At 42.7% G+C, this 576,716-nt stretch overlaps 8 protein-coding genes across 22 annotated transcripts in view; 4 read left to right on the top strand and 4 right to left on the bottom strand.

The window, feature by feature from the left end:
- CAPN14 (calpain 14) overlaps positions 1–12,079 on the bottom strand; it is a 22,363-nt gene extending 10,284 nt beyond the window's left edge. The window contains exons 1-10 of the mRNA XM_049833403.1: positions 12,057–12,079; positions 10,072–10,246; positions 9,307–9,372; positions 7,866–7,951; positions 6,564–6,638; positions 5,748–5,911; positions 4,892–5,055; positions 1,953–2,158; positions 1,363–1,399; positions 431–493 (exon numbers count right to left, since the gene is read on the bottom strand). Of these exons, the coding sequence (XP_049689360.1) occupies positions 431–493; positions 1,363–1,399; positions 1,953–2,158; positions 4,892–5,055; positions 5,748–5,911; positions 6,564–6,638; positions 7,866–7,951; positions 9,307–9,372; positions 10,072–10,246; positions 12,057–12,079 (1,059 nt within the window). The remainder of the gene's footprint in view (positions 1–430; positions 494–1,362; positions 1,400–1,952; positions 2,159–4,891; positions 5,056–5,747; positions 5,912–6,563; positions 6,639–7,865; positions 7,952–9,306; positions 9,373–10,071; positions 10,247–12,056) is intronic.
- Positions 12,080–23,855: 11,776 nt separating this feature from the next.
- Positions 23,856–54,398, top strand: EHD3 (EH domain containing 3). The gene is made up of 6 exons (XM_049834017.1): positions 23,856–24,559; positions 31,424–31,600; positions 36,598–36,695; positions 49,022–49,434; positions 50,653–50,817; positions 52,336–54,398. The coding sequence occupies exons 1-6, from the start codon at positions 24,333–24,335 to the stop codon at positions 52,861–52,863; spliced, it is 1,608 nt and encodes a 535-aa protein (XP_049689974.1). The 5' UTR covers positions 23,856–24,332; the 3' UTR covers positions 52,864–54,398.
- Positions 54,399–78,795: 24,397 nt separating this feature from the next.
- On the top strand, positions 78,796–81,633 carry LOC126052818 (carbohydrate sulfotransferase 12-like). The gene is made up of 2 exons (XM_049834024.1): positions 78,796–78,945; positions 80,457–81,633. Exons 1-2 carry the CDS (start codon positions 78,846–78,848, stop codon positions 81,266–81,268), a joined length of 912 nt encoding a protein of 303 aa, XP_049689981.1. The 5' UTR covers positions 78,796–78,845; the 3' UTR covers positions 81,269–81,633.
- Positions 81,634–82,497: 864 nt separating this feature from the next.
- On the bottom strand, positions 82,498–135,797 carry XDH (xanthine dehydrogenase). Its single transcript, XM_049834013.1, has 37 exons — positions 135,590–135,797; positions 128,875–128,932; positions 126,337–126,433; positions 125,005–125,113; positions 124,006–124,132; positions 123,128–123,189; positions 121,756–121,824; positions 120,884–120,952; positions 120,347–120,433; positions 118,898–119,039; positions 118,003–118,095; positions 117,063–117,214; positions 116,030–116,123; positions 115,081–115,190; positions 111,119–111,303; positions 110,417–110,591; positions 109,829–109,918; positions 108,992–109,161; positions 106,315–106,438; positions 105,785–105,904; positions 104,109–104,205; positions 102,031–102,155; positions 101,188–101,321; positions 99,628–99,715; positions 98,923–99,009; positions 97,035–97,226; positions 96,397–96,542; positions 95,729–95,810; positions 95,032–95,127; positions 94,187–94,315; positions 93,105–93,179; positions 92,199–92,251; positions 90,947–91,061; positions 90,214–90,279; positions 88,268–88,456; positions 86,797–86,964; positions 82,498–85,839 (listed from the first exon to the last, which is right to left on the bottom strand). Exons 1-37 carry the CDS (start codon positions 135,641–135,643, stop codon positions 85,789–85,791), a joined length of 4,080 nt encoding a protein of 1,359 aa, XP_049689970.1. The 5' UTR covers positions 135,644–135,797; the 3' UTR covers positions 82,498–85,788.
- Positions 135,798–196,465: 60,668 nt separating this feature from the next.
- CDC42BPA (CDC42 binding protein kinase alpha) lies at positions 196,466–387,984 on the top strand. Of its 8 annotated transcripts, XM_049833630.1 has the most exons (42): positions 196,466–196,952; positions 197,254–197,369; positions 197,741–197,965; positions 259,678–259,769; positions 266,043–266,126; positions 270,672–270,767; positions 275,640–275,788; positions 306,624–306,717; positions 307,495–307,695; positions 308,285–308,533; positions 311,969–312,048; positions 313,128–313,294; positions 313,685–313,807; positions 318,947–319,080; positions 320,740–320,982; positions 321,221–321,331; positions 325,261–325,508; positions 330,463–330,568; positions 332,270–332,394; positions 339,869–339,974; positions 340,597–340,745; positions 341,984–342,075; positions 344,750–344,826; positions 345,998–346,045; positions 349,874–349,912; positions 353,041–353,160; positions 353,849–353,929; positions 356,016–356,121; positions 356,882–357,018; positions 357,678–357,817; positions 358,651–358,732; positions 359,913–360,129; positions 360,904–360,966; positions 361,879–362,472; positions 364,312–364,409; positions 366,049–366,133; positions 367,843–367,966; positions 369,270–369,387; positions 375,481–375,666; positions 380,646–380,763; positions 381,759–381,916; positions 383,084–387,984. In XM_049833630.1, the coding sequence occupies exons 2-42, from the start codon at positions 197,324–197,326 to the stop codon at positions 383,213–383,215; spliced, it is 5,643 nt and encodes a 1,880-aa protein (XP_049689587.1). In that variant the 5' UTR covers positions 196,466–196,952; positions 197,254–197,323; the 3' UTR covers positions 383,216–387,984. The 8 variants fall into 8 exon arrangements, with proteins under 8 accessions (XP_049689587.1, XP_049689579.1, XP_049689583.1 ...); XM_049833622.1 differs by lacking the exon at positions 375,481–375,666; XM_049833626.1 differs by lacking the exons at positions 197,254–197,369; positions 375,481–375,666.
- A 2,894-nt stretch (positions 387,985–390,878) lies between these two features.
- COQ8A (coenzyme Q8A) lies at positions 390,879–439,124 on the bottom strand. Of its 3 annotated transcripts, none has more exons than XM_049833632.1 (15): positions 439,046–439,124; positions 425,646–425,836; positions 422,879–423,289; positions 421,558–421,624; positions 412,227–412,301; positions 405,677–405,799; positions 401,489–401,574; positions 400,218–400,358; positions 398,919–399,000; positions 397,424–397,517; positions 396,379–396,520; positions 394,443–394,550; positions 393,633–393,698; positions 392,779–392,865; positions 390,879–392,285 (listed from the first exon to the last, which is right to left on the bottom strand). In XM_049833632.1, exons 2-15 carry the CDS (start codon positions 425,820–425,822, stop codon positions 391,992–391,994), a joined length of 1,953 nt encoding a protein of 650 aa, XP_049689589.1. In that variant the 5' UTR covers positions 425,823–425,836; positions 439,046–439,124; the 3' UTR covers positions 390,879–391,991. The 3 variants fall into 3 exon arrangements, with proteins under 3 accessions (XP_049689589.1, XP_049689590.1, XP_049689592.1); XM_049833633.1 differs by lacking the exon at positions 439,046–439,124 and adding an exon at positions 438,902–438,926; XM_049833635.1 differs by lacking the exons at positions 412,227–412,301; positions 439,046–439,124.
- A 4,828-nt stretch (positions 439,125–443,952) lies between these two features.
- Positions 443,953–471,059, bottom strand: PSEN2 (presenilin 2). 6 transcript variants are annotated; one of them, XM_049833646.1, is made up of 12 exons: positions 470,954–471,040; positions 470,101–470,381; positions 465,334–465,529; positions 464,373–464,602; positions 463,235–463,376; positions 462,252–462,319; positions 461,220–461,440; positions 460,269–460,367; positions 458,405–458,482; positions 456,595–456,714; positions 455,949–456,067; positions 449,523–454,048 (listed from the first exon to the last, which is right to left on the bottom strand). In XM_049833646.1, exons 3-12 carry the CDS (start codon positions 465,475–465,477, stop codon positions 453,893–453,895), a joined length of 1,377 nt encoding a protein of 458 aa, XP_049689603.1. In that variant the 5' UTR covers positions 465,478–465,529; positions 470,101–470,381; positions 470,954–471,040; the 3' UTR covers positions 449,523–453,892. The 6 variants fall into 6 exon arrangements, with proteins under 6 accessions (XP_049689606.1, XP_049689603.1, XP_049689602.1 ...); XM_049833645.1 differs by having other exon boundaries at positions 470,101–470,603; positions 470,954–470,999; XM_049833649.1 differs by lacking the exons at positions 449,523–454,048; positions 470,101–470,381 and adding an exon at positions 443,953–446,288 and having other exon boundaries at positions 470,954–471,059.
- Positions 471,060–497,050: 25,991 nt separating this feature from the next.
- ITPKB (inositol-trisphosphate 3-kinase B) lies at positions 497,051–569,005 on the top strand. Its single transcript, XM_049833636.1, has 8 exons — positions 497,051–497,273; positions 498,732–499,818; positions 552,418–552,517; positions 553,151–553,364; positions 556,495–556,699; positions 562,076–562,177; positions 563,708–563,779; positions 566,515–569,005. Exons 2-8 carry the CDS (start codon positions 498,895–498,897, stop codon positions 566,728–566,730), a joined length of 1,833 nt encoding a protein of 610 aa, XP_049689593.1. The 5' UTR covers positions 497,051–497,273; positions 498,732–498,894; the 3' UTR covers positions 566,731–569,005.
- Positions 569,006–576,716: the final 7,711 nt, after the last annotated feature.

The following is a 576,716-nucleotide window of genomic DNA, read 5'->3' as shown; positions in this document are numbered from 1 at the left end:
AGCCTGGTCAGCTTCTACAGTCCATTCTCCTGTTTTCCTGGCACCTGTTGGAAAACGGATCTTAGAGGCTACATACCTGCCTAGTCCTTTAGTATTCATTTACGGACCTGCTGCCCATCAGTTTGCCAATACCTTTTGAGCCTGTTGATACTGTCACATCCACAACATCCTGTGGCATTAAGCTCCAGGCATTCACACCCCGTACCGTAGAGAAGTATGCCTATCTCAATGCTAACACATTGCTAAGCTTTGCAGTCAAATCTGCTGGATGGAATCAGCACTGTATGCGCAGCCCAACCTCCTGTGACCCCTCTCTGCTCCCCACACTTCCACATCCAGACCTCCCTTGAATGTCCATATGCTTTAACTTTCACAGAGCTACATAATAGCTCTAGAGGAGTTTACTCTGGCAGCTCATGCACACACTTACCTGTTTGAAATGCTTTGTGAAAAAATCCTCCCAAATCTTGCCTTCATATCTATCAACAATTTCCTTTAAGATATTTAAATGAATAAATAAATCATTAACTTAAGGAAGAAAAATGTTGCCATCCAAGACAGAGTTAGTAAAGATGCTTTCTCAGAACCGCACTCTCATCCCCTGCCCTTCCACCTTCTCCTCATCACTGCAATCAATGCTATATCACTAACGCAGCCCACTGCTAAGATAGCTCTCCACCTCACAGAAATGCTATTGCTTGGAAAGAAATACTCCTATAACACTCAGTGAGAAGAAACATCCTCCCCCCCCCCAACAAGCTGTGCAAGAAGAAAGGATGGGGCTCACTCCATGCCAAGAAGAGAGAGAAGAGTCTCTGTCCTCCTTTATACAGGAGGATAGAGGACATGAAAGAAAGAATGGCCCTGTTTATGCCAGGGGAACAGACTATGCTATAAACTCCCTGGCACAAGTTGCAGACATGCATGCACTGCCATTGAGCTCAGTTATTTTGAAAATAACCTATAGACCACTGCATGGGAACAATACTGCTCAGGTCCCATGATGTCTTCAAAACTTTCAAGGCATGAAAGGAGCAGGGAGAAGTGCAAGAAACACCAGGAGTCTCCAAAAAGCCATGAATAGGAAAGACTGCACAGCAAGTAAGATGGTGTCACTAAAAGAAGTTCACAAAAAGGCAACTAACAAAGGTGTCTAAAAAATCGCTCATCCCCGACATTTGACTGCTTCTATCCACATGGTCCAAGGGACTCTGCCTGTAAACCTCAGTTGCCCTTTCAAAAGCACTGCAACACAAGCACTCACATTCTCAGCCTCTCGATAGGGCAGGGCAACAGGAAAAACCCAACATTCAGACCTGAAGACCAAACCACAGACCTCCCACTCCCCTCATTCTCACTCACCTTAGAGAGAGTGAAACTGGTGTTCCCGCCCATTTCCCTGGAGATGCAAAAAAGCAGACACATTAAGGAGATGTCCCAGAGTTGTGTGTTTGTCTCATCACAGGTGGTATCCCCCATCCTCAGACAGGGCCCCAACCCTCTGTTGCAACATATGGGGTTTTTTCCCTAGTGTAACACCTGCAGTAAGGGAAGCCCTCATGCCCACGTGGCTCCTCAGGGGCTGCTGGCACGTGAAGTCTCCAAAGCACCATTTCTGCACAAGCAACCATCCTAGCATCGCCAGCAGGGCCTCCTGGCAAACTGATGGTGCATTAAAAACTGTTGTCCTTCTCCACAGCCTCAAACTTGAGCATGCTGCAAGAATCCCTTGTGTGGGCCTACCTCAACACTTCTTGAAAGGATAAGGCTAAAAGCAGTTTCAGCCACTGAGAATCCTGAGGTCTGAGAAACCCACAGCCAGCCTCTCCAAAAGAGATTGTGCTGCTTTTTGCAGAGTAAAGTCTTTATGCTGCCCCCATTAGGTTAGAAAGCCCAGACCATCCTACCATCCCAGAGAATTAGGCGCTGTCAGAGGGGCACCAGCATCTCACCGAAGAACATGCTTCCTCGAGAAGACCCGCAGGATGAATTCAGACTCCTGCTGAGGCTTCAGGGTGGATGGGACAATCACATAGATACCAGGTACCAGGTGGAAGTCATGAGTCACTTCCCGCTCATCAAGGAAGACCTGGTGCTTGTTCACAGGCTGATGTCGGGTGAAGAAACCTGGGGGCAGCTTTCTGTTGCTTTCCTGGTACTGTTAAGAGAAGAAACAGAAGAGAAATGTGTTCTGCACCAGCTGAACAAAGAGACAAAAGGCACGTGGAGAATTCACAGGCATGGCATAGACAGCCTGCCTTCACACCTCAGATTTTTTTTACAGCACAAGCAGATAACAGGGCCCAAAGGACTCAGCCTCCTCCCAGGACATGGCAGTTCTCACTACACACTGCCCCTGCCCAATGTTAATATGACGAAGAACAGGTCTTCCTGCAACCTTATCAACAATATAATAGTACTTGCAAGAAACAGCAGCAAATACTGGGAAAGAGAAAAGGCTCCTGTCAGAGTGGCTACTGCAAAAGTAATTTCTATACTGGCAGAAATGACTGCAGGCAAGAACTTCTCTAGAGACTGCTCTTCACTAGCCAGAACACCCCTCCTATCCCATAGGTACCACACACTTTGTCCCCAGCTTGTCCTTTGCACTAGGGATCTGGTAGCAGAGGGTTTTTCTGAACACCTGTGATCTGAGCATACTGCAGGAGCAACCTAATCCCTAGCCCTGACTCCACATGTGTCCTTGATCTGCCTGGCACTCTTGGCTTTTATAGATATTTTGCTCTGCAGCACTTTTCTGCAATAGGAGGATAGATAAAGTGTTGATCCAGGCAACTCTGAACTCATTTTTAATGCCACCAAGTGCCCAGCACACAAGCCAAATAAATAATCCTGCTAGCTAAACCCACTGTCACCTTCTGATCTTGGCTGTTCCTCAAAACATTTAGCCATTTTACTCCACAGCCTCATAGTGGAGATGCTATTCCTCTTCCTTTGCCAGTATTTTTCTTACTAATAGAGCAATCTTTCTTCTGAAGGGTTCAGGGTTACTCCTCCTCATGCCCCTTATGTTAAATTCAAAGTTTTTATATTCCAGTCAATACTTTGTTGACTGTAGTTCCAATACCTTAGATGTTCTCAGCTTGCCATCTCTTTGTATTGATCTTGGCAACCGCTACAAACCTGAAATTAAAGTCCTGGCTGCCACCATTCCCCCTTGGGTGTAGCACAGCAGCGTGCTATGGCCACACTCAGACCCCCTCTGCCAGGAATTTTAACTCACTTGTAACTCTGATAGTGCCCACAATATTTAAGTCAGGAAGGAGTGGCATCTTACCTCATGGTTACCATGCTGGAAATACAATAACTGAGAACACAATTGTGCTGCCCTGACCATATACCCAAACCAGCTCTTTGCCAGCCCAAATTCAAAGGGACTCTCATTTCAGAGGTGTTCTGAGTAGTAACAGAGTGGAAGATACACCCTTTCAAGACAAAAGGAGCTAAACCTTTCCCTCTTTTAAATAGCCCTCTGATGTCAGGGTCAAAATTGGGACTTACATCAGGGTTTAACTTCCAGGGCCCTTCCTCAGGTCCCAAAGGCTACTGGCTAAAGAAAATGCTAGAAAGCAGGCCTTCAGCTGGCCTGAGGAAGCTGAAAACGCCTGTAGTGTCAGCTTCAGAGCATCCCCAGCCAGGAAGGAACCTGAGCTCCCCAGGAGACCCCTGACTTGCATGGGACATAGGCTCTGTTCCCACCTCATCCCAAGACTGGGAGGCAGCAGAAAGGTAGCTCTGGCTCCCCTGATTGCCGCAGTGAGTCCAGCTTAGACACAGCCAAGAATTGGGGCACCATCTTACAATTGCAGCAGGGACGAAGTGCTGATCAGGTAAACACTGATGCCACTTCTAAACCTTTGAAGACCTAGTGCAGAAGCTGAAGAACTAATGCCCCATTTTAAGGCTTCTGAGCCCTGAGCCCTCCTGATATGGCTGCTTTTCAGAAGAGTCAGTGGATAGCTCTGCATTAATAGTGACTTACTGTGGTGCCTCACTGAAATCAAATATATTGTTACTAGCTGTCAGCCAAGGAGCAAAGGCAAACACAACACCTTCAGTGTTGTCATAACAGCTGCACCAATCCAGGTCCACCAGCAAACAGCCAGCAGCGGTGACAAGGGACTTACCTCTAGGTCCACCTGCAGGAAGAAAAGAAACAGAGCATCTGTCAGACAGGGACCTTTGGGTCTCACACAACATAGCCATATCATAGCTGCTGGGAAGCAGCTACATACACCCAGCTGGGGTCTTTGCCTTCAGAAATATCAGCCCCTCCACCTGAAAACCCTGCCCCACAGCCATCTCTCCATAACTATGTAAACTCACAGCAGCAACAAAAGCTGTGGCTCTGTTCACGGGAGGAGAGTGGCTCTGCAAGGCTCACAGATAAGCAGAGAATTGAGGCAGGGAAACTCTCACTCCTTCTAGTGATATCCACTTACCCCTGCATACACAGAGAACTAGCAGTATTCACACATGGGCAGCTGCCACATCATACTAGGAATACTTCTCAAGCACAATCTTACCATGGCAGCACTCTCCCTGCCTCAAAGTGGACTCCTGGCACCCTATTCCAGCTCTTGCACATACTCTCAGAGAAAATAAAATAAAGCTCAGTGTGCTCTGAAGCAAGTGGCATTTCTCACTGCTCTGCAGCCTGACACCCAGCATGCTGGAGAGGCAGCAAGCGGGCCACAGAGTCTGAGGGAGCCTAGCCCTGATGTGTGAGGAAACTGGGCACAGGCAAGGAGAAAAGAGCACAGATCACCCTGTGCATAGCAAAACTCTTGGTCTGCAAAGCTCTACAATTTACAGGGGCTGGAAATTTTCCTATTTGGTGAAAGCAAGAAAGGCAAAGAATTCTTTGCACCTTGTAGAGTGAAAATCCAACAAAGAGGTGAGGAGCTCGGTTCCGGTGTTTGCTGCTGTGTTTCTGCATCAGGGATATAACCACATTGCAGGAACCCAGGCTTTTCTTACTGTCTTCAGCTGGTAAAACTTTCAGCCAGTACTGAGGATTCATCCAAAAGGCGCCTAAGCAAAACAAGAAAAACATTTTTATGTCATTTTCCATCACAAAATTGGTTGCCAGCTTCCCACCTGATGCCTGGCATCAGACTGAATAGGTCACAGGTTGTCTGGATCTCCAGACCTCGCAGGGATTTGATCTTAGGGTGCAGTTTATGAGTTTAGCAGTGCAACCACTAAGTAAGACAGGAGGAAGGCCCAGGAACAAGGAACTACATTTCCAGTCACCTGCAACTAAGAGGTCATTTTGTTTACAAATGTATCACTATTCCTTTATCACCTCTGGTATATGGGCTAGCTGACTTCAGACCCCACCTGCTCTGCTTCCAGAAAGGCTGAGGCTCTGCATTTCCCATTCACTTTACTTAAAGTACCACTCCCTGGAGATGCTGAGGATGCAAATTTTAACAGACAAGTTTAATGCCCCAAAGCAGCTCAGTGTTGGCAACTGATCCTAGGATTCTGCAGCTCATTTCATGCCATAACCAGCCCATTGCCCTGTGTTCGCGAGTCATGCAGCTTTTATGATAGCAGAAGCTAATCAAGTCCTTCAGCTGCTTATTTCTGATGTTTGTGTGGGCGTTGAAGCAGGAAGAGCATGTTTCTGTTGTCAGTTTCGTGTTAACAGGTATAAAGTGCTGGTAACTGCAACAGCAGAGCAATGTTACCCCACAGTCATCCAAAAGAGCACCTCTCACCTTTACAGAATCGCAGACTTCCTCCTGCTGTACTTCCTTTAACCCATCTTCCACTCTTCAGGGAGTACATCCACTTCCTCCCATCTTCCTGGCTCATCAGGTCTGGAGTTAATTTACAGATCATCAGATCTACAAAATGGATCTTAAAATCTCGCAGAGACATCCTGAGAAAAGAGTGCCAAGAGACATCTTGTCAGCAATTTAGTTTAGTCCATATGGCTTATAAAAAGAAAAGGAAAGGGAACAGGGAACTTCGAAGCCGCACCATTCTGTGTTACATATGGTAATGCTCATATTTTATTAGGCAGTAAAGAAGAGAGCGTCTGCTCCAACAGCAGCATCTAGCAGTAGCAAATGCAGGACTAAGATTTCAGCAAAGTATAGCAGCACAGAGATTAAAATAATATTGCCACCAAAGGGACCGCAGTGAAATGACACAGGCAACAACATTGCCACCTCTTGGCAGAAGCTGTGGAGAAACCAGGAACAAATATAAGGCAAGCAAGAGCTTCCCAAAGCTACCTTAAAAACAAAAGGCAGAACAAAAGTTCCTGAAAGCTGCCCATGTCCCCAGGAGCCCTGGCAGCATCCTGCTTTTCCCTCACTCCTGCCACTGAAGAACAGTGCATCTCTTCTGTGTCAGCACAGCTACTGCTTCTCGCATCATCAAGCAGAGGAGGAGAGCAAGAAAGCAAGCATGGGCTGTTATAAAGCAGATCACATATGCCTCAACCTAAGTGGCAATGTGCTGCTTCATCTCCAGACGCAGCCCCAGAGCTACTGGCAAGGAGAGAAGAGGCAAGACTATGCCATTACCAGAATTCTCCATCGTCTTTCTTTTTCCTCAGCAAAATCTTCTCCTTCGGGCTCAGCAGCTCCCATTTGTAAGAGCTGAGGGGAAAAACATGAGGTGACTAACCAAATGTGTCCTCAAATTCAAGGTAGAGCACATAGCTTTCATCTACAAAAAGAGGCCAAATCCCTGTCCCCATATATCTCCACATTTATACCCCACTAAACACAGGCCCCCTATGCCTTCAGCCATAGGAGACTCTCCACAAGCATTCTGGTCCCCATGAGCTATAGCTAAGTGGCTCCAGTTTTCTCTGGCAGAAGCCAGAAATGCTCCATTTCCATGAGCCAGTCCATTCACTTGCACACACAGCTTCCAAGTGCTTAAAATATAAAAATCTAGACCTGTTTTGTTGGTTAATTTTCTGTCAAAGGAGACATAATAGGAAGAGTGTTTGGCATAATGAATGAATGACTAGGACAGCACAAGAGGCAGCTGGGAGTCATTTAAAAGGCAGGCCTACAGTATGTTGCTCATTATGCTCTTCAACAGGAACAGCTGGTATGTTGTCATTATGTGACAGACATGCATCAGAGAAGTTACTGCTCTGCAGACAAGGTGAAAGTCACCCAGATTCCCAACACCTCCCTATGCTCTTCCCTCCTCCCTATCCCCAAGCCTCAGCTAACAGGGCCTGTGCAGGGAATAGGACACAAGTCTACAGTTGCCCATGGTCTAGAATGCAAAACACTGTCTTTCATGGATCCCAATCAAAAAATTCAGGCAGATGCAAAATAGGGCCCATTTGCCTCACTAGTTGCTTCCTCTGATTGGATACACAATTGTAGTTCCCCAAACAGCCAGGACGAAGGACTCCTTTGCAGCCACCCAGCTCCAACACTTTCCCACCCATGGAGGACTTAGCACAGTCCCTCCTGTGATAAAGGGCTGTGTGCCCTGAAACATGCTTTTTGTTTAGAGCCTTCTGCACAGCTATCTGTCACTTTGCATGCCATCAAGATCACAGCAATATGGTCAGCATCTGATGTTCATATTATGTCTCCTCTGGCATTCAGTGAATGGAAAAGCAGAACTGAGCTTGTTGAAGCTGCACGTGTGAAGTGAGCCCAACTACGTGAGCACTACCTGCTGGAAAAATACAAATCTATCGAGTCATTGCTTTGACACCAGATGGTCTGTGCAAGCAACTGTTACTTATCCTAATGCTGCTCTCAGCACTAATTCATGCCTGAAGATGGCAGCATCTTTCCTCCGAGAAACCCTTCCTCACACTCAGCATCAGATCTTCCCTTTTTTAAACTCACCTGTCACTCCAGTCTCCCTTCCATTCAATTTTTCCCCATGGATTTCTCAGTCTCACTAGGTTTTCTGGTCCACATTGACAGGTCACCTGTATAAAACAGTAACACTGTGCTTACCAAGGTCTCAGCAGTTCTCATCTGGTTTATATCACTGTACTATGTCAGATATTAACAAAGATTTTGTTTGTTCTCATATATGCCAGCAAGTATGATGATAAAAATCTACGAACAACTCTGAATGCTGGCACAAAGAGATTAAGATGCTTTATCTTACCTTCTATAACTGAAACCAGAGACCTCACAGTTTCCTAATTTGGAGGATTGTCTGTAAATTCCTCTTCCTTTCCAACATCTGCTCATTTTGTGCTTATGTGGGGGCAGGATTGTACTACTGTGAAAGCTAAGTCCTACCCCAGTGCAATGGCATAGCACAATGCAGCCCATGGGGTAACCACATAGATTAGTGTCTCCTGAAATGGGATGCCATGGTGGGAGAAGAGGGAGCCAGGCTGACTAGGGGCTTTGTTGGCAGCATACAGCTCCACGTGCTCACTCAGTCCCTTACTCCTGCCTGGCTCTTCATCCCGTCAGAGGAGCCAGACTGACAGACATGTCGCTGATAAAGTCCATACCTAAAACCCTCCTGCTGTGTGTGGGAGACAGGTGAGCATCATCCAGCTCATAGTATCACTTCCAGCTTCCCTAGTATCTCTTGCTAGAGGTACTGAATGTGCTTTCACCCACAAAGCCCCACAAAGTTCTTCACTACCCTTGTCAACCTCCTTTTGATGTCAGACAAGATAGTCATCCATCAATCCAGGAAGAGAAAGCTTGAGCCTTCTCTCACTCTTTGGGACCTATTATTTCACTGTCCCTTACCTCTAGACAAATATCCTTAGGGGACTCCCAATGATACTTCTGCAGATCAGTGGGGTCTACCTGGTAGTCTGCACAGGAGCCTAGTTCAGTTCCCTTACTTTAGCCTTGACTCACATTCCCATCTGCAGTTTTTCATGTTTTGGCCCTTATATTCAGTTATCTTTACTTCTCTATGGCCTCTCCTCTGACTTCAGATGAAGGCTTTTTACCTGAAGTAGGTTTCAGCACATCCTCCCAGCATCCCCAAAGGCCAGTTCTTTCATCCTTAACAGCTAAGATTCATTTGTAGGTGATGCTTTCAGCAGAGCCCTGTGAATCATTCCCACCCTTAGAGATATGCTGATCTATAACCATTGTCCTTTACATCAGGTTCATGATACTAAAGTGGACACACTTGAAAGTGAATCTTTACAAAGCACGCAGCCTCTTTTAGCCTTAGACTAAGAGAAGAGCACTGGGGGCAGAGATACGGTAGTTGCCCTGATTAAGGGTTGAACCTATGACTGCAATAAAAATTGCTGACATCCAAACAAACCTGGACCCAGGACATTAGGGCTAGTCTTACCTTTCTAATACCAGTTACTGTGTAGGCATGGCCAGCAACAAGCCCATTCTTCAGGACCTTTGTGGCCTGTATACAAGGAAGAGAAACAGAAGGTAAATAAACCTTTCATTCTATCCCTACTTACACAGCAGACTCATACCAATACTAGAGACCTGTACCTGTGTAAGCAATGACTCTCAAAGCAAATGGAGAATGGTTTGAACTGGAAAAAAAAATTAAGTCTAACCTCCTAACAGCCATATTTTGCAGTATGTTTGGAATTGGAAGGTAGATTGGGAAGGTCCCTTCCTAAATTTGGATCTTTGACTAGAGACCATCTCACTTTTTAAAAGTCTGGGAGGTTAGGTTTTGATTTTCAGAATAGTAGGGCTTCCCAACAGCTGATATGTTAGCATAAGGCTTGGAAGCCAAGACCTGAATTCATGTTCTGAACTACACACCTCTCTCTATCTTAGCTATAAGCTTGTTCCATGAGTCTCTGTGCCTTACTGTAAAAGTGGAACATTTATTTAACAAAAAGAGGAATCCTTATTTAATAGAGGTTCTTTGATAGATAAACCAGTTCCTAAATGTATACAACAGGGAGCTGAAAGCAGCAGGGAATCAATCCATGTGCAAACTCTAACATTAAGAATGTGATTTCTACAGAAAGTCACGTGTGGCAGCTTTGATACTTTTTGAGTCACAATGACTAGCTGAGCAGAGGGAAACAGATCTGGAAAGGCTTTTAGCTGTGAAGCTATTTCATGTTACTCCAAGTCTCACCCCTAAATGTGTATGACAGCCCATGAGAGATCTGCTGTAGGTTGCTCTTGTCAGGATATCCCACAGATCAGGAGGAGCTGCTGCAAGATTGATCCTTATATTAACACCACCTGTAAAATCCACCAAGGCTTCTGAAACTTGCCCAATCTGCAGATCTTCATAGGAGCCATAGAGTCTAGCAAAAAAGAAATGAATATATTCTTGGGGTTATAGTCACAGATGATAGGTCAAGGAGGGCTGTAACTAACTCATGTTTACTTTAGGGAAATCTTTCTCATTTAGGAATCTAGCAAATTGCCTCCAAGATTGGCCATAGTCTGAAAGGGACTCTTCATTCCCTATCATCCCTCACTACACAGTAGCGAGAACAAGCGCATCACTACTTCTTTGATAACTCTGCCTCAGTGAATGTTGTCTGAATATATCACCAGAGAATGATACAGTGCCTTGAGAGTTCAGTCTCCAATCCGATTTTCTTCACCACTGCAGAGCAACTTTCTCAGCTCTTTCTGTTCTGATGACAACCCCAAAAGAAATAACTGCACTTTCTCTCCTTTGCTGTGATCTTTTTCTCGCTGTTAACTAGGATTTTTCCTTGCAGACATTATTTCAGCCCAAGATTAACACACTCCACCAGTTACACCTCGTTGCTTATCTTCTTAGTCCTGATAAAGCACACAAGACAAAACACCCTGAAGAGAAGCCAGCATTCTCCCCCGTGCCATGTGACTTGTTGAATGCATCAGCTGTGGGGAACCACAGAGCAGGAACTTCTACCAAAACAAAAGTACAATTCTTCAGCAGGCCCCCAAAGTAAAACTCATTGGGAGGTTTTTCAAATTGATAATGCATCAAAGGAGGCATCAGAAATCATTCACCTTTGAAAACCCCTATCTGTGGCCTTCCACTCCTCTGTGGTATTTATAAGGCAGGCATCATCCTAGCCAATACACTCCAAACAATGACAACAGAGGACAACTCCCCAGGATAGGTCTGTTTTCACACCTACTCCTAAACCCTTCGGTTTAAACTCAAGGGCCTGGATGGATAACAGCTACTGCAGTGGCAGCTTTTACTGTGTAGTAACAGAAAGATAAGAACCACTTAGTAGACTCCAAATGTGGCAAGGCCTAGGAGGTGCATTTATAAACAAGAACAAACCGCATTGGCACCAACCAACATATTTTAGAGAGACTATTTGAATAACTTGGAATGAGTCACTTACTTAGCATATGCCTTCTCCAGAAGGGCTCCCCAGAACACGTTCTTATAGACTGAGGAAACAAAGACCAGCTCCCCCATCTCATTCACCGGCAGGCGATCATCAATCACCACGTCAACCCATTCACCGAAGTGCCAGAACTGTCAGGGGAAAAGAATAAGCTGATGTTTCCCTTGGAGGGGACCTCCACTTTAAACAACAGCAAAGGCAAGATAGCTTAGCTGGGGGCACAGGACGAGCTGCCTTGGGGGGAGGGCTGCTTTGGGTCAGGGGATGTGCTGATACACCCACAAAGCCAACTCCTCAGCTCCACCCTGCCAGAGGAGAATACAAAGCACATACCAGGAGTAAAAGGATTAAGCAGGGAAATTAGACACAGCTAGGCTTCTGGGAAGATGTTCCTAACTGCAGGGTAGCAGAATTGCATCAAGAGCTGGGAAAAGGGGTAGAAGGTTAGAGCAGATATGCTCAAGTCCAGCTGACTGTTGCCACTATGGACGAAGACTTTTGTCTGGATTAAAATACGGGTAGGGTACAGCTGGAGAGAAGGGCCAAGCGGAGGTATATCCTCCCAGTGGCTTGTAGTTGATCCACTGCCTGCACTGCTTTGTGGGAGGGATGATGGGCTACTCTCCAGGCCAGGATACGCTCGGGCCACTTGCCACTGGCCAAGGGGAACCGTGTACAAATTATCTAAGGGTGTGGCACAAAACGTAACAGAGGATTTCTGAAGATCTCCCACGCGCTGGGGGAGCAGATGTACCCGGAAGTGGAAAATGCCAGCATATTTCCTCTCAAAGCTCTGGTTTTGTGGCACGACTACAGCCAAGATGTCCTGGTGGAACGTCAGGGCTTCCAGGGCCGCCAGGAACCAGCAGTTCTCTGCGCCAAGACAAATGGACACATGCAGTTGGCTGAAAAGCGAGAGTTGTCAGCCAAGTTCAGGAACACCACCAAGATGCTAGCAGAAGAGCTGTTGTGCTGATGTCTTTACAATTATAAGAAATCATACACAGAAAATGAGATGATCCAGACGTGTGCTTTATTTAACCAAACCATGATTGGTTTATAATTGTTCTCTCATGATCTTTTCATTTGGATACTGTTTGGTTAAATAAGAAATTTAGCAAGAAATAGCTCTTAATGGAAACATTCCGGTTTTTTAATGACATTGCGTGTTTTTTTCTGTTCTCTGTAAAGGCACACTATTTTAAAAAAAAAACTTTTCCCTTTTTCTTTGAAAACATTAACTTTTCAGAAGAGAAAAATAATTTCCAATGGATCTCACATGCAAGACTGTACTTACCAGACTTTGTGTTTTAAGGGCTTAAAGCACTTAAAAATAAATTTAGTCCTGCCCCTACCTGTTTTGCAGATGACAATATAGCCTTTTACTTTAGGTAACATGGGCATAAAAATGATTTTTCTAACTGCTCAGCTGGGAAGAGAATGCACTCACACTAACCCTTAGATATAAAGATAGTGAAAGTCTCAGATTTTCCTGCTTCTGTGGTCTATGTTCAGTTGTCGTCAAGCAGCAATGTTACAGATCACTAAAAGCACAGGATCACTTCCTATTGCAGTACTAGCATGCACAGAAGCAACACAGAGAGTGGCGATTTCAGCTTGTGGAGACACCTTTCACCCTTCAAATCCCACCTTGAAGCTTGCAGGTTTTTTACTGAGCCTATCCCATCCTAATGATTGCTTGATCCACACCATGCCAAGTGAGGAGATAAGTATATGTGCACCTTCTATTTCTATGCCAAGTTTTATACAGTCAAAATTCCACACAAAATGTTATCTTGTATAAGAATACTTAGATATTTATACAAAGGAGCCTCCTTACCCACCAATCCTTGGCAGAGATCAAGTTGCTTTCTGTTTGCAGCATAAAATACCGGACTTCTGTGCAAAGCCTGGGAAGCACACAACCAAAAAGAAATGAGGGAGAGAGTCAAGTCAGTAACATGAGCTGATTTAGCTTGAAGTCAAGGACTTTCTGCCTGCAGAGCTGCGATCTTGTAAGATGGGAAATCCAGTGAGTTCCTAGTCTAGGATGTAAAAACCTCATAGACAAAACACTCCCTCTGCCTGATCAAAGCTTTCAAAATACTCAGGATCCCTTTGTCCCAGCAGATATTGTTCTGGTTCAGGTATAGCTTCAGTATTATCATGTGCTAAGGCCAATCTGAAACAAGCCTGGGCACACATCTGTGTTTGGTCTACATTGAATTTGGTCTCAGACATAAGCCACTGGTGCTCAGATGCATCACCACAGGTCTCCCTTGCTGAGAAGGCAACCCTTCAGACCTGCCAGCCCTGCTCCTCTGTAATTGCTGACAGGTTTCAGCCAAAAAAGGCTATGATGGCAGAACATAACTTCAAACTTTCAGCTAACCTGGCTGATATCTCCACAATTTGCCTGACAATCGAGCTACAGACTAACCGATGGCTGCTACAAAAGTTCCTGTTGCTGTGATAAGAGTGGGTCTGTGAATAATTGTTCAGAGAGAAATTTTTTTTCTCTCTCTCACAAGTGCCTCTGGGGTCAAATTAATAATCTAAGTGTCAAACTTACGTTTCACTCTAATGACCCACAAATTGCTCAAGCTAATTTTCACACTGTTGGCTTCCCCTTCAGGCAGTAGCACAGAAACAGCAAACCCTCAGAAGGCAGTCGAAGTAATTAGACACCAACCCCTATCCTTGGTGAGTTTGGGTGTTCAGTTTGCAGGCCATCAGTCATAGATGCAGCAAGCTACAAGCCTGCAGGCTGAATAGCAGAATCTCAGCGTTTCCTCTGCAGCATAAGGACTGAAGGATGCACAGCATCTCTCTTCAGAGAGCCTTTGCTGGGCTAGGTTTGGCATTCAGAACAAATGGCAGCCTTCTTGACGAGGCAGTTTTAGAGCAGCTGAATGCTGGACTGAAGGACAGAGGAGGTTTCAAGTCCATTCCAATATCCCTGGGGTGGAGGGACACCTGAAGGGTTTTGTAGAGGCCAGGACTCATATTGACCTCTCCCTCCAAAATACCTCTATGCTGACATAACTGCCTCAGCCACAGTGCCCGGCACAACCCAGCTCAGGCTCCTGAGGACTGCACTCTTCCTCTGCCTGCAAATCCTGACTTAACACAAACCATATGCGAGACTGAATTATGTATGAAACTCTGAGAACCAGGGCTGCTATTCCCAAGCTCTCCTGCTTGCTTTGCAAAGGTGCCTCTACTTTCCCAGTGATTTTCATGACTTTTGCAGAAACTCAGCCCTTCTAAGAAATTGGTTAAATCTGACAAAATGTGACAGCTAGAAAATAACTTATCTAGGAGATGCTATCTGCTGTTACCTGGCAGAATTCCTTTACAGATACGGTAACATAAGGAGTCAGTGCTACTGTAATTCTCAGATAATTCTATACATGGCTTTCAGGAAGATCTGATTGTCAATATGTTGCTTAGTGTCTCAGTAAGAACATAACTGCCATTGTTATTAACAGGCTTTATCTAACTGTGCCAGGCTCCTGTTCTGGCCTCCCAGACTTCTTATCTATCCATTTGTTATGAGAACTTGCTCTGTGACCAGCCCTTGCAACCAGGTGTCTCTTGTTGTGATGTTCAGTTTAAGCATGGGATACCAGCAAAGGCCTTGGAAATATGGAAACAAGTAGAAAACAGAGGCTCCAGAACTAAAAACAACTCACTGACTGATAACCATTTACTGGTCATGGTAGAAGCTCAACCTTGAGAGGTGGGAAAAGATTGGTCCAAGTACAATAGACTAAACAGTTAAGCAGGAAAAAAACAGCCCAGCAAGAAGATAAGGCACCTGCTGCTGCTGGTGAAAGTCGCAGCCTCCAGCATCACAACAGTTTGTGGGCCATGGGAGAGGGGTCAATGGCTAAGAACTGTCTAGAAACTCAGAAATCTTCTAAAAGGTCAAGACCTTGAGAGCTGTCATCATGGAATCATGGTGGGATCATCAGACCTGTGAGGTCCAAGGACACCAGCTCGCCTCACTCCCTTCACCTGCTATTTCTGCCTGCTCTGAGCATTACTGGATATAAACAGAATGAAGCTGGTTATGATTTTGGGCAACAAATGCTTCAAAGGCAATTATGAAACTCCATGTACCCCAGCTTCCAAAATGACAGCTGATACAATAAGTGTGATCTCTGGAGGCATTAAGGCATAGCTAAATTAAAGTCTAAGAGTAGTCTGCTCAATGCTAACACTATTTGCTGGCTATCATGAGATTATTCACTGAAAGTCACTTACATGTGGCCTCTTCCACTGTAAATTTCGGGGTAGTTTCTTTAGCAGTGCTCCCGTTCCAATAGAGCTGATGTTAGCAGGGAAGCTGTCATCTGTGAACAGGCATTTGTTCTTCAAGCACATCTCCAACAAGGCCTGGTAGTTCTGCTGGATGAGTGGGGTGTGTTTTTGAAAGACACTCCTGCCTAAAGGCACAGGTGACTTCTTTTTCATCAAGCACGGCAGAAAAGGCATGGCGATGTCCATAGTAACACCAGGCTAATTTCTTCCACTGAGGATTCTGCAGGGATCTCACCCTGCACAGTCCTGCCAGAAACTCCTTGTTCCTTGGGATGAGGTGTGTCTTCTCCAGAAGAATTACTGATCATTAAAATAAGTGTAAAAAGTCAGTTTAATCATGGCTTTTAAAATCTTCTCTTTAGCTAGCAGGGGGATGTGTGGGGATGGCAGTCCCAGGAGAAGTGGGGGACCCATCTGATTCTAATCTAGCACCTATTCCTGCATTTTCAAGGCTTTATATTCGTTGTAGATCTGAGTGAAATCAAAATGAGTGACCCCATTGGCTTTTATTGGGGCTTTGAAGCCATAGATATGGCTATTATCAGTCTCCCTCTGGACTACTTAGGCTCTCCAGGATATTTTCATAATGGGCTGCAACATGAATGACAGTCTTTATTCAATCACATTCTGGCATGTGGACATTTTCCCTCCCCAAAAAAGAAAAATAGCAAGATAAACCAAAGGCTAACAGAAAACTGGAATACATTAGGTGTTACAAAGCCGTTACTCACAACTCCCCAATGGTTATTTTGCCCTTTTTGCCTCATTTTGGAGAATGATACAATCTCCCCCAAGAGATCACATACCATCTTGCTGATTACCACAGATTCACACATGAAATCACATGCTGAGAGTTTTTTTTCTTGTAACGTTCAAGACAGATGTTTCTCATCCCCCCACTGAAAACAGCAAAGAGAGATTTCATAGCCCTTCTTAATATTAGCAGCTATGCTAAACATTAGCAGCCATCACCTTTTGCTGTAAGTGGTGGCTCCTGGGAGAAATCATGATTAAAATGTCAGCAGGCAAATCACACCCATCAGTGGTAACAAGGTGATCATAATCATTGCCTTCTTATTACAGTGTGGACTGAAAAAACTAATCTAGATACAAAGTTCAATAAACATGCCATAATGATACAGTATTTGGAAGGCTTCCCTGCAGAGGAGGCTCTCCGAATCTCCAAAATCACTGCACCGGGGAACCAAGGAAACTGGTCTCAGTTAGGAACCAGTTGATTGTTACTCCCATTGAAGCTGAAGGTCACTGGTGTTCCCTGTGAGAAACCATACAACCGCAGATTGCACTGTCCTCCCACGCAGAGCCCTCATTTGTTATAAAACCATTCTACAACTGATCCACAAGGCTTGATCCTTAAGGGCAACAAAGAGAAAATCTTCAAGATATAACCCTGGAAACAAAACTTCAATTTTCTATTGTACAGTAGACATTTCAGACCTGAAAAAGGATTTAAGTGCCTAACAACTTGCCTACTTTTTCTCCAGATGAAAAATACTGTCTCTCCCTCCAAACCTTGCTTTTTTACAGCCATTGACCTTCACGGCTACAACAACATGAGCAACAGACAGAGAGAGATAGACTTAAGAGAAAAACAAGAGGAAGAAAACAGCCTGGAGAACGGCTGCACTTTATATAGACAGACAAAACACATATGAAGAAGAATTTCTCATTTTGCTGCTCCCCAGGAAAAGAAATGGTGAGCAACTGACATACTTTGAGCTACACTGAAGAGCAAATACTTGAGACTTGATTTTTGGGTGTGCAGAGCATTCACAATGCCTGATAAAATCATTGTAACCCTTCACCAGTTCTCACCTCGGTCTGGCATTTATTTGAAAAAGAACTAAACTTTATAGATAGGCCTTGAAACCCTGAGATAGTATGAAAAAAGCAATGCTTTCAAAAATGGAGGTTTAAATCACCTGAATATGTAGCCTTACTTTCAAGAAACTCAGCCAGCAGCCCCAACTGTAACAGTGTGTGTTGACAGTCAATAATGCAGCTACTTGATATGTTTTGAAAACCTCCCAGCTGAACCTGCCTGTACGTGTATTGTTAAACTCTTTTCCAAATTACCTGGAAATCTTTGAACAAAAGATGCAATGAAGCATTTTATGTGTAATGAACGTCACTGCTTAGACAGCTACAAGGTGTTCCACCTTGTGTTTTAACCTTCTGCCTCCTGTGTGGCCACGCTCATGTGTACAGGCAGGTGCCAGATACAGTTGTATATGACTAGCCAAGGTATACCTGGAAATCACTTGTACTCCACTCAGGAATGTTACTGAAACAGACTGAATCAGAGTGTCCCTCCGTGTCCTCCGGTATGGGTGGAGCAGAGTGCGTGCATGTCTGTTCCAGCAATTAAAATTTCTAAGGGAAAGCAGCCAAGTGTAGCAGACAGAGGTTAAAAGCTTTAGATGGAAGCCATGAACGAGTAGGTTGGATGGATTTGCTTCTCTAGTCTTTGCACGTTCCCCTTGTTAGTATGTTTGCCATCTGATGTAAGTCCTTGCACTACATTAGCATCCTATGATCTCCCCTGATCTTTCTCAACATCTTAGATGCCTCATCCCTAAGTCTTAAAAGGTGAATCCGAGGAATCCACAGAAAATCCTCCACTTTTAGTAAAAGTAATTGGACCATGAAAGAATTCTCTGAGGTCCTCTTACTCTCTCCATGAGAGGATTTATCTTAGGTAACACTGGGGCAGTGGGCAATCAAGGACTAAACCTGGAGCTGACAGAGCTCAGTCTAGCTCCTCTGATTTAATGAAGATAATCTGTATCTGGCCTGAGGAGCCGCTCCTGACTCTGTGGAACAGAGCAAATGTTTGCATGCAAAATAATAAATTTTAGGGTGAGCAGAACAAATGATGTAAGGCCATCTTTTACAACCATTCTCGTAATACAGCAGAACATTAGCTACAGAAATCAGTAGTCATTAGTCAAATTGGAAATGTGACTGTATTAGGCTTTGTTAATCTTTAGTAGTCTCTAAACACACAGTATGAAAACAGCACTTGCAGGTACAACCTCAAGTCTTTGATTAAACATAGTGGTGTATTTCAGAAATAAAAACTCAAAGCTGACTCCCACTCTCCCTGTGGGCTTTTTAGCAAATAGAAATATCCTGAAAAGAAGCATTGAACTGTGTTTTCTTACAAAATGAATGAACGTACAGACAGGTGGACGACCTTGCCCTGAATCTCCTGTGCATAGATTATTGGCCCGAAAATTGATGAACACCTTCTGGTGCTGAGATTTTCAAGGCTGAGCAGTGAACCTGCCCCAGTGCCTCCCACAGATGTTAACAAAAAAGTCTGTATCAAAAATGCCTGGATGGTTTTCAGAACTTCAAACAATAACTCTTTGAGCAACAATTCACTTTTAAAGAAGCTGGTTGAGAATTTAAAATACATATTCTTTGCTGTGTAAATTGTCCAAGCTACGTCGAAATCAGTGGAAATATGAAAATGCCATTTACTCAAGATCTGTCCTTTAGCACTTAAGGTTACAACATCCTATTCATAATCATCCTAATCATCAGAGATTCTGACTGCCCACAACTCCCATTAAAGTCAGATGAAACTTTTGATGTCTGCAGAATACTTTGTGACCAAGTATCAGCTAAGCTAAATCACCCCTAAACAGCAAAACTGAGAGAACAAGAGTACACAAAATCTGGGTTAGCTAAAGCACCAGTCTGTGTTCCCAACCATTTGGCAGGCAGAAGCTTTGGAGCTGCGACATGCAGGGCAGCTGACGCGGCTCATCTAGTTGCTTTACATCACCCCCATTCTTCTCATGTTTGCTGATACGAACTTTTTGCCTTTCCCTTCAACACTTCCAGAGAAAAGTACAGCAGCAGCTGCTGCATTGAGCGTGGCCAGCAGCGTCGTGTAACTAATACACCCATTTGATCCTAGAGGACAGCTTCATCTCAGCACCGTGGTGCGGTGACAGAGTTAATACTCCTTTCAAACCCCTGGAAAATCCTAACCCTATGCTAGCCACAGACAACTGCTGAATGCCAGCACCAAATCCCTCTACATACCACTTGGCGTTTGATGTCCTACCTTGTCCAGGTGCATCCTTACAGCGAAGGATAATTGTTCCACTGGCAGTGATGCCTGCTGCTTATAAATAGTATATATGTTATCTCTACCTGTGTATTTATGTGAATGAGTGTGTGCATTTATATATATGTCTTGCCTACGTAACCCTGAGAGCTAGTCCTAACCTATCAAGCACTGTGGTAGAAGCAGGAGGCGGGGGAAAAAAGTATATTGAGTAATGCCAGAATATTTCTGAAAAGCCCAATGCAAAACATTTCACAGAAGACATGAGAGAACAAGTCAGCCCATCATGCAGACTACTGTTTGACCCACCCATCGCTTCAGTGGATAGCAGCTTCCTTGTTTAGTTAGCCATTTGATTATTCAAACCACAAAACTCCACGTCTCTCCATATATCACTGACAAGGTAGAACAGGAAGATGGCATTCAACTGTGTCTTAATACATTTTAACAGGACTTCTGCTTTCAGGTAAGAAAAAGCTCAGAAAGGAAATACCTTCAAAAAGCCCACATTTTCTCAGAACAGTTGGAGCCATGACAGTCTCTCCACTTTGTCGATCACTAAATCATAACAATTTTTAAAAAGAACATTTATGTAAGTTTCAGGGAAGTATACATCCTATGACAGAGACAGTCAAAACCATCCAAGAATTATAGGAGAAACCTCCAAGCTTCTGCACTGCAAGGATAGCAAAGGGCTCAGAGGATTTTTCTTTCCAGCACTATTACGGATACCACATAGGTCAGGTCTCCTGTGTGCAATACAACATGCTTTCTTTGCCATACAAATTTAAGGAGTGAACTCTCTGGAGGCAAGCACGCTTCCCATTCAATATATATAGATTATCCAACCCCATATTCTCCATTTTCTGGTGGCACTTCTGGGTATTAGCATCTTGTTCCACCCCAGGCAATGAGGGGGTAAGAGCAGCATGGAGAGGGTAGGGAAAAGGAAAGCATGTGCATACCAAGCCACCTGAGAACAATGGTAGGAGAAACATAATGGGAGATATTTCAGAGAAATATGAAGGAGCAGTGAGGGCAGGAGAGGAAGGCAGCAGCTTTGTGAGTTGTAAAGGCAAAGCAATAAGTGAGGAAAGGGATAGACTATGCTGGAGATGGTTTTATTCCTAGGCCACATGGCAACAACAGCAGGCAGTTGAGAAGTTTGATCTAGCTGAACCAGAGGAAACTCTCCTTCCCTTACTTATCAAATCAGTGGTTTTGGTTTAATTCTGAGGGCCTGCTGCGCCTTCCTCTCCCCTCATCCCTTTCCCACAAACCCAGCTATTCCCTATTGAACCCATCACTACCTGAACTTTTGACACTGTCTAGTTGGGTTTCTTACTTGGTAATGAACAAACAGTGACAGTAACTTCATGGCAGGAAGTTAATATTACTGAACTAAGCTACTCCCACAAGCTTCTTGAAACTGTCAAAGTGTTATGGTACTGAGTCACCACCTCTTTTCAAACTTGGTGACTTGCTAAAGTCCCCATCCTCAGATGATCTTTCTTAGGAAGTAAACCTGTCCAACCTAAGGCAGGAGATAAGCAAATACACACGTCACCGTGACTTGATTTCACATGAAATGTGTTTCTGTTGTACCATGTTGTGTTTTGCGCCCCCCAAATTAGATTTCATTCTGAATGCAAATACTATGTGACTTAGCCCAGCCCCATTCACCTCCAGGAAAGTGGAAGTGAATCTTGTCCGGCAAAGTGTGTCTCTCCCAGTCAAGGCAAGCATCCAGCTAAGTGACTGCCTGCCATGTTACCAACAGCAGGGACATGACTGAATAACTACAGAGCTAAAAGTTTAATTCGTCACGGCTTGAGAGAAAAAGGCAGATGGCAATAGAAGACACCCATCAGTATCAGATACGGGTATGTCCTGAGCACTGCAGTACAGTAGTTTCTGTGCAGGGCATTCAAGAGAGAGGTTTTGCATTTGAACGGCTCAGAAATTTTCAGGACAAACAGCCCTTCTTCCAGCAGTGACATTTTAAATTAAAAACCTTTGTTTGGAAAAAAAAAAGATGTAATGGGTTTTATTCTTTCTCTGGTTTCAAAATTTTAAAAATGTAAATTATTTTTTTTAAAAAAAGGCCTAACGATTGCACCAGGAGACCACTCTGTTCAACAGAAAACCATCCATTAAAACATCCCCGTTTAAGAAATTAAAAGGAATAAACAATGAAAACAGATTAAAATTTTCAGTTTGGATTCTGGCAAAAAGAAATACCTAATTATACTCTAAACTTCCTTTCCTAATTTTACTTCCTTTTGTTTTTGACAAGCTCTATACTTCAAGGTAAAGAGAGTCCTTGAGAAAGTCAGCCTTCCAGAGAGAAATGTTTAAGAAAAGAGACTGAAAAATAAATAAAATAATCCAATGTTTGTGAGTGACCTAAAGAAAGTCTATAAAACATGTCGAGTTTGGTTTTGATTTACCCCGGTGATAAAGAATCCAAAGAAAAGAGATTCTCTTCAGACAAGGCAAGGAAACAATTTTTTTTTGCCATTTGGCCATTGGGTATACACATTTACGATTAGTGCAACTTAATGATTAATACATATCCTCTTCTTGTAAACGTGGGACAAGCGTGCCTCTGCTGTACCTGTAGCAGTTAGCTCCCACAGCTTGCACAACAGAAACCTTGCTTTCCTCCCCCATTCATTGCATTCAGGAAGGGCATCAAGGTGGCCTGGGGAGATTTACAATCAAAGGCTTCCTGGCCTGACCTTTACTCAGCTCTGAGAATATCACAAGCAAGCACCAAAGACACTCCATATATAGCTGTAGAAATACCAGAACGGCATTGCAGAAGCGCAGCCCTTAAATGGAAGAACTGTCTAGAAGATGAAAGTGATTTTTTCCTACAAAATGAAGAATTCTTGCCAAAACGTGTTGACTTCTACGGGGCCTTTCATTTTCAGGAGTTTTCACTGGGAAGGAGTCATCAAATTCTTAAAGCCAAAAGTCTCTATTTATAAAAACTAAAGAAACAAGGGAAATTAGTCTTAAGGAAGTTTCAAAACATTAATTCCACTTTCAGACTAGCTTTAGGCATTGGCGGGAAAGCAGAGAAGCCTGATCTTCAGAAAATACAGTCAGCTTGCTATTTTCTTCCAGAAAAAGAAAACCGGTCCCTTAAGTCATCGCTCACACCTCACGAGTCAGGTCATGCCGCAGAGCTTAAAAGTGGATGGGATCACACAACAGGAACAGCCAGGAAGATGGCTGCTCCTGCAGCCAGATGCGTAGAAGGGGACCTGGATCATTGTCCAGGCACACAGGGCTACGCACATCTCCGGGTGTCGTCCCCCCAACCCTGTGAAAAACAACCACTTTTAATGCACCGCCACCTCCACTTACGCAAGGCCTGCGTTCCTCCTGTCCGCAAACGGCTGGGAAAGGGCAGGAGCCTGCCCCACGGCGGGACCGCTTCCAAAACTGCCTCTTGCCACATTTCTCTGACCCGCTGGATCAACTCAAGTGAAAAAAACACTTGGAGACCCGTTAGGAAAAATTCCCTGCTCTGTCCCTGCTGCTCAGTGGCGATGAGGAGAGCCCGGCAGCGGGGCATTATGGCTGATGGCTGGCTCTGGGGACACACCGAGCCACGGGCCGCCACTGGAAAACCCATGCAGGCTTCGGCCCGAGCACTGCAGCCTTCGCTTGGCAGCTGCCCTGTCAGCCCTAATTGCTGGAGGAATAAATGAGTGGAGACAGCGGCTAATTTGCCTGTCTCATCTGCTTAAACGGTGAACTCTTCTGGGTACAGCCAGCCTCGTCTCTGCAAGCCCCCGGGAAGTGGCGGGCAGCAGCAGTGCAGCCGAGTCATTGGCTTGGGGAAGCGTTGAGGACCCAGCTCGGGGGGGCAGCGTTCAGAAACAGCCGATCCCCCGTCAAATTTGCGCATGGAGGAATTTATTTTAAAGCGAGGGGACAGGGCGAATAAAATGGCGACCGGGCCGCAAAACCCCGCAGCGGCCCCTAGGGGGCGCCGTGTCCCGGCGCGAAAGCGGGGCGGGCCTTGTGTCCTCGTCCCCCCCCCACGCCCTGCTTTTCCTCGGCGTCGCGCCCCGCCTCAATATGGCGCCGCCCGATGCGGCTTCACCCGCCGGGAAGAACGGGCGGCGCCTGCCAGGAGCCGCCGACTTCCGCCGCCGGCCCATTTCCTGGAGGGCCGCCCTTAAACACCGCCCGCCGCGGGCTGCCGCCGCCGCCGCCGCCCGCCCCTCCCGCCCTGCCTCCGCGGCATGCCCACGCCGGGAGCCGGCGGCGTGAAGGGAGGTGTCTTCCACCGGCGCCGCTCGGCCGAGGCTGCGAGGAGAAGCGGCCTTTCGCAGCCTCCCGCGGGGACCGTTTGCTGACTGAAACCGCCGGCGCGGGTCGCGTAACGGGAGGCGGCCCTCGCGGGTGGGCGCTGGAGGGGAGCGAGGCCTGCCAGGCCATCCCCCGGGCCCCGCCGGCCTGAGGGGGCATGCGGGGCTAGCCCACGCCGGCAGCCAGCCAGCCAGCCAGCGGCGCTTCTCCTGCCCGCCGCCCCTCGCCCCAGCCCCGGTGGTCGCTGCGGAGCTGGCTTCAGGCGGCCCCAAGATGTTCAGCTGGCTGGGCACCGACGACCGCCGGAGGAAGGACCCCGAGGTGTTTCAGACGGTTAGCGAGGGCCTGAAAAAGCTCTACAAAACCAAGCTGCTCCCACTGGAAGAGCACTACAAGTTCCACGAGTTCCACTCGCCGGCTCTGGAGGATGCCGACTTCGACAACAAGCCGATGGTGCTCCTCGTGGGGCAGTACTCCACTGGGAAGACCACCTTCATCAGGTAAAAGCCGGCTGCCTGCCTCCCTCCCGGGCGTGCCGGCATCCTCGGTGCCCGTGGGCCGTGGTGGGGCAGAAGAGGTCTCTGCTACCTGTGCTATGCCTGGATCCCTCTTCTGTTCCCCCTGCTCCGTGCCCCTGGTGCCCATCAACAGCTTTCAATTGAAAAGCCACCAGCACTCAAACTCAGAGAGCGTTCCTTTGCAAGGACAGGGTGGTGCGAGATGTCCCACGAAACACCGACGTGGCAAAACGTAGCCCGGAGCAGGGCTGAGGAGTGCAGGCAGGGCATTAGTGTGGATTAGTGTGGAGACGTGAGTCACTCGGGGCCCTCTTGTCTGTTCAAAGTGCAAAGGCTGTGGGAAGCCTCACGCAGGGTATCCCCATGACTGCTGCTTTCAGGGTAGTCCGTCTAACAACCATTCTTTTCAGCCTAATGGAGCGTTTGGGTGGTGGGGCAACCTATGGCTTAGGGAACCTTAAAGTGGGTACTTGGGTTTGTAATGGTCTGTCTCACACTTGCATCTTTCTTTCCTTGCGCTGTGCCCAGAGGCAATGCTCAGAGTCTAGTCTGAGAAACATGTGTGCTGGGGGGGAGGGCTGTGCACAAGAGAAGACCAAGATCTTCAGGGCTCTAAAAGTAAGCCCTGTTTTAACTGTCCAGCTCTGCTGAGATGCTGGGAGCACCAAGCTTATTCCTAACTCTAAAGGAAGGGCAGCTGCCAGGAGCAGGTTTGATGTGAAACTGTCAGACAGAGGGTTAAACTTTTCCAGCTGGACTTGGTTGCAGGGATCTCTGTTCAGCCACACTGCTAGTTCAACTTGCAGCAACATTTCTCTTGGGATCGTAGCTGAAGCTGTGCTGTCTGTGTTTCCTATGTGATTCATAAGCTTAGCATTAAATTCCAGCCTTTTTCTGGTGTGGCTGTGTTGAAATCTGTGGAATTACCCCAGTGTAAGTCTGGATGCAATCCACAAGCAGCCAGCCCTTTGTTCTACCAGTATTTCTTGGTGGAGGAGGGAGCTGTGGAGAGTAGAGAGGTGTGAATCAAATTGACTGTACCTCTTGAGTGACCTTGAGAAGTGCAGGGGTTTTTTGTGTGTGTGCTGTAATATTCCAGCTACTCAGTGCCCTGGCTGGGAGCCAAGAACAGAATGCATTTCTGCTACCTTGTCATGCACCTGGCAAACAAAGTTTAAGAAGAAAAAGGCTTTTCTCATGTAAGCAGGTCGGGCAGATGGTGAAGGGGCATGAATGACCCTAAGAAGCATTTGGCACATGGTTGTAAAGGGAGTTACTCTTGTGAAAACTAGAAAGGCTAGCTTGGGTAGCATAGCAGTCTCATTCTACTCCAGATCTTTGTTCTGCGACTTGGTACCAAACCTATTTGAAAGGCTTTTTCTGTCTGCTGGGTTACTGACACTCAGAGCAGAACTTCCCCTGAACACAAGGAGGTTGCTGAACATCCATTCCTGATGTTGCTGGCTGTGTAACTAGAGTATCTCTTCTGGATTGCCAGCATCAGTGTTTCCCTGCAGTCTCACCTGCATGCTGTTGTTAGCAGAGACTTCCTGCATTTGCCTGTCTCTGTTCAGTGAAGTCGTTCTTCTAATAAGCCTGAGCTCCTTTTGCAAGTTCAGGTGCCTAAAGCATGTTCCAGACAAAAGAGGAAGGTTGAGTCTTCACTTGTGAGATTGCAGCAGCACTGTTGCTCTGCTGTCAGCAAGCTGATCTAAGCCACTCTTTGACCACTGCATTTCATTAATGCTTGTGTCCTCTTCTCCCAGCCTTCTCTGTGAGCACGGCTGGGATGAGCCTACTCGGAGACTATGATCAAACAGAAGTGACCAGGAGCTTCTGCTTTACAGGAGTGCAAAATGGACCGGAGAAGGCCTTCCAGGAAGGCATAAGAAGTGAAAGTTGAGAACTCTTGGAGAACCCCCAGGGACTCTAGTAGTAGGAGTGTGAGGGTCTGTTACTCTAGTATGTTCCCAGCCAAAGGCAGGGGGTGCCAGAAAACAGTGGTGCTCAGAATAGGCTTCCAGGGGGAGCTTGCAGGCACTGGTCACTAGAGAGCTGGGATAAGCACCAGATTAGCATCCAGAGTTATTGTGGGAAGGCGAGTGGGAGCTAAAACTGAGAGCAGGGAGGAGTTAAAGGGGACTGGGGGAGGAAGTGGGAGACAAGACAACCATTATGTCTTGGCAGTAGAATGAAGCAAGAAACACTGTGGACATCTCTTCCATAATCTCTTCAGGATGGGGGATAAGTGGTGTTATCCTTATGTATACATTCCACTCTAATATTGCACCCCGCTTGTACTGCCATGCAATTTAGGGAGATGATAGTGTCACTAAACACTCATGTGGAATGAACTCAGCCCCAGTTCACCTGGATCCCAGTATACCATTTAAAAAGAAAAGGACAAAGGACTTTAGTCACCTACCTGAGGTAGGCTTATCTCCTAAACATCTTCCCTTGTTCTTGGGGAATCTGAGGTGTAAGAAGGAAGAAATGCAAGGCTCTGAAGCACCTCAGCTGCAGCATTTTGCTGTGAGGCTGTTCTCTTGTCAGGAGCTGATGGTGGAAAGAAGGCAGTCAAGGTCAGCAGTGAGAAACATTCCTAGAGGCTGAGGTGGGGAGGAGGGAGGTGATTTGTGTGGGTCAAAGCCAGTGAAGCAAGACCAGAGCACTGGCTTGTTTTCAGTGGAACCAGGCTGTTTTCTCCCCTCCTTTCAGGGACCCAGGGAGCTGAGCCTTATTTTGCTATGTGAAAGATGTAGCGTTGCTAACTGCAGCTTTTTCATTCCTGGTTCCTGCTGTATCCTCTTCTGCACTCCCATTTATCTCCTCAGCATACATTTGGATGAGGCTTTTCTGCAGGGCTGGGGTCTGAAAGGCTGTAATGGTGAGGGCAAGGCAACACCTCTACCTGGGAATATCTGACAGCCACAGCAGGATGTCGCTGGAGCCTGCCTTTATAATGTTATTGCTTTTTATGTTTCCTGTAAGAGGGTGGGAGTGCAGGACAGAACATTACTCTCCTAATTAACTTAGATTCAGTGGTCTTTTCTAAAAATAATCCTGGCTTCTGTCCAGCCATCCTGCTAATAAAATAAACAAGCCTGCCAGAGCCCTACTAACTGTCAACATGGCTTGCTTTTCTGGTGTTGCCACCCTTTCCTCCTACAGCTAATCATTTACACGTCCTGGCCTCTCCAGACTGTTTGTTACAGGCTGCATGCATAGCTCTGGTGTGACCTGGCGTGTGGCCCTGAACCTTTCATCTCTGCCTGCACCAAGCAGTTGTCACCATTTCCTTCTGCTCTGCCCTTCTTCCCTTTCCCGCTTTGCATCACCTCTGCTGCCACACACAGCAGCATCCTGCGTGGCTCCTGCATGACTCATCACAGGCAAACAGCCCCTTCCCCCACATCCTGCAGAACTCCTGCCTGGAGAGCCTGGGATCTCCTCGCCTGGCTCCTATGCTGCTCCAAACCTGCCTGGGAAAGGGTGACCCAAGCCAGGCTGACACTAATGCAGCTTTCCTGCCCTTGTCCCTCACCTCCTCCACCCTCAGCAGGAGCAGGGACAGGCCTGAAATGGGGCAAACAGCATGATGTTCCCAGCCACATACCAACTCCAGACACGTCTCCAAAAAGCAGATTGTCATTAAAAAACACCCCCAACCATTCACCTCTTGCCTGGCATGCTTTGCAGGCTTCCCCAGCCTGGCTGGAGGTCACTCCCCCAGGCCCTTGAAAGTGTTCAGCAGCTCAGAGTAAGGCATGCTGCACTGGCAGGGGAAACTGCTCACTGTTGGTCAGTGTTTTTCACACTTATTATTTACTTTTCTCTCCCAGAAATCCCCACAAATGTGACAATTGCATGTGTTCTGTAGCTCGTTTCTGCTAGCAGAAGCAGCCTGTGGCACTGCCTAGCAGAATTGCTTTCCCCTGTCAGACAGTGTCAATAAATCCCCTTGTATTTGTCCTGTGTACAATGAGATTCTTGTGCTGCAGTCACCCTGCTGCACAATGTACCTGAATCTCCCACAGAAGCCTTGCTTCAAATAGATGCTATGATACTAGACAGTGCAAATCTTCATCTCTGCTTTCATACCACTTGTTGCACATTAAATCAATTAACATTGGCTTGTAGCTAGTTCTATATGAGAGTGCTTTTGTTGCAATTTTTTTTTAAGTCTTATACAAGAAATAAACACAGAAATGCTTTGAAACATTAGCTGAGTGGAGCTGTGATAAAATTCTTTCGAGCAGCCTGGCTGAAGAGGAGTATTGCTATAATATGCAGGACTTTTGCTTAGACTTTCTCAGAAGCTTTGTCTATAAATGACAAAACCCCCAGGCTTTTTTATTCTCCTGTTGCTCAAAAGCTATTGTACTACATGTGCATCTCAAACCTGTAGAAATACAAGCAGTTTATTGTTGTGGCAAGGCTGTGACGTGGTATTGGGGATAACGGGTGTTTCTCAAAAGCACTTGTTGCATTTGACAATTATCACTACCTGTTTCTTTTCTCTCTCTAGTATTTGCAAGTGGATAACTCAAAGATTCATTTCTATCGATTCAGTGAATGCCCATCCATATATCACTCTTAAATTTACTATGTCAGATGAAAAGCAAAGTACAGAGCAGGAGCACGGGAAAGCCAATAGCAGTGACTAGCATTGCAGCAATGTCCATGGGGCTAACATTTTTGAATTGTCATCCAGGAGGCCTGAGCTTAGTTTCCAGAGTCCAGCCAAGTGCTTTCTAGAACATTCAGAGGACAGTGTACAGAGCCTTTGGTGAGAGAAAAGTAGCTCCTCCTTGCTCTCAGCAGCTTCAAGCTAGAGAGAAGTTACTGTAGCTGCTGGGAAGGTGTATTGTGATCTCCAGCCAGGGAGGTGTCACACACCAGCTTTAGCTGGGGTCTGCTTTTGTTAAGTAATGACCCACTTTTATGGGAAAGTTCAAGGAACCCCTGCATAGGCTTTAGGTAGATAGGATGTATCCACCCTACTGTAGGAGGTCAGAGGGCTTTTCCTTCCTGGAATCCTTCCTGGATTATTTCAATTTTTTGGAAATTGCTAAACAGCTGCTGTTCCATCTGAGTTGCTCCCATTAAGAGAGGTCACTTCTGGGGCCATTCTGGTGAGCACGGGACTTGGAAGTCACTTTGGATGAAAGATAGAAGAAAATACATGATAAAATACCAATAAAGGAGGTGGTCAGATCCTAAGGGAATTATGGATATCGTTGCTGGAGTTATTCTTGCTGTAGCTATTCTCTTCATTAATATGTACCAAGCCAGATAAGTAGCAGTGATTTGCAGTATGTCTTGGGTGTACATTTGCTTGTTTTACCTCTGGATCCAGTTGATTTGGCCTTACCCATTGGGAACTGAAGATGCGTTTGCTGACATGGTGTCAATAAATAGCCCTGCTGAACAAGCACAATTTTTTGCTGTTCCCCAAACAGTGATTACCTCTGTTAAAATGATAGTGAAAGCAGAAACCCCTGAAAAGTTATCATAAGCCTTCATGCAAGTGGTCCTGTAGTCTCTTACATAGAAAACTTGCCCTCTCTGATGAGATTCACCTGAGTGGACCGAAGCTGGTTGTTAAACACACTGGTCTCAACCATGAAAAATCCTCAGCCCTTCTCCTGTTTCCTTTTTCCCTATCCCCTGAATGTAGTTTTAACTTCACAACAATTCTATATATGTCTTTCTACCTACTAAAGATTAGGTCACAGCACCAGAAGAGGAAGTGCCAGCTATCTGCCGTCAACAAGCAACACAGTATAATACTAACTTCCATAACCTGGTGGTCATTATGTTCCTCATGTAACAATCCAGAGCTTATCACCAGGTCAGGTGGTATGACACCATCCTGTACTGAGGGTTAGACCAGTTCTAGCTCCCTTTATGCAAGCCACATGGATGCAATGGTCTTAGTTTTCAGCACAGGACCAGGCGGTGGGATGTTTTCTCCACCCACAAACACAAACCTGACCTCAGTGATGGCATTTGGCTCCTTCATGAGCCAAAGGGAACTGTCCCATGCACACCATTGACCCACCCTGAATTTGGCATGATAAGTCAGGGTGTGCTGCCAGGATCCTATTCAAAGTCCTACAGCCACATGGGTGACTATCTTTCTCTGAAATTTACCAAACTGTAGCTTCAAAGAGGCTGCCAGAGGCTTAGGAAATAAGGGATGCTGTGCTTACTGTGCTATTTAGCTTGATAACAAATATTGGGATATACTCTGCCACCCACATGCTTAATGCTCAATATGCTTGAGCAGTTTGTCATGCAGACCTGTAGCTGTGTTGCAGAAGCACACAAGAAGGGACACTTGAGACTTCAACTGTCGAGTACGGGAGAAGCTGGCATTTGGGCAACTGATTTGGACTGGGGGCTAAGCACATTAGTTGGATGAGTCTGCTGAAATGAGCAGCGGTGAAGTAATTGATATTGGCACCAAAGGCCGGTAAGGTTTCAGGATTAACTCTGTGATTGCAGTGAACTGCTGTTTTTACTTTGCCATGCTAAGTCTGTTCCAAATGTCTTGAGGATTAAAATACACAAAATGATCAAACATGATGACAATCTCTTCCCAGCAGCTATAATCATCTCAATTTCTTAATCCACCTGAAATAAGAAAGCTTTAAACATGGAGATCCTGAGTAGAAAAGCTACCATGACGTTTATCGAACGATTCAGTGACAGTGCTAAAAATAGCCTCAGAAGGACCCATGCTCTTGAGCTTCATAATTACACTGCAATCTTCAGTACAACTCATTTAGGACTTAGGCAGCTCATGTCTCATGCCTACACCCTGGGTTTTTTTGTCTACAGGTACCTGCTGGAGCAGGATTTCCCAGGGATGAGGATTGGACCAGAACCTACAACTGACTCCTTTATAGCAGTTATGCAAGGAGATGTGGAAGGAATCGTTCCTGGAAATGCATTGGTGGTGGATCCCAAAAAACCGTTCAGGAAACTCAACGCCTTTGGCAATGCCTTTTTGAACAGGTCAGTACTCAAGATCTTAGGTGCTCTGAAGAATAAAGCTAGAACCTAATGAGTAGCATAGCTAGCAATTTAAAGGGATAAGGCATTACACTGTTCTTCCTTTTTTCCCCCATCCACATGGCTGATGTAAAGCCATTCCAGTCCTACCGGGTGCACATCAGTCACTCGGTGAAGGGCAGATTAACAAATTCAAGTGGGACAAACCTTCATTTTACTTGAACAAACAAAACAAAAAACACAGCACAGCCTGTCAAGCTCATCCTGTAGGAGTCTAGAGGTAAAACTCTTTATTACACTTTGCTCTCCCTTGCTTTTATATTCCTAACTTCTTCCATTCTGCCATCAGTTCAGTTCACTGAAATTAAATAGTCCAACCAGACGTAGCCACTAGAGTTAGTAGAGAAGTGGAACTGGCACCATATGCGCATCTCTGCTTTCTTGCATTTTTAAACATTGCTTGAATGTCCCCCTTGTAACAAAACCAGGCTCTCTCCATTCTAATGCCCTATACATATAACCTCAGGTGCAAATTGATGACAGCTCTAATATCTTTCCATAAAAAAACTGTAGCAGGGGATTTGGACAGTGGCTCTGTGACATGAGGAATGTAACCTTTCCATCCCCTAGACCTAGCCCAACCGTACCGAGTTGGATCTAGGCCTTGCAGGAAGCCAGCAGCACACACCCATATCCTAGATGAGCACAAACTGTGCTACAGCAGGCAGATGGGAACAAACTGACCGACTACACCCATCATTGGCGCCTTCCCTGCTAACACAGCGTGGGAGACGTAGCAAACATGGCAGCTGCTCAGCCAAACAACCAGGAAAGCTGGGCTTTGGCTTGTTTTCTAACTTCTGAGCTTAGAGAGTGTCTACCTAGAGAGTACATCATCTCCTACCAGCACTGACCACAGGAGTGCTGGTGTAAGCTGCAGTGAGACAGGGAAGGGGCCTGTGGAGAAACATGGGGAGAAGCTTGATGAAAGAAGAGGAACCTAGCTGGAATCGCTACTATGCAGAGAACCTCCCAGAGCCTCTGGAAGCAGTATCTGATCACTACACAGGCTCATCATTCAAATACATCAACATGGTCCTGCACCAGAGAGACTCTGAGATGTTTTCAATATTTTATAGGGCCCAGAACATCTGCACCTGGCCAACAGTTATGTCAGGTGACTGCCCATTCCCTACACCAGGGGAGAAAGATTATTTGCCCTAAGAAAATAACAGGCCTCCTGCCTGGAGTGTGGAGATAGCAGATGAAGAGAACATATTCAGAGCAGCTCTGCTGATAGCCAAGAACAGCCACAGCTAGCAGACAGTTCACTGCAGAGGAGAAGCAACTTCAGGAGTAAGGCGGCCACGCATGGAGGGCAAAAAAGCTCCTGCACAGGACTGATTGATGTGTCCTGAATGCAATTTGCTCCTAATACAGCAAGGGATCTCTGTGTCCGTTAGCCTAGATCACTGTATCATGCAGTGCTCTTCTTACTCTTCTGCTCCTCTTCCTTCTCCTGTGAGGAGGGAGTCAAGTGTGTGCCTGTGAGGACAGGAGGACAGAGGGGCACAGCAGTGACTCAGCAGCAGCAGAAGTGCAGTCCTGCTAGCAATGCAGGGAGTAGCCAAAACAGCCAATTAACCCCTTTTCTGCTGACAGATTAAAAAAGGAGGTAACAATTTCTTAACTAGCAGAGGAAGACATGCTAAGAGGGACTAGCTCAGCAGTGTGAGCATCACAGCTAATTAGGAAATTAAGCACATGCAAGAATTGACTCAGAGGGCCAGAAATTTAGCAGATATAAGTCAGGGTGCATCCACTGGACTGGATCAAGCCACCCACACTTACCCCTGTTGTGGGCCTGGCTTCTTGGCAAGAGACAATGCAGAGCCGTCTCTGCCTTGCACATATCTTGCTGCTGCTGTGTGTATGCCAAGGCACTGACCTCAGCTAGGAGGCTGTGAGTAGCAAATTTGGAGAAGGGAGGTAATCTCCAGGAGCCACCCCTCTAAGCTGAGATAAGAGAGTGACCCTGGGCAAGTCTGCTTTACCTGTGAGTGGTTAAAGGTAACAACTGGCTATGGGCACCAGTGGAAAGGAACAGAGCAGCACAAGGCAGCAGCATTCACATAGACCATGCTGGTCTTGGCTGAGAGGTGGCAGCCCATGGCACTGTGTCATCTGGGGTGCAGAGCCTGCTGCTCCAGAGGAGCTAAGTGGAGGACCAGAAGGAGTGAGCATCCAGCCTCAGCTGGTAATCCCTTCCCAGCAGAAACTGGGATCTGCTGCCTTCCAGGAAGCAAGGGAAGAGTGGTAGTCGGGACTTGGCTGGGAGGCAGCAACTAATTGTGCTGCTCAGAGCCTGTCTCCTCCCTCCCTTCATTCTCAGGAGATGGAGTGCCTGCCCATACCTTCCTGGCTAAGGAACGGCATTCTGCTAAGGGCAGGCATAGGGCTGACAAGCTGCCCAGGGCTGAAAAGAGGGTAGCAGCTCTGCAGTACCCTGTCTCTTGTCTGCCTCTCCTTGCCCCAGGTGGTGCCTGGGTACTGAGAGAAGGGCTTGTTTTCCTCACTCCAACTCTGCTGGCAGTACCCCAGCTCTGGAGGGATCCCAGCAGAGAAATTGCAGGTTGCACTTTGTTATCAGGAGGACTTTTTTGGCACCAAGGGCCTGGAGCAAAATCAGGAATCTCAGCCATTACTTTCATATCACATTGGCTTGGTTGCAAGATTCTTCCCACCCCCAAAGTCTGTCTTGGGAAGCTAAGGTGGAATCGGCCCTGCTTTTGTGGTGTAAACAGTGGGAGACATCACAGATAACAGATTCCTCCTTCACCTCCATGCTCTACCTGTAGAGGTAGTGGAAGTCTAGATTGGCAGCACATTCTTTCCTTCATATGGCCCACGCAGAATTAGGTCATGCTCCCTGAGATTCTGCAGTTCTGCTAGGACAGCAGGAAGGCAGCAGCCTTAACAACCTTGCCAACAGAACCAGAATGCACTCACTCATGCTGGCCTCTGACCTTGTATCTGAAATCTCCTGTGGAGTACTTTACCTAGAGAAACTGGTGGAAAATCCCCTTGCCTGAGCCATTTAAAATTAGACCATAAGGAATGCTCAGGGCTGTAACAGTGGCAAGCAAACATGGGCTGGCAGGACAGGGGACTAACATGACCTCCTGAGCCTTTTGTTTTCTGCTGCTTTGCCTGGCACTCAACAGGAGAATCAAGCCAGTCTCCCGCTTCCACATGAGGTGTTACACATTCAGAAATGCTCCCTGTTGCAACCTGCCAAGCTGCAGATGTGAGGGAGAGAGGCTGTAATATGTGGTCTGAAATAGCGGACAGCTTAGGAGAGAAGACACTCATCTAACCCATGAGGATTCACTCTTGTCAGAATCTTCTTGGAGTCATGCAAGTAGAAAAATTGGGGTGGGGTTGTAGCATAGCCTGGAGGAGCTCATAGCTGTGGGGACTTCAGCAGAACCAGCCACTCAGAGCACTTCAAGGCTCTGTCTGCCTTGACTGCATCTAGTGGCCCTTGTGCCATCCCCCATCCTTTATGTGGTTCTGCTTCCTCCCACAGTAACATGTTTTTTATGCCTGGAAGTCACACCACCCTATTAATATGCTTACATACAGATACACACACATATTTATAGCTCCTGGAATGCCATCACAAAAAGGCTATCCCTGAAATGCTCCTGGGAGCCCTGTAAGTGGATAGGCTTTTACTGTCCTTTGCTGTTACCAGCAACTGAAATAGATGAGCTGCAACCCACTAACAAGAAGCACAAGTTACTCTTCTTAGGCAGTGATTTGCATAGCTACAAGATGGGGAACAACTAGCTAAAGAGCAATTACACAGAAATGGAGCTGCAGAGAGGGGAAGAGTGAATTACAAACTGAATGTAAGTCCACAGTGTCATACTGCTATTACAAAAGCAAACATCTTGCTGAGATATATAAACAGGACTGTCATATGTAAGAGGTAAGGAGCAATCCATCCACTCTGTTCACCACTGGCAAGCTCACAGCCGGATTACCACGTCAGCTTGGGGCATCATGCCTGAAGAAATATGTGGAGTAGTTTGAGAGGACCCAAAGGAAAGCTGCAAGGGTCTTCAGGGATTTAGAAATTAGCTGGAAAGGCAGCTAGAGAGAACAGAAAGAGATTGGAGGCGGGGGGAACCCAACCTGTTTTCTTTCGAGGAAAGACTGGGGGGACACAGGATGACAACAGTATACGTTGGGACAAGAGGGGAAAAATAAATAATTTTCCACATCTACTGTGTTTGAGACTGGAAGGCATTGTAGCATGGGAGATTTAGATTAGACATTAAGAAAAAGAGGTTTTGCTGTAAGGGTAAGTAATGGAGTAGACTTTCAGCAAATGTTGGTGCATCTGCATTGTTATGGATTTGAAGAACACTTTAGACAAACATCTGATTGATCCTGCCTTGAGGCAGGAGGATAGACTAAGTCACCCCTTGAGATCTCATGCTGCCTATGCTTTAGGATTTCCATGTCACAAGAATAGCACGCTTTGTCTAAGACCAGATTTGAAGAGAACAAAAATACTCAACATTGCTGATTTTTAATTCTTTTTTTTTAAACGAGTTACTTCAGTTCACTTGAGTTCAGGACTCTGCAGGGGAACGCTTAAGTGAAGAAAAACAAATACCACTTCTTGCTAAAATCTAAACAGCAAATGAAAACATTTGGATTTCCACATTTTCATTAATAATTCACAATTTGGGGGCCACGTAAAAACCCTGTCATAGGTCATGACTGAGACTCATGTTCCAGAAGCAGCAAAATAGTTAAAGTGCTTGGTTCTGGCTTCTTTCTCATTTCTTTAAATCAACAGTAGCTCCAAGCTCCAACTGAAGACTTGTAAGTGAGATCAAAGCCTGGCTTGTCCCATGCTGCCTGTGATGTTTAGCACAGCATAAATACCTTTTGCTTTTATTTTAAACACATGTATTTTCACACAGGTTTGTTTGTGCCCAGCTACCTAATCCAGTGTTAGAGAGCATCAGCGTCATTGATACACCAGGAATCCTTTCTGGAGAAAAACAGAGAATTAGCAGAGGTAAGTCTCAAGTTCACTTTTCTTCCAAACAACAGTAGTGAAAACCAAAGGGACTCTATATGAGTTTTGCCTCAAGCTGTACAAGCTGTAGACAGAGACACTAGTAGGAGCCTCTCAGAGATACAGCATGACTTTACCAATGTCCCTTTGGACTTGATTTGCAATCTGCTATAGAGAATTGAAATGCTTTCAGGGAAGGTTGCTGACAAGGTCAGCAGTACCTGTGTCACAGTCCAGTATTTCCCAGTGGAACAGATTTCCATCAGAAAGAGTCAATCTATACTTATCTGCTTTGCAGAAACGCTTGCTTTCAGTGACTTATTGATGAGCAATAGGCAAGGCTCCCATGGCAATCAACCTGGTTTCTTTTGAGCTGACCTAGCAGTTTGCTTGCACTGTCCAGGCTTCCTAAATCTAATGCAGGACTGGATTGGGCTTAAGAGCCATTGGCACCCAGGTTCTTCATTGCAGTGGGGAGTCTGGAAATCCTGGGGATGCTAAATGGATTTGATGAATAGCACAGAGTCTCTTAGTGAACTTCTAAGTGTCTCAGGCTGACCCTCTGAAGTGGGCAACATCTTGATACTTTAAGCCTAACATCTGTGGTCACTTTCTTGCTCTGTAAGGAAATGGTGGCAATAGCTTGCATTTCTTGCAGGTTCCTTAGACAAAGCTGGTAGCTATGCATCATTTCATTGCCAGAAAGCCAAGAGTAGTAATTGCAGCATTCAGGTTTGAGAAGATCAGTTCTCATTCACACTGCCTATTAACAATGCACAATTAAGTTTCAGCAGCACAGGCTCTACCCAAAGTGCTGAGGCCTTTCCCATATTTTGGTGTTCTGTCCTGTAAGATTTCTGATGACTCATGCCTTTCCCACTTTTATAATGCTCCTTGCATTGAAATTGTTCTTGGAAACTTCCTTTTCTCTTTTAATTGAGCAGCCACCTTGCACAGAGCTAGGTCTCTATTTTACTGGGATCTTGCACCATGGGGACCTTAGCTAAAGAAGCATCAATAAAGCTATAAAGGACAGCTAGAGTTAGTTGAAAACTCACATTAAGCTTTTTCAGCGTGGGTCTCTGCACTGCTAAGGAATCATAAATTCCTTCCAGGCAGTCTACAAAAGGTAACAAGATGCATAAGCCTTCATCAGAAGGTTGAAGAACATGCTGTGCAGGCATTCCTCCTTTCAGCAGAAAGTGTTTAAAAGTGGAGATAAACATGGTGTAAACACTTTTCAGTCAAAAAATGCCACTGAAAGCAACCCGTTCTCTTGTGGACCTATCACTGTGAAGAAAGCTTGCTTAGGAGGAAATATTTTTGTAAAAAATAAATAAATAAATAGTATTCCAGTCAAAATGGACCTATTTCAAGTCCCAAAAAAGATTCCATAGCCCCTTTCCTGAATCTCCTCACCAATTCAAATCCTGACATATATTGCAAGATTTTCCTATTTTGCAGCTATTTCCAGTACTAAAAATATCCTCCTGCAAAATGTACTGGCACTGTTTATAAAAGTCACTGGTGCACTTTGACCCAAGCCAGTAACGCCTCTCCAAACATCTGGGAACAGCTGAGGGAATGTTCCTTATAAGCAGAGAATGCTAAAGGGGAGTCCCAGTTCTCTAAGCTTTTGCACACTATACCTATTTGTAGAACTGGAGGCCTGTCTCAGCATGTGGGGCAGGTTTTTCCTGGACTTTTCTGCCCTTAGTGCAATTAAGTGCTTGTGCATTGGCCCTGTGACTACAGTGTGTGGTCACTCCACCCTTTTGCTGGGAGGTGAGAACTCTAGATGGAGCACAGCCATCTCCTGCTCATCCTACCATCCCAGGAATTTGCTCTGCTACACCTCCAGCCAGACGAGGAGGCTGTCACAACCTGGTTGTCAGCTGACCTAATCACAACAGTTAGAAGTACAGGGTAGGTGGGATTTCACTGCATTGCTGTTTATGTCCAGGACAGCCTGAAACTGGTCATGTGGGCCATGTCAGGTGGCCTTTCAATAGCTACAAGATCCTCATCTGGTTTAGATCAACATAGCTTTGTTGAAGCTGACAGAACTCCAGCGATTTCTGTCTGCAGGGGATCCAGCCCATGGAGTAGAAAGAGTCAAGAGTGCTGAGGTGCTTATGTTTAGGAAGGGCTGCTGCCAGGCATTGGTTTGAGCTTATCTCAAGGAAGCTGGTGTTTGAAAGGGAGGGCTCACCTCCCAGCTCCCATGGAAGAGGAGTAGGAAAAAGAGGTGAGGCTGGTGCCTTTGCCACCAAGCTTACGAGCCAGCTGTCCTCATTAGCAAGTTGGTTTTGGAGGCAGATAGAACAATAATGTGGTTTCTAGGCAGAAAACAAGACAGTGCTAAAAACTGCTGACACAACAAAATGCTCCTGCCCTTCTATACCTTCCCAGCCTGCTCAGATTTCACTTGGGAATGAAGCAAGACCTGAAGAAGTCTTACAGAGGTTTCCCAAGAGACACTTTGAAGTTTCTTAACTGCTGGGAACAGGGAAGCTCTTCTTACCCCTGTTGTTTGCCAATAGTAGGTTTTTAAGACCCTCAAACTGGGGTACCTGTGATACAAAGTCAGGGAAGGAAGTAGATAGTAAAGCAGCTTTCTCTCATAAATTTGAGGGGAAAAGTAAAGATGCATAAGATGTGGCAGGCTTTCCCAGCCTGCCCATCCCATGAGAACCAGCAGCATTTCTAAAAATAGGAAATTCCTCTCACTGGGAACATCACAAGTCTGTCTCCCATTAGACGTCAAGAGCATTAGCTAGTCTATACAGTGCCAACATGGCAGAATACTGTGGTATCAAAGCTTAGCAATCCATGAGGGCCACCTTATATCCCTGAATTTCAAGGCAATAGCTGTTCCTGTTACTGCATCCATGTTTCAAGGAGCAGGAACAAGGAAACTGGGTTTAAAGGAATGATTCAGGGGCCAAGACCAGGTTCTGAAGCTTTTTATTTGTCTGAATTCAACTCTGAATTAAATTCACTGCCTCGTTGCTGTTGGAAAGACTTAATGTGACAATCCCTTCCCTGATGGACAGAGAGCATGCAGAAGCACCAGCGTGCCAGTGTTAGCGGTAGCAGCAGTCAGCCTCGTGTAGCCAGCAGCAGGGCTTTGCAAATGGGTAGCAAGCTTTCCTCCAAGGAATGCTGTATAATCCTGAGAAACAGAGCTCTGTGCTGGCTATCTTCCAGGACACCACTACGTGGTCTTAAGAGCCACCTTCCCCCCCACAGAGAGCCCATGAAGTTTCCCAGTAGCAGACCTGCAGGCTTAAGCCTGTCAAGCAGTTGAGGGTGATGCAGTCTGTCATAGCTGAAGTCCACATCCCCTCAGCATGCAATGAGATCACCAGCACTGACACAGCTGCTGCTCTCAGGCTCTGCTAAAAAGTGTAGCCAAGGAGCTCCCTGCAGTGATTTGTCCTACTGAGCTCCTGTGACTCATGCACTTCTTTGTGGTGGACACCCATGGTGTCACAGGTGTGGTAGCTAGACCTCTAGGATATACAGGTTTCATTTACAGGCCTGGTGAGAAGTGTTCCCAGGACATCATGGCCCAAAGCATCCTGCCCTTCATTGCTTCTGTATTATGGTTGCCTGGAAAACAGCCATTTCTCTTCTGGTGTTTTTCACATACTGGGACATGGATCTATGTCCACATGTAAAGAACTAGTCATTGCATTACCTTGTCCCTCCTTTATTTTATTGTTTCCAGTTGGGAATTGTTTCCAGTTGGGAATTGTTTCCAGTTGAGCATGAGGCAACAGCAGGCTGCAAGGATGCCCACAGGGGAGGTATTTGTACCAAAGCAGCAGTCTTGGCTGCATTGACAAATTGATAATAATACAGATGCCATCCATTTGCAAAACTCTGTTTTGGTGTCACATAATGAGCCTAGGCCATGCTGCTGGGAGGGAAGATGCGAAAGGGATGACTGTACATAAATGAGGACAAATGGGAGACCTGCAGGTCAGGTCATGCAGTACAGCAGAGCCAGGGCAGGAGTTAGGACTTCCTCATAATTCATCATCTTGTGCAGTCTGCTATGCTAATTGAACCACCTGGTAACAGCAGCTCATGCACTTCAGTAGCAGTGGCATCCCTGGGGGCTGAGCCTTACATGCTCTGCTAACTGTCAATCTCAACCTACACATGCTCTGAGCTAAGCTGGCTGCCAGGTTCAGTGATGCCCTGGCCAAGTTGTATTTGATCCCTGTTTCAGAGTAGTACTTTCTGAATATATCCTGAACACTTACTTCATCTTCACCCTGTATCTGTTGCCTCCTCCCTTCCCGCATTAGCAGTGAGCACTAGGTCCTAGCCAGGAGGTGAGGACTGGCAGCATCATTCGCCCTTGGCTTTCTTTCCAGTATGCACTATTCCGGCCTTTTTCCAGCCTTCTGCCCAGTTCTCTTCTGCTGGCTGCAGCGTAGCCCAGGCTTCCCATAGCCAAGGAAAAAAACACTAGCCTTGCTGTGTCTCCTAGGAATGAAGAATTCCCAAGTGACCAGTAGCTTCAGCACCAGGGATATTTAGTCACTTACCAGCCTGACAGTGAGAAGAAAAATGCTAATGGCAACAGTCTTTGGCAGTGCAGAGCTCTCAGTCTGACTGCGTCTCAAATAGCCATGCTTGGAAGGGAAAGGCAAACACCAAGGGAATTCATGTTCTCCCACTTCATGCAACATTGTTTATGGTACAAGAAAATACTTTTTCCAAAGAGTTTTGTCATGTGTGCTAGCAACAGCGTGATACACAACTGAAAGCATCCACCCTGAAAGCCTCTAAAAGGGAGGCAAATATTTGCTATAATACTCCCCACTGCTGATGTTTGCTTATATTTTTTATTTCACTCTGCCTGGGAGGGTGAAAGTGCACTGGTTAGTTTTGACTTTGCAGTTCACCTCCATTACTGCAGTGCAGTAGCCGCTTTGCCAATTTGACTGATTTTATCACAGTCGTCACAAACACATACTGTTCCACTGAAAGGCTCAGCTCCTACAGTCACACAGTTCTGCACTTCCTCCAAGAGCAACGCAAAAATGAGCAGAAAATCTACATAGTTCTCGTCCTTTTTATTCATAGAAATAGGTGAAGCCATGAGCCTAACTCTTCTGACGTGAAAGCAGGATGCAATCAAAAATTCAAGATTATATTTGGGTTTTGGGAAGACCAAACCATGATTTTGTTCAGGGAGAGGGGCTGTCTTCATGATTTGAGTTGGAAATACTGCTATATTTTGCAGTTCCAGAACTGGAAGAGAAAAAAGTAATGCAAAAAGAACCAAGATTAAATAGTTGCAGTGGTAAAGGGCTGGGCTTTTTTTTTTTTATTTACTCCTGTTAATGTATAGCAAGCATTTAATTTGTGTTACCAAACAAGTCTGATTTTTAGAACAGCTGTTCAATTTGTCCATTTTAGTGTCCACTGTGCACTCCAGAAGTATCCTAAGTATCTGTTACATCAAGGAAAGATAGTCATGCCCATCAGTGTCTCATCAATTTGCATTATTTATGCCCATCATGTATTCTACCACCATCCTGAGTAACAATGGAGAAGGGCTGTGTTTCCTGGTCACTGGTAGCTACCAGTTACTGATGGCCATTTCAGGCCAGGTTTCCAAACATTATTTCTCCCCAGATTTAAACTACATGTACTGGGAGAATTCAGTTTATGTTTGGAAACTATAGTAAAGAAACTTCCTTGAAATTCCAGCTATGCGTCAGCACTGCTGTGCACCGACATCTCTGGAGAACTTGGCCTATATTCACATGCCTTCTGAAGTGTCAAAATCTGGCTAGAAACTGTTTTCAGGATTGGCCCAAGTACCAGGAAATGGTCAGTCCATCTGTCACAAATGACAAAGATATAAACGTGTAAAGGGTAGAGGGGACAAGTTCTGCTGTGTGTACACAGAAGCTAAACAGGCTGTTAATAAGGAAACTTTGCTCTGGGCAATGCTCTTGTCAGTTTTACTCCACCTGATTTGAATAAGCCTAGTGAGTTTTCACTCAATTTCCACTGACATAAAGCAAGAGCCCTGTCAGGCTCCTGGACTTTTCCCAACCCTGAAACCCTTGCACTTAACAAAATGAAAGCAAAAGGCCACACAGTCTGCCACTCCGGCTACTGATTAATGTAACTGTTAGCATTAGAAATCCAACACCCACCCATCTTTCCTAGCTGAGAACATAGTCATATTTGCTGTGCTTTGAGTCCTTTTGCCTTTGCTTTGGAAACCTTTAAGTCTCCAAAATGTATGTAATGCTTCTATTAGTTCTTGGTACTGAGGGGGAGGAAGTGCAGAGCACTGGCTGGAGGATGTAGCTCCTAGTGCTGTGAATCAGCAGCTCCAGGACAGATTATTTCTTTGAGTGTAGTCAAAGGCAGAAGTAATCAGCAAGCTGAGGCCTGCCCTAGAAATTATGACATGTAACATTCATAGAAATCTTTTCATCCTGAAGGACTTCTGTCTACTTCCCAAAACACCCACAGATGTACATTACAGGAATCTCTTTATAGCCCCTTGGAAGGCAGCCACTTCCAGAGAGGAGTATGGCAGCTTTTTACAAAGATGGTTTAGGATGAGCTGCAGTGAGGTATATCCAATACCCATCCCTCACTTTTCATCTTCCCTTCTGTCCTCTCCTTGCTGGCACCATCGGCTCCTCACCTTGAGAGAAACTTGCCCAAATCACTGTTCTTCCACCCAGTCCCAGCTGTTTCATCTCTCATACTCCTCCCCAGCACCCTCCTCTCTCCAATGCACCATCCCTCCCTGGGTCTCACAACAGCCACCCACCCTGTTTCCCACTCACTTTGTGTGTCCTCAAAGGCATGTGTCACTTCCCCCTCCCTTTCTCCCCTCGTTTTCTTCTTCTGACTATTGTGTTGCCTGCCTTCTCCTTTGCTTACAGCCATCTGTCACTCAGGTAACACCTGCCCCTCCTGGCACATTCTTCCCCTCCAGTGTGGACTGCCTGCTTGTTTTGCCATGACATAGTCTTCTTCCCTGGACTTTGAAGGGCTTTCAGGCAGGACATGACTGTGACCAGATAGACTAAGCCTCCAAACCCTCTTATTCAATTTAAAAATTCCAATCAAGTCATTAGCTCCCTGGAATAGGCATTCATTTCATCTCCAAGAGCTGCTCCCTCTTTAGGTAGTTAGTGTTTGCTATGCCAACTATCCCATCTTCTGATGCTATCTTCAGACACACAGAGCCAATCTATCAGCTGACAAATAGGGACACAGCCATAAAACTCAGCCCTACAGAGGGCTGCAATCCAGTGAATTTTCAGTCTCTGGATAAGACCAGCTTTAGAAGGAGGAGAAAGGAGCTCCCAGTGACTAATTCAGCAGGAAAAAGGTGACTTGCTGAAAGCAGCAGCGCTATTTAAAGCAGTAGTGACAGCAAACTGTGAGATACCTGGTGCAAAGCAGCAGCTTTGGGTTTTTCAGCATTTCTTGATCTTACTGTTCCCATTCCATCCCACCTGAACTCTACTACCACACTGGCTGTGGCCATGGTTCTACAAGACAGGAAATCCAGTAGTGTGCTTACTATCAGACAAAAAAAACAACAACAAAAAAACCAAACTAACAAACCAGTGTAGCTACATGGTGAGAAATGCTGAACCAATACATGCACACTCATTGCTGGTTTAAATTGGCTTAAAAATGTTACAGCCAGGCAGATTTTATGCTGGGTCAGGTATCATCCATCTTCCCACAGTCAGCATAAAGACTGTATTATGCCTGGTCTGACTCGACAGAAATGTAATTGCATAATCCTGCCAGATCCTAGTGAAATACATGCTGCCAGGTATTCCAATAGCGCACAGACAAGTATTCATTAAGCCAGTCTGCCTTATGGAGTCTAGGTGGCAGGGTGTCTGCAAGATCATTTTCTCTGTAGGCTGAATCCACTGACAGTCCTGCTGACTTGTCAGCTTTGTGTTAAATCTGTTGAATCCTTTTCATGCTGTCAGAAGGAAATCTGTCCTATGAAAAAACATCTGATAGAAGAGAATTATTATCGTGTTCATCTTGTCCTCCTAGTACTGCATGGTTGGAATTCATTTTCTATTCATGTCCACCTTATCCGGAGGTTGCAAAAGAAGCTGCATCAGTGGTGTTAGAGAATGCTTAAATACGCATCGTATTTTTCAACAAAAATGCAAGTGCAACCACAAACAGACAGGAATTACTGAACAAAATATTCTGCCCTTTACATTTTTGTCTGAACATCCCTGTAATAATGGTTTTGCATTTATGCAGCTTTGGCAAGCAGATGAGTTCCCAAATGCCCTGTAACTTCACAATAAAACTGTGTTATGTTATGTGGATAACTTCACCCATCACTGAAACACTGCCAAATCAGATACAGTAACTGACTGCTTTTGTGAGAGGCCTTAGCAACACTACAATACTAAGAGAGGGTGTAAAGAGACAATGCATTTGCAGTGGAATGAGCAAGGGGACACTTCAAAAACTCCTAATTTGATTGTAGATCAAGATCAGTTCTTGGTCTAAGCTCACTCTAATAAACTGCCAAGGAGGAAATTGGAGTGAGGCTATAATGTTTAGATTTAGTTACAGAATGAGCTTTGTGTGTTTTCAGGTGTTGAGTACCTCCAGCCCTGGCTGGAGTCAGACAGAAAGTCCTGAGTTCTCTATGCTATTGAAGAGTCTTCTGAAAATGAAAGCTCTGAACTAAACATTAAAAATAAGGTCTTAAATTCATTTTTTATTGAATATTATCTTATTATTTCATTCATATTTTAAACATCTTTATTAGTAGCTTGCCCTTAGAGTTTTACACTGTCACCTAGCTATCCAAATGCTTCAGTAACAATCTACTCTTTTATATGTTAAAAGCAAAACTAAAAAGTCAACCCCATGAATCACCTATGTAGCAATTCTCCAGGTACTTGTCTGTGTGAGAAAACAGCATCACAGTCGGTGACTCCCAAGTAGATAGTTGTGAACAGAGGTCTGTCCCACCTGCCCTTTCCACATGTCATTCTATGTGTTAAGGAACAGTACAACACTTATGATAATTCTCCTCTTTTCCTCTAAAGCGTTCTGTCACTTAAGAACAAAATACATACACTTACACCTTGGTTTTCCTGCCAAGTACCTCCATACAGGAGAATGCAGGTGTGATCAGCACTTGGTAGAACTGCACACACAGAGAGATGTTTGTTTCTTGCTTAGCTGGGCACCAACAGGAGGGGTCTCACATTCCCTAAGCGCCAAAGCAAGTGGGACATACAGGAGGAATGTGTGTTGGGCCTTTGTCCCAGCATGGGATGCAGATGAGGCTATGCTGTCGTGACTGCTCTGAAACATCACCACATGTTACTCCCCAGGGCTTTGTTCTCTCTTTAATGGAGGTACGCAGGACAGCTGTCAGGAGAAATCTCCAAACAAGCAAAGAAGCTGGGAAAGAAAGTCTGCTAATCAATCTAGACATTTAATGAAGTCCACAGGGACATTTGAGACTCCCTGTATGTTACTGTAGCAGCTAGGAACATATAGAAGGTCTGAGCAGATATTAATTACCTCTTCTTGTTGGGTAGAGCAATATTTTTGTTTGTGAACAGGAAAAAGACTCACAGAACAGATAGGCTCTAAGTGCTTCTGTGTATCCAAGCTTGATACATGGTAAAGTCAGAGCTAAACACCTAAAGATACTTTTGGACAAACACTGAGACCTGGGTAGATGAAAGTGCTAAGGTCAGTCTCCCAAGTCCTCAGCTAATACCAAAACTACAATACCACTTTTTTTTCTTTTTTTTTTTTTTTAAATAATCAGTCCTCATTTTTACTGAATCACTAAAAGGTGGGCTGAGTGTCAGGTGCAGACACTTGCCCCACCTGATCCCAGCCCTTATTAACACAACAGAGAACCTAGCAGTAGCTGTTCCTCTACTGTCAGAGGGCAACCATCCACATGATCTGTGACAGGACATCACTGTAGCATTAACAAGGTGCCCTAAAGAACATGAGACTGTTTGCCCCTTGATGCTCCCAAGAAAAGGGCTGGAAGAAGTAGTCATGGTGCAATTCAAACACATGCCAGCTTGACAAGAAAGCATCTCAGTCAATGAGATTTGACAAGATTAAATGCATAAACATCTCCAAACAAAGTCGCCCTGACTCATTGCTTCCATGGTGAAAAAGCAAGCTGTGTAGTTCTGCATATGAAGAATAAACGATCCTGCCATGCTAAATGACATCCAGTACAGCCCAGACAGAACTAAACATTAGCTATGGGTATGCATGCCATGCTTAGCAAAGTTGGGGATGGGATGGGGGTGTCCCCATTTGCAAATTCATTGATCTGCTTGCAGAGGGACAGTTTACAGCCTGAACCCAGTCCAAATGAAATGAGGTATTGGCATTGACTTTGTCCTGCTGCCAGCGCCTCTGAGCACAATTTGGGAAGGAGTCAGCATGTGTAGCTTTATAGTGGATACACAATTAGACCTATGGAGGTGAGCTCCCTACAGTGAGAACATCCTAAGATTAAAAGGCTGGTAATACCTGAAAGCAAGCAGGACCAAGCTTATTTCAGTTGTAAGAGGGTCTGACTCGTGATTTTTACTGAGATCAGACACATAGACTAGGCAAGATATACAGATACCAATATAATACATTGAATGTTCAGCAGGTCTCTGTCAGAGGTAATACTAATTCTGAATTCTCTAAAGTTCTCAGCATCAAAGCTGACCAAATAGCCAGGGCCCAGCATTGCTTGCTGCTGCTAGAGAAGGCACCAGTGTCCTAAGTGAGCAGAAGGCTATTGGTGGGACAAGCATCTGTCTCTTCCATCTATGATTTCTGTATATGCCATGGAAGAGAGCAGGGCAAGCTGTCCACATCCAAAAGCACCCCCCACCCCCCTCCTTTTCTTGTAAGGAGCAAACTATAATTCACCAAAGCAAAACGCTGCCCATAATACTACTTTGCAGTTGTATAGAAGTTTTCAGTGGCAAACAGTTAATACCAGTTTATCCAGCTGAAGAGAAAGTTCACACAGGCTTCAACTCCTGACTTGAGAGCCAAGATTTCAACCCAGTTTGCATAGTCACAAGGGAAAAAAGGCCAGTGACAAAAATCAAGATCAGAGCTCAGCAGTTCTCTCTTCCGTAGTTCTGATCTAATGACTAGGACACACTGGTCGCCCTCTAGGTTTTAGAGAGGACAGAAAGAAAAGAAAGAAAAAAAGGGGGGGGGAAAGCACTGAACTAATTATCATACATTTATTCATGAAAGCCAAGATTAAAATAGTATGTTAAAGGATTTGAATGCAAATAGCATATGCTCTGTCCTGATCTCTCCTATCAGAGTGCAGCACTCTGGCAACACAGATAACCCCATAGGAGAGCCTGACAGCAGAGGGAGAGTACCAGTCTCTCAGTGAGGCTTTAAAGAAGGTGAAAAAACACCACAGAACCAGGAAAGGTCATTTTGTCGCTGTCATTGCTATTGTTTTAAAAACATCTTCACACACACTATTTATCATGCCCTGTATTGCCCAGAGATGGACCCAAGTCTAACGCTGTGCATCCATTATCCTTAATTCTGAGGCATGTGAAATTTGAACCACTCCTAGCTTGAGTCCACCTTTGGTGTTCACAGCAATGCTGTATTTAAGCATCAAGTACTTAGCAAAATAAACACAAATCATTTTGCTTTGTGCACATGCAGCAGGTATGACAGGATGATTACTCAGGTGAGGCAGGTTATTTGCATCCTAGGTTTTGAATTGGATGGGACAAAGTTAGTCTCGCACAACTAGACAAGACCTGAAAGTTATTAAGCAGTAGAGATACGCATCTCAAACCAGTCTGGGTGCAACAACTGCAATTATCTAGCTTTCTGCAGCCTTTGTAGGCTATGTTGATGGCCAGTAATTCAGAAACTAGACCTCTCTTGTTGCCACATGCAAGACTTCTGCAGTTGCTCTTTGAATATAGCAGTTTCCCCATTTATGCATTTGAATGAAGCATCTGTAGAACAAGTTCAGGATTTCTTTGGGTGATCTCTTCATGTGGAGATGATGAGAGCTATCCTTAACTGCACACATCTTGGGCGTTCCAGCGTGAAGGGCAGTGCCTCATCTCCACCTTCTTTGGGACAAGGAATGATGTTTCGGGTTTCCTTTATCAAGCTACCTGATCTACTGGGGAAGCTTCCTCTTTGCAAGCTTACCCTCAGATGACATAGTTCAGGTACAGCAAGTAGGCTTCTCTACTACCATGCATGTGCATCTCCGCTTTTTCCTCCACCCCTTGCAGGTTATGATTTTGCTGCTGTACTGGAGTGGTTTGCAGAGCGGGTTGACCGCATCATTCTCCTGTTTGATGCGCACAAGCTGGACATCTCTGATGAATTCTCTGAGGTCATCAAGGCCCTGAAGAACCATGAGGACAAGATGAGAGTTGTTCTCAACAAGGCTGACCAGATAGAGACTCAACAGCTGATGCGAGTATACGGTGCCCTCATGTGGTCCCTGGGAAAGATAGTCAACACTCCTGAGGTTATCAGGGTCTACATTGGCTCCTTCTGGTCCCATCCATTGCTCATCCCTGACAACCGCAAGTTGTTTGAAGCAGAGGAGCAGGACCTGTTCAGGGATATCCAGAGCCTGCCCCGCAATGCAGCCCTGAGGAAGCTGAATGATCTCATCAAGCGAGCACGGCTGGCCAAGGTGGGTGTTGGCACAGAACCCCCCCAAGCATTCAGTTTGGGCTGTCTGCATTATGCAGGCTGTGGGGAAGTGGTTTTGGCCAGTTTGGCTTGCAGAGCTGGTGGATCCTACTTTTTCCCCATCCTATTTCACTCAGGCCCAGCATATTAGTCCTATGCACTTCAAGGAAGAAAGCACCTCCTTTGTCTGGTGTGTCAATCATGACAGGCCAGAGTGAGGAAGAAAGCCACAGATCAAAGCAGGTAGCACTTGAAGGGAGCTGGAAGGCAGTTGCTCTGTGGTAGCAACTTGAGAATTAGGACCAATTCAGTATGTCAGAATCACACACCAACGGAACTGGTAAGCTCTAGGTCTTTTGCCTTAAACTTTCTTAGCCAAGAGAGATACCTGGCTTAGATGGATAGAGAGGAGGTAGAGACTCACAAGAATGGTAAATAAGCCTGCCGTATCTCTGAATATTTGAAATGAGCTGAATGAAGCCTCTCAGAATACAAGGAAGAACCCCATATCAATTGAGAAAAGAGATCAAAAAATCCCTAAAAAGCTTTCATGCAAGTGTCTTAAATTCTAAGAGAAAATGCTCAGCCAGAATGTCACATAAGTTAATGACTAGTATTTGTACTAAAACATTAAACAAAGTCTGGAGAGCTCCAAAACCTGTATGTTTGGTTTGGACTGGGAAGGAACTATTCCCTGGAAGGCCATGCCCAGTGGAAGAAAAGCAACCCAAAAAAACAAACCCAAACAAACACAGTGTCACATAAGTTAATGACTGGTATTTGTACTAAAACATTAAACAAAGTCTAGAGAGCTCCAAAACCTGTATGTTTGGTTTGGACTGGGAAGGGAGTATTCCCTGGAAGGCCATGCCCAGTGGAAGAAACCAAAAACAAACCCAAACAATCCAACCCAAAAAAACCAAAAAAAAGCCCAAACAAACACACCACTCACTCCAGGAAGTGCATATGAATATTAGTCTCTGTATGCCCAGGACTCACACTGTCTTCACCTTGTCTCAGTACAGCCAGAGCACACAGCTGAGTGACACTTAGCCCTGAAGCAATAATCAGTAGGCACAGGCAAGCTGAGGAGCTGAGCTTGCTCTCCAGGGTACAACAAGATGGGGTTGAGTCCTAGGCACAGATACTCTCTGCTGGGAAGAATTTTCTGATGTGCTCTAACACTTGTCTTCATTCCATATCATTTAATGCCCTTCAGGTCCATGCCTACATCATCAGTTCCCTAAAGAAGGAAATGCCCTCAATGTTTGGGAAAGACAATAAAAAGAAAGAACTTGTTAACAACTTGGGAGAGATTTATGCCCGAATTGAACGGGAGCATCAGATCTCACCAGGAGACTTCCCTAATCTGAGAAAGATGCAGGTAAGCAGTGGTGTCTTGGCTGGAGCACCAAACATCCAAGGAAAGAGCATTAGAGTAACTGCAGGGAATATGACAGAAGCCACACAGACATTGATGTTGCTTGTGGGAAAGGCCTGTTGTAATGTTGAAATGGGCCTTGAAATATGCGCAGGCTATATTTGGGCATGAACACTTTTTGCACACAGAGCTCATGTGAAGCTACAGCTGCCTTCGTTTCTCAAATCTTTGCCTGAATAGCACTTTACAGCAAGTTATTTCTTCTATGTTTTCTTTATTTTTAATTCCAGGTTCCATTTGCAGATTTTTCAGACCTAAGAATACTGCTAATTTATATTAAAAGGAAAGCTATATCCCAAAAAGCCTACATATGCCCCTCTCTAAGAGCTGTATTTTTTTTTGTCGTCTACTTCAGTCTTTGTTTCTAGAGAGAAAGGAGACTGTGAAAACTTAAAGCCCCTTTTCTATTTTAGGCAGAGAAGCAGGTTTTCTGTTCTGCAGAGCTAAGACCTGACCCAGTGTTCGTGTAAGTCAAAGACTTCAAAGGACCTTGGATCAGAGCCTTGTATTGTATATTCAAACAATGCTGGACACTGCTACATTGCTGCGTGGCTTCAGTCCAAGCAGAAACCTGTTCTGAGTTGCTAGCTGTTGAAGTCATTACTCACTCCCTATGGAGACCACAGCATCTGCTCTTTTTTTCTTTTTTTAAAGTATATTTTCCATAAGTTCTTGGGAATGAGATCTGTGGAGTGTATCCAACAGAAGATCCCATTCACTGCTTGTTAAAATGTGTGTTTAAAAATAACTATACCAATCTAGTAGGAGTGAATAGTGTAGATTTAACAAGCAGGTGGTGATGGATAAAGCTGTAGATCATTTTGCAGTTTTTAGAAGAGTTATCTGCAGGCCCTGCTCAAAGCACCTTTGCTTAGCTGTGAAAATTACAGAAACTGAGCCATGCTGTAAAAGACATGCTTACCTCTTTACAGACATGCTACTGTCTTTATGGCATCTGAAAGATGCACTGCATGTTGGTGAGTAAAATAGCCTTTTGCCAGAGTGGCATCTCCTTCCCAGAGCGCAGAGCAGAAGGGAATGCAGAGCACTTGGCTGGCTGCAGGATGTAGCAAGAGCTGCACAACCAGTTTGCTTTGAACAATTTGGTCTTCCAAGAAGATTGCTTCTATGTGGCTTGGAAAGGAGGAGTCTTTATCTGCATATGGCCATCATCTTGGCCTTTGAGTAAACCACTTCCCCTCTTTGTACCACGTCAGCCCCACTTTGTAAGCTGAGAATTTCCTGTAGGGCTTGAAGAGGATTTAAGTAAGAGCAAGGCCAGCCAGGTAGACCCCATCACATGCTGAGGAGCAAGGGCTATCAGAGGAGGGAAGGCTGAGCTCCCCACTCCTCCTCTGCAATCACAGGTTTTTGAGCCAGAGACAGGTGTCCCACTCTACGCTGTTACTGCACTGTGCGTGGCCATGTCACTCACCTCTTGCTATGTTGTCCCACTTTAAGGACCAGTTGCAAGCCCAGGATTTTAGCAAGTTCCAGCCTCTGAAGAGCAAGCTGCTGGAGACTGTGGAAGACATGCTGGCCAATGACATCGCCCAGCTCATGGTGCTTGTACGCCAGGAAGAGTCGCAGCGGCCAACCCAGATGGTGAAGGGAGGAGCCTTCGAGGGCACCTTGCATGGTCCATTCGGCCATGGCTATGGTGAAGGCGCTGGTGAAGGGATCGATGATGCCGAGTGGGTGGTGGCCAGGGACAAGCCCATGTACGATGAGATCTTCTACACACTCTCGCCTGTCGATGGTAAAATAACTGGTGCCAATGCAAAGAAGGAGATGGTAAGGTCTAAGCTGCCCAACACGGTGCTGGGCAAGATATGGAAACTGGCTGACATCGACAAAGATGGCATGCTGGATGATGAGGAGTTTGCCTTGGCGAATCATCTCATTAAAGTCAAGTTGGAGGGTCATGAGCTGCCAAATGAGCTCCCTTCCCATCTCCTCCCTCCATCCAAAAGGAAAATAGCAGAGTGAGAAGAAGGTTACAGGGGAGAGGGAAAGGGAAAGGGGAAAAAGATCTAGAAAAACATGTTTACTTAAATTATACCTTTAGATGTGAGATCACCTTTTGATTTATACCTATTTTGCTGTATGAAGAAAAAAAACTAAAGCAGAACAAAAAAGTCCAATCCTTCCTCATGATAATATGCAATTAACTCTTCCAGTGTAATGTCCCTGCTTTCTAATGTGTAGTCTGTAAATATGAAGGTAAAGAAAGGATGTTGAGACTAGGAGAATCTCATAAGCAGGAGTAGAAGAAAAACTGAAGTGAGCTGCATTTTTTGAGAGCAAAATAGGCACTAATACAAATCTGCTAACTGCCAGCATCACTCCTGAGCTTTGGCTGCACCTTCTGCTCTTTAATGGGTCTCACAAACTTCAGCAGACTGAGATCTTGATAATGAAGAGGAAACCACAAGGTCTCCAAGCTATTGGCCAAACTAAAAAGAGCACTTCCCAATAAACATAAGCCTACACTAAAATACTAGATACTAAACCCCAGAGTTAAGAATTTTAGGAACCTTGATTCACTGTTAGATGCAAATTTTACAAGTGTTTCCCTGTCCTTAAAGAAAAAAGATAAAAAATAAAATCTGAAACAGCTCTAAACTGGGCACCTGGAGTTCCTCATTGTTCACTGTGGGACAGGCACCAAGAATTCCCATTCGTCTCTACCTCCCATTCAGTCCCTGGGGGAGATTTGTTCTGCAGGCATGGCCAAGAGAACCACCCCACTAAGGGAAATAGAAGGAGGGGGCACTAGAGGCAGACATCAGGTGGGTTGGAAGGGAAGAACACCACTCCCAGGCTCACTGAACATTTCACAGCCAGTGGATGGTGTCTTCTCTTTGAACAATGGTGGTGTTTATCATTCCCGCGAAGTGATATGTTTATTCTCATTGTGCACAGTGAAAGCTACTAGGTCCCATTCTTGCTGTAAAGATAAGAACCCTGCACTGTCAGGTAGATGGTCCATCATAAGATCAGATAACACAGTGGGGCAGTGGCCAGAGCCTGCTTTACTGCCAGTGCCCCCACAAATATAGCAGATGTTGACAGCCTTCACCCACCCTCCTCCTTACCACACAGAGTCACTTGATTCCCTTCCAGAACCGCTATCCTGGGCCAAGAGACCTTCCCCCCCTCTTTCATGCTCTGTGAAATTTTTGTTTTCAAGACCCAATTTTGACAGAAATCCCTCAATTTCCTATATTGTTTCCCAAACACACACACACACACGCAGGCACTCTTCTGGTTTTTGTTGTTGCTTCGGAGCAGCGTGTTGTTCCAATTCCTGTTGTCACTTTATATAAGCTGAGCTCCTACTGTGATGAAAAACCAAGACAAGTATAACTTATTTTATATCTCTGTGTTCATATTATATAGAGAAATATATTCTGTGTATGTAGGATGTGCTTATTGCAGTACATTTATCACTTGTCTTAAAAATTAATGCATTAACCTTTTTTGTACCCTGGTCCTAAAACATTATTAAAAAAGAAAGGCCAGATCTGTCTATTTCTTTACATAGCAAAATGAAATGCAGCTGAAAAGAAAAAAACAAACTTATTTCTATGTGCAACAGAAGGAGGAAATCATCCTTAGCCCACTCCCAAAACATGCATGTACAGATCAGCCCTGCCAGACTTGGGTGTGCACTGCTGAGTGACTGCTTAACATCTGCAGCATCTCCTTTCTCTTCTGGCAGTCTAATCACAACCTCGATACTTGCTGAAGCAAGTGGAATTGTACCCACAATTCACCTTGTCCAACATAGGGAAGAAGTAACAACCAAATAAATACTTCATTAGGAGAAGGAATATATCGAAAGAGTTTCTTCCTGCCAGTCACAGATGAGAATGCTACAGGTTAATCAAGATCTGGAAAGGACACAAAAAGCCTTAATCTTAAATCTTGTTGGCTCTAATTTTACTTATGTCTTCATTGCCCTTTCTTTACATGTTCATTACAGTGATCGTTATCCCCAGAATGGGACAGTGAGCTGCACTGAATAAGACAGAGCAGTTAGGATAGTGCTGGGGAAGCACTCAAAGAGGGTGTGAGCAGTAATTGGTGGCAGAGTTTCCATTTAGCATTTGTACAAGATGAGAGAGAGGGAGGGGAGAAGAAATCGGGGTGGAGAGCAAGAAGCAATACATGCAAATTTAGAGAGAAGTCAGCAGACTGTATGCCGCTCCAGTTCAACTACCCAGTAACCCCCAGTTTAACCGTCATTACAGTGTGCACATCTGCTATTACTGTCCAGGTCTTTCTGCGGAATTTGTATCCATCTGACTCCAGGTTGAGGCTGAACAGAGCACTGCGAGTCACCCCTAACTCTCTGCAGGCATGACTTCCCGGTGGCTGCTCATACAGCATATTGCTTGTGCCAATCATGTCACGCTGAAATTTAACACTTTCTCAAAAAGCAGAAGATTCCTGGTTTTCTCAAAGGGGATGGGAGAAGGTGAGGTCTATTCATCTTTTTGCAGTATACACCAGCAAGGTGCTGAGGTAGGCCAAAAATTCATTGCAATAGGTATCAAATGGGCACAAAGCCTTTTGTGCTTGATTGTTTGGGCATACAAGTTCACAAACCAAACCACTAGCCTGTTGTTAACACACATGCAGTAGATCGGTTTTCATTGCATTGACTGTGGTTGTGCTTTAGCTATCTCAAAAAAGGCTTGCTGTTAAACAGGAAACAGCGAGAGATTTTTCTGTGTCGCTGGTAGCGGCGGTCGCCCCCCACACCACGGCTAGGGCATGCCAGCACTCTACGGCACATGCCACAAGAGGCTCGTGCTCTTTATGTCCCCATGCCAGCCTCTCCGCAGGATTCACTCAGAATTGCCAGCAGGACAGCAGCACAAAGAGCTCTGCCAGCACAGGTCAAGTGCACAAAACAACACCGCAGTACTTCAGCACGCGGGTTTTCTTTCAACACTCCTCAGAAACCACTTGCACTGTCAGAGTGCAACTTCCCCAGTCGTGCTGGAGGGCAAAGACCAACACAAGCATTTTGGTGACAAACATGCAGTTACTTAATGTGATTGCACTGTGGTTCAGCAGCAAGGCAGGAGGCAAAGCAACCCTGTTACAGAGAGAACAGGACAGAAACATGAGAGGCTGCACAGAGGAGCAGTTTATAAATAGTCCTCCATATTCAGCTAAGTCTATCCAGCACATTTTGCCTTTGCTAAGCTCTTCAGGAAATGTAAAAAAAAACCCAAACAGCCAAACCCCACCAAAAAAACCCACACGAAACCTCAAGCACCCTGAGGTTCTCTATACAAAAATACACACAATTCTGTCTCAAGTATGGCCATGAAGCAGCGTATAGTTCTCCACCCCCTTCCCACAGACAGCAGCTGCATGCACACACACACGCCCCCCGCCCGCCCCTTTTCTTTTCCCCCTTCAGAGTTATGACTATTTGGGCAATCCCAGCCGCCTGTATTGTTTCTCACATCTGTGGCAAGGATGTGATTTCCCAAGCCCACCAGGACTTCAGGCTCTGCGTGCGGCCCTCCAGCCTGTGCACGTTCTTGCAGGTTCACAGAGCCACGTTCCCAAAGGCGATTATCTGTGTCCAACAGTGCTTCCTTTTTCTAAGAGCAGTTCTCAGTTACTGAACAAGGTTTCCCCAGGAAGTTATACAGAGGAACCTATTCATTTGCTCATGTCTGTGGGTGGGGGATTCTATCACATGAACGTATCGGTATCACTCGCTTCTCTGATCTTCCCATGCCCCTCTCTACCCAGTCTTAGACAGAAGAGCTTCCACAAGATCAGAAAAACAAAAAGGTCCTTTCTCCGAGTAGGAACAGTATTTGGTCTTCTGTCTTTCTGTTCCTTTCTGGGAAGGATTTAGAGAAGAAAAATCTGTACCTACATGCTATATGGGCTATTATATGGGTTTCTTGAAAATTAAGTTCTCTCTACTGTGGAACACGATAGGCAGATTGGATCAACAGCGCTATACAACCATCTATTTGATGGGAAGGATAGTAATTACACTAAGTTCCCTGAATAAGATTTCGCAGGAGGTGTGTAGTTTAGCAAGAGGCAATTACTTCTGTGAGCTGGAATTTAGCCAGCATGCTGGACTTCAGAGGGATTTTTAATCAAACAGAAAAGGTTAGAATCAGTTTTTCCATCATTTAAGTTCCAACATTAACCTCATACAACAATGAAATTCAGATATAGGTCTGGAAACTGTTCTTTTAACCTGCTCTCCATATTACGCCTTAATGCTTTGTCCTTATGACAACAACCTTTGGTTGGGGAACACGGAGTTACAGGCCATTTGACCTTACATAGAGTGACAGTGTTCCTACAAGCCCAGCAGGAGCCAGGGACAAGCTTCTCCAGAATTTACCTCGGAACATGCTACACCTCTTGCATTATTGATAGCTTCCTCCTCTGCTATTGTTTATCTCGATGTTTCTCTTATTATAGGGACAAGCTGTGGCAAGAGGGATTAGGTGACTCCACATTTAGGCTTTGGCAAATCAAGGGACATGGTAGACTATTTAACCCCTTCCTAGGCTCAGAAGTCCTCAAGCCCTTCAAAGCTTGACAGTTGGGTGTTCATAAACACTCATGGAGAACAGCATTGAGCTACTCCAGAGGAGCAGCTTGACTATAACATCCAAGTTATTTTTGTGTAGTTTTCATAACACAGCATCTATTATTTTCTGGTCTTTCCCTTTCCTTCCTTGTGCTTACAAGCCTTTCCCTCTTCTTCCCAGTCTGTACAAGGGTGGGGGAAAACAAGGCTTAGTTAGGAAACTCAACGTGCTAAGAAGTTCAAGGCTAGTGCAGACAAGTCAATCACTGTAGCTTTCCAATTCCTTCTGCCACTGCAGATAGAGTAACGAAGCCAGTATTTAAAGCAGGATGAACGCACTTTGAAACAATTCCTCTCTGCCCGAAGGGATAGAAATCCCTGGCACGTACGGCACACATTCTCTGCGGCATGTCCATTCCACTGATCCCTTTGCTGGTCAGGAACATGTCAAACACTGTACGAGTTGCTAGGTTTAAAACGGGCTCTTCTCCAGCTAGTTACGTGTTGTGTAAACAAGTGTCAGCAAAGGCTCCTTTAAGGTCTTCTGAAGACATGGACATGGGAGATATTTATAGGCCTTGGATTATATCGTCCTCCTTGCCTGTGCTGTTGTGCAGACAACGGAAGGGTGTACACATGGAATTCCTCTCCTTACACCTCACAAGATCACTACAAGCAAATGCCAACTAAAAACTCTCTCTAAATAGTTTTTACCCACCACTCAGCCTCCCACCCTATGTATTTATCAGGAAGATGAGAATCACAGAAGCTCCTTATAAAGTGATGGTAGCACAGAGGCCAGAAGGAAGCAGAGCTCCCAGGGAAAGCGCTCTGGCCACTTCTCCAGCCTCCTTCAAACTTTAGTTTTCAAGGCAGAGTTTCAGCAGCTTTTTTCCTAAAGAGGGTGGAAAGGTATCAAAATGAGAGCTCGCTGCCTGTCTGCCTACCATCTTTAAGCCTTTCACAAAAGGGGGAATTATCTGCATCCAACCATCTTTAAAGCTTACACGTCACACAGCACAGGCATCTCCAGTTTGCACCATAACTCCGTAGCTGCCAGCTGGGACTCCAGCTAACAGGTATGTTAAATTCTCAAAAGCAGAACTGCTCCCTGATTAGGATGGAAGGACCCAGTTCCTCAGTAAAGAGTTCCTTCATTTGCCAATGAGGAGTTTTAATTCCTCTCTACACACAAAAAGGTCATAAGCAGCTTAAGTAGCCATAATAGCTAACTAGCACCCATCAATCCAGTTCTAGCACGGAGCAAAGCCTTGGCAATCTAGAGAACTTGCACCATTTGCCACAAAGGAAGATTATTTCTCTAATTAATATCATCATCTTTGATGACTCATCCTGCCAAAGGGATAAAAGCAGACCGATGACCATCCTCTCTGCCAAGAAATCACAGCTTGCAAACTAAACTATAAAAAGAAATGGTGGCATACTGCCCACGGTCCCACCAGCAGTCACCAACATACATTAGCCAAGCACACCTAAATCCCTTCTTCCCTCTGAGTCATACAAGACCGACTCTTCCTTCTGAAACTGAGCAGCCATGAAAGGGGAAAGAAGATGATCTAGTTGTTGCCATTTAATGCTAGACTGGAGCTTTGCGGGCTGCTCAGGGGCAATAGATAATCCGGCAACTGGAAGAGCAATTAAGAAAGAAGTTTTACTGCTCAGAGATGTCTCACACGCATAGGAGTGGTCAGAGATCTTTACAGAATGAGAGTTATGCAAGCAGTGAATGTCAACTCCAGGTCTCGCAGGGAGCCTTAATCAAAAAACCCACTATGGGTCAAGTACTGATGATACCCCAAGACCTAGTTTTTAAGCTCTGGTTCAAACCTGCATCGGCCCAAGGCAGGCAGTACATGCTATAACCAGCAATTAGCTCTCAACAGCTACACGTGTACTTTGCCTTACCAGCTGTAGCCATCAGTATAGCAATGCTATGCAACCAAAGTGGTGGAATGCTTCATAAACATCCAGGCCCACAGAAACCAAACCATAGTCCATGGAGCACTGATGGTCTCAAAGCTGTCTGTGCAACCATGCAACCTTTATGGTGGTGGGGTTTTTGGTGGTTTTGGGGTTTTTTCCCCATGAACACTTTGCAGGAATGGTGACTGACAAGGCAGTGAGGTTCAGCAGCAGTATTTTCCTTTAAGCTCTGCTGATTCAATTGCTCCAGTCCTTTGCCTGCAGTACTTTCCCAGCCTTGCAAGCTGTGTTCCCCTTGTCTATGAGGAGAGGGGATGCTGGGGAGGAGACTCTGCCAAGCCTCAGGCACAGCATTTCAGCAGAACAGCACAGAGAAGAGATCACATGCTGCCTCCTAAGTGGCAAAGTCTAGCCTTGAACAGCTTCTCCCTCCCCCACCATCCTCTACACAGCTCAGTCAAAGCCCAGAAGCACCACATCATCTCAGCCTTGGCAGCATTTCCGTACAGACCCAAGGTCAGAGTTTCACATCTCTTGTCAGAACCTGGAAGGAGCAGTTACGGGCTTCGTTTGTGGTTTTTCATAGCGATTCCTCTTCTCAAGGCCACTCTGTCCTTCTTCCCCTCCCACTGGGGCTTTGGGCAAGTACAGATCTCCATCCAACCTGCACAGTGGGATGGGGGAAGAAAAGTGCTTATCCTGACACCCCAAAGACCTTCTAGATGGCCAAGAGGGATGGCCCTTGTCCTGTAGCCCCCTGGAGAAAGCCAGTCCATGTCAGGTCCCAAAGCAACACAGCAGAGGTGGCTTCCCCGACCTCAGGAGATGCTGCCAAAGGCGCGAAGGGAGCCCCAGGGGTTCAGAGGGGGGCCCGGGGGAAAGCTGCTGGAAGTTGGCCGAGGTGTCATGTCCATGCAGCTGGGGCAGGCTAGAGCAAGTAGAGCATGTTGAAAGCAGGTCATGCCTCCATGGAGAGTCTGCCCAGCCATCCTGGAGCAGCTACTCTCCACCCAGCAGGAAACACAGATACCTCCTTAGCGGGGAGAGAAATAAGCCCTGCAGAGGAGATGATAAACTGCTAACATGACAAACGAGGACACGTTGCCCTTTCTGGCTGCCTCTATCCCAGCCCTGTAGGGATCATGTAAGGTCACGAATATTTCTAACGATCTGCTTCCGATGGGTCGCCTCACTCATTTCACTTCGTTTCACAGAAATAAAGGCGGACTAGCAGCCTTTCACCACTTCCTTTCAGGAGGACAGTTACGAACAAAAGCTGGCGCGGTCCTGCCGAAAGCCGTGGGCCACCGTCACAGCCCGAAAGGCACACGCCGGCTGCAGCCCTTCCCCTTTGCCCAGAAGGGTATTTATTCCTCCAGCATCTCGTTGCGGACGTGGATGTCAGAGCTGTGATTTACATGGAAAGGCTGCCAAAGTCAGGACAACACAGGGCTGGTGGGCTCACCGTAGTCACTAGGAGACCCCTGGGGAAAGAGAATGCTCAGACGTGGCTTCCCACCATCTCCAGGGCTGGTCAGACCTGTTCACAGCCCATTTTTTCCCCCCTCTAGCAGAGAAAATGTCTTTCAAGGACCCACCATCCCAGTTGGAGGTTCACAATTAAGCCACCAGACCTGTCAATGAGCTTACAGTATTAATTATTCTTGAGGCACCTCAAACCATCAGATGCAACCTCATCACCTGCCCGAAAGTCCTTTGCCAGAGGGCCAAGGGAGACAAGCACCTCCCAGCCCCATAAGCAAGTGCTGACTCCAGCAAGAGAGAACAGGCCAAGAGGCCATTTCCAAGAAAGGCAGGCAGCTCCCCAGAGATGAGTGTGCAAAATACCTGGCATATCATACCCCTTGGATCATTCACAGTCAATTGTATAGCCAAGAGGGAAGGGGAGGGGGGAAAGAAAGAGGCTCTTGACTTCTGCCCAGGAAGATGAGATAAGGTACAAGGAGAGGAAGAGTGATTTTTTACAGCCCCAGCAAATAGCTATTTACTTCCTAATGAAGTGCAATGTAAACACTGAATGTAGTCCAAGGAGAGAAAAAGGCCACTGTTTACTGGGTTTTAGACAAATGTCTTCAAATGCCCTATTAGAAAGATAAGTGCATATTGAAAGAGAAAAATGGGTTCACAGATGAGCGCAGTTACTATGCTATACCTCTGTGTACCAACTATGCTTGGCCAAAGACTTCAAGCAATCATGGAATAACCCTGTTTCCCAGAAGCACTGAACACCAGCGTGCTGAACCTCTTTGCACAGAGCGCTCTGGGTTTAAGACCGTCATTTAAAAACTGGAGGGTGAAAAAAAAGCTGATCTTTGTACTTAAAGATCTGTTTCAGAGAGCGATATCAGACCAGAAGCCAATAAGCACAGCCAGGTTTCAACATGCACTTGTTATCTGTTATGAGATAGAAGGACAGAGACCTCTCTGATTTCTCTGATGGTGGTTTCACAGGGACTCCTCCAGCTGAGAGGGACCCCAAGCCATGCTGAGAAATGCGTTGCTCCCTGAAAAAAGCCTCGTTCCCCACACTCCCAAAGCCTGGGCATACCATGGTGTGTTTCTAAATGCCAGGCCAGAGCCCAGGAGCCCACAGAAACCTGTTCTGCACCGCTGGTGGCACTCAGCAAGCTCAACCAGGACATCGTCCCAGCTCCTGTGCACAGCCCTGCTGCCAAACCGCCTTTTAGACAGCTGGTCATGGGTTACACACGCAGAAAGTCTCTTTTTCCTTCATGGTCCAGAAGCTTAGCTTCCCAGACAAAAGTTTAATTCTTGTTTTTAAGTGAAAGAGATTTGCCAGCACAAATTAAAAGATAAACAAGCACTTTAGTCAGCAGTCAACATGACAAACGTGATAACCTGGCAGCAGCATTGCACTTTCTTCTTTGCATCATGCCTGCCCAGTACAGCTTGCAGGACACAAAATAACTCTGTTGGAAGGATTGCTGTAATGTCGGGTGACCACAGGGGTGACAGCAATCCACAAAGCACTCAGATACAGCAGGGGACAAAAACGCAAAATAAAGGGAAATACCGGGCAAGGAGCCAGCGCTGTTCAATACAACTACCTGGCAGATTTGAATGGTAAGCTCCTGAGCTCTATACATAAAGCACACACCCACACACACAGAGTTTTCAGATACATTTTACTACATTGCATACCACTTTTGCCTTTTTTTTTTTTTTTTTTAAATTTGAAGACACTTTAGATGAATGCTATTTTAAGAGAAATTACTTCTGGGCCTAACAAGCCCTCTATGTTGGAGATAGGCACAACAAAACTGGGGCACGAAAAAGAACCAACCAATTGCCTGTGACAAGTTTTAATAGCTTTATTTATATATATATGTAGTCTTACAGACACCTGCACACATTCAGCACAGAATTTCATAAGGCAATAATTTAGAAATTTCCCTGCCAAGAAGATACGTATCATCCCGAGTCCCTCAATTACTTCTGCTGAATAATAGTCACTGAAGACTAAGCCTGTGCATTTTTTTGAAGACATAGGTTTGTTGTTTCCTGATTGGAATACAGAACAAAAACAGGATCATAATTTACCATAGAAGACAATGAAAATCTTATCCTTGTAAATATATGTAGTAAGATAATACAAATCCTGTTCCTTGGTATTTCCCCTCCACCCTCCACTCCTGCCACTACCTCTTCCAGTTTTAGGGCCTCTCCCCTGCTTGCATGGAAAATTGATGCCCATCTTAAAGCCATAAATTACTCACAAACAGCTACTGAAAGTAGCAATGACCGTAGGGTAACACTTCCACAAAGCAATAGAGCTTCCTGGCAAGCTGATAAGAGTTTCCTGTTTTGAGTTTTGGGTTGGGTTTTTTTTTTTTCTGATAAAAATTTACTTTCTCAAACATCTCGGAAAGGAAGGACCAACAGATTTCCCCCCCCTCATCCCCCAAACATGTTGTGTTGCAAAACGTGCTCTGCTTTGCTGAATGTGAAATGGGGACCAGGTCCAAGAAACCTGAGCACATCAGCTGAGGCAGCAGGTGAGAGGAGCACGTCGAGTCCATCACCACTTCGGGATGATGGATCAGCTTCAGCACAAACCTTTGGTCCTACCCCACACTGACTCCTCTCAAGTTCTGCATTTTGCACCTCCTCTGGCATCACTCACAGTTTCTAGCACAGGCAAAAAAAAAATCTGAAATCTCCGGGGACACGAGCTCTGCGTTTACCTATCTTATTGGGGGTGGCAGGACCTCTGTTGCATCTGGGGACGTATGTACGCTTGAGGAGAGCCACCAGATGGGTGGCTGTTTCTGCTTACCACCAGCCTGCCCTATACTCAAGCGAGGGATCTCAGACACCAGTTTTCATCTGAAACCCCAAAGTCATCAGCGAGCGCTCCTGTGCGGATTGCCCCGAGTTCACAGCAGCCTGGGGATCCTGATGGCCTCCGTGGGAAGCCCTCACCTTTCCATCACATCAGTGCACCTCCTGGACCTGCTGTTCCTGATTACTGAGGTCAGACCATAGGTCCTACACCTGGGCCAAACAGGCTGTATCAGAGAAAGGAGTACCCCTCAGTTGTCCCTTCCTTGTAAGTGCTCCCCTGGCCAAGGGACTTTTGGTGGAGGATTTGCCCCCCAGTCCCAGCCCAAAGGAGTTCACATTCACCTCTGTTTTCACTAGCCCTGCAAGCCTCTCTTCTTCAGAGGCAAGAGAAAAATCGGAGAAAAATCATTGCATGGGCTTGATTCAACATCAAATATGGATACACAATATCCCCCAGGAGCACCAGATTCCCACACAGGATTTTAACATTTAATCCCCCAATTCACCTCTCACTGAAAGAGGAATAGCTAGCTATGAGGTCAGTCCACTCCAGAAAGTGAAGTAAAAATAACTTTAAATACTCCATTTGTCCTCTGGTACATAGTCCCTGCCCCTGGGAAGGGCAAAGGCAGGACAGAGCCCCCAGATTCTCTGGCACAGGAGCAGTCTGGACAGTCGTGACAGCAATTTCAAGAGGACAAAATAGCAAGGTGATGTTTTGCAAAGGAAAGCCTTCTGTGCATAATCAAGATAATTTTACAGGGTGAAGTTCAAAACAGATTGCACCCCACAGAGGAAGAGCAGCCCTCTAATTGGTGTTTTTTCCAAATCAGACTAGGCACTGTTTCACATCACTTCTCTTGTAAGCCAAATTTCACCACTTCATCTTACAGTAAACGACAGAAGTGAGAAGTACTTACACAACATAGTAGAGATCACAGACTTGCATTTTTGTGGACTTTCAGACATTCATTTTTCACTGCCTGTAAACCACATACAGTCATTCACACATGGAGTTGCCCAACACAATTTAATTCCTTGCCTATATTAGCTAGCAAGGCTGACAGCAGCTCTTCCTGCATACCCACTTCAGACTCAAAGAAAATAGGCAAAGCAAATGATGCTACAACATTAAATTTCAACACACACAGCTGACCGGGCCAACCACAAACAGGAGCAGTGACGGGTGCTGCAACCCTACCACCTTCCAAAATTAAAAAGCCATCTTCTAAAAACAGCACTGTGGCTGAACCAACAACCCAGGCAGCTCCCTCCAGTCCTAGGCATTCAAGAGTATCCAAAACCAGCACCAAATGCTCTCTCTTCATTCATCCTCCCACTCCTTTCCTACCTGTTCTCCAAAGGCTGTTCCCATCACGCAACCTCACTCTCAGCAGCAACCCAACACTACCATTCTCTCCCCAACCTTTCAAACCTGCCTCTAATTGCATTAATAGGAGGAGACCAGCTCAGGTGAAAGAAATTCTGCTCTCAAACTCCTGTTTACCTGATAAGTCAAACCTCAGCAAAACATTTGCAGGGGTCTGGCTAATGCAGGCTGCCCCACTCAATTTTTCTGGGCTTCTCTCTCTTGATGAAGGCTGCAAATGCTCTCAAGCATTTTTTCTAAGCAAACAACCTTTCAGGGTGTGTTTTGCAGCCAAAAGCTCAGAGCAAAGCTTTGCTGCAGAAAAAGGTCATCACGTGCTTTTGCTTTATCCCAGAATAGGCAAATCAGAGGAGTTATTGGGTAAAGTTTGTGTAGATCAGCCTGGGCAGAGCTGGTGGCGGTACCCCCAGGCAAGCGAGGGCTGAGACCCCCAGGCTCAGCACATTTTGCTCCATTGCTCCTGTTGAGCTTCAAAACATCCAACTTTCACATGCGGTTTATTGTCTCTGACTGCCATTTACATTCCTCTCGCTGCTTTTTGGAGACTTGTTGCTTTTCTGGGCTGTGTCAATGTTAACAGACTGTGCTCCCATGCTGCTCACCCTTTGAGCCCTAAAACACCCATCCCTGGCCACGCACCGATAAAGCAAGCTGCAGGTGTCCTGCTGCTTCTGCAACCCCCAAGGAGCTGGTTATAGCCCTCCGTGGGGTTTCGGCATCTCTCACCCAGCTGGAAACACTGTCATGGTGCAAAAAGCCCTCACTTGAGCTCAAAAGGCCTCCTGCTTTCCATAGACATTTGAAAAAGACCTTCCCCAAGCAGGAGGTAGATTGTACCTATACCATATATATATATATATGCATGCACACACGCATGCACACACAGCCCCCGCATAAAAAATGTCAGTGTGGTCAGTCAGGAGATATGCACCTCATGCATTCACTTTACCAGGTGACTTCTCTGGGTACATTTTAATTGCATTTTGCAAGCCAAGCAAAAAAAAAAAAAAAAAAGCCTTTTGGTCCAAGGTCCAATACAGATGAGCCTGAAATGAGCTGCCTGACAGAACAGCTGACAAGGTGCCATCAGGGCCACCTTTGCGACCAACGGTCCCTGCAGGACTTGTCCCAGTGCCACCCTGCCCGCAGAGCTGGTAAAGCTGGTGCAGCTCAGAAGAAAGCCCCAAGTGCAGCTTCAGCTGGCAGAGCCCTGAGATACTGAAGAGCAAAAGCGTGGCTGCAAATGGGTTGCATTTGTTGTACAAATGACAGTGGTAATGACAATACACAGCCACAGCGCTGTTTTGGCAGTTGCTTTTCAGTGTTGGACTGCAGGAAAGGAAGAGATTTGGGGATTGTGGCTCAGGGCTTGTTTCATTACTGTGGATCCCAAAGAACTTTGTAAGGCAATGCTCAAAATCCGGACCCGATGTGCCAGTCCCTCCCTTGCAGGGGAGCAGACTCAAAGCTGGCAATGGTGGAGTCACTCGGGCAAGACAAACCCTCGTGATACATCAGTACATCACGTCAGACCACCTGGATGCAGAAATTTTGGTCAGAGAAAGGCTTGGGCTGGACGTAGGTCAGGGCAGCCAACGGGGCAGTCAGAAACTAAAGCCTTTGGCTCAGAAATATGTCAAGGAGCCACGTGAAGAAGATGCGAAAATGCCTCTTCCCCTTGCCCAGGACACAGCAGTGGTCCAAGCTGGTTTATTTAAGCCACACTCATAAAGCTCGCTGGGAGGAGAAAAGCACTGCAGCAGAGCAAATCCCGAGAGCAGCCAGTGACAGCAGGCTCCTTCTTGGCGTTCACCATCGGTTGCTCAATCAGGCGAGCAGCAGGAGCCAGCCATCAGGGGAGAAGCTCAAGGTTTAATTTTAGCCCGCACCCATGGTGCATCTTTCTCTTTTATTTTTAATCTGAACTTCATGTAAAAATAGAATTTCCTGCCGCCCGATAAGGGATTCCTGTTTTTGCGGCAGGTCTGCCTTGGGAAGCTGGTGCCTACGGGGTTATTGATGGGCGCTTCAAAGCACAACAGCCCAGCCGAGAGGCTAGGACGAACGGCGTTCGGGATTTACATCGGGAAAAAAAATAAAGCAGTTGTGCCCCTCTCCCTCAACAAATCGCCACCGAATTTAGCATTTCCGGAACTCTGTTTTTGGAAAAATCTCTTTTTGCCTGAATATTTTTAGTAGCGGGGTTCGGGTTTGCGTCCTTCCCAGGTAGATGTTTGTGAGTTTGTCAGGCTCCAGGGAGGCGTATCCTGCCTTTTGAGCCCGGTCATCAACCAGGAGATAAATATAAGTACGGGAGAACAGTCATTCCTCCCACCCTTCCCACTCCCCCATGACATGGCACCCACGGTCCCTGACACACGCGTACCCACGCTCCCCGACACAGATCCTGGAGCTACGGGGAGGAGCAGTACGTATGGACCTGCCTCGGGGGGGTTGCTCCCCACCTCTGCCCAGTACACAGGAGTACCACAATTTCAGGACAGGCTGTTTCAAGCCTGAATGCCAATGATTTTCAGTCTCCTGTAACACAAAAGCATCGCTTTTCTTAGCTACGTCTGCCCTGGGCAGGTACTTACACACCGAAACCGTATTGCAAAGCCACCAAGGTCACTCGCATTGTTTATGAAAGGGAAATGCTGGCAAGGGCTCTGCCGCCCACCGGCTCCTATTCTTTTCTTGCCTGCTTTTCTCTGAGACCAGGGAAGAAATCCTCAAGTGCTGAAAGGAGATGTGCCAAGAGGAACGTGAAGAGGAATTCACGCTTTTCCTGGGTCTCAGGCAGAAGCTTCCCTCAACCCCCCGCAAGCCATTCCTCCTGGCAAGGGCGCAAAAGGGAGTGAGAGTTTTCCCTGAGAAGAGGAAAAGTGCATATTTTTTCCCCTTTTAAGAATAAATCTTGATTCTGTCACTGAGGCTGTGGATATAGAAAATACGGTACTCCGGACTAAAAGCAGCTCTGCCTGCAGCCCATCCTTTAATATGGCAGGGGGCTGTCAGACACACGCAGGCAGGTGAGGCTTTCCTCCTCCTCCTCCTCCTCCTCCTCCTCCCCGTGTGGTTTTGAGTCCGACGGGGCCAGGCCCAGGGACTCGGCCTCACCATGTGAAAAGGCTCAGAAAGTTAGTCTGGGCAAGGATAGAGTAAGGAAATGCCCCTTTAGGTCAACCTGAGAAATACCGCTGCTGCTATTCCCCAGGCTGGGGAGAGCGAGGGGGGCCAGGGGGACGAGACCTGCCTTCAGGCCCCCGCTGTTAGGGAAGCTTGAGCCTTCGAAATGGAAGGATGTATCCTGCAACCGTGGGAAGCTTCGTGCTGACTCCTCCATGAAATGGCGAAACAAAGACCCTCAGGTCTGACTCCAACACGCCAACATCTAACGCCACTCCCAGGCTCATTGCCACAGAGTCTGCAGTGGTTTTGCGTGCATGCGTGTCTTAGTTTGCTTTCTAAAAACAATTTATCCCAGTACGAAAATTAAAATATTTGACTTAAGACCAAGGGAATCGAAATGTCGCAGTACCAGAGAGCCACCATTGCATCACTTTTATTAATCAATTGAAAATCAAAACGTAAGCCTTCTAACAAGACATTAATAGCTGTTTCTCTTGTGGCAGTGCTCACAGACCGTAAGTTTCCAGCCCGGCACCCTACAACACGGCGATCAGAGGCAGGGCTGTGCCTGCCAGGGACCGAGCTCTCTGAATTTATAGCAGGAGTATTTATAGAGGCAGCTGGCACTGGCAGCTCTCCTGGGACACCAGCACGGTCTTCCGCAAGGGGGCTGCCGGGGAAGGAGTAAGGGAGCGGGAATGTGCTGGAGCAACACCAGACCACCAGCCAAGGGTCTAAAAAAGCCTCAGGAGGACCCGAGAGCCAGGTCTCAGGGCCATTTCAGTGCTCCGCTCCAGTTAAACCCCAAGGGCTGGGGCAGCACTCCCACACGGATCCCAGCAGCGATGCCAGTTCCCAACCACTCGGGAGCCGTTGAAAGCACTGTTTTGGCACGGGGTCTACAGCATCTTCCCACCCCTTCCCTGCTGGCTTGCCCTCCCTCGGGGGCTGAAGCGAGCGATGGATGCCTGCTTGCGGGTGTCTTTCCCAAGGGAGCCACTTCTCCGTCACCCATCTTCTTTATCTCCTTCTTCATCTTCACCAGGAGAATCAGCTGAGGATGCTCAACCAGGGTGCGACAACCGGTTGGGGTCACGAGATCCCAGAGGCAAAACCTGCTGCAAGGACTTAGGTAAGACTTAGAGATGGGGCATCTGACATCGCTGCTTCCAAAGAGCTCCCAAAAGGTGATTTGTTCCCACATGCCATGTTCAGTGGAAATAGGTGTAGGGGGAAGACAAAGGCTCATAGCATCAGGCGGCTGCTGGGGTGAAACAGCTCTTCACCCCTCCTGGACCTTTCCTTCAGGCATGGAGGTCTCTGGTCTCCATTTTGTGCTTTTCTCGCCCTGTTAGTTAAGAGTTTCATTGCCTACTTTTGAATTGAGCATGCGGGGCAGGTGGAGCACCAGAGCGTGACTTTTAACAGCTGCCGCATTCCGTGCCCTGCACTAGGAAGCATAGCTGAAATCCTTTGTGCTTTTTCAGCCCGAAGCTGCCTCGACTCCAGGATCTGCTGCTTCTTTAATCATGGCTGCATGTGAAAGCATGGCGATTTTCTCGCTTGCATCATTTTTATTCAGTGATTTTTCAGTGTTTCCAGGCCATTTCATTCATAACATCATGTTTTTGTTCTGCAGAAACGTGGTGCTGCAGGTAACGAGAAGCCGCTTCCCTGGTCTCCAGCCTGTTTGGAAAGATTTAAATCAAATGCACCTCAGCACCTGGAGGGAGACAAGTGTGATCCCTCTGAATAATGTTGTCACAACTGTTTGAGAATAACCATTTGAAGGGGAAAAAAACCCCAACATATTTAAATCAATGTAATTTAACACATTACATTGCCACGCTGCAATTTGCTGCACCCCACAATGGAAGGGGCAGCACCAAGGAGGAGGTCGTGCCGTGGTCAGTACCAAGGCTGGGCACCAAAACTGATGTCCTTCACAGAGAGGTGGAGGTGGCTGGGAGGGTGACAGGTAGCAGGGTGATGGAAGATTTTGCAATGGGGCAACTCTTCTTGTCAACCGAGACATACAGGGGAAGGCACAGATAAACAGGAGTGACAGACACAGATAAACAGGAGTGACAGAAGTGCAGGGCTCTGACATTCCCATCTCCCCAAGTACCCCCAGATGGGACCATCAAAGCCCTGAGCTCATGGAGACCAGTTCCCTCGACCTGTAGGATCCTCAGAGAGAAGAAGAGGCAGGGGAGTGCATTTTTTTCACAGAATAAAAATATCCACAGAAATGCCCAATTTACAGACAGTTAGGCGAGGTTTACTAATAAACGTAAAATAATGGGAGGAGGCAGCAATTTTTGGCTGTGTTTGCCAGCTTTGAATGAGGGATGGTAGTCATTTCCCCTCTTCCTCCTTCCAAAAACTCTGGGAAAAAACAATAGGAAGAGAAGTTTCTCTTTGCTTCACTTTTAGATAAAAATAACCCTGAAGAAATAAAAAAAAAAAAAAAAAAAAAAAAAAAAGAATTCTGACCAGTTTTGAGATCAAGGAGGATGTTGGAACCAGTTGGAGCTACAGACTGTGGTGGAGCTACGAGCTCCTGGCGTTTTCTCAAAGCTCCTGCTGCAGGGTGAGGCTGGCAGAGCTGCTCCGGGAGCTGCCGAAGCTTCACGGGGGTAAAGCAGGCGCTCGATGCCCCGGCCAAGAAAATTCCTCTCCCCTGACGTGTCTCAGTGCCAGTGGTGCTGCGGGGCTTTGGGGTTGCACGTTCTTCCCTCTGCCCGACCTTTCCCTGTCGGGCAAGCAGCTAGCGTTCTCCACGAGTGAGTAATTTAAAAAATAAATTAAAAAAAAAAAAGAAAACTGTTTTGGGATTGTTTGTGTAACCTTCTTGTTTGTGCCCAGCCATGAAGGGCTGCCCAGCTCCTGTGAAAACATCTCAGGTATGCGTTTGGTTTGCAGGAGCTTGACGACCCGGAGGAGAGGAAGGCAGAGCATCCCTCGGCTCCGCGCAGCGGGACGGGGCGAGGGACTCCCACACCCACGAGACCCAGCCCCAGAGAGGTATCACGCCGTATGTGGCGTACCCCCAAATGAATCCTGCAGTCGCTCACGCTCGGACAAGGCTCGTGTCGAGGCTGGATGGGGCTGGGCATCAGCCTGCGCTGGCTTAGTCCCAGCTTTGCTGCCGGTCCCGTTTGCAGCAGGTAAATCCCTTTAGCTGCGGCACGGCGTGAGGCTCAGGGCTGCTGAGGGATGGGGACACGCACGCACGACAAACTGGGTGTCTCTGGGTGGGGTATGGTGCCCAGTGCCCAGGCAGGGAGTGGTGGGAGCCAAGCAGAGCCAGCCCAAAGCCCTGAAACCAAACCCCCCCGTGACGCCTCCTGTCTTTTCCCCACGCAACGCCACACCGAGAGGGGCCGCGCTTTTGGGAAAAAAAAATGCAGGAAAGAAGGATTTGGGGTTGTGGTTTGCATCCCACGGACTCCAGAAACAACTTGTTGGATGGGAAGACTGATGAGGCCACCTCCCAGTGTCCACAGCCCCGCATCCAGCAGGAGCTGGTGGGAGAGGAGGAGGCGGCAGCAGCGCGGGGCTGGCGCTGGGGGCCAAGCTCTGCCCTTCCTGTGCATCTGCCCCCAACCTTAATGCCACCAGCAGGGAAAAACCAGCATTCGTGCCCCTGCTGTCCCCTCACCCTCCGGACCAAAGCACCCAGACCACCCCGTGCATCACATGAGTGGCATCAAGAGGCTTCTGGCAGCCATGCCTGCCTGCAGCCAGGTCCATTTGTCCCACACCGTCTCTCCCCAGGAGAAGTAGATGTGTCATTTTCCTTTAACAGGACGCAGAGCAGTCTTATCCAAATATAAACAACCTGGGAGTATTTGCTGTCTTATTGTCTGGACAAAAAAGTAAAACAAACAGACCTTAAACCCTTTTCCCCCGCCACTTCTGGTACAGTAAACCAGTCAGGACCAGAGACTCCAGAGTTCCCAAAAACCTCGCTCATCAGAAATAACATCCCGCAAAGCCAGGTGTGGAGGTAGCCCAAGCGAGCCTTGCTGCCGCCTCCTGTGATAGTTGCTCAGAAAAAGACAGAGATCTCTGAATAATTGAAGAATGGCTACACAAATAATAGAAACAACCAAGAAAACATGATAGCTGGCAGTGTAAGGTGGCAGCGCTCCCTCGGGAGAGGCCAGGAGCGGTGGGCAGATGTCTGGGTGCGCTCCCAAGCAAGCTCAGCTTTCGGGGAGCATCAGCAAAAGCCAGTCCCTGGGCCAAAAGCTGCCTGAGAAACCATCCCCCAATGTCCAGCAACAGATGCATGTGAGAGCCTGCCTTGCCCGGCCAGGCAGCAGGCAGCAACAAAAAAATGAGGCATAAAAGGGGAAAACGCTGCTGCCGTAAACATAAAGCAAAAGTACTTTCCCTGAAAAATGGGGCAGGTGCAGGGCGTGAAGCCTGAGGAAGAGTTCCGTGTTTTGCAGTGAGGGAGCTGAGGGTCAGGAAAGAGGAGCCACGGGAGACACAAGCCCAAATCCCGTGACATCCCATCTTGCCTTGCCCATCTCCCCCCAGCCCACACCTCCCCTTCCCTCTCTCCTCCCACAGGAGAGAGATCAAAGTCTGGCTCCAGCAAGTGATGTTTTACATCCAAGGTTTCCTTCCCACCATCCCAACGTTTTTCACCACCACCATCTCTTTTCCAGGAGGTCCTGAGACATTTCAGACCCAAATCTCCTCTGTGCAGCCCCCAGCAGTGCCGCTGTGGCCGCTCAAGAAAAAAAATAATGCAATTTCCATGAAGCTGGGGGTCAAGCACAGGGTTTGCCCCCACGTTTGTGGGCTGGAGAAGTGGATCCCAACGGTGGTTTGTGGATCCCCCTCTTACGCTGGTCCCAAAGGCAACAGTGGTCCAAACAGAAGTGTCTGGATGGAATAAATAAGCATCTGCCTACACTGATTCCTTGCAGTCAGGGCCCTAAAATGTAAAGGGCAGCTGAGAGTCACACCCTACAGCACATGTTATTAAGGAGCATAACAGCCAGGACAAGACTTGCTTCATATTAAAAATAAATGAGAAAGAAATAAAGAAGGACTACATTTTGCAAATTACTAGACGTGCATAGGTGCTGCGTGGTTTGTCTGTGAGTGCTTTGGGTTTCTCCCTGGGGTACCACTGCATTTTAACAGTCAGAGGAAGAGAGACGAAGGCCAGGAGGAGCTGGGAGGTGCTTGGGACACAAAGCAAAACTGGGGTCTGGTTAGAGAAATGCTCAGCAGTAAAAGGTCCTGCATTATTTGGGTGGCACCATGAAGCTCCGTGAGGAGCTGCTGGGATGGAGGTGATGGCTGCTAGTCCCTTGGGAATCCTGGGACTAGCTGGATGGAGGAGCTGCTGAGATGGAGGTGATGGCTGCTAGTCCCACGGGCAGGTGATGGGATGGATGGCTTCTATTCCCATGGGAGCTGCTGGCATGGAGGCGATGGCCACTAGTTCCATGAGCATCCTTCCCCTGCACACATGGATCCAAACACACACTATTTTTTTTTTCCATGGGATTCCCATCTGCTACCGCAGGGAGATGAGGGCTGTAATCCCCTTAGTTTTTAAGACATTCAGGCTCATTGAGCCCCCCAGGTCTACCTCTCCCAGGAAAATGCCCTTGTCCCTCCTAAGGGAGGGGGAGAGGGGTCCTCCGCATGGGCACGTGGTGGAGGTTGCACGGCTGCCTCAGCCTCTCTCCACCACGGTCAGGTCCTCAAGTTGATGCGGGCCCGGCTGAGTCGATGCGAAGTTTAACAGCCTACGTAGTAATTAAGCAAAGCCTCTCAATATAGCATCACTAATTACACGAATCCTCCCTAAATTACCAATAGTTCACGGCACCTTGTAAAATCCTCATGTAATAGCCTTAGCAAAATATGACACTCAGCGCTGGCAGTAAGCCGCACAGCCCGCATGGCAATTGCAAAGCGGTTTGGATGTTTATGAGCCTTTTTTAAAAAAAATAAATAAATAAAAATAAAAATCTAAAATGTACATTTCCCCCAATGACTCTGCTCCGGGGAGTATTAAAAGCAGCACCTTGACTCAGCCTACCACATAAACATCCTGCTGCCCCCGGACAGCCCGATACCGTCTTCCTCCCAGGATGAGGAGCTGAATAAGAAGTGACAATCACAGCTCCTGCCCGCGGGAAAACAGGAAGCTCCAGAGTTGTACAACCACTCCAAACATTGTCCTACCTGCTCCACTCCTTGGGTGCGATGTGAACTTGCTTTTCTTTCCTTTCCGCCTTGCGTAACTATTTCTGGTCCAGCACTGGCCAGTCCCAGGATGCTGCCGCACGGGACAGTCCCTGCGGCCTCTCCCCGCCTGCCTAAAACCAGCCTGGTGCTCCCTGTCCAAAGCAGAAGGACAAACGTCCACCTTTCTAACCCACCACCAACACTGGCAGCTCGGCAGCAGTGCTGAATGCAAGTGCTGGAGGAGATGGAGACGGGCCCAGGGCGCTGTGCAGATTGGCTCACCCCACAGCTGCCCACATCTGGCAGGAGCTAGATAGAAGAAAATCGCAAATCCTCCCGACCAGGAAGCAGCCAAGAACGGATACTTTTGGCTAAAGAAGCCAATGTTTACAGACGTGCTCTGGTTCACGCATTAAACTGCTAAACCTTGTCCTGAGCAGCCCCTGTGACTAAGGCAACCCAGCGGCCAGGCGATGGGGTAAGTCTGTGCCCCGGTGCTGAAGCAAGCTGGGCAGCCGAGCCTCTCCACGAGCACACACAGAGTAGCTCGGGGAATCGGGAGATGTGATGGAGAGGAGGCCACCCGCTCAGCTTGCAGCGCCCCCAGTTTATCCACAAATACCCACTTGCCCCTTGACTTTTTGGGTTGATTTTGAGGAACGCCCCTTCACTCAGTGCAATGCATCCCCAGCCAGCAACCCGGCAGCCCTGCTCTCAGGACTGTCCTTCCCAAAGGCAAGAAACTCTTTCCACATTAAATGATGCTCTGGGAGCGGGGCGGCTTATTCCTCCTCCAACTGCTCCCGCGTTTCTGCCGAGCGACAGGGCCAACTTCACATGTAAAACATAGACGGCGTATCTGAGTTTCCAAACAAGAAGCAAGAGAAGAAGAAGGTTTCCTATCCGCTCTTCCTTTACTCGCAATGTAAAAACATCCCTTGCCGAATGAGTCGGCATTTGCCATCACTTTGCAAAGTTCACATTCCCACAAGCGCAGGCGGGCGCGAGGAAGAACAAGGAACAAGGCGGGGGGGACCGGCACACCAGCGGGTCACGGTCACACAAGACAATACTTTGCAATATTTGGAAGTGTGGGAGGAATGCGGGAAGGCTGAAGATGAGGATGTTTATTAACATATAAGAATATCTCCAAAGGGTTTGCGTCCTATGTGAAAAAAAAGGGAGCGCGAGGCAATACAGTTTGAGCCATCAGTGGGGCTAAATCTGGAAATCCTTATTCCGGCAATCCTATTGCTGGTGTAAAGAAAAAGAGAATAGCTTTTTCTCACAGTCACAGCAGTAAGAGTCTTCCTAAATAGGGTGAAGCTTCAAATGAATTGCCTAATGAATTTTCTTGTGTAATTGCATTAAGTAGCGGGGTACGAGTGTGTTTCCATGGCTGGCTCAGCCTCTGTGCCCAAAAAGGGTGCTGCCTCCCTACAGCATAGAGCAGGAAGCTTTTCAGTTCCAGAATTGCAGTCTCAGCCTTGTTGACCACTTCTAAGCAGTCAATGGAAGATGAGCAGGGAAAGCCTAGCAGTAAGTTTAAATTTAAAGTGTCTACAGACACTTGAGAAAACTTTCCAGCACCAAAAAAAAGAAAAGAAAACCTGAGGGAAAAAAGACAAAGACTACCACACGGGTTTCACACAGGCATCTGAGCAGGGTTTGGATGCTAAATGCCCATGGGGCATCGCTGACTGGCAGGGCTTAGCGCAGACCAGCAGTTAACAAACTTAACCTCCAGTTAACAAACTTAACCAGTTATACTCTATTAACAAAGGGAAATCTGCATTTGGGGCACAAGACCCCAGGTAGTCCTTCGGCTGAAGCAGCCACGGCAAAGCAGCTGCTCCCCAAAACCAGTCGCGAGCAGCTCAGGAGCAGTTTCCTCCGGTTTGCTGGTCACAAAGGCACAGCAGACACCGTATCTCAGGCTCTGCTGAAGAGACCCATACCGATAAATCTTTATAAGTGCTGTTTCCTTGCAATGCAGAGCAAAGGGGGGTTTTCACTATTTTTTTTTCTGTTCCTCAGACAGAGAACGTCTCTTTGCTTTCACCTTATGACTGTAAAGTAAAAATAAACTGTGTTCCTCCCTACCAGTTTCAGCTGCACTATCGCTCGCCCGGGCTGCGGTTGGGGCAGTCCCTGCTGAAATGGTGCATTTTAATGCAGAAAGGCACATGCTGCTGCCACCTGCTTAACTAAGAGAACTTGCAGACTTCCTTCTGCCCTTTTATTTATTAACCTGACTGCAGACCATTAATAAAAAGGACCTTCTTGTGCTCAAGCCGGGTCCGTTGACGGCTGGACGGGCTCCTGCTGCAGCCCCTGCAGGGCTCAGCTGCTCAGGTGTGCAGCCAGAGCAAGGATGCTGCTGCCCAGCTGCCCGAGAGCACCTTTGGGAGCTGCAGAGGAGAAGCACTGCTGAGCACCAGTTTGGTCACCCGGAGCAGGGAAGGCGCACGGCGCTGCTCTCCGCACCAGCTGACCTGTCCTGGGGAAAAGGCAGGGTTTGCTGCCTCGTACAGAGTCCTGCACTGCAGTCATTTCCCAATGGTCACACAGCCCTTGTGGGGTGGTCAGCACTACACTAATAGAAAAAACACTTATTTTTGGTTAATATTTATCCTTCACTCAGGCACCCTCCCGGCCTAAGACCTATCAGGCTGGGAGAAACAAGCATGGCAGCGCAGCTCGAAGTAAAATGTGTGTCTTCTGTTGGAAAGGGAAGCAAAGAGTGGCCATTCACTCCTGCCCCCACGCAGCCTGACTTTGGGCTGTACCGTGCTTCTCCTGGATTTGGGGCGACAGGTTGCAGTGACACATGCAGCGGGGTCTGGCTGCAAGACCTGACCTCCCAACATGGGTTCTCATCACCTGGAGGAAACATACCCTTCTCGCCGAGAGATGAAAAGCATTTCACAGCTTTTCCCAGAGGCCCAGCAGCTTTCCCAAGGCTCAAAGGAGACCCAGCAGACCTTAAAAGTCACAAGCGTGGCCATGACATCCGTGAAGTCAGTTCTTTAAACCGCAGTAGGGAAGCGTTGCATATAGCCCAACTCCATCACCGGCTGCGAGGTGGGCAGGGGTTCCTCGGGCGTGGAGCACCCTCTGGTGGAAAAAATCACGGTTGTCCAAACAAGAACATAATCCACCCGTGGCGCAAGGCTGGGCTTGGTCAAGACCTCCTGGGAGTTGCGTTTCCACCACCCAGGGTCGCTTCACTGGCAGACCCCCGTGCAACGCAGCCCTTGCCCCCACACCGGCTGGGCACTGCCTGGCTCGGTACCCTACCCCAGTCTGCGTGCCCAGCGTGCTTGCTTGCTCGCCCCGAGCTTCGAGGCAACAATCCCTTCTACTTTGGCCACTCTAGCCCCTCGCAGCTGCAGGTTCTTTCAGCCAGACTGCATCCCTGCCACATGCCGGCCCGTGGCCTGGCTGCCGGAGGGATGCTGCTGGTGGCAGGCGGCAACTCTCGCCATGAAAAGGCGGTTTGTAAATAATCAGTCATGGATTTTGCAGTCTTTGTAGCCGTGATAACCGTGGGGCTGGACAGGAGTGTGTCACGCTCCCCAGGCTGCTGCAGTCCCCTTTGCCTTGGTCTTCACAGTTGTCACGTTCCCCAGACAGGCTGCGGCTCCTTTGGGAAGGGGAAGAGCAGCACGGGTGCCTGCCTGCCTGCGCTCCCTTTTCAGTACAATGGGGCCTCTGCTCTGCCTGGGGTGTCCGGGCGCTCTCGCAAAACAAGCAGCAGTCACAAATTTTAAGCAACCCCCAGCAAAACGGGCAGAGGCAGCAGTTCAGCGCTTCCAGTCCCTAGGTAGTCATGGACCTGCCACATGATACTGGATGTGCCCCATCACGTCCCCTCTCCTGCCCCAGCTTCTACCTTGAAAGACCCACCAGCACCCTGGAGGCAGGACCCACGGCTCAGCACTCGCGTGTCCAGCCCCAGTCCCGCGGCAGCGTTCCCCTGAGCAGTACTTCAACGAGAGGCAAAGCCAGCAGAGAACAAGAGCGTATCAGGGGACCGGGGACATCTCACCCCATCTGGCTCTGCAGGACCCTGCAAGGGGCTGTGGGTGCAGGGCCGAGTGCTGAGGATGGCAGGAACATTGAATAAAAAGGCAGAATCTGCCCCAAAAGCTCACGTTGTAAACGTAAGGCAGGAGGCACCTTTTGTGCCTCAGGCCATTTCCCTGCCCCTAGGCAAGCCGCTGCCCAAACAGTACTTTAACCCAGCTCTGGGTGTGTTTCCTCTTAAATAAACACAGGAGGTTCCCCAATACCCTTCCTCCAGGTCCTCACCTGCTCGCCAGCACAGCGTTCGGCCCCCAGCTCCGCAGCGGCACCCGAGAAATGCGTTTCCTTCCCCGCCTCGTCATCTCGGCTGCTTTGGGCATTGCCACCCTCCTGAGCTGGAGGCTGCTTCTCCAGAGCCCAGCCGCCAGCCATGAAGGTAACACCGGGGCACCGCGGCGGTTCTGCATGGCTGGCAGCATTTCTGTACCACTGGGGAAACAATTCAGAGCTTTTTTTTGGAGGTTCTTAGTGGGAAAATGCCTACGGCACAGAAAATAGCATTTGCACAGCCCCAAGGGCAGGACAACCTGCGGAGAAAGCCCTTGGTGTGGAGCCCTGCAGCTTTACGTCCTTAGTGGGGTCATTGATCTCAGGTGTGCTGGGGAAACCAGGTGTCAGACTGCTGGAGGTAACTCCCAAAATCTTTGCTGCGAAGGGAGAAATGCTGGTGGGGAGGCAGGAGGGAACAGGGGCAGGGAAATCAGTGATTAATGCCTCACTTGCCTAAAAAATGCATCCCTCTCCTCTGGTCCTGGTCAGCCCTGGGCAAAATCATCACTAGATTTTGCGGACATTGTCAGGCTGGGTGAGTTGAAGAGCAGCCCAGGATAGCTTCAGGCACCACTGTGTTTCTTCCTGTGTTCCCGGTGTCCTTTTCCTAATTTTAACTGTGCTTTTCTTCCCTGTGCAACAGCCTCCCTGAATCAGTGGGAAATATTTAACTTCCCAAGGACTCGGGAGAAACCAACAAACTGACTGCCTCCCCAGGGCTGCCAAATGCCTGCACTGAGCAGATGAGACAGACGTGCTGCTGCTAAAAAAAAAAAAAAAATAAAAAAAATAAAAAATAAAGTAGCAAGGCAGGCATTCATCCTCTGCATGCAAACCCACTATGGCCCCTTCACATCAAAAATAAGATGATAAAGAGTAAAAAGCAAAGCTGAAATTTGAGAAATTAAACCAACTGTCATGGAGTCTTTTTATTTGCTTTTGCCTTTTATATTTGCTTTGTTGTCTTCTCACTTCTATTTGCTTTTTGCTTTTTATTTGCTTTTGCCTTTTTATCTACAGGAGAAAACAATTACATATGGAAATGATGCAAGAAGTTATGTCATTTGGATCCCTAAATCGCTCCGAGCCATTAAGAATAATCTCTTCCTTTTGCATATATTTGATAGCTGATGTTAACCAATTAACAGATGCAAAAGGGTTTGTAGGGGGTTATGTATTTGTAGCTACAAACCAATTTACTACTCCTCAGTCTCTCAGAATATTCCTGACCCTTTGGTAAACTCACCTCAGTTAAGTTCAGTCAAAAGCGAGGAGTTAAAAGCAAAAATTATGATTTTGTGGAGAACGGGGTCTGTGGCACAAAGCTACAGTCAAGACCAGTGCTCAGACACGGTGGGCTGGGGAAAGTGGCGTCTGGGTGTCCATGATCTCACAAATTCATGGGGACAGAAACCCATTTCCTGGCAAAACTGAGCTCTTTGCCAAGCAGGGCTGGTCTCCCTTCTCCTAGCTATCATCTTCTGTTCACGCTATATCCTTTCCATGCTGGAATAACTGGAAAAGAGCCTGCCACAGCATCCTGCGCTGGGGTACTGGCTTGGGGCAGAGGTCCACTGCGGGCTTTCCTCACCCCCATCTTCAAATGGTGTTTCCCAGGTGACCCGGCCCTCAAGGCGGAGGAGGGCTTCACTTTGACGCTGGACACCTTCCTTCACATTCAGCAGCTCAGGAAGAAGAGACTGAGAGCTTTCTGCAGCCGATCAGGCAAAGTCACCCCTCCGCCCAGCAGTTGGGAGGAGAGAGCCCGCCTGCTCTTGAGTTTGAGGGTAAGCACCAAGCTGGACCTCCTTTACTGCCAAGTGCCATCGACAGGGATGGAGGAATGGCAGCAGCTTTTGGAGAAGCTAGAGGAGAACGAAAACGTGACGCTCCCGGTGCCGCTTCCCTACCCTCGGCAGCACGCTCCAGAGACACAGCTGAGTAAGTTCAACCTGACGGAGATAGAGGCCATGTTAGGGTCTTACACCAAAGTGCTGTTTGTCAGGGACCCTTTCCAGAGGCTGATCTCCACGTTCATGCAAAGCATGGGCAGCAGCCCTTCCTTCAGCAGCTTTGTTCAGGACGTTTTAGACAGCGGGCAGCACAACGCCCCCACGGCTTGGAATCCGCTCGTCAGCCTCTGCCAGCCCTGTCTCGTCCAGTATGACTATGTGGTGATGTTTGGCTTCCTCAGGCAGGAGCTGGGTCATCTGCTGCGGCGGGCCGGGCTGCTGGTGGACAGCCACCTCCCCGAGTTCACCGACACCCAAGTGCGGTGGACCTACAGCTGGTTATCAGAACAGATGTTCAGCGAGCTGTCCCTCCACCAGAAGAAGCAATTGTCTCATTTCTACCGCTGGGACCTTGCTGCTTTCTCATTTTCTGACAGTTTGCTATCAGACCTCCTCGGCACCCCAGAGACCTGGTAGAAATATCCTGGCTAAAGGGACTGTTTTGGAAACTGTTAATCCAAATGCAAGTACTTCAAGATGCCAGCTCGGTCATAGGCAGACCCTTGCTCCACAGCTGCATGCAGCGTGCTTGTCCATGTCACAGCTCCAAAAGACACGTCAGAGATCCGGGACGGACCACTGCTAGGGACACCATATCGAGGCTCGTCACGTAGTTGAATTGCGTTTAAATATGGCAAGAGCAGGCGCTATCAGGAAACCCGTGGCATTGGGGCTTGGAAAACGGCATGAACTGAACTGTGACGGGGTAAATGGCTCTCAGCAAACCTAGCGTTTTGGGGTAGGGTGGGCTGGACCTGCTACAAACAACAGCAGCATCTGCATACGCTCTGCCTGCACTGCCATTTCATATTCTGGGCTCCCTTTTGGGCCAAGAGGTTTGGCAACAACTTCTTCATGACAAATCTCCCCGCACAGAACAAGCAGCACTCCCAAAGGAACACCTCACCCGGAGTCTGTCTACTCTGCACAAGTGGGTGGGATATGGCACAGGGTGGCACACCCTTCTGGGGAACCACTGGTGATATTCCCAATCCTTTCATGCTCAGGCAAGGCCAGGAGGGGCCCGGCCCATCATTTGGTCTTATCTGTTCTGTGTGAACCATTCCTGTTTTATGACCTCACATCTGCTGCGTGTTTAGGCTCAACAGGGCCCCGGGGACACGACAGGATGCTTGCTTTATTTGCAAGTTTTGAGTGAGGTTTCCCCCTCTACAGGGCTGACTCAAATGGGCCAAGCCTAGCTTTCAGCTCTACTCACTAGCAATGAGACAGGGATATGGCAGTCCGGACCAGGTACCAGTCACGCCACGCAGACAGCCAGACTTCCACCTTGTCTCAGAAAGCTGGTGGGCCCCGTGGAGGTGGCTAGAAGCATCAGGATGCATCACTGTGCTGCTGTGGAAAACACAATGCGGCTACTGTAAGCTCCTCTTGGCAGAGAAGTGCAAGGACTGGCTCTGCTTTTTTTCAGACTTGGCTGGGTGGAGGCCCAGGCTCTCCAGCTGGCTCACCTGCTGCATCCAGCTGGGTGGCCTTGGAGCAATCACCTGCCCTCTCCCAGCCTTGGCCACTGAGCTGATCTGCCTCGCAGCCTCTGGGAAGGGTCCATCCTTGCCAAACCCCAAGGATGAGCTGAAGTTGTCCAGCTTTGAAATCGTGAACAGACTTTTACCATACCATACTAGTTTCCAGAATATTTTTTAGCTTTATTTTGCAATGTTGTGACATTCACAGAGAATTCCGCATACATTCATGTGACAAAGACACTGATTTGACAATGCTCATTAAAAAACAATAGTGAAACTTGTTGATTAGAACTGACTTAAAACAATTACAGAAAACTTAGCCTCCCTCTCTCATTGAGGGACATGCGATTAATAGCGTTAAGACATCACATCAGATGGCCTCCTTTCACCCTCCCACAAACTATTCAGCTACAGCAATTATTAAGTGCTGTTATTGTGCGTAATACTTTACAGTCTAGCAAGATGGCGTAGTTCCTCTTCTGAGGATACAGTTCTGGAAGGAGAGAAGCGGCAAATTTCCAGTTATATGTAACATTGGAGTCATGCATCCATGCTGTATTTCGCTGAAAAGTACTATGAAAGGAACATTTTTCTCTTTGTAAATAGCTTTCCCTTCAGCGATTGCAAGCTGAAATCCCATGCAGCGAGATGTGCGTGAAAAGATCTGAGGCAGCACCCAGCAGAGGACAGTGCTGGGCACTCACAAGAGAGCTGTTCTCAGGCAGCTTTGTAGTGCAGACCGCATTTTAAGTCAGCCTGTCCTATAGCACCACCATCTCTTCCTGCCAGCCCTCCACAGCGGGTCCCACTCTTTCCCTAAGTTGCCTGGCACTAAGTTCCATGGGAAAGCAATGTATGAAATGTTAAGACACTGAGAGGTGAAATGAAAATCTCAGCTTCATGTTCCTCAGGGTCCCTGTCTCACCCAATGATCTCTCTGTAAATTCCCGTTAGTCTCCAAGCTTCCCTTTTTCCTACACACTCAAAACCAGCTTCTGTGATTCCTTTGCAACTCTGATTTTATACCATTGTCCCCTCCCTGCAGGTGTTTGGTATCATTTCCAGTGCACCCCAAAAGGAAGGTCTTTCCTCCTTCTGTCAGCTAGTGGCTGTGGAAGGGTAATAAGAGGGCCCTGAGCTGGGGTGGGCTTGAGGGCAAGGAGTGGTGCCTGGGAAACAGCAGCTCACTGATGCTGCAGCAAAAATGGCTCCACAGGCTAAGGTCTGCACGGAACTACCCTGCCCTGACCATTGCATGTACACATAACTTGACAAATACACTTCAAATGAGTGCACAAAGTGAATAACAAGAGAGACTTGATACATCTAATTTAAAAACTTTCACCTGACCAGGCAGTCACTGTGGCTATGTGAGACACCACAAACCCATTCTGAAATGATGAAAAACATGCTCGCAGAACCATGGGGGATGAAGAGCACTTACTCATCCTGCTAGTGACACACCCTCACAGGGAACAGGCCTCTTGTGAATGCTGGTGGCTTTCCCCTGAGATGATGCTGGAAGCTCCTCGACATCACGCACTCTGCCTGCAGCTCCACATGTTCTGCATTAACACACATTACATTCCCTTTGTACGTCTTCACAGCCTGGTCTGAATGAGCTTGTCCAGCAATCCCATGAGGTGGATGCCACAGAAACACTGCCAACACCAATCTACCTTACAGACTTTGTATTTTGCATCCCTTCCTGGACATCCAAGAACATGAATACACAGGCTCCGATAGTTGTTTTTGCACACAAACGATCACGTTTTCTTCTCTAAGAGGTCTTTTACATATTGCCAACTTTCAGGAGAAAACAAAAACGTGTTCTTGCCCAGTACCTCAGAGCTTAGGAAACATCAATATCATATTTCAATTAATAAAGCAATTACACAGCAAGCCCAGCAGGCACAAAATACTTTCTGCAATTCACATATATAAATGCCCTTCTTCTAGGCTGTAGAACCATAATATTTTAAGCTGAGAAATAAATCTACACATTTCCAAGCTATATACCCTGGAGTGCTTCAAAAAAATATTTCAAACTGTGCATACATTGTTAAGTCCTAAGATGGAGGCCGATTTTAAGCAGTTTGTATGTGAGCAAAATTTTATATAAGGCAATGGAGTTACATCCTCTTGCACCATGTTTTTTTGATGGCCCTAGGAGTGCAAAAATAGAAAAAGGACATTTTCATAAAACTGTGGGCCAGAGAAACGGATAAAGTTTGCACATGATGAGCAGGTACAGTACATGGCTGACATCATCTAGAGATAACATGATGCTACAGTGTTAAAACTGACAGTGACAAAACCTGTGAAGAGGGATGCCCAGCATTAAATCCAACATGAAAAATGCATTCAACCCAGAAGGCACGAGGTCATCACATAGCACATTTTTCAGACAAGCAGTCCCTGTAGCAAAACGTACCCATTCTCTTACATTCGGCAAAACTTAAGAGTTGTCTTGAAAAGAAGGCAAGGCCATAGCATGACAGCAAGGGATTGACCCTAGAGGGCACCCAGAGCCAACTAATCCCCAGCTGTGTCCATCCTCATTTTCCTTGCCTGGGCTGGTATAAATTGCCTTGGGAACAACGAGTAACTTTCTCTGTTACTCCAAGGTCTTTGCTGTCCTTTCCTATTTAAAAGATGGAGAAAGATGTGGAGGTATGGGGCAGGAAAAGGCTGGGTCAAATGAAGCAGCATCTTTCTGGAAGTCCTCTTGGTATCTCTAGTTTTTTTCTTTAATCAGAGAAGACAAGGTAGCACATGAACTAAGAATTCATTGAAGCCCCAGTGCAGACAAAGCAATTGTCATTTAACAGGATAAATCAGCTATTGGCCACATTTTAGGGTTTTCCTCTGAACCACTTTTGTTACATAGGTAAGACCATCTTCGTTAGCTAACATCAAAACTCCTCCTCATCTTCCTCTAGTGTATATCTGGCTTTGTGTGCAGAGGGGACACCACAGGGTCCAGCCCTCAGTGCCTCTCATGCCTTCCCCCATCTCAGCTAGAGGACTGTTTGTCTGGGTTCAATGCATTTAAGTCCTTCTTGGCATAGCATGACAAGGTGATCTGTCTTTTCCCCATAGTAGGAAAAAAAGAAACCACCACCCTGCCATTTCACATTGGCTGGTAAATAAGCATGTCTCCCATCCTCACAGCAATTTTAAATGAAACCTGTAAGATTTTTCAATTACATCTGGATAACATCACCTGCCACTTACTCTTCATTTGAATTTACATCACAGCTATAATCTGGCAGCAATTATCTCTCCTAGAGAAAACAATGATTGGACAATTAAATGTGAAAGCTCCATGAATCAGTGGATGAACCACATGAACACAGATTTGCCCCCCCAGAATAGTCCTACTGCCTTGTGGTCCCTCTGGTGTAAGATCAGTTTTCATGAGGAGAGTTTGCTCCTCAAACTTCCCTTTTACACACGCACAGACCATGGCTTAAAGGTCCCTGGCTCAGCAGAAGGGCACTGTAAAAAGAAAAAAAATTAAGTTAGCAACAAATGAGGGCCCTGGCCTGTCCCACCATGCTCCCTTTGAGGTAGGTGACTTTGTACCATTGAAGACCTGAGCTCATATCCCAGTCTTTCAAAACACAGACATCTCTATCTCATGGCACTTCTGTCAGAGGCTGTGCCTGGCTCTAGCTGAAGGCCTGATGGTCAACAGTTTGTGCAAATTGTCAAAACCGTTTCCAAGTCTTTCTCCCCAGAAAGTGATGCAGGTGTTAGGTGAGAAGGACTAAGATATCCAGATTTTGCTGTTAACCACAGTGGGGTTCAAGCTGACAAAAGCCTGGAGGATGCCCACATGGACAGACAGCTGTGTTTTCTGGGTCACACAGGAATCGGCAGGACTCTGTGCAGGGACCCACTCCTACACAGCCCTGTCACAACACTGTAACAGAGGAGGGGCCCATGAAGAGACAGTGACAGGGTTGGCTCCTGCACTCCTTCAGATCAAGCCCACAGCCTCTAAGGAGGATCTTGTGGTCATAACATTCAGGAGAAGTGAGCATTTTCAGTAACACTTTCCTATCCCTCCCTCCCTGAGGGACACCACTAAATCACAGAGTGGACCTGCAAGATATGTTAGTGGTGGTCATCCCCTAAGAGATGATAGTTGGAGCATCAGGACAAAAAGTCAGTGGCTTTGTTCTACAGACAGCACTTGGAGGATGGAGAGATGAACTGCAACTTCGTTGGTACTGTATCACAGCCCTAGCAATGCTGGTCTGTGGATTTGTCTCTCATTTGGTGGCATGTTAAATGAAGGATAACACCCATGAAACAAAACCCATCTGCTTAAGCAGGTCCACAGCCTCCCTATCCTGCTCTAATCCCAGACCTGGGCCATTGTGACCAGGACACACACTCCATGTGGAGTAGGCTGGCTAGGGAGCAGACTATGAAACCAGAAGCTGTTACCATTTTGGTGAAGATGTCCACACAAGCATTGCGGATCCTCTCTGGGGTGGCAGGGCTGTCTAGCCTGAACAGTTCGGTCAGGCCGGACTCCCTCCTTGCTGAGTAGATGGCATCTTTAATGGCATAAAACACTGAGGCAGACAGGAACAGAGGTGGCTCTCCCACAGCCTAGACAGAGCACAAGCAAGAGTGAGGCTGCTGCCCAAAACAGTTCTGGCCCTGGAAAGACTAACGAGGATAACAGAAAGATAAGCAAGGCCTATCTGACAATCAGGCATTGCTCACATTCTTCTATTGCTTCTTTGTAACTTCTCAGTCTCTCGGATGTAATCAGGAAGGAAAGGCCAAGCCAAAACAGCCCCTTGCCTTCCAGATGTGAACCACAGTCTACCAAACGTGATCAGTGAGGAAACACGAAGCTAAAACAGCCTCCAGTCTGCCAGGTGTGATCAGTGAGAAAAGACTGAGCTAAAACAACCCCCAGTCCATTTAAAGAAGAGACAGTAAGAAAACACAAGCTTTCTGACACAGCAAGGGTGTTACGAAGAAAAAAGGGACTAACCCATTCCCACTACCCTTTGGATGGTGCCAAAATTGCAGCAAAGCGAATTCAGATAAGGCAGTGGTGAGTTGTCTGGGCAGAGAGCATGATGCTCCATCACTAGAGGTCCTTGCAAACCAGCAGGAATGCCTCCCTTGGGGATTACACAAGTATTATCTAGTACTGAGGTCCCTTTCAGCCCCTTTTTTCTTAATTCTCTCATCAGCACTAACCACCAAAAAAGTTCTGCTCATTGATGAAGATGTTCCTGTGGATAAAGGGGAAATGGGAAACTGTGAGGAGGCAGGCCAGGCATATACAGATAAGGATGCTGGGTGGCCTCTCTAAATGCTCTGTTGAACTATAAGTAAAGCAAATTAATTGATACTGTAACATCCAGCCCTGCTCTGTGCAGCCCTCACTAACTGCAGAGAATGGCACTGACTGCAGTGGAAACAGCTGAAGGACACGTGGATTAATAACAGACCTTTAAGGGTGACATGAGCATTGTGAAACAGTAAAGAAAGCAAAACGTGAAAACTCAGACACAAGATCCTGGTATATTAGATCTGGAGAAAAGATACTGCTGAAACGTTATCCACAGCAGTGGCTCTGGTGCCAGGGAAGGGAACCAGGGAGCTGACATGCAGGGGGATGCTGGCAGCCTCTGTTACAGCAGAACTGGCACAGCAAAGCCACTTCAATTCTCTCCGATGAACAATCAGGGTGGCAATGTTCAGGTTATTTCAATTCTTCCTAACTATAAAGGATAGTATATGTATTTCTGGTAAGGAATGGGAAAACATCCTGACCCCAGAATAAAGCCAGCATAATGATATTAACTATTTAGACACATGCATTGTTACTTTATCACAGTCTGCTTCAAAGAATTATAGAGCAGGAAGAGGCCTGCAGATCTTGCAGGTATACCTTGGATGAATAAACTGCCTTGCTGTTTGGGCAGTCACGGAGAAGTGACACATAGAATTCTGTTGGGATGTCTCCAAATGCTGGGATTTTGTACATCCCAGGCCCTCGAGTGTACAAATTTCCTTCAGGAGAATAGCGAAGCTCCTCCATGGTGAAGAGCCCAAGGCCTTGGACAAACGCTCCTTCTATCTACAAACATCCAAACAAGGTTACATTATTTTTGTTGTTTTTGTTCTTCCCTGCACAAGAACAATCAGTGATGATTTCCACCAGAGTTTTCAGCCCTCCCCTCCTGACTGATTTCCCGCTTTTATTCTCTAAAACCTTGTCCCTTCTGCTGAGTAAAGCTTGGCACCTTTGCACAATTCCTGTGTTCCCATATAGATGTGGCTGCATTTCCCTGGCAGGTGAAGCAATTTACAAATACATGCAAACAGGTATGCTGTAAACGTAGGACAAGAATTTTCTGATGAAGCAAGGAAAAAAAAAAAATCAATGCCAAAAATAGTGATTCCTTCACAGGCAGATTAACACTGAATGAGTTGTACTTGCTGATAAATCAAAGGACAAGAAAACTAAAAGGTCTAAAGATGACATATCTGAAGACAAACTATTTTATGCTTTCTATTTCTGTATAAATACTTTCTTAAGTACTGCATATTCTCAGGTCACCAGCACAGACACCTGCAAAAACATTACCACATCCATTCAAGTACTAAAGACTTCTTTGCATAATTTTTCTACTGTAAATTTTAGGAGAAAAAATAAATAAATAAAAAGAAGCAGAGCAGCTATGAGAGGAGGATGTGCTTGAACAACCCCACATGTAGAAGCTCTGCTCTCTGTGCCCACAGAGAGATCTGACAGGCAGACCAGTCTAAAGATTTGGCACAAACTTGCATTAACTCAGCTCTATGTACTTGTGTTCCTGCAGTCATACAACATCCTTTCTCTCCTGTCCCCAGACCCTCTGCAGCAATTCATGGAAGGACACAGGAAATTGACATCTCTTTGACAGGCTCCGTATAGCCCTTCTCTTTACTCCCAGACTCAAACTGACAGGCTGAGAAGACAGAAATGCTCCTTCTGCCCTTGGCCACTTCCAAAAAAAGTCTCTTTCAGAAAAAATGTCACTTTCAAAGAAGTTTCATTTTAACTATAACAGAGCTCTGCATCTTGTGCTTTCCTGTAAACCCCCAAACCTATGGCTGTTTCACTGCAGTTACATCTAGAGTTAGCAGGGAGCTAAGATGGCTAGATGAGCATGTGCAAATGTTTAACAATTCATGTCTTGGTATATCAAACAACAATGTGTTTATTACCTTTATTTGCTGAGAGGCATCATTATGATTATAATGGCACAAAATATGGAAGTAAGCTTGTCCCTGCCCAAGGAATTTGCAAGCTACGTGACTGGTCCAACTTCCTATTAAGATCCCTACATGTCAGTAGCTGAAGGACAGAATCTTTTATGCTAAATCTTTATTCACAGAAGAATTTTCAGTGAATTAAATGGGACTTGATTTTGACAGGCAGGAGTATAAAAATCAGGTGTGGGATTTAGTCTCACATGCCACATTGCAGAAACTAAGGCTGGGATGAGGTTACTCCATCATATTAGTATTATCTGGATTCATTAGTCAGGCAAGGTTGATATTGAAAAGCATCAGTGTGGTGGTAACTGGAGAATATCCTGCAGTCTTAATATCCAAGGCAAAAAAAACCCCAACAGGATATTTCCCTACATAATTCTGTGCCTATTGCATAATTAAATGCGGGTCAAACTGGTTTTCATAGCTAGCCTAAAATGCCTCACTGGATACCTAAGTTTAAAATGCTCTGTTTGCAAAGGCACAACCTGGAAAGGCATAATGGCTCACCTAGAAAAGCCTGAGAGTAGTGTGATCACTTTAACACGGTGGAAATAGCAACACTATTTCACTTACCTGTCCTATATCTATGGCTGGGTTCAGACTGGTACCAACATCCATAACAATGTCTGTGCGAATGTTCTAAAAGGCAGAAATAAAGAATAAATCAGTACAGGACATTGAAACTGGTCTTTTATGAGGAGGAGTAATGTATCCAACCACTACCCAAATGTATTCAACCACTACCCACACTTGGCCAGTGTTCAATAATCCATCTCAGCTCAACTCTTCATACTGACTTTAATCCAAGTTCATCCCTAAAGCAAATCAAAGGAATTCACTGCCGTTTTCCCCAGAGATCCAATGGTCCCAATTTATATCAGTTCCAAGCTGCTAGCGTCAGTGCTCTGTACCTGAGCATAACCAACTAGGTCAGATGTTGATGAAATCTTTTCCTTTTTTCTTTCTAAAAGTCTTCAGTGCTAGTTTTTTAATGATTAACTCAATTTAAGTATGTTCTGTTCTTTCGTTCTAACACACTACTGCTATCTCTTACTTAAGCAAATCCAGTAACTTTTGCAATCATTCATTAAGCCCCCTAATATCCCTGCAGGGTAGATAATTATCGTTTTATTATACTTTACGGATTATTGCACTGTGGAACAGAGGAGTTAAGAAATTTACTGAAGGTCACACCAGACCAATGACAGAGCTAGGAACAGGCTGACACCCAGTATTTGTTCTAACTCCCTGTGAGTGTTTCAGTTCACCTAAACACAGAGGGCTATTTCACTGCTGACCCCCTCACCTTGTGGTCACCTGTCAGGCAATCTATCTCAACCTCGGAGCAAGCAACGCCGTAACTGAAGTAGCAGAATGGTTTTCCTTCATTCTTTTCAAAGTCATAGCCAATGTCAGGAATTCTTGATACAAAGAAAAACAAAACCACATTTCATTCCATGAACAGTCAAAATTAACACAAACACATTGGAACTTAACAAAATCCTTATTCAATTTTCTTTCATCCCTTCCATCAAGCCCTTGCAGAAATGAAAAGTGTAAACAACTATAAATAGAAATCTGCTAAAGCTGCTCTATATTCCAAAACCTGACTGAAACTATCAAACTTTTTTAGCCACCTTTATTTTCCCATGAATCTCAGGGCTTTTGATGACTATTATGAACTCATTCCCACCAAACCAGTAGAAAATCTTTTGCTTTTAGAGTGCAGTTGAACATTTCTTGGATGTCACTAAATTTCAGAGCATAATAAAGTTGAACCAGAAACTGGATTAAGCTAAGAACAGATTTTAAGCAAAGTTCATGGCAAACTTTGTATCTGGGTACTTACACTTTTATCTGAAAACTGGTTTATTAAAATACTGACAGTCACTTGGTCAAGAGAAAAACACATTTCAGAGATGCAACAGAAATGAGGTCATATTGTATTTTAGTCCTAAATAGGCTCTTCTCAACACTGTGTTTAGCTTTTTATGTCAACCCCTCTGCCTCAGAGGTGATGGATCTCTGTTTTCCTCCAGCAGTAAAGCTAAGTGCCTCATTTCAGAACTGCACAGGAACCAGCAAGAGTTTAAAGTGGGACAATGAAATTGAAAACACCCATATCTGCTCACACCACAAAAGACAGAATACCACTGCAGCCAATTGCCATAAGTAGCTTTGTCCTCAAGGACAACCACTGCCCCCTTTTCCCCTGCATGATAGTTCTAGTGCAACACTAAGTCACAAGGTTGACACAGAACAGAGCCCCAGGCAAAACACTGATTTCATTTATGTCTCTTCAGACCTAGGTCAGCTAGAGTGAAGTTAGATCTGCTTCAGATTTACATGAGATCTGAACTTGGCTCCAAGAGCTGTGCTCCATCAGGAACCGATTCTCCCCAACCAGGAAAGTGTTAACCTCAGCTTAACATTTCTAGGCAGGAAAGGGAATGCAGCCCTAAGTTAGAGCAGTGACAGGGGGATAGGGGCTGTAAATCCTCCCAGAATTTCCCTGGATGCAATCAAGCTGTGCCTCTGCAGTGTGAATATTCACTCACCTATAAAACCCCGTGGCCGACAGGCTAACACAGTTCTCATAGGCGGCTTTAATCTGGCAAAGTGAACAAGAGTTGGAAAACAGCAATTGACCACCCAGTCTTTGCAAAATAGCTACCCCAAACACATTTCCAGGAGACCATGAATAGAAGGTGTCCAGTGACACATAGCTGTCATGCTACCCAGCACCAGCAGTGCCAAGGGAAACATCATGATGCAGCTGCTTCCCCAAATAGCTCTGTCAGCAGCTACCAAGGGCAGAACTTGCCCATTGGCAGGGGGATAAGACTTGCTCTGTTTGTTCGGCTCTCAGCTACAGCTTATGCTTTCAACCTCAGACAAAGGTTAAACTGACAGTCATCTTGACTTCAGTGAGGCCAAGGGAAATCCTATCCTGACTTCCAAATCACAAAGTCAAAGCTCCTTCCATGAAGAGAAGACCTTGCATCTGAAAATGGCCTGAGAGCCTTACAGCACACCCATCTCTTATTATTGAGGGTTCAGAGATATTGCAGCCAAGGAGCACTACAGGAGGTGGATTGCAGCTCAAAGAGTCATCTTTGTCACAGAATCCCTTCACTACAAATCAGGTTTCTTCTTGTCCTAGAACGTAGCCTGACTAGAGAGATATATGTAACCACTCAAGACTTTTATTTGGTCAAGTTTGTCATAGACAGGCCGCAGGATCAGAAGAAATCTCAGTATTAAAGTCATAACTGATGTTTTAGGGATGACCTCTTGCAAGCTTTGGTTACTTCCCTTGCCAGCTTTCTGTTTCACTGTCTTTGCTCAAATCTTTGCTGGTGAGATGCAGAAGACCTGGAGGATATACCTGCATACAGGGTCTGCCAATTAAAACAATCTCTGACAATGTCCACTTGTCTCCCAACAGATAACAAACAGCTTACCCAGTCTTCCCAGGATCCTTTGGGATTAGACTGTTTGATTGGCTCAAGTCTTTTTAAGATAGTCTGACACGCATTCTATAAACAAAGAGAGAGAGAAGCAATATTTTAAGATTTGAAAAGTCAGCTTATAGTATTAAAAGCCCTATAAGAGTTTCAAAGAACCTTCTGTTTAAATCGATATTGTCTTTAAGACTTTGGCATATCATAAAAAGGAACAAAGTTCACCTAACAGATGTCTTGCTGTATAGGAAGAAATCTTGACTGAAAAGGATTTTCAGCCATCACTGTGCTGATGGCAGAACGGAATCCCAAATACAGAACAGAACTTTTCGGATCATGACACAAAATATCAGAAGTCCACCCATTTAGACAGTAACTTTATCTGTACCAAGTCATAGCAGGATAGCTTAACATATCTAGCAAGATGATCCTATAACACTGAAAAATAATATTCTTGCCAAAATTCAACCTACTCATAGAAGCTGTGCAGAGAATGAAAACAGTCTGACGATTTTACTTTACAGGTTACACTTCCCCTTTTCTTTAAACCTGAGAATGACCAGTACTAAATTCCTCTTTTCAATAGAGAAGTCACACACCCTGCAAATATATGCATTGGTAACTCCACCATGTCAGAGACAGTCATGACCATGCCATTGCTACAGAAGCCTGTTTGCTCTGATTGTATCAACACTTAAAGGTGTTTGGTTCTGCAGCACAGCCCACCATCCGCTATTAATATTTGCAGCACAATATATTCGTTACAGATAATTACTAAGAAACTATGTATTTAAATGAATGCTTTGTTCTATTCATTTTGAGTAATCACAAACACTCCATTTTAGAACTACAAAAGGACTGAAGGAGAGCTTCGAACAACTTGGAAAAAAAAAAAAAATAGTCATTCATCATCTAACACCACCAGTAGTTATAACAGGTAAAGAAGTTATGAGGTATCCTTAGCCTGGAATTGCCTTTTGATGGTTATGTATTCCTTAAGCAATAGATAAATACACATTAACCTTTCATGTTCCAGAGTCCTAGCTTATCACCCACTAGTTTAAATAACTCAGTTTCCATACATGGACAGCCATTCCATTGATGTCTGCACTGACAGATGCAGCTGTTGGGGAGGTATTTGGGACAGTGTTTGTGCTGGTCTCACTGATGTAAATTTTGGAAGTGGGTATTCCCAGTGACCTGCTAGCAACCTGCGGAGCAAAGGTAAACAATTGGTAAGAAGCTCTTCTTATCCATTAACATTATCATTCATTGCTTACACTGCTAGGACCCACACTGCAACCTCTAGCCTCTCCTGTTCTAAGTTTCATTTTTCTTGAAGACTCAGTTGATTCAGTGACTGAGAGCTAGCCAGAACATTAAGTTTGCACTTCACAGACTGAATGTGTGCTTACACTTACACTTTTCCCACAATGACATTCACTTCACTATTATGAGACTAAACTCTTCTCTCAACAGTTAAAAGAATCAGAGGATAAAGAGCCCTATTAGATTTCCCTTTCATTTCCCTGCCAAAGCAGTGTTGCTACATTAGGCCTTTTTAACTACAAAGCATTAGCATACGCAGATAAATGTTTACAATACAACTAATTTTTGTATAAAATATATGAAAACTGTAGTTTTATGAGATGAAATGAAATTGCCAGAGAAGCTAGATTATAAGCATAACCTGCATTATCTACATAATAAGAGTTAAGATGATAAAGAATCTAATTCTCATACTCAATTGGGATAATACCCTGGAAATCTAGCACTGCTGCTGAAACGATTAAGAGGAATTAGACATGATTTGTTACCCTATGCATGCACATAGAGGAAGTGTCAAGCTGTCTGAGGCAATAATATGGAGTGAGTGTAATTTTCCTGAAATGATGTGTCATTCAGTTAAGTCCAAACTCATTATTACCTGAATCATTTTGGTGTGAAGTCCTTGACCCATCTCAGTCCCCCCATGTGTAAGTAACACAGAGCCATCTGTATACACATGGACCAGAGCTCCAGCCTATAAAAGGGAACATTAATCCAAGAGTCATCATAAATGAACTAGTGAAGTACTTAGCAGACTTCAGTTACAAACTATGGAGACAATTAATTTAGAACTATACCAATGTTGTTCCTCGGTGTAATTAAAGCCACTAGTTCACACTTGAGGTGAGTTTGGTTTATTTAGTCTCACCAACACACTAGAAGTTCCAATGACATAACAAACCTCAGTCAGTATTTTCAGCTCAGAAAGCAGGTCACATAACCCAAAGCTGCCCCTGTGAAACAGAGATGCACCCTTCACCTGAACTTGCTAACACCACTGACAGTTCATCAAGTCAGGTCAAACGCAGGAACAGCGTTTTGACTGTTGAGGAAGAGGGAATAGGCAGGGAAATTAACATAACACAATACCATGGAAACATAGCTGCATTGTTGTCTCTTTTGGACAGTATAAACTGGTAACTGTTGCGTTGCTCATTTTAGTTTGAAAAATGTGTGCTCTTTCTTAACTAATTTACTACTTTGAAAAGCTCCAGTTTGGTACAAATGGAGGAGGGCCTAGGGGAGGCAGCATAAACCTAGCTTCTCTACTGAAAAGATGCATGACACTTACGGACCTGGTTCAGAAATGGGATAGTGAAACTGATGCCAAATTTGGTAGGAATGATGCACATCCCTCTCTTCTTCCAGCGATTCTGCCTGCAAGGAAAGAACATTATTCATATACTCACAAGGCTTTCATCACAACTCAATACTATGCTTCCCTCTGACAGCTTGGGCATCAAATCAGAAATAAAATACCTGAATGCAATATATACTGAGTTAATCAGTAATTTTTATGAAAGATTGGCTTTGTTTATGGGTCCCAACAATAAGAAATCGGAAGTGAAGATGCTCCCCCAGGTATTATAGAAGCAATTTTCTGAACTATTAACTATTCAGTTGTATATACAAGCCAACTAAAAAACTACAAGGCAGTGGAAAGCCTAAACAAATTGCCTTGATAGCCAAAGCCTAGCTGTACTTAACAGACTCCCCTCCTTTGCTACATTTCCCTTACAAAATCATGTCATGCTAGGTCTGATTCCTGCCTTATTTAAGCTACCAGCTCTCTGTTAGAGGTTTCTTCCCACAGTAAGCATGAAGGAATTTCAAAAAGTGAAGATTTTAGTAGTCTCTCTGTGAATATAAGGTCTGACTTCACATCACTCAAGTTGCTAAGAGAACTTCAGAAGTTAGTAGGCAACAGGTACACCCAGTAACAAGACAGCTCCAGAACACCTACTTGTTGAATTCGTCTATTAGTTTCTTCCTGGCATGATAGCTAGAGCTTGACAAACATTCATCCCAGCATCTTCGTAGAGTAAATCCCTCCAGCTTTTGGTTAAAATGAGTCAGGTCTCCTTCATGATAAAGATTGAGCTTCCGCACCTTCCCAAAGAAACATATAAAGGACATGACAAGTTTAATGCTTCAGACTAGGTCTTTTTAATGGATGACATCAAAAGCATGTTGTTTCCTAGTTTTACTCCTCTGCTCACTCTACAGAACAATATAATTAACAGACATACATCTGTTCACGGGAAAATTGGGACCAAGACATTAAGGCTGGGAATACTCAAGAGAGGTTGGGACTTAAGCACATTGTTATTAAGATTAAGGTACCTGCTGCCTTTGGACTTTTTTTCCAATATCTATCCTTAAAGCAGGTGTTACATAATTGAGGCTGCTGAGGAAATTTAAAGGAACAGAAGATAATCCATGCTATAATGTGGCTGTCATACAGAAAGTTTGAGATCCTGCTAAGGGCTTAGCAGAAATGAAGCAAAAGTTCTTATGCTTAATAATTTTCTGTGGTTGTGTGCAGTTCTCAGAGTTTGTTCAAAGGCAGCACTGCCCTGAAATGCATCAGTGGATCTGTACCTCCTCAGGTGGCAGGCCACACTTCTGAGCAAGGTCGCTCATCCAGCACTCAGCGATCATCATTCCTTGGGGCCCTCCGAAGCCACGGAAGGCTGTGTTAGAAGGTAAGTTTGTCTTGCAAACAATGCCCACGCTGCTGACATTCGGGATGTTGTAGGAGTTATCCAAATGTAACAGGGCTCTGTCTATAACCTGGTGAAGTAAAGGAATGGGGTGGACATATTTTACACGAATCACATGTCAGACTTCTTACTAGCTGCCAAAGCTGGCAGCTGGCTGGAAAGCTCTGAAGCTAATTTACAACAACCAGCACTTTCTCTTGCACCCTGCAGTACTGCAGTCAATGCAGGTAGATGAGCACTGAGGTGCAGCCAGTACTCCCTCCCATTTGCAATAGAGTGTCAAGTGGCAACCTCCCGAAGGACAGGACAATAAGCACACTTCTCTGTTGACACTTATGACCCCAGGATAGATTGAGCTTCAAAGTCCTTTGTTGGCCCTAGGCTTATGCTGAGCCAAACTGCTACTAAATGCCATTACCCCCCTGGAAGAACCAGAATCTTCTTTTAATTATACCAAGTAATCTGTTACTGGAAAAGAAGTCTTGCTGATATCAAGGGGGCAACTATATGAAACAAAGATTTTCAACAGTAAACTGCAAGATTTGAGATCTTTGTCCACTAACTGTCCAAACTGGGAAAGGGCCAGAGCTTCCTTCTGGCTTGTGTTCCCAGATTTCCCCTCCAGCAGCAGCACAGAGAGGAGATTATGCACATCCCAACATTATTTCAACACAGAGCGCTTTCCAGTCCCCTGATTCAGACACAGTCAAAAAGCCAATTCACATAGATGTACTCTCAACCAGGCCCTTGGTTTATGCAAAGACACTTGCCTGCAATTCTGCTCTGCACAGCACCAACCAATTGCTATAGCATTGAATGTGGCTCTGGTAGAGAGCTCTTGAAGTTCTCTCCTACTGAAATGGATTCATTTTTGCAGAAAATTATCAAAGACTTAGTGGACTACAGAAAGGGAGCTAGAATAAACATGATTGACACTAAGGCTATTGGGTTGGTCACTCACATGACAGAAAAGGAGAGTTTTTTACTCATCAGCACAAAAATTTTTGGAGACAAACTGAGAACTCAGGCCCGTTCTTTTCCTTAGTGCTTGTGAACCAAGTGTTAGATTTAGCCAGTCCTTAACAAGCTTGTTGATTTAGGCAATCCGCTCTGATCAGCCTATTGACTTGGATGTTTCTTATTCCAAGGAACTAGCTTTCCCCAAAGCTGGAGAACTATCAGTCACCTTGCATTGTGCAACAAGTTTCCCATCACAGCCCTCTGTAACGCAAAGCAAACTTTCTTGACCTTTTTGCCTAATCCAAGTTATTACAGCATTACTAAGAATTATGTAGCAGATGCCAAGGCAGGTCAGTTGGCTCAGAGAGCAGTTGTAGAAGCTCCAAAACCCCATCAAGGTCTGTTTTCAGTCATAATGTATCTTTGCTACGGCCATTATCATAGACTGGTTTGGGTTGGAAAGGACCTGAAAGATCTCCTAGTTCCAACCCCCCCGCCATGGGCAGGGACACCTTCCACCAGACCAGGGTGCTCAAAGCCCCATCTGACTTGGCCTTGAACACTTCCAGGGATGGGGCATCCACAACCTCTCTGGGCAACCCGTTCCAGTGCCTCATCAACCTCTTCCTTACATCTAATCTAAATCTACCCTCTTTCGGTTTAAAGCCATGAAGTTTCAGTTCAAAGTCATGTCAGAGAGCAGGATGTGCAAGCAATGCTGTAGGCAACAACTCTTTGAAGTCAGAGCAAAAGGTTGCACAGGGAAATGTCTTCCACCTAGTTAGCCATCAGAAAATTTTACTTACGCCATAAGAAAGGTCTACAGAGTTGCCCCCATTGCTGTAATATGACACCTCCAGACTTTTGACTTTCCCATTCTTCATGAAACCAACCTGTCAAGAGAGTCTTATCAGTAATCAGGTTTCTACAAAATGTTCTGTTTCGTGCTTCCCTCCAAAACCAGAATGGACCTCATACAGGCAAAAGGCTGACTGCCCTCTGCTGCAGCATAGGACAAGCACACGCAGCAACTGAGGAAGCTTCCCAGTAAAGGGTCCATGTATACATTTTAATCTTGCTCCAGAGAGCTCTTCTAAAATAAGTGCTGGCCACTTGTCACAGCCACACCTTCCTTAACAGGTTTTTGCTTTGAAAAACAGAAGCAGTTGGATGGAGATTGAAGAGGAAAGGAAGGTAGCAAAACAAACAGTAAGATACTGTAAACAAATGGGGAAGCATCTAAGAGCAATGTGATTGTCAACAGGGACAAAATCTTGCTTGCAAGGAAGAGGGAAGTATTTATGCTGAGGTCACAAGAAGAGAACCATCTTAGCCAAAAGAACTTCTGCAGGACTTTAGCAGGAAAAATGCTATAACCCAGCAGACCTGATCCAGGGGAGATCAGCAGTGAAACAACGAGAGCAGCGATTTTTTCACAGTATCTTACTATTCTCTGATGTTTCAGGTGACAAAACTGAGACAACATGCATTCAGTTCACATGTATACATACCTTGTACCTCCCCAGGAAGGGATGCCTCCCACCACTTATCAGCATGTCCTCATCTCGATCCAGCATGCACCTTACTGGGCGGCCAGTTCTGTTAAAGGATACATTTATCAGGCAAAGCCTGAAACACATTATATAGTTCCTACAGAGCAAGACTCCTCTTTCTGGTGAACATTGTCTTTCCAGAGTGGCAATGAGGAGTTAAGGGTAAACAGCTTGGTTTATATATCTTCCTCTTAAGAAAAGGCAAGATTGAGTAAAAAAAAAAAATGTAAGACCTTAGAAGTTGGGACCTGTTCATGAAAACTCTTGCAGAGACTCTTATGTTAAAAACAAGTATAGTTTCTCACAGAGACAGATGCTCGTAACTGAGCAATCACTGCTTTCCAGACTATTTCTCAAGGCACACTCTTGGCTTTGCAAGAGAGAATGCCATATGAATTATATAATAATGCTAAGTAAAGTACTAACTAGCCTTCAATTTGACCTTGGTTTTTACTTGCTTATTTATTATCCAAGGAGAAAAACAAGGAGAAGAGGAGTTGCTCTTCATTTTCTAACAATTCTGCCTTTCCAGTGCCTCTCTTCAGGTTGTAAAAATATCTAGGGGATGCCGTAGATGTTATTTTGTAACCACTGGAATATAAAACAATGATTTGGTTGGCAGAGATAAAGGAAAGAAAAAAATGCCCATGTATTACTGATTAATTAGAGAAAGCAGGTTGTTTGCTCAGAACAGGGGAAAAAAGCTGATTTAAGTACAGGAGCTTCATTTTTTGCTGTTCTCTTCCAAAGGTATTTTATCAAATTGCTGCTGCGTTGCAAGATCCATCTAGAATTGCCAACAGAGTGCATCCTCACCTACAAGGGCAGTGTTACATGCAGTGCACAAATGTCATCTCAGGGGCCATGTTCACTCACAAACACAGAAACTTGCACAGTTAAAGATGACTGCATATCAAAACTCCAGAAACCAGAAGCACATTTCCAATGTATGCTTCACAAATGGTTACAGTCTAGGTTCATTCCCTGAGCTTTTAGGGATTTGAAAATGTGGGTTCCTGTTCAGTGGTCTGCCACCCTTCCTAGGGAAAAATCCAGAGAGAGAGTTTGCAGAAGCACAGAGAAACAGTGGTGCAAGGCTGGTGAGTAGAGTTTTGAGCAAGGAAGAGACTCTCATACCTCTATTTTACAAAACAAGAAACATGGCTAGTGCTGGATTTTGAAAGGGTTTGGGGTGAAGAGAGCAGAAGAGGCAGATAATTTGAGATACAAGAGTTTTCAGAGATCACCAATGGAACAGCAGAGTAAGGTTTTCCCCCCCCTTTTCTATTAAAAGCTGACATTCCCGCATAAGCTTAGCCCTTCTGAGCAGGTTCAATTCCTCCTACCAGCTAAGAACCCATCAGACACCTCCTTTGGGAAATCCCAGGCTTGCTATAAGCTGTACATTAACAAGACATGAAGAGTCTTAAAAGTGCTCCAGTGCAAATGGTGCTCCAGAAAGAGGCAGGCTGGGACAATCTAAAAGGAAAAAGCCCTGTTCCCCACACCCAAACTTACTTGAAGGCTGCAACAGCCACTGCAGTTGTCAAAATAGTATTCCTAGTCTCTTTTCCTCCAAATCCTCCTCCCATTCTTTTCACTCTAACAACAACCCGATTTGAAGGGACTCCCAATGCATTAGCAGCAAACTCCTAAAGAAAAAAACAGCATAACATGTACAGAGCTGAGCTGGTGTTAAAACTAGATACCAACACATTGTCTTTCTGCAACCATTGCAACAGTGAAATACTCTGTTATGTTGCATGTCCTATTGATCCTGCAAGTGGAACCAATAAGTCTAGTATTTCATCTCTGAAGAGGGAAGACACACAGTGCTTCAGCAGACAGCACCAGGTTCAGGAAGAGATGGACATGAGATGAGGTTACCAAGACACAGGTCTCATTTAGCACAGGGTTTGATGTCCATATCACTCTGCCCATTCTCCTCACTCTGAGATATTTGGACAGTCTTGGTGAATTAGTACACAGGCCAAAGACACCCCATAGTGTCAGTAGCCTATCTCACAAGATGGCAGAGTTGGTATATATAGCCAGTGTTTACACCACCTCTCTTTCTGACTTTTCATTCAACAGCCATGCCTACTGACCAGCAGGCACCCTCTCCAGAAACGGATAAGCATGTAAACTCTGGTTGACAAAGATGTGCTGCCAACAGAAACACCTCTGTCACCTGGAAGCAGATTCAGGACACTAATAGGATAGTTCTGGAGTTTAGATCCCATACGAAACTCTAAGCCTTTTTTATTCAAGACAAGATAGGACCAACTGTAAAACAACCATTTATCTAGTCTGAGACTGAGAAACAAATGCCTTTTAGGTATCAGGTCAATGAGACAGTACCTGGGTCTTCATTAGGTTTTGTGTCGACACAAAGAGTTCCATCTCACCATCTTCCCCCTTTGGCACAGCCACAGTACAGTGAGTTTCCAGATAGAAATGCTCCTGCCCACCAAGGTACATCTCTCCTAGAAAATTGAAAGAAATGCCCCAAAGACAGGGTGTGCCTGGTGTTATAAGGTGTCTCCCGTCATATGCTGCTTGCAAGCTACTGCCCTTTTGACATGTGTTAAATGGCAGCCCTTTGCACTGCCCAGCTCTGGATATCCCTAGCTCTAAAACTGACACTTCTGGTTCAACATTTAAAAACAAAACAAAACAAAACAGACATCCCCCCCCACCCTCCACCTTCTAGAAATCCTCAGTCCAAAACACAAGTGGCTAGCATTTCAAAAATAAGCCTGCACACCATGCCATTGACCCAGCATCCCTTAAGATGTAGTGTTTGGTACCTTTCAGACTGCCCTGATAACACCACTGAGATGAAGGATAAAAATAAATCAAGTATAGTCTAGCTGAGCAGATCAAATACAAGGTTACAGACTTTGAAACAGGGCAACAAAAATAGAAACCCAAAATGCCTTAAGAAGATCTAACCGGGCATCAACTCTCTGTTACTGCATGTGGCTCTTTCCCAGGACACCTTATCTGGCAGTGCTGAGGGTACAATTTCCAGTCATGCTACACACTATTAAATGTCAGAATCGGCTTCCTTTCTCTGTCATGGCACTGGTCTATTCAGCTGCCATGAAAATTAATATTCAGAGCATTTCAAAATCCTGTTCCTCTCTTCCTTTTATTCAATTCAGCAACAACAAATAGCTGCCTTCATTAGGTACATCAGCGAGAAAGGCACATTTGCGTGAGACAACGCCTACTCTGGTATGTAGCAGGGGCCTTTCTCTTGTCTCCTTGAGGGGGTTGGCCTGGCATTCACACAGTATTGCAGCCTTTTAAATAAGCTATTCTTCTAGCTCAGAACAATTTCTGCCTTGCCTGGCACAGTGTTTTCATTTTTTATAGTACACTATAAGAAACATTCAACAACAGCTTATGACACCTTTGAAGCGCCAGCGCCAATCACTGACTGCAGAGGATAGTCTCAGCAATGCATACCAAAATACAACAAATGACAGACCTGGAAATGGGTGTTTCAGTTAAATAACTCCCCCCTTCCCCCACAGGGAGGTAAGGGGGGGCATGCTTCTCTGTGATCTTCGAGAATAATCCCTTCACACCAGGCTTTGTGTCTGTAACTGATTTAACTTCCCTCTCGGATCTGTAAGAGGGATACAACACCCTTTTATCCATAAATACAGTTCTCCAAAGGTCTGATGTTTGAGACTCTTCCTCTCAGGAGCTATTGATAGGTGATACATACACCAAGCAATGACATGGGTCTGACAGTATTCCAGTTCACAGCTCTGGCATCCTCCCCTCCTAACTCATAGCAGTTATCAACAATTGTTTAAAACCTCTATGTTTATCCATGTCTCTACAACCTGCTTGGAAGACTTCAACTGAATGAAACCAAGCAGCACACCAAAACAAACCCATACTCAAAGACAGACCAAAAATCAGCATTGAGAAAATGTTACAAGGCAGTGCCATGTTCTTTATGATACCTACAGCCACCAGTGTTGGCGGATCAGGTTTTCAGATACATGTATGTCCCATTTTCATAAGATAGAGTCATATACCAGGTTAAAGGAAAGTGACTGTCTATAAGATTCAGAACAGACTATGTCTGGACAGGGAAGAGCTCCTATATGGAAACATTTCAAGAAAAAAAATCACTTTATAGAATATTTGCTTGAGAAAAATGTGTCCTTATATCAGAAGAGAGTTTTACATTTACAGGGGCACAGCTGGGAGCATCCAAGTCCATTTGAAACTGAAATTAAATATTTCATAAGCTATTTGTATATAAAGTTAGTTGAAACTTAATATGAAATTAATTTAGCCCTGCAAGCCTTACTTTCATGAGTTCAGTATCATATGCATAAAAAGGAGGCTGATAGCTTGACTTCTTTTGTCACAAACTATCCTATTTTAAAAGAAGTATTAATGCGTATTCTCACCTTCCAAAATGTGATCAGATTCTTCAAAGCCTTTCTTCACGTCTCCCTTATTAATTCTCTTTATAGACTTAAGAAAGGATCGTTTTTCAATAGCTTCCTAGGAAACATAATGATACAATGAAATTTTTGTGGAAGCGGAATGAAAACAAAGCTTCCTCTGACTGGAGAAGAAATATCCAAGATAAAAAGCACAAGAACTTATCAGACACTAACTACAGTAATAGCCAAGTGACTTGACTTAAAGCAGTACAAAATAATTTTTGGCAACACAGCAATTTCACAATAAACACCATAATTGGACAATCTTAGATGGCTCCTTGTGATCCATTTTACATTATGGACCCAGAACCTCAAGGACTGTAGCCACCAGAGCTGACTTACAACTTGTGTTAACTATAGTCTGTTGTCCAGAAGGGGGGAAAAGGAAAAAAGGAAAAAAACTAAAACAAAAACAAAACCAGAAAAATAAAGAGGCAGGAGGAGAAAATTGAATCTCTCAGATGGGATGAGGTCTTCTGCAGAAATAGTTCACTTCTGACCTAATATACAATCATCTTTCTTGGGAAGTTTTACAAACGCATTTCACTTTTGCCAAAACTGAAGCTTTCCATAATGGGGGGGGGGGGGGAATATCACAGAATGATCAAACAACAACAACAAAATCAACACATTTTTGGCTCCACTCTCATCTTCCCTCATTGAATAAACAGCTAGAAACTTCAGAAAAGAAAAAGTTCTTGCACATTGTTTGTGAACCCACAAATCATACATACAAACCTAAACCTCTGTCCACAGATGACAGTACCAATATCCATACTAGACAATGTACAGGCTCTTTGTATTTGCATGAATACAATTCACATTAAAAAACACATGGTATGAAATAGTGACCATTAAAAAAATTAATTAGAATCCCATGGTTCTAATTTGTCCCCAATAAGAATAGCTTCATACAGTTTTTTCTCATTTCTAGATGTGAATGCTGTATTAGTTACTATCATTTGCTTTTACTGACATCTAAGGAAATCTTGTCAACAAGCCTTCTAGTTAAAAAAAAAGCATGAAATTATCACAAATGGTTGACATTAATTTATTCAGCTTTGAGAAAAGCCACTTAATGGCTGTGTCCATACAGTCAGTGGAAATGTCCACAGTGGAGAATGAACTACTGAAAATTAATTTAATCAGCTTCAAAACTAGACAAGTGGTCTACAGAAATCTCAGAGAAGCAGTGCAGTGACAGAGCTAGAAGAGACATTTTCACCCCCTACTATTGAGTGTTATAAATCAGCGAATGAAGAATGAATGAATACCAATGAAGCCAGCAGGGTCATACCAGAGAATATGGAAAGCAAGCGCCTGTGGGTAAGAATGTAACTGACAGTAACCTTGTTAATTTAAACAAATTTGTGCTAAGCACAATATATCTACTAGAGTTTGGTTTATTTGTTTTAGCTTTAAATAACACAGAACAAGTTAATGTACTCCCAATCAGTACCACAAACATGTGTCCTCTTTATATTTAAATATACAAATTATTCCTTTTATCCATATCCTTCTGCATCCACAAAAACTAACAAAACATGTGGCTAAATAACCACATATGTGACAATAGAAGTTAACTACACACCAGGGGTTCCCAAGCTAACTGCAGAAGCAGATCTGAACCATCTTACCTGAATTGTGACAATAGGTTTGAGCTCTTCATACTTAATCTTCACAGCTTTAGCTGCTCTTCTGGAATGTTCTTGTGTGTCTGCAAGAACTGCACCGATGATATGACCAACACAAGTGACCTACAGGCAAGATTAGGAGCCACCATCATTTGGTGTGTATATATGCAGTAACCAAGAGGCTCATCATAATTCTCTTAATCTATTCCTTTCATGCAGTTTTTCATCTGTTTGTTCAGACTAGTCTATTTAAAATCAGTCAATGGAAAATGATCACAACCAACTTTGGACAGTAACTGAGTGAGTGAGTCTGTCCCAGTGGTCTGCAGCTTAGAGGAGAATAGTGCAAATAACACAGAAGAGAGGGGTATGGGGCAAAGGGTCTCAGGCCTTATTGAATTTGGCACCAAGATTTATTGACTCCAGTGCAGTTGGGATTTATCTCTGTATAAGGTAGAGGACTTCACTGGACAATATGAGAAATCTTATCTCCTGAGCAGTGTGATTGAAAAAGGCTATTTTTAACCACATACCACATCTTCAGCAAAGACAGTTTCATCATTAGCAATGCCAGTGATATTACTGCCAGGAACATCCTTCGCGGAGACAAAACACACAAACCCAGGAACACTCTGGGCTTCAGATGCATCTACAGAACTAAAGAAAGGAGGAAAGGCAGCGTTATTATTTCTCATTTTTCTTTTTGTCAGCGCGTATGAGATACCAACACATTTTCAGGCCTGATTCCCTGAAGTCTGGTTGTATGAGAGAAGGTGTTTGTCACATGAATACCGTGTGAAACCGAGGCAGAAAGGGCAACATATTAGACTAAAATCATTTGGGATCTATACGATAATGTGAATCCCGACTGAGTCTCATCACCAGTGTGCTGCTTTGGACTATACTGTATCATATACCTTTTCCCTAAGACATATCTGAACTTGATCCAATCACCACATGTACTAAAGATCCCTTGATACCCTTTACAAAAGACAGATTGGTGTTAGTGATGGTATGCCTCCACTGTCTTCTTAGCTGCCATGATTCTGTGAAGGCAAGATTCCTTCCTGTCCATTGATAAACATGAAATTTTACTGCAGACATATCATCTACTGTGGGTTCACCTCTAGAGAAAAATGTGGGTGAGAGTCAGGGAGAAGTTATTGAATATCAATCACAAGGAAGCTGCAGGTTATTTAAAAGGATGCAAAAGAAATGACGCTCCAAAAGACAAAAAGCTTCATGAAAGGCTTTCTTTGGTAATCAGCAAAAGAGATATGTAACCAAAATGCTTGTCTGCTTGAATTGTGTACAGATTTAAAACTAAGTGACAAGCAGGACAGAAAGTGACTAGAAAAGCGCAATGTAATTTAATTTTTATATAGAGCATTTCATAAAAAATGTATTGCAAGACTTCCAAGCTTCTTTTGCAACATTTTGTACATTGGCTATGTAACTGTCTTGCTTTGCAAGGGAACTGTTGTGAAAAGAAAAGCTGTGGCTTTGTTTCTGCTAACTGAATGATTTATTGTCTTCTGTAAATTGCCGCAATTTTTCAGTATGCTTGTTTAGATTCCTGAAACACTGATACAAACTGTGCCTGAAAGTAGCTGTTTATGCATCCCAGTGAGCTACAGACTTTTTAAAAAAGACATTAAATGTATGAATGAACTTTCCCACATGAACTCTTAGACAGCAGGAACTGGAGACAATAGTATTTTTCTTTGGAAAGTTCACTTTCCCTTGCTTCTGCAGTAATGCCTCAGAAACAATCCCCTGACAGTTTCCCTTAGTTAGAAATACAGAGGCAGATAATTTCTAATTTACACTTGGTGGTCAAAATCTGACTCGGGCGAAGTAGAAGTTTTCAGAGCCAGTATTTTGACGGACAAAATCATAGGCTGCAATACTTCTGGTCATCTGATTAAATATTCCACTACTTCCTCTACAGAAAAATACAGGCTCACAGCTTGAAACATGAGTGCACAACACAAATGCAAGAGAATGTATACAACAGTCTTTAGAAAATACTGCATATTGTGGTCGCAAGCATAGATCTGATGCTTTCTCTATTGCTCCATCTGCACTGGTAGTAGTAGCAGTACTTACGCATTTGCAGCACTCATCAATGACCATGTTGCAACACCTAAGATTTAACTATGATGACAGAGCAATTTCTCTCACAGCCTGGGAGTCAATTACTACATCTGTGTATCCATGACCACCATGCTGCCCGTCCTGTATTAGACCACTGCGGGGAAACTCTGGACAGGAAGCCTAAATAGGCAGGAAGTATTGCCTAAGGAATGAACAGCACATCGCAAGGCTATTGAGGATGACACAAGACAATGTAATGCAGCGTTCCACATCAAAGCAGGTGAGGGCAGATGAGTGCCTGCAGAGCCACCACAATGTAAGCACAATTAAGGATTCTGGGGTGCAGTGACTCCCACAATATAACAGCATGAAAACTCATATGAGAATGTAGATGGCATTACCTGCCAGGATAGGTGTTTTAGAGTTGGTTAGTCGTTATTGTTATAAATTAGGCATCAGTCATGCCCTACATGGACAAGATGTTTTCAGAGACAGCTGCACTTCCAAATACTGACTTACCCACCTTGCTACAGCCAAGCACAAACAGGTCTACATCTAATAGCTGAAGCTAACTCACATAGGACTGTTATGCAGAGGGCTTGATCATAGCCAGTGCAAGCAAGCACCGTGCAAGGCAAAAACCAGAAGACAGTACACACACAGCTGACTCACCAGCAGGAGTGCTGTGGCAGAACTGCATGTTACAACCTAAATTTTTAGGCAAACAGGAAAAATCATGTTCAAGCTGCATGCTCTGGTTAGTGACTAAAATGACTTCTTCTCAGACATTGTGGTTCTCTCCTACCCTGCTCCTTTTTAATCCTGCACACTTGAGTATAAGAGATGGGACATGCAAGAAGGTTGCTTAGGGCTGATGGCTTTGTGCTTCAGCAAAGCTCCGAGCGTGGTGTTAATTCCCTCATATTCCCACTGACACAGACTTGCAAGGCAGCTGTAACATATACAGCTCGCCTCCACGTAACAACGTGCAATGAACTGGAGTTCCCACCAATGCAAAAACCCTTCCCTCACCTGCAACTTGACAGGTCAATGCTTTCTAAGCCACCAGGCACTGGATGCTTCCAACATCTGAAACTCAGAAGCAACACTTACAGGATCTTAGCGTGGGCTTTGGTGCTGGTCACCAGCGTTAGATACAGCTCATTCTCATAGTGAGGGATGTCATCACAGTAAACAGCTTCTCCACATGCTTGTTTGGCTGCCGAAACGTGCATCAAAGGCCGGCCCACCATATCTTCAACTGCCTGCCCCTTGGGCACTTCCTGGAGTAAAACACATGACTGACTACTACTGCTTAGATTGCAGGGGACAGAAGCATTGACAGGAGAGCAAAAAGCACTGTGAGACATTCTAGTGAGATGGGGAATGGGATGAGGGCTCAGTCCTTTGGGAAAGGCAGGTAAACAAGATGGAGTGGCTGCACAGAGGGGACTGTAGAGAATGAAATGAAAGGGATTTGGGTTTTGAAAACTGCTATGGAAAAGAAGGGTTTGACGTGACAGCTTTCATAAAAGATTCAAGTTCTGAAGCTAGCTTCTACTCTCAAAGCTGAAAAGAACAGGTCATTAATGGAGAAATAAGGAAGAAGATATATCCTGAATCTAAAGCCTGAGAGATGCAAAGAAAAGCAGGCTGTAACTGTGGAAAGCAGAAGGGCAATTTCAGTTTGGATATGGAGCTGGCTGCAGGAGAAAAGTGCTACCCACAGCAATTTTTATGAAGCTGTACATGCCAGGAAGAGTCCTGGGCAATGACAGAGAAGAACATTGTATTCTAAAGCAAGGAAGGGACTGAGACCCAAATACAAGCCTCAGGAATGGCATTGTATAAGTTCATGTATTGCCCATACTCAGGGAGACAACAAGATAAGAAGCACAGTTTGAGCTACAGAAAAGCCCAGGTCTACATCATGCAGGTACTGCTACTTACTTGGAAGAGCTGTGCATTTGCAATAGGATCTTTGTGAAACAGCTCTGTAGCACTGATGTAGTTCGAGGGGACAGGCTCACACAGATTGTTCTGTCAGAGAGATATTAAAGAACAATCATCTTCCTTGCCAGACCCTTTCTCACATTCCCCAGTAGCCCAGGATATTCTCCATTCTCCATCCTCTAGTGAAGATAATTCATCTTTTACCAGGTGAAAGGCAAACAGGGCTCAGGCTCTGTGCAAATAATAGCCACAGATCCATGACAGTAGTTGTAATGCAACAAAGGGGAGAAGTATAGGAATCCTCCTGTGAACCCACAGATAAGCATTCTTCTACAGCAAGGTGGGGATTCTACAAAGAAGCAAGTGGGAAGATACACTAGCCACTGTCATGCAGGTAAGGAATAGAGTAGCTCTGGCATCTATTGCAAAATGGAGTTTGTTGTTAGGTACGACTCTGCTTGAATCTGTGTCCTGCCACAATGCAGCTGCCCAGATGGATTTACCCAATGCTCCTCATGCCTCCCCCACCAAGACAGCACATACAGGTCCTCCTTCCCCGAAGCTGCCTTCCCTAGCAGCACTCACAGTGCCATGGTGGTCTTTGCTCAGTTTCTGAAGGACCGTCAGGTAGAACTTGAAGAAGAAGCTGAGTGTGAGTGTGCGTCGGAAATCCACCATCCCACCAGGCGCAGAAGGAGACAGATCCATCTCACCTGCCAGTAAGTGGCAGGCATTCTGCAGCAGCTTCTCATTCCAGTCTCTGCAAGGGAATAAAGGTGACACAGAGCCCTTGCTCAGCCCTAAATATCATCAGGGCAGACTAACTTTTCTGACACGACAGCCCCACAAGCTCTCAAGCAACAGCCACCTGTTCTATCTCTGTTCATAGTATATGTGTCAGCTTTGCTCTTGTCTTGGGCTCGCGTCATCTTTTCTAAAGACGTGGAAAAGCTATTCAATGATAAGAGTGCAGATTTCTCAGCCCAGTTTGAAAGAAAATCAGTTTTGTAGGTCATGCCCACGTCTAGCTTCTGCCCACTTCAACAGATGAGTAAATTTAGCATGGAAATGGCTCTCTGAATGAGACACTGACATGGATCTTTGAGGGTAAGGAGTACTGGAGGAAGCAAGGCATCACACAAAACAGAAGCAGCTGCAAGAAGTGTAGCTACACTTCTTCACCTTTCTCCTGTGTACTATCAGAGAGGATTTAGGGTATTTGAACTGCTCCTGTAAAAATCAGCACTATTCCATTAGACAGCGTTTCTATCACAGAAAAATTCCTACCTGCCAGTGAGCTCCTGGCAAGTTTTTAGTGCCAGGACAGTTGTAGGAGCCATTCCTCCATAGCTTAGTTTTATCTCCTCCACTCGGCTAGTGCCATCTTGGAACAGGACTCTCATCCCACAGGTCACAATTGCAATGTCATCCTCCCGACGAGAAGCCTGCTTGAAAGCTGAGAAGTATTCTCCCTAGAAGACAGGAAAATATTTCTTTATTCTCTACCTTGGCATGCTTTGGAGTATAAATATGGACAAGCTGTTAACCTATCTCTACATGGATGAGCTATGCCAGGGAACTGTATTTGGAGCAGGACATGTTTGTTCAGGCAGCACTGTATATTTTCACATGATTCAACGATTAATTCTAATGTGTTAGATCAGTGGCTATTAGCCAACCTAGGACTGTGGGGGAAATGAGCTTTGACAGAGATCTGCTCATACCTGTCACATTTTTTCCATATCTTGAGAGGAAGAACCAGGACAGATTTTTTGTACATAAACAAACATACAGTTCCTTAGTAACTCTTTCTTTCCCCCAGGCTGCTAAGCTGAAAGCCTCATCAGTAAAACTCATATCCTAAACCCCTTCCCTTTGAAAGTCTTTGAACTCTGCAAGTACTGAAACCAGTAATCACAAATGTCTCACAGTCCTAGAAGAGACCAGACTAATTAATATAAGACAACTTCAATCAATCTGTTACTGCAAATATAATTCTGAGTAACTATCCTGAATCCTCTGCTGCTTTCCACAGAGCGATGAAATTCTTTTAAATGTACCAGCAACTACAACTCACAAAACTCAGCAGCTCTCCTATGAAGCGTGGCAGTAAATATGAGATCAACACTCTACCAGTATACACCAAGTGATGGTGTCACCCTGGAGACACAGTACAGCCAGTTTTTCCCCTTGCCTGTCCTGCAGATTATGACAAATTGCTGTTCAGGCATCCTGCAGACTAAGAGAGGAACCAGATCTGATATCTTTGCACGGCCCTTCTGGACAGCTTTCTGCCAAGTTTCTTCTCTAATAGGTTAGCCAAGTGACTCTGCACAGCATAGCAGTCTGTTCCATTAATTATTTCTACTCAGAAGTGGACAGCAATTCTTTCATTATTGTAAAGAACAGTTCTTCTACTGTTGGCAATGAGAACAGTTTCACAAGAGGCCCCTTTTGCACATAAGAGAACTTGTTACTGGAGATAGAACTGAAGGGTGTGTTTCATTTCCTGAATTCAATTAATTAGTGGTCAGCCAGCAGATAATAGCAGAGGAGCATCAATAGCATCCTCCCAATGAGGACATTCTGCCACTCTGCTTGTTAAACCAATTAGCTTTCAAAGAGTAAAAAAACAGCCTCTTCTCTTACTGCACACTTCAGAGACTTCCAATAACATGATTGCAACATAAATGCAGTATCTGCTTCACTCCTCACAAGACACCTTAGTTTTCTCAGTACAGAGTCCTGTGGGAGAAAAAGCATTCTATTTTTCCTCACTAGGAGTGCAGGTAAGGTAACCATCACGTCAGTTGCCCATGTCTGCCCTACCTCCTGATAAAACAAGAGTGCATGTCCCCTCTAAACTATCATAGTGAAAGTTTCTAGGTGCTAGTTATTCTCACAGGAAAACCAAGCAACCCTTACTCTTAAGGGCTGCGTATTAGGGACCTAAATTAATCTCCCCTCTCCCTTTCTGGACAAGACTCAACCACAGGCTCTAAAAGATTCATAGACAATATTCACAACTGCAAAAACATTGTTTCCATGTAAATTTTTTCAGTCCACCACCGTGGAATATAGAGATCAATAATGGATGAAGGTTGGATTATACTAATTTAAAGGATGAAGTAAGACGTCATGACCACTTTCTCTCTCTTAGCAGGGCAAAAATTGTGATACTATGTAATGTGATATGTATATCACATTATATGTATAATGTGATACTATGGTAATACTGAGGAAACAGTAGGTTTAGATTTTTTTTTTTCCAAAGATAGAAATATATAGGCATCGTGTTGTCAGGCTTTTTCTTTTGGAAGACTAGTAAATGTATATGTGATACACGATACTATTATCATAAAAATTAAGTAATAGTGACAAATGTCATAGAGAAAGATGTATGCAAAGGAAAGGACATGAAAAACTGACGGTCACTAAGTGAGTAATAAGTGGTGCATAACATTTATGAACATTAGCTGGAACACAAGGAATGTTTTTACAGTCCAGAAGAGAAAGAGGGTTGTTAAATAAAGGATATGTCCTGTTCTAGGAATGCCTTGTTATATACAAAAAGCTAAGCAGTTTTCTTTTCTGGAATCTGTTTATATTTTATATTTAATCCAGTGAGCAGTTTCCTGTTCTAAATACTATCTTTGCTCAGCTGCAATTCATTACAAGTATAGACTCAAAAATCTTTATTCCCTGGATATCTTAAATATCTGACACACACACTAGCAGGGGAAAAAGGTGTTACCTCCTCTCCCTCAACAGCCTCTCTGTGATAAAGCCTACCCTGAGCTCAGTCCCCCTACAGCAAGACTGAGTCATGTAAACTGCTAAACTTCTTTAGTCTAATTCTTTCTGTTGTTTGACCAGTCCTACCCTTGTTGCAACAAGTCACATCAATGCAAGAGGTAACATCAGTTATAAACAAACATAAACCAAAAAAAACGATCTAGCTGTGTGCTGACCTAGCCTTGTTTACAGTTGTGAGGAAATCAGTTCCAGAAGACTTTGCCTGCCACATGCCAGTACCTTCAGATATTCCCTGAAGAACTTTAGTCTCCCTGACTTCATGTTTGTGAGCAAAGAACAGCCAAGAAACCATGAAGCAGAGAGTTCAAAAGTTGTTCTAGTTTTTCAGATCAATGAGCTGCATATAACCTAGGGATGAAGCCATTGCCCTATTGGTAAACATTTGTTCATTTTGTGAAATTGCCATATGACTATCATGTGGATGGAGGAATATGGTGTCTTCCACTGACTACCTCAAGCACGTTTCTCATTTTGGCAAAAAGCAATGCTTCCTGCAGTTATCACAAGATCAAAGGAGAATCACTCAGAAATAGATGGAAAAACACCATAAACAAAATAGCTGTGTTCCCTTAATAGTTAGATACAAAAATTAGAAAGGATAGACAAAGGATTTATTGGTTCTATCCCATAATATGATGGCATTTCAAGTAAATCAGTGTTTTCCATTTCTAAAGAAAATGTGTTGCTACATGGTGAATCCTTGCATCTTATAACTTATAGCCTCAAGCCCTAAAAAGGTAAATACCTTCACAGCCATAAAACTACAATCTGACACTCTCAGCCCTAAAGGGAAAAGGAGAGTTTTACCTCTTAGACATTCTGAATCAGTTATGGTTCATGTTGCTACAGAAAAGTGTTCAGTCTTCATTGTTCTATTTGAAGGAAGTTTTGCAAGCTCATTTGAAGTTGCAAGTCTACATCGCTAAAATGCCCTAATCAGTCCTCATGGTTTCAGTCTTGCAAGGCAAGGATGCAGAAACTGAACTTCCCTCTTATCCATACACAATTTTTCCCATGCCAATTCACAGAAATTAAGCAGGAACCCGGGAACCTTAACTTCAGGAACGGCTAGCATCTTTGCTGTACTATTCTGCAAACAGAACTTATACCTCTGGGAACATCATTTTGTCACCTTTCATCATTACCAAATGCACTCAAAAAGCTCCAGACAATAAAGTGAAATTTATATTTCTTGCACTAGAAAACTTATTGGGCTTACCATACTTTAACACAGAGCCCAGCTCCCCTTGCTTGTCAAAAAGAGTATGTTGCTAGATTTTCACCAAATAATTTACTTGCTTCCTGGTCCACTTGGGACTACATAAGCATTTGGAGGTCAGTCTCCAAGGAAAAAAGTGCCTAACATTGAAAATAACAGTCAAATAACAGCATTTTAGCTCCATGGACATCGAAGTCTCTTCCTACAAGCTTACCTTCTTGCTGTAGGGTATTTCAACAGAGAGAAGTATTTCTTCAGGCTTAACTGCTGTCTTTCTGTATCCAGTGAAAAACTTCTCATCCATGGTGATAGTCCTTTTTCCCTCTGTAGAGCAAGGAGAGATCAATGGCAGATGAATAACTCAGATGAAGAAGGACAATAGTATGTATGAAAGAGCCTTCAACCTACACAAATCACTCTTGACATGATATCAGTTTTCATTTTTCCACCCTCTTTCACCAAATCAGGAAGGATTTTCTTAGATTTATGTTGATCCTTCTGAAATCTATGACAGCTTCTGCCTACATATGAAGTTTCATTTGCACAGGAACTGATCAGAGAGACCTCCCTCCTTCTTTATCTAATTAAAGCAGAGCATCCAGGTGGACCAGTTTCCAACATAGCAATGTAATTCCCTCTTTCCCCTTTCCTTAGCCTGCATACAAACCAGTACAAGAGAAAGTCACTGATCGGACAGCCCACTTACTTTAGGGGTAGTATTTCGAAAAAATTCTTCCTAAGAGCAAATACAAATTGAGACATTTGGCTTTCTTCATAGAAAAAAAACAAAACAAGTTTCAATCTGTATCTGAAAAATCCACAAGTATCAAAGTATGATAGTGACAGAAACAATTTCATGCCTATTATTTTTCATGAACAGGCATCTTCAACCAGTTCTTCACAAGGACGTGTCTGTAAGTACATATACAGTACCAGAAATTCATTCTGGCACAGAAGTTCAAAATTCTTTAGGAAGCCAACCTTAGACCTAGCCTTAGGACTTCAGCCTCAAAAAGGGCAAAACCCCTAAAGACTCACACTAAGCCTGTTTTACATAATGCTAACTTCCACTTTCAAGTTCTGACCTGGCCTAACAATCCATGGCAGAGGACTGTTGACTATCCCACTGCCCTCAGTGCCACAGAGAAATGTAAGTAACTTACCATTTGACACCAGAGTCAGTTTGCTTCCACTTGCCATTAACACAGGGTTTAAGTCAGAAATTGGGCTTGCTGTCATTATGTTCCCACCAAGAGCCTAGAGTGATAATATATGCATCAAATACTAAAAAAACTGAAGATACAGCCATAGCATCTTGTAATCCTGCATTTGTCCATACACCACGCACTAGAGGTTAGCTCTGCTTGAGTTTGCTTTGATAAATTCTTTTTTGCTCACTCAGCAATTGTAGGCCTTTAATGAAGAGGGAAGACATAAAAGCCATGAAATCCATTGCTATCCCAGTCAATACTAATGTTTGCCTGAAACAATTTTAGGAACAGTCTTTGGTAATGCATCAAAACTACCTTATGTTCAAGCCATGTACGCCCAACAATGCCAAAATTCAATCACTGTAGCTGCAATTAAGGGAAGATCCCTGAAAGTATAGAGCATCTTTGCAGTAACATCCAGGAACCCAAGTTTTTGGCTGCAATACAAATGTATGGCACGATATCTTGTGGAACAAAATTTTCTGTTTGGTAGGTTGATTCATCTACTCGCTTGATATTTTTTTCTCTTAGTATATGGAGTTTGAACACACTGAACCCAAATTCTCTTTCCCTTTAAAACTAGAGGAAAATTAGCCAGATCTGATGCATTAACACTATGACTACCATGGTTGTGCTGGCAAAAATCTACACACCTGCTTCTTTGAAGCACTCTAAATACATTTTTGCTAAATTAGTCAAATCTCACTACAGTTTCCCCTACTTATATTGATAACAGCATGGAAGACCTGGACAACTGCCATATTTCCCTTGCTTGCTAAATCTGTGATATCAGTGTAGCACAGATACCAGCTGAGACCCATGTCGCTATCAGTTCCTGGGACTGGTTTATGTGTACCTGCTTCTTTCCCTAGGTTTGCAAATGTTCTTGTGTGAGAAGCACAAGGCACACCAACAATGGATAAGGGAGGCCAACTCCTCAGACTGAGCTTTCAATTCCAGTCCCTGATGCTCCTGAGTCACTTACAGCAACGTTCCTAATCTGTGGCCCTGCAAACCACCGCAGCTGTTCAAGGACAGCCTGGAAGACCTCTGTTTTGTAAGGAGGAAGCTCCGCCACCGCTTTTCTCAGCACCTCCTCTACTGAGCTGAGGGTACAGGCAGCGCCGAAGGTGACCCCTGTAAACAAACAAATGAAAAGAACTGTTGCTCTCCCAGACATCAAGGTACAGGAGGACGGTTATAACTGTGTCTACAAAGCTTAGATGCTACTGAGTTTAATTAGACAGCAGGTTTTAGAGAAGACATTCAGTCACAGTAGACTATTTTGGATGCACTGCATGTAAACATTAGATCCTCAGAACAAAATTCACCTTTAAATCACAGCTCATAGTGGTATTGCCTCTCATATGACAGCAACCCACTGCCCTTTTCCCTCAGTGTATTATGAATGATATTGCCCTCTTATAGGTATTCGTTTGTCCTTTGAGAAGTGAACTCCAACTCCTCTACAGTTTCCACACCTTAAACATGCTACCAGGCATTGGGCCACATGCAGTACATTGTCCTCATTAGATCTATTTGTAAGGTTGATCTGTTTCTACCACAAAGATAAATGCAATACTTCACTTAGTCACTTGGACTGTCAAATCCAACATCTTTCCCCAGTTACTAATTTTAAAATCTTTCAAAATAAAAAGACTGCCCATTGAAACCCATTATTAACCCAGTTAACAGACGTAAAACACCATGCATCAAACAGATAAAATGTCCAATATATCTTCTAGTGAAAGCCCTCTTTGATTCTCAAATGATTTTTATATATCACTCAGTTAATTCCCTGCATGGGAGTGGCATTAATGCATACATAAAGCAGTTTTTAATCTGGGGATTTTCCTTGATATCTTCTTTATTATTTCATGGAGTCCTCACTCACTTCACAAGCATTCTGCCTCTTTTTTGCTCACCTGTTTCAGTGTGCTGAACAGCGTTCATTTCAGAGATCCATGCTGGTGCTATTATCACTGGATACAACATGTTCTTTAACCTCATCTCAATACCTTAAGAAAAAGTAAGACTCCTTCAGTTACACACAGGTGACAGAGAGCCTAAGTTAGCCATTTCCCAATGAAATGGCAGTAGTCCTAATAAACAGTCACTTCATTGACCATCTCTTACACAGATTACATAAAGGTCACTTAGTCTAAAAGCTGTTTTCCACTAATACCAGAATTCATGTAGGGAAGTTTTAGAGACTCTTTTCTAGGCTTACAATAACCTTAAATACACTGGTTAGTACTTGTGTAACCTGTCTATTGTTGTACATAATCCTTCAGGAAAGAACAATGTATACAATGAACCATACAAAGTTTGGGGATTATCTCCTGAACCAGTCGCTCAGGATAACAGAATTACTAAATATGTCTGAACTCTCTTCCTCAGCACTAACATTTGCAGAAGAATATATTTGGGGGGGGGAAACAGTAAGATTTCAACTCTTGAGGGTTTACTCACTGAAAAATCTTTCAAAATGCAGGTTTCACAACTGAATTTGTTTGATTATAAGGACACTTTATGCTGTGCCACTCTCCTCTTCTCAAAATTCCACAAAACTAGCACAAAAGCTCGGAGGTCTAAATAAGCTTTTTTTTTTGTTTTGCCTGACACAGCAAACAACAGGGAAAACATTCACTGTGAGATTGCTCTACCTGAGAAGAAAATTCGTTCCTACATACAACCTGAAGATTAAACAGCTATTTAACAGCAACAGCATGAAGGAGGTTTACATTTGCACTGTTCTCATAGAATACTCTGTGGGAGGTTTTCTGACTGCTCATAATGAGCATCAGCTCTTCCTCTTACCCACTTCTGTGTTCCCCACAACGAGCTTGGCACTGGGATACTGGGATTTGAGAGCCACCAATTCCTTGAGAGTTGTAGGCTGGATCCACATCACACGCTCACCTTTGAAACACAGCTGTTTCTGCTGTTTGTTATTCTGAGTCTGCAAAAGTGAATTCAGATAGAGCTCAGATCCTACATCAAGCCAAGAATCCCTGCTCACATGCTGCCCATGCCTATGCCAGGCTCCATCTCAGTCAAGTTACTGACAAGTGGCTGTGATATCCACACAGTTGGCAGTAAGCCATCCCCCATGCTTCTGCTAGCAGTGACTAAAGTCTTTTTCATGCTGCCAAAAGTTTTGCCTTCCTGGTATTGCCAGGTGCATCCTGCTGCCACATCTCCCTAGCAAGACCTCTGCCAGCAAGCTCCATCTGACCAAAGTTCTGGCAGATGCTTGTGGCTCCAGCTGTCTTAGAAGTAATGGGTTTTCCATTCTCATCTCACTGCAAAAATGTCAGTCGTTAGCACTGCTGAATTTCAGTTACCAGCTGTAAGGCCAGATTCTGGTTCCCTTTTTAATTCCTTCATCCAGTGACTGAAGAAAACAGACTAACATGGTTGCCTTTCAGCAACATCAGATCAACCCTTAGGCAGGAGAACATCTTAGAGAAGAAACAGAAGGGACCTAGCTCAAGCCAAATATCTATTATGCTATGGTCTACAATAACCTACTCATGCTGTAGCTCATGACACATTTAGCCTGGGTGCAGCAGCAGAACTTATGACTGAATTTCAGTTGTTTGTTAAATGTGAAAGAAGCTGTAAACATGCCATGTGCTGGACTAGATTCCTGGCTGGGACACATTTGCTTAGGGGAAAACTACACCGAAAAAGACAGGAATGAAACGCAGAGATAAACTAATCTTACCTAACTTTTGATGTCAATGTGAGCAGCCAGCTTCTACTCTTGCTACACTGAGTAGAGAGAAGTTGGTGTTTTCAGGAAGCCATCTAGTTGAAACATATATTTAGCTAGATCACATAGCTCCTATTTGTCTTCCTACACTAAAAAGGGAGCACAGGCCTATTAGCTCAGATATAGCTGTATTTAATGTAGAAGTTCACATCTGACCTAGTAAATTGAAATCTGGATGTCAGCAACTGTTCCACCCCTGGGTAGGCAGTGACCGGAAAGGAAGGCAACCCAAGAGCAGGCATGTATGGTGAGAAACAGAGAGGAAAGCCAGCTGGGGCAGGCACTTGGCCTGCATATCTTTTAACACAGCCTGGCTTAAAAGTCTTCCCTTTTATAAAACAGGGAAGCATTCATGCCCATGCATCTTCTTTCATCAGCAGCCATCTTTTGCATTGCCGTTTCCTCAGGGCAGAGACACTGTGGACACCCAAACCCTGGGCAGAACAATGAAACCAATGAACCACATACTATTTCTTTTTGAATGAACTTACCATTAACTCTGGTGGGAAGATTGGCTCCTGTGTAGGGTCCAATGGCTGGAACTCAGAAGAATTGAACAGGCTGGAGGACATCATTGTCTATGACAGAGAAAATGCAAATGGCTGGGCAGCAGAGGAGAAAGCTATCCACATACAATCTTAACTCATTCCTCTTTCCAGTCAAATCACTATTACTATTTCATGGAGCAAAGAATGGCAAACACAGCAAAAAGATGTCACCTGATCCATTGTTTTAGATTCTTCAGTCATATTTTTCTGATCACAATGCATGGCTGGTCAGAAACGTGAACCCTGAACACACTAACAGGTTTTTGCCAATCAAAAGTGACATCACTTTCACACTGGCATGTTAAATTACATCAAAGGTACCTTTTCTGAGGTAGAGACCAGCATAAAATATAAGTTAGTCTAAACTGGTTTGCATAAATACAGCTAAATTAAAAGCATTGGGCTTTGGCACAGAACAAGCCAGAGCTAAGACTTCAAAACATCAGAAACAGAAAAAACTAATAGTTCGAGGCACCTTACCACATTGTCTTCTCTTCCATTCATGCAGCAATCTGGACCATTGGTTTTTCCTCCACAGCAGCCCCCATTCTGAAAAAGAAACAAGCATGCTTCAGCTATTCTACAGAAAGTCAGAACATTCCAACTTTTACAGGATATATTCCTCCCCTTTTATGAATCCCTGGATCACAGAAATTTGCAGTAACGTTTTTGATTAATAAACTACATTGACGAAAGAACTCCTAGCAGTCTTAATTGCTGGAACATGCAACACTGAATGCTTCCTAACAAAGAATACACTGGAATTTCCTGGCAAAGAATTTCATTATATTCTTTCTTTCCTAAATTCATTTTATACTCACACTACCTTATGCTCTAATTCCTTGTTTTCATCCTTCCATTGTTTGTACCTCAACTGGTACATAAAATGTGATTAACTTTTTTCCTCCAGATGTTCCAAAAGGTTCCAATTGTACAATTTATTGGAATGGTGATTAAATTACTTAATTCATTATTGGACTGCAAAGTTTGGGAAAGATTATCCTGGGGAATTAACTGGGGGTTAGATCTGTTTTCAAAGATGGATTGCTTCAGTGTACCAGAAGCTGGTAACACATTGCTGACAGTTGTCACCTTGTTATTTCACAAAACCGTTGCACCTCACAGATTCAGAAGGAACATATCTAGATAGCTATTGTAAAACCTGTGTCATGATGGCTAGTCATGCTAACCAGGACATATGCAAGCACAGTGTTTTCCAAGAGGCAGATATTCAAACCAGTTCAGAGGGCTCTGAATATCTGCTCCACAGTAGAGCCAGAGAGGTTACTAATACATCAAAACTCTAATACCATATTGCAAATTGAGGTTTTGTTTTTTAAAATTCAGCTTACCATGCTATTTTCCCTCTCACTACGACAGCATCCAGTGCCATTGGCTACTCTGCCACAGCAGTTCAAGTCCTGTGGGAACAAAAACTAGTCTGAGAAAAATGTGCAGATACCAAGGAAATTAAGTAGGCTTGATTCCCTTTTGAGAGAAATTAATCCCACAATTATTATACCCAAATCAGAAATGGGAGGTGGAAGGTGCCAAACAAGTAGGTGTTTCCCTTGCCAATTGGAAGGTAGTATCCTGCAGTGTGATGGCTAGGTCATGTCCAGTCTACTGATAAACCTCTTGTTCTGGTTTAGAACTACTCTGACCATTCAGCCACTATCTCTGGTCCGGGAGCAGCTGTGAGGAGATACCCAGAGAAGAGTAAAAGGGACAAGCACGTAGAAAACCTAGTACTCTACCAGCATCCAATTGCATTCAGCTCAGAGGACTACCTTAGCCCAGTGTGCTTTCTGTCTCTTCAGTAACTCTCAGTACCTTTCCATCCAAGTACCTGCTCAGTCTCCCCTGAAGCCTGTGTAAGTTTTGGTGCCCACAACACCCTTTGGTGAGTTCTGCAGGTCAGCTACTTTGTACATGGCAGACCACCTGCCTTTGTTTTCCACCTGACTCCTACTAGTTTCATTTCTTGACATCTTGCTCTTGTATTGGAAGATGCAGCAAGCAGCCAATGCCTGTCCACATTCTACCTGCCAGTCACAATTTTGTAGGTCTCTATCAGAGGTCAACACAAACCACCACATGGGCTATGTAGATCCCCTTCCCCTCCCCGACATCTTTTTTCCAGGCTGAAGCATCCCAGCCTACCCAGTGCTTCCTTGTATGGAAGCCAGATTACCATATATGTGATCCTTATTCCGCTTCTCTAAATCTTTTCCTATTATGCTATACCCTGTTAGAGATGAGAGGACCAGAACTGCACAGAGTATTCAAGTGTGGGATAAGCCATGATGCAGAAGTGGCATGGCAATGTTTTCTGTTTTGCTCTCTATGCCTTGAAGTGTTGTTTTGACTGTCAGTGAGCACTGAGCTGATGCTTCTGTGGAACTGTCTACCACACCTCCAAGATCATCTTCCGGCATGGTAGCAGGTAGATGATCTTATAGAATCATAGAATCATTTAGGTTGGAAAAGACCTTCAAGGTCATCCAGTCCAACCATCATCCATGCCCACTAAACCATGTTATGGAGTACCTCGTCTACACGCTTTTTGAACACCTAAAGCACATACAAAGGGGTCAAGAGTTGGAGCTGGGTTGTTGTAGCATGAATATTTCCTTCCTCCCCATTTCATCTCATGGTGTATTTTAGTAACAGAAAGACAGACAGCCTTCCAGATTTTTTTAAACATTATCTGAATCCACTTACTTTAGCAAATGTCCTGTATCCTTCCAGAATGGGTCTGTACCCTGTACACCGACACAAGTTCCCTGCATTGCCAGAGCAAAAGAATAAAGATTTACTGTCATTTGGCTGAGAACTTCTGTTCTTTTCGAACATGTTATTGTTTCTCACAAAAGCTTGTCAAATCTAGATAAAGCTAATGAAAAAAATGGGAGGAGGAAAATTTCATTAGTATTCTTGCAACAAACCTACTATCCCTTTTTGTTGAATTTTCAAATTGAAACTAATTTAGAAAAAATTCAATCTTCTTTATTCAGTATTCATTTACCTCAACTGTGTAAGTCTAATCAGCATACTAACTATCCAGTCTTCTGAGTTACAAACAGGTTGCTTTCTCCTGCATCCGGTTTCCTCTCAGATCACTGCCAGAAGCAGGGTAATAGCAATAACCTCAGCAATAACAGCAGCCTCTCAGATGATTTAGACAGTTGGATTCCGCCCCACTCCATCGTTGTGTATTGCTGTCTTGGTCCTTGAGGTTGGCTGGCCCAGATGCTCCCTGCCACCTCTGCAAGGTTCTTGTGACAGCAGTGAAGAAACAAGGAGATGTGGATGCTTTTATAAGCCTCCCAGGGACAGGCCACCTTTTGTTCTCTGTTAAGTTTAGTGGGGTCCTAATCCAAGACTGAAGCCACTTGCCCCTGCTTCAGGACAATGAGACCATTTTTGTTCACTTCATAGCACCTAGCCAGTCTCCTAGTGGAAAAGTTAGTTCTTAACCTCATAACAATAGGCTATCTGTAACGAAATACATTAAACAGAGGTGCACCTCCATCCCATTTGGTGAAGCAGATGTAATGAAAGCAGAACAGATTGCATCTCTGCAGGGATATGAGTATTACCTTGGAAAGCATCTTCTATGTCCTCCATTTGGGGCTCGGGTTTGTTCCGAAGCAATGTATACATGGACATGACAATGCCTGGAGTGCAAAAGCCACATTGGGACCCATGACTCTTTGCTATTCTCTCCTGAGAAAAAGTAACAACAACCATCAGTTCATAATATCAAGGTGAGTTCATTGTTGTGCTTGTTTCTGTAACATCTGTCAAAAAAACCTGTTCAAAGCTTAGCTATTAGGATCTTCAGAGGACATAGGGAAAAGAAGCAAACAAAGGTCAAACTAGCTGCCATCCATTCATGCGTGTCTAACTTATTTTTCACTTTGTTGTTTACTGTCTCAGATAGATATTGGCACAAGTCCTACCCACTGTACAAACTGAGATGAATCATAGTTTCCCTTAAAGGAGCAGTATCTCTGACGAAGGTGAGACAAGTCTGTTTCCATAAAAAGTGAGTTATAACACCTTGCTAGAAGAGCAAGGTTTCACATTGCTGTCACTCCTCCCCACCAAGATTATTTTGGGGCTCCAGAAACATTGCTGACCCAAACCTTACTGCACCACTGCAGGGAAGGTTCCTAACTATGCAGGATGAGAAACCAAGGTCATTCATGGAAGGCCATAAAGAGCCAAAACCTAACTCAGATTTCCTAGCTCCAAGTCATTATATAGGCTTTCACCACAACATCAGTCTTCCTAGTTCCTGGGATTTGGTCCAGAATGTGGACCAGATACAGCCACACAGCCCTAGAACAAAAGTAGTAGCAATTCAGCCAGTATAGCACCAGTTAACTTGTTAGGGCATAACAGAGCTGCAGCACTGACCCAGCAATTTTATTTCATCACTTCGCCACTCCTGCAAGTAAAGACTACTCATATGGAAAGTCAAACTCACAGCTTTAACATTACGATGGAGATTCCAACACCCTGGAATAGAATCAATTAACATAAGAAGAAAACATGGATAGAGGGTTTTTAAGTTACCAATATTAGTAGCTTACCTGGGCTGGGTGCAGCCTGGATTTTGTGTTTCCTATGCCTTCAACAGTAGTTACAGCTACATGATGCAGGGCACAGAGAGGGAAGAGGCAAGCATTGGCAGTATGGTGGCTAAAATAGTAAATTAAGGTCATTTCACTTGACAGTGCTGCTCAACAAAGGAAAAAGGGAACAGAAGGACTGAAGAGTACTCAGAAACTGTAGTAGTAGACACAATAGGAGAACTTAAATAGATGTGATTACAGGTATTAGCTACAAGCCAAATCCTACAACATCTACTCGGCCAAAGTTCTCATCAACTTCACTTGAAGTTTAAACTGAGTATGCAGCATAGGATTTGACCAAGAAATAACAACTTTAAACAACCTCGTTCCATGTTAAGCTATAGAACCCATGTAAGTAATTTATAGGGCAGAGTACAAATACCAACATGTTATACAGCTGGCCTAGCCCACTTGCAAGTTACCTAAGAGCATGGAGTTCTTGGCCTTTTACCTAGGAAACCATTTCTAGATGGTACACATGAGGAAGAAGTCCAGGCTGAAGGTAATATAGAATAACATTGCCAAAATTCTTATAGGAACTAGCTACTTTATTTCATTTCTATCAAGGCAGAATAATGACCCTAAAGATATCCTATTCAAGGCCACATTACTAAGCAGAACTACTAAGTTAGATGAACCCAAGTTAAAGTATCTCCAAGCATTATTCCAAATACATGCAAGATTTCAGTGCTTTCCATTCCTCACAGTAAAAATAAACTGGGGCCTGTCCCTCTGCCTCATCCTTTCTCTCCGTTCCCCTTTTTGTTTGATTCCATTGCTTCAGTCTTCAATTAATTAAAGAGAGAGCAGGAGGAAAGTTTATGTCTCAGAAAATAAGAGTCATTCTGAAGGTTACAATAGAAGTAGAGAAAAAGTGAGTATCTGCCGGCATACAGAAACCAGATTATTGTAGTAATACAATAGCAATAAAGATTTTATCACAGTAATCATCATTTGTGTCATCACAGCACAAAGTTATATTACATCACAAGAAAGGAACATAAAGGTTTTCTGAATTGGGAAGAGGCAGATAGCCTGTGTGCTAGAGTCAGTTAAGATATTTCAGGGCACAATGAATTAGTTCCCTATCAGCACTGTGCAATGCTGTAGGAAAAGATATCTTCTTGTCTTAGCCTTCTGAGTTAATGTTCTGAAAGTGAAAAATTATGTTTTGGCAGAAACATACATTATATAACTTTTTTTTTAAGTAGTGCCACATCTGGAATGTCAAGAACCTGGATCTGTCCCCATTTCATTTCTCTGTTGAAGAGTTCAGATTGCAAAGGATACAGGATTTTCTTCCGAAAGGGATCATACTTGGATATCATAACAGTGCAAGCACCACATCCACCTTCTCCACAGCCTAGTTTGGTTCCACATAGGCCCACTGAGAGAACAGGAGTCAAGGAAAACATGAAGAGTGTTGGCAGAAACCTGCTCAAACAGTTGTCAATCAAGGCTTAGCAACAAGTTCTTGCTGGAAACCAAGTACTCATTTTTTCTGCTTAATAACTTAATTTAACATAAGCAAAGTTTCAAATGCTGGCATGTGAGCTTTGAGATCAACACACAGAGCCCTAATAAGGAGGCAGTTCACATTCCAACAGACTCTTAGAATAAACAAAAAATTTCTGAACTTCAATAGTTCCCACTTTCCATTAGACTCAGAAAAGGATATTACATTAGGGAGACAAAGCACTCGGTAATTGCTGAGCTGGAGCTGTTCAGGCATGCAGCCATATCCCTGAGATGCATGGTGACATCTCCTTCAGCACCTCTCACCAGTGGTGGTTGACTACATCCTACACCTAGTGATTCGTACCACCTAGAAGGCACCCAGGCAGGGCAGTCATGCAGTGCTACAAGTCACACAGTTTAGCACTGACATGGGAGCTGCACTTGAACTGCTCACAAACTACCTGCATCTCAAGATTTATGGTCTGGCCACTCTAGCTTCTCTTTCGGCCCCATTTATGATGACTTCTCCATTGCTAGGCACAAAACCAGCCAAGCACACTCCCCAGTAACCTAATTCCCATAAAACCACAGGAGGGAGACACTGAGAGCCAGAACTAGCAGAGGTGCACAGAACCACTGCACAGACACTTGGGAACTCACAAAGTGCGTGGACTGGCCTAAGTAGGTTACTCCACAGGCTGCAGATCTCATGTCTGTACTTTACAATCAGGCATTACCTCAAATGTTCTGCAAAGGGACTTCAGGAGAGAATTCCTCCAGCCACTTCTGCTTTTGGTTCCTTCATTCATTAGAAAGTATGTAGACATTGTTACTCATTGTGAAGAGGTTGGCCAATGCTGAGAGGCTTTTGGTGGGAAAAGAACAGCTGCTTTCACTGGCAATGAACACATGCCTGTGCTGAGATACTAACCCTGTGGAAAAGGCCTATTAGGCCTGTGTAAAAGCAACAGGCGTCATGATATAGGGAATTCAAATCATCTTTGCCTTCCCTGCAAAGATTCTGGAACTGTTTTCATAGAACCATAGAAATCATGGAATCATTTACATGGGAAAAGACCTTTAAGATCATTGAGTCCAACCATAAACCTAACGCTGCCAAGTGCACCACTAAACCATGTCCCTAACCACTGTGTCTACTTTTCATACAATCATGTGCCTGCTTCAGCAGAAATACAATTTTTCTATGCCATCCAACGTTTCTCTTGATGGCAGTGTTAATCTGGCTTGATAAAACATGTTTCTCAAAGTATTTGTCTGACCCTAACCAGACATCTACAAAATAAGTTCACCAGAATGTTCTGTCAGAAGATCAGGTTTTAAAGAGCTCTGATTATGTCTTTACAAAGCTATTTGCATTAGATATTAACAAGCTTAGACACAAAAGGTCTAGCATGAGTAAGTGCAGACAGGCAGAAGAGCCATGCCACTTATTCTTCCTCTTGAACGTTTTCTACCCAAGTTACAGTCAGACAAAATAAGGCTGTTGATAGTTCTGCTGGAAACCCCAAAGTGGAGTGTGATTTATATCCCCGCACTTCTTTCAGATCCCAGTCAAATAGAACATGGCAACATGGTGAAATAAGTGTGCATGATTCTTTTTAAGGAATACACCAACACAGATGTGAACAGTTTGGCATATGTACACACCCAGCTGGTCAGACAAAAACTCAGAAAACATGGAATGACACAACCTACTGAACCAGACCTAGTATAGCCAGCCTGGCCATCACAGTAATAACTACCCAGCTCCCGAAGCTAATCTGACTCATGTGTTGACTAGTTTCTAACAGGAGTGAAACGTGACTGCTTTCATCTGCTCATGTAAACATGCCCACAGTATGTGGTGGGAACCCCTGCCTCTGAGTTTGCATGCCTGGGTCATCTGATAAACAGGCCACAGTATAATCAAGTTATTGGATATTAACTATCCAGTAATATCCAAATTATTGGATAATAAGGCAAGCAGCTCCAGTGGCTGTAACGTTTTGGCCAGAAAATTCTTTACAATTTGTGTGCAACAAACCTACATTTCCTTCAATTTTATTGTCATCTCAATTTTGCTTTCTTTCCATCATATTCAATTTCCTAGCAATTCTGAGAGTTTTCCCTTTAAAGTATTAATAAATTATTTAAAGTTTATTTAAAGTATATCATTTAAAATTTGCTATTGTTTAAGTTCGGAATACCAGCTGTAATCTTTGGCAAGAAATACCACACCATGCAAAGCACTCCCTCTTATACGCTGTGCACAAGCTCTGCCTAGCACTCAAGTGACAGGCAGAACAGTAAACAATTATGAAATGCTGTAGACATTTAAAGCCTTCTGCAGTTTCTTCTGACACTGGATACATTTTCTTCGTAGATAGGTTAGCAGAGTTGTTTCTGGGTCCACATCTTTTTCCACCACCTGCAAGAAGGGAAAGGTACTGTTACACAGAATGCTTTACAACACAGATATGTTAGTTGGAAAGAGAAAGTTTGGTCTTTCTGCAACTTCTTTTCCAAAGCAGGGAGCAGCACCACTGATTAACTTCCCTTACTAGGTTCAGCAATGTTGGTCGCGTATCCAGACACAACATTTCCTTGAATTTATTGTGACAGAGAAAAGCATATGCGTTATATACCTCAGAGCTTTTCAGCCACGGCACACAGGCAAATCTTAAAAAACGCTTCATCAAAAATTGCAAACAGAATTAGCAGTGAGCAGAGAGAGAAAGAACAGTGGTTTGCACTTGAGTTTTGAATTCCTGACATCTCCCCAAATTGCATCTCATCTTTATTGACCATGCATAACTAACCTCTGTCCCCTCTCTTTCTTACTATTAGAAGATACAAAGAAAATGAGCAGATAAACAGAATGACAGAAACAGCATCAGTAATAAACATTGCAGAGAAAAAGAACAACAGTGGAAACCCTAACATGACCAATACAGGTGCTGCAGGACAGACAGCCAGTACCAATTGTCCTGAAGTTTCTCTTTCTTCCCTGCTAACATTAACTCAATCAATATTACATTAGTAGCCATCCTAAACGTAGGAATGTGAAATTCCAGCCAAGGAGAAATTTTCTCTGCACATTTTGAGTCAGCTCCTTTCTATTAGTGAACAACACTATTAGTGGTTATCTATTAGACATAAAATTAGATTTGACTTCAACCTCTGCCTGATGGTCAGAAACCAAAGTTCTGCCCTTGCCTCCAAATGGCAGCAGAGCTTGTCTTCCCCTTTTTCTGTTATTAATAGAGTGTCAAGAAACTTTTCCAAATGCACTGCGTGCCAGAACATAATCATGTGTTCTTGGCTCTTACATTGTGCAAGTTCTAAGTACGATAGTTACAGTTTATTTAAATTAATCACTCCCAGTTTGAAGGGCAAATTGAAACAGAGGTCATTTGTGTAAGCCTTTTTTCTTACTGATAAGAAACCCTCACAACCTCTGTACTGCTTCAATTTTATGCCTTTGACATGTGACAAGGTTATTATCAAAACACAAGGTTCACACCTCCTATTTGAGTCCATGTTTTTAGAACCATCTGATAAAGTTGCTGCTACAAAACACAACTGGTCATTTTTTATGCATCTCGTTCCTGCATTGGGGACAATCTACAAGGAAACAGAGTTCATTCTTCTAGTTTGGGGATGTCTTATTGTAAATCATGCAGCACTCATATTCTATTCATAAGCTATTCATCAGAGCAGAGTGCTCCTGTTCCCTCACCTTCTGGATGCATAGAAACAAGTAAGAGCATACACTGGCACACTCATGACCAGTTGGTTCAGAGTAAGCACATATATCTCTCTGTGGTAGTTTTGTAAATAGACATGAGCAGATAATTCCAAAAATGCCTATGACCACAAGTGTCCTGTGGACAAAAGGCCTTTCACAGCCATTTCACATGCAAAGACCCTTTCCCAGCAACTCGTACCCTCACTGTCAAGCTGAGTTTCTTCCTCAGGGCTGTGCCAATGGCCATTGCAAACCCTTCCGAAGCAGCTTCCAAGATAGCCAGGCACAGACAAAAAGCTTCAGAATAGTTTTCCAGATGGTTAAATACTATTGAGATTTTTCTATGCTTAGATCAAAGAAAATGTCTCAGGAAGTTTTCTTGAAAGAATCCAAGAAGCACTACATTATGGACTGAAACCAAGCAATTAAAAGTTTGGCCCAATGGCTGCTTTTCAGGAGGTTAAGGAATAAAACACAGGCCTCAACCTTCATTCAGCAAAGCATTTAGCCACTCAGCTCTACACACTTTTAGTGAAGTACTTAAGTATGTAGTAAGTCCCAAAGTCAAACCTTTGCTCAACTTTATCATAAGTGGCTCTCGCTGTGCAGTAGAACCTGTCCTGAACAATCCGCACTCTTATCCTGTTCAAACCAATAGCCCAGGACTCCTACTCCGTCACTTCAAAACTACTCCACTGTAACTATGTAACTGCTGGCAGACAGAGACTTGGGATCAGGCGGAGATAAGGGGTAAGAGTTTGGAGGACATTCTGGATTAAACCAAATCTCACATGTCAGAGAGCAAGGAGCTGTTTCTTTGCACTCAGATTCCTGGTGGGGGGATGCTTGTTTATGAGTCTCTCTTGCTGGCCACAGAGTAAAAACTTTTTACTATTCCTGCCTTTTGTTCATTGCCATTGATGATGGTTTTGTCCTCCAACATGTCATTCCTCCGGTGGTTTGTTACAGTCACCTGCTGTGATTTGTTCTTAAAATATTTTAAAACCCTGTGGGTGGGGATAACATCTTCTCTTGTCTGATGCCCAGAACAATATGATTCATAGCTCAACATCTTACCCATCAAAACAATTCTTGCTCACCTCCCCCAGTGTTCTTGTACAGAAGGAAACCAAACTATATCTGTTGCCTTCAGTGGGAGTAGGATCAGCCTACCTAGATACTGTAATTAAAGAAATATTTCCTTTTTGCTCAGTTACTGTTTTTCACTTTTGGGGTTTTTTTTTAACCCAAATGTCATATTGCCAGATACATCAGATTGATGGATACATTTTGACAGATTCAAAACCGTGGATTTTTCTGCATGTGGTAGCTTAAATATTAATCAAATGCAGAAAGAAACTTTGCTGGAAATGTTAGGATGGCACTGACAATCAAATGACTCTCAACAAATTTGCTTTGTACTGCCATGTTTGTACTACACTTCTATTTGTCTACTGATTCTAGGAATCTTAAACACTCAGATCATCTCAGCAGGGAACCCAACCTGGCCCTACAGTTCTTCAAGCTTTAAGTCCTCCACAGAACAAATTCCTAAGCAGTACTCCGTGCTCTTAGAGCCCATGGGCTGGTCCAGAGAGGTGTTGAGCTCACTTCCCCATGATTTCACATACAAAACTTCGATCTCAATGAATATTTTTTTGCTGTCTTTACCTGCCTTTCACTAACTCAGATAACTTTGCCTTTAAAACATAAAGCATCATATTTAAAATAGTATTCCCAGAAAGTTAAAGAAAGGATTTTTCCATTTAAAAGAACAGTAGTTGAGCAAGATAAATAGAGGAACAAAAAGGAAAAGAAAACAGAAACTTTCCTGGTTTACCAAACAACATGCTAAGCTTCCCATCAGCTAGCATCTTTAAATGAGGAACAGATGCTTTTCTGAATGACAACTCCCATTCAGTCACTAGTCCCTAGTCACTCAATTAGTTGCAAGAAGAGAAGGTGAAAGGTTTTAACCAGAGTGCTATGCAGCAAGTCAGACTAGTCAACAGCAAAGGTCCCCTAGGACCTTAAAGTCTGTGAATGTGTATTCCTAAAGTCAGTGAGAGATTTCAAATTCATTTACTAGGAAAAAGGATTAGAACACAGATGAACAAACTGAATATAACCACACAATGTAAATCTGCTATTGGTCATGAGAACATTTTGCTCTGCTTTAAAGCAGCACACTGAAAACTTGTAATTCACTGTTTATGTAGGACCCAGAGGGTCCCAAAGCTCAAAAAAATACTGTATTTTGGTTGGTCCCATTTGCAATCAAACATCCACAGGCTTTGGAAGAGGTCTAATGTGGCTTCCAGCATAGACCCCCTATTAACATTCAGGATAGAAATAGAAATATCGACTCCACGTGTTTGAACTAAAATTACGTGCTACATATGCATGAGACAGACTTGTCAGCTGAGGACAACAAAATTGCCACTATTAGCTTTAAATTGTGTGTTGTTTTTCATTCTAGTCTAGGCAGACTATCAAGCTAACTTTGTGCTAGTTGTGTGCCAAACTTTATGCCCAGTGAAGTAAACAGGGGCTTAAAATAAACAATCCTGAATGTGAAGTATGCTCAGCTGTTCTGAGGAGACTTTTTCTTAACAACATTGCAGGCTGGGCTAATGCAAGAGAGAAGTATTTTCTGCCATGAACGTCCCCATCTTATCAACCACCTCTTATCACACGGTTTTGTACTATGACAAAATATCAGCAGCCCATTAGCAATGTCAAGCTGTCACGAATTCACACAGCAGTAACTTTTCCCACTGGCCATGCTATCACATTCTTTGCAGCTAATTGACTGAAATATTTAGTCAGGTCTCCAGATGGATGGAGCCATATCCTAACGTGCTACCTGCTGTTTCAGCAGCATTGCCCAGGCACTTCCCACCACCCCTTCCATCATGTAACTGCTCATGTGCAGAAATGTCCCAACAAACTCCACATTTGTTGCCACAGATTGGATTGCCCCATGAGTCCAATTATCTCTCTTAAAACTGCATTTGGTGGGGGTGTAACTCAAGCCACTTTGGCAGCACACCCAAAAAGGGAATAGAAAAAAAATATCACTGGAGGGTCTGGGTAGAGCACAATCCAGGAAGCCCTCTCCTCTCTGATGAAGTGGAACCTGCTCCTTTGCTAGCACTGCCATTTCCATGAGCCAGCAGGGAAGGATGCCGAGACAGCCTTGACACATGGAATGAGCTGGTACCATTGGTAGTATTAATCATTCCTTGGTGTGGGGTTTTTTTTTAGCCAACAACTGCCAAGATCACACTGTGATAAACACCTTTACACATGCACAAGCACAAGGTCAGTTGTGAGATGTGGCTTTTGTAAATAGGAACTGCAGTTCCATAAAAACTGCTGAAATGCACCAAAGGCAATGCCATTCACAGCATGTTTGTTAGCTCTAGGACATAACAAGAACAGACAGCAGATACAAAAGGAACTGGTTGTCTTCTGCTGCTAACCTTCAGGGTCTAGGCTGCGCTTTCTCCCCTTCCCCTCCTCATCCTACATGCATAAAAGAGTCCCACAGAGCCAGTTCTGTGCAGCTTAGTCTCTTCTCTTTTGCTTTAATACACATTTTCATATGTTAGCCAAGAGTCTCCTCCAGGAGAAAGGGCTTTTCTACCAATTTACACAAAGCACCAACCAATGCTGAAGCACCAGTTGTAAATGTATATAGGAATTTGTTTATAAACTCTTCATACCTACCCATGAGTGGCATATTGGTTTTGAACCTTAGCTGGTCTGGCACCAGAACTACAATTCTCTTTCATTAGAGCATACCAGAAAAAGAAAACAAGATAGTACACTAGGCCTGTATCAGGGTCTTGATTGCCCAACATGTTTGGGGCAACCTCCTACTGCAAGACTCAAAAAGCTCCCAGTTCACCCTCTAAAACTTGGGGTTCACTAAGGGATCTGAAGTCACTAAAACCTTCACAGGTTGACATAGGAACCATAACTGATCTGTGTGAGCAAAGCTTCAGTTGTCATCCTTCTTTAAAAAACCTCAGAGCCAGGGGTGGGTTCTACATCGGTATTAGATTCAAGAAAGCTCTTTTACTAACTTATAATCCATCCTAGATAAACTTCATTCTTCACCTAACTATTGATACTTAGATAAAACAAAACTTTGATATCAAATGCTCTAGTACCTTGGAAAGTTCAAATTCCAATCCAGTTTGGGATCCAAACTCGTAACTAAAGCACCCTAATTGTAGCAACAATCTTATCCACATTTACACTTGATTAAATTGGCACGAAAGATCAACAAAAGCAAAATTGATAGTAATCCTGTGCCAGTCTGTAGGGCAGGGCACAGAGCTTTTTAACTAAAAATATTGTGCGATCCCTCAAGGGATTAAAAAAATAATTCTCTAGCCCAAACTTAGGGCTGCATGTGATTTACCTCTAAGCAGCACACAGGGAAGGTCCACAAACTCTTGGCTCCACAGTACACAGTGGATATGCAAACCTCTCCCTTCCCAAGTTTCCCAGCTGGAAGCTGCTTTGGCACAAGTTTCCCTGCCCAAGTATCTAAGCAAGGGGAAAGTGGTGGGGCAAGATTAGTGTTGAGCTGAGCTCAGAAACAGAACTAACTTGGTACTCGTAGTTCAAAAAAGAGGCAGCCTTGACTTGTTAAAAGCTTTTGTTGCAATGCTAGCCAGGGGAAGTCCAAACTGAGAAAGAGGGCTCTGGGACAAACTGTTCATAGGTGTCCAGCATGTGCAAGGACCACCCCAGCCTCCTGTGAGACACAGTCACTTCTTAGGTAATTGTCAGCAATTGATCTAGGAAACAGTATCAGCAAATAGGCTTTGATTTTAAAGAGTTTTCTAGCTTCTTAAATGGAAATGGAATTAACATTTTACTTAAATCCCTTTTAAAAATCAAATGTCAGAATTACTTACTGAACATATGAATTATATATGGATGCTTACATTTGAGTTATATTTTCCAGATCTGTTGTAATTACTGAAACTATTTCTAGTAGAAATGCCTGTATAAAATCAGTGCACCATTACTTAAGAGTAGTTACCTCAGAATTGCAGTAAATTATTGCCAACAAATCTAAAATGTAAAAGGAATATTATATAGTTGTGTTACTCTTTGAATAATTCACAAGATAAAGTCAAAGAAGAGAAAAAGCCACTTAGCAAAGCAATAAATAGTCCTCACAATTTAATATTTAAAAGTCATGGCAATTGTGCTGGTATTAGAAAACTTCAGAGAAGAAAAAAGATGACTAAAAAAAATAAGTAATCAAGCCACAATCCAGGAGCAAGCTGGACAGAAAGCTGGAATCTTCCTTACCTTTTTACCATTCACAAAGAAAACAAGTTCATCCCCTGTCTTGTTTGGAGCCATCCTGCACACCTTCTAAAATTCACTGAAATAGGGCCACAGATAACCCTTCTGAGAGCAGCCCTACACCCCACAGCGAAGTGAGCACCAGTGATACAAGTAATACGAGTCTGCCTCAAAAATGTTTGACTTTATTTCTACATCAGTGCCCTGTGAAACCCCATATTATATAAGAGCCAACGAAGAGGCGTGCCAGCTGCGTTTGGTTGGTGCTTCTGCAGCAGTAATGACAGAAAAGGAGCTGGAACGAGCAGAGTGACCCGCCCCCTTTTATATAGCAATAGATCACAATTCAGCTGCATTCCCTTTAGAGTATACTGCCAGGCTTGGGGCACTCGGAGTGTGCCACTGCAACGGCTGCCAGGAATTCACAGTATTTTGCAATACAATGCAAACTCGGGGGGGTGGGGTGGGGGGGTTCTCCCAGCTATTCCTCACTGAATATTGACAAGAAAAATCTGTTTCCCTTGCTCTGTGCATAGCCATCCACCTGGCATTCACCACACAGAGGTCTCTAACGAGAGCACCTGCTTATTTAAAAACTCCTCGATACATGCACATCAGCTAGCAGACTGACTGCAAGATTATTTCACTATTTTTCCTTACAGTTTTAAAGCTATAGTACCCTCCACATGCAAGGACATAATTTAAACAGATATGTATTTGTTCAGATAAAAGCAGTTCTAGAGAACTGACGCTCTGATCCAGCACCTCAAAAGAGGTGCTGGGCTAAGACCATAATGTTTTCACTAGGCTCTTAAAGCATTTAAGCTTACCTTTTTTGGCCTAATCCTCACATCCCAGATCTTAGCCACATGTTGCCAGTGAAACACAGAGGAAAGCAAATCCTTTGAAGAATTTTTTGTCTTCCATTTCCTTGCTGGTGGTTTTTTCTGGTTTCTCCATTACACAACTGTACATTTTGCATTAAGTCGTCATGTTTTTTCTTCCAAAGTTGTCACAGAATTGTCCCTAGATATGATGTGTTTGTTTCATGAATAAGATATCAAAACCTCTAGTTCCAGTTTAAAATTGCTCCACAAAACAACATGATTCCAAAGTCTCATGGAAGTTTCCTACCAGTGGATGTAATCCTGTCTGCTCCATTCTGATTTTTTGTGACTTTGCTTTCCTTCTTCAGCATACTAGGCTTATTCGTTTCACTTAGGTTTTTTGGTTTTCTTAAAATTGCTAGGAAAGCACTACATCAAAGTCTACCTACCAGGAATCTCTCTGAACAATTCACAAAACAACAAACCTAATTAAATTACCATTTTCAGAAACAGTCTTTCCTTCAGTATTTTGGAAATATGTCAGAGTGAATACAATACATACATTATTTTTACCATCTTTTATCTTCTGACTCATGTATTATATTGCCCAGTCTATCCCCTAAAAAAGTTATAACAAGTGTCAAACATTGTCTCAGCACTGCTTTACAGGCATTCAGTTTGCTGAAAGTATAGTTCACAGCAAACTTGTGCTTAACACCAGCTGCCTTAATCTATGTTTGCAGTGAAGTTGTGCGTAGCTGAACCAGTGCTGACATCTATTGTCTGGCACCTCCCACTTTGTAATACAAGAGTGTTAGAAAAATGACACATTTCTCCAAGAAATCTTCAGCTCTGTTGCTTTATATCTCTGTGCAAATTTACACAAGCAGTACCCTCATGTAGCAAGCCTCAATCTCAAAATTAGTGTACACAAGCTCAGTACTCATAAATGGTTTTGTAATATTTTAAATAACAATTATTACTCATAACCACAGGTAACATGTTACAGCAATCTTAAAGCAACTAGCCATTACAGCATTAACACCAAAATCAAACATGCTTAGTTTCCTAATCTGTGTTTTCCATAATGCATGATGTTCTTAGGTTTAAAGAACACTTGTAATCATGTCACCTCTTTTTTAAAGAATCCCATGTGCAAATTTTTGCATAGCCTTCATGATAACCTTATAGCTAAACTATCCCTTTCTACTAAACCAGTAAACAGCATCTTATGATATTCCATCATAATGTTTATTTTTGACCCATCAACCTACTGTATACATAATATAAAGATAAGTACATCCATGATAGTGATCTCTATATGTAGGTTACACAGTAACATACAACTTCAGACCTCATCTCAACAGTGTCACTACCAAATTTATTTATTCTCTCACCACCCTGATGGGATTGTCTATTACTATATCCATTTCACAGGCAGACAACCAGGACACTTAGAACAGGAATTTTCCAAATCCTCTAAACTCCGGAGCATGAGAGCTTGTGCTATTGAAGTCTCTTAACCATTGTTGGAAACCACACCCCAAACAGAACAGAGGATTACCAGAAATGACAGAGAAGATAGTGAAAAAAAAAAAAACAAACCACCCAACCCTCAGTAAATTTCTGTAACATAAGAACATCTCCATTAGCATAGAACTCCCTTGAGCAAGCTAAAATTAAAAACTTTTGTCAATCAAACACAAATTGGTTGAGACAAAGTATTCTGACTTACCGGTCAGTTAAAGTCTAGCAGGTTTCCCATTTTAGAAATCATCCCTTTGCCTCATCATAACTCAGAAATTGCTATGTTTTAGAAGTTCAAAATTCTCTGCAGTCTCACTTACGAAAGAGCTCAGAAAGCCGTTAATATTAGTCAAGAACAAAAAAAAAAATTAAAAAAAAAATAAAAAAAATAGAAAAAGCAGCTGGCTTTTCTCATTCTGACTGGTTAATCCTGCAGATCTGGCTGTTACAATCATAATGGTAATCTGTCTTGCAGATGATCATATGCCTAGGTCAATAAATACGGTGACATTTACAGAAACACCATTCCTGCCTAAGGAGTTTGCCACCAGTTAGGTAAATGCATGAAAGTACAACAACAAACCAATGCCAGAGGTAATACAGGAAGAGGTTTAAAACAAACAAAGGTGAGAACGCTTATTGCTTTGTTCTCATGTTCCACATGTGGGACATGGGAGGGAAGAAAGTACAGGCAGCTCTGAAGAGGAATCCATGGAGGGATTTATGAGGAGCAGTTTAGTAAAGCAGATACTAAATAAAACAAAGTCCCAAGTCAGTGCTTTAACGCAGTATTCCATCTATCAAGCTTCCAGTATTTTCACATTAACTTTGTGTGCCTGCTGCCCCTCTCTAATAGCTGGGCCACTACTATAAATTCATGAAGTATCCACCGTTGCTAAAACCTGTGGACAGCTTCTTTCAGCTAAAGTGGAAACAACTTGTTTGCCTTAGATCTGGAGAACCCTCTTCAGTTGGCACAGATATCCTTGCTGGGAGCATGTACTGGCACTCTTTTCAGGGATCTCAAGAGGTCTCCAACTGCTGAAAGCAGGGTCAGCTGTGAAGGCATACCAGGTTAGTTAGGGCTTTACACACCATATCTTACTTCTTAAAGATTCCTTTTCAGAACATTAACTATTGGTGGTTGTGTTGCTTTGTTGTAAGTGTTGTCAGTATAAGTTAAAAAATAATCACACAGTAGTGATTACAGACTGTGAATGTGAAGGCAGAGGGTGTTGCCTGAGGATGTCTGTTCTTCTCCTTGGCATCACCTATTGACCACTGGTGAAGTACATGCTCCTGAAATAAGTGGACTTTTTATCTGACTGGACAGGGACATTCATACTTTATTGGCAAAATCTCCCAAAAGATCTCAAAGAAATGGAATCTTTTCGGGATCCTAATACAGGCAGTAAACTTATTACTTTGCAATAACAACAAAAAAAAAAATCCATAAAATTGCCATATGAGTATGAAAGTAAGGTATTGCTTATTTTTTCAGAGGCATTTCTCAGAGTTGAAAAAAAAATCATAGGTTTCATGCACTTTCTTATGAGATGTCTAAATTCCTTTCTGGCTACAGATAAAGGTTTGAAAAAGATCATGGTCACCAATCAAATATAAATTGGATCTCCTCATTGAGGCTTGCAAGTGGATGCTAGCTCATTATTCATGAATCACTAATCATTCAGTGTGCAGCTTATAATTGTATAAATATTGTCTAATTGTATGGATTCATTTCATGAATTATGATCTCCTCACCTGCATTTGAAGATGGGTGGAGTTTAATTATAGCTCTTTTTCTAGTCCTACCACCTCTGACAAGAAGAAATGAACTAAGTTAGTTAATTCCACCTTCTGTTGAGAAGTACTGCTTGTCACTAGTCTTCAGAGCAATTAGCAACACAAGACTTTTTGTTTCAGTTCATTTGCAGTTTTTCCTTTCATTTCCTAGTTCCAGTGGACCAAAGGATGTTTCAGATATCTGACCTCAAAAGCAACTTCTTTTCAAGCAGGCTTTTTAATATGTGTTCCTCAGCATTGTCTTCAGCAGCTGCTAATTTGACACCTATCAGGTGTCTTTTACTTGCTTCCAGGATATCATGAGGGAAACTTCAGACACCTGTCCTGACAATCTAACTCAATAAAATCAGCAAGGTATTTTAAACTTTTTTTCATGGCCTTTCTTTCTGTTCATCTGCTGACATTCTAGCAGTATCTTTTGTATTTAGTCATTATAACTGTCCCAGGGTGCACCAGAAGGAAGCAAAGTCCCCTTGCAGAGACTGGCTGCTGTCTTTGTCACAGGTGGAAGTATTGTCTCCAGTGGGTGTTTCAAGGAGGAAAGGGGAGAGGGGGCAGCTGCAACCATCATGTAGAGCTCTTCCTTCTTCTGAGCAGCTGCTAGAGCAGCTGGCATGAAATAATACTCTGATATTCCAAGATCCCTGAGCAGGCAAGTAGGAGCTTCTGGGCCAGTCTAAATAAGTAAAAGCTAGTTCCCACACCTAGCTTGCACAGCACATGGCTAGTTTTCCACTGCTCCTCTTCACAGAAGGTAGTCCCTGCACAGAGCTCTGCCTCACTTGTTTTCTTCTGCCCCTGTGAAGGTATGGATGAATTTTGCTCAGGAGATCATTAAATCTCATTTTCTCTTGTCTATACACTAGATGCAGTGAAGCATATGGCTCTTTGTCAAAACACTGATACCAGCCATATGATGTGAATTTCTACTTAATATACTGTCCTAAACCTGTCTGGGCATCTGCACAAGTCCTCTGGCTCCCCTGTGTATCTCACTGCTAATCACTTTCTCATTTTAGAATGCAGTATTTTGGTGGACAGTTTGTTCAAAAGACAAGAAATCCTCCACAGCTGCTTCTGCTAACAAAAAAGTCTTCCTGAATCAACCTAACATTTGACTGTTCTGTCTAGGAAGGATTTGTAGACCAAAAGCTTGTGAGCATTCTCCAACTATTTAAGTTTGTCTAAGAAAAAGACTGCCTCTCTTCACAGACCCTACCAAAACAGAGAGCTGTACATCTTAGTTCCTTGTACTGTGCTTTCCTTCTAGTCCTAACTTATTGGTAGAAGTTGTCAAAAGTAGACTTAAAAGTAAAAAAAAAAAAAAAAGTAGAGAAAAAAAGTAGACTTGACAAGTATGGGAAGTCAGTCCCCCAGAGAATTTCAGAAGAGCTTTGTTGTTGGTATAACGCAGAACAGCAGATGCCATCATCATCACCGAAACAGGCTAGTTGTCTTAAATTACAGCCATCATGGTCAGCTTGTATCCCCCAGACTGTCTTGATTTCTCTTCAAAACAAACTTATTCAAAGTAATTTGCTACTAAGTAATAGTAACAGACAAATATCGGGCAGGAAAGAAGCCCCACTAGAAAATCATGGACAGTGCTAGCTCAAGAGCAATTGCTATAAACTCAGCATGAATCATTTAAGGTGAAAATCAGAAAAGCCATAAACATTATAGCAGTAATGTTGAAGAACACCCTTCCAAAAGAGGCAGTGCATGAAAGAAAGATTGAGTGCTTTCAAAATTAACCTTGAACAGCCTACAAACTGGGTAATATGCTATGCATATATTACAGAAGTTGAAACGTAAATTACTTCAGGTCCTGTGTTTCCCCTACAATCCTACCTCATGTCCAAAAGACAGATTTTAAGTCATGTTCCTGATAACCTATGGTCTCAACCTGAAAAAAAAAAAGGCTTCATACTCCCAAAGTTATTTTATTAAGACTAGTCAGGGAAGAAAGCTGACTGTATGTAGAAAGCCTGGAATGATGTGCATCTTAAACATGTCTCTGAATCCCTGCCTACTCAGAAGAGATATTCTTAATTACCTGGATTATTTTCAAACATAAGTACCTTATAGTCAGACTCGCTGCTTTCAGTGATAGACTTTATACCCCCAAGTATGGACATTTAAAGGCACAGAACAGAAATCTTATACCTTCATCATTCCTTAAGCTTTTCAATTCATGAAGAACAAGTTACCTCCACTTTTCAAGAATTCACTTGGAAACCAGTTAGAAGAGAGATTAATGTATTCCCTCCATCACACTTCTTCCTATATTTGCATGAACTTACAGATCCCAAATATTTCTGATCATTTACCATTATTGCCCTTTGTACAACCTGATGACAAATATCACACTTTTCATTTCCCTTTTTTAATAAAACTGGTTTCCCCCCACTATTATTTTTTTATCCTGTATTATTTTATATCTGAATACAATATCTAATAGTGCTGATAGTTTTCATGGGTTAGCAAGAAGTTATTTTGCAGAATTCAAGCAGGCAAAATGAGGTTGAGATATTTACCAACAAATGAATTACAGGGCTGTTGCAGTAAAATATCCAGAATGACTAATGCAAACACCTACCTAGAGTACAGATATACCTGTACTTTGGGGAGAATGTTCCTGATGTACCTTGATGTAAACATGGTTAACAACCTTGTTAAATTAAGATGGGCTTTAACCAAACAGCTTAGAAAAAATACTTGAGAAAAACGATGAAAGAGTAAGATAAGGTATGAAGATATGTGTATAAAGGAATTCTCAAAGCTGCTTTTCCCAGGGCAAGGTAAGTGTGCCTTAATGGTTAACAAGGTTGGGACTGTAGAAATTGATAACAGACTGCTAGTTGTTTTCTGCTCTGTTATCTCTATTACTAGCAATACAGGAATGTCCTATCACACCTGTGTCTGGTTTCTGCTGAGTAAATCCATGATTTCTTTGCAATTATTTCAGTGATCCTTCTAGGAGATAAATCAGATCTAGACAAAATATCTTAAGTTAAATGGTCAGGGTAGCCGACATTACTCACTTTATTAAAGAGGACACAAAAAGCTTTTATTCCCTTGAACAAAATATAAGATATTCTATATAAATAAAAACACAGTGGAGTTGAATCCAGAATTTCAGATCCATCTCCCTTGAACACTGTGATGGTTCCAATCCTAAACTGGATTCCATATGTAAAAGCTCTGACATTTCTGTCCCAGGAGTGTTGCAGCAGTGGTCCTATAATATTGTTTGGTTTATTCCCACACCAGAATACTTCCAATAAGAGTGAGAGATTTCAGTTTCTGTGCCACAAAGTTTGCAATCTAAAACAAAAGCCTCTGAAGAAAAGAAATGGGCTGAGAGAGCCCAGAGAAAAGGCCTAGTACTTTTCTTATTATTTTTATGATGGTGATTACAGCAGTAGATAAAAGCTTTTAGGAGGGACTAGTATGGAGCCTGTAACATGCAACCTGCTGCATATTCCATGTCTTACAGAATATTAACCACAAAAATACAAAGAGTAACCTGCACTGAGAGCTGAAATAACACAAGAAGAACTGACAGGGTTCTAGCATCATTGACACCAAGCCAATGATATCAAATACCCAGATCCTAAGGAACTTCAGTGGTCATCTGAATTAACATTTTTCCATCACATCATTCCATATCACAGCTGTGTGTGGCAGAAGCAATTTTTCAATCAGATCTTTATTTTAGTGAGTTTATCTGTTGCACTGGTCAGCTAATATCTGCATGTGTTCATAGATTTTACTTTTTACATTTAATCCCCCTTGTCCTGAAGTTTATTAGTCAGCCACTTTTACTGTGGCAGTGAACAAAGATCAAGAACTAGGCCCCAGTCTGTTAGTCTCCACCAGTTCAGAGCACAGTCAGTCTCTGCTCTACCACTTCCACTTCAGATGAAGCAGCTACAGGCTAGCAGAGCACCCATAAGATCAAGGAGTGGCAGCCAATTAGGTACATGATGATTATTACTTTAGAAACAGCAAAAAGTGATGGTAGACAGGTTTTCACTAGACTGTGTTCTGGAAGCTATATTTTATTCTTCAAAGGCAAGGTCCATTTCTTATACTTGCCTCTTCTTTTGAGATGCAGACCTTAACCAAGTTGGCCTTCAAACCCCCACTTTGATCCATCTATTGGAGTCATGCATTGAGTGGTCTCCACTTTTCTATGAGTAGAACAAATATTTGGGCAACAGACATTCAGTTATTTTATATCTACCTTTTATATTGTTTAAAGTGTACAAACCCATCCTTTTAAAAGGAACATTCATAGAAAACCAGCCTTTTTGCACATGACACTTCTCATTTCTATGTGGATAAAAAAAAGCTAGTTTGAGTTTCTCATCTTACAGAAGAAATTATTGCAGTACGGAAAAGTTAGATGACCTGGCCAAACAGCAGGACAAACAGTGATGAAACCAAGGATGAAATTTTCACAAGTACTCAGTGCTGAGCTCCTTTCTTACTACACTCAGTGGGCGAGAAGTTAGAAAAATATTAAATGCTTTCTGAATAATTCGACCTAGTGAGAAACCACCCACTGTTTTCACTGAGACTATAATCTGAACCCAGAACCTATACCCTGTTGACTGAAACATAACATGTACATATCTTTACTTTGTTTACAGTTCCCAGCACTGATGCCCCAGCAAAAGGATGCAAAGTCAAAGTAAGATCGATTAAAACAAAAGTAAACACACCACACTGTTTTCCTACACTGACCTGAAAGGCATGAAGGCAACATAAGCTTGAAGAACAATGCAAGTACTACCAGTTTTCCTGGAAGGATTTTGTTTTGTTTTCTGGAATAAGAAACAACTATAGAGTAGCTTATTTCACAACGCATCATCCAGTGAATTTCCAAGAGCAGGAGAGTTTAGAGAGTTCAAAGCATATTCTGTTACCACAACTCCTAGGTGTCCACTGTATCCTATTTGGATAACGATTTGTAGTGAGTACAGCCACTCAACTCAAGTAATGTTGCAGTCTCCTAAGATATAAACTGAATGTTTAATTTATAGTTATTCACATCTCTTCCTTGTATCAGGAAAATCTCTTTAGCACAAGAAATGCTTTTTACATTAAAACCACTAAGAAAAAAATACATATAGATAAAATTGAGTACCCACCAGTTTGGGGGCACCACTGATAACGTATTTGATTTCAAGATATTTTTCCCACGCTTTTAAGTTTCTCAGGTCTCCTAACCTGACCGGTGTTCACATCAGCATTTCTTGTAAGAAAAAACGTAATTGTCCCTGATCCCTTACCTACACTGACGTCAGAGGAAGTCTGGATGCTGAAAGATGACACAATGTTCAGGATAAACTAAAGGAAAAAAAATTAAGAACTTTCATGGTCAGGGTCTACTGATCTACGAAAGCCTGACTCAGCAGCAACTTAGCAAAAAGCAGGCCCCTATTGGGCGAGGAGAGGGAGCGGATCCCAGAGCTGGTCAGCTGGAGAGGTCAGCGGCAGGACCGCAGGAAAGGTCAAGGGCCTGGCAGACAGTGCCTGGGCCCTGTGCCCAGAGAGGCCAGGCAGGGATGGCCAGCGGGGCACCAGCAGGGAAATTGTCTTGCCTGACCCAAATCCACAGCCCTCAGCAGGACCCCAGCGGTGGGATATGGCTTGCCATCATCCACTGACAGCAACTCCTTCAGGCTAAGACTTTGTGGAGACCAGCTTAAGTGCAGAGAACCCCCTCATAAGCAGACATTAAGAGAAGAAAGAGGACCTGCAAAAAATCCAGACATTCCACTGCTTATGTAAATGATAATGGTGAGCAAGTATATACACTGTATTGAGCCTTAATGGATCTCCCTGCCCCTATTTCAGTCTGTGCCATGCCACCTGGTGGCTGTTCTCTACAACTTGAGATGGTCTCAACCGGCCCACAAGATGGACATGTAGATAATGTAAACACCAAAAGCTGAAAAAGCCAATAGCTAGAGAAAGGGAAGAATAGGAGAAAGGGAAGAACAGAGACACTTTCACTTTTAAAGCAATTTAAAAAAATTGTGAGCACAGGAAAAATTATTTGATGGGACAAATACAATACATTTGTTTCTCTGGGAAAAAATCTCTCTAAATTATTTCACATATCAGTTAAAAATTCTTCTGGCCCTACACAGACTGACAAGGCACAGTAGGATGGCTTCCTATCAGACTCAGCTTTTCCTGCATTGCACAGGACACTTCAACAGCTGCCCTGACAAGCTATAAATAATTAACTTAATCCACGTTGTGCAAGCAACAGGGCAAAAGATTACAAAATCCATTTATGCAATTGAGACGTGTTACATTGGGACACCCAGAATACACCTCAGCAAGCTGATTGTCCTCTTCTAGTTTTTATGCAAAAGATGGAAAACATTGGGAAAAACAGACATAGCATAAGCTAAATTTGATTTAAAATATGGAACTCCTAGGCTGGAAGAAAAATAAACTAACATTTTAAAAAATACTCATTGAGACTGTCATACAGCATTACTAATGTTGAAATTCAACCAAAAAAAGACACAAAAATAGTTGTTTATTCTATTTATTCCATTGTAAAATCTGAAAGGGATATGAAATCTGGCATTCGAGACAAACCACAATAAATAATCCATGTAACTTTTTTCCTTCCCCTTTTCAATTTATGTTCTGGCAAGATGACAGTTTTCCTGTAGGCTTTTGATTTTTAAAAAGTCTTCACAAATCATTCCAGCAAATCATTCTCAATGTATTGATAATGCAAACTTCTGCAAGTATTCTCCACAATGCAAAAAGTTTCCAAACAATTGTGACTGACTAGTTAAAATTATATATACTATTCAATCATTTAAATATCACCATACAATTGATAGTATTCACTTCCTTGCCTGGAGAAGGCAAAGTCTTGTCACTATTGCTTGGTGAGACATTATAACCTTCTTCACTGACTCCCAGTGAAAAAAATCATGAGCAAATTCAGCATTTCTGTTTTAGCCTTTCCATATAAAGGATATCTCAAGATCACTGCACACTCCAGAATTATTAAACTGTTGATCTGTTTATCCCACATCTCACACACTATTTTAAATAAGTATCTTTGAGTTACAAGAGTGAGAGGCAGAAAGAAGAGCTGGTTGCCAAGTTATGGCAATGCATTGGAACTCCCTTTCCTCAAGGGAAAGAAGAAATCACTCCAGATGACACTATCTTTAACAGGGCAAAACCCATAACTGGAAAAGTACAGGCAGGCAACATTCTCAGAAAATATGACAATGCTCTGATGAAGAGGTACCAAGTGAGTTATGATATAAAAAAAATCTAGAGCTTTTTTCCACTGAGATGTCAGAGGACGCTTATTTGATGTCATATTCTGTATTTTAAGAGTCTTCTCTCGGGCAGCATGGCATTCAGCATGGGTCAAGCAGTTCCACAAGAGGGAGACTGATCTTAGAGGGGTCTTGGATCCAGGCAGTCTCACACTCCGCTGAGTTGAGTGCACCTAAGTTCAACAAGAGACTGTACAAATACGTCCACAGACTAAGCCCAGCAGAGGTCACAGTGTTCACACAGTCAGATATCTCATCTATGGTTATGACTAGGTATTTTGAGTTTCCCACCCAATGCCACAAAACTTCTGGGTGCAAAAAAGGAAAGGCTGGAACAGATGAATCTTAATGTTTCCACCTTGTCATTTCTCCTTTCCTTCATCTTTTAGTCTGATTCATCCATAATAATTGTCTTAAGACAATGACCCTTACCCCTTTCAGCCGAGAGTTTTTACTCAGAATCCACTTTCTTTGATTCATCCAGAACTATGACCTCAGAAGTTCCTTCAAAGTTTCCAAACAGACTAATCATAAATATGCTTTGACAGCAATCCCCCTAGAGAAGTTTCTTGAATAGATCCCACTACAATATCTATCCCTAAATCTTGTGGATCTATCATGAATTCCTGAAAATCAAAGTTGATACAGGACACGTTCCATGTGTTATAGTCTCTCTAGACCAAATCTGCTACTTGCTAGCCTGCAGGATCACACTCCACCACAGATCACTGCTTCCTCAAGTTCCAACCATGCTGTCAGAAGGTTGATTACCTTTCTGATGTAGGCTGTTTGTCTGGAAAGGTGATGACATATTTCCCTTCCTTACATTTTTCCCCCTACTCAGTTGCCTACTTCTGCTCTGCAGCTTACCAGCTCAAAGCTGGCTTACTGCTCCCTTCATACAGCCTTGCTGACACATTGCTTGAATGTCTTTCCTTCATTTCATTTCCTTCTCCTTGACTGTGTTTCATAAGAACCATGCTAAAAAAGCGAATGTCTTCTATTTGACCTTTTCAAAACTTGTGCTCATTAAGTTGTGGGATTTTTTTTTGCTGGTGCATCTCATTGTTCACACTTCATCAACAGAAATTTCTTTTCCCTTATACTGCTGGGGATCCTTAAGGCAGTTTAACAGAAGCTAAAAGCTGCCCAGACAGGCTAAAAACACATTGTGAGCAAGTTTATCTCAGGCATTCAGGTCTGTTGTGGACATACAAAAAGTATACATTGTTCTAAAACCAAGACTGACCGCAGAAGCAGCCCTTTGATCAGCACATTTATATAACAAGTACTTAGACACCTGAGTATCAATATCTGATTAATCAGATTGTCATGGTTTAACCCCAGCCAGCAACTAAGCACCACGCAGCCGCTCACCACCCACTCACTCCCCACCCACCCACAGTGCAATGGGGGAGAAAATCGGGAAAAGTAAAACTCGTGGGTTGAGATAAGAACAGTTTAATAGAACAGAAAAGAAGAAACTAATAATGATAATAACACTAATAAAATGACAACAGCAATAATAAAAGGATTGGAATGTACCAATGATGTGCAGTGCAATTGCTCACCACCCGCCAATCAACACCCAGCTAGTCCCCAAGCAGCGATCCCCCACCCCCACTCCCCCCAGTTCCTATACTAGATGGGACGTCACACAGTATGGAATACCCCGTTAGCCAGTTTGGGTCAGCTGCCCTGACTGTGTCCCCTTCCAACATCTTGTGCCCCTCCAGCCTTCTCACTGGCTGGGCTTGAGAAGCTGAGAAATCCTTGACTTTAGACTAAACACTACTTAGCAACAACTGAAAACAGCAGTGTTATCAACATTCTTCACATACTGAACTCAAAACATAGCACTGTACCAGATACTAGGAAGACAGTTAACTCTATCCCAGCTGAAACCAGGACACAGATATATACATTTAATATCTTATTCAGACATCCGATTCTGCTGTTTTCCTTGCCTCTTGTACCTATGACACCGAGCTCTCTCCAGTGAATGTTTCATGACTACATTCACTAGAATTACCTTCCATTCTTTTATTGTCAGCTGTTTCCTCATCCATGGAGGAAATCAAATCTAAGTACATACTCCCTAACAGTTTCAACACCCTTTTGAAATAAAAACTGCCCCCAACATGGCCAGGATTTTGAGAGATTCTGTGCACTTTTTTTCTTCAGCTGGTAACTTCAGTCCCAATAGCCTCCTAGTTTCAAGAAAGCATAATCAGCTTCTTCCATTTAGTGCAAAGGGGACTGTACCATGTTATCTATTCACCACTTCCCCATTTCCCATCCTCTGATTAGGCTACTGTTTTCTCCTGTGGTTCTTAGTCTTCAGCATGCAGAAAAACTGGTTTAAGCCCTCCTTTGTGTCTGCACTTTTCTCCCCAAACAGTTAAAAGTCTTTCTGTTGCCACCCTCACAGTACTTCTTCCCACAACCAAACAAGTTAGAGCCCTCAGTCAGCTTCTGACACAGCTAAGCATCCTCCATCTAGGCTTCTATGCTCAGCTTGGAAGATTTACCTGAACAGTTCCACCCTAATTTTCTGATCCCTGCAGTATTTCCTAAGCAGCTTAGGAACTCAGGAACCTGGCTGAGAACACAATCATTAGGATGAAGGATCCACAAGTTCATCCATCTGGCAGAATAACACCCCAGGCCCCATTAGGACAAAGTCTTGAATCATTACCCCCTTGATTTCCTTGAGGGTGAAGGCAGTGGACCTCCACCCTTAGCTATGTAGTGCTCCTCTACATCTCCCTTCATATTTCTGACCTCAATGGAGGGGACACTTGGTTGCAGAGAAGACCACCAACTAGCAAGTGGGATGGTCAGTGTCTGGTTCCTTGGTGTGGAACAGTGGGTTCTCCTCACAGCACTGTTGGTGTGCTCCAGGATAAAACTAGCTGCCTTCCTCCAGCCTGAGTGTCCTGCAGATGAAAACCATGTATTCCCACTTTTGCAATTCAGTCACTATCTACATAGCTGTTGTAGCTCATTTGGCAACTGGTATGTTTCACCTCAGCTGGTACCTCTTATCTGGCATCCTTTAAAAAAGTGTCAGTACATTCCCAACAAGTCAGGCCCAGAACAAAGGTGGAGAGCTCCAAAGACAGGAACAGAAATGGCAATAGAGACAGCAGAGTATCTTGATTTCCCCCCTGAGAGGTAGAAAATAGGCACCTGCTGTCCTCCCTCAATTGAGGAAGTCAGATGGTCTCTGCCAAACAAACAACTGTTAACTTTGGTTTCCTTGCTACCCTAGATCCTCTTAGTAGCCTAAAGAAAAAGAAAAAAAGTCTGCAGTCCAGCATAGTTTACTATTTCTCTGTTAGTAAACAGCTCGATGACAGCAAGCTTTTCAGGCATAAAATAGCAGCAGACCCTAAATGAGCTTCTTCCTTTTCACACAGGTTTGGCTTTGTGAACTTCCTGCCTGTGGTCCCTGCTCTGCTAGACAGGAAATCCCAAAACAAAGCATCCATACCTGCTTTGTCCAGCCTCTGTGACTTTTCCAACACACATGCAATACTGGGAGATGAACAATTAAGACCTAGCCATGATTTCTCTAGTCCCAGACAATTTCTTCTAGTAAAGAAATCCTTTGCCAGTTACAGCTTCCCCTTCTGGCCCACCCCATATCACATAATGCATCAGTTAAACCAGCACAGTGAGAGTCCAAAGAGCATAGCAATCTCTTCTTGCTAGAATTCTTGGACACCTCCCTTCTGTGTCTTTCTACCTAGGCATCATTTAGTCCGCCACACCTATTTCCAGCTCCTTCAAACAAGAGTCCCATCCTGTTGAAGAGTAAGGCAGCACCTGCAGGAAGGCACTGACCTTGTTTAAACCATCTAAGTGATACCAGAACAATAGGATAGTGCAGGGAGCAGGACCTGCCCCATTGCTTAATTAATAGTACTTCCATAAGGATCAGTTATTGATATTACAAAATCTTCAGACACATTAAAGAATGCCCAGCTAACTACTTGCTAGACAGGCAAATATTAGTATTGACTGAATCCTGAAATGAAAGCTATGCTTGAATCATGGCAAACCCTCCACAACCAACTACACTTAGTTGTAATGAATGTGTGTAAAGTATGTGGATTGCCAGGTTGGCCCAAGTCCAATATTGACAGAGGGCTAGTCTCAATGAACCAAGCTAGCTACCTTGCTGGTGGAAAGCAGGGGACTGAAGCATTACCTCATCATCTACTGGAATGGAGTGATAAATACTCCAGAGCCTAACTGGAGATGCAAGGAGAAATTAGCTTTTGGAAATATTACATTCCACTTCCGAAGCTATGCAATCCCACAATGACAAAAACCTATCTGGGGAACAGACATGGCAGAGGAACTGTGAAGTCAGACATGGGATACTACACATGCCACAGACTGATCCTTCAAAGAGTATACCAGAAACAAAGCAAATAAGATTTCTGCTCTCATTCATATTATCAGATGCCTCAAATGACTCAACAGTACACTGTCAATGATGTCATTCTGGAAAGTTTATACAAGTGTTTATAATTACCCAGAAACTGTTTATAAATTGGCAAACCAAAGGAGACATCCCATTCACAACATAATCCTCTTGTATTGTCCTAGTGTGGCTCTGAAATTAATACAATATGAACAGTAAACTTATAACCTTCTGACTGGAACCAATTTACCAATCAGGTACAGATCAAAAGTTACACCTTACAAATGAAAGAGCACATACAAAAATATTGACATATTGCCACAGAAAGCATTGCAAGAAAAAAATAATAGGGCACAAAATTCGCAAGAACTGCAAAATAACAGAGAATGAAAATGTTTCTGCCTATTTAGTGTTACACTCAAGATGTTGCTTATGCACATAAGCCAACTACAACTGTGACTTCAAAGCTATGCCTGTACAAAGTTGTAGAATGTTATCACAGAGGAAGCATCTTATAGCACTATAAAGGGTAGTTTTGGTCAACTGAACTGCTTACTAAAAAATCCTAAAACCCCACCTACAGAAACTTTTCTACAAACCATCAGTTTCTATATTCATTTGGGTTTTTGTAGGATATACATCCCCAGGAGAATTATAAACTTGACCCTATGTATCCCATATCTTTCCAGTTAGGCTCCCAAAGTCAACTGTTAAAGGCTTAGCATTAAAGTTATAATTCAAATCTGAAATTTTTCAACTTCAATGTGCATATTAATGATTTGAGAAGAGCCTTTAGGAAATACCAGAATTCCTTTAAGTCTACCCAATGTTTAAGGTTGATTTGACTGGATCTATGCTTTAAAAATTTTAACAGATACATTCATTCATTTTTGCACGTTGCTAGCACTGGGCCACATATTTTCCATGTAATAGCTTCATGTTGCTATGTTACCAGGAGCTAAAATAATCTAATGAACATTAATTAACATTTGCACAACACTAATGTGGTTACTTGCAGTTTTATAGACAGGAAAAGCTGAGAAACTAAGAGGATCTCTTAGATCACATGGTGAATCAGCAATAGCACAGGAATAGAGACAATAAATCGACACTCCCATTTCTACAATGTCTAGGCTAGGCCCTTCTTAAGTGACTATACCATCCAACTAATTCTATTACTCCAAGATATTGCTTCAAATTATTTTTTTGAAATTGATATTACAGCTTTCCACCCAATACTTTGATTTGGTTTGATTTTCATTTACTCTAGATTCTTATAAGAAAAATAAAGGTTCCTTCTTAAATTATTAGAAAAACAGCAACACTGCAGAGCTAAATGAAAGTTCCCATCATTTCACTTTCAGCTCCCACCTGCTTCTGTGGCAGAGTGGGCAGTGAAGAAGAGTTTTCCAGGTCTATATATAGCATTCACAGGTCTATACATACAGACATTTCCACCAGGCTCTCCCAGCTGATCCAGCAACAGACCACAGTAGAAATTACGGATTATAGCCAGAGGTCTCCACCCTCCTTTTGCCTGCAAATCCCCCTCTTTCCCAATGATTACATTGTCCAAATGTTACCCGAGATCATCTAGCACATTTGGTTACAGTCTACCTTAGCACATATCAGTAAGTCCATTTGCTCTAGAATTTTTAAGGCAGAACATCAGCTGTCAACTTCAGAGCCCTCCTCAGAGGAGGGTCTGACACACACAAACTCAGGAAAAAGTGAGTTCTCAGTCTCACCCTGCACCCACATGCTTTCTAAAGGCAATGAACACTCTCCTGAAACAAACATGTCTATCCAGGAAGAATTGTCCTGCAGAGACAAGTCCAGTCCACATATCAGTTCAAACACTCCCACCATGTGTAAGGATCACTTCCAGATGTGTTTACACCTCTTTTGAAGGTTTAATTTTGGACTATTAGAAGTCTATTCAATCAAAAAATTGCAAAAGCTTGGTGTCCTTCACTAAGGAACATGAAACTGAGCAGTTATGCAGATTGCTCCAGGGACTACCAATTGCACAAGCTTTGTAGAACCTTACTTGTCATTTTATCTTGCCAATTTGTTTGCATAATAGTTGGAAAGTGGTGCTGACTAAATTTCTCCTGAAGTTTGATGGGCCAGTGCTAACTGGCCTCTGGTTCAAAGCCAAAACACAGAATAAAGTGAAAACTAAAGCACTTGTAAAAATCAGTATCTTGTGCTTAATTAACCTGCTAATGTTTCTCTTAAATTTAGGTAACTATTTCCTAGTTGGCATTTTACCAATTCCTTTCAGAGAACAACAGCCCTTATTAATAGTTACACTGACTCTACCACAGTTAAATCTTACCTTTTATTTCCCCAGTCTTTAGCAATTCTACCTCCTGAAGTTTGTTCCTTTTAAATAAAGAACATATTCAACCCAAAGTGATCTTCATTGATTTATGCCCATTAAGAATCTGAAAAGGTTTGCTGCTGCCTGAAAGAAGAGTACTTATTCTTACTGCTTCTTCTAGATTAATATCCATGGTTACCAGTGATGGAGTTTTCCTGTGTATTCAGTTTAGTGCTAATAAAATCAACAAGATTATGCAATTAGCAAGATACCATCTAAGATTTTGATTAGATTTTAACATTCAGAATTTCTACATAAAGCTTTATGCTGCTGGGTTGGACAATTAAGACAACTTTGGCCTTGGCAGTTAGGCTCAAAATTTATTCTCCATGTGGCTGTAACAAGTTAGACACCCTGAAGTTCACTAATGCTGCTAATGATTTAATCAATAACGCACTCGTGTTTATTCTAGAACTAGCACCATGAGATTTTGTGCCTGAAGTGCAGTCTACAGATGACACTTTATTCCCTAGTTATAATGAAGACAATTACAAGTAGTATCGAAACAGTAATGATGATTTTACAGGTAACAGTGTCCATTCTATTTCCAGCTCAGATAATGAAATATCCTACAGAGATGTGTTTACAACCACTTGGTGAGACCATAGTAAACTGAAGCAATTCAAACTAGTTCTGCTTTTTCCCCACTTCCATTAATAAAGAATGTAATGAGATGTCCATTATCGTGAGATCTTTTTAGATTACAAATCCATCATTTGCAATAAATAATTGATGGTAACACTTTAATAAGTCACATGAAAACACTTATTACTGCCTGACTAGCTTCTGCTTGTGCTTAGCCACAGTAGAAACAAATTACTCCCATGGCCTCCAATTGACTGACAAACCTCAGAAAGCCTAACATCACTGTTAGGAGGTCATTTTTACAGATGTGTGTATGCTTTCCCATCGCAATCACAAAAGAGCAAACATTGACTTATTTATTTAAGTAACCTGTTGTTTTGAGATGAGTATATCAAGAATTATCAGGACCTCAATCCATCTTGTGTAGCAAATGTCTAGATTACTTATCAGTTGCAGCTTGCAACACCTTTCTAGCCTCTTCCCCACTTCAGGTAAATGGTGCAACCCCAAGCAGAGCCAATGAACTTTGGAACATTCGCCAAGTATTTTACTGTTCCCACAGTACACAACTGGCTTAAGGATTATTTATGACATGATACCCATGTCATTAATCCTCTTGGCAAATGGTAGAAGTAGAAAATGCTGGAACTAAAGCTTTTTAGGAGTGCTCCCAAAGGTCAAGATTTTGTCCAAATGCAGTGAGAGCCTACAAAGCATATTCTGATGAAACACAGCAACGTTCCCTACAGTTATAGCAGAGTCACATTTGCCCTGTCTTATGCCTTCAGGGAAGAGTTTGTTAAGAACAGCGCTATCATCTGGCCCCTCCCTAGTTTAGTATTCCTTATGACACTTAATTTAAGCACATGTGGGGAAATATGCATATGCTCTCCTTTTTTTTGCAAAGCATTATATATGTTTCTCATGTCAGTGATGAGGGCAACAAGAGGGAAAAAGCCACACGATAACTTCCAAAAGACGATGAAACCGATATTGAATATTTTCCTAGCTCAGGTTGCCTTTGGTTGTTTCCTGAAGTGTATTCAACCATGCAGAGCTTTTCAAATCTTCTAGTCATACCTTCTTGCAAGTTCACATATCAGACCTAGAATTTCTTAGACAAACTAATCTATTGTTGAGACAGGCACTCCCTGAAAAATGGTTTGTCACATCCTTCTAAAGACAGTATCTGTCATAGCTTAGAAGTTGTGGGAAGCAGTACGTGTGAGTATTTACCTTGGCTAAACACTGCATGAACTAACTCTTGAGCCATTTAATCTCCTGTCCCCAAAAGCAATCATACTACCTTTCAAAAGCTATTCACATAATTTTTTGTTCTACTCTTTTCTTTTTATTTTTGCAACATCAAAACTTGTGCAAGCATATCTTCATCATTGCCATATTGCAGGTTTTCTTCTCTAAGGCAGCTAGACCCCAAAGCCTTCCCTGGCCATAGCACATCAGGAAAGCAATTCCCTACAGTCTGTCACCATCCATGTTGATTATGCAGGCTGCGCTCTCCGCAAAGACAAGTACTTGCAATACCCTGCCAATTCCCTTCCAAACCCAAGTTCTCCTGAATTCCAAGTTACTTTTCCCATGAACTAAGCATTCAGTTCAGCCCAAGGCAAGGACATATCTCTGATGTTTAACTACGTGATGCAGTGAACTTCCCTGGCCTGTATCCACTGCAGTGGCAGTCCTAATGCTTTTTAGCTGGTGGAAATCAGCAGATCACATCCATGAGAGACTTTCCTGACAAAAACTGCTGAGTGCAGCTAACACAGGAGGCCTGGTTTCCACCAGGCTGTTGCTACATCAGCAGAGTCAAGGGAGAGGGAACTAGCATATCCCATTTCAGACTGTATCACAAAAACAAGATCATACCTTGGACTTGTACTACACTGGTCACACCTCTTTCAGGTACTCTTGCTAGCTGTCCCAAAGAATGTATATGATGTATATGCAAAGTGTACAGAGTACACTTTCCATTTGCCCTAAAAAGTTACCCTTCCAACCTAAGGTAGCACTTTTGCCCCATAAATCTAAGATCAAAGATCTTAGGAATGTTCTGAAGTTCCAGGATACTCTGCTGTTACAGACACCTCTTCCCCCTTCAGTTTAAGAAGCTCAGGTGAGTCAGACAACAGAATTGCTAAAAACATTGTGGGTTTGTTGCTGGTTTTTTGGTTTGGTTGGGGGGGGGGGGGGGGGGGGTGTTTTATGTAAGCCAGTCAAGAAAGATTGTTCCTTATACTTCCCAATACTAGTTCAGCCCACTTACTACTACTTTTGCAGGCAGGTAAGTCCAGCTGCATCTCTAACCATGAAATCTGTTCAGGCAATATGTAAAAAATACCTGCAGTGAAGGTGTAAACCATTCATGACATGCAGCTCCTCAGACATGCCAGCATTTTTAGAAGACAATTAGTAGCAATAATAGCTGGATACTTTGACCTAGAAGGATGTAGAAAAAGAATTAAACAGAGCAGATTGCCAAAAGACCTACTAATTAACTTCCTCCAAGACCAGTCTATCAGTAGGATATAGTTTGAAGCAATTAAGCATAGGACATTTTTAAAACTTCACTGTTTCATTTTCTAACAGCTTTGCACTAGCTGCACACATATTGAACCTTGGGGATCAGTTTGCACTGTATTACTTACATCAGCCTATCATAAAGACATATCCTGTAACTGCACTTCTATAGGCAGATGGAGTATGACATTAATATTAAAGTTACCAGCTCATATTTTAGTGAGCAACACTGAGCTTTACAGAGCACCCACAGAAGTTATGCCTTTGCAATATATCAGGCAGGTTTCCCTCAGCTGAACCTAGCAAGCAAAGGTTAAACAAGTTTTTCATCTAGCATTACAAAGGAGCATAGCTATCCTCTTTACTCACTGAGCAATCTGGCTTTTTGCAATACTGCTAATTCCCCCAGACACTCTTCTATTCACACAAAAATCAAGAAAAACTTTACTAATGATCTTTATGGGTTGCAGGCTGGGCTTTTACCTTTCATGGAAACTTTGCGATTCAGACAATACAACTGCAGTTCTTCTCTTTCTCAAAGGGAAATTAATAGCCTATTTTACTCTCAGCTCCTGAAGAAGACACCTACCTTCTAACTGTCCTTTGATAGCCGTGGAAAGCATATGCTGAATAAGAAAGGAAAAGTTACACTGCAGGCAGATTGAGTGAAATCAGAAGTGCCTTTTGCAGACAGCAAAAATCAACTTGCATTAGCAAATCTCTCCTAATACTCTAGCCTAGGTCAGTATCTATGTGGTCTGTTCTGTCAAACTTCCTGTACCCACCAGCAGCTGCCACAGAGCTGCTTGCCTACCAGGCAGGCAGGGGCCAGTTTTGACCAAAATCAGGGCTGCCAAATTTCTGACAGTGCTGTGGCAGGTACTCCAGGCATCCAGGGCAGGGCATGACCAGCTGCAGAGGAAGAGGCTTTTTTCCTGCTTACAGGGTGCTTAAGCCACAGGCGCAGCAGCCCAGGCCTGCTTGCTGAGGGACACCAGGGCACCAGCCAGCCTTGGAGTTACAGAGCACAGTCTCCCCTCACCCGTCTCAGATCTCTTTGTGAACCCGAACATCACTTATAGGACGGTCACACCAAGCAGGCTGCCAGCAGGACAGAAAGCCCACAGGACCTGCACCCTGAGTACAGAGAGGGCACATACCACCTCCTACTGCTTTATCCCAGTCCTCTGAAAGGCCAGGACATGAGATACCCACCTCCTTCCAGGGGGCTGCTCCATGCAGGCGGAACATACAGATCCCACTGACAGGGCCAGCTCCTCATCACTAGCAGGAGCCCAAGCTGGGAGGACTCCCAAGGGCATGCCCACAGACACACCTCCTCACTGCAGCGGGGACGTGACTCACACTGGGAGAAAGCCAGTAGGAACCACTGGACTGCCTCCTCGAGCAAGCAGTGCCCCAGACATCAGACATCAAAAACCATCCCCAGAGGAGGAAGGGGACTCCAGTCTTCCAGGACCAGGCAGCCATTTTGCTCACCCCCCAGCAGAAGGCAACCGTCAGGCACACAGCCAGGACATCAGTGGCCCACAGCACTCAACCGGCCAAGGAGCCTCAGAGGCGGCCAGCAGGCAAATGCCAGAGGACAGGGCTGTCAGACTGCCCAGGCCGCCAGGGAGACCCATCACAACTGAGGTAACTCACTGTTCCCACCAGCCCCCTGCTCCCAGAGACACCACAACTCTTCCCACCAAAACACTGAGGTACCAGAGGAGGTACCATACCAGAGGAGCCACCACAGCAGCACCCAACTCCCAGTACCAGAGGAGGTACCGTACCAGAAGAGCCACCATAGCAGCACCCAACTCCCAGCCACCCCTTTCCTCTGCATTTATTAACTATATACAGGTGCACTCAATTTGCTACTAACACAGCCCACCTGTGGCAGGGCTCATGTGCTACCCCAGAGTGCCACAGAAGATAAAGCACCTTATTGAGCTTCCTCTTTCCTTGTCATTCTCTTCTATTTTTTATTTTTAATATCAGTGTGAGTATTTTGCCACAGCTGCGATTCCAGCAGTTTTTCAGTCAGGCACGCACTAGTATGCTTACTTTGTTACACTCTGCTGTCCTCCTTATTGCTCAGCAGCCCCATATCAAAGGATCAGCAAAAGGATCTCTGATCTTTTCTTACCTTCTCCTTGGGTTGAAGGAAACAAACATTTATGCGAAGTCTTGTAATGAGACATTGCGCATGCTGCATCAGGAGGCAAGGAAAGGGCAGACATTAAACCCCAACAACTCCATAAACCCCCAAGAGGCATTGAATTCTGATAGGAGTTATAGTCAGAGAAAAAACTTCTCCTACGGCAGAAATTTATCAGTCCTCTATTTTCCCCTATGAAGAATCACATCACTATGCCTTGCATATAAACACACATGCTTTGAGTGAGTTATGTACTCCTGTCCACTTGACGGCTCAGTTAATTTGGGAAGCACTCATCTGACCCTACAAGCTTCTGGGTAGACACCGCACCCCTGTCATAAACTGGGTGAGCAGCTTTAGGCAAAGTACAGGAATTGAAAAGAGCTGTCACTGCCACATTGCAATGCATTATTCGTATCATGGTGGCATCAGTAAGTTCCAATAAAGTCATAAGCTCCTCCATTCTGTAAGTACATAGTCCCAGCCCTAGATGCCTGAAATGTAAGTGGGTAAGACAGACAAAGAGTGTGGAAATGAGGTATAATAAATAAAATTATTTTCCAAAGGCCATTCAAGAGGTCTGTGGCGTGCTGAAGTACAAAACCCAAGTCTGCATCTAGTCATTAACAACAGAGACCTCGTTCCCTCATCTCCCAGTCAGTACATCTGAAATGCTTTTTTCCTCCTGCCTTCCTCCTCCTTAATGTTACTTCGTTTCTGAGATTTAGTTCCTGGCCCATGCCAGATTTGGCAGACACTGCCTACGTCACAGCCCTAGGACCTGTTATGTTATTATAGTTGTCCATTTTAATAATGCTGTGTGCCTCTGTCTTCCCTGTTTTGCTTTGTCATGTTCTCCACGTGGTGTTCCTGAATTGTTTTTACCGGCTGCAATCTTGTTCAAACCGAGGGCCTGATAATACAGGTACTGGGAGTTGGATGAAGTAAGGATGATAGTGCTGCATCATGGATGTGTCCTCAACTGCCACCACACAAAAAAAAGTCTCCTTAAAAAGCTAGCAAAGTCTAGAGTAAGTAATGTCAGACTTTCCCAGACCTACTAATTTTGAAACCATAAGAGTTTGTTCTCTAGACTGTAATAGCAGAATGAACTATAAAATGGGAAATGACTGTGTCCTGTCCAGCCTTGGGGTAATCTTTAAACACTCTTTATGAATCAGATACAGACAATGACACTTTTTATTAATGTACTATTTTCCAGTGCTAAAATGTTACCAAGAAGCTAAGCAATGTACATGTTTGATTGTCAGATATGGTTCAGATTTGATAGTATCCAACAAAACATCTGTTACTTTCTTCAGTGTGGCTGCACTCAACAATGGTGCTACAAAGCTCATGTGTCAGAAACATTCCTATTTAAAATAATCATTATCTCTCTATTTTTTCCTAGTTATCAAATAACATCACTGGATTGGCCCTTCTGAGTAAGAAGGAAGTTTCTACACATCAAACTCATGAAACTTCCACAGGAACGGTGGGATTCAGGGATCTTCTCTGATCCCTAGGACACCAGCTCACAAGCCAGCTCACACAGCCTCTCTTGGAACAGAAGGTGTTTGTTAATACTTAGGCCTCAGTAACCTAGTTTGTAGCTTCACCATACTCTGGCATAAGGAAATGTTCTGCCACTAGGTAGCCACCTTGAGATTCAAATCAGGTTAATGTAAACTGCAAACAAATGTATTCATAACATACAAAAAAGACTAGAGAGAGAGAAATACGTACAAAAGATGCAGGTGAGGAAATGAAAGGGAAAAACAAGTATAATGTATTTGCACCACAGTTAAATTCTCAAACCACCTTTCCCTCATCACATCTGAACTATTGTGAATATTTTCCTAATACATACACAGACTGTTTAATTAGCATGCGAGGGGATCTTGACAGATTAAATTCCGTTCCTTCCTTCACTTACCTGCCTTTCTCAACAAGTCATATATTTCGTATTCATTTAGGAAATAGCCTTGATATTTTCTAACTAACCAAGAAAGTGAAAGAATGTTTATTTTAATCTATAACAGTCAAAATCAGGACTCTTTGTTCTCTCTTAGAGTGTGCATTTCAGTTCAAAGCCTCTTTTCACTGAACTATGTATTTGATATCAAATTGTTCATAAAAACATGTATGTTACAAGCATGTAAGGAAAATTACATCATTAAGCTCATAACTGGTTCTTGTTCAAGAAGGTTCTTGTGTCTTGGACACTAAAATACTATTTGGAAGCAACTGACCCTTTAGCACCTATACTCTAAAGATTCAATACCATCAACATACTCACAGGTCTTCATTATATTAGGCAAACATTTCAGGCTCAAATTTCCTCCGCTCATATCTCTGCAAAGCTACAACACATGGGCAGCTTCTCCTAAAAGAAGCGAAAAGACCATAGAATCATAGAATCATTTAGGTTGGAAAAGACCTTCAAGATCATTGAGTCCAACCATCAACCACACCCACTAAACCATGTTCTGAAGTACCTTGTCTATGTGCTTTGTGAATACCTCCAAGGATAGTGACTCAAGCACTTCCCTGGACAGACTATTCCAAAGTCTGACAACCCTTTCAGTAAAGAAATTTTTCCTAATATCCAACCTAACCTGCCCTCGCTAAACTTGAGGCCATTTCAAGATGAGCCACTGCTTACCATGAGGTGACAGGAAAGAATTCTGCATATATCTAGGCCCATTGAATCTATAATTATCTTGCTCTGTTAAAATACTATGATTTTTTTTCCTGGGATTGTCTTCAGTTTCTCCACATAGAGCATATTATGTGATAAAAGACTTAATAGAATTCAGAGAATTCATGCAGCTTTGGGATTAGATTCCCTTTTACTTCAATTCTCTCCTATGCTGCACTCAGAGACATCATAACTTTTAGGACTATTTTCAGTATTACTTATGTCACCTAAGTCTCCCCCAATATATATGCGCAGAGGAGAGGTAAGTCATTAGGATGATAGATGCTGCCAAACTGATTCCAGAGTATCTGTGTTGTGCTGTCTAAAGCTACAAAGTGATGGCATTGTCAGGCAATATGCAATATAAGAGAAGTGAGGATTAAATTTACATCAGGGTCAGAGAAAGAGAATTCCTATGCACCATCCAACCTCATAGCTATTTCTAGCTGCTGTCAGCTTCCATGAGTGAAAACATGGCAATGTATGCCACAAGTCCCCAGTAGTGAGATATACTCAAATAAGGGACAGACATCTTTGGCTACTGCAGGGGCGTGACACTAGTTCCTCAGTGTATTTTCCCTAAACTTCATAAATAATACCATCATCTAATACAGACTACTTGTAAATAAGCCAATCCACAGGCAAGTCTCAATATTTGGCAATCCTGGGTAACAGGAAAAGATTTCATCAAGGTTAAGTGAAAAGGAGTTAGAGAGTTATTTCATCAGGGCAATGTGCTCCGAGAGCTAGACTTTTTTTTTTAATAGCAAGGTTAGTAGAACTCCTTAATTTTAAAACTGCCTAGTACTTCCCATTGCAGAGCACCTATTTCAGTCGCTTATACATTTGTCAGCCAAACCTGCTGGGCTGCAATTTTCCATACTAAGTGAAAAACTATTAGCCTTAGTCCCCCATTATTTGGAAAATGTTCAATCAAAACTATCCATCCATTTCTAAGAACAAGGCTAAGGGTTGATTTTGATGTTAAAAAATAACAGTGTTGACAGTTGTTTTCCTTGGGGGGAAGAGGGTATGTTGTTTTTTATATTTACTAGAGCAAAGCTAGAGAAGCATTTTCTACGAAGAAGAGAGTTTAAATTTGACCTGGACCCGGAATTCCATAGAAAATCTGCCCATGTTTGCACAAAACACAAAGCCTTTGAACAATGACAGTCTGTTCATCTTTACTAGAGTTGTTTAACAGCTTCACCTAATGGCTAGAATTTCATCCTTGCTGAGCGTACATTCACACAACTCCTCTGCATGCTGAGGTTGTGCATGTGTCACCCCCACAGAGCAACTGTTCATGCCTAAATCTCATAGATCCTTTGTGTTGCTGTACTGTATGTTTATACGCCATCCTCATAAAAACACAGCCCAGGCCTACATGTGGCAGAACTAAGTTTTCTGTGTTTTCCGTGTGCTAGCTACCTGTTTGCAGCATCTCCGGGCCAGAGTGACACAAGGACAAGGGAAAGCAAGGAGGCAGTTTGTCTGTCCATCCTGCTGATAGTCAGTATGTGGAAGGAATGTGACTTATTCTATGGCAGAACCCAAACTGAGAACGTGGGAAATAAAGTCTGGGAAGTAAATTGGGAAAAATTTACATATGAGCAACATAGCCTGGGACAGAGGTGGTATGGAGAATAAGAAGGAATTGAAGGGCAAGCAAAGGGCCAAGGGTAGGGAGGCATGTAGGTTAAGGATGCAGAGAGGGAGAGGAACTAACAGAGTAAAGATATTATGTCTGGGAACAACAGGGATGGAAGGTAATACATGGGAGAAAGAATGGATAAATCTATGCCCACCAGAACATTCCCCTCCAAAGCCTGGAACGGCTGGCAAGACCTCATGGCTTCCCGACTGTCAGAGCACACCAATGAAACCTGCTTGGAAAGAGTCCTGACCCCTTCTAGTACTGATCTGCTGAAGCCATGACAGCCTCTTCCCAGTGAGGACTCACCAGCATCCTCAGGAAATCTCTCTCTATTCAGCCTGCCTCTGGTTTCAAACAGAGCAAATTTAAAAACAAGCTGAAAATATGAAAGGAACATTTTTCACATTGCAGAATCAATCACCCCAAATCAATTCCAAAATCTGCAGAAGAGCTCAACCAAAGCAGCCTGAAGCAAACAAAGGTGCACACTGATTTCAGCTGGCTTTACACAGCAAGACCAAAAAAAAAAAAAAAACCTAACAGGCTGGCTGGTGTTATGCATGAGTGTGAAAAAAAACTTGTCACATTGAAGATATTGTTGCCACTCACTCAGGAGTCACACCAAGCCACAGCGACTTTTTCCAGTCTCCCACTATTACAACATGGATGCATTCACCTGGGTCAGCCACTGGTATTCAAATTTGCTGTGCTTTAACTATTGCACAACTAACCAGCTCTGTAGGACAGTGTGGTTCATGTACTGGCAGTTGCTCTTGCGTTATTTACACAGAGCAAATCTGTTGCTCATTGCAGTGGGAAGCTTTAAGAAAGGATGAACAGGGGATTATCACTCAGAAATTATTGGCTTCTTTCTGTGTGCTCAGAGCCTTGTCCGAGGCCACCCACACAGCCATAGCTGGCATTAGCCAGGGTTAGCTAGGGTTGCACGCAGAGACCTTGGCTTCCAACCCCACACTCAGTTATTTACTCGACCTCTCTGGCAACTCTGCTGGATATAGAGGTGATACTGTTGCAGATTTTCCTCAGCTGGCACCATGGGCATCCCCCAAGATGACCCACAGCAAGAAAAGCCCCCACATACTTTGATCCCTTCCTCTAAAAATGACTACATAACTAATTTATAATTCAGCCAGCCTGACCACAGGCATACTGGGAGAGGTTTAGGGCACTCGCATTAAGGTCAGCAAGTTCCCCCCAAACTGTTCCTGCAGAAGAGGGCGCACTGCCACGCTCAGTGTCTCGTTTCCTCGCTAGTTGGTGGTGGCCACAAGGAAAGCTGATATCTCAGATATTAATAAGCAGTGAATGTTCCCCTCAATCCCACAAGATGGCAGGAGATGCTCAAAAATTCACCCTTGGTCAGCTGGAAGGGCTTTGCAGGCTTTTGTAGTTCTCCTCTGACAAGCCCTTGCTGTGTGAGGAGTTAAATGAAACCATATTTTTTAATAAGACAGGAGAAGCCTGGCAAAGGCGTATCAGTGAGTGTTCATGGATCTCTTAGGAGCAGTGGGATATTACGGCAGTGACTCGGCGGCACTGACAGACCCATGTGGGGGAATGTTTCATGTGGGAACAATCTCCAGAATTTGCTTTCTTGTGAGGAGAAAAAAAAAAAAGAGAATAAGCAAACTAAAAGTGGACAGAGGAAACTGCAACTGGCTTGTATAAAGTTTTTATTTTTAATATCAGAGCTTGCAGACACTCTGCCTGCAGCATTCCTTACATTACTCACAGCATGAAGACATGAGAAAGCCACAAAAATTCAGACAGTTTGTCAAGAAAGGTCAATTTTTATTCCCTTTAGTTTACAGCTGACTTCTCCCCCTGTTAAGCACTTTTTTTTCTCCCAAGGACCTAAATAAAAGCAAGTTCCTGCACCAGATCATATTCCATGCTTAGGATGATAATAATCCAAAATTATCCAAAATGACTGAATTCATTAGTAATTAATAGCCCTGTGAATGAGTCTGGTACTTCATGAAACAAGTATAAAGAAAAGGTCACTGAAAATTGAATGAACTATCTATAGTGGTATTTCTGATGCAGAAAGCACTGAAGATAGTCTTTGTGTGATCAGCTTCAGAAGGAAGAGAGGAAATACCCAAATGAATTCAATCACCCTGAAATCAGCTATCTCAAGATGTGAGTTTTCCTGTGGCTACACAGAGTAACCATTCAGAACTCAAAGCAGCCCAATTTGACTGATGAAGGAGAATGAGCCCCAACCTGACGTGTTTGGGGCTGATGAAGAAGCTCTTTGCCCACAGAGGTGCCAGCCAGTGTGATGGGGACATCAGTCCTGCAGTGCTGAGGCAGAGTTCACCATTTCTCATGACACAGAGCTGCAAGCAATGATGCTACAAGATGGTAAAAACAAAATGTTTACACTCAGAGGGTAGTACCTGACTGCCATTAAATCTGCACTATGGACCTGAATCTATGAACATGAGACAAGAGGTCCTAAAAATCACATTGTTTATCCCTGATCTATCCAGTCTTCCCCTTCATGCCTTCTCCTCCAAGTATTTTTATAGGGCCAAAGCCTCTGGCAGGCACCGTCTGCTACTTCATATGTTGCTTCAACCTCCTAACTTAAAGTACCTTTTTTAATTATAAACACTTAAACTTTAATGGCATTTTTTCCTATGCTGGATCTGGAATGTATATTTACTTCATTTCTCTGATCTCTGCTCTGCTACTTTAGCAGATATATTTTTGTACCTGATTTGTACTGACTAGGATACACTTTTTTCACAGACTTTTCAGAAATAGCTAGTACTGTGGCACTGACTGTCTTCGATGAACTTACTCCATGTAGGACACTGCGTCGTCTTATTTGACTGTTACTGTCTGTCCCCTTGTGGCCAGAGACCAGACTGAACTCAGCCTGCAGATTTAACAGATCATTTGCCTTGAGTGAGAAGGAACAGCTTATTTTGCTGAGGAAGGAAGCTCTTGCATAGCATACTAGTCCCTAGAAAGCCTTAGATTTAACTATTAGGGAACTAATTTTCACTTCCAAAATTCAGATTCCCTTTCTGAATATCCTGAAAACTGGTCATATTCACATCTGAAATCTGGCTTCTGCTATTATTCATTTGCAAGCAAAATCTGGATCCAGGCCTGAACTTCAAGTAACTTTGGTGGCTGAATCACTACAGGTGCATGAGCAAATTCAGAAATAATGGTTCTATTTCACAGATTCTCATTCACAGTGAAACACGCACAAAGTCTGGGGCTACATGCTTGCAAGGCTTTGCACAAATGACAGTAAGTACCCTTTATGCAAATAACAGAAAACAACCTTAGATTCTGTCCCAAAGTCTTTAAGCCCCAAGCTGAAAGGCCTATCAGTTTTGCTCAGACAAGTGCAATTAAGTCTTTTCTTCAGGTAGTTAACACTCTAAATTCAATTAACATTTTCTAAATTTTAAGTTGAGCAGCAACTATAAAAACAGATACACTAAGCATGAAGGTTTGGGAAGAATGAGGGCCTTCTCAGTGAAGTGAGGAGCACAGAAAGATGCACAGGTGGGAGGCACTGTGGACTCTAAAACAGGAGCTGCAGGAGAAGACTCATACCACTCTAGCAGAAAAGGAGACTGCCCAGAGCTGAGGAGCCAGAGTGAAAGGAATTGCACTGTAGCGCACCAACAAGAGAAATGAAGGGCCCTGGATCTGAGACTACGGAGAGGGCACAGATTTGTAGAGCTTTGATTTATAATCTGGAATCACTTGGCAAACCTTCCTCTATTCCTTTGTTTTACTCCTTCTGTGCTTTTAATTGCCTTGACTAGAAAGTCAGTTTTCAGAAGCGAGCCTGTCTTATGAGGTGGATGTCGTATCATACGTAAAGAGGCTTTCTACCCTCCTGATGTGTTTCCTGAAAGCTGTTCCTGGCAGTCCCAACACTAATCCGTTTCAGTGATAGGGTTTCATGAAGCACCAAGCACACTCTTGGCAGGCAAACTGTTTGTGCATCTGGATGTAATAAGGAGCTAGACTCTAGCTGATGTGGTGGCTCAGCACAGTGAGCCACCAGGCACAGGATGGTCAGTTTTTTCCTGCTGCCCAAGTTCAAATCGCAGCAGCACATTGGAAGCTGGTTGTGGTGTGAGCCTCTCGGTAAAAACAGCCAGGCCACAGGGAGGGAAGGGAAAGGAAGGTCACTGGGAGTCATTTGAACAGCTGGTTTCTGGCTAGAGGATGCTGAAGGGTGTGACAGTATCTCCCACTAGCAGGAGTAGCCAAGGCTCCTCTCAACAAGAATGGAGCAAGCCTGGAAGCATCCTAAACCCAGAGGCTGAGGAAGGAAGAAGGCGAGGAAGGAATCCCCCAGGTGTTGGGGAGAAGAGACGTGAGCCCAGCTGGGACTGCTAACAAAGAGAAGGTTGGCACAGAGTCCTGATGGCACTCCAGTGGAGCACTGTGCACTGCTATGCTTCCTTGGAGGCTTTTAATCTTTATCACTTGAGGAGGACCTCAGCATTGCACTAGCTTGGCTGCTGCCATTTCCCTGAAGGAACTGTTAACACAAGGGTGGCACTGGTGGAACACAAGCTCTCCCTGCCAGCAGCACGTACTCAGAGGGACAGTCTGATATAGGGTATAGCTGGTCTCCAGCACCTCTGAGCAGCAGAAGATGGCAGGATTTTTAGAGAGAAGGAGGGACCCTTGGGACTACTCTGAAACAAACTGGGTCCAAACCAGCTCACACCAGCTTCCAGGATCCCAGCTGTAACTTTTGCCCTTCTCTCCAGTCCTGCACCGATGCAAGGCATATCCTCCTGACTCCCCATCTTCACTGCACACACACAGAGTAATAAAGGAGAGCAAAAGTGATTATGCAGTTAAAAGTCATGCTGAAGAAGAGCAAGCTCCCTTTCCTACAGTCAAAGTGGCTCTGCAGGGCTCACATGTGTTTTTTTCTTAAATTAAAAAAAAAAAAAAAAAAATCACAGTAAAACCTTCGGTTAAGTGTTATTTAAGCAGACCTGACTCTTAAGATACATGCAAGAAACAGATGTGCAGAACAGAGAAGTGCCATTTTTATAGAGTGGGTCTTCAATGTTTGAACCATACTAGATTACATTTGGAGTGTAAGATCCTCAGCTACACCACGTAATACTTATAATAGTTTACAGCATATGGCCAAATCTTTCTGCCAGTGAAGCCATGTGCCTCTTTGTCAACCTCAGCACAAGGTGGCAATATACCAAAATAAATGGGATATTAATACCTTGTTGTCCTACACTTTCCAGATATCCCACACTTCACCCTACATTAGATTTACTTCTCTTTCTCTGCTGTTGCTTAAGCAAGGGGTTACTTCTCCCTTACTTTTATGTCCTGGGATGCAAGTTCAGGGAGCACAAGTCAGTGTAAGTTGTTTGTCAGGCAGAAGCAGAGCCTGTACCGTTGTCAAGTCCCCGAATCCCTCATGTTAATGTTTTTCTCTGACACTGTCCCATATTTGGGCCTTGGGTAAGCTGACAGGAATGTAATTTCTATTTAAAGATACACTGTCTGTTACTTTTTCACTAAGTAATAAACGCGGGATTTGAAGAACAAGCACCAGGAAAAAACGGTTGGACAATTTATACATTGAGTCACCTCTAATAAAACACTTACAATTTAAAAAAAAATAACAACTATTCTTTTGCACTTCCTCATAATCTTCCCAAAAAAGATTCCCTTGGCCTGAAATTTCCCATGTTTGGTCTCCACCCAAATGTGAATATGTAGATTCCTGCCAATTGTTTTCAGTCAGTTTTCAATTACATGAGGATGAAAAATAGACATTCCTTCCTATTCCTAGGACCAGGGCTATATTTTCCCATAGCTATGCTGAAGCAAACTGAACAGTGAAACCTAAGTACAGTTATAAGAAGTTATCAATAGGGTACAATTCTGTGAGTCTAGGGAATCCTTTTTAGGTTTTACAAATGCATTTTTACCAAGGAAAAGACTTACACTTGTGCCTCCTTCCACATATGTGCTGCATGTGTATATTCAGTCATAGAGAATTACTTATTGTTGAAAGCAAATGTATTCCTCCTTAGCCCCCATTACGCTTCCTGAACATGCTCTTTGATAAAAGAGAAAACTGGATTTTGTTATCTCAATTTCTGCAGATGGCTTTCAAAAGTACTTAGGAGTAAGTAATCATTTGACTCTCAGTGATTTTCAGCCATCATTCATATATCTCTTTAATGTCCTCACCCGCATTCAAAATTCCCACTGAAGCTGATATTAATGTTAAGGAATAAGCCAGAAAGGATCCAGTAGGGCGTTCAGGTTGCAGATGGCACTGAGAACAGGCAGTGCACTAAATGCAGCAGATATGATGTAGAAAATTCTGCAACATTACGTTGGAAATGCAACATATCAGTCTCGCAATTTCTTTGCAGAGACAAAACTGCACCTGTGGTTGAACCAACGCTTGTTTGAATTAAGGCTAATGTTTGCTGTCTTTAAGCCTTGATTTAAAACACTGATTGTGACCTCCCTTCATATTGACTAATACAATTACCTCTCCACTTGCCAGTTTCCCAGCCAGTGAAGCACAATGCTTCTCCTCAGAATTTGTTAAATACTTAGTTCACCCAGTAGGAGTATTTGTGCACTCAAGTGCTACTCAGTGCGACTAAGCATGACAGATTCAGCATCCTGCCTGTAAACAAGTTTATCAAAATCTACAGCCAAATGAAAGATGAAAATGAAAAATGAAAACATTTTTCTTATAATTTTTTTTCTTATAATTCATAAGCCTTACCTCACCTGTTTATAATCCAGATACTGTAGTTTGGGGAGATGACATGAAGCAGGTATCAATTACTGACAAATAAAACAGATTCACTGCTTCTTATCATTGCAAAAAGTAAATAAACCTAAGGGCAATCTTCAACACTTTCAGGTCCTTAGTCACAGCTTAAGGTTATTACTTAGGAATTACTCCTGATACCCTCTCTCATCCTGAATAACACCTTTTTCTCCAATTAGTCCCACTAATTTCATTAATACCACTCCTGCAAGAAAAGCCACAGTCAGGTTAAAAATGCATGTCTTTTCAGATAGATTTCTCCTAAGCATGTGCAGAGCAAAAGGAAAGCAAAGGCGTCAGGATCCAACCTTAGAAATAAGGAAAGGGAGGTCTAGCAAGAATAAACTCCCAGAGAGGGAAGAAAAATGAGAGAGCGCAAAAGGAATGAACAAAAGAGATAAAGGCAGGAGAGGAGAATTTATCTTACACAAACAGAATTTGTGTTGGCCTATCCGTCCATGACACAAGCACTAATGAGGCTGCCCATTCATGGAGGCCTCAGATAAACATACAGATGGCCATTTAAATCACCACAATGGAGTATGTGTGTTACGTGAGCCAGTGTTTTCACTTGGAGTGGGTAGAGAGGAGAAGGCACAGGGCTAGAGATGATGAAGATAACAGGCTAGGATTATTGGACTTTTCCTATGCCTCAGCCTTCATAAGTTCTTCTATGAAAATGCTCGTAAAGAGCTGGACTATAAAAATTCCAGACTTTACTGTTGGCATAATTGATCTCAGATATGTCACCACAGAAGGAGACAGAGGAGTATTCATGTAAGACATACAAATCTTGGAGGGGAACCAAGTGTAATATATAATCTTTCCTTCCCAGAAAACCGTTCATGGTGGTTTTGGAATAGATTTAAACTTTTAAAACCTGTTCTCCGACCTGCAGCACGTTTCAGACAAAAAGCTCTCAGGATCACAATAAAGAATATTTGAATTTGACAGTGTATTATTCATCTAGTTTTGAAATAATAATTCCTCAATGATACTTTCTTATTTCACAGGAAGGGGACTGAGGAACTTCCTGTTTAAAAGACCCTTCAAAAGATCTGAAATTTCACAAAAAACAGAGACCAAATTCACAGCTGGCACAAGTGGGCACTGCCCCATTTGAGTATGTGATCTGGGGCTTATAGGAACATTTTTGCTCTGGTTGGAGCTGTCTAGCAACACTGTGTAATTAGTACAGTGCCATTGCAAGAATTTTAAGAAGCCTGGTTTTTATTTATGCACCATGCTGTATGCTTTTTTTTTAAAAAAAATAATTTGTTGTTGTTGTTATCAGCATTTTACCCCTGGGGTGGCTGGGAAAACCTGGTTTCCTTTTCTAGTCATGTTTTCCTTTGCAGCTTCCTCACATTCCTCTTCACTTTCCTTCACAAATGCAGTTCTTCAGTCCTTCTGACCCTTCTTTTTCAACACCCTGTTGTGTCTCTTGTCTTCCTTCTCTAGGGAGTACGAGTTCTTACCTTCTCCCCTTCAAAGCTGATGCCACATCAGTAGTGACTATATGATACACCTAGAGGCCACAACTGACACAAGAAGCCATCATACCACATTGATACAGTCAGTCAGTCAGTCCCCTTTTATGCCTCCTCTGCTATTGTTTTACACTGTCACCATCTACCTTGTAAGCCATAAGGATGTGTGGCCCAAACTGATTGCTAAGGGCTTGATCTGTCATCTCTTGACTGAACGTCAAAGAGAAACTCACACTGGGTTCAGCAGGCTGTGAATCAGACCCTAAGACACCATCAGAAGGCTCCATCAGGGTGTTAGAAAACCTGCTGAAGGAAAGCAAAATAAATTTTCCCCTGGAAATTAAACCCTATGCCCAAAATGCTTACAAAATTAGTCTTAGGAGCATGCAGAGGGGGGAATTGCTTGTCTAGACTCTTTGTGTGTGTCTGTGTGTGTGAGTGAATGAGCAAGAGACATCCTGTGGGCCTTTTAGAGCTGGTTACATTTAGCTGCTTTGTGGCTGGTGCCAAATGTTTAGTAGCTCTGACTCATTGACCAACTAGCTGTCTTAACATCTTGCCTCATTGTCCTTTTCTCTTTATAAAGGTTTCCCCTCACCCCTATCTGAGATGTCAAGAACAGTGATTCCAGATGTAAGCAAAAAGTTTTCCATCGCAGTGCAGTACAGGACCTGCAGCTATGCCTTGAATGAAGATTGCAAATTAAGTGGATGCCTTAGACTGCTGAACACCTTGAAAGCAATGCTGATGGATGAAAGTGAATGCTCAAGGCAGCCTGCCTTGTTATATGGCCTCCAGGTGAACGAAAGATTAGTTGCTAAGATATTTTGAGATGTGCCTCTGCATAGCTCAGGGAACAAATCTGAGTTCCTTGTGAAACAGAGGCGTATGGGATTTTGGGGGTACTTGTGAATACAGAGGAAAAGGACACAGGGATATTCTGAAGAAATTTTATCAAAACACACGCCAGTCCCTGCCCAGTTTTAAAGGAACAAAAATCCAGTTGCTATTGGAGAGGAATAATACATTGATGATTGCTTTCCTCAAGAGCTCAATAAGAGAGAACAGCCATCCTCCTCGTTCGAATCAGCATGTGCTACCAGGGAAAGACATGATCATAGACATCAGGGCACATGAACTAAGGCTCCAGCTCTACAGTGCTTCCAAAGGGGTAACACTCTCATCCGGGTGAGCTGATGTGGAGCTCTTGTGCAGAGATGTTCAACACTCTGCAGCACTAAGTTCCCCATCTGAGGCTATTACGAGGCTGGCTAGAGAACCCGTCTCCAGAAATGCTCAGTGCCAGAGAGGCGGTGACAGACAGACCCTGGACAGGGATTAAACCAGCAGCATTTAGTGCTGCGGATATTCAAGGAGGAGAACAGCAGTATTTAGTGCTGTGGATATTTAAGGCTTTTGAGCTCATCCGTCTCCGTTTGACTCTCCCTAGGCAGGAAATTGCTAATTACCTTTCCATGGCAGGAGCAGTTCAGCTCCTCCAGGGCAGAGGAGTGAGAATTGGCCGTAATTACAGGAGGAGCGCACAGAACACTTCTCTCCTTGGTAGTGGAGGGACTGAGCTGCAGCCAGCATTTAAAGGCTGATTAGTATAACTGCTTGCAGTCAGTATTTACAGCCATTTCTCAACTGCCCTTACCCTGGGAAAAAATGAGATGCTGTCAGCACAAAACTTAAGAAAAAGAACAACAGAAATCAAATTATCTGTTTTCTTTTGATATTAAATCAATCATAATTTAAACAATTACATTAACAATAAGATTTTTTTCTAGCCCTCCAGTGCTCCTTTTGAATTTTCCCCACAACCCATGGTTTGGAAAATTTGGTTTCAGAATGAGTGAACTATACATGCATTCAATAACGGCTTGAATGGGGGTGAGGGGCATTGTTCCTAAAAAGCGCTGAGTGAATATTTTAAGTTATTGAGTAGGAGGGGTGGTAACAAGAACAATAGAAGAACTAAATTATTGTTATTTTGTCTCTTCAAGACCTCAATGCTGTCACACACTTGCCCTGTCCCCTGATGCGGTGTTTGTCTCCCTGATGGGCTCTTCTGGGGAGCTGTCTGAGCTAACACAATTATTGTGTCAAACTCTTATCTCAGGGACCGAATAATGGAACCAAGCTTTGACTGACTGTCTCCTCTGATTGTTTATGAACTGTTTATTGCAATTAGCACCCATGTTCGTTTAGCTGGTTCTGATGGAGGAGTGTGTTTCGAAAGCTCTCAGAGGGAAGAAGAGACTGGTAAAAAGCAGATGGATAAAAAAATAAAACAAACAGTAAACAAAGAATATAAGGGGCCATGGGAAAAGAGAGCGAGAAGGAATGTTGGGAAGGGAAAATTTTCAAGGAAGAGAATTTGCAAGAACATTTCCATGGTCTACTATTTATGTAGATCTTAAAAGACTGATAAAAGTACAGGAAAAATGTGGACCGATTTAGCTCGAGGAGGTCACAAGCACTGTTGCACGGTTGGTCCTGCAGTCTTTGCATAGAGCAGGTCATTCAGGTCAAGAGTGAACAGGAGAGGGCAGCATCGCTTTACGCTTATGGTAAGAGCTGCTATTGAAGTGTTTGGGAAACTGCACATGGACAAACAGATCATTGTGAGTCACCAGGCAATAGATTGATGAAGGGAGTTTGCCGGCAGATACCTCACTGGAAGAAATGTCTGCATGGGAAGAGGATGGAAGAACAAGGTTTTTCTAAGTGCAGAGTAGAAAGCAACGCGAATGTGGCATTTCAGCAGTAGTTTTGGTTTGGCTCAGCTCAGCTCGTTTCAAGGGTTGAGTAAAGAATCCAAAGCTCAGTGTTAGGCAGCATATACCTAACAGCAGAGACTCCTAGCAGTTCATTTAATTACATTCTATCTCATCCAAAGATCATTGTACTCTTACCAGATAAGAAAACTTATTTCAAAGACGCACAAATGATGCACAAAGTGTGGTACCTACCCTGCCCGGTGTGCCACATGGCATCAGGACAGCACCTGGATGGCCACACTCCCCTGCAAACCATTGAACCACATCAAGTCTGTTCATTGCATGAGTGTAGGGCACTATTTTCATGACACGATGGATTTCTGAGAGGTAATCAGCAGACCAGAACCGCTGATTCAGCTTCAGCTGAAGGATCAATGCTCTGCTCTAGTGTGTTGTTTGAAATCAATTTATTTGGTTATATAAATATATAAGAACATCTTAAACCCTGGCAAAGATACAGTAGCCTTGGATACATCAGTGGAAAATCCAGTGTAGTGACACTTAACAGAGGACAAAATTTGGTCCGCTAACTTTTATTTTTCTTCTCTGACAGCAGTTATTAGAGGCAGTTGTGGATTAACGAACTGCTCTGGGCAGGGGTTCTCTCTGACATATGACTTATTAAAGTTATGCAGTGTGCCAAATCACATGGCAGAGAAATTCCCACACACATAAAAAATAGCCATACCTATCAGTTGCAATCTTGGCTCTGCTTCCTTTCCGCCACTATGTTATGCCTACTTCAGTGAAGAGAGAGTAATTCTCTTTACAATTGATAGTTCTGCTAGTACATTACTAAATCTGCAAAGCTGTACAAGATTTGCTGCACTGCACCCTTTTCAAATCAGGCTCACAATCCAGAGAGGACGACAAGTGCCATTTCAAAAAAAGGTAATGGTGCATTGGTTCCAAGGGAGTTATTTTGTTCAATCATTGTGCAATGTAGGTGAGTGACAGGAATCTTTTTCATTTCAAAGACAATGTTTTAATATCTCTGTTCTGTTCCTGAGGTATAGGATGAGAAAGCTGTGTTCTCATTTACTGAAGTCAGATGGTTACTATTTCACCATCTGTGTAAATTAATTGTTTGATCTCTCTGTGGAAATTATCAATAAAATACTGATACTGAAAGAAATGATCTTGGACATGACTGTGTGGGAGGTCTGTGAATGAGAACACCAAATACACATAAACCTATAAAAACACCAAACATCTGTTTGGACATGGACAGAATTCTAGAAATACAGAGATAAATGACTGCCTGACCGTTTTATCCAAACAGACATTTCAAGTAACATTTTCTAATTGTAAAAGTATCTTTGACCCACTATTTTGTTACATGTGAAGTTGTATTGATTACACTTACGATCTTTAGGGACATGTTGAAATGGAAGTGGTTTTGTTTTGGCAGTTTTTAAAGTTTGATCTTAAAAATAACTTTTTTTCTTTCCATTATTTAATTTCAATAGCTGTGCTAGAGTAAATGAACCATTATTACTGGCACATTATCATATAACTGAAGGACTGCATATGATTGAGGATAACTGAAATATGCTATTTTAACACATTTTCAAAATAATACTGCCAGATGCTCTTCAGTACTGAATGAAACATCTTATCTTTTCTAGCCCAGTATGTAGGAGTGGCACTTCATGATTAAAAAGCAAGTTTCCATTAGTAGTCTCATCATGTAACGAAAACTAAAAATATTGTGACAGAAACACTAAGCCTTGAAATTTTCAAACAAAAAAGGGTCTGAAACAATGCTATCTTGGATTTTCTGCTTTATGGTAATATTTTTGCTTTAAATATTCTGAATCAGAACGAAAAAGAGTATTTCAGTGTCAAATTTCCCAGAAAACAGAAATTCCATGCCTTGACCAACTGTAATTACCAAATGAATGAGTAATCCATTTTCTCCCAGGCCCTCAGTTTTGTCGGCACTAAATTTACACACAATCATTTTTTAAGGAGATACGGGAGGAAATGCATAAATGCCAAGAATGTTTGTTCAGGGAAATGACACACCATCCTTTTCCCAACATCTGGTTATTCATGAAGGGCTGACAAATCTTCTTTTAGACTTAGTAAGCGTGAAGTTATCTATTCTGAGGGGATCTGTGATAAAAGCAATTTTTTTACTGTAGGGAAGTTTGAGCTGAAGTCTAGTACAGACAGAGAAGAGACTGGAAAAAGGAGAGCTGCTTTTGTTGGTCCGTGGCTCAGGAGCATTAGCCGTCTTCCTCTCCAGATCTCTATTTTTAGATGACCTCCAGTGCATTAGATCAAATGTATAAATTGGATGAGGTCAAACTGTCTCTCTCTGTGAATTTGCAGCTCCCAGAGGTGTGGCAATGTCTGTAGAATTCAGCTAGCTGGTATTAACCTGAACCTTGTCAAAATCACTACAACGTCAGTCTTTCTATTAAATATGGGCCTAATAACCTTTTGACAATATGAAGTTAAATTCTCATCTAATTTATGCTGATGTGGATGTCGAGATGTCAGCAGAGGAGGTTTTTTTGCTTTACATTGTCTTCCTTACTGTATTAGCAGCTCCCTGCCATCATAAAAGGTATTTGCAGGAAAAATATTATCATCCCTGAAAACAGTAAAACCCCTGTGATTTCTACTTTTGTAACTGTTTGATTTTATTCTAACTGGTGTCATCAGAGTGGATTTTATATAATGAAGCATACTTCTGTAGGTATAGGTGTGCACTTATAAACATAAATACACATGTACAACAATTGATAGTACAAAACATTAATTAATTATCCAGGCAACAGAATAGTAAGTACACTTCAGCAGATCACAGAAACCACCCACAGTAAGTTCCTTCTTGCAAAGCATGACCCCTCTTTGCTTTGCAGAGCTCTGAGTGACTTGAACACTACATGTCATTTGTTTAGCCCTTGTACTGAGAAGAGAATTTCACCTCAAAACTGTGCAGCGTGAACTGGCAGCCCCGAGCTCTGCAAGATTTATGTGAGGCTGCTGGTGGTGGTGTGTCACTTGGTAATGTAGGACTGTGTCTGTGGAGGGAATACCATGCAGTATGGAGGCGAGCTAAGGAATTAAATGGGATGGGATTTGCATTAGAGCTTCACCAGCGTTAATCAGCTTTGTCCCTGAAATCTGGCTGCAACTTGCTGTATGGCTTCCTGCTCTGGTCAACAGAAACTCTAAGACTATGACATATAAAAATGCCTTGAAGAAATACAAGAGGAAAGGAAGCAATTATTCCAGTTCAGCTAGATAAGTGCCTAAGGGATCAATTCCCTGTCTAAAAAGTGTATTGACATTCTCAGCTTCATGACATGGATTCTGCAATGAAGAAAACCCACATATTAGAATGAGGTCAAAAAGTTAGCTGCAAGTGTATTGTCTGGGCTTTAAATTTAACCTTGCCTTATGTCTAAACCCAGATGACTGAAGCATTCTGCTAAGTCTTTGTTGTTTGCGATTACATACATTTTAAAATATGTGGAAAGCTCTGTGGCTCCTTCTCTTCCAATGGAACTGGGGATTCAGTTCAGCAAGTATATGGACTGATGGATACAAAGGTCACCAGTTACTTCTTGTGGCAAATTAATTTTACTGAGTATACCTCATAATTTATCCTGTATGCATCAAAAAGAACACCCAGCTGAGACTGAAATGTGTCTGGATTCACATTGATAGAGAGATGAGAATTGCCAGAGTGGACTAGCCCAGTGTCAGTCCACATAGTCCAGCAATCTGTCTTTGATAATAACTAGCACCAGATACCGTCAAGGAAAAAAGCCTCTACTGAGCAATAAACCCTGTCATTAAAGTGTTTTACCCCAATCAGGGAGAAGTTGGTGCCCAAAGCATGAGGTCTTTTTCAAACATTTGCTAATCCGGCTGGAACATTATCAATGTAAATGTCTGATTCTTTCCAGAACTTGCTCGCCTCTTCAGAGAAACCATGTGGAATAAAAGAGCAGTTAGATGAAGGAGAAGAAAGAAATTTCCAAAATGTGGGATATAAACAAAGAAGGTTTGGGGCAGAATGAAAAATAAACAGAGAGAGTGTCTGGAGGGGAGAAGGGAATGGAAGAAAAATTCTGTCCTTTAAAAATAACACAGGCTTCCTTTACAGCTCACAAACCAGTGAGGCTTACCTTACAGGGAATAGTTTATGACTCATACCCTGTTTTGGAAGTCCAGCAGAGATCAGCAAGATGTCAAACTGAAATTCAGCTATCTCTGCAAACGTGCTGATCAAAGTTCTGCCCAAGACAGAGCAGCAGACACTGTGGATTATGTTGACTCAGTGAAGTCAGAGGTGACCACGAAGGATCTGCAAGCCTAGATCCTCTGCCCTTAGTCCTGCAGAATACAACAGTACAAGGGCTTGACATAGAAAAGGACTGGGATTTTATCTGCTGCATAGCTCAGGAAGGTGGAAGGAAAATCTCACTTCACTGATAGCATAAGGGTTGCAAGCTACAATTGCACCAATGATAATAAGAATTCAGGACTAGCAAGATTTGTGCTTTCAAAGAACTAATATAGAAAAAGGTCTCAATCCCTTGCCCATGAAAGCTGACAAATAAGGCATTAGTATAATATCCTCTAAATATGGTTTCCAAATCAGTCCAACGTGAATGTCCTGCTTTGGCAAACATGCATAACAAGGCAAGATGGAAAGTGACATGTAAAAGTCCAAAGAGTTTGTAGAATAAGGGAAGACTGAACTCTGAGAGCCATAACCTCAAATACAACAGAGAAACTCACTTTCTAGGGTTCTAATATTGTGAGATCTTCTCACAAATGTCGACTTCCACATGTGATAAATAACCCTGCTTCCAGATATCCCAAAAAAGTTTAAGGGCATAGCTAATGACATTTTTAAAGATGATTTCTGTGCTGATAGATGGTAGCACTGACATTTTGCATTTATTATTTAAGATTGTTTTGCACCTGTAGAAAGAGTAAGTAAGTGCATTTTGAAACTCTGATGGTAATTTGACATTCACAAATTTCTTGTCACCTGGCAAAGTCTGTTAAAATGTTACAAGCAATTATTTTAATCTTGTTGAAGATTAATTAGACTTTAAAACATCAGTTCTGGAAATAAATTCTAAATGTTAATACTGATAAATTACTGTTGCGAATGGATCATTATGTAGAGGAAACATTTAGTTTAATTGGAGTTGTTCCTGAGCCACTTTACATACATTATATGCTGCAAGAAGCTGAAAGCAAGTTCTGTCCTTTTGAAGAAAAAACTACAGTCCCATCCTGGTTTTAGCCTCTATTGTAAAGGGAGTAACGGAAATCAGATCAGACTAGGTGCCTTGCTTGGATGTCAGTTTTTAATCCAGCAGACAATTCCAACCAAACTGGACAGAGTTCACAGATATTAAGTTTTGGCAAAGCTGGCCAAAATAAAGACTTTACTAGGGCTCTCCCATGATGCAAAGAGACACTTCATGGGATACCACAGAATCTGCAAGAGACTGAGACTGTCTGTAAGGGATGGGGTGTCTTCATGCGGGAGGTAGGATATTCAGGAACATCGTTATGCAGCTGCTTCCTTGAAAGAGAAGCGCATCATCCAAGGCTGCTAAAATGCACCTGTTAAGTCATTTTAGCCTTTCCTTCCCTTGCACTGCCTTGGTCCTGTCTCTATCCAAAGACAAAGTAGCCGTAAATGGGGAAAAAATGCTGGTGTGCACTCTTTCTCCATGAAAACTCTTTGGAGAAGTCCTGTGCTATGTTGGCAACAAAGATGGATATGAAAAAGAAAGGCTGTGTAAAGCTGACACATAACTGGAATATCCTTAGACTGGATGGAAACACAGCAGAAAGTGAACCTAACACTCTGAAAGCGAAGTCTGAGACCTGTTTCACATTGGCTTGGAGCCCGGTTTTGTGAGACCTTGAGCATCCTCAGCACTGGTGGTGCTTGGGCTGGAGGGCTCCCAGACCATTTTGATGAGCCCAAAGCATCGTGCAGAATTGGGCTTGCCTCTCTGCCCTGCCCCGTGACTCTTCTGTGCCTGGGCACATGCCTGAATCTCTACATTTCTGCAGGAGTTCCCAGCAAGACAGATGCAAAGACACACTAGAGGAGCCGTGTCCAAAAGGTACACTTCTGCTGCACAGCATGCATTAGCCATATACAAAAACAGCAGCCTATTGGGTAACAACTCTAACACAGTCTCTGAAAGCCAGCTTCTTTAGAGAAGACAAGGGTCTTCTTAAAAAAATTCCTCTTGTATCTTCCACAGAAAAAGCATCAAGGGAGCTAGCTTTCAAATGCCACAGTCTCCTGGAAGTGCTGTTTATTTCTACAATGGTCCTCATTTCTTTATTAACTCCAGGGGCACTGCTATGCTCCCATGTGTTGCATGCAGCATAGCTCCTGTGCCTCTAAAAGATGGAACTGCCTCCTTACAGTCCACTGGCTCCTCACCATTCCCTGCCACTGGGATGGCCAATATGATGGGGTAGCACTATTTGACCTGACCGTTTCTTTGGTGGGAAAGCTTTTCTGCTAGAAAGCTAGCTAGCAGCATGGACTATTTCTACCCAGGTAACGACAATGCCCTGACAGTAAGAACGGAGCTGGATTATGTTCAAGACTGCATGGAGTCCAGGGTTCTGTGTCCCATACCTGACGAAATGGACTAAGAACTTGAACTATTTCAGGCTACCACATAACCCTGACATGTTAACAACTTGGGCTGTTACTGAGCTGGGTTAGATTCAAATCCATGGATGAAGGTAAAAGGTTTTGTGTTCCATTACTAGTGCCAAACATTCTGTTTTCTTACTTGGCTCCTTTCATTACCTTGTTTTTCAAAGCTGTTAGAAAGCACTCGTTAGCACTTCATTCTGTATAGCTAATCTAATAAAGGGACAAGTGAAGTGGGAGGAGGGAGAAGGTGGGCAGGAATTATTGTCCAAATTAGGTGTTAAGCTTTGGCTTCTGCCCCCACCTTGGGTGAGGGTTACAAGGATTAGAGTGGAGAGAGGGAAAGGAACTTCTGTTTCTAGAGCATGACTATGAAAATAGACACACTGGTAACTATGAACAAAATGGAAAAAGTAAATACAGTCCATGAAGTAACACCATCGGGAAAACAAATGTTCTCAAAGAAAAATTTCAGAAACTGCATAATTCTCTGCAGCATGAAGCACTGAGAGCCAAGGTCTGTTTTTTTGGAAAAGTTCCTTTGCATCTGGATCCCCATCAGACTTGGAAGAAGGAGAAGTCTAGGAGGGCTGTGGTTTGGAGTGCGCCAGCGCTCTCATTGCATATTGTTCCATTTTTGTTGTAATAATAGCAGAAGTTTCATGTCTGACATAGCGAGTCTCCCCTCCTCTGTCTCACCTGAGATGTTTCTTGCCACAGTCCAGACATGGAGGAACTGTAACAACGCAAAAGCAGAAGCTGGATGTTGATCCCAACATGAGACTCAAATCACATGTGGCACACATACTACTTTTGAAGATTTGCTGTGGCATCAGTCATTGCTTGCCTCAAGCCCTGCTTTTACACTTCATGTGTGAGAAAGAGCTCGAGACAGATAGCAGCAGAAACTGGAAAACAAGATCAGTATATACTAGCTCAAATCAACCCCTGAGCAGAAAATATTGTGCTGTATTGTCATGACTTTGCATTCCAAATGGTGACACAACAACTGTTAGTTATGTCAGACCATCACACCGTGTAGCATGCACCTAAGAACAGCAAAGCCAGTGTGGTGTATTTATGTATAAAACATTAAAGAGCATCTCCCCTTTTATGATCCCTCTTAACCAGGGTGCCAGTAATGCTGCCTTATGGCTTGGAACACCTGCAGATTTCCGTAGCTAAAAAGTCACTGACAAACTGCATCTATCTTACGTGAATAAAGAATTCAAGTAAGTTTTCTCTTGTCACTTTTCCTCCTCTTCTGAGGAGGAGTTTGCTTGAACTGAAGTCACGAGGCCTTTCTTGACGATGTCAGAAATAATCCCTGAATATAGTGGAAGGTTATTACAAAACAGAATGAACTATATTTATTTCAGTTACAAATTCTCAAGAACACCATAGCCAACAGACCGCAGAACAATTCTTGGGTTTAGGGAGTGACAACATACTTGAAAAGTCATGCTCTTTGGGATTACAGGGGAAAAAATCTGCAGAGTTTATTGCCTTTCAGATTCTTAATTTTTTTTCAGTCTGGTGGTAAACTGAACATTTTTATGCATTTGTTGACATGTCCAGTGCATTTGGCAATGTGTGAAATCCTTGCTATTTGGGTCAGACAAGTGTCCTCAAAAACAAGGCAACCCAGCAGGCCTTCCAAGGTGGGCTGTGCCAGACTCTGTTTGCTCTGGTTCGGTGGAAGTGGCTGTCAAAGACAACCTACAGCAAGCCCTGCTCTGAACCAGGACTGTGGCCTCTGCAGGGAGCTGGGTTGCCTGGCTCAGTCTCCTCAGCCTCTTCCTGACTGTTCAAGGTCACACCCAGGAATCCACTGCCCTCCATGTGGGGCATGTGGAGAGGCAGCAATCTTCACCAGCTCCTTATCGCTGCCTCTTGGCCCTGTCCCCAGAACTGGCTGATACTCATTTGGCAATACACCCTTATTTCATGCCTCCCTGCTAAAAGTCACAGTAGAGAGACAGAAAAACAAATGGGCCATAAGAGCAAAACCTCTCTCTTCCCAAAATGTAAGTCTGTGTATAGGAATAGCCTCTGGTGCATTTGTATGAGCTTACTGCATGAATCAATTGAATGAGCAGCTGCCATTTACTGCACACAAGAGATGCATCTCCTAGGTGTATCTCCTCTGCTCCCCTCCAGGTATAGATTTTCAAAAGCAGAAAGGAGGATTTAGATCCTTGGTCCCCTCCCACCAAGCCCTACCCTCCTTCCTTGCTTCAGTCTCTCTAGTTGCTTCTTTGTGTCACTGCTAGCCTGAAATTGGAAGCTGTTGTCTCATTTGGCTGGTAATTGTACCCCCTTTAAAGAGGAATCTCATTTTACAAAAGTTCAAGAACTGAAGAAAAGTTTATCCTGGTTAGCAAGTTTGTTGTCTTCAATGCTCTGACTCAAAGCAGTTGAAAATGAATATGGCACATGTGTATGATGGAAACTCTCATATATATGATGGAAACTCTCCATAGGCTTGAAAGAGGCTTGAAAGCTGTATTTACAAAGCATAAAAGCATATCCTAGGCACTCTGTGAATACACCCGTTCTTTAAAATATAGGGGGTGGGATCCAAAGAGCAGATACATTTTACAGATATAAAGACAGAAGATGATAACTTTTGTTAAGATCTCAGATGTGGAGTTATAATTCTCACAAACCAGCATTTGAACCAACTGTTTTGTCTCTCCAACATAACCTTATGTTGCACATTGTCCTCACTCATTTGGGTAATCTTTGAGTGACAAAGCTGTAAATCCACTTAATAGCTGTGAGATCCATATTGCCTTGTCTTTGCATTATCACATATGTCACTACACCAGCGCACTTGGATGAGCAACTGGCTCATTTTAGGTATATACATTTTAAGATCCCAAGTGTACTTTTGAAGCTGTATTTAAGCAACAGTGCACTAATGAGATATGAGGTGCAGCCTGGGGAACAGCAGCTGTCAAAAACATCAAAGCCAAACAAGCTCAGCCCATTTTTCTTGGTGACAAAGACGTAGATGTTGAAATACTTTCATATTTACATCAAATATCTATCACATACTAGAATGCCTCAGTTTGCAGAATACATAAGCAGCATTCAGCACGCGATTTCTCTCACTGCCACTTCCGTGCTGGCAGCCAGGCAAACCCCAACATACAAACACTGTTTCTTTTCCTCTCCGACGCTCTGCAGCTGCTGCATTTATGCAATTTTCTATATGGTATTTCTCATCCCAATGGAAAGTGCCTGTGATCTCTCTCTCCGGAGGCAAGGCACAGCCATAACATCCACAGATGTGTGCACTACGGGGTAACCAAAGGAGTTTGGGAACTGGCAGGTGAGGACAGTGGGAGACCAGGAGCATGGAGCAACCTTACTGTTCTGCCCGCTACGACACCTGGAGCACTCCCACCAAACCGAGGTCGGGCCACCCCGTGCAGCCTACTGAGCACAGGAAGAGACATTGCTCTGTGCCGTGGTGCAAACGTGGCCAACATGCCCAAGAGGAAGCACTGTGGGATGGGCTGATCAGTCCCTGCTGTATTCCTGAAAGGGATGCAGTGAAGCTAAAGAAGCGGATGGGGTGAAATCTTGTCCTAATTATGTTAATAGGAGTATTGTCATTGTCTTCAGTGGAGCTAGGCTTTCTCTGCAGGGAACGTGCCAGAAAATCCCAATACCCGTTTGTATTTTCCTATTTCAGGATGAAAATTAGGTACAGCACGTATTTCACCCACTGGTGTACAGCTGTCACCGTGGAAACCCTGTTCAATAGAGTGTGAAAACTTTTACAGTATTGGCTAGGTTCATAAGAGTGTTGAGCACCATTTTTTGCCCATTAACTTTGTTAAGGGTACTATCATTCAAAAATTAGGCTACCCACGTGTGTACAAATAGCTGTAATTATACACATAGCTGCTACATATGTCTTCTGAGACAAATCCTGTACTGTATTTCTCAATTAAATTCCACTCTTCAAACATACCATGATGATCTAACAAGAACTTCTGTATTTTTCCAAGCATATACTAATTATGTTTTCCATTGCAACATCCTATTAGTAGATACTGCCCCATTTTGCAAATGGGGAAAGCAGGGTACACAGGAGTCGCAGACCCTGTCAAAACCATGCAGCCAAGTTCTGGCAGATTCGGGAATGGAATCCATGAGTCCTGACTCCTTAGTTCCCCTGCTCTGATCACCAGACAACACTCCCTTCCTCTGAAATAGGCTATTTTGATTGAAAACAGATGGTGTACATTTTTGGCACAGTGTTTTAACTATATTAAAATGCTCTGAATGAATATGTGCTTATATCATACCTATATACGTATACATGTATATACATGCATACTACATCTATGCATACAGAAATAGGTATGAGTTAAGGACATATTAATTTACATATATCGTATGCAAATGTAATGGATATGCTGAAAGATACTTAAGTGCAGCTGGACAGCTGACATACCTAAACATATAAGCTGTATTCTTCCGTGGTATTGTAATTACACACTATGTATTCTCTCTCTCTAAGCAACAGACTTTACAGTGTTGATGGAGTATACACTTTGATGTAATGCATGTATTAATGTTTTTTATCACTTCATAAGAAATTTTAGTGTAGTTTTAGTAAGGGATGAATCACATCCTTTTTCATTAGCTCCAGGACCAATCTCCATCCTAGCTGAACAATGCACTTAGTGGACACTGCCTGCATTTGTAGCAGGGTTTTTTCTGCAACTGAATTGTTATGTCTTAAATATCATGCTTATCTTTTGAATTTGCTCTTTCTGTCATAAGATTTGCCCCTGCATTAAGTCTTCTCTAAACAGTTTGTTTCCAGCTAAGGACTGGCAAATTCTGTCTTGGACTCCCTGTCTGTCGGGATTAAGATCTTCCTACACATCATACCCTGGAGGAGATGGCAAGGGGCAGTTTTTAATTATCCAATTCTTTGCCTGCTCGCCTGCAGCCTTGGGACAGGTAAAGACGATCTGTCATATCAGCTGGCAAACAGCTCAGGAGATCTTTCCCATGGCTGGAAATCACCAGAATGGGCTTGTATCACTTGCTGTCTGCTGTGCATCCTCAGCAAAGATGGGAGGGTGGGCCTTGAAAGCTACTCGCATGGGATACATACTAGTGACAACCCCCTTTCCACAAACCCCTTTTCCACAACCCCTTCCATTTCTTTTATTGGTCGACTGGATTTTCCCCTTCACTTACCGCAAAAGAGGTAAGGAAATAAGCCTTCAAATCCACAGTTATGCAGGGGGAGTTGAAAACAGCTCATTCCCCACGGGTGCTAATCCTTTGTCTGCACGTTGGCCCCAGCTACCTCACGCCTTATATGCACAGAAAGTGAGCCAGAATTGGGGGCAAGATTAGAATTTGGGAATTCTATCCTTGCAGAAAGGGGAGCCTGAGCAAAATAGTTATTTCAGTCTGTGCTAATTCCTGCCAGACTGACCCGTGAATGCGCAGTAGAAAAAGGAAATATCACTGATACTCACTGCTCTTCAGTCTTTTTTGGTTCTAAATCTGCAGAACTCAGGAATCAGGAAATGCCTGCAGAAAGGTTTTGAGGAGGTCACAGAAACAGAAGTATGCTACAGTGCTGCTTTATCTATGGATAAACAAAATATGGACGGTTATTATAAAGAAAAAAGAGCTTATTCTCTTTCAGAACTGTAGCTCAAAATCCACAAAAAGTAACATTGGCATTTTCTGGTTTCACAAACAATACTGTGATGTAATATTAAGATCTCCACAATTGTGCTTATAACATCAGCTAGCAGCTGTTAATCAGGAGAGTACCTTGCCTCAGCTCTTCTCTTGCATAGGATGGATTAGCATGTTTATATTTTCCTGTCTGTTTGTTATGCTAAGAAACGAATATTCTGGCACAATCTATTCTTAGTAAAGATTTTTTATGCTGACTTCCTCCGTATCAAAAGATACAGTAAACATATGTCCTCAGGATAGCTCTCTTGCAATTCAATACACTAAACTATTTTGCTCTAACTTTGCAAAATGTAATACAAATTTCCAAGTAGAAAAAGTATTAAAAGTCTGTTCTTGTGAACTACTATGTGGTAATAAGGCCTCTCTCATAGCAATAAAAAGCTCTCCACAGTGACACCCTTGCCCTTTCTCTAGCCACTTTCTGCCAGGTAGGAATCAGAGAAATGCAAAACAGCCTTAAAAGCTCCGTATCTGATCAGAGGAAATTCTCCCAGCACAGGCTAGGCAGAGACTGCCAAAGGCTTTGTTCCAGTTCCCTTTTAATAAGCCATTGCAAAGAGGGCTGAGTTAATTTTTCAGGCTGCTGTATAGCATGAAGGCAACAGCCTGGACAGAATCTGCTGGATTCACCTCCTACAGCAGGCCAGGGCTGGCAGGATGATGAGGCTGCTTGAAGGCAACACAGCCTGAGCCGTTCTGGGCTGCTGCTTGCATGCAGTGCTGGATCTTCGTCCACTGGTTTCTGTGGGATTCAGACTACACTCTTGCCATTTAAAGCTCAAGTGGACCCTCTGCTAATAAGCTACCTGATGTTTTTCAGGAATACTGAATAGAGTCCGGAGACTAAAGAAAAATTGTAAGGAGAATGTAACCTGCAATATATACCCAATGCTGAAGCCTGTTTTCTCTACAGCACTTTTTCCCTTCTGTGATGTTCTGAAGAGTTTTTTCGTGTTCTCTCATTATCTCCCTATCTTTACCAGTCAGAATAGATACCCTATGATAAACATGTGCAGGAAACTAAGCCCCAGAACAAGTCCATGATTAGCCTGAGACTACTTGGTGAACTGGCTGGAGATGGGAAGACTGCCCAGCTCTCTCAGTAATCCACCCTTGGCCCCAGTTCAGCAGAGCACTTAGGTACTTGTTTAACTTAAACAAGATACAGTGCTTTACTGTGAATCATAGACCTTTATATTATTATCACTTTTACTGCAGGGTGAGGGAATTGAGTCTTAGGAAAGGCCTTGAAGCAAATGGGAGCAATAAATTCAACATCCTGATGCTCTGCACCCTGGGTCTGTCAGAGTCCCTGACCAGAGGGAGGATGAGGTTCAGAGACCGTGGCCCAGCTCATTTCCTCCTCCTGTAGGAGACAGCAGTGAGATTAGGGACTATAGGATTGCTGCTGTGTAGAGCTGTGCTAGTCATAGCTGGAAGCTAATTATACATCCACTAGCCACTTTCCTCATTATTTGGTCAAGTAAGAAAATCTTCACTTTGTTGGAAAAGCCAAAAGAACAGCTAATAACTGCTGATGTGTTTTTTTTGAGAACACACAACTATGGCTATCACTCTTCATTGTAAAAATACAAATCTTTTCTTTATAACATCGTCAAAAAATCTTTTTTCATTACCTGCATGGAAACCCAATTTTCACAGCCTCTGAAATGACACCCTCCTCTTCAGGAGAGAACCAAGAAATCGATTGCAGAAAATGCTGGACTCCAGGTGATGAATGCAGCTGGACCTTGCTTCTTCCTGATGCACTACACATAGAAATTGTCAGTCTTCTGGGAAACTGTGCTGGTCTCCATGTCTGGGGAAGAAAAGGTTTGAGATATAGCTATATTATGATTAATGTTTCTATGACAGATAAATACATTACTTGACTAAAGTTTTACAAACATTCCATTTTATGTGATGATTTTAATTCACTTACTGTGTGTTTTGGCATAGCTTGGGGATGTTAAGGGGAGGCAGCAACATCTCTGTGGTTAAGGCTGAAGCTAGCTTCTGTTATAGCACCCTATTTCCATCCCATCATCATAACTTTGGCTTGGAAAGCTGCTCAAGTCTGAAGCTTGCCAGGTGTATTTTAGTCACTTTTGCAAAAACTGAGGAAAATCAGCCAACTGACTTTCAAGTTATGGGTTGTTAAAACTTACTCTGATTGGAAATATTTACTTTTAATTAGTATTTTTAGTCCTTGTCTTCAGTTTGATTGAGTTGAATTAATGCAGTCCATAGCAACACTCCTGTCTTAAGGAAATCTCACTGTAACTTAAGCTTCTCCCCAGCTGAATGACTGTGACTGTAGAGCAACGTCCTCTTCCGGATCCATGTGTGTCCCATTAGGAGAGGTTGTTGTCCCCAACCATGTCTTTGATGCTTGTCTTTGCCCATCTGCTGGAGACTGTCCCTCCTTTTGATGTCTTGGGAGGACTAAATGAGCCCCAACTTATTTCAGCCAGAGTGAAATGGGTTACTTTAAACAATTACATAGTTACTCATTGCTAACTTCGCTCTCTTGCACTGATGGAGGTAGGGAGCACTGATGCTAGTAGATCTGCTCACTTCTATAAGAAAGGTTACCTTCACCAAGGGAGCACTATTAACAAAATGAAACTGTACCACTGGCCAGCAGCTCCTTCCACAAGTACGATTATTTCCAGTGCACAGGCCTTGCTATCCACACACGAGGATCCGAGCCAGTGTTATGTTCATACTTTTGATTAAACTAGTACAAATATTTATCTTTCTCTACCTCAAAAAATACTTGGAATAACTCTTCTAACCTTTCCATATAATTAAATCCTCTTAATTTGTGCACTAACAGTTTACAAAGAAAAATGGTTGACATTGTGCAAAGATATAAACTACTTTCATTACTCATAAATCTGAGTCCAAACAGTTTTGTTTGTTTCAGGAGGAATTATGAGTTCACTTATTTTCTTGCTGAGATCAAGGAGGCTTTTTTGGCATTGGCTTGAGTGGGATCATGACTGAACACTACATAACATTTTGAAATCGTCTTCCATTGCCCATTTCTCTTCAAGATCTTCTCTTTGGGAAGTGACCTAAAGTTACCTGCTGAGTGGCAAGAGGTCTTTCTTTACAACAAATGCTTTCCACAACTCTCTCAAGTTTTACAGAGCACTTCATTTTTCTATTAGTTTTTACTGCAGAAGGAATCAATCCGCAAAATGTAGTACTGGCAAATAATAAAGGGACTGGTTTCTAGTCATTGTGAGCTGTACCACTGCCATCACCTGTGATGTAAAATGTGATGACTGATTGCAAATCTAATCCATGAAGAGAGAGATGAGGCTTTCTGCCTCCCCATCTAAATAAAATTTAGCAAACAAACTCAAAATGCCAATTGCTGATCAGACTCGGTATTGTGATTTCAATCTGCAGACCATGATGGAAGTGTCTCTTTACATTAAAAGTGTCCTAATTCTGATTAAAACACTGACTTCTGGCTGAATTGCAACTGTCATGATTGTCCGTATCTATTTACCCAATAAAATACATATTTTAGAGCCTTGTTGCTGTTTGGCAATTTTTAAGTTAAAAATAAGCAACACATAAAGTAGAGGCACCGCGGTTTTCAATATATCAATGTTCTTTCAATTAAAATTCAAATAAACCAAAATACTAGTTTAAAACAAAAACTGAATTGGTCAGACTTCTAATCTGGAAACTCCACATCATTGGGGAAATTGAGATCAGTATGTGATCTCTCGCATTCCCTTTTGTAATGAGCTGGGCACTCTGAGACCTTCTCTGAAGTAAAGCTAGTCCAGGTCAATCCACACTGGGCTCACATTCCAAATTATGCTTCTTGCTGGGCTTGTTTTCATCTAACTGCAGAATTTGCTGGGTTTTGCAAATAAGGTTGGTTTTTTTCCGCCTCTCCCTCTTCACAAGCTTCCCTCCCACTTTCTTGCCAAAATCCTTGCCTTTGGCTTCCCCTTTCTAAATCCCTTTCTAAATTTTTCTAAGATCTCCAAATTAATTGACACTCTCCCTCCCACTCTCCTCTCTATCCCATTTTTCCTCACTCCATCCTGTTTCCTTCCCCTGTCAAAGATCTCTTAGTCACAAGTTTCCTCATTCCTCATTTCTTCCATCATTGTTACTTATATGGTAGTAGCAGCTCATTGCATTTTTTTGTCAAATCACTTTCACAGTTAGGTCCTCACTGCATTCATCTCTAAGTATACCCTTTTTAAAAAAAATCCATAATACAGTATTGGGTGTTCACCAGAAGAAAAGGTACTAGTTTTAGAGGAACAGGTACCAAAAGCCTTGATTATGATCAGTAGAAACTATGAATCATTGCAAAGAAAGTAGGTTTAGAAGCAGCTCTCATGCCAAGTTATTGGAATTGTAAGATGAGCAACAGTAGTTTTGTATAGGCATCAGCCAAATAATGTAAATGTATCCACCTTTCTTTTGAATCAAAGGATTTTCTTGCTGTGCCTTGTGTGGCAGTGGTAGAAATTTGCATCCATCCAGTTCCACTAATAAATACATGGTCGCCCTGAGAACTCTTGAGTTTTAAAAGCCACTTGACCTGAGGAAGAGTTCTACCTCACTACATAGCTTCATTTAAGGGATTGAAGTACCTTGAGGAGAGTTCAACTGTTGAAGGTGGCATAACACAGGTAACAGATTCAGGAGACAGTGAAAAAAAACTTCAGCATAGATAGAGGAATCCACAGGACGCACCTGGACTATGGCGGGACTAAAAGCTTGAAAAATTGCAGACATAGACTACAAAAACAAGAGAAAAAGGAAATAAAAGACACTTTCAGATTTATGTTACTGAAGAAAGGAAAGTAAAAAGAATCTCAGACTGCTACACAGATGCTAATTAAGCTTTACAGCAACCCTAGGAGCTTTGGCAGACTCGGTCCCACTTTTACAGGAAAAAAATGACATATTGAGAGACAAAACAGCATTGTCAGAGTGCAAACAGGGTCTTGTTTGGAGGCCAGCATGAGATGTGATTTTGGACAGTTCCTAGATTGCATCATAAAAGCAGGATTCAAAATAATAGCAAATTCATGCAGTTATAAATGTAATCTCATTGCTTCCTTCCCTCTTCTTTAATCACAGAGGCTATCTTGTTTCTCTTCAGAGCACAGCACCCCTGGACACTTCAGCAGGGCCAAAAGCACTGCATTCTTCACAGAAAATTGTATCCTGGTGGTGGCCACGTTCTTGTTAGTTTTAAATGAAGACTAAAACCAGGGGACTGAGGCCGGTACAGAACAAGTGTAGTGAGATCAGTATGATGCAATTTGTCTCTGAGGTAAAATTAGTCAGTTCAGCCATTCACAGAAAATCGTTAAGACTATAAATAAGACTCCAAAGACCAATAAAAGAAGCACAAGGGAAGAGAAAGATAATTCCATATTTACTATATCTATATATGCATACACATTTATGATCATTGTTTTGGGATTAGGTAAATAATAAGCATAAATTCTGCCAGGTATCATTTAGTACTTGTACTTGGACTTGTCTGTAGGCCTCACAGGAGAAATAGGTCTTGGCAAGACAGTTAGAGAGGAAAAGAATAATAGATTTACAAGTCTTTAAAAACATTAAAGCTTGTTACTAAATGCATTATTATAGGTACTGAGACTAATTAAGTTCTGCAATAGTCATCAGTTACAGTGAAGAAAGCTCTCCGTCCACTAGGATTAAGTTTGCCCCAGTAGTAAGATTTATGTGAAACTACAATGCTACAGATACTAGAACCAGTTTTGCTCACTTCACACATGCATGTCTTCAGTGTCATCCTAGAGTGCAACCAACGTGTGCTCCATCTGTAGCTACCTGCAATCTCTTATAATAACCGAAGTTATTACTATAGTTCAGATGACAGCTTTACAACCCCATTCCAAATGGTACCATCATGTGTCTAAACACACATTCTCTAAATTGGTTTTTTTGCATAGAGTGCTGCCCAAATTTTCCTCAGGAGATGAATCGCTATGTCAGTAAAAACAACATGTGTCTACAAAGTGAAGTTTTGGAGAACAGAAAAGCCTGGATGTAAAATTTTGTTGACGCATAAATGCCACTCTTGAGTACTTGTCCCTAAGCATGTAACAGATCTACCAGTCAAACTGCTGGGAAGTGTATGGGATCCCTCTCAACTTTAGAAATGATGTGCATGCCAAAAGCAGATATCTGCAGTATTTCACCCAAAACAACAAATCTCATGTCCCTGGAGAGAAAAGGCTCTTTATTATACCAATATTAAGTATTGCAACACTCAACATACACATTGTTAATACATAAACTATGTTGTTTCAACCGTATCCTCCTCATTCCCTGCTATTCCCTGTGTTGCTATCAGCTTGCTTAATTTATTCTAAGATATAAATCCTTTATTATCATTAGTTACTTTTTAGGTACTGTAAACATTTGTAAAGCTAAGCAATAAGAACGAAGTACTATTGTGATGTTATTAAAATAAGAATGGGGTGAAACAAACACATGATAATTATGAAAGATACTGGGGTATGTTTGCACAACGTGGGTGTATTTTTAGGACACGGTCTGTCTTAGTGACGGAACATACAAGAGGGAAGGAATTTCTGAGTGTTACACTAAGTTCTCTTGTTGGTTTTCTACACATTCTGGACTAAAGCCTCTCTTGCGGTCTTTCTTATAAAACAGAAAAAATATTTTTCCACCCCATGGGGGTATTGTCAGAATTACTCATCTGGTACATAGGTAACTCCCAGCAAATAAAAATGCCGCTAGTCACTGTTGTTATTACCTGTTCCTCACAGCTTCTGTGACAGGACAGCCCAGTGGGTGTATCACCAGTTGTTATGGGAACCGCCTATATATTTTTGGACAGGCTATCAAATGAGTAGAGAACAAATAATTCCTGGTTTTTTGTGTTCAACTGCAGCTTACATAGCACAGTTTTTATAGCAAAACATGTTGTGTGCCTTTTGTAGCCTCACTCGAGCTGAAAGCATGCTGAAAAGAACTGGCTTGATGTGCAACTTCTGTCAAGTGGTGCTGACAGAAACAAGGGTTTGACTTTAAAACCAGAAATATAGGGAAAGTGAGTGCCTTTGCAAGGTATCCTTCCTTGTTTGCAAACACTTGGTCTGCAATTAAAACAAGGAAAGACTTTATTATTGGCTGAGGAAAACACAGTAACATAAGTAAATAAGTGAAATATCCACACCCACCATATCTCTGGCAGTGGTTCTTTAGTTCACTTCCCTACCAAGTGGTGCCAAAGTCCAAGGAGCTAACATCCCTTTAACTCTTTATCTTCTCCCTTTTCCCTCTGCAACGCTACTAATGGTTAATGTATGTTCAGGATGAACTTGGCTGACATGTCTGCAACCCCTATAGGAAGTGCTATCTGATCTGGTCCACCTAACTCCAGCAATAGCAATTTATTTTTATTGCCGTCATCAGGCGTCCCCCACCCCCAGCTTCAAACCTGATTTCTACAAGTTCAGTAGAAAGCCAGCAGGAAATACCTTACTCTCGCTGTAAAACTGCCTGTGTGCCACAGCTTTGGAGCGGGCTCCTACCACGGAGGCACCACGGTGACTTGTTCAATGAAAGCTTCAGTAGACAAGGAGCAGCAGCACCCCAGATCCTTGCACAGGGCTCTTGTCATACCAAGGGTGTACCCCAGCACGGGAAGGGAATGCTTTCCTCGTCCCCATCTTCTCGGTTTAATCATACCTTCTACCCATCACAAGATCATTTGTATTTTTAGCAGTTCCTAACAAAATTTCTTGGAGGGTTTCTGTGTAAAAAAACTTTTAGAATTAAATTCTCTGCACATTTCTTCATTCGCCAAGAGCTGGCAAGAGAGTTTCGTCCTTTGAAAGGCCGTTGCCCAAGCTGGTGGATCCCCTTCCCAGGCTCACCAACAGAAGGGAGACTTCCCAGCCCCACGGCCTGTCTGCTCTGCCTTTTCACTTGCATGGGGTGGGGGTCACTGTCCTCTCTAGCTTCACACCAGTGAGTTTATATATAGGTGAGCAACTCTGAGTAAACATATGGGACTTCTGTTTAATTGTATTGTGTATTTCATCTTCATGGGTATATAACTGCTGATGTTTTATATCAGCTGGTAAAAAGGACAGTTTAAAAAAAAGTATTGTATAGAAGCTTGTTATGGCAAAACCCAGCTGATGGTCTTCCGTTGGTTACTGAACTGAGGAAGCAGATGCCCGAGACGTTTCCCTCTCTGGGTTCTAGCAAATCCAGGACTTCACGGGCTTTTGGAGAACACTCAACTTCACCTATGGCCGGTGACACCTTGGGAGCTGCGCTGCCTTCCTCCTCTTTCACCTGACTTCTGAGGAAGGACGAACTGAAGTTACAGATGATATTCAATCCCTCACGGTAGCCTGAGCACAACGCCGCAACCCTTACACCTTACCAGAGGAGAACCACCAGCACGCGCTGCCCGTTGGCTGCCATTTTCCACGCCTGAGGCGGCCCCGTTTCAGCGCCAAACAAGCTTGTTCCCCCCACGTACGTCGGGGTGGCACGGTGGGCTCGTTCCAGCGCCAAACAAGCTTGTTCCCCCCACATACGCCGGGGTGGCACGGTGGGCTCCTCGGGGAGGGATGGCGCTTCGCACTCAGGGACATAACCCCTATGAACCGCTGCATTTTCTGTCACAATTCGAAGCGTGAGGCGGACACGGTCTACATTCGTACCTGGAGCTCGGTGCTAAAAGGCTCGGCAGACATAACCGTGGAATGAAACACCAGGCAGGGCACTGCTCCCCCTACCCTTCAGCCCGCCGGCCTTAATGAGGCAGTGCTTTTTAATTAAACGCGTAATTACCGGGGAAACGAGCCGGCAGGGCGGCTGAAGGGAACCGGGCCGGGGGCGGCCAGCTGCGGCAGAGGGCCGAAGTGGGGTAGACGGCTCTCCTCGGCGAGGCGGGTGAAGGCCCCGGAGGGACCCCCGGCCTGCCGGGTGGGTCGGCTCGGGGCAGCCAGGCGGTCGCCGCCCGCGGGGCGTTGCGCGGCGGCCTCCCCTCTCCCGCCCTCTCTCTCTCTCCCTCCCTCCCCTCCGCTTCGGTCCGCCCGTATCCCTGCATTCCCTGCTGCAGCACACCGCCCCCCCCCCCCCCCCACTCCTCCTCCTCCTCCTCCTCCTCCCCTCAATCCCATCAGTAGCGGCGGCCCCGGGCTCGGCTCCCCGCGCTGCGGCGGCGCTCGGCGGCGGCTACCCCCCGCCGCGGCCGCCATGTTGGGCTGCTGCGAGCTCGGCGGCGGCGGCGGCGGCTGCGTGTGACCGCGGGAGGGAGGGAGCGAGCGGCGGGGGAGAGGAGGGCGCGGAAGCGGAGGGGAGGGAGGGAGGGCGCCGCCGTTACCCCTCCCCGCCGCCCCGCGCACGCACGCACAGACACACACACACACACACACCCCACACACACTCCACACACGCACCGCGGGAGGATGCCCTTTGCCCGGGGGGGCGAAGCCGGGAGAGCATCTCGCCGCTGGGATTGAAGCCGCCGCCGCTGCTGCTGCTGCCGCCGCCGCCGCCGCCGCCGGGGCCTCCCGGCCCGCAGCGTACGGCCGGAGCGGGGACGCCGGCGCTTTCCCTCCGCCCCAGGACGCGCACCGTGAGGAGGAGGAGAAGGAGGGCGCCGTCTCCGCTGCAGCAGCAGCAGCCATGGGAAGGATTTGACAGGGCTCGGAGCGCTTCCCAGCCGCCCCGCGGCCGTGCCGGTGTGTAGGGGCGCGCGTCCCGCCCGCCGCCCCTTGGCGCAGCGGAGGAGAAGGGGGCGACGATGAAGACTTTAGTTTTTTTGAATCACTGAAAAGCCTTAAAAGGAGACTCGGTAAGGAGGGAGGAGGAAGGGCAAAAGCTGCCCGGGGCAGGACGTGGCTGCGCCCTGAGGAGGGGCGGCCGAGGGGGGTGGGGGGGGGGGACCTGCGCCCCACCCCCACGGCGGGCGCGGTGGCCGCGGAGGCGCTGCCCGCCGGGGCCGGGGCCGGGGGAGGCGGCGGCGGGGGCGGCGGGGCTGCGCGGCCCCCTCCCTCCTTCCCCGCCGGTGTGCGCCCCGTTCTCTTCTTCCTTTCGCGTTTTAGATAGATAAATACATCTGGTTTTTCCTTTCCCGTCCGTTCTGGGGAGTGAAGCGCTGGTGCGAGCCGGAGGGGGCTGTGGCACTTCAGTGATGCGGTGGGGCTCCTCTCAGGACCGTGCTGCATGATCTGCATTTTGAATGAAGGAGAAGATCTCTATAAATATATAAGTGCGTATGACTGGGCACGCACGGTGAAATCGGTGTCAGTCAGTCTCGGTTGAATTTGAGTGCAATTATTATTATTAAAGCATCAGGAGTGGCCGTTTCTTCTTCCTTCTTACTAAGCATATTAAAAGATACGTTTTTTTGTTTTAGGATAACTATGTTCTTCTCTTAAAAATTACGCACACGCTGTATGCGTGTGTCTGAAACTCGCAAGTGTTTAGTTTCAGGCAGGGAACGCCGAGGTGGGCTGGAAATTAAGCACCGCCACAGTTTGACACTTGTTAAAAATACTGTTGACTTCTTTTTAAACAACAAAACCCTCAAAAGATTTTTTTTTTTGTTTGTTTTATTTTTTGTTGTTTTTTTTGGCAAAGTAATAATAATCATTAAAAAAGAAACCCCAATGCAAACTGAAACAACCATGTCTGGAGAAGTGCGTTTGAAGCAGTTGGAGCAGTTTATTTTGGATGGGCCAACTCAGACTAATGGGCAATGCTTCAGTGTGGAAACCTTGCTGGATATACTCATCTGCCTTTATGATGAATGTAATAATTCCCCTCTGAGAAGAGAGAAGAACATCCTTGAGTATCTAGAGTGGGGTAAGTTTGAATGTGTTTATTTTGTGTACATCCGTCCGTGTTCCTGTCTGCTTTGTATAATGTCTCTTGTTATTTATGTGTAAGAGAGGATTGTTTATAACTCTGTGCTTTACTGGGGAGTGTTATCAGTTTTACTGTATTTAAACATGGTGGTGGTGCTAAAAAGAAATCCATATTGGTTATTCGCAGTTGAGGTATGCATGTAAAACATACTCTTTGTTTTGTTGTTGGGTTTTTTTTCCTTTTCTTTTTTGACACGGGTCAGAGTCTGGTACATGAGGCGTATTTGTTTGCCTTTAGGCCCAGCTGTTGAGTTTTGTATCCTAAAGTTGCTGGGAATATAGAAGGGTGAGGGATAAATTCTCTGATGCCTGGAAAAAGATCAGTACACAATCCTCTGATTTGCATCTGCAGTCAAATCTATGCTGCTTTAAAATAAAAGGTGTTGACCAACAAGAAAATTCTCCAGCTCTCTTAAGCAATATGAGTTTGAAATGTCTGTGAAAATTGAGAAAATGACATTCTCTTCTTTAACCTAAAGTCATTGCTGACTTAATTAGATTGATTTTCCTGATGAGGAAAACAAAATTGAAAAGCAGAATGAAATAGTGTGTGTCCCCAGCACCCTTTCCATTTTCTTTCTTCATTTTTGGGAGATAGGGTATTTGCAGATTTTTTTAAATTAAAACAGGTGAATGATGGTATTCCAGTTCTTCTTAAGTTGTCACAGAACTGGTTGTCTTTATGTTTTTCTCTTTAATTCGTTTTCTTCCTCCTGCTAAACATGGATGCAAACCAGAAGATGCAGTCCGACATAAGAACCTTGATGAGAACGGTTACTGTATCTGACCTTCAAACTTCAAAGTCATGCTGCACTTCTGCATTTACATGCAGAACCATTTACCACATTTGCTTTGTAATAAATACATCAGTAGGCCTCCTGTATTTAAAAAAAAAAAAAAGAAGCACATTTTCAAAACACATAGCAGGCATTTGATTAATTAGCTGGTTGAGCTCTTCATAATGAAGTCACTGAGGAGAGACATTGTTTTGATAACTGATCTAACAACTTGAGGCTGATACGTATTTTATTTTCCTGCTCCTCACCGTAGTCATACTGACATCTAAAGGACATCTGACTCGGTAATTAAGTTTCTTGTACTGTTCATATTGCACTGGTCTTTGTTTTCTTATTATCTGGAGGAACAGGCTGTAATTAATGCGTTCTAGCTAAGGAGGAAATAGTAATTAAAAGTTGTCTGAAGAATCTTCTAAAACTGTCACTGGCATACAGAAGCTGTGAAAGACTGAGAAAATATGGTGGCTCCAAGCGTTTTTTGTATGCCGGAACTTAGTGTAGTCTGCAGCAGATCTAGCCAGCTGATACACTGTAAATAATAATAATAATAAAAAAAGTTAACCATATCAATGTAATCAGAGTAATGGTGTGTTTGGGACCCATCATATTGGGTGCTGGTGCATTCAGTGGTAGTTGGTTGATGGATAAATGCATCATTACAAGGCTCTGACAGTACCCGAAGATTTCTGTAATAAATTCTACAGGCTGCTGATGGAAATAATACACTGTTTTGGAAAGGTTGGAATAAGGTTTCTCGCTGGCCTATTTTTCCGGCTGCTTTTCCACTCTCATGATCCAACTGTGTCTTAGCAGGACTCTTGAGCTTCAGATGAGACCAGTTCCTCCCATTTTGAGGGCTAAGTTGCCCAAGTCCTCTGTCTGCTCCCAGCTCTGCTATCTGGACTTCTACCCTGGGGTTTTTTTCAAGAGGCTTTGTGAGGTAAAATGCAAGAGCAAGGGTTTCTAGTACCTGCCATTGGAACTGTCTCTGTGAATGATGTCTTTATCCTGCAAACACTCACATGAGTTGTCTCTTCTGAAAGCCAGACCTCCTAGTGAAACTAGCGGTCTCTGGCATTTCTCTTGAGATTGGGGGGTCGACAAAGTGAGGTTCTTACAGAGGTAGAGTACCCTCCAGCGCTCGGCTGCAGTGAAGTTCCTGAGGGTACCCTGTTCTTTGATACAATCGTGACCTCACATATCTGTCTCCCCAAAAGGGGAAACGGTACAGGTGGTTGATCAGAAAGAGGTTGTATGTGGTTTTAAAGTCGGAGACGTGCCGAGTAGTCACAGAAGTGGAAGGCTGGCATCCAGAAATCGTAGGTTCTGCCGCTGCCTCTGTCAGTGACTCAATGTTGAAGTGCTTTCAGCTCCGTTTTTTTTCAGCTTCCCTGTTTGAACAGTAGGGAAAATACCACCAATTTTACACCAGGGAGTTCGGAAAGCTGCTGTATGTGAAGCACTTTTAGTTTTGAATGTACCATATAAAATAGTGCATATTAATTTATTTTTCCCATCAGTGAAATAAAACTTGGTGCGTGGTATGTCTACTGGTGGATGTCAGTTCGCTGCTCTCTTGGAAGGATGTTTTGTGGGTTTATGCCAACCATACACAAATTTGCTTTATTACTATGAAGAGTGTGATCTGAATTTTTTGGAACTGGTCTTGGAATGGTGTGTTTATGCATTTACAAATTGCAAAGTAGAAATTTACTCCTGAGAACTGTTAATCATCTTGAGCTTAAACTGCTTTTTAAAATTATTCTTTCTAGAAGCAAATAAGATTTATTTATATAGTTAGTTATTTTTAAGACAGGGCTAATAAATAGCTGTTTGGTGATCACAGACTCCTGTTGAGCACAACAGCAAATAATTTTTTCTTGCTTTTCAGTGGTGCAGTTTTGAGGTGCTACTGTTTGGTTTTGGGGTGTGTGTTTTTGAGGGGGGTGTATGTGGATGTGCCTTTTTGTTTAAGCTGTTCTAGGTCTGAGATGTTACATGCTATATTTCATGTAAGATTGAATATTTATAGCAAAATCTAAATTTTTTTTGGGGGGAAAGGTTTAGGAGGTCTTCTAGCATGGAAAAACTAATGTGGTCTTAGTGATAGCCATGTGACTGCTGCTATATTTAGGAGAACTAAGAAGCTTCATGTTCTAGTCCTTGCATCTTTTAGGACTGTTTTATTAACTTGTTACCTAGATCTATAATTTATTAAAATACGAAGCAGGGTGAAACAGTTGAGCATCTGAACTGGTTGTTCATGCTTTGGTTTGATGTTACAAGTTTAACACAGCAAGTGGAGAAAGTACGGTCTCTGCCATGTGAAGTTGACTTTTAAATTTTTGTAGGTTTTCAGTCTTTTTTAGGTGCTTGAAATGGCATTAAACTGGTTTTGAAGTGTAAGGTTAATTATTTTTGTGATTTAGAATCTGCATTACTTCTAAAATCCTTTTTTTGGCTTAAAGTGAAAACATAATTACTTTCCCTGTTTCTATACATTATTAGTTTTGTGACATAAATAAGAAGATTTGATTTTGTTGCTTATTTTACATATGTATTTTATAGGCAAAAACCTGTAAACAACTCTTGTATTTGAGTTCTCAGGGTTAAATCGGGGCACATTTTGAGATGATGGGAAGGAAACGGAACATTTAGATTTGGCTTGTTCTATGTATTTGATTCTAGTTTTCATTTTTATCTCTATTGATAGTTGTATTTGTGATTTAGAAAAGGGATTGTCTGATTATAACAATTTGCCAGAGCTTACCAGGGAAAGCTATTCAGAATTCCAAGCATTTTGCTTTTTCTTTTCTACATGTGTATGAGTTGCCACAATGACTCAAGGCTGTGAGGGAGGTAATGAAGGCTGATAAGCTGAATTTGAAAGAAGAATATCGTGATAGAAAAAAGCTTTTAGAGGTGTTTTTGTTCTGGGAAAACTTCCTTTACAATGGCACTGATTTGAATTGGTTTTAAAAAGAAACTAGAACAATGTTATTTAGGGTGCATTGAAAGAAAACTAGAATAAACTTCAAAATGGGTGGAGATATAAGGGAGGGAAGATGGAGGGCACTACCAATAGCATGGCGAGGTCAACGACTTGGTTGAATCCACTCTCTTGTAGGAGAAATGTAAACTGTCCTTTGGTGTTTTTTTATGTTGTGTGTTTTTGGTTTTGGTTTTTTTCCCTCTCCTAAGAAAGGCAGCTTTGGAAGATGGATTAAATTATTCTCATTTCACCTGTAGCAGAACTGAATTGCTGAGGTGTTCATGCAGTGCTGATATGGTCATAGACTAGACTGTGATCATTGGTCTCATACTTCTGTCGTTCAGATGTGCAGCATCTCTTCTGGCCATTAGAAATGGTTCTATCATCATAAAACCATTTTTCAAGACAGAAGGGGTTGTCTGTTTTCTTTCTGGTGGTCTCTCTCTCATATTTTTTCTTAAAAAATGATGCGCCCATTTTTTAGGTAGGTTTGTTTTTAAATATTAGTCACAGAAGAAAACAAATCTTGCCTCTAGACTTCTGCACCTCTTCTGTGTTACTCATCTGTATGTAGGTCATGAAAGAAATCACAGGCATTCTCAGCTATGAGTTGCTTGTATTTTGTTTTTAAAACAGACTGTTAAAAAAAAGTCCTTTACTTAGGTCCTATTCTTTGCAGAGACAGCAGTAAAAGACATGGCACAACTTCTGTTAAGTGTTCCTTTTTTTTTTAAACTAGAATTTGGTGCTTAGTACTATCTAACCTTAGTACTAGCTAACCCATTAGAAATAACTTTTTCAAAAAAAAAAATTACATTTTAGGAATTATAATTTTTTTTCTTGTTATACTCATAAAACTGGGAATACCTCTTGTTCTGGCTAACATAAGCGAAAACAGTTATTAAATTCTTTTTGGGAGAGAATGAACATCCTGCTTGTCAAGCCCAGTTAATGTGCTTAAGCATATGCCTCATTTTGAATGTGAGTCATTCCATGGCCTGCAGCTGAGGTATATGGAGGTATGGGGATTCATCTATGTAGCAGTCATTGCGGCATTCTTGATGTGCAAATTTCTGTCATTGTTTACGATAACACTTTACTGCTTATTTATGTCAACTGTTGTTTCTGTTACATAGCTGCAGCTAACAATTAAATGCTTTTTATTGATTAGGGTGAGAGAAGGAGTTTTTTCAATGCTGTCAAATAGAAATGACCTTCAAATCTTCATGTTTCAGAATATTATGTAAACAGCTTTTATAGAGATGCAGTTTTATACCAAATTACTTGAAAAAGAAGAAAAAAAAATTGCAGGAAAATACGTAGGAGAACGGTTGCCTGTGACCTTTCTGTTAGGTAGCTCTGTGTTTAATCTCTTTACCTTTTGAATTCTGATCTTTCCCACATTTATTTCAGTTTTGATCCTTGTCTTGAACAGAGGAAACTAATTACTGTAAGTTAATCAACAGTTCTGATGAGATCAAATGAACTGTGAGACCATCCAGTTAATTCTACTTGTTTTGCATTAGGGTTAAAGCCAGTTTCCAGTAGAGTGAGGCATTAACCCATTGTAATACTTTTTTTTCTTAACACATTTACAGTACATCAAGTTTTTTAAACTTATTTTTACTGAAAATTAAGGTTTTTATGGGTGGTCTTTGTGGTTGTTTTTGTTGTTTTGGGCTGGGGAAGTTTGGAGGTGTTCAGAGGCTGCGTGACAGGCTTTGGGGCTTGTGTATTTAGGTTGACTGACTTCTGTCAGTGATGTCCTTTTTATTGCAAAGGAGTATGGCTTGCTTAGATAGAAAGCTAACTAATACTTCATTTTCAGGAATTTTAGGAATGCCTTTATTCTGTACAGAAATGCCTAGCATGCTTTGGTCTAATGGGGACAAATGGAGAAATACAATTATTTGAGTTAGTCTGCTCAGTGGGCATTATAAACCTCATGACAACACAATAAATTCCCTGTTGCTAAGACATTTCATATTAAAGGGTTAATCCAGTAGTTTATTTGTGGGATGATCATAACTGTAAAATGTACTGCTGAAGGTACCTTTGAATTCTTAACCTCTGTGTAGCGTATGACACTGCATGTGTGTACCTGATTAAACTCATTCCTTGTCTTTTGGCTCTTCTCTCCTGAACTTTACTGACATACTCTTTTATAACCTGTAGCATATTACTAGTTCACAGTTGACTGAAAGAAGGATATTATGCTGTAAGAACAATGAGCTTATTTGGCTCAATATAGTTTAATACTTTGTTATATATATATCTTTTACAAAGGTTGAAAGAAACTACCTTTTTAAGCTCATAGATCAGTGCTTGAATTCTGAATAGCAGCAGCAAATAAAAGTAATTTCACTTCTGAATCATACCTGCGGCTGGATAGTCAAAACTTATTGCAAATAAATTGCAAATACAGAATTTCCACACACAAAGTGGATGCAGGCTACTATTCTGGAAATTATTTTTCTTGTATTGTTTTTGGAAAGTGGATGCTGTAAATTATCCTGGATGTGTCTTTGCAAAATAGTAACCCATTCATAGAATCCCTAATTACTTTTATACCGTAAAAAAATGACGATCTCCATTTGCACAGAAAACTTCCAGAAGCAATTAGATCCTGTTGCCAAGATGTAAAACCCGGCTAAAAAAGGTACAGTGGATAGCTGAGACAGAATTGAAAGGAAAGGGCAACTCTTAGACTCTTAAGTTTTATCTTTTGGCAAAGCAGGCATTCCTTCCATAAGCATTTGTACTTGTTTAATTTGATTTTCTTTTTCTGGCTGAACAACTAGAATATTTTGTTCTACTCTGGTCTAACTTACTTCAACACATTATTTTTCTAAAATCCTCATTAAGCTTGGGAATGCCACTAATGTGGACTAAAATCTTTAAAAAATGCAAGTGATTTAGGTCAGTCATGTGCAATCTTTTGTTAACTACAAGATTTTTATTTCAAATAGTTTAAACATGACATTAGGCTTAATAATAACTGCAAAAATCTTCTATTCAGACGGGTCAGTTTGCTTTATTTCTAGTAATACAGCCTAATTAGGTTTACTAGCAGTCACCATGGATAAAATCCACATGAGCTGTATCCAGACTCCAAAGACTTTGTGTTTCATAATTCTTCCTTATCCGTATCCAGACTTCCAGTTTGATTTAAATTAGTTTTGTTACACAATATTGTAGGTTTCTTTCATTCTTAGCAATCAGCTTCTTAGTGCACCTTCTCTTTGCATCGTTTTGAAAAGTTTTTGATCTGCAGATATTATGATACTTGTAGGTATTATGAATGGCAATATTTTGTAGGCCATTTTGAGGAAAAAAACCCCAACCTTTTAAGTACATTTTGTTCAGCAATTTAGTAGAAATGTATGGTAATTCTTTTTGTAGAAAGACTAGGTGAGTTTAGAGGGGCATTCCAAAGGGGAGGGGAAAAGCATTTGTACATGTTAATAACAGTAATTACATTTCCTTCAAACGTTGTGGGATTAGGCCAGCAACGCTTTGTTGTTCTTTTTTTTTCAGTTTCTTTTCAGTCTCAGAAGTCTGGGCTTGGAGAAGGACTCTGCTCTCTTAGCTTGGGAGAGTGGAAGTATCTTGGTCTCGGGGTGGAGGGTACATGAGCAGTTTTTCTGTGTAAAGTGATTTTCTTTATTTATTTAAAGTTTTCCCTCTCACTGTTGCTGTTGTTTCATCCTCTTAATCTTAAAATCCTACCTTATTTTAGGCTTGTGTGACTGTCCTGCTTGTGAGGTGTTCTCATCTGTAGTGAAGTGCCCCCAGGTCTCCATTGCTGAGTTCTTCCTCCTTTTCTTTCTGTGTGTTTTTGACGGGTAATGTTATTCCAAAGCAAAGCTTTAATATACTTAATTTCTCTAAGCTGAGGCCTCCTCTTCTTCCCCACTTCCATTCTGTTGCCTTTCATCCGAACAAGCTCTTAGTTTGTCTTTGTAATATGTGGATATCTGTGTGTCCATCTGATCTTTCCATGGCTGAAATCTTGGTTTCTGGATTTGGATTGGCTTTTTTATTTGTTTCTCCCCAGTCATCCTCCAGCTTTTGTGCTTTTGTTGGTCAGGTTCATAATATGGAGATTGTGTGTGGAAAACGGTAAAGAAAATTTGGCACCTGTGTGAGAAATACAAACAGGCTTTACCTACAGGTGCATACACACAGCATTTTCTGTAAACACTCTGTTTATTTCTTATTAAGTACAGTATGTATCAATTGATTTACTAACATGAATCATTTCTACTTGTAAGCTCTTGTAGAGCTGGGCCCTTGGGCTGTTTGTTCTGGCTGTGAGTAAGAAGTTGTGATCCATTTTACCCCTGGTGTCTAAATACAAAGAGACTTAAGTGAGAGTATAGCTTTATCATTTTAATACCTAAAACTAAAATAAAGAAGTTGTAGGAAGGGTGGCAACAACTTTTGTGATACGACTATAAAGTGGTTTAAGAGAATGTCATTTGTGCTGTGAGGACACCATAGTCCCAAGGTATTTCCTGCTCTTGCTCATTAAAGCTCTTTCACCTTTACCACGCTGCCTTTTGTAAATAAAGCACTGTGTTGTGTGAATGTTTTGCAGGACACATAGTAACAAGAGGAGGAGGAAATAGAAGTTGGTATTTTAATTGTAACACACTGGTTTTATCTTGGGTGGGAGCTGACTTGATGGTGTGCTAAGGCTGGCTAAATCCACTGATCTCTTGTTTTGCTGGTGCTTACGTGGGCAGAGGGACGTAATCCAGTCAAAAACTAACCCTGCAAAAATGTGTTGAAATCTATTGATCAGGTTGTGTGAAGAGATTTGTACTGGTGTTTGTACAAAAGGAGGGGGCTAGGTCTGTGACAGCCCAGACTTCGGTGGCTTCACCTACTGTAGCTCCTGTGCTCCAAGTTTAGAGGCTGCCTCTCAGATTCCTTCTAACATACAAGGAAGCTACAATTTTGAACCAAATTTTGAGGTTACCAGCTTTTTCTGATAGATATTTGGTATAGAAGTTTAGTGAGCCTTTTTGTTTCTGTAATGGTTACCGAAACTTTTCTTCTTGCAATGAGAAAATTTCTAATCATGAATAGGGGTCTTCAAAATAGCTGTCTGATTTTGATGATGGCAATTCCTTGGAAAAGGAAAGTGTTGGTGTATTTGTGTATTTTGTGGTATTTGGCATTGTCTTTAAATAGTTTTCCCTGTACGTTTTGTAACTGAAAGACAAGGATTCTTATATTAACACACTTGGTGTAGTTCTATTTCCCCCAACTTTTAGAAAACACTTGACATCGTTATATTTTGTGATAATTTAAAAGGACCTTTTATAATTTTGGTAGGGACTGACACAAAAGAGACTTGTTTTTGCTGTGTGTGATCTGATACATTACAGGGAAATTATAGAAGTTGCTTCCTACGCAAATAGAAATTTGCAGAGAAAATCATTATCATTTAGTTGTGCTGTTTCTGTCCTAAGACTCTTTATTTTACTGTGACACTCCACCCCCAATATTGACTATTTTTACCTTCATAGCTAGCAACCACTTGTGGCTAACGAAAGATGTATTTCTAAACTTCTGTATCTTTGCAAAAGTCATAATTTAACTCCTGAAATAGATTGAGGCAAATTGGTTTTTCTGGATCTAAGTGTTTGGCAGGCTGGCTTTTTTGTTTTCTTTATACTCTGTTATCTATCTTTCTGAAAGTAAGTAATGACTTAAAGTCTCCACTGATAATAAACCAGACTCTCAAAAAGCAAACTCTATTTAGAGTTAAGGTTGCTAAGAGAAAATGGCATATGATGCATATTACCACAGCTGGTGTGTATTATTTTGTTAACTTGGTATTTCTTGGTTAACTTGATCCTTGAGTAACACTTTGACTTCAGAGAAGGTGATCTGGGAACCAGTTGCTTCTAGTGACAGTTTCTTAGCTACTTCAGTGAACATCTGTACAAATACTCTGAGTATATGCTGCCTGAGCTTATGTTAACACCTGAAAAGTCTCTTCCTGGGTGATTTAGCAGAGATGTCATCTGATTTTATCAGTAGCAGCCTAGGCGATGGTGGTTGATGTAACAATTCGATATGAGAGTAAACCGTCATCACTGGCGGACGCGGCGGCAGAAAAAGTAAAGAAATATTGCCATCTTAAGAGTCAAATTCAAGAATTGACGAATGCTAAAAATATCAAATTTAAGGGATTCCCTGTGGGCGCACGAGGTAAATGGTATTCTGGCAATTACGAAGTGTTAAAAGCATTAGGAATCTCAACCTCCCGACAAGAAAGAATTGCGCGATGTATGTCAAGGAAAGCTTTATTTACTTCTGTCGATATCATACATATATTTGTGAGTCATTCGAGATCTCTTGTAAGGACGTAATTATTGTTATTGTTCTGGTTGTATTGTTTTTTGCTGTATTACTGTTGATTGTTCTTATTGTATCTATTGCTCTGTCTCCTATTGTTCTTGTTTTATTGTCATTTGTTGCCTTGCTGTTTGAATATTGATTTTTCAATAAAACTACCCCTGGTACTCCTGCTCTGTTACCCTGGCCCTGGAAAGGTTGGGAGAGTAAGCTGGAACTCGTATTCATGACGTGTCACATCAAGCCAAATTTTAAAGACAAAATATGAATTGGAATTGACAAATTTTACCAATTTGGACTACTTACTGGACTGGACACAGGTGGACGGGCCACCTTTACTTAACTCGGAAAAGAAACACATATACTTTTATGTGTTTGTTAAATAGCAGCCTAGTGCTTTAACTGTCTGGGGGGAAAAAAAGGGTGCGGTGGGGGCAAGGAGTGGCTGATTTGCTGTCTAGCTACACTTTTGAATTTTTACATTCCTTTTCTCCAAAACGAAGATTATTTAATGGAATTAGTATTATTTACTAACAATATTACATTCACCTTGTGATCCTTGGCACTACCAACAGAAGGAAATCTCTTCCAAGAAATTCTTTACATTATACTTAAATTGCTTTAATTTCACCATTAAGTTTTCTTCATAAGGGAACAATCCAGTCTCAAGATTTTTTGCTTTATCTTGGTCATGGAGTTTGTTGTCAGTAAATATATTTAACCATGTGTATGATCATAGTTATAGTTACAAAAGCTTCTTAAACACCTCAAAATCTACATGATCTGTTGCTGCGCATTGACTGTTTCTAAAGCCTCAATACATTCAGTTCTAAAACATGCTGAATTTGTGGCACTAAAATTTTTCAACGACATCAAACTGTCGTATGATTATTCAAAACTTGTCTAATGTTTTCCCATGTGATCTTGTGATTTTTTTTTCCCCACCCACCTTAATTAAGAAGTAGAACGTTAATTGACAGTTCTTAATAATGACTGCTTGTGTTCAGCAAAATTAAATTTTACATTTTAAAACCTAGGAGTTAAGCAAATATTATTCTGTCTCTAAAAGAACAACAGGTTTTTGTCTTCCCTTTCACTTCAGAGAAGGGTTCATCTTTTGGGGATTTCCTTATATTTTTTTTTTTTTTTTTTTTTTTTGTTTGTTTTCCAGTTTAAGAAAACCATTTTCTCTAATAAGTTACTTGTCAGATCTGGCTAGATCAAATTAATTCACCTGTTTGGGACAAGTATTTTCTTTAGTAAAATAAAATAGTTTGGATGTTATCCCACTGATTCTAAAGTAATAAAGAAAACTTGGCGACTCATATATTTTCATGGCACTTTTGCTGATGTTAGGCTACCATTTGTTTTTGCTATTACTTTAGATTTTCAGTTTCTCTCAGGCACACCTTCTCCAGTTTTTTCTGTATTTGCCCCCTACCCCAGCATGTGAAATCATATGCTCTTACAGTGACAGGGTGCGAAGGTCATTCTTAGCACTGTTCTAGCACCAGGGGTACAAAACCATTTCCTATGGGAAGTGGCAGAGGAAACTTGCAGGAGATGGAAGATGGTAAATGAAGTAATTTTGGCAAAGCTACAAGGATTTCTTCCTGGTATGCTGATCGTTTTCAGTAACACCCCCACCGCCATCCCCTTAAAAGCTTGTGCAGATCTTTCATTAGCTTCAAGAGAAGCCAGGTCAGGCATGTCAAACTGCACGTTTGAGTTAGGCATAAACACTTATTACAGGGGTTTGAGGTCCTTTGTGTGTGTGTGTGTGTGTTTATAAAAGCAACGTAGCTCTTCTGCATTGTGTAATATCTGATATCCTTTCTCACTTAGAGTATTCAAGTAAGACAGAAATATTTAAAGTCTGTAAGTGTGCTACTTGCAGACATTTTGAGCCTCTCAATTTCAACCTAGGACTTGATGAATAAACCCAAATTTCCTTCTTTCTCTCTGCCTTAGTGTCGCTCTCATACTATATTCTTCTATGCCTCGCACTTGAGGACTTAGGTGCTATTTTTCCTTGCTGCTTTTTTCTGTTTGAGAGAAAAACAGGCTTTCCAGAGAAAGGCACATCTCCCAGCCATAGGTGGTGTGTCAAGACCTCAGAAAGTTTAGACATCTGAATGGAAATGGATTCATCAGTGGATCTTTAGGAAGGAGGACTGTCTGTCTTTCAAGATGAGTATGTATAAAATTAATAAATAGAAACTCAGATGCTGTATATAGAAGACTCTGTGTATACACAGATATAGATTATGTATCGGAAAAGACTTTTTCTTTGATAAAACTATACAGACTTCAGGTGGTAGGCATTGACTTAACAGCTGTGAGCCAAAACTGTGATGTCTGTCTGGTAGGAAGGAGAAAGCATTTGTAAGCCAAATTCTGCTCTCATTTAATGGAGAGAAGTGTGACATTAATTCACTGATACCCATTCAGTATTAAAGCAGTTCATACTTGCTGCTGAGCTTTTAAAGAAAGCCAAGCCACTTGAGGGCATTAACTGGTTAAGTATTTAAAACTAGAGTTCAGGTACTGTAGGTTTCTCTGGATGTCCAGAGAGAATATTTTCTATATTTTGCTTTAATTTTTTAAAGTATACTTTTAAAAATGTGTCTTTGTTTCCAAATTGGGAGGGTTGTAAATGTTTGGTTTTTTTTTTCTTTTAGTAGTATGATTCCTAGTGAGAAAGTAATTTACAATGATACTGTGCACTTGTGTGTATTACCTTGAAAATCTGTTTGAGAAAACTGGGTGGTTATTAGCATCTTAAATATCTCTGCAAAGAAATGGAGGCAGAGCTGTGATTTGTTGAAGGCCATTCAAAAATTCACTGGAAAAACAGTTTCTAAGATCCAGGTTTATGTGTATGTTCCTTCCAATTTTTTTTTTCTTTTTCCAAAGTTTTTGAAATGTTTGCTGCAGAAATTCCTGAAGGTGTGGGTGGCTTGTAACTTCTGTGTGTTTAAGTGCTTTATTTGCGTAAATTTTCAGCATACTGTTTGGGTATTCTTTTTCTTGGTGTCGTTACTTGAGAAAGCTTGGGATCTCATTTGCGTGATCTTTTTGCTGTGACGTCCTCTTTCCTCCCTTCCCTGTAACTTTAGCATTGTACAATTCAGAGCAATTGTTTTATTTCTCATAAGGGAAGTGCTCTTTTCTGCAGTGGTCAGGTGGATGCTTGCCAGAATTGTGTTTTGAGCAACTGTTTACGTATGTTGAACTTGGCCCTTCGTAAAAATTAAGCTTCTTTTAACTCATACAGCAGTTTGTACCTCACCTTTTTAAAAAATTCCCTGCAGCCCCACGAAGTACATGCATACCAATGGTATTTCAGAAAAGTTTCTCAGAGTGTCTAAATATCTCATATAAAATGTAATGTGTACATTTAAATCTTGTCTCATACTTACTGTTTATGAAATAGGTGGGCACTAATTCCTGCTCTGTGTAGGGTTTGCTTAACTTGAGTGGACTTTGAGGAAGACTATTGGTGGTGGTGTTGGAGCAAGTAACTGTTAGGCTGCAAAACTCAGTTTGGAGAGGAGAAAGGGAATTTGTATACAACATTGCTACAGTAGAAACTTTTCCCATGAAACTTTGTATGCTTCCAGGAAGTCATATATGATGACAAGAGAGATAACCAGAAACTCTTGATTATAATCTCCAGCTATCATTGGAAATTATCTCCTGGAGAGCTCTATGTTCATAGGTATTGCTCAAAAAAGTTTTAACTGAAGGTTGAGGCAAGTCCTTTAATAGCCTTGTATTTAGTCATCAGTTGAGGTAAAAAAGACAGCATAGGTAGGCAATTTCACAGTACAGTTACTTCTGTGGATCAGGAAATTCTCCCTCCCTATCCGTCCACCCCTCCTTTTTTTCTGCCTGGTCCTCCTGAATATCTGCTTCCTGCCTGTTCCCACTGGACTCTGAATTGCCCTGCAAGGGATTGATTTTAAGGCAACTGTGCTAAGTAAAACTCAACTTTCCATTAATAATGGGTGTTCTACGTTTTTAGCTAATTTTATTTTGGTGTTTTATGCTTAAGGACTTTTGAACATGTTCTGTAGGGTGCCCTGAGGTTGGTTGGTTGGTCAGTCTGTTTTTACAGCAATTTAGTTATGACATGCCAGAAGAAAAATGCTGAATTTTTCTTTTTTATAAATAGTACTGCAAAAGAAAAATTCAAGAACTATTCATGAGATATTACTTTGCATATAGCAACTATCTTCCAGGCACAGTGTAATTTATGTAATATATAATGTTTTGCATCAGAAGTTCTCATTATTTATGGGGGAGTTTGTTTAATAAGGATATTCCTGAGTGAGTTCACTGTCTCATAATTTGCATTTACTTTGTGTTTTGTTTGTGCAGAAACACTTTGTACAAATCACTGTAACTTGTCTTTTTGCTGTGCCAGATTCAAATGGCAAAAGTTCTTGAAGTGTCCCAAGGTAGTTATTTATGATATACCTGGAACAGAGGAATCGGAGCAGGCATTGAGCTTCTCCAAGTTCTTCAGTGGAAGTATGGCAAGGGTTGGAACTTGCCTTCCATGGCCTACTGCCATAGCCAGCCCTTGTGCATACTTCTTGAATGTGGGGAAGGAATAGCTATTCCTCTGCTCTACTGTTGTACATCTAATATTTGTAAAATGACAGTGTTTTAGGGATCTCATTCTTGATTTGGTATAGCAGGACTTTAGAAACTTGCTTGCTATTCTTTCTTTTACAGTCAGGTGTGGAAGGTCACAAATGAATTGGTGCTCTGAGGTAACAGGCTTACTAAAATGAATTTGTTTTCTTGCTGGTCTATGGAGAGTGGAATTTGGGATTTTAGTCCAGTCTTGGCTTCATTAGCAGAGGAATAGAAAAGAGTAACTTTTAATAAATTTGACTGTTTAAAGTGAGCTTTCTTGAAAAAAAGCATTAACAAATTTTTAGACTTCAGCCTGACCACATGACATCTGAAGTAATGGATGGTCATTCACACCTACGTAAGATCAAAGGCAGTCAGAACAGTAGTGGGTTTTACTTTTTTTTTTTTCTTTGGTATGTAACAGTAACATCTGAATGAAGTCCAAGCTAGTGCAAAACCAGATCCTGCATCAGTATTTGTTTTGGAGAGCTTCAATAGCCCATTTGTGGTTTCCCTGCTTGTAAATAATGCAGTTATCCCATCTCCTGCTGAATGTTTTTATTCTTTGTATTTTCTGCTGATGAATGTGTCTGTTTCTCTGAGCTATATTAAGGAAGGGTATAGAGCCAGTTACTCTCTGATTTCTTGAGCTAAATCCCAACTTGTTCTTAATGTTCTTAATGTTCTCCTGGAGGTTCTTTGGTCCTTTCCCCCTTCTCAATTCCATGCAACAGGGGATGCTTTCTTTTATGTAATATTTGTATAGTAAGTCCCTTCTGTTTTGTTAGCTCAGTACTGTAGTAGGTGAGCTGCCGATTAAATGGAGAATAATTCATTTAGTCATCTCTTTGAATGCTTTTCCCCTCTTGCTTCTTGTGCCTTTAACTGGTAGCTGAGGCTGAATGGCCATGCTCAAGAATCTTCTAGGCTTTGTTAGCACAGTCAAAATAATCTTTGTTTTAAGGTACTTTTCTGCACCAAGCATGATAATACTTTTCCTGTGGGTTGATTTAATTCCTGAAAAATGTTGCTGCAGATGGTTGCACTGGAAAAGAAGAGGCATGTTTCTCTCTTGTGATTTCATTAATTGCATATTGTACATCATTTGGGGGTTTATTAGCTGAGAAGAGTAGTTAGGATTCAAAACTTAAATACTTGAAGTAAACCATTAATATTTTTCTTTTTTTATGTTGTTCACAGTGTTAAGAGAAAGGCAAACACAAGAAAAGTCAATGTGATAATTTTTCTTTCCTTTTTCTTTAAAGCCTGATAGCTCAGAAAGGAAACCTTACCATGAAAAGAGAATTTGATCCATCACCATTTCAGTGGTATTGCAGAGCAGTGGCCTTCTGGTTGTGTTCAGGGCACTGCCCTGTGCTTAGCCTCTGTACAAGCCCAGAACAAATAAATGGTGGTTCAAAATCACCTTTCCATGTCTGCTGAGAGTTATGCCTTATTCTTAAATCTTGGCGTTTTGATGTGAACTAAATGTGAAGCTCAAAGTCTCTGCAGGACCAAATCTTGCTTACCTAATTCTCAGAATTATTCCAAGTGTGTTATGCATTGAGTATGTCTTGAACAGTATAAAAGGACTGTCTTTGAGCCGTTTGGCCTGGGATACTGTTTCTCCTGATTTTGACAAGTTTGTGTTATATGTGAAAGCGTGCCCACTGCCTGGCAAATGTCTTAATCTTAGGCAGTCTCTAATAAAACCAGGAGCCAGACCTACCTGTTATTTGGAAATGCAAGGCCTAATTCATGACTGTGTTACTGCTTTTTTTTATAGAATCTTTCCACACTCACTGGATGTTGAGCATTTTCTTGCCCAGCCTCTTGGTTGCTGTTTCAGTAATAAAGATTTACAGCTGAGCTCCACAGTTTGACATCTGCACACCTGAGGGCAGTGAACTGACTGTAGGTTGAAATGTGTCTACAATAGCAGCAAGGCTAGCTTAAGAAGTTGAAGAAGATGTATTGTGTAACTACCTTGCTGAGTGGTCAGGAGATTTTTATTTATCTCTTTCCCAGAAATACACCACCAGATCCTAATGGTGTAAGAATGGAGTAAGGAGTGACAATGTTGGTGTTATGAAGAAGTTTACATGATGTTCTTTCTGCATCTATGAACTATTTTGGCTGCTTAGAAGCTTGAGCTAATTCTGGTTTTGCATTAAAGGTCAGGGAATTCCTTCTAGCTTGAAAGAAAGGAAATGTGAGTATCATTTATAGCTTTAGCCAAAATAGTCCATATTGTACTTTATTCTCAAATGAGAAGGTAAGATGCATTCCAAATTGCCATGGGGAGAGTCTTTCTGGGAATTACTTTGCAGGTTAATGGTGTTCCTTCTATACTTTTCTCTACTTGCTGGCACTTGAGAGTAGAATATGAAGCATCAGAATTCAGGAAGAAGGAGCTGCAGGGAGCCAGTCCCTGTAGATCCCCTGACATGTGGTGCATTTTAAGCATACTGCAGAGAAGAGAGGGTGTGATGTTCGATGCAGCTTCCAGGGGCTTTGCCAGGTGTCAGGCCTGGGAGTGTCCACCTCAGAGGACTGGTAGAAATTGGATTTGGGAGCAGCTTGAAGGTGGTTTTCGTGTAGATATATCCTGAATGTTACGTAAGTGGATTTTGTGTGAAAGTTTTGATGTTATTTAAGTGATTATTAAATGACTTAAGAATACAGTAAAAGTTTTTGAAAATTTGTTTTGTTTCTAGTACGTATCTGTGGTAGAAATACTGAAAGAAATAAAGTTGTATAAACACAAACTGACGAGAGTTAACAATCTATCTGTGTGTGTCTCTATCTGTAGCTGCATGATTGTGGTGTTTTCCCTGCCCTGCTCCGCCCCTGTTTTGGGTATCCCATAGGACAGTAGGGCTCTGGAAATTCATTCAGATTTTGCTGGGGAGTAAGCTGCCAAGGTTAGCTGTCAATGTAGGGAATGAAGTTGTGGTTTGCAGAAAAGGCAATTTTTTTTTAATGGGGGAATGGAATGATGCTATGGAGAATTTGATTCTCTGGCTGACTGCTACAGAGGTTGGTTTTTGTTGTGTTTGGTTTGGTTTTTTTTTTTCATGATGCTGGATATTAACCACATATTTTGTATGTAGCCACTAATTCTGCGTTCATCACCATATGAATCATTTGACTTCCTGTGGTTTGATGTGAAAAGATACTGAGAAGTCTCAGCTGTCACAGAAATCAGTTGGAGCTCTGCTTTAAATGGTAAAGCTCTATATAATGGTATGTGCTCTAAAAAACTTGCACTGGATTTTTAAAGTTATTGGTTAATATTGGATGACCACTTTTTCCCTTTATTTATTATGTTCCAATTCCCTTTGTCATGAAGGTGGTATCATCGCTGGCTCTTAGAAGGGTATTTTGAAAGGTAATGTATTTAGGATCCTGCCATAAAGAGTGCGTTTAACAAATTTTGTGAGAATTCACAAGTCTTGCTGCAGAATAAATAAGATGTGCTGTTTTCAGGAACCACCTGAATATAACTTACCTGAGCATGGGAAAGGTTGTAGACTGTCAACATTCATATGTCCATGCCCTGAAGTTTGTCACCATCCCAAACTTTAATCTTCTTTAGCAATGAAGTCTCAGCTCATTCTTGGTTTTTTTTTATTAATTTGATCTGACCAGTCAGAGTTTTATTCCAGTGAATTGTCTTTTGGCTTTGTTTTTAAGAGAGTATTCACTCTGTAAATTGCACATTAGAAGGCATGTATGAAAATCATATATATTTACCTACTTTATTGTTGCAGCTGTAGTTGATCAGGACAGCCAGTTTCTCTGAACATAGCTTATATCATTTTTTAAAACAACTTCTGTTTTGGAAGAGATGAGTAGAATTTTTCTGAATTAAAATGAGGTGTGATAGAGCTACTGATAGATGAGGAAAGGGAAAAATCTATATAAAAGAAGTGGTGACAAGTTTCATTTGGCTTCGTCTCAATGTCACTATGTTTTGTAGATGGCTAAGGAGGGGGTGTACTGTGCTTAAAATAAGATAGTCTGTGTGTTAGAGAAATAAGTGCATTTTAGAGTGCATGTTTAAAATTCCTGTAGATTCAGTGAAAGCATGTAAATGTATTTACAGGCTTGCAGAGAGGGATCCTGTCTGCCTAAATTAGAGGCTTTCTATCATGTACTCCTCTCAACCTTTAGGAGAGCATAGTTCAGCTTTTGCATAGTGCACCTGTCAGTTTGCCTTATCAACACTTTTGCAGTTGATGCTGTTGTATTTTTGAACACCCAAAGGTAACTCTAAAGCCATAGTCCAAAACAGGTTGGTTTTTTTCCTTGCTTGTTTGAGGGAGGCGTGATACTAGGGAAGCTACAGCTGCAAGATGTTTCACTGTTTAAAGTAATGTGCCTCAGCCAGTAGGGAAGGAAGCCAGTGTTTCAATTCCAGCTGCAGTCACTTGTGGCTAGAAGACAGCATCCAGGCCCAAAGGTAAAGGACATTCTGTATCTCTTCTTCTTCACCATTTTTGGGAAAAGAGTACTGTATTTTCCTTCTCCAGTGGTAGGCTTTGTAGTAGGAACATACTTTTCCAAACCTTAAATTAAGAAGAAGCGTAACACCAATTGTTTTTCCAAAATTCAAAGTATTGCTTTTTGTACTTTCCGCTCTTAAAATCTCATGGCTACAGAACAAAAACAAAGCAAGCTGCTTCTCTGCTAATCACAAGAATATTTAAAGCTGCATTCCTGCCATGGTGCTGTGTATCTGGTACAGGAAAAACCTTCCTTTTGATGAAGATGTGGGCATCTTGAGCTTCACTTCTCTGTCTTGATAGGTACACTACTGGCTCTAGTACTCTTGCTCGTATTCATGGAGTGCAGAACAGAGAAAGAAAGTGTTCAACAGAGGCAAGCGAGAGAATATCTTCAGTAATGGCCAAATCCTTAATCTTTACATGCATACAGCTACTTCCGTGCTGTTTGGAGAAAGGCAACAAACAGTGTACAGGTTATGCCTTAAACTGTGTTCCCATGTCACTATTCCATCAGCAGCCTCCCTTACTTAAAGTTTTCCTTGCCCCTGAAGATTCATTACTGTCATCTTTTTCAGACCCTAAGAATGGAAGCTTGCACACTATGCACCTTGCACTAGACTTGAGATCTCTTTGGGTAAAATCTTTCTTTTAAGCATACTTAAAAAGATAGTGTATTAATACCAGTATTGGATACTCGATCCATAGATTTCCTGGCAGCCTGTCTGTATTCAGTGTAGAGGTAGTGCTGTACCTGGAGAGATACAGGTGGTAATGGTGCAATTATATAGGCGGCAAAAAGGTTGCTGAACCTTGCTCATTTGTGCAGGATGATGCAAATCACTTACCAGATCTAGCTAGGGAAATTCAAGACAGATTTTATTGGTGGATTAATAGAATTTTTCTGATTGTATTTTTTGACTGCTTCCATAGAAGTAGTCTGGAACCTGGAAAAGCAATACTTCTGTTCAGTCTGACAGTAGATTTGCAGAATATGGGGAAAATTTCTACAGGACGTTCTTAGTGGTCTCCTTTGAAAGAGTGAATTTTCATGTTATAGGTTGACCATATCAAGTTTACCTAAGAGAGAAAAGAATTGGCACAGCCTTGTATTTAATTTTCTGCAGTGTTTTATGGCAGTATCAGCCCTCATGTTTGATTCTAATCAAATTCCTGATACTTGCTTTCTCTGTTCTTTAGTTGCAAAATGTGGTCAACAGTTGATAGGTGCTTCTTGGGAGTCCCGAGACTTCCTTAGGTGTAGTATGTGATGTGCTTTGGAGAATTTATGTAAAATACAATATTTAGTATTGAAAGCCATAAACTAAGAAATTAATCTGGATCTCTGTCATACCCTTCTCTGTTGATAGTCTCAGGGGAACAAAGGGTCCTTAGAACTAATTGAAGTCAGTCTGTTGGAGTTTCCAGTGAGCGATGCTCAGAGAGAACACTGGGAGAGGCCAGGTCATGGTGGTGTACCCTGTGTTCGTGGGGGAAACTAAACTGTATGCATAAGGAAGGGCTAGAGACGTTGTGTTGCACTTTGGAACTGTCCAGAGCGGTTTAATTTATTTTTACCTGCACAATACTTGCCTTTTAATTGGAGGGTTATATGAAGTGTTGCTGCCTGCTTAGTGCTTTGAGAAGGATCTAATCTACAAATACACATGGAGTGAAGTTATTTAGACTATAATTTGGTTATTGTTGTTTGTTTTGTTTTGTTTTTCTGTCTACAAGCCCATTTCAGGTGAAAATGTGAGAAATGGCACAGTTACGGAATCCAAAAGAAATCTGAAATGGTTCAAATGTCTTCGCATTTCTTTTAGAAGATGGTCTGTATCATCGGTTGATGTACTCGGGTGTAGGCAATGTTTTTAACTATTGTCAACTTCTTAATTGATTTTTTTTTGGGGGGGGGGGGGGGGGGGCACACAGTAAAGCTTGTACCAAAAATAATCCTTTAAGTTTTTCTGTTCTTAAGAACAAAAGCAAAATCCTTGTGGTTGTATTTTGTTGTTACCAAAGAGCTACCTGAGGTATTCATCCACATTGTGACTGCTCCTGAAGTAAATACCAAAGAAGAAATGCTGCAGCTTGTTCTATCTTTCCTATTGATCTCATGCAATGTAACAAAGTGATACAGACATCATGTTGGTGTTGATATTTTATAAGCAAAATGTTGTTTTAAGGAGCACCTATGAAATGTGATTATTTCAAACTCTAAAGAAGCAAAGTGTTTGTAAAATAATGGAAGCATATCAGTTGTGTGATACAGAAGAGGTGGTGTGTGGTTTTTTGATGCAATTTATTCCAGCTCCCATATCTACATGCAGAAGACAGTTACTTTAATAGACTTGTACAAAACTTCTGAGTTTAGGCAAACACTGTGTTTGCCTGACTCATAATATTTACAAAAGTCACTCTGTGTGCTCAGATATGACTGCAGTATCATGCAAAGCTTGTTAATTAAAAAATACTTTTAAATTGTTTTTGAGATAAATTTCTGTTTTCTAGCTGTTCTAACAAAAGACAAATGGCTCTTCTGTAATGTGTAGCCACTTTGTAATGAAAGAGTTGGACATATTGATTTTCTAATACTTTTTATTTGGAAATCTTGCAGGCATTTACAGGTAAATGGATACTTGTGTGAGAACAAAGTATGGTCCAGTATAAAAATAAAAAGCATTTAAATGTGAAAAATAAGTGTTATTAAATAAGAGTTTATTTAATTACTGCTGCTGATCTGCTGTCTGTTCAGGCAAAATAGGATTTGCAGACTTTTAAAATACAGATACACATTTTGAAAAAATTGAAGTAAAACAATATATATATTCTTATGCACAGAGAGTCTGCAATATATAAAGATAATTAGAGCTGCGTGAATGTGTATGTATTTTGGTGTATGTCAGAATACCAGCTAGGTTTTCTTGTGTTTTCTTGTTTTATTAGTTCTGAAGGTTTACAATCAAAAAAATTCATGAAGAATTTTTGTGAATGAAAATCTGGAATATATTTTGAATGAATATATTTTAGATTTGGAAACTGAATTGTGGGTAAAAAGTTGGAGGAGGATGTTGCAGTGATTAAAAATATGTTATTTTTAATTCAGAAAAGCCATTCCATAGTGGTGAAACACAACTCCAAATGCTCCATGTTTCTGAGTAGTTTTGTTTTCAGGAAGGCATGACCATGCTTAATTTGGTTTCTGAAGTTATTCTTGCATTGCGAATGGGATGCTGGAGGCACAGCTTTCAATAAACGGATTGCAGCCAAGTGGGATTTGACTGGGGGGGGGGTCCAGATAGTAGAGGTTTCGTTTATGTGGGTTCATTTTAAGTACCTTAATGGATGTCTTTGGTTTTGGAAGCCTGGCCCACAGCATCGACAGATAATATCGAATGAATGGCTGTAACTGAAGAGTGAAAACAGTCATGGTGTTATATTTGAAGAGCCTAATGTAAAGGAAACTGAAGTGTTTTCCCGCTGACCTTTTTTGCTAAATCAAAGCTAACGCTAATATGTGGCTGATAAAGATGTCAGATGGCTGGGCTTTCTTTCAGGCTTTAGAAATGGTGTTTGCATATTGTGATACATGCATATTTTACATTGCAGTATGGGAAAGCCTTTTTTGCAGCTTTCCTGTATTTACTGTATATATCAGAAAGGGCCCACCATGGTCTTCTGTCTGGGGTCTGCAGAGCAATCCCTGCTCTGATGCCTGCAGCACCTCCTCCTCTGATCTTGGTGCTGGCAGGGCCGTTTCAGTTTTTTTCCTTGCTCCTCTCTGTGGCGTTTTGCCCTCCCTTCAGCACGCTTCCCCGCAGGTGCCGCCATCTTGTCTGAGGGGCTGGGCAGGGCCCTGTGGTGGGGCAGCTGTGGCACTGGCCCCGGCCTCTCCTCACAGAGACTGCCCCACAGAACCCCACTCCCAATGCCTCCCCACAGGCATCCAAAGCTCCTTAATAGGTGAAAATGGTAAGAAGTAGCCGAGAATCAGGGTTAAAGTTGGTTTTGTTACATTGGATTAATGATCCCTTCATAAATTTGTCATTAGGCAAGTAGAAGAGTATAGGTCAGGACAGCTGGCACTGAAATGAGATGGTGTTAAGTTATCCGCATTGCTGCACAGCCATGTTTTCTATCCCACGGTGCAACAGAACTGTAGAATTGTAATTGGATGTAGAATTGTAACAAAAATTTATCTCATTAATTCAAACGAAAGTTTGGAGGGTTTGTTTGTTTGTTTTTATCCACCTTATGATGCTTTCCAATTCTAGTTGAAAATTACTTGCCTATTGTGGAATCAACTTTGAACCTTCAGGTTTTAGGTCATTATTTATTAAGATTAAAGTTTATCATTGTTCCTTTCAACCTTGTGAAGTGATGGTTTGAAAGTTAACTTTTAGGACTGTGAAGGGGCTTCGCTTTCCCCACACTGAACTGAAATCCTTATGGTACAAAGGTATTTTTACATTGGGTCTGGGCTGTTGTGCGCTTCCATCCATTTTGCTGTCCTTTTCTCAGAGCAGGTAAACAGCCATTCTTCAGGTGCGGTGGTAGTTACCAAATGCTGTCCATCATCCACCTACGTGTTCAAACACAGAGCAGTCTGGAGCTGCTGCTGCTATCGTCTCCTTTTCTGCAGCCGCAGAGCGGTCCTGGAAATGAGACTTACCCTGCTACTGATGCTTGAATCGCCTTGTTATATCCAGTTACGCTCTCAAATGCACCTGTCTGATTCCTGCGGGTGGCAGAGTTAGTGTTTGTAGGGCTAGTTTGCTATGCATTGGTCGTGTGTCAAGCAACATAACTGGAAGTCTTGAGAGGCTGTCTTTTGTCTAGCCCAAGCGGCACCTGATTATTGTAAATCTGAGCAGTCATTAAATACAGAGCCATTTTCATTCTCTGGTATGTCCCTTTACACAATATCCTGCTGTTAAACATCAACAGCAGATGAAATGTTAAGCAACCATACTAATTTTAAGACCAATTCCATGTTTCTCAGACTTTTTTCCTGACTCTGTTAATAGATGAGAAAAACTATTTACATCTGGGTATTAATGGTACAGAAGCAACTTTTAAAATTTAGCATTGTATGTGTGGATTTTTCATTAGCTTTCTATGTCTCAGACCTATAAGAGAGCTTTTCATTTGACCAATTTGAGACCAAAGAGTATCTCTGATAGGTGTTAAGTAAATACTAGACCATTTACTGTTTTTCCGTGAAGTATGTGTGTTGTATTTAAATCCCTTCAGGGACAATTTTTAGCATGTGAACTCTGTTACTGGTTTGCCCACAAATTAGCTTGCAGTGGCTGTGGTAGAAGTCAGTCTTTTTTGATTGGGAGTAAAGTACATAGAATATAAAACAACAACAACCACAAAACCCTCCTTCTGCTCAATAATTGACTTTTAAAATTTATTTATTTTAAATGAGGAAATGCTAAAAACAGGTGTGAAAAGCTTGTAGTCTTGTATGCTAGTTAGTGATCAATCTTCACTTTAGCATGGATGCAAAATTTATATGCTCAGCTGGAATTACCTTTCCACCGTTGGTCTTAATAGATAAATAAGTATTCTGAAATTGTAAATTATAAAAAAGAATTTGCTGTATTTACTGGAATAATTGTTTTGAAATACAAATTAGCACTTGCTTTGACAACTACTGTGTTCATGAAAACCCTGCTGAGGAATAGCCTGCAGAACAATTTCTTCTAGTACAGTTGGTTTTAAGTAATCGCTGTCAACACTAGGCATCGAAAATGTGCTAGCTATGCCGTGGTCTGAAACAGCTGTCAAATGTAGTTTCTGGCACTAAGCCATCTTTAGATATTGTTGTATCCTGTTAACATAAAAAATGAAGAGATTATTTTCTTCTGGATTGGTTAGATTTGTGGTCAGTGAGAAGAGGAAGAAAAGGTCCTGAGCTATAAATGAGAAGAAATCTGTTCAAGAAAGGTGTAAATGAGCCTTAATCAGTGGCTGCCTTTATTTACATCATGAAGTGCTTTCTTGAGCGTAAGGATGTACTTAACGACATGCTTTCCTGAATCTGGGTCAAAGCTTATACTGCCGTTTGACTTTGGGCTAAGATAAGCTGTGCAATTGTAATTATAACTAAGCTATTAGATACCATCCAGAAAGTATATTAAAAATAAGTAATTTCCAGATGCATTCCCTTTTGATGAGCCAAAAGAACAAGGCAAACAACAATAAATTTGAAGTTTGCAATAAACGGGAAAACAACTATAGTAGAGAATCCAGGAAGAAGACGTTTTGGAGTGGGGCAGAAAGGGAAGTCGTTCCAAGGCATTGGCATGTATTTCACTACATACAGATTTCACTTTGGATATGACTGTATGTATTCCGGTTGGCAGAATTCAATTTACAAAACTGATTTTTCATGGTAGCTAGATGACATCCTGCAGAATCCTGAGTTGAGAAGAGAACTTAATAGGTTGGATAAGCATATGGGTTCCTCTCAGGGGCTAGAGTTTGGCAGGTTAGTTAAAACATACTCCAGTAGAGGACATGAAGTCTTGCATGCATTCTTTGCTTAAACTATATAAAAGAATCTTTACCAGTAGGTAGTCTATATTTAATTCTTGCTGCTGCTTCGTCATTATGGTGATTTTGCTCATCCCTGACAAAGCCTTTTCATTTTCCTTGAATGGTAGAAATTAGAAGTGGCAAAACCCTCTTAGGATTAGATCATCTAGCACATTCCCTTGCAATCGAGGGATTTTAATCAGTTTCTTTATGCCTTTTGTTTTATGAAGTTCCTTATTGTATCCATCAAGGTTTTTGCCAAAGAAAAACTGGGTTAGGGCTTCTTTTGGAGCCTGTTAATGAATTTTAGTGGATCAGTGCACTGTAACATCATACCAGATCAACGTCATCTAGTCTTGGTTTAGACAAAATATCTTGCTTTAGAAGTGTCATGTTCTTTCAAAAGAATGGTTGTTAAGGATGATGCTACAGGTTATGTTAAAGTGATTCTACAGGTTATATTTAAGTATTGTCATTACATAGTTAACTTAAATAAATCCCTGTCCAGAAATCATGGTTACATGTTGTCTTCGCTTAGCCATTCTTCTGTAGTCGGTATGTGTCATTTGAAAACCACACATATCTGTACTCGTAGGTTTTCTCTGTGTGATAACTAATACAGCAAAAAGTAAATGAATCTAAAGATAGTCTCTGTACTGAGAAAAAAAGACAATATATAGACACCACATATGTCACGTTGAAATTGAGAGGGGATTTTTAAATACAGTATGAAGTGTTGTCTTGTACAAAATGCATCTGGTATGGGTTTTAGCTGTCTATTCCAGGTAATGAGCTGTGAAATTGAATGGGACTGTATAGGCTGATTATACTCCCAGGTTTGCAGATGTGTAACTCCTTTTAACTCTTCACTTACTGTAAGCAAAATAGCTTGACATTTGTATGGCTTGTTTGCTGTTTATTTCAAGGTACTTGTTCCTGAAAGGTGGTAAGTACTATGAGTTTAGTAGTAGGAATATTGTTAAAACAGTTATGGGGCTGATGTTTATTTGGGTAGTAGAGTGTGTTTTATGGAGAGCATGGAAGGAGCCAATCCAAGGACATTTCTACTAGATGCTTGTTTACTGATTTTTGTTAAAATTAGGTTTAAGTAATGCAACAATTATTGTATCCCAGTGTGTAAATGCCACTCTCATGTTTAAGATATTTGTAGCTACTTGAAGTGTCTTGAAATTTTGGTCTTTTCAAATACCTATTTACAGACCTGTGCAGGTTGTACACTAATATACATGCTTACTGCAAAACCTTTTAGTACCCTTCATTTCCTCCTCTTCTACTTCCTACTTCACGTATTTGCATTATACCTTATGTAGTAATTGAGAACAGGGCAAAGACATCTGCGATGTTTCTGTCTTGACTTTTCTTTAGTTTGAAATCTTGGATTTCATCGTTATTCAGTGAACCCACAAAGTGCATATTTTTATGGTTAATTTATGTATGCTGCTAATTTGATACCAGCTAGTGTTATTTTACTATTTGTATAGATAAATTCAGATCTTCAGGTTGCAAGTGCACAGATTATGTAATTTCTATTTATTGTAAGTATATTCATCAAATAATCTAGATTGAAAGATGCCTGATGTTAGACCTGGTGGCCTGCAAAAGTTACTTGTGGTAGAAATAAAGCACAACTGCTGTGTTAATGCATAGTTGTTGCTCATCTGCAATTGTTCTTCTAATCTCTCTGGTTTTCTGCTTTCACTAAATCTAAGCATTCTTTATAGAAACTCATGGATTATTTGTGGTCTGTGATATCACTGAGACTTGCTGTACTTTTTTCATGTAACACTGGCTGACAGATGACTAAGTTCCGCTTGGTTTCCTCCCGCTTTGTCATAGGAAGTCACATTTAATTGATTATGTGACTGAAGAGCAATGATACAACCACAGGAAATCCTGTGGCTGAAACCAGTTTTGTTCTCTGCATACTTTTGGTAATAATTTTGTATTTGCAGAATACTATCTTTGATTTAGGACTGTGTTGTACTTTAAAAAGGTGGTGCTTTTTGCAACGGGCAAACAGAATGGCTAACAGTTTTTGAGATGGGAATCTTTGTAAAAAAGATCTAAAAGTAAATAGCAGTATTGCTGATCAGAATTTGTGGATGCAAAATCGGTAATGTGGGTCACTTCAGACAAAATGAAAGCTAGTAGTGTCAAATGCAAACACACCCAAAGAAAAAAGAATGTAGCATGTGCATGCTAGATTTGGAGGCTTTTGAAAGGTAAGAGGTGCATGGAGGCATGTAGGACTTCTTGCTCATTGTTCCTTGAGCTGGAACATTGAGCTGATTCAGCTACATAAGCCTGTAGAAAGAAAGGGTATGTCAGGAGAGTGAGACTATCCTTTCTGAGAACACAGCACATTTAAATTGATTGAAACAAGTCTGTAGCCTCATTTTTGATCAGGATCAGTTTATATCTTGTCTGGAAGCCCTTACTTTTAGGATATAGCAATATGCAAGCTTCTAATTATTTTAATTTTTCTTTGGGACCTGCTCTGCTGTGACTCTTGAGGCACAGTGATAGCGTTGTTGGGTGTCAGTCTCTTCATAAAATTTTATATTCTGAAGGAATGGGAGGATGAGCTTTTAGATACAGATGCAGATTTTTTTTTCTTCTTTCAATTTTAAAGTAATTTAAAGGAATTTATTACCATGCTAAGTAAAACTAGGGAAAGACACAATTTGTCAGAATGCTTTTCCTTTCTTTCTTGCACATGCTGTTACACCTTACCTACACTTATTCCCCAAATTTATAAATTATCCCGAAGATAAAAGGGCAAAGGAAGGATAAAATGTTTTAAGAACATACCTCCTGGCTTTGTAGAGAGTCTGTGTGGTGTTATGGTGACTTGACAGCCCTTATGAAAGGGGATTATTGTTGCTAAAGCAGGCAAGCTGCTAATGGCATGCAGGCAAACTAGAGGCATGTCTTACTGGCAAGAAGGGAAGATGGCTTGAAAACCAACCAGGGTGGGGAAGAAAGGGCAGGGAATGCTGAGGTGCATGCCCCAAAGTACTGATATCCTTGAAGTGTGTAGTCCTTAATTCCTGCGCTCTGGGTACCAACCATCTGATACTGCTTGTGGCTCTGTACTCACAGGATGAGTACAGCCTTGGAGCTGTATGGTGCTGGAGTTGCTGAACCTGGCTGGGAGCCCATGCTTCTGTGTTGCTCTTGTGTCATCAACTAGTGAAGGAGTAGGTATTGATCCCTAGCTGTTGAGCAAGATGCTGATATCTGTAGCAGTGTTTCTCAGTTTGAGTTGTTAGAGTATACCTCCAAAGGCCCCTAAGGACATGTGCCCTCTGGAGAGTTTTATGGAGACTTGAAAAAAGAGGAGGAGGCAGTAACAGTAAGGACAAATTGGGATAGCAATACAAGGCACAGTAGTTTGGGGAATGTTGATTTAATAGGAATTTCAGGGGTGGGGTATTTAAATTCTGTTTCTGTAATTCTTTCTCTCTCTATTAGAGACCAGTGCATAGAGTGTTCAGTAGATCTGACCGAAATATTATCAGTAGAACTGTTGACCTCAGAAACTTCTGTGGTTGAAGTGCCGTACCAGCACAAATGACAAATTGTCTGTTTATTCAAACTGATACTAACAATATTAGTGTGCACGTCCTCTGTTGAGCCAAGTCTATGTATCTTAAGTACATTTCTCTTTGGATCTTAAAATGAAAGTCAAAGCTCAGAAATAATGGAAATTAACTAAAGGGGTTACTAATGTCTGAAGATTGGGTTAACTTGTGGAAAGTGGTTGTTTAGAACGAGTTGCAGGAGGATTTAAAAAAAGTAGTTGAAATATGATTGAAAATGACTTTGCAGAATCTGGACTGAATTCACTTCATTTCCTTCCCTGCTTGAAGCATCAAGAACGTTCTGTGATGTAATAATTTTTGTTGTCATCAGTAATAAATTCGGGCAAGAAGCATGCTGCTTGCAAATGGATTTATGATGACTGATTATCTGGTTCAGAAGTCTGGGCCAGAGGTGGGCATGTGGGTGGCTCTGCTAGCCGCCTTGGGTCATCAGAGAGTGCCCATTAAATGTATATGGAAGAGTAGTCTAGGTTTGGTTTTTGGGAAAATTTCTTCTTCAAACTTGCTTTACAGCAAAGAGTAGGGGTGTCTTCATAACATCTCATTTGAGCTATGTTTTTTATGCTATCTTCTGTGCAAAATCTAAAGGCGGGGTGGGGGGGAAGTGCAGAAATTGCTGTTTGTTTACATGTCGCTCAAAGTGACAAACGTGACAGCTAAATGAATTCCTGTCATCCAACATAGCTTAAAACCACAGAGTTAGCTTCTCTTTTTGTGTAAGTACTTCAGAGAATTTTAAGTCTATCCTAATTTAATCATAAAATATACTGTATGGTCATATGAGGACTTAAACATAATGCAGCACCACCCCACCCCCCACCCCCCCCCTGTTGACCATAATGACCTTTTAGAGGAGATCGCTGAGCACGAGGTGCGTGAGACTGAGAAATAGATGAAACTTAGCTGGTTTATGTCAGCTGGAGATCTGGCCCAGTATTTAAACTGAAGCAATTTATTACTCTGTTTTTTCATCTAAGGAGTTACTAATGCACAGTATATAAACATAGGACCAATAATACTGTACAAGTCGGGGGGGGGGGGGGGGGGGGGGGAGGAACGACCAAACTTCAAAACAGTACCCCTCTCTCTCCTTCCAATCTCTTCCATTCCCATCTCCAAGGTAATTTAAGGAGTTAGTAGTTAGTGAGGGAAAAGTTATGTAAGAATGCTTTCTTCCAATCCATACCATCCTGTTGAAATGGCCTCTTTTGGCAGCTAGAATTGTTATCTACACTGTATTTCCCACATATTTTAATTGCTGTGACCCACCCCAAGATTTTACAGTGTTAAAACCCCATAGCAGGATGAGAAAATGTGAAGTTTTGCTCTTTTCCTCACACGTGTATCAGAAATGAAGGTATTACTAAAATTGGATTATGTCAAAACACTTAATGTGTAGTCAGAGGAAACACCTTTTTCCTCATAGCAGTTGCAAGTTGAGTGAAAGCAGATGAAAGGAGTAAAAGTGATGAGAACTCTGGTGGAGGGAAGAGGAATCATTCCTTGGAAAGACAGGGTGACTGTCTGTAGCAATTTTACAGATGTTTGTAAACCATAGATGTGAGCATAGAGAGCAGGCAGAGCAAACAGGGAAGAGTTCTTGACTATACATGGGATGAGACTTGTGATAAATTCCTAAAACAGATTTAGCAATCTCTTCCCATATACGAAGTGAGTGTTTTGAAGATTATATCCAAACAATCTGAAAATAAATGTTTATTCCTATCTATATACTCAAGTAACAGTTGAGTTGAAAGGAAAAAACCCATAAACAGGAGATACTTAACATCAAGAGAAACTTTATGCAGCACTTTTTAAGATAAAATGTTTTGAGAGTATTTAGTACAGCAAAATATTTTGGATCAAGAGACTGAGGGCATGCTGACTTCATATGTTAATAAACCTGTTAAATGCACCTTTATGTTTTCAGTTCATAGTGTGATCTTTACGCTGCCTTAAGTGGGCTGAAGACCTACAATACCTCTCTACAGCAAGCATTTAATCTTTGTTTTTAAGCTAAATTTTATCCTTAATTCAAATGAAGTGTGTTGCATTTGTGCAGTAGTGGAAGATGAAAGAAAATTTCTTTTTCAAACAAGGTTTGAGAAATTGCCTTTGGCTTTGATTATTCATGCATGCAGTATAGAACCTTAACTCTCCTGATGAAGTTAAATTAGTACAAGCACCTCAGTGTGAAAATAATGCTGGTTTAAAAGTACCTCAGTATAATGCATAACCATGGAAAATGTGAAGCTATAGCAGTGTAAGCAGTTTTCCTCACAACATTTGCACAGTAGCAACTTAAAGTGTAAGATTTTCAAAAGAAGTTTATTCCTAGCTGCTGTAAATACTACATGTAGCCTAACATTCTGTTCAAAGAAGCTTATTTTTATCTTGTGATTAGCTTAACATATTTGGTCACCTACCTTTTTAAGTAATTTTTTGGAGATAGTTTGCTTTAAAGTGTTCAGTGTTAGTGTTTTATAAGAAAGCAGATAATTTTCCTTCTAGGCTTAGCATTGAGGGTAAGCCTGTTGGTGGTGTAGAATGCAGCCACACAAGTAATTTGTAAATCACTACTATATAATATACATAGTAAACTATATTTGATTAGTAAGGAAATTAGTATATTTCTACTTGTTAATGAGAAAGCCACTTGTTTTCTTCAGGTAAATGGACTCCACTCTGTTGAAACTATAGCTTCAGCTGATTTACCAGCATCAGCTAAGGCTTCAGGATCCTGACCTCCAGAAAGAATATTTTCTATTTATATTATGTTAAGGAGTAGAGTATGTGAGATCACCACTATTAAATAGCGTTTAAAATTGGGAACATGCTTGATTCAAATTAATGTGGGTTGCTTTTTATTCCCCACCCTCTGCCCCCCAAATCAAGTGTCTCAGAAAATAACTACTAAAAATGAGTTTCACCAATTAAGTAAAGGACATGTTCATATTGCAGACTGGTGAAAATCTGTAGGTAGTGCTAGAACTTGTGCAGTAAAGTTGTACCTGTTTATGCAATACACAGCTTTTAATGAAATCGTATGACTAAGGACCTGCAGAATTTGTAGGTTGTATTTAATTTTAATTCATTTTATTCAATTACTCCTATAGTCCTATGTAAATATAGGTATACTATATTCATACATATATATGTGTGTAGGTGTATATATAGACACAAACATACACACTGATACGCAGATATGTATGTGTGTGTATATATATTTGTATATTTAAAAAAAAAAAGCCATCTGAATGCTTTGGTACTTGGTCTTAGTTAGAATTTTAAGGCACAGTTCCATAAATTTCTGATACCCTCCAGAAATGTTTTATACTCTTAGTTCCTGGGGGTATTAAGATCGTTCTCTGCTCAGTGTGTGGAAGAATCAAATAATTTATCTCTGTGATTTAGTACTGGATTAGCTGTTGATTATGTTGTGCATGTTAGGTTTTAAATTTTTTTTTAATTATTTTTTTTGATGCCTGATGTAAAGGCCACTGGAAAATGTGTAAAGACTGATTCGGAAAAATTTCAAAATCAGGCTGTTATTAAACTCAGGATAATATTTTATGGCAAAAAAATTACATTATCAGATCAAGCTGTGATATTCCAGGTGCTAAGGGTTTTTTGTCTTCTACCTTTTTGTGTATGTATAAAAATAGTAGATCAAAGATTTTAACTGGGAAGTCAATTCCTTTTTGGTATACATAATTGATGTTGTAATACGCACGTATTTTAATGCCAGAATTCTAAAAATGAATAAAGTTGCCATAGTACTTTAGTAGAAAAACAGGTATTAAAGAAGCTCTTAGATGCACATGCTTGACAAATTATATAAAATTATTTTAATACTAGTATAAAATTGAACTTATATTTTAATGTTCCAGACTCTGTGCACACAAAGATGAAAAAGCTATCAGAGGGAAGGGGGCAATTAGAGGGGAAATGTTTGTGTAATGTACACATAATTTGTTGTTAATGAGAAATTTTTCATTTAAAAAAAAGTGTTACTGCCTGAAATAATGTATTGATATAAATATCAGAATGTATTATAACCTCTTATTTTAGAATATTCTTAACTGAATTTTGGACCATTAAAATTTTTTAAAACATAGTATTTTTTATGGCCGTTTTCTCTACAAAGTTATAGATATTAACTACTTCAAAGGTAAAAAGAGCAGTGTTTGTGAACTGTTGACAAATCTACATAACGTTATCTTGTTTCATATTTAAGTCTGTTTGAGATAACAGTATTTTAAGGCCTTGCAACTGTTACATATATTTAAACATTTTTCTTGCTGTAAAAACAATTAATTTGCAAGTTGTGTAGGGAGATATTCAGGAAGTTTTCCTTTTTGCTCTTCACTTTGAAATTATTCCATTTCCCCTCTACTAGTTCTTTGTTGGCAAAGGTAATCAGACCTCTTTCCTCCGGGAATAACCTTTTACTTGTTTTTATTTGCTTGTATCAGTCTAGTCCGCAAATAAATGCATTACCACGCAGACTGTATATTTGATTTTACTCTAATAGAACTTGTCAGCTCTCCTTATAGATGTTCCAGTCTCAGATGAGTTGTATTTGATATTTGCAGAGGGAAGGAAAGTTTGTCTTTCATCGTTTGTAGTCATCAGATGAATCAGAGTTTAAAATACAAGTTGAAAGTGGCTGGAAGCTGTGCAGTTTTTTGTCTCCTAGAAGAAGCTCTAAGCTGTTGCACTTGATAGTAATGTGATGGTTACCCAGAACTACTGAAAATGTAATGTGCTGTTTCCGTCCTTGATTCTACCAGTGCAACTATCTTTATGTGTGGATTCCTGTTGAAGTACTGTGATAGCTACAAGAAAGGCAAAAGTAGTATAAGCTGTACTGCTGGCTCTCGTGGGAGGTAGTTTGTCCCATTGGCATTGCTGAGGTATGAATTTTGGAGGTCAGGAGAACAGCCTTGTGAAGAGCAGCAAGGGACAGGCAAAAGATCCTCTCCTGGTTGTTCTTGCATAGCACTGCCACTCAGGAAATTACCAAGCCAGGGAATGGTTCCTTTGTGTTTAATTGCCTTGTGCCATTTTTAATTAGTTTTTTTCTTGTTTGTCAGCTTTGTGGGAAAGGTGCTGCATTGTGGGAAGGAAACGAGTTAAACCGCGAACTCGTCATTCCTGCACCTTGGCCCTTTCTTTGACATTAAGACTGTTTTGTTTTGTGCTGTATTAATATTACTTAATTTATGCTTGATCTAACTTATGAGAAATTCAGCTGTCTGCAGATATTGGTGATATTTAGTTATGTAAAACATAGTAATTGCAAGAGAGCAGTCTTTTCGGTTAAAACATGACTTTCTGGGGCTATCTCAAATTTTAGTTAAAGTTGTAAAGCCTTTCCTTATATGTGACTATAAACATAAAAGATTTTTAAACAAGTGAAATCTCAAGACTTCTGCTACAGCTACAAGATCTTCAGGGCCAAGCTCTAGGTGCACTTGCGTAGCCCATTCAGTGATCATGATGATTTCATGATCAGATACATGGTTGGAACATGGATACTTACTTTAGTGTGACTTAAAAATGGATGCACTCATTATGGAGTACGATCTAATTGCTATACTTCATCTCTTTCTCTTTATCATCTAGAATACACAGTACTGATGTTAGCTGAATTTCTAATGTGAACAATTTTCATGAGCTTTTGGTGCCCTTGTTGAAGAACTGAGGATCCAGTTGTGGGCACGTTCAATGTGTTAACATAAAAGAAACTAATATGTGGACTACAGGTTAAGGTCCTCATTGACATTAGAAGAAAGCCATGCCGTTCACAAAAATATTTGTTTAAAGCTTGTTAAAACATTTTAAAGATGTAACAACATGGTTGGAGTAAGCTAACGCATTTTACAGGAAATTACATTGTTAAATATATAACTGGGTAGTAACACTTCTGCAGTTGTAATAAGTTGTCATGACCCTTTTTAACTACAGATAAAAATGAAAGCTGGGAGATGGTTAAAAAGAGCTGTTCAACTGTAAACAAGAAGAATGTGTCGAGTCTTACAGGAGCTGCCACAGAAATGAAAGCTGCTTTGCTTTCTGAAATCTATTTCACTGTTGATCAAATGGCTTGTGTTTGGAGACTTTGAAGAGTAATGCCCATTATGGTCTGCAGGAGCAGCATTCGTCTCTGATTTTAACACCAGCTGACTGTTTCTTAAAAGACTGCAGCTGCTATTTACTCAGAGTAGTGTAACTAATTTGATTTTTTTTTTTTGTCTGCTGCAGAGCTAATGAATCATTACTGGGTGCTACACATACATAAATTATTATTTCAAATGTTACATTATTCTGAGGCCTTTTAAAGGGATATGTTATTGAGATACTAAGCGTAATATAAATGAGGTACTAAATGTAATGTGCTTATTTCTGATTTCTTTGCCTTTTATTAATAATAATATTTTTCTCAGTTTATTAAAAATCCTATTTGTGAAGCAAGCAAATAATATGGCAACTGTGCACAACTCGTATCCCTTGAAGGTCATTTAGGCATCATAACAGGAACAGTGGAGGTTTGTATTACAGAGTAGATTGCAATGGGAGAGGTTTCAGCATGGGAATCAGTGCAAATTGGGAGTTACAGGATTCTGTATGGGTGATCTTCTGAGGAAGCATGGAACAACTCCTTAGCACAGGTAACTGCTCTTTGCCAGAACTGGTAAAGTAGTACTGGCAGATCAATGCAAAGCTGAATCTTCTGAGCTTGATTTCCTGTGGTGTGCAGCTTTTATTTGTTCACATATCTTCATTAGCATAAAAGCTAACAAAGCTAATCAGTATTCAAAGAGGATATTATAAAGGAAAATGGATACTACACTCAAAGAAAGCTTGGGACATTTTGGTTAATACAGATGGTGTTTAAACTGTAATTGACTGTTAACGTCAGTGCGCATCTGGAAGGGACATATTTCTGAATGTACTTATTTCAAATGTTCTTGGTTTGTTTTAATTTTTAGGACAAAATGTTGTATGTAGTACTGTATTGCACCATAATTATAGGATTTGTCTGGTATCAAGTGTTATGAATAGGCTGTAGAAAGTTTAAACAAAATTGTGGCTGGAGTCTTTTTACTGCTATCATTATTTGGATTTCCTGACCTGTTTTGTTTTTGCTGCTTTTGTTAACGATTCTGAGCACTTCAGAAAGATAGTTGGTGAATGTCTGTTACCAAGTTTCATAGAAGAATCAGTTCTGACCCTTGAAGACTTTGTGCTAAGTATTTACTATGCTGTTCTCAGAAGTAGTATTGCTTTTCTGCTATGCTACAGTTGTTATCAATATCCATTAACAAAGCATTGTGAGGTTAAAATATTGAAGGAGTGTGGGGGAAAGCTGTAGTGTTTTGCAAAGCCATGTCTTTTGTCAGGGGCTTTATATTTAATAAATATTAAAGTAATGGCAGTAAATTGAATGTTGTGATTATAGAGTTTTTGAAAAAAGTTCAGTTATAGAGGTAATATAAACAGTATTTGGAATCCCTTAACACTAGCTTTCTACCTTTTTGACTTAAAAGAATTTCTACTGGAAATGTGGACTGCTGTACAGAACATTTAAGTTTGTGATATCTCTGTGTTTCTTTCAGTTACTCATGAACTTTTGCAGGCCTTAAAGTGTTCACACTCCAGAGGTCAAAGACTAGTGAGTTAGAAGACTTACCTGACCTGCCGATGGAAAGAAGAGAGGGAAGAGAAATTGAGTATCTGTCTGTTCTCTCCCTCAGGAATTTTTGTTCATGACTAAAATAAAACTAAAGTGAAGAATGTTTCTAAAAGCAATCTCCAACTCACTGTGAGTACTCAGAGCAGTCTGTCGATAGGAGTAAAGTGATAAGGACTGAATTTTCCCCCTTAATTTTGACTCAAATAACTGGAGTTATTCTGTAATTGGACGTATTTTTTTCAAATATTGCTATTGCTTAGCTTGTGGTTTTGGATAGTATTCTCTTGTATGTTCACAGACAGAGATGACATTCTGATGACTTTACTCTGGAGCATGTGTGGCTCTTGGACCACTGTAGATATTTTTAAATCCTGTGACAAAAGGCTAGCAAACATAAAAGTGACAGCATTTTTGAAGTTCAAAGAAATATTACCCACCGAAATCCCCAAATTTAGCACAACTGCTTTGTGTGTATACGTTCTCTAATAGCTGCTCGTCTTGCGCATGTAATCACAAGCATAGCATAGTCAAGTGGAATACGTGTAATCGATATCCTGATTATAGAATCTGACTTGCAGGCCTTTGAGTGGCAGAAAGATCCTCTCATCCTCATTGGTGTTCAGTACAACTGGATCTTTGATTTCTTTGCTGTTAATGTTTTTTATGTTAATTCATTTGCTAGTGCTTAATTAAAGCTATGACTATTTAAGCACTTCCTTCAGAGTGTAGGAAGTATATTTAACAAGCCTAATACTCTGCGGTGGCTGAATGTACCTGATCAGTCTGTATGTTTTGTTCACATGAGTGAGTATCCCAGAGGAAAGTTTTGCCAGGAAATATTCCGCCTTCCAGCTGTAATTGAATGGGCTTGAACAACAAGCTGAGACAGCTGGGTCCTGTTTTGGTCTTGATTTGTAGGGACCCAAGGGATTGGGAGAGTGGGAAAGGGATTCTGTGCCAGTTGACTGAGTTCATATGAGGAAAAAAGAGCTTTGCTCCCTCAGCTGCTCTGCATTTCAACTATTAATACAGCAATAAAGCCTATTCAAAGAGTTCTGTGTTCTTTGTGTTTTTTGAAAGAAGGCTTGTGTGCTTAGCTATTGTGTCTTTTTTGAAATTTAATGTCTTATCACATGAGGCAGAATTTTCCAGGTCAACCACCCAACTTTTATCATGAGATCTTGTAGAGTGCAGGAAGGAAGCTGAGAGGTCCTCACAATAACCAAGGAATAACATCCTATTGGAAGTGTTCTTTCATGGGGTCATTCACATTATAAGTAAGAAACCCCAAGAAACAAGTAGTTTAAGCATTTGGACTCCAATCTTGAGCAACTTCTTGAGTAGTTTAAGTCCTTGATGTATCTGTATTTAAAATGAGTTTTCTGTGGTCTTGAGATAAAACAGGAGTTTTTCTCCAGTCCTTTTAAATGTTGCTCAGTTCTGAACATATACTTCAGATCACTGTAGAAAGGTCAAATTGCTGCTTTCTGAGGGAACCCTAAATTGAATTTTTGCAGGTTACATTGCAAGTATTAACTGTTTGGTTAAACTTTCTATTTGCCTCAGGCTGACTTGTTGTTGACAATAGTAAATGGCTATTTCTCCTAACTGAATCAGGCTGTTTTAACAAATGGATGTTTAAATTCTCTTGTCTGAATCCAGCTAATATGATTGCCAAATGAAAATAAGCTGAGGGTAGAAATGGGGCAAAATGAAGCTATGTTTGCACAGTCATCAATTGCTCATATTAAGTAAGAGTGAGAAGTATGCAGAGATTTGTGGAGGAACTGCCTATTTTTAAAAATTAGGGGAAAAAAGCTACAAAGAAGAGATCATGTCGGAAGAAAATAGCGTATCCGTGCTACAGTATAAAACGGAGGATCCCATGCTACCAGATGCATCCTAGCAGTACATCCTTACTAGTGTTAGAGGGGAAACAGCTCTGTGCTGTAGTGGCTAGATCACTTCTAGTACTCTGTTTTCCTTGGGTATTACTACATCATTGCCTGCGGTATAGACAGACTCTTAGTTTAGACACATAGGCACAGAAAGCTAAATTCTCTTTTATTTGTATGCTGACTTTTGAATACCTAGCTGTATACAGACAGCTGAATGTAGACCATCAAGTTGAATTTCTAGCAGCTGCTGGCTTTTCTTGCATGATAGCTTACCTCCATAGCTAGGGTTTGTCTGATACTGTAGTGCAGTGGTGGGAAATCCAAATATAGAGGGCTCTAGTGTGTACACTGCTATAGTGATTTTGTGGTATGTATCCTGTAACTTTACATGGGGCAGAAGTATGTATATGTATTTGTTCTGGTTCATCAGTATAACACAGCCTACTAGCCAGCTGATCTTGATGCATTTTATTAAATAGTAATTTTTTTTTTTTATTTACCAGGCCTAATGGTGTTTTCATTTGTTTCAGTGATTTGGGTTAGTTGGATGTATAGAGTTCTGAAAAACTTTCCCATAAGTAGTTATGTTCTTGCAGGTGTGAGTTGTAAGGTAGCTTAGACTGACAAGAACTTCATGGCTAAAGAGTGGTTTTTTTTTAAATTTTCTTCTGATGTAATATTTCATGTGTTCACAAGTGATTATTTTGCCTGAGTATTGCAAATGTTATGAAGCATTGTCATCAATTTCCATTGGGGCAAAAAAGGTTATTCTAGAGAACTGTACAGTATGCAATGCTTCTTCAAAATAAAATTTCACTTGATGATAACTAATTTTATAAAAGGAAGTAGCAAAAAAGATGCAGCATGAGCTTATTCTGAAGCTGTATGGAAGTTCTGCCATCTTTAGTTAAGAGTGACACTGGACAGAAAATCCTGTGGTCTTTTTGCTGCTGCTAGATCAAGGAAAATGTTTTATTTGTATTATATTTAAATTTTTCCCTAGGAGAGAATAGCAGAATTTAAATAGACCAGACACAGCCATTTTCTACAGTTTTTCACGTTCTCATAGAAGAATATTTAACTCCTTAGTGGAGGCTTTTTCTTTCTTTTTTTCTGGTCTCAAGGTACTCCACAGTGTTGCTTACAAGCAGTACTGGGAAAAGCTGGTTTACATTATGTCTAAGTGGTTTTTCAGGCGCAATGTCTGTTGTCAAGGTTGGTTTGAAAATTTGAGAGAGAAAGGGGAAAAAAGTGTTCATAGAAGTAGTGCTGTGAAGGCTATTTTTTGCAAAATATTTTACATTGGAGGTGACACTTGCTTTATTTCAGCTGTGTAGCAGAGGGTCGTCTTAGTGTCAAGGTTGCAGCCAGGGAGAGGACTCTGGGGGACTTTTTTTTCTGAGGTAAAAGATCTATACCATATTAATTTAGGTATTTTAGGAATAATTTTCTTTGAGATTAGAGGAGATGAACCAATTTAAAAAAAAGGTAATTGAAAATACAGTGTTACATCTTCACCTTTTTGTAGCTTTTGTTTGCAGCCAATACTAAAAGTATTTATATGTTTCTCTAATGTACTAACAGGACTGCTAGCACTTTATTTATATTTGTACATAACTTTGCATATTATATCTCTTAGAGTGGCAACCTGTAATAAAAATAAATGGATATCTAATTCTCTTTTATAGCTTTAAAGGTTAAATTGATACTTGATTGTTTCTCTTAAGTCTGTCTTGTGTGATACCTGCAATGAGTTATAGATTAAAAGATCATACAAAAAAAAAAATCAAGATTTAAATAAAATCTTAATTGGATTGTCAATCCTGTATGTTTGCTAATATGCTTAAAGAACCACTAGAAATCATTAGTATGTGTTTCATTTGAGACTGATTTTTAGATTAGTGGGTTTTTAAAATGCATATCATTAGAACAAATGTTGATGTGACAAGTAGCAGGTGCTTTTGTTTAATTATTATTTGTATTAAGAAGAAGATACTGCTATTTAAGAAGTTAAGCTAGAAGCAAGGAAGGAGGCTATCACCTTTTACATAGCAAAATGTGAAAGTTGTGGTGTGTCTACACAATCATATAAATAGCAACAGCAGTCCTGTGCAGGATTGGAATGCAGGACTGGAGGGCAGGAGAATAGTGTGGTCACAGATTTTGCCACGTTGCTTGCTATCTAGCCTAGTTATGTTGCCTGTCAGGTACTTTTTCACTTTTAAATGGGGGAAAAAAAAGTGACTTTGAATAGGAGAGAGTAGCAGAAGCCACTGACTAGAAAGAAAGAAAAGGAATGAAGAAATCGAATCTTCTTTTACTTGGTTTTCTTATTTCCTCTGGGAGGAAATAAGGCCAATCATATCAGTAACAGTCCCCTAATATTATTGATTAAATGTCTTATATCTATGGCATCTTCAACTATTTAGTTTTCAAAAATAGAGAGAAATGTTCTTGTCTCGTGAAAGAAAAGAAATGGTTATACTGGTGTATATATTATATCAGAAGTTTTCAAGAAGAAATCCTGTTTTTTACATGATCTGCTCAGCAAGACCTCAACTTCTTGTCGGAGATAGCTCATTTTTTTGCAGTAGGAAAAAGGTTTTTTTTCTTCCCATTTGTTGTATCTTTGTCTTTTATCTTGTGTTTTTTTCCAAGGAACAATTCAGTTGGGTGAATATACTTTTTATTTCAGGAAAATAATATCACTTTATGTTGTTACTCAACAGTATATGTATATTTTAAAATCTTTCTCAAACAAGGTAGAAATAGGTAAGATTTCTCTTGTAACATAGGTTTGCTGTTTAGTGTGGTAAGGTCTTTTTAAAATGAAAACCATCCAGATTTTTCTATTAAAATTGCTCAGTTACCTATTTGCTTAAATGTTTTCATCCATTTATGTATGCTAGTATCTTATTTTAATAAGTCAAGATGTGATCTTAAGATGACAGTTTAAAATTTGTGTACAGGCTGTGCTTAACTACGTGCATGGGGTTTTGTTGAGAATGTCAGGGTGAGAACTGAATGTTGGCTGCCACCTTGCTCTCTGCTTTTGTAAAATTCAGGCCTGTAATCTTGACAACAAATTTGTGTGCGTGTACACACATATATATGGCATTTGAAGTGTTTCCCAAATAAAACTGTTCAGGAAGTAATTATTTTCCCCATGTGCAAAATAATAAATGGTTCTTTGCTGTTTTGAATAAGTACAAAATGTTTGGGGTTTAGATGATCAGTGAGAGAAATTACTACTTATGGGGCAAAAATTTTGTTCACTCAGTCACATGTACTTCAGGGTTTATGGGATGGGGGACAAAGCAAGATTTCTTTTTCCTGGAGGCACAGAAGCAGCATTCAGATTAGACTTTTATCTGCTACCTATATTTGATAAGGAAAGAATTGGGGAAAGAGCTCAACAAATCACCCAATAAACCTATGCAACCCCAGTAAGTCATGGTAATTTTTCCTCCTCTCTACCTGACTTCAGGTAGTGGAAGAAATGACAGGTCATGCAGATTATATGCTGTAATGCTCTCAGATGCGTCCTGGTGACATCCATCATGAATGCTTCCTTAAATCTCTTTCACACTTTATTAAAGCTCCAAACCACCCTAGCAATTCAAAGATGGAAGATAGAGTTTAGTTCTTTAAAACAAAACAAACCTTTTATGGTCTCTGAGAAGAAATTGTTCCTAAGGTTACTTTCACAGTGTTCCTTCCATGGCGTACTTCTTTGAGTTCAGATAGTGAGTAGAACATATAAGGCTTCATACATGAAGAAGGTGGTCCTTGTTCCTTTAATGGCTCTATGTATGCAGCTTCTTAGATTCTAGCCATCACATAGGGGAATGATTTTCTGTTTGTACAGTGAGTTGGTTTATGTTAATTTACTCGTTAGGATTCTCTAATGTACTGGTCAGTCTTTGCAATAAATTAAAACTTACTGTTAGTAATTAGAAAAATCATTGTATATGATGTCTGGGCAATTATATATATATATTTTAAAATCTATGCAATCTTTGGTATTTCAATTGAGCATATTTTCAAAAATAGTTCAGAATCTTTCAAGAAAACAGCTGACAGACTCATTTTAAATCTAGAAAAGGTGATAATAAGAGTAGATAGTACAATTATTTCTTTCAGATACTGTAAGATTGTTTGCAGTTGTACAGTCATTCAAACTTGGGAATGTCCATTGTTCTTTCACAACCAAAAGTTATTTTCTATTTTCTTCTAAAAGTTGGATGTAGTACAAGGGCCCCAGCTGTTCTTTTGACACCTCCTGCCCTGTGAACATAGTTACACTTCTAATATATTGCAGAGTTTTGTTCGACTCTCTTAAACATAACGGCATTATAGTACTCATTTGTGTCCACTTTCATCAAGTCTTCTAAGGTTCTCCACTGATGCTGCAAGGGCATGTAGTGGTCAGGAAATACAGTATTTCAGATGTACTAGGTCCTCCAATAACAGATATAAGTCACTAGTGTTGACACTGAAATGTACTTGCGGTGTCCAGAAAAAAATGCAGCATATTTCATTACAAGAAAAGATGCTTTGTTGAACTTACATTTGCTGCTTCCTTCAGAATTAAGTTGACAACTTGGAAGCTCACTTGCAAGCTTGTGATCCTGTTTAAGCATCCTGTTTGTTAACTTTGTTTCCTTTTGCTTACTCTTTCAAACTTACACTTTAAACCTATATTTAAAAAAACAAACAAACAAACCCCAACAAAACCAAAAAAGCCCAAACCGTAAGATCTGAGACTTTAATTTCAGTTCATCTCCCCTGCAGCTCTGCAGCAGGTGAGACATACTTCTCATCTTGTGTGGAAACCCAGTGATGTCATCTGCTGAAGAGAACAAGCAGTTGTAACACTGTGCACAAAAGGATACTTTTGCTTTTTTTACCAGTATGTCAGGGCTGCTGTTGTCTGAGTTTGGGGCCAGATGGTGTTGAAAATATGTTTGTTTGGTGTCGGTTTCAGTTGATTTCTTCTGTTGATGCTGTCTCTCATATCTGCACAGGGCCTGGGCTACAAGAGTTTTAATGTGTCTGGGGTAAACTTTACACTTCCCTCACTCCCAAAACCATGGTACAGGCTGAGGGGAAGACGGTTGTTAAGAGTGCTTCAAAATTGCCTCCACTGTGGTTGGGTTCAAAAAACAACTGGGGCCTTAAAAAGCAGAGCACCTCCTAGAATGCTGCCCTCATCCTTAGGTCTGCTCAGACATCTGTTGTTTTGTTGTGTTTTCTTTGTTATTTACTTTTCTCTCGGAGGACTCTGTAACTTACATATAAATATCTTCATCTGGCTGGGTAATTGTATTAAGATTCATAGGAATTTAGGTGCTTCTATGAGAAGAAGAAGCCTTTTAAGAAGGTTTTGGTTTTTTTCTTATTAAAAAAAAAAATCAATGCACTGTTTAAAGGGGATATTTGGCCACCAAATGTAAACAGCAAGGCTAATTACTAATACTTACAATTTGCTTTTGTTAAGTGTGGTGCTGGTTTGATGTGGCTTGCTTTGTTACCTGCACAGGCTTGGTGTAGTGAATTCCACTTACACCCTAGAGAATCTAGCGCTCAGGTTGCCACAGAAGTTGTGTCATCATTGGAGGATTTAAGCTCTTTTTCAGGAATATATGTCACTTGGCCCCTGAATTTTGCAAATTCAGCCTCTCTTCTGGAGGATTGTTTAAATGATGCTTGTATGCGTTATTTTCAAGCTATTCTTTCTTTCTCCCATAAAAAACAGATAGTGCTGCTCAAAAAGGAGCCTAAATTTGGGAAGATTTTTTTTCTCCCTTTTTGGTCCTTTTGAGATTTGTTTGGAGGTAATAAGCTGGCCTGAGAAACTTGGCATTACCTACAGGCATGCCCTTCCCATGGAAATTTCCGTTTAGTGCAATATACATATTTGTGTGGTATACATGTATGTATATATATGTGTATGTGTGGGTACATACGTGTGTATATATATATATCAATAAAAATTTTTGGTAGCTCAGTTAACACAGACTATTCCCTATTATCTCTTGACAATCATGGAAAAATGATAGATGAGGAGTAGGCTTGGTTGTTGTAACTCCTTCACTGATATGGATCATAATTTCATTACCACTGTTACTTCCTTTTGAGTGCAGCAGCCTGTTTGCATACTGGGATTCAGCTAACTATAAGCAAATTTCAGCCCACCCACTGTTCTTCACAGTACATGATTGGAAATTAATAGATTGACTTTCAGCTGGAGAGTGTGTATTTTTTAGTTCCCTAGTGATTCAGACTGCTAATTTCAGTAACTTGTTGCTCTTCTGTGGTGGCACGCGTATGTCAAGCTTGAATTCTGCCATTGTGCTTTTAGGCTGTAGAACAGATTTTTTCATGAGGTAGATGTGGAATTTAGATTTTTACAAAAAGGAAAATTCCTTTCTTTTTTGCCCATCTTGGATCTTCTGGAGCAGTGTTCATTCTTTGTATGTTCTCAAATACAATCTCTAATGAGTGAGAAATTACTTTGCCTACTTCCTCAAGCCCTTGGGAATAAATTTCATTAGGTCTTGCTGATTCAAGTGTATCTAATGCATTTTCTTGTTTGTTTAGTCTTTGTATTAGTATCAACATAGATACTTGTGATTTGATTCAGCAAAAAAAGTTGAAACGCCTTTGTCTCTGGAATGTTACTCAAATCAGGCACGTTGGTCAGTACATTGTAGGGAAACCTGCCCTGCCCTTATTTCAGACTGCTAGTACTTGTCAGTCCAGTAACTTTCACAAATACTAAATTCACATTCGTTTTAAAATGTTCTAAAGTAAGTGTAAACGGGGAAAATACTACAGCATGAATGGTTCTTAGCTTAACAGATGGAACCTAAGCAAGCTGTACTGCCCACTGATAAGAGTGAGGAAAAGCTAAAGTGATTGTTGTCTATTTTGATGATTAGCAACCCAGGTTACTGACAGTCACTGTTTCTTGAGTTCAAGTTGAATTCTTCTTGAGATTCAGAAGGATTTTAAGATGAAGGCATCCATTTATCTTGAGGTTTGTAAAAGAAGTACTTTAACACAATATGGGTGAAATGTTTGTGCAGCTTGTATACTTTACTGTGATTAATATTGGTGCTACCACCTTTGAGCATGAATTAAATTAAATCAAGTACTAATGCTGGGTTAAAACAAATGCACTTTACATTTTTTTTTTTCTGACACACAGTAGTAGTTGATTTAAATTAACAGTTGTGTTGAGTTAAAGATTCTGTTGATTGACACTGTGTTGTATAGTACTGAGTGGTTCATTATTTGAAATTTATAAAGGAGCAAGCAGTAAGATTTATCTCTGCGGTGGATATTGGTCCTTTGTAGGTTAGTACATTGAGGGGAGGCACTGCACTGTGGCTTATGCAGAAAGCACAGAAAGGAAAACAAATCCCAACTAGGGAAAACTCATAATGACTAGAATATGCAGTAACTGACTCCAGTAGAAGGAACCTTTTGCAAGGGTTGCGTAAGTCATCTGAGAAAGTTTGATGTTGGATGAATTTTGATATTCAAGATCCCAACAACTTCATTGTAAGTTGGGTGGGTAAGTTGATGTTTGATGAAGAGATTGAGAGAGATTTAGTTGGAAATACTCAGAAGAAACTATAGGACAGTAATCTGATTTTAAACTTCCCTCAGAGTAACTTTATAGAAGCAGGATATAAAGAAGTAATAATTGTTAACTTACACCACTAAACTCGCTCTCTCAAATGCATGATCTATTTTATTTATGAAGTTAAAATTCCATTATCATTGGAAGGTGAGACCTTTGTAGTTAAATGTATATAAATACCTGTTTTATTAAATCAGTAAACGATCACAATTAAAAGCAAGAATATAAATGTTTTGAACATTTCTGATGGTACATCTTATCAAGGTGCTCCCTGTCCTTAAAGTTTTGTTTACCCCTCTGTGTAAGTAAGTAAAAATTGCAATGAAATGCAAACAAAATGAGTGTTGAGGAAGTTGAGGGTGTTGTCTATATTCATTACTCCCTTTTTATGGACTTGGACATTTTTATAGTACATGAGTGAATACTTAATTCTCATTCTCTGAAGCATCCTTTCTTTTGTAATGAATGCCTGTGTACGCAAATACATTTCACAATGCTGTAATTCTGTCTTGTCTGAAGTTGGCACGTTGCATCAGGGTTGACTGAGTTACGTAGTCACAGGTGGCCTGTTGATTTCAGTAGAAGTTAAATGTTTGCATTCTTCTGAGGATTTGGGACCAAGACATCTTGAAAACCCATTGCAGTCATTTCACAAATTAATGTGTATTAAATTATTTTCCTAGGAGAAATACTCTGTGGATGTCAGGCTTCTAGGGAAAGGTTTCTCAGCTTCATAAAGTGAGATCTCACTTTCCTTTTAATCATCTTTTCCATATTTGTGTGTCAAAAGAAGTAGTAAATCAGAGTTGTTGTTACCCTTGGAGTTGGCCAAACTTTATGCAAAATATTTGCCAATTCTTCTTTTTTTTTTTCTTTCTTTTTTTAAATGTATGTTTGTTAAAAGAGCCGGCGTGAGTCATAAGTTCTCAAGCGGTTGTATCTGCTGGTCACGCTAGGAGTCTGGATACAGACTCTTGGTTAAAAAAAAAAACAACAAAAAAACCCAAACAAAATAAACCAATAGCAAACAGAATAAGAACAACCCCCCTGAAGTAATTTCATGAGCAGAAGTGACTAATAAAGCTTGGTTTCCTGTTAATTGTGCCTTGTGGTTGATTGGAGTCACTGCATTAAAGGTTTTGTCGCAATTAACAGCACATGTATGGGAAGATGTCTGCTCCCAACCCTCCAGCTGGTTGCCAGGGTGTTGCCCTGGGATTAAGAAGCAAGGGGATGCTGTTGTAGGCTGCATGGGTTTAGGAGTCTCCCCTGCCACCCACCTACTTCTGCAGAGCATGCAAGAAGTGAATTGTCTTTGAAACACCTTCTGCTTAGTCATAGCTGGTTCAAGTCAGGTGGTGGGTAGAAGTTACAAGGAGACCTAGATACAGACAGGCGCTGTGACTGCAGTGTTGCTTCTTTCATCTCTGTGTCACTCTCCTGACAGTAATTCAAGTACATTTATGCGTAAAGGGTTTGGTTGGTGGTGATGATGCTTAGTCAAAATGATTAATTTGAAAATAAATCCAGGTCTGCCTGAGAGCAATTGTAAATCTGGAGGATGAAAACCAAATGTTTCTGAACACCACCCCTGTTACAAGTCTTTATACGGACTGTATTCTGCCCTTCTGGTTTTTAAGCTTTTTATGGATTAGCTGTAAAAAATGTACACAATGGCTATTGTAGATACCCGCCTTCCGTTTGCTGCTGTATGTAAAATTTTTAATTTATGTGCCATCATTATTTGAAAAAAATAACAAGTAAGTAATCCCAAAGTACCTTATTGTACGAAAGAGTCCTTTCCATTTAGGCAGTTAGATAAGCAGCTCATTTCCTCTGAATGAATATTGCTAAAGTTGCTTACAGCAGTTACTGTCTGGACTGAATGCAGGTTTTCCAGGTGTGTGTTTCTTATCGTACAGATGTTTTTTGAATGCACTTTGAGATAAACTGAGAACATTTAAACAATCAGTTGAATAATGTATTTTTATGATAAATAGAGAAAGATGTGGATGGAAAGAAGTGTTAATATAGAGTAGGAGGTTGGCAAGGTATATATAAGTATGAATAGTGGATGAGCTGAATCTGAGCCGGTGGAGGGAAATGCATTTTGATATCTTGCCTATGTTGCTAAATTTTCCCTTATGTTTGACACAATATAGGCCTAAGAATATTACATTTAGTTTCAGTAATCAGTTTTATTTGCTAAACTATAACTAGAGAATTTCAAAAAGAGCAACAAATTAAGGGTTTTTTTGATGAGCAATGATGTGAAGCCAAGCTAAAATTAATAGGAATGTCTTTTGGTAAATTCTGAGTAAATACAGAATAACAGTCTGAAAATAGATGTTAGTAAGTGCAGGAGTTGCCACACTTTCCTAAGGATTTGAGATCAGAAAAAAACAATGTTCAGAGTGTGGGAGGGGAAATATTACAGTTCTCATGTTTTTCATAATAGTTAGGAAGTGCAGTGTGTTATGGAAGTAATCTAGGTTTGGCCTAGGACTTGACCCATTTGTCAAGAATGGTTTGAATGTAACAAGCTCTGTTTGGCTATTATATGGATGGGTACACTCATGACCCATACCTTCAAATATAACTGATTCAAAATACACATTTGATGCTTCATTATGACTAATCTTCAGTTTTAGTAATAGCATTTTGATACTGTTTTCTTAAGGATAAGTGTTAAGAACTTGCAGGATTTAGATTTCATAAAGCTTTGACTATCTCAGATTGGTGTTAAGCTTGCACTAATTTAAGATGTTGCTCAAGAACATGGACTAAAGTCTGTAGGAAGAAGAGGTGTTATGACTAGGTGTTTGAACTGGGGACTCTTGCTGAACAGGGAAAGATGATGAAATAATTAGGAAAATGGGTTTAGTCATATAAAGTGGAACAAATTATCCATACTAAAAAGAAATGTTTATGTTTGCATTTTACTGTGAACTACTTAACTTGCTCTTTTGTGCTCTGTGGAACAAGGTGACATTTGGAAAAATGAGGTATGAATTCACCTCACTACAAGTACTTTTTTCATAGAACAAACCTTCTATAAACTAATTCCACAGTGAAAAGTAAGGAATTCCTAGCATTCATTTTGTTTATGACTTAATTATGACTTACATTTTCAAAATATTTTATTACCTATAACTGGAATCCATTTTTATCAGAGTGCAGTTTCCATTTAAGTATTTGTATGAAGTATCTAGATTGATACTATTTTAAAATTATAAGCGCTAACTAAAATTCTAATGTATGTTACCTACTTCTGAAGTGTGGTTACTTTATTGAGGTAACTGAGTACTTTCCTGAGAACTGCTGTGTTTGTGTATAAATTAATGAATGTGTTCTGTGCTCTTCTGAAAATGTGTCCAACTTCCTCATTATCCCATTACTTATCACAAACTTGTTTGTGTGCTGTGTCTTGCCATGGCTTTTCCTTTCAAGTTTTTAGTAAACAAAACTTTTGAGATAAAACTTGGGTAAAAGCATTCAAAGAATTTTCAGAACTCAGTGAATATTTTATGCATTTGGTTTAGCAACTTCTAAAATATTTCTTCTCCAGGGTATTGGATTCATGCAAGACCACCTCTCCTGTCCGCATATGGGAAAAAAAAAAAGCATACAAAATTTTGAAAAAATGTCTAGAATTTGAACATGAAGAACAGTCTGTATTGATACTAATTCTTCTCTTTTGATTAGTTAATAGTTTGACACTGAAACACTTAATCCTTCCTTTACAGGAAGAATGTTAATTTCATTTGCTACCTCCTCTTTTTATTTTAAGCTGATAAATAAAACCAAATAATCAGATCTTGTTATAAAATTGTTGTATTGTCATAGAAAAATTGCCTTTTATCAGTGTAGCAATAAGCAAATGCTTTAATTTATGTAGCCTATCATAACAGGCATACAGCAATACAACTCTGTGTTACTTTAGGGAGTAAGATTCAAAAAAGACGCTTAATTTAGCCTGAGCCCTGCAAATACATGCATAGTAGAGTTCATGGTTTTGAGGTCTGTCTTATTTCTGACTTGGCATTTACAGGGATACTGAAATAAATTATGTGCTCCATAGCACAAAAGTCAATTCAGATGTACCACTTAGCGAATCCCTTCACTTGATTCATTAGGAACTCTGAAGGTTTAATTTGAAACAATATGCCCATAATGGGTGGTTTGAAAACCTTTTTATTTTTAGGTAATATAAGCATACGGTGGCCTAAAAACTGAACGAAGAAACTGAATAAAAAGTTTCTCTTTGCTTTCGTAAAGAATTTGATCATCACTGATCTGGGTTCCAGAATTATTCTTTACTGCATCCTTGGTGATACAGAGGAGGTGTGGATCAAAGCAAAAAGGGCTGTGATGCAAGAATCTCTTGCACATGAGCACGTGCACCCACAGACATATGTGGGTTTTGTAGGAACTTACTACTTAGAGAAAGTGTATGCTATAGGGTAGTTACAGGTATTGGGAAATACATTTATCACTTTCAAAATCAAGATTCTGTTGAAAGTTTGATTTATATTAATGGGGATCGTTGATCTTTTTTGAAATAGTAATAGATTTTAGTCATTCAACTGCACTGAAGATTGAATGATTAGAATTGCCATGAGGTGAAATGCGGTCACAATAAAAATATCTTAATCAGCATTATTTTACAGTGATCACTTCATCAGGAAGAAAGCAAAGATGATTGTAGTTGAGAAATAGAGTGCCGGATCTGGTGCACAGTTAGGTACTTAAGCATTATGATATGGTCTTTATTCTCAGGTGGGCCAAATCAAGTTTGTTTTAGGTAATTTACATTCTAATGGCACTGAACTTTCAAATGATTAATTATTTTTAAATTTTAATTGCATTAGTTTTAAGGTAACTCTGAAAGAGTGCTGACGTTCTAGGATATTTGAAGACCTTTAAGACTTTGAGGAGTGCTGGTAGTTTAATAAATGACTACTTTTAAAGCCATAATTCCCTAAAATACAGTGAAACTAAGAAGAGTTCTTGAAACATGACTTAACGTCACATTTTTTAGAATTACTGTCTTTTTATCATTGTGTCAATGCGAAAACCCCAGACAATAATGAACACGTTCAATTGCGTTACCCAGCTTGAATACACGGAACAAGCAAATGAGTAGTTTGCAGTTCTTACAGCAGAAATAATACAGGGTGATGGCATTAAAATGGTGTGAGGTATGTGTGGAGTGGAAGCTTAAGCTGTAGAGGTGGAAAAATTTCTGTGGACATGGGAAGGGTGTTTTGGTTTCTTCTTTTGTGTGACCGGGAACTTGAAATTTGAGTAAAAAGCAGCCATAGAGACTGCAATAGTGTATCTTTGTTTTTCATTTTACTTATAGTGGCTTAACACTTAGAAGCAGCATTTTACTGTGATAGATTAATGAAGTGCAATAGGATCTATTTTCTTATTTTTACACATTTCAGAGTAACCTGTAGGATGTATCAGCAGCGTAAAACTAGTGCAGGCAGTGCTCAAAAGTCAGTTTTTATTTATTTGGATCACAAGGGCTATTTTAAAGATACATCTAATGAGAATGAGTGATTACTTCTAAAGAAAATTAAAAATATGACTGGAAAACATGTATTATTTTAACCTAGGCAGAATTCCTTCTCACAATATTAAGTTCTTACTCACTATAGTTTTTAATATTTCCATTTGACATAGTTAAAGTAATTCTTGCTTTTATGAGTATTGAAGTTTATTTTAATGTTTGAACTTCAATTTTATGGCAGGTATAGATCATGAATGCAGAACTTCCTATAACATCTTTCATTTCAGGTGTTGTCCATAAAGGCAGAGTTAGGAATGTAATTGTGTGCATTTGTACAACATCCACTACCCAGAGTTCTTCAGTCCTGACTGGGACTTTTGCGATCTGCTGCAATGCAAGTATAAACAAGTGTCAGTGAAACCCACTGTATATGGAGTGTTTATGAGCAGGTTTATGCCATGCTTTTAAAGAGGAACAAAGTATATTGTTACATGATATGTCAGTTGATATGGGCACTTGCCTGTGACATCCTGAGGAAGAATTTGCCTGCTGTTATAGAGCGCGGCTGCATTACTAGCCTTCTGCTGAGGCCCTTGTGGCTTGCAGGGAAGTGTCTGCAATAGTGTGCAGTGAATTTTGGGGTAAAAGCATCATGATGGAAGAGTGAGAGACAGGACTCAAATAATTCATGTGCTGCGTGAGACTTGACAGGTGTGCCTTTTGACAAGGTCTAAGTGCAAGTATATGCTAAGAATACATGGCTACACAAAGAAGAGTCATTTTAGAGGAGGAGAGTTTGTGGAGAGTCTGCTTACCCCCCTTCTCACAATGTTTAGAGCATATGTTTTAACTAATTAAAAGAGAGTAAAAGTGCTTTCAGTTTTACAGAGCTTTTACAGCTATTTTTCCTCAAAAATGAAAATGAACAATGTTAGTTGCACATGTAAGAGGTAATGAAACTCTCAGTATCAGCAAAAAATCAAATGACTGACATCAGTATATTTGCTTTGTATAGATGACTGTAAAAAACATCTTTCCTTTTAATTAAAATCCTAAAGTAGGAGGAAGTCAGGTTGTTGTTGTGTAGCTCAAGTCCTTGTTTGCTAGTCACAATTTAATGAAAAGTAAAGGCAGTTAAGACTAGTGGTGGTAAAAGGAGAAAGGAAATGCATCAGGGAATTTGAGAAAGGATGATGACAGGGCATCATCACTGAAACTGGGACTTTGGAAGAGAGACTTCAGCTGGGTAGACCAGAGTTTGAAAGGAAAAGTAAGAAATTAGAGAGCTAGCAGAACTTTGCTCAGATGATGGCTTCTGTGACCAAGAGGGCAATGGGATGGGGGCCTGGAGGTAAAGAGAGAGAGACATGATTCAGACTGATACAAGAAGCAGGTGAGGTGCAGATGTGGAGAAAACTTAGGAGGCTGTGGATAGAAACCATCGGGTGTGGTGGCAAAGCTGTGTGGGGACAGGACAGAGTGATACTGGATGATGAGTCTTGTGGGAGAGGTTAGGACTTGAATAGTTGAGAAGGGAAGCATTGGGATGAGGAGTCACAGTGGGAAGAAGTGAAACTGGATCATGTATTTGAGAGGCAAGAGAAGGGAGTGTAAGGCAGGCTGCAATATTACGCAGGTGTTTGAGTATCCCTTAAAATCCTTCTTTCTCTAGCTTCAGAAATGGAACAGGAGACTCCTAAAGTGCTGTGAAATACCTGAGAAACTGAGCAGGGGGCTTCATTAGTGCTGGTCACGCAGAGAGCAACAACCTGCAGCACTGGCCTTTAGTCAGTGAGGATTGTGTACTAGATGCCTGTGTTCTGTGGACCAAAGTTGCTAGCTTTCTTCTGGTAAAACACTTCTGTATTATTACAGTATGCAGCAGAATTTCTAGAGAGGATTATTAATGAGAGGATTATTTGAATTATAAATAATATATATATAGAACAATTCTTTAACTAAGGATGCAAAACCATAAATGCAGAATAATGGAAATGACAGAATTAATGATGCCTCCACAACTACTTAGAGTACATATTACACGCTTCTGTTGTGGACACAAAATACCTGTTCTTTAGAGCGGAGCATTGTTACTTGACATGTAGTCGTTCCTCCCCCGCCCCCCCTTTTTTTTTTCTCCTTGAAATTTGCTGTGTGGTTGCACACTCTTTGTTTATTGCATAATATTTGATTATTTTTTTCTCAGATATTCATCAACATGTAATCTTTCACAAACAGTAAGATAGTACTTTTCAAGAGCCTAGTGAGATTAGATGGTGATATCTGTATTTTTTACATAATAAAAAGTAATGCATTGAGGGACTAAAAATTTTACTTAGAGTATCAATTTTTGATGCCTCGTTTATTTTGATGTTTCAGAACATTTAGTAATTCTAAACACAGGTCTGATTTTGTTTACAGCTTAAATGTCCAGAATTTTTTGGCAGTTAAATACCAGCATATTGAGTTACCTGTCAAATGTTGAGGAATGCAAAGTTTAAGCTTGACTGTCAGAAGTGTAATTTTAATTGGCCTGTCTCCAGCTCTGTGACAGCGTGAAGGATGGAGTCTAAGCAGCATTCTGCTTTATAAGTGTAAGACCCCCTTTCTCCTTCTCCTTTGTTAGCCTTTCAGGTTTTTTTAAATATCACAAAACTTTTTTTTTCTGTCTGTTCTTGATTTGCTTCCAGAACATTTCCACCCTCTTTACTAGGTGGAACAGGAATCCTATAGTAAAGATTTTACTGACCGTGCTACACAAATTGCATCAGAATTCCAGTGCACAGCAGGATGAATTAAAGTTGAATATTTCACTTTGCTGCCAGTATAATAATATTTAAACATAGGGTGGTTTACTGAAATTCTTGTGATGAGAAAGAATGGTAATATAAAAAAAAAATGGCCATATCTTGATGTGGTATGGAAGTGTTGCCCAGATCTGCAGTGGGTGTTTCATGAATGCAGGGGTTATTTTTCATCTGAGTCTAGGGAGGGAAAAAACAGAACTACTTTCGTATGTTTGGGAAAGATATTTTATTTCTCTCTCTGATTTTAAAGTTCCTGTTGAAGAAGCTTTTGTAGTAGCTATAGCCAGAGGTGGCTGGATGGTCTCCACTTGACCTAGATGAGAACAGATTACTTTTTTTTTTTTCCAAGATGAATAGGATCCAGAATATTGTGTCTGTCTATATCATAGTACAGGAATTTGTGGACATGCTTCTCATTCTTGGAAAATGCCAGATTCTTAACTTCTACTTACAGATGTTGGCACTTAACTGTTCATCAGGAAAAACATGTTAAAAATGTTCTGAGGGAGTGAAAACTGAATCTTAACTGTTAAAACTGAGAAGGGTATTTGTGGCTCATACTTTTTACATTGCCTTATCTAATGCTCTGTGGTTCAGCTCCTATCGCTGTTGACTATAGTGTTTTGCCTCTGGTTTCCTCCAGAGAGTTGGCAGAAACTGCAGCAAAGCTTTCTTGTGCTGTTTTGCCAGTCTTAGGTGGGTGGAGAGGAGCGTCTTTCCATCTTCTCTCAATTAAATTTGGCTTTTAGCAGCTCTGCCTTGCTGATTGTCAATTATTTCTCCTTTGTTTTGAGAAATACTGTTTATTTTGGGAGGAGTGTTCTCTCACACCTCCTTTCTGGAGTTTTTCGAAACATCCAGTTATAGTCTGTCTCAACTCAAAAATGCTATTTACACATTTCATAATCACAGCTGATAGAAGCCAGTGGAAAATAAATATTTTGGGTTTGGACTGAGCCTGTAAAATAAGAACACTTGTTAAATTCCTTCCAGGAATTTAGCAGAAATTTCAAAACTTGAGAATGCTTTAAAAACAAAGCTATAGATGTATTATTCTTTGTTCTTTTTTTTATATATTATTTTTTATTTTTACAAGGACAGCATTAGGATTAGTCAGAGAGCCTTCTGTTACTTAGTTAAGTGACAGTGTCTTAGGTTACGTGGTTTTTCTCCTTTGCATGGGAGAGCTCTGTATGTATTTTTATAATTATTTTAAACTAGTGAAGGAAAGGGAGCTTTGTCTGGAAATGGCAAGCAGCTAGTTTCCCATGGTGACTGTTTTCTTTTCCAATCTATTTCCTTCATAATGAACTTTCATCATTGCTGTTGACAATTCTGGTGGATACAGCTTTTAATTTCTGTATCTTTGGCTTGACATGGTATTTTACATTGAACAGTGGAGTAGGCAGAAGTCTGGGTTTGCTGTGTGATACCTGGATCACTAAGGAAGCACGTTTTGTAATTCCTTTGGGAAGTAAGACATGGGTATCTTACTGAGACCTGCCAGTTGAGGATACAGTCTTCCATCTGAGCAGTTAGCCAGCCTGTTTATCTAAAACGCAACCATGGCATCAGTGAGGCACCAAAGGGAATTCCTAAACACTGTCCTGTTCTGTTTTGTCTCCTATCTAAATAATTTGTGGGGACCCATTTTCAATTGCTGCTCCATGCCTGCAGCACTTTCTTTAAAATGTCAAAGTGATCTTCATCTCACTTGGGTTTAATTTCAAACCATGCCTACAGCAGCTCTGGTTCACTGCAGTGCTTTGCTGGGCAGGGAAGAGGACATTAGCAGGTGAGGGAGGAGGGGGGAGCTCACCACTATCTCCTTTCCCCCAGCCAGCAGGTTAGCTCTGAAAAATCTGAATTTCAGGGCTAGCCCTGCCCAAGCTCTGCAGACAGAAACTGGGAGCTGGAGGAAGAGAGAGCAATCAGGAGCATGTGACTAACTTTGCAAATAAAGCATCCAATACTGCTGTTTTATTATTTTGATGTAGTTTGGTATCACATGTATAATCACAGTACTAAACTGTTTTGGGTTATCAACCATGTTGCTATCCTTCCTGTGTCAGCTCTTCAGGAGATGGACTTTTATCTCCAAAGAGCTTAAAAATTAAACCCATTAGTATTAAACATGCTGTAAGTACTGTTTTCTGCCCCCTCCACCCCCCAATATGATAAGCAGACTGCTGAAGCTTGGTGTCACTACTGCAGAACCCATTGTTTTGCCTCTTTTCTGCTGGACAGTTGTTGTAGTAAAATCCTCCCTTTTCAGGGCCAGGGGGTAGAATGTGTGCCTGGCTTGGCAGCTGGAGTCCTCCTGACTGTTTTTTCTGTGTGCTTAACAAGTTACTTCAGGTGAAGTTCTAGTCAAATTTCAACTGGAAAAAAAATCTAAATTTCAAACACGTGTAGAATTCTCCTTTTACTGATTTTTATTGTTTGAATGCATTATAAGCATAAATGGAATGAATGGCTAGAACATAAAATGTGGGGAAGACCCATAAAGACTCAAAATAACTCAAAAGAATAGTCATGACAGGTTCACCTTGTTTGAATAAACAGCTTAGCTTACTACTTCAGTACATTGGTTACCCCTGAGGGTGAATTGGGAGGTTGGTTTTTCTTGCCATGTGTAATTGATGGAATAAGTAGAAGGAAACTTGCTGAGAGGGTGGTAGTGCAGTTTTCCCAGGCAGGGTGAGATCAGAATTATTGGCCAGGTGAGGTGGCCAGTTTTTCTAGAATAGTTTTTATAGTTAAAGTCTTATCTATCTATCTCTTCCACAGTGATTGATGGCAACATAGAATATTTTTCAGAGTAGCCTCTTCCGTAGACTCTGTGTATGACTTACCAGGTTGTGGCTGTAGAGAACATACTGGCAAATTTGAAAGTTTCATATAAGGAACTTTGGTTCCTACTGAGTTGAAAATCCAGGAGGAGCCAGGGGACATACTGCCCACACTTACCTTCTGCTTTGGAGGAGGAAAAATTCGATTTGGCACAGCAAACTGCTGGTCCCTAATCTGTATCACAAATGGCTAGCAACCTTGAAAAGGCATGTCCGTGTGGGGAAAATCGGCTGTCCCTCTGTGTATTTTCTGTAGGTTTAATGAAGCGCCAAAGGACATGCCCATACCGCGTTTTGCTCTCGAAAAGCTGCAAAGACAGTGTGTCACTCTGGTATCAATGATCAAGGAAACCGCAGCTCCTTCTGAAAAAGAGGGTCTTGTTTTCTGTTAACTTCATGATGATTCTGTTTAGGGGGATGGGGATTTAAACGGGTGAGGAGTGTGTACCTGTATGTTTTTACAGAGCTGCATTGCAGGGACCCCTTTCAGCACATTGCATTTTGAAACTGTTCCCTGACCGTACAGTTTTCTGTCTTTATAACAGCTCATAGGACATTGCCAAACTAGTTGCAAGGAGTCTGCCTGTTAACCTCATAGTCTGGAAAGCTGGATGTATGAAACGGCTGTCTGAAGATAGGCCTTCCAAGACCCTTGGCCAGGCCAAGTTTTCTGTACTTAAGATTGCTGTTGCCACAAGAACAGCAGATGTTTGCACAGCAGACAAACAACATTGATGATAAAGCAAATTGACCTTTTTTGGAACAAGCTATTTGGAGCACATTCCTAGGGCAATTTTTTTTTTCTTTTTTTCCCCTCTTTTTCTTTTCTTGGACTGTGTCTTTCTTTATAAAACTGCTTGGCTATACATTGACATGTCTGTTGTTAGAGGTGATAAAAAAATTAGAGAAGGGCTTACAAACTTTTCCACTAGCCCTGATACTACAAATCATTAAACCTAATCCAAACCTATTTTTGTCGGCTGTATTTTACTGAAGTAGTTATAGTGATGTTTATTTTTCCAGTGTCCCTATGGGAACCCTGGAAGATTCTAAAATGTAATAATTAAGGAATGACAGGCCTTTCCTTACAATATAAAGTGAGGAAGAGTTTTGTGGTTTAAACAGCTATGCTGTTGCTTGTTAACAAGATATTTTGCCTTGTACTCTAGCCAGGCCTATAATGGTCAAAAAATGTTGAAGTTGAGAACTACACGTTTGTTTTCAATCAGTTGTTTTTCAAGTTAAAAGGCTTTAGTGGCTTGTTTTAATTTGTTCAGTAGTATTGTCAGTAGTATTAATATTTGTGCTAAATCACTTGGTACAGCTGTATGCTGAGGCTGTCCCAGTAAGGCAGTAGATTTTTTTGTCACTTATTTTTTCTATTGCAAGACCTTTCTTTTAAGGTGTAAAAGATTAATTGAAATTTTGGGAATCTCTGTGAACTTGAGTGATATACTTCTGTTTAAATTAAATTTTTGAAGTATTGTAAATGTCATATTAAACCGTATTTTAGTTGTATAATTCAATATTTGAGTAAAATTATTATAAATTTAAACTAAAAATACTGCTAAAGTGAAAATCTCAGTCTCGTATGGTTTACTATTTGGACCTAAACCCTAGGTTTTTTAATCATAAGGTGATGTTTCTGTGTAACTGCTGGTTAGACTTGATTCCTGGTATCTGAGGAATTTTAGAAAAATTGACTTAAGTTCAGACTTTGGAACCTCTTGAGATTTTTAAAGGATTTAATCCATTCTACCCCTAACATTAGTGGAGTTGCACTATACTGCTTAACAGGAGAAGCATAAGACTCCACATATTTGCGTTGTTGTTTTTCAAATGTGATTTACAATGCTAATGTAAGGACTAGAGTAAAGGAGTTTTGTGGGGGGTTTTAGGTATTAAAAAATACAGGTAGCTTGTGTCTTGACTCAGGTTATAAAATTGCTTTGCCAAATAGTGGGCAGTAGGTTTTTGTACAAGGATATTGTAGTGCCTTGAAAGGCTGTGTGTTAATATCAAAATTCTAAATTGAATAATGGGTTATCTGTATCAGTATTAGGGTTTGTTTTTTTTTTTGGCAGGATTAGTTCATAACATTAGAAGACAAAATACTGAATTCTAGGAGAACCCAAATCAGGTTTCTTACATGTGTCTGGATATAATTTGGTTGTTATGTAGGGTCATTTGCTTTTGGAGCTTTTGAAAACCAGTTCCCATCTCTGTTTAGAAGCATTATTCTGAATAAATTGTTCTGCAATATGATGCCTGTTACAACTCTTCACTGCAAATACAGCTGTACTAATTCCATCAGTCTCTGTATAGATAGAAGTGGTCATAGATGGGTCCCTCTACCATGAAAGCATAAGCTGAAAAGGTTTTTGTGGGCCATGTAAAATGGCTGCCTTATGATGCACTTTTTTGTTTCTTTTTTGATCCAAGTATGTGGTGGTCAGTGCCTTGTCTGTTATGAAAATACTGTCCCTCTTTTATAGATGTGAAACTGTGGGTGAAGTATCTGAAGTTGCTTGTTTAGGATCATTGAGAAAGACTGCCTTCGAGCCAGAAATGGAACTTAAAGTTTTCTGAGACCCATTCCAGTCCTGTGTACACTGGGTTGTACAACCTCCTTTGATGGACAACTTTTATGAACTGTATTTACTGGAGCTTCTGTTTTAGTAATAGATTTCATTTATGTAAAGTATTAAACATGATTTTAAAACAATTATTTTTAAAACAACTCCTTTTCCTGCTTAATTATTTGAAGTTTTGCGTTGTTTTTTGTGTTTGTGGGTTTTTTCCTTTTTCTTTTTTTTTTCTTTTTTACCAAAGGTGGTGTTATGTGGTTTTTGAGGTGGAGTTGCCAGGAACTTGGATGTTTTGCATGCAGGCAGAGAGCATGTATTAATGAACTGGGACTGGTTAGTTGTAGTCCTAAGTGGGGCTGAAGGAGGGGAACAGTCCTCCTGATACTGTTTCATTGCAAAGAATACTGGGGTTATCTGGCTGGAATACAATACCTTATTTTGCGTACTGCTTTCAAAGCTTCTATAAAATAGGAGAAAAAGAAGAGGGAAATGAAGCTTAACTTTATATACATGGGGTTTTTCCACTGAATGTGATAATAATGTCTTGAGTACAACTGTTCATGCTTCCAGAAGCCAAGAATTGGCTATTAAGCATCCTTATCTTGAAGGTGTGGTCTCCAAAAATATTGCATGATACATTGTCTAGGCCAATCACTCACAAGCATTTTAATTTTTCATTGAATACAGTATTGTTTTGCTGTTTGGCAGAGAAAGTAATGTTGTCCAAAGTGAACTCCTCATTATATTATATTTTGCTTTTGCAACCAGACTTAACATATAGCACAGATGCAGTGGATGCCTGTGAACTCAAAAGACTGTAGAAAAATAGTCACCTTGACTCTTCTTCCCCCCACTCCCTGCCCTTGAAATTAAAAAAAAAAAAAAAAAAAAAAAAAAAAAAAAGGCAAAATCAAGCTTACTTCGTATACTTTTTCTCACAGCAGTTTTGGCTTAGTTCTTACTGGTCATTATTTCTAGGTTTAAACTTCGTTATATTACATTAGGGAATATAGGTCTATAAGCAAACAGTCTGTTGTTTTCAGGACTGTGATTACATCTATTTTATGTTACTGTTACCTTGTTGTTTGGTTTTGTGGGTTTGGTGTGGTTGGTTTTTCTAAATGATTGATATTTTCCTCTTTTCAGCCAAACCTTTTACATCTAAAGTGAAACAGATGCGACTACATAAAGAAGATTTTGAAATCCTGAAGGTGATTGGCCGAGGAGCCTTTGGGGAGGTATGTATGTGAAGGTGGAAGGAAGGGTTTGAATAATGCTTTTGCAAATCTGCAGCGCTGAGGAGAGACAGGTAATAGCAATACATTGATGTACGGGTTTTTACAGTATTTGGGCTTAATGGATATTGTAGGCCTGCCTAATGTTTGATTCAAATACGTTTTGATTTATACATTCTTTGACAGCTCTTCTTAAGTCTTTTAAATTTTGAGAGAAAGCAAGTTCACATGGATTAAAAGACCATGTTTCAACTGTCTGATAAATCATTTGCTTGACTGTAATTCTTTTCAGTCAGCAGGTAGAGGCCGGTGGGTTACTGATGGTATAAAGATCTAGCCATTTCTAGTCATCCTAATAACTAAATAGTCTGAAAGTAGTTTTCAGCAACTTAAATAGCCAAGTACTGATATTCTAAAACCACCCAGAAATCTCTCTATTCCTGTCACTTCATTTCCTATTTTTAATGAATGTTTGAATATTTTTCCTGAATTTCTTTTAAAGAGTATAGTAGATGTTAAGTTTCTTTTTCATTGTCACCTACTGCCATCAAACTATACAGTTTTTGCTGCTTCTGATTAAGCCATCTCTTATTTGAAGTCATCAGACAAGGCTGTTGATGGCTAGGTTTTATGCTAAGCATGTCAGATCATACAGGTCGAGGAAACAAATAAATAAACGTTAGCTTTCTGCCCCTTCTTTATAATTATATTAGGTGCATGTGCTTTGTTCTTCATGCAGGACAGTTACATATGTAGAAAGAGCAACCTAATGTGTAACAGTGCCTTGGATTTTTGATAGCCAAGTGTACTACAGATGGGGATAGTATGTAAAGCTTCTGCAGAAGGTACTCCATACTGCCTGAAAATAGTGTGAACTGAAACCAGAACTATAAGAAAAAGATTTTCTGAGCAATGTCTTCATTGCTTGTGGAACTGGAAATGTTAGAGGGTTATTTTTCAGTTCTTTTTGGTATGAGAGCATCTCCAGAGGCTCTATGGCATGTGACAGGGAAGAGTTGGTTTCAGGTTCACTTACATGTTTACAGCATGTGTGAAAATTAGTCTTTACTAGTCTGTGGTTATGGAAGAATAGAATTCTATAGGTGGTATGTAAGGAACAGGAATTTTTACTGTAGTGTATGTCATTACATACTCTGCCTACATGAAAATATCATAATTGGGCAACTAAAAATAACAATAAAAATGTAGTATTATTTAGCTGTTTCATCACTTTTGGTTGATTTTGCTCCCTCTGGAATAATGCTTCTTCATAAAGGAGACTGAAGGCTTAAGTTACTCATGGATAATTTATCTTTAGTCTAAACTTCTGCCACAAAGAGAATGTTGTGTTCTCCATTTTGATGTAAACGCTTCTGCTTAAAACATCAGCTTTTCTCAGTGCTGCCATAATAGTTGCAGCTGAGTTCATGTACAGATGTGTAAGATGTAAGAAAAATCACTCATGTAGGTGCTTTCTTGTCAGAAGAATCATATGTAAAACCTGTCTTATACTGTGTTTTTAAGAGTTTGTCTGCTAAATCAGCATCAAACTCTACAGCAGCTAAACCACAAAACAACCTGTAGTTCTTTCTCAGGAAGCTTCTTTGTGGTGAATCATCCCATGAATAGTGAGAGCGTAGCTTTTCCCATCCTCTTCTGGGGATAATCTGTGTAATTGGTTAGTTCTCCTCTTTTAGGAACAGTGTTTCTTTCTAATTCCTTATCTGAGAAAGATAGCATGACTCTATTTAATTGCCAAAATCTTGAATAAAGGGAAGACTGAAGTTCTCTCAGTGAAGATGTTTTGTTTTGTATGTTCTTAAAGTAGGACTTACTAAATACTTGCAAGGATGTATGTTAAATTTTCTACTAGCTTAAAGACGACAAGTTTCAAGTCTTACACAGATGTTTGTCTAAGAAAACAAATTCTGTACAAGATTACTAATTTTCCTTTAAAATAACCAGTAAATGTCCAAGCAAGGTTGAAAAAAGGACCACCAAATTTTACTGCTACTTAAGCCACCAGAAACTATATTGATATTAAATTGTAAAATACTCCTAAGATTCGGTAGACTACAGTAGTTCACTGAGACAGATTAAGAAATCTGGAAGAATAGATTTTCTTTCCAGCAAAGTATAAATGAGACCAAGATTGCTCTAGGTTACTGGGAGGAGTAATTTTTGTCCCCTGAATCAACATAATTCTGAAATTCTGTAGACAACAAAGTTAATGCAAGTTTTCTTTGGCACAGTCTCAGACTTGTTCTTATTTTGATTTCATGCTACTCAATTTCTTCAATTTGCATACTCAAGAAATACTTTTCTTTTGTTTTTACAAGTTTGATGTAGACAAAAAGTAGTTTAGTTATTGCTTATAACTGTAAGCGTTTATTGTTCCTAGTTTTCATTTTCCTGTTACCCTCATTGCTGCCAGTCTGAGAATGCTTCTTTTTTGTCAAATTAATGACATCCCCCTTCCCTCTGCACGCATACATTTACTTATTTAAAATTTTATGTAAGAGAGTGCTGTCTTTAGAAAACAGATGTTTTGCTTGGAGGAGGAGGATTATCCTGGTAAAATTAATAATGTGGGCAGCAAGTGTTTCCTTATGCTGGCTTTGGGCAGCATGGTTCAAAAAACTTAGCAAACAACTCTAAGCAAGAAGACTTTAAACTTGGGAGTTGAAGAATGCTGCTAGGAAAAGCGAAGCAACTGGGAAACAGCTCTTAGCGGTGTCTCTCAGCAGTGTGCAAGTGTGGCTTATTGAAGATTCTAGTGAATACCAACATTTTCAGTTCATTCTATTATTGCTTAAAAATAAAAAGTTCAGTGCTTGCTTATGCACGCAAATATTATGTCCTTATGTTGTTAATATTTTGCAGCTCCGAGAAGTAGTTAGTTACTCCTAAATTTTGGCATCTAGTTATGAACAGTAACATTCCCTCTTCCTGTTTCTGCAGGGCTGCCTACTCTTGATGGACAAGAAAACCAATGCTGACTCATTTATTTATTTATTTATTAAAATCCTCTTCTCTCCCCTTCTCCCTCCCTCTCGTTCCAATTTTAATAGCTTCTGGTTTAGCTTTTTTCTGTATAAGGCTGTTGCTTTTTAAGCAAAGGAAATGTGCAGTCGTACCATAGAGACAAGTAGCCGAGTTTGGGGCAGAAGGTGTCTGACAGCATGCCAGACTGTACTGCTGTTTGTGGGAAATATGGAAAACTGTTGGAAGAATGGGAAAAAAACCTGTCTGACTAACCAAGATGTACATCAGGACATACCAATCATTTTTTGTTGGGCTGCTCACAGGAAAATATAAATTAAAAAAAACCCCAACCTTTAAAAGTCCTTTTTTAAGAAATTCCAGTAGCAAGACACTTCAGGATAACTAGACAGGAATGATCACCCTTTCTTCTGTCTTGACAGCTTCACTGGGGAAGGGAGAAGATCAGAACAGCACTCTGTGTGTATTTGGGCCTTTGTGTACATAGTATATACCTCTGTGTGTGTGTATGTAAACACTGCCTGGGTCTGTAATCATGTTTCGAAATTTTTTGTTACAATTGGTAACTGCATCAGACTGGTCATTGCTGAAGTGTCAGGTTTGTCTTTCACCGTCCTGAAATAAGCATTTTAGAATTTACTTTCATGAAGCACTGAGACACCTCCAGAAAGATGCTGTGATTGCAGAAAAACGATGGTTTGTGATCTTTTTGTGTATGTGGTGGTTATTGATATGGAATAACATTAATGGCTTTCACAGACTAAAAGACTGCTTCTGACTGATTGTAAACACAGCTGGTAAATGTGAGTCTATTTTTGTTCTTTAGGCACTCCTCAATACTATTACACATTCACAGAAGGTACCAAGCCCTTGATCTTGTCATTGAAGGCCTGTGCTCCAGCTGTTAACCAGAGGCAGTGCTGTAGCCCCTTTGGTTGTGTCCAAGTGAATGCTGTGTAGGAGACTACAAATTTAGGCAGCTGTGCAAATTAGCTTATGTCTTTCAATAACCAAGTCTTTTGCAGAATAACACAGCCTTTCACTGAGCATGCTGCAGGCAAGAAATGAAATCCTGAAGTTGGACCTGAAATACATGTATTATCTTATGCCTCTGGCTGCCTATACTACAACAGTTAATGGTGGGGAAAAACTTACTTTAGACGCTGGGCAGCAGCAGCAGTCTAGCCAGCTCTAGGACCAACCTTTTAATTTTTCCCTACAACAGTCACAAACCCCTTAAAGGTCTTTAGGGCAGAATTACATTGTAGCTTCGTACCACAGACTGCATCGTGCAGGGGCATCCTGTCATGGAAGGTATGATACAGTTTGAATGCTGGTTAGTTTCAATGTTAAGGCTTTCTCATTGTGCCATTTCTCATTAGAAATCAATACAGTTACAGCTTATCAGAATTTCAAACCTTTTGGCTAAAAGGAGGCTCAAGACTCAAATCTGCATTGTGGGTTATGTATCACTGCAGAGTATTCATCTTTCCCTCCTAAAGAAAATTGTGGTGCTTGGTCTTGGTGTGCTATGCACAGGAGAGTAGACATTCTTTATGAATTAAGAAAAGATTGTAGTCTAAAGTAAGAATCTGTTTTTGTGTTTCAAATCTGAAAGTACCTTGAGGGATCCCAAGTCTGGACTTGAACCTCAATTTTTACGCATGAAGTAACCTTTAAAAATTTCAGTTTATAAACTAGTTTAAACAAGTAAATGTAGTACCTTTCTGTCTTCTCTCCTTTTTTTCATGTTGTCCCCCCCCCCCCCCCCCCCCGCAACCCCAGAAGGCAGCAGTGTCAAGAGCAGGGCTGATAATGCATTGCTGCACATATGGGAAGTGACAGCTGCTTCGTCTGTGAATCTGTAGCTAAGCAAGAGGTACACTTTCAGATACGCTTTAGTTTAGACATCTGAGTATTGCAGTCCTTCAACCTGCGCTTTTGCCATGTTCGTGAAGCTGTTGCAGCTGATGACACATTTGGAGATGGTTGAAAGAGGTTTGCGCAACACTTTTTTCAAACTGTCTGATCCTGTATTTTCTTTTCTGTTATCACTGTCTTCACACATAGCTGGTTTACTGATTATGAAAGAGGTGGAAGGAATGTAGGATTCAACCTTAGTATTTTTTTGTCACTGGCCTACAGGATGAAGATGATGATAATGTGTGTGACAGCATGTTGGTTTGTAACCAGATGCACACAGAAATAAACTTTTATCTGCTTAAGCCTTAAGATTTATTTGAAAGGGAAGGGGCAGAATGGGATAGTTGGAGAATGGTTGTTAATATATATTGGTTGTTGAACTTTTCTACAGTTAGGATGGTAGTGTGGTGGTCTGGTCTAGTTCTGGTCAGCAGCTCTGAGTCTGTGGCAGATTCATGGGCATTTTGGGTAAGACACTGAACTTTCCATACCCAGGGAAGCCTGAACTGTGAAAACATGTTTGTGTGAACTTCTTCCCTCCCTCTTTCCTAATAATATTCCATGTTAGCTTTTATTACAGCTAAACAAAACTGTAATATTCCCAGAAAAGGACTGTGCCGATTGGCTTTGTTAATTTATTGTTATATAGGCCTGTGGCATCTAATATTTCAGAAGCAATGAGAGGGAGGAAGGCTTGTGTTTCCCAAGTTTTACTTCTCTAGGAAATGTGGATTTCGCTGTTTCCGTGCTACTGACAATAGATATGATAAAGACCTCATTAAACTTCGGGTGGAAAAATGTGAAGTAATACTTTACTGTATCTTTGAAGAAAGTCTAGTGCATTATTTGAAATGACAGTGGAAGTTGTTTTATGGCAAACCTACAGTCTAATTTGTGTCTAAAACCAAAAAGATATTGTTTATTTTGTTTTAGAAACCACTATATTGTTGTCTTTTCTTGGTGGTTCAGTAATTTAAATTACTGTGTGGGACTAAAGTCCAGGAGCATAAAGCATACAGCCAGTAATAGCTTCATGATAGTATGACAGAGCAAGAAGTGTGATGGTGAGAAATACCATCATCTACAGTCACTTAGAAAAAATGATACATAATGAAAGTGTGATACGTAATGAAAGCTTAAAATAGACTTGGAACTTTTGCAGAATAAATACCCTATACTGTTGTGATGTTATTGTTTCTTGATGGTGATGGTATGGTATTGTGTGGGTAGTAAAGCTAAGTGTCCAGAACAGTGAAGAAGAGAACCTCCAAAACTGCAAGGTTTCATGAAAATGAAAACAATATGCATTTTCATGTTTTAACTGATTTATGTTTCATTTATCTTTTCCAGGTTGCAGTAGTAAAACTGAAGAATGCAGATAAGGTTTTTGCCATGAAGATACTTAATAAGTGGGAGATGCTGAAGAGAGCTGAAGTAAGATTACATTAATGGTTTTTATAATCATGCACCCTCTTACTCTGCTGAATTGTTACTTCTCTTTCCACGAGACTCTGTGTATATAGAGGAATTGAGGAGATGCTTCACTACTTACTGACAATATGAAGATTAATATTAAAATAAGCTTAAAGCAGTTCATCGGAAGGGTTAAAATAGCATGGAATCATGACTTCAGTGGACTGGATGTTTTAGGCATTATACTTTTTCTGTAATTGCCCAAGGACTACCAACTATACAAGCAATGTTTTAATGCATTTATTCCAGTTAGGAATGTAGTCTTTAGCAAGTATTTTCCATGGTGAAAGGTAATTACTGAGCTATAAAAAAGTAATTACTGAGCTATAACTCATCAAGCCTATTAGTTTATGAGTAGTTAGAACTTAGCCAAGGTCCAATTTGTAGATTGAAAAATCAGAAAGATAAAAGTTTCAAATTAATTTGAGTGCATGCTTCACAAAAATATCCATCTGCAAAAATTTGTGATGAAAAGTTCCTCATTAAAGCTTGAGTCCATTCTGTGTTCTGAAAAAAGTGGAACAGCTCTTTCACCAGCCCTGCTTTGCCTTGGGTTCCTACTTCCATTATACAGCTCCACTCTTCATAAAATTCTCAATACGTTTCCCTGGATTCCTTTGGAAAGAAACTTACAAAGTGCAGTCTACACCTGAAGACTTGTGTATTAATTTTAAACAGAATTTGTGTCTAAGTCTTTAAAGTGCTTTGAAATTCTTCATCTATGCATACTAAAAATAAACTGCCTGAAAAATAACACTCAAAGATATAACTCAGTGTCTTACACATACAGAGTTGCTTTGGCCATTGGGTTTACCTTAGTTTGGACAGCGTAAGCACTATCTGTGTCTCTTCGAACTTGTCTGATTGAATTATCTCTAACCTCAGTTTTTATTTGAAACTGCTACTTTGCTACTCTCAGACTACCTTGCTATTCAATTGCTCCCAAGTTTATTCTGATTTCTGCATTTATATTTTAATTATATCTTGGTAGGAAATGAGATCAATGGGAAACCATCACACTTTAAAAAAAATAAATAATGTATCCAGACAAATTAAAGCCAATTTCTGATGTCTGCACATCTTCTCTCTTTTAATGAAAAAGTTATCACATTAAGAATTATAACTGGCATGTAGATTGTGGTTAGAATTATACAATGTGTTTCATCGTAGCCAGAAATTATTGAGATACTAAGCAATCTGGTTTTAGTCTTGATACAAAGAGGTATTTCTCTCCAAGACAGATGTCATTACTGTAAGTTTTATTATTTCAGCGAAAAAGAAAAGACCAGAAATAAAGTTACACTCTATTTTTAAATGTACCCTTTTAAAGTCAGTTTAAAAGCTATTTCTTTCCATTAAAATACAGTTATAAATAGGTTTGAAAGATTTTTTTCTATGCAAGGTATTAAAAATACTCTTCCCATGGGTCTGGCTGAATTTCTGAAAGTCTGAACTGTTAGCCTAAAAAGAATTACAGCTATGTTTTTCCATGTATTTGTAACCCATGGGTATACAGTGGAAAGAGAACCATCTGGAGTGAAAATGCATTACAAAGCATGACCTTCAATAACTGTAACCTGTCATTTTTAAACGTTGATGACCGCATCTCACTTGTTACTACTGCTAGGGAAAATGACCCATTTTGGGTCTGTTAGCAATGTGCTGCACTAACACTGAAATGCACAGGAAAATCATATAGTACAGAAATGCAAGACAAGCATATAGGTAGGTGTATATGTAAATGGCAGAAATAAGTTGTTCATATAGCCCTGTATCAACTCTGGGAAATGGGAGTCATTTGTAAAAGCAGAAAGGGGGTATGTACTCAAAAGAGGCTTACAAATGCCAGATGACTGCAAACTCAGCGTAATTGTATGCAAAAACTTTGTTACAATGAAATTACCCAGGTTGTGAGGTCAGTGTTCTTTTTTGTATTATAAAGAGTGTAAGTTTTCCAAATACTTGCTGCTGTTGAAAACTCCAAGATGTGCTGTAGAACTGGGGACATTACTGATACAAGGAGTACCTGGAAGTGTGCAACAGCGTGCTGTTACACTTCCAGACCTGTTACCTTGAGTGTTGACAATCACTTAGAGTTACATGTGTGCCACGGTGGTGCCAGATGAGGCTCAGGAGAGACCAGGACAAATATTATGCAGCATGGAAGCAGTCAGCACTCCTGGAAGGTGCTAGCTCTGAGCTGTAAGGACATGAGCCCCACATAGCTGAGCAGCCTGAATTCTCTGCTGGTCAAAGGCCACAATAACTGTATAGGTATAACCAAGGCACTAAGGTGCCTTTGCTGTGACAACGTTGGATCAGGTGATCTCTGGAGGTCTCTGCCAACAACTGAAGGAGCCTGTGCCTAGGGAAGATGAAGTATAATGTTGAAATAATGAAAGGCACAAAAAAGGCTTCATTTAAAAAAAAACTTAATTGAGCTATGTTACAGTAATTACAAGAACTACTTCTCCCCCCCCCTATGAATTAATGTAAAGCCCATGAACCACTTAGACTCTTTGGCTGTTACGGTCTCAGCTGTGATGTACTGTGGTAATAGCTGTTGCTGTCAACTCTAGGCATACTGCCCGGAGGTGGGTGTCTAGAGTGCTCAAGGAATGCATGGTCTTTTGTTAAATGATGGCAAAAACAAGTGGAATTATATAAACTCTCTAGTAAGTAATCCTGTGAATTGTGTCAGAACAAGTAGAGAAACTACGTGTCATTTATCCTTGTGAAAACAAGAGTTCATAGTGTCTGTCTGAAAAACGTCAAGAGTTTACAATCAAGGCAGGAAAAAAAATGAAGCTGAAGCATAGAACAGCTTTTCTTCCTTCTGAAGATCATCCTTTCTTTTTCTCCCACCACCAAATCCATTTTTCATTTAATAACCTTTGAGGGTATTTGTTTACAGTATGTTCTGTTATTTTCTCAAATTTCACTGATTTATCTCCTGCATTGTGCTATGATTGAAGTATACCATCTTTCTTTTTCCTCGTCTGAATTATTCTTACTCACTGTAGTCACCCAAACAAGACTTGGTATGGTTTATTTGATTGGAGAAGGGAGTTATTTTCTGCTCTGTTTTTACTGCGTATATTCTTGTGCATAGCTCAGTCTAAAATGATATTTTGCTCTTCATTCTTCATTCTCCAAATCTCACAGCCAACAATAACCATGTCAGAGTTCTGGTATTTGCCTATTGTTTTTGGAAATTAAATTGAAAAAGTAAAGAGACTTCATTTCCTTTAAATTTAGCTGTCTCCTAAGATGGAAGAGACAGAGCGTGGTTCAAACTGATGAAACATCTTTGTGAAATAGCTGGAAGAGATTATGGTCTATGCCTTTCTCTAAATCTCTGTGTGCCTTGTAAATAGAGTCCATACAATTATTAGTCTTTCTTTTACAGTATCTTTTAGACCTTTTTCTGAATAAAATTGTGTGTTGGCTTTGCTATTTGATACCTTTTGTTTTCCTGTGATATTCACTTCAGAACTCAGTCCCTTCAAAACGTTCATCATATTTCTTTGCTATAGTTTCTTTTTGGCATCTTTTCTGTTTGCAGAATGACAGAGGAAAATGACCAAAGTTGCTTTTGTTGAGGTATTTTATTTGCTTCTCGGGGCAGGTTGCAAGACCTCCATTGAATTAATTGCCTTGCTGCTTTCCAGTTGTTTATTTTCTTCACATTTTATCTTCTTTTGTTTCATATGAACCTGTGTTCTTCTTTTCTTAGGTATTCCTTAGCATTTCTTGGCAGTTCTTATTCCTCGTCTGTTCCACTTGCTGTGAAGGCACCTTTTGCCTCCTGTGTTTGTTTCCAGCATGTTGAGGGGAGGTCCTCCTCAATGTCTTACCAACAGCTTATAACTGGCAAGGGCAATATTCAATTCTGTCCAACTTTTCCTGAGGAAAAAGCGTGGAGAAAACACCAACTGGTTAATGATTATCAAATTATGACTACATGGAAGTTGTTGGCAGCTACTTGCAAATGAAAAGAACCACCTTGCCTATGTGAAAATTCAAGTGTAAAACTGGGCTAACAGCGTGATGAGATAAAGCAATGACACAAGACTCCGGGTCATAGTTCAACTCCTGGTTGCAGTTATAATTACATAATGCCATTATTGATTGTTTTTTCCAATCTTATATAGCTATTCTGTCATTATTGATAGTTGATTTCAATATTTCTATGTACAAAAACGATAAGATTTTGACTTGGGATTTTTAGACAATGGGAAGCAGCAGCTTATTTCTCCCTTTGCATCATTTAACAACATGGAGAACTACAACTGTTTAAATTTGAAGAAGGTGGACTTTTCTGATACCTAGTTTTTCATAGATTTTGGCATGTTTGAAGAGTGTAGTAAATGACTTTAACTTAGAGAGACAGTTTTGATTTCCCCCCCCCCCCCCCCAACGTAATGTTAAAACATTGTCAACTTGCAAAAATGTCTGTCTTTATATATTTTATTTAAAGCCTATAATTATTTTTCTTCCTTTCAGACAGCCTGTTTTCGAGAAGAGAGAGATGTGTTAGTGAATGGAGACAACCAGTGGATCACAACATTACATTATGCATTCCAGGATGAAAACTATTTAGTGAGTGTTGCTTTTATATATATATATATATATATATATATATATATATATATATATATATATATGGATGGAAATGCAGATTCTTAGTTGTGGTATGAGATAGAAATATAGTTTGTTTATTTGTTAATTTTGTGTTCTGGACCATACAGACCATGTGAGCATCTGTGATTTTGTGCATAAGATTCTGAAGGGTGGAGAGTAGTCAGAAACTATAAGTTCTGTTATAAATATTTCAGGAATGCAGCTTTGCTTTCTGTACCACTTTGTGTTTGTTGATGAACCTTGGTCTGTCTGCATCTTCTTTCTTATAATTCATCACTCCAGTTTAATTGGATTCATAAAAGTCAAAGTACACTTACTAAAATCAATTTTCTATTTGACTTTCACTTTTTGTGATTAACGTTGCTGATTACTGTTTTACAGTTAGGGAGTAACCCTGTTTTTAAACAACATTTCATTTAGGTTGGTCTTTGGTTTTTTGAGGACTGAAACCCACTAAGATGTCATAAAGCAATGAAACGTTCTTGTAGCATGGAAGAATGCCACTAAAAGTTCATAAATAAGAGTTGGAAGCTATAATTGTAGATTAAAGTGTCTCTTTAAATATTTAATGTTATTTAGTTTTCAAGTATTTTGAAAGACTTGCAAAAAGAAGCTAATAGGAGGAAAAAGCGCCATTTTTCTGTGGAATCTTTCCCACTTAAAGTATGTTTTGATTGTGATATGGTATTGGTAATATTTATGCCTGAAAAAGTAAACAACTACACATTAATAGATTTTGCTTATTTGGGTTTTATTGCCCTGTGCTTTGGATTCTATATTATTAGTAAATTCTAATGTTTTCTTAAAAATTTACTATGCAGTGGTAATCTTTTTTTCCCCCCAGTGTGTCCAATCAAAGAAGTGCTATACATGAAATTCTTGCAGAATTGCAATGCTTTTTGCCATTATATTGCTTTCTGTTCTGTCAGCTCAGATACTTGGAGATTCATAGATTTTGGTGGAGTTCATACAGAACCAGGGCTCTGCATTTGTGAATCTAACTGTTGGCTTATATACCTCGCAGCCAGCTTCAGGCTTTATTAATGTGGGCAGTAAAAATAATCTCATGTTTTATGTAATTCTGATCTTACTATTAACAGTATTTAAAAGAAAATATTATATATTCTGCAACAGCCTGCTAGAATTTCTTTTAGTCTTGCCAGTTTCCTTATTTTCACTAAGCACAGAGCAGCTTCTGTTCTTTATCTTTGATAGTCTGCTAACAGAAGCAAGTTTTGCAGCCTGCTGGGGAAAATATCAGTAATACTGTTTCTCATCATTTTAGTGTGAATGTATCACTAGTTCTCTATGTGCTTTTTATTAAAATAAAATATAACAGAAGTGGCCTTTAAAAAAAAAAAAACAACAACAACAACAAAACTGTGTACATTGAGCAGTAGATGTGGTTGAGCAGTGGATGTTGTATACCTTGACTTTAGTAATGCCTTTGACACTGTCTGCCATAACATCATCACAGATAAGCTGACAAAGCGTGCATTAGATTGGCAACAGTGAGGTGGATTGAAAACTGGCTGAACTACTGGGCCCAGGAGGTCATGATCAATGACACAAAGTCCATCTGGAGGCCAGTCAATGGTGATGTACCCCAGGGCTCAATACTGGGGCCAACATCTTCATTAATGACCTAGGTAGTGGGATGGAGTGCACCCGCAGGAAGTTTGCAGATGATGAAAAAACAGGGAGAAGTGGCTGATACGCCAGATGGCTGTGCCATCATTCAGATAGACCTCAGCAGACTGGAGACCTGGGCAGAGAGAAGTCTCATGAAGTTCAACAAAGGGAAATGCAATGTCCTGCACCTGGGGTGGAATAAAATAAACCCAGTACATTCTGGGGGCCATCTGGCTGGAAAGCAGCTTTGCTTGAGGTCCTTGTGGATAACAAGCTAACCATAAGCCAGCAATGCACCCTCGCAGCAAAAAAGGCCAAGAGTATTCTGGGCTGCAGGGAGAAGTATTGCCAGCAGGTTTGGAGGTCCTTCATCTCTGCTCAGCCCTGGTGCAGTTGCATCTGAAGTATTGTGCCCAGTTCTGAGTTCCCCAGTGCAAAAGAGAGATCGAGCTACTGGAGCAAGTCCAGCGCAAGGCCAGAAAGATGATTAAGCTACTGGAGCATCTTTCGTGTAAGGAGAGCCTGAGAGAGCTGGGATTCTTCAGCCCAGATAAGTGAAAGGTTGAGGGGTTATCGTCAATGTGTATAAATACCTGATGGGAGGGAATGGTGACAAGGGAGCTAGATTCCTCTTGGGACAGGACAGGAGACAACGGACACAAACTGAAACACATGGAATTTCATCTGAATACAAGAAAACACTTTTTTACTGTGAGGGTGGTCAAACGCTGGAACATGTTACCTGGAGGAGTTGTGAGGTCTCCATCCTTAGAGATACTCAAAACCCAACTGGACACAGTCCTCATCATTCTCCTCTAGCTGACCCTACTTGAGCAGTTGAGGTTGGAGTAGATGATCTCAAGAAGTCCTTTCCAACCTAAACAAGTCTGTGATTTAGGTTTAAATGCCCATGTTAAACTTCCACTAGTTACTAGAATTTGATGTCCTTAAATCTGTGCTTGTTTTTCTCTTAGAAAATACAGTAGTATTTTGAGTATTTGAGACTTGAATAGATCTTGATGGCTGTGTGCATTTAGAAAGTATTTTTTAAAGCTTTTAAAAAAACCAGCTTTTTTTAAGGACATGGGTCTCTGACATTGGATGGGATGCTATGTATTGACTGAATTATTTATTAAAAACTTAGTTGTTAAACTTAGCTTCGATTCCTATGGATGTGTTTAACAAGTGCACAACTTAATACCGTGAGTTACAGTTTGTGTGTTGGTATATTTCAAGAGTTGAGGGTTTCCTTGTGATAGGCTACTGCATTGCTCTTGCAAAATGAGCAGTGCAGAGTCCTGTGTTGTAAGAGACAAAATTCCTTTATTTTGGTATATCCAATAACCAAGTTGTAGTGGTTTTAAAAATGGTGAAGAATGAGTGCAGAGATCCCACATCAGTTATGAGAATCTTAAGAGGTTTTTTAAATATATTTTCAAAGCAGTAAGTTAAGCTCTTGCAGATCTCTATAGAGTGTATTAGTTAATAATCAATTATATTACATTCCAAAGGCTTAATGTATTTTCTAAAACTGTAAAACATGAGAAGCTAATACTGTAGATCATGTTTCAGAGGGAGTGTAGGAGCAGCACTGAATAGAAGATATTTGTCATGTGTAAGGCTTGTGAGCATAATTTAAGAAGTTTACTATTCATGTCACAAAGCAACAGATGAAAATTTGATTGTCAGCACATTTAAAATTTTGTGGAAATGTATTTTGTACTTTCTTCATGCGCTTGGAATCAATGAGCATGCCCAGGTTACTCTGTGTCAAATTGTTAAAATCTTTGTTCATCACCTTTATTGTTATGGAAAGTATGAGGGGGAAAAACCAGGTGTAAGGTTTCTGCCTGCCCCACATCTTCCTTATAGCTGATACAATTTTGCAGAATTTTTTCCACATGCTTTAGTTTCTTTTTCTGAAGATGGGAAAGACTTGTAACAAATGAGGGGAACTAACTATAAAAAGTCCCTTTAAGTTGCTTTATCAAAATTTTAAAGAATCAAATTGGGATATACATTATTGCATCTTTCAATCTTTTTTATTATTTGTGATTCATTATACACTATTGGTAAGAGTCACTGCTTCAAATGTTGATATATGTTGCCTTCCTAGAGGCAGAGGTTGGAACTCTAGGCAAAAGCTTTCACATACTATATACTTTAGTGGGAAATTATTCTAATTAGTCTGTCCACAGTGATGTTTGAAAGTAATGTCATAGCAGTGGGTGTTAAATTAGATTGCTTATAATTAGTTCGTTAGTTATAATTAGTTCGATGATTTTTTCTTTTCCCCATTTGCCCTTCCAGTTGCTGTTCCACAATTAAAACAAACTAAGCTAAGCTAAAAAGGTATTAATCATGAGTTTCCCACTTCTCTTATTTTTACTTTTTCTAATCATTTTGACCATGTCTCTAAAGGAAATGGCATTTCGTTCTGTCATAATGCAGTAAAATGAAGAAAGGTCTCTCTTTGAAGTCTTTGCACCTGATGCAGTGGCAAGCAGATTTTATGTTTCATTAATAAATCAGAAATCAAATGTATATTTCTCCACCATTTCAATTAGAGATGGTGACACTTTCCTTTTGTATGTTGGCAGATCATGTAGTGTGTGCAATGTCAACAGTATCTGGAATTGTACTATGAGCCACTGGAAATCTCTCAATCTTTGCCTTAATCCAAGTAGTCTAAAAACTTTACTCCCCAAAATTGTTTGTTTAATGGGAAAAGAAGATGACAGGAAAAAAGGGAAGGGGAAGCCTGGGAAATCAGGGCCCTTAAATGAGATCCCAAGTTAACACAATTGGTTTCATTTTTATAGGTCTGTATCCTTTACTCCTTTTGAATTCTATAAAGGGTATTGTTTTTATAAGGGAATCCAGAGTATCTAACTATTTTATGTTTGGTGATGGGACAGTGGATGAAGCTGATACTATTTTGTCATAAGGCTTATTGTATTTGGAGAGGTATAAATATGAAAAATATTCAGGTAGGTTAAATATTAAAATGAGGCTGAACCAGCTACTGTTGTAGCTGTTTTCAGAAACATCTAAGCATCTTGGTTAGCTTTTTTAATGCCCATAATAATTTTTGCAATAAATTAATTTTTATGCTTCAATTAGTTTTTAGTCTCTGATTCACTCAATAAATTTTTTTTTTTTTTTCCACTCTATTTTCTTATCATTCCCACTCCATAGTACCTGGTTATGGATTACTATGTTGGAGGAGACCTGCTTACATTGCTCAGCAAGTTTGAGGACAGACTACCTGAAGATATGGCTCGTTTTTATTTGGCTGAAATGGTGATAGCTATTGATTCAGTTCATCAGTTGCATTATGTTCATAGGTAAGTAATTTGAGCTCCAAATTCCTGTTGGAGTTACGGGGAGTTACTCGATAGAGTGAAAATAATTCCTGTTAAACAGTTTAAGCTAGTAACAACTATTTGCCATAATAGTAAGCATGATAGAACTGACCTGCCTGTATCTTCTGGTTATTGAGAACTGTTGCTAACCTCATACCATATGGTCAGAGACATGAATGAATATCCAAATGCATGTGATGAATTTTGCACACTGGCATGTTTCAAAGTTAATAATCCATAATTTATAAAAGCAAAACTGGAAACCTGTTTGTGAAATATGATCAACTTTGAACAGGTTTATTGAAGGGTCAGATTCTGTTTCTTAATTAATTTGTTCAATCTATACCAAAGTTGAAAACACACCATTGTATGGTCTGCTTTGGATTTGTTTCCCCATTTTCTTTTGGACTTAATGAAATTATCTTTAAAATGAAGCGAGGACATTTTGCTAAATAAGTGGAAGTACTTAAATTGTGGTACTTACCTTTACCTTGGTATATATATTAAAAAATATCTCTTCTGTTCAAAGGAAAATACTAAGTCATTTGTGTGTAGCTTTTTTGGAGGTCATGATTGATTCTTCTACAAAACGAGCATAATCTTTTCTTTAATGAATCATTCTCTGCTGAATTCCATGGTAGTTCTTGTATGCAGGGGAAAAGATTACCTTTCAAGAGGCAGAATTTTCAAATGCACTCAATAGATGTACTTTGCTCTGACAGAAATCACGAGGAAAACTCCCAGTTGTTTGAGCTAAATCATTAAGTTGGCAGAATGAGCTTGTTTGATAGGTCCATCTGATGCCCTTAATCAGAGTCTATACTGGCTATTCCTTCTTCTACTGTTCCCACTTGGCTGCTTCAGTCCAGAAAAGTTGTTGGTTGTTTTTTTGTCCAAAAGGTGTATTGCAGTTTGGTTTTGGTTTGTTTCTTTGGTTTATTGTTTCCTTTGAGATTGTGGCTTTTCATGAAAGAGCTGTAGCGAAGCAGTGCTTTAAGGTGGGGAGGTGCTAAGCTGCAAATTGTTCTTCTGGAATATTTTGAAGTCTGCTGGTTTTGTTGAAGAACTGTGTCTACCTGCTAAAACAAGTTCTTTGTGATAACGCCTTGTGGAAAAACCCAAGCAGAGAATTTTTCTTGAATTTTGAAGATTTCAGCTGTTTTATTTCTGAGAAACTGTTTGTTTGCTTAGGACCTGATGTGAAAGGTTTTTGTATTCAGTTTAATTTGGATCCATCTTTTAAAATGTGTTTGTGGGTGAACTGTTGAGATGCTATCTCCTGTTACCAGGTAGAGTACTTCATGTACTACATAAACTGCTGTATTTTACCCAATGAGTCTGCATATGGGGTAGTAACTCTTCACAGAAGAGCAGATGCCCACCATCTCTACGTTTGCCTCCAAACAGATCAAAACCTTTGTAATTCAGCACTGAAGCATGTAATATGCAGCAGAAGAGATGTTTCTATCCTCAAATAGTTAGCATCCCCAAGATGCAATAGGTGTTGGTGTAAAATTTTGGATGAAAGTTAAGTAGCATTGCAGTTCAAGATACTAATTATTATGCTTGCATATTTATTACTATGAATGTTTAACAACACAACAAAAAGGCTCTATATGTTCCCAGTCCTTTGTTGTTTGATTTGTGGCCTTGCCAGTGAGGTTCCCATGTTTATAAAGTTATAAATGCCACTTTGGTATTTTATCATTAATACTACTGTAATACAATGCCTGTTTATAAGGGGATTTTTTGCAAAGATTAAAAATGTAAAGAGCACTTGAGTATGTGTTAAATGATCAGCCTTTGAAATGAGACCTGTTCCACTGTTAGTTTTATTAGGATATTTGCAACTGGTAAAGCAAAAGAAAGAAAAAGAAAACACATCATATAAATGCCACTAATGCTCTTTTCCTGAAAGTTTAACTGTGGTGGCCGCATTATTTTTGGGAGTGTGTTGCACACAGCAAAGAGCATAGGAGAAGAAGGAAAATACTACTAAAAGATGGATAATGTAACAGCTCTAGTAGTGATATTTCAGATGAATAGCCAATATGCATCAGGATTTGGTCTGAGTTGTAGCTAGTGAGCTAGAAAACATGCTTTAGGCATGGTTTTTTTTTTTTTCAAGGTTTTTTCCATACAATGAGGTAGCAGATTCTTTTGTTTTGTTTCCTTTTAGTGCCCCAGTTCTTTCAGGATAGATTTTCACATTAACTGTAGTGTTGTACTTTGACAGTAATTTTCTTTTTCTCTGAATGTTTTTGTACCTTTTAAAAATTGTATTTCTATTTTTATTCTGAGTGTGTCATTCCTCTTGCTCTTCTTTATCATTAATCACTTTTTTGTTGTCAGTTAGTTTTGTTTGGGAGTGATACTGACTGCAGTTGTGGTTCGTGTGCAGACCACTCCAATGTCAAATGCAAGTCACTTTTCTTTCCTAAAGTACATTAGTCAATGTTCTGAAACATCAAATAGGAGCAATCTCAGCATTACTTAAACGAAATTGCTACAACTGTATTTCAGGTTTTGGAGACCAAATTTGAATGCCATTTCTGCACTAGCACTGCGGGGTTATGGGATGAATTTATAGTGGGAAGGAGATAAAAATCTAGGTAGTAGTAGAATTGTGCAGAGAAATTGCATGATGTTTTTGAAGCTGTCTCCTGATTCCTACTGAATTGAAGGAGAAAAGTTGCTAGCTGAAAATAACATCAATACTACTGGTTTTAGTATCTTTTAAATTTTTTCCCCTGTTTTTATGTACTTTTTAGTTTAAATAAATATGTGATATAATATTTTTGAGATAACATCAATCAGAACATAAAACTTTCATAATTTGTCATTTTTGATGAATTAATTTCTGTGAACAAGTCATGTGGTATTTTACCTGGTAGTTAAATGATGGCTCAGAATGTTAGTAAAACGGCCTTTTCTTTAATGTGTATCTTAGCTTTTGCTATTGTTATAAATGCACCAGCACTGGCATTACCAAATGTTGTTGACAGCTCCAAGACTACCTTTAGAAAGAAAACTTCACTGAAGTTAAGTATATGTGCAGGTGTTCACAGTGAGGAAGTACATACATATGTCTTTCTCTCACAAATGCACGACTTAGGAGTTCATGTAAAGCTTACACCTACCCCTGATACCTTAAATTACTAAGTTGTACTAACAAAGTGATGCTAGCTTGTGGGCCAAGGTTAAATATTGTGTTGTGCTAGTTTTCTGCAAACTGTAGCATTGTGCAGGGTAAGGTTTTATGTTTATTAGGAATCAACATCAATTTGTGGTTTTATTTTTATAGATTTGTAGCACCTTTTTTTGTTGGGTTTTTTTTTTTCCTGAAAAAACGCCTCTACATGCATTAATATTAATTTCAGTTTCAAGGTTGTACTGTTATTTAATTCCTCATGAGATATGTTAAAAGTTTATGTTTGCATACATTATGAAATACCCAGGTGTGGGCTGGAGTAAAAGTCTTACCAGCTTAAGCTAGGTAGTTACACTTTATGCATGTTGTGTTACCTCAAACATGTAAAACTTGTTTTTCCTACAACCAAGACTAACTCCTTAATTATTTTATTGGTGAGCCAAGTTTTCTCTCCATTTTATGTAAGGTGGAAATTGAGGTGTAAAGTGCTTGTTTTTGTCTGAATCCTTTTAAGTAAAAAAGACTTTAGAAGGTTTGGTTGCCACTGAAAGAAATTTCCTCTGAGGACTGCAGAAGATACGCTCTGGGCAGGTACTAGTCCTAGGCACAGTGAGTGTGCACTGGATGCTTTGCACACCCCTTGAGTGTGCCTGTGCCACTGCCTTTTTGTGCTGTCTTCTGAGGCAGCCCTTACTTTATAGTAAGGGTGCATTTAAGTCTGTCTCTGTCCTAAATTTAATTTGGGACATTCCAGCTTCTTGAATAGTACAGAATTATAAGTGTTAATGTGCTTAAGTCATTTTCATCTTGACTTTCTTTCCTCCATCTGTTTGTTCTGTGCAGGGTTGCACAGTGATTCAGTGTAGAGCGAATTTGCAGCTATGAAGTGTTCAACATTTAGGCTCATGATCCTCCAGACCACTGCAAAAATATTCATTTAAAATAGTTTTCATATATTGGCACACACCCATGTTAAACAGTCTTCATCTTCTGTTGAATGGTAAAACAATCCTCACTTACCTTCTTACTAGGAAAATATTTTGGAAGGATTATGAAACACCTATGTTAATTATTATTTTTGTTGGTTAAGTTTATGGGAGGATAGTTAACACTACAGGGCAAGCTCTCAAGTTACATACATTTCAGATGTTGTCTTTTGCATGTGAAAAGATAGGTGTGCAAAGCATAAGACACCTATTTCCATAAGGTATGCGAGATTACAGTTAGCTTGATCAGTGTGTTTCTGAATTTCTAGTTGCCACTGTCCCTCTCTCTGAAGGATTTTAGCATTCTAAACCACCAGATGCATTCCCCCCCCCCCTTCCCTTTCCATTTTCTGTATCGACTTCTGAAATTTAAGTTGGGCCTCACTGGAACATTTGAATTCTTAAAATGTAGAGCAGCAGAATTCTCTGTGGAAGTGACATCCTTTCTGAGAAATACTGAACATAAGGGAATAAATCCGTTAGAGGGATAAGAGAACTGTCTATTCCCTATCAAGCCAGCCTCTTCTTTGCTTTTAACAAGAAGGTACTATTTGTCCTCAGTAAAAATCATCTTGGGGGACATCCCTGAAATATTTACTGTAGTTAGCAGGCAGCTGAAATCTGGGATTCTTTGTAGGATGCATTTCACTTGAAACTATAAGTTTCAGTGCCAGCATATCCATTTTTGACTTGCTGAATAAGTGGTTTTCTGTCTTCTGGGTGTATCCCATCTTTCCTGATCATTAATTTGCTCAAGTGGAAAATTTGGGGGTGGAAGGCCCATCAAGGGAGTTAGCTGCATTGCGCGGTATGTCTGAGTTGAGTTGGCACAAGGATGAGCCAAGTGCTCTGGCCTTTGGTAAAGTGAACCGTAATTGTGGGTTTGAAAGAAAGCAACAACATATTTCAAGTGTTTACCAAACTTTGCAACAGACATAATGTCGAACACACACATGAAGATGTCCTTACAAAGTGCTGAGAGTGAAGGAAACAGGACTAGAAAAATAAGGAAAAAATAACATAAGATTATTTTGATAGTCTACTGAAAATGTATTGCTTTGAGATGTTGCATGGTTTAGTTTTACATGGAAAACTGCAGGACAGAAAGTTATTTTAGTGAGTATTTGGTAAGCTAGTGCTTCCTTACAAGGTATTCCTTTACAGAGGTAGGAGGGCTCCGTGAGTCTAGGCTCTGTATTTTCTCTCCATTTTCACACTGAGGAGGGGCTGGAAACAAAGGTCATCCTTACAGACTCTAGGCTTTTGTTTTGCCCTGTGACCCTACATGTTATAAACACCGGCAACTGCTCCCGTAGTCCCCCTTAGGGTGGCATTCAACCTGCAGTGAGGACTGTATAGTGGTTAATACTATTTGACTAGAATTTGTTGGTAGGATTTCTGAAAGAGCCTGTGATGACCTAGAAGCATTTTGAAATAAAAGACCCATATATACTTGGAGTGCCAAGAGCTAGTGGATCACACTGGGTGTGCTATCATGTAGAAGGCAAATGGTTTCTTGCAGTATTGTGTCTAGTGGGAGTGTTAATTTAAGTGAAAGCTGTGTAGTGGGTGAATGAGCTAGCATAGACCTATATTCTGTGTTATTCGAGCAGAAGGAATTTAGAAACCTGAAGTCTAGTGCCTTAAGCAATAGTAGCCTTGAGTAGTCCTTTCAGCAGAGGTGCTTTTACAGATGTATCCTTCAGCCTTTTTTCTCCCATTGTTCCTCTCTTCCCTAAGACCCAAGCTCCAAACATCCCTTCTGCTGTGCTGAAACAAAGGTTTGTGGGGCTGTGCAGTGAATTGAATGACGACACCAGTCCAGGTTAAAAGTAACTTTACATTTTAGCTAAACTGGATCAATTCTCTAATCTGTTTGATGGAGAATAGGAGGAAATATCTTTAAGCTGGTCTTTCCAACAAAATCTACGTTCATCACATTGTGCTTGTTTTTTCCCTACATCCATTGAGTGGTACTTGAAATATCTGGTGACTTATTCAACTCTATGATTTTAAAGAAAAAGGGACACAAGAAACAGTTGGGGTATCTTAAATGTAGTTACCCTCAGAAATAAACCTTTCCCCTTTCATGTCTTATACCTACCTCCAAAGGAAGGAAACTCTTGATTATTGTCAGTTGAGGAAGGCTAGCAAGGCAAGGAACGCTCCCCTCCATCTTTCTGGTGAGTCTCCACCAGACCTTTAGCTAGGACAATTACACCTTTATTAGAAAGAAGACTCATATGAAAAGGAGGAATGTGTAGATGAAGATTTTTTTTCTTTTTTATGTAGATTGGTGTATTTCTGGGCGCTGTTGCTTGAAAGGCAGCTGGATGTGAGCACTCTGTCAGATGGTATGTAATCCTGTTTAGGTAGGAACTGGATGTGGTTGTCATAAAACAGAAGTGTGTAAACCGTCCTAAAAGTGAAAATGAGAGAGACAGACAAGAAATAAAGTTTGATTGAAAAGGGTCCTTTTTAACCTTGTGCCTTAATGGGAAAATTCTTAATGCCAAAAGTCTTATATAAAAAAAAACAACCCTGGGCTTGCCTTCCAAGTAATAATGTTTATAGCAAGGGTCAGTGGATGCTAAATGTGATGGAACTTTCCAAGACATACTGCTGCCACTAGCATAAAGATTCATTTGACTTCTATGGTGTTTGCAGGAAAAAAAGTCCACATTAGAACTGTCATAGCTCTGATACGAGGTCTGTTTCAGTGCCTTATGAAGTTGGAGGTGTTTTCAGAAAAAGGGACATAAGAAGCAGTTGGAGATGGGGTATCTTAAATGTAGTTAGCCATAATACCCTCAGAAATAACTTTAATAACTTTTTAACTTAATAAATTTTTGAAGACAAAACATTCCCATTTGAAAGCTGTTTTTATGTGAGTTAAGCTATAATTTTACACTCATTCTTTTCTGATTATTTCAGACCTGGAAATATTTTCTCCTACTACTTTTTTTTATATCCAAAATCAACATCAGGAAAGTAGGACAAAAACATTTTCCTTACTTTTGAATTTTTAGTCCTGGTGGCTGTGGTTCTGAGGGTTTAATTAGCTCATTGTTTGGTGGCTGAGGATAGAGTTGCTAATTAACGCTTTGAGTGATTTTGTTCTCGTTTGTAAAGTTCAGAACAATGCAGGCAGAAAGGAGGATGGCAGTTGTGTGATGGAGTTTTCATTAGTCTCAATTTTTTTGTTATATTAGAACGAGACTAACTGCCTCACGTTTTTTCTTCTACAGATTTTCCATTTCATTCTCTCTTTGTGAATACAGTATTTATTTCATAACTACCTCCATAGTGTCTCAAGGTTTCATTTATTAGTACCCTATGTGTTCCCCAAGTTCCTCCTTAGAATGCCTTTATTTTATTTACGGTTATGGGCCCTTTGCTTCTTTCTTTTTATTTGAAATACAATTGGCTTTATGTTATTAGATTAGACTGGATCAGATCAGAAGCTGCACAGGACGAATTGCTTATCATCTGAATTTGAGTGTCATGTAGATTTGTCATTGTATAAATAAGTAATAATAACTTGGCTTTATTGTTTAATATTCCTGCAGTGCTAATATAAAATCATAAAATTGGGATGCTTGAATACATTATAAGAGGTGTTTTAAACCATTGTCTTTTATCTAGTTTCTTGCTAGAGCGTTCTTCCCAGTGAGTATTTGATACATTTGGATTGAGAATGTCTTCACTAGCTGAACTTTCAGATATGGCAAGTAGAAATATGGTGTTTGAATTTCTGAATTAAATTGCTGTTGCCCCAACCACTAAATGTAATACTTCCTTTTCTTCGTAGTAAATTAAGATATCCTTGCAAGATACTAGTGCAAGAATCTGATTACTGAAAGGGCAGTTAAGGAAGTATCAGTCCAAATAACCTTGTCTGCATTGAAGCTGTTCTACAGTAAGCATTTCCCTGTTACATTTCCAGAAGAGCTGTTGTACTGTTAGAAGAGCCTACCTCATGTTCCTTTTTAATAACAGCAGAATATTACTAGGTTTTATCTTCTTACGTGAGAAAAAAATAGGTCATTTAACATCCTGCAAATTAGAATACTGCTTACAAAGCAGATGCTTGCATAAGGTCACACTTGGTTCAGTTATGGAAGGCTTCGTGGCTGGGGTCAGGGAAGCAAGACCTTGTGGAGCTTTATCTGAAAAGTTGTATTAAAATCTTTATTGACTCAGGTGCTGTGATGTTTATGCTGTTCAGTTTTTCTTTATTAGCTATTGGGGGGCAGCCTTTAGCATTTCCTTGTGCAGGAGGAAGCAGTGGTATTACTGCCACTGTAACTCAGTAATTTTAAATCAGATATAGCATGTAAAGTCCAGGAAAAAGGCATTAGAAAGGTACAAAAGAGAAAATACTGCCTAAAAGAGAAGAAAAAAGGGGAGGAGGGGCTAAAATCTGATCTGTTGTAACGGGAGCAAAGTTACATCTTCCTCATATAGGAAAGTGAACTTTTAGCACAGAAAGGAATTTACATTTATGCAAGTACAGCTCTTTCAGGGTTCTGGTTAAGTTCAAGGGCTGAAAATTCAGGCCTTAATTTCCTATTTGAGGTATTAAAAATTCTGTATTTTTTTATTTTTAAGCAAGCATTGTGCTTTGTGCTTTATGTTAAAAGAAAAAAGTATATTACGCAACTTGAATACAAAGACTTTTTCAATAACTATTCTTTATTCTTAATAAGTGTGATTTTAGTGTGTTTGAGCAAACAGTGCACTCTTTATGTTTCTTATTATTTTTAAAGCTCTGAGATATTTTTCTGCCAAGCTACTGCAGGTACTGGAGATACGGGGATGCATTTAGACCAAATGTATTTCTTCCCTGTCAGAAGTCTTAGGCAGATGTTACAGTGCTTATTATATCTGGATCATGCTTGTCTATATGTTTTGGTTTTGTTTTCTAACAACAATGAAAGCAAAAAACACATATCAAACTATTTATGTCTTATGTCTGTTATTACATGGCATAGTAGAAGAACTGCAGACATATGCTTCAAGTTTGGTCTACCTTATTCCTCCATGTTTCCTTCACTTTTCGTTGGAATAAAGATTGTCTTAAAGGTTGAACCTGCCTGAACACATTCTGAATGGTTTATGGGATAAGAGTCTTTAGGATACATTTTTATTCTTTTCCTTAATTTCTGTTTTGTAAGAATGATGAATGTATTATTTTCATATTCCTTCCCTCTAACTATTATCTTTTTCCTGTGATTTAAACATGATAGGGGCCTATCTATTAAACAAAGCTATTGTTTTTTTCTGAAGAGCTGCTTTAAAAAAACTATAAAATATTCCTGTGTAAAAGTATGAAAGTGCACTTTTGATCTCTAGTGCAGTGATCTTCTAGAAAAAGCGTATTCTTACAATATTCTTCAGATGCCAGAAATATCATAGACTAATGCTAATTTTACATATAAATATATTGGTATGTTATGTTTCAACAAGCACACTTATTTTCAATATGCTTACTTGTCTATGTGCTGCAGTATTTTTGCTTAGCAAAAGATAAATTGTTACCAGAACTACTTCTATACTGACCAATCTGGTAAACCAAAATCTTTCTACAGTCTGCAGCTGCATGCTAAGCATGTAAAGGGCTGTCATAGTGACTGAAAAGAGGTAACTTTACAAAGGGCCAAACAGACAACAGAGTGATAAGCAGAAGCCAGGAGAGCTTTGTGAAAACCAAAGAAGCAAGAGCTTGAAACTGATAGTGATTCTTGACAATGAAGTGGTGAATATGGTCAGCTAGGTATCAGATGACATCCCATTGAGGTGTATGGGAGTTTTACATGCTCGCTCTGAAGATGGTTAATTATATCCTTAATATATGAAGAAAGTGGAGTACAAGTATAGTGAGAAATAAGCACATATGTAATTTCATATGCTGGACATGTTTTCATTTTTATAGCAGAGCAATAGAGCTATGGAGTTTCAGCCCAGGTTAATTTTTTCTCTGACCTTGTAGGTGTAGTGACAGCCAAGCTACAGTTGAGAGTAAGCAGAATACTTCCAAAAAGGCTAGTAGGTTTTGGGACTGCAATAGATAAAGCAAGATAAGAAATCCACATGTACTCTATTTCAAAGTCTGGTTTTGATCATGTAGAAAGTGTTGCAAAATAGAAAGAAGAGTTGGAAAAATATAATGTTTCTTTATTTACATGTGGGTCGAACTCTAAAGAGTTTAGTAGTGATGAAAAAGAACTAAATTTCTGTACCACAATGACTACTTTGTTTTGGTTTGTTTCATACTACTGGTGCTACAGTTATTTGGCACATGTTTGGTAGCCTGATTGAAGTTTCTTATGTGTAAGTTAAAATTTTAGGGATTTCTTTTACAAATCACAATTTTTGAAGTAGTGTTTCATGCCAGTTTTGACTGTGGTCATTCTTCAAGTTGTCATTCACTCTTAAAGTTGTCAAGACAACTTTCAACTTTCTGAAACTTTAATGACAAGGATTGTAAATAACATTCCAGATGACATTTTAGAAAGAACTTGTGTTCTAGATGCAGTATTTTTCTCTGCTACAGTATTTCTCCCCACAAAACCAAGAGCCATGGTTCCATCACACTGAAAGAGTACATGCAGGTATAATTATTTGGTGTACCCAGTTCCCCCTCTGTCACGTACAGTTGATAAGGTCTTAGTGTGTAGGTGAAGTTTCTGCTGTTACACTCAATAGGCAGATATTTACATTTTACACTATTAAATTTAATGCAATTTCTGTTATTATAGTCTTCAGTTTAGTCATTTATTTATGTCTGATATTCCAGTCTTCCTGCTGTTACTTCTGCTTTCTAGTTTTGTGATTATCTACAGATTTTTATTAGCATGCATTTATTTTTGTGCCAAGGTTATTAACTAAAATGTTAAATCAGTTTCACAATTGACCCTGGAGGATTACCACTAATAATCTTTCTCTGATTATGTTTGCGCTTTCATTACTGTCATCTCTCTTTTAGCCAGTTCCTTACCAATATCTTTACTAGTGCTGTCATTTGTTTTTTCAGTGGCACTCTTTCTTGTGTGAAAAAAAAACTATTAAAACATTTTCATGTGGGATTTTGTCTCAGTTCACAATACTGTGACCAAAATTACCTGATCCTGATGAATTGCGCATGCAAAGGAACTCAGATTTTTGCTCCCATTGTTTGCATGGTCTAACACGGTATTCCTTATAATCATTCTAAATATTACGCATTTTGTTTAGGGAAGTGAAAGTTGTATAATGTTAGTATAGTGTACGTGTTTTCTGCCTGATTAATTGCAATAGCTCCTCTCTTTCTACTCACTTGCATCACAAAGCTGGTATTCCTTTTTAAGAATGCAAAACCCCCAAAGGTGCAGGAAATTAAATAACAAAGGCATGATTTACAGCTTTTGTCCAGTGTACCCAAAAAAGAAAATATTGTCAAGTTGCAACTCTTTCATAAACATTGATTCAGTCTTTGCTTACCTTGTTCCTTTAAACCATAGTTCCTGGAAAATAATTGTCTGAGATTCTGTATTACTAATGTTACGATTGCTTTTGACAGTCAAGTGCTTAGAGGAGTTGTGAATGCTGAAATGTAAAACATCATGATTCCCATTTGATTAACTTGTCCCTTATTAAAAAATCAGAAGGGTTCTGAGGATGTCATGGGCAAGAAATGCAGTATTTTTGTGTTGCAGTATCTGACTTCAAATTAGACCTTTTCATCCCTTCTCACAGATTTAATTCCAATTAAGGAAAACTGATTTCTAATAAAGGATGATGTCTGACCTTGACATGCCTAAAATAAACTTAAAAAAACCCAAAGTGTCATCAACAATTATACCAGCTCCGTTAGAAACATGAACAAACATAGAAGCTGCTCAGTGCGGTTTCCCTGGGGAGATAAGAGTTCTCTTATCCAGGTTTGCTTGTTCAGTTATTTTCTTGCTTTTTCTATGAATATACCAATGCCCAAAATTTCTGTCCCATAATTTTTAAATCAGTTAGTAACTTCTGTATGCTGCCAGTATCTACATTAATGCAAGACAGCTTGCTGATTTCCTTATTTATCTTTTGAATGTGTTGCCGCCTGCCAAAACTGTTGCCTGTCTCAATGTATTTGTGTCTGTCTTCCTCCTGGTTGACGCTAACTCAATGTGTGTATCTTACAGTATCTTGATGAAACTAACATGAAACCTGTAACATTTTGGACAGTATCATGTAAAAACCAGATTTTCACTTTAACCTTGAGCGTGTGTCTTCCAGTTGCAGGTACTGATTTCTGTGGGTTAGGAAGTGTTGTATAATGTTTTGACTGTGCTTGTGCGATTCAGATCAATAAGCATTTCACAAATGTGTTGGCTCTATTATTACTTCCCAATTCCCTACTACCAGATTGGTGCAATGTAATGTGTGTATAGAATATTAGCAGCATCAAAAATCTTCCAATCCCTCTATTCTAGAGAGAGTGATGAAATAATAGAGTTGTTCTGAAAAATCAGGAAATTCCTGCTGCCACATGAAAACAGAGAATATCTTGAACTGGGATGAAGAAGCTTCTGGTATCCTGTTAGACATTTTGACACAATCCTGATGTAGTTCTTGGGTTCTGTTATGATTGAAATTCTCTATAACTGGTCTGCTTGAATACAGTGCAGCAGTTACTGAAGACAAAATGTACTTTTAAGGTAAAAATGCAGCTAGTGTGTGAAATAGTTGAAATACACATGCTTCTGTGGGATTCATACTGCAGGCTTTAACTTCATTTGTATTTTATGGTAATGAGAATTCTTGGCTGAAAGTGTCTGATGGTGTGATACTAGTTTGTGCAACATTCAAATAGCATCAGTAATAATCTTATTGAGATTTGTAATTACATTTGCGTAATATATTAAGCAGAACTCTCAATAGCTTATCTGCTGTGTGCTACTTCACAGGAATTTAGAGCTGGTCCCTTCAATAGGCTTTATTAGGGATCTTGAAAGCTGACTGTAGACAGATAACAGGAAACTGGAAAATTGTGTCTAGCTAAGAAGAAAAACATGATTAGCTCAGAATTCAACTGGTAAATCTTCTGTTATTGTTAGTAAGTAACTGATCTTCTCTCAGTATTGCATACTTTATAAAAGTATCAATAATTGATGGTTGTCTTTTATCGTTATAATTTTTTTTTATGGTCTTGCAAAAAAGTGTTTAAAATACTTATACAACTGAAATGTAGGAAGAAAAGCCCCCAAATTCTCAGAACTTACCTAGCAAGGTACGTGTGACTTACACTTTTCATAAAATATCTTGAAGCAGATAGCTGAATTACTTGCCCAGTCTGGTGTTGCAGGCCAGCCGAGTCAGCTGGTGCCAGAGTTAAGGATATCATGTCAATACAATTGACTTAAATTCAACCTCAGTAGATGCAATTTTCAGGAGAGTGGCAGAGGCTTTTTTGTAAACTTCTAGTCTAATTGATCTCTTTCGAACCATGATTTTACATCTGCATATGTATTTAATGACATTCAAATCTCAATGCTGGGGTTTTGTTTTATTTGTTATATTAAAGAAATGTAAGTTAGGCAGTACTTTCCCACTATTGTATAGTTTGTATACTCCTCAGATCCAGATCCATGAGAAGAAAGAAGATAATTTACATAGACATTTTAAGGAACGTTCTTATTTATTAAAGGAACTGAGTATTGAGTTGTTTGTCTGTTGGCTGGACAGGGTGCTGGGCCATCTTGTCTAGACCGTGCTTTTGCCAAGAAAGGTTGGACCAGATGATCCTTGAGGTCCTGTCCAACCTGGTATTCTATGATATGAATCTGTGATCTATTTAGAACAGGTAGTCTCAAGTTGAGTACTAAAAATTCAATATTTAAACACCATCCACTTGTTACTGATGTTTCAAAACAGAATAGGTGTTTTTCTTTGCATCTGTGAAAAAAAAAAATAGTGTTAGGCATGCAGGTAACTTTGCTTACTTATGAAGCTTTGTTTTCGTAGGATACTATGGTAATGGTATTGATAATGTCAAGAACTGTGGAAAAACTTTTCCATTTTTTAAAATAAACACCCTTCTGGGAGCCATTTGCTTGGTGATGAGTTCAGAAAAGTCTTCCCTGGTTGGAGGTGAGGCACAGGCATCAATCGGGAGTGATCTTTGATTCCACACTTCTGAATAAAATTGAGTAAAAATTTTACTTTGTTCTTTACTCAGACCTTTCCTGAAGCAGATCAGTTATAACACATGTCCAAGGAAAGCTTTTTATTAACTCTGCTTATGTATCACATTAATAAATCATTTCTAGATAGAACTGGTCTTACTTGCTAGTTTAAGTGCCAAGCTGCTGTTCCCTGCTCTAAAAAAAATTGCTTTTCAGTTTGGTTCTGAGAGAGACGAAAGCAATGGTTGAGTCTCAGCCAGGCAATAATGATTAATACAGACATTATTCAAGTCACATAAATTGAGATATTGATCAAATCTATAAAAATGAGCATCAAAACTAGCTAAAACTGCTCATTATGTGAGTTCTGAAATGCACCTTTTGTGACATTACATATAGCCAAGGACTTAACTGTCAGTCTCCTTGTTGGCCATTAGGTGCACAGCAGACAAGTAATTCTGCTTAAACAGGCAAGCAACAATGAGATTAACTGTAGGTTAAGTGACTGAAAATAGCAACTTTGATCCTCAAAGTGAGCAGCTATTTAAATGGAGGAGGATACTAGGCAGAAAACAAGCATGGGAGTGAGGGAGACAAGAAGGGGAGGAAAACAGAGTGACTTCTGAGGGTGGGGGGAGTTGTACTTTTGAATATTCCTAAATAACTGTTTGTTCAAAGATAGTATTCTCTGGCTTTCTTTTAAAAATGTGAAATCAACCCCAGCTTTCACTCAGTAGCTTCACTTCCTTATTTGAATCTGTCTTTAATACAACATTCATAATTCAGGCATATCAAATCCACCATATCTTAATCTCTAATGGAAAAAAATTAGCAGTGCTATGAAGTGTGTAGTTTCATACTGTATGTTTTCTGATTGTAACTTCCCAATATGAATTCTGTTGTATTCTGTCAAAGGATCTAAGAATGTCAGAGCTTGAATCACTTTCCATAGTTTTCACTGAGATGCAGGCTTCTGGTTCACGTGGGTGTTTCAGCAAACTTAACTCTTACCTGAGATACAGCCTGACTCTTACCACCTTCCTCTTCAGCTGTCTGCACCGGCTGCTGCTTTTCAGCATTTTAAAGACTCAAAAATTCTCTTTGACAAATTCCTTCCTTCTGCAGTTAATGACTTTTGTATGAACATTGAATGTGAAAAAGCACAATAGAAAAAATATTCATAAAAGTGGCTGTTACTGAAATAGTCAGCAGTCAGGCTAGGAATTTGAAGCACAGCCTCACATGGGTCACATCCTTCTGTTCACTGTTCTCTGCCCTTTTCCATTCTGCTTCCATACATGTTTGTGCTGTACAGCAAAGAAGGGTCAAGGAGCTTGTCTTTCTGAGGAGAGGAAATCCCCAGACTGTATCCCATCTTGCTTGGTATCCCATGGTCAGATGAAGGATCATAGCCTCAGTCTCTTACAAAAGTCTTACCCAAATCATCTGCAGCCTGAAAAGCAGACAGGGTAGAAGAACCCCTAAGTGTAAGGAGTTAAAATCCCAGACCTCATTATATAGGCCAGAAATCTGTTACTTTGAATGTAATTTTAGTGTCAAAAAGGAAAGCACCCTACTCTCTCAAAATAGCAAAATAAGAGGGGGAAGAAAAAAATCTTTCAAGAAGTAGTAAAACTGTTTTTCAGGTGGGCACAGGAGACTTCTGAGGAGTCCTCTACCTCACAGTCCCTCTGGACATAGTCAGAAACAAACCTGTGCATTTTTCACATTGAATTAACTTAGAATAACTGAAAAGCTAATGCCAAATAATAATGTAAAATGTAGCTTGTTTTACCTGTCATGGTAGGACTTCTGACTCAAAACCTTCATTTCCAGCTTCTCTTCTATTCAGGTTTGGGGAAGGCCGGTTGTGGGGGTGAGACAGACATGCCAGAGCTGGCTGCTGCTGTGCAGTGCATGAGGTCTTTCAGCAGGCAAGTGCTACCTTCCCAGTCAAGACTCTGAAGCTGAGCAACTAAGCACAATGTTTACTTTTCACCCTTTAAAAAATTATTTTGGAGTCCTGAGTGATACAGTAAAGAAAAAAAAAAACCCCAACAACAAAACCAACTACATCACGACAGAGGTGGGAGGATATGTATGTTTCTTCATTTTTGTTTTCCTCATGGATTTAGAGCTGTTTATGTCCCTCTTCAGCTCCTTCCACTGGTGGGTTCTTTCACCCCGTGTGCTGTCCTCCCTGCGGAGGACTTGGTTGAGAATTTCATGAGAGGGTCATGATATGATTCCTCATGTAGCTATGGAATAGCATGCAGGAAATGATACAGTCCTCTGCTGTTTCTTTCTTTTCAGTATAAAGCCTTGCAAGTCTACACTACTATAAGGCACTCATTCTTTTTCTTGCTGCCTCCAGCAAGGCTTTGATTTAGCCTATATCCACATCAGTCAGATTGAACTAGCAGCTATTCATGTGGTTGACACAGAATGAATGATAACATGAAATAATCTAAATTTCCAGTGAAACACAATTTTTCTTCCTTCCCTTGTGCACATACATAGATGTGCTTTCACACATGCTCTTACACTTTTTTCTCTGTACCTAAAAATTAGTCACTTTGCATTTCTTGTATTTAATGGCAATATCTTCTGCTGTATTTCAACAACTTGTGCATAGAATTCCTCCAACACGGTTATTCATTAGTGCATTTTATTTTTTGCAGATAGCCAAAAGGTAATAAATACAATTCCATATTTGCAATACAGTAAAGAACATGATCAAGCTTGGGGGGAAGCAAGAGAGGTTATCCTAAATTTAGTTTTATCATTTCAGGAGTAGTAGGTTCTTTGCTCTCTGCTGTTGTACTTTTTACTTACTCACTAGGAAGGGATCTTCTTACCTATTAGCATTTAACCTATATACTGGTAATTTAGGGCACAGTTAAGTAGAAGGCATACTTGGAAAAGCCATGCTTTTTTCTGTTGTTCTTCAATAGTCGCGTCGCCCCCCCCGCCCCCCCCCCCTTTTTTTTTTTGTTTTGAGGGGGGGTAGGTATTCTTAACAAAACTGACTTCCATTAAAAAATAGGAATCGCAAGTATCTGTGTAACTGTTGAGTAAACCTTTATTGGACAAAGGAGGAAGAAAGCAAAGGATCGGTGCAGCACATGAAAACGGCTGTATAGTACTGTTGTTTTCTGAAACATTCTTCTTCCTGCTGGGCAGTCTTTCAAAAAATATGTGAAATTGAACGCCACACTAGCCTGGGGGAAGAACAGTAAAATATATAGGATATAACAGTGCTTCTTCACATGTTGCAAGAGCTATGGCAAGTATTTGATGTATATATTTGTTCTGTTGGGATGGCACTGGTTCTCTCCTCATTGTAAACCATTTTTTTTTAGCCTCCGGGGTTTACTTTGCAGCTTTGCTTCTTATGTTTGTTCTGTTTACCACATAACTGAGGAACAAGAAACAATTTATTTAAATTTTTGTAACGTGCCCTCTGTTCCTTTACACTTTATGCATCTTTAAAGTATGTTCTACATTCTTCTGTATTTTTTTTTCCCCTGTTTTAATATATTTTTATAGCTTCATGGTGATTTTTATTGCTGATCAAGTACATGGATGGGAGAAGGATAAGATCAACCTCATATTAAGACTGTATATCCTTCCTTTGGCAAAATGAAAAGTATCTAGTGATCTCAGAACTCATTTCTGTACAGACCTCCCTTTCCCTCACATCCCATAATCCTTGGTGTATTTATATCTGTGTATTTATTCCCAGAGGAAGATAGAAAAGGACTAGGGAAGAGTTGCTGAGGGCTGCAGTATGGATCCAGCAGGTTAGTTTGTTTCTTCATCAGTCCCAGAAATTTTCTAGTGATTTGCAACTAACAGCTTGCGTCAGCTCAGGACACTTATATATATCTCTGATAATTAAAAAACATATATGTGTGTCTTACACAGATACACATACAAACACATACATAAGAATATATATTAAAACTTGTTAAATTGTCCAGACAGCTTCTGAGAGAACATTCTTCTGTGAATTGCTTTCTTAGTATCATCAGTGCATTTTAAAAAAATGAATATGCAAAATGTTTTTTTGACTGTCATTGTCAAACCCAATCAAGTTCTCAGTTTATGTTGTCTAATTTACTCTGAGAAATACTCAATGCAATCAGCTGTTTCAGAGACCATGTATGGTTGTACTGAAATGCAGAGAGCAGAGACTGCATATCTAAAATGAGAATCAAAAGGAAAGAAAACATTTATCTGCCTAGAAGTATGTGTTAAGGTTTTCTAGTGTAGGTAGTAATTTACAGTACAACAGCTGGGCATATTCTGGATTCCTCGTTAGCCGCCTCTTTCAGGATTTCTTTGACAGATGGCACTCACAGATGGACATAACATTCTTAAGGAGCTTACTCTTTCTACTCCTTTACCCGCCAGTAACTCATGATACTATTAGAAATCTAAAAGCTTTGACATGAATTAGCCTTACTTAGCAGACTTTAATTTTTTAATCTCTAGAATATGCTGCAGGGTTGTGGTTGTAGAGTTCTTAATCTGTTTACTTAAATTCATAGAAGCCAAAATGGAATTCCAATAAAGTTGACACGGCAAAACATGGCAAATATATAGTCTTTTTTTATTGTTTTTTTATAATGTCATGATAATATTGGTATTCTTATCTTTTGGAGGAAGAGTGTAGAATGATACAAAAGAATACAGTTTAGCAACCCAGAAACAGCTCTGTCAACTGAAGTTCACAGAGTTGAAACAAGCTGCTTGGTATTCGATTATAATTACATTGAAATCTTAAGTGAATAAACCTAATATTTGAAGTTGGCTGGTCAATGAAACTTGTTTTTACCACCATCATCTTGAATTAGTTTGGGTTTTAGTAGTTTTTTTAAAGTATCTTCTAAGAGACTGCCACAAAAGAGAGCAAACTATGTTCAAGATATTTGAATACACTTCTATGATAGTTATTTGTCTGCCAAATACTTAGTGTTGTTTCTCAATATTCGTGCAACTTTGGGCTTCAACTCGAAGGCCATTATTCTCTCAAGTGTTGACTCAAATGGCCGTTTTTTCTGATGAATGTTGTTGGTGTGGAGTTTCTGTTGAGGAATGTGAAACTATAAGCAGAATGATCAGATCCAAAAAAAGCATTGTGACAGCTGGGCAGGTTAGAGAGGCGAAAATAGTGAGTGCCCTCAGCCAGGTCCTCCACTGCATGTATTTGTAGCTTATTAGAAAACTAGAACAACACCAGATGGAAGTAGAGAGACTAAATCAGGTTTTTTGTTTTGTTTTCTAAATGCTGTGTAAACTAAAGGTTCTCACCTCTTCCTTCACAAATAGTATATAGTCCACTGTGGCAAAACTTCTGGTTCACAGTCCGTTTTCAACTGTTTTTTTTTTTTTTTTTTTTTTTTTTTTTTCTTCAGGGCCCCTCTGGTGTAGGCTGCTTGCTAGGTGAGCAATCTGCTCCTTGCCATCACTTTTTTCCCAGAGGCTCCTTCATTTCAAGTTACTGTTCTATTTTCAGTGTAGGCAGTTAATCAGTCTTATAAAGGTATAATTTAAACACCTGTTTTGAATGCTCCTGCCTGTAAGTAGTTGGGTTCTGAAGAACTATCAGTAAGCAAACAGTCCTGATGCAAATCCTTTTCTTTTGCATATATTGATGTACCTGTTCTAGCACCTGTGTATTCCTGAGAATATTCTTTCCTAATAATAAAAAAGCACGCACATAGTTACTGCAAATTTACAAATAATTTAGCTAAGGAAAACATAGTGAGAAAAGTAATCCATGGACTGGTATATGAGGTTCAGATACGTAGTCCAGGCCAGAATAGTGCCTAATTTGCATCTTCAGCAAATTCCATATATATTTTACCACCTAAAAGTATTCCTATAAACCTTGCCTTGTTTTCCTTTGCTTGTTAAGTTCAAAATTGTTGTACAGTGAGTTTCAGTATTGTTAATTAGGGAATCAGGATGAGCAGAGAGTCCTCAGTTAAGAAAAGCAAGAGACATTAGTGGAAGCTGTGACTGTAGCTGGGGCTCTTCATGTGAGGCGCAAACCATATGGTGAAGTTATATTTCAATAGAATAAACCAGCTAGCTGATCCCTTAGTGTTATCTGGCAGCAAGTGTAAACTCTTCTTGAAATTGGTATGTGAAAGACAGACTCTGCTTTGGAGCAATAGAGCTGTGGTACTGGTGGTTACCATACTTCTGAGACACAAGGAGGAGACTTGTACGCTGGGCTCTGCTGTAGCCACAGACTTGTGTGCTGAAGCCGTTCTTATAAGGAGATAAGTCTCCTCTGATAGCCAGGACTTCTTAGGCAGGCAAAACCTGTGCCAAGGAGCAGTGGTGAGGATGGCTACTCGTGTCTTCTTACCTACTGGCTTGAGGCGAAACTTGCCAGCATTTATTATCTTAGCAGTGTCAGCAATGTCAAAGAAAAACCTTGATTGATGAGCATTTTGGGATAAGTAGGGGCTTTCTCTTTGTCAGATTTTAGAGCAGGCAAAGGAAGTTTTTCATTTTAACAAATTTTGTAAGCCTCACTAGTACTAATCATCAACATACGATCAAGACAATTTTGTGGTTTTGCCCGTCATACCCTTGTGGAGTTGAGAGAGAGAGACTTTGCCAATTTTTGGTTTATGAACTGCAATTGCCACTGCAAAGATAGGTACATCATTAATACTAAGGCTAAAGACGTATTCTGTCTTGAGCCACAAGAACTCAGAACTATATATGCTGCTACAACGGAATGTGTAGTATCTTTGTGTTAGGGCATTTCAGAATTAGATTTGGGGAGCTTTGATACAGTATAACCAGAAAGTTATTATTGAAATAAAATTGAAAAGGCAGCTTTAATCATAATTTCAAAATCACGGGATGGCTGAGGCTGGAAGGGATTTCTTGAGATCAACTAGTCCAACCCTCCTGCTCAGAGCAGGGTCAGTGAGAACAGATTGCCAAACACCATGTCCAGTTGGATTTTGAGTAGTCCTTTCAAATTAACCATAATTCTGGATTGACTTTGATCAATGTATGGCATAGTACCTCCAGAGCTTTAGAGTATCATTCTGTAGTTATGTTACAACTTGTCTTGTTTCTTGTAAGAATATTTATCTCATTTCTTGAGTGTTGTCTCCTTGAGCTTTACAAATTGCATTCAGTTAGTAGCAATTTTTGCTAATTTCCTATGCTGATGTTTGGACTTCTCAAACCAAATACTTGTTTTGCAAATTGGCTTTTGTTTAAAAAAAAAAAAATAAAAAAAAATCCTGTTTTGTTTCTCCCATCTTTTGCTTGCACATCTTTCAAAACTTTTATGCTTGTGCTTCAAATATTTTGCATTCTGAGAGACCATCATAAATAGCTATTTGAAACTATGAAAATTCCCTGAAAAGAAATAGGCTCTCATGGTTTTTATACATGAATTTTTACTCAACAAATACTATTCTGTTCTAGATCAATATATTATTAAACATTCAAATGTTCAGTTCTTTATGTATTCCCAATTTTATATTTGAGTTCCTACAAGTTTTTCAGTCTAATATGAATAGCTTGGGTCCGAGAAAACTCGAAGTAAAGTTACAAGCTTCTATATTCTTGCTCTACTGTAAGAGGCCAGTTCATTTTTTCTTTTTTTTTTTTTTTTTTCTTCTTTTTCTATTTGTTTTTTAACAGTTCAGTGTTTGGTAGGCAGACTATTTCAAGACTATTTCAATTAACTTCCCTTCCCCCCCCCCCCCCCCATTTGAACTTTTACCAGTTTCAGGATGTATTGCATATCAGACTTTCCATTATGTCCATGATTGTTTGCCATGAGGAATTGTCTTTCTGATAATGTCTACAACTCTCTTATTTCATAGGTGTTTAAAATGACGTGTAAATCAGCATTGTAAGGTACTAAATTTAAAATGGTTATAAAATGACACAGTGTGTTCCTGGTTTTAGTCTGTAAAACTGACAAGACAACAAAATAATCCTTAGACATCACAAGTGACATTGCCCTGACATCTCCTCAAAATACTGCATGAGGGGCCTAGCCTGGATGTGGGGGTTTTCTTCATAGATCTCTGGTTCTGTCAGCTGATTAGCATTTTAGATGAAAGACAATAGCTACAGGGAGTATGTAGCTGCCAAGCACTTATCAAAAAGAATTTTTCAAATCACCCCTTATTTTTTTAGAAGAGGGGAAGAAAACGGATATAAGCAGCTTTTAAAAATAATTATCCTTGTTTTGGAACTGTTATATGTGAGAGATCCATTATTTGAAAGCAAATACGTATGCACAAAGGCCACAGGGAGACATTTTTCTGAGGTAAATTAATTCTAGGACATTATAATACGATCTGGTGGAGCATATATTTATAAGCCGGTAACTGCACTCAGTTCAAGTGTTCAGGAATGAGTATCAGTGCCTGAACAAACTTAAGATGTATATGTGTTGGCTGATACACTCATTCCCTGTTGTTTGTTATTATTTCCTTTATTAGCATTTGAAATTCATAAAGAACATTGGATACCATAAAGTAAATATGTTATTGTGTCCAGAATATTTGTCTGAGTGGCAGAAATTAAAGACTGTAGGGAAAGGGACTGGGAGAGGACTTGGAGAGGTCAGCTAATACTTTTCTTCTGCTGCAAGGCAAGATCAAACTATAGCTAAACCACTCTTGACAGATGTTTGTCTAACAAGTTCTTAAAAAAAATACAGTGATGGAGATGGTGAAATTTCTTTAAGCAATTTGTTCCAGTGTCCTACTGTTGTTATTGTAAAAGTGTTTTCTGATGTCTCATCTAAGTATCTTTCATTGGGATTTAAATTCATTACTTCTTGTGTTGCCCACACTCAATGTGGATAACAATTAGCCTTAGTCTTTTTTTTTGTGTTGTATAAATCAAGTCTGTGGTGCAAGTTCTTTGTAGTAAAATAGGAATGTAATTACCTTATTTTTAGCGGACACAAATTATTTCTCTCAATCTGGATTAGGGATTAAAAAAGTACACTTTGGCAGAATGTATAGTCTGAAACAAAGTGAGTTTGGATTCAATACCTGATTCTGTATGTGATGTAGCACAGGTACTGCATCTAGTACATGAAACTTTGATTTCTGTATTGTCTTTCATTTAGTTTTGTAGTATTACAAAGAATAAAACTTGGTTGGGATGTGTAACAGTATAAATATACAATTGCACTTGCTGATCAATAAATAATGACTATATCACAGACCTAGAACCTTTATTGCCTTGGTTTGTTTGATATTTCCTAATAATTGATGGGAGTCTGTTCACTGACTTTAATGAGATCTAGATGAATCCCCTGCTGCTGAGAGTAGTGAGATTTAGAGGTGAATTACTGGGTGTTCCTGGAACAACACAGATGTAATTATTTATTATCAAGAGTTAATGAGAAATCAATGGAGTTTTACAGTATTAAAATACCATTTAATAATAAAAAAAAAGTTGAACCTCCTCATTGTAATTTTAAAATATGGTTGTTTATAGCATTTATTTTATTCCATGTAGTTGCTTTGCTTATTACAGCTTAATTTCTAAAGTGTTTTTAGTCTTTGACTGTTCCTATTGACTTCAACCCTATATGCAAGGCTACTCTTTTTCAGTTGCAATCTTTAGTTTGTCAGCTTTATACGAAGCAGGTTCTGTTTAATATACAAACATGATGCAACTGTTTGGGTGCTATGTAAATAATAAGGTTGTGATCAAAGTTATTTAAATGATTTTGAATTCAATTGAAATATGCGCTTTTTGGATTCCACCCAAAAGTGGAGGAGTGCCTTTTTAGGAGAAGGCGCAGTAGAGTCTTGATAAGAGGCACGGTTAATGAGGTACAACATATTCCAGTTTTCTCATGCTGCTATCTTGTGCAGCCTATCTTCTTGGGATTACTAAAGAATAACTGCTGACTGTCCAAATCTAATTTGGCTCAGTGCACATCGGTCTTTCTGCCAGATGGAGTGTATTTCTAGTTTTGCTCACTAGAATTCAGATAAACTGTGGTTGGCAGAATGTGGCAACTTTGACTTTGATATAACCCAGTACACTGTAATGGAAAATAGAAATAAGCTCCTGGACATCAATGTCCATAGGTCTGACTGTGAAAAAAAGCATCAGTTGACTAGCATTCTTGATGGAAGTTCACCAGCTGTTTCACTCTGCATATCTAAAGCGGGCTATCAATATGGCATCACTGAATACCTTAATAAAAACTGCACAGGCACCAAATTTTCTCCTTTCATTGGAGTGCTGCCAAAACCAAATGTCTTCATTTTTTATCATGGATGTAGCATTTCTGTGTGAGGAGAACAGGAGTGTGGAAGAAAAGTCTGCCTGAAACAACAGAAGGGAGTGAAATAAACAAGTTAGCCAAACTTCTGTCCTGACTAAGGATAATCTTGTGTTCCGAAGGAATTTTGAATAAAAAGTCCAGGCATTCTGGCAGTAAGATCTTGGTTATATTTTTTTGGAGTAGGTAACCTGGCAAAGGATAACATTTCTTGTTGTAAGAGTGGATAATTATAATCATTGATGTCTGGTTTTAACCTTTTTATTTATACTTTTGGGGAAACCTCTTGCATGTATAATGAGAAAATAATGTGCTGTGAAATCCTCAATTAGTAATAAGTTGTCTGGATCAGTTTCTCTGTGCCAGCAGTTACACCTGAAACTAATTTATTTTTCTCATCTGCTGTTATTTTAATTTGCATTGGTAGCATTAAATAAACACTCTTCATGTGAAGATATTACAGAAAAATTATTTAATATAAGCTATTCACTTTGTTCTTTATGATTCAAGGACAGCATGTCTTGGGGCATGTGACCTGTTCAGGAAAATTAATTCATTTCCATGCTTTTCTAATGTTAACATTAGAAATAAAAATGTGTTCTCCAGATTATCCCTTTCTTATCCAGTAGGCTAAAATAAACTGGTAGCTCAGCTATCACATCACTCCTTTGATTTCAGACAGGTCCATTTCTTTTTTCAGGCTCAGCTCATATTGCAGTTGTTGAATTTAGACCCACAAAAATTTTATTGTCATTTCAATTCTGCTGCTTTTTTAAGAGCTCAGCTGTGTACGTAGGGACAGTCCCTTAGCATCTGAAATGTTTATTCCAATGAGGACATACTGGACATATTGAGAGTGCCCCCTTGCACCATCTGGCCACCTTTTGTTGATATTAGTTACAGGGAAGGACTCACCTTTTCCTCCATTTCTGCCTGATCATTTTTGTTTTGAAAAAAGAATAAATACAGTATAAATGAATAGCCAAAGCAAGCACATTCTGCATCATAACTGTACAGTTACCAAGAATAGGGATCCATACTGGTCACAAACTCTTTAATGCCAGTAGGGTTTTTATCACATAAACTTAAAGATGATGGCCTGTGAGTTGGTCCATTGGCATGATATTTGGTAGTGTCTGACATGACTGCTGCTTAATCTTTCTATTACAGTTCTTGCATTAAATGTCATTCTATTTTTGATGTATCTTCCTTTCTGTTTATTTGGTCTCTTGCCTCCATGAGGCTGCTCATGAAACAAAATTAATTTGATTTTTCTGGAATCTGCTGCTTCCTGTGCTGTAGACCTGAGGAACTCCATGTGCTCTTGCAAATAACTGAATAACATTGATTTAATGATTCAGACAATTACATAGGTGAACCTCAGGAACAGGTAGCTTTGAAACCATCAGATGACCAGATGATTCACATTGGAAGGAACTTAAGGAGGTTGTCTAGTCTGAATTTCAATACACAAGACCTCACGATTCCTAAAGTTTTGTTTAGTATCAGAAATTAATCCATGAGAAAAAAACCCCCAACATTCACATGTATTAAAAAAATCTTTTTAGTTTGTTTTACAGTTGGAATGTGCTATGGATTTAGCATGTCTCAGAGGGAATACTTTTTCTTGATTCTTACTGAACAAATGAAACTCTACTCTGGCTCATTAACAGAGAATCAAAATGAATGGCAATAATCCAGATATCTGCTGTAGTCCTATTTCAGAATGTTGTTTATATTAACACAGCTAGTATGTAAAATGTTTGGGGTTTAATTAAGGCTTAAGAAAGTAAACTGTTTTAAAGAGAGGTGAGTGAAGTCATCCGGGTAAATATGCCAACCTGAAGAACAGCTCCCCAAATTAAACCAAGAAGCATTATGAAAAATGATTCATTAAAGATTTTTCAAAATTTTTTCATAAGCCTCCACACTCGTTTGCTGTGCAAGTGAAGTTTCCAGTATCCCACAGACTGTTCATTCCTATAGCATTCTCCAGATGAACAGAAGCAAGTAACAAAAGTTTGCAAAACAAATATGAAGAGCATCACTTTAGCCAAGCTGCTGTACAGTGCTGATTTTTCTCCTACAGTCAAGGCCAATGCGGCTCAAAAATAGAAGTCACTTATGTACTCTGTGTTGGAGTGATGGTTGAAAGAAATTTATTTGGTCCAGACTTCTAACTCCTTGGGTACTGGTATCACTCACAGAAAAGTAGAACAGCAGTCTGCTCAGTTCACGTCCTCAGGTGGCAAAGCTACAAAGAAGTTGATATAAGGAAGGTTTGTATTTCTTTAGGTATGCTGAGTACCCGTGTACCCTTAATTTACTCTGGAGTACATTTGAAGAACTTGTATTAGTTTGATTTGTACCAGGTCTAACTCTGGCAACCTGTGCCCATTGCACATTGGGCTTCCCACAGAAGCAGCTCTCGAGTAGGGCTGAACTGTCTGGGACTTGGTAGAACTCAGGGTCTCCGGAGGGCACAGTGGTGTCCAAGCAATTCCCCCAATTCAATACTTGTTCCCACTATAAGTCTGGTTCATAAAATGGCTTCCAAATGCTTCTGCTTCTTGAAACTGAATTATTATTTCATATTTCAAGTGAGCAGACCTTTTTCTTCTATTGTAGTGAACTAATTACAGGGTTATTAGTGCTCCATAGCCTTCTAGCCAGATGATATTAGTTGCTTGACTGAGCACTAGTGTTATTGTTGATTGAGATTGAAATGGTTTGCCCACAATCCCCTAGTAACTCTTATCTACGGAGATTCAGCCCAGTGGTCTAGTCACTGAACTGTGTAACTTTTCATTATTTGCTCATTACTTTTGCCAGATTTTAGCTACCTGGTCTAGAATTTTCCTTCCTGAAGCAGTAAGAGTCATCTCTTTCCAGGAACAATATCAAGAAACATGCATTGCTTTACCTATATAGATTTTAAATGAATAAAATAATTCTTACAAGCCCTGCAGGAAACTCTTCTGCTATGCAATATGGAAACACCATTGAAATCCAGGAGAGAATCTTCCTTGAGTCATGGATGTATTTTCATTCTTCTGCCCCCCCATCTAGATATTTTCAGGTTATAATTTTCCCCGCAATCTGCCAGTTGTTACAAGTTTCAAACAACCACATGCAGAGTTTGGTCCCTAAAAGCTTTTCATCTTGTTCTGCTGTAGGTTTGCGCTGATTCAGAGCTGTAAGAATGAAGGCACTTGCCCTGCAATTTTGGGACATGCTGGTAAATAGACACTAGAGACCACTCTTTGTTGCTAATAGTGCTCTTCCTTTTAGTACCAAAGAAGATTCCTGGGCTACAGAACAAAAATTAGACATGAGGAAAGAGGATAGTAAGGATTAGAAGAATCAGAAGCCAGTGGGAATGGGAAAGGAATCTGGGAAGTGACTGTGGGGAAACAGTGACTGCTGAGATCTGAGATGGGAAGAAAAAAAAGAATAGTTAAGTGTGTACATGCAGGAGACTAAGACTTAGGAGTGAAGAAGCTGAGAGGGAAAGAAGGAAATAAAAGGGGAGGAGATTTGGGTTTGATAGGCTGTAGAGCACTGGACGTCTCAACTTTTGAGGTGAATCTAGGAGACGGGAATAAAGCTGTGGCCGAAATGGAAGCAGGGGAAAAGGGAACCAGTTTATACAGTGAGGAAATTAGGATAAGCCAGGAAAGGTGGAGTGGGTGTGAAGAGGGAAGACCACGCTCTGTTTAGTACAGGAGAAGAATCAGTTCTGATCACTAAAGGAGAGTGACCAAATGTCGTTCAAAACAAAAACCTGGAACAAAACTCATAATTCTAATGAAATCCAACAACTGCAGGCTCAGTAGACACGCAGGGTTTATGACATACTATTTTTCCCCATAATCACCACCTTTGAACTCTTCAGTTACACTGGCAATAATTATTCCCCTTCCTTGTTCCCCTCCAGAGCTCATAATTTTCTTAACTTTGCCTTTGCTTATAGCCTACTCTGCTCTGCAGGTGCCAGCAATTCTTGTCTTTCAAACTGTCTTTTATTAACATAGTTCAGCTGAATTCAGAACAGTTGTTCATAACCCATACCTTCTGTTAGAAGAGCTGAAAAGAATTTGTATGCATTAAGTTGGTCTCTCTTTTTTCTTAACTATAAAAATTGTTCTTATGAAGTTATTACTGAGCCTTACGAACTTTGCTTTGCAAGAAATACTTGTTCCTCTGAGTGCTTTCAGTGTTGCTTGCAGGTTTGTTTTTGCACAGTGTTGCCAACAGAGTGAGATTTTTCATGTTTTCTGCTGTTTTGTGAGATCGAATGGGGGAGGTTGGTATGATGATGATGATGATTATTATTATTATTATTATTATTTCTCTTGGGAATATATTAGAAGATGGAACATGGATAAACGGAGCCTCAAGGGTGACTCATGTTTTTGTTTAGCTTGAACTAGGTCCAGCTTCTAAGAGGAACTTGATTTTAGGTGCATGTTTTTGCAAAGTGTTTTCAACTGAAGCTATAATTCTGGAGGTCTCAATAGCATGTGTTTGTTTTTATTTAGAAACATGTTTAAGGAATGTTTTTGGTGGGTGAATGTAAAATAAATAAAACTGTCTCAATCTGGAGGTTTCAATTCTTTGGCATGTTCAGTGTCAGCAAAAATCAAGTACAAAAACGTTATTTAGAGAATGGATTCAGTTAATTTTTATGATTTTCTTTGCAAAGAATTGTCTGTACACTCAGTTGCAAGATGCAAAAGTATGATTTCTTAGGTAGTGTTTGCTTTTTACTTTGTAAATGTTTCTGCATGTTTGAAAGGTGGCTAAAATTTGTTTTTAGCATGGGCCGCTGCCTGCTTGTCTTTGGGTAACACAAATTCAGGAAGTAGTTTTTGAAACAGCATGCTGTTTACCTTATAAATTGTCACTGAGTGTATAACAGTGCAACACCTTTATACTATTGCTCCTATAGTGTTGTTCAAGGTGTGGTTCTAATTTTTTTGCCATTATTATAAATTCTCAGTAAATGTTGTTTATAACTCAGTTTTTGTTAAAAAAAAAAAAACAAAAGAAAAAAAAACCACAAACAAACAAACCAACAACTGGAAAAAACACCCAAACAACAAAACCTTGCTCTCATGTGCAATGTGAATATCTTCACTTGTGAATATTTTGAAATTTGTCTGCAGAGCCGTTGATGACATTCATTTGTAAGTTGTTAGGGGAATGAAGCAAAATCAGGGCTTCACTTGGTTTGTTTGTTTTAGGGGATTTGTTCTTATGTCTTATAAATGACTGTTCACTGAGAAGGTATTCGTAGTACTTTATTCATACAGTTGTGATTAACCTTTTGAATGTAAGGATAGAATAAGAAAGTAATAATGCTATACGTTTAAAAAATGTAGTTTAATGGATACTTCTAATAACTGTAACTACTTTAATGAAAAGGAATTTCAACATGTGAACCTAGTTTGCAAGTTGAACAATAAGTGTTCCTCTGGTAACTTATAGAGCATAGATGCTTTTGTCCTAGTTGACTGTGTACTAGGGGCATACACTTTATTTGTATTTCAGTATACTTAGGTATCTGTAAAACATGAGACAATAAAAAAAGTCAAATTTGCAAAATAAGAAGTGTTTATTATGTTGCCTGCGTAGAAACAGTTTTCCATGTGTATCATGACCTGAATGAGACAGCTGCAGAATTTGGCCAAGCAGAGCTGCAGTAGTGTGTACAATGGCTTTGTTGGTCATTTCAGCAGAAGTACGACAGACGTATGTAGTGAGCTGAGATGCGAGAGAAAAACATTGATGAAAGACTCTAAATTTAAAAATGTGTTAATTATTGTAGGTTTTCATTGACCTTTGTTCTATATTAAAACTTAGAGATTGTTTTCCAGCTCAAGTATAAGCATGCATCTTTCACTTGTACTTCACTAAAATTCTTCACGTGATTTAAAAGTTTTATGTACAAAAGTTCAGAGCAAGTAGGATTCTCCCATCTATCTGTGAGAGATGAGAGGAATTTGACCACACAATTCTTACTAAAATTAACAGGCATTATATGGTCTGATCTACAGCCCCTCTCATGAAATGTCCCTGGTGCAGATTTCGCCATACGATGAGTGATTGTGTTCCGTCTACTGATCTGTTGCTGGTTTTGAGTGATAAAAGTGTTGCAGAGTTAATGCTTGGACTATGTGTTATGTACTAATTCTGAAATGTGTTTTAATTGCAGGGATATTAAACCAGACAACATCCTGATGGATATGAATGGACATATTCGATTAGCAGATTTTGGTTCTTGTCTGAAACTGATGGAAGATGGAACGGTAAATTAGAAAGAATGATATATTCCTAAACACCTTTTCTTCAGTCCTTTGCTAGCTACTAAAATGTGTGCTTATAACGAGAAAAGGTGCCTAATGTTGAATGAAATGAAATTGTAATGGTATTGGTATGTAACTGACCTTGGTTCAAAGTATGACTGCACACTGCTTGGATTTACTGTTTTTTAAAAGCTTTTTAGATGCATATAGTCAACTCCTGAATAAATAAAGAGAAGCTGCACTATCAGTAGTGAGTAGGTGTTTGTTGATGAACTATGAATCTCTCAGTTTTGAGCTCTGAGCTCTAATCTGTATTAAAAATGTAAGCTTTAGTATAAGCAGGATGAGGTACTGAAATATGATTATGTGCTAATTGTAGTATATTTAAACTTGCACAGTATGTAGTAGGTGTGACTAGAATTTAATTCCAGTATGTTAATCATGTCCCAGAGTGTTACAAAGTATTTGAGTTAATATATGTGATTACCCAATCTGTAATTACTTAACAGTTCTAAGCCTAAGAATTCACAGTTTTGTTCTTTCTCTGTTATTAAATATTTGTAAGAGTTTAGCAAAAGTATATTACTGCGATGCCTATTAATGTAGTGCTATGGATGCTTAAGTATTTTTTAATGAATTTAGAAGTCTTTGTTTGTGTTTAGTTGTTACTGTTACAACCAGAACATTAGGCTAAATTTATATATACATGCACAGTGCCACAAACGGCAGTGTCCGTAATGATGGAAGTTGATTTTAGTCCTGGAAATGTAACTTCTACAGGTTCAATCTTCAGTGGCAGTTGGAACACCAGACTACATCTCTCCAGAAATCTTGCAGGCCATGGAAGATGGAAAAGGGAAGTATGGGCCCGAGTGTGACTGGTGGTCCTTAGGCGTTTGCATGTATGAAATGCTTTATGGAGAAACGCCCTTTTATGCTGAGTCCTTGGTGGAGACCTATGGGAAAATAATGAACCACAAAGTTAGTGCACTTTCTCTTTCTGTCTCTCTCTAAGCTAATTTTTAATAAGTAATAGGGTAACTTGAAGGCTTATTTAAAAACGAGGTTTTATGTACTAATTATGTTAATGTTCATAGATGTAAAACAAAAAATATGTTTCCATATAGTAAGTGTATGGTTATGAATTGCAGATGGCTTTGCTGTAGGATAAAGCAGTTCAAAACTAAGTCTGGATTTGGAAACGTGGCTGTTAGTTCACTCTGTGGAGTAAATCTTGGCTACATTACATCACTCCTTTTGTGTTACTTTCTTCTGGCGGATCCATTGGTTGGCTTATGCAGAAGATTCTTAAATGTTCTTCCACATGGAGGTAGCTGTAGAAGTCAACAGTGTAAGAGAAATTTAAATAAAGAAGAAAAACGAGGAGACCAAAAAATTTCAATAGTTTCTATCCTTTGGAGAAGTCTTTTTCCTAGAAACCTTACTGCATGTATTTAAGATCTGGAACATTTGCATGTTTCTTTTTCTACATAATGATTTTCACTAAGAAGGGTGATTTTTCCAACTTTTTCTTGGTAATAAACTATTTTCTCTTATTTTAATCTTTAAGGAGAGGTTTCAGTTTCCTGCCCAAGTGACAGATGTCTCTGAAAGTGCAAAGGACCTCATCCGAAGGCTCATTTGTAGCAGGGAACATCGACTTGGACAAAATGGCATAGAAGACTTTAAGAACCATCCATTTTTTGCTGGGATTGATTGGGACAACATTAGAAACTGTGAGGCACCTTATATCCCAGAAGTCAGCAGCCCCACTGATACATCAAACTTCGATGTGGATGATGATTGCTTAAAAAACTCTGTAAGTATAGAATTCACGTTTTGAAAAATCTGCTTTTGTAGTATACTTTATAACAAAATACATGTAAATGGCAGTTTATTTCAGTGTGTTCAGTATGTCCTGCATAAATAACAAATAAGTGCTGCTTTGAAGAACTGTGGGGCAAATACATTCATAGTTTGGAGGCTGATGCTCCAAACATAGATGTGTAAGGATAACTTCAGTTCAGTTTTGTAAATTCATTGTAACTTTACACGTATTTAACTAACACATATATCTGCTACTTGCAGTAACAAGTTCTTAGTGTCCGTGTCTTACAAAAAATAATATATTTACGTGTAGATAGTCTGCAAGACAGTATTTCTAGCAGAGCGTGGTTTAGACTTGTACTAAGTTTGCATAATGTATTTTATTGTCGTGCTCTACTCTAATTGCTCATATCTCTGTCAGATTCCATTCAGTTCATTCCCACTAAAATTTTTCCAGTTTGTTTTTTGACTTCAGTTGAGTTTTGGGAAATGTAGGAGAAATGTTACAGCCATTTTTTCAGGAACAGTCTTAGTGAGAAAGAAATTATTTTGCCTTTACTTAAAAAGCTTTGCAACTATTGATTTTTAACAGCCTTAGTGTTTCCATGCTTTTGAACAGGAACTTTAACAAATGATAGAGGTCTTAGCAGAGGAATGCCTTGTGTTCTTTCCTTGGAAATACTTTGGGGGGGGGGGAGGGGGGTGAAAGATGCAGAAACCTGCTGTTTGCGTGCAAGGTGAAGCATTTTCACCATTTTAGCTTTTGTTTTCTGAGCTGCCTGTTCATCTCAGTTCCACTGAGATGGAAATCAGCTGAGCTGATTTGGAGCTGCAAATAAGTGATAGGCAACCTGAATTGATACAGACAAGATGATCATTATTTGCATTCCTTTTCTTCCAACTGCACATTAAAACATGCAAAACACGCAAAACACTTTGACTAGATGAAATCCAGTGGTAGACATATGTGGTGCGGACCATTAGGTCTCAGAGTCCTTTCATATAGCCAAATTAAGCAAATCAATATAGCTGCCTAGGACAACTTGCTCTGCCCCCCTCCCCAGGTTTTTCCTTATTTGCATCTGGTATTGCTCATCTCCCTTCACAACTAAAGTATTTTTATCTTAAAACTTTTTACACAGTCTTCAGATATCTGTTTGCACATTTTTCTGTCCAGGACCAGCTATCAGGGTGGGGGAGCAGGAATGGATGCTCTGTGTAGCAAGTCTTTGTGAAGCCGTGTTTGTGAAGCTGAAATACCTTTTAGAGGTTATTCATACGTTCTAATGTTGGCTCTGGGGGTCTTCCATTTTAGGGCCTAATCTCCCAGCTGAGGCACTCAAAAGGTGCCTGTGTTGTGTGAATGTTTCCCCGTTGTAAAGAAGCAGGGAGCTGCAGGGGAAGAAAGAATGCTCCTGCGATGAGTTGTTGGACTCAGACTTGAAAACAGAGTCCAGTTCTTAATTTGCTTTAGACTTTGGGGGTGAAAAGCAATGCCATTGAACTGTTTGAGATGAACACTAGTTTCTGGACCTTTGTTTTCAGTTTTCTCACTTGAAACATGTAAAGGTAGTTTTTTTTGTTTTTGTTTAATTTAAGGTTATATTTTTACCATTTCTTTTCGCACCTAGCATCTCTGAAAAAAACCTAGCCTGAGGCATTGCATGACTGAGGGTGTTTTACATTTTTGTGTCAACTAGTGGACATTGTATTTAATATTGCTTCCCCTCAAATTCTTCTATGTAACTTTGGAGGTGTTTTTCCTGCCATCTTTCATACACATCTTGTGAGGAAGGTTCACATACTTGCATTACTATTGAGGAAGTCAGCACCACAGATAAGCCCATGAGACTTTTTCTTTTCTTTTAAATTCTTTGCAAGGTTTGAATGGCATACAGCAAATGAGGAATGCCCAGTGCTGAAGATAAAAGGCAGTGTTGAAAAAGCCATGATGGTTATTGTTCTGCCTGAACTTGGAATGAGGCTGTGGTCCCATGAAAAAATTGTATACGTAATAATGAAATTCAAACAATATGTTAGAAGTACACATAAACACAAAGGACAAACCAGTGGTGTTAGGCAGCCTAAGTTCTGCAGGTTTTTAGTTTTTAACTGTTTGGTTTAGTAGCCTTAATGATAAGCATGATAGACATAGATTCAGTTATAATTTTGTCAGTATGATAATACGGTTGAATTTACACAAGTAGCAAGAATAAGTTTTTTGATCTCTGCCAAAGAATCAGCAAAGAAACCAATTCTGTATAGAATCTTACACTGTTATCAATAGATATCATATTTTAGAACCAACACTCAGTTACCTGTGTGGTAACTGAAAACTGTCATATGGGCTGTTAAAATCACACAATTATGCATTTGGTCTTCTTTAAAATTATTTGTAAAGACAGTTTTGAAACTTGAATCTATGAAATATGAAAATAAAGTATAAAGAGAAGTAAAGAATTTTACTTTTCCTAACCATAGTGTGTAATAATTGATATTTTTATTATCAGTTAGTGGAAAGTTAGGGCTTTGTAATTTGGTCTTGTCCTTAGTTTCCAAAATGCTCACCAAGGTGGACTTGATGTACTTATATAATCTAGCCATGTCATTGGTGGGTTTTTTGTTCGAAGGAAATCATTATGTTACCTTCTCTTAACATTTAGAACCTTTTAGCACTTTCAGTGTGATAATCTTCTTAGGGGGCTTCTTTCTATGACTGTTAAGGCCATCTCTACTATAGCAACATAAACCCTTGCATCTTGGGGTTAAACAGGAAACTTCAAACAGGATATTTAAGAATATTAGAACTTAATAATGGTTCGAATAATATAGCAACAGGGTTATTTTAGCCTGAGGGGAAGCTCAAAGATTTGTCTTGGTTTGTAGTTCTTTGTCTGGCAGGAAAAAGGAGCAATGAAGGAAGAAATGGTCAAAGCACTAATGGGATTAGAAAACCCTGTTGTGTTACTTCTTTCTAGTAAATGTCTGACTGTTGTTTTCTCCAAATAGAGCGAGCCTGCTCAGAAGTGGGGTTGGTAAATTTAGAGGCAGGAAGCCCTGCTGACTGTATAGCAGAGAGGAGTATAGGAGGGAATAAAAGGCGATGCTCTTTGTGCTAATAGCTTCTTGGAAAAAAAGAAGGAATAAATTGGCTTTTAATAGGCATAATATTCTGCTTTCCTCTAATGATAGCCTATTTAATTAGAAAAGCATTTTTGTGCCAGCATGCTGTATTTTTGTATATTGCATGTTATTATAAATAGATTTAGGTGATGCTGTTTCATATTTGGGCTGTAGATAAGGATGGCTGTGAATATAGTTAATAAAATACTATCACTAACACTTCACATATGGTTAAACGTGAAAAATCTTTTTCTTTTGAGTCAAGTGGTATATTACTTAATCAACTGTCCTATTATTTTTCTAGGAAACAATGCCTCCACCATCACACACTGCATTTTCTGGCCATCATTTACCATTTGTGGGTTTCACATATACAAGTAGCTGGTAAGTTAAGAGTTCCAACAATGTCTGTAGGATAGTTGCATAATATCTTAAGTTTCTGTCTCTGAAACTAACTGCAAGAAGATACCAAAGAGTGTGGTTTTCTGAGGAAAATACTAGGCCATAATCTAAAATGCTGTCTGTCCAAAAGAATGAGCTCTCTGCAGGTAAAATTTACATGGATTTAAAGGTCAGCACCTGCATTCAGAGGAGTTTTGTTGACAAAGGTGGTTTTCAGACAATGCATGAAGTTAACTGCATATGACAGAGTTAAGACCAGATATGTGGACCCAGAAAGAACTTAGCTTACTAGACTTTAAAAACAGTTTTATTTCTAGTCCTTTGACTTTCCTGTAAGTCTGGATGAAAATTTTTTAAAAATTACTTTATTGAGATTTGGTATTAATGTGGTATTTGTCATGTTCATCTCTACTGCTAAATTAAACAGTAACAAGGAAGTCCATGTATGCTCCTTGATCATTTATGAAAATAAATAAATAAAGAAAGAATGTTTACAACCATTGAAAAACCAGGCCTATGTTTCTGCAAACATGTGTCTAATGCTGGTTATATGACATGTCCTGTAGACTTCATAAGGGTTATTTGCATAAGTCACAGTATGTGTACATGAGTATCCACAGAATGACAGCCAAAGCATTTCTGATATGTATATGCCCTAGTTGTCATGTGATAATTTCACACCATTTGTTGTGATTGTGGTCGTTAAAGTATTTGGGAAAGTTGAATTATTATTTTAAAACAAACTGTTACTGTAATCTTACTAACTACCTAGATTGTTGCTTTTTTCTGTCTGGCTCATGTAGACTGTCCGTAATGATAATTTTTAATCAGGAATTCATTCATTTTCATGTAACAAAAAATGTATTGAGGAGATCTGTCATGCTAGGTAAAAAGGAATTCAATTTTTAATGAGTACATACTAACAAGGTATTATTGACTGTATAATAAATTACATATTAATTAACAATTTAAACAACTATTTATTGGTTGATATATTTTTTTTAATTATTTTAAACACAGCCTGTTGTAAAATCCAATACTGTTTAATTTTTTTCCCCCAGTGTGCTTTCAGACCGCAGCTGTCTAAGACTGACAGCTGGACCACCCTCCATGGATCTTGATGCCAGCATTCAAAGAACTTTGGAGGATAGTTTAGCAACAGAAGCTTATGAGAGGAGAATAAGACGTCTAGAACAGGAAAAGCTTGAACTTAGCAGAAAACTGCAAGGTATAATCATTAGAAAAAAAAAAATTCAATCAGTTTTTGGACTTAGATTAGCTTGCAGCTTTGTAAGGTACAGTTTATACTGTGGAAAAAAATAAATATACCTCCTGGAATGCTTTCTAGCAGTAAAGACTTCTTTTCATTATTTCCATTGACAAATTAAACTTCTGTTACTCTTTGTTACTATGGCATAAAGATTTTATTCTTAAAACCTCTAAGAATTTAGTTCGTCCAGCCGACAGTTACTGAAAAATTGGCACTTGGTAGTTGTAGATTGTAGAGTCCTCAGCAGAGGGTCTTTTGGCACATGTTAATTTACCAGTAATATCTTTTTGACCTCCTCAGATGTCAGGCGTGTAATTTGTCTCTCTCTCTTCTTCCATCTTTGTCTAGAGTCCACCCAGACAGTCCAGGCTCTGCAGTATTCAACTGTGGATGGCCCAATAACAGCAAGCAAAGATTTAGAAATTAAAAGTTTGAAAGAAGAAATTGAAAAGTTGAAGAAACAGGTAACAGGTATGTTATTAATGTAAAAACTGTAACAGGAAACAGTATTTTGACAAGATTTTTTCTCCTAATGTAATGCTAGGTTTACCTTGCTTTCTAAAAGAGTCTTCCAGTCTATATTTACTTTTCATTTTACCCTTCACTCTTCATTGGTACCTCAACATTTTCTACAAATTCAAGTTAATATTCAGTACTTCAATAATTCCAGTTGCAAGGGGGAAGGAAGATTTCAATGACTTCTGGTATTATTATTAGTGGTAAAGTTCCACTAGTTTTAAATTGTGGTGTTGCGAATTTACATTAATCAGGCTCTACCTGAGAATCTGTGAAACCATGACCAATTTCCATAGTACTACTTTTTTTTCTTTTTTTTTCTTTTTTTCCCTTCTTTCTTTTCTACTGCAACATGTACTGCAAGAGCAGATGAAGCACTTGTTTGCTTGGTTTTGGCAGTATCAAAAGTCACTGCAAGTCTTTTCAGAAGTCATAGTCACTGTAGCATATCTTAGTATTCCTTGCTTTGTACATCTCTGCACTTTGCTATGCAGGTAGATAGGTAGTAAACTGGAAGGTAGGAAGGTGTTGTTTCTTGCTTACGTGAGTAAACGCGAGGGGTGAAGACTTTAGCCTAGCAGTTTTGATAGTCTTAAAAATATTTGATGGAAGGATAATTTATTATGGTTTAAGCATCAATTGATATTTTTCATTATCTCATTTTCTGGCAAATTTTCCTTGGAAGGGCCAAATTTGTGAGATGTGATCACCTTTTTGATTATATTTTCTTTGAAACTGCAGAGGTTTACAGTGTGCTGTTGCTTAGTGCATTGTAACTAGGTGTGGAGTAAAAGGTAGTTCAAACTGGAGATGTGGTTTTCCGAGTATTTTGTTGGAACAGTATGTTTAGAACAGCGTGGGTTATCTGGGAGGTGTGCTATGTGCCTGAAACTACAGTGATACTGAGTTTTCCAAGTGGCCGGGAGTAGTGCGAAGTGTGTTTTCCATGAGAGGACACTGTGGGCTATAAGGCTGCAGTTCCATGAGCAGCAGAACAGACCAAACAAAACTCTGCCACCAAAGTGTGTCCTGCTCACAGTGTAGCCCCTCTTCTTTCTGTGCATGCCCTGGACTCTCTGTTGACTTTAATTCACTCAATTAAACAAACAAAGAACTATCTAGATGCAGAGAATTTAATCAACTTATGATCTGATAAATCAGCACAAAGTGGGCAATAGGAGCAGACAAGGAAAGGGAGATAAGAGGGGGAAGAACCACCTCTCAGCTCTGCTATCAATGAGTTATCGTTTCTTACGAAACTGAATATTTATTTCCTTTCTATTTAATTCCTTTGCCTCTGAGAGTTCATTAAGATTTTATGATAACTAAAAATTTGGCTTTCAAGTATCTCAGTACTTCAAGTTTGAAAAGTGTTTTTGAAATCTATGCAGATAAAGAGCTGAACTTCTTTAATTAATGTCATACTGCCTTTCTTTAGAGCTCCCACGCTAGTCAAAAAGCAAAGATCTACTTAGCTCAGTATCCTGTGTCTTTTTAGAGGCTGCTGGAGACGTTTAGGGAAAGACTCAAAGAAATATGATACATCCAAATCCATCTTTTTCCAGCCTTACTCTCCTAGATTCAGGCAATTCATGTTTTAAGAACTTCCAGAGGGAGAGCTTTTATTTCACCACCATGTTGAATGTAGCTGTTAGTGAACAAATTTCCTGTCTGTTTAGCTAGTAGCTTTTTAGCCTACTAATACTAATATTCATTATTCTTGATTTGATGCTCTGAATTAAGTTAAAGGGAATTTTCTCTGGTAGTGATTCATAGCATAGCACTTCTGCTATCCTGCTCCATAATGTTTTTTTCAAACTAGGATCAGGAGAGCAGAGACATCTTCAAAGGAAGAGAAAAGAAGTACAGCAAGGTGGGTTTTATTTAGGAAAATTAACAAGATTGATAGAGACTGTAAGGTATCAGGACTTGAACCATAGAAATGGGGAGTACAAATCTGATTCCTCTTGTCAATCCAAATAGGACAATGTCTGCATTTTATGTGAGAGAAAAATCAGACACAAGTAGCGGTAGATGGATCTCTATTGTATGTTCATATCTTACCTGTGGCAAGGGGAAAATAAAACAGCAAGAAAGGTTGAAGGAAACAGTTTAAAAAAAAATTTCTTCTGGTTTATATTTTGAAAAGACTTCATGGAGTTTCTGAAAGTGAATGCCAGCAGCAACATCCACAAAAAGAATAACTTGAACTTAACTTCCAGATGTTCTAGCTGGTGTGTTTAGACTCTCTTGTTATGTTATGGGGCAGAAGCATGCTATGTATGAGCTGTAGACTGCAGCATGTAGATTATATGCTGTTAAAATTGTGTAGTCTGAAAAAAGTCTGTTATAGATATACAGTTGGACAGCTGCTCTGGCATGATGCAGCAGTTTTGTATTGTACTATAAGCATTATTTTTGGATGTAAGCATGGCTTAACTAGCGCAGGAAGGATCACTCTGATTTGAGTGATGCCATGTTGGCGCTATGTCAGGACAAAGATTTTTGTGAAGTTTCTCTCCAGCCAGTGTACCACCACTTGCTGCTGTAATGAGGAAAAAGACAACGCAATCAGAAACCTCTGTTCTGCAGCAATCCTCAGTTCTGGTTTTGGCTCTTTGGGACCACTGAAAAGCAACGTCTACAAGAACAGCTTTTGAATGGGACCAGCTCTTCATAGAAAAGCATCAAGATCAGCTTTAAATTATGTTTCATTCTTGACTATTGAGCTGTAACTTAGATTTTAGTTCATTGCTAAAGGTATTACTCTTCCTTTGGTAATGAAAAAAAATAAATAAGGTGTGGAACATTCCCCAACACAACTGATACCCTTTTCAAATTTAAGAGAAGTCTGTCTGGTGAAGGCAGTCAATATTGAGAAGGTTTTCCCTTAAGTATCCATTAAGAATGTTCTGCTTCACGCCACATATATATTGGTATTTTTATTCCTAGATACAACGTGCTTTTGTTTTTTGGGTTGGAATTGAATAATGTGATCAAGTGAGGAAGATGTAGAGTTGTCTAATCCATCCCTGGTCACCACATAACTTCCCCAGTGTATACTCGAATGCCTTGTCTGGTCCAGGCAATATAGGCATTAGTTAGAAGACATTCATTTGTGCCTTGATTTGTAACTAATACAAGCTAATTTGGTAAACTTGAGAAAAGAGGGTGTTGTATTTTGCTTGATTTTATGGTGGTTTTTTTTTTTGTGAGATAGATTTTAAAACTAAACTCATGACAGAATACAGGCACAAACCAAATGAAGATCGTGTCTGAATACTTCCAAGTTTAGGGGAGCTAGTTCCACATTTTCTGGGTGACCTTTAAAATATCTAAATTTCCAAACCTACATCTGATTAACTAAGAAGGTTCGGTTCAGGTGCAGAGCTGAACTTTATGCTTTGGGCTCATCTCTTGGTTAATTAAATGTAATGTAGTAACATCCTACAGTGTTTGCTAGAATGTTAGCAACAACTAGCGTGATTAGATGGAAAATTACCATTTATGAGACATATGTCACAACTAGCTTTTGGTTATATTCTTTAACCTGTTTTACTGCCTCTTCTGGAGCTGTAAGAGTAAACACCTACTTAAAAAGATAATACAAAATGAACACGAAATTGCGTCAAATTTAGGAGTTTCACCAAGGGTACCTTAGAAAAATACATTTTTCTTGTCTATCTAGTTTTTCAGGAAATGACAAGCTAGCATATGCTTTCAATTTTTGAGGTCAAAGTTACAATTTTTGTTCACTGAGTTACATAGGAGAAGACTTTGAGGAATCTTTAATATTGCCAAATATGTAAAGGGCAGCAATGGAAGAAGAAAACAGAGCTGTGGAACAAAGTAGTTCGTGCACGGAAGAGAGATTTATCTTGGCTCAGCAGAGCCATATATAAACTTTCTTTTTGCTGGTGACTTCAGAGTAGACTACATAAGAGAGGCAGTTAATAATTTCTGGCTTTGAGCTACATCTCTTACTTAAATGCATTCTTTTAAATTTTTAAACAAGAGTCAATGAATTAAAAGAATAGTGAATATTTGTCTCGGTATAAGGTAATGGTATTCATTTGCCTATAAAATTCTTGTGTTTCAGAAATTACAGCTCTTAGAAATGTATGTGTTTTTATATTTGATTTCTCCAAGACCCAGTCTCTTAGGGTTGCATTTATGAAAATGTAGTAAAAGGGTCTTATTAAGAGTATAGATGGGTTCCTGTTCTGTGGGTAAATACATATGGTCTGAAGACCTGCCACAACTGAAATCAAAGGCAAAATGTCCACGGGTTTCACAGAACTTGGAATTAACCTACCTTCATATATATGTTACTTTAAATTCTTGTTTTTAAGTGAAGGACTAGGAGGGAAAAAAACCACCCACTACCTAGACTTTTTCAGTTGTCATAGTTTATGGATTTCAACTTTACATGTTGTAGCATTTGAGCATATTTATATGACATTATTTAGCTGTGGCATAGAAATGTACTGTCATTGTGTATTTGACAGTTGGTAAGAAACTGACTGTAATAGTTTTCCTGTATTTATAGTAGTAATAAAGCAGATCACATAAACACAAGTGGTTTTCACACTAGAAATAAGTAAAATCATCTGAATTTAATTTTAAGTGTATCAACAGGAGAATGTTTGCCAGCTCTTGAGTGACCCGTTACTTTTACTGTTTCTTTCTGGGAGAATCTGGGGGGAGAGGAGGTAGACTGTTTATAATTACAGTGTAATAAAAGATGCATTATATATTACATCACAGTGCATAAAAGTCAAATGTATATGTGATGTTAAAGCATACATTACAGAATTATGTATAGTGCATGATTATTATAATGTGAAAAGACAAGTTACTGCTTTCTATGTTGTTTTGCAAGCTGTGACCTTTTATTCTGTTGTGTTAAAAGCAAATAATGGCAGTTGAAACAAACTACTCCCTATTCTAAACCAGATAAGATTTGCGTTAATTTGCAATTAAATGGAAACCAGAACAAATACGGAAGGGGCTTCAAGCAGCTAGACTATGCTATTCTAGAATAATGATATTTTTTTTTCCTTAACATATTTAGAAGTCTGCTGCTTTTTCTAGATTCTGGTCAGCTGGAACAGCAACTTGAGGAGGCCAGCACTGCAAGGCGGGAGTTGGATGATGCTTCCAGACAAATAAAGGCTTTTGAGAAACAGGTCAGAACACTGAAGCAAGAGAGGGAAGATCTTAATAAGGTAAAAGCATTTCATCAGCAACTCTTCTAAACCCTAAAGACTATTTTATTTTTGTTCATTTTGCTTGAAATAACTTTCAAGTATAAAATTAATGAGCAGACAACAAATGTGTAACGTGACCTACTTTGCTTTCTACCTCTTTTTTGAAGACAAGGACATTATTTAACATGTTTTATGTATGACTGCTGGGTGGTCCTAGGTGACTGCTTCCAGATAGTGAACAACTCCATGATCCAAATTGCATGGTGGCTGCAAAGAAGGCTTTATAGCTTGAGATTAAGGTGGTAATGGTAGTGGTTAGAAGACAGTAGAGAAGAACTATTCCAGAAAACTAATTTAATCTGAAGTACGGTGAAGTATGGGTGAGACTGTAGCAGGGAAAAAATGTTAAGAATATGGTATTAAGGCTGTGTCACAGAAGTGTTTCCAGAAGAGAGATGTGAAAAATTGCCCAACTATGAAGATTGAAAAGTAATTTGAAATAACTACAGGTAAAGAATACTGGGGTTTATTTTTTCTCTGTCTCCCCGATTCCTTGTTTTCTTGTTTATAATGTACTGTTTTCATGGCTTTTTGTATTCATGGTTAAATCAGCCTGTAATCAGGTGTGAAATACATTAGCCTGTTTCTCATCATGATTATATTGGCCCAGTATTTTAGAGTCCACACTCAATGTTGATGTTCCAGCTGTATTTAATACTGTTTCTTTTAACCCCTAAGGCACTTAAAACCTTGAAAGCTGCCAGTTTGTCCAAGAAAGACCATCTCTCTTCTAAAACAACTTGTAGTGATTAGGACCTCTTTTTAACAACCTTAGAAAATGCTTTTAAGCTTGTATAGATGTCAACAGTGCCAAATATTAATTCTTCCTGCCACTCTTCTTTTCATCCTCAGACCTGCTTTTCCTTGCTTCTTTTTTCTACTCTGGTTTGGCTGAACATCATTAAACCATTTAAACTGTTTTGGTCCCTCATTCGTAGTGTAATAGCACAGATCTAGGACACAGCAAGCTTTGTGAAGGTATTGTGCTGTAGAGTTATCGCAGCACTAGCAGTGTTATTTCATGTGGGTTCTTTTAAAAGAATAAATATCATATATTGCTGTTAGTTACTACAGTGTTGTGTTGCCTGAAACTTTCTGTAATATTTGATGTTATGGTACAGTGTGTGGAAATCATACTCACCATTGCAGGTCAGTTTTCAAAAACTTCTAAAGTAGAAATTTTCATAGAGCAGAGTTTTCCATTCAGTTAATGCAAAAATTTTTTTTTAATCATTTAGCAGTTGAGATAAGTGCTGTTCTTTTTATTCATTTAAGTAGTTCTTGAAAAACTATGCTGATGACATTTTTTTATTTAAGAAAGCAAGGTATTTTTATATTTTAATGAAAGTGCTTGAAAACCTTTGTGTTTAACCTATAATAACCACATAAATTCCTGCTTAGTTTACATTTATGCAGTTTTACTAACTTTAGTAGTGTAAAACCTGGCCTCTTTCCTTATTTGTGGAGGCACATAATCTGTATCATAGAAGCATTCATGAAAAGAAATGAATATGTAGTTTCTGTTCACTCTGGAGAAGGTGTTAGATGCGCATCCAAAGACAGAATTGGCCTTGCAGCTTTCTAGGTTTATTACTTAATTCTTTTTTTAAACTGTAGGAACTGGCAGAGTCTAGTGACAGATTAAAATCCCAAGCCAAAGAGCTGAAAGATGCACACAGCCAGCGGAAATTGGCAATGCAGGAGTTCTCAGAGATGAACGAGCGGCTGACAGACTTGCACTCTCAAAAACAAAAGCTTGCCCGCCAGCTCCGAGATAAGGAGGAAGAAATGGAAGTGGTGATGCAAAAAGTAGAAAGTTTAAGGCAAGAGTTACGCAGAACAGAGAGACTTAAAAAAGAAGTAAGTGGTGAGAAGACTGTTTAGAATCTAATAGCTTTATGTAAGGTTTTCTAAGTAATTCATTATCTGTAAATTGTTAACTTTTGATTGTTGTTTTGAACAGTACCAATTTTGATTTCTAAGAATTTGAAGTGTCCAGTTTAGTGCTGAAGATTTATCTCTTACATTGAAAAGCATCAGTAAATTTTGAAAAAAAGTATAAGAATCCTTCCTATTAAAAGCGTATGTACTTTTGTAGCTGGAAGTCCAAGCTGAAGCTGCAGCTGCTGAGGCATCCAAAGACAGGAAATTGCGAGAGAGGAGTGAACAGTACTCTAAACAGTTGGAAAGCGAAGTAGAAGGGCTAAAGGTTAGTCTGTTTTGATATTAACACCTGCAAACTTACTAGTCAACTAGGACTTGGATCTGTTTGATTGCTTTCAGATGTAGGACAAAAGGGTATTGTTGGTTTGTCACTTCAGTTGATGCTGAATATTAATGCAAGCATGCATCGCATTATTGTCCAGTAAAATGAACATTTGCTTAATGCCCTTTTCAGGCCAGTTTGTTCACTGCTCACTGATGTATTTCTTTAACAGTCGATGAGTTCTTACCAAATTGCTTCCATTATTACTTTGCTTAACTTTACCTGTTAAAAGCACGGTTTTTTTAGTGTAGGATGGTTGAGTATTTCAAGATTAACCTGCAGCATTTGCAGGTTTCTGTATAGCTGTTTTGTGTACTGTGTTGCTCCTCAGTGTATAAGTCAAAACAAAGATTATTTCCTCCACATTAGATGTCAACTCATGTAACTGTAAAGGAAAAGTTTTAGTGTATTGTGCCTCTCAGCCAGAAGTTGAGACATTTTTGCACAAGAGCAGCATTGAGCATGAAGACTTTGTTTATATTGATGAGATTGCTCACCCATGTAAGTGTTTTTAGGAGCAGAAATTTAAGTAAGCCAAGAATGTTAACTGTTATTTTATTCAGTGATTAGCGGTTTATACGGTGCTCTGAAGAAATTAAACTTTCTCAAAAACTGAATGAGAAAGTTTTTCATTTCCACATGAGGATTGCTGTTCATTTACTGCAAAATTCTGTTCCCAATGTTACGTCCAGTACGATAATTCTAAACTTTTTGTGCAAAAAGTCAGATTAGGCCTATTCTGGTCTTAATTTACATGAATAACAGGGTTTTTTTCATTAGAATTCTGTGGGATATGTGTCAACATTAAGTCACTGCACAGAAAATTTGTTGTTTTTTTTTTTTTTGCAAATGTTCTTTTATTTTGCCTGCCTTTTTTTGCCTGCCTTTGTTAAATGAAAATAAGGAAATCCATTCAGTATGAAGTTTGATTTGTAAAGCTTCTACTGCTGTGAATTCAGATTGTTATCTGAAAATTAAGATGTATTTCTGCTTTCATGAATCTTCACCATCAGCAAAGAGTTTGTATGACAGTTTAAGAGGTGAGAGGAATTTATTGGAGATCTGTTGAGAATAAATGATATGCTGATTTATAACAATGGGGCAAGTTTATCAGAAGAGGAAAGGGGACTTGTAGCTTTCTTAGTAACATTTCACAGTACAGTAAGCACACCTTGGATCAAGTGCAGTTGTTGTGATATTGCATTATCCATTCAGTAAAAGCTCTGCATGGCTCCTTACTTAAGTTCAGGGGGCTATCATAGAGAAAAGGTCAATATTTAAAGAAAAAAGGAAAGTTTCTCCAAATGAGGCTAGCAGAAAAGCCCATAACAGATGGCAGGTTAAGTGTAAACAGGATGTTGAAGGCTAAATAAAGAGGATTTAGAGAGCACTTTGCGAAGGATGCTCACAGTGATAGTGGGAAGTTCTTTAAATCAAAAGCAGAAAGCCACCTTAGGAAACTCATGGGGATGCTTGTTGGCAGGTATGAAAAAGTTAATCTCTAAGCTGATAGGGCTATGGCAGAAATGCTCAATGAGTTTTTTGTGTGTCAGACTACTGCTGAAGCAGGGGAGAGAGATTGCCACACAGAGCGCGTTCTTTGCAGCAGGTTGGTCAGATGAGCTGTATCAGTCTGAGGATGATGTGCAGGAAGCATTAGAGCTGGCAGGTAAGTCAGGTGTGAAGTCACCTGGACTGGTGGCCTTGCCAAGGGGGTTCTGAAGGACCTTGGGTGAGACGTAAGAGAACTGCTGGCCAAGATGTGTACCTTCTTATTACAGACAGCCCACTATGTCACTGTAAGTCTCATCCAGAAGATCCTGGGAACTGCAGAGGAGTGGGTGCAACTTCCTTAGGAAAGGGGTAGAGGCTGTAGTAAAGAATAAGGTCAGTGAGTGCTTCATGGATGAAGCAGAGCCTATTAAGAAGGCAGTGTGCCTTCTGTATAGCCAAGTCCTGCAACACTGACCTGCTGGGGTTGTGTGAAGTTGTCAATAAGTGTGTGGATAAAGGAGATCCCATGGATGTCATGTATTCAGATTTTCAAAAAAAATCAGGCTCAATGTGAGTCAGCAGTGTGCCCTGGCAAACCGCATCCTGGGGTACATTAAAAAGCATCTAACTATAAACGTGCCAGGAGGTGCATTATGTCTCAGTTGCACCATTTGTCTGCTTGAAACAGGCATGTATGAAAACACCTATTTGGAATTTGTGCTTACATCAATTCAAAAGATATTCTCTGTTTACGATATTACTCTAGATCTGTAAGCCACTGTACAGTACCATCCAGCTTTCTCTTCCACTGCACCATCTGTCTTATAGTCTTAATAGTATCTTTTCATTGTGGAAAAAAATATGTGAAATACCACTAAAACATTTTATGTACCCGATAGATGATGTTGCAAAGCCTAAACTTTTCATGTGCTCCGTTGCCATATATGCGTAGGCAATTCAGCATGTTGAGTGGTAACAAACAAGTTCAACAGTTAACTGCCTGTGCATGAAAGAAAATTCCTATACTGCTTTCTATTATTTTTTTTTTAAAAATCTTTCTTTCTTCAAACCATCTCCTGTTAGGATGGCGTCTTTTTCCGGTTTACCATTCTGCATCCTAAGGGCAGGATTTTACCTTTAGATGAAAACAGATGGTCATTTTGATGAGTTAGAGAAAACAATGCGGTAGCAGCATGTATCTGGCTCATACATTTAGAGGGTTTTGCAGTGTTCTGCTGACACTAACTGCAAGGCCCGGCTTTCTCTCAGAATGAGTCATGGTAGAAATTCAGCTCATCTGAATGTTCTACAATGACTTTTAGCTCTTAAAGTCTGTTGATGCATCAGCAAAAGACAATTACCCAAAGCCATGTTTAGTTAAGGGTAACTGAGAGGATAATTAACAAAATATCTTCAATCCTCCTAAAGGTGTGAGGCAGTCACCGTAAAGAAGTAGGCTGTCCAGTTACCTGCCCTTTCTCAAAACACTGTGTTTTTATTAAGTAATTTCCTTTCCTTAGACTACCTTTAATTACATATTTTAAAAAATAGAAAAAATTCCAAACCAAGTTATACATATGTTTACATTAAAAAATACTTCCATACTTGGATTTCAGTGCATGTCATGCCACTATCTCATTTTGAACCTGATCTTGCTCCTCTATGTTATGGCAGGACATTGAGTTTAGTGAGTGCAGCATTTGGTGCAAATGTGTATCTATCCTGAAGCAATGTGTAAAGCCTATTGAAATGCCAGAAGACCTCACTAAGAGAGCTATGCAGCTGCGAAAAGTGAAGTAATTACTCTTATTGTTTAAAGCTTGTTCTTCCTATTAATCCACTATGATGTAAATGGTCAGTTTAAGTAAAATAGGTCAGGTTTCCCTCCTGACCAATGCAATCCATACAGTGTTCCTGTAGCTAGATTTTAGCCTTCAGTTAAGCCTCTGCTTGTCTTAGTATAGCTTTTCTACAAGTTCTTTGTGCTTTAAATTATATTGACTGCATATCATAGTCTTTATTCTGCATTCCTGTAAGTCACTTGAACTTAACTGTTGTCAGCTGTGTGAGTGGGAGCATAAAAATCTTCTAATTCTGTGGTCACTTTCTGACTGCATGTAAGGGGAGTCAGAATGTGGCCAGAGATGTGTAAAGTGATCATCAAATTTTGAATAGCTTGAAAACTATTACTGTATTTAAATCACAAAATGATAGAGTACAGTTCAGATCTATGCTCTAACAGATTTTCAAAAAAATTGATAGATGTGTTTAACTAAGTCTGTAATGGGCTATTTTCTAAACATATTTATGAATATTGACTTGTTATTAAGCACCATTTTCAGCATTCTTGAGTGCTAACTTAGGGCTGTTTATTTTAGCAAAAACAGGTTGGTCGCTCACCTGGGGTAAGCAGTATAGAACACCAGCAAGAGATCACTAAATTAAAGGCAGACCTGGAAAAGAAAAGTGTTTTCTATGAAGAGGAACTATCTAAACGTGAAATAATGCATGCTAATGAAATAAAAAGTCTGAAGAAAGAACTGCGGGATGCAGAGAGCCAACAGCTTGCCCTCAAGAAGGAGATTATGATTTTGAAAGACAAGTTAGAGAAAACCAGGAGAGAAAAGTGAGTATTGTATGGAACTTGTCCTTAAGCTCAAAATATCTTTTAAAGACTCCTAGTATGTTTCCAAACACACTACTGCTTCCTTAATTGTACTGCAGACATGGTAGTGCATTTTGGCTGAGCTAATGCCAGGGTTGAAAACAGTCACCTTTAAAAATAAAACGGAACAAAAAAGTCCACATCCCTGTATTGAAACAGTTAATTTTGCACCAAAATTCTTGCACTGGCTGACCATTCCAAGGTATGTAACTTGAGTTGCAGACTTGCAGCTTGGCATAAGTCAACTCCTGAAGCTTATGTTGCAGTTTAAAATAGTTTTTTTAACTTTTTTTTTTTTCTGTTTGGTATTTTCATCTTTTGATGCAAAACTGATGTGTTAGAGATCAACTATTGCTTACATTTCAGCCAGAACAGGAACAATCACTTAATGCGGACTAAGGCTAATCCATGCTGGGTTCCATCCAGTGTTAACATCAGTCATCAGACTACTGTAGGCATAAGCTGCTTTATCTCTTCTGACATGGTAATTTGTCAGAGACCTGCTTTTTTCTCTCCCACATGGTGGAGCTTGTAACTGGCCTTGAGAATGTTCCTTGAGGCATTCATCAATAAAAACAAGTTTTTCTGTTGGATAGTGTAGTAATGGAAATAGTCATAAATTGAATGTGTTCATTTTCATTCATAAAAAATTCAGAATGCTTTAGAGACGCTAACATAGATGCTTCTCTTTGCTGCTGTAGCAAGATGGCATATTAGAAAAGCCATGGAGAAGTTCCTGCTGAAAGCTTAGCCGAACTGTAGCAAGTCCTTAAATATAAGTAGTAAATAAAGTACAGACTTTTTCAAAAAAGCTTATCCAAATAGAGGTGAAAATACTGCTTCTCTGGTAAATTGTTTCCAGCAGGGGAAGTAGATCATACAGCCCAGAATGCAGTGGATGATCTGTGTCTTCCTAGAATGCAGCTATTCATAGGCCGGACATATTAACACAGTAGTTTGCTGCTTTGTTCTAGGTTGAGAAGTAAAACTTGCATCAGCAGCATGTTTTCATTGTAGCACAACTTAACAGCCTTGCTGACCTATCAGTTATAAATGCACAAAAGGCTATGCTGTCTTGTAATATATAAAGGTGATAGTATGATACTCCTTTAATGCCATGTCAGTCCAGTAGTGTCTCAGAAGGAGAAATATTCAATAAAGAATCATAAATACCTCTTTCTGCAAGCAAAACGACCTCCAAACACTGACCAGACCACAAACTCCTTGGAGATTTATCAGAACCATTCTACTGTTGTACAGCTGCAAAATTTCTAAGTAGATGTCCCATGAAGTGAAATAACAAATGGCCTATCAATGCTGATCTGCTTCATCCTACCTAGTTCATAAACCTTCTTTCAATCTAGTTTATCTCTAGAAATAAAAAAAGAACTGGATGCAAATCTAAAACAAGTGCTGACATAACCATGTGTTCCTGTGTGTATTTGAGGTGTTTGTGGAAGAGAACATTTTAAAGTATGAACAGAAATGTGTCACATAACCGGTACCCAACATTTGGGTCTTAATGGAAAGGGCTTCAGCATCATATGAAGTCAGGTGTCCAAGCACACGAGTGTTTAATGAAGACCTGCTCTTAACTGGGTTTTGTTAAACATATCTGCAGAATCTCATGCAAGTATTAGGACTCCACAGAAATGCAGAAGTCCACTGTTCAAGGCGTGCTACAGATTGACTTCTGCAGTAGTTCAGGGATTTAGAAGGGAAGCTTAAATATTAGGAACGGAAGAATTGCTGTTGCTGTTTGATTCTCTATATTTGGTAGTTTTTCTTAAGAGAACGTGACTTTTTTTTTTGTTCCTGCTTACACATATTGTTTTTAGCTTTTGTAATCAGGCATGCAAAGCATTTTGTGAGTCTTCCAGTACAGAGGTGTTCAAGGTAAGCATTGAAAAGGAAGCACCTGGATGCTTTATGCTGAAATAAGTGGAATTATTTCAACAGTAGGCTTGGAGTGGGCCTGGGGTTGAAGTGTGCATATACAGTTTGGCAAAAAACAATTCTAGTAGTCTAAAAATAATTTTTAGTGCATATTAAAAAAAAAAAAAAGGCTTTGGTAAGAGGCTGCAGTTGCATTACTTCATAAGGGCGATAGTATAGAGTAAATTACGTAGGTTATTCTAAGCAAGGGTCAATAAGAGCTTGGTCAAAATCTGTGTGTACTTTTTTGTGTAACTTGCATGTTGGTGTTTCTGTTTCATTTTTTAAAATAGATATTTCTTCTTTGTTTCCTTCAAATTTAAGCTTTCTTACTTCTGCTATTTCAACAGTGTAAGTCTTCAAGGGAGAGAAACTACCTTTCTCTACAAAATGATTGCCCTTTGCTAAAGTCTCATAAACTTCACACTATTAAAATTGGGAGCATAGGAACACAGTATCAGGCCAGCGATCTGTGTAGCACGATATTCTATTTCTTAGAATTGTCATTATTAAATACTTCAGAAGAAGGTGCAAGAAACTGTGTAAAATAAATCATGTTTGTAGAAGTTTCTTTTAAGCCTGTCATTTAATGATAGATTTATAAAGCAGAGAGCTTTATAAAACAGCATTTGCTGGTTTTAAATTGTGTGATATAAAGAAGCCTGGGGGCTGGTGTTTGCTTCAGGTCTACTTTTCTTGGTTTCAAAGCAGTAAGATAAAATATTTCTCCACTTTGTACAGTTGCAATAAAGAGCTGGAGTGACAAAGTGATACCATAAAGCTGTATTTCACATTGCTTGCATGTGGTTTGCTACAGTTATTTTACTGATAAAAAGAAAGCTGAATCATGTATGATTTCTCAAACTTGAAGAGCAGATACGTAGCTAAATTTTAGATGAGAGAAAAAGCTTGATGGGAGAGGAGGATGCCAGGCTTCAAAGCAAATGCATTATTTTGATCTTCCTGGCTGTCCAAGGTACGCTTATGGAATCTGTCACTGTTCAGTAGTTTGCTGAGTTGATATCTGGGTATGATGGATTATACCCACATTTTCCTCTGTTTGAAATTTATTTTTGTTTCTGTATTATACTTTATCAAGCTGACTTACTGGGTAGTGACAATCACCAGTTGAATTATGAACATAAAATACAGAAAACTGCAAATATGTTGGGTTCTTTTACCAATCCAAAACTTCCTTATTCCACCACCACTTACGGCTGCTTCGAACCTTAAAGCCTTAAAAGAGTAAGTTTTAGACAAATACAGAATAAAAAACCCTGAACAAAACCATAAAACCAAAATAAAAGAAATAAATTAATTAAAAATTAGTTTGGTCTAACGTCTGAGAAATTAGCTTTGAATCTGTGCCTTGCAAACAGAAGCAGGACCTGTTATTAATTCCCCTGACAGCCAGTGCTTTCATCTCCTCCTGTCTTTTCCCTAGACTGCTCATCATATGCATGGAATCTGTTGATACAGAAAAGGAGTGGTGGTGAATTTCAAACTTGGCATTTAAACAGTAACGATAGTATGTTACTTTACTAGGATGTAGTGTTATGTTTCAAAGGATGCCTAGCAACATAGAATTTCACCATGAGCGTGACGTGCTGTACTAGATTTCAAAGAGTGGTTGAAGCACTAAATGAATTTCAAATTACGAATAGGAAATTCAAACCAGCATTACTCTTAACTGGGTTCACTGTAACCACTGACACTTCTCATCTTTTAAGGGTGTTATCTTAATTTGGCAGTTATTGTAGTTCTGCATTTCAGAAAAAGAGACAAGGATATAATTTCCTTGTTGCATAATGTAAAATTCTGATCAGTATCCAGAAAAAAAAATTGTAATGCTCAAGACAAGGTTTCACCTCGATTTTATTTTTACAAAGTTAATCTTTTATAGTGAACACTTTTTCAAACCTTTTAAGGCTTGGACAGTGGTATGTACTGAATGGTATTTATTGTATCTGGCATTTATAGTATAGTTCCATCAACCTACTAATGAACTTTGTAACAGTTACCTGAATAATTGGTGAAACAGTGAATACAAGATGCAAATGTGAGTCTCCAAAGAGCAGATGTGAGCTGGGAGTTATACATCTAAAACATTATGGTACACAACTTTAAGAAAATCACAGTGGTTTTTGGCAAACAGAGGACCTGCAGCTTCATTTATTTTAGGATTCTCATATTCATTTTGCATGATAAAAGTTGATGTTAAGCAGAATCAACCAGGGGTTCTCCTCTACTGAATGACATCCACAGGACAAGGGAGGGTTTGGGTGAAACAGGTACTTTGAAACTCTTTCTCAGAAACAGTGGTCCAAACCTGCTCTAGAATCTGGTGATACTAGGAATATATAGGTTTTCCATCCACTTTTTTGCTAAGAGTAAGTATATGGTACCTGAATTAACAGTTCGTTCTCTGTCTGTTCTAAATTGTCCAAAGACTAGCCCATATAAGATTTTCTCATCAGAGACTCAGCCCTAAGTCCTCTAATTTAGCTTCTGTATGTTCTGGTTTCACATGTGGTCATTTTTGCCTGTCATTCTGTGTGAAACTTGGAATTACAGAAATATCGTAAGTTAAAATACTGTTTCTGTAAGCTGAGAGTTTACCCTGAGTGTCTTAGAATATTGACACACGCTTCAGTCTACAGAATTACAGCTGCTTAATATTTGAAGGATTCATCTAAAGAATAAAATACATATAAGTGGATTGATAAAATGTTAGTTCAGTGGAGCTCCATTAATTCCATACTGAAGGAAGGATCATTGTCTAATGAAAAAATTCAACAGGCTGTCTTATAGTCCTAAGATGGTAGTATAATACATTACTTGCTTAGTTTTAATAGGCTATGGTTTTACCAATACAGTACTTTCGACTAGTGTGTGCACTTATTTTTAGGTATTTTAAGAGAAGAGTGTGATGAGGTTTAGAATAGGAAACTTTCTAATTCTACTTCATTTTATTTCTTAGCCAAAGTGAAAGAGAGGAGTTCGAAACAGAGTTCAAACAGAAGTATGAACGAGAAAAGATTTTGCTAACAGAAGAAAACAAAAAACTTTCAAATGAGCTTGATAAGGTAAGTGCTGATTAGTTGAGTCCTGAGTTTATAACTGTTGTATGCTATGTACAAATTGGACAGTATAGAACTGTATTGGTTGTGATTAAGTCTTTATTGATAGCAGAAATTAATGTTACACAAAAAAGTCATGATTAATGTTTGATTTGAATAGTGAAGTGTCTATATGCATCTGAACTTGAGAATATGTGTATGTGTGTGTATATATATATATGCATGTATGTGTATTTATGTGTAGGAATTGAGTTAGATGGTCTTACAGTTTGGTAAGACTGATTTTAGACAACATATTAAGCCAAAGAAGATGATTTCTGTATGACCCAAATATAAAAATACATAGTTAATGATGTGATTACTTAGAGTATACTTGCATGTCAATTACTGTGAAAAATAGCAAGACCCCTCCCACCCATTTGAGATTAAGTGTTACTTTGAGATACTAAAGAAATACAAATGATAAGGCATATTAATTAAAGTGTGTTGAGCAAGGAATAATTATGTTTCGTGCATTTAGATTATCTCTTTATTGTTCATTTTGACAGGTTATTCAAGTTCATTGTGGATTAGCCAAGTCTTGCTAAACTTGTCTATTCTTTTTGTAATGCATTACATTTTCTAAAAATATGATGAAAGTACAGTGTTCTTCAAAGTAAGCATGTTTGCATGTCAGTGTTCAAATTAAAGTACATTTTCATACCAGTGTAAGACGCATACGGTATATGCCTATACGTAGACTTAGTCCAAGAACAGTAAGATACAAGTCACTTTGATAGTTTTTCTGCTTGGTCTCTCTTTAAATTTGGTTAGCTTTGTATTTTTCTTGTCAAATGACATTTAATAAAAAGGCATATTTAAATCATAAACCCATTTAAAAGATAAATATGGAGTGGAGTACTCATTAGGAGTAAAAAGTAGAACAGATTTAAAACTGTAATTTTTTTCTTTACATCATTTTGATTTATTAGTGTATTTCACTACTAAAAGAAGCCTTTCACATGAGTTTAATTCTCCTAAGCAGGCCTTCCTATAAAGTCTATTTGATCTCTGATTCCACTTTGACTTTCTGAATAATTATTTAACATAATGAGGATTTAGTTCCCAATACCAACTGAGGTTAGATGTGGCTTTTGTTTTGCAGAATGTGCATGTATGAATGACAGCTATGTGAATGCGAGAGGTTAATTGATAGGTATAACATACTGTACTTACAGATGTGCATTTAATTTCAATTTCCCTGTTTGCAATAAGTAAAATGAAAAACAGGGGAATGTGAGACACCTGGAGAATCTCAGGACTGACTTGCGCCTGTATCTCTTAATCCTCTCATTCTCCATGGTTACTAAACCAGGGAGAGGTTTGGCAGTTTTATCTGAGCTATAACAATTTTTGCGTCCTTGCTTTGCTCTTTTAATGTAGGTTTTTCTATATAGAACATTCCACACCTAATTCTCACAAAATGAATTTATTTGTTAGAGTGAAAATGTAGTTCTAGTCCTTAAAAATGGCCTTTCAGTACAGCTACGGTCATACATGAGAAAAGATTCTGGCTTTTATTGTTACATGGTGTTTATTGTGATGGGTAGTACCAATTTTTAAAGCAGATGCATGGTGTGGGAGAGGGGAACACGTGGCTTTGAGTCTGCACAGAGATGGTGTCACAGCAGCTTATACCTTTAACAAGTTGTTTAAATTCTCATTCAGCTCACCACCATGTTTGAGAGGCTGAGTATGAATAACCGGCAGCTGGAAGAAGAGATGAGAGACCTGGCTGATAAAAAGGAGTCTGTGGCCCACTGGGAGGCCCAAATTACTGAGATCATCCAATGGTGAATACTGTGCTCTAATGTCATTGCAAAATCCCTTCAGTATGTGGTAGGGCTGTTACTGAGGTTTTTGCCTTTGCATGTGGCACTGGCAAGTGCTTAGGTTAAATCTCACACCTGTCTGGGATTCTGCTGTATTTTTGATTGATATTTTAATAATATCCAAATCCAGAAAATTGTGTTCCTCCTTAAGAGTGAAAGTGTCTTACCAAATACAACTTTCTTAAGTGCAGAAGAATCATGGCCATTGGGTGTGGCTTGTGGCTTTGGAAGAATGCTGGAAGGAGTCATATGCTGAGCTCACGCCTCTGAGAGGGAACAAGCCTGGGAAAAGCAGTGGCTGAGAGTATTTGTGTCTCGGCATTAATTTCCTTCATCTGCTTGGCATGTGGCAGAATGAAACAAATACAGTGCAACTTTTATGTGATTTTTTCACAAGAAGGGCATTTGAGACTACCGCAAAGCCAGTCAAGTGATGTTTCTAATAATACTTTTGCTAAATAATGATGTTATGTTTCTAAAGTCTTCTGTCCAGTTCTAATAAATTAGGGAAAAAAACCCCACCCCAAGTTGAAGCTATTGAGAGAAAAAGGTTGTTTTACCTAGGTGGTCTTTATTTTTCTTCTCCATGCCTGCTTCTCTCCCCTCCCCTTTTATGGTCCATTGCAGTGTCTAGCATCTACAAAAGTAGTTTGCATCCAGACATTTTTTTTTTTTACAGATTATCCACTTCTGGGAAGATTTCATCATCTGATACTAATCTTTTTTTGATTTACTACTTGATTATTTCCGCTCTCCCCTTTTCCCATCTCATGTTAGTGAAAAAATCGAATTTGTTGTGTCAAAGGAAAAATGGGAAACATTTGTTTTAATGAAGCCTAGTTTGGTATTGTGGTAGTGTCAGTATAATTTTGTTGTCAAAATACAGAGAAGTTTGTCTTTTGAATATAACCATGTAAATATGTAACAAGAAAGGAGGGCTGTCCTCTGGGTTTCTGGAAGTGTTTTAAGCAGTGTTTGTTACATAAAATTATGTAATGCTGATCTGTGTTACGAAGTCCATAGTGTCTCAAGGCATTGTATTCATAGCAGAGGTTAAAAAATTTAAAAGGTCCACTTAGTGCATGTTCCTTTTAAATCTTGTCTCTCATAACTGTGAGTGTAGTAGACGGCCTGCATCACAGAAATACATAAAAGAAAAAATACATAAAAGTTGTTTAAATGAACAGTTAATATCTAGCCAATCAAAAATATTTATTCAGAAAAAAATCAAGGTAAAGAGAGACAAGTCTATTATTTCATATTCCATATTGTTTTAAGGTAATGCTTATCTGTCTTAATGCACCAAGGTAACCAAACCTTGTTTTTCAGATTTACATGTGAAAGTACTCATAAAACTTGGCAGTTCTGGACAAAGACGAGTCAGAATTATTTGTGGATTGTTTTATTTAACACTATGTAAAAATGTACCAACAGCCATTAAGAAAGTCCCTTCTCCAGTTTATGAGAGTGTTTAATATTTTAAAACGTACTACTAATGTGGTTCAGGTATATGATAAAGCATGTTGCATGTATTAGAGATGTCATGCGGAGGGTAAAAGAGGTTTGGGATAGAGTTTTTTACTATGTCTAAAGGTACTTAAAAAAGACCAGGAACATGAAAGACTAGCTTTCCGAATGAAAGATACCATTTTACTGATCTCTTAGGATAATATAGTGTCTTTTTAAAAGTATGGAACTAAAAATTAAAGAACTATGTGAAAAGAAAAAAAAAAAGTAGTTATGTGGGCAAACATTAAGGAGATAAAAAATTGGCTTGGTTCCAGTTTTTAATCACTGTACACATCTCAATTTTCCCCCCATACTTCTCTGTGCTTATGTTAAATTTTTTCCAGCTATGTGAAGCCTTATCTTGGCTCACTTTTTTTTTCTTATTATGTTTAGATTTTCCATGCGTTACCCAGATTATCTGGTCATGTCCATCTGCTGTCCTTAGAATTCACTACTGCATGCTGAAACTAGGTCCTTCTCTGGTGATATTTTGCTGTGGAACATGGGGTGCTATATGAACTATCTAAACATCTATAATAATGATAAACATTTTAAAAGAAAAAAAATAATTTTCAAGAAAACTAGTCTTAGTTAATCAGTCACAAGCCTATGTTTTTCTCAGAAGAACGTGCAGTTTAAATCCATACATGTCCACCTCTTCAGTGTGACAACAGAATCCCTTGGAGCTAACAAAGTAGGGTAGAGCTTGTAGGCTCCCTCTTCAAAACTGACAGATTTTTCACATAGTACTACTTTAAAATATGTATTTTGGGTGCATACTTTCTACTTCATAAAAATGGGTTTTGCCTACTATCTTCTTTTTGTACCATGATTCATGAAGGATATGAGGCAGTAGATGGAATTAATTACTGGTTTTGTAAACAGTTTGCTCAGCTGCCTATGGTAGTTCAAGGGATTTGTTCTAGCCCTGTTCTAAGTAACACAAGCCCAAGGAGTCCCTTACTTCCTTTGAGTGCTTTGCCATCTGATAGATACCTCTCTCAGGAAATCTGCCCCACTATTCGAATCCGTATTTTAGGTGGTTAAGATTGTCACTTTCTTCACGACTCCTTGGGCCCTTCTAAATAATTTGTGACTAATTTTGCTGGCCTATCATGTTCCCTTTAGCCTTTCCCTGCTTTCTTATTGTGCTTTCTTGCATCTTTTTAGGGCAAATGTACAAAAGCCTTTTTATTTTTGCTGTTATTATCCCAAGATGCCATAAATATAGCCAAAATTTTAATATCAACACGCATCAAACTTTCATTTCAACTTCTAATGTGGTAGTAATAGACCCTCACAGATCCTTCGGCCTTAATGGGGCTATTATATTGACAAGTTTGTATTAGCCAAATCACTTATCATGCCTTGACAAGAGTAAATACTGAGGCTTTTATAGTCAGCTATAAATTTTCCTAAGGGAGATGGGAAAGAGATTCATTGCATTGGAGGTTAATGCAGTCACTTTAAAAAGGAATCTTTTAAATAGCCATGGTACCGTATTTTTGTTCTGTTGTAGAAAGGAGGTTGATGGTAGTCTTGGTAGTGATTCCTGGAGTGCTTGTCAAGAATCTTATTAGTCTCTCTGTGAGTGATTCATGTAACCTAGTTCTAGAAGTCCTAAGGTAGACAACTAAAATAAATCCCATGACTAGTATTGTAGAAGCGTCTTTTTCTCCCCACTGATTGAAAAGGAAGCCTAGGCAACTAGTTCAAATGAAGAATTCTGTATTGTTGAGTATGTTTATATGGATGAGCTAAATCCTACCTGATTTACCTGTCGAGTGGATGTCAGGCTTGGATTCAGCTGGCCAGAAGCTGTGACTGTTGTCTATCAGAAGAAAAAAAAACACACAACAAAAACCCCACAAGCAAACAAACGAAACAACCCCTCAAAACCCCCAAACACTTCTGCATTAAATCAAACATAAAAAAGCCCTGAAGTTTTGGGGTTTTTTTGGGTTTGGGGTTTTTTTTTTGCTTGTTTTATTTTAGTCTGGTTGCTAAAGCACATGTGAATTGTGGAAAAGGTTTAGCAAAAATTCTGGGCAAATTCAACTGTAAGAAACTCAAAACATGAAAAATTCTGAGATGCCTTGTGTTTAAGGTAAGAATAATCAGAAGTTAATTATAAAATAGAAATTCTGGAGGACGGGGGAAGTTTGAGGGTTTTGGAGCAGAGTGAATTGTTGAAAATTTTTAGAGAAGTAGTTCTAAAAAAACCAAATTTTGTTGGAGAAGGCAGAGGAAAAAGAAAAAATTGTTGTAGGCTTTGAGCAGAGTGATACAAAGACGGAAACTTAAAAGCATTGAGAAACTACAGGAGAATAGGGAGTCATCATGGCTCTCGGACTTCCTTGGGGTTTTTAAATCAGGAAGATGCAGCTTGGCGTATGACCCCAGGGCTCTAAGACCCCTCCTGTTCAGCAAAAATCTCTAGTCCTCTGGGTCCATTTTGTATTGTAAAGTATCCCGGAGAGAGAGAGCCAGAGAGCCTGATCTTCAGAGCAGCCTGACAAATAGATACTAGCAGTCAATGGTTATTTGAAGGTGGTTGTGATGTTGGCTCCAATCAAAAAGTTAAATTTAATTTTACAGGAATTTGTACTGTATTGCTGTTCTAGGTTCTTTATAGTTAACAAGCTAAGTCTGCAAGGGCACTTACGTTATGTATGAAAAGAGAATGGTTAATCCAATCTAAATTTTCAGAGATGAAAGAATTGACTCTGGGTGGAACCTGAAAAACTTTTCTTCCTCAGGTCTTTTGCTGTGCTTGTTAGGGCTCTCTGTAAGAAGGGGGGCAAGGAGAAAAACATTAGTAAGTTTACCTTTCTTGCTCTTTTTTTTTAAAGAGCCAATCAAACAACAACAAAAAAACCCCAAACCAGCAAAACAGTAACAAATCAAAAAACTCCCAAGAGCTCCTGGGGTCACATAATGTTTAATCAATGTATCTCATTATCGAGAGAATGTTGCCATCTAGTGGGCAACAAAACTGTAGCTCAGCTCCAAATTTTACTGCGTTTATTTACTGTCTTTGAGTCTGAGGATTTTCCTTGAACTCAGTATAGGTTTTCGCAAAAATTGACTTTATATGTTTATTTTCATTTTCTAGATTTCTGCATGTTCTTTGGAGCACCTCTCTGAGGATTTTGCATGTGCAGCTTTTCAGCATTTAGAGGCTGAAGGTTCTGTGCATCATAAACCAAATAACTGAAGTGTTTTCTCACCTTCCATACAGAAGGATCTCCATGGCATGATAAAAACTGACAAAGAAATTGGACATGGAAAGTTTTCATATTTAATTAGAAAAGTTTCAAAAATATGGCCCAATTCAATTTTATTTTTGATCTGACATTGTGCCTTTTTTTCTGCAAAGATTTTATGTGTCATTAAAAATAGAGAAGCTCAAATGCTGATTCCTAAATCTGTTTTCCTTCCTTGTACATCAGGAGAACTTAACCTTCTCACCTTGAGAGCCTCACATTCTTTTTATTCCTGCTCACACTCTTTTCTTTTTACTATGTATTTAATTATACACACCACCACCACCACCTCCTCCCCCCCCCCCCCCCCCCCCCAAATAGGCATCTTATGCTACTTCTCACATCTTTTGCCCACTCTTGTACCCTAAGTGGTTTGTATAGGCCAAGATTATCTGTATCTGGTGATCAAAATATGTCATCCAGAATGTTACAGGAAAAAAAAGTTGGTATGCTGCTTCCATTGAGTTCTAGTATACCTTGGGAAAAATAGTAACTCATTAATATCAAAACTCTCTCTGACTTTAATAAAGTCAGGATGTGGTTTTTTCCTAGGCTCCTCCTCACCTCTTGAACTAAATTGTAAGTGGGAGACAGAGAAGTTAAAGCCCAAAGCATGAATAAGTGCTTACCTTCTCATGTTGGGTGTGAGTTTTATGGTAAATCGTCACTATTTTTGCATTAGCCCCCTCTGTGTTAAAGCAATCTTTCATATATAAATCTTAAACTGCACAGCCGGAAGTTACTGTGACCTGTAGACATTTAGCCCATAGCTTTCACATTGTCATCTTGCCCTAAGGCCACAGTGGGAAAGCTCTTCTGTTCCTCCCTTGCCCATGGCAGTTCAGAATATGTGCTCTTTGTCTTTCTTGCCTCCTGGTGACTTTCTATAAATCTTTGTTGAAACATTACATTATTAATTAATGGTAAACTTACAAGTAGCACCATTTTCATAATTACAGTGTGTATGAACCCCATAGTATCAACCAGAGAAACTTATATTGCTTTATAGGCATGGAGGGGGAATCACTTTCTGCAGAAAGGTCACTGCGAGACAAGATGAACCATCTGGAGAACTCTCATCTCCAGTCCAACATCCTCAGGATTACAGTTACTAAGGAAAGGTCAGGAAGCAAGGATAAGTTAATTTCCATGAAATAGAAAAACTATTTTCCCACTTGCCTGTAAGTTATTTAAAGCTATTTGAGATTCATTACTTATAGCACATCCTAAACATTTTTGTGGTCAGTGCTGATAGACTTAACTGTGATCAAGCTGTGGTATTAGACTGCTGGTCTCTGAGACCAGCTCAGAGGCTTGGGTATGCCCTGCTGTTGCAGAACTGAGTTTGTTCTTCTGTGGGCAAGATGAGTATGTTCAGAGCCAGGCCTGTAAGGTGAAAGGAACTGTGTGTGTGCGTAGGGAGGGTGTTGGGGGGTTTTGTGTGTGTATTTGGTTTAGGTTTTTCATAAGCTACTTAGTTGCAGTGAGGTAATTTTTTCAGCAACTTTCTTTTCTATGTTAATACCTGAGGCAAATGAAGAACGAACCTTCTGCTGTAATTAATCACAGAAGTTTGTTTTTTTCTTTGTAACTGATGATCAAAGAATCTGAAAAACAGACATGTCTCCTCCTTGATGTCTTTACACCCAGAAAACATGTCTTGATAGGAAGCAAGCTCGGGGGATGAGAGAGCCTCTTCTGGCTTATGCCGTTTAATAACATTAGAATTAGACTCTCCCTATTTAATTAGCATTTCTTGAAATAACACCACTGTTTAACTACTATTTCTCATTGTCAATTGATAAGAGTAAAGTCAACCACTAGTTCCAATGTTATGTGGATAGTTGAATTGTTAATTATTGGTTACAAATTTTGTCTTAACTTACTCCCTAAAAATAGATTGGTTCCTGAAAGGTTTCTTTCTCAAAGTCTCAATTTCAGGTAGCTGACATTTATACTGAGACATGTATTACTTAGAATCATAGAATCATTTAGGTTGGAAAAGACCTTTAAAATCATCGAGTCCAACCATCAACCATGCCCACTAAACCATGTCCTGAAGTGCCTTTTCTGTGTGCTTTTTGAATACCTCCAGGGATGGTGACTCAACCACTTCCCTGGGCAGCCTGTTCCAATGCCTGACAATGCTTTCAGTGAAGAAATTTATCCTAATATCCAATCTAAACCTCCCCAAGCGCAACTTGAGGCCATTTCCTCTAGTCCTATCTCCAACCACCTGACAGAGACCAGCACCCACCTCACTACAACCTCCTTTCAGGTAGTTGTAGAGACCAATAAGGTCTCTCCTCAGCTTCCTTTTCTCCAGGCTAAGCAACCCCAGTTCCCTCAGCCTCTCCTCGTAAGACCTGTGTTCCAGGCCCCTCACCAACTTGGTTGCCCTTCTCTGGACATGGACTGCTAGATACGTAGTTCTTCAATCTTTATTCCTCATCTTAGTGGTGCATATTGTTTAATGGAACTCTGCGGAGCAGCAAAGGCTTAGTTCTGTGGGGTTTTTTTTGTTTCCTTACGTTTCATGATTTTTGTTTTGTATTATGCTTTTTTCTGTTTCTGGTTGCTGTTTTGTTGAAGGGACTTTTGTTTTCTTTTCTTTAGATTCTTTGGTTAAAACACCTTTTTCTTATTATGTAATTGTATAGGGTAAGTGATGAAAAAGATGCTCGAGGTTATCTTCAAGCCTTGGCCTCTAAAATGACAGAAGAACTAGAGGCCCTGAGGAACTCCAGTTTGGGTGCAAGAGCTACAGTAAGACTCTACTTCCATATGTCAGATTTGTTTTTGTTTGCAAAACCACTAATTGGATTGTTACAGCTGCAGTAATAACCTGTCTGTAGAGTCTGTGTTAGTCAGAAGTTAAACTTTCCTAGAGTTTCCCTTCTGAGTAACTGAATAGTAAATTTATTGTTTATTGTTTATCAATTAATTAAACACCAATATCTTTATAATGTGATTTTATCTATAATATTGTTCAAGTAGCTATTTTATAATCATATATGAATTTGTTGAAGGAAATCTATACTTAGGGTTATGAAAGCCTTAAAGTCTTTCACCTGTGAAATGTGAATGTCCTTCGTAGCTGTCATTTGAATTGAGGCACATCAACACTAGAATTCACAAAATCTCTTTGCTTTTGAGATCATGACAACATAAGACGCTCATCTTGCCTGTGTAGTACTTAAGTTCAATAATAATAATAATAATAATAACACTACTCAATTCTTTAGTTTTAGATTACTTTGGAATTAATGAACTCTTATGTTAAGAACATAATAGACTGAGAAACATAATTGTTGAAGTTAGTTACGTTCTGCATTTTCAGCTTTCTTTCCTCTTACTTTTTCTTCTCCCTTCTTTTATTCTTTACTAGGACATGCCCTGGAAGATGCGCCGCTTTGCAAAACTGGATATGTCTGCAAGGTTGGAACTACAGTCTGCTCTTGATGCTGAAATCCGAGCCAAACAGGCCATTCAAGATGAGTTGAATAAAGTCAAAGCTTCCTGTATCTCTACAGAGTGGTAAGACTGAATTGTTCTGATGGAAATTTACTTTGATACCTCCCAGGGAGTGTCATCGAATCATGATTTTAATGATCTTATCTGTCAAAATTTAATAATGAATTATATGCCAATTTCTTATATCCAAATGTGAAAAAAAAAAAAAGACCACATCTCTCTTCATTGTGTAAGCAGCTGAACACTTACTGGGAAATTTGAAATCTTGAAGACTTTCAGAGAAGACACTTTCTCTTTGATAATATAATCTCTCCTAGTTGTGATAACAAGTTCAAATGCAAGCAGAGTTTGGTTTTGTGTCTTAGAATATATTCTCTTCCATTCTATTGATAGCTGCATTGGGTTAGCTGATGAAAATCGATTATTGCATACTGATTTGCGCAGTAGTAAGATGCAGTTATGGAAGATTATGAATTCTTTTATTCCTTCCTCAGACCTCTATCTCCCTTCCCTTCCCCGCCCCCTCCCACCTCCCCAGAATTTATTCTGAGTTGGGTGAATGCCTGAAGCAGAGATTAGTAGGAAGACATTCCATTTCTAGGTCTCCAGCTTCAGTCTAGCTCAGAGCACTGACTTGTTTTGCAGCTTTAGGAAAGCAGTTGGACAGAGCTGAGATTCAAGTATGTTATCTGTAAAGTGGGAATACCTCGTCCACCTGACTTAGATATTTTTCAGGCCATGTAACATGATGATAGGCAGCATTGTAGATCCTCTAAGAACAGGAGAACCAGTGTTTGCTTTGATAGGCAAGGATGAGATGTGTGATAGAAAAGCGTAGTAGTGTTACCTGTCAGCTGTGAATCAGAAAGCACTGAAACAACTAACTGTAAAGTAACATAGTTCAACATAATCTATTAGTGTCACAGACACTGTGAATTAACAAATAAAAAACCCACCATTTTTTAAGCATAAAAATACATGTGGTCTTTTTTTTCTCATTTGTAGAATACAAGCTCTCACAATTACTCATAAATTAGGAACATGAGCCTATTTATTGGGTATTTGTTCTATGAGCCTATTTAACAGAGCGATTAATTGCTTGTTCTGGTTTTTTTTTAAGATACCATACTAAACAGGTCCCAATAGATTTTTTAATTCATTCTGGCATTTGATGATATCATGAAGCTTCCTGGGCATTAATTTTTAAATAGAATGCAAAGGTGGGCAGAAAAATGTGAATTGTATCATGGGTTCTCAATACTTACATAGGGTTGTTTGTTTTTTTTTTTATTCTTTTGAAGTAAATTGCAAGAATCTGAGAAGAAGAACATGGAACTGTTGACAGATATTGAAAGGCTGAAAAAGGAGACAGAAGAGCTTAGATCAGAAAAGGGTATGGCAACTGATACCCAAGTAAATAACATGTTTCACATTGGTGGGTACATCTTATCAATTAAGTGTCACCTTGCAACTAAAATATGATACCGATACCAACAGACTTTGGCATACAAAATGTGAGCACAACAATTGCATGTTAAGATGTACCCACAGCAGCTGCATTTGCACTTCTAATACATACTTGTAATATGCTTCAGTTTTGTTGATATACTTGAACCAGTAAGGTATTACTAGAGTTGGAACTGCATTATTTTTATTTGGCATGTGTGTGATAATTTACTGCCAGAGAACTGTTAGAAGTATAGATATAATTTTTTTTACCCTTTATGATGGGTGAAGGTATTTAGACTTCAATACTGATCATAGTGTTCTTCTATGAATGTTTTAGCCCTGCCTACACAGAGAATAAACAACTGCAGAGACATTCGTAGCATTCATTTGTTTCTGGGATGACTTTGTTGATTGGTTTTGTAACCACATAGTAAGCGGTGTGGTCATGTTGGCTTTGCTGTGGTATTAAGAGCATGTTCTGGGATTTCTGTCTAACGGTATTTCGCATTGTTGCCGGGTGAAGAGACTTTTTGGTAATTCTGAAATGAAAAAAATTTTCATTGAGAGGTGATTTATGATTTGGCTGGTTCTTTGCAGTTCCTGTAGTAGCTCTAATATTTCTATCTTATGAGTCACATGGGAAGAAGTGATTCTTCAGACCAAATGGAATTACTGAATTTTCTGTAGGTAACTGAACTCCAGAGTTTCAAAACCCTGGCAACAATTGCTGTGTAGGGATGTCAAATATTGTTCAGCCTAACGGCATGTCAATCAATAACGTATTGCATTTAACATTCAACTCCTATATGCAGGCCTCCAGGTGCTGGTTGACTGGTAAAAATAATATAAACCTATATGGAACATTAAAAAATTACTCTTGCTGATTAGCAAATAAGACTTAGGGAATTTATACTTGTTCGTCTTGATGCTTAGCACTGATACCAGGATTATGCTTCTTCCAAGTGCTTGGAGAGGAACTCTTGATAGCATCTCACGGGGGAGAATTAATGCATTGTCACATTTAGCTTTCATTTATAGATTCTTGAACTGCCTTAAATATCTTGCGTGCTTACTCAGCTTCTGAAGTCTTCCTTCGTGTTAAATGGTCTGTTAAGAATTTATAATTAATATTTTACCCTGTATTTTCTCCAGTTTTTAAAGCCTTATTTTTTGTGAAAATGGAGATAAACATTTACTCTTTTCTTTAACAACAACAGCAACAAGTACTTTTCAAGGAAAATTTAGTTATTATGCTTTTTGCCAGAAGTAAATTAATAAGATTCTACTGCAGCTATTCAAATATTTTGATAGAAATACACCTTAATCCAAAATCCTTATTATCTTTGGACTTGGTTTTCTCTTATAAGAAGAAATTTATTGATGTTTGAATCATGAACTGTATAGAGGATTCAAATATAGTCAAAGTACGGTGGTAGCGTAACTTCCTGTGTGTGGAAATTGATTTCTAGGAAGGGATTACTTAGATTAGCACTTGAATCCTTTGCTCTATAAATGTGTTCCAGAAACTGAGGAGGCTGGGGAAAAAGATTACTAAAAATGATTCTGTAAAGCAGCAGGTAATTTGAGAATTGTTTTTTAGTCTTTTACTGGGGTTTCAGTGTATTTATATTTTAAAAACAAAAAGGTTTTTTGTAACTTCTTTGTTCACTGTGGGTTATATTTAGACCAAACAGGGTGATATGAGCAGTTAGAACAAGACACTGATGTTTCTTAAAAGAAGTAAGTGACCTTTGATAGCATCAGTCTTTTGAGATGCACACAGTCCTGCAGGCTCTGATCATAATAAGTACGTATATATAATATATTTGTAATGTTCAGGAAGCTAGAGTTTGTACACATCTGTGATTTATAAACACCCACACAGTGACTCGAATTATTCCCCAAAGAAAAAAAGAATATAGCAATTGAAGCAAGTTAAAGTAACAGTCCAGATGTGCCAGCCTCTGGAGCTCCAGAGGGATGCAGCATTCGTGCTCTGCTTACTGGCAGAAAACCGTGTAAATGGTGTAGCGTGACAGAGACATTTGAAGCTTTACCCAGGATTGTATTACTCCTGGACATTCAAAAGTGAGAGGTGACAGAGACAGGCATGGAGCATGGGTCAAGGAACTCGTACTATTTGGAAATGCGGTGTGTTGCTCAAACAGCCTGTTCTGTACATTTTTGTGGAAGCTCAGTGTTTGCTAAAGCTGTCTTGTCACGGTAGGCTGTCCGATGTGTGACTAGAGTAGGGATGACACCTGCTGCCTTAGTGTGTATGCCTGTATGTCATGCAGTGCATGTTGCAAATGGACATAAACAACTTAGAAACCTGTGCCTTCTGCATAATAGACGTGTACGTAAAGTGTGTTTTCATGTTGAATTCACACCACACACATCCTAGCTTGGGAAAGGTTAATTAAACATATGCTCCTTGCTTAGTGGGTGTATGTCTATTAAAAAAGTCTTCTACTCCGGAAAACAGACCAAATGTGACAACTCATTTAAAAAAAATGTAGGTGGTTCAGGTGGCTACTCAAACCGTGATTCAGCAAGGCAAAGGTCCTCCATGACAAGATCATTTTTCTGTAGCTTAAAAACCTGCTGCTGTTTTCTAGGTGTAAAGCACCAAGACTCACAGAATTCTTTCTTGGCCTTTTTGAATGCGCCTACCTCTGCTCTGGATCAATTCGAAGTAAGTGTACAGCTATTCTAACTCTCCGATAGTAGGTGGAGCTACTGCTGTTATGTGCAGGTTATATCCATATTTGCTGAGAGTTTGCTACTGTATTTTAATCACAATGCCCCATTTATATTTGTGTATAACAATATGTGAGAATTGTTTGTCTTTTACAGTGCTGGCTGTCTTCTCTTGTACACGAGTAATCATAGTGAATTCTCTCTCAAACCTTGAATGCAGAAATTTTCCTGATTTTGTAGTGAACTTGAAAAGTGTAGTTGTTCAAATGGCCTTTCTTTGTGTTCAGAAAAATGCTCAGTAACGTGGATACTGGTTTGGTAAAAATTAAAGAAAATACATAAATAATCCTTGAATGTATTCCATGAAGTCATTGGTACTGTATATTTATTAGGTTGTTTTCATCTTCTGTTCATTTTACACAGATCTGTAAAATCCAGATAATTCCTATTCATCTCCTCTCCACAGATCCTATATACTTGAAAATAAATCTGTTTAATTCCTTTGTAACTTTTAGACAAAAAAACAGCTCAGGTAGACAACCTGGAAGAAGAAAAAATGAATGATACTATACTTTTCATATCTTCTGTTTTTAATCAACAGGAAGCAATGCATCATTTTTCTTTTAAAAGAGTATCTCGGGTGAAATGTTGGTCAAACTGAATTCAGAGGGGACAAGGCACCACCTTTACAGTTATATACTGGTCTAAAATTTGCCCCTGTTTTTCTCCTGATGGGTGTAGAAGGTCATCACATTTAGCTGTGAAAGAGTGTAATCCCTGATGTTATTGATGTTCCAAAATTTACTTTCTTTTCATTGTGTATTCATTAATTCATTCTTCTCTCTTGAAGTCCTCACAATTAATACCATTTTTTAATTTGCTTTTTAATTATTTATCTTATGAGTTACTTTCAGTATAAAAATCCTGTTGGGAGTGTAGGCATATTTTTTTATTGAGTGAATGCTGGAAAAACATTGGGTTTTATACAGGTAGTTTATTGATTAATTGTCTATGAAAGGCAATTAATGAAAACTTAACTGAGGTAACTGTTACTGGCACTAGTTATTTACAGTTCTTTATTTTGCACTTTTATTTATACTGAACAGTTTTCTTCATCCATCTCTCTCTCTCTCTCTCTTTTTTTACTGCTGTTTTCATTAAAATAGGATTCCTTTTCCTCCTCTTCATCCTCATTGATTGATTTTATGGATGACGTAAGTCTGACTTTCAAACCAGTAAATCCCTCAATAACAGATCAGTTGATTGATTTGGAATATTCAAACATTAATGCAGTCAACTTAAAAAATCTGCAAGAGCAGTGGAGAACAGAATATTTCTGTAATAGCATACTTACACCTATTTGTATAGATAGATGTTCAATTTTAAAGTAAATGTTTTTCTTTAGGTGCAGGTGAAGAATTCTTAATTGCAAACAGTTTTTCTAATGGGAGAAGCTGTTTTTGGGCCTTATCTACCTGTGGAAAATGGTTCCAAAATCACTGGCACATCTATTTCATTTGGTTCTAGTGCTTCATATTATGTTATCCTTAGTTGTTTCCAAGTTTTCTGATTATTTTAGTGAAAATGTTTTCACTGCACACAGTTAATTTCTGTTTGCTTAAATAAAATATTGTTGCTTTTTTAGAAGTAATTTTCTTATAACTGAAGTGAACTTAATACTTTTATTGCCATTTGAGATGCTAGTTTTCTGTCAGGGGACAGTGTTTAAATATTTACCCTAGTTAATTGCATACTGAGGGAATTGGGTTAAAAGCTGAAAATTGACTGCATTATATTTCTTCCAGACTGAAGTAGTAGGCACATAAAAGTAAATAATAAATTAAGCTTTTTAAAATCAAAGTATATACTATGCATCTATGGTAGAGAACCATCCATTACAACTCTGTAGGTATATCGTGTGTGTACATCTGTGTGTGCTTGTATGTATGTGTATACACATATTTATACATATATATTTAAAATAGTATAATGCTATTTGCATTAAAATGTGTTGTAATTAATTTTATTCTAGAAATCTCTGCTGTGAAGGGTGTATCAAGGAGGGTATAGTGTATGGGCCTATTGTACTGATTGCATTTCTTTTCACAAACTCTGAAGGAATACTCTTACTCTAGATGCCTTTTTTCTGTAAATCGGGTATATACCTTAGACAAAATGTGAGGGTACATCTGTGGTACCATAGTAGAAGGCATTTGCCTGCATTTTTATATAGCATATAGGAAACTTTGTCTTGCTGATATTGTTGAAATTTTCTTACATGAAAAGAATGAGAGTACAGTTTCCTGTCATGTTAAATCTATAATAAACTAATAATATTTATATCCTTCATGTGGATTAAAGAAGTGTTCTCCCTGTTGCCTGAGTATTAGGAATGCTTAGTTTGTATCAGCAGGTTCTTTCACAGAAAGTTACCTTTAATAGTATCTAATACTGTCTCCTAAAACCTGTTAAAAGAGAAATAAAGTGCCTATGTGGCAGAGCAGCTGATGGTGTTGTAATTTGCAAGGGGAAACTTAGGAGTAGAAAGTTTTCCTGATTGCTATCTAGTTAGTTTTGAAGGACATCAGCACTTTATTCTGTATTTATTGTTGGTTTAGGTGTTTTTTTTAAAGAAGGCAGCGTATTTTTTTCATAAAATCACATATTTTTTTAAATCTATGCAAGGGAATAATTTTCAACTGTTGGCATGCAACCTTTAAGACATTCTTCTTGTTTGGTCCACCCAGATCAAATCATTTCAGATACCCATCTTTTAGTCTTAGGTAAAACTGGAGATATTAATGTGTATATTGTTGCATGTGGATGACTTACGACATGGAGAATCAAAGTTCCCGTTACATCTTCAATCTGAGTCCAACAGGAGTGGTTTTTTTTCTCAGTGGCATTGGGCAAGAGTACGTTTCTGGACTGGGCTGGCCAGGAGCTAAACATGTCTAACACCGGGGCAGAATTCTTTCTCATCTGGCAAAACTGCAAAAGACAGTTGACTGTTCAAAGATAGGAAGAGTACCTTGTGGACAAATACAAGACTTGCTGAGCTACCTGTCTTTATTAGAAAGAGAAATGAAACTGATGTCTGCGTTAGTGGGTGAAAGGTGTTATAATTAAGTTGTGCTTAAGGTCGGTTCTGCATCTTTCATTTATTGGACAATGACTTGATTCATTCATAGAGAGATTCATAATATATAGCTTCTGAATTATCAAAATGAATTGTTATTTATGCCTGAGCTCCTTGAGTTGGTTCAATATCAATTTATTAGGCAGACTTAAATGAAAATAAAGGTATTAAAAATCCCCTCCCCGCCCCATTCCGACATTCCCTTTCCAATGTCTCTTTTTGACAGTAGTTACCTTGAAGGGCAGTGTTTCTTGCAGCATCTCAAGAGGAATTAATTCTGTGCTCAGTCAAACCAGAGAAGTGTGTGGGTTCTTTATATTAAGACCAAGGAAGAATTAGAAGTCCTCAGGTCAGACTCATGCAGTGCTGCAATATTACATGGGTTTCAGGAAAGCCGCTCCTGTAATGAAGAACCCAAAGTAAATATTACTAATGGCCCGTATTTTTTCTTCAGCCTCTGTGCTTCATTAAGAAATGACAGAGAGAGTGTAACATAATACACAGTTGCAGTTACATAGCACTCTTTGCAAGATCTCTGAAGTCTATTTAACATATGGATGTGTAAGCAGCACTGAGTTTGGCCCACTGATTACATTTGGAGTTTACTAGGGTGGGTATGTCTTGTGTATCTGCCTTCCAAATGACATAATTGTTTATAGCACTCTGTGAATGACTGGAGTTAATTCTGATTTTTTTCAATGAGGAAAACAGTAGTTTTGCAATTTCTGCTGGAGAGAAGCAAAAATAGATGTCCCGCTGCCTCAGTAGCCTGGAGATGCTGAGCAAGAAAAGTGGTAGCTCACTATTCAGATGAGTAGCAACCACTGTTGGTTCCAGCTGTACCTCCTTGAAAAGATACTTGGTCAGGTTGGCAGAACTGGTGCCTAGATCCTCATAGCTGCAAAAGCCCACGTGTTCAGAAACAATCCTTGTATCTCCTGTGCACACGGGAGGATGCAAAGGGGAGTAGGAATGGGTTTTGCTGTCCCTGGTCTCTGATTTTGGTGGGGAGGGAAGTCACCCCTAGTGACTCTAATACACTAATTTCTAAGTCTTTGCTGCTGTTTCTCCTGTATGTTGCAGGCTGTCTCTCAGTAACGTCGTCTAGGTGTTAAGTCTCCTGTGTTCACTAGAAGTGTCTGATAATGGAAGTGTCGGGTTTTGTTTTTTTGCTAGGTGGATCTTTGTGTATCTCACTAGCTACTGGAAGCAATCAGTTTGTTTTATTTAAAGATGAATTTATGATTATTTAATAACAATAAAACGGAATCCCATTTTCCCTTGACAAAATTATTTTTCACACTTGCTAGAAAATACTATTTTTCCCCAGTTGTCAACACATTACAAATTAAAAATAGCTTTCTTAAATCCTCCTGCAATCTGTCCTCACATGCAGTCCCCATGAGCTTTGGTTAGACTAAAGAAATTTGAACTTAGTAAATAACCACAGAATAAATCATGTTCTGAATTCTCATTGCTAAACAGAATAACCCATAGTAGTGTGTGGTGAGAGCCCTGACTCTACCTGCACGTTCATAATTAAGTTTAGAATAATTCTGGTTCTTAACAATACTTTAAATTGGACATATTGCACCTCCAAGAGATTGATTTATTAATCTTATTCAAAGTACAGAGATGCTAACTGCAAAGTATTAGTGTAACGTAGTCTCACTGCTATTGTCCAGTGTAAAACTACAGACTTTAAAATAATTGTTCCTTTTTTTAAAAAAAATGTTTCTGCCCTCTTGTTGCCCCAGAATATCTTGTTTTCAAAATACTTGTAAAAATCAACATGTCTTTGTGTGTCTAAACACTACCTCTGGAGATATAGTGACGAATTCTGAGCTGATACATGTGTCACTGTTTGGTTTTGTAACATATTCTCCTCCTTTCTTTGTTAAAGCGCTCTCCTTCCTGTATTCCAGCTAACAAAGGCAGACGTGTAAGAGGCTGTCTTACTCTCTGTGGCCCTTTATTTTTTGCCTGTTGTGTACATGCCTTTGTTTAATGTATGGATTGTGTATTTACCTCACTGCATGTCATGTGCTGCTGCTACCGTTTGCTGCTGCTGCTGTGCTTTTTGTTGTTTTACAGCTGTGGGCTAAAAGCTTTTGGAGTATGTCGTTTGGTAATCCTATGAGCAGAATATCACAGTAACTGGAGAAGATGCTTTGGGTACTTTCTCATTTCAGTGTGAAAGTTCTGTGTGAAAGCTGATCAGGTAGATGCAGGTTGGGAAGATGAGCAAATGTCAAATGAGAGCCCATTTGTTTCCTTGCCCTTAGCAGAGGGCATGTGTTGAGTTATGGGAATTGCCTATAGAAGGTAGAAGTTCGGCATTTGGGAGGTATGTCATAGCAAATGATAGAAAATGTCACAGTACAGAGATAAATAAATGGGAAGTGGGGAATTGAGTAAATTGGAGCATCAGGGAGGGCTGCAAAATTTCATACAAGGAAAACAGAGTGGAATGTACTGTAGTCTGTTAGGCTGGAAAGCTCTATGGTGTTTCAAAAATCAAGGTGGATTTTTAAACATGGTGTTATCAAAGCTTTGTCATACCAGGTATGCTATGTCCATTGTAAACTCATACTGCCACTTTTGTTTCTTTTATACATATATGATGATAGGAATAGGAAAGCATACAAAGCATTTATATTGAATATTCAATAAATAAGCAACAATGTCTAACAGCTCTAATAATGACCTTACCTATGCAGTTCAAAGCACACCGCTAAGTGTCTTGGGCAAGCTTACAGTAACTGCTTGGTTTTGTCAGCTGTGGCTCCAATTCAGAAGTTCATCTATCCTCAAGATGTGTTTATACACTTGGCCAGCTTTGGCTCAGACCTACACAGGTGACACTGTGTAGACAACTAAGCTGTGGAAGACAACAAGGCTATTACAATTTGGTAGGAGATGCTGCTGAAATCTGCTTTCGATAATCCAGTGAATTAGTTTAAAACTAATTTTAATGGCGTTAATATGGTCCACATAAGCTTTTGGCCATAGTTGAGTCAGGTTGCTTTTGTACTTAGTTCTTCTCATTAAAGCAAGGAACCTGGAGATTACTGCAGTGATACTGCTTTAAAGCCCTGTTTCTGCAGTAAAGGTGGTGGTTAAATTCCCTTTAAATTCTGTAATGGTAGATCAGGTTCTGTGTGATTTGTGGGCTTTTTATTTCATAAGTAAAGTAAAAATGTATTTGTTAGTGGTTCAGCAGTTGTCTGCAACCACAAAGGCTTTGTAGCACATTCCAGAAAAGTTTCATCATTCATATCATGCTCGTACTAAATTTTTTAAGCAACACCGTGAAAGTCTTTGGTATGCAGATGCTACTTTGAAAGGGAAAGCCTTTGGAGTATCTGAAAACATTTATGAAATGATAGATTAGACCTCTGAGTTTAACTTGCAAAAAGAAAAGGAACGTCTGTTTCTTGCTATGAAAATGTTGCCTGTAGTTACTCATTGGGCTTATTTTTTAATAACACTTTTAAGAGGAAGGTAGAATTGTTCAAGGTTAAACAGTCTTTGAGTGGACTCCAAGTTACCATGTTTAGACTGGATAGTAAAAAGTTTTAAATAATTGAAACAATATTATGTGTCTAGGGATTTACTACTTAACGGCATCAATGTTTCTAATACTGGATAAAGCTTCCAATTATTATTTGCTTCTAATAAATCTGAGCATAAAATGTTTGCTTTACTGCTAATTTTTGCCTCAATGCTTGAAACACATGATCTATGTGTAGAAAACAGGTGTATCCCAGTATGAGAATTTCCCATTTTCATTGCAGAAATACTTGCAGGCATCTTAATGTGCCGAAGTTGATTAAGCTGATGAGTATTCTCCACCAGATAATGTTTTTTTTGAAGGCTGTGATAAAACTGGAAGCCATCAAGCTAAACTCGCTACTATTTAAAAAAAAAAAAAAAAAAAAAAAAAGGAGAGAGAGAAAAAGAAAAAAGAGCAACTGCACCTGTTCGCTACCATGACTGAGTTTCTGGAGAACAGGACTGTATATGCATGTATAAGATTGGCTTGGCAATATATTTTATTCCCAAAAAGCAGTAAAGTTTGTGGAATTCTTGGTATGATGTCAATGGCAAATGAGATAAACACTGGAATGTTCAAATGGTCTCTGTAGACGTTGCTGCATATTTTAGTTTGTGTGCAAGCTAGCCAAATCCTTAGCAATGGGAAAAGCCAAGGCATGCAGTGGAGCCTTCTGTAGGCCTCCAGCTTTTAGTTTTATTATTAGTGGAGAAAAGCATCCTCATTTTGCTATAATTTGTTTTAAAAAAATATAAATTCACACAGAATTTGATGTGGAGATGTCTTGTTTTCAAGGAAGAATCCTGCATTCTTTGATTTTTCAGTTGCACTGAGAAAAGATGACTTGTTATCCAAGATACCTGATTGTACCTATATGCCTTGTTGCTCAGTGTAGTTCTGTGTTGGGCTTAGCTTCATTGTATATCAAGGACTAGGAAAATATTCCCCTGAAGAAACTGTATTCCTGGTAAGGATGTTTTTGTAGTTCAAATGGGGTACAAAAAAATGCTCAATCCTCTCTGAATATAATCAACACTAACCTCAGGAAATACGTTGTTTGCTCTGCCTTTTCTCCTTATTTTCTCCTAAATATGTTTGCAGTTATTTACATGGGCTATGTAGGAATTCACTTCTAACAAATCTCTACTACCAGTGGACAAAACACAGTAGTGTTTAGAAAATATTTACCCTTTAAAAATGCTGAATGACAAGTCTCTTAAAGTGTTTATCAGGCCCCTGAACTAGTAGCTCTTTCTTATGCATGTGCTCACCTTTCAGCAGAAGCCATGGCGTGTTGATATTCAATAATTTTCATTGCATTTTTGTACTTTAATTAGGAAGTTGCTTGAAACCAAATTTTTATCCACTCAGTTCTCTTAGGAATTCTACTGCTCCCAGATCTTATTTTGGTAAGAGTTGAGAATTCTTTTTTAATGATGTCTTTGATTTATTTTTTCGGTTGTTTCTTCCCCCCCCCCCCCCCCCCCCCCCCCCCCCTTGAATTGTTCTCCTAGATTGATTCAGTTGAGAATTTTACATTGTCTAATACTCCATCACGGGATGAAGATAGCAAGTCTCACCTCCATTCAAGATCAAGGTCTCCTTCTACAGCTAGTGAGATCGAACCAATTGAGGTACTTAAGCGTTGACAAATTTTTGTCCTTTTTTTTAGGAGTAACAGCTTCACTCGTATAAAAACTGCTATTGCAAGTCCTTTTGTTTAGAATGAAGCTCACTCCTCTGCAGCAAGACTATTTAGGACCTTGTAACAGCCTTCTGCACTAAGGCTGAACTGTATTTTGGGGAATGTTGCATTTCCTTTCACATATGGTTAATTGATTAGGGATGGGAACTATGTTGAATCAATTATTAGATACAGTCTCTCACATAACGTATCATCAGTCATGAATATTTAAGAAATGTTGGCACAAAGTTAATGTTATACTATAGTTTATAAGAGCACACTTTGGAGTCCTGCTGAAAGTTTTGTGAATACGAAATATTAGCCAGACTCTGCAACTACAACAATGTATCCCCTTTCCCTGTTAAAAAAATTAACTCTCTGATTATTTTACATTAGAAAAGATTCAGTCAGATTTTTAAGATAATACAAAGTTATTTTTGAGATTTGGGACATTAATCTTACACATCATTTTGCTGAGAAATGATTTGGTTTTCTGAGTCCTATGTTAATCAGTTTGATTTTATTGCTTGTATGTTTGGGGACGGGGTGGGTGGGACATTGTAGTCTCTTTCTTTATTCATGCTGTCTTTGATAGTGTGCATTTGATGTCTTATTGACCCTTTGGGGACTATGTTCAGGTTACAGATCATCATCCCCGTTCAATTCACACACCAACCATGAGGACAGCATATATTGGATCGGGACTCTCTGCACCAAAGGTATTAAGTCAAGTATTCACACTTTATATATAGTAAGGGGGAAGAATATCACTCTTGGGCAACAGCTTCAGGAGAACTGTTTATCACAATAATCTTACCAGAACTGCCTAGAAGGGTTGTTTATATGAAAGCTGCTTGCTTTCTAAAATTGAAAACCCCTCATTCTTACATTATGTGGTGTGACAAGTTGTACTAGGCATTCCACTGTAGCAGCACACAGACATTTGATTATAGGAAAAACAATAGTTTGGGCATTAGAAAGAGATAAATGAACCAGAACATGAAGAAAGGAAAAGAGACTTCCTAGAAAGAGAGTGTTTTCTGGCATATGTCTCACCAACCTGCCTCTATGCTCTGCATACAATAAAACTGATGTCACTGTGGGCCAGTCTCGGATTAGCAGTAAGCCTAACATGAAACTATAGATTTGCATTTTCTGTAAGCAGTGTAGAGTGAGCACTGTAGCCAGCACTGCAGCACTGGGCTGGGAGAAGGAATTCCAGTTTTTCTGTCTTCTGGCCTTTTACTTGCATAAATATTGATTTTATATCAGTTGTTGAAATTATTTTGCTGTTGGCCAAATAAGCCAGTCAGTGTATGCTATTTCACAGTGAATTGTGTATATTCAAGCAAATGAGGAATGAGATACAAGCTATTAAAGGAAAAATTTTCTCATAAAGGTTTCAGAAGTGCCTCGATGGCTTAGGAATCTTCTGTATATTTAAAAAAATGACAGGTTTTCTGCAACTAATCAATGAAGTAAGTCTTTCTAATAGATCTGTTTCTCTGCTTTGATAAACTGCAAAATAGCAGAAGACTTCATTTGTGTAAAGGGAAGCTAGAAAGTTTGAGCAGACAGTGTTCTATTGGCAACATCTTGGTAGATCAATTAAAAAAATACTGTAAGTGCACTTGGAATCATGTGAAATGCTGTGCACATAATTTCATTTTTGCAAATATTTTGCTCAGTAAGTAATGATTAGCTTTGTAATTTATTATGTTCCCTGAAGAACATTCTTACTTTATGAATGCATCAGTTTTTAATGCTATGTATTGTTTCCCCGCGAATTTCAAAACAAGACATCCATCTGTAGACAGAAAGCTTCCATTCTAACAGTAAAACTGTCATTAAATATAGATAAGTTTGAGCGCTTAGCTGTGATATCTTATGCTGTGAAAAACAGAAAAGTGAGTAAAATTTTAGTATACCTACTCATTAAAGTAGCCTGCAAAATTGTCTTATTTCAGATCATGTATATTATCCAGGTTGTTTGGACAGCTTTTGCGTTCACCCTGTGCTGTATCCTTTCTCCACCTACCAGTTGTTACTTTGCTGGGAGGTTTTTTTAGAAAAGCAAAGCAGCTTTCTGGATTTTATATAAGGCCTTTTATGAATCATACTACCATGCTACGTAGTCATTTAGCCTTGATATCATAGTATCAGCACTGCCATCCTTGAGGGGAGAGAGAGAATTAAAACACTTACTCATGTAGTCTGTGTTCCCAAGAACTAACAAGAGCAGAAGCCCTTTCAAAATCAGCTTCATCTATACTCTTGCTTTTAAATTGGGTGTTTGTTCTGAAATTGCCTGTGCCTTACACTGTAAAACTGAACCTTGTCATGCTTTCTGGCATAAAAATTAGAATTTTGAAAAAGTCTGGTATTTTTCTTTGAACTAAGGCAGTACGCCTTACAGAGGACCATTGAATTTGCAGCTTAGAAAATACTGTGGAGGGTTGACCTTGGCTGGCCTCTAGGTGCCCAGCAAGCAGATACACGCATTCAACTTCTAGAGTGTAATGGAATAATTTTGGCAACTCTCCTATCTGCAATGGAAGCAAACTCTTGTGCTGAGACAAGGTCCAGTTTCTGTGGTTTCGTTTACAGAGGATGGTTTAAATTATCAATAATGAGCACTGATAAGGAATTTTTTTCAGCCCATGTGTTCGGAGCTCAGATCTCATTTCAGCAAACACAAATAAGCTACCTTTTAAAATGCACCTATGCACTCTTATGTCTGTGAAGAAAATAACTGTTCTTCAGAAGTGTTACAGGTATTAACATCCTTGTCTGCTTGTTTCACAGCCTAAAGCCCACCAGTTTGTAGTGAAATCATTTAATACACCAACAAAATGCAATCAATGCACATCTCTGATGGTTGGTTTAATACGACAGGGCTGTACTTGTGAAGGTAAGCACTTGTGAAAGCAGGAAGTGTGAACTGAAGTTCTTAGAGATGCAAATTGCACAGTAAAAGTTGAAGTGTGATAATGCAGGAGTCTTCTCTGTATTATGAATAACAGAATATATTCTCATGTTTCACTCTTTTAACAGTAGAAGCCAAACACTTTGAACATGTTACATAACAGATCACCTAGTTATCTGGGGACATACTTATTCCAGTTGGTGGTAGAAGAGCTTAGTTCAGTTTACTTAAAATAGCGGTAAGGGGCCACAGTCACCTGTCAAGTATGCTGACAGCAGCTTTGCTTTCTGAGTCAGGGCAAAATGTTAAGACAGCTTTGCCATTCAGTACCAATTTTGCTTCTTTCCAGGACTAATTTATTCTATGTTTGTACGTGCACAGAATGACACTCATCGTTTAGAGGAGCTTCCAGCTTTTTGTTTACTAGTAGAGTTGGGCCTAGAGGAAATCATAAAAGATTATATCAGTATGAGCTTCTGATTAGGCTCTTTCTCACCTCGATGAAACCAGACTACGTATTCATACACCTCTGAAAATGAGAAAATTGGAATTTAGAGCAGATAAAAGCATGAACTGCTGCTGTGCATAGACTTACATGTCTGTCTCAGTGTGGCAAAGTTCAGTGAAGCTATAGAGTTGTTGGTCAAAAGAAGAGAGGATTCCTTTATAAATGTCATCATCATTATCATAGCTTTTGCACTGCAAATAACCATAAAATCTTTTTGTTTCTTCTCCTCCTCGCAAGTATGTGGATTCTCTTGCCACGTGACCTGTGCAGACAAGGCTCCTGCAGTATGTCCAATCCCTCCCGAACAGACTAAGGGACCTTTGGGAATAGATCCGCAGAAAGGCATAGGAACAGCTTATGAAGGACATGTCCGAGTAAGTATCAGGTAGCTGCATTTGGGACACTTATATTAAATCTGTTGTATTCCAGAGCTGGAATTAAACTCTTAATTGGGGCATCGGGGGGGATGGATTCAATTATACTTTAAGGTAACAATTTGGAAGCCAAGACCTAAATTTTCACAAAGCAACGCTTAGCATTTTCAACAGTAATTCTCTCTCCATCTCTGTCAGCCTTTGTGCTCTGAATTGGTCTTGAATAGTCCATCTCTAGAGATCAGATCATCTTCCAGGGCCTGTGAGTTTTTGAGTCTTTCTGTTGATGCTAGTACTGTCCAGGGTCATTGGTGTGGATACTAAATGTGGTACATAAATGCTAAAAGAATTACATAGTTTTGGCCATACTCCTGTTGACCAACTAGAGATGGGTTTCTTTCTCTGTATTTGTTAATATAGCTTTGCATGAGTCTGTGAAATAAGAAGAAAGAATCTGTGGTGCTATGAATTTTTTAAATAATGTGTTGTGGTGTCTGTGTTTGTTGTTACTGCACCTGTGCTATTGCTTATGTTGCTTAACATTATCACTGAATAAAAGCTTGTCAGCCTAGATGAGAGAATAGATTTTTGTACTGTCTGTCTGATTTTTGATTGCATGCAAACTTACAGAGAGTTAATCAGAATTTATTTTGATACAGGTACCAAAACCAGCTGGAGTAAAGAAAGGTTGGCAGAGAGCACTGGCAGTGATCTGTGATTTTAAACTGTTCCTATATGATGTAGCAGAAGGAAAAGCATCCCAGCCCAGCGTGATAGTGAGTCAGGTCATAGACATGAGGTAAGCTGTTTGGTGCTGAGTGGGAGCTTTTCAGAGGCACTGGGAGGGTTTTTTCTGCTTTTCTTTGTTGTGAAATCAGTAAGCTTTTATGAAACGCTGTAGTTCATGTTGGGAGCCTTTAATTTTCTGGAAAAAAGCAGTTTTTGCAGTGTGGCAGTTTAAACTTCAATTACTGCATCATGTGCCAAAATGCATCTCTTCAGCTGTGTAGAAGGCCTGGAATTAATAAAGAAAAATACATTCTTTTGGGATTTAATAGAGTTTTTAAAGACAGATAAGACTTTGTTATAGGATAAAACGAATACCATTTTTGATTCAGAAGGGCTGAATAGTTTGTTCCCACTGTTTTCAGTATTAATGAAATACTACCAACTTCACTGAAGGCTGAGAACATTTAACATACCAACTAAGTAAAGGTCATCTCTGAACTAGGTTAGTTTATCCAGGAAGTCTCAAACAGCTGTAGCTTATAGCTTCTAGTGAGTTTGGACTTTTATGAAAGAGTTGGAGAGGTGTTCTTGGTCCAGGCTTATTTAAGTGTGAATATTTTCATTTTTTTAAAAAAGGTTTTAATTTAAACAGACGAAAAACCAGATACTCTGAATAGATTTATGTCTATCAACATATACCAGGAATTAATTATGCAACATTGCATTTCTGAGTTGCATCTGCAGATAAAGAGGAAAGGGCAATTTTAAAAATTAGATCTCAGTACTGTCTTGTTGTGTTCTTCACAAAACAAAGCTATTGGTACTATGGAAATACAAGTAAAAAACAAACATACAGCTTTTACTCTTTAACTCTTTTCCAATTATGTTTGTGGTCTCCATAAGGGATGAAGAATTCTCAGTGAGTTCTGTCTTGGCCTCAGATGTCATCCATGCAAATCGGAAAGATATCCCCTGTATCTTTAGGGTAAGTATTACATCTTGAACCTAGTAACCCAGAAGTACAGGGTTTCACAGTGTGATGTACAGTGTGCAGTCACTGACAGCTTGCTAGTGTTTTATTTCCTTTGCAAGTTCTGGCCGTGTGGTATCCATGGCAGCAGCAGCAATGCATAAGGATCTGTACATATATCATTTTCGTGGTAAAAATAGCACTGGTACATTTAGACAAGCTCTAATCTCCCCTTTATGTGGGTTTTATTTTTTTAACCTTCTACAAGACATACTTTTCTCAACTGCCTGTTAGTCATTTGGAGTTCTTCTGTTCTTCATGACCTTCTATATTTTCATTTCCTAAAGTTGCCTTCTGCTTCTCAATTTAATTTCTTGTGTTTCTCCTGAAGCTGTTACTTTATGCATTTTCTTTGTATAGATGCATTGGATCTCTGAAAACTCCCATTCATCAGGTAGTCAGTATAGAACTGTAGTCTAAAATGCTCATCAAAATTTATGTCTAGCATCTGGTATTAGGATTTTGCCATCACTGGCTTTTTCTAATATTCTTCTTAATTTTACTCTATATTCTATTGAAGCTTTGACCTCAATGAAATATCTTTGGCATCTTACTAATTGCCCTATCATTTCTTTACTCTACCATTGTATTTCACTCCTTGTTTTTCTGGCTTTCAGACTGTTCATCACTCTGCGTGCTGAGAGGAGATAAACCTACAAAAGGGGCTTTCATTTTTATCTATAGTAGCTGTACCAAATACATGAAAAGGATCATAGATAGTTCTTCCATAAAGACCATTCCTATCACATTAAATTATTAATGAACACTATTGGTGTAAAAAAAAATTACAGAATACTTTGTAAGAAGTGCTTTTCATTATAAAAATGCTGTGAGAAACAATTGACTACCCTATTTAGGGCAGACATTTCTGAATTACAGAATAAATACAAATGCATTTAGAATAAGGCAAAAGTTTTCTCTGTTCTTTGTTGAGTTATTCATACCTACAGGTTTTCTGCTGTGGGTTCTTGATTGAGATAGGGTGTTTTCTATTAACCAAGGCTAAATTTTTGCATTCTTAGTTCAGACAGCTAGTTAAAAAGGCACTTGGAGGCATCTGATACCCTTGTAAAAATGATCATGATGAAATTTTTTATCACTTATGACTTAAAATATAATTTTTAAAATTTTCCAGGTTACAGCTTCCCAGCTCTCTGCATCCAGTAATAAGTGTTCAATCCTGATTCTAGCAGACGGTGAGAATGAAAAAAGCAAGTGGGTAGGAGTACTGAATGAATTGCATAGGATCTTGAAGAAGAACAAACTCAAAGACCGCTCAGTCTATGTTCCCAAAGAAGCTTATGACAGCACCTTACCCCTCATCAAAACAACACAGTCAGCAGCAATCATAGGTATGAAATGAATAAGAAATAAGCTCTAAGGAAAATAAGTATGCTAAAAGCACACTTTTTTTTGAAAAAAAAAAAAAAACCAACAAAAAACCAAGTTAAATGGCATTATCTACTGAATAGAAAGTAATATGCAGTGTTTTTATCCCATATGGGAGTGTGTAGGGGTTTAAGAGAGAAGTGCAATTCACTACCCAGTATTTTGTCAGATCTTAGGAATATTCCCCCTGTTCTCACATACTCATTATGAATAATTTCGACTGAGAATTGGACATTACTCTTTTGTTAGTTTTTTAAACATAATTCCTTAACTGGGCAAAATTAGCACTATAGAATAGACGTAAATCACTGACTTTACTAAATCTGCTTGTGGGACCAGAGAGAAAATGTAAAAGCAGAGAATGAATTGGTCATTTTAAATGCTATTGTATACAATTTGTTAAACTCTCAGTATTTAAATATGATACTACAGTTATTGCAAAGTTGGTAGTACTCTTAAGTGCTCTGAATGGTTTGTTAAAAATGACATTTCTTGCTGTTACTTCTAGTAACAGGAGAAATGGGAAAAGACTTATTTTTTCAGAAATTTGAAAGATTGAGAGGTTACTAATAGTTTTTTGTTACATGAATGTGTTGGGTTTGGCTTTGTATTTGTTTATTTCAAGATGTTAAAAAACTGTCTCTGTTAATCAGAATTATCACTATTGTTGAAGAAGAATTTCCAAAGAAAAATAACGATCTTTTTTTTTTCTCTCCCCCCCCCCCTTAATATCATAGACCATGAAAGAATAGCTCTGGGGAATGAAGAAGGGCTATTTGTAGTGCATGTCACCAAAGATGGTAAGAGATTAGAAACTGCTAATAATTTCCCTAATAGTAAATAATCAGAAAGTGACTTTGTAACCTTTTTTTCTCTTACAATAATTTCTGGTTTCATTTTTCTCAATTTACTATATTATCAACTGGACAAGGCCATGTGAGAGCTGATAATCAAGAAGGTGTTTTCTGTGCTTTCTGGTTTGGGTATCCTTTCCAGTATCTGCAATGCAGTTGAAGGTTTTCTTCCCTCGTTTGAAGCAGGCTCAATACTGAATTCAGACCAGGTTACTCAAGACTTTGTCCAGTCGGGTCTTGAAATCCCCAAGGACAGAGATTCCACAATCAATCTGGGCTGCCTGTTGCAGATTATTCTCACAATGAAACATTTTCTTTGTATATCCAGTAGGAACCTCCCTCATTTCAATTCGTGACTGTTGTCTCCTCTTCTCCTGCTGTGCCCCTCAGTAAGGAGCCTGGCTTGATCCTTTCTGTAACTTCCTCCTTGGTATTGGAAATGAAAACTTATGTTCGGTATTGTAAAGAGATGTAACGATAGATGCCCAAGACAATTCAACAAGCAACATGTTTAATTGTATATTTCAGTTCTCTGAGGGATTTCCTTTATTCGGTAGTTTTGTGGCTATAAACTGGTTTTGAAATTAATACTGAAATAATACTGTAGTTGTTACTGCTTCAGATCTGCTCTTCCCTTCCTCTGATGAGGAAAAGCCAAAGGTCTACCCAGCATTGCTACATCTGGTATTACTAAAATACAGGTTTTGATTCGGTACTTCTTAATATTGCAGGAAAGCAGTAAAGGGGATTTCTTGTGTTTCCTTCTTAGTTTATCTTTACAAATACCTATGTTACAATCAATTCACACTTCAACGTTATTTACTTGGATTTGGGGGGTTTTGTTTTGGCTTTTTTTAGAGATTATCCGTGTTGGTGACAATAAGAAGGTTCATCAGATTGAGCTTATCCCAAATGAACAGCTCATTGCAGTAATCTCAGGAAGAAACCGTCATGTACGGCTTTTCCCTATGGCTGCCCTGGATGGAAGGGAGACTGAGTTTTATAAGCTGGCAGAGACAAAAGGCTGTCAGTCAATAGTTTCTGGACATGTGCGCCACGGAGCTCTTACCTGCCTCTGTGTGGCTATGAAAAGGCAGGTCCTCTGTTACGAACTGAATCAGAGTAAGACACGTCACAAAAAGATCAAGGAGATCCAAGTCCAGGGAAACGTCCAGTGGATGTCAATCTTCAGTGACCGTCTTTGTGTGGGCTACCAGTCAGGTTTCTTAAAATATCCCCTTCACGGAGAAGGCAGCCCATACAGTCTGCTCCATCCAGATGACCACACACTATCATTTATCTCACAGCAGCCAACTGATGCCATCTGTGCGGTCGAAATCTCAAATAAAGAATACCTGCTGTGTTTTAGCAGCGTAGGGGTTTACGTTGACTGCCAGGGCCGAAGATCTAGACAACAAGAACTGATGTGGCCTGCAACTCCATCTTCTTGCTGTAAGTTGCCTTGTGTGTCCGTGTACTTGCTATTATACATGGAAGTGATCACTGCTTGTATTAATATCCACAGAAAGTGAAGTTCAAGGATAATTACCTGACGGGTAAATGAATGCTCTCAGCTTCTGTCAGCATTTTTAATCTAGTCAGAGGGTTTAATCCTGATCTTTTATGCTAGTTTCGACAACTCTGTAACTGACCTATACTGCTGTAATACAAAGAGGAATCAAAGGTCAGGATTTGTAACTCCAGTGTCCCAGTTTCTAAGCACATGGCCTGATCTCTAAAATGGCCAAAAACCTCAGGTCCTCCAGAGGCTAATGGGATCTTTATGCATTTGCTACCACTGATACTTGTTACTTAAAGTCTTAAAATTTGATTGTACTTTGGCTCACCATTGTGGTTCAAGCTTTCTTGATGTTCAGAGTCATCAGGATTTGGTAGTTTGACTTGCTTTTCTCCAATGATGTTTCTTCCTACTTACTGAGTTTTTTCTTTTCTTTCCTTACTCCTTCTTTCTCTCTTCCTCAGCAGTTTTTGTTGACACTATTTTCATTTATCTCCTCTCTTTGCTTTTTTAAAAAATCAGTTTTTAAGTTTTCCCCCCTCTGTCTCCCTCTTCCCTTCCAAAATATGGCAGGCGGTATAGAAAATACGTTTCATAACCTTAAGGGAAAAATACTGTAATTTTTCAAGATTTCCATTTCCAGCAAGAACTGCTAAAACATTTATTGCACATTTTTTCAAAGCTGTGGCTTTATCTTTGTGACAGTTGGAGGAAAAAAAAAAACAACTTGCAATGCCTGTCGTCTTTTTAATGTCTTTCTGAATGCAGATAAGGATTAGCCAAATTTGTCCTCAGAGTATCTGTGAATGAGCCCAGTCTTATGTTGATTTTTAAAATAGGCTGCCTTCTTACCCCACTGTGACAGCAGTACAGCCACACTGCAGAGGAAAGGATTGTTTCACCTTGTTTGATTGAAGCCCCTTCTGAATGTGGAAGGAGCAACTTTAACAGGCTATATGTCACTTCTGGTTTTCCAGGAAGAGTGTGATTATTAGAGTGGACTCAAAGAATGCGTGAATCAAAATAAAAGATTTTGTGATAGATTGAAAACCAGGTATTTTTACGTGTAGTTCATCTATACTGGTCATTGATATTTGGGAAAGTTTTTTGATTGCCTTAAATGAAGTGACTTGATGTTATTCCAATTCAGAATGGAGGTATATTTTATAGCAAAAACTGTTACATTTAAACACAAATTGGATGCTCTTGTTAGTCTTGGCAGACCATGGCAGTCTTGTTGCCAACATGGAAATAATGAATTCTCCTTTAGAAGTGGTCCCAGTGGAACAAATTTCATCCTGGGGAAATGTGCCAGATAAGTAGCACAAGAATTCTCTTTACAATCCAGAAAATAAGAAGAGAGAATTAAAGCTAGAAGGAAACATGAAGATTTTTATGACTGTGTCATGGTGCTTAGTTCTAACTGATGTTCATTTAGTGCATAGTCCAAAGACTCAATTCATTCAAATGATAGTTATTAAATAACAACAATATATTTTCCTACCACATCATTTACAAAATACGAGCTCTTAAAAATAGGGCTTTTAGAAGAAAAAAAACTTTGAACCACATCAGTGTTTGGCAGAGTAAACTGTAATCCCTTGTAGTTCAAAAAGCAGTTTGGTTCTGCAAAGTTAAAAGAAAAGTTGTGGAGGTTTTAAGGTTTTTTTTGGTGTTGCTGGTTTAAATAAATACGGTTAAACCATAAGAAATTGTATATTTTGAGCCCTGTCTAAAAGCACATGACACTATACCTAATCATTCCCTCTCAGGTTACAATGCACCATACCTCTCTGTGTACAGTGAAAATGCAATTGATATCTTCGACGTGAACTCCATGGAGTGGATTCAGACTATTCCTCTCAAAAAGGTAACTTGCTGGTTCCGTATAAGTTAAAGAATATGTCTAGACTCAATATTGCTTTGCTACAGTCATACCGGGGTTTTTAAGCACATTAGAAGCCATCCTTAAAACTGCTTGTTTAAACGTAATTGAACTGAAAGAAGAGCTACTGCAAAGAAACTAGGTTTTTTTGTTTGAAATATAAGATACAAAATGTGTTTTGCATGTGGTTTCACTGTTTTAGATGAATGGTCAATGTGGAGCATATGAATATATTGGACTTACTGATATTATTGTAGAGAGCAGTTTCTTCGTATTAATTGCAGATGGCTTCATTGGGACTGACTGCATCTATGTTATTGCCAGAAGAAGTGCATGTTAAGATAACTAAAGTGGCCTTCAAAAATCTATCTTCTGCTGCTTGAGAACATTGTAGACAGGTAGCATTAGAACATTTTGGTTCAACCAGTACAAATATTAAAACCAGGGAGATGTCAGGTTTAGATCACTTATCAAAAGGACGAAGTTTTTGAAAACTGACACTTCCTTGGTATTTAGGAGGTGTTTGCTCAGCTGTATTTGGAAAGAAAAAAGAGAAGTGTTTTTCTTCCCATAGTTTAGACTGACTTCAACTTTGTATTAGTGTCAACATAATTCCTTTACTGGCATCCCAATAACTTAGAACACAAGAAATTGCCCTTGAGGTCTTGTGTTAGTCATTCAGTCTCTCTACCTATCAATTTCCCATGTCAGATGCAGACCAGGATATTATGGCAACGCTGTGAGGATAAATAATGCAAAGATCAAGGTGCTCAGCTATTAACCATCTTAAGGAGAGAAGAAGAATCTGGCCTTTTAGAGGAGATTTCCTCTACTCTTTCTGATGTCCAAACTTTGAGTTATGAAGCAGTTGGAGCATTTTTTTCCTACCCAGCAGGATGTGATTTAGTACTTTGATTAATATCTGGCTCAAGACTGCCCATGTAATAAGTGAAGCTACTTTAAACAAACAAGAACTGCTATATCTAGGAGACTCAAAAATGGCAATTTATTGTGAAGACTTTGTTTCTAACACAATTTGCAGACTCAGTAGAGTGGAGCGCTTCTTTCATTTTGAAGTTGGAAATCACAAATACCAGTAGGTTTTAGCAACCTGTATATAGTCTTACCAAGTTGCAAAGTGTAATTGTGACATGATACTAACAGAAAATAAAGCACTGCTTATTGCTTTGTGCATCTAACAGACAAAATTGAATTGTTATATGAAGTAGACTTCTAACAGAACTGTTTATTTAAATGCTTGGAGGAATGGTGTTAAGCCTATGTCTTTAAGTGGAATTTTAAGCAACTCTCTCTGTATTCGTTCTCCAAACAGAAGTTTAAAATCCTAAATTGTTTTTAACTCTGCTTTGCAGCTTTAGTGACTCACAATTGTTATTCTTGAGAGCAGGTGTGTATTACTAGAGGTAGGAGACACTGCTCCCTGCAGCCTGCAGTTCTGTGGAGCAGGCTTTGGACTGGCCAGTTATGCTGTTCTGCGCCCTGGTTGGCTTTATAACAGTGCTCCTTTTATAGAGTGTATAATGCACCTTGGAGCTTTCAGAATAAGATGCACTATGTAAATGTGAGTTATTACTCTTACAGAGACTGATTTTCCTTGTTTCAGGTACGACCCTTGAATACAGAAGGATCACTAAACCTTTTAGGCCTGGAGACGGTTAGATTAATATATTTCAAAAACAAAATGGCAGGTAAGTAAAGAGAAGGCAGTTTTCATCATGCAAATTTTTGTTTAGAAAGAGCATTTTAATTTGGCCTGGATCTGTGCATTGTAGAAAGTGACCTCTCAAATGTATGTATGCTTGTTAATTTCAGAGAAAGCCAAAGCTTACAGATTCCACAACGATTGCAATGGTATCTGCTAGGCAGCTACTGAACTTTTTTTTCCCTTTTGACTATTCAGTGAAGACTTGAATGAAGACTGGAAATAGAAAAATAGAATGACTAGATGCTCCCTCCAAATCTGGGATCACCTGCCAGAACGCTGTCTGCACAATTAAAAACTTTAATAGTGATCTTGGCAGTACTACGTTAAAATTAATATTATACTTAACCTAAACAAACCTTTCCCAAGGATCAGAATGTAATATAATATTACATGTTGATAACTTGTTATTAGTCACATGCGATTGTGTGCCAAGGTTTTAGCTTCAGAATTCTATTTTTGTTGTGAGTCTTTTTGATTGGTTTTTTTCTTTTTAGAGCCCATTTTCATAAGCATGCTCCTGAGTAATTTCCTTAACCTTTCATTTAACCTCTTAGATGGAGAGGGGATGTGCTTTGTTTTAACAATCAAAAGCTATAATTTTTTTTAACTATTCTGAAAATAGTAGAAATAAACACTCTAGAAACATACACTGCTGTTGGCATTGTTTCAGTGTTTATTTAAATTGCTAGCAAATTTAGTACAAAAGGAATGACAGCGGTGGAGAGGAGCAATATGGTGGAAGTATGTATAAATAATTTTCAAGTCTAATAAAGAGTGAACATTAAAAGTAGAGCAGAAGAGAAAAAAAATGGAGAGCATAGGATCAGAAGTGAGTAAGGCTGATGCTTTACTCCTGTACGCTTTTCACTGTCTTTCAGAAGAGGTTGCCAAACAGTAAAGTATCCTCCAAGTGTATGTCTTTAAAAGTCTGCAAGGTGTTTTCCTGAAGCTACTTGTAGTTTCCACACTTCATGAAATCTCCAGTTGATGTTAAGGAAAGAAGAGATTTCAGTTCCATACAAAAACTGTTTTGGCAGTGAACAGTGGGTGTTGGGTATGTTCAAGCTTATTAAGTGTAACTTTAGTCTCCATATATATAAAACAAGACAGAGCGGTTGCAGCACTAATTCAAAGTAATGCTCCTATTGTATGATTATCACTGCTGTACATTTCATGTCTTTATTAAAAACACCTTGGCCAGACGTACACATGTGGAAAAAATCTTCCCTTTTCCCACAGTTGCACCAAAATACATCGGTGTTCAAACATTTTGAAAGGAACAGCCTTTTTGGAGCAGGGAATCGATGAAAAAGAATCTTGCATCGAGTTTCCAGACAATTGGCAGAAGACTGTTCTAGTGATTTTCAGTGAGAGCTGCCAAAGAAAGTTTGAGATAGAGGACCGAGATTCTTTCCTGCCCACCTAAATGTTCTGTTTGAAAGAACTAATCAGTGGTATTTTGAGAACACAGTTGTGGCAACTTGTGTGTGAGAAGGGTTAAGTCTGTTGCTATATAACAGAGTAGATAGTGGCCAAGAAAACCCATAAACCAAGGAGTATTTGTTCAGGTTTGATGGGAAATGGGTGGTGTCCAGCACTAGCAAGAGCAGAGGAAGAAAATGTCTTTGAATTCAGATTCCATGAATACCTAATAATTACCCCACTGGATCATCATATTTATCTTGATTTCAGAGGGTGATGAACTGGTAGTTCCTGAGACATCAGATAACAGCCGGAAGCAAATGGTTCGAAACATCAACAACAAGCGCCGTTACTCATTTAGAGTACCAGAGGAGGAGAGGATGCAGCAGAGGAGGTCGGTATTCAACATGTACTTGTCTTCTGTACATGCCTGTAGGCCCTGAAGGACAGTGACTGATGCCAATGCAGTACTTCACTTGTTGCTTTCTGGAATGCCCATTCAGATGTTCCTGTCTCGTCACTACCGTGTTAATCATCAATGTTTAATTTGTATTAATACCAGTTTGGATATGGATATGCACTGGATACACAAGTATTCATTAGTTCAAATTAATTATGTGAAACAGCTGTAATTTGAAATGCATGTCTCCACATACTGTATATAGGTACATAGGTGTGCATATATACTGTATATATAAAGATCTGTAATAAACACTTTGTAAAAAGGGATTACATTGCTAACTATACATATGGATTAATTACTTTCAGACTCTGGTTCTGCTTTTCTTTCTGAAGGCAATTCTACTCTCAGCAGTATTCCAAGGCATCTGCTTTTTTGATTTATAGATTTAACTACATAAACATTCTGTAAATCTCAGAAAACTCACCTCTTCAGAGAACATAGGACTTCAGGATGTGTTTCTAATAGAAGTCTTTAACAGGCCACAATTACTTTCCTAAATGGCAATAAAAATAGGTCTGCACTACTCACAGAGTTCACAGAGGATGTTACTGACCATTTACTATCACTCACTAAAGATGACCTGCTACTGTGCTAAGCTACACTCCAAGAACTGAGTATTTCAGTTTTCTAACTTCCAACGTCTTCCACCGGTGGTTGGCTCCCAGCTTTCCTTTCTTTTTGGCTCTAAGAAAAGTAACAGCTGTGTACAGTGGAGATAAAATTCCAGTTCTTGTCCTTGCCTTTTCTGAGCTGATTGCGGTTTGGTCTTTTAAAATGTTATTTATTCTGAGTTCTGAAATGCATCCTTCCCATTTTGAAGAGCTTTTAATTCTGACCACAGACTGAGAAAGGTACTGCAGTATTATTTTAATTCTATTTTCATATTTGGTACTTCATTTTCATCTCCACTTTGTAATACATCACAAATGAGTTCTGCTTTTACTCATCTTACAGAGCTTTTTATCAGCTCATAGTGGTTGTATATTTAAATGTTAGTAACTACTGGCTGCGGGCTGTTAGCCTGTAAACAGCATTCTTTTCTTCTGGCCCCTTGCCTCCTTTTCAAGCTGGAGGCTTGTCCATGCCAGTGCTGATAGCAAGGGTTTATCACTGTTAAGATGGTTAAATAGTTAATTTCCATTTAAAAGTAGCTGATAATCAAAGCTGTACATGTTTTATAAATGTCCATCCTTACATCGAACGAAACATCTAAACAAAGTATTTTCTCTTCCAGGGAGATGCTACGTGATCCAGAAATGAGAAATAAATTAATTTCTAACCCAACTAATTTTAACCACATAGCACATATGGGTCCAGGAGATGGTATACAGATTCTCAAAGACCTTCCAATGGTAAGTACAAAAGTACATGTGAGAGTGACTGACTGCAACATAGGCTGCAAATAAGTGAGAGAAAGAGAAGTACAATTTTAAATGTATATTCAGAGTGTTGATGTATTTCATATCGGGAGCAGTGTTACTAGGGAAATGGAGCTGAACATGCTCTGCTGTATGTGATAAAATTTAAACAAAGAGGATGACACTTAAGCATCGAGGGGAGGAGGAGGAGTGGCTAATGCCTCCTGGGTTTTAAGGCAGGTTGGCCTCTCGGTGTTGATGATAATTTTTATGATCTATATGAAGGGACAAAATTAAGAGGATTTGGACCTGTATTCTTTGTGGAATGGAAAGAGAAATTCCTTTCTCCGTGAACTGTAGTTCAATTCCTTTCTTCTCTTCCCGTCTTTAACTCCATCTTAGCCTATCTCTTTACAGCCTCTTTTCCTCAGACAGTGGAACTGTAGCAGTTAAATAGTGTATAGTGCCCAAATTTCTTTCCATTCCAAAGATGCTATTTTCATTTTCTCTCCAATTTAACTAGTCTCAATGAAACAGAACTTCTTACATAAAAATTAACCTTTTAAGTTGAAAAACGGAAAAAGAAGACATGTAATAGCACACACACAAGTTCATTTCCACAAAACCTTATGTAGGAAATGATCACCTGGAAGTTACTGAAATTTTTGATGAGCTAAAGACCAATTAATTAATTTGTTCACAGGAGAGTATCATACTGCTTGCTTCAAGCTACCTTGAGCATCTTGTTTGTGTGTTCTGTATTGTTTTCTAAACTCGTCTACGATGACACAGATGTGATTCAAAAGATGCTAATTAGCACTGTAAGAAAGATCAGATTATATGATATCAAACAGATGATATGAGTACCACCGTAAGACATAGGGATTAGTACAGAAGTGCTGTCTAAAATGGTAATTGTTATTACTTGGAGTTTGTGCAGAAAGCAGGAAGTTGATGCTGAAATTGGTATTTTCAGATGCTGAAAAGCCCAGAGGAAACAACAGTAAGACTGGAAAATAAAGTGTGCCGTGCAGTTGCACTAGTTTAGGAGCTTAGGAGCATAATCTCTGGTCTTTGGATACTCATTTTACCTCACCTTTTGCAGCAAATAGTACTTTTATGTTACACTTTACCGTAAAGTCTACACATTGTACGTGAGCCCTTCTGGCACTGTTTTCCTTAGAAGAGAATATGGAAGGAAAGAAAACGATTTCCTTTAAATCTCGTACTAGAGACACTCAGAGAAACCTCTAATAACAAATACATTCAGTGCAATTGAGCACCAACCAACATTGTGTGTGTGTGTGTGTTTATAAATGAATAAGTAATGAAGGAGCTGCTTCTAGAAAATACGTGACACATCCAAGGGAAGCTGGCAGATAGTGTTTATCTTACCTGGATGTGAGTATACGTACATCTAATGTTAGATAATTGGCTTCAGGGCAGGATGTAGATCAGAATCTTTTTTTACTTTTTCCATTTCTGGGGGGTTCCTTAAAATATTTCTGGCTCTTCTCAAGCAGAGAAAATAATCTGCTACTGCTAAAGGCAGGGCAAAAGACATCCCATTTCACACCATCAGTAGTTGAAAGTTCATGGGAATCAAAAGCTGCAAGGACTCTTAATCAAGCCCCAAATCTGGCAAGTATAAAATGAGGAATGATTTTGGCTATTGAAGGGGATTTTCTAGACTTACATGGATTAATATTTCTTCAGCTATGTCATCTCTAAATGGCTTTTAGCTTTGAATTCATTCTAATTACGCAAGCCTTGTATTAGCTCAAAGGTCATATTTGAAGTTAGGACTCCTACTTTGCTTCTTACCAATCGATACGACATTTTGTAAGAAATTCATGAGTCACTTTCCACACTTAAAAGTGATGAGAAGACACTAGAAAATGTGTACAATATAGAATTGATTTCTGCACTTGTTCCACTGCTGCAGCTTCTTTTTAAAGTTAGTATTAAAAACTCCTTTTTGCAAGTAGGTATCAGTCTTAATGCTGGGAGATGTCACTGCAGATAAAGCAAATTTGATGTGTATTTTTCCAACAGCTCCTTGCAATATCATATTGTAGTTGTATTCCTAACTTAACGGCTACAGAACTGTGTCAATCATAGGACTTCAAAATGCGTGAATTCGAAAGAGTAACTTGAGATTAGGAAATAAATGTTCTGTCAAGAGCTACTTTGGTCTAGGTAGCTTTTTCTTTTCCAACAGCTTCCTGTAAGGTATTTGGCTGGACTGAGTTTTCATTTAGTCTGTTCCAAACTACCTACTTTGTTTCTCAGGCACAAAAATAGAAGAGAAGGAGTTACTGCGTGCATGTGATGTTATGTATTGAGTCTAATGTTTTATTTGAAAGATAAATTTATAATTACAAGAGAGGATGGAAATAGAGGACATTTCCTGAAGAATCAGTACACAAGGTAAAGAATACTCATCCAACCCTGTGTACAGTTCATCTGTATGGTGGTTTACAAGGACATGGAATTATTTCACTAGATTCATACCTTGTTCCAAAAAGGTGGATAGCTTTTTTTTTTGTGCTTCTTAGCAGGTGTGATGATTTTGCAGTTGGAACATCATCTTTGTAATTTTAAATAGATTAGTATGTTTCAGAAGAAAAAGTATTTTATTTTTAAATGGGAAAGATTACAGCATTTTACTTGCAAATGCCGATTTCTGTTTATGAAATCAGATGATAAAATATATTTTTGCATTTAAAGAGGGCTACCACTAGGGGGAACAAGTAGTGCAAGACTAATAGTTTTCTCAAATTCTCTTCATCCAACTATTTTAGGTGATATAGCTTCTTTTTTTATGAGATACTGGAATGCAGAAAGTGTATGAAAGATTGGAGTGGGCCTTTTTATTTGCAATTTCTTCTGACTTATTTGAGCAATTTCAAATTTGGCTGGATCTACTGATACAAATTTGTTTATCCAGCATGAGCTTTCACTGAAGTCAGTAAATGGCTATGTAGGCAGAAGGGTCCTTAGTAATAAATAGGTTTTAATAGAGAATAGGTATTTTAATCTCTGTTGGATGAGATAGTCACAAACTAAACAGCCAGCTCAGCCTAGCTTTTATCTAACATCCATGGATGAACTTTATAAAGCGAATGGCAATTTATATATATGTATGTATTTATATTTATTTATGAATATATACATATTCACTTTATATATACATATTCACTTTATCTCTGCAGTCCCACTAACTGGCCTCTGCTGTCTTTTTCAAGGGAAATGCCAAAAACTGAATGAAGCACAGAATTAGAACTAGTAGCAATGGCCCTTGCGTGGCTGTGCTGCGATATGTCACTGGGCAGGAGGGGACATACACTTGTGCTGCCTTAACCCGTGGCATAACTGCCTGGTGGATGCAGGGCCAACGGGAGCTTCCTTGCTCTCTCCCCACTACTGTTAATGATGTCTAAGACCAGCTTTAGAGAGTTTAATTTGTATTGTAAATGTACAAAATGAAAATTGGATAAATGGAATGTTTTAAACTCTTTTCAGGCTATTTGATATGTTGTATCAGATGCCTACATATGTGTAATGTATCTGTCTGCATGACTGCCCTTGCTGATGCAGCCACACAAGGGGGAAAGATGCTTCCTCTGTGCGTTGTTTCCAAGGTCTTGGTATGCAAGAGGCACGTGACATGAATAGCGAGATATGTTTATGGCAAATTGCAGTCTCTTAGGCTAGTCCCACGTTGTTTTCTCTGTGAATGGACACCCTTGAGCAGCTACTTAAGGGTCTGGCTTTGACAAGCAAGTTTGTGGGCTACAACATAACAGAAACCAGAAGTTCTTGTTTGCTATTAACGGAGCCATAATCGGTACATACTTGTATTTTATTGATGTGGGTGCTAGATCTGGGTCATTGTCTTGCTTTTGTACAATTGAGAATCATTCCTGTTAGTATATCCCCAAACTTATTTATTTACATGTTTTTCTTCCCTAGCAGCCTGTCACCAATTAACTGGCCGTACAGTCTGGCCTCCCTTCTGCCCTCTTGTCCCTTGAAGCCACTTTATCGTGGATGCTCCTTTGTAGTGAAGATCTGAAATCTGGAACTGCACTTACTGCAGCACAGACCACCTCTCTGTGTACAGCAGATGTACAGGATTGATTTTGCTTTCATATTCTGCATGCCTACGTATTTTACATACAAAAGCTAGTCTTGACTGCCATTATATTTGAACATTATGCTTCAGTTTGACCTCATTATACATGAGCCATTATACTTCCATTCTAGATGATGTGTGAAGCTTTGCTTGTTTCAAATGAGAAACTTTTTAGTAAATGAATACTTATCCATATTTGGTATTCTTTAAAGAAAGTGGGAACCCCATGCATGCATCTAATGGTGGAGTCCATGGGGAAAGTTCCATGGAAGATCATTTGAAAAATGTTGCCATATCGTGGCTTTTTCACATTCATGAATGCTGGCTAAATATTTTCATGGTCTGCAGCTGGCCTACCCTCTGCTTTTTAGCTTGTGATTTTAGAGACTCCCTTTTCTCCCTTATTGGCTTTTAGGAACGTAGCTGGCTTTGCTGAGCAGATAACTTGGCAAAGTCTGCTTTCCTGGACCATTCTTGGAATGGTGGCTTCTTGTACTGATATTTAGATGCTGCTAAACTTACTAATAACAATTTAATATATATTATTATGTCTTATATGCCATAATGTGGTGATTGATGTTTTGGTTAACATGCAAAGCCTCATAATAACTGTGTGTTTGGAGAAAAAAAAAAAAAAGTTGGATTTTACCAGCTGAAATTAAGAGAACCATAACAGTAATGTTTGGTAATATGTATTGGGATGTGACTTAATGTTCTTCCAGACTTTAATACGTTCCACATACAAAAAGTAGTGCCTTAGGTTTAGCAGAGGGGTAAGCTGTATTTTTACCATATTTTATTTTTTTAAGTCCTAACGTTTCTAATGTTACTCAGCTCTGTTAGTTTTAAGGTGATAAAATCAATTGGACAAGGGGAAGAGAAAGTTAGAAGTTAGAAAAGGTGTTCTGATTTGCTGGTGGCCGTTGGGCAAATCATCCCCTTGCAGGCTGACCTGGTGAACACGTACAGATGACAGAGGGAGGGAGACTGAGCCTTGAAACACTCTTCCATTAAATCTGGATTTAGATTACTTTAAATTATAAGAGCACTCGTGTCAGCACATTTTGTAGAGATAAATTAGAAGTGACTTCTGTTTAATTTGCAGGATTATTTCTCCCCTCTCTTTACGTCACACTTTGGGAGCACATTGCTCAGTTGACCTGTTAAAAACATTTGAATTTCCCAATACTTTTGCACCTTATCTGCTAAGGGCCTAGTCTTCTGCAGCGCAGAGACAGCAGTGCAAAGTCCCTTCATTGCTAAAGCACTGTGAGGATTAAGTGAGTGTGCAGAAGGACATAGGCCTTGTCTCATCTGTCTACAGCAGAGTAGATTGTCCCAGTTGTCTGACACTAACCAGTTCACTTTCCCACGTGTCCCTATCCTGTCCAAACACTGTTCCCTCCCTTCAGAAATAATCTGTGTTTGTTGTACGGGTGATACTTAATTTTAATGGAATCACTAAAATGCATGAATAACAGAAGGAAATCTCTTACGATCTTTAACTGTTGTGTATTCTCATCTTTTCTTCTCCCCACACCATCTCACCTGTGTTCACCTTCCTTTGTTTGTGTTATGTCTATTTTAGATTGTAAGCTCCTCAAGGCAGGGAACTGATGCTTCTCAACTGTCTGTAAAGCACCTTTTACAACTGTGGTGCTCTTTGAAATATCAAATAATAATAAATATTAGAATCGATTCCTAATGAGTTAAAAGTTTTATTTGTTTTTAATGTTTTAGCAACAGCAAGGGCGGCAGGCCCATATGACACCACATAAGGAAGGTGCTCAGAGGACTGGGGGTGACAATGTAAGAACTTGTGTGTTGCCGGGCAAGCAGGGTTGCTGTCTGGCTGTCCTTTTGTGTTTGACTGCTCTTGTGGACTGCTGTTGCCGATGTAACCTGTACAACCATCCTTCATTGCTTTCTCTCTCTGTTGTCTTTGATAGCAGCGTTCCCCTTATCAATTCCCTCATCATCACTCCCGTCTGATCTCCTCTCCGAGCAACTTTGAGCACATCTACCACATGACTGTTAATTCAGCTGAAAAATTCCTCTCTTACGATTCCATAAACCCTGCATTTTCCCCACCTCCACGCTCTGTCCTCGGTACTCCAGACTTTATGACTCTGAGGGTATGAACGGCTGAGTCAGGTGTTCACTCTACTAACACTGTGTGGTTTTCCTTTTGCCTGGCTATTAACATGGGAGAAAAACCCTTGTAAGCGGTTTCCTTCACCCCTTAACTCTCTTCTATCCCAGTTGATTTATTTTCTGCTATCAGCTGTGGTCTTTCCACAGCTCTGACATGCCAAGAAACAGATATGTCATGGCTGTAAGAAATGTATAACAACTGGGCTGAACCTTTTGCTATGAGGATAGCATTTTTAGAACGTTTTGCTATGAGAATAGCATTTTTAATCACCAGGAAGGATGTGGGAATTTTGAATGATGAGTTCTCTGTTCCACAGTGTTCATCCTCCAGCAGTCAGTAGTGGGATGCTGTGTATCAGGTTGCCTTAGGAAAAGGTTCTGGATCTGTCTGTGTTGCACGAAACTTTCAAACTCTTTGTTTACGATGAAATCATGTAGAATGCAAGAATTTTTACACAGTACTGTACACAAATTGAGAGAGAGACAGGTTGTACCTCAGTTTCTAGTTAAAGTAAATAAGTGAAGCTAGAACATGTACAAGCAAAATCAAAAATTAAAGATGATGGCAACTTGCTGATGTAGATCCTCTTAACCCTGATAGCTTTAAGCAGAGGCTGAGGTAGGATACTGTTCTGTAGATACCCTTGCAGTTGGCATGTAAGCTGAGGGGATGGAAGTGTTCTTTTCTTTATTCTTGTATTGTGCATCCTGGTCTGACTATGTGGGGGTTGCTAGGTCCTATAGAAATACAAGCCATATGAAAACAGGCACACAAGTACATGCTGTGCATTGTAATTGTGTACTGTGCTGTGGCCTGCAGTTCTGCTTGGGCCAGATTCGCAGATAAATCGGGAATAATCTGTGAGGCAGATGTATGTGATGGTGGTTGGTTGCTCAGGGTTTGTATGGGTCTGACCCATGTCTGTTGCTGTAATGGAAACACTGCTGTTGGTTTCTGTGGCCTTTGGACACCCTTCAGACATGCATGGCAAACCTTCACTGCCAGACTGCTTCGAGTGCCTTTTGGTTGCTGCTCTAAGATCCCTATCACCAGGAAGGTTTTTGGATACATACCTCCATACAACCCTAGAGAGAATTTAAAAACGCAGGAGGAAAATTAATCTCTTCTATATGGCTCCAAAACAAATCTGCACACCTAAGCTTTGACTGGTCACGTCATGTGTCTGGTCATGTGTCACTGTTGTAAAGTCCCAATTGTCACAACCATTAATATTCAAAAATGAAGTTGCAGCATTTTGTAAAACGTGCCCTGTGATGACAGCTCTGCATCCACCCTGGCTTTTCTGGTAGGAGGAGAGATGCAAATGCACAAGAGGAATGCTCTACTGAAATGCAAAAAAGCTGAATTGAAAGTTGTTTTTTCTCTTAGAGGGTCACTATAGGGTCATTGAAGCTGTATTTCAGTTCTGGTTTTAACAAGTTGGTTTTTTTTTAATCCAAATGTGCTATAAAGTTTTCTGTGTTCAATATGCAGTGATGTATCACCGGACTGTGACCCACTCTCTACCTTCCCTTTCTCGTGTGAGTAGTCTCCCTGGGATCAGTAAGGAATGAACCCTGGTGTTTCAGACAATAACTCTTAATTTTTGCTTTAGGAGCATCCTTCATCCTAATGTTGCAGCCTACTAGCATAAATTGGAGATAAAAAGTGAAGTGGTCAACGTGGAGTGTCAAGGTCTTGTACCCGTTGGGTCCTTAGAGCTCTAGAGGTTTAGTCTTGTATGAAGAAAAGCAATTGTTTCCTTTGTGGCTTGAGGGCAGAGATGCTGCAAGCTATATGGAGAGCAAGGCTGTGAGTTTTGGTTTCATGTCTGTCCATCCTCCCTTTGTGTTTGGAGATTTTAGTTTAAGAAGGGTAGCACTCCCTCCAAGGGGACTGTGGTCCCAGGTACAGGTGGGATATGGGAACCAAAACAGCACAGAATCCATAGGGAAGTTGAAAAATGGCAATGGCCCATTAAAGTAGGCTTTTAGATTCTGTCATATTATTTAATGGAAGAATTAAAAGCTCAGGTTTATAATGTAACGAACAGAACACTAAAACAAAAAACCCAAAACAACAACAAGCAGCATGATGGACAGAGAAACATAGGCAAACCATTTCCTATAGGTGTCGTAACTGTCTAGTTAGACCCTATATGTATGTTCTCACCCCACAGCCTGAGAAGGCAGCGTGGGAGCAGTTAGTGTGGGAGAGCCGAGGCTCGGTAACACTGCAGAGCTGCGAGCACAGCAGCGATTGCACGTACATAACCCACAACTCCACAGCAGCTTCGTTCTCTGACTGGGAATGGGATGCACTGGGGTCTTTCACCCTATTTCACAGTGATTAACTTCGTTCAGCAAGCAGCTTCTCTGCTGCTGATTATTCTTTTTTTCTCTCACCTTTCTCCATTTGGTTCAGCAGTGGGGATGAATTTTCCTGCTAGGATTTGAATTGTTGCTCTAAATGAGGGGTTTTTGTCTCTCTCTTTAAGTAAAGCAAGCTCAAGTTTCTTTTTTTTCCCCTTTGTTTTTAACTTGCTGTGTTTTGCTGCTTTATAATTACTGCTAATAACCACCGTTTATTTTTCTTTGAATCCCCTTTCTGCATCATGTGCATATGACTTCCAGGGGTTTTGGTCCAAAATGCCAGGGTCTCTGGCATGTGCTTATTCTATTTTTAGAACGAAGAACAATGAAAGATTTGCTTTGTGGAGAAACTTTCTACTAGGAATTACATGGACTTTGCAAACTGAGATAATGAAAAATAATCATAATTAGAATACACTATTAAAATAAATGAGTCTTTTTCATGCACCCACCTGTTCCCTCCTTCCCCTGATGCCTTGCCTGTATGTTGTCTGCTCAGTCACTGTTAAGGAGGTTAATCGCCTTATCATTAAACATAATTATTCTCTTTGCAAAATGAACCATTGTAGGTTTATACAAGTACAAAAGACCTTCCTTGCAACTCCAGTGTACTAACCACAGTGCACACGTTTGCATGGTGCTGCACTTAGCTTTCCTTTGTTTCACAGAACACAGCAGTAACTTATTCCTTAGCCCATTAGTTCTTTTGTGTATTGTCAGGGGAGCCTTCATACTGCCAGGATGCTCATACTCTTATCTGTAACTCAGATTGTTTATTGCATGGTGAAGGACACAGGAGCAGAAATTTAGTATTTTGTGCTACAAAGTAGGTTGGTTGTTCACATTTAAAAAAAAGGGGGGGGGGGGGGGAGGAAGGTAAGCAAGAGGCAGCAGTATGACCCCAAAATTTATTTAAGAGACTTTTTTAAGCCTTTGGCTATAAATCCTCATTGAGAAGAGTGCAGCAATGGATGAGGGGAGAATTAAGCAGGACTTTTTCATTGGTAAGGTCTCTGATTCTCTTTTGCTGGTGTTTGAGAGAGATCTGAGAACAGGAGGAGAGATTTTAATTCTTTCTTGTTTGTTACATGTTAAAAATCAGCCATTTCAGCCCACTGGGAGAATGAGAAGCAAAGGGTTGACTGTAAGAGCAAAGGGGTCTGTTATAGCAATGACTCAAAGGATCATTGTAAGACTGGATTTGACAGCAGGTTGGTAACAATTATAAACTGTGAACCGTATAAAATCTGTTCATTACAAAGGCTCCATTTACAGACAGAGAAATGGGTAGTATCTGAGGGTTTCTGAGAATACCCTTGTAGGGGGTAGAATCTTTGTTCTGGTCTGAAGGTTCCATAACATCCTAGCTTAAGAAGGCATTGCAATTGCAACTGTTGTTTTATGTGTAGCTACTTTACCTCAGAATGAAGATGGGGAAATAATTAAACATAAATAGGAAGAAATTAACAGTTATTGCAGGGGGTGTTTGGTAAAGTGGAAATAAAGTAATGCTCAGAGCTACCTGCAATTCTTTTCACATTCTGCATCTGTAAAGGTTCCCTAAACCTAATTCTAATTAATGCTAATGACTTCATAGTGCAAATCATATTAGGAGCAGGATGAAGTCTCATATTTAGCCAGAGATTGAGTGATACATGAGGGCATTAGAAAGTCCCTCTGGGTGAAGAAGCCAACTCATATACAGAGAGGGGCTAAATAAGCTGAGAAGCCTTTTCCCCTAAGGTCAGCTGTAAGATAACAGAAGCAGAAATAAAATCTCCCAGAACTCACTTCAAAGTACTCTTATCCCTTCTTTTAAAGACAATTTATGTTTAAGGAACTACCCTATCCAAGCAGAGAAACTGTTTTATCTCTTCCCTCAGTAAAGAACCACTTCAGCCCAGTAACTTACCAATGTAGAAAATCACACTGGAACTCTCAGGGTGCAAAACAGCAGCAATAATCAAAATATGTAGAAAAACAGTGGCATGTGCTCTGGTCATCCTCTTTGAGTAGGCTGAAAACAGGAGGCTGATTCTCACTTTGACTCAACTGGTGTAGGTCTGGAGTAATGCTGTTAATGCCTTTGGAATTACATAAGTAATTGAAATACGGATTGATCCACTATGTGTTCATAACTCTGCAGGCATTAAGGATTAACATGGTTATTGTATAAAGATACACATGCATGGCACAAATGATGGCATCAAAGAGAGAAATTCTATTAAGAACCTTGGAAGCTTGTGTTCAGAAAGAATGCATTATGTGATATTACTTGAATATATTTACAGCAGCTTAATTAGGCTTGCAAACCATACTTTCAAGGAAATTCTTGAATTATTAGACATACTCTTTCAGTTGTCTGCATATGTCCATGTAATTCAGCACTTCACTATCACGTTGTGTTGCTTCCAGTCTCTGCACTAAACTGCAGAATATTATTTTGCAAATTTTGCTGACTTGCTGCAGATAATTCAGCTCTGGTAAGGTTGGGGTTTTAATGTGTTTTGGGGCCTTACTTCATAACATCCAAGGTTGAGCCAGCAGTCAATAAGTAAACATGTCGTTGTGTGTGTCTGCATTGCAGAATCTTCGGCCTCAGGAAAGTCGGACCGTATTCAGTGGCTCTGTTAGTATCCCATCGATCACAAAATCCCGCACAGAACCAGGACGATCGATGAGCGCAAGCAGCGGGTTAGCAGCACGTAAGCAAACAAAACTGTGTTGCTTGGGGTCTATGCACAAGTATTTTAGGGAAAGGGCTGCTTGCATTTGCTTCTATCATACTGTCACTAGACAGGATTTTCCGAAGTGATGGCAGACTCTCTTCCTATTGAGGGCAAGCACAGTGTTTTAATCTAGCTTTCAAAGGAGCACATGAATAAGCAGCTAGCACTTTTGAGAGTCCCACAGTTGTAATTTGTCAAATTTTTAAAACTGACATTAGAATTAAAATTACATTCTTACCATTGGGACTACCTTGCTGCTGTGTAAGTGTTTTAAAACAGTGGCAAGTTTTTCACAAGCTCCATGGTTATTAACTTCATTGCTGAACTGTGTAGATAGAGCTCTTGATGCCTCTCTTGCTGCTAGTGCAAAGAGAAAGAACAGTGGCTACTGGTATGGAAGAGCTGCACTGAATTTGAAACACCTTTCCTAGTGCTGCCATGCTGCCTTTGTGTGCCAGATTCAGCACAGTGACCTGTACTGAGACCAGGCAAGTGACTAAATAATGGACCATGTGAAAATAGAGGCAAGACTAGTGTCCCAACTTTTCTAGGTTTTTTCCCTTCCTGTGGCATACACCGCATTTGCTGCACATTGCCAACTGCTTGCAGGAAGCGCGTGTGTCTGCTGTAGCCTGTACCTACTGGTACAACCCACCTACTCCCTGGGAAAGAGGCCACTGGAACTAGGCTGCACCACAGCAGTTTCTACCACGGCCGTCTTTGTTGGGAACATAGTGACTGTGTCTGTGCTGGGTAAAGTGTGCTAATGCTGACATGCCAAGGGAGGGACCACAGAATCCCTAAGAAAAACTGCAGCAGACAAGATAAAAGCCCACACAGCCTGCAAGCCATGAGCTGAGCATCTTGGGACATGCTGGAGGAAAGCAGAACTAACCAGAGCAACAGCTAACAAATGTCTAGTACCTTGAGCGGGTGTCTGTAACACAGTTTAATTCCTCTGCGCGTCTTAGGATCATCTGCACAAAACGGCAGTGCTTTGCGGAGGGAATTCTCAGGAGGTAGCTATGGAGCAAAGCGTCAGCCTATGGCATCGCCCTCAGATGGTTCCTTATCCTCTGGTGGCCTGGACCAAGGCAGCGATGCACCAACAAGGGACTACGAGCGAGAGGTGAGTGACAGGAGAAAGAGGAGAAAATGTAAGTGTTGATGAAGATGAGGAAGTTGAATTCTGTCATGGGTTTGGCTACAAGTTTGGGAGTCACTGACAATGAAAGTTTGGATTTCCTGGATTTCAAGCTATCCTGACAAAAGACTTTGGTCAAACTGTGTCAAGTCTGGTCCTGGTATTTAACATGCAGAAAACTCTCTGCACTCCTTACCTGGAGATATATGCTTGATAGTGACCTATCACAGCTTGAAGTGACGATATTCCTTCCGCCCTTTATTTGCAAAGACTCTTAACCTATTTTAGCAACCATTTCACAGGAGACATTTTGTTCTCAGAGTGCCTAAAATTAACAAGGTAATTTAAGAATTATCATATAATAATTTCATTTGGAGCAGAAACTGGATTTAATAATTTATCTTCTGTGCAGAAAAAGACTATCATTATGATAGAACTGCAGTCCTGCCCAGTGCTAAACTCAGTCCCTCCAAGAATGTTTTACAGGGAAGGGTTCAATCTGAAGTTGGCCAGCAAAACTTCCCCAGACCATTTTCTTATGAAGGAGTGAGAAAATTAGAGATCACACAGGCTTTTCATGGTACCGAATATATCCTTTCAGTTGAAGCTGGAAGGCAACTGTCAACCTAAACTCAAAACTCAGACGTAGTTGCATTCTACTGTACTCTCAAAGATCCAACTGGCGTAACTTGATTAGGATGCTTTGAATTCATATCTTGGGACTGACATAGAAGAGGTAGCTGTGGTGAAGCCCGTACCATAAACATTCCTCAGTTTAGCACAAGAGCATCTCAGCTCATAATCTGTGAAAAGGCAGGAGGCATTGTAGCTTCACAGGCAACCTGAAGTTAGTTGCAGGCTCTGCTGACCAAGAGGCCCTCGGCAACGTGCAGACTGCGGGAATCCCACAGGTGCTGTGTCCTTATGTCAGCGTCAGTGATGCCTGCTGAAAGCAGAGTGATCTCACCACTTACTCTTAAGTCTCCCCCGACCAGGAAATACTGAGCAAAAAAAATTCCTCTGTATTTTTGGACACAAGCAAAATACATGGAGGCCTTTGAATCCAGTCACCTCTTGCTCAGACATCCTCAGTCACTCTCAAACTTGCTGTTGCGTTACTTACCAGTGTTCTTATATGTCTTTGGGCTGCAGGACTCTGACTCTCCGAGACACTCTACTGCATCGAACAGCTCCAACCTCAGCAGCCCTCCCAGCCCGGTTTCTCCTCACAAGACAAAGAGCCTCTCCCTGGAGAGCTCTGACCACGTGAGTTGGGACTCATGAACTGCTTCAGCATTCAGATTTGACATCACAGCAGCTTGCTGTCCCCATGGCTGTCCCCTTCACTTGTTCCAGTTCTCACCTTCATCCTCCTAACCCTCCCCATTCCCTGCCTGAAAGTGATCTGGGAGTGGGGTACAGAGGAAGGTAAAAGCTGGTCGTCTTCAGCACCATTCAGCACTGCCTCACCCTCCCTTCCCCAGATCTGACAGCAGCAAATGAGCAAAGCTAGGGTGTTGGTAAATATCAGATGCTGTAGATTTGTATTAGTATTGGTTTCATTTTTGTGGTTACGGCTGCTTCATTTTTAAATACATATTTATCCCACCCCCCTTCCACTTCCCAAAATGTAGCTTAAGTAGACCAGACCAGTGTCGACAAGAGAAAATTCAGAGGGATTTTTTTTCATACAATAGCTCATTGTACTGTACAAAAGTAGCACAGAGACCCCTTCCCCTGCATGGGGAATGATCAGTATGTCAGAGGCACATAAAAGCTTTCAGCCGCCACGTTTGAATGTCAATCTGATTGTCGCCAGCAAATCCTTATTGATTAAAATGATGCATATTTTACTACAGTACAGAGTTTAAATAAATACGCAGATGTTAGAGTAAAATACGTATGTATATATTCAAAGAAAAAAAGCATTGTGTATGCAGCAGAAGATGGATGCTTATTTAAGAGAGCCTTTAATTTAAGATTTGTGTTGTCCCTGTTTTCATGCTCGGTAATATACAGACTTGGAGGCCTGGCCTAAAACCTTTTGCAGGACAGATATTCCTTTTGCGTAGCACTCGCTGCACTGCCGGGAGAGGTCCCTGCAGTACTTTCATGTTTCTTTACTTCTGGCGGTAGCATAACTGAAGCTATAATTCCTACTTCCATGTTAATCCCCATCCTTTGCAAAAATGACAATTGGAAAGCAACCCCCTGCCCTGACAACCGAGGGCACCAGTCAGCCAGGTGGCTGCCCTGGTTTCTTGTGTGCTAGCTGTGCAGCTGAGGAACCTTACAGCGTGCTACAGTAGAGGTCCTTAAGGCAGCAAGGGAGTTCAGTGCAGCAGGATTCAGCAGGAAAACTGTTTCCCTTGGTCAGCCTTTGACTAGGTTTAACTCGGAAGCGAGCAGTTTTCCGCATCTACTGTAACCATCCCTAACCAGATACTGTTACTGTTGTTACCAAATACTAGTTGCTAATACACATCAGCCAAATGAGTGCCCTTAGCCCAAAGCTAGCCACGGCTGGCTATGCTGTCACTGTAGCAACGAAGAACCTTCAAGACTGACCTCACACTGTTCAACACTGTGGTAGTCGAAGATGCCTAGTCACCCACAACTGCCATGCTGGCAAGGTTGGTTTTCCTCTCCCTCCCTCCCTCCCTGTGCTGTGGGTTTGTGCAATTTGCAGTTGTTTCTATGTGCTCACCTGCTGTTTGGTTCCAATAGCAGGTCAGGTTGGAGGGCAGAAAGTATTGCAGTGGAAGACAGAGCCCACTGAAGTTGCAAAAATAAATAAAAAGCTGAAGCTGGTCATGCAGTCAACAGAATAAAGTGAGAGACCAATGTACAAATGGATGGTAAGAGGAAGATGTCTCTTTAGTTTGGAAGGCAGATGCGTTTTTCATTTGGGATTGTGTTCAAATGAGCCTCTCTTCTCAGTAGTATTGTTGCTGGCTTTATACTATGACCATACTCAAACATCTAAGGGCTTTTTGTATTTAGAATACTGGGTTTTGTGGGTTTCGGAAACTTGTTATGGCTTTTATTAAACCATTCCATATTCTTGCAGTCAGCGGTATATAATGTTTCACCCACATACAGATGTTTGGAGTTTTCCAGTTTCTGTCTTCCCTAATAGAAGTTATAGGTAAGTTCAAACTATATACAGTGATTTCCAGGTATGATCTAAATGTGAAGTAGGGAATGAGACACAGATCATCTAATCCATTTAATCATGCTGGGTCTCCTAGGTAAGATTTCTCTTTTACTCTGAATCAAGAGGCCTGTCCAAGTTTTAAGCTCATTCAGTGTTATTTTGGGACAGGAATTCAAGAAGTTTTTTTAGAAACCATCACATCAAAAGCCTGTCTCTCTCCTGTTTGGGTTTTTCAGAGTAGCAAGCTGGTTGTGTTGTTTGTTTTCACTTCAAAGCTACTACTTTTGCAAGCCTGGCATTTAATATTAAAAGCTTTAGCAAATAGTTAAGCACTTGAAATTAATTTCTCCCAGAAGTTTTCAGTCTCTCTGAGGGACAGATAGGCAGGGCGTTATTGGCATATTAAAATTCCACATCAGCTTCTTTTTAAAGGCTGCATATTGCTTCAAGTATAGCCACTGCTTTTTCCCCACAATTCCCTCCTTTTGGCGAAGCATGTCCACACACTTTTCAAAGCCTTTACAGACTAGTTTTGTATTTACTGTATGTTGTATTTAAACATTAATCTTATTTTGATGTTGAGAGAAGGCATTTAAACAGCAGTCATTTAAGACAGAGCAGCCTGCGTGACAGTCCCCTGACAGAGGATCACAGGATCTTTTTTGTGGATATTTTTTTTTGCAGTTGAGCTAATGCTCTATCTGAAAATGGAACCCAAAGAGCCATGACACAGCAAACAATTAAATCGAGTAACCCCTGTGTTTACTCCGTTATGGTGCCTGCAATCTACTGATATCAAAAACTGACATTTTCAGGCAGAACATAGGTCAGCTGTGTTACAAAACTAAGCTCCAGAGGATGAGAGCTCCACAGGCCTACACTGTTTCTACACCACCATTTCTAAGCCTTGGCAGTCTCCTTTAGGATTACTGTATTTAATCATTAGTTTGGTACTGTGCATTTTTAATGCATCTGTTCAAAAGAGAAACAGCAACTGTTCTCTCAGTTGAAAAGCAAATGACCACATCACTTATTTGAAAAATTGTCCTAGGACTTGAATAGTTTTATATATTTGGGGACCATTTGGTTAAACACTCAATTTTAAACCACACATCTTTTTTTGTTGCTATGAACACTGAAAACATATGCATATGGTAGTTGGGCTTTTTAAATACTCATTGGGCTAGGAAAAATAACTTGGTCATTTGAACTGTAAGACTCTTGACTGGTATCTCACAGTTGTCTCTTAAGGTTTGATGTTTGCTACTTTGCACTGTAGCATTGCTTCAAGTTCACAGTTAGAGGGCTGTATTTTGTTCAGGGAGCTTAAAATCTCCCATTGGATTTTTGACTGTAGCATATGTTCTCTGTACACAGTATGTATCTAGCTGATTTTTTCCTTTTGGCTGAGACTGAAGGTGTTTGCGTTTTTGACACTGCTTAAACATATGGGTTGTTGGGTTTTTGCATTTTTTTTCTCTTTTGATGGCAACAAAGGATCTGAACAGATTCAGGCAGCTACTAAGGATTCCAGGTTATAGAATGAAAAAGGTTTGGTCAATAGTTTTCCCCTGCACGTATGCACACACAGATATGTGGCTTCCTTCCACCTTTCATCAACCCAAAAGGAGGGTTATAGTATTCTCTTCTCTGTTGCCTTCAACCTGGAGAAGACAGCTGGTGGTTTCAAAAAAACATTCCTGAGGCTGTGGTGAAGTAGTTGCTGCTTTTCCTCTCAGTTAGTTGCTGTGGCTTGTTACGAATGTGCATTTTGCCCATTTTTAATGAACTTCAAAACTAAGTCAGGAATGTTATATCTCCTTGATTTGATTCTGATAAAATTACAAGCCAGGTATGTTATTCTCAGGTATATGGCAGAGGGAAGTTAAGGGTCTTGTCATACCAAAAAAGTCCAACAAGCATAGTGTATTTATAGAAATGTAGTTTAACTATACCTAACTGGTTCACAAAGTGTGTCAGCTTTTCAGAATAAAACAGTTAACACAGAAACAGATTCTGGCACTGTATTGTCTTGCATGGCCAGACCCTGAATGTCAGGACAAACATGCTCTTAGGTAGAAGAAGCTTGGGTTTTTTTCCATTTTATGCACGCTGTTTAATTTTAAATGAATACATTAAGGATAAAATTCTTTGCAGTACAAGTACCCACACCTCCTGAGCCTTAGTCTGAGAATCAAAGTGGCACAGAGTAGTTTCTGCTGTGTTTTGGGTTTTTTTAATAGGAGTTGGTTCCATGGAGGAAATGGGACAACTTTCTGCAGTAACACAAACTGCACCCTTCCACGTGCTTTGTGTTGACACTGTATTTGGTAAACACCCCTAGAAACCGCTCCACCTGCAGGCTTTCCAGTCTAAATTTCAACTCCACTTTGTCTTTCATTTCAGCCACAGCTCAGTACAACCTATTTTCATTCTGCATTTAAGAAAGTCTCATCCACAGGGAAGAAATCCACAAACAAACCAGTGTTGGTATTTCAGAGCAATTATACCTGCCTTTTTATGTATGACAGTTTCATATCATTTATTTTTAAAATGTTTTTTAGGTTTTTCATTGTAATATTATTGTACAGTTTTGCATGGCATAGATGTAATCACTTTTTTGTTTTAGAGTATAAAAGCTGACAAGTGTGCGTGTGGGGGAAAGATTCTGCTTTTTGCCTCTTCTCACTATTTTGTTTAATGCCCTCAATGTTGTAGGGGACATTGTAAGAGATTCTCTGCTACAGAACAATGATGTAGATTCTTTTGCACAGAAATATTTAAGGTGGAAAAGTCAACAATGTAAAAATGACTTGCCACCAATATTTTATGTTGGTAACACACTTAATATTAACCTACTTTGATGTACTGCAATAAAACAGGGAACTGTTAGAAATGCAGAAGTTCTGTCTTTTTTTCCTACCTCCCCATGTTAAGCTTTGAGGAAGAAAGGGGAAGGAGAATAATGGTGTTCTTGAAGATAAAACCAGCATGTTATAACATGTCTGCACAAGTACACACTGGGAAGAAAAGGAATATATAAGAAATAGCTTTAGCTCTAACAGCCTTCAGAAAAAATTACCAGAACCTTTCTGAAAATTCACAGTCAAGCCACCTTATACTTTAATTTATTGAACTTCATCAGCTACAGTTTTCCTGACCTTTTTCTTAGGTCATCTGTTCTGTGCCAATTGTTGTAGTCATTTTTTCTGATGTTCCCCCTTAATTCAGTTACACATCAAATGTTTCAGCTGTCTTAGTGTTAGAGGATGGACCCTTATTATTTCTGAGCTACTACCGTCAAAATTACTTTCATGCATCTTTAAGTGCATCTCAAAATACCTGTTAAGTTTTGCATGTGCCCTGACCCCTTGCACATCATCCACCAGTTCCTCAAGTCAGCCTGGTATTTTCTCCATACCAGAGAGTGTTTGTTGGGATATCTTCCTCTTCATTCATTATCCTGTTGGTAAAAGTCCTAGCTTTGTTTACATACTTCAGTCACAACGCCCTGCAGCAGGATCCAGGGCTGTGCTGTCACTGATCCTGTGGTGCCAGCAGTGCCAGCCTGGGCATTGTCCTGCCACCAGTCCCCTCCAGGAACAGACATCATGCTTCCCCCTTCTTACACGGCCACAGGCTACCTTACTGCACAGAAACTTCTGATCCGGTCCCTCTCCTTCAGTCAAAATTACTACTTTCTCAGCCCCCTACTCTAGCTTATGTAGATTTAAGCCCCTGGGCTCATCCCATTTAGGCCACTGCAGGTCTCTCCTAGCTGCTGCAGCTCTGTGAAATACCATCTGTTTCCTGTGCTCTGACTTTTACAATCAGTGCTATATTTCTGATTTCCCAGGGCTCCAGTTGCACCATCACAGCTGTGAAGGTCTTGGGAAATGGGCCTTGTGTTCTCAAAGGATTGGGACATTAGAAAAGCAGAAAGTGAACTGCGCATTAGGCTTCCTGTTCAGCTCCTCAGCATTCATTGTCTGGTTTGATGCAGCAGACAGGTTGACTAAAGAAAGAAGCTAGAAAAACCACTGTGACTACATGTAGCCTGAATCTTGATTCTTTAGAATGGAAATTCCCTGTCTTCAGAGAAGCAGATTTAACCTCCAGCTTGCCCTGTGGAACAAAGAACTGTTTTCTGCAAAGGATTTTTCTAGAACTTACAAGCTTGCTGCAGCAGAGAAATGTTCATATCCTCAACCTACATGTATAGTTCAAGCAAAATGCACTAGCTGATACAGAGCAAGCAGCAGTGATCAAGTGTTCTTGCTTACTGTAAAACATCATGACTTGGACACCAGAGCATCATGTTTCTGGCTGAACTTTTCTCCACAGCTGTTACACTGACATGCAGTTCCTCATGTCACAAATCTCTCTGGACCAAGCTATAGAAATTAACACTTTCAGAACATACACAAAAGACCAGGAGAATTAGGGACTGAGAGCTCTAATTAGCTCTCCTAATAAAGGAACACCTTCCTTACCTTCTGCTAGTTGCTATCCTTTAGGCAAATGCAAAGCAACTCCTTTGCTCAGCTTGATGTTATTCTTTAAACACTCTCTCTCTCAAGGGAAGGGAAATGTTTGCTGAAAGTTAAACACTCGTGCCCCAGTATTCTACACAAAAGGTCTGTGGTCACATGAACAAGCACACATGAATCTCACCTAGTTGTGCTTACTGGAAAAGTGAACTGTAATGCTCTTTGAGTTATTTTGACTTCTTTGCAAGTTCTCTGAACATACTGGCTCTAAATCTTAAGTTTCAGAAATTTTGCTCTGCAGCTCACCTAATCCAATACCCTTGTCAGCTTTTTATTATTTGCTTTTTAACCTTTAACATAAGCATTTAACATCTCAAACAATTCACTGTTTTTCTAGCTGCAAGGTCTAGATCCAAAGGAGAAAAACTAAACAATGTCTATCAGAACCCAAAACAACAAAGAAAGTTACTGTGTGTCAGTATACAAAGTTAAACAGCTTAATGCAAAACTATTACTCCACTGAACAGCAGAGTTCACTCTTCTGAAAGGGTTAGGAATAACCTGACCAGTACTTTGTAGTTGAATTAAACAGCACTGGATCTTTCTCAACCAAGTCTTAAATGAAGAAGTTTGTATGTTTGTGATCTCAGAATAAAGGTAATACAGTTTTCCTATTTCTCAGAGGTCCCTCCTGAGACAGACCGTTTATTCACTTACCTGTTCTTTACCTCTGGAAGTGTCAGCAGTCAGGATTTCTTATGTACTGAAGTTTAAGATCGTACAACCTCTGCATTCCTGGGCTGTGTTAACTGAGTAGGACCAGCTGAGCCTGCCGCTAAATATCTGGCACTTGCCAGATGAGGACATCTGCCTTACTAGCACCCGGTTAAGTATCAAATCCAGCAGCCACTCTTTCTTCAAAAGTGGAGGAAAGGCAAAAGACCTGTGTCCAGGAGGCTGGTAACAGAGTGATTAAAACAAAGGAAAACAAGAAAAGAAGTCAATTACCAGGGATTTTCATGGCCCAGCAGATGCTCAGGCTGATGTCCTTCTGGTAAACTGGTCACCATCACTGCTGGTACTAGTGACACAGCTGCAATGGAAAGGTGGAGGAATAAGTAGGCCACAGTTAGATGGCTTCACAAGGGTAGTAGCAATTCCTTGAGCAAACTACAGCTGAAACAAGGAAACTTGGAAGCTCCCTTCTGCTCAACTCCTGTTTATCCCACAGAACAGGACATGGTTCACTTACTTGGCTATTCATTACCACACCAGCAGATGAAAAAACTGCAGGCAGAAGGCCCACCGCACAAGCACTTTTTTATTGAAATCAGGAAGTCATACAGGTACAGGCTTTGTACAAAAATCTAAGGAAGTAAATTTCCTAGCTTGACTCCAATAGTTTAAAACTGTGCGTCTGGTTTTAAATGTGTGACATTTCAGCAAAAGCTTGAAATGCTCATGAGAGACATTACTGGTTTGTCTGCCTTGGACTAAGTTCTGCATTACAAGAAAACAGAGATAGACAGACGAGGTTCTTGGTTAGGAGTCCAGCAAGCAATTGGTGTCAGAATTGGAGCTTATCTAACTTACCCTCAGGAAAGCCGATACCTACCAGACAGTGAAGAATCCCACTATTTGTGCTCAGATATAGCTCTGTTGATTACATATTTGACTCCCAGAACTGAGATGGGTTGTGTGAGTGTATGTGTGTGTTTAAAAAGAGATTGGCACTCAATTCTCAGATTTTTTTTAAAATATTTCCTATGTTTAGCTTGCAAGCCAAAAAGAGGCAGAAAGCATGAAACTTCATCCTATGTACACACACGCAGCCTCCTTGAATTAAATCAATGTCACTAAAATCCAGGAGGGTTCTTAGACTGCTACCACTTGACTGACTTACAAAAATGGGGGAGAGGTGCTGAATGTGTCTGTGGTAGGGTACACCTTAGTATTTCATCCTATAATTCACAGTATGAACACTACTTGAATTCCACCTTAGCATGAAAAAGGGAAGGCTTTTAAAAAAATGATTTTTGAAGAATTACAAACAGGTTTCAATATTAAATTCTGCTCTTGTCCTCCTTCCCCTACTCATTATAAAACCCAATCAATATGCAGCCACCATCACAATATTAAAAATGTGTTCAAGGTAGTCGGCTGGTGCCTTGAAACAGTACAGAAGCACTCAAGAAGATAGTTTCCTGCAGACTGTACTGGCAGTCAGTGTGGGACAGACACAGCGTGAAAGAACAGCTTTGTTCTTGTGAAACGCACACTTGGCTTCCGGGACACAGGCTGCTGCATCTCAAGAGGATGGAGAGCTGGGGTGCAACGCATGGGAGGCTAGAACGCTCTCTGCAAGGCTCAGATGAACTGAGCCCTCAGAACAAGACATGTTAGTTCATTCTTACTAATCCTCTGGCTTCTTGCCCCTACTGCTCCAGTATTTGCTATATGCCTCGTGGAACATGTTTTTGCAGGGAATTTTGGCCTTCAGTTTGGTGCAGATAAGGAAAGAACCCCCCATCTTCCGATGAAGAGAGTAGGTCTCCTCTGGCGGAGGTACAAGACGGTGCTTCAGCATGACTGGGATTAAACCATGGATCTTTTCAGTGGTGCTTTGGTTGCCGAAATCAAAAGGTTCCTCAGATGCAAAAGCCTCTCCCAGGATGAGGACAGCATTTAAGTGGGCATCTTCCATTTCCTGCCCAAAAGGAAAGAGGCATAAATAACATCACTAGCTATTTTAACCACCAGGGAGGAAAAGGAAAAATGCTAGCCCTAAGAGCAGCAGCTCAGGAGAAATACCTAGCTATACCCATAACAAAGGTGACCTCCAGCCCCCAGCAAGACTGATGGACATTTGATTAATACAGATTTGAGCAACTAAACCTTCCAGAAGACCATCTGCCCAGTCATAAAATTTCAGCAGTCATCAGCACCTGCAGGGTCTTGCTGGGGGAGAGAAGGAAGGACAGTGGTTTGGGGGCTAGCTGTATCATCGTTACTGCTCCTGCTCCCAGAAGGAAGTGAGAGAACAAAAGCCAAAACCTTTTTTGCCCTCCTCCCTCATCCTTATCAACAGGGCTTTCAGACTGACATCGGCTTTTACCACATCAGTAAATCTGGGGAAGTCCACAGACCCGCAACAAACTTATCAGTGGCCACCACTAAAAGCAGACCCTTCTGCTCCATACCTTGATTTCATAGCCAGTGAGGAATTTCATTTCAATGGACTTCTTCAGTACTCTCTCTCTGTCCATGTCAGCAGCTGCCTTGATTACCTGAATAGGAGGAACACTTTCAGGAGGGCTGGGGGATAACTGAAAAATGTTTTGAGTACAGGACTACTATGTAGGCTACAGGTACACATGCTGCCTGCTCACTTCCTTGCCTCTGCCCTCATCTTCAGGGGTCATGTTGGCCAGTTTAAGAGCTACTGGTAAAAAGAGCTGCTGGCTCTCCAAAGCTCTTCCCAGTAGGGCTATACATAACACAGAGAACATAAGGGACATAAAAAAACCTTCATGAATCAATCAGTCCCTCCCCCAACAAAATAGTAGAGCCAACTGTGAGAAGCTTTAGGTGACATCTGCTGGCCCTTGCAGCTCAATTTATCAACATGGTGATCACAAAGGAAGCACGTACAACTTCACGTAAATTTTTCAGTCTGTAAGCAAGCTAGAAATCACAGGAAGAGACAGTGAACAGGACAAGCAATTCCTGCATACCTTCATATAAACATCACTGAATTCTGAGTGTTCTGATATGCTCAAGTCTCCCAATAAGCAACATTACAGTTCTCCATGTTTATCATGCAGCTTAAACACCCAAACTCAGACAGCCAGAGGCTTGCAGTAGACATGCAGAAGGCTGTGGTGAGGGATGAAACAGGACCAGACCTCTATCTCCCTCTTGCTTCCAGCCCTGCTTCCCTCCACACCCAAAGTGCATTCAGGGTAAAAAGGGATACAGCTAAGAGATAAGCATAATTTTGCAAATATGCTAAGACCCCCAGTGCAGCACTGTAGGACACAGTGCAAGTCCTCACCTCTATGTAGACATCTGTGAACTTCTCATCGAACCCTCGTGTTGCTCCAAAGTCCAGCAGGGCCACCTGGAAATGGACAAACCCACCTGTATTACAGTGTCAACTGTCAAGAAGACTTCTGATGTCTTCAGGAAGCTCAGCTGGCTGGAGAGCCTTTCCACTGCAGCTCAGCTTTCCCCCATCTCCTTTATTCCCTGACAGCAGCACAAACGTTTGCGCTAGTACATAGCGGAGGAGGTATGGTCTATGCTCACAGTCACACCTGCTCAGCTGGTAACTCCACTCAGGCTTTCTGTGTGGGGGCAGAGCAGCACAGAACCTTTTCCCAGCACTTTCCAACACAGACCCCAGGAATAAACAAGCAATACCATTTGACCTGCAGGGCACAAGCAAACAGCCAAGCCAAGCAGCAGGACATCTGTAATTGCTACCCTTATCTTCAGCACAGCACAAGACGAGCATTTAACTAAAGAGTCCTTGGCTCAGGTGTGCCCTGGTAGAACACTGCCAGCTGCAACTTCCCACTGACCAGCTTCAAAACAGACCCTGAGAAGTACAAAGTAGCTGTGACTGGATCTAAGGCCGAAGACAGGCAGCCAGCCAGGGTTCCAGGAGCCCTGCTCTCCTACCCAGACCAAGTGAGGACAACTGGCAAAGGGACAGGTTTCGCTATCCTACCTGCCCACGGATCGAGGACAGGAATCTGAGAGAATCTCATTAAGGGCTCCTTAAACTGTGGGAATGGGGAATAGTCAAAAGCTGGTGAAAACCAGCTCTTAGACAGGCAGAACAGCGGCTCCTTGGGCTTACCTTGTGCAGCTGTGGGTCATAGAAGAAGTTCGACCAGTTTGGGTCAGTCTGCATGTACCTGAACTCAAACAGCTCCCGCAGGCACAGGACCAGGATGTTGTGACAGATCTTGAAAAGCAAGAAGAGAAAGCAGCAAGTCAGAAGGGCAGCAAGCCCTACTCACACATGTAATTTACAGCAGGCATTAGCAAACAGGGAACACAGGTGAGGGAGCACCTCTCAGCAACTCCCAGCCCACACCTGCCATGGGACATCCTCAGCAGACAGCACAGGTGCCGTGCAAGGTTTACATCAGCCTGAGCTGTAGTTCATAACAGCCCCTGCATGTGCCTCCAGAGAGGTTGCTACCCTGTATCTGGCAACTGAGAACAGCAGGCTCCAGGGGTCCTGCAACTGCACATGTTACTGTGTCCTGGTCCCGCCTTTTACCTTGACAGCTTTGACTACGCACTTGGTTGTTGCTTTGAGACCAACGGAACATCTTCACAGTGCAAAGAGGGATACAGAAGCAGAGGTGGGGGAGGCCAGTAGAGCATTACAGCCTACCCTGGTGGAAAGTCCTGCAGGACCCTGGCCAAAATTAAGTTGAGGCAGCTCAGGGGAAAGGAGATGCAGTTCAAGGGCATTTTAAAGGTAAAGGCCTAAAGAAGCTAAAGAAGAGAGTCTCTTCCTGTAAAGCTGCCAAACAACATACAGAACTAAGACCAAACCATTACTGAGAGCGCTCTTCACTAGATATATACACCTGCCCACCATGTACTCCTCAGCCAAGTCTTCTGCTGGGCTCAGCACTGACCCAGCTTGAGGGAGGAGCAGCAGACCCACACTTTGGGACTGACAGGCATGGGGGGAAGCAAGAGTAGCAGTCTCTGAAGAGCCCACTGCTGAGTTACTGCAGCAGAGCTTTTCTGTGAGGATATTTAAGCTAGAGCCTGTTCAGCAGAAGAATTGCCAGCCTCATTCTGCCCCTCTTCAGCTTCTGCAGAGCTGAGTGAAACATCAAGAAGGAGGAGAGGACCAAATGCAAGTCAGAGTCTATCAGAGGACACTGCTATTTGGGTCAGGAGGCTGTGTGTCAGCAAGGCCAGTCACTTACAGGAAAGGAGGACTGTTCCTGCAGCAACATCCCACCTCACAACCTTTTAAAAGCAGCCCTGATGATACAGCAGCTCATCAGAGTGGTCAAGCCCTAAAAACAGACAGCTCAGGGGACACGGGCAGCCAGCTCTGGCATAGCTTCAAGTCCAATATGACGCCGAGATCTGTTTATCTAGAGGAACATACTCTGCCCTCTTCCCCAGTGACCTGCTAACAGCTGACAGCTCACACCAAGACAAAAAAAAAAATATCCAAATACCAGGACAGTTATTTCTGCTACTAGAGCAGCTGCTTGTCCCACCACAGCGCTCCAATCCCTTGCTATATTCAGCATCGACGCCTACCCATCCTCACATCCCCCCTCCTGTTTACCGAGAGGTACTTTTCCAGCAGCCCTGTACAGCACAGGTCAGTCCCACAGGACAGGATGACACCCAATGGCTTGCACTGAGACGATTCTGCACTCCTGCCCAAAAGAGCAGCTGCAAAACAAAACCCCTCTCCCCTAGCTGACAATCCCTCCCAACCTTAAGGTCATCAGAAACAGGGCATCTAGGAGTTACACAGCTAGGCTACCTCCCCTTCAGTCACCCTTGCCATTCACCCCCTCCAGCCCCTCCCTGCTGAATGCTGGCGCCTGCAAGGCCTGGACCAGCCTGGAGAGACTCCAACATCACTGCCAAATTCCCTGCACAGAAATCTTCTGAGAGGCTCCAGACAGTCCCCAACTTCAGCCCTGCTTTGCACTGCTCAGGGTGTGCCCTTCCACAAAGCATCCCCCAGTCACCAGGCAGGCCAAGCACGCTGCTCTGAGCAAGGGGAGAAGCAAGACCAGTACCTCGTTTCGAATCTCCTGGCTTAGCCCTACTGCTTGATCCAAGGGGAAGCCAGACACCAGCTCTGTAGTCAGGACATGCTTGGTGCACAGTTCATCCACTACTCTTGGGACATAAAAGAAGGGGTGGTCTTTCAGCAGCTCCCTAGGGGATGGAGAAAGGAGAGGAAAAGGTTAGGAGCCCTCGGAGCAGCCCGGCCACTCTGCAACACCTTGCACAGCTCATAGCCCCTTCATACAACTTCTCCCCACACCCTGGCTGTGGCTGCCAGGAGCAGTTTTCCTCAGCAGTTAACAGTGGGGATCAAGTCACAAGAAACCACGCCAGTGACTTACAGCTGCTGCTGGCTCCTGAGGTCACATCTCCTGCCAGAGCAGTGACATTAAGGAGGGCTCCAGGCTGGTACATCAAGGGGCACTGGGCCTCTCTGCTCACCCCACTTTGCTTCAGGGCGAGACTACACACATGGAAGAAAGAGGCCTTTTCCAAGGGGAGCAATGTCATAGGGGCAGTTCTGCAGAGGGACAGGGAGCATCCAGCCACCAGCAGCTCTCTCTCATCCAGCTTTCATGTAAAAACAATCTGATCCCCACTGCTAAGGCAACACAAGGGAGCAGGTAGTGCTGATGCTGTTAATTGCTGTAAGAGGGCTGAACTGAAAAACCTCCTAGACCAAAGGATGGGAGAAATTTACAACAGGCCGACATAAGAGTACACAGAACAGCACTGCAATCTGGCCTCAACAGTTACTGTGGTACCTTCCCATGTGGTAATTCTGGCCTCAAGAGTTATTGCAGTACCTTCACATGTGGTAAAACAGATAGGCTCGCACTGAAAGAGAGAGGATAGCAACCACCTGCCTCATCCCCATGCTTCAACATCAGCATCACATGAACACACACCCTTCCCCTACACACCTAGGCACCCATGTCCTACCCCAGGACATGGCATTCATCTCCCCACTGTCCCTGAAGTTAAGCAACCTCTCCTGCATTTCACAAACACACACGCAGATGGGAAGGGCTGAAGGCAATGGTGTGAACATACTGAAATTTCTTTGCACAGGCAGCTTCTCTCTGATAGTCACACTCCAGGGCCAGCTCTCTGCTCAGGACTTCAATCAAGTGCTCAGGGAACAAACCTGAAAGTCAAACAGGAGAGAAGAGAGCAGGCTTAGAAAAAAAAACAAAAACGAGCCCCTCGGGCTAAGCTTTCCAGAGCTGCAGTTGAGGAGCAGCCTGCTATCCAGCCAGCTCTGAGCTGAAGAGTACAAAAGGCCCCAGAGAGCCAAAGCATATTTCCAACTAGATACAGGTTCTGCAGGTAATCCCAGGCCAACTCTACCCAGCTGCTCCTAAAGCAAGGTACATTCACATCGTTCTTGTACATTAGGGCTCTCTCTGCCCCCAGCTCCCACACCACAGCCCAAGCTGTCAGTTCCTGGTATTGGCATGGCTGTACAGAGACACACACCAAGGAGCAGAAGCACCCAAACACTAGCCTGGGCAAAAGCAGCGCAAAAGGCTCCAAACCATATCTGCCTACAACTGGGAGCAGGCACTGCCACGCAGAAACAGTCAGCATGACTACGACAATGAACTGCAGCAGCACATAGCCGGAGCCCAAGTTGCCAAGTCCAGTCTTCTCCATCTTGGAGCTGGAAAACTAATCTTCTACTTGGGCCAGACATGGCTGGGACTGCAGCAGCCCCTGCAGGGCCCTGCCCAGCCATCACAGACAACAGTCCCAGGTTTTGTCAGCACCCTGCCTAATTTTAAAGCAGTATTTGTACAGTTCCAGTAAGATTTACAGCTGCTACAGGCAGATATTTGGAAAAAAAAAGGAGTAGTAAGTCCTGCATTCCCTGTGGGAAAAGGGACTTATCTGTGTGCTGGGACACTGAGCAAGCTCCAAGTCTGACAGTTCTCCACCTCTCCACAACTCTGGGAAGACCAGAGAATGATTGGGAAGAACAGAGAACGGCAAGCATGGAGGGGTACAGGACACATGGAGAAGAATGAGTTCTGCCAAATGTACCAGAAAATAACAGGGACAAAGCAAGACTACCTAACCTGAACACTGCCCACACTTCATGCCTAGAAAGCCATCAAAAGTGAGTATACCCAGACACTTTATACTTTGCCAAGAGTCCCTATGGGTCCTTTACTATAAAGAGCGCACAGAGACAAGCGCACATTACTCGTGGCCAGGAAAACCCCACACAGGTGCACTTCCCACCCCACTGAGTGGATACTGGAGCAGGCACGTGCCTAGCAAAAGCAGTGGCAGATCTGCAGTAGGAGAGGGAAGCAGAGCACAGCTCCCCAGGTTGGCCACATCCACTACCTCTCCTGCTTTCTGCAGGAGACCTGCTCCTGGGCAGACTTAGCAATTCCCAAGTCCTTTTCACTGCTTCCTTGAGGCTGTTTCCTCCCTCCAGTCTATGGAGAGAAGTATGCAATGCACTGCTTGAAAGGGGCTGGCAGAGCTCAACATGTACCAGCAGGAACACAGGGCCTGCCAAGGGTCTCCATCTTTTTACCTTCAGGGAGAATATTGCTCATGCTCAAGACAGTCATCAGGTTGTTAACATCACTGTTGATGCTCTGGGCGACTCCGGGGTACTGCAGAACAGAATGGGAGAGGGCAGTGTTGAGACTAGATGACCAGATTGTAGAAAGTAAGATAAAAACACCTTCCAGCTCAACATCCACTGATACCCACAACACAGGCACCTACAGCCTGGCCATGAACCAGGAAATACCCAAGCAACACACCCCTCCTCTAAAAAGCTTATTTAAAGCCGTGCATCTAGAATGGGACAGAGACAGGCTAAGATGCAGCTCCTTGCAATGAAATGCCTGTTCATGTACTCTGACAGAGACTCTTCCAACACATTAAAGGTTCTCAGACACACAAATCTCACGACAGAGGTGGCGGTCATTTCCCTACCACAGCTGAAAGCACATGCCACTGACAGCCCCAGAGCATTATATCTACAGCAGGAGGGCAAGCGGTGAGGCCCCAGCCCAGTCCTGGCAAAGGTTCCTCCTGTTCTTTCTCACCTTGTCCGTCAAGGGAACTGGCCTGTACTGCTGTGGAGCAGAATGCATGCTGATGCTACAGGATTAACTTTCCATTGCTTTTACCTTAGCCTAAACTTCAGAGAGTACTTGGGACACAAATGGCTTGAGAAGATGACACCAGTACCCAGCCATACTGTTTCTAAAGTCTCCCCACTTTACAAAAAACACCAACCAGATGACCAACTTTGCCTGGGACCCTGCTCAGGCAGCAAGGGATCCCACTCCTTTGGATTCTAAACCATGTTGTGCAAGGGGTTTCAGCTCCAGAACTCAATTCGGTTAGAAATACCCACTTGAAGTTGCTGACAGCTTTAGGGCGAGTTGAATAGCCTCCTGCACCATCAGACTGCCATTGCTCAACAGTCAGCGCTGCCTGCTTGTCACTTAAAACTTCTTTAACCTTTGGGCTGTGGCCAGAAAGGGGCATGTGGACATCCCAGAGAGGGGACTGACCTATGGAGCAGGTAGGACCTTGGCACACAGCCCTAAGAGCACGAGCAGTCCCTCACCACCATTATCCCCACACTGCAGTGCTATACCTATGTGATGACTCCCGCCCATCTGGAGTCAGAGGCTGGCTCGAGCTGCAAGTTTTCTGTCCCTCCCTTCTGCTTGCACTAGGTACAATATTGCTGGACCCAAATTTTCACTTGCATTAAAATGTTCCTTATCTGTCTAGCAGTAAACATACATATGCAACGCCCCTGCCTTTCTATGGGGCACAGACAAGAGACAAGCTGGTGTCTAAAGCCCACCTGGATTTTCATGGCAACTTCCTTCCCATTTTTCAAGCGTGCCAGGTGAACCTGACCAATTGAAGCAGCAGCAAAGGGGCGTTCTTCAAAGGACTCCAGTTTATCCCTCCAGTTGGGGCCAAGATCGTTGTTCAGAGTTTTCTACAAATAAAAAGAAAGCATCAAGGTACAGGAAGCAAAGATCTAAGATTTTCGCTATTGGAAATCACATTCCTCTAATGTGACTCACACAGCCTATAGTAGTTCTGAGTACCTACACCCTACTTTCTAGATTGTCCTCCCTTCTTCATCATTGCACACCATTTCGAGGAGTGGTCCAGCCAGCAGTGCTCCCCCAGCACTAAACAGATGCTGACCAGATCTGTGTGAGGCTCTGTTGCTCTGGCCTAAAGGACAGAGAACTTTAGCACAAACACCACCGCCTTAGCAATATAAAAGTCCCCTTTTTGGTGCCACTTGCTATCTTCTAGAAAACAAGCAAGGAGTTAGATATTTCTCCTCTTTCATCATGCTGCCAAGCTGAATAGAAGCAATCCAGACATGCAAGAATTACTCTCTTTAAGGCAATATTGACAATTAAACACCACAGCCTGCTTTAACAGCTTTTTTGCTACAATGCCAGACTGCCATATTTAAGTTCTGGCTCTGCTCAGTGTCCTCCAGAAGATAAGTAGTGCTGGCAATTCCTTTTGCATCACCCTTCGCATCTTAATTTACAGAGGAATGTAGAGAGAAAGAAAGAGCATGTACACTGGGGAAAGCAAACTTAGTTTGCTTCACTCTGGGTCTTCTTAATGGTGGATCAGATTTAACCAAAAAAAGTAAGGACAAGGTTGCTGTTAATTTTCCATCAGACTAAGGCTTGTAAGTCTGTTTCTAAAGTGAGATGTAGGTACTTCTAGACACTGGCTTAACACCCCTGAGAAAGATGAGAGAGAGGAAACAGAAGAGGTGGGTACATTCAACAAGACCCTATAATCATATTCATATGCAGCATCCTGTTCCATCAGCATAGTCTCAGGACATAAAAAAACAAAACAAAACATTTTTCCCTGTGTCTAGAAGATAGAGCTTCAATGTTCTGGAGAGAAATGGCAGCACATGATTGAAATAAGGAATCAGATGTTACCCACAATTGAAAATAAGCAACAGTTATTGAAAGAATACTCTTAAAAATCCCCATCCACTTCCCTTACTGGGGTATGTCACAGGTGACATCGATTTTGTTATTGTCTCCCTTCCCCTGATAGGCAGAAGGGAATATTCCTCACCATCATCTGCTTTATCGGCATGAAGTCAGCACTCTGACGTACACGCTCAAAAATCCTCTGGAGATGGGGGTTGATGAAGGCATCATCTGCCAAGGGAAAAGTACACAGCAATCAGCTCAGGCACTGCATTCTCCACTTGTTCTTCAGCAAAAAAAGAAAATTGCACCTGCATTCAGACAAGCCAGGTTGGACTGTCCCCAAGCACACCCCAGTGAAGGGTTTGGAAATAACTCCAGTTCAGAAACTCTCCATATCCAGAAGTAGCACCTGAGGCACCATACCTTTACAAATGAGACAAACAGAAACCCTGTGCACAAGTAGCAAAATAAAGGGAAAAAACTACTCCTTCCTTTTCACTCTGGCAAAAAACCCTGCGTATTACCCAAACATCTCCTAAGCCACCCTCCTGCTGCAGCAGCAGAAAATTTCTGTGCATCCCCTCCCAATTACCAAGGGAAAGACAAAGTATGAATACACTAGAAGGCTGTATGCTGAGAAGTTTTTTATACTTTGGAATCAAGCATCAGTTGTCATAGAGCTCCTGAGCTTTGTCCAGCAGCATTGCCAAGAGCAGTGGGCAGCTCCACACAGCACAGAGGCTTTTGGTGTGATGGCAGGTTGCACAAACCCAAGAGCAGAGTGCTCTGCACAAGCCTCTGTCATCCACCAGCCCATCTTCTTGCTGACAACAGGACGGCATTCAGGTCTAAGAGAGTACACTCTGTCATGGAAACACAGGTCACAGAAGGAACCCTCTGGAGAGTCATCCCAACGCTCCCAGGTTCATAGCATGGTTTACTCCAGTTCATTCTAAGGGGCAGCAGCTTCTCTAGAAAACTGTGCAATGGTAAAACACCACTTACACAAGCACTGAACTCTTAGAGAAATCAAGAGTCAGCATCTGCTACTGTAAACAACTACCCAAATGCAAAGCAACTACAAGTGGGCAGAAGAAAACACAGCTGAGCCAAAAGTAAGTTATTTTAAGAGTCAGAAGGATTTAGCAAGTAAATATTTACACTCATAAGAAAGAGGAGGGCTAGGAGCATCTTGAAAGATTAGTCCTCTCCTTTGAGCAAAGGCTTTACAACAGCTCAAAGAAAAGCCACCAGTTCTGGCAAACTTTTCATTTCATAAAGGATTATAGATGAATTAGATTTATCTGCTGCTCTCCCAACACTGGAAAAGTCCAGGCTACCAGCCTTAATCTTGAGAACTCAACCTGAAAATGCACTTGTGACAGTCAAATAAAAATCTGCCATTCCTCTGCATTTACAGATGCATGTGCAGCCATAAGTCTATCCCAGGAAACAAACAGCTACCTTAAGAGCACTGTCCTGGGAAGAGGGGATGAAAGGAATGGCGGGAGAAAGATACATAATGCAGAGACATGACATTAACACTCAGCATCGTTTAGAAATTCCTACTGAAGCCATGAGCAGCATCTAAAAGTACTACCAAAACCCCACTGTGGAATCAACAGGAGTTTTTAAGACAAACTCCCATTCTGTCACTGCAAGTCAGAGATTAACAGGCTTTGCAGGAACAGCAAGTAAAACTCCCGCTGTGATGTTACCGCCCTACAAGAAGGCTAGACGTTGCATTTGTATGTGCATTCCAGACACTGAAAGAAAGTTCTGCTCTGTCATTGATGGCGTATTGCTGCCAAGCCTCCGAACATTATAAAAACTATTCCCAGGGGTATGTGAAAGTATTAACCATCATGCTGTAACATGACAACCTGCACCTCCTAGGATGACTGTGCAGAAAGAGAATGGACCTCACTAAAAGTGACTCCTGCTCCCAGAAGCCATTTGTGTTACGGTATCAGGGTCTGCCACAGGCATATAGGATCAACTTCTGTTATTTTGCTTATTGCTGACATCCAAAAAACTCACAAGGTATTTCAACCTTTAGTCTGAGACGGCATTCTTAACCGGGGCTGCTTGACCACCACTGCTTTGTTCATGAGCGCAATGCCAAATAGCCAAGAAACCTGCAAGTCCAGATCGACTGTACAGAAACTCAGCAGCAACATTAAAAATCAGTCATGCTATGGAGCAAACTCTGACAAAATGAGGCTTACAACATGCTGATGAATAAGGTTATACGTCTTTGTGGTAAACTGAGGCAGCCTTACCGGGAATAAAACACAAAGCAAGAGTCAAGGCAGGGCACTCTCAACTGGCAAACGCAACTGCCTTTCCAACACCTTCCAGAGTACACACGTCAGAACACAGGATGATTTTGAGCCCTTGGCATCCTTTCAATCCCTCAGCATGACCTTCAGGGATGTGGGTCCCCAACAAATCCACTGACTCTCAGAAGCAGACATCAGGGTTTTTAAGGATAGTGCTTTGTAACTTCTGGGTGGTTTAGCTCGCAGGTGCTCTACTGCACCTGGACAAGTCAACATGGAGCTACTGTGCTCAATTAGCACACATCCCTGTTAATAGAAGGAGCCAATTCATATTCACCAGGCCACAGAAAAGCCCACAAAGTGGCAGGAACTGTGTGAAACCCTCCTGTCCAAACAGCCAGCCCAAGAGCTTGATACTCTGTGCTGTTGGAAGTGTCTAACTTATTTCACCACAACTGTTCCCCCAGTGAGGTTACCAGGGGCCTATGTTCTCGCCAGGCATTGCAGCACTCCAGGGACTTGTCGTAAGAGTCAAGTGAGAGCTGGACAGCACCACTGAGGTTGCTGAAGGCCTGTATGTTCTTGACACCAAAGTGAAGTCAATCAGCAAGCGTTTGACACTCCTGCCAGAGCTCAGTAACATTAAGAGACAGCAGGCAAGTGACAAAATCCAGAGCATTTCTGCTCCTCAAAGCTGGTCTTTGACATCTATTCCTTCTTTACTCACATCCATCTTCACTCACATCCATGCCAGGTGCAACTCAATAGTGTCCCAAGAATTTTAAATTAATCCCCACCTATGGTAGACAAGTTAACTTCAGAGCTGATTTCCAGACATGGCTCACTCACCCCACATACCAGAGGCACTGGCCACAGCAAGCAAGGAGGACAAGCACTCCTCCTGGATCTGCACTGTGAGCGATCAGTCTTTGGCACCTGGCAGTTTTGAGAGGGAGAACAGCATATGGGCAGCAGCTTTTGACACAGCAGCTGCTGCCTCCCACCTAGGTTTGTTAATATTGCTATCAGCCTGGCATGCACCTAAACCAAGTGATTAGCAAACGAACAACGATGAAATGCCAGAGTCAGGGATCTCTGGAACAGGGAGCTGGTCTTGCTTTATTGGCTAGCCCAAGTTATTTAATACCATACTAGATCCAGCCTCATCAGTCAACACCTACAAAAAGTCAAGTAGAAGCACAAGCCAAGCAAGCCAAGTACTTCAAACACTCAGACACTGACTCAGTTTCACAGCCATCTTGAAAGCTATTTCCAGACAAGTGTAACAGCTATTTTTGGCTGGTTCTTCCTTCCCTATCAAGTTGGGCAGGAAGGCAAAGTGGATAGGTCCAGATAAGGTCTGAATTCAGCACACCTTCTATCCCCCAGGAGTAACCTAACAGTTCAGTGCACATACTGATGTCTCTCATGCTTTCACCTGTGTTCACTGACTTCAGAGCCCAATGGAGTAAGTATCAGTTTGAAGTCTCCCCAAGATGAAAACAAGTGTTTTATACCTGATAAGATTATCAGCTGTACTGGCCTTGCCAGCAAAGCTTCAGTGCCAGCAAAGCATGTAAACCACAAACAGGTTGCTATAATGGGAGAGGGCTGTGGATATAACCTTGACCACTTTTGGTGAACAAAGAACAGGATCATGTTCTTGCCATCGTCCTCCTTTCTAGCAGGACACCTGCATGTAGAGTGCGATGTAGCTCTGCTTCTCAACAATTGCTTTTAACATAGGCATTAAAATTCACAGACAGCGTCACCTTATTTTCAGCCAGTTTCATTTGTGTGCCTGACACAATGGGGACAGTGGGAAAGCAGTGGTATATAGTGCACACATCTAGTTATTTCATGCTGGTATTGGACTGAACTGAATCAAACATATCTCCATCACTGCTCTCACATAAAAAAGCCATTTGTGCAATCTCTCCACATTCATTTGATGCTGATTCCAGACAACTGACCATGTATCACAAGAAGTCAACTGCCCCACCTGGCAGCACTAAGGGGGATAGCTGAGGACCTATGTTACCACTTACCTTGAATGCTTAACATCTGTCCCAGCTTCAGTGCCGCTCCCCGGACCTTGCACAAGGTTCTCACGATTCTTTCTGCATTGGCCTCCGACAGGAATGGGCTAGAATCCATCACTGCTTTCTTTCCTGAGGGGAAGGAGAGAAAGCGTATGGATGAACACCACCCTTATCTCAGCAAGCTCACTTCATCATGTTAGCCCACATTCAACAAGAGATCTGCCCTTCCCCAGAGAAATCAAACTAGGAGTACACTCAAAGCCTTCACCGCAACCCAGGGGCATAGACTGAAGTTGTACACGTATCTTGTGACCACTTTGACATTGCTGGCTGGAGGGCCAACGGCAGCAAGTCACAGCTGCCATGAATGTCTATGCTGCTACGCACTGTCCAGGATCTCCTGGGCAGATGTTGGTGCTTGAACTCACTGTACCAGCTAGCTCAGCCTAAAACACTACATAAAGGTCTCCAAAGTCCCACACCATAGGCCGTAGCATAGCCATAGCGTCAGAAGAACAGTAGGAGTGAGCCACAGCAAGAAGGAATTGTCAAAAGCCTTGACAGCACACTGGCATAGTAGACTGAGAATGTGCTTCTTAGCACTTCTTAGGGTAGAAGCAAGGATTTACACCAGTACCAAACCTGTTTTCTCATACCAAATTATTCTTGCCTGAAACACATATGATCATACACAAACACATATTACTGTGCAATTGCACATCCAGAGCGTGCACTAGAAATCCATAGAGACCAGAAAAAGCTTTCACATCTCCAAGTCCACAATAACTTTCTTTTCTACCAAACTGAAATTTACTGTCTCCTGATGCATAGGCAAAACAAACTCTCCTAACACCATAACCCCAAAACACCATGGCTGCATATAGCATTTTGAAAAAGCAGCAGATTGCAAATCTGTGATGAGGTTAATCAAGCTAGTCAAATCCAGGGAGGCTGGAGATAGTCCTCAAAGGAGTAGCACAGCAGGAGCTCTCATCTGTGACACCATGCTCTTGGACAATTGTGCTGGAAGGAAAAATTATTCCTGTTGTCAAGATCGCCAACCTTTTTCCCTCTTACATCCTCACACATGCATGGTGTTCCTCGCCACGTTCTTATGGGCAGCTTGCTACTGAGAAAGATGCTGCCTTTAGACAGGAGAACATTTCAATGTTCTTGTTCTGACTGCGTGTAGAGGCCATGCAGGGAGGAGGTCAAACCCTTCTGTCCTTACTCTCATCAGCAGCCATGCAAGCATCAGCTTGCACAGAACAAGGCCCAAAATATACATACTGATACAAACACATTCCTGTCCCCAAGAACAGGTAAAGCCTGATGTCTGGCAGGCTCACTAAGTGGTCATTGCAGCCATCAACACACCAGTACCACAGTTTCAAGTATGCAACATGCTTTTTATGTGGCATAAGAAGCACTACCCGTCCACTTATTTATTATTTTTTTTAAAGGGAGAGGGAAGCAGACCCTGATTCCATTTTCTGGTCCCTTTGGGAGAAGCAACCCAAAACTTCTTCTCCAGAGTGATGCCCAGTAGAGTAGGGACAGAGGGCGCAAGCAGGCACCCGCCAACTACTTCTCTTGGGGCTACAGATCAGCTCCTGCTGATGGACAGCCAAGCAGGAGGAAGGTCAGGTCTTCCAGCCAGGCTGCAGGGCCCACAGCTGCTATGCTGATCTTGGAGCTACAGTATTTTTTTCAACACATCAGAGGAAAGGGTACTAAGTACAGAACAGCTGAAGCCCCCATATACAACAAGCAGGGCCCAAAAAGGCACAGCAGCTGCAACAGTCCTGAAGATCTCAGGCAGATGGAAATTACTGGTGTGTCATGTAGTACCTACAGCAGCAAGAGATCCTCTCCATCTCCAGCTAGCTCTCAGGAAGGTATACAATGGGAGCCTAGACTGGCCAGGGGACAGGAAAAAGAACCGAGAGTCAGACTTTAGTAGCTGCTGTCTAACTCTGGTAGCTCACACAACTTGGTACCACTTCCTTGAGGTGCTAAGCATGCTACTGGTCTGACAGACACCCTTCAGCCCCTGCAAGCAGTTGGCTTGCTTACAAAGCTTTCCCTAGAGAAGTGATACCACTGAACTCTCCACTGGCAGTGCACAGAGGCACCAAGCCCTGCCGTCCCCTGTCCTTCAACCCCCCTCTCTCTCTCCTTTACCCGTTTTGTGGGAGAGCAGCAAGATGGCACTGCATGGGGGACATCTATCCGTACAAATCCCCATCCTAAGTAACGAATGTACATAAAAAGGAGAGAGAAATAAAAACACCAGGAGGGAGTACAGAGGACAGCTATCCTTCTCTTGAGAGCGGGATGCAGAAAAGGAGAGGCCCAGAAGTCACCATTTGCATCCCACACAGCAACCCTGAGAGCACATTTTGCTCTGGATCCTGGACGTAAGGAGTCTGAGAGACTGAATAGGTAGATGCCCAGTGCAGAAGGATCTGGCTTTGCACACTTGAACAGCTGGCTCTGGAGAGTGGAGTGTTTGCAGCCATCTATCAGAGCTCTGGCTCTCACTGATCCCATCTCAACTGTCCCATCAGAAAAAGAACATCAAAGCCTTACCTTCCTTCACACCACCTGCACATAAAAACATCCTCCTTTGAGGCTACAGCAGGATAAAGGAGTTAGTTAATGATTAAAGTCACCTCCAGAAGCCAGTGAACCCTGACAATTTTACAACAGTCTTATCAGTGAAAGAGCCAAACACAGGCACTCCCCATCCTCCTCTCCTGGTGCGCTTTTCTCATTGAAGTCAAGCCCACAGGGGCACTCACTACCTGATCACTAGGCAGCCCAACAGCACCTGATCAGCTGTTGCTTTATGTACTTTGCTAAAAGTGGACATGAAGAAGAAGGTGACCTGAAAGCAAGAGTCAAAAGCGGGATTATGTAAATGGCAAGCGGAGAGAAAACAGACATAGGCTTCCAAGGCTAGTGGAAAGGAAGTGGGGATAAAACCCAGAAGTTCATGAAGAAAAATGCCAATTTTCTGTAAGCTAACATTGTTCCCAAAGATGGCTGGCAACTTTTGATGCTACAAACGATTTCCTCCCCACCTTAAGGTCACAAAGTTACTTTGTTTTGAGTTGTTTGGTTTTTTTGTTTCACCTACTTCATCAAGGAAATAAAAAAAGGCAAATAGAAGTCACATCTAAACAAGCTGTGGCAACAAGGAGGCCTCAGAAGCAAAGGCTCATGCAGCCACGGTGCCTGGAGCCTGTCAGCTCTTCCACAGCACATGCAGCAGGCAGATGCCCTCAGGAGTGCTCAACCCACGTATTCCTTTCCAAATCCAGAATCAGCGTGAACCCTTCCAAATCTGTGTGCATCTCATAGCTGTATCGCTGCTTTTCCACCTCCTTTCCGACTGTCAAATAGAGAACTAGCCACTGGACTTTGTGTATATTTGTTTTTAGGACCATCTGCCACACAAACTTTAGGACAAGGGAAGAGTCAAGAACCCACTCTAAGCACTTAGGACTGACAACTCCAGGAGAGACTGCATTATTGCTTTTCATTAGGAAACAACTCTACATTCAAACCTAGGCCAGGTGCCAGCCCTTTGGGGCTCTGCCCAGCCTGGCATTTGCACAGTGCCTAGTAGAACAGCCAGGTACAGATCATTAATAAGTTACAAAGTTGACCTTGAACCCAGTGCCTCTTTATTAGTAATGGCGGCTATTTATCTGGACACTCCTTCATTTTTATTTCTGGAAATTTATTCTACCCTCCCATTCCCACCCCATGTCAGCCTTGTACTTTAGATACACACTCTAAATATTGAGACTGCCATCAAGGTCACCAGTGACCAAGAAGGTTATTTTTAATTAGCTACATCAGCCTACCAAGAAAATTCCCACTGGAAATCAAGTGCAGCCATCCTCTCTTTGAAAAAAATAAGGTAAGCCAAACCACTTAAAGAACTTAGAGGGCAGCATTAGGCTCTCAAAAAAAACCAAAACAAAAAAACCCCAAAAAACCCACAAAACAAAAACCACCAAAAAAAAGCCAAAAGCACCCCACCTGCACCTACTCACAGGAATTTGGCAGTGGAAAAAAAATTAAGTCCAGGACATCAGGCTTGGATGGAGAAGGGAAAAATTCATAAACTCTTGCACCAGACTTTTTTGTTCTAGGATAAATCCCTTAAGAAGTGAATTGTTTATGGAAACAGAGACAATCCGAGGCTGAGAGAAAAGGGCCCTGCGGCTACTAAACAAAGATGGGGAAATTGAGCAGGAAAAGACAGATCAACACTAGCACAGTTGCTAGAGAACGTGCAGAAGAGTAGGTATTTGTCATCCTTCTGTTTGACAACAGCAATGGAAAGAAGAAGTACATGCCATGCTACTAGGATCACTTGTATCTCAGGAGTTGGTGTCTTGCAGTTTTGTGACTGAAGGATCAGTGTTTCTAGCTCCATTTTAAAGCTGTGAAGACACTTTCATTTGTACTGACTGGACAAGAGGACAGTAACCACGAGAAGGCTCTTTCCTGTCACTTCTGGATGCCAGTGGGAGCATGAAATTCTCAGGCATGCCTTTGGGCATATACACATCCCACTTGTTTAAGTTTGAAGTGCCAAGAAGTTAATATTAATATTGCAGCAATAGGGAGAGAGAAGAGACATCCTCTACGAGCTTCCAGAGAACAGGACAGTATGTCATTGGGTTAAGAACAGGTCTTAACCCAAGCTTATGGTGCTGGCAGCCAGAAAACTTGGACACAAATGCCTCAATCTGAAATCATGAAAGGGGTGCAGAGGTATTTTTAAAGAAATGTAGAGGTACCCATGTCAGGGTATTTCCCCCCAAAACAACTAAGGCTGTTACTGCCAGAACAGTAAGAAAATGGGATTTTGGACTCAAAACGCTGAACATATCCTCTGCCATGCATTTCTGCAGGAGCAGAGCCCATGGAGTGAGTTCTCATCATGGAGCCTTACCCACCACTGTAAAATCCTGTGGAAAATACATCCAAGGACACTAGCTAGACTGTAGCTCAGTCACCCAGAGACTTTCCTCTGTCCTTGGCCTTAGAAGCTCCAAGAGAGTCTGACAGCTGAAATAGTCTTTTACTTCAGCTTCACCTCAGTACTTTCTGCTCGTAGCCCTTTCTCAGTCCCGCTACCCTTCTCCTTTACAGTGTAACCACTGCTCCAAGCTCTTATCTAAGCAGACTTGACAGCAAGAGAGGAAGCAAGAACAAAAGCAAGACAGCCAAAAATAAAAGCCAGGCCATTTTCTAACTCCCTTGCCTAGCATCGAAGTCAGCAGCCCTCATTGCCTTATTCTTTAATCAAGGTTTGTTCAAGAAAATTACTCTTCCCAAAGCATGACTCAGGCTGCAGAGCAGGCTTCTGGCACCAAGTTACAGTTACAGGGAAAAACAAAATTCTTCTAGCAAGAAGAAAAAAAATCTGAAGGTGCAATTGCTTTATTGCAAGGAAAAAGTGTCTGGTGCCCTCTAAAGAATCCTTTCTCAAGCTGTAAGGAAGAGAAACAAAGCTCATGTTATTCCCTCAAATTTCATAGGTCTGCAAGCTCATGTTTTTACTTTGGGGTGTGCCCAATTAGAAAATAATCTGGCAAGCAGAGAAATACCAATGGTTGTGCAATTCCTCCTCTGTTAAACGCAAAGCAAATCATCAACTTCCAACAGGTATGAACAACCTGTCAAACATCACAAGCACTGCAAGCAAGCACCTTCAAGGATTCTCTACAGGAGTGGCCATGTTTGCCTGAATGCATGCTTTTAAATCAAAGCAAAGAAACCCACCCAGCCTCAAACACCTCAGGTCATGGAGAGAAACAACTCTTTGCCAAGGATCCTTTTTCTCTGTTGAGCTGCTCTGCATTGCCTAGTTGTACAGGGAACACAAAGATGCAAGCATTAACAAGTAGTCTCCTGGGTGCCACACGACCCCTACCTTGCCCCTGTCCCTCCACCACAGGGAACGTGTCCAAGTTTTCTGGCTGCCAGCACCATAAGCTTGGATTAAGACCTGTCTCTGTTGAGAATGACATACTGTCCTGTTCTCTGGAAGCTGGTTGATGTCTTTTCTCTCCCCACTGCTGCAATATTAACAAAGTCTTCAGACATAACAGTTCATCTACAGTTTCTGTACTCATAGAACTACATGGTTTCACTGAACAGTTTAAAAAAGATTGTTAGGCCAAGACAATCCAACAGCAGGCACAGGTATAGTATTCAGACTCATAGGTGGCTGTGGGAAAGCAAGCTGTAGGAATTGTGCTGGCATAAGCTCATTCTCTCGCATATACCTCTGACTTCTGTCTACGTAGTGAGGTTGTGGTGTACTTAGAAGAAGAGCCTGGAGGTGGAGAAGGTTTGTTAAAAATAAAAGAACTGCCCACATCCCCCTGTTATTCAGACTGCCTCACCATCCCAACTTTCAAAAGAATAAAAACTTGTAAATGCAGGTAAACTGTGTCGGGGAAATTAAAAAAAAGGGGCAGGGGAGGGCAGTTGGGAAGAAAAGGATGAGAATGTAGAAAGGGTTTACCATTGCGTTCCTCAGGTCTAAGGCTCTTCTTTGCAACTTCTGCCAATGCCCCAATGCCAAGACCAACAGCTAGTCCTTTAAAATAAGAAGAAAAAGACCCAGGTCAGAATTAAAAAACCTTGTGAGCCACATACACAGGCATTTTTGTAATTAACCTTAAGCCACACGGTCAAATGCACAGCAGCAAAACAGCTTGATTAGAACATCCTGGCTTTTGCAATGGAGTCATCTTCCAAGTTTGACACTGAACTGTTTTCTCCTGTACTTCAGCTCAGCATGCCAGCCAGGTCTCAGAGGCTAGACCAGTCCGGGATGTCTGGCTCAATAAGACACGTCAACAAGCACTACTCGGAGCTCGGCCATAGACTCAAATCATGGGGTTTAGAAGAGGGGAGGAAGAAAGCTCACAAACATGGTTCTCAAAGTACAATTCTCAGTAAAGAACGGAATCCTCCTCACCCCCCCACCGTGCTACCACAGTAGGGGGAAGCAAACTGCATTTAGATGAAGCCACTGCCAGCAGAGTTCAGTGCTCTGTGAGCCTACTGTCTAAGCATTCAGGTATATTTAGGCTTATTAGCTGTCTTTGACTTCTACATGCTTGTTGACTATGATGAACAGAAGCACATTTTTGCCAAGGCCCACCTAATCCAAGCAGTGTTGTAACCTGCAATTCCAAGGAGCTGTGCTGGGAAGTAACCTCGCAACAGTAAGACCACAAGACCAAACACCAGCACCCCACGTGCACTATCACCCTTGCAAGCAGTGAATTCTAGGGCGTTGTCTCACAGCCACAGATTAAGCTACAACTACAAAAGAAGCGTCATCTGCCTCCCCTAACCTGACCAAAGACACTGAAGATTAAATGAAACACATATCTAATTGTGCAGTAATCCATGCTACCCAGGGTCTCATTGCCTTCTCAATTTTAAAATATTTTCTGGATTATAAATGACATGGGCAACCAGAACAGCTGGTGCCCCCTCAAAGCTCCTCAGCAATGGTGCATCCCCCCATGCCTTACTCCCATACCACTAGGAGTACTGAGCGTGCACGTTTTCCAAGCATCCCAAGCCCACCATGAGGCATTACTGGACAGCTTCCCAGGTAAAACAACCGTGGGACACAGGCAGTACAATGAAGGCAGCATAGCTGACCAGCCCATGGCATTTTGCGCATGTGCATGGAAGGAAACGCATGCACATGTTTTGTAGTCTCAAGCGAGGAAGCCTGGGCACAAACAAGTTAAACCCCATCTTGCATTGAGCTTTTCCTCTCTCCCACCAGGTAATGACAACCCCGCCTCTGCCAGTAAAACTTCAAAATTGCACAGTACGTCTGCTTCAGAAACAGCTCTATCTGCTGTCTTGCAGACTATGTGCACTGGGCCAAAGAATCCAGCATAAGCTGAAGCACAGGATGCATCAGTAACATTACAAGGCCTTCACAAGGACTGCTTCTGGGGCTGCTTCCATGCCATTTAACTGGCAGGCAACCTTTCATTCTCCATTGCATGTGAATGTTTAAGAGCATATGGCATAATGCAGAAACCTACATTCAGAAAAAATGTAACTTTTACAGGATACCATGATTTTAACATTATAATACTTAGATTAAAAAGTCCTGATAATTTTTTTTTTTTTTTGGGGGGGGGGGGGGGGGGAGAGTGGGTGGTGTTTGTTAAGGGTTTTTTTTATTATTTTTTAAGTTTTCCATATTTTCTGCAAGTTTTCCTATAATTTAAGCCTAAGGAAGTCTGCTGTTACTAGCTAACTTGCGCAGAGCCTTCAATAGGGCCAAGACATGCATGACCACTGAGCAAGGCTTCTGCACCACAAATCCAGTGATGATATTAGCTGAACAAAGTTAGAAAAATATCCCTAGACTCCACAGGAAAGAAGCAAAGAGACTTTCCAAACACAGCATAAACACTGATAGACAGTCATCTCCAATTAGATCCCACATGCAAGACAGTAACTTGGAGCAGGAAGTACCGAGAGTCAGACAGGAAGCCAATGAAGATAGATATCTCATCAACAAAATGTGGTTTTATAGACTAAAGACAACTCATGGTCTGTTGGCCTTGATCCCACTTTCACCACCTCCAAAGCAATGCTGCCTGTCAGAAATCAGCTTGGTCATTATCAGAGCTAGACTGAACTGGACTGGTAGTAATTGGTTCCAAATTAAATACATTGCATCTCCTTCCAAGGGCTCTATTTTCACTATTGACATTTACTGCCTGCACCTAAAATAAAACATATCTGAGTTTTCCAATCTCTCTTTATAATTAAGACACAAACCACTTCAAAGGCAAACAAAAGACTGGGAACCAGATTCTACTCTGTCTTCCAGCATAAAGCTGGAGAAGTTCTAGCATGCTCCAAAGCAGCTTGTGGTTTACATGAGGGTAGGCAAGATCAAACTCCAAACAAGCGTGTGTCACACCTCCCCTCTCATGGACGTACACAGTTGAGCATCTGAACTAAACCATATTGAAGACTACACTAGAAAAGGAGCTTCTCTTACAATAGGTGCTCTTAGAATTTGCTCACTGCTCCGCTCTGTCGAATTTGCTAGAAAATGAACTCCAATCATCAGTCAACAACTGTTTCAAATAAACTAAAGCCAGGCATAAACAAGTTTACTGCTGAGGTTTAAAGATCTGCAGTTTAAACAAAGGCTTCAAGCATCTTCAAACTATAATCACAGTGCACAGCAGGATATTTAGCTCAGGGCATTACATGAAAATGCAACATTCCTACTTCAAGTCTTCAATAACTACCTGGAAACATCTCAGGGCATACGCAGCCCTGCTCTAAATGTGGTAGCAGGAGGGTAGATAATACTCTTGAGACCATGCAGGGTCAAGTGCATCTTGGGTGTTTGCTGCTTCTTAGCAGTCAAGCCTGCAAAAAATGAAGTCAGCTGTACATGTAACCTTCTATCACTAGGAAACATGTAATAATTCAAAGTTGTATTTCTCATTGAAACAATGCCAAAACTTGGACTTTTCCATGAACGTCCAGGGCTTAGAAAAAGAAAAAGCTGCCACTTTTCAGAAGTCTCAGTTGCTCACTTTATTCCTTTGTTCTTACCAAGTTATTATCAGAACTATGAAATTAGGGAATTAAGTAGTGGCCTAAATTTATCATGGCTCTAACTCCATCCACTAACATCAGTACTAGTAGTCAGTCTGATCGTGAACTTCAGGAACATATTACCTTCTTCTTTACCAACTTGAATTTCATTCACTGTGGCATTTGGAGCACGCACAGCTCACACAACAAAAAACAGCACAGAAAACTTCACCCTTCCTCATCTTACAAACCAGACTAACACTCTAGGGTTCAGAAAGGAAGTACTAGACAGAGGGCTCAGAGCCACAACACGCATTTCCTGAAACGCCACCAGATTTGTTTTCCAGGCCTCTTTTATACACCCACCCACCTGAAAGGCTGTGGTCTAGGCACATATTATTTGAACACAAATAATGCTGTATACTGGGTCTGGCTGAGACAGGAGTTAATTTTCTTCATAGCAGCCTGTGTCATGCTATGTGTTGGATTTGTGACTAAAAGTGTTGATAACATACTGATGTTTTAGCTGTTGCTGGACAATGTCTGCACAGCGTCAAGGCTTTTTCTTTTTCCTACTCTGCCCCTGCAATGAGTAGGCTGGGTGTGGGCAAGAGGCTGGGAGGGGACACAACTGATCCAAATCAAAGGGATATCTGTACCATATATCATGCTCAGCAGTAAAAGCTTGGAGAAAGAAGGATGAAGGGGGGGACCTTTGGGGTTAATGGTGCTTGCCTTCCCAAAGTAACTGCTACAGATGCTGAGGCCCTGCTTCCCAGGAAGCAGCTGGACATCTGCTTACAAATAGGGAGTAGTGAATTAATTCCTCTTACTGCTCTGCTTGCCCATGGAGCTTTGCTTCACCTATTAAACTGTCTTTGTCTCAAGTCCCAAGTTTCCTCACTTTTGCTCTTCCTATTCCATCCTGCTGTGGGAGGAAACGAGCGAGCAGCCGCATGGGGCTTAGCTGCCAGCCTTTCACCTGCTACCAGAAACAAGTCATCCCTCCAAAGAACCCACACAGCTGTAGAGAAGCACTCTCCTCCTCCAGGCCACTAATCTACTGTCCTTGCACAAGTCACTCCTGAATCGTTCATTTTCCTTGTCTGAAGGTGAGTATTTCCTCCAAGATTAATCATTTTGGGACTATTTTTAGCGTAACTGAACAGCCACAGTTCAGCCCATTGGAAAACAACATCCCCGAGCACCTCTAGAAAGTCGCACTCCTGCATTTTGCACTTTACGCGGACAGATTATTTCAGGCCTGGAAAACGCCACTTGGTTTTTGTACCAGCAGAGTGCCTCTGCAGACATATTCCAGGCACCTCCAGCACCCGTTACACTTTAAACCAAGCCCATCAAGAGATGATCTGGAATCACTTTTGTTCAGGAAGAATCCTCTTGCTCAGCAACTGACACAACAAAACAATCAGGAGACTGAATGGGCTGTTATCACTCCACTCAGCCTGCCAAGCGCAGGGGTGGGTGAGACTCTCCCCTGGAGCAGCCTGTGCCCTGGTTTTGGTCACGTCAAACACTGCTAGCACCCCACAGAACACGTTGCAAGCTGCAGACAGTTGTGCATCAATTATTACTAGCTTTCTGAGCATTAAATGCTCACCAGAAGCAAGCCACGCTTACTTGTCACTTGCATGACAATCTGAATCCTGTAGTTGTCAGTCCTGTATATATTTTAATAACATACCTCAAGAGGCTAGCTTTTTTTTTTCCCCAAAATTGCTACAATCACATTAGATCTAGACTTCACTACAAACTTCCTGAATTTTCTTTATTGCAAAAGGATCTTATTATATCATTAAAATAATAAACTTACAAACCAGGAATATGATTAAGGGTGACAGACACTGCTCAGAAGAGTCAAATGATGCAAGGAAGGGAGAATGAAAATAAAGAAAAGATCAAGAACTGTGTGGGTGGAACTGATGACCCATCAGGCTACAAAAACAAGCATGAACAACAAACTACAGAAAAATCTGTTTTACCAATTCTAATCCCAGGAAGAAAAAATAAACAAATAAAAATCAAGGATGATATTTAGTACTATAAATACAGCTACCAGCAGTCACTCCAGCTCTGCAAGAAGCATACAAAAAAATATAAAGGACAAAGAAGTTCAGTAGAGGATCTTGTGCTGATTACAGAGAAACATTAGCTCAGTATTACACGCAAGCATTGGAGAATATGATCTTCAATTTTTCCAGCAAAATATTCTTTGCTCCCAGAAGAGGTGAGAAGCCAGGCAAACTCTGCAGTCCAAGTATTTCTGCCTCCTGTTGCTAATTTGTCTATCGCCCACCAGAGTGTCCTGACACCCCAGCTGAGAGATCAACATTACCTACAAAATCAAGAGGACAACAAAAAACATGCACAGGAGGAGGAATGATTCAAGTGTGAATGGGATCACACCAATAGTATGGGAATTCAGCTATCCGAACCCCTGGAATAGTTACATGAACTCTGCTTCTGACCTACTCATCCTTCCATCTTCTCCAAGTCTAAAATGATGTTCTTCTAATATGGAAATAAAGAAAAAAGTGGGGTTTATCCCACCAAGAAAAGTCAGAGTCTAATGCTAGTTTGGTGTGGAGGTGATAGGGGAAGAATCCACCTCAACCATTATATTTCCCAGAATGATTTCCTGGGATCTTCAAATGAAGATGGCACCCCAAAGCACACAAGAAACAAATCATGCAGAAAAAAAAACTTACTTGCTTTAAACTGCACTCCATCACAGATATGGAGCAGCCTCCTGCCCTTAATTATTTTCAACGCAATGCAAAGAGGCAGCTGCTAGAGCAGGAAATAATCACACACACCTCCCCGCTATCCCATATTTAATTCTGATTGTTTGAATGTCCTAGGAAGCAAGGACAGAGCTGGGTCACTACTATTCCACAGGTTAACAGTGACATCCCCTGCAAAGCAGCTCTTCCCAGCTGTTAACCATCGTCCCTCCGCAGCAGCAGGTACTCCTGAAAACCAATAACATAACTGGAGACTCATTAAATCATCCTACACCTTGTTTCTGACTTCCACTGAAAAGGCAAGACAAGAGAAAATGCATGACAGAAAACACACACTGTGCAGGCACAGGGAACTTCCAACTCACCTACCACTGAGCTTTGAAACACTTAGTTTACTTCAAACTTATCTTGCCTTCTCTACAAGAAAAAAAATGAATACATTAAAGTTGGGTTGGATCTTAGGAAAGCACAAATCAATTCTCATCTTGGTTGGAAAGTGCCTCCTATGCCCTCATGAGACTCCCTTAACCAGCCTCACTCTTCAGCTTGCAGGTATTTTTAGAACTAGTACGCGTTACATCTTGCATCATTCCCGAGAATAATACCCAGAAAGGACTGACAGTGAGGACAGTAAGTAGCTAGGAGAGGCATGCAAGTACTACCTTCCCCTGCTCACAGTCTAAGAGGAAAACAGTCAACCATAAGCCAAAGCTCACCAACAACTTCAGAGGAATCAAAAATGGGTAAAAGCGAACAGTACGCCACAGCTCTTGCCATCAGCTAATGTTTCATGGTTTAAGCATTTTAAATGCTTCATAAAGATGCAATTTGAAAAGAACATTTCTCATCAGGTAAGAACCAGTCAGGAAAAGCCACACTAGAATTAGCTGATGGGGTTTCACAGTTGCAGTGGCTCTCTCAAGGCCATATGCAGGTCAGAAAAAAACACTCTAAACTTGGAGAAAATAGCAAGCAGAAGCTGCTTGTCACTATAAATGCAGCTCCTCTTTCCATGCAGTTGAGGAGGCTGTTTAAAAGCTTCTATCAGTCTGGATCCAGATCTGACCATTAAGAAGTGCTCCTTACAGGCAGTCCTTTCCATGCAGGGCTGCCCACACTACTTCACTCACCACACCCTCAGAAACCTTCTTCAAGTATTACCCAGCCTACCAAAATATTACCAAGGGATTTCTTAAACTGGAAAAAACCTACCTATAGACCGTATCTGTTGTTTGTTAGCCAGTGTACTGACAGTACTATTTCTCCTTGCTGTTCCAAGGAAAAATTCAGAGGGAAAGATAAGCAATGAATGCTAACAAGAGATTGCAGAGGCCTGAGAATCTGAACACCATTTGTACAACACAATGTCCCCCCCCAAAGCAGTCTGAAAGCAAGAGCTCTATCTTGCCAGCAACTTCAATCACATAAAACAGACAACTGGAGAAGGGCAAGACCAAAAAATAGATGACACACAGATACGACTGGGGATGCTGCTTATAAACAATTATTTCTTTCTTACTCTCCCTTTGTGGTTTTGGTTTGGTGGGGTTGTTTTGGTTTGGTTTTTGGTTTTGTTTTGTTTTTTTTTTTTAACCTGAGGTTAGGAAGACAGGTAGGTAGTTATATTTCCCCTTGAAGCATGAGTCAGCCTTTCCTCACCCAACAGCCTTGGGTGCCAAGAGCTGGAGCATACAGCAACAGCACTGGAACTCAAAGTTCACAGAAAATTTGGTTATCTGCCACTTCATATCCACTAGCTGTCAGCAGGCAGCCACAGATAAATTCAGAAGATGACAGCTAAAAGTGCTGTGACACTTTCCATAAAAATCAAGGCTGGATTAGAATGGAGACTTGTATGCTACTACAGCTTAAAAACAAAGAGGTCAAGTGAGTTTTAAAGTGATGCCTTGTTACTCCAAAAAGCAGATCATGAATCCTGCTTCCATTTACAGAGTACTAAGCGCCCTGAGAAGCCAGAGGACCTGCAATGAACTACAGGGTTTAAAGAGACCTGACCAGAATTAAAACATTATGTTATCACAAAACTCACTTGCTCTTCATTCCTGCGCTGCATAGAATCAATCCCTGCCCCAACTCCTCCTAGTGTGTATATTACTCTGACAAAAGAGATACACAGAGGAAGAATAACTGGTTTTTTATATAATAGTTGATCCGAATTACATCTGACAGGCTATTTTTCTTTCTTCTAGGATCTGTAACACAAGGATGTCTACTTTGCACATGTGCTTCTCTATCAAATTTTGTGGAATATAATCACAAGAGCCACAAGGGCCTAACATACTACTTCTGAGAGACTGTTCACAACTGAGAGGCTACTATCCTCTCAAAACACTATGGTCATAAAAAAACCCACACCAAAACACAGAGAGACCACTCATCTAATGATTAGCTAAGTAAGACTAGCTGTGATCGTCTTTTCCACCTGCAACACTGTGATAGTTCACTTTTTCTCAGGAACATGTTAAGTCCTTTGATGGCTTTGGATATAAGACATAAGATAAGCACCATCTGTTAATATTACTGAAGCTACTTAGCTGCTTTTTAACACAGTAAGCCCCATTTTGCAAATAAAATTCACATAGGTTTCAGCTACCTTGATATTACAAGCTCAGACTTTACATCCTTCCTGGGAGAAAATGGTTTATAAGCAATGGCTAAGTAAATCAAACCTTGACTATTACCATCTCCCTACTCTCAAAAATCATTACCAAAAGGATATGTTTTATATTTAATCACTGTTCAGAGAATTAGCAAGGATAAGGTTGGGAAAAAGTTATTTAAAATAACAGCTGTTCCAGCTGTCTATGCTTGACAGTAACAGCATACTGTAAGGACTAGAAGGAGAGTTTCTTCAATAAAGTGAAATCATATGCAGGACCAGGGTATTTGTACAGACTGGAGAACAACCTGCTCCTCACTGTCTCCCTCACATTAAAACAGCGCAGCCTAGAATGTGTTACCATGAAGATGTGCAGTTCTACTCTGCAATCCCAAATCATCTGCCCTACACTCTTAAGAGACAGTGACCTTTTTTTCCCCATTTCAGAACAGGTATATGAAAACTAAGCTCTAGGAATGTATCAGACTGCCATCTTAAGACAAATGAAAACCCATGCCAACTCTGTAGTTCTTGTTTACAGGTAGCTTGCTGAATGCATCTGAAAGGTCTGTTTAGGTGGGGAGCTTTTATCTTTGCCATAATAGCACAGCAACAGTTAGATATGATAAAAGAGTGACAGAAGACAGGATTCAAAGTATAACTTCGTCCTGACTAAAGGCCAGGATCCATAATTGTAATGAAAAAGCCCAAATAAAGCTCTGAGCTAACCAGCTGTTTGTGGGAAAGCACCTGCCTGTTAGCAAGTTTAACTAGAAATTAGAAACAACTAATGCTTCAGCAGGAGCCAGCCATTAATCAGTACATGCAAGCATTGTGACTTCACAAATGTGGGTGTGCAAACTAACCTCCAAAGTTGGCGAGCCGTCCAATCCTTGTGACAGGAACCTTCCTCTCCCGGGCCCGCTCACTGAGCTGCGGCGGAAAGAGGGGGAAAGGAAAACAAAACAAAAAGAAATCCACAAATGAACTGGTCATATGGTCAAGATACCTGCAAATTCAGAGTGCAACTTTGAAAGCACTTGCCCTGTGCTAGAGAAAGCTCTTCTTGAGCACCGAGCCTTATATATGTTGAGAGATTTCCAAGTGAACACCCTGCAGAACAGACACACCATGAACTGAAACATACACTAAGGAGTGGACAAGAGGGTGGGAAAGATAGAAGAGCTGACAACCATGTTTAGAAACCCCATTTTTACTTTCATCTCAGCAGCCCTTATATTTTGAACTTGGAGAAGCACCTCAATGCCAACCCAAACTCCCTTCCACACATGGAATTAAAACTCATGGAAGGTTATTGGGTTCACAGTAGTGTAGATAATTCACACACACACACACACACACGCACACAACAGCTGGAGCAGCAGAAGCATACCGTTTCATCAGAACAATATCCTGAGTGAACCCGCAGTAGCATCTGATACTGGGTTTGGGGAAGGCAGCAGAAGGCCAGAGCAGATGGCAAGTATCGCCACTGTGAATTGTGCTGTGGGCTTTCTGCACTGTCTCACACAAGGGATTGAAGCACTAAAGCAGAATTGTGAGCTGTGCTACTCTCCAATCCACTAATGCTCAGGGCAACATTCCCTCCACCTCTAGAAGGACTACAAGACAGTACAGGAAGCCACAGCCTTCACTGAGAGGAGCTTATGTCAAACTCATTCTTCACAGCCATAGCAAAGCAACTAGCTAAAGGGAACTGGGCCTTTCAAGGAGAATGTAGATTCATTAGGTCAGTCTTCAAACCTTTGAATGCTACAGCAGTCCCCACCTAGTCAAAATTTCACCCCAAAAACTGGGATGAAATACAGACCCTTCATTACTGTAAATGCATCAATAAATACATTGAGTCCTCATAGTCCAGTGAATGAAAGGAGAGCACCTGTTAATATAAAACTGAAGTCTAACCCTATATATGCTTTTTAAACATCCTCTCACATCAGAATATCTGACGTAGAGGGGGCAGGTATGAAAGAAGAGCCTGAAAAGCTACTGACAGAATAAATACCACAGAGATCAGAGTTAATGAGCACTGACACTTCCCTCTTTTGCCTCTACAAAAGGCAATAACAGAAGAGGAAGAAATGAGAGAAACAGAGGAGAAGGTGAGTAAGGACAATCCAGTATAGAAACCATAGTACTTCGAATCCTTTAAACAAACAAACATACCATCTGTTTGTAGGGTTTCTGCTCTGAACCTGCTTTGGCCTGTCTGGCTTTATCAATATCTTCAGCTGTTAATCCACTAACAGAGGAATGGTCTTGGTGAAAAGCCCTACTTTGTCCAAAGGCAGCAGCAAAAGGATTTCCAGGGTCCCTAAAGCCTCCAAATAACCTTGCATCCATTCTGGGAGGGAAAGGCTTCTGACCCATGCCAGAATCTCCAGTCTCACCAACACTTCTAAAAGGTCCATTTGTAGTGTAAGAGGAAGCAGGGCCTTCACCGCTGTGTTCGTGAGGCTTGCTGGGGGCAGTGGAGAAGTCCGTTCGAGCATCTGATGGCTCTCGGGCTGAGAAGTCATAGTCTTTCCCAAAATCTTCACTGAGATCAGTTAAGTTCTCCTGCTGTCTGCCTAGTTCCTGCAAACAACAATAGAAATACTTTAAGAAAAGAACTTAAAACCTGCCCCCTACCCATCCGTGGTCTTCAGAGATGGGCACGCATCTAGGCTGTCATATCTCCACAATAACTGATCTGTAGAGACTCTGGCACTGCAGTCATTCACAGTAAGAGACAGAAAAAAAGAAAGAGATACTAAGGACACCTGGGATCACTGGCAGTCTTTCAACACCACTGATGGGACAAATTCCTTAACAGCTTCTCAAATACCCTTGTTGTACATACACTGCCAGGAAGGGTCACTAATTGTGGAGTTCACTAGAAGCAATATACCGCTCAGAAACAACAGGTGATGGGAGCTGCAATATCACATAAGATATACTTAGGAAGGATAACAAAAAGCTAAACCTCATAATGTTCAGTTCTTACCCCACCATGCTCCCTTCTCCCATCCTGTCCCTAATCATGCAATATCAGCACCTTTAAGCCCAAAGCTACCCTAAGCAATACCAGATACCTACTTACAGGCAGAGTAAGCTCAGCCTTCCATGGCCATGACATTACTAACTGCAAAACACGTTTCATTATTCAACAACTAAACTATGGCAGGGTTTGTCATCATCCCAAAATAAATAAATAGAATTCTGTGCTTGAAGCAAGGATAGCAGCATCAGACATAGCAACACTCAAGCCAAGCTTCTCCTGACAGTCTTTTCTGTTCTGTCCTGATGTGCAAGAGCTGCCCCACTAAGTCCAGATATTTCCCACTGCTTTTCAATGTAGAAAAAAAAAAATATTTAAAAAAAGTCAGCAGCAGAGCATTATCCCCTATTTACTCATTATTTGACATATTCTAGTTACCCATCTCAGCAGCAGCAATAGCATGGAAGAACTGACAACTATCACAGCCAATCAACAGGATTTTAAATCCTGCTGTGGTCAGGCATGCAAGTAGCATATTTTAGGCTCTTTCCTAAACACTAATTACACTTCCCTCCCTTACAGAAAAAAACAGAACACGGTCTTTCCTGTTATTCAGCAGGTCTCATGCTATTCTGAACCACGACATCACAGCAGGGGGGAAAGGAGAAATCTGTTTACAGATGGGGACTGTGGCCACAATACTGACTGATGATCTCAAGCAAGAAGGCCTACTTCCATAATTAAATTTTAAAAAGCATATCAGACAGCCAAAACGCTGCCACAGATCAAAAGAAGTGAAATATAGTCACTTAACATATAAGCTTTCCTCTCTTCAAAACAGAAAATGTTGTAGCTTCAGACTACAGATTTCTTACTGAGCCCTGCTTTGGTAGCAGCTTCTCATGCAACTCATTTACAGAACACAGGGTAAGCGTTCTGCAGGTGTGCTTATGGGGCCTCTCATGCAGAGAAACATGCACAGACACAGGAGAACATCTCCCTCTCCCTCCCTCCTTGGATGCAAGAGGAGGACAAAGGCAAGACAAAGCACTATGTCCATAAGCACACACACTTAGGGTATTTCTACTGCAAGCTTAAATAGAACCAAGGAAACAAGCCCAGATTCTAGGACTGAAGCTTACAGACCACCAATGATAGGCTAAACTCATTGCATAAAAACCATCAAAATCTCACTCATTAGTTTCTTCTTCAAAAATGATGATCTGAGCTACACTGTCTTTCTAGAGGATCATAAAGGATGATAATTTTTGATTAAGAGAAGTTCTTTCCCTCAGACAAGCCCCATGTTTTCAAGAGATGGCAACACAGCAAATGTGAAGCTCTTACAAATCCATCCCCACATCTAGTGACAGAAGCTGCTCCTTAAAAAAAAGTCTGGCTTTCCGTATGTTCCTCACTTGAAAATCAGTTCTGAAGATCGAGCCTGGGCTGTAAGTGATGAACATATAAACACCTGACCCTGAGCCATTCTGAAAAATACCACGTGCAACAATTCTGTCAAGAAAGGAAGCAGCACTCAGCTAAATCCTATTCACTCTAAAAGAGCTCATTCACTTGGTCAAAGGAGCGGTAATCAATGACTGAAGTTTAAAGGAGACTTTAAATAACAAAGGTGCTGGCCAATCTTAGCAAAAGCTTGATCTTTGACAAGATGAGGTGAACAGAACACTTTTCATTTTCAGCATGTCTTAAACACTCGGAAACATTCTGCAGTAACATTCCCCTCCCATTCCTGTCCGAGGACCTACGGCACACCACAGAAATCCTGGAGAATTCCCAGAGCATTGCAACATCTGTATTATCAATCCAGCACTTCAGAGCTAGCTTCTAGTTCACAGTGCAAGTTCCTAGGCACTCTCACAACAAAACCAAAAAATACCTGGAGGAAAAACAAAACATCAGACTAGACTGTGCACGGAGAACTTTGCTTACCTGCACTTTTCCCAAGGCAGAGCTGAACTGTGCTTCAGCAGTGGCCTGGAGAGTCCTTGCAACGGTAACTGCATCACTCCCAAGGAGCACCTGCCGAAGCTGTCCTGCTTGGGTTTCTAGGATTGCTTTACTAAGCTTTGTCAAGCCTTTCATGACCATGATGGCATCACCCGCCATGACCGATTTCTGTGCTGAAAGATGAAAAAGAAAGAAGGGGGGGAGGGGAGGGGGAAGGCAAGAGGTTAAGGAACAAGTTTGCAAGCAGTTTCAAGTCACCTAAGAGCCAGTGGCATATCCCAGACAATCTCTTTCTGCTTTGGCAACCAGCCACCATGGGAACTTGTCTGCAGCTCAGATAGCACAAAGGCCAGCTTGAATGACAGCTAGTTAACTGACTTTACCAGGCAAAGCAAGAACTCTCCTTATGACTGTTCAGGAGTTTGGATAGTGTTCCAGGACTCCACACAAATATTCAAGTTACCATTGACCAGGGGAAGCAAAGACAGGTAAATGTCAATAACACTGCAAAGATGGCCTTGATTCCTTCCAGATGTTTAAAAAGGATTAAAAGCATTAGCATTTGACCTTTAATTATTATCAGGCCCTGGAACATATTCTTAGCGCCTGATCGCACGGATGAAGTGCATTGACAACTGACACATCCCATTCCTGCCCTGGAGATATGCCTGCTCATTTTACATAGCCAAATTTATTCACCCCCACACCAATGAGTAAGCTTTGTCTGCCTTCCAAGGGTAGTCTGCTCAGTCCTCAACTTGTAGCTCGCTCTGCCACTTTTAATTGGAACCTTAAGTATGCTCAGAGCACCTACCTACCACAGCATTTGCAAAGTACTGCACTACAGGGCTAAATTTTTTACTCAGTCCTCTTTCCTGTTCAAGAGGCACTCCATCTCAGATTCATAACAGTCTGTGCAATTTCAGTGTCTTAAAATACAAACTGGGCACTGTACGATGCAGGACAGAGTGTGTCTGAGAACACTCATGGAGTGTTCAACATGGAGTTCTTGTTCCACCAACAACTCCAGCCTAGAACCAAGCTCAGGCTCAGGACACCAGCTTTCCTACATCACTGTGGTTCATGTAAAAGAAAATCAAGAGTGGTCGGGGTCCCAAAACCATTTTGCAAGGGAGATTTTTGCCTGCTTATTTCACTCATCTCCCACATCTTTAAAGCATAGTCAGGGTCACAGTTCCAGGGCTGGCTCCGTTGCACATCCTCCCACCTTTACTGACACAGAAGATAGAGGCATGCATTTGGCACAAGATGCTGACTAAGGTTCAACGTTACCCATACAGCATTCTCTGTAATTATTTTGAGACAAAAAGTGTTCTGGCTGCAATAGGTACCAAGCACTAGTCTAAGGCCACATTATTTAAGTTATCTCCTAGGTAGGTACACAGGTACCAATTCATTTTTAGATCACCTGTCAACACCCACATATGCACTACAACTATAAACATTAATACACTGAAGTCGTACAAGTGATCTTGAGTCAACGGTACACACGGCATTATGCCCTGCTGCAGATCACATGCAATTGAATCCAGTCACCTTCTTGGGAAACGCAAACATATCTCAAACACGTCTGCTGTATCAGTCATGCAGGAGAAGTATGGACTGCCATTGCTAAATTTCTGGATAAGTACACAATTTTGCTGCAATCGCACAGGAGATGCATGGATTACTACAACTGAATTTCAGAAGCACACTATTATCCAATGCAGGGTAAACCCAGTTACTGGAATATTTGTTCAACTGTTAATCAGTAATCAAAATCAGGAACAACCACTGTAGCCAGGAAGTGAGTATGATATGTTACATGCTTTAAGTATGGTTGTTAGAAGGAGAGTCAAGTGTTCGCAACAAATCTGGGCTTAATGGGTTAGCTGTAAAAACAAAAAATCAAGCCTACCCAGGTCATTATTCTGTGGTTATCCTTACAAGACCTATCCATATGCTCCAGACCTGTAAGAAGTGTTATTCCTGAATCTCTCCAGAGTTTAATCATTAGGGTTGGTTTTAACATTGTATAATGCACTTTTAAACTTGAAAGCTGCCTGTCAGGTAAGGAAATGTACTCTGTCAACAGGAGGTGGTTCCCCCCCCTCCCATCTTCACACTGGAAATTTCCACATGGATCTCGCTCAAAGCGTTTGCAGGCAGTCCCTGCAATTCAGAGCCAGGCAAAGAAACCAGCCAATGCCACAGTACCATCCCAGCTGAAATGAGACCATTCAAAGGCTAAGCACTACTAAGAAACAAATGCTTTTGTAGTTAGTAGTATTAGAAGGGCAGGAAAGCCTGAATGCGAAAAGTTCATTCCCTCCCTCCGAAGGGCAACAAAAGATAATGCAATATCGATCAGCATACACTTGGACACACAAACACATCCACTTTTAACGTGGATTCTTTCTAACCAACAATACTAAAACCATATCCTCCTTTCACCCAAAAAGAGCTGAAGGATTTATCTTGAAGCGACAGTTGTGATACACTAAATGTGCATTTTGTAAGAAGAATAAGTCTTCCAACAAAATTTCAGGGAAGTTAATGCAACCACAAATGGAAAACATACATTGCACAATGTGCGCTCAACCCTCCATTACTAAATATATCAACAAGCAGAGAGGACCATTTGCCCTTTACAGGTTTGGCTATAAAAGGCAGCACTGGGCACATTGCTACCAGTATCCTTCTCTGACTTCCATGCTATCACCCCCACTTTCCTCTGCACAGCAGTTACAAACACCTAGGTACCATGCAAGTGGTTTGTTAGCTCAGAAGCATCAGCAACATGCTCCCATGCAGCGCTGCCAAAGGACAGGCTATTATAACAGGCCATTTATCCTAGCACCTTGCTGAAACACAGGCTTCTGTGTAGGAAATACAAGCTTACAGGCAACTGACTTGCTGTTTTAAATGATCTTTCAGATTTGCTGCAGGTAGCTCACAAACCCGAATGGAAACCACAGCACAAGCACAAAGGCAGGACATGGCTCAATAAGGACTTCAGAGGTCAAACCCCAGCAGAGTCGCCAACAAATAAAAGCTGAGAAGGAGGAACATATTTTCAGAAGCGAGACATACTCCTGCTTTTCAAGAGAATTGTGTCTGTAAGCCATGTCCTTCCAGTTCCTCATCTTTTGTACACCAAGTCCTCGCCTTTAACAAAGCACAGTCAGGAAAAAGCAGAGGAAACAAAAATAACTATACTGCAGTGATTAATCCTTTGGCAATAAGCATCAGGAGCAAGAAAACATTCAGGTAATATCTGTTCCCATCATCAAGCAATAAGGAGACGGGAGCTAATAAGTACAATGAGAACTGAACCGATACTGGAGGCATTTTCTTCAAGTGGAAAAAATCCCAGGTTATCTAGTTTTGTAGACCCTACATTTAGCAGGACACATTGGTTAATTATCCTGGGAAGGACACAGAAAGCAGAGACTAACAAGGTTATCAAGCAGAAAGGGAAAGCATGAAAGAAAATACACGCTAGATAAACAAGAAGGGAAAAGAGTACATACAAAAAAAATAACTAAGAATTAGGAAAATTACCTTTTTTCTTCAATGAAAAAAAGCAATAAGCACAAGCAAGGACAAGAGACACAAAAACTGAAAGACAGAGGAAGCACGCACTTCCAAGAAGACTAGTACGTATCCCCAATAATACACTTGTGTTAATACCCAGTGCAGACAGCAGGCAAGGGATTCCCACCCACCCGCCCTGCCATGGCAAGTTCTATTCATACCACTAGTAAATTAATAAACAGCGTAAGCACGCTCTATCAAAGACAGATTTAAGGAGTGGTTTCAAACAGAATTGGTGTACAAAGTCTATATCACACTTGACTTGTGTCCTGAGCACTCGTTATCTAGCTCAAGCAAAGTAGGGCACTGCTGGCATGGAGTATGGACCAGTCGGCCGTGTCTACACAAGCTGTCAGAGTGCCTGCTAACCTGGACTGAAGAGGGTTGACAAGTGTCAGTCATGAGCTATTTTCCAAGAATAGGCAGGGTCACAGTTTTTGCTTAGTAAACTTCTCACAGCTGAATGAATCTCTGGAAAACACCCACACCTTCTAGCATCAGGAGGCTAGAGCCAAGCCATCCACAGACAGCAGACGAGGTCCACGCAGCAGGCAGAGGGGCTTGTATAGGTTAGATGCCACACCGGTAGGTTAACCGTCTCCTGACGTTGTACCAGATTTTGAACCCTGTTGTAACGATATAACTAAATCAACGCCTGGGATGCTGCTATGCGCAACGACCCCCTGCCTCACAAGCCACTGTCCTCTAGTGACCAACTGCTGCCCGCTTCCTCCCTTCTTCAACACACCAGGCTACCAGACTGAAGGTTTAAGCAAGTATAGCGAGACATTCAGCGTACCAGAGGCCAGTAACAGAAACATAAAGCCTCACAACAGGCAGCATATGAATTCTTATATTTGTACTGTTTCCAAAACACATCCCTCCCCTCATTCCCCTTTTCCACATGCTAACATGTCTTCCTACAGACACACAGACCAGCTTCTGACTTCACGTGCTTTTTTCCAGATGCTTGTACAGGGAAAAACCTTACACATATATACACATGCATATACACACACACATCTATACGACAGACCAAGTTTAAACACAAGGAGACTTCTAATCATACAGAAGTATACCAGAAATATTTCTGAAAGTTTTCTGTGCATGACAATACAGCCTCTTTCAAAGGGAACCATTTCTACCATCAACAGTTTGCTATCCACCCAAGAAGCTCACCTACTTTTGAGTAATTATAAAACAAAACCAACAACAAAAAAACAACCAAAAAACCCAATACAAACAAGCAAACAAAAAAAAACAACAACCAAAACCAACCACCAACCAAAAAAACCCACCTAAACCTCAGCAGTTCTATAGTAGCCCCTATTACGCCTCTGTCATGGTTTAACCCCAACTGGTAACTAAGCACCATGCAGCTGCTCACTCACTCCCCCCCTACTCTGTGGGATGGGGCAGAGAATCAGGGAAACAAAAGCAAAAAACTCACAAGCTGAGATAAGAACAGTTTAGTAGAACTAAAAGAAGAAACTAATAATGATAATAACTACAATAATAAAGTGACAATAATAATAAAGGGATTGTAATATACAAAACAAGTGAGGCACAATGCAATAGCTGATGCCCAGTTAGTTCCTGACCACCCTCCCCAGGTCAACTCCCCCCAGTTTATATACTGGGCATGACATCACATGGTATGGAATACCCCTTTGGCCAGTTTGGGTCAGCTGCCCTGGCTGTGTCCCCTCCCAGCTTCTTGTTGCCCTTCCAGCCTCCTTGCTGGCTGGGCATGAGAAGCTGAAAAATCCTTGACTCTAGTATGAACACGACTTAGCAACAACTGAAAACATCAGTGTGTTATCAACATTCTTCTCATACTGAATCCAAAACACACCACTATACCAGCTACTAGAAAGAAAATTAACTCTATCACAGCTGAAACCAGGACACCCTCTCAGGCCTGCAGAAGTTTTAGCTGCCGCCTTTATCTCCAACTTTTCTTTTAAATAAGTGAGAGAAAAATGAAAAAAATATTAGGCTGGACAGGTAGTAAGGCAGATAATTAAATATGACGCTTCCAAAGGAAACAGTCTTCCCCCCACTTCCTATTATCCATTATCACAATCACTGTTATCTTAGTTTTATCTAAACAAGGACTATAACCCTGGAATCAGTGTTATAGCCACCCACACCATCGGAGTGAGTGTGGCAACAGTATGAAAAAAAAAATAAAGAACAGAACACAAACAAGATACAAATGACCAGGTACTCAGCACATTTGTTCCATGGCCATAAATCAGCAGTAGACTAACTTCAAAATAAGTATTATTCATTAAGCTGTTCTATAACCGCTCTTTTACAAATTTTTCCATTTCTCTTTGCACGTGTTGCCATACCAACCCTTTCACGTGATCCTTTCACTCTTGGCCTTTTTCAGTTCTGTCACACACCTCCCCACCAGTTCCTTTGATACCAGATTTCTAGGCCCCTGCCTAGACATATTTTCATTAGTTGGATTCCTTGGGTTGCAGCTGACCCAAGTTTTAACCATGCAGGGCACAGAAACTGCATTTTAAAAAGGAGAGAGTTACTATCATCCTTTAAATCAAACTGAAGATCTACCTCGCTTATCCTTCATTCCTCCCCCTCCCCACACCGCCCACAGACTACAGCTCCAAAAGAAATGTCTTTAAAGGCCTGACCTACCACAGAACTAAGGACTCCTATATTTGAGTCCTGCCCCGTGGCTTTGACTCAAGCCTCCTTAAACTGAATTCATCAAGTAGTCTCTGAAAGCTGCTTTAAAACTACCCTTGCACAAAGCAGTTTGCCAATGCCATTTAAAACAAACACCTTTGAAGGGCAGCTGGAACTTGTTTATTCTCTAATCGTTATAACAGCAGTACACGCACTGATAAAAGTGGGCTGCTTGGCAGACAAATGCATCTTTCCACCAAAATTCAGAAGGCTTAGCAGTCATTTTTGGCGAATGACAGCTAGTTCAAAACCCAGTACGAATGATTCTCACCGTAAATGGCTTGACACACAACATAAGAGTGAAAGAATGCTTGGACACTTTAAAAGTAAGCACAGTCTGCTTTATTTTAGGCACAGATACATCAATGCAAAGTGAATGCTCTGGACTGACGGCTCTATTTACTTCTTTCTGGACAATGTCTGAGGACATGCAAAAGCATAGTCACAGCCCACGTGCCTAGAATTAAGAGTCTCTTTCTACCCTGGCCACAGATCTAGAAATAATTCATTCACAATCAAGATCCTAGTGGGAGAGCGCGTTCCCTCAGCACAGGCCATTTCCTCTTCTGATATATCTTGACACAACACACTAATAAATTCTGTGCCGGGCAGAGATTGTTTCCCATTACACTGAGGTAGATCTGACTCAGTCACTATGATTTTAAGGCTACCGCTCACTTGCTTTTCCCCAAAAATGAGTTCTGTGCCTGCTCCTGCAAATTAAGTATTTGCAGTTGGGGTACTAAAAAAAGGTCCATTTACCTCATTTGCAGGGCAAAAAGATTTGGGCCGTTGGGCAGGTATTTCAGTCTGGAGTTACATTTATACCTAACATCCTATCTCTGTATTAATTATGTTACCAAGAAAAAAGGGAGCAAGAGTAAGAGGGCAAGGAAAAAACAAGGGTTTTTTTCTGTTTATGCATTGGGCAGTGCTTAGAACAAGCCATTGCACTGCATCCTCTACACGGCTCAAAAGCTGCAGGCACAAGTGTAATTTCAATCACATGAATAATTCTGATAAATTCTGTGACTAAGAGTTACTTCCCATGCATGTGGATCCTTCATCCAGCAACAAGGGCAATAGTATATTAATATCAAAATAGAACATGACCACAAAGCACACAGATTAATATAAGATTTGGGCAGATGCAATATTTGAAGTATATACTTAAGAAACAGAACCACTACAAGTTGAATTTACACCTTTATTTGGGTTTATGGCAAGTTCACACAAAAGCACAGTTCACTAGTTCCAAATCGTCCCTCTGTCAGTGTTAACACAGCATCACTTTAAAAGACAAATCCCCCACATCCATATGGAACAACTCCAACCAGCAGTATTTATAAAAAGGTTACACTAAAGCTCTGCACTGATCAAATCCAAACACTGCACTTCAAACCAAAACTAAACGTCACAAACATCCCCCCCCAGGTTTGCAGAGCAGCTCTACACTCTCGCGAAGTCACTTCAGAAGAGACCACCAAAGCTCAGCTCCCTCTCCGATGCACAGGGAGCCCATCCCTGCCTGATGCACAGCTCTGCAGCATTAAGCTCTGCGCAGGGAACCAGCAGAGCTCCCCACTGGTCTCATGCTCTGAGCTGGAGTACAAAGTATAAACGAAGGAGGTTATCAGTTTGCAGTTAATTTTTTTTTTTTTTTGCGTACACTGTTATGTTGTAATTGTTTTTATTGGAAGCTTTAACTTTCTGAAAGCACACTGAGTCCAATTTAGGAATTGGAAACTGATAAAAAGCTATGCCTTACAAACCAGTGCAGATTCCTTAAGACACAAACACACCATTACTTAAGACAAAATTTTTGAGAAAAACAGCAGCTCTTTCTCTTGCATAGCAGCTCTTTCTCTCGCATTTAAACACACATCGCTCTTCACTCATAGATCTCAAAAAGCTAAAGAAAGGGGACTGATATTAAAGTTCTCTACTTTAGACGGAAGAGAACAAGTAACCTACCCAAAGTTACACCACATGTCAGTGATGGAGTTGGGAACAGAATCACAGCTCTCTGAAGAGTACACCGATCCTTACAGCACACTGCCTATACCTAAGTGTCCTGTAAATATCCACCCCCTACAGAGCAAAAAGAAACAAGGATTTATATACAGTTAAGATGGTCAGCAAACTCGATATTGTTAACAGTCACATTTAAATGATTAAATGCCACACCAGCAATGCTTTATAGTCAGAACCTCTCTAATTACAAGCTTCCAGAAAACTAGACACACCCTGTAACTGTACCGTACCCTGTCTCCCTCAGGTCTAAGAAGATATTTTGCTTATTATCCTTTTTGTACACCAGCACAGAACCATGCATGCTATGTCCTGAGTCACTGTGTTACAAAATCAATAAGAGGTACCCCAAGCGTGTGTCTCCAGGTGGCATATACACACATCCTCTGCTCATATGGTGAGCGTAACCCTTCTGTTATTGTCGTGAACAGCAGGTCAAACACCACAGCCTCCCACTATTGATCCTGCGGGCGCATATATCTAGATAGATCCAATGACTTTCAACCTTGCCCTGAAAGCTAGGGTTAAGTTCAAATTTAGTAACTTACAACACAACCTAGTCTATTCATAGCCCCCTTACATACCAGGGTCCTAGCTATAGGAGCTTTCTTTTTCCTGGCTGTGCCCAAACCTCCCTGTAAGAAGAGGAAAAATAGGATGGAGGAGAACCATAGGCAAAAAAGGAGACTTCAAGAAGACATAAATTGATCTCTGTGCTGAAGGGGAATGTCGTCTATCAGAACCTACAGCTCCTGCAGACAGCTCTGTCACAGGCCTCAGGCAAGTTTTGTCAGTTCCTGTTCACCACACACAGGTATTTTTGACACTAGGGTAAATAAGAGTAATGAGCTTTATATTTCTCTTAACTTACTACTAAACCTAATCTGCAAGCTCTCATATCTGATTCAGAATCTGTAATTATTTTTGCTCTCTCTGTATAGATTTTATGAAATCAGATTCTAGATAAGATAAACATATTGCTTGTTCCAAAGTTTTAAGCAACTTATATAGCTGCCTTTCAAAATCCCAAACCTCCCAAAGCAACTTCTGAATGACCATACTCCATAAAGCTTTGCTATGCAATATAAAATTCTAGGTTTACCAATTTTAGAAGAGTTCTCTAAAAGAAACACTCTATCCACTTGCAGCTTACTGCCCAGTCATTCTCCCTTCCATCTCTTTCTTAGTCCTGGTCATTCTCTTGATGAGCACTTTAACCATATCAAACTAAGATGAGGAATTAATACTCCCAAATGGAACAATTCAGAGAGCAGAAGAGCTGTGACATGTCAGAATACTGCATCAAGCCCTTTTCTATTACATTTGTTCAGCATGTCCAGAAAAAACAAGGTGTGCAACTGGTTAAAAAGAAGACATGAATAGCAATGAAAGGGACTACATAAAGATCTAATCAACATAGAAAACCAGGGCAAACTGCAGAGGAGAAACAAACACAGTAAGAGTTCGCAAGGGGAAGCTATCACCTGCACAACACAAAACAGCTCTAGGACCACCCAGACAAGCAGATCATCTTTCATGGTGTCTCTACATACAGAATCTACATAGTCTTTAAGAAAAAGACATAGTCTTATGCAGTTTCCAGGAAAAAAAAAAACCCACAGTTATGTTTTAACTCTATGTGTGCAGACTTGTTTAAGCAGACATGTGAATTTGTAGTTTCTAGAGGTGAATTTGTAGTTTCTAGAAGCCAACTCTACAGATTGACACCTAAGTTTTTCAGAGCAACTAGTGTTATTTCCTATGCTGTGAAAAGCACAGAGAACACTTCAGATGCTGAATAACTGGAATGTAACATGCTTCATTTAGCTCTACACCTCTACTGACTGACAAAACACAAAAGCTATTAAAATAATGTGCAGAAACACAACTGTGCAAAGAAAGGGCAAAACTTGCATATCCTATTATTTCTTGGTCTTTGTCACCAGCTTAGATTGGTTTAATTTTGCCATCTATACTGGGGGGAGGGGGGGGCAGAGAAAACAAGTGGCATCTAAAAAATTGAGAGCATCTTTGAATCTAAGAATAGGCACATGTCAATAAAATTAGCTTTCGCTGCTGGGTGGGAAAGCAGACACTGACTGAACACCCTCCCTCAAACTACTGTGCTTTACTGTTAGCTTGCATTTTGGCTCCGCATGCGAAGAACTTATTTTCTTCTTCAGGTACTGAAGGAAAGCACGCGCTCAGAAAAACAGCGGGACTTTAAGTACTTTCATAAAACAAGTTGAGAGAGAAGCTACTTTTATAGAGATCCTCTACCCCAGAATACACAGCTCAATAAGCCAAAAAGCATCCTCTTCCAGGCTCCTTTCTTAAACAGTTTTAGAGGGAGAAACCCAGGAGACCTACATACAAACAGGAGATATGATACCTAAATACTGCTTCAGACTCACTACCTTCATCCTAGGCTGAACTGTTCACCCTCAAGTACAGACAGATTTAAGGAATAAGAGAAATGCTTATTCATGCATCAAGCCAAGCCCTGAGAGGCATTTAGCAAGCCAGCTGGACCAAGCAAGTTATACCATGCACACTGACAGACAAGATAAAAGACCGCGAGACACACGCCACCCCTAGCATCCTTATTAAAACAACAACAAAAAAACCCCACACAGGAAAAACAAACCAATCTTTACCTACCAAAAAACCCTCTGTAACCAATGAACCAGTTCAACACAAGGGAAATTAAAAAACAGGAATTCAGCTGCTGTCCCTCATCCCTCTCAGTTTCTGGAAAAATAATACAGCTTGACAAATGGGGGGTGAAACAACAGACCACCACTTGCCTGTAAAAGGACTACTGGAGGACTAGAAGCCAAAAAAAGTTCTGTTCTTGCTGCATGGATGCAATATGAGCTATTATTAACCTGTGCTAAATATCACAAATGAAATAACCAGAGCTGCATTGCATAGCACAGAATTCTCCTTGACAGCAATGCAACAAGGTGATCAACACTCGGACAGTAAACACGTAAGGGAATTCTCCACATCTTCTGACCTTTTCTTCTACTTATCACACTGCTTTATTTTTGAAAGGGAGACACTGTCACAGCACAGCAGGTCACCTATTCACCCCACCCCCCCCCCTTGAGTAAGGCTGGACAACAACATACAACTGTTTATTCTAAGCATATCTTATTCAAGGTTACCAAGGTCATTGCTAACTAACAGCACAGAAAAAGCATTTACAAAATACAGAAATAAATCTCCTGGTCTAAGAGCAAGCAGACTGGTAAGACATGAACTGCAGCTACGAAAGAGAGACAAGTTCTTGTTACATGGCAGAGAAAGACAAGACCACCAATATTCTGTTTAACTACCTATCTGCTTTCAGCCTTTAACTCGGAGCAATTTCTGAATCCCTTGAGAAGTCTTTTACTGAACTACTATTGACTTTGGCCATTATCCTTCTGTACATGGTGCTAAGAATTATTTTGCATATGCTCAAAGACTACACCCCAGTTCCATGAAGCAAACTAATTTAAAGACAAGCAACTCAGGAAACAAAGTTCAGAAGTTGTTAGGTTAATTCTTTTTAGAAAAACAATCCTTTAAGAGGAATCTTCTAGTTCCTCTCACATTTTTCTTTCCCTAAACACTAAGTAAAAAAAAAAAAGTCCGCTTCATTTTTATTAAGGAGTAGCTTTCTAACATCCTTTATTTTTCATAATGCTGACAGCAAAGTTTGGTTTTTCATTGCATGGGAGAATGCAGAAGAGAAGCTCCCCACTTATATTCCTGCTGGGTGGGACATGAGCGTGGTGGGGTATCAGAAATAGCATTATTACATTAGATACAGTTCTGCAAAAATTAGGATGGTCAGTAACTACGAAAGCAACATTATACAAGCCAAACTTTTGTATCTGTAGTTATTTATAGGTAGTCTGTTCAGCGCCGGTTTAAAACCCAGTACCTCCCCGTTAGTTCCTGTTCACTATGGTACAAAGACTCCGCAAGCCTATCGGCTTGTGAAAAGTACGATTATTTCCTGCGGCGCCTTACCAAAGCCAGGGACCTCTCGGTTTCTCTCCCCCCGTTTCAGCCACAGGCGAGCTCAAATTAACCAACAGATTTATTTCACGCCCATCTTCAACCAGACGCGCAGCACGGTCCCAGCGACAGAGGGAAGCCAGGTTCTCAACCGGAGCAGCCCGGACGCCAGCACACGCACGCAGCACCGGACAAGACCCCGCGTCCTCCGCGCCGCAGAGGTATGTACACCTTACGGAGCGGCAGGGGGGACGTCCACCCTTCGTCCTAAGCGATTTTAGGCTGAACGGACAGGACACCCTGCGCACCTGCCCGGGTGAGCAGACAGACAGCCAGACAGACAGCCACCCGCCCCCCCCCTCCCCCCCTCGCCCCGGGGCTGACAGGGCTGCCGGGCCTGCCGCAAGGCCCGGATCGCAGGCAGCCCGCCTCGGGCAACCGGCCACGGGGAGCGCGCCCCGGACCGCTCGGTCAGTCGCCAGGGCAGCCGAAAGGGAGGCCCCGCTGACCGGCTCCCGATCCCGCCGAGGCCGGAACCCGGCGGCGCGTCGGCGCGGCCCCGCTGCTCACCGCCCGCGGCGACGGGCGGCGCGGCCTCCCCCAGCCGCTGCCCCGGCAAGGGCGCGGAGAAGGCCGCGGCACCGGCCGGGTCCAGCCCCGCGGGGCTCGGGCAGCCGCCGGCACGCCGCCGCCATTGCCCGCCGGACCCCGCACACGTCCCCCCCTCGGCCGGGGAACGGCGGCCGCGGCGGAGCGACCCCAGGGCCCAGGGGACGGGCGGCGGACTCCACTCCCCCTCACCCCCTCCGCGCCGGGCACGGGCAGCGCCGCCGCCGCCCACCTCCCCTCCCGCACCGCACCGCTCCATCGCGCCGCATTACCGGGTACCCGGCAGCCGCTTGCCCTCCGCCGCTGTGGCCGCTCCGCGCCCGGACCGACACAGCCCCGCGGCGGCGGCAGCCGCCTCAGCCTCAGCCGCCGCCTCAGCCTCAGCCTGCCTTCGCCCCTCACGCCGCCGCGCTCACCTGTCCGACCCGCTCCGCGCCCGCCGCCCGGGCCCGCGCGCTTGTTTACCGCCCCGGCCGCCCCTGGCCGAGGCCCGGCCTCGCGCCCCGCCCCCGCGGCGCTCCCATTGGCTCGTCCGCCGGCCTCTCCCCTTACCGCGGCGGAACCGCCGCCGAGGAGCGAGCCGAGCCCGTGCACCCCGCGCCCCCGCCAATGGCAGGAGGGCTCGGGCGGAGCGCCGGCCAATGAGGGGCGGGGAGGGGGCCGGCGCGGCGCTGCGCGGCGGCTGCAGGGGGACGTGAGGCCCGTGAGGTCCGTGCGGCGGCCGCGGCCGTTGGGCGGGGGGTGGGGGGGGCGGCGAGGCGTGAGGTGCGTGTGGGGCGGGCGGCGGTCGGGGACCCGCCGGCATCGCGGGGGGTGAGCCCGGCAGCCTCGCCACGGTCGCCTCCTGTCAGCGGTGGGCCGGCTTCCTCCGGGCCGAGGCGGGGGGAGGGCTCCTGTAACGAGCGGGGACCGGACCGGGTGCCTCGGCGGGGAAAGGACGGGGTTAGGCAGCGCTGGTACCCCGCGCCTCAGGAGGGCCCGGGGAGAAGCGGGGGGGTGTCACTGCTCGGGCAGTCCCGCCAGCCCTCCGGAGACGTTAATGGTGTACGGGGAGATGCAGAGGAGCCCGGTGCCCAGCAGGCTCCAGGCAAACGCTAAGCGAAGGGTGCAACTCCATTTTGTGGCGCTCCGTGACCGAGAAAGCTTTGTAGGTGGATGCCAGTGTGGTTTTTTCCAAAGAGTTGGCTTAAAATCGCCGTTGGTACTGCTCACGCACGTGTTGGAAATTGCATGTTCATATACGTGTTGGAAAGAAAAACAGCGCGTTGTTTCCTGCAGGTTGATTCCAGCGATGTGGTGTCTCACAGATGCTGCAAGGGGCTGATAGTAACAGCTAGCTCTGTGCTTTTCTGGATGTTCTGGTAAGCGCCTGTCTCTGTCAGCAACTTTCCCGTCTGAAAAATAACAATACGGTCTTTATGGTGCATTTGCCACATGGCTGCATTAGTGCAGGAGTACCTTTGGATGAGGTTTGGAGATTAAATAGTTCATTTCTTCTTAAACAGGATTCGTAATTCTCCTCTAGTTGTAGCGTACCTTATAGGAGTGACCAACAAACAGCCCCAAGCTTTAATTTCAGCATTGTCAGTTGCTTGTTTTGGCCAACCTTTTCAGCTAGTAGCTTGAATTGAGCACTTAAATCCACACTGAAGGACCTATATTAAAGTCAGTAAGAGCTGCGGGTGCTGTGGATTTGTGAAGAAGGAAACTGGATAAATGGTCTGCTCTAAGTGAGCGTAGGGGGTAAACTCGATGCAGCACGTTGGTGGATATTGTCGCCAACCTGCTAGTGCCAAACTTCCCCCGTGCTGTAGAGAGGGATAATTATATCCCTTATCTCCAGCTGCTCATACCAAGAGTTATATGGCTAGTATTTATGAACACACAAAATATTGTTCAAATATTACATATATTCCTTCATCGTTTTTTTTTTTAAATAAAAATATATGCTTCCCACCCAAGCCCCACGTAGATTCCCACGTAGGCCATGAGAACGTCTCTGCTAGGCACTGAACAGACAGCTACAAATAAACTTAGTAAAACTCATCACCCAGACATTATCCAATTGGAAGCAAGCCTCAGTCAGTACTAGAAAGGCTAGATTTGAACTTGAAAGGTTAAAAAAACCAATTCCCTGCGGAAGACACATTATTGCCTTAATTGCTCTACACACAGGCTGTGCATAGACACAATATATCTGAAATGGAAAGGCCAAACATGACACTTTCATGTTTGAGAATGGGGTGGAGACTGGATGCGTTAGATGATGCAAAAACATGGCTGCAGTAAAATACCAGCCTTGAAAAGTTTTGTCAAAAAAAGTCTAATTTTCTTAATTTCAATACTGACACCTCCAAAAATGCGTATGAATTAATTGTTTGGTTTGTGGTTAATTCCGTGCTACTTTCTCTAAAGGAAAGATCATCTTTACCTTCATCTGGAAAGAGATATGTTTCACATGTCTTTTCTAAGGACATTCTTTTATCTACTCCTGTGCTGAATTTGGATGTCAGTTCTAAGTTTCTGTGTAACATCACTTTGCGTGCGTCAGCTCGGCGTTAATTGTGAAATATGTCTTACTCACTGTGCTGAGCACGGAGAACTGCATGGGTTTCTGCGTGAGCACGCTGTCATAGTTTGAGATGTAGGCAGAACAAGCACAGGATAAAGCTCTCCCCATCTTTCAAAGACAGGCCTGGCAGGTTCCCTTTATTGCCACGTAGTAAACCATTGGGTATTTCTGCCACTGCTGTTCAATTTGCATCACACCTTCTGTTGCCAGGCTTTCTACAGCCTTAAAAGACCCCTTTGAGTGCAAGGCTAGCTCTTTCTATACTTAGATTAAAGAAGAGAGAAGTGTCTGTTTTCCACCCAATTTGGAATGCAGAGGTAGGATTGAAAGTGGGACTGAAGCTGCTAGGAGAAGATACTTCATGTCCTTTTTTTGTTACTTTTTAGTCCTTGAGGAGAATCCGGGCAGCACACCCGGGACTCACAGTCCAGAATCCAGAGGCTAACTTTTGTGGGGATGTTTGCCTAACTGTGTCCACAATCCTAAGTAAAAATTTGAACACGGTATATGTAAAGCACTGGGAGAATTGTTCCATGGCAGAAGCTGTGCAAGATCTCCCTGTAAAATGGGGAAAAAAGGTAAAAGAGAAAAAATACTGTCAATACTTGGAATTGGTTTAGTGCTGCCAATTATGAGATTTACAGACCTGAACCCTGGACAAAAGAAGGGGCAGAATGTTGTGGTTCAAAAATGGACCAGGGACTCATCCTTTTCTTCAGAAATTTTATGTTAACAGCCTCAAGGTTAGCAGTTCCCATGGGCTTTGTCCAAATTCAGGTTTCCTCTCTGTGAAGACTTACAGCACTCCACCCTCACATCAGGACCCTAATCGTTATGCATGCTCTTGCATTCTCCTCTCTCCAGCCTTATTCATATTCTTCTTATTATTATTTATTATTGCGCTCTACACAGTGGGAAAGCTCAGCAAGAGGAAATGAGAATGGAGCACTCCCCCATCCTTTCCAAATCCCAGACAAATTTACAGTCTGGCCTTGAGCAAACTGTGCCTTGTTCAAAGGCAGGAGATGTGGACGTGAATCCTGTGGGGATCAGCCCAGGCCGCCCCATTCTGGTTTTGTGCCCTCCACCAAAAGATTGTAGGTAAAACAGCTGTGACACCTGTTTCATCCATGCTTTGAATCAACTGTCAGAGTTTGTGTAGGAGCTGATTTGCTAAACATGCTATGCAAACACTTGCCAGATAAAGCCCATCCAAGTGGGCTAGAGAGAAGAAACCTAGGAAACTTCTACGTAAAAATTTAAACGTTGGCATCCATTGATGCTTTAGTGCCTCCAGTATGATGTGACAGCAGAATGAGGTTGTTTCAGGTTAAGTTTTTACTTCGGTGTCTAAATGTCATGTAATTTTTGTGCTATATGCCTGCATTCTTTTGCAGATCTGTACAGTGCAGATTTGAATGTAGAGAGCAAGCCAAAGCAGTCCTGTGAAAAAGCAACTTCCCAGATTTTGAGGAGTCTCTTGATTACCTGTAAGAACAAGAAGTGAACATAATTAAGAAATCAGCCACAACACATCTTTGGCACCGTAACTGTCATTTGCTTTTTACATCTTGTTCAGTAGTGTTCTGTTCAGTCAAATTTCAACATTCTTGCTGCTTTATCCAGAAACACGAGCATTTCTAGCAAGAATGTTACACCTATGAGGATTATACAAATAATTTATTAAATTATAAAAGTATGGTAAATGTGTTTATAATAATATAATTTACAAGACAGATATAAATACTATAATGATATAACTATCCTCATAATAGATATATAAATATAATGGAAATTATAATAAATTTAAATTGTAACTGATAATGAGTCACACTTCCCCAGAGCCTTCTCTCTACTGATGTTAAAACCGTTTGTTGAAGATTATTTCATTCTCCAAATATACTTATTTTGCAAGTCAGAGAGAGGTCAAGTACCTTACCCTGGGTCAGTGGGAAAGCTTGATAGAGCAGCTGGAAGTCCTGACTCCATAGCAGATACTTTAGCTGTGCCATCATATCTTCACCTCATATTGCCTGTTGATGTTTATGTAATGAAGGGCTTAATGATGCAATTTCATGAGGTGCATAAGCAGCTCTGCTGCACGTCTGGGGTAGAAGCAGCAAGAGGGGCACGAGGAAGAGCGAGTCCAGAGGTCTTTGACTGTGACTTCCAGCAGGGTCACTCTCAGCCTTTGGGTGGGGTTGCTTTCCTTCTCCTCTTGGCTGTTTTTTGAGAGGAGTCTGTTCGCTCACCACCTAGCAGCTCACCACTTACAGGGTGCCAGGGAACACCCAAGAAAAGCTCTGCCAGTTCTGATGCTGACTGCTTGGAAGAACCCAGTGAAAGCTGGCTTCTTTAAAGCCTCCTACCAAGTGGGCCAAGTTCCCAGAGAGGAGCATAGAGAGGAACAGACCAGAGTGGCTAAACTTCTACAAACAGAAACAGTTAGAGAACCAGAGCCTGGAAGGATCTTTGGGCCCTGCAGTAAGAAGGGCTCCACTGCAACAGGAAATTAGTAGGCAAACAACTAACCTGCAGAAAAAAAGAGTTAATGGAGTCTCAATTAAGCAGCTATTGGTTATGTCATTAGGTTGACAAGTATCCAGGCTATTCAGAGAACACTCAGAAATCCTCTTGCATAGGACAGGCCCAAGCTGTTTCTCCAACCACAATAAAATACACGTCACTATCCTTCTCGCATGTTCACACAGCTAACCACAAAGCAAAAGCTGCTCTGGAAATGTTTCGGTCAGTCCTCCTCCAAGCAACCGCTGAGGGTCAGATAAACTACCTCTTGAGGGGTTTTGCCTTGTGTGTGCTCATCTTCTTTAGAGGGTAATTTCTTCAGGGAAGGAGGAATGTCTTATCTGACTACGTACATTTATGGTGTTCCATCAACATATTATAATAATATAGGGATGATGAACTGGAACAGCTCAAGTAGAAGTCACTGGACAGGTGGCTTGGTTTTAGTAGTTAACTGTAGGTATTTCAAAACTTTGGCAGGTTTCAGTGACGCTGTTTGTACCATATGTTATTTACATGGCTTTATGGCCAAGAATGAGAGCAATAGCCTTGTAAAGAAATGAGATCTCTCTGACTCAGTCAGTGCTAGATGCACATCCAGTATCATCATAGGATCCAAATGATGAGCTATTTTTGTAATGCTTAGGGCTGCTCTGATTCCCGAACTATGTATTTTCATCCCAAAGCACTTGGGCATTCTTTGCACTTCTCCTTCCTTTCTCTCTTCCCTCACTGCAAAGGGATGGAGACAAGGCTCCATTTCAGTTAGTGAGCACTTTATTTTTAAGATGATTTAGTGCTGTCAGAAGGAGACAGTGTGGCAATTCTCGAGATGAATGTTTTCTGTCAAAGAGGAAGGCACAATATAGGGAGCAGAACAGGTATTTCATGATTTCCACCCCCATTTTCCTTCTGGGGCTCTCAGCGAGCTGCCTTGCTCTCCACAGCTGGAGAGGGCAGGGAAAGCTAGTGGGGCTGCTGGAAGGCCCCGAGCCCCCTGGCTGGGAGGAGGTGGGCAGAGGTGGCTGTCAGGTTCTGTGGAGGGGAGAGGACTGCTGAAGGGCTGCCTTGTCCCCTAACTGAAAAAAAGGAGGGGGAAGAAGTCACAAAAAGTTTCCCTTGGGCCCCTAGGTTTTGCCTTGCTGAGAAAGCTACCTTCACAGGTGCCTCTCCATTCCCCTGCTCATACCACTTGCCCATTCTGTGTCACTCAGAGAGGGGCCACTTTGGGGAAGGAAGAGTGAAGGCTGTTGAACCACAGAGGTGATTTATCTCCTCTGTGGGTCTGCAGGGAAGAGACCAACAGAGACCTGGGAGGCCAGCATTGGTAGCAGAGCTTAAGGCTCAAGCATTTCTTGTCTCCTGCTATTATCTATCCAGAACAGACAGCAGTGGCTCTGGACAGCGTATTTGTGGCTTGTGCTATATAGCTGCAGGGCACAGACGATACAGGACTGAACTCTTAATAGGAGGTGGATGCAGGCCCACCAATGCTGGGGTTATCTCTAATAATTATTTGAAGAAAAGGTAGCATTTTAGGCATCTTCTCAGGGATGTGAGGCAGATCACAGCCTCATTACCTTTCACCAGGGTTTGCCCCTGCCCTCCACACACACCTGCTCAGTGGGCTGGATAACGTGATTTCCTTTCCCCTTGAGGGTAAAGAAGTGTTGCAAATATATTCTCACAAACTGGAAATTTACATATAGGTACATGGATTTTTTCTCTCTTTAGGTTATGAAAGAAAACAAAACTAGGTATTATTCTCTAGATGAGGTGGTAACAAGCCACAACAAGCCCAAGCTGCAAACATGTTCATCACTGACAGAGGATTGCCAGAAAAAGTTGTGCAGCATACCATGCATACGCCACCATGCCACGCTCGGCTGTGGCTCATGCCACCACCACTCCCTCCAAACTTTGCCACATGGGTGCCCAAGTGGGTACCAGTGCTTTGGAAAATTGGAGACAAGCCCATGGGGGTGGAATATGTTGGGAGAAGGACAGTGCCAGGTGGAGAGGCTGCAGATAGAAGCACTAAATGGAAGAAAGTGATACCAGTCCTTGTCTTTGAATAGCGTGTGGGACAGTGTAGGGCAAGGACAGGCACCTTGCCCCCGCCACCTTAGCAATGAATGGAGTAAAACATTCACAGTATTATGCTTGCCTGTTCAAATTCTGTTGCACAACAGTGCTTTTTAAGGGTATCGAGCAAAGCCATTTTGGATGAGATGAAGTTGAAGAGTGTAGCAGTCTGATTAGGAGCTGTGTGCCTCAAGAATAGGGTATTTCTGTTTCTCCCCAGGTCTGAGAGATTCAGTTAAACATTATTCAGCCTGTAATTCTTCTTTATCTCTGGGTTAGACAGATGGTTGTTTCTGCTCATTGTAAATTGCATTTGCTTGCATAGTTTGGTGAATGCTTTGCCCTCCCCTCTTGCCACCTGATTGATTACACATACCTCAATTGATTCTGTGCAGGCATAGTGGAAAGGCTCAGTTCTTTGTAGCTTCCAGCCAGGATTCACTTTACAGATGATAACTAGTGAAGCCATTCACCCCCTGAGTAAATATGACAAATTAATTTTGAAGTTAGGCAAACAGAAGCAAGTCCTTTGCCTGCATTTAGCCACTCTAAAGAGCCTTTTACAAAGGACAGAAAGCTTATCTGGAACAGTTTGTGCAGAGTTGTTCTAAACAGGAAGGTGGGCTGGAGCCAGAGAATATGGGAGAAACAGGGCTATTTCTGAACACTTTACTGGAACTAAGAATTAACACTAGTCATCATAGGTTGCCTTGCTGGCTAATGGTAAAGTGTGCTGCCAAACTCAGCCATTGGCCCCAACTTTTGGCATGGCATTGCCATGTGTCATGTAGCTGGAGAGTAGTGAGACACCTTGCCCCAAGACACCGTGTTTTCTTTCCCTGCCCTGAGACCCAGTCCTTGTTCTGGCTTCCTGGCATCTTGTCTCACTGTTCCAAAACACAGCAAGGTGTGGGAGGGAGACAGGGAAAGCTGCAGAGTTTTTCTGAGTGCCTCTGTGGCAAATGGACAAACTCATAAGCTCCATCCACTTGCCTGAAGGTGATTCAGAAGTAGTCCCGACAATTTTCTTCTAGCAGTCAGTCTAGGGGGAAAGCAGAATCATTGCTACCTTTGGATGCTGACTGACCCTTTTTCTGCTTTGCTGTAGCTATTGATCCAATTCCTGAGGTGAGTTGAAAAGGACTGCATAATCTGACCTCTAGTATCTACATCTGCGTCTGCATACCTGGAGAGAGAGATCAATTGGTGGCAGAACATTCTGACTGACACGTATCTGAGTGCAGCTAAGAGGAAGATGCCAGCAGTTAATACAAGCCTCTGGAAGGAATGACTGATCAAGAGATGGTCCAGACATCCAGGTTAAGCTCTTCATTTGACCCTGAGCAAATTATTCAACTCCTGTCTGTATAATAGGCTAATGGCACTCTCCTGCTCTGTCGTGCTCTTGAAGCCCAATGCCTAAAGTACTTGGAAAGCCTCAGTGGAAGCATGGCAGAGTAATTTCAACATGCTCTGTAGCTGTGCACAGGGAAAAGAGCTTGCCTTCAGGCACAGTGGTGCCAAGAACCAGCAGTACAGGTTCACTCTCCCATCAACTCCCAGATGCTTGCAAGAAGATTTCTAGCCTGGAGGAGCCCAAGGTGGGAGCACAAAGATGTCCCTTTCTTTCAGCAGTCCCACTAGATACAGTGTCTAATGGTGAAGCCTGGACAATGACTACATCCTGTGCCATCCACTCCACAGACTTCAACAACTGTTGTTTCAGTTTAACTGGTGGCCTGCATTCAAAGCATAGGAAACATGGTTCCTTTCCTGGAAGACTGATGTTCTCGCTGTTCTTCTCTGCAGCGACACTCCTATTTCATGACAGCGCCAAAAAGCATGCGCATGCACAATGGTGGCGAAGAAGGTGACCTAACCCTTTACGTGCCAAGTGCCTTTAGAGAAGCCAGCACCCCACTCCTCTTTTGTAAGCCTAACCCATGCCTCAGGTATGTTTTGTTTTTTCTAGCCTTGTATACTTCCCTAGGCTGACCAGCCACAGCTCAGAGCCTCTATAGCCAAACACTATTTCTGTTCCCCATTAGTTTTCTGCACAACCTAGAGTTTGAATTGGCAGCTTGATGAGTTGTCTGAAATCATTCAGTGTGTTTGCCATTTCAGTTCTTAGCTTGCCCACTCAAATCACATAGGGACAAAAATCAGATATTTCTTTTTTCCTTATTAAAGAAGAGTCAAACAGTTTTGATGCCTTTTAACACCTGCACATAACACTCTGGAAGACTTAACTATTAGCACAATATTTGAAGAACAAAAGTAGCTCAAATTTGAACTTCTTGAAATATTAGAAAGGCCGTATTTGGTAGGCACTTGCAGAGAGGGCATGTCTTTTCTGGCATGATGATGGAGGAGGATGTTCCTGTTGGAATAAGTCTGTTAAGGCTACTGGCATTTTATTGCCACTACCTATCTGTTGGTACATCAAAGCTATGGATAGGTAGCTTTAAAAATAATCCTGAATACCTACCTTCAGCTCTAGGGATCTTGCTTGTCTTACACCAGTTTTGAAGGAAGGCTCAGATTGTTTTATAAATAGATGAAGCTCTACCAAGTCAGGGAGAATTGTAATTGCTTATATTTAGCTTTGTAAAGATTGAAGATGGCATAGTGTAAGTTAAAAGGTTGGATCGGTTTTCCACACTTGCTCTCACACTTTTTATACTTTTCCTAGTCTGCTTAAATGTAAGTTAGCTGTGGAGTTACTCATGTTTTATACCAGGGTGAGCAAGGTCTCCCTGAAATCATAGAAACCAGTGATACAGGAAAAAATAGGCATACTGCTTTTCCTACTCTGCCCCCTTCTGATTCTTCAGGCCCTGCAAGGCAGTTCAGGAGTGCCAGGCTTCACACCATTTATTTCTGCACAGACCTAATCCCAAATTGACCTTGGGAGCTGTCACTTAGTTCAGGCTGCATTTGATAGGACTCGCACAGTTACCAGTTTTGGAAAACTTCCATTCCAGCTACTTGGCCCTGTACCTGTCCCAGGTTTCTATATCAAGGAGTTTAGTTAGTTCTACTTCAAAGTCTCTAGTTATTTATATCTTTTTAATACTGAGCCATAAATAGTGCTGAGCCCCAACACCTCCCAAATTGTGCTCTTGGGCACCTGTCAAACAAATGTGTCGCACAAAGATAACAGTTCATATGCACTTAACTCCTTGATTGCTCAGGACAAATGTCTTGAATTTAGAGTGGGAAAAGATGAGTGGCAACAAACCTGCAGCAAACAGCAGATGCAAAAGAAATTATAGTGACTTGTGAGATCATGTTTGATGCCCTGATCTGATGTGGGCAGATCTTTCTTATGTAACCAAGCTTAAACCCAGCATTTACTCTCTTCCTCTTGCTCTGTTTCCGATTTGTAAAATGGGAACAGCTCAGATCACTTTACCTTACTGGTGGCAGGGGAAGCAAGGATAAATTCAATGAGGGATAGAACAGTGTGGTAGGAGAAGTTCTGGCAAAGATATCACATTTGTCCAGACTGCTTCCTTATAAAACAACTCAGTTAAAGAAAACTAGATAGCCCCTGGTACTCCTGAGGACATGGACAACCTGATCTAGCTAGACCCTAGATTCCCCAGTGCCAAGAGCTGGAATGACAGCAGCATGCTCTTTTTTCCCCCTCCAGATTAGCAAGACCTGCTGGGACAGAACAGGAGACTGCAAGTGAGAAGAGGAATGATGAAGCAGTAAGTATAATTGTTCCTTTGCTTCTTGAAGATGCTCAGAAGAAAATCTAATTTAGTGATGTCTGGAGGAGTCCCCGACTTATGCTTGGTGTTTGTAAGACTGAAACTAGGGCTGAATGCTTTTAAAAAAATACATAAATAAATAGGGAGGGACCCAAACAAAATGGAGCATGCAATGTAACAGCAGCACCTCACCCAGAGCTGCAGTGCTGAACATGGCATCACATTGAAACCAGCTGGTTTTAAACGGATTCTGGCACAGTGCGAGCTCAGTCTCACTCAAAACCTCTCCTGTGCTGTGCCAAAACTGTAGCCATGCTGGGGTGTAGGGTGCCTGCTTTCTCCCTGCCATGAGGGAGACTCCAGGGCCTTCAGTCTCACTGAAAAACAAAGGGCATACAGCACAGTACTCTAAAATGGCTGGTACTTCTCCATATAGAATTACTGCCCTCCCGTGGCTGCCAAGGACCATCTCTAATGCAGAAACAGGGAGACCAGGGACTGAGGGAAACAAGAAAGAAAACTTAACTATATATTCAATTTAAACCAAAATGCAATTTGAGTTACAAGGAAGAGGAAGGCAAACGCATGGTGTGTGATTAACTGGAAGTCCCTAGGAAGGCAAGAACAAAGCGGAGAATTTACTGGTTTGGGAGTAGCAGGGAGACCTCCAAATACTTTGTTTTGCAAGGACAGTGGGCCTTGAGCTATTATTCTTCACCAGAAGCCCATCAGCAAGTGCTATTTACTCAAAGACAGATGGTCCATCTAACTTCATCTGATTGCCCCATGGAGGAGACTTCACTGGCAACTGGTGCAAAGAAGGTATGGGAGAGCAGACCACTACTTTTTCCTGCCTGTGATAGACGTGTGCTGTGACCTTGCTGGATCTACTAATCCACATTGGCCCAGCTTCAGCAGTGTTTATAAAGCGCTTGCTGAGACACCTAATATTGCAAATGTGTCCTTTTCTCTCTGTGAGCCAGGATATGACACTTCTAGCACAGATTGACTCCTTTCTGAGGGACTTCCCTTAAGAGCCTGAAGTTCGGTTTTGTGAATGAGACCTTGAGTATCTGATGAGAGCTGCTGTGGAAGCACTGCATGGTTCTGCAAGGAGCATCCTGTTTCTTGTACTTTTTTTATGACTGTGCTGCTGCTTGCACACTCTCTGCAGCCAGAATGCCTCTCCAGTCTTTGATACACAATACACTCTTTAAACAAAACAACCCTGAAACAAAACCAAAAGCAACAATGAAGTGGCAAGAGGGAACACAGCAATAAGCACAAGCACCAACTGCGTGGTCAGAAGGTGATAATGCCAAACTGGTTGAATTGCACACACTTCTAACAAAGGCATTAAATGCTGCAAGGAGGCCGCATACTTCCCACCAATAAAAAGCTTGGATTTGCATTAGGCAGACTTACCACTCCATGTTTGTTTGTGAACTTAGCTTGACTCTTACATGTTAGAGATTGGTGTCATATTTGGAACTAGATGCAATGAGACACTTCGACTGGAGAGGAGGTGGTGGGACAGGGATCATGTAGGAAAGTGCCAACACATGGCACCTCCTGTAGGACTTCAGGCCGTCAAGTGACACCTGCATCAAGACAGGTGTCACCCCAGCCTACACAACAGCTGTGCTTTTTATAGGATGCGCATCAGTGGGAGTATTAGGATTTCTTCAGGGTGAGACTGCAGTTCAGCAGAGCATGCAGCAAGTTGAAATCAGTGAATGAACACAGTAGACAGACAAATGGTTTCCTCATTCAAGTTGCCAGGTCGCTGAGTCAATATCTCGTGTAGTAGCCAACTAGGGAGTAGAGTAAATCCTGCCCTCTCCATTTTCACATCTTAGGCTACGCTGCACAATGTTAACATCACAAACAGAACTTCACTTTATGCACAGGTGAAAATGTCCAATGAGACGAGAAATCACTCAATATCGTTTTAAAACTTGTGTGTATGTGTGTATATATACACACGCATAAACACACACAGTGAATATATATATTTGTAGTAAATACATATGAACTTTTACACAATTAAAACCACTCCAGTATATATGTGATATACTCCTATCACCCACCAGAACAATACATTTTGTTGCACTGACAGAATCTGTTGCTCAGTTAACTTTTAAATTACAATTTTTGTAAGTTATGCAGAACTACTCAGTGGAAGGCCAATCTTTGGCAAGCACAAATCTGCAGAAAACCACCAGCTGCAGTAGTGATCCTTCAACATTTGAAGGACACCCCCCACCCCCCCCACCCCCAGTTTCCTTCAACTATCAACTCTGCTTTCATAGCAATAAATTGTTTCTAACAATATGCCACAACCATGTTAAGCCAAGCAGAATTTTTTCTTCTGGTACATATAAATATTTCACATCCTCTCTACACCATGCAACACAGAAAGTAAAATCAAGTTTGCAACTGATTGTATTCTGATTTGGCCCCGTAACTGTTTTAGTTTATTTAAACAAACAAACAAACAAAACCCCTGAAACAAAACAACAAACAAACAAAAAAAGCAAACTCTCATATAAACCTTAAAAATCAGCAGAGCTCTAGTGATTTACATTTCCAAAGGAAATACCTTTTAGTAACAATTAACTGTCTGCAGCTAAGTCCAAACTTTGCAAATGTAAGAAAAGTGGACAGAAAACTAAACAACAAGCAAGAATTACTTACTTGTCCAAACTGAGACACACACAACTCGTAAAAACTCTTACATGCTTTTTAAAAGTTTGTTTGAATCACCTGTGTGATGTCCTTGTTAAATACCAAGATAGATTAGCTTGAACAGGTCTATTGGAAAAAGCCCTACCTTAAAAATGTCTAGTTCAAAGCCTTATCTAAAAAGTATCTTCAGAGATTAAATTCTGCATCTCTCGATGACGTTGCATTATTCACAAAACCTTGCATAATGTTACATTTTTGAAACACTGACATTGATCAGCTGTCAAAGAAAACAGATGCAATAGACACTCAAGTCAAAAGAAAAGAAAAAAAATCACAGAACTTTGCTATTTCTGAAAAAAAGACTCTTAAAGTAGAAATTAAATTATTTCAAAAGGTAGTGAAAACAGTAAGGTTCATATCAGTCAGACCTGTATTTTTTACTGGCAACAAGCACTGTGTTTTGTTTTGTTTTTTAAATGAACTAACTTGAGGGTGTGTAAACATTCCTAGCATTAATGATGCTTTATGCAGAGTAATGTAACAGCAGATTAAAGTTTGCACCCCCATATTTTGATACAAACTACGACAGGGTATTTCCAAAAGAGTCCCTTTGACAGTAAATAGCTATTTTAAAATTTGTAATAAAAAAATAATCTTTAAACAGTACCAAAACCTAGGTAAGCCAAGTCTCAATCACTGTAAGAAGACCTCTTCATAAAGGGAAGGTAAATCCTCCTTTGGAGTAGTTACAACAATGCACAGAAATGAGACCAGAAATACACACAAGAATTACAGGTCTGATTTACTGGAGTTGTGCAGTAATTTCCACCTTACGGTAATTTGAAGATTGTAGTATGGACCCAGAAGAAGATTTCCAAAAAGATAAAATGCTGGAAGGAGACAGGAAAAACTATTTTTTTTCCCACGCTGAGGATCTGATGCACTGGAACGGGCAGCCTTGCCTTCATCAGCTGTTAGCTCCAGCGGTGGATGTGCTCAGAACCAGAAGCCTGATGTTTAAATGTCCCACCACTGACATCCTGTCTAGATCCGCACGGCTCACTATGTCTAAGGTCAGAATAAATAAGCATTTGGGCAATTTCAACAGAAGTTGTGTGCACAGAGGCCAGCTTATGAAGTTCAGCCTCGCTTCTCTAATACTCACAACCAGGTGTAACACACTGCTCTGTTCTGTGCATTCTGACTGCTATGCTTTTCTAATTACAAGTATAACTTACTTGCACTGCATGTTTGCACAACACTTCAAAAGTTTGAAGCATTAGAAATTCTAGCGTACAGTTAAACTTAACTGCAATTCCAGGGCTAAAACACCTTAGCTTCTGGAAGCACAGATCAGACCCTTCGCCTCTCTGGTGTCCCATGCTATATACAGGTTTCTGCATTCACAACAGCCAGTGTGCACATCAAATAACATAAAAGTAGTGCTCTGGCATCAGCAATGAGCCAGGCTTTTCACTGGAGTCCAAGAGTCTTGTGAAAAATCTCAGTTCAACATGTAACTATTAGATTTTTTTTAGTACGCATCATGTCACAGAGTTAGTGTTTTCCTTACAAATATATGGCACTAAGTGTAAAACTTTATGACTTATTCCAAACAGTGTACCATACATCACAGCAAAGCTTTAAAAAGAATCATCTAACTCCCACTTCTTCTAAATATACAGCTGGTGGGAGGCCAGGGTGTCCATGAATGGTCGCACAAGGTTGTCTGTCGAGAAGTAAAAGACCAAGCCAAAGGTGATGGAGATGGGAAGAGCAGGCAATGCTTTCTTAAAAACAGCCAGTAATAAAAGCGTTAAGCATAAACCCTGCCAGAGAGAAGAGAATAAAAAACACAAGGAGATACAGTAAGAAGCCCAGAAACATACCTGTCATCAACAATCTAATATACAAATAATAAGCTATATACACTGTACAGCAATTGAAGCCTGCCTGAGCTACCCAGTGGCATGAGGTATGTTTGCCCACAGCTTCATCTTTTACACAGGTTGGACAGGTATTTTCTTCAGCAATTTGAGCACAGCTCTCTGCTGAGAAAGTGGTGTAAACAGCTAATGCTGACATACAGCTGACCCTGAGAGGTTAATTTATTTACAGATTATTTTACATTTTGTTCTACACCATTATGTATGAAGTACTGATCCAGCAGATAAAAGCACTTAAATCCTGGTGAACTGCACAGATAAGGAGTTTCACTGGAGGACTCCAATACACAGCAGCATGTACTTCTAACACCTTCCCAGTCTTCAAGGTCTTTGGGGGGGAAAAAAAAAAAAAAAAAAAAAAAAAAAAAAAGAGACAGAGAAACAAAACAAAACATCCACTGCTGTTCTTTTGACTGGAGTGCTTAGTATGATAGGTGAATTCTGGTTTTATCTGGATAGCAGGCCAAGATCTGTTTTTTGGAGCATGTGTGAAAGCTTTTGTACATTTTGGGTAGACAGTATGGCTAAGTGCATTTAGTATGGATTCCTTCTCTCATCTGAGCCCTTTTTAATTCCTCCATGATGACAAAACTTCAGAGACACTTTTTTTTTTTTTTAAACCAGTGTTTCTAGACTGCAAGTTTGATTACAATCCAACTGAGCCTGTAGCTCTGTTCTTGCACTCTCAGGGATCGCATGTGGCCTACTCCTGCTCCTTGGTTCACCTCTACATTTAAAGATGTGCTCACTGCTGGGACACTGCACAGCCATTTTTGGGAACCAGAAAGTCACACAGCAGCAAGATTATGAAACTGCAAAAGGAGACAGAACAAATTTTAACTGCACCATAAAAGAAACCGAATGAGGCATTTGGCCTCATGGGCAGACAAGAGAGAACATTTCCCCCAGTGAAGGGATCCTGTGCTGGACCCCAGGATATGGAGCTCAGTGTTCCTTATAGGTTTCTCTGACCTATGAGGTAGGAAAGCTACACTCAACACCCTTTAAGTTAGCTCATTTCTAGTTCTCATGCTTTTTGATTCATGATGCTCACAAGTGAAAGTGACTGTCTTTCACTATTCTTGGGATCTAAGTGGGGAAATGCAGGCCCAAGAAGGACACAATAATTCATTTTCTTTTACCTTCCAAAAATCCTGCCATTGCCCTTCTAGTTAGTTTCCATGAGGATGCTGATATAATCAGCAAGTTCCTATTGATTATTTTCTACTGAGGTGAAAGCTCAACAGCATGTGGTCATTAGACCTGGCAGGACCAAGTCCTTTAGCAGTTACAGTATTATCATCATCTGCTTTTACTGATAATTTCCATGGATTTTTAAGTCTCCTTCCTTCCTGTTTTTTCCAGCTCAAACATCAGAACAAGATAGGTCTTCATCCTCTTATCTAGCAGTTCTCCTTAGCATAAGGGAGTTAACCTTTTCAGCTACACTTGCTAATCAGTGTGGAGTTCACAATATTGACTCTTGTGCCTGACAGAAGCCCTAACCCTGAAGCAAACCCACTAACTGTTTAGCTGTAACTGTTTTCCCTGGGGCTGTTTCACCCCCACCATCTTCACACACGGCTCTGCTCTGAAGAGTCCATGTTATTCAGCTTCAGTAGCTGTTTAAAACCTGTCTTTATAGACAGAACACTGGGTGGTTTCTCCTGAATACCCAGCAGGTTACCTGCAGTGATTTAGCAGTGTTCAGCTGCTGGTACTTCTGGCAACACTGCTGGGCTAAACAGGGTGTAACAGAGTTTTTAAAAGCTTGCTCACTTACTATGAGAATCGCTACAAAGCAGGCCAGCGTAGTATTCCAGTCTCCACTAGCTGTGGCAGCTGCTTTCCCAACAAGCACACTGTAAAATATGAAGTCTCCAAGGCCCAGCTTCACACCCCCTGAGAGAAGTGGAAAAAGAAAACAAGTGTTAATTCTGCTCCTCCTGTTTTGCTTTATCCTGAACAAATTCTTGTCCCCTGCAGGGCGGGTGAAAGTTCCTAGTCCTGGCTACCAACCTGGACCCTTAGCATCCCACACATTACTGAACAGGCTGAGACTTCCAGTCCCCTCTCCCACACTTGTTTTTGCTCAGCCTCATTCTCTGAGGTGCTTCCCTAGGCTGCTTTATAGATGTACCAGCTGAGGAAGCATGAGGATGGAGAGCGATGGGAGGCAAGGGGAAGAAGGAACTGTTTAAACTGTCAGCATAGCCAAGAGATGTCACTGGAACAATCCCAGAACAGATTCTGCAGCAGCAAGAAACAATACACAGTCAGACTCAAAATCTTTGTTGCTCAACAAGTCACAACTCTTCAAATTAACTGTGATTAGACCAAACTAGGTAACAGAGTGTTAACCACAATGAGTAAAAGCATGAGGCTCTGACTCTGACTATACTGAAAACAAGGTATAAAGCTTCCCTTACTTTCCTCCTCCTCGAGCTCCTCTAAAGAGGTGATGGGGCGGGTTGGAACAGGACTCCTCGTCTCTGACATCTGAGAGTCTCCGTGTGAAGGGCTCCTGTGGTTCTCTCTCCCATCCTCAGCTTGGTTCCACAAAAACAGGCCAAGAAGAATGGACAAAAAAAAAAAAACCACAAAAAAAAAACCAAACAAAAACCAAACAACAGACACAAGAGGTAACTACATTTACAACTTGTTTTAATGCACGAAATCCACACTTCTGTGAAGCTTCTCTGGAATGGGTAAGCCCTTTGTTTCTTGGAGGTGTGATCATCACAACCAGTTCAAGCAGAGACATTTAGTGGCTTTGAGGAAAACAGGTGTTATTTGAAACAGTGAGAAGGGTACATGTTCACTGCTTCTTTGGCAGCTACCCAGGAGTTCAATGGCTTTAACAAGCAAGTACGTAAGCAGCACTACTCATTGCTCTGCACAGGCTAGAATGACAACTAAAACCAAGTAAAGTTAGTATGCATTCCCACATTGTTATATCTTTGGGGTGGAGGTGCTCAGGTATTCCCTAACTGGTCATATGGCAAAAATGGATGACTAAGAGGACTGCCATTTATGAGCAAAGTTCTGCCCTGAGTCACATTGACATTGGAGCTGGGTGTTCACATGTAGCAAGCAAACACATTTCATTGTTCACAGATTTAATTTCTCCTCCCTACCCCCCCCCCCAACCCCATTAAACACATCTAACAGAGCCCTTGGCAGTGCTTTTTGGAAGCAGCCAGTCTGTGATACATTACTCTATCTGACAGTTCCTATTTTTTGAAGTTCTCATACAAACTTTTCAGTCCACATCAGCCTGACAGGATGCTGCTGCTGCAGATGCAAGCAGGCTGTGATCTGGGACACACAGAGCTTCCACTGAGGCATTCTGTATGCCTCAGCATGTAGTCTGCGCCTGCTCTGTGCCCAGTTTCAAAGCAGGATTGTGTCCCTGCAGTTTGTTATTGTCAGCTGCTTTACCCTCAAACAAGCAGCATGTTCAGTTATCAACCCTTAACATACATTCATTGCTTTAATATAAAAAGGTACTGTCATCTCTGAAGTGCAGCAGGACCAGATGGGAAATCCTCCCAACACCACAAGTCAGATTTTATTCAATCACCTTAAAACTGCAGTTTAACTTGCATTTCAAGAAGATAAAAGCAAAGGCACATAAATTACCACAGGACCAGCTAGAATGTAAACTTGGAACTCATCAGCTACTGTTGGGTAACTGCCCAAACATAAGCCTTTACCCAAGGGTAAATGTAAAGACATTCATTTTCTTCAGCAGGGTAAGCCATATTGCACTTACAGCTAGGTAAAAGCATGTCTGCTCCATGGCAGTGGCCTGAATGCAACACACTGCAACACACCTAAGTTCACCAGTTTGTTGGCATTATGTTTATGAGCCTATGTTTTAATTTACCATCCCCAGCTAGTAAAAATATAAACCCCCGCTAGTCCACTTTCAACTTTGACTTCAGTACATCTGAAGATGTGTGTTGAACACCACTTCTGTTTGGGTTTTTTGTTTGTTTTTTTTTTAAATAAAAGCAGCCTCAATACTGGACCTTCCTACATCATCTGGTCATTTTCGCTGCCAGTCCTAACAGCAGGTTTGAGAACATCACCAAGTTCTACGAATAATGTAACAACACTGAAAAAAAAATAATGCATCTGTCAGGATTCAGGGGCTTACATTTACTTGCAGTCTCAAACATACACATTACTTCCATGGGACAGTGCTCTGTATAGAAGAGTGACATGCAAGCAAACCTGCATCCCACGTCTGCTGACTTGGTCCTCTTGCAGCTGTGTCTGGCTTTGCCATTCCAACTGTCCACATCATAGCAGCTAGAAGAAAGAAAGTAATCAGCTGCGTAAAATATCAGTCACTATAGTTCAGAGGAGCTAAGTATTTAGCTGTCCCTAAAAACACAAACCGTTGCCCCTGTAAATGCCTTTAAAACACTCATTCGTAGTTGGTTTTCCTAGGCACTTAGAAGGCAAAGTGAAAGGAAATTAAGGCAGTGCATCCATTCAGTTTTTAAGAAAGTCCCAGAGCACAAATAGCCAAGAGTCAGTATAGTCGTCTCTGTAGGCTAAAGAAAGCAAAAATCCAGAACTAGGGTCCTCATCTCCTTTGTTTTCTTCCTGATTTCTGGCTCTTCTCTTCAAAGACAACAATTGCCCAGGAAATTACGTTAGTACAAAAAGTAACCAGAAATTAACTTCCACACTTTACTCCTCATGTTCTACTAAAGGTAAAGCAGACAAGTGAGGGATATACAGGAGTTGTTAGAGTGCTAGTTTCCTCTCTGCCTATTTGTTTTGGTTCTTTCCTGTCAAAATATTGGCTATTTCTGTTTTGGTTCCAAGATTAACTGAAGGATGTTTGGGGGTTTATGCTCAAGATGGACCCCTAAATTAAAAAGGAATACAAACGATTCTGAAATCAGTGAAAGGGAACTCAAATCAGCTGTTTATTTAAGTGTGCATTGGTCTTCCTGTTTTTATAGAAACTAAACTAAACAAGATAAGCCAAGGCAAACACAAAGCCTGCTTTTCCAATACAAGCTCAGCCAAGGTGATGTTTTTGCATCTAGAGGGAGCCACAGAATGGGGCCTTGCAATGGAGACACTGACATTCTGCACAAAAACTTTTTGTTCAGTATTTATTTGTTGATTGCATTCTCCTTTAGAGAAACTCTTGTTTTTTAAGTAAAACATGTAAGAGACTTCATCTAGATTGTCTCAGGTCAGTATAACAGAATCTCCAGTAAAAGGGAGGTCAGCTGAAGCCAACAGAAGCTCTGCTTGGAACATATAAAAGCATTTATGTAACACTAAATGCTTGGAAAACAAAAGATCAATCAGGTTGTAGGCATCCTCAGCTTAGCACCCAACATTTGGAAATACTCATTCATCTTACAGTGAAAAAGTCACTGAGGTCCATGAAGCACTCGAGTCCAGATCCTGTGAGTGTTGAGTCACCTGCCTTCAAACTATCTTAATCTTAAGCACATATATACCTTTGTGGAGAAGGGCACCAGACACCATCATAGTTAAACAGCCCAAGAAAGCCAGTGAAGAGGTGACTGATTTTGTTTGCAGAGCAGTATTTGAACAGACCCCTTTACAAACCAAGCAGCCACACAATGAACAATAAAGCAAATATATTCTAGAGCACTGCCATCCGTACAGTGCAGGGCACGAGGGGGCTACAAGAAGAATGGAACCTCATCACACATGTAAAGTGTGTCTATAAAGTGTATGCACAAGGAATAAGTGTATTGACTGAGCATCATCGAATCACAGAACTTTGCAAACACTACTGTGCATCTAACACAGGTTTTTGTATGCAGAACAAAGGGGCATGTTCTGCACTGTATTCACAAAAGGATAAATCTACTTTTGAACATTTCAGCTTCACAAGGCAAATGTGGGCTCCCTTTGGCTAATTAGAGTTGGCACAATTGTAACTGATAAACAAGGCCTTCTACAAATGGTCTGTTCCAGAACATAAATGCACACCGATCTTAGGGCAAGGAAGTAACTAAAATAGCGCTCTTTGGTTTGACACAGAAACAGGTTGCAAGTTTAATCTGGCTAAAAACATTAACATTCTAATCTTACTCACAGGAATATATTAATGCAGGAAAAATGGGCTCATTTCTCTCCTGTGCAGTTTCTACCAGCATTCTCAGTGGCCCCTTGGGACAGAGAACAGCCATCAGATCTGCAAAGAGAAAAGGGCCAGACAATCATCTCAAACTATCACGCATACTTTACATTCTTTATCTTTAAAAAGCATTCTTCCATCAAAATTGCATCTATCAGTATTAACTGGGTGATTTCTTGAATGGCAGTTTCTGCCACTTTGTATAATTCTAGCTGTTGTAATCCCTGAAGATGTTGTTCACTTAAAACACCATTCCCAAGTCTTAATGTAGTAATAAGAGTTTTCATTGTGCTAATCCTATAAAAAGCCTCTTGAGAATACCACGTTATTTCTTTGAAAGTAGGTGACAGCATTACATTGAGGTGTTAAATTTAATTAGAGAAGGACCGGGGGGTACTTTGTTCACGTTCCACAATCCATCGCTACATACACTGACTCTATGTTTCACATGAATGAACGCCTTGGACAAGTTCCTCCTTGCCTACTCTCTCTTCTCCATCAGAGCTCCTCACCAAACTGAATGTTGCCTCCTGGCTACCTCTTGTTCTGCAGGTTCTCTTGAAACTTGTAACTCATACCAAAATCCATGATCTCTCAATAACCATAAACGAAACCTGCAAGACTGTCAGGTTGCTACTGATAAAAATCCAACCACCCATACATGCAGTCAGATGCGGTTCAGTACTTCCCTGACTTGGCGTTCCACTTTGAAAGACATGGTAGGAGTACAGTACCTACACAAACAAGTAAGCAAGAGACAAGCCAAGGAGTAAACTTAATTGCCCATCTGCCTCTTTCTAAAGCTATTAGCACCATAAAGTTGTTTTTTGAATGACATACACAGTCCTGCGATTGCCTCAGAGTAACCTCTCCATGAGCCACACCTTGAGAGTCACAACCCAGACTTACCATAGATGGAGATTGCACCTAGAATCACCCATGCTGACCACTCAGGTAGATATTTAATGAAAACCAGTGCCATTAGAGCACTGATCATAATGAGATATGCTTGCTGAAGCTGCAAGGGACCTTTCCAGTGGATGCAAATCATTCCAACAGCTCCAAAATTCCAGATGACTAAGAACAGAGTTGGGTAATCCATGGCCACATTGTACGTCTTCAATACTTCACTGGAATACAAGAAAAATTAGCTAAGCAATAAAAGCAACTGACATTCAAGGCATCGTACTAGCTGCAGTTAAACAGACAGGCCTACTACACGAGGAGGAAGCGGGATAGAAGCAGCTTCCATCACGAAAGGGGAACCTGCCTTGCAGCCAACTGCTGCTCTTAGCTCCCTGTTCCTCCTGCAGGAGATGGACATGCTGTGTGTGCAATCACCACACTGCCTTAGTCCTGAGGTCAGCAGTGATTCCAAGGGTTTGAGCAGGCAGGATTTCAAGTATTAACTGAACATAGGCTTACAGCTACGTGACAGCCTGCAGCAGAGAAGTCATGTAAGAGTCATCCCACCAGATGCATGATGCTCACAGTTAAAAATTAAAAGTTTTAACAAGCATCACCTGCAAGTTAAAAGCCTGGTTCCACCTGAGCTGGGAGCTAAGGGAATGAGCTTGAAACAATGTAGTCTGAGAAAAAGGCAAAACAAATCAGAGAACCAACTCAGCACACAAAGTTCCTTTCCACTTGCTTTTCAATACATAGTTCAGGGCCACTGTACCACAATATTCAGCCTGTTCACTTCACGCTCACAGTATCACATCCCAGTGTTTTTTGTAGAGTAGGCATGGTAAAATCAGGCATTGCCTATTAAAGACCTCATTTTCCATTTTTTTTAAATGAAAGCTATCTCATTCTAACAATTCTTAAACCTCCATTTGGAGAAGGGGAGACATTCCTTTCCTTGCTCAAGTTGGGGATTTTCTGCAAAGAGCTGAAGGAGCCCTGAACTGTCAGGTTGCCTGCACCATTCCCACTTACCCAAGATAAATGTAGGTAAAGAGGAAAAGCAGCATCAAAGAGGACAGGATCAGCCAGCCATGGATGAACTATCAAGGGCAAGAAAAGACAGTGATTGAAGGGGCTGTTATCCCTCATGCAGGTCACAGCACTGCATGTACTATTGATAGTTTCCTATTGTCAAACAGACTCCTGCACTCCTCCAGTTTCCAAAGACCCTGCCTTCCCCACTGCTGGTGAGGGAGGAGGGACAGCCAGTTCCTCCCAGTTCTCCCAAACTCTTTCATTTTATATTCTATCCCTTGATGTTTGCTTTTGTTGGTTTGGGTTTTTTTCGGGGGGGGGCGCGGCGGTAGGGTGGTGGTCAGTCTCTTTCCTATCCATTTCCATGGGTCTTCATACTGGCTCCTAGCTTAGACAGGTAAGGACATTCTCTTTGCTTGGTGGGGAGGAGGAGAGGTTTGCCTAAAGCTGTACAATAAATCCATCTCAGGGCCAAGTTTAAAAAGCACCAAAGGCCAGTGCTCAGATGCTGGCCTGGTACCACATATAACAACTGCCTGGGCAGCACAAAACATGAATGTGCCTTTCCCTCCAAGCCTTGTCCCCTTCCACCAGAGCCTCCACAGGCAGGAAGAATACCAGTTCCCACAAAGCTTGTCTGAAACTTCTTAAGAGGAGGCATTCACAGTAAATGGTACAACTTAGGCCTTAAGTACAAATGGCAAAACTTTTTGATCAGATGGAGAAGACTCAGACCTGACTAATACAAAGTAGCCGGCCTTGTTTTTAAAAGCCTACCATTAGTGACAAAACAACAGCAAAGCATATTCAGGGGCACAGCCCTACCACCACTAAGAAAGGCTTCTGTACAATATGATTCTTGCTGTGACTAAGATGTGGACTAGCCAGTGCAGTGCCTGTATTTCTCACTGACACGCAAGCCCCACTTGAACTCAAGTCACAGCATATAGGTGGAAGAGGCTCTGGCATGAACACTTTACCTTGTAACAGCGGTACTTATAGAGCAGAACTAGGAACACAGTCATTACAACGATGACGCTGATCATTATGATGGTGTTCAACACCGAGTTCAAGAGACGCTGGCCCACAGACGGGGTGTCCTCACTGAAAGGGGTATAGATCCTGCAATATGAAGCAAAAGCCATATAAAGTACATATATTCTCTTCTAACTAACTGCCTCAAAATAAAACCAGACCTCTCTGTGTGTAAGAAGGAAAGGGAGGCATGATTACCAAGGACAGCAAACATGAGATGTAGCCTCTGAAGGGGCTGGGCTCCAGTTAATTATCAACTCAAGATTAGTGGTCTCTATCAAAAGCACATTCCTACGGAGAAGCTGTAGCTGGCAGAGCTCTAAACAAAAAGACCTAGAGTATAAATTACTTTAAGTTTAGTAGCTTCTCTCCAGGCCATGAATTTTTATTGCATGCTCTGGATCCTCTCCATGACAATTACAAGGATACATCCCAGGTGCTGTCCTGAAAGGGGGAACCATTTCTTTCCACACTTGGTAGGAGAGTCTTGGACTCTTTTATCACTTCTCACCACCCTGCACCATGCCCCCTGCCCCATTTTGTTTCCTTAGGTTCAGTTCAAGGGACCACAGTCCCCATTTCTCCACCTGACGTGTCAAGCACAGTTAGAGCCCCAGGAGTGCTCTCGGGCACAGTCAGCAAGAGCTGGATGGAATTACATATCCACACCATGAGTCTTTAGGAACCAGAAATGTCATCAGGAAATGAGACACTCATCCAAATGAACATGCTGTTCCCTGATTGCTGCCAGCTAGCGAGTGAACAGACTAGGAGTTCAGCCTGGGCCTTTTACGCTGCAATATGAAGCAACTTCATTATTACGCTGCTCACAGGCTTCACTGAGGGCATCCTAATGACAGCACTAATGAACCAGTATAACGCAAATATGGAAAAAACTTACACAGATGAACGTAGCATACTTTAGTAAAATCTTTGTATATTTACACAGCCACCTTCAGCTGTGCAAAAGTTCTCCCAACCTGCCAAGGAAGCGGTCTGTGTACAGAGACACAAGTGCGTGGAACATATGTATAAAGCTAGGGATCCCATGTACTCAGAGGCTGTTCTGAAGACCCCACTTACAGCTGCCCGTTTTTCTCCGTATAGAAGCGCACTGACTTTATGGTGGCGACGACAACAATCATACAAAGGGTGACAGGCACAAAGAGCATGATTACATGCTTTGCTCCATATTTCAGAGTCAGTTCCTCCTCTTCATTTTCCAAGGTGCTTTCTCTCACTGGAACACCCGAGTCAGACATTTCCCCATCAGCAATATTGTTAGGGCTACGGCTGCTACCTGTTCGTCTCTTCTGTAAAAAAAATATTAACAAATATATGACACTTCTGTTCTTTGTGTTCAAAGCTTTATTCCATCATATTTCATGAGGCTGCTGTAGGCCACCACAGCATACCAACTTGTTGCTAATAGAAAGGTACCAAATGAACAATACAATTAGAAACTCCATTGCAAACAGGCTGCAATGGAGTTTTTAAACCAAAACCATTAATATCAAAGAGCCTCTTCAAGTGCAAATATATAGATGGGCACATGCACGTGAAGGGCAAGATGTCCAGAACTGAGATAGAAGAAATGTCATCTGAGGTGGCATAAGCTTGACCAGTTCCTCCCCCCACAGCAATGCTGTGCTTGCTTTACTCTGCTGCTTCGCTGGCAGCAGGACTAAATTCTGCTCTAACATTTGCTGCATTTGACCTAGCAGACAAAAGGTTTCTGGCAAAACAAGAAGGCTGAAAAGGATATCCTGCAAGAGTCATATGTGCATCAGGTCCTGATTAAAAGCCTGTATCTTTACCAAAAGGAAGTAAAAGGGAGGAGTATATATGGAGAAGATGGGGGAAAAGTCACAGTGGAGGAAATGAGAACAGGCACTGCTGCTGCTAGCTGAGAGTGACACCAGAGAAACAACACTGGCCAAAGCCAATCCTAGAAGCCAGTCTGCTGGGAGGGATTGAGGGGTAGCAGGACTACATCTATAATCACACTCCATTTCTTTACTCCCCGGGAAGGACGCACACCTACCCTATGTGCCTGCGCTTCCCCTGCTTCTGAGGCTTGCAGGCCATCCTGGTAGGAGGGTACTGAAGGGCTCTCTGCAGACATCAGGGATGTTCTCTCATTGCAGGGCTCCTCCTCGCTGTCCGAGTTGTTCATGAATGTGATCATCGTCGCTTTCCTAGGGAGCACTCAGGAGGAGCACAGCAAGCACTACTCAAGGCTGAGGGGGACAAGCAGAGCAGAAGAAAAGAGAAACAGTGAACACGGCAGTGCAAGCAACTGGAAGTCTGAAGAGGAGGCACAATTTCAGCAGGGAGGCTACAGCACGCTATGTAACTCCATCTCCTTCTAACAGCTGATTTAGCCTGCTGTCACCCCAGGCATGACAATCCATTCAGTTAAAAGTCACTGTGACTTTTGCAGTCAGGGAGAACAGCAAAATGCAGCATTGAAACAATCTAATACTTTTTCTTTGCCACAGCTTTCACAGTCGCCACCTCTATTTTCCCTGTCCCATTACTACACTTTGACAAAGGAGGTTTCTCAGTGCTTAGTGTTTGTTTTGCATGGGCCAAACGAAACTTCACCTCAAATGTTGGCTGCCTGCTAGAAAGCTAAGAGAGCTCAGCTCTTACACAACACGCCTGCAAGCATCAGCAGGTAGCAGAAGTTTCTCAGTAACCTGGAGCCTCAGCTTTACATAAGCCACTAACCTGAAGTTCCATGCAGTCTTCCCCATTATGGCTGTTTATTAACCAGATGAATTTTATAAGCAGTTCTTAGTTTTGCCCATGGACAAGAAGAGGTGTGTGTAGAAAGGAAAAACCTGTATCCTTAGGTGATCCACTTCTTTTTTTTCCCCCCTTATGTTGCCTTGTGATTAAAATCAAAACTACTTGGATGGGTGAAAACTTTGAGTATAAAAGTGGGAGCTAGAACTGTTTGGCCTCTTTCTACCTACTGTTGTGCAGAAAAGCAAGCAAAGCAGTGTCAGAGCACAGAAAGGAAAGGAAGAGCTCTCCTTTCTAGACACCAGAGAAAGGAGGTACACTGCCCTGGATGCTGCAGAACAGCCTTAAAGCCAGGATTTCGGGAAGCTCTAAAGGTAGGCAATAGGAAAATTCCTTTTAGCATTTAAGTCAGCTTAAAAAAGCAACTGGATAATTCATTCACCTTCTGATTCTCAGCCACCTGTCCATAAGCAAAACCAGACCTCTAATGCATTGTAAAGCTGTAATATCTACAAGAACACCTCTCCTGCAGTATTTTACTCAAGCCCATGTGTCTCAGGAAATATATCCAACTCAGAAGAGGAAGCTGAAGAACCCATGTGACTTGGACGCAGTCACTTAAGTCTGAATCATGCATTCACAGTCCAACCAGTACACTACAGTCTACCAGCCAGCTTGAGAGGTCAGAGTGGATACTTTGAAGATCTGCGAGATATTCTTGCTTCTCACTAAAGAAATTTAAATGCACTTTGGAGGAAGGAAAGAGGGAGGACTGGGAGATTCCCCTTTCTTTCACAACCTCCTCAACATATCTGGCACCTTCAAGAAATTTTAGGTCAACTCAGTCTGCCCAAGTGAAACATTTTTCAGACATCTGCTCCGCCCCTGCCTTCTCTTCAAGCTTTTTCATATTATTTTGTTCCTCTTTTAGTGGTAAAAGTGGTACGGTTGTGGGAAACAAATGCAGGGGTAGCCCTCAAGCCAGGCCTGTCAGCTTCACAGTAATACTGCGTTCTTACTGAGCTGCCCAACATCTGCATTTGTGTGCTTATTTCTCATAGAGCCCAAAATCTCCACTCCGGGTGCTTAACACACTCTTCCAACTGAGCACGTGAGGGGTCACAATTTTCAGTTGAGAGCCTAGATTCTGGTTCAGTTATAGGATTCAGGCCATTAAAGAAGTCAGGTACATAAAGTCATTCAATCGTGACGTATTTCTGGATCTGTGAACAGGCTAAGTTATGCATGCCACAGGATCTGTGACCCATGGAATTTAAGTAACTCTCAAAACCTTCTGCCCATGTCAGAGAACAGGGAAGAAATAAAGATTTACTCTCTGATAGTTTGGGACCAATATTTAGGTTTTAACAACCCAGTGAAAATATTAGAGAACTTCTCCCAGTATTTAAGAAACTGCCACACAATTTTTGCTATATGAACAGAGCAATTCTGCAGAGGATTTAGAAGGGACAGCAAATTAACCTACTTTCAACACCCTAGTTATGCCCACTGGAGAAGTTAAACCAATAGCAAAACCACAGTACTAATTACTAACCTCCATGATTACATGGAAAAAGAATCTCATGTTGTACTACAGCCATTTTTAAGCTGGACATTTTCCGCTATTCTCCCTCAACAAGGTTATAGACAAATGCAAAGATGCAACGGTACCTCTGATCAGCAAGCAGACTCAGACCTGAACACAGCTTTACTGTCCCTTGTTTACAAGGCTGTGGTTTCAGTGAGGACTGACACCAACAGAGCCCAGTGTATCTGGGATTTTACAGGAGCTCCTGTGGCAATCAGCCCTCCACAAATCCCCAGACACTGTACTCACAGGTGCCTTAAACTGACCTAAATATGCCATCCTGCCAAGGGGCTTGTCCCACCACCCTCAGTCTTTCTGGTGCCAACACCAGGTGCTCATCAGCTCTCTAGCTCTTTTGAAAAGAAAATAGGCACTTGTTTTCCTTTGCTTTCACAGGGCCAGGCTGCAGCAGGACCAGCTCCCAGGCTGGCTATGTGAGTGGCCAGTGCCCACGTGAGGAAAAGGCAGCACTGGGGCCATCGCCCTTCCAGTAGAGTCAAGCTTTACGGTGGCAAGCCCTCTGCTCACTCCCAGACAAGCAGCCCACCCACACCTCAGGTCTGCAACGCCTATGGCAGCATGGTTCTTAGCCAAGCAGGGGTCTTTGATGTATGGTTTATAGAGGCAGGAATGCTGGCCCTCCCCCTCTGCCCCACCATGGGCCCAGCAGGGAGTTTGTCTAATGCCACTATTTATTCATCAGAACTGCACTTTGAACTGGCACCAAGGCTGTCCTGGCTGCTGGAGAGACCTCTGCTTTAAGCAGTCCGTCCTTCAAGGGAGGAAGGACCAACCTGGTCACTCTCATACCCACATACTCAGGACAACACCACCCACTGGGCTGAGCAGAGCAAAAGAAGAGAAAGCCTCTGTCCTGGGGGCTTACTTGCCAAACAGAAAGGGAGCCACAGAGCACCAGGCAATCGAGAAAGCAGTATTGTAAGGCCACGCTGTTTTCTGGTATCATTTCACCAGTTAAACTAAGGGAAGGGGCCTTGCGGAGAGGATTTCTGCCTCTCAAGGCAGACACTGGATACCCCATAATGGAAAGCACAGGAAACCTTCTTTCCTACTCATGCACATAGACTGTGTTTTCCTAGGCTGAGGTGAAAAGGGGGAAGGACGGTTCAGGAAAGGAAAGCATGGAGAGCCGAGACAAGCACGCTTCGTTTCCAGCTATAGCAACAGGAGAAGCTTGGGGGGTGGGAAATGCAAGCTTTATTGATATTCATGGAAAGCTATAGAGCACAGTCTACCAAATACAGCAAACAAAGGAGAGGAACATCACGTGCCAGACCATCATCAAACTGACCCAGTAGGTTGCAAGGTATCAGGCAAGGTTTTCCTCTTTTCCTCTGTGGTTGGATTCAAATCATTAGGTCCCATTCAAAAATCATACAAGGTTAAGAGCCAAGAGACAAAAACTCTCAAAACTGTACGGCAAGAATGAAAGGGAACAAAAACTAGGTCAGTAGTAAGTACCTCTTATAAAAGAGCAGCTGAGGTGGGAATATGATGACTCCTGCTCTATAGCAGTCTCGTGAAGCCTGAAGGAGAGCGAGAGTCACCATTTCTCTCTTTCCAGATGCCCTTCGTGCAAGGGACCTCTTTCCTCAACTGCAATAAATCAGCTTTATGGATTTTGGTGAAACTAGGCCAATTCACACTAACATTAGAATCTAGCCTCAGTTTGGCTTTTAATTTCCTGCTGCAACTTCACTGTGCTGCAAACAAATCTAAATCTTTTGCTTTGCATTTCATCTGTCACAAAATATACCAGTACAATATACAGCACAGAACAGCTGCTATAGGCTGGCAGAATACTTAATAATCCACTTGAGAGTTAAAATTCCTGCCTGTACATATTGTTCTCTTTGATGGCAATTAGATGAAGAGAATTAGGTTTTCTTTGCTATATTTAGATCAAGAGAAAGCTCTGGGCTGATGCTGACAGCCTGATGTTCTCCTAAGTTTCAGCTGTAGTAATCACTGCTGTTGGTAAATACAAAGAGGAAAAAACTTTCAAGAAATCCTAAGTGGTAGGGCCAAAATTAGGAGCAAGGATTTCTGGGTTCTTGTCAATATAAAGCCAGAATGTACATGCTGCTAAAATGACAGGGGACTTCAAACACACCATCTCAGTATTCAAAAGAGAACTTGCAGATGCTGTTCACTTTCAGCCCCAGAATGCAAAAATAACAAAACACGAGATACTATGGGAAGTTGTAGAGATTTGTAGCCCTCCTTCTCCATTTTAGGGCACACCAACACAGCTGAACTAGCACTGCTTTCTTTTGTCCCACAAGAAAGGCACAACACATAGCCCCAAAGGGTTATTTTGCCGGCAGAGCTGAAATCAGACCCTCCCCAAGAGGGTCGGAAGGATTATTTTGCCAGCGTTAAGCCCAAATACACTAGCAGTCAACTTCTCATCACAGCATAAAGGCACCACAGCCCTGCAGACCTACTTACACCAGTAAAACCTCAAAGCCCAGGTCACACTTCACACACGGGAGCAGCTACTCGCGTTGGTCTAATGCTGCTGGGAGCACCGGAGCCAGCAGGTGCTGGAGGTGACACAGCGGGGACACCCAAGGACACCTGCCTTGGGGCTGGGCTCCCGGGTCCTACCTGAGCACCTGGGGCACTGGGACTGCCAGCCACGGGCACACGGGGACCCACGGGGGCCACAGGGCTGGGTCAGCTTCCCTGTCCATCCAAGCGCATGGCCAGCCCGGCCACACATACAGCGGCTGGCAGAGAGAAAGAGACAACACTTTTTTTTTAAAAAGAACCAACAAAACACGACAAAAAAACCCCTGCCAGGCAGAGATTTTGCAGGAGGCCAGAAGGAGACCTTGCACCCATGCAGGCAACTTCCCCAGCTGCCCTTAATAATGCTTAAAAATCGGGTTGCCATTGAAGGTGTGCCGGCAGCGCTGCCAAGTGAAATCCTGGATTGCAGGCAGGAATGCCTATTTATACGCATAGATACACACAAAAACATACATGAAATATGTATTTTATACATACACGTAACATGCACTTACACAAAAACATGCATATATATATATGTGCACATACACACACATATACATACGTGTGTAACTTTCACCAGAACGAGCCAGCAGTGCTGCCAGATCTCCTCCCCCCGCCCCCAGCCTCTGTGCCGGACCCCAGCGTGGAGCGGAGGGCCCTCGCACGGCTCCAGCGGCGCGGACGACCCCGAGCCCCGAGGCGAACACCGGCCCCCGGTCGCGGCCGGGCCAGGCCCGTCCCGCCAGACCCCGCGCCGGGCCCCGCCGGAGCAGCCGCCGTTGTTTACCTGCTCCCGGCGCGGCACAGGCTCGGCTCCGCTCCGCTCCCATTGGCCCCGGCGCACTCCGGCCCTAACGCTGGCCGGAGGGACGAGCGCAGCCGCCGATTCGCCGCAGAGGCTGTCGCTCGGCGGGTGTCCCCGCCTACTGGGCACCCTCCTCCAATGGGAGAGAAGGGTGGGAAGAGGGACGGCCAATAGGAAGGCGGTTCTCTCCTCCCTTTCCCTCCGGGGGTGAGGCGGGCTGTGAGGCGGCGGGTGGTGGCAGAGTCGCCATAGTGGGGCTGGTTGTGGGGGGTGCCGGGGGTTCGTTGGGGGCTGTAGCTGTCCCGGTGGGAGCGGCAGCGCACGGGGAAGAGCCGTGGGTCCTGTCAGCCGGGGTCCGGAGTCGGGCGTGGGTTTCTCCCCTCAGCGGCAGCGAGGGAAACCGACGGCGCACCTCGGCCGGGGCCCGGCTGCCGTTAAGAGGCCAGGCGCTGCGATGGGTGGCTCTGTGGAAACACTTAAGTGTGTAGATAACGGGAGTGAGCTGTCTGGTAAAGCACCGTCAGCTTCCCTTCGAGCTGAATGACTGCGTCCTCACAGCTGGACGTGTTAAATTTATAATGCCGGTGAAAGGCAACTTTAAACTAATTGCTTGAAAATGCCTGGCTTTACACCCGTAACTTAACGTTTTTACAGACCCTGTAACTAACTGAACCACCGGCGCTTTTAAGGCATTTAAATGCTCATCAGTGGCCTTCAGTAAACGGGAAGGCTACACGAGTATGCAGGTCCTGATTGAAATAAAAAGATAAGGAGGAAGCATGGAGGAGTAAATAGAGAAACCAGAGGAAATGGCCAAAGAATAGTTCTTTCGGAGTTGTGTCTGATCTCTGCTCAGTTTATCGATCAGAAGGGTGAATAAAGGGAAATCGCAAACATTTTCACATTATTTGCTATGGGTGCGAGAAGTTTGTATTTCAGAGTGTAACCTTTTTGTTTAAAATATTTTTTTAAAAACCTAGCATGATAGTAAGCAAGATAATCCTGTAGACAGAGGACACTGTTCTTCAATTAGCATACAAACCTCTCCTGTGCCTCTGTTCCCGTTGCTCAGTCAAGCAACACTTAAGTGAAATTAAGATTCTGGCAGTTCTGTAGCACTTGCTCATCATCTGTGGGGGTAGAAACACGAACTGGAGTCATGGTAAATTCTCTCTGCTGCTGTTGTCACTTAGGAAGAACCTCAGGCACAGACATGGAGTATTTGCAGCAGAGCTTCACGTTCCTGTTTGCTTTGTGCCAGTCCATGATGATCATGCATACAAAAGGAATGAAGGGTAAGATGGCTATGAAGGAGACACAATGTTCAATAAGTGAACTGCCCTGCTATATATCATTAGACAAAATGGATTTTTTTGCAGATTTCAAATTGAAGTTGGCCATCACGTTCTTTTCCCCAAATTTCCTGCACAGTATTGGTGACCAGTGATACACCTTCCTTATACCTGTAGTCCTTACTTTAAGCCGCTTTGCACACAGAAATAAGTTACATGTAAAATTCTTCACAGCCCCAAAGAGTTGCCTACCAAAGCATGGCCAGCTGTCCTTTGCCAAGATAAAGTCAGTCTAGGAAAATTGATAAACTGCGTGCTTGGCTGCATTCTTCATTAACAAAGTATCAGAGCGCTTTGTAATAGTTTTCTCTCAAAGGCTGTGTTTATCTTTGGTCTTTGTGCTAAGCTGTTGAATTCCTTTTCATTGGACACTTGATCCAGCTGGAGGTTTTTTTAAATGGGAATTTCTCTGATTAATTGAATCCTTCATACATTGTATGCTTAGCTGCTTGTCAAGTTTGTTTAATATTAGAAGGAGCAATTTTTGTTGCACTTAGGTTTTCTTAACTGACAGTAGTTTTACACCCCTTTACTTTTACATGGAGCTTACTTATCTGACACAAATTTGGGATAATAGTAAAAATATTTATCTGTTTTAAAAAATTTTACATCTTCAAAGCCAAAGTATTGACAGTCTGAACTGCACTGCTCTTCACCTCGCTGGCAGCCAGCCAGTCCATCTGAGCCTGCCTGGAGTTATCACCGAGCCAGCAACAAGCACGTTCCAGTGAAACCCCTGGCCTGCCATAAATCTGTGCAGGCAGTAGGTAAATTGTTCTTAGGCTCCTTCTTGTAGGGGCTGAAGGGATGGGAACTGGTTTTACAAGCCTGGCTGGCCTTTCTCAGCAGCTTTAGAAGCTAAACTTGCAGCTTTTTTTCTCTCTTAAAAATGCTGCTCTTCAGTATGAAGGGCACTGGGAGAAGATTACATTAACATGAACTACACAGGTATCTATTCAGCTCTCCGGCCTCAAGTTGAGAGACAAAAAAATTCCTTGCTTCTCTCCACATTGTCACTGGATCTTCCCTTTTGCTCTCACCCTGTTGGACAAGTGCAAAGTGGTGTAGAACTTGTGCAGCCTAGGAGACGGTTTTTGGAAAAATTACATCTACTGCAACCTTCATGAAAGCAAAAGAACTGATGGCACTGGGGCTATAAGTATGTGAAATCAAGCTGTCTTTCTGACGATACGTAGTCTGCCTTCCTCCTTTGTACTTTTCAGAGGCAAAAATCTAGCTTAACTTAGTGTTCCTCTTCTGTACCCTAAAGTGGATAATAGGAAGACAAATAGTTGTTTCAGTCTCTCCTTTCTTGAGAATTACTACCATACAGCTTTCAGTCAGAAAGTTCCTTCACATGTTTTTTCCTAGCTGCATCACATGAGAAACATCTGACCTGAGAGCAAATTAAAAGACTCTTTGAGCAAAGCCCCACACTGTATTCATATGGCCATCAAAAATATTTCTGCTTTTTTTCTCTTCTTTAAACAGATCTGTGAAGTCATTTCCTTGAAGGATCTCTCACAGATAATGTAAAGTATGCCTGTTCCTAGGAAAATCATGTGACAAGCCGCATCACAGCTTTTTGACTTGGGAGATCAGTGTTCCTCACCAGAAGCAATTGTCACCAGGCTGCTGGTTGTTCTGAAGTACATAGGGACATCCTGTGGGATTGCCCTAATGTGCTCCATTTTAGTACTTGGACATTTACACTAGGAGATCTCAGGGAGGTTTGGGTCATAAACTGTTACAATCCTCTAAATATATCCAAAGAATTGTGACTAGTTTATTTCAGGAGGTATAAATAATACCCAGAAATAGGACTACTGACACAAATTCAAACACCGAGATGCTCCCTTGGCTTTCGAATGGAAACAGACACACCACCATCTGTCAAAATAACATTAAAACCTCTTACGCTTACACAGTAGATATGAATAGGGTCAGGCCCAGTATATCTGAGGTTTTATACTAGAATAGACAGTACCTTCCAAGAGTCTTGCTCAGTTTACTCCACTCTGTAAATCTGCTGTCCCTCAAGGAAAGGTCATTACTGAATACCAAAGTAAACATTTTTCTCATAACTGAAGGACAGCTGCTCATTCACAAGATTAGTTAGCCTGCAGCCAGGGCTAATGACGGAGTGCCACCTGTGGATGGGTAACATATATTGGTGTCACGCTTCTGTGTTGATTTTTAAAGGGTGATCCCACATTGGTGTATGCATGAAGGCTCAGATCCAACCAGACAGTTCAGACTCATGCTCCAGTATTGAAGAACATGGCATATCCTTCTGTCTAAAACAGAGATAAAATACAGATCTAAAGTCCCCCAGACTGTACACTATTGATCTGACCCTTGGAAGCGCATCTCCAGCATAAGGGGATACTAACCAGTTGTGCTGTGAATATTCATTCAGTATATGTCTCCCGTGGCGTTGCGTAGGCCTGAGATCATCTCATGGTCCATTCATTCCAGGGTCTATAGCATCACAGAAGCTGTGTAGATGACTGCTTACTAATGTATGTACAAATGAGCTAAACACAAGACCCAAATCAAACAGACAAGGCCAAGGTGGTGGGAGGGGAACAGGAATTAAATCTGGTTAAGTGTGCAGCCACAAAGCAATCAGTGATGCATCCAAATCAATGCAATGCCACCAAAGTCTTGCTTTTAAGCACAGGTCCTTTGCAGGCCCTCAAGCAGGAGCAGAACTGCTCCAGTGGGAGTCCCCTCTGCCTGCCTGGGAGAAGAAGCAGAGCTCCTGCTGCCATGGTGCCCTCTGGGCCACTGTCTCATTAAGACAGTTTCTCCTGCCTCCTTATGTACAGGTTTTGTACAGTTTTGCTAGAGAATCAAATATCTCTTTAGGAAACAAATGGACCAGCCTGAAAAGCACTATTATGCCTTTAAGGTTGTTGGTATCCCTTTGGCATTCCAGATCTTGGGTCAAATCCTTCAGACAATCCAGTCTCCAATAAGTCAGCAGACCTGTTCATGTGACTTGGAAAACATGAGTTAACACTGCTCTGCTCTGCCTGAAGTCAGTGATAATAACGACTTTAACTGAAACAAGGTCAGTCCTGGGAAAAAGGCAAACCCATGTCTACTGTCTTTAAAAATGCACATGACAAAACAAGACATTCCCAATAACTATGCAGATGAACCTGTATAATTTACTTGGGCCCTCTGCTGGTAATTATCGTGGGGAGGACGTAGGTAAGGAATGTCAATTATACATTAATATGCAAATAAATCGTTCCCCGGTTGCATTTCAAGGAGGTTCCCTCCTCCACAGCCTATGAAAGAGTCTTGCTATGTACACTATACACTAGGGGGCAGAGGCCTTCTATGCATGGACATCTCCTTGCCAGCTGCACTAACTGTTTGACTTAAGAGTCTCAACTCTGTTACGCTGTGTGATAATCCTTCGAGGGGATTTTTATTGTAATCAGATTCCTGTGAAATACATTAGGTGCTCCTATAGCCCTCTGTGGAGAATTCATCTGTGAAATGTGTCCTGTTGTAAAACTCCTGACACTACCAGAGCGATTGTTTCGAAACCACGTTATTTGCTGGAATCCACCACACTGTTCAAGCACTCAGATTCAGCCCAGCATGTCTCTGCTGGCACAGTTGTATCATGACCAGTGTTCCCATTGCTGGACCTACAACTGTAGCAGCAATGGCAAGAAGTCTGAGAGAATGTAGGCAAAGATATATTTTTCACTCCCCTAAGGGCTAAGGGGAAAAGTGTCCTATTTTGATTTTTGTTTAAAAAAAAAAAAGCAAGGCTTAATTGCTCTCTGTTTCTGAACTTCACTCATGTACTTATGTTAAGCAGTTTTCCAAAGAATCCATTGTCATATTTCTGCAAGCTTCTCTGCACAGAAGCACTTAGAATAGTTTATCTTACTAACTTTGAAAGTAAATTAGTTTGTTTTAAACCCCTTCCCCTTCAGCAGGAGCAGCCGTTCCTAAAATAGCCTTTACTGGCATTCAGTTTATTTAACTTTGCATTAACACCATTTAATCAAGCCTTAAATTAGGTTTTGAACCACCTTAGTTAAACTGGTTCAAGCCAGTTTGATTTTCAGTTTTGCAGCAACTGAAGAGTTTATTACGTTTGAAGATAATTTAAATAAAAGAGTTCATATAGGGATTTTTCTGCTATCAAACAAAGCAGTTTTAAGGCAAATCTACAGTTAAACCACTGTGGCTTTTCAAAACTTTGAGGCTTTATTTTTCCTCTTGTACAATGAAACTGTAAGTAAGTTGAAGAAAAAAACCCAAAATATTTCTTTTATGTATCAGGGAGGTTCAAGCATAGATCTCAGATTAAGGAAATAACAATAACTAGTACCTCCTCATCCTCTTTATAACTTCCCTCCTCTCTCCCCCATCTGACAAGCATCAATTGCTTCAAGAAGAACTTCAGAAGTTAATTATTTTTAAATTCTACAAGGTCTTGCACTTTGCTAATGAATCATACTCCCCACCTGTCATTTTTCTTAAGCACAGTTAAGCTCGCCTTTTTCCATTCCATTGCCATATTTCACCCAAATCACATTTGCGTTCCCATATATCTCACAGATGTTTTCATATAACAGTAATACATGTTTCGAGAGCAGCAAAACTTTGCAGGCATTACGGGTGACACTCATCCTTGGTCAAAAACAGTCTTCATGAAACACAGTCATACTGCAACTCTCACAGATGGGCCAGAGTTGACTGGTAGTGGTGGATAAGCTCTATCTATTTAAGCCTGTCTGTATTTGTCTCCCAAAGCCCAGGTAGAGCCTGGAGATCGTTTCAGCCAGGCCTGGGTTGATATGCAGCTGCTATTTAACAGCTCACATAACAATATACAATAGTCAAGGAGAGAGAAATGAAAGAGAACGGCACATAGATCTGACATTGTCAAGGTGAAGTTAGCCTGGCAGAAAGTCATTGCCCAACAGAGAATTACAGAGGAGAGGACACTGAAAAAAAAATAAATCACAGCCATTCATTTGAATACAAGCTACAAGTTTTCCAAAATGTCTGTGGTATCTGTGGAGGTGTATTTGCTTTTTCCTAAATCCATATGAGGAACTGGATATTTGCACAATTAGAAACAGTGTGGTCCTAATATAAGGAGGAAGGGAAAATAGCAGAAAAGACAATGCACTGTGGTAGAGCCAATGTGAGCACCTGAGCAAAGGAAGGTGTTGCACTAGAATTTGGATCACTGCTCAGTGATGCAGTCTGAATTCCCTGACACTGGCCATCTGCAAAACAGCCCTGTGAAAATCCAGACCCGAGGCAGGCAGTCTGCTTGGTTCAGCCAGGAGCTTTTCTGTGCTTTAAATCCTTGTTAGAAGAATACCACCGCTCTGTGGACACATTGCCTGACAGTCACCGAGCAGTTCAATTCCAGCATCTGTGCTGTCACTGAAGGCAGTATAAAACTCGGCAAGACAGAGGGGTGGGTGTAGTGCTGTCAGAAGAGTTGCAATACCCTTATCCAAAAGAAAAATTTACAGTTCCTCATGACATGTAGGGAAGATGCAGTTTCCTCATCTTCCCAATCAAGTCAGATGAGTTTACTCAAGCAAATGTCAGGAAAAAGCAAAGGCAACTCCACAGATACCTCCATGTTATTTGTGGATGACTTACAGCTTGTATTCAAATGCGAACACAAAAGCTGTGGTAAGTAATGTCAAAATCAGATATATTCTTTAAAAACAAGAAAGATGCCTTCACTGTAATTTAGAAAAGGAAACAGTAATGGTGGTGACTTTCTGTATGAGCAAGAGTAGCATATGAGACACCAACATTTCCCATGTACTCATTTTAAACGCTGAATCTGAGACACTTTGGGCCTCATTTTATACATGCTGAGCAGGCAATATTCTGCACTTCATGAAAGTCACAAGGTTCCTGAAAATCATGGCTCCATCCAGACTGGTTTCCTTTTAGACATGCAGAAATAGACACAGCAAAATTCACTGGCCAGTTTTGAAAATGTTGGCCCTACATTAGTTTTCCCATCTGCATGGGAAAGATGATAATCATCCTGAGTGAGAAGTGCCTTGTGGCACTCCCTCCAGGGAGGAGGTAGCAAAGTGGTATGTCATTAATGAAGATGAGCAATGCCCACTGTACTGCACACAATGCCAATGCTTAGATCATTTCTCACCCACCTCTGCTTTCCTCCCTAAACTGCATTTCTGTCTCCTGTGTCTTTCTCAGAGCTTTTCACACTCCTGTTTATTTCTACATTTATACAGGAGGTTCCATAACCACATCAGATTAATTTCCTTCTTCCACCCAGTGCAGCTATCTTAAACCATTTCACCTCTTAAAGTAATTTCTTGTCTCAGAAGGCCAGTGTGATGCTTTTTATAAGCTCAAAGCCTAATCTGCTTATTCAGGGAAGATTCCTTGTGAATGCTGAATCAAGTCTAGCCTTCAGATCAGTCAATGCCACAGCAGATACACTTGGCAGGTGATGGCAGATGAGTTTTCCTAGACCTTGAAAAGATGAACTTGTTCCCACTGTAAAGGTTATATCTGAACACAGAACCTCTGTTGATTCTAATCTCAATGCTGAGCTAATGTGTCTAATGGTCTCTGAATGTGTACCTTGTGCACACTAAGGGAATAAGGAAGTTAGCTCTTCTGATAGAGAGGGGAGACTTTAACCACTAGAATCAGAATAGTTTTGCTGCAGAAAGGAAGTGGGAGATTTGAGCAGCAAGGAGAGAAGACCTCGTTGCTTGGGCACTGATTTAGGATACTGGTAGTCGAGGCTGGCTTCCCAGTTCCTGGACAAACTTCCTAAATGTTCATACAACATAGATATAGGGACCTTTCTGAGGCCTGACTTGTTCCTTAGAGGGTAAACTCTTGGACAGAGAGACTCCTGCTTATTGTATATATGTATTTTTCACTTATGTCAATGAGGTTCTGACTCTTAAGGTCATTTCAATAAATTTTCAGTTTGGTGCCTGAGCCAAATAAATCAGAGTTGGGCTGAAATCAGTTTGAACTAATCCATAGAGGAGATATCTGGGTTTTATTTGCATTCACAAGAAAAACTGTAAAATGTTGCTCTGAATTGTGGAACATGCTTTATTCAACCCAAGATGAAGTCTTTCCTTCTTAAAATAGTGAAAAAAAGTTAAAGAGCAGGCTAACATTATAATATTGCTGATGGTAGTGGCTACCTCTTCTGCAAACGCAAGCACTCATGTAGGCAGTGTAAAACCCAGATCTGAGTATCTTCTCCATCTGAGACGATCTGACCCACATGTCCCATTTCTCACAGAAGCGTCTTCTCAAAGTGGTTCTACATCCACCCTATTTAGTCAAAGGGAGAAACCTTGCCTAATGTTGTGATCTGTTTTGTCTTGTGTTTTGATCTTGTTGTAAAGCCAATAAATTTCTGACATGCTGAAATTGTTCCGTTCGATGTTAACAACATTAACATAATTTTTGGTTCAGCCAAACTCTACTGTAAAGTTGATGGACTGTTAATCATTCTAAGCATGGGCTGAAAGAGGCCAGTAGTCAGCATCTCTTATTGTTCTTTGTTGGTTTATTTGAACTATCCAATGGACTCCTATAAATAGTATATAATCTTCTATTGAAATCTATAAGAGAGTGTAAAAAGCATACAAATTATACCAGCCTCCTGGGAACTTTTCTTAGAAGGACTTCTCCTTTCTTTATTATGAAGAAATATGAAATAAAACACTCAGGGGAGGTACTTTGATCTAAATTTTAGCTTATGGTATTGGGAGGCTTTTTGCTGTAAAATATTTCTTGTGAAGTCTGAAACAAGCTTCAGTTGACTCATGGAAGAAAAATTGAGTCATAAACAATAGCTATTTGGGCATATGCAGCAACGAACCCAAACACCTCCATTAGTGTCTGCAAATTGTAAAATTGACTCTAAACACCACGTGAGCTGACCAATCCCCACCAAAGGAGAAAGAAGAGCTAAAAAGAGAAAGAAAGAACAGCAGATGGGACAAAGAATGGATGATCCCAAACCCTTTAACTCTGCCTCCTTCAAAACCAAGACATTTTTGGAGGTCTGCAGTCCAATTTGTGCCAGAAGTCCTGATAAAACACATCAGACTTCTGAATAGGGACCATATTGCAAGATGGAGCTTTAAACAAATACTTACATGGTTGCACTGCCCATCTCATCCCAGAAAGTAATGCATCTTTCTTAATCTTTTTGCTAATGTTCTTCTGTGCTTCTACTTCTCCTTGTCATCCTAACTCAGGGTCCATCCTGCCAGATGCTGAGCTTACTGTGGTGCTCATGATGCCAAGTGCTGAGTGCCTTTGAAGCCATTGGAGGCCTGATGCATCTTGCATCAGGCTTGTTCACTTGAGTTTTGTCACGGGGTCTCTGTTTTCCTTGGTTTCCGAAGGTTTCCTGGTGGTCAGCAATGTTATATGGCAATAAATCATAATGTGATCTGTTCTTCAAAAGGAGAGAGAGAAAGAGGAGGGAGGGAAGGAAGGAAAGAAGGAAGGAAGGAAGGAAGGAAGGAAGGAAGGAAGGAAGGAAGGAAGGAAGGAAGGAAGGAAGGAAAAAAGGAAGGAAAAAAGGAAGGAAAAAAGGAAGTGGAAGGGGGTGGAGGGAGGGAAGGAAGGGAAAGGGAATTCTTGCTGACAGTACCCGTTCCTGCAAATCCCAGGTTCACCAATCGATGCCAGTGCTGAGCATCCACTGGTCACTGAGCGCTGGGCTCTACTGTGTCATTTCCAACATGCCGTAAAAGCATGTCCACTCACGATGGAGACAGAAAGGACAGTGTGTGACTCATGTAGGACAGCTGTACAACTTTGCCAGCTCCAATGCTGTCACTATGCCCAGATGTAATGTAGGATAGGCAGGAAAAACCCAAGTCTGTTCCCTGCAGCCCCTTTCCCCTAGTCTGACCTGAGGGGAGGAAGGGGCATTGACTCACCAAGACCTATGAATGATTGGTTTAGTGTGAGTGGCCCTTGGTTCTGGTGCAACTACTGGATTAGCCACATGCTGCCTTTTTGCCAGGTTTTGCTGAGTGCACTGCTAGTGCCTGGGGACTTTGTATTCCCTGGGAAGGAGCAAATCAGTTCATCTCCCTGCAGGCAACCCCCTGGGGTGTAGAGACAGTAACTGTGAGACTGTAGAGACAGGACAAGACAACTGGAAAAGATTTATTATTGAGAATACAAACAATTTATTACTATTTATTTCTATAGTAATCTATTTCTAGGTCTATGGCACTCTATTCGCTTGGTACCTAGCATCTTTGCTGTCTCTAGTGTTGGGGTACAACCCCATTGCCTGCAGCTGCACTATGTGGATGGCAGGTGCAAGCAGGGCAGTGAGGGTATGCTGGAGCTTGACAGTGTGGCGGCCTTGGCATAGCAACAGCAGCGGCTGCTGCCAGCATGGACGTTGAAAGCCATGGGTCCCAGAAGGGAAGCAGGCTAGCCCAGGGAGCCTGCGTAGCTGCTGAATAGGGATGCCCAAATGGAAAGGTGGGAAGACCCAGCCCTGGTGTAAAAGGACTGTTTGGTACAGGAGGTACAATGGGGTGTGGCGAAGTATCAGATGGAGCTGAAGCTGCATGCTGGACACCAACCAGGCTGTTGAGTTGTGGGGATAGGGATGTTCGGGCGCTTCCAATCAGTGGTGTTGCTTCAGCACGTGGCTCAGTAGGTGTGGAGATGCTGGGTGCAGATATCAGGGTGTCCTCCTGTGGAGCTGATGCAAAGGCATCGTCCTCCTCCACAGAAGCAGCTTCTACTGCAGCCTGAATGTCTGGGCTTCTTCTCAGGCAGCCTACCTTCAAATCAGTGAGAATGCAGCTGATGCTGTCTTTTTTACTCCACCACTTTGCTTACAGGTTCATGGCAGGTGGGGATGATGTCTCTTCAAATAGGGGTTATAACAGAAGAGTAACTAAAAACTGCAAAGGAGAGGAGTTAGTTGCCATCATTTCCAAAACAAGAAAGGCAAAGCTACGATAACAAAGCATTTGATTCAAAAAAGACAAAGATGGATATTAAAAAGGCATTTTAGGGGCATTTTAAACCTAAAGTTGAGGCTGAGTAAAATGTCACAATACAATTGTGTTAAGTCATAATCCCTCTTGTGTTTTCGTCATTTGGGAGCTCAGAAGTGTAGGATTTTCCAAAGCATAAAAATGGATGTGGAAACCCAAATACCACTGGTTTTCAGCCATTTCAGTGTGGAATGAATGTGTTGGTAATAATATAGTGCTGACATGCATCTTGTCAGCATTCAGCAGATGCCACAAGAGAATTTAAATTTTTGGTACAGCAAGATACAGAGCAAGTACAAAAAAGAATTATCTGATGAGACTATCTTTCCATTTCCTGGGCTCAGAGTAACCGGAAATAACCAAAACCTATTTTTTTCAGCATTTCTGCTCCTTAGAAATACTGCGTCAAGAATTGCTAAGAACAACCAGAGAGACAAAATCAGGACGTTCACTACCATCCTCGTTTCCTACCTTCTAAAGGCTTATTGTATCTGAATGTAAATCTATCTCACCAGAATATCCTGAGAGTTATTTCATGTGCAGAGGAACTGATGTTCCTTGCCAAAAGCAGAATCTGCTGCTGCTAGTGCTCGAAGTTCACCAGGTGAGGCAGACACTGGAGAATCCCCTTCCATTTTGCTGAATCCATGAAGACAAAGCTGATGAATGAACATTTTCATGGACTCAGTTTCAAAAATGTGCAGAGGTCTTCTTCCCAGCACTTCTTTTAAGAATCTTTCAGCAACCACTACACAGTTTCCAGCATCACCCCACCAAATTGACTGAAACCAATTGCTTCCAACAATTTTCCAGAGTTTCTTCAGGAAGAAGGGGGATGAAAAGCTTTGCCGGAGCTTTCCTCCAGAAAATTAGTGCCTATGCTGGTGACCCAGGGTTCATCAAGCAAAACTTGGATCAGCTTTTTCTTCTAGTAGAGGTGCAAAGGCAGCATCACCAGCAGCTTTTCTATCACATACTGGAAGGACAGGAGAAGTTGAGAATGCCGATTCAACTGTTTCATCCGGAACAGAAACCCAAGATGTTTCTGATGAAGAAGGCTCCATTTTAATTTTTTTTTCTTGGTTTGACTAAAATTTCCAGCTGTAGCCATTTACATGACCAGCCAGGCCTTGTCCTGCTAGACAAGATGCAAGATGAAGGGTAATGGTGCCAGCTGCCTGGGGAGCCCAACCGAAAGTTCTCAGACATCACCACAACACCTGTAGTGTGTTACGGTCACATCACAGCATGGCCTCCGTCTCCTGGCAAAATGAAGCAGGGGCAGAAGAAGTTGTGAAATAGCAGTGGTTGCTTTTCATTTATAGAGCTGCAGATGTTTTGAGTCAAGGGTCAGGAAGTAACTAAAACTGTGTTTGCATTTCTTAAGTCCTGAAAGGCCAGTGCTGCATCCAGTTGCCTTTAGGAGTTGGTGCCCCAGGAGGAGGAGGGAAGGCTGCAGTGTCAGGAGTAGCAATGCCCCAAACCTGAAGTTTTTCATTTCGGGACCTTTCACCGCTGCAGAAACGTCTGTACTCTCTTTGTTCTTATGGTGAAGCTCCTGCTTCACCACCAGGGCAGAGAGTTTTAATCAGCTAGGCTGGGGCTGCAGCCATCACCCAGCTGCTGGGTTTGTGGGGCTGCTCCTCCTCTAGGCATGGTTTCCCCTTCTCCATACGGCATCCTGACTAGCTCCCTTCTTGCCTCCTTTATTTACCTGTGGGCTCTCCAGCTGAGCAGTATTGCTAAAATAAAATGGAAATCTGTTCCCAGTGCCTCCCCATTTCTTCTGTAGAATAAGTCATGCTCTGCAGTTTCAGTAGCACTGCTTCCGTAACGGGTTGTCCATGTACTGAGGTGATGCTCTCAGCATTAAGCAGTGTCTCAGTGGCTGCTCCATAGAATAAACTGTAAGTAAAAGCCTACCTAAGTACATTTTGCAAATGAGATATACAGGAGCTATGCATCCCAGCCCTTCCTTGAGTTGGCTTCCTATGCTTTTATTTGATACTTCAGAAACCAAACCAGCAAAACCAATGATGCTCTATTAAGCTTTTAAATTCAACCCTTTCTGCAAGACTGCATGTTTTCCAGTAAAGGAAGGACTTGATTGAGTGCCTGTAGGAGTCAGTGATTCCCTTCCCTTCAGCATTTGGATCCAGCCCTGGGAATTTTATGAAAGACTGGCAGAAGTGTGATGACAATAAGCGTGAGCCCAAGAAGCACTGGTATAGTATGGGCAGAGCTAATAAAAGCTGGGAGTTCTGGCAGGGTGAGAAGGTCTCCTGAGCTGCCTGAAGGTCTGGCCCAGACAGACGCATGGAGCAAATCATCTAGACTTTGCTATTCACCTGCAGGGAGAAGATACAATGGAAAACAAGTCAGTGCAGTCCCAAGACCCACGGGTGGTTCTCGCGTGGGCTGGCGTGCAATAGAGCCCTTATTGCTCTCTCTGGTACCGCTTCCCTGCATTGCCATGGGCATCGCACTGTCGCTTCTGTTGCCCTCTGCTTTCTGACTTGTGCTGTGGGGAGGACTGGTCTCACCACTGCCAAACTCAGAGCTCTTCCACTTGTAGCTGCAGGGAGTTACCTATTCATTCATCCTGTTTACATCACATCAGCTTGTTAAAAAGAAAGGCTGACCAGTATGCTTACCTTAAGTGTGGATGGAAAAAATACATCTACCCAGTGGAAACTGATTTGAATTCAGTAGATTATTTAGTACCTTGTATGTAAATCCTTGCTTTCAATTTTTGAATAGTACAAGTGAAAATAGGAAATGTGGAAAAAGTACTTCTTGGAGACAGTGCTTGAAGGGATTTTGAACTGAATTCTGAGAGAACTTGATCAGTTTCTACCCTAGAGACAGCTGAATTTCTAATTTAGCTGTATAATATTAGACCTGGTCCATAGCCCATTTGAATCGGTAGGTATTTTTCTTTGGACCTAACTGGGTAGCATATGCAGACTATAATTTGTGTTTCCTCCTACAGTTGTTAGCCTTTTGGGGATTTTTCATGGATTATCTAAATGCCAGAGAAAGAGCCAAAACTTATTTCAGGTATGATGTGATCCACTTCATGGGAGTCTTCCCAGGGACTGATTGGTTTATTATTCTCAAATTATTATGATTATTTCAAATGTAACCAAAATTAATCAAAGGCTTTCAAACCCTGCTGATACTCAGAATTGCTACAAGAATTTTGCATTTAGTTATGAAAAAGCTTCCATAATCGTAAATGCTTAAATGTATTAACAGAAAATATTTGACTGTAATCTCATCCTTCTGTAATGATTTGGAAAATTGGGTGCTGTAATAGCTATTCTAAATCCATTTGCCTGCAATACAGCTAATGTCTCAAACAAAATCAACCAAAACTCATCAACATTTTACATGTTATATACACTTTGAAATGTTTGAAAATTAAAATGGAAAATAAACCATCAGAGTTATTCCAAAACCAACCCATCAAGAATGCCTTCTCAAAAACAGCATTTATCGTTGAGAACAGGTTAGACCAGATGTGGGCTTTTTAAACTGATATGTTGTTGGAGACAAAACTTGACAAAACCCCATAGTTTTTAGAGAATGCAAGGCCCCACTTTCCCCTCTTACAACTTACTGTACCAGGCAAATGGCTTCAATTCACCTCAAACTTGACAAAAAAACCTCTGAGAATCATTTAAGCATTAAGAATGGGAGAGCATAGTTTTGACAGAGAAAAAAGAAGAGATTTATGACTCAGGTTTTTAACAGAAAATGAAGTGCAATATTGACTTCAGGCGTTACCCGTTTCTGGTAAACATGGGAGACATCCTCTGTTAACAACCACCAGGCAAATTTCAACAGTAAAGTGTCCCGCACCGTTTCTGCAAAGATCATCATCCTTCTTTTTCCAAAGTGGCCAAAAGCTGAGACACATTTTGTTTCCATGTAAATGCAGTTCTAATGCTTGTTCATGTTGACAGCTTGCATTTGAAAGACTCTAACCTATTTCCATCCACCTTTTGTCTGAAATGAAAATCTGTCCAATCACCCTGGGACACTGAAGCTGCCCCAGCACTACTTTTCCTCTGAGAGAAAAGCAATGAACCCCTGGGTTGCCAGAGCTCTAAGGACTCCCCTGGTCCTTGCAGTATGTTTTTATTGGATACTCTGCAACTGTAGGTGCTACTCAGAGTCTTGCCATGGAAGTTAATTTTTCCATCAGAGAGCAAGCAAGCTGGGAATATGGGAAAACAGAGGCAAGGAGTGTTAGATTTCTGTGCAGAGACTCAGCTGGCCACCAGCCAGCAAAGCCATCACTGCAGTTGTTTAGTTAAAAAAAAAAAAGAAGAAAAAAAAGAGAAATGTAATATTTGATGACAATCTAATGTCAGAGTCCATGACATCGCCTGCTTCCAGCTGCTGATTAATCATGTGAAAGAGATTAATTTGGACACGGAAGAGTGTGAATCTAACTACTGGGACAAATAACTGCATTCAGAAAGGAAGTAGGAGGGAGGAGTTTATCAAGTGTTTGGTCAAATAATTTATTTTAGAACAGCCCCAACCCCCAATTCTCTCTGTCCCTGTCAGATTCATTACTAAATCCTCACGGCCCAATTGCACTTCTATATGATTCAATCTTGTGGCTTCCACGGAATTACTACAGGTTTCCTCATGAGCAGAACTGGTCATCAGCTTGAGGGAGAGGAGGTGGGAAAATGGCGTGGGAGGAGATATAAAACCACTAACAATTTGGGAGTTTCAGTGAGGCTCAGCAGTGAGTCTCTGGCATGGGTCTTGAGAGCTTTGGGGAGGCTTCCTAGGGCATTTACTACTCCCAGTAACATAGGTGTTTTGGCTCTCATTCTCCTTATCTCAACTTCCTGAAGTATTCCTAAATTCACTAAACCTGTGTATACTTGTCACTTCCCATCCAGGTCAATTTCTCTGGGAAAGGAAAGAGGATGGGAATATGACAGTGCAGGTACTTCAGGGCTTTCGAGTCAGGGGTTGGGAAGCATAAGATGCCACTTAAAAACCTCTGCAGGTGAGATCACTGTTTAGACAGTAAATCTGAAGGCTAGCATTTTATTAGTTGTTAGAGTTCATCTCCTAGTCTCCAGTGGCCTCAAGTGCACAAAGGAAACCCTGCTGCAGCAAAATGGAAGCTGATTTGTAGAAGACTAGAGTTTCACCTGTTATTCTGAAGTCCCTTCCAGTGTCTCTCCAGCAACTGTAATGGGATGACATCCAGGGGAGAACTGGGCCCAGCTTGCTGAGCAGGACAGCTCTGATGAGCTCCATTGTTTGGTTCATCACTGATGCACCACTCTCGGAGGTTTCAAGTCTGAGTACGCTCACGTGCTGTTCCCTACAAAAACAGAGCCCTGCCTAACTCAACAGCCTCACCTAGGGTCTGTTCCTACAAAGAAGCCAAATTTCCATTTGTCTAACTCTAAAGTCTGTTCCACCAACTGTAATAAATCTCAGCCTGCTCCATTCTTCCTCCATATCTCTTTTTGAAACAATAAAAATGGTAGATGATTCCCTGATGACCGCTGTTGCTGATGACGCAAATGGCACCTCACTAACTGGATCCTGTAAGTCTTGTTCAGCCCCATCCATCACCTTCACAGGGAAGAAGAGCTGTTAAGCAAACTGTCTCTTAATGATAGATAGAGCTATATAAAAGAAAAATATTTTATTGTTTCAACATTTCGTTCCTTTTAGGAAATGTCAGAAATGTAAACCAGAAGGAAACAAAGTGGTTGGTTCGTTGGTTTTTTGTTGCTTGGGGGTTTTTTTCCCATGTAAAACACACTTGCAATGCAGTCCAAAAATGACCCTGAGGAGGGTTAAAGAAATTTCGTTGTGTAGCTAAAAAATGAAGTATCTCTGCCAAGAAATGATGGGTGTTTGCAGGATACTGTCTCCCCTATCAGAAAGGGTCATTCCAAGGCATTTCTCTGGCAGCTTTTATTAATCTCCCTCTCCCTGAGCCAGCAGACAGGAAGATGTCAGACAGCTGGGCTCTTGCACCATTCCCGGTCTCCTATTCAGGACAAGGCTGTCCTCAGCCAGCGGGAGAGAACGTAAGGGAACTGGCAAACCTCAAACATTTTGTCACAGGGAGACGCAGTCGTAAAGTCAGTCCTTAGCGCTCTGTCCAGGTGCCCTCTTCCTGCTCCTCATAAATCATCCCTGAAGAAAAAAAATTTCAGTCTGTTCTCAGGGCAGACAAGACCACCACGGCTGCCAGTTTTTCCAGTGCCTTCAGCTGGGGGTGCAGGCTGTGTTCACACAGTGAGCCCTCTCTCTGCAGGCTGGGCTGCACCCCAGATGGGTGAAGAGGAACATCTCCATCAGCCTTGAGAAGCTAGTCTCTGAGGGCAAAGCAGCCCACCAGGCACTGAGGCCAGCAGAGACACACCAACTCTCCTGGTTCTCCCTCCTCAATGTTCTTTTTGCCAGGGCAGTTGTCTCTCTGCCCCCCTCACCAGACAAGTCCTGCTCTTCTCAAACAGCAAGAAGCCTGTGGAAAAAATGGCAGAAGCATCAGTGCGTGAAGGCCCAGCTGATGGGAGGTCTTGGGAGCTCCCCACCACCCTAGCAGCTGAGCCTTTTTGCCGTGCCCCTCTGCAGCACCATCTTCTGCCAGCTCTGCCTGCCTCAGGCCAGCCTGAAGTCCTACGTAACCCAATCCTGAATGCTGCTGTCGAGGGTCATGGGAGAATCTAGTTCAGACAATGAGGGCTACAGGTCTCGCTCTATAGGTGTGTCCAGAAAGGAGGAGAGCAAAGGATGAAAAGGACTGAAGAACGAGTGGGAAGTAAACACACGGGTTCTGCTGAGGACCTGCAGGCCCCACACCTCTCCTCTTCTGTCCTTGCTTTTGCATCTCATTAAGTTACTTAGGCATTTAGGTGAATTCCCCTGGGAAGAAGAGAGCAGCCAGCTAGAACTCTATGATATCTATCCCCATCTAGAAGGAAGCAGGGACTAAATATGTAACACTTAGGAACTCATTAGAGCTGCAGTCTAGCTCATCAGCTCTCATTCAGCAAGCTTGGAAATGGATGGTTATTGTCTCCTGGGCCAGATCTTCACTTTCTCCAGCTATAATGGCTTTTTAGATACCTGATTTCAAGCAGCTGTTAGTACCTGCCAGATCATGAAATATCTTTCACTTTTTCCGCAGGAAAAGAAGAATGGGGAGCCCCTTCCTTGGAGCACAGAGAGTTGTGAAAGAATGGCAACCTTCATGGCAAGGTGAGGGACCATCCCAGCTCTTGAAATGTCTTCTTACTCAGGCACCTAAATGTCGGTTTAAATGGTTCAATTTAGTTACCCAGAGGTAAAAACTCCAGCTGGAGGAGCTTGCCCAGGTTTAGAGAGCACATGGTAGTAGAGTGGGAAATGACAATGATCTGAAACTGTCGTCTGCAGTGGTGGCTTAAAAATCTTAGAAATGTGCCGTCTCAGAGATAAATAACTCTGCCGATCCAGGAGCAACGTGGAAACACTTGGGGGAGGAGGAAGGGCAGCACAAGAGGGAGCCTTGTCCTGGGCATGCCAGCCACAGGAGGTGGGAGCACAGCAAGGAAAACTATGCTGCATTGCTGAATTTGCTGCTCAAATCCTGAACTGGGGAGCAGCTCAGAGAGCAGTTCACAGCTCCATGAGAGGATGTCTCCAGAGCAGGGGCAGGGGGCAGCAGGGAGACAAAGCTCTATTACTAGTTGGGGATGGAGAAGCTGCTCTTGGGACTATTAAAATGCACCCTTATTATGCTTGGTTATGTATGTATGTATAGAAACTTGTGGTAGGGCTGAACATTTTCTGAGGTGGACATGTATGCTGTTCTTTCCGTAAGGGCTTTACTTGCCTGTAGTTGTTCAGAGGAAAAGCATGATCCAGTGTGTGGATCTCAATCTGCCTGGGAAAGATGTTCTTGCTTGAAACAATGTTATGTGCAAGGACTGGTGTTTTCCAGTGACTGCTATAATACAGCTGCTTTTCAGGGTCAGGGTCTGCTGACCTTTGCAATTTGTTGCGTGGCAATGAACAGTGCTAGGTACAGAAAATAGCACAGATAATACACTGTTGTCTGGCAACATCATTTAGGAATATTTTCATAGCTCTGTTGCTTTAGCTATTCAAAATTATGAAGAATTAACCTAGATCTGCCAGTTTATTAAACTGTGCTGCACTTATTCAAAGCTCAGCTTTTTTCCTTTCACAGACAATAGGAACAGACAAAGGTAAACATCTGTCCATCACAAAAATATTATGGTAAATGCGTAAAAAGTATTATTATACCACAGGCAAAAATAGATTATTGGAGAGAGGCAAAATGCTTTCTTTTAAATTAAATGCCCACAGCCCTGTATGGGCTTTAAAATTATTAATCATGTCTTCTTCAGTGCCCTCTCTCTTCCATTTTTCAAAACACAGAGATCACTCATTAGAGAGTGGAAACTTGGACAGCATTTCTTGTGATTCCACGTTCATCTCATCCCTAAAAGGTGCAGTGGAATCTCACAGCCCTGGAGGCTGAATATCCTTGTCATATACTACCAAACCCAAAACAGTCTATGTGACACACTGCACACTTGAAAAATAGCCTGTCTTTTTCCTGCCATTATCATAGCTATCTGAAACAAATGCAAAGCTGCCCAATTATGGTTATGTGGTCACAGTCTAGTGGAATAACTGTGACCCATAAATAGGAAAAACCTCTTCAGACAATGAAGCAGTATTTGAATTCTAATTGTTTTATCCCCTCAACCACAGAGCCAGGTACAACTTTTAGTAGCTTCTGGGTCCAATGGGGAAGGATTTCCTTTTATAATTTTATTTTTACTGAACCTCAGTAAAACTCAAGAATACATATTTCATGTGCTCCTAGTGCCTCTAGTTCTCTCCGTGCAAAAAAAGAAACATTAATGCTGAATCATGGGTTACGCCCCAAATGTGCACGTGTTTGTATTCTTATTGTCAGCAAATAGCAACCGTGGGCCAACTTGCCAGCATAAAGCCCTGCTGCAGTGCAGAGGACCACAGCTGTGGCACACAGTGACTGCAGAGCTGGGCTCTTCTCTGGCACCAGGAAAAAACAGGAATGGTGGCACTGAAACTGCTGGGCATATCCAGACATAAAACCAGGGGGCATTCACATCAGACCTTCACATCTTCATCCTGGAGAGTTTACTAGCTTAGGGAAAAATAAAGGTACCACTGACATATATGCATTGCATCAAGAGGAACTGTAACATCTTGTGCTTGTTCTGGAGCTCCTAAACTTTCTTGTCTGTCGTGTTTATATAATTCCTTGTTAGAGTACTTTGCTATGCATAATATTTTCCATGCATACATTTTAATCTCCTGAGCTCTGTAACAGTTCTCCAAAGTCCTGCTGCAAAACCTTGAGCCTGTGAGCCAAGCTGGTGTTCTTAGCCCAGCACTAATGCTCTGCATATGTGTGCTGTGCATGGATGTATAGAATGTATGCATCCCTTCCTCCAGGGACCCCAAGTGTATATGAAACTTCAGGGAAGTCACAGCCATAAATACCCTGGGAGACACAGGACGTCTTAATATGGACTGCCTGTTTCACAGGCAGGTGAACCAAGGCGGAGAGGCAATAAGCTGCTTTGCTAACACCCCACAGCGCAGCAGGGGCAGAGCCAGGAACAGACCGCCGAGATCTTTGGCTGGCTTTCTTGGCTGTGCCAAGCCATCTGACTTGGGGCAAGGTGCGGGCAGGAATGTGTGGAGGAGTCTCCCAGAGAACAAAACTGGTTCCTTTGTGCTCTAGGTGGACATACGAGCTCAGGCAGACATGGGTGCAATACACAGGCTGCCCTAAATTACATTGACTTGCTGCAGGTGTCTCTGCAGAGCCCTGTGTTCTTGCTCCCTGAACAGCAGCTGGCACAAAAAATATTAACCAGTCACTGCTTAGTGCTGCCATCATATGTGTTCCTGTAGCATAATGGGAGGGAAGCAAATGACCAGATAACCCAGCTTGGAGGTCACTGAGAACGTGGAAAAACAGTGGCTTTCTGACTTGTTTTGCAACTGAAGCAATGCAAAAGGGCTAGTGCAAGATCCAGAGCCCTTTTCGCAGGCCTCTGCTTCCCCTGCCAGCCCAGCCAGACCAGAAGTGTGCCATGCCTGTGACAGTCACCTGCCTGAATGTAGACAATCCTTGGCACATAATTGAGTGTTGTATTTCCTCTTGAGTCTTCTGTGGTCCTTTTTCTTGTAGAATGTTCACCAGATTTGTTCTCTGTCACACTGGCATAAAGTCAGTCTGCTGACTATAGAATTACTTTGTGTTTATCCATTCATTTCTGTATTTTACATGATTGTAAGGCTCAACTCACTGGTGAGGAAATGCTATAAAATACTGACTTCCACTGCAAGGATGCTGACGGTCCTTCTGATGCTGAACTGGATGAATAGTGACAGTTTGGACAATTCATCTTTGAAACACAGTGAAGGCTGTCTTGTCCAACCAGTCCAAAACATGACTGAGAATAATAATTTTTAAAATGAATCTTATAATAAAGGAAGAATGGAAGGAGGAGGGTACTTTAGGATTGTAGTTGTTTTATGATTAAATTGTTAAGATTTTTTCTGTTTTGTTTTTACAATTGGATTGATACTAAGAAGATTGTGGTCCATTCTGTCTTGTTCTAGTTTTATAATGCAGCCCATGCCATATTAATTGAGTGCCTCCAAGGATTTACGTGAATAGGATGACGAATATCTGTCACGCAACTGTTCTCCCCTCTCCATGGAAGGAGGTATTTCTTCAGAACAGGACCTTGTTTCAGTAAAGAGTTTTGGGGTTTTGTTTTGGTTTTTGCTTGTTACTGTGGTTTGGATTGGGGAAGGGGTTCTTGAAATCAGTACATGTCTCTCTGGGTTTTCCCTAAGGAAAGCGGGTCAGGGGAAGTAATATACCATGCACTTCGAGTGGAAAGTGCTGAGGCTTGCAAAACGTCTCGGTCTTGGGGAGTCTGTTGCCAAGCCTCAGGCCCTCACAATGATGTGAGCATCATTGTGCCAGAGGCCAGCGACCCTGTCTTCATCTTCATGCTCTGGCAACATTTTAGATGCTATCCCAGGCTCAGCATGGCAAGCCTTGAGATGCGGACCAGGACCTTGGCTCCAGAGGAAGAGGATGTCAGTAACAAAGGACAGTTCTGCCTGTGCTTGTGACGGTTACCAGCACCATTCTGGTCTGCCAGGGCTCCCCTAGCACTGGAGGGCTGTGCCCAGGAGCAGGCTTTAGCAACAGTCAAAAACTTTAGCTAGGGTCACAGCAGAGGCTGAAAGGAGTAAAACTCTGTTTTACTCTGGCTGTACTGTCCGCTTTTCCTATCCAACATTCGCTTCCTGCGCAGCTGATCTCCCCTCCTGCCCGAACAGCCCTGTCATCCAGCTCCAGTGGGGTGCAGGTGCTCCTGCTGCAAGATCCACCGCTCCCACTGGCAGCCAAACCTCCTCTTCCCCCATGCATTCACACAGGCAAGGCCCGTCCTGCTGGTCTTTCAAACAGCCACCACCCCACTGCGCTTGGCAGCCCCAGACCCAGGGGCAAAGCAGCCATAGCCCAGCTGAGCCATGCGCACCGCTCACTGGGCACAGCGAGCACATTTAGAACAACTATTTTTAAATAAGGCATGATAATTTATGTGTCTCCCTTCAAGTACACAGAGGTGCTGGGAGACCGTTAATTTTGACAGCTGTGATACTTCTTTCCCCAAACGCTTATAGCCAGTGTGCCAGTGGGAGATGTTACACAGTTAGGACAGCTCCATGCCCTTCTGTGTCTGTCCTTACTTTGTTTCAGGACTAAGTATATCCCACAGTGAATATATACATACATCCTGCAGTGAATATATGCCCTTCCTAAGTGGAAGATCCTGTTCATTTTAATGGCCCCACTGTCTTGAATAAGGACAAGTTGCCCACACAAAAGTTGGCTGGGTCAGCTCTTTGTCCTAACCCAGCCTGCTTCCGTATCCTCAAGCACTGCAAGGATTTTCTCTGGAAACAGGAAGTATAAATTGAAATTAAGAACATGACTTACACAGACGCAAGATCTTTTAAGACCCAACATTGGACTTTACTTGAAGAATGTATGCTGAGGTTGCAAGCAAGTCAGAGTGGGAGCATCTTTTTGTTCTCTTTGTACAGCACCTAACGCAACAGTGCCAAAGCCATGAGAAGGCTCCTCAGCAGCATCAAGCAACTATAGCAGTGCTTGTGCCCGGAGACATCCGTCTGTGTCTATGAAAGAAACTTGTCTCCTTTCTTGCCTTCATCCTTGTCCCTGGATTGGACTAGCAACCTGTTTCAGTTCATGCTTTCCATTTAGGCTAACCTCAGACACTCGGTTTCCACTTGATTGGAAACAAGTGTGTTGAAAGCTGTCTGCTCTTTCTTCACTATACAATGTGGACTGCTGCCTGGCTCCAATCTGGAAACAATTATTTCCCTACTGTACCTACCCATTCTGAAAAGTCAAAGACTTATCCCTAGACTTTTTTTGTCTTTCCACTTTATTAGCTGCTTCCTTCATAAAGAAAAGCTTGTAATTGTATATAATGCTCACAGAACAGCTCTAGCTCTAGCTCTGGATGTCACATATTTCTGTTATGTGACAAAAATACTGCCATGTTTTAAGGCCAGGTCTCCTATAAGGAGTTTTGTATCAGTAAACATGCTGCAGTGAATTCACCACTCCTTTGTCCTGTTCTGATAGGATGAGAGCTTGAATTTGTGGGACTTTAAGAAGGTGCTTTAGGCACCCATTGTGGTTATGCTGGTGTAAATACTCTTAAACAACCCCAAAGAATGGTCAAAACATCCACACGCAGATGTGCAGTAGAGCTTGCAAGTACATGCAGATGCTATTAGCATAGCATAGTGCAGCTGTTTTAAAAAAAGAAGATCCCTGCTTATCTTTCATGTATTCCTGGATTTATTATTTCATTCAAATGTTCCTACTTTTTGATATGTGTATGCAGACACGAGGGAATGAGAGCAACAGAGAACCAGAATCTGCAGATATTTGCAGACAGGGGGAAGCTTATGCCCATGAATAGTGCCATTATACTCAGTGGGATGACTTTTCTAAGAAAGATTGATCACATACTTTATTTCATGAAAGACCAGCTCCTGACTGACCACAGACACTGAGGAAACGGATTGGAGTGGAAAGAGTCTAAAAATCTCTTTTCCTGCACTGAATTCAAAATAGCATTTCTCTTACTGGAAAAACAAACATAAGCTCATTTTGGGTGTCTCTGTCTGTCTGCCTGCGGGATTGGCAACCCACACCTTCTGCAGATTCAGAGACCTCTCTGCCCCTGTTTATGCTCTAGAGGTTATGTCTTAATTACAAAAAGCTGATCTGCTGTGACATCAGTTTCCCTCTCTAGGGGAAATTCCTGGCTGTGAAATCCTAGCAGAGACAAATTGCTGTTGGTTTTGGTTGGGTTTTTTTCCCCTTGGCCAGTCCAGACCAACCCCAAAACTGCCATCTGGGTTTGACCTTGACTACTACTTTGAGAGCAAATCGCAGAGCCTGCTCTCCTGAAATGCTGACATACAGACAACTATTTCCAATGAGTTATCTTGATACAGAAATCATGCTGTATCACAGCCAAGAGCCTGCTCCCTCTGCCAAGCAGGACCTGTGCCTGGGGGCCGCAGGAGCTGAGAAAGTGCTGCCTGTGGCCTACCCTGAACCAAAAAGGACGGACGGTGTCCTGGACATGTTAGGTACAGCTCTGCCTAAACCTGAGGCCGTGCTACAGTGAGTGGATGTGCTTAAAACCCTCGTGTTTGGCGTCTGGGGACGTGGGGGTCATCTCCCCTCCACGGGACGTGCTCACCCAAAGCCACGCGACCCGGCAGGGAGGACTTTGCACCAACTTTGGTCTGGCGTGAGTGACCAACGAGCCAAAAAGCAGCAGGACTGAGCCTTTGTGCCTGGGGGAAAGAGGATGCGGCGTGAAATGGCCGGGCTAGCCGTGCCTTCCAGCTGGGCGCTCGGGGACACGGGTGGCCTTTAGCTCCGCGTTCCTAGGGCTGCAGGCAGCACCCTTTGCCTTGACCGCTGTGCCCAGGGGAGGAATACGAAAGCCAGCAAGCGTAGGGAGGCTGGGATGCGGAGGAAAGGCGGGAGGATGTGTGTGTGTCCCCCGCCCCGGCGGTGCCGGGCCCGGCTGCGGGACCTGCACCGCTCGCTCCGGCCGGCCGGGGGTGGAAAATGGCTCGTGTATCTTTAACCCACAGCGGCCAAAACGCGGCGGTGGTGGTTTGTTGTTTTTTTTTTTTTTCTTAGTTAACAATGGAAACTTTTTTTTTTTTTCAGTATTTCCCTCCAGCCGAGCAGCGCCGAGTGAGCAAAAAAAAAAAAAAAAAAAGAAACTTGTTCCGCTGAGTTCAACCCCAGACAGGCTCACAACTTCCTTCCTGCTCTCCTACCCCCTCCCTCCGCTCTCCTCCTCCTCCTCCTCCTCCTCGCCGCTCCTCTCCCTCTCCTCCTCCTCCTCCTCCTCTCTCTGCCTTTCCAGCCGCACCGGGAGCGGGCGCCGGGGCCGCGGCGCGGACCTGGCCGGAGCGCGGAGCCGCCCGCGCAGCCTCCGCCGCCGAAGCGCGGAAGGGGAGAGCCCGGCGCTCCCCCCCTTCCCCCGTTCCCTCCCCGCCTCGCCCCTGCCCCACCGCGGGGCGAGGAAAGCCGTTCGAATCCGCGGAGAGAGCAGGACTCCCGGCCGTGCACCGCGCCCGCGGAGATGCTTTTTGCAGCGCCCTGCGGCCGCCGGCGCCGGCGGGCGCTGCCGGGCGGCGCGCACTGAGGGCGGGCGCGGATCTTGCTCCCAGGTAAGCGGGGACGGGGACGGGACGAAGGGGACGGGACGCGGCCGCCCCCTTCGCCGGGATACCCCCCCCGGGCAACCGCCGGGCCCCGCGGGGAGAAAGGGGCGAGGTGGGGGGGGGGGGGGGGGCGAGCAGAGGGGCTGGCTGCTGCCCCGGAGCCGAGCGGGCTGTCCCGCACCCTGCCCTGGCCCCAAGCAGGCTGTCCCGTACCCAAAATCTGGTCGAGAACCTCGTGCCGGTGCTCGGTTTCGCACCTGAGCCAGAGTGCTGGGAGCGTTGCAGCGGCGGGGATCCCTGCAAAGAGGGGTTGCCTGGGCTCTGCTGAGCCTCACGCCGTCTCGGAGCAGCGCCTGAAGGGATGGGGAGCCTTTTGGTCACACAGTCACTGGGGACCGTGCTTAGACCTGCGGGCACTTTACCTGCCAGGAGCCTCCCAGGGGGACGCACAGGGGTACCACTGACAGCATCGCACACAAGTGCTTCTGAAGACGAGTACACCCATAGCCAGAGTTAGCATGCACGCGTGTAAACAAGCCTGCACGCTCACGTAGGCAGCGCGTTTGTGTGGATCTCATGGGTTCCCATGCGCCAGCATGGGATGGGGATTGCAACTCCGGTGTGACATGGAGCAAACAGATGTGACGGAAGGCACGCTGAAGTACAGAGGGGCACAGAGAGCCACCTACAAAAGCAGAGTCTCTCTCACATGCATACACGCTTACACACACAACAGGACAAGCACCACCACACCTTTCTGTATGTGGGCTATGACTTGGAGGCAGTTGCAGCAGTTGATGCCCCAGAAGGCAGACGTGCACAGGGGAGGCACGTTTAGACAGGGCACGTGTGAAAATATGTGAGGCCATGCTGTTGCACATGGTAAGTTAGGGGAGTAGTGGAGACGTGGACCCGTACTGTACAAAACTGGGCAAGCAGGGAGCCTTCACGTGTATCATCGAACAGCAATCCATGCCTGAGACTTGATCTTGGTTGTAGGGGGCAAACCGGAAGGTGGCAAATTTAAGCTGTTTGGAGTTTTTCCCTTTCTTCAGAAAATGTCAGCTTTTGGGGCCAAAACTTGAAAGCTGCCAACTTTCAGCTCACACCAGTTGGCCATAACTCCCTAATTCAGTTGTGGGAACGGCCGCTGGCTGTATGTCCTCTTGGACACGGCTGCTGTGGCTGCGTCGACAGGCAACCTGGAGAGGGGGCAGGGAAGGCAGGCAAGAGGGGAAACAGCCCCAAATCTGATTTCCTCTTGGCTCAGACCCTTCTGACAACCAGGCTGGGCCGTGTCCCCAGGGGTGGCACGCTAAGGCTGCATGCAGGTGTGTGCAGGGACTGGGGGAGGCACATAGGAAGGGAAGAGTCCGGCCAGCTGTGGGCACAGCTGGAGGGTGAGCTTAGGGGGGACGCAGAGCTACTCTCACTGCTTGCCTTTCTCTCTCTCTCCCCCCGCAGCCGTCCTGTTTTATGGAGCTGTGGGCCAGGTCCAGCCCAGCTCCCCTGCTGCTTCCCGGCGATGCTGCTGGTCCCAGCGTGGAGAGACCCTCAGCAGCGCCGCGGAGCCTGAGCGCTGAGGCAGCAGTGGCGGCGGCCCCCCTGTGCGCCCCGGCTGACTACTATGGCCGTGTACTGCTATGCGCTCAATAGCTTGGTGATGATGAATAGCAACAGCGAGGTGACAAGCGGAGGGAGCAAGACGCCGCCTCCTCCCGGACAAGTGCTGCCCAGGGGCCCGGAGACACCCAGCAGCTGCCGCCCGCTCCCCGCCTTCAGCCCGGCCCCTGTGCCACCCCGCTCCCCGCGCCGTGGCCCCGCTTTCCTCTTCCCGCCGCTCGAGGACCCCCCGCGGCAGCCCGGCAGCCCCAGGGGTCGGCGGGGCAGCCGGGGCGAAGAGGGGCAGCCAGGACCCCCCGCAGCGTGGCAACTTCAGCGGGAGCTGCACAATGTCCAGGTGAACCAGAAAGTGGGGCTCTTCGAGGCACACATCCAGGCGCACAGCTCCGCCGCCCAGCCGCCTCGGAGCCCCCGGCCATCCCGGTCCCGGCCCGCCAGCCCTGTGGCGCCGACGGTGGGACTTGGAAGCGGACCTCGGCCGCGAGCCTACGGGGAGAGTGAGGTCCCCGATGTTGCTGGGGTGCAGGTCTGGCCGAGCACTGCAGAGCCCCTGGGGAGGTCGGTGGTGATGGTGGTCCCAGCTGTGGGGCTGGTGGAGGGCAGCAGCCCCCCCCCGGAGCCGTCAGGGCCAGCACCGCGGCAAGGCGAGGTGGTGGTGGCCCCCACAGGACTTGCGGGCCAGTGCCCAGCCGTCGGCGGGAGCATTCCTGCCGTCATCGTCACGGACCTGGGGGGCCCGGAGGAGGAGGCGGGCGCCGTGCCCCCCGGCAGCCTGCCCGTCCGGAAGCTGTCATCGTCCTCAGCCTCTTCCACTGGCTTCTCCTCATCCTGGGAGGAGTCCGAGGAGGACATCTCCAGCGACCCTGAGCGCACCCTGGACCAGACACCGGCCTTCCTGCAGACCCTGGACCAGCAGAAGCCCCGAGTGGTGAGTCTTGCACCAGACCTGGGGAGGTGGGGCGAGCACTGGCAGCGTTCCCCCTCCAAGGCACAGCTGCAGCAGGAGGGCAGAGGACTGCAGAGAAACTTCCCATTTGCTCAGTGGTGCTTGCTTTTCCTCCCGTGAAAAGCTCCCTGTTCCTAGTCTGAAAATCCCCTGCTCGCAGGGGAGAGTATCAGTACCCATCCCGCTGTGCACAGTCCTCGCAGAGCTTCCCCGGCACTGCAGCCTGCCCGCTGGCATGCTTAACATGCACCCACGGACTGCAGCCTTCTGCTGACGTGGTTATGAGACTCAGCTTTCCCTCAGCACAGGTTCCCTGGGTGCTGGAGGTTTCCCATGACTTACATGAGCCTAAAGGAGAATTTATTTCCTCCTTGGAGTCGAAACTGTGTGGGCCAACTGTCTGTTAAAATTTATACTGATGCCCATCACCGTAGTGTCTGTGTGCCTTTCACATGGAAGCAAAAATCTCTGGAATTTCTGGTAATTCCCCTTTTGAATAAAACTTTTTGCTTGTAGGGTATCTTATATTTTAGGTAAGCACATATTTACTAGGTTTTTATATTAAGTTCATTTGTTTCTGGATCTTTGTTTGTTGTGGGGCTGGTTGGGAGTCTTCAGGTGAGAGAAAGCATCAGTGTTGTATTACCCTCAGAGCAGAAAGGTCTCCTTGGACAGGAGGGCTTTGAGGCGCTCTCCAAAGGCAGACACTCCTGGAATATCTTGCGTCACTTGGGGAGTTCTTTCCATGTCTGAATGCTCCACACAAAGCATGTGTTGCTTTGCTCTGAGCTGCCACACCATTTATCCAGAGGGCTTTGGACCACTTTACCTCAGGGTGCCGATCACGAGGTTCTCCGACCATGACGTGGGCTCTCCCATCCTCTGGCGGTGAGACATTACATTGATTTGGGCTCAGCACTGGAGCCTCACACTGACAGACCCTGAAAAATACAGGGCAACCCAGTGGCTCCTTAATTTTAAGGAGTTTGATAAAGGCTTGTCAACTTTCAGTGATGTGGTTCACTATGTTTAACTTTCTGTAGACACAATAGCGAAACTCTTGCTAAGCTCAATGACACGAGGAAAACTGGTACAGGGAAGCATCTAAGTAAAGTGAAGGTATCAAACTCATGAAGAACTGACAGACTGTGGTTTGTACAACACTCAGCAGGCTGACATAAATATCTTTGCTTTTCTACTTGTTTTGTCCTGTTCCAAGAACTCAGGCTCAGTTCTGCTCAGGATGGAGAAGCAGTTGAGTAAAAGCACAGTTAATGAAGTTATGAGTCTATGGCTCATCGTGTTTGCAGACAGTTTTGTATTTCGGGGCTCTCAACTGATGAATCAGCTTGCTCCCTTTGGGAGCTGCTACAATCCCTCTGCTGATTAAATTCTCCTGGTTTTGTGTGCATGAGCTGTAGTAATCTTTGCTCTATTCTCCATACTAATGACTGTTCCTAGTGCCAGATCCCACTGATTTGCTGCGGAAAACAGTTCGCTGATGGGCAAAATCATGCCTGATGCTCTTGTGGAAAGCTTCCTGGAGCCTCAAGCTGACTCTGCACAGCCTCCGGTGGCCTCCAGCGAGCTCAGCCAGGCTGGTGGCTCAGCAGTGAACAGGCAAGGCTCGTTTGTATTGCCAAAAGGCCTGGATCAGAGTGAGCTCAGATCAGGTCTAAGAACAGAGTAACTCTGCTGGGCTCAGTGGGACTACTCCAAGCTAAACGAGATGAAGATCTGGTCCAAAATGTGTCAGGCAGTGTGCGGAGGTGCACTTGATTTTGTGTTTCAGTGCTGGAGTCGTCTCAGCAGGAGTGGCTGGGCTAATTTACAATGATACTTTCCGCTGGGCTCCACAGGTCCCGTGCAGGGCTGATCACTGGCTTTGGCAGGTTATAGTCAACTTCTCAGCAGGATCGTGCGCAAATGCCCAGTAATTCAAAGCTGATTCATATAAATAACACCCAACTTTGTGTACCGGTTGGCAACATCTTTTAAATGACAGCAGAAGGCAGCTACTGAAGCAGTCTCAGGTTGCACACTCATTTGTTTTCATGAACTCACTGTTTCCTTTTAACAACGCATACGGTCTGGAAATGAGTTGTGTAATGAGGGAGAATGTGTGAGAAGCTCTCTCCGCAACTCATGCTTTTCCGTCAAAATAAATTCTGGGAGATCTCGGCCAACAGAAACCAACCTTGTGCCTCTGAGTTGAGTAGATAAATGCTGGGCAGGCAGAGAGCTCTGCCTGTCTGCACCAGGTGCTGCTGGTACAGGGGAAGAGCTATTGTACCTGGAGGAGAGGTAAAGACGAGCGACAGGAAAGCAGTTCTTGCTGCAGATATGGTTTGCACCGCATATCTCACATAGCATATTTACAGATTTGATAAACAGCAGGCTTGCTTCTGCCCTTCCTTTCTGGAGGCTGTCTGGCTTAGCAAATCTGTTAGGGATGTCCGGCTGTCTTTTGTAGTTCCTCCTGGCATCCCCGGGAAATGGGCAGATCCTTCCGGCTGGCACGGACTTGTCCTCCATTTGTACTTCAGGTAGGAAACTTCGTTTGCGGTCGGGCCTGCAAATTGGCCAGTAAGAAAATGATGTTGCCTAGCGAAGGGGAGGGAGGGAGTCTGGATACTTTTTTGGACTCTGTGACCTGGAGCAGCTCAGTGGCTGATATGGGCTCTGCCTTTGTTTATTGAAATAGTTTGCTCAGTATATTGCCTGTCCCTGGTGTGCTGTGGTGCCCAGTGGGCTGCACAGTGCTGGGATACAGTGACCCTGCTGTCATCATAGCAGGCTTCTGAAGTGCAGTGGAAGTAAGAGCAATTTGAACTTTTGCTGTTGCCTAACTGCAAGCCCACTTAAGGTCTGAGTAAACCTCCACGTAAGGGCTTTTGCAGCTGTGGCTTTCTCCAGACTGTGGGCTGCTGTTGGAGAAACCCCACAGTTGTTTATTGATGCTTGCAAGGTTTCAAAAGCACTTGAGTGATTACACTTCTCAGTCTGTGTGGGAGGGACAGCCTGTCCAGGCAGCATGTTGGGATGGGGATGCTGCGGTTTGACAATGCAACGCTTGCTACACGCCTGCCACGACAGCAGCGCGGGCAGTTTGGGGAAGGAGCAGGTGCCTCTGCTCACCCACTGTGCTCCCTGTTCCAGGCTCTGAGTGGCCCAGGTAGCCCGAGACAGCAGCCTGGCTCCTAAGGGGGATTTCGCACCAAAAATAAGCCCCGTTCAGCTGTGACTCCCATTGACTTCAATGGGAAAACACGAGTCTATGAGTTTTGCTGTTCCTCGGGGACTCTGTTTGCTCTTCCCAAGGGAGAGCTGATAGACCAAGGTGTACTCAGCAACAGGAGGCTTGGCCCCAGTCTTGAAAGCTGGCTGTGCCCCTTAAGGAAAAGATATTCCAATGCTGGTCATTACATGAGTCGTCGTCATTGACCTAAATTCCCTAGTTTGTCAATTCCTTGGCAACTAGAGACAAAGCAACAGGCGAGTGGAGGGAAAGGCAGAAATTGTGCAAGTACCTACTATAGAAAAATGACATGTCAAGGGGGAAAAACCCCACCCTCCTGGAAAAAACAGTGCAAGACACTGCAGTGTTCCTCTTCCTGACTTTCCCACAGCCACTGTGAAAATGAAAACACTGGGACGTATGGCAGAATAGTAATCAAGCGACTCTCAGTACATTGTGAAACCGCTGCTCCTTTCAACAGGCAGAGCAGCTTGCTCAGAATAAGAGACTTCCATTAACCTATGCAAAATGGCAAGAGCTTTTGGAAAAAGCTAATGGCATTGCTGCTGACAGGTGATTTTTTTAATTGATTTATTTGTTTGACTCACAATGGCTGTAACGCATTTCTGAAAGGAGCCAAGTTTAGATAGGGTTAGTGTCAGCCAAGGGCCTGTGGGACCCTTGCTTATTTCTCTTTGAGATGTTCCAAGGCATAAGCTGACAACAGCACTCCTGATTTGTTCCTATAAAAATCAATCAAATTAAATACACTTTCATTCCCTTTCCTAGCTGTCACTGTGATCAGAAAGTAACAGAAACCCATGACCACATGGCTATGGTGATGCATGCAAGCCCCGTGAATGTATATCTTCATGCTGAACGTTTTTATGTATTTTACTCCTTCTTCCCACCATGTTTGTCTTAAAAGTTCCTAAGCTTATGAGCTTGTGAGTGGTATCACCAATTTAGTATCAGTATAACATCTACCATATGAGGGCCCTGCATGCTTGCTCTGAAGAGCGACTGTTACTCTAGTAATGCATATCATTGCCTACGGAAGGTGCTTAGCACACCGGGTAAGCTGCCAAAGGATGGAGCCTCCTTCAGCCCTGCTGTGGGAGCACTAGGAGGAAGAGGAGAATGAGATGGACACCTCTGTGTTTCCACTCTCAGAGCACCACGCTCAGCAAACTTGGCAGCACGGCATGTTTTGTCTGCTGGGACAAGATCAGGAACCCCTCATGCCCGGTGGGCTGGGCAGAGCTTCAGGCTCTTCGTAGATGGAGGCTGTGCGCTCCAGGGAGTTCACAAAGCACCATTCTCTATTTGGTAGCTTATCTTCTACCTACTCATGTGGCCTTCTAGGGGACTAAGCAGCTTTTTTATGGACTCCCACCCATGGAGGCTAGGTGAAGATGCTGTCATAACCCGATGAGAGACAAACGGTGCCATTTCAAGTCCATTTTCATCAGCACTTTTAAGCTCATTGGGAAGGGTTTCTTCTCTGCTCACATTTTCCATGATTGACAGTGCAGGAATTACATGGCACATAGCAGATCCTTTTCATAGGGGAACTCACTTGCTGGCACAGCTGTTGTCTCTTGCATATTTTGTTTCTCAAACAATTTCATACTGAAAACATTCATAAAAAGGGGGAAAAAGCCCAAAGCATTTCCGAGGTGCAGGAAGAACAAACATTAGGTCCATCATCCTTAGGGTCCCAGGCTTTGGAAACAGCCAGGTTTCCTTCCCTTTTGATGGGGATCACAGGATGTCAGGAGCTTGGCTGGTTGGACCCTTTGGGTTTTAAGCTGAATGTCCACAGAGTGAAGTTCCCAGATCAGCGCAAAATTTACGGTTTTGTCTTTACCTTTTTAGAGCCTTGCAATGACAAAAACCCAATCAAACTGTAGTCAGCACCTGTCTCATGTTTTCCATATTATTTCTATAATGTGTTAGGACAGATTTGCATGTGAAGAAAATATTAACGCAGCACTGAGCTCTTGCGTGCCATGTGATGACTGAAAGCCAGTGCTGAGCTAATGTTTTCTTTACATGTAAATCTGTTCTAACTCACTAGAGAAATAATGGCATCTATGTGTGATGTTAAATGTTGCTTCGGCTAAGATTAGTCTTCTGTAATTGTTAGAGATTATTTTGTTTATACCAGTAGGTAAATTTGTGCACTAAATTTGACCTGCTTTCTTCCAGTGAAGCACAGCCAAGCTTTCTAAGAAAGATATGTTAATATTTAACAGACAGTGAAAACAAAATGTTAACATTTTCAAATCAGTGAGTAACTTCGCAGCCTAATCCCTATTCTCAAATGTGACTTTTCAGGGAGTGTGGGCTTCCACACTTGTTGGGTCACCTGACATGGCCCTTTTATGGAATCCATCTTGCTCAGCCTCTTTGGAGGTCTCCTCGGGATAAGTCTTCTCCTAAAGTACCTTTCTCCTCTGTTGACTCTGATGGGATCTTGGGGACTAGCCCAGGACTGTGCTTAAGACAGAGAAATCTGCTTGTAAAGTACTTATGAATGTCTTCTGTAAAATTTATCAAAATTTAATTCTTATTCATACGCATAAAAAGCCAGGTCATGCATAGCCTGCACAATGGCTGCATTTAGTTCAGGAAGCTACTCCAGTCTGAGGTCTACCAGCTTGGAAAGCAAGTGCCTCTGATTTGGCTTTTTAAATCAGTGTTTAGGCAGCAAAATATGTGATTCACTCTGTAACAGGGATGATCACCCAGCAGTGCTTTTCAGCATGAGTTGGCATGGGTATGTTCAGAAGTTCAGGGTCTCCGGCTTCAAGTTTCACTCTGGATGTATGTGCCACAAACATGCTCAGAATTGGTGGAGGCTTTTGGAAAACTTAGAATGCAGCTGCTTCTTTCCCAGCCACGGTGGGAGTTTGCCACCACAGAGCTGCTGTCATGGCTGCGTGCCTGTGGAGATCCTCACTGCCGTAGTCAGCCATGGGTTGTGTTGATTGAGTGCTGGCATTTTCTGACCTTAGTTTCTCAGAGATAGGCAATACTGGAGTCTGAAGCTGCTGCAAGCTGCTAAGACCCATATTAGCCTTTTCCCTCTCACAATATTTATTTCAATGTCATCATACATTTCAGCCGTGAGAAGAAAGAAGTGAGTTTTTTATAGTAAAGAATGTTCTTTTCATTAATGATGTAGAAAAAGAGACAGCCTAGTAGAAGGAATTCAGTTCTTCCTTTCAGATCTAAGACTTATTGCTAGCCAAAACACAAGGATTGCTTTTGGAAGGAGAACTAGGGGGTAAAACAACAAGTGCTTAGCACTTATGACTTCTTGTAAGCGGTACAGTGTATTATCTGATCAGCACTACACAACAGGAACTGCATTAGTGTTCAGCACTGTTGCGGTTTCAAGTAATAGTAAAGCATCCCTTGTCTCCCTGAAAGACACATATGGGCTCTGGAGTGACATACCGATGGATGTTTTAATGAGTTTGATTCGAAGGACAGAATCAGATTGTCTCCTCACTCTTTGCTTCACATGTTGGATTTGCAGAGAGGTCGGCACCTGCAGTTGCTGTGGTGTGGACCTCGCTGAACTGATGTGAGTTTTGCCTCAGGTTTCATCCTTGGCTTCTGGACTTTCATCCTTGACTTTTAAGTCTTGTACTTGGGGTTTTGGAAAGTAGGGCTCTTGGACTGTGTGAAGCGGAGTGGAGGCCTCAGCCCGCAGTCTTCACTGTCACAAAACTCCCTTCCCTCCCCCTGAATGCTTTGGGCTTTGCCTGAATGAAGACCAATATATCAGCACCAGGAATAACCAGCACAATGTCTTGGTAGGATGGCGATGCCAGGAAGCAGGCCCAACCCTCTCGCCCCCGTCCTGTCAGCGTTTGCAGAAGGGGCCGTCAGAAACGTGGCACCGAGTGGAAGTTAGCAGCGGGCTGAACAACGGCAGCACCTACCTTCAGCATCACCTCCTCCTCCTCCCCCTTCGCTTCCTGTCCCTTTGCCCTTGCTTGGGCAATTTGTCTGCAGCAAGATAGAATCAAAGAACCCTCTTCCTTTGCTAAACAATTTGCTCCTTTTGTTAGGGTCAGATAAAATGCTGATAAAAGCTGTTGTAGCTCCACTGAAGCCAGCAGGAGCATGCTGCATATTTGGTCCTTGATCGTTTTTCGCCTTGCTCTCCCCTGCATGTATCCAGTTACATCTTGTGGTAAATCCATGTTAAACTGAATTAATGAAGCAGAGATGTGGTCCCCGCAGGGGTTTTGCCTGTCGATAGGTACAGTGCTTCAGAGCCTTTGGGGACAGGAGTTTTATGAACGGAAAGATCTGCGGGGGGACTTTTGGGAAAGTGCATTTTACAGTTGAGTGTTTTTTTCTCATTTCTCGCTAAACAATCTCTGATCCCTGCTGCTTGGGAAAAGGGCAGGAGTGGAGCCTGGCCTTCAGCTCACCGCTGAGCCTTGTTCATTGCAGCCGTACTTGGACAAGGCGTTTTGGAGAGGCATAGAAACAGCTTTTTTCGCATTGAGCTAAACGTATTCAAAACATTTTCGTTAAATGGGTACTTAAATACAATGGTCGAGGCAGCCCATGTATACCCCTCAAAAGAGAGAAGACCAGGGTGCCGAGGAGGAGCCGGGGTGAGGGGGAGGTGAACAAGCTCCTTCTCACCATGTGGACCATAGGAATTGCTCTGCCGGCAGCCACAAGCCCTGTTCGATACGCAGGGGCATCCTCCCACTGCAAGCAAGGTACAGAGCCGCCGGGGGAGAATTAGCAACATGTTCAAATGTAATATGGTTGCTATAATGGGTAATATATATTTAACACTCTGCAGGGACCATTCAAGCCTGCATCTGTAGGAAGGGGAAAAAAGTCAGGTTTGCTTTTTTGGCAGACTGCAGATCAGAGAGTCCAATCTGCAATCTCTCTTGGTATGTTTTATGTGGGTGGGTTTTGTTAAGTTACAGTCAAAGTTATTGCACCCCTAGGCTACTCACATTAAATGTTTCTCCAATTTTAGCAACATTCTTTCCAGGCTTGGCTACATTTGTTTTTATCTTCTCTATGGCAATTGATGATCTAAGTCTAAAATGTATAACTCTGCAGGATCTCCTGTTATATATTTCTTCCACAGCTGTAGCTGAATCAGGACAGTATAATCCAATGACATGTTGTAATGCCTAATGCTTTCTTTAATACATTCCAGATTAAAGGAGTCAGCAAAGTTGACATATCCAAAGTAATAAATTTAAACAATAATAACGACAAATCCCAAACCGTGATTATATCTTGAAAGTGTTGGGTTAGGGGGTTTTTTTCCTCCTATCTTCTCTGATCTGGCTAAAGTCTGTTTGTAGGAAACTGAACAGGACAGATAAAAGACGATGAGACAAACAACTTAATCCCTTAATAATGTCAAGTGGAAAATCCAACAACAGATTGGCAAGGAACTCAAATAACAACTGCAAAGTGGCCCTTACTGAGGACTACAGACCTAGCTTAAAAGGCTGAGCTTGAGATATAATTAGAGATGAGCCTGAATCAGTGCCCACAGGTTCAAACATTTCTTTGAACTCTGAAATGGAGTCCAATTCCTTTTTTTTTTGTCCATGTCTGCATAGCATCAGCTTAGCTCCGTTGAAGCTCCCATTCAGCATCACCTTGTACCTCGTGCTGCCCTCGGTACCCCCACAAAGTGACCATGAAAGGCCCCAGGGTGGTATTTCCACCTCTCTGTGCTGTTGCAGATGGGAGCATGAGACAGCAGCGAGTGTCCACTGCCCAGGTAGGTGCCTGTCATGGCAGCATGAGGAGGAGGAGAGCTGGGCGCCGCTTTCTGGCACTGCGCTGGCCTCCAAGTCCCGCCATCTCATCCTGCTCTTGCTGGGGACTGGCACACAGCTGCACCCCCATGCAGCAACCCCCATTCCTGCTGCTTCGGGCAGTCTCGCGCTGCCATTAATAGATACGCCTTGAAAGCAAGGCATGTGGTCACAGAAGTAGGAGGCAGTTGGAAATGCAATTGCCAAGCAGCTTCAGAAAGAGCATGCTAATTATTATCTCCTCGGAGCTGTATTTACTTAGGGCTGACAGCCCTTCACCCTGGGGTTTCATGGTGGGAATGTGTTATTGGGGTGGAGACCAGGGCGTCCAGAAAGGAAACAAAGGAAAGAGATTTTAGAACTGTGTCTTATCTCTATCCACCTGAATTACTGTTGTATTTTAAAAGAATATGTGAAACCCATTGTTTGAAAAAACCCTGACAAGTGTGCTTTCCCGGCTCCATTGTTTTAATGTTCTCCTAGGAATTTGTATATAAAATGTTCCCAATCCAGTTTATCTCTCTCAGCTTGACAAATCCTGTATTTCCCTTCTGTACTTTTAGCAGAGTGGGAACTAACCTTGATCTTTTTGCAAAGCCAACAGAATTGCCTTGTCGGGTGTCACGTTGCCACCTTCACACACAAACAGTGCGTGTTGCAGTTTTTTGAGCAAGATGTACCATCGCTGAAAAAAAGGCTGTGTAAAACTCTTACGTTCAGGATGAACTTCTGGAAAGCAACTCTGAACTGAAACAGACCCTCTCTTGGAGGAGGGAGCAACTAATGTTGTCTGGCTCTCGTGAAAGCTCCCTTGCACAGCAAGGTTAAAACAAATGGTCTGAAGCCAGGGATACAGCTCAGCTCCTCCACCGTTAGCAGCCCCTCATCTATGTCTCATCTCAAGGAGACAAAGCTTGGCCTCTCTCCTCAGGTCTCTGTTTTCTCATGTTACCCTTCGTTGCTGGAATGGCTTTTTTGAGCCAAGGAAGGCAGCGTGGGAGTCCAGGTGGTTGGAAGTGACCATAACGTTGACCAGGTGCTGAGCTGGTAATGAGAGGGAAAGGCAGAGGTAGCACGATACCACCTTGTCTGTTCTTGTCCGTCCCTGTATTGTACAGCCCGACCAGCTCTGATATTTGGTCTTTGAGCTTTTGGGCAGCTTAAAGGCAGTTCCAGATCCCAGGTTTGTTCTTGTGGATGGGAACTCTTCCCAGAAGGGAGAAAGCTCAGAGGAGCCTGTTTAATATAGGCTGATCTCATGCTTGAGCATACGCAGGAGTTGACCTTTCAGCACTGAAATAAGAAGTGAGGGAATAGAATAAATCACAGCCTTGAAAGAAAAGTCAAGTAGCTTAGACTTGCACCTCAGGAGAAGGAGTTAAGGTATGGAGGCTGAGAGCGCTGCAGAGGGGCCAAATGACAGATTAGAAAAGCGCTCTTTCAGCAGTGGGTTTGGTGGATCTTTGCAGAGCAAGACTGCAGAGGAAAGACTATTGAGATGTTGTCCTGGTTTCAGCTGGGATAGAATTAACTGTCTTCCTAGTAGCTGGCACAGTGCTATGTTTTGAGTTCAGTATGCAAAGAATGTTGATAACACTGATGTTTTCAGTTGTTGCTCAGTATTGTGTAGACTATAGTCAAGGATTTTTCAGCTTCTCATGCCCAGCCAGGGCACAAGAAGTTGGCACAGGACACAACCAGGGCACCTGACCCAAACTGGCCAACGGTGTATTCCATACCGTGGGACGTCCCATCTAGTATAGGAACTGGGAAGTTGGGGGGGGGCAGGGAATTGCTGCTCGGGGACTGGCGGGGTGTCGGTCGGTGGGTGGTGAGCTATTGCCCTGCGCATCATTTGTACATTCCAATCCTTTTATTACTACTGTTGTCATTTTATTAGTGTTATCATTATCATTATTAGTTTCTTCTTTTCTGTTCTGTTAAACCATTCTTATCTCAACCCAGGAGTTTTACTTCTTTTTCCTGATTTTCTCCCCCATCCCACTGGATAGGGGGGAGTGAGTGAGCGGCTGCGTGGTGCTTAGTTGCTGGCTGGGGTTAAACCACGACAGATGTGAAATTGAGATATGAGGCGATGAGCCCTGCAGGTGAGTTTTAGTTGGGTGGGTAGGTTGGAAAGACTCTGTTAGGGATGTTATCCTGAAAAAATCTGCAAGACTTACAGATAGGTTGGATGTGAGGACCTAGAGAAAGAGATCCAAGTTTTCCACTTGCTAAAAGTTTCAGGGTAGGAGCAAAACATTCACAAATGAGAGCAGTAACATTTACACTCACATTGCAAAGGCATAAATTGTTCTACGAGTTGCCAGGCTGTGAAGAATCAAGCTTCTGTATTGCATTGCAAGCCCCAGAGCCGTCATGTTTCCGTCGAATCCAAAGCCAAAATTTCCATAAACTTGATAGGAGTCAGCTTCAAGCCCCCATGGTACACCCCTTTAACCTTCAGGGGCCTAGTGTTGAATGCAAGATTTTTCCAAGAGAACCAAAACTCGAAGCACTCCCCTAATATCCGGAAGCTGCAGCCCAATGAGGAACTCCCTCTGCGTGGTGGCTTCTGTCAGAGTCCGACTCCCTGTTTGGTCTCAGGAGAGGGTGTCTCAGGGCTTCTTCAGGGCAGGCACAGTGGAGGGTTGGGCTGTTATATGCCACAGAGCCCACTGCTGCCTTGAGAGATGCTGGGGTTTGACCTCCTGGCCCACTGCTGCCTTGAGAGATGCTGGGGTTTGACCTCCTCCAACCTTCCTCTGGACCATCTGTGCTGTGTCCCCAAAGCAGTCAGACCCCCAGCCCCATCCAGACAAACCCTAGCAAGACAGAAGATTGTAGGAGCTGGCTGGAGCTGGAAGAACAGTTTTTTGGCAGAGAGTAAATTTTCCAGCAAATGTCAAGGGGGAGGGGGAGTCAAAATGATTCACAAATTCAAACACATTTTCTGAATAGTTATGGCCTAGAAAAAAATACAGAGGTGGGGGAAGAGGGAGGGTTGTTAAAAATAGCAATGCATGTCATTCTGACACTTTCAGAATGAACCGTTTCATTTTGGGAATGGTTTGTTTATGTTTTGCAAGCATTTGAAATGTAGATTTGATTCAAAATGGCATTTTTCACTTAAAAGTTGACCTCACCGCTAAAAAACATTGAAAGAAGAAAAGGTTTTTTAGAACTTACATAACACAAAATGAAACACCTCCTTTTGCTTTGGCTCCAAATGAGATGAGACATTTTGGAGTTTTCCTTCCACAGCCCCATGATTTTAGCTGTGTTCAGCCGAACCGGAACATCTCTCCCTGATTTTTTCGGTTGAGCTCTGATGTAAAAAAATCCATGCTCCATCCAGCTCTCATGCTGGCCAACCTTTAAGTCTAATGCCATGGAGCAAGTACTTTAGTTTAATCTGAGGTCAACCACACATTGCTGTGATTCAAACTGAAACCTGTGGTATCGAATGAATAAGAGCTGTAGGTTTTGTAGATAACTGGCAGCTTCTCCGGAAGATGCAGTGTCGAACCTCATTTAGAAAAATAACCCAAACTCTTGGGGCCCTGAAATCTGATCTAGAAATCTTCAGAGAAGCTGGAGTTTGCAGACAGCTGAATGGCAGACTTTCACTCCCCCGGCACTCACACTGGTCTCATTCAACTGATTCATTAAAGGGAAACGACCAAACAGCTAGTAATTACTTTGCTGTAGCCAAAACGTGCCGCAGCGTTTCCCCAGGCAGAGGGGAAGGAACACGTGCATTTGCTATATGATGAGCCATCGTCAGGTTTACTGTTCCCCGCTGTGTTTTCTGCCTGGCTGGGACACATTGCGCCATCTCCTCAGCTGAAGTCCATCCCTTGGCATCTGGAGCGGAGCCTCCTTTGCTGAGATTTACCTTGTCTGTCTTCTGAGCCCCTTCTTTATGTGCCTTGGGAGGGTTCAGGCACAAAAGAAGGAGAAAAAAGATGCTGCAGTGTGGGACAGCAAACTTTTTAACAGGAGCCCCTCTTGGGCAGGGGCCATAGGAAAGACCTTTTCCATTCGTGGGAGGATCCTGGGGTTTACCTGCAATAGGAAGGTTTGTAAGCATTTTTCTGGCCCGCTGTAATTTTAGTGTTACTGAAGGGTGGATCTTATGGTGTGGACAATATGGACATTTTTATCATCGAGGCGTGTAGAGGCAAGGGGCTGGCAGTGGCCGAGTGGTGGAGCGGGCTGTGCTCCGTGCTGGTCCTGGCAGTGATGGGAGCCGGGATGGCTCTGCTGCTGTCTGCGGTGGCTCCGGGTCCCCCTGCAGTGGGGGGTGATTAGTGCTTGCAGTGGGACAAGCAGTCGAGGCCAGCATGTGTGTACCAGCTCGTCAGCTCCCTCGACCATGCATTTACTGTTAAAACACTGCCAACTCAAGCTCTCCCCAAAACAATGAGGATTGCCTTAAAAACCACCAAATGTTTCAGGGGTTTTTTTGGAAGTGCTGAGTTTGTTTGATTGTTTTCCTAGTTTCTATGCCTTTAAGTCATAGTCAGGGCAATTTTTCAGTCTTTTCTCTGCAAGCCAGAAGGCTAGAAACATACTTTCTTTCCAAAAATGAAAGCTTGGAGTCTCAGCCACCTGAGAGCAAGAGCTGGCAGCTGTGACAACAAGGCAGAGCTCATGCTAAAACTGCAGGAGTGGGCAAATGGACTATTGAAGTAGCTGCTTCTGTCGGTCGAGAAACGGGCTGAATGGAAAGAAAGGCCAGAAGGGCAGAGCATGTAAGGCAATTCAGCTTTCCTTTAACAAATGGAGAACGCCAGCTCTCCCTCCCCACCCTAGCCAAAACAAAAAGCCCGTACACAACTAAAGTGAAATCTGCTTTCGTGTTTGTACGTGAGTCGTGACGCCTGGAATAGTGGGTGACATTCGACTCTCGCATCTCTGCCGAAATTCAAACTCATCTCCCAGGCGAAATCTGGAGGTAGAAGCACAGATAGAGGTACTAGCAGTCACCAAAGAACAAGGACCATACAGACTGCACACAGAGGCTCACACTGCTCCCCTGTCAATTTTTTATATAAAACACAATTTGAAAACTAATCACTTTTTTCTGCAAATGTGATTCAGAGATCTTTGACACAAGCAGCTGCCAGGAGATGGGAAAACAGCTCTGGCTGCGTTAAAGTGGGGAGGCAGCGCAGAGCCTGCTGGCCAGCACTTCAGTGCAGATTGTAAGATTTTAGCAAAAATCTCGACTTTCCAACTAAACAACTGCATTTGGATAATGATCTATGGAAGGTTGTACATGTCTTTTGACAAGGAATCTCAGGCTCTGACAGTGCTTGGAAAATACCAAGCAGGGTTGAACTGTCCTAAACCGCCTTGTCATTGAATAGTGCAGAGGTGCTGTGTGAAGCGAGGCCAAGTGTTCTCTAGCAGTTCTAAGGGTGTTTGGATTTCAATTTACTCTCATCAGATACGCTGACACGTTCTCCAGTTTGCCTCTTGAATTAAGATGCTGTGTGTTCACTTTTCTCCTTTCCAGCTGATAGGTATGTGTCTTTGTTCCCCCAAGGGGAAGGAGGCAAAGATATTCTTCCTTTTAGTGCATCCTTAGAGCTATTACACATTTAAAGGGAATAATCCCCAAAGCAAAGGCATGGGCATTGGATGTATCTGTGGGCCGTGCACTTTTCTCAGGTGCTCCATCTGCAGGGTTAACTTCAGTGAAATTGCACCAGGAGGGCAGTTTTGAAGATTGTGTACGACATGCAGATGGTCTTCTGGAGAGCAGCTGCCTTTGGAAAACTAGCTAAAACTACTGTTGGCATAACAAACAGAATTAGAATATTTCCAGGGTATAAAATTAAGGGAGGAAAGCAGCTTTACTGGCTATTGTCAGAAAACAGAGGCTTGCATAACAGCAACAGTTTCCATATACTATGCAATTAAGTTACTTGCTTGGGAATTAAATTGCAAGTCAGTTTAGACAGCGTGGCCAGCTGTAACATAACACACATTACAACACATATACTGAATGTTATTACTTGGTGTCAGCGTTTATTGAACAGAGTGGGGATCTGAGAAACAAACTTTGGCCCAGGAAACACTAACAATGTGATGGCACTTAATGTTTCTAAAGCAGCACAGCTAGCATTAGAATTTTGGGGAATAAATTCTCCAAAGATAAAATACTTTGGAAAATACCTGCTAATCCCTTTAAACCCCTAAGATATATTAATTTTCATATTGGGTAATGAAAAGCCACAGATTTTACCACTAACCTCGAAAACATCCTGTAGTTTTTGGAAAAGCGAGAGAGACTCCAGGTGTAGGTTCAGCGGCTGGTTTTGCAGCAGAAGTTCCAGCTGATCTCACTGGAAAGTGTTTATTTGCTGCTGTCTGCTGGTCCCTTGCTGTCTTCTTTTGCTACTGCAGGAACCAGGGCCAGCAAACAGTGCTCACTGACTCCTTGAACTACACTTCCCTCCCATTTTTATGGAGAAGAATCGAGGCTCTAGAACGTCGCTTCATTCCAGTTGCAAGACTGGAATGAGATTGGGCCAAATGAACTCTGTTGTAGCTCCGTTGAGTCTGGTGGGCTTGCACAAGGGCTAAATCTGATCCAGAGTCAGAATAACACGAAACACAGATGGGCTAGGTTAGTGCATTGTTTATATAAATGGCTAGACCATGGAGAGCTGCCCGCATTGCAAAATCCCCCTCCCAGCTGGGTCCGTCAGGGATCCTTTGGAAAGCACAGCATCGGCAGACCAGCAGCAAAATGTAGCACAAAGACTGAATTTCCCCTCTCTTCTACAGCAGGTCTCTTGTGCTCAGAGTTGAGGACCATGTTGGCAGTGGTGCATGGGCTCGGCTCACCGATTGTGCTGAACCGGCATCTCAGGGAGCAGGACAGATCAGATTGCTATGCCCACTGATGGGAGTAAAGTTATAAATACATTTTTGGAACAAAAATAGGAACCATCCACCAGACCTCAAAGTAAAGTTAGAATTTGGTGGTTTTTTTCTCTGTTTCTTAGCGGGGTTGCTGAGCTCTCCAGCAGAACAGGAAGTAGGCTGAGGAGCTGTTTGAGTAACCCGAGTCATCAGATCAATGGAAAAAATGGTTTGAGTACATTTTGTGAAAATGCAGCCAACAATTTTGAAATTACTGCAGTTTCTCTTCCTAGATCAGGGCTGTTGTTCATGCCAAGGGGACTTATGTCTACCACTGCTGTGTCTGTAAGGAAACAGAGTGTTTCTTTTTGATGATGTACACAATGTGTACCCGGGGTGAAGCAGAAGTCTTTCCCTTGGTGTCCTTGGATCGGACTCCAGATGAGTTAATCCCTCAACATGATCAGGATCCTGTGTAATTTTGAAATGCCTATCATGCCATTTGGAAGAAAAATAAACTTGCTTTTACTGGGAGCTGGGCATGGGGAGGTCATGGTAGGTGAGGAGGGAGGGAGAGGATAAGAGACACCATTTTGCTGTCCAGGAGGAAGATGCACAGTTCTGAATCTCAGAATTGAGGCTGGTCCTACATTTTAGTGACACTTGCAGCTCCTTTCATGTTTTGCAAGCTCATCCGAGAATTGAACGCATGCCAAATTAATCTTTCAAGGGAAGCGGAGCCGGGTTGAAAATATCTCCAGCACAGATAATTCAAAGGAAGTGCAACTTTTAAAAAAGCATGTGAAGTGCCTCTAAGAATCTACCTGGTTTTTCCTGTTTTCTTTTTTCCTTTTTTTCTTTCCTCCCCTTAGTCCCACATTTTGCCTCTTTGCTGTCTCGTCATGTCACCATTTCCTTTTTTTCCCATTAGTTGTTCTCACAGAAGCATACAAAGGGTTTTCGATCCCGTCACATGCTCCAGCTGGAACTAGAGCACGACTCTTTTCTGACTGTGTTTTCTCCAGGATTTTGTCAAGTTTAGCTGCAGACGCTCCCCAGCTTTTCGCTAATTGTCTTTTCAGCTGTCCTCCGCTTACGACACTTGCGTTGCAGCCGGGCAAAGGCCAGTTCGAGCTTCAAAGTGGAGGCAATGCCGTGAGTGCGGGGAGAGCAAGGGGCTGCGCGGGTGCCCGTGGCGAGTGGGACGGGGCGGCTGTGGGGAGGGAGCGGCGCGGCGTGGGAGAGCGGGGTCAGGAGAGAGAGATAAGACGGACAGGAAGGGAGCGAAGGGGAAAGGCAGGTGGAAAAGGGAAATGACCGCGGAGGCCAGGAAGACTGAAGAGAATACAAGGGAAGCTGCGAAGCCATCTGGGAATCTGCTTTAGCCACGTGTAAATCGCACACGTCCTTGCGGCTTCCCCCTCTGCGCAGAGCAAAGCAGCGCCCGGAGGAGGCCGGGCAGAGCCGGGATGGCGGCGTGCAGCTGCGTGGGGTGAGCCTGTGTGGGTGTGGGGCCGGGGGGGGAGACGGGGGGATGTGGAGACCAGCCCCGGCGCAGGTGTGGGGACAGTCCCATGCAGGTGTGGGGACGGCCCCGTGCAGGTGTGGGGGCACAGTGGCGGCGGGCATGGGGGCGAGGGGAAGTGAGTGGGTGCCCCGAGGTGGGGTGCAGGAGCAGGCAGAGCTGTGGCAGAGCTGGGTCTCGCGAAGACGGGGGCGGAGGTTGGCGGAGCCGCCGCCGTGTCGGCTTGCGGGCGACGGCGGGGGCAGAGCGGGAGGAGAGATGGGTGGCGTGGGGTGGAGGCAGAATGGGAAGTTGAGGAGAAACTGAGTGCAAAAGCTGATCAGGGGATGGAAAAGGAGGAAGCTGAAGGGAAAAATCAGGTGAAAAGTTTCAGGGAGCAGAAAAAAAGCATCGTGGAAGGCTGACATGGCAAGGCAGGGGAAGGTGAGGAGAGCTCGGATACGAAGGTTTCGAAAGCACTTAATGATGTCTGGGGTGGGATTTGTGGCAAATAGCTAGATCTGAGCCAGCCTCCCTTTGTGGGGGGAAACAGGCCCCTGCAGAGCGCAGCGTGTGTGACCTGCCTGCACAGCGCGAGAGGAGCCGTGGCTGCGCAGTGCCATGACTGTAAAAGGAGTTAACTAGCATAGATGCAGTCGTCTACACTGAACATGACTAAAAATAGGTGAGATGAATTGCAGTCCCAAGGACAAAATGTTACTGTAAATGAATACAAACGATCTCGTGTTATCTAGCCTGGAGCGTTCATGCCTCTTCCATGCATGTGCACGCTGGAGGTGTGTGCCCAGGTGCAGGGCTTGTGCACGTCAGGTGCACATGTGAACACCAGCACGTACCTGGCTGGGATACTCGTGTCCCATATCTTCTGTGCAAAAGTCCTCTCCACCTCAAACCCTGAAAAATTGGGCCATGATGCCAGAGCAGGCTGTAGTTCCTCGGATGTCTGCAGGTTGTATCGTAAATCGTTTCTAAGAGTCTCAAGGAAGAGCAGGGAGACGCGCTGCAGTTTCGGGGGGGGCTGCTGCTGACCCCGTCGCTCTCCACTTTGCTATGGAAGGGCTGCAAGGGTTAATCCAGACCCTTGCCTGATTTTAGCTCGGCTCTGCAGGCTGCCTTCACTGGCACGGGGCTCGTGGCTGCCTCTGCCAGAGGTGTGGGGGTTACTTTGCTTTAACTCGTGCCGGGAGGCACCAGTGTGACAGGGAAGAAAGGTGCCCTGTCCCTGACAGTGCCGTTTGCCCTGTGCCACCTCACTGGCTGTCCTGAAGGAGAGACAATTTCTCTCCCCCAGTGAGAGAACCGGTTAGGAAAAAATAGCACCACATTTCCGCAGGGACACCCATGGGACGTGCCAAGAGAAACCAAGGCACACGCAGTTGTTTCATGGGATCCCTCACTCATGGACCAGGCTGGCGTGGATGGTCTAAGCAGGGCACGGAGCTGGAGCCCATCTGCATTGGAGGTGTCCTCTGGCCGCCCCAGCCGGCTCTCTGCAGCCCAGCTCTCCTTCCCCATCCCAGTCCCTGAGCTTGTCCTGATCTCCAAAATTAGGTCTGCAGGTCCCTCACCTCATCTTTAAAACTCTCTGTGCAATTAACGTGCACAGGCATGTCCTTGGCCGAAAATGCCCCCAAAGAACGGGCAATGAGAGGATGCAGGCAGTTTGACTGTAGCTAGGGCTCATGGTTATTTGTAAGAAAAGCTGTGAATGTATCTCCCTGCACCAAGAACTGGTACGTTGCTCATGGAGGTCGTGAGTCTCTGGTGCTACCTGAGCTTGTTTAACAGTCTCCACTATGGAAGAAAACAGAGTTTTAATCCAGTGAGGGTGATGTTGGGCAAAAACTTTTAGTGCTTGGGTCTGCTTAGTCGTAACCGAACTCCTCTTTCACTTAGTCCTTTACTGCAGGCTGCTCATTCTCATGCTGCGCATTTCCTCTGCCTGCAAAAGCACTTAGAAAAGTTTGGATCCCCAAGTCACATATTTTCAATATTTATGCCCCCTGGATGATTTTCCAGGGAAGCTCTTAATCTTAAAAGTCAAGAAAAGACATATATTTGTCAGAACTAATACTAGCAAGGTACAGAGTTCATTCTCAGGCAGCAGGTGGGTTAGAAAGCCTTATTTTTGTGCAATTAATTTTGTAAGAGCTCCCTCCCCCCTTCTCTATGCTTTCATTTGCTTCTGTGTCCTGGGGTCTCAGAAGACAAGGGTTTCTAAGGGCCAATGGCTGTCTTGAAATCACTTTCTGGCAGCACTCACAGGAGCAGCCCAGAAGCAGCCATCTCTGGATTTCCACGTTCGTGTTAGCTGTTGAAACATGTTGTCTCGCAAGAGCTACAGGGTATCACCCCACTAAATTCTTTAAACCTGTTCAGAGTGGATTAGAAGAAACCCAGTAAGCCAGTTTCTGATTACTGTAATAGTTTCCAAATTATTTTCTTTAGAAGCCTGCGTGAAACATTATGTTGTGCCTTCCTCTCTCAGTCCTCAGGCTGAAAATGAAAAGGTCCTGGTATAGAAGCCTGAGGTCAGGAGATAGATACACAAAGTTTATACGTGGGATTATTTAGTGTGCAAACTAATGGGCTTCAAGTGAAATACTTAAGATCATTGCGAAAACTCTTCCATTACTTCCTTTCTACTTACCCTGTCCGGCAAAAAGACATACAGTTTGCGTGATGAAATTGCAAGGATGTGCACACAGACTTGGAAAAGAAATTAGTTGTCGGCTCTGTGCAGAGCCACCCTGGGGAACTCTCTGCTGCAGGATGCTCTGAGCCCACCTGCACCGATGGGAGAAGGGGCTGGGGGAGCACCACGCACCCACGTGTGGGATTTCAGCAGCGGCAATAAGCTGATCATGTGGAAGGAACGGTATGGGATTGCTGCGCTGTGTGGGCGGCATTGCACAACAGCCTCCGTTGCCGATGGGCTAGGGCTGTCTTTGCACTGAGGCGCCTTTCCATGCTCTGGTGATGGGGAGGGGGCTGCAGAGGCACCGCATGGCCCATGGCAAAGGGCCACAGCTCTCTGCAGCGATGAGACGCTAGTCCAAATGAGAAGGCAGCTCCTCGTGCTGCTTCATCTTCCTGTGAAACAGGGGCATGGCTGAGAGCAAACATTCTGAATGGCATTTGCTCTAATCTGGGCCCTGTAGACTGTACTGTTCTCACAGCTGAAACTCCAAATAAGAGCATTTGCCTGGTTTTCTATTAAATACAGCACCTGAGAAAGTGAAAGCCTTAGGTTTTGTAACTTGTTAGACCTACCATCACAAATGATGAGCCCCAGGTGCATCACACAGACTAGCACTAACCCCATGGCAGTGTCAGGCGCCGCAGGAGCAGGACCCAAAAGGCTGTGCTTTTTCCCCAAAGTTGCTATGAACTCCAGCACATGCTGTGCAGGGCTTGTGGTGATGCTGGGTGGCTGCTCCCAGGAGGGTGCTATCAGCGGGGTGTCTGAGCATCCTGCACCGATGAGACTGGCGGGGCAAAGCCTTCCCCTGGTGTGAAGCCCCTGAGCTGCCTTAGCTTCAGCCCAGATCTCACATTTACACCAGCTGAGGATCTGGCTGTTGCCTCAAACCAAAGGGTTACATAAATAACGTGCAGCTTGAACTGTGTTAGAAAGCCCCACCCTTTTCCTGCAGTTTTAGTTAGAGGGCCCATGCTGCTTGTGATGCTTTATTGTAACAGAAAATTAAGAGACACGCGGAAAAACAAGGTAATAGGATATTTGTTTTAAGGTATGCAACTGGGCTTTTTGTCTGGGGAGGGGGAGAAGGTACACTTTCTTCAGTAGGTGTTTTTAGATCACATTTTTTTAAGCAAGGAGGAGTGAAGTAGACGCAGAAATTATTTATACGGCCTTAATTGTGGTTATATCTAAGGAGGAGTTTAACTGGAAAAGATTATGTGTGTGTTGTCTGAATATTGCATCACTCCTGGATGGCATATTCAGATCAAAATTGTTTTGTATGCAGATGGCAGCTGACTAACCGGTAGCCTGATGTTTCAGCAGGACTGATACTTGCGCACCCTCCTGCCCCAGGTGTGCTCTTCAGCATCCAGAAGCTGTCATTGAATAATTCAGCTTCCAAATAGCAAGCTCAGCACATCTGGGCTGACATGGTGGGGCCGGGTGGTGGGTCATAAGGGAGCGAGAAGAGCTGTGGAGATTATGTGGACCCCCCATGGGTAACCACACAGCAGCCACGCTCGGTGCCTTCTCAGGCTGAGAGATCTCAGGACTCCTTGCAGAAGTGGTGCAGCATGATGGCTCAGGTGACTGTCCCCTTTGGAAGTTCACATAGGCTGTCTGTCCATCCACTCTTCTTAGATGTGTTCGAATTTTTTTAATCCATCTATTTCTGCTCTCGCACTTCTGTACTTGCTCCAGTTACATCAAACACTGTTATGGCAAAGCCTTTAAAGGTGTGTTTAGGACCATAGGGTTCCCCAGGTTTCTGCATACTATGTGGGCATCACTCAGAGACTGAGCAGCACTGGTTCTGGGCCCTCAGGTGGTTGGTGCATGGCCGCGTGTTGCCCTCTTAGCACAGGGACTTGAATCCTGCTCTGTGTAAGGAGTGAGAGTGTGCTGGAGCTTCAGCAACTGACCTAAAGATTGCTATGAAGTCTATAAGAAATACAGCTGAACCTGGCTGCTGGGAAAGTCTCGGGACTGGAATGAGACCATTGTATGAGATAGGTCTGAGGAACATCAGCAGGGCTTTCAGACAGCAGTTAGTCCACCAGATGCCCTCATATGGGAGCTGTGCAGATGAGGTGCTGGAGCTGTGCCCCAGCTTCTGATCCACAGGCCTGTGTGGCTGATCCACAGCTTCATGTGGCTGGCCTGGAAAAAACAGGATTTGCAGGTACAGCTGGGTGATGGGTACGTATTGGTGCAGGAGACATTTTGAAGGGTAGAAACTGATGCACTGATATCATAACAGGGAGCTGATGGGCTGGAGGTAGCAGGTGGCACAGCCAGCCTGCAGCCCCAAGGAGTCTTGGGGACCAACGTAGAATCATAGAATCATTTAGGTTGGAAAAGACCTTTAAGATCATCGCGTCCAACCATCAACCATGCCCACTAAACCCTGTCCTGAAGTGCCTTTTCTGCGTGCTTTTTGAATACCTCCAGGGATGGTGACTCAACCACTTCCCTGGGCAGCCTGTTCCAATGCATGACAACACTCCTGGTGAAGAAATTTTTCCTAATATTGAATCTAAACCTCCCCTGCCACAACTTGAGGCCATTTCCTCTCGTCCTGTCTCCAGCCACCTGACAGAAGAGACCAGCACCCACCTCACTACAACCCCCTTTCAGGTAGTTGTAAAGAGTGATAAGGTCTCCCCTCAGACTCCTTTTCTCCAGACTAAACAATCCCAGTTCCCTCAGCCGCTCCTCGTAAGACTTGTTCTCTCTAGACCCCTCACCAACTTGGTTGCCCTTCTCTGGACACTCTCCAGCACCTCAATATTTTTCCTGTAGTGAGGCCCAAAACTAAACACAGGACTCGAGATGTGGCCTCACCAGTGCCGAATACAGGGGAACAATACAGGCCAGGATGCCGTTGGCCTTCTTGGCCACCTGGGCACACTGCTGTCTCATATTCAGCCGGCTGTTGACCAACGCCCCCAGGTCTTTTTCTGCCGGGCAGCTTTCCAGCCACTCTTCCCCAAGCCTGTAGCGCTGCGTGGGGTTGTTGTGACCCAAGTGCAGGACCCAGCACTTGGCCTTGTTGAACCTCATATAATTGGCGTCGGCCCATCGATCCAGCCTGTCCTGATCCCTCTGTAGTGCCTTCCTACCCTTGAGCAGATCAACACTCCCTCCCAATAATGACATGCATCATTATTTACCAGAGGAAGGCTTTACTGGGACAGCGCTGCCTGCTTTCTGAGACCCGTGCGTTCACTGTTGTTCCTTACCATTTTTCTTTTTATTTGTGTAGCCCCCACAGCCCTGTTGGATGCTGCTATGTGTTGTGTGCCATTGGGCTGCATGGCCCCGTGGGAAGGGATGCACTTCCCACCCTTGGCCTCTCCTCTGCTGGAGTTCAGGCAAGCAGTCGTCTTTTGTTTCCTCAGTCCAGCAAAATGTGTTGCTCCCAGGTGGGCTCTCTGACCCTGCCAGCTGACAGCTCCGGTGTTTCTGTCTGTGCCAGGATTTTCATAGAAATTCTCCACTCCTCCTGCACTGGGATTTTCTCCCAGCTGGTGGGACTGGCTCTTTTCAGCATCCCATCAGGCTGGGAGCTCTGCCAGCTCCCAGCCAGGCTCCACTGCCTGCACACAGCCAGCACAGAACAATAGAGGTTGTCTCTGATGCCTGGCTGTTTGCTGCTGGGATAGACAGCCCCAGGCTCTGCTCTGGGGAGAAGCAGCATTTCTAATCCTGCAGGAGTTTCATCTCTTTCAATCAAGGGTCTATACAACTCCTTGCAATGGTTACCTCTATGAATGACAATAATCTATAATTTGGCTAGTGTTGGGTCTTCTCTTTCAAGGATCACCTACCAAAGTGACTGCTGAAGGAGCAGACAGGTGAAGTTGAACATAAAAGCAGATGTTACAGGGGTGCGTGACCGCAGAGATGTACATTGCCTCACGCTGAGGGGAGTCCTTAACCTCTCATGCAAGAATAGAGAAGCAGTATGTTTCCTTCTTCTGGTGGCGGCTTGCCAAGGTGAGCAGGTTAGCACTGACAAAAACATCTCTCTCTGCAGCCCTCAAACTGGGGCATACGGGTTTCCTCTTTGGATTTGCATTTTTCTTGCAGCCCCTTTCAGCTGGCCTGAGGTGCAGTAACGTGCAGGTGGAAGCACCCTTGCAAGGTTATTTGTAAGCAACTTGAGGAGGAGCAGGAGCAGGAGCATGCACACCCAGGCACACACACACACAAAGCCCAGAAACCTCCCCTTCTGTTACAGAAGATGAGCGGTGTTTCTCAGCATGGCATTGCTCTTGCCACGCTGCTGCTTAGGGTGCTGCAGCCACAGGGGATGGCAGGAATAGCTCACCAACATGTCTGGGACACACGTGCCGCAGCACACATGTACACACAGGCAGCACATCTGCACATGCAGTGGCCACCATCGTTGCCAGTGCTTGGACCTTCAGAGCCAAAAATGTGAGCTTTTTGTCTGGGATGAAGAACATGATTTGAGAAGGGGTTTACATGTCCTTTGTGCCATGGTGCGGGGTGTGGATATGGACAGGAGCTCTTGCATCTGAGCGACCAGAAGTGACATCCTTCCGTGTCAGCTCCTGCTCTGTGGTGTGAGTGCTTCCACCCATGCACTGACAGTGCCTGCGTCATATTTACACCATGTAGACCCGATTCCAAAACTTCTTTCAGTTTTCCCTCCATCCTTACTGGAAAGCAAAGCTCTCACCAAAATTTAAGTGAAGTTTTTTCCAAAAAAGGACTGTTAAAAGAAACAACCAACAACTTAAGGATTTGGTCTGGTATGCAGGTTGCTTTTGCTTTTAGTTTCACAGAAATGACAAACATCCCTAGTTGCTCTAAGAGTTGAGGTCAGAATGGAAGCAAGCTGTTTGGGGGTGGGGGAAGCAAGAAAGAGCTGGCGAATCTTTAAACCCACAGCACCACTGTGGCTCTCACCAACAAAACCTAACACAAAAAGCCTGCTCATTAAGATGGCTAGTCATGGACCAGCCCCACAGAGGCGTGGGTGGCATTCATTACAAACCCTGGAGCTAGGCAGTGTGTCCTGCATCATCACTTCATTTCAGACCGGTACCCGGTTCTGCTTAATGTCTCACCACAGCCTGGGGGAGGCTGGCGTGCTGGATGCGCAGGGATGCTCTGTCACAGGGACCTGTCTGGGGAAGCTCAGGCTGTTAGGCTGGGACCTACAGTACCTCCGTTAGCACGGGACGTCCCGCACCTTCAGCATCTGCCCTCGGGTTTCTCTGTTACCAATAAGAAGTGTCCATCTAGGCTTTCTGGATGCTTTGTTCCCAAAGCTGGGATTACAACCTGATGAGGTCTTGTTTTCAGAGAGGGACTGGTAGGAGGGTCAGGTGTCTACAAACGTGCTGAAGGCAGCCTGGGATGGGAACATCCTCATCTTTTGGAGGAAGCTCAATGCCCAACCCACAGCTTGCAGCAGGTCATCTCGTAACCCTCTCCCTTTGCTGTTCTCCCTGTTCCTGCGACAGCTCCAGCAGTAGAGTTGCGGCAGTCTGGATACAACCTTTGGGCCCCTGTGTCCCCCCCCGGGGAAGCATCGGACACAGCCCTGCACCCTAGCCAGTGGGTGGCTGGGGACGGGAGTAGCCAGGCACAAGGGGTCCCATAGCAACTGCACTGGAGATGGGACTCGAGAGCCACAGCATGAAGCTGGTCCGGCCCAGATTCATCTGCTGTACTGTCACCAGAAGGGATGGGCATGCCACCCTCCCAGCACCCCTGCCCCATCCATGATGCCAAAGAGAAGGAAACTGCACCAGTGGCAGATGTGTCAGGTCTTGGCTGTTAAGTGTACTTGCTGCTACCAGGGACGTAGCATTGCTTCCCTGGGTTTGGATTTTTTCCTTAGCATTGTGCTGGTCATTTTTGTCCTTTTTCTTTCACTAATTTTCCTTAATTACTCTCATTGCCCTCTCTCCCCTGCAAGTCAATGCCATTAAATCGAGGCACCAAATCCAGAGGGGCACTGGCAGCACTGATTTCCTGGGCAGACTCCTGAAGGCTCTGGAACCTCCTTATGAAACTCCTGTCCTGCGGTGGAAGCGATTTGGCTGCTTTTGTCAATCACTTCTGCCTGCAGCCATCAGAGGTGACCTGCGTCTCTCAGGATTCAGACAATTTCTTTGCCTTTGAAGTGCAGAAGATTTTATTAGATGTGCATTTATACTATAAGGTCTTGATGGTAATAGATCATCTTTTCATCTTTTTTATTGTACAGGATGTACCACAAACAGGCCCCGATTCCTGTTTACTTTAAACACTATCGCAGCGTTACTACGCAGGCTTTCCTGATTGTCTCCTCCTCTGCCGCAGGCCTTCCAGGTTTTTAAATATTTCTTATTTATACATCACACAAGTCAAAGATTAGATTTTATAATCAATATGATAAAGAGAACTGAAATACAAACCTCTCCAATAGGAAAGAGCTTGACATAATTTTTTTGTCCAGTTAAGTAAGGAGGTGGATATGGCCCCACCATGACTGCTAACACTGGAGAAGCTGCTCTGCTTTTTGGGAGCTGCTGGGAAGGAGCAGAGAATGGGGAGCGGGTGTGAAAATAGCGCTTCCCAGCATCTTCTCCTGGCTTATTTGGGCCTCTGTACTTTTGTTTAAATGAGACCCACCAGTCTCTCAGCACTTGTTTTTGTGGGCACGTTTGCGGCTATGGCGAGTGTCTGGGGCAGGCGTGGGAGCCCTTTGCTGGGAGTTGTGGGGCACAGCCCCCCAGCTGGGGATAGTGAATACTGTCTTGCTACCAGGGCTCACAGCTCTGTGGGAATAATCACGTCCTGGGAATCCTTGACAGTATCCCTGTTGGGCAACGGAAGCGCCCGCCGATTTAGAAATGAGGAAGGCTTGGCAGAGAGGTCAGTGTTTCCTTAAGCACCCATTTACTTTGGATACCTCTGTTTTGTAGCCCATTTTGAGATGGGCAGGCCTGAAGGGCAGCTATTGATTTGGACAGTAATTCCTGCTCGTAAACACTGCCTGAAAGGTCTCAGCCCTCTGCACTCCAGGGTAGTGACCCTGAGGGAAAAACACTGGCTTCAGTGAGCATTATCCAGTGCCTGTGATCTGTTTAGCAGTACTGTTCAGAGCTCCCCTTTCCTCACTCCTCAGCCTGTAGATTCATGCCACAGTCTTCCAGGCACACATGGCCCTCTCTCAGGCACCCTTTAATATGGCTCCATAACTCATTTTTGTTCTTTGTCTTATTTATGACTGTCAAGTATGTTTCTTCCAGTCCAGCAGAAAACAAGTCAATGTAGAAAACAATATGTGATTCAGTTTGCAGTGGTGCATCTAATTTACAGGAACTGGCTCCTTCGAACGGTACATACTGTGAAATAGCAGGTCTGCCTTGGCACTGGCTGGACAAACAGAAGTGACTAAGCAATCCAATTGATTTATGGCAATAGCCTTGCACAGAGGATCCGGGAAACCTCTGGGAAAACTGCCTATAGCTTAAGGAATTGCCACCTGCAAATTATAAAGCCTCCAGGGCACAGCAGAGATCCCTCGTCAGAGCCTGAGGGGCGAAACATGAGGCAGGAGAGCACCTAGTTTTTGGGGCAGTGCTTCTCCCAGAGCTCACCGTGTTTTGGGCTGCCAGCCGGTCAGGGAAGCGCCTTTCCCAGCAGGATTGCGATGCAGGGGGCCCCGAGGCAAGCCAGTGATGATGGGCTGCTGCAGCTGCTGTGGAAATTCCTGTCACAGGTAGGACTGGGAGGTGGGGGGGGGGGACCAGGGAGGAATGAGAGGTGCTCTGAGGCACAGCTGATGGTGGCAGAGAGATGGGAGAAGGGGGAGGTTCAGGTGGGTGAAGTGCCTGAGTGCTGCAGAGCAGGGTGAGGGGGAAGGACAGAGGTCTGGTTTTAGGGGTTTTAGCCCACGCTCCCTGGAAGTAAGTGGGACTTGAGGATCCTCGTTCCTGTGGCAGTGCAGTGTTTTGTGTCGAGCAAATCATGTGCCGCTGGCTATAGGCAGGTGCAGAGAATGCTTTCACGAATAAGGGGGCAAAGTCATTTACTTGATTTGACTTACTCTCACGATAAAAAGGCCATCCATCATAAAAGGAAATATTTGTGCAGTCTCTGAACATGAGCTGTGGTGTGTCTGTGGGCTCCCATTAGAGTTTAGATTTGGTTTTCTTTTTGCCTAACCCACTTGCATCCTCAGAAGGGCATCCCACAGCCCCACCACCCCACAATTTAGGTTTTACTGGCTCGAGCTGCAGAGAGAGTTTTGTTCCCAGTGGCAGCTAAGGTTCACTGAACCAGTGTTGTAAGAAGCTGTTTTGCCAGTGCAAGGCTTTTTGGGGTTAAGCAGGTGGGGAAGAAGCTCAGTACAAAAGAAGTGGCTGTTTGAGGGCATTCGCTCAGAAGGGGGATGCGCTCAGCTCTTCAGCCCAGCAGGAAAAGGACTGCTCTGGCTTCCCTCCTCCTCTTCTTCTTCTATTTCCTCACATCCCACCAGTGTTACCCCTTTTCCCTCATCCCTTGCCACCCCATGTTGGAGCACGTGGCCCTTTGTTGCCCTGCTTTCCTGGTACCTTGCGCTGCGTGTTTGGCATGCCGTGGCCACCCCAGAGGTGCTGGCAGTGGCAAGGGAAATTTGCCTTCTCAATCACCACTCTTGGCTCCTGAGCACTCAGTGTCCATGCCTGCAGGACAGCCCATCAGAAACACCCTGCCACATTTCACAAGCTGATGCTGCTGCTTGCTGTGAAGGACCACGTTTGCCCCGCCTGCCCCTCTGCTCCGGCAGTGACAGAGACCATGGACCTGTGACCCTTGATGGTGGTAAATGGCTGTCCTACAGGGATGGAGAAACAGATACAGGGTTGACAAACACTGAGTACAGTCATTTCTTCATAGGTACTAGGAAAACAAGGGGATCAATGCTTGCCACATTTCCTAGCAAAACAGGAACGACATGCTGGGAGGGACAGCATGTCTCCCAGCTGCCATAGCCTATGAAATGGAGGGGCTCTTTCTGGAGATGCTGTGCTCTGTCCTGTTGCACAAGGGGCCTCAGCTTTGATGGGCGTGTTTGGGGAGAAATAGTGCAGAAAGGATGAACAAAGCTAAAAATGAAAAGTTCACTGATTTGCCTTACAAGTCTGAGTGTGTGGGGTGTGAAATACAGGATTTACTGGTGGAGGAGAGTGGAGAGCAGAAGGCAGATCCTCTGCCTGTTGATCCAGGCACAGGTTCTGTGGTATGTAAAGTACCTCTGGATTGCTTGTGGAGCAGAGGAGGAAGGAGTCTGGCAGCATACCATGGAAATTACTGCCTCTCTCTGAGAGGGATTGATTAATGAGATCAGGTAGCAACACGGCTTGCCAGGTTCTAATGACTTTACAACCCCTTCCCAGTTTCTTGTGGGGCACCACCCAGAAACACAGATCGAAAATACACCTCGGGGTCGTGTTGGATGTGCGGCCCTGTTGCACTCTCCATCCCTTAGGTCCAGGGTGTCTGTGCTGGCTGTAGCAGCTGTCTCAGCCCTGAAGGATTCCTGCACGTGGGCTGCTCTGCCAGAGCAAAATGGGGCAGAGGGAGGAGGCAGGGATCAGTAGCCGCCTTGAAAATCAGGATTGCCTCCTTCCATGTGGGCTGCAGTGCTTGCAGCTGGCTCGCAGTCACGTCCACGTGCCCTCCCCTACACCCAGGGGCTGGGGTGGAGGTTTGGGTTCCTGTAGGTACCCACTTGTTCATATCCCGCAGCCCAGAGAGGATCAGGGGACACTTGATGACCAAACATTGCAGCATGAAGGCACTGCATAAGTTCATAAACTTCTGAAGCTACTAACAGTGTGTAATGAACTGTGGAGAGAAGCACTTGTGTGCCTCTGAAAAACCTGATACAAAGGCTTTAATGCTCATGTAGTCACTCTTCTCAATTCTTCTGGGTAAGTAAATTCCCAGTATCTTATCAAAAATCTAAGACAAACCCCACAGAAGCTGTGCAATAGGGGCAACTTGTCAGGTGGGAATGGTGTTCAAGAGCTGCCTCACTGGGAAGCTGTAACTTTCTTTTCTTTGCATTTAGCTGCTGATAGCTGAAAGCGAACCCCTTTCCTTGAAAACATCCTTTGTTGCCAGACCCCAGGTGCTGCAAGCCTGCGTTCGATAACTGGCTGGGGAGCACTGAGGCATTGGGGAATGGGGAGACGAGGGCTTTCCAAGTAAACCAGTGACTTCCTTCTTGCTTATGACCGATTTGAGGGTGGGTGGAATTGCATTGCTTTTTTTAAAGTAATGGTAGAGTTGAATCAATCTAGGGGCTAGTCTTTTTACCTACTGCTTATTTTTTGAAAAAGTGTCACTTGCATGAAACACTAATCTCAAACTAGAGCTCCTGAGGTGTTGGGGCCTCTGCCTTTCCTGTTCTTCTTCTCTCTGTGTGTGTGTTGAAAGGAGCTTAATTTATTATGGTTGCCCTGTAGTTTAGAAATGTAGTCGTGCTAAATGGCTGCCCGCTAGATTGCTCTTGTGAAGTTTCCTCTGGATCCCATAGAAATAGCAGATGTTAATGCTCAACAGCAAAAAGAAAAGCTTAACATTCAAAGGAAGCTTTGCATCAAACTTGAAGGATGAAGCCAAATCTTGATATTTCCTTCTCAGAGCTTTGTGTTTGGTAGTAAATCTTGATGATGCACGTGGCATGGATATGCAGTTCATCACCACCTGACTTTTCATGCAGCTATAGCAAAAATGCATGTTCTCAAGTCTCCCTGTTTGCCGTCTGCAGCTGGAGCAAGCGTGTCCCAGAAAAAGAAAACAAACTTGCCTTTTCAGGCTCAAGCACTTCAAATATGTGCTTTAGGTGGTGGCAGTCCTGGGATGTGAATGATATGGGCTCACTTTCTTCTGCTGCAGCAATTTGGTTCCTAGGAAGCTCTTTGTAAATGAATCAAGGCCGGTGACCTCATTTTCAGTAAATTGCGAGGGGAGGTACTTGCTGATTTTTCTGCAGAGATGTCTGATTAAGCCACAGAGTAAATAATAGGAACAAATATTTCAGAAGGACCTTTCCCTTGGGGTTTGTTCCCACTGAGTCAGTCCCTGTTACATCAACAAACAGTGCCACTTCAGTAACTGCAGGAGTCAACAGGGCTGAGTGGAAATCGCAACACGTTGGGCTGATTCCTCCTTTCCCCTCAGCTGGTTCATCACCATGGCTTTCAGTTTCCAGTCTGCCGCGGTATGAATGTGAGTACACATTGTAGCCTGGCCTTCAATTCAGAAAGTGGTGATGGACTGTGGTAGTCCGACCTAGTCCCACGTCAAGAAAATCTTCATGAACATGTCCTGAGAAAGTTTTTGCTCTACATCATCCTCTCCAGGATGGGCCCTGGGGTAAGCCATGTGCTCCAGCGAGTCTGCCCGCCCCATGGCAAGCTCATGCTCTGGGCACCAGTGCCAGGGTGTCAGGGCTCCTGCCCTCCTCCTGCCTCTCAGTCTCACTTCTGCAATTGAGTTTCTGCTCAGCCCCGAGCAGGGAGATCTTCCCTGGCGCTTGGGAGCACACGTCTGCTGCAGGGTCCTTGCGCTAGTTTTGGTTCATGGGTTTTAGAAGGGTGTTTTTCGGATAGCCTGCCTGCCTGAGAACTGGTGTGCGTGCTACTTAATGATTATTCAAGGCAGGCACTTGTATTAGAAACCAGGACTGCTGTATGCGCAGCCCGTGCGGGACTGGGATGGTGCCTGGTGTGTATGGGGAGCGCACAGTCATTTGGCTGCTGGGCTGGGGACAGGATGCCCCCAGTTTCGGAAAACTCAGTGCCAACTGCCTGTCCTGAAAAATCTACTCTCTTCCATGGTGAGAGGGACTATCACTGTTCGTATGATCTGAGTGCTCCACTGGTCTGGCAGGGCTTCAACCTGGGACCTCCGTGTCTCTGAGCACGAGCTGGAAATGCTTGGCATGAAGGAGCAGTTTGATAGCCCCGAGTTATGCCAACTAGTCTTCCCCAGTCACTGAGAGCGAGCGCTGTCCTACTGAGCTAGCTGCTCTGCTCACCGCTGCCAAAATGGGCTGGTGGGATCAGAAGAAAACAGCTTGCCTGCTGGACCTGGGGAAAGTACCTGGTGTGAGGATCCTGCCCATCTGCTAGGAACGGGCTGCACGCCGGGAGCGCAGCACAACTGGAAGCTGTCATCCCAGCTGCGCAGCCCTGACAGCTTGTTTCCGTAGGGAGCGAGCCGTTGAGTAGGAACGCTGGAGTTGGCTGTCGCTGGCTCCCGCCAGGCAGCCACGGCGTGTTGCAACACGAGGGCATGTTAGGGGACTCCAGAGCAGAGGATCCAGCTGAGGCAACAGCCCCCAGATCCATGGGAAATGGGATTATTAACAGTTTTCCAGCCAAACGCCTCCGTGTCTACGCTTTTACCGGGAATAAGATAGGGGCAGAGCTTTTTGTGTGTACACGGGAAGCCCCAATATAGGGGCTAGAAATGTCCCATTGCTCAGCGAAAGGATCACAAGGTGTTGGATCCTGTCTGCTGTCAGCAGCCCGCACAGGAGGCACCTTTGCAGCCGGCAGCAGGGGTTCTGGTTTAAGAGAACAGAGCCACTGCAGATCTGCTCACCTGGCCAGTTTACATTGCGTTTTCCCGACATGTAGGCCCGAGGTTACTAGGACAATGTCCTCTATTGGAAAACATCCAGAAAAGCCCACCAAGGAGGGAAGAGAGGTAAGAGAAGGATAATAATGGCAGTAATAATGGCATCTATGGAAATTATTTTTCAGCAAGCAAAATGCAGAGTCGGGACAGCACCACCCCCACAGACTGCCGAGTCAGCACCTTGTGCTGTTGTTTTGCCGCCCTTGAACCTCCTACCCTGCTTTCTTCCCTGGAAAGGGGAAAGGGCACAGTCTGTATTCGCTACCTTCTTCAAGCGCTTCAGATGAATTTCCCAGTGTTTCGGAGCTTGCAAAGCTCTGTGCAGGGTGAGGAAGCCCAAGGGAAGCACAATAGCTGCAGGGGTTGCCTGGCATGGGTTTAGAGGTAGCAGGTTTTCTGACTGATCGGTGCTGGGCTCAGAACTGCCTCTAAACATCGCTGGAAAATACTTTGGTCTAATAACACCCTTTTTTTCCTGTTTTCCCTAAGCTCACATTCTTTTTCTCTGGCATTTTGGCTGACTGTCGAATGAATTTATTGCTCTAATAGCAGAAAATGACCATCAGCAAATCCCTATGTTTTTGCTGCCTCTAAGGCAAACTGCTCATTGTTTCTCCATACTCTGGAGCACAGATATTTTACAGGGCAATTTTCCAGCCTCCATCCGCAGGCTGTCTGTGAGGGCTGGGCTCCTTCAGTGGCAGAGTTGCTGTACCTGCATTTCAGTGTCCTGCTGAGGGTGACTTCTGTGCACTGGGCGAATGCATGACAGCAATTCAGGGGGAGGCGTTTGGGGGTTGTGGGAAGTGGTGGGGAGAGCCAGGGCACGCAGCTGGTTCTGACGGTCTTAGTGGCAGCATGTCCTCCCTGATACACGGTGTGTGCTGGGGAATTCACTTCAGCCAGAGGTCAGCTTTGGCCTTCACGCGGAAGGACGGGATGTTTCTGGTGCACTTCCATGCACTGGTGGAAGTGCATTTCCAGGGCAGAGCTTTGTCCTGTATCAGGTTTTGTACATCCATACGCCGCCAGCAGCTCGAGCCATTTTGGATATACATGCTGGATACAGCTGCATTCATGTGACTTCCTGGGCTAAACTTTGTTACAGGGGAAAAAGCAAAGTCTTTGTTTACCCGTCTCAATGGAAAAGTTTAGTTCTGGCCTGTTTTGCCAAGGAAGGAAGGAGTGTGCCAAAGTGATAGTACAGCAAATTCTAGCTGCTGGCGGACCAGGGACGGAGCTGGCTGCCGGGCACGCTGTCGGCATCACGCCCCAGCTGTGTAGAGCTGCCACAGGGCATGGGGCTCCGGGATGCAGTGAGCGTCTGGCTCTTTCTTGGCTCTCTCTGTTATGAGAGATGGCCACAGTGAAGGGCTCAGCAAGTCCCTGCTGAGCACTGTCTGTCCAGCAGAAAATGAGGAGGGGGAGAAGCAAGCGCTGTGTGTGGCGGATAGGAATGGGCCAGGGAGGGAAATAACTTTGGCAACGTATACACAGAGAACGTAGCACAGTGCACGGTGGGCCCTTGCTTGGTTTTGAAATGCAGTTTTAATTCAAGTAATCACAGCTCTGGTATCAACTCGCTCAGTCACTGTGGGCAGCGGAGAAAGCGTGCAGCAAATACATGCAGCAACCGTTGTCTGCAGCCACCCCAAGGGCAAAGCTCAAACCCTGAGCTTTAGGACATACTTCCAGTTCAGGCTTTTTATTCCATTTCTCTCTGTCCTCCTTCCCCTTATTGAGGTGTTAATGGCTCCTGAGCATGGGATGCTGGACTGGCGTGGGGTGCTCTGCTGGTGTGGCTGCTCTCTTGCAGGGCTGAAAGGCACAAGTTGCCCCTATGGCTTTCATTTACATGAGCTGAAACTATTACAAGGTTAAATTACAGCCAGGCAATGCACCTTGGTGCTTTAAAAGCTGCAGACATGTTATGTGGCCCCAGAAGGTGGTTTAAACAGCCCTCTGCACAGAGAAACTCATCCAGGGGTGAACTCACCCCGTGCTTTCAATGCGCGAGCTGCTCTCCTGTGCCTGGCTGCAGCAGCCTGGTTCCCCCAAATCACAGCCTTCCCGTCGTGGCACAAGCGCAGCACAGGAGTGGCGAGGGGCCCTGTGCGACCTGAACAGGATCTCTGGTGTACAAAGGGCAGGCTTGTCTGAAGAGGAGGAGGGGTTTTGTATTTTCCAGTGGAACCGGGAGACTTGACAAGACCCAGGACTGACTCACTAAATCCAGCTCTCAAGACCAGTCCCTTGGAGTAGATAACTTTATATTGTCCTCTTCTCAATCTAAGGAAGCGACAGTGCTGTGGAGTGAAGGACCGTGCCCCACATGTGCATTACCTGTCCCCCTGCATCTAAAGTTTTCCACTTGAAACTGAGAGCCCATGCCATGAGCTCGGCTGACAATCCCAAATCCCAGCACTGACTGCTGGGCGACTGAAACACGGCTGCAGCTTCCCTCCTGATTTTGTCAGATCCTTGGTTCTGCAAGTACTTCTGCTCCTTTGAAGCTGCTTGAACTCAAATTAACAACCCTTTAATGGGACCTGCATCTTCCAAATGAGACTCTGTTAGCTGTTTGCCATAGCTGTCATTTTCCAGATGCTTTCAATGACCCTTTTTTTAACTACATTTCTCTACAGAAGACCAAAATTTCCCTTTCCACCCTCCCCTAATGTGGCTGCTCACTGGCATGTGCTAGTCACTGACTTGTGAGTACTTTGGTGTTGTCTGGCACATCAGCGGGTGTCACAAATAATCACCTCATCAACACGGTTTTTGTTAGTACCTCTAACACGCTAGCTATTAAAAATACCTTAGTTCATTAGTGAGACACTGTTTCCAGCATATAAACTTTTCCATTCCAGAACGACTGACTGTAATGCCCTAAAAAGCTTACAGTTGTTTATAAGCTAAATAAAGTAGGACACCTTCCATCTACTTACGCTGTGTCCCTGCCATGACTACATGAGAGGGGTAGACCTGTGCTGCTGTTTCCATAGGCATGTGTTGGCCAAGATGAAATACTTTTATTTATGGATTTTTCGTCCTTCTGCTGCACCTGTAGTACCACTGCCTGGGCAACATCACTCAGATTTAGGTCTTGTGAGATTTTTATATCTGTCCTCGTGAGTGGGAGCTTCAGCTGGTGCTGGTGGCACCGCTGGGTGCTGAGGGTCCCTGCCTTCCTGTCATGCAGGGATGAGCGGGCTGCGGCGAGGGGCCAGGCAGTCACTAGCTAGGTGCACCATCTTTGCGTAGACAATTACATTTATGATTAGGAACAGAGAGGATTTAGCCATAATATTTGCATAGCTCCTGTGCAGAGCATTGGTGAGGAGATGTGAGCCTACTCCGCTGATGGTACTGTCACTGGGACTCAGATGTCTTGTGGTGGCCACGGTTTGAAGAGCCTTGCCTGCTCTAAGAGGGAGCACATGAAGCCGTGTCAGTAATTCTTGTAGCTGTAGCATTGGGAATGCCACTGTCTCATCAGTAGCTTCCTGACTTGTTTTTCATGCAGAAAGTCTTGGTGTTTGCGCAGGTGAAGGAACAATGAATCCAAAATGGTCTTATGCAAAAAAATGCAAATATCGCTTTTATTGCCGTGCGACAGGGACAGTACATTTGCAAAGCAGTATGGCTTATTTTCTGCAAATCTCTCCTTCTCATTCCTTGTAAGGCTGGGGATCCTCTAACGTTACATCCCCGAGAGGCCCTGCCAGCCATATGCTATGGCATGTAGTTGTGACTTTGCAGTAGAAAATTAGGTCTTATCCTCCGCAGGCGAACAGTGCTAGCCAGCCAGGCAGTGGAGCTTGGCAAAGTCACCAAAAAGCAACTAGCTCCCAGCTGAAGTATTGAAAGGTAACCTGTGATTTGTAGTTGATCTTGGTACTATTCAATCTGAGACTGTGAAGGTCTCAGTGCTTTTCTGTAGGGAGCTGGATTTGTTTTTCAGATAGGGAATCTCTGAGGGAGATATGGAGAACTTCTAGAGATCATCTCGTAGGTGAAACTGCCTTTCCGTAGCTTCCTTCTATTCCTAACCAACAACAGGAACAACTCAAGAGCTTGGAAATGCCTGGGGTTTTTTTCCTTTTCTTTTTTTCCTTCAGGAAGGGGAGGTTTCCTAAGCCAGGATTCAGTACCGCTGAACTAATACTTTAGTTCTACGCCTGACTGCTGGTCCCTGATGCTGAGGACAGGATTGCCCTGCTGCGAGCCACCACACTGCTAAGTGGAGTGGCTTTGCCATGGCAGCTGCAGCCTGTTGGTACTTGCACAGTACTCTGAAGCAGTGGGTGAATTAACCCTGCAGGGCAGGAGATCCCTACATGAGAATGAAGTGCTGAGATTTCTACTTCTGCTTACACCAGAGAGGCACAAATAGGATTGCGAACACAGTGCAATAACTGAACCAAAGAGGAAACACTAACCCTAAAATGTTAATCCTGAATTGTCACGATGAAATTACACCATGAGATGTGTCAAACAGTCCAACAGTTAGCTGGACTTCTAGGGAGCATCCTCCATCCTCCAAAATGTTGGAGTTGTACTTGGAATGGGTATGCCCTCAAAATGGCTTGATGATCCCCAGTTGCCCATGTCTGAGGCTCTGGGGAGGTGAAAAACTGCATAAATCGCTGTGTCTGGTGGCTTTTAATAGCTCAAAAGTCTGTCCTGAAGCTTCAAGCTGCTGTGGGAGATAGATAAGCTGTGACCAGAGGTGTCACGTAGCAGTGGCTTTCTGCAGAAGCTGGGCAGGCTGCTGCCACGAGCTGCTGCTTGAGGGACCATCACGGTGCTTGCCGGCACCCAACAGTGGGAGAGGAGCCTCGGTGCTGGGAGTGGGTTAAAATTGGTCCATGAACTAAGGTGAACATCTCCTGGAGAGACCTGACCCATAGAGCCACCAAAGCATGGAGCTGGGGGAGACCTTATGGTAAGCGGCTGCTCTTGGATGAGGTCATGTTTCTGCTCAGGCTGTGGCTGGTTAGGCTGTGCTTGCTGCTTGCTCTCTGTCCGTGCTGCAAGGCAGAGGTCTGCCCCAAGCATGCACGGGGCTGGCTAAGCCCCGTTAAACTGCAATGGGGGCAATGGTATGGCGGTGGGGTGGGCATCCCTGCGGGTGGGACCCCGGTAAAGGGACTGGCAGCAGTGCCTGTACCGGTGCAGCCGCATTGCCCTGGTCACAGCACAGCCAGGTACCGCATGTAGCACTTTGGAGTGAGGATTGTGCCAGCACATCCTCCCCCTGGAGTCACCGCTGTGCTCCCCATGGAAAGCCACGGGGAATTTTTGGTTTTCCACCCACACCTCGCTCTGCTTGGGACCTTGGCTTTTCTATACTCACACTCTGAGAAGTACAGTAGTAGGTGTGCCCTTTTTTTCAAGCCAGGTCTGAAAACGTGCGCACGTTTATTCTGAACAACGCAGATTTCTGGCTCCATTGTGCACTTCTTCATTTAAACATACTGTAAGTAGTGCACAGCATGCCCTGCAGGATCCTGCCGTCTCTCGCTGATCTCTCGATAGCTTGCTCAAGAAAGCTACCTCCTGCTCTGCAAGCTTCAACACCATGTAATGGAAAAATATAGAAGTGGGGCCTGGCTGTGCGTCAGCGGGTGTCTTAGCAACCTCCGCCTGCGCTCGCCTCGGCGATAGGCACACGGGACTGTCCGTCTCTGCGGAGGGACGAAATGTAGCATTAAGCATCCCCCCCCTCCCCTTACGAGGGAGAAGAAGGAAATACCAGGGTTTGCTGGTGTCGCTGGAGCTTGCCGGGTGCTAACAAAGCAGTAATTTATGAGTGTGGCAAAGAATTTCATCTGTCTTCAAAGCAGGACAGAGGCATCTGGCACTCGGCCACTGCGTTTGTATCAGTACAGGAAAAACGCCGAATTTCTTCAAAGCTGCCACAGCGTTTTCTATTTTTAGATTAACAATGCATGTTTTGCTGTACGGCACCAAATGTCAACAAAGAATGAAGACCTATTTATGTTGCTTTGTAGTAAAGCTGAAGCAACAGGAAGCCGTGAGCCATCTGGGTGCCTTCTGAGCCCTCCAAAAACCCCATCCCGACTCAGTTGTAAAATGCACCGGGTGACCCGCCATGCCAGCTGGTTTGCTCTCTGATGGGGGAACAAGATGTGTTTTGGGGACTGCCCTCCCATCCTCAGACCCTTCAAGCTGCTACGTGAAGGAGAGAAACCAAATGCCCAGCTCTTGATTGCGCTTGCGTTCAGAGGCTTCTTGTTTCTTGCTGTCGTTCACGCTCTCCCTTTTGAGGCAGCGTCTCGGCACCGGCGTGCATCTTGGTGCAGGTGCCTCTGCTGGTGCCTGCATTTCACAGGCAAAGGGCAGGCGCTTGCTGGAGGAAGGGATGGTGCCAAGGGCCCTCGGTGCCCTCGAGGACGAGAGGAGGCTGGAAGGGCACCAGCTGTCCTAAGTTTTCCTAGGGCACTGTTGGAGCAAGCTAGTTTGGGCAAAAGTTTCTAAACTTAAGGTCTCCTTTAATGCGAGGGCTACGGTTGCTGGCTTAATAAAATCAGCCCCAAAGGAATTGCTGCTCTGACGTTGGTATTTCTGGGTTGGAGAATGGAGGACGTCCAGGCTGGACGTGTGGTTTAGGTGGCAAGGTTCCCCTTGCCTTGCTGCAGAAGAACACTTGGAGCACGGGTGGTGTGTTATAACGCCACAAATGATTTTACTGTGAGGGCAGGCACCAACTGCCTGTAGGGGGGCATGAAGTAGATCTCAGCTCTGGAGGCAAAGCAGAGGATGCTTTGCGCCTTGGCTTGCTGAAGCGGCTCATCGAACTGTCACTGAGCGAGAGCGAGAGGAAGCGGCAGCGCCTGCCCTCTCTCCTCCTGCACTCTGCAAACACTCTCCTGGGTGTCAGCAGCAGCTGGCTGAGCCATGGGGTGAAGTTCTGGCCACTCGCTGCTCACCCCCACCCCACCCCAGCCTCCTCCACTAGCTGCTTATTTGGGATGGAACCTCCTTTTTATCTTTTTATTTTGATTTGGAAAAATAAAATTAGAAAAAGCCTGTCAGAGACTCAGTGACTAAGTGCTTCATGTGCTGCTGAAGTAAATGAACAGCAAAATGTCTGAGGGGAGAAGATGACTAAGTTTTGCTACCTCCTCTTCTGCTTCCCTCACCCTCTAAGAGGAGCTAAACATAGTTGCCTGCAGCAGGAGGACTTCAGCAACTGGCTGCTACCCACAGATGCAGCGTCAGAGATCGTGGGCTCGTGCCTTGCTGAAAACCCCAGTTGTTCGGAGAACCAGGCATCTTCCCTACGTTCATTTCTTTGCTCCCCTGCTCTTCCCCCAAGACAAAATATATTTAGAAACACTAAGACACAAGGAGCTAAACTCTGGCTTTGCTACACCCATGTTTATAATGGGTTTCTTGTATCGCTTCTGCCAGTGCCCTCGTGATTATAAGGCTAGATATAACTACCCTTCATCTTCTTGTCCTTTTTTGGACCAGAAGATGGCTTGAGCATCCTCTTCAAGCATCACAGTGCTGTTCCGAGAAAGCCTATCTGGATTTTAATACGAAACCCATGATCCCTACTTCTTTAAAAGATGTCGCAGTCTTTTGCAACTCATCAGTGGGAAAATGCTGCTTGCTAAATCAGTACCTGGGGGCTGGCACTGGAGTTGTCCATAAACACCGTGTCATGCTGCTTGCCTTAAAAATAGCCTCTTTCAAGAGAAATATTTAGTTTATAAACAATTTTGCTTTAAAAAGAAACACAAGCAATCGTATCTCTCTGTAAATGGTGAACCTGAATTGCCTGGGTCACCCTTGGGTGATCCATTATGTGTCTGGCATGTTGCCAGCATCACTGTGGTACTCAGACCCTCTCTTCCCGCATCCAGGGAGGGGGATGCTGGGGTTTTGGGGGGTGCCCTTAGGGCGCTCAGCGACTCTGCCGTTGCTTTGGCTGAGCGAATCCCCCCCAAAACCCCAGCATCTTCCCCCTTGCGTCTGTGCCAGCGTCAGCCACCCGAGGTTACCTGGGGTCCCAAGTGAGCCGACAGCAGGGCAGGGTGTTTCTCCCCAAGCATCCTCTCCCCACTGCACACCCAGGGATTCAACACAGCCGTTGCAGAGGTGATTTTCCATTAGTAATGCTCAAAAGAAAGTTCCATTTTCCTGTTTCAGACGATCATTTCCCTTTTGGGTTAGAGAAACCTCTTCCTCCCCACCACCCTGTGGAAGGCTATAAACATGCACCAAAGCAGAAAATTTCTTTGCTGTCCTCTGTGTTCCTCTTTCCACCAAAAACCCAGCATCTCCCCAGCTGGGACCTCTGTGGCGTCGCATGCACCAGCTCAGGGGAGATCGTGGCCATTTATATAGGAGCAGCATGTTTTTTCCTCAATTTCTTAGGAGTTAACAACTGAAATTTTCTTAACCCGCCCCACCCCTGCGTGTCAGCACACGGTTGGGTTGGAAAATCCAGCCCCACGTGCTGCACCAGGATACAGGGTTGGGTAACCCTCTCCGCGTCTCCGAGGATCCTGTCCTTTTCCCTAAGGGCTCAGGGGTGTGCCGGGGTGCAGCAGGGCTTGTCGGCTCCGCGCGTAAGCTTCAGAGGCAGTGTAAAAGAAGCAGCGTAGGAAACCCCCATGGCTCATTTCTAGCAAGAAACCTCCTTGCCTGATGCCGTGACGGGCTTCTTCCCCCACTGCCCCACTAGCCTTTCCCTGGCGCAGGGCTGCCCAGCCGGCAGCGGCACGCTCGTTGGATGTTCTCGCACCAGGCAGGCGTGGCAGGACGTTGGCTTTGGCGGTGGAGGTACGTACCCAGCCCTGCAGAAGTTGAGCCGTGTTGCTAAAGCTGGCATTTTTCGATGACTCATAACTAAAATGGCTAAGGTGTGTGCGTAGGGCTTTAACTCTGAAAATTAAGCCGAGGATAAAATTACTGCTGGTGCTGTGCTGTCTGCTTGCTGTCAGACCTTCTGCTGCCGTGGGCCGGGGGGCAGCTGAAGTGTGCTGTTAGCATGAATTCCTCCCTCCGTCCTTTCTCCAAGGTCACTCATACCTGCACGGCGCAGCAGCCGCGCACAGCCGGTGCTCTCGCTCTGCTGAGCTTGTGCCACTGCCTGCCCTCGCCAGGCTGGCTGAGCCCGCTCCTGGGTGCAGCGGTGACGAGCACCCTGCCTGAAGGAGCGTGGGCGCAGCAGGGTCTGGATCCGCACGGACAGGGAACGGGGTAATTTGGCTGAAGTCGATGGGGACACGCTCCCTATTCACAGCCTGACGCTGTTGTGTGGGGAATCGGGAATGAGCGTTTGAGATGCTCTGTGTTTGAAGGTGTTTTGAAGCCCTGTAATTAGCATGGCCTTGCTGTGCTCCTGGGAGCCCCTGGCTCCAGTTGGTTGTGTGTCCAGCGAGGAAGGAGTCCTTGCGAGCAGCTTCTCTTAAAGTGCAAGATTGATGCTTCCCACACCCGTTCGGGACAGGGCAGCCGGAAAGCTGGCGGAGGAAAAAGTCTCCAGGGCACCCATGAGGCAGGCTCAGAAGCGGTCCATGGCAAACAAACTATGTCTGTCTCATTCTGGTGGAGAGAAGCCTCGTCTGTGCCCACAAGCCCCAGTGCCGGGAGTAACAGATGCTGAGAGCTGTAAAAGCTGACTTGCGCTGCTCTTTCCTGCGCATCGCCTTGCGGCACAGGGTGGGACTGGTCCATGGGTACCCCGTTACCTGTAACAAGCCTCTCTTTGCCTTCAGGTCTAGACGACTTTTTCTAATAGCACTTGGGGTCAGTGCTGTTTTAAGACTGGAGCCTGTGCAATGTGGAGCCAGGCCTCCCACTCAGTAGAGGCCCCTTGGCTGCTTTGCAAAATCACCCAGGGAGATGCTCTGGGCACTGCGTGGTGCATATGCAGCAGGTCTGCAGCTGCGGGGAGGAGGACTGCTGCACGACACGGGAGGTGTGCGCTGCCCCAGCACGCGCCTGCAGCACCCTGGCTGCTTGCAATGCCCCTCTCTCAGCAAAGCCACAGTCTTTCTAATATGATCCTTCTGTAAGGATCTGAAACCAAGGACTATCAAACTGCATTTCCACTCCTGGAGGAGGTTGCTGATTATATTTAGGAGCTGCCTAGGAAAAGGAGCCCATCCTATGGCAGTGTGTTGGGGGTGCTGGGGAGCCGTGGCCGAGGCAGGCTGGTGCTCCCAGCAGCTCCTGTTCAAGCAGAAACTCCTCCAGCCACTTGGCAGAGGGTTTGCGGTCCCAGCTCTGAAGCAGGAGAGACAATAAAACTCTAAATAGTACTTTAAATCATCAAAGTGCTATCCAAACATAAGGGACTCCAAACACAAATGAAAGTGCTAAACTGATTTAAAGGGGAATTAAAAGGTCACGCCTGTTGAACATTCAGCTTTAGAGTTTAGTCATGTTTATGAAACTTACAACTGCTCTTCTAAATCAGCTTTTTACACTTCATATACCCAGTAAATATGGGTATGTTCAGGGCTTATGACTAATTTTTAAAATTTTCTCTTCTAAACAAATTACCACAGCCATAGCCTGGCCCTTTTTTCCTTCCCTTCCATCTCTGCCTCCCACTTCAGCCGAAGGCACTTAAAAAGCATCTGAACATTTCACTTGCTCATGGAAGAGATGCATTTCTCACTCACATATTCCACAAAGTGAAGTTCAGTTATGGTCAAAGAACGGAAGAGCAGCGAGCGAGCTCCATGAGCAGGCAGAGCGAGGGAACAGCGATGGAAATGTTTTCCGTGCCCAAGACCAGTGCAAGCTGCTGGGGGTTTCAGCAACATGAAGGCTTGAGTCTAAAAGCCAGACCTTCCTCATCCAGCTTCTCCTGCGGATCACTGCACTAACATTGCATGCCTTGGCATTGCTTTTGCATAACCTTGCTTGTGCATCATCAGTGCTTATGGGCATTATGCTCCTAGGGTGTTATATTTACAGCGTCCGTATCAATGCTGTCTGTGCTAATGCCAGAGGAAATACTACAGATGGCTACAACAGCACTGGAAGTCAGTGGCTGCACTGTCTGGCCCGTGTCCACCCTGCCTGGTAATAACTCAGGCTGAACGGGTGAGTGATGTGGTATCACACCATAGCGTATGCCTGCTGTGAGCCTTGAGGGGAAAGGAAATCTGTCTACACCCCCCTTCTTTGGGGGCGTGAGCTCTGGGCATTTCAGCTCACGTCATGGCCCATGTCAGAGAGCAGAGTAGTCCAGTCCCAAGATTTCTGGGTCACCCTCTGAAGCAGGCAGAAAGAAATCAGAATCAAAAAACAAGTATTAGAAGCTGCTTTGTTCCACTCATCGATGTTACTTCTGTGTTTGGGGTTTCTGACCCAAAATGCCTCTAAGCAGACTGTAAATGTAGCATCTTGGTTTAAATCCCTAAAAACTTGCCTTCAAATTGTAGGAGAGAGTGTTCAGCAGCCCGCAGCCTGCAAGTAACTGTATATACCAGTCGAAATAAGGCAGATTGGAAATAACTGGGACTTTACCATTTACTGCTGGTCTGAGCGCCTGTGCTGCTTCCCAACGTGCCATGTTCCAGGGGCCCCCCTTCCCAAAGGACCCAGGGGTCCGGGCCATCCCTTGGGAGGATCCGGCAAAGCCTACAGCTCCCATCCCACCTCCACAGCATATAAGAGCCCATCTCTTGTGCAAAGGTTGTTTCTTGCAGGAAGGCTGTGCCCTACTAAACCACTGCCCACTGGGGCACTCTGTTGAGACTTTTGGGAGCTGAATCTTCCTTATCCTAAACTGCAGCTCTGGCCTTTAGGTGGCTGAGCTGGACTTCAAATCAAGCAACCAGAGACTGATGCAGTTGTTTGTTTAGTGTCAAGAAAGGCCCGTCTTCTGGTCTCAGAGGGCATGTGGGAGGTAGCAGCAGTTTGGGATTTACAGTGGCAGGGTTGGGAAGGCCGGGGGGGTGGGTGGGGTGTCCTTCCCCACTGGCAGGATGAGAGTGAGAAGCGCTAGAGCCAGGACAGGCTCAGGAGCCCACATCCCCAACTTACGCTGCGCTGCTAGAGGAGCCGATGAGCAGAAATGACATTTTGAACCAGAAAGACAGTGGTGAATACTCTGGAACTGGGAAAGGGATCAAACGCAAGTCTCCAGATGGAAATGGAGCAGTTTCCATCAAAGCCGATGACAAGTTCCCTGATATGGGGTCAGATCTTTGGACAGCACACCGCATTTCTCAGCTGGACGCCTGATCTGGCTGCCTACAGCTCTGCGCACCAGTGTGCTGCACAGATGGGCTGCAGCACTCTGAGACTCTTCTCACAAAGCAGTTCACCAAGGCCCACTTTTGGCTACCAGCAAATATTTTTATAGTCTGCTGCTTTTAAAAGCTAGCTACTTGCTGAGGAAGGAGCATTGTACAGCTTAAGTAGCAGTCCACCAAAAGTGATTAGCTGTTTCTGAATTATTCAGTTACCTTCTCCAAGCTGAAAATTGCTTAACAAACCTTATTTGTATGTACTTAATGAGTAACAAATACATTTCCAGAGATCTGGATCAGTTCCCACTCAGGAAAGTAGGCTGAACGTGTCTAATGCTGGCAATTAATAATTCAACCAGCTTTACGGGAAAGTCAGTTTTAGCTGTTCTGCATTAGGAGGTTTTCAGCTTTACTGAAGGAAAGGCTCTCCATCAGGAAGAAATGCCTCATGGAGACAACCATAGCTTTGAGGCTCAGTTACTCTGAGCTCCAGTGCAGGCTTTACCTTCACTCTCAGTTAGGCTTTTTCGGCTTCTTTTCTTCTTTGCCAAATTGGACAGAACGGTCTTAACACTGCCTCTCCTCTCTGTAGCGATTAACCCTAAGCATGGCACCGACGTGGCCCCCACGCTGCTGCTGTGCTCTGCTTGTGCTTTGTGGGTGAGGAGGTTGCAAATGTCCTTATACATGATGGGTGACTTCTGTGCAGCTGGCTCCCACAGCCACTCCGTTTCCTTCCATTGTGATAGGGGAGGTCAAACCGAAGGACTGCTGCTCACTCATCTGCCTTTGCTGCTTCTAATTCTCCTCGCCTCCATCATAAGCAGGAAGAGGGAGCCTGCAACAAGGTCCTGTTTTTTTCCAATACACTGGAATATTTTTTCGATGATCCCACCAGATGTTCCTGGCTTTCAGGCATTTTTACCAAGGCTCCTCTATCGCACATACTGATCTCTTGCAGACGGCAGACAAGGCAGTAGCTTTATCTCAATGACCCTCTACCCCAGATCTTTGGTCTTGGTGGTTCTGCTCCCTGGTCCCACTGGAGAAAAGGGCATTCCTCACAAAGCCAGAGGGGAGTGGCTTCTCTCCTGCAAGAGGCAAAATCCTTGCTGGCTAAAATGAGACTATTCTGAAAAACAAAGCGTCTGAAGTAAAAGAAATAATGCACATATTAGGCTTATTTCTCTCTCTAAATGAGATTAAGACCTTGGAAAGTAGCAGAAGCTACTATGCCCCAGCAGAAACTTCTATGCCTAAACCATCAAAATAATTTCTCTAATGGGGGTTAGGGGTTTGGACTAGAATTGCTAGGCAGCCAGGAGTGCCTTTCAGTCATCAAACTGTATTTCCTTCTATCAACTTGAGTGGTCTGTTGTTGGGCCTCACTTTGTCTTTGCTGAACAACAGCCACAGGAGCCTGACTGGCGTTGCATCTGCCAGGTTTTGGGGAGCTGCTGAATTTTTTATTAAATGCCTTGTGCGACTAAACCAAAAAATGCCCACTGATCCAAAGCCCTCCCATTGCAAGCTGCTCCTCTGGCCAAAACAAGGCTATTTAGCCATTGTGCAGTACAGAAGCAAATGCATCAGTGAGGATGAGGGGAGTTTGCATAGGAGGAAGATGATGTAAAATAGGGGCTGTCACTTGCTGCCAGCATCAGGGTCAGTGGTCACAGCCCGGTGCATGCTGAAGCGGTCACTGGGCTCTTTCTATTGCTGCCTGGACAGAGGGAGAAGTTCAGGGGGCTGAGAGATGGCAAAGCCGAGCAGAGCATAACCCCAGCTCTGCACCACGTTAGCGATCGCACTCGGGAGCACGTCACGGGAGGGTATTCGTTCGGGATCCTGCATTTTGGTTGCCCACATGCCAGGACGTGCCAGGAGGAGGCATCCCACGGTACCTTCCAGCTCTGCCCCGCTGCCCTCCGTGCCTAGCGCCCAGCACAATGAACAAAGCTGGCCTCCTTGCCGCGGCTGGAGTGACAAGGTTTTTCCCCAGTCAAGGGAAACAATCATCACTAGGGAAACCTTAACTACTTTTTAGAGACCAAAAGAAAATGCATTCATTCTTTTAAACATGGAAAACTAAATGGCCTCTTTTTCCTTGGCTGCATGTGCGTGGCCGCGGAGCAGGCTGACACGGAGTGAACTCTCTGGGCAAACGCTCCCCCCACTTATTTAGTTATTAAAGAAGAGGGCTCTCCGGCGCAAAGTTTGCCCTTCTCAGCTGCTCGCCGCGTTGTTTTTTAAACCAGCAAGGCTCCAGATATGAGGAGCGACTCGCCAACCCTCCTACTTGTGAGTGAAACATCCCGGATCCCTTCTGAGCTGTGCCGAAAGCCCCTTCCCGCAGGGGCCCCCGGCACCGCAGCACTGCAGCTGCACTTCTCCTTTTGGAAGAGCTGGAAGTGAAAGCGAAGAGTGGAGAGGGGCCACTGCACCTCCCACCCACACTAGCCACAAGGGAGGGTGTTTGGGGAGTCACCCCGGCACCCGAGGAGCGAGCGAGGGTGCTGGGCACGGAGCAAGGCTGGCACGGTGCCTCTCCTGAGCCGCCGCGCTTGGCGAGGGGTGGGCAGCCGGGAATGTGCCGGTGGGGCTGCCCGGCCACCCGGGTGTTTCAGTTCTGCAAGGAGCACCGAGGGTGGTTGGATGTCAGCATGCTACAGGAGCGGGGCTTTCTCCAAAGTGAAGGGAAAGCCGGGGTGTCACTCACGCAAGCCCCTCGGCCGCAGCAGCTCCACTGAAGCCAGGGGAAGTGGTGGGCATTGGTGACACTGCTGTCTCCTCACAGTTTTCCTCCATCTCTTCTGATTCTAGGCTATTTCCTGATCTTCCTGGGAGAAAGGGGCTGAAGTTCTTTTCAGAATTGGGAAAATCATTAATTTAACACTGCTCCTACTCTTTCCCATCCCTGCCCTGGCTGCGTAATCTTGCCTCTAATGGTGCATGCTCTAGTTAATAAAAAGCACTGAAATACAGGTCCAGCTCCTGCTATTTCCAGGAACATTTGGTCCCATAAAACATAGGAAACCATAATTTAAGCAAATTAAATCAGTTATTGCCTATCTGTCTGGCTGAATGCATGGAAAGGGAAGAGCACCCCGCTGGCTCTGTGCACAGGGAGTAACACCAGCCAAATTCCACCAGCGGTCGCGCTGGGAAAGGGAGGCAACGGGCAGTCCCAGAAAGGCACATCTCCTTCAAGCAGACATTAAAGGAATGCCATATGCTATAGGGAAAATGTACAGTGAGTACTGAGCTCATCAGTCACTTTTTGTTTAATCTAATTAAACACAATATATCCTCTGACCTTCTGGGTTGGCACTAAATTCTCCTATGTTATTCTTTCCACATGAAGCTCTATTGACAGATGGGGAAAGCCTAGTTTGCTTTAAGCTTCAGATAAGTAAAGTTAAACATGCAGCAGATAAAATTGTTTTCCCAGCTCTGCTCTCCCACTGACCAATTGTGGGTGCTCGCTGGGAGGGCTTAACTCCTCCGGCCCGTATCCCACCCCCAGCTTGGGGCACCGCGCTTTGCGGTGAGCAAAAGTTGTAAGAGGGCAGAGGCAGAAGCTGAGTGCTGCAGCAACCCTTGAAAGCTCATATTTAGAGTTGGTTCTAACACTTGCTCAGCTTCATTTCTGTGTGGCAGATGATTAGGGAAAACGGTGCCGCTTCTCACTAAATATATTTCCAGAATCACTAAGTAATTTGCTACCTAACAGCTAATTAGTCGGCATTTGCTGATGCTGAAACAGGTTTTAAATAAAAAGTGTCGAATTGCATCAGGCACCTCGTGCATATTCCCTGCTTATACAGGCTACATGCTGTTGCTGTGTGTGCAAGGGCACAATCGGTCAACACGGCTTCGTGAGTTTTCTGGGAGGGAAAGCAACCACAGCGCTGGATTTGGGGGAGAGCAGGGTGCCACAGGCAGGCGCGGGGTTTGATCATGTAAATGAGTTGGAAGCGTGCTCAGCTTTCAGCGTGACAACCTGCGTGCTCATTTCCTTGCAGGCAAACAAGAAGAGCATGTATCTGCCCTCCACCAGCATCACTTGGTAAAGCCACCTGCAAAGCTATTTTTTCCAGTATGGTGAAAAATCCTTTAGTCTGAGTCCAGGGAGTTATCGCAGGTAACTCTTCTGTGTACGTACAGCTGCACCTGTGCTCCTGGACCTACACACAAATAACTCCTTGAAACATAAACCAAAAGTTACAGAAGAGCCTGGAGGCGATGCCCTTATGGTTCCCGATAGGCTGGGTTAAAGAAGATTTCTTTACTGTAAATAGCTTTAATACTTCCTTTGTGTATTAACAGTGCTGGGCAGGGCGGGAGGCAGCAGCCTGCCGAGCACAGAGGGGCTGTTTCTTGCACATGGCCGTGGAGTCAAACTGGAGTGGTGTGAACCTCGTGGCTGTGATTTTCCATGGCCAGTCGCAGGAGCTTGACATGGGGGTTGGCATGACCGGGATCCCAAGCCATCAGCTTTGAGATGTCGGAATTCATGCCGGTGTTTGAATAAACGCAGACCTCTTACTGGAAGCTCTCAGCCATCCCCAGTGTCTGTGGAGGACCCTGCCGATGGTTCGCAGCCGCATAACGTCTCTCTTGAAGCTGTAAGGAAAATGCAAAGGATGACATTCTGCCTGGGAAGAATTCCGTTATCTTCAGGCATAAGGGGGTGGCAGGATTGCTGGGGGCATTGGCCAGTGTCGCTGCTCCGTGGTCTAGCCTCTGTCTCTCCTCTGCAGCAGGTCGGCAGCCCCAGAGAGCAGGCAGATCAAGTCGTGCAGCTGCTGATTTACTAGGGGAGCTGCTCCTTGCAAAACTCGACTGCCTTTTGAGCACTCCCACAATAGAGCGACCAGACATTTTTTATAGATACATACAACCCCCCAAAAAATTGGACCCAGCAGGCTGCTCTGCAAAATGAGCTGTGCATAGTGGTCAGTAACACGTGATGGGCTGAGGGGACAGCTTCCTTTTGATGAAGCAAACTTTCCCTCATGACACTGGGAGGGAGCTCAGGCTTAAAACAAAAATCCAATGACTCCTGAAGGAATTGCAAAGGAGACAGTCCCTCCTCTCTCCTGCAAGTGCCCACATGGTTGCCCCCCATGAAGCCAGGGGGAAGAGGCTGCGTGAAGCAGAATTGCCGGTGACCCCTGCAGCAGTGACAGCTTTCCTCACAGTCTATTTCCAGCAAGCTGGGAGTGACTTGAGATGGATGAAGCCACCTCTAGCCTCTCCATAAAACAAGTCCTTAAAATCTGGGTTGGAAATGCCTGGCCACCTGAAACCTGGTTGTGCCTGGATGAAAACATTTCCCTCTGGTGTAAAGGGATGGGGATGTGCTACCTGTTCTTCATGCGGGTGTGCTCAGTGCCTGGCTTTCTGTCTTGTTGAGCTCAGCAGAAAGGTTGTTGTGGTGTTTTGTGTCTCCGGGGGACTCGGGGCCATTACCCTGCGCTGGGAGCAGTGCCGGAGCAGGGCACATTGCTTCTGGGAAAGCCCCGGGAGGGGGAAGCCAGGGTGGCTTGCCCTGCTTCAGGGGCCGCTTGCTTTCATTCTGCCTGTGCTTTGAAGTACCTCAAGGTTTTAGCTATAAAGCTCTAACCACTGAAAAATAAAATCTTGGCTTGGGAAGGCGCGTTGCCTTGGCGTGTTTCCTGGGACTGAGTGACTTATGATGCTGTGGGGGAGGACTCCTTCTCCTTGTTTTAGAGGAGGTGGGTCACACTCCTCTGGAGTCCAAACTCCCTCAGAGACTTTTTCTTTCCCCTTTTTTTCATGACATCAGCCAGGACTTGATGTTACTATTTTAAAAACAAAAGGAGGGGACACCCCCCACACACACTTCCCTCCCGCTCTCTGCCAAAAGGAGAACAAAGAACAGCTAAAGCGCACAAGTTCTGGCACTCTGTTTGGAAATAAAAACATTCATCCTCATGTCAGGTAGGGAACTGCCCGACCCCCCTGCCAAAGCAAGCAAGCCGGGCGGCAGAGCAAACCCGTGGCGCAGAGGAGCCTGGGCGAAGGGGATGCCCGGTGTCACCCCGCGCTGGGGCAGCTGCTTGCCAAACTCCTGCGCTGCTGTACCAGTGCCAGGGCACGCCGGGACGCTCCCGGCCACGGGCAGTCATCCAGGGAAAGGCCACCCTGTTCCTCCTGGGCTAGGAGGTGGGGAAGGACATTTCTTCTTCCCCTCTCCCACCGCTGGTCCCCACAGCGTGGGCAGCTCCTGCATCTCCAGGCTCCCCGGCAGGGCTGGTGCACAGCGCAGGGGTAACCCGATGCAATTTCCACGCTTTAGACACTAACATCTTTGTCTGGCTTCTTCCTCGCCATTTAAACATGTCAGCAGTTCCCAGCACAGATTCCTGTGCTGTGAGTTCACCCCGGACAAGTATCCAAACTGCAAGTCGGGGCTGCTGGCTCTTCCCCGCCTGTCTGTGAAGCGTTACTGGAACAAGGGCTGGTTCTCCAAACACGAGGAAGAGATTACTTGGGCTTTCTGGAAGGCTCCCTCCCATGCCTTCAGAGCAGAGCAAATGAGGATAATTTATCTGTGGGCTTCCGGCTGAACCCAGTAGCTCGGAGCAGCCAGGACTATGCCGTCTGTTTGTCCCAGCTCCTGCAAGAAGGCATTTTTCCATTGTCGCCGTTGTATATTGTTTGCCTGATTTGTTTGCGCCATCGCCTTCTGGGGCCGAGATAAGAAGTTGTCCCCCTGCCTTTTAATGGCGGCAGGTTCCTCAGCACAATCCGGGGAAAAACTGTCTCAGGAAAGAGCCTTCAAAAGAGGCTTTCATATGTCCGACAACCCTCGTTACAGTCATGTAAATAGTTTTGTGCGATCTATCTGGCTAGAAACACAACATGTCAGAAGGGAATTGTTCTCTAAAATGTAGTTATGGATGGGCCAAAGCAGGCGGATCAGCCGCATGCGGGTTGCCAGCTTAATGGACAAAGCAGCTGCCTTTCAGTGGGGAACAAAAGCCAGGCAGTGAGCCTATGCGCACTTGTGTGAGCGTCTCTTATTCCCCGTGGGAGCTGGAGTTGAGTTTTGTGGCCAGGTAGAAATCCTGGGCTCTCTCCCCTGCTCCGGCTGCCATGATCTAATGCGGTACCCAAGGATGGGTTAATGTCCCTGCTGCTTCTGCAGAGGGATGCAGGGAGCGGAGACAAGGTAATGCGGATGGCTGAGCTCTCTGCAGCAGAAGCAGCCAACTGGAACAACACTGTAACGCCATCCACTTTAGTGAAGTTACTCGTGATTTTTGAATGTAGAGTCGAAGCCCAGCAGCTCTGGCTTGGCACAGGGCAATGGGACAAGAGCAGATTCTCTGTTTGCTTCCATCCTGCGCTGGCTCCAGTGCCTCCTCGCCTGTCCAAAACAGCTGTGTGCTGCCTGAAGTAACTTTACGGACAGTAAAAGCTTAAAACATTGCATTCACCTTCATGATATTTTTCTCCCTTAGAGCAAATCATGGCGGAAGATCAAGAATATGGTGCACTGGTCCCCGTTTGTGATGTCTTTCAAGAAGAAGTACCCTTGGATCCAGCTAGCGGGACATGCAGGTACGAAGCATGGGGAGGGGCAGAGTGGTGGAAAGGCTCTTTGTTATCTCAGGTTAATGGGCTTCGTTGGCCAGAATTGCTTCTGACTGCTGCATGGATGTCACAGATTTCAGCTCCCACATCTCTAGCCCAGGAGAGTGACTTACCTAAATACTAGGGACGGTGACATGAAGGTGCAGTGCTCTGTGCTTTCGGTGTCCCAGGGCCAGCGGTATTACTGCCACTTTTTTCTCAAGCAGCAGAAAGCTGAGTCCTTTGGGTGAGACCCGAGCCCTCTTGCTGATCCACAGCGAAGAAGGTGATGCTGCCCAGCACAAAGATGCCCCACGCATGAGCCTAGAGTCAAAGGTGTGAGGTTACCATGAAGTATACAGAGGCTGTGAAGCAAATGTATTGGGTGCTGCAAAGCAGGTCTCTGCCCTGTTTAAGGTGTGATGTTGCTGGTCATAAACCTCTGACACTACATGTGAATCTGGCAGCCTGAGCTTGCAAGTCCCAGCCTCCAGGGACTCTTTCGGGTGCAGGTGTAAACAGAGATGCTTCCAAGTTGTTGGGCTGGCCTTCTTGTTTCGGGAAGGCACAGCATCATCCCCCATCCAAAACAAGTGCCACGTTGTCCCTTGTCACCCTCAGGTAGTTTCAAGGCAGCAGCCAACGGCAGGATACTGAAGAAGCACTGTGAATCGGAGCAGCGCTGCCTGGACCGCCTGATGAACGATGTCCTGAAGCCCTATGTTCCTGCCTACCACGGCGACGTTGTGAAAGACGGGGAGCGATACAACCAGATGGAAGATCTGCTGGCTGAATTTGACTCCCCCTGCGTTATGGACTGCAAAATGGGGGTCAGGTGAGTGACTTTGGGGACATTGTTTGAGTTTTATGATGGGATACTCAAAGCAAATGCATTTCCTGGGTGAAACCCTCCGAAACACACAAGTGAGAACCTGTCTTCAGGAAAAGCTAAGCCAACAGCGTGAGGAGAGCACCATGGGGAAGCCTGGGTACAGGAAGGACACACTAGGCTCTTTCCTACTCTGCTTGTTGACTGTTGCTGGGAAAGTGGTTTGGTGCAGTGGAGGGGACAGCACTCTATTTGGGTTTGGGTACACTAGAATGGCACAGTAGCTTTTAGGAGGATGGCAACCTGCCTCTCACTGCTGCAGCTGGACACAGCCAAGGGGCAGGGAGCAAAAGGTGTGGGACATCCTGCCCAGGGTGCCAGAGAAGTGAAATAAAGGCACTTGGATGGCACAGCTTTGGTGAGTGAGAAACTTTCCCTCTGCTCACTCTTTGCTTCCATGCGCACTTGAGGGATAAAATGTGTGTCCTAAGTAGTTAAGTGCCTTTCATGCAAAGCTCTTGAAATGTTTCCTAACAGATGAGCAACATTACCCGTGTCCTCCTCAAGAACCATCTACAGATATGCCAAGATCCCAGGCTGCAGCCACTTGGCCAGCAGCAGTTTTTGAGCTAGCAACTCCACAGCTGAGAGGGTGTCCCGGAGCAAATGGGAGCAGAGCGGGTGACCCCAGGCGGCTGCCAGTTTTGGAGTAGCCTCGGGCCACCGCTCGGCCCTGGGTCTGCTGCAGGCTGGTGTCAGGGTGGGTTGAGACCCCCCTCGCTGGCTAAGGTGCAGCCCAGACGCAGTGGAGATGCTTGCGCTGCTGGAAAAGCTGATGGTTTCTGTGGGAGGGAGGAATCTTTTTTTTCCCCTCCTGAACTCCCAAAGTGAAACTCGAACTGGCGTGTCGGGCTGTCGGCAGGGAAGAGGCGAGGAATACTTTCCACCGGAGGGGTGGAGAGAAGGGCAGGGGGCCCCAGCGCAGCCACGTGGCCCTGGCGGACACACACCATGCTGCCGTGGGACAGAGATGGGACCCACTCTGGACCCAGAGAAGACAGCCACCAGAAGAAGACCTGCTGGTCATGCTGCCCAGGTGCTCCTGTGGCTGCCTCTGGGAGGAGGAAAGCCTCCTGCGCACAAATCACAGGTTGGGTGATTTGCGCAGCTGGGTTTTGGAGCTAAGCCAGGCACATCAGGCAAGGGAGCAAATGTGTTGGGCATCATCATCATCATCATTAAATAAGACGGTGCTGTGGGAGGAGCTGGTGAGGGAGGGTGACTTGGGCTAATGTTGGGGAGTGGGGCATCCCCATGGCTGCGCAGGAGAGGCTCTGGCAGATGAACTAAACCTCAAGGCTATTAAACCTGTCTGAGCCAGCAGCTTGCTGCCAGGCAGATACAGGTTTGGTTTTTTCCTGCCAACCTGGATGTGGCAGCCTCCTGCAGTCACCCCTAAACAAAACTTTGTCTTTTTTCAGCCCTGGTAATGGTTCAAGCCTGGAGTGATGTGGGGGGACCAAACCGCAAACACAGACGATCTGTCATTCTCATCAAAAGGAAATCTAGCTTTCTGAGCAGCACTTCTGAGCGTGCTACTGCTTTATGCTGCTATTTTATTCTGTCTGCCCAAAAATCATGGGTTTGGTGATCTCAGCTAATGCCTTTCATTGCTTTTATCATCTGCAGTGTTTTTCAAAGGGGCTGATGCTCTGGGAGTGTCTGCTCAGTGATCATATGCCTGCCCGGAGAAAAGACACTAGTCTGCCTTGCTAAACCTGTGGGAAAGACCAGGAAGACCGTTCCACGCAGTCTGCCTAGCATCCTCCCTGTGCATTTTGCTTGTTTCTGGCAGTGAACTGCATGTTCAGTGCTGGGATTTTGGCACGAGGGACATGGAGAGAGGACACGGCCCCTCTGCAGAGCTGGTCATGGCTAATGGGAGGTGTAGAGCAGTTTGGATTTGGGGGGAAGGAGTTGACAGATAGGGTCATTCCTGTGTGGTTTTGCTGGGACATCTCACCTGGCTTGGCGAGTTGCTTGGAGAGAGCCTGGGCTCTTGCTGGGCTGAGCTGGGGCAGGTTTGGGAGCCAAGAGGAGTTACATAGTGGTTTATTACCACTTCAGGAAGTGTTATTTTGTGGATGACAGTTTTCTGCATGCCAGAGTGCAGAAGTTTTCCACCAGCGTGCTCTGGCCCAGAGTGGTGCTCCTCTGAAGGATGCATAAAACCAAGGTCTTTGCACGTTCCTCGCACTCTCCATCCTCCTTCCTCCATTCCCCCACCCTGGCTGCACCCCGTGGTCCTGGGAGGACGGTAAGCACCTGGCCAAGGCTGCATCCCTCCCTCTGCTCCATCCTGTACAGGAAACTTTAGCTAGATAGTCCACTTAGAACAGGCCTATACTGGGCAAAGTCACCAGCAGCTAAACAGCCCTGTGTGAAAACACCCTGTTTAGCAGCCTGCAAGGCACAGCTCTCATGGTGCACAGGGTGAGGCGATGGGAAAGCACAGGAGAGGCACAGGAGAAGCAGCTGCCCTCCTCCTTCCCCCAAATCCAAACTGCTCTACACCTCCCACTAGCCATGCCCAGCTCTGCAGAAGGCAGGAGGGAGCAGCAGCCGCCCACATCGGCCAAACCTCGGAGGGAGCGGCAGCTAACGACAAAGGCTGGTACGCAGCAACCTCCCTCTTGCCTTCAACTCAGCCAGGTCCCAGAGCATGTGGGCAGTTTCCTGGGCACATCTTGAAAGCCATGTTTAGTTCGTCAGAGACGCTAAGTCACTGCTCAGGTTTGCTGAGCATTGGGAAACAGACTCCCCCAGGACCAAGGGGTGGTAGCACCAGCAACACCATAAGGACCTGCAAGAAATAACCTCCCTTGTTACTGCCAAACTGGTTGTGGTCCTTAATGAACTGAAAAGCTATCAGGTGTTGATGATGGGGTGCTAATTAACTCAGGATCAATTCACCGGCAATGAGGCTTGCTCTGTCATTTTCTATGCTGCCCTACGCTGTAGGGATCAGATATCATAGGTAGGCCTGATTTTGGGGTAAGGGCTGTCTGTGGGCATATGGCACCTTGCGTGGTAGTGCTATGGCCCTGCTAATGTCCCCCGCCCTCACTCCTTGCAGGACATACTTGGAGGAGGAGCTGATAAAGGCCCGGAAGAAGCCGAGCCTGAGGAAGGACATGTACCAGAAGATGATCGAGGTGGACCCCGATGCTCCCACTGAGGAGGAGAATGTGCTGCGGGCAGTAACCAAGCCCCGCTACATGCAGTGGAGGGAGACCATCAGCTCAACCGCCACGCTGGGCTTCAGGATTGAGGGGATAAAGGTGAGGCTGCTCCAGGCGTGCAGAGCAGGGGGAACTGCTGCTGGGAGCATTTGGAAACCAAACTCACTCCCTCAGAGGCACACACACAGCACGCTGGTGGCGAGACCGTGTCACATCAGGACATCCCTGGTCCCTGCAGCCAAACTAGCCTTGTCAGGCACCTGGCTCAGGGCAGTGCTGCTCTTCTGAGAGCACAGCTGAGCTCAGGGCATCAATGTAAGAGGACAGTTTTAGCCGTAATCTCATTAAATCAGCTGCTTGGTTGATTTCCCTGACTATGAAATGCAAAGTGCCATTCTCTAACTTGAAGACTCAAATTAGTTTTCTTTTGATACTGCTGTGCCGCTAGGCTGAGCCATTAATCCAAATCCCAGGTTGAACGTGTGCTGATCCATGTTTGGAGCTGTGAGGTTAGCTGCAGTTGGTGAGGAGCCTGTATTTACATCCCTGTGTGGAAAAATTCAGCAACAGACCACTATGAATGGGGCGAACACAAGCAGCAGTACTTTCGGCTGGCACCTGCATGTGTGTGTAACCTGTTAACTGTGCTTGCTCAGAGCTAATGCTTGCATTTCTGGAGATACCTGCTAGGATGCTCTTGTGTCCCCATTAGATGAGCCAGCCCAGGAGTTTTTCTCCTGGCAAGCAGACTTTGTGGTGAGAGAGATGTCTGCGATAGCACTTGAACAGAGTTAGGTCTGTAGCCGCAGAGCAGTTGTATTAGTGATAGAAGACTTGCATGAACATTAGCAATGGCATATGCCTTTTGATAGCCAGCCAACATGAATTAAAGGTAATATTGCACTTGAGCGAAGCATTTCATCGCGTGCCTGGACATGATGTTGGCTTGGCAGCTGAGGGGAGCTCAGTCAAGTCATGCCTGCAGTAATTCAGGCTTGGGGCACTGCTGGGGACCCAGGCGGTAGCTCAGGGCAGCTGCTCACTCTTCGCAGAAATGATGGCTCAATTTCTACATGTATCTTGGTTGGAGAAGTTTCTTTATCTTGATCACAGATCATTTTTCTCCTCTCTGAGTTGGGCTGGATTCTCCCAGAACGCCCGTCTGGGTCTCTGTGGCCTTAAACTCCTGCACCTCTCCTCTCCTGATTGGAGATAGTGGTGTCAAAGTGATAGAATTAAAACAAATGAAGCCGTTCCCTGACAAAGCCTTTACATCAGATTTTGTAGACTTTCCTGGTAGTGTTCCCCTTTGCCTTGCCAGTCAAACAGCAAACAAATGCAGATGTTAGACCACGGGTTTAAAAGGTGATCATCAGGAGTGGGTCACTCAGAGCTGCTACTTCTGATTACCCGCATACCAAACCTCCGGTAGGAAGGGACTTGCCTGTCCCACTGTGCAGGACAAAGTCTCTGGGCTGTGGAAAGCCCAGCAGAGCACGTTGCACGTAGGGAGGAGGGCACCACCTTCATTGAACTGTTTCATGGGCAGCAGAGGACAGTGCATTTATCTCTTAACCACTCTCAGAAACCCAAGGAGCAGCCCTCGGGCTGAACCCCTTCAAGAGTTTTCTGGCAAGCAATGCAAGGCTCCCGTGCCCCTGCCTGGGATGCTGCTGGTCATGCTCCCCCCACAGCAGCTTTCTGTGGTGCCCTACATTGGGTCAGGGCACTTGCCTGCTCATGCAGCTCTTCCCTGATCTCCCCAGCTCTCCCAAAGACCCTTTTCTGCAATGGGCACCCGCAAGCACGCTGTGAGCTGCTCTGGCTCGGGACAACCCTTTGCCTAGTTCCCATTGCTGTTGTTTTGCTGGTGCTTATTATAAACCTGAGGCTATATAAAAAACAGGAGTGGGCCAGCTGGGACCAAAGCTCCCATGCACTGTTTCTTCTCCCTGCTTTCTTGCTATAATCAGGAATATCTGCCTATTTATAGTCCAACATGATATATCCTTGGCCTCCAGCGGTGCTTCTCAGCCTGTGATCTGGGGACATTTAGGGGGCTTTATGGCAAAAGCAGGTCATATTGAACCATTTGAAATGAAAAATGTAAAAAAAAAAAACAAAACACAACCCACAAAATTCCCACACAGGCCAAAAAACACTGTGGAGGGAAATAAAAGCCATAAAGGAGTGGTGAGAGTTGCTCCTGGTTTAGCCGACCATAAGTGAGCTGCTGTGCAACGTGAGCTGTGGATTTTTTTTTCAAAGAGGTGAGGCAGCCCTTTAATTGAAAAATGTTGAGAAGTGCTGGCCTCCAGGAGTAATCCTGCTGCTGCTGCTAAGGGCTGACTAATTCGATCAAGGCTCTAATTACTATAATTCTCCTTAAATCCCTCAGCTTCTGCATTATTTTCCCCTAAGCTACAGCATTAACAGTTCATGCTGGTTCCCTGCTGGCTTTTTTTCCAGCAGGGCTGTAGAGCTGGTCGTGCTGTGCCATATCCCTGTATTTGCCCTATTTCTGAGGTCGAGTCTCTGCATTAGGGAAAGCACCTTCAGTGCTTCGAGCTGCTACTGAGCCCTCAGAGGAAAATTCAGGAAAATGCTATCTAATGACAATTCCCCCATGGTTTCTTTTCTGCTGCGGATGCTTACCTGGGAAGAGCAGGGGTGAATCTGCGCTGCCCCTTCCTCATGGCTGGAGGCTGATATAGGAGAGCACCTTGCCGTGCAAGGGAAGGGCAGGATTTGGCCCTGGGCGTGTGGGCTGGAAGGGGGCATAGGGGAAGGAGAGGAGCAGCGGTAACCTTTGGGACAGCGCAGGCAGGTGAGGTGAACAGGCAGCTCAGGGTTGGGAATGAGGATGGGGACCCTTTCCTGGCTGAGCACTTGCTTTCCCAGGTGGCCTCAAGGATCTGGTTCTTCCTCTTGAAAATGGAAATTTTCCACTGCAACAGGAGATAATGACACTCATCTAACTTTCTGGAGTAGCTTGAAACTGCTAGAAACAGTAGCTATTAATAAAATTACCGTGCTAAAAGTAATCCAAGTGATCCCTGGTGACCCAGTTGAAGCTTACTGGAGCTCATTGCAAGAAGTGTCACTCCTGAGCTCCTGCTCTGGTCTGAGAGTCACTCACCATTGCCTGCAGCAAGGCCATGGTGGGATGACACTCCGCAGGGCTGGGATGTTTGCGGGGTCCCAGAGCAAGCCCTGAAAGCCTTCACCTGACTTTCCCAAGATGGGCAGCTCACAAGCCCCATCTGAGGCCGGACACAGTGCCGGAGGGAGAGCCGGCTGACCCGAACCCTGCCCCAGTGACGCCAGTGCAAACTGGAATGGCTGATGGGGCGGAGGTTGCGATAGTCCTTATCAGCCCCCCTCACATTTCTGCTGCGTGGAAGCCAGCCCCCTTGGGGCTTGGACACCTGTAAATGTCATGGCAGTTGTCAGCCCCATGGCAGCAGCGTCTGGCTGGGCAAGGAAACTGCGGGAGGTGGGTAATGATGGGACCAGGTTTACGGATAGGCTGTTTGGCTTTTCTGAAGCCTAGATTGCCTTATCTGAAAGGCCATCTGTGGTTTTCATTTATTTTTAGGAGCACTTAGAAGTCCATCTCCTTTCTTGGATGCTTTGTGGAAAGTTCTGCTCTTTACATGTGAAATTAGTGCTGTGGCACTTCTCCAAATTGATATCTATTGTCCTCCAGGGAGAGGGCGGGTTGATTTCTGAACTGCCACGTCAGGGCTCATGTGATGGACGTATAGCGGCGTAGCACCCTTCCCCTATATATTCCGCACATGCCACAAGAGCACCCTTGGCGAGGCCTCCTGCTTGTGCTGCTGCCGCCTCGTGAGACACAGCTGAAAGCAGCGACGCTGGCTCTGTTCGGTCCATCGGCAGGATGGGTGCTACGGCAGGGAGGTCTCCAGCGAGAAGGTTGTCCCTGGCCCCTGCCGATGTGTGCTCTGGCGGCCGTTCGCCTTGCTTTTATGCCCTGTGGCAGCGTAGTGGTCAGGTTGGGTCCAGGGTGGTTTGAAGCTGGGTGCATTGGTGGCACCTCGTACAAACAAAGTTTTTCCTGGAGACTAAGACCTTTCACACGTGGCTTTCATTATCGCCTTTGTTAACACTTGCACAAAACGCAAGCTGGAAGTTGGAAGTGTGCTGTGTGATTCATCCCAAATGGCACATCAGGTGTGGGTTTGGTGCTGGGCTTGCCTTGCCCAGCTCTCTGCAGCCTGGGTGCTTGGCCTTTCCCCAGGCTGGACTGGCCACTGTGCCCATGGCCAGCCCTCTTCCAGGAGGATGCACGTGGCCCCATCCCAGGGCACTTACCTGGATGGGTCTCAAAGACCTGCCAGGGCACATAGATCTCTGGGGCAGGTGATTTCATTGTGGTCTCTTCCTTCCCCAGCCTCTGCTCTGCTTCTTCATCCTTACTTCATCTTCCCCAGCCCACAGGATGTCTTTTTGGCCTCTGTCCCTTCACTCTATTGTATGCAAACGAGCTGTCCAGAGCGGTGAGATGGAGCTCTGCAAGCGGAGCTGTGAGCACGAGCATGTGTGGTTTAAAATAGCCCCTGTATCCAGGAAGCGAGCGCTGCCGGCCCGACCCACAGCTGCTCCGGACAATGAAATGTGCTGATCTGAAAATCAGAGCCCCAGCAGCAGTGGGGAAATGGCGAGTGACCTACAAAGCTGCCCAGGGATTCAGCTGGGAGCCTCTTGGTCAGGGCTGCGTGCCATCCCCACGGCAGACAAAGCCACGCCGTCCCTGCCGTGGGCCAAGCACGGACATCCCTCTGGGGAAGAGGCGGAGGACAGCACAAGGCATCTCACTGTGTCTTGGTGCCACGCTGCTGCTTTCGAGGGTTTGCGATCCATGGGCTATCAAAGGACTAGAGAGACAAGAGAGCTGTGGTCCTCGCTCCTTGCCTTCTCTCCTTGTTTCAGTGGTTTGTGGAGGACTTTGTGCGGAGGGGTTTTTGTGCCTGCTTCTGAGATGTTGTCTCTGTCCACACTCAGTTGTGTCCTGCCATGGTCGTGCTCTGCTTTCCTCCCGAAGCAGGAGTGCAGCCCAAGACTGGTGTCAGTGCTTGTGATCCGCCACAGCAGTGATGAGAAGCCATTTGGGCACGGTGTGGCCACGGACAGGTGGTCTCCAGCCACTGGTGGGCATTGAGCGCCTGGTCCATGAGAGGTAGCTTGTCCACATCGCTCGTGACCTCAGCAACTACGTGGTGGTGGAGACTTGCCGATTGCATTAGGGGGCAAAGCAGCGGAGCTGTGGGATGGTTTGGGATGTGCAAGGCAGAGAGCTGCTACCTCTTCTCACCCGTCCTCCATAGACAGGTCCTTTAGCTGCCAAAAAAACCTGGTCGCATCCTACTCGGGGACATGCTTGGCTATGAAACGCCTGTCCTTGCCCTGGCTCCATCCCTATCCTGCTTACCACTATCCCTTCTTTTCAAGAAAGAGGATGGCACTGTGAACCGGGATTTCAAGAAGACACGGACAAAGGAACAAGTCACGGAGGCGTTCAGGGAGTTCACCAGAGGAAACCGCAATGTTTTGGTGAGTGGGGGATGCTGGGGGGGCTACCGGGAGAGGGCTTCTCCTGTGGGGGCTGCCCTTGGCTCATCAGCTCCCTGCCCTGAGGGGCTGCAGCCTGAGCAATCTCTCTTAAAAAGCAGGGAAAATGGCAGAGAGAAATGCCATCTGGTACAGGGGTGAGAGGAGAGCAGCGGAGGGCTGGGAGGGGACATGTTTGCTGCAGCAGCATAGGTCCAAGTCTGCTGAGGATGCTCAAGGGTTGGTCCCAAAACTTGCTGCAGAGGCACAACCATGCTCAGTCCCCTCATCCCTGGGGCTGACGGCAGCCTCCGGGTCTGCTCTTTACCCCAGTATGCGATGGCATGAGCAGTGGGGGCTCCCACCCTGGCACAGTTAGCTGCCCCACACTCAGTCTTACAGGATGGGTGGCCAAGGGCATCCCCCTGCCTGCACCAGGTGCCCTTCACATGAGCAAGCCACCATCGGCATTTCCTAAGTTCCTCTATGTTGCCAGGACAATAAGAGATGTTACTGTAAACAATTTACACCGTGTCAAATATCTTATTTGACAAATTGGTCCCATTTTAAGCTGTACTATGTGAAGCCTACAAACGCAAGGCTCCAGCTGGAGTGGCCCTTGTCACTGCCTCCTTCAAACTGGCACGTTCGCTTTGACAAGAGTTACCCAGGGATCATTGCTGGATCTGAAAATGAAGTCACCTGGCTGCATTTCATCCCCAAAGAGCTTGGAGCACACTCACACCATCATGCCCTGGCTTTGGATGGGGGTCCTTGGCCAAACCATTGCAATACAGCGACCCCCACATCTCCCCAAGCAGTCAACGTGTGAAAATTTAGGTGTACTATAGTGCCCAGATACCTGCTGTGCATGTTCCTGTGCTTAGTCTTTCTATCTAAACCTCAAAATGAAATTATCAGAGGGCTCCCCTGAGAACATTTAGTTCCTTCCAGAGATTTACAGGGATGCTGGAACAGGCATGTGGGTCTTGACCTGCATGCTGACTAGTGTCAGCACCTTCCACCTGTGGTGCCAACTTTGCAGAAGTGCTGATACAGAGTTACAGGAGTTGTCTCACGATGCTTGACTGACTGAGTGATAAAAAGAGTGCAGGTGAGAGAAAAAAGCAGCCTGGCTGTGCATGCACAGCAGCAGCTGCTGAATTAGCTGTTCCCTCCTCGGAAGTGCCATGGATACAGTGGGGAAAGTCTGCAGAAAGCACTGGTTCAGCAAAAGCAAATGCTCTCACGAAGTTGTGGAAGCCACAGGAGCTCACAGGATGCTGTAGAGGCCAAAAGGATAAGTGGATCCCAAAAAAGAGGGGACACCCCTCCCAGTGGACAGGTGTGTGGGAGGATGCTGAGTGCAGAGCAGCTGAGGGACGCCCCTGGCATCTCTCCACGCAAACATGGTATCATGAAAATGGTGCTGGGAGGGATGACTTTCCTGTCTGCTCCATGCAGCAGTTTTTATGTAGGCTTCCTGCAGTGCTGACATCTTGGGTTTTTCGTTTTTTTTTTTTGTAATTCCAGAACAGTTACCTTAACCGGTTGAAGGGTATCCGCGCTACCCTGGAGACGTCCCCGTTCTTCAAGTGCCATGAGGTAATACTCACGTTTAGATAGGTCTGCTTGGAAATGCAAATGGTTTAATCACAGCTCATCCAAGGAGAGGAGTCGAAGCCAGAGGCTGTAAATTTCTACAATTTTGAATTTATTCTTATATCCATGTTTTCCTACCCCTGTTTATCTAGTACTTACGTGGAAATACAGCTGATGACTGATGTAATGTTCATGTATCTGACATGGGCTCAAACCTACTGAAAACCAATGTTCATATAGATTAAAAGTGATCTAGGAGGAATTTGGGCTGCTTATGGGTTTATATGACTGGGAAAAATCCTTACTGTAAAAGTAGAGGGGTTTTCTGGAGAGAAATGCCTGTCTGAATGTGCATCAGGTATCATTTGGCTGCCAGTTGCTCCATGTGGTCAAACAAGGCTTCAACATAGCCATAAATTGCAGATATCCCAAAACTGCCTTTGCTGAGCTGGTTGGGGCACTATGGTAAGGACCTTGGAAAGACTTTCCTCCAGAAATGAGCGTCCACAAAATCAACATTTTCTGCAGTGAAAATTCAGTTCTGGTGGGAAAACAGAGGAAGCACTAAATTTTTTGGCCATTTCAACAGGAATTGGAATGCTCCATAATTTAATTAAATCATTTCATTGATTCATTGGCAAAATGTATTTGCTATTGCATCTACTTAACAAAACATGAGAGCGGGTGTCCTTGGCATGTGTTGCCTACGGGCAAAAGAACCTCACAGGAACCCTCAACTCAAAGGGAGCCGGAGCCACAGCTCCAAGATCCCACTGTCCCTCAGCCGGAGCCGCATGAGCCACCTCGGCTCCAGCTGCACGCGGAGGGTCCTGCCGGGAGCCAGAGGCACACGGGGCCATGCCTCCTGACAGCAGCGCCTGTAAGGCAATTGGAAGAGAAATGTCAAAACTGAGGGTTTCAGGTCAGTTCAACACGGGAAACAAAATGCTCCCTGGAACCAAGTGCCAGGGTTTTGCTTGAAAACACAGAAACAAAACAGCCTTTCAAGGAGGTTTTGAAAGGAGTTTCCATTCCTTAAAAATTAAAAAGCAGCAGCTTTGACTTTCCGTCCCACTTCGAGACGAAGCACAGCAGAAGCTCTGCCAAGCTCTGCGTGTCCCTCCACGGGGCCCTCACTGGGCAGGGCTCCTCTGAGGAGCTGCAGGAGAATTCGGCGACCCAGGACAGGCGAGCAAAGAACGTCAGCAAAAGGCTTTTCCTTAAGGTTAAAATGTTCTGTCCTGGCCAAGAGAGGGCTATAAGAGCTTAGAAGGACAAGAGCTAAAGATAAGCATTTCTGGAAAATAATAAATATCTCTGGACCTTGGATGTTTTCCCAATGTGCTGGAGGAGGAAGTCTCCTCAAAAATGTAAATTCATAATAGCTTTTGCAAACAGTACATGCTTCCCATTCAAAACCCTCGTCTAAAGGCAAACCTCAAACTAAACCCTGCTGATGGCACAGACATGGGAGTCCCCAGTAACGTTTAGTGCTGCTGTTTTGGAGGGCTGACACCAGCTGGGTGCCCCTAGAGCTGTGCTCCTCCATGCATCTGCACAGCTTATGGGGCACTCCTGGCTCTCAGCACGCTGCGTCCTGTCTGCTAACAGCCGTTGTGCTCAGGTCACCAAGGTCCCCATGTGTGATACAAGGGCAAATGAGTTCATAATCCACCAATTCATGCACATCAGACATAATTTGGAAAGCAACCTTCATTTGGGACAGCTCTGAAGCATGCCTGTTGGTGCTTTTCTGTAGTCGTGCCTGCTAAAATCTTCTGACTGGAGGAGCAGATTCTGCAGAAGAGCACAATGGTGAATGGCCTGACACTGATACGTGTTCCCCAAGCACTGGGAAGCCGCAGTGGAGCTGCTGCTGGGCAGCAGCCTGGCTGGGACTGAGTGCCAGGATGGGCCAGGGGCTGAGCTGGAGGTACCCACCTGCTGAGCATCTCTCTGCTCTGTGGGTGGTGAGCATTGGGCTCGTGGGGTCTCGTCCCTCTGCGACCGGCCTTGAGACTTCTCCTGTCAGAGGTGATGTGCGTCACCTTCCCAAATGCACCCGTAGGCTTCCCCAGGCTTGCCCAGGCAAATACTTGCTGCAGGATTTTCCCAAAGGCCAATCAGGATATGAAAGAGCCCTTCAAAGCAGATGCAGCCAAGTGAACTCATGGAACAGGAAATTCGTGCACATGTACCTCTGTAACTTGCATCCCCAGAGTGCTGTGAAAGCCAGGGGGATATTCTAGGGGGAATCTGGGTGCAATTGGATGGCGTTACAGGTAGCAGACAGCACATTGCAAGTTAACTTGTACATGGAGTGTACCCATCGCTGTGGTGATGTCTTCAGGGCTGGTGAGTGTGAATAGCACGAGCCAGTCACAAAGAACCGGCCTTGGAAAAAATCTCCATCTGAAGGCTGAGACAATTCATCTCATCCCTTCCCCAAGCAAGGACTTTGACTCAGTTTCCAAAATGACATCTCTATCTTTCACGCTCATGTTTTTCTGATCCTCTCCTTCTGCCAAGAGCTGGGATTTGTGTGAGTACATCAGCTTGTCTGAATACCAGATTTGCATGTGCAAACAGCCAGCAGCACACAGAGCTTGCTTTTGCTCATGCAAAATCTCAGCACCATCTCTTGCAAATGCAGCCTGAGATAAGGTGTCTGAAAGCCCCAGAGCTGTCTGAGAATGAGCAATAGGAGCACCGCTAACTGGTCCCTCTCCTCTCTGCAGGTAATCGGGAGCTCCCTCCTCTTCATTCACGACAAGAAGGAACAGGCCAAAGTCTGGATGATTGACTTTGGGAAAACCACCCCGCTGCCGGAGGGACAAGTTCTCCAGCACAACGTGCCCTGGGTGGAAGGGAACAGAGAGGATGGCTACCTCTGGGGGCTGGACAACCTCATTCAGATCCTGACAGAGTTGTCCCAGAGCGAAGACTTGCATTAAAGCCGCGCGTCCGACTCTGCCACTACCCCCAACCTGCCCCCAACTGACTCTTCTGAACTGCACTACAAGACACTTTCCAGCCCTCGCCCTTCCCATTTGAAAGCTATACTCTCCCTATTTAATGTGTTTTTGTTGTGGTTTTTTAGGTTGTCTTGGTCTTTTTTTTCCTCTCCATGTAAATAGAGAGCTAACCTGCCAGAACAAAAGCTGAACTTGAAACCTTGGCTTCACAGAGTCAGTGGGAGCACACGGCCGTGCCGGCCGGGAGCAGCCTGGAGGGTTGCTTAGGCAAGCGCGTGCTTTGCCTATTGTGCTTCTGTCTCTTGTGCAGCCTGATTTTAAGAGGGCTGGTGGAGGAAGGAGCCTCTCCCTGCGCTGGGATCTGTAGCTTTATCCCAAAAACACTTAGTGGCTGTGCCCAGGACCCTCTGGCAACCAGGTGTGTAAGCAAGGCATGGGGATAGCGAAGGATACTGGGGTGGGAGCCCTTTAGTTGTCCTTGCCAGCACCTTTCAGCCTAGGGAACTGGCTGGGCCGAGTCCTTAAGAGATGCTAGAAGGGCAGATTTGGGTTTTTCTTTGTGTTCAAGATATCCCATAGAGGTTGCTCAGTTATTTTCAGGTGGCACTGGAGGGTGAGGTTTTTCCTCCTACTGCGGGGCCATGTGGCTGGGCACAGGTATTTACCACAGCCAGGTTCTTCCCACCCACATCCCCTGTGCTAGGTGCGCTGGCACGGTGGGTAACACGTCGAGCTCCTCTCTAGAGACCCAGCTCCCCTGCCAGGAGCTGCTTCCAACCTCCTTAGCTGGGGTCTGCAGCCCTCCATACCGAATGAAGTCTTCGGGCAGGGCTGGGGGAGAGAACAATAGCTTATAAGGGACTACTATGAGACCTAAAGTAGCCATCCAGGTTGATCAGTCTTTTTGGCAGCAGCCAAGCACGTGTATAGGGTTAGTGCTGCCAATGCCCACACCTGGCCCAGGGTGACCTCCCCGCCTGGAGCATCTCTGTAATTTTTATCAGCAGGTGGTGAAGGGTTACAGCAGCAAAGCAGCTCTCGAGGTGGCCGGGTTAGTTGTCTTTGGCAACGCAGAGTTGGGGTCAGGCGTCCCCGTGCCTTCCCTCTTTTTCCGCAGAGCTAGCCGACTCTGCCGCTGCTCTTCGGCTCTGGCTTCCCAGCTTGCTCGGGCCGTGCGGACAGCCTCTGCGCTCCCGCTCCTGCAAAAACCACCCAGTTCCCTATTTAGGGCGGAGGCTATTTTTTAACTTCCTGGAACATTTGAACTAAGCGGCTCGCTCGTGGCAGAGCTGGCTCGCTAAAGGTCAGCCGTCGAGAGGACGGCGGGGAGGGGAGGCTGCAGGGCAAGCCGGGGCGTCCCTCACGTCGAGGACAGAAGGAGCGTGCGGTGCAGGAGGTGGTGCAGGAGCTTGGCAGCCACGAATCCCTCACCTGCTCCATCCCCAAAACCGCCGTCTCATCTCGCTTCCCGGGAGCGGTGCTCCAGAGCCCTTCTACCATCGTTCGGTGGGTCCGGCACCCTCAGCGGGGGAGGTTTCCTCCTGGCAGCAATAAGGAGGAGGAGTTGGCCATCGAGCCATCTGCAGCCATGTCCCAGCCTCTTTCCCAAGGTTTGAAGCCTCCTAAGGTTTTTCTCAGTTCATATCTCACCAGACAGATGTCTTTAGCTCATCTGATGCCATTGTAAATGGTTGCACTGTTTTAGCTCCTTGCCAGGCTTTCTAGAATAGCCCACGTGGAAGTGCCTTATAGACTTGCCTCTGTTCCATTAGTGTCATGGAAAAGGTTGGGTTTTTTTAAGTTATATTTATTTTCATCCCATTTTAATTGCACAAAACACTAAAACTTAATGCATGGAATCCCTTTTTTTTTTTTTTTTTTTAAACCGTGTTTTTAATTTTTAAACCATCCCTTTTCCAGCTTTGGAGAAAGGATATGAACAGATATGCATAGATATGTACCACTTATTGCTGTACTTTAGCTTCAAGCTGCTCTTATATATGTGTATTATTTTTTAAGCCTGTTTATAAACCAGATTCCTTGCTTCATGGCTTCAGAAGAAGCAGGTTGTTCCTCTCAGATGTCTTATGCCTTTCTGGAGGAACGGTTGCTGTGAGGGAATTTCCCCACTCCCACCACCCCTCGGTCATTGGGTAATACAGAAAAAAAATCAAACTGGTCTGAAACACCAACGCACAGTGCCTGTAAAAAAAATCCTGTAACTTTGCAAATAAAGGCATATGGGAAGCATTCACCTGGTGTACGGTCTGTGTCTGCCCCGTGCAGCTTACGGCTGCCTGGGAACAACCCAGGACCTGGCTTTTCGTGTCCGTGCTGATTTTGGGGGTAATCAGGCTCCAGCTTTGGTTACCCCAGCACATGCCGGGAGCAGCGCTGCGCAAAAGCAAGAGTAAGGGAAAGACCCTGCGCTGGGGACGGATCCTGACAAACGGGAACTGGCTCTGCAGGGAGCAGGGCAGGGTGAGAGCAGAGCCAGTGCTGGGGGGGGGGGGGGGTCCAGGCTGGGGGGGGGCACCCTGGGAGAGGCCAGAGTTTCTCCATCCCCTTCTGCAGGGAAGCCCACCAAAGGCAACTCCACACCAGGAATTTTTTTTGCTCTTTATGTTTTTTGCTAGCACTACGTTGTGGCTCCCACTGAGCGGTTTCTGAGTGCCACCCTGCGATTTCCGCGCTCAAGAATATCAAAGCACCCAGGGGTGTCAGAGCTGCCTGGCGCAGCCATACGCTTCCCCTGCTCCTCTCCCTCTCAGCCACACTGCGGGCAGTGCTGGAGGGAGCACTTGGGACCAAAGGCCACCAAAAAAAACCCAGATTGGTTTTGCACTGAAGGAGAAATCAGGTTGTAGAGCCTGAAGGCAGCTCCAGTCCCTCCTGGTTGGTTGGTTGTGCAAGCCCAGGACAGCAGAAGCCTGTCCTGGGGCAGATGTGGCCGAGGGGAGTGGGTGCGCTGCCCCGTAGGAAAGTCAGATTTAATGCCCAGACCCCCAGGAGCAGCCCAGCCCGGGGGCCGTTCCCTGCAGCATCTCTGCCACTCGCCACAGCGTCTCTAAAACAAACTGCAGGAGAAAGCCAGCGTGGACTTTGCTTAAAGGCTAGAAACCTCTTGGTACAAGAAAGAACTGGTAGTACTGTAGATGTGAGGCGGCTATACGTGCACCTAGCGATCTCTCGTGGGCTGTGAGAAAGGCGTACGTGTTTCCTATCCGGCTGGCTTGCACGCTCCTGCAGCATCGTTACCGACAGCCGATGTAGCTCCAGTTCTGGGGGCCACTGAGAGTCTCATCGGTACGGGACTCCGTTTCCTACCTGTGGAGGAAAACAAAAGCCTCCAAAACTTACCCAGCTGCACCCTAAAATGCAAAACCAGAAGGTAAAGAGTAAGAACCTCAACCCTGTTCTGTAAAAACCTCTCTTGAGAGTTAAGGAAACACCATGACATTGTGGTGGGGAGGGGAAGGGAGTAAGTCAGGGGAAGGAACCCGTCTTGATCGAGTGCTGGCGTCTGCTGACCCTGAGCTTTATGCACCGGGTTGGAAGGGGGCAGGTCCCAGTGCCAAGCTGGGGCTGCCAGCGCAGCACGGCATGTGCCACGACGAGAGCCCTGCTTGCCCACCCCACCTGGCTTTGCTGCACCCCCAAAGCAAAGCCCTGGGCTCCCTGCCACTTCAGGGATTAATAAACTGAATTATTAATAAACTCAATATGGAGAAGAGAGGCCAGCACTTCCATTAATGCAACAAAGAAAACTTTACATGGTGCTGAGGCTTCTACTGTTACCGCACGGAGCCTCCAGCAGCACCATGGGGGTAGGAGGTAGTTAGAGAGGGGCAGCTAATTTTCTTCTTAATTATCTAGTTAGGTACTACTTCCAAGAATGAACCTCCTATAAATAAGGGGGTGCTGGGGGCCAGCTGGGACTTGCAACCTCTGAAAATGGTAGGACTTTGATGTGGTGGTTGATAGAAATCTGAGGCTCATGCGGTGCGAGTTGTTAGTGGCACCAGCTGGTGTGGTTTTGGGGGGCTCTGGGAAGCCCCTCACGAGGTGTTTTGCCCCTGCCACGGATGATGCGGGGCAGCACTGTCCCCCCCGTCCCAGCCAAAGCCCCTGCCCCAGGAAAGGGCTGGAAGGAGTTGCACTGCCTGAGCAATGAGATCTCAAAAGGAGGGTCTTAAGTGCTTAAATAAATTACTTAAGTCACTGCCACTTAAATACCGCCGGCCATAAATAACGGTGTGGGGAGGCACCCAGGCTCTACCGAGGAGGCTTGTCTTATGCTGAGGTGTAGAGCGATGAAATGCTGCAATTTTGGGGCTGGTGCTGCCAGCCATGGGCTTTTCCCCTTGGAGACCCCTCGCTGCCTCCCCGGGGCGAGGGGAGGCCGCCAGTTTGGAAGTTGGCGACAGCCCCTTTGGGTTTCACGCAGGGTCCCGTCCCCCTGCCCGCTGCGGCTCTGCCGTGGGTGCTGGGTGCCGGGCCGGGGGCCGGGGGGGGAGAGCGGGAGCGAGGGGGAGATGCCAGGGTGAGAAAATAACTGCTTTTGCATCTCACCCCAAGGGTTTCGGTGTTGGGGGGTGGAGGGGTGGGTGTGCGTGGCAGGGGGGACACGGGGCCACCGTGGTGGGGGGGGGTCGTGGTGGGTTTTAACCACCAAACGGGGCTGTGCTCGGGCTGCTCCTTTCCACCGGACCCTAAAAAAACGAGCCCCGCTCCCCTTGCCGCTCCCACGACTCCCACCACGGTCCCGCGTGGGGTGAAACGGGGCTCCCCCCCCCCCCCCCCCCCCCGCCCCGGCGCTTCCCCCGGAGGCCGGGAGGTGGCAATGCCGGCTCGGCGGCTGCAGCCGGGCGGGGGGGGGGGAAAGGAAAGGAAGGCTCAGCCGGGCGGGTCCTGCGGGAAAGGGGTGCGTTTCCCCGCGGGAAGGGGTCTGCGGCGGGGGGGCAGCATCCCAGGACTTGTCTGGGATGCTCCCCGTGTCCCTGCCTGGTCCCCGGGAGACGCTGGTTTGGGACTTGCCCCCTGGGAAAGGGGAGCTGGGGGGGGGGGGGGGGGCGCATCACTAAAGCGAATAAAACCCTTTCCCACCAAGCGGCTCCGTCCCGCATCCCCGCCAGAGCAGGGAGGGTGGATGAAGGGCTTCGTGTTGCCCGTAACACGTTTCTGGGAATGAGAGACTGGGGAAACTGGGGGCCAGCCCCTGCCTCCCTGAGGGCCAGCTTTCCGCCTCCGACTTATAGCCCCTGGTCTCGTTTGGGTCTGCGCTTTGTTTTCTTCCCCAGACTTGAAAAATACAGATTTATTCTTCGTGGCTGTGAAGTGTAAAAAATAAAATTAAAAATTAAAAATACCCCCTGCAATATGGGGAAGGCAGGCAGTGCCCCGCTGTAGTATCTGTCAGTTTGGTTTGTGCTTCTCCTGCATGGTTTTAAGTCCGTGGAAGTGGTCACGCTCTGCTCCCACAAGCAGCATGAAGATGCCCACCCGGCGCCCCAGGGATGAGTCCCGTTATGCCCAGGACCACACTTCACCCACCCCACTGGCTGGGGACACGGGTCTGCCACCTCCTGCACCTCCAGCCCCTGACCCAGCACCAGCGATGCTCCCCAGTGAGGCACTGGAGCAGGGAACGTTTTATGCAGGAATTTCCCTCTCCAGGGAAAAACTGTGCTTCCACCCCGGAGCAGCCAGAGAGCACAGGACAGCTGCCGGTGGTGCCACTTTGAAGAGAAAGCCTATGGAGGGGGCTCCCCAGTAAATCCCACCTGGGACAGCACTGGAGGGAACTCGGCAGCGGATGAATCTCTTGGGCCCCACCAGCTCATCCCACTGCCAGCACCAGTCCGCTGGCTGCTGGGGGCTGATGCTTTCTGTTTGCTGGGATTTTGTGTCTCCTGCCGTTCGTTTGGTGTGTATTAATCATGTCGGTCCTGCAAGACCTGGGGTCAGCTCCCTCCCCTCCCCATTGCCTACTGCCAGGGTGTTCAAACACACTTTCCCTAATGTAAAAATCTTACACTTGAAGCCACCTGGACAAAGGAGCACAAAGGGAAACTGCGGCACAAAATTCTTTAGGCCAACAGCTGACCAGAGCCAGAAAATAAAAAGTAGATACTTTTATTTCTAGTGACTGCCCTCCCTGTCAGAAGGTGCTTTTGCTCTGAGATATTTTATACGCTGCTTTCCGTGACAGGAATCCGGGGACTTCTCCTGCAGGGACACACGCAGCTACTTTGCTTGCAGAAGTGGGGTTTGGCTCAAATAAGGGAATGTGAGGAGAAAAAGCAACAGGAGTCTGTAGCAGCGAGATAGAGATGCTGCAGACGTGGTTGCCCCTTTGTAAAGGATCTGTGGCTAAAAAACATTCCCCACCAGCAGAGCAGTATCTTTTGCTAGTGCTAAATTCACACTTCATGTCTTTTTATGCCCCCAAAAGCAAGGGGAGAAGGCAGTACCTGTGGGACGGGGGCTCTGCAGGGTGGTAACACCATGCAAAGGTGGGCAGCCCCTTGTGATGGTTGGCCGTCGCTTCAGGTACAACACTTGCCTCTGTGCTCTGCTGGAAACCCGCACCGGCAAAATCCGTCCCGCACCTGCCCTTGGGTGCCCAGAGGAGCAGTGGGACGCAGGGACTCCTGCTCTTCGTCGGTGACATCCATGAGGGTTAGAGCAATGCGGTGGGAGAGGGGCACGGTGCCGCCTGCGTGCTGCGGCCAAGGCGTGCGGCCACGGTGGGACGTGGACCTGCAGAGCAGGGTCACGGGTGACCCCCATGATGTTCCCCTACGTGACCTGCTCGGCACGGCATAAATGGGACGAAGAGCTGAAGTGGCAAAGCACAAGGAGCTCTGGGGGGGGGGGGGGGCAATTCGCTGCAGTGGGGATGGGTTGGGAGGTTTTAGTAAATCACCCCTCTCTATCTCTTATTCCTGCCTGAGTCTGATTACTATCAGCAAGACAGTGGCAGTTCTGAAAAATAAAGTGGGTTTTGCTGCTGGGCAAGGATCCTCATCTTGCTTTGGCTAGGTGGCCCTCATGGGAAAAGGCGATCTTGCATGCACAAGTTACAGGTCTGGTCTTTCCTTGTGTCCCCCATCACAGCTAGACATGGGGCTGGGGCACCCCAAATCCCCACCAGTGCCTGTGTCTCCGCGGGAGGCTCATCCTCTCAGCTGCACTCCCATGCTCACAGCTCAGCTGCCCTTACACCCCTGCCCCCCAGCAGCAGGGTCTCCCCAGTACCTGGGGCAGCCCTACCATAATCAAACACACGGGAATGCTCACCTTCCCCTTAAAAAAGCATCTTTTGGGGCATTACAAACAGGCTTTCTCTAAAATTAGACCTCCAGGAAATTCATTTCCTAGAATGGACCTTTTCCATTTGGGGAAGAAACAGAAGAGGCCTTGGAGTCAGCCTTAGCCTTTAATTCCACTTTATCCTGAGCTGGAGCGGCTCAGCGGGGTTGGAAGCAACTTGAAGGTGCATCAGCACCCGGCAGCATCGCGCCGGCACCCAGGCAGGCAGCACAGCCCCGCACAGCCTCCATCCCCAGACATGGGCAGGAGCAGGATCGTACCTGGCACGACCACGAGCAAGCCACTGCCATGCTGAGCCCCACTGGGCCCGAATTTGGGGCTGCTTGGGTCCTGGTGGAAGGCACACCTCCAATATTTAGTGTCTTTTATGGGCTTAGAGCGATGTAGGCACCTTGGAGGGGCAGCCGGCAGAGGCAGGCTGGCTGCATCCCTCCTGGGACGTAAATACCTGGCAGTTTAAAATATTAATATTTGAAATAACGACTGGTGGTGAAAAAGACCCAGACTGTGTTGGGTTTTATGTGTGTTTGCATGCACGTGAAAGGGAACTCAGAAGCTGCTGCAGGCAGGCGGCAAACCTCACCCTGATGGCAGCTGCTCCACGTCAGCCAGCTATCGCCGCCACCACCCCGGCTGCCCACGAGCTGAAGCGTTTTGGCTTTCCCTGGAGGGTTCCGCCTGGGGACGGTTTCGTCCCCCCACTTTGCCCACCTCAGCAGGCAGGACTGAGTGGGAAGCGGGAGCAGCCTGAGTAAGTGCGTTGACCCAAGTCTCAGTCCAAAGTTATCTTAGGGACATGGTGTGCGATGCCATTTTATTAGAGCATGGATGCTTTGGCTTCCACATCGTCACTGCTTCTGGGGACACATTTAATGTGCCCTACACACAGGCGTGCACTCCTGCTAGGCTTGCAGTTCACATCCTCTTCCACAGGGCTGTGATTTTGCTTTGCAAACAAGCTCTGAAATAGCCTGTACTTGTAACATTAGCTTCGCGGATCAGTTGCTACCTGCTCATAGCTGCATTCAGGTCTGAATGTATATTTGGAGTGCATGACTTGAAGATTTTGAGGTAGTACGTATATACCTTGCAATAACCCCCTTTTGCGGATTTTTTTTTTTTTTTAATGGTTGCTCAGGCTAGTTTGAACAGAAAACAATTGAAGTTACATTTTTCTAAATACATATCTCTAAATGATACAATATCCAGGCAGTGCATTCCCACGTCTCTGCATTGCCACCAGTGAGAGTTGCCTGCAGTCAGACCACAGCTCCCCACCAGAGTGGGCTGCAAGCTGGGACCGACCGCAGCCCTCCTGCCCAAGATGCTTTTGCCCCATCAGGTGTAACAGCAGCCGACAGCCTAAAATCTCCCAGATGGCCTCATGCAAAGCACACCTGGTCACACTGATTGCTCCAGATCCTGCATAAAGTCTCAGCTACTCCCCATCACCTGGGAGTGGTGTTAGTGCCATGGGCTGCAGCCCTATGTGGTGCTCAGCAGGAGCTGCTGTAGGGCTGGATGTGTCCCAGCAGCGTATGGCAGCCTTGAGAAGGTGAGCTCGGTTTGGGGAGGAGGGCTGGAGGTGGAAAAAGCCCAGCTTAGGGGGGCTGCAAGTGAAAAGGGAGGTTTAATTTTTCCCTGGTGCGTGGTGGTTGCTGGAAAAGGATTTTCCTTGGCCCCACCGCTGCTGTGCTGCGCTGAGTGGGTGAATAGAGGAGCTTTGGTGAGAGCTGGGAGGGCATCTGGGCAGGCTCCCCTCTTGGCTTGGGGGGGTGACCCAGTTTGCACCTGAAATGAGGGTGAGATGCGTGTGGTGGCCGTGTACCTCCCCTGGGGCTGCGTGGTGTGGAGGAGGTGGGTGGCTCTGCCCCGGGATGCGGTGTGGGGTTTGGGGGAGAGCGGCTGTGGGCTTTGGCTGTGTGCTGGGGCTGGGGGGCAGGAGCGGTGCTGGTCTGGCTTCTGCCCAGCCACAGGGTGCTGGAGAAGAGCAGAGCAGGGCTGTGTTGGCTACTTCCAGCTCTTCAGGGGCTCCAGGTTTGCGAATTGCTGTTTCCTGGCAAGGGGCAGCATGTTGTGGGGTAAGCACCCCAAGAACCCACTGGTCACCCTGTTCCCTGGGTTCCTGGGTGATGGTGCTGTCTGGCTTTAAGGCTGCTCTCCAAATGGGGATTTTGGTGTCTGCTCCAGCAGAGCTGGCGCTGCTGCCCATTTGAAGAGCCAGCAGGCTGTGCCTCTTACCTCTTGCCTCTGTGCCTCCTTTAACCCTCCTGAAAACCTCCCGGGTTTCTGCCTGCTGATGCCGGAGCACTCCATGGGATGTGGGTGTCAACAGCCCACAGGGCTCAAAAACTGCTGGAGATGCTTGTCATTCCGGATGAGGGAAGGACCTGCTCTCACAACGGTGCTTGGGTGAGGATAAGGCAAGGGGGGGTTTCTCCATGGCTTATCTGTCTTCACTAAGCTCCAGTTTTTGACTTCTCATTTGTGTAGGGGTTTTTTTATCTTATTTTTTCCCTCCCCTTCTGAAATTGTTGCATTAGTAGGACTTTAAAGAGAGCTCTTCAAGATAATTATCCCAGATCTCTCTAGTGGATTTGCCATGTGATGGTGTGTCTGCATGGGTGTAT

This window comes from Accipiter gentilis, chromosome 30 (genome assembly GCF_929443795.1).
Source record: "Accipiter gentilis chromosome 30, bAccGen1.1, whole genome shotgun sequence".
Taxonomy (NCBI): Eukaryota; Metazoa; Chordata; class Aves; order Accipitriformes; family Accipitridae; genus Astur; species Astur gentilis.
Note: the sequence above shows the minus strand (reverse complement) of the source record. Positions and strands in the feature narration are given on the sequence as shown.

Coding starts and splice junctions, on each gene's coding strand:
- ITPKB (XM_049833636.1), top strand. CDS start 498,895: ATGGCCGTGTACTGCTATGCGCTCAATAGCTTGGTGATGATGAATAGC. Junction 499,819..552,417: donor ACCAGCAGAAGCCCCGAGTG/GTGAGTCTTGCA, acceptor TTTCTCCCTTAG/AGCAAATCATGGCGGAAGAT. Junction 553,365..556,494: donor GACTGCAAAATGGGGGTCAG/GTGAGTGACTTT, acceptor CACTCCTTGCAG/GACATACTTGGAGGAGGAGC.
- PSEN2 (XM_049833643.1), bottom strand. CDS start 465,477: ATGATCACATTCATGAACAACTCGGACAGCGAGGAGGAGCCCTGCAAT. Junction 462,320..463,234: donor ATAAGTACCGCTGTTACAAG/GTAAAGTGTTCA, acceptor TGCCCTTGATAG/TTCATCCATGGCTGGCTGAT. Junction 456,715..458,404: donor TCAGCAGACGTGGGATGCAG/GTTTGCTTGCAT, acceptor TGTGGAACCAAG/CTGAGGATGGGAGAGAGAAC.
- XDH (XM_049834013.1), bottom strand. CDS start 135,643: ATGGCTCCAAACAAGACAGGGGATGAACTTGTTTTCTTTGTGAATGGT. Junction 124,133..125,004: donor CCAGGCTGCACCCAGCCCAG/GTAAGCTACTAA, acceptor ACTTTTTCTCAG/GAGAGAATAGCAAAGAGTCA. Junction 115,191..116,029: donor ACTGACTCTGGTGTCAAATG/GTAAGTTACTTA, acceptor CTTGCTCTACAG/AGGGAAAAAGGACTATCACC.
- CDC42BPA (XM_049833630.1), top strand. CDS start 197,324: ATGATCTGCATTTTGAATGAAGGAGAAGATCTCTATAAATATATAA. Junction 321,332..325,260: donor GCGAAGTAGAAGGGCTAAAG/GTTAGTCTGTTT, acceptor TGTTTATTTTAG/CAAAAACAGGTTGGTCGCTC. Junction 325,509..330,462: donor GAGAAAACCAGGAGAGAAAA/GTGAGTATTGTA, acceptor TTTATTTCTTAG/CCAAAGTGAAAGAGAGGAGT.
- LOC126052818 (XM_049834024.1), top strand. CDS start 78,846: ATGCGTTTCCTTCCCCGCCTCGTCATCTCGGCTGCTTTGGGCATTGCC. Junction 78,946..80,456: donor CCCAGCCGCCAGCCATGAAG/GTAACACCGGGG, acceptor GGTGTTTCCCAG/GTGACCCGGCCCTCAAGGCG.
- COQ8A (XM_049833632.1), bottom strand. CDS start 425,822: ATGGCGGGTGATGCCATCATGGTCATGAAAGGCTTGACAAAGCTTAGT. Junction 423,290..425,645: donor CTGCCTTGGGAAAAGTGCAG/GTAAGCAAAGTT, acceptor TGTTGTTTGCAG/GAACTAGGCAGACAGCAGGA. Junction 399,001..400,217: donor AAGTTGCCATGAAAATCCAG/GTGGGCTTTAGA, acceptor TCTGTTCTGCAG/TACCCCGGAGTCGCCCAGAG.
- EHD3 (XM_049834017.1), top strand. CDS start 24,333: ATGTTCAGCTGGCTGGGCACCGACGACCGCCGGAGGAAGGACCCCGAG. Junction 24,560..31,423: donor GGGAAGACCACCTTCATCAG/GTAAAAGCCGGC, acceptor TTTTGTCTACAG/GTACCTGCTGGAGCAGGATT. Junction 31,601..36,597: donor GGCAATGCCTTTTTGAACAG/GTCAGTACTCAA, acceptor ATTTTCACACAG/GTTTGTTTGTGCCCAGCTAC.